General features: G+C 42.7%; 8 protein-coding genes and 3 long non-coding RNA genes across 19 annotated transcripts; 3 read left to right on the top strand and 8 right to left on the bottom strand.

Annotated features, from left to right (window-relative positions):
• Positions 1–96: 96 nt before the first annotated feature.
• LOC117352178 (nitric oxide synthase-interacting protein-like) lies at positions 97–2,382 on the bottom strand. 4 transcript variants are annotated; one of them, XR_004537600.1, is made up of 4 exons: positions 2,040–2,363; positions 1,058–1,208; positions 571–715; positions 97–164 (listed from the first exon to the last, which is right to left on the bottom strand). XR_004537600.1 is itself a non-coding variant. In XM_033928433.1 (3 exons), exons 1-3 carry the CDS (start codon positions 2,214–2,216, stop codon positions 160–162), a joined length of 333 nt encoding a protein of 110 aa, XP_033784324.1. In that variant the 5' UTR covers positions 2,217–2,382; the 3' UTR covers positions 108–159. The 4 variants fall into 4 exon arrangements, 3 of the variants coding, with proteins under 3 accessions (XP_033784324.1, XP_033784323.1, XP_033784326.1); XM_033928433.1 differs by lacking the exon at positions 571–715 and having other exon boundaries at positions 108–164; positions 2,040–2,382; XM_033928432.1 differs by lacking the exon at positions 97–164 and having other exon boundaries at positions 507–715.
• A 10,841-nt stretch (positions 2,383–13,223) lies between these two features.
• Positions 13,224–14,526, bottom strand: LOC117352358 (nitric oxide synthase-interacting protein-like). Its single transcript, XM_033928791.1, has 2 exons — positions 14,220–14,526; positions 13,224–13,379 (listed from the first exon to the last, which is right to left on the bottom strand). Exons 1-2 carry the CDS (start codon positions 14,394–14,396, stop codon positions 13,224–13,226), a joined length of 333 nt encoding a protein of 110 aa, XP_033784682.1. The 5' UTR covers positions 14,397–14,526.
• An 18,379-nt stretch (positions 14,527–32,905) lies between these two features.
• Positions 32,906–38,330, bottom strand: LOC117352177 (interferon-induced transmembrane protein 5-like). Its single transcript, XM_033928431.1, has 2 exons — positions 37,900–38,330; positions 32,906–33,597 (listed from the first exon to the last, which is right to left on the bottom strand). The coding sequence occupies exons 1-2, from the start codon at positions 38,194–38,196 to the stop codon at positions 33,379–33,381; spliced, it is 516 nt and encodes a 171-aa protein (XP_033784322.1). The 5' UTR covers positions 38,197–38,330; the 3' UTR covers positions 32,906–33,378.
• LOC117352179 lies at positions 35,349–41,838 on the top strand. The gene is made up of 4 exons (XR_004537601.1): positions 35,349–35,385; positions 35,488–36,851; positions 40,348–40,404; positions 41,300–41,838. It is a non-coding gene; the product is annotated as an uncharacterized LOC117352179 (long non-coding RNA).
• Positions 41,839–65,937: 24,099 nt separating this feature from the next.
• LOC117352378 (dispanin subfamily A member 2b-like) lies at positions 65,938–84,880 on the bottom strand. The gene is made up of 2 exons (XM_033928840.1): positions 84,553–84,880; positions 65,938–66,831 (listed from the first exon to the last, which is right to left on the bottom strand). The coding sequence occupies exons 1-2, from the start codon at positions 84,790–84,792 to the stop codon at positions 66,628–66,630; spliced, it is 444 nt and encodes a 147-aa protein (XP_033784731.1). The 5' UTR covers positions 84,793–84,880; the 3' UTR covers positions 65,938–66,627.
• Positions 84,881–119,720: 34,840 nt separating this feature from the next.
• Positions 119,721–272,991, top strand: B4GALNT4 (beta-1,4-N-acetyl-galactosaminyltransferase 4). 2 transcript variants are annotated; one of them, XM_033928835.1, is made up of 20 exons: positions 119,721–119,790; positions 167,458–167,576; positions 197,352–197,447; positions 205,294–205,389; positions 206,176–206,266; positions 213,332–213,432; positions 214,656–214,723; positions 225,275–225,353; positions 229,561–229,627; positions 236,052–236,195; positions 238,437–238,546; positions 240,474–240,574; positions 243,071–243,153; positions 244,058–245,333; positions 250,286–250,608; positions 252,522–252,675; positions 259,213–259,285; positions 263,637–263,790; positions 264,877–265,003; positions 271,279–272,991. In XM_033928835.1, exons 2-20 carry the CDS (start codon positions 167,574–167,576, stop codon positions 271,394–271,396), a joined length of 3,264 nt encoding a protein of 1,087 aa, XP_033784726.1. In that variant the 5' UTR covers positions 119,721–119,790; positions 167,458–167,573; the 3' UTR covers positions 271,397–272,991. The 2 variants fall into 2 exon arrangements, with proteins under 2 accessions (XP_033784726.1, XP_033784725.1); XM_033928834.1 differs by lacking the exon at positions 119,721–119,790 and adding an exon at positions 120,398–121,195.
• On the bottom strand, positions 163,196–418,232 carry LOC117352380. The gene is made up of 3 exons (XR_004537669.1): positions 417,211–418,232; positions 165,379–165,479; positions 163,196–163,456 (listed from the first exon to the last, which is right to left on the bottom strand). It is a non-coding gene; the product is annotated as an uncharacterized LOC117352380 (long non-coding RNA).
• Positions 282,395–290,541, bottom strand: LOC117352379. Its single transcript, XR_004537668.1, has 3 exons — positions 290,381–290,541; positions 286,797–286,981; positions 282,395–282,671 (listed from the first exon to the last, which is right to left on the bottom strand). It is a non-coding gene; the product is annotated as an uncharacterized LOC117352379 (long non-coding RNA).
• PKP3 (plakophilin 3) lies at positions 307,998–399,035 on the top strand. Of its 3 annotated transcripts, none has more exons than XM_033928838.1 (15): positions 307,998–308,152; positions 314,544–314,670; positions 322,054–322,243; positions 352,161–352,246; positions 358,026–358,813; positions 361,860–361,983; positions 364,340–364,544; positions 374,475–374,649; positions 381,808–381,925; positions 387,041–387,208; positions 390,040–390,225; positions 392,975–393,128; positions 394,658–394,850; positions 396,950–397,037; positions 398,095–399,035. In XM_033928838.1, the coding sequence occupies exons 2-15, from the start codon at positions 314,641–314,643 to the stop codon at positions 398,128–398,130; spliced, it is 2,541 nt and encodes an 846-aa protein (XP_033784729.1). In that variant the 5' UTR covers positions 307,998–308,152; positions 314,544–314,640; the 3' UTR covers positions 398,131–399,035. The 3 variants fall into 3 exon arrangements, with proteins under 3 accessions (XP_033784729.1, XP_033784730.1, XP_033784728.1); XM_033928839.1 differs by lacking the exon at positions 307,998–308,152 and adding an exon at positions 308,393–308,410; XM_033928837.1 differs by lacking the exons at positions 307,998–308,152; positions 314,544–314,670 and having other exon boundaries at positions 321,704–322,243.
• A 7,832-nt stretch (positions 418,233–426,064) lies between the features above and the next one.
• Positions 426,065–469,197, bottom strand: SIGIRR (single Ig and TIR domain containing). Of its 3 annotated transcripts, XM_033928850.1 has the most exons (10): positions 469,012–469,197; positions 462,864–463,149; positions 456,396–456,585; positions 449,712–449,842; positions 441,170–441,310; positions 437,243–437,386; positions 432,154–432,256; positions 430,394–430,544; positions 427,175–427,349; positions 426,065–426,266 (listed from the first exon to the last, which is right to left on the bottom strand). In XM_033928850.1, the coding sequence occupies exons 2-10, from the start codon at positions 462,868–462,870 to the stop codon at positions 426,076–426,078; spliced, it is 1,233 nt and encodes a 410-aa protein (XP_033784741.1). In that variant the 5' UTR covers positions 462,871–463,149; positions 469,012–469,197; the 3' UTR covers positions 426,065–426,075. The 3 variants fall into 3 exon arrangements, with proteins under 3 accessions (XP_033784741.1, XP_033784740.1, XP_033784742.1); XM_033928849.1 differs by lacking the exon at positions 462,864–463,149; XM_033928851.1 differs by lacking the exons at positions 441,170–441,310; positions 462,864–463,149.
• A 2,812-nt stretch (positions 469,198–472,009) lies between these two features.
• ANO9 (anoctamin 9) lies at positions 472,010–536,607 on the bottom strand. The gene is made up of 24 exons (XM_033928620.1): positions 536,193–536,607; positions 520,536–520,604; positions 517,043–517,156; positions 514,714–514,853; positions 514,389–514,447; positions 512,893–512,951; positions 510,644–510,729; positions 510,017–510,151; positions 509,311–509,407; positions 506,335–506,395; positions 505,408–505,490; positions 503,688–503,792; positions 499,539–499,703; positions 496,561–496,597; positions 493,261–493,372; positions 491,970–492,027; positions 491,754–491,851; positions 490,006–490,166; positions 488,763–488,915; positions 485,770–485,917; positions 483,540–483,650; positions 481,080–481,173; positions 477,790–477,902; positions 472,010–474,423 (listed from the first exon to the last, which is right to left on the bottom strand). Exons 1-24 carry the CDS (start codon positions 536,196–536,198, stop codon positions 474,396–474,398), a joined length of 2,292 nt encoding a protein of 763 aa, XP_033784511.1. The 5' UTR covers positions 536,199–536,607; the 3' UTR covers positions 472,010–474,395.
• Between the last annotated feature and the right edge of the window lie 11,101 nt (positions 536,608–547,708).

Below are 547,708 nucleotides of genomic sequence, written 5' to 3'. Positions count from 1 at the left end.
CCTTGGATGGGTTGTTGGTGAGGCCACACTTGGAGTATTGTGTTCAATTTTGGAGACTGTATCTGGCAAAGGACATAAGAAGACTTGAAGCGGTCCAGAGAATGGTAGGAGGTTTGCGGCAAAAGACGTATGAGGAGAGACTGGAAGTCCTGAATATGTTTACCCTAGGGGAAAGGAGGGACAGGGGAGATATGATTCAGACGTTCAAATACTTGAAAGGTATTAACGTAGAACAAAATCTTTTCCAGAGAAAGGAAAATGGTAAAACCAGAGGACATAATTTGAGGTTGAGGGGTGGTAGACTCAAGAATAATGGTAGGAAATTCATCTTTAATCGATGCATGGAATGCGCTCCCGAGGGAGGTGGTGGAGAGGAAAACGGTGACAGAGTTCAAAGAAGCAGAGGATCTCTAATCAGAAAATAATGGTATATATTGAAGAACTAAGGCCAGTACAGGGCAGACTTGCACGGTTAAGCACACTACCAGGCAGAGTTCTGGGTTTCTGGCCAAGAAATATCTAAGCAAAAGGACCATTTGGGTCTCTATCTGCCGTCATTTACTATGTTACCTTGTTTTGAGCGACTATTGAAAAGGTGTGAGCTAAAGAGTACACAAACACACACACTGCTGCCATACAATATAACTCCCAAAAAAGCAAGAATTGACAGGCTCTTCGCTGACTAAAGCAGACTTTTGCACTGGCCATTTTCAATCTGGAAAATAAAGAGGAACTACGAGTTAAAATAATCAAAGAAGCAGAATTAAGTTCTGTACATCAAGCTCTGTTCAGGCAGGGGATTCATTGCCACATCGAATACAAGCAAGGATGCCCACGCTTTTGCGCCCAAGTAGCATATTTTCTTGCATGGAATGCGTACGTTTTTTACGTATCGCGTACACCCCCTGCACACTATATGAGTGGGTGTATTTTCACATAGCCAATTTGCCCATGTTTACATGTGTACAAATATGGGATACCCCTCGGGATGTTGGACAGCATACGAAGCCAGCTTCAAGCATGAAAGATATAGTCTGAATTTTCTAAGTCACAGTACCTGGCAATGCGGTCAAAGGGTTCAGAGGTTTGAGGACAATGGACATTTCTTTCTCCAGAAAGCCTTTCACTTGCGACTCTTTGGCTGCTTTGCTCAGCTCCTCTTGCTCCGTCTTCAGCTCGCTCCTCTGCTTTTCATATGCCTGCACAGCCAGAAATGGCAAGGAGAAGGAAAAAAAGTAACCCAGGACACCTTCCCCCTCAAGCACCCAAACTCATCCGTCTCCTCACAGAGATGCCAGTGCTGTTATAAAGTCCTCAGACCTATAATAAACCTTGGCAGGGACTTGTTTCACGTGAAGACTCTCGCCTCACAATTTGCTTGCATGGAGAGAGTGTTTCAGGTCACAAATGCCCCGATGTACTTTATTCCTCATATAAATGTTTTTCAAATATTAAAGTTACATCGGGGTATTTGTGACCTGAAACAGTCTCTCCATGACCAATGACAATAGAAGCAAATTGTGAGGCGAAAGTCTTCACGTGAAACGCGCCACTACCGAGGTCTTGAGGCTTATCGTGAACACTACTATTTATCATTTCTATAGCGCTGAAAGGCGTATGCAGCGCTGTACATTTAACATTCAATAGACAGCCCCTGCTCAGAAGAGCTGACAATCTAATTTGGACAGACAGACAGGACAGGACATCACAAGTAAGAGGACTTTACAATAGCGATGGGATTTCTGAAATTGTGACTCTGAGCCCTCGCTTATGATCCTCCCAGAGATGCGGCAGGTTTCAAGCAGGTATGAGAATACCCCCACTGAAAGCTCATTCATGTGTTTATGCCTTATGTGGGTAAAACCTAAACTCTCCCCTACCCCAGCCAACTGCATCGATGCTTTTCAATAGCGATCCCTCACACAGCCAAACTTTCTCTTTCTAGTTCTCAGCATTCACATCGGCAAGAGTCCTCACAGCTTGTCTAATAACACGCCACTAATTTTGCCCTCTAGGAAAATCAACCATGGCCAACGTACCTTCAGCTGCAGGGTAATCTCCTTCTTCTGGTGCAAAATGTATTCCAGGATTGCTTCCTTGTCATAGATGTAACCGTCAGGGCTAAGGAAAGGAAGATAAGAGAATGTTCCACCAGTCATCACACCACCATCACACAAGCCTAACAAAACAGGAGATAAGTCTACTTGATGGTCCATTTGAAACACCTGCCAGAGGCCTCACATGCATTCACTTCTATCATCCACTTGAACCTGAATAATTGTTTCTAACGTGCAGTACTCACAGTCACCACTGGATCATCCCTCTGGTACTGCTATGCCAACATTAGACTCTATTTTGATGTTTGTTGGACAACTACTAGGATTTGATCCCAGAAAAGGATAAATATAAGTTCCGAAAAATTTTTGCCGTGAAAACCTGGTTGGCTCAAGGGTTGTGTGCTGGGTTAGCAACTGGAGGCTCAGGGTTCGAGCCTCAGGTAAGGAGTAGGTTCAACTCTATTTTGTGTCAACTACTAGGATTTGAACAAAGAAAAGGATAAATATAAGTTCCGAAAAGCTCTTAGTGTGAAAACTTGGCTAGCTCAACGGTTGAGTGCTGGGTTAGTAACTGGAGGTTGAGGGTTCGAACCTCAGCTAAGGAGTAGGGCTGACACTGCTCCAAGGGAAGAGGCTGATGGTCCAAGAGAAGAGGCTGAGGGTTCAAGAGAAGAGGGTAAGAGGAAGTTAAGGGTTCAAATCTTTTTTTTTTTTTTGTCTGTGTCAACTGCTAGGATTTAACCCAGAAATGGATAACTATAAGTTCTGAAAAGCTCTTGATGTTTAAAGAGTTGTGTGCTGGGTTAGTAACAGGAGACTGAGGGTTCAAGTCTCAGCTAAGGAGTAGGGGTTGATACTGCTCGAAGAGAAGAGGGTAGTTTTACTCAAATGTAGTCCAATCATAGTAAAAAGTAGCAAAGGTTATTAATTTTCATGAAGTATACTTAAAACACAGAGATACCCAGCCCCTCCTACCCCTGGTCTGCCTAGTCCCCCCCACCTCTTCAGGATCTATCTAACCTCCTTCTCTGTTTCCACCTAGTTTCTGACAAACCCCCCCTTCAACCCATCTACTTACCAGCTCTGGTCCCACCTAGCCTCTGGCTAAGCTGGACTCGAACCTACGATCTCCTGTATCAAGTGGAAGTGCTTTATCCATTGAGCCACCAGTGAGGCAGATACTAGATGCTTTCGGTTTCTTAACTTTAAACCTTTCATGCTTTGATTTGGATTTTAAAATACAAACATCCTAGCACGGGAGTCGAACCCAAGACTCTTTGGTGCAAGGTAGCAAAGCTTTCCTCTAGTCCACCACTGGACTGATGAAGGTCGAGACACTTTTTCACCCCTTATACTTCTCCTTCCTTGATTTGGATTTTAAAATACAAACATCCTAGCACGGGAGTCGAACCCAGGACTCTTTGGTGCAAGGTAGCAAAGCTTTCCTCTAGTCCACCACTGGACTGATGAAGGTTGAGAAGGTAGCAAAGATTTCCTCTAGTCCACCACTGGACTGATGAAGGTCGAGACACTTTTTCACCCCTTATACTTCTCCTTCCTTGATTTGGATTTTAAAATACAAACATCCTAGCACGGGAGTCGAACCCAGGACTCTTTGGTGCAAGGTAGCAAAGCTTTCCTCTAGTCCACCACTGGACTGATGAAGGTTGAGACACTTTTTCACCCCTTATACTTCTCCTTCCTTGATTTGGATTTTAAAATACAAACATCCTAGCACGGGAGTCGAACCCAGGACTCTTTGGTGCAAGGTAGCAAAGATTTCCTCTAGTCCACCACTGGACTGATGAAGTTTGGCTCTCTTTTTCTCCACCTTATACTTCTCCAGCCTTGTTTTGGATTTAAAATTCAAACAACCAGTGGGCTGATGGGAGGCTGCATCACGTTTTCTCCCACTTATACTTCTCCTTCTCCTTACAGTCTAAATTAGATTGTCAGCACTTCTGAGCAGGGACCGCCTGTGTATTTAAATCCCCACATGAACTGGACTGCAATCATAGACTCTGACTTCTAAATTGTTACCTGAATGCATCTGAAATACTGTTCCCAGGAAAATTAACAACATTCTTTGTAAGAGTATCTGTCTGTGCTATGCAGTTATTTAATTATACTATGTATGCTGATCTGTAACCCATTCTGGGCTCTTTTGGGAGGATGGGCTAAGCAACCAAATAAATAAATATATAAATAAAAACAAAATGCATCTAAAGAAATTTTGTGCTGGATTTCAAATCTTAGATTTATAGGTGTTATTCTGGATAGCGCCACAGGAGGGCGCCAATTACATTTAATAGCTCAGTGCTGTCCTCCTGTGGCCATTCCTCAGAATACAGGTATAATCGCTTAATCATTGGTATAATTTACAGCAATATTCACTGCACCCCACCTTCTCTGTCCCTCCTCAGACCGGCCAGCTAGCTGGAGGTCTTCTACCTTAAACATTCTGGAATTTATTTTTACCTCTCGCTTATCTATTAAAACATACAAAGGGCAGTAGAAGGATGACAAATGTTCAGTATATTAACTCCTTGCTTATAACATCTTAGAGACGTATTTTGGAGGCATTGTGCCACAACTGCCAAATTGCCCAGATCCAGAAGGGAGATCATAGGTCAGTTCTGGGTTTCTGACAGCCTTATCCTTGATGTCTTTGATTTTCAGCACAAAGTTCAGTGGGTAAAAGCAGGGACTACGAATCCCATAGTGCGTTAGGATGGAGGTTCAAAACCAGGACTGGCCAAAAAGGCTCCAGCCTGGAACTGGGAAACTTGGTAGCCCTGGGGGGGTCACTTACCAGCCTTTAGGGAAGACTCCACAGCTTCTGCACAGACATCCTGAGGGTCGGTCTAGCGAGTCTCAAATGACCTTGGATTTGCTGCTCAATCTCAGGTCGACCAAACTCATTCAGTCCTGAATTTTATCCCACTACTTGCAGGGACTTGTTCTAACTGTCTAGTGCTTTGTCTTGAGGAAATCAGACTGGCATTCAGTGGTGATAAAAGGTGGACTGGATACATTCGTTAACTAATCCAGAGAGGGATGGAGACTTTGAATATTCTTGTGTTTCCATTGCATTTGAACAGAGTCTTACAGGACTTATCACATTCATACCATTTAAAAGGTTTCTCTTCATTATATTTATACTTATTACATTCAGAACATTAAAGAGGTTTCCCTTCAGTATGTGTATTTATATGATATTGCAGAAACAAAGCATGCCTGAAATGCATATCACATTCAGAACATTTAACGGATTACTCTTCAGTGTCTTTATACTTATAACTTTTAGAACATTTAAAAGGTTTTTCTTCAGTGTCTTTATATTTATCACATTCAGAACATTTCAAAGTTTTGTCTTCAGTGTGTATCTTTATACATATGACATTCAGAACATTTAATAGGTATCTGTTCAGTATGTGTGTCTTTATACTTATGACATGAACATTTAAAAGGTATATGTTCAATCTGTATCTTTATACTTATCACATTAAGAACATTTAAAAGGTATCTCTTTAGTATGTGTCTTTATATGATATTGCAGAAACAAAGCATGCCTAAAATGCATATCACATTCAGAACATTTAATGGGTTTCCCTTCAGTGTCTTTATACTTATCACATTTAGAACATTTAAAAGGTATCTCTTCAGTATGTGTCTATTTTATTTTATTTTTTTAATCTTTATTCATTTCAAATCTTAAATCAAGTACAATATTGACATTTATCAATTAAGCATGCAAATATGTGTCTTTATATGATATTGCAGAAACAAAATATGCCTAAAATGCATATCACATTCAGAACATTTAACGAGTTTCTCTGCAGTGTCTTCATACTTATGACTTTTAGCACATTTAAAAGTTATATGTTCAACATGTGTATTATAATTATATTAGAAGGATGACAAATGTTCAGTATATTAACTCCTTGCTTATAACATCTTAGAGACATGTATTTTGGAGGCATTGTGCCACAACTGCCAAATTGCCCAGTTCCAGAAGGGAGATCATAGGTCCGTTCTGGGTTTCTGACAGCCTTATCCTTGATATCTTTGATTTTCAGCACAAAGTTCAGTGGGTAAAAGCAGGGACTACGAATCCCATAGTGCGTTTGGATGGAAGTTCAAAACCAGGACGGGCCAAAAAGGCTCCAGCCTGGAACTGGGAAACTTGGTAGCCCTGGGATCGCATACCAGCTTCTAGGGAAGACTCCACAGCAGGGGTCTCCAAAGTTTCTCCTCGAGGGCCGAATATAGTCAGGTTTTCGGGAATCCCCTAATGAATATCCATGAGATCTATGTGCATGTAATACTTTCAGTGCATATTCATTGGGGAAATCCCGAAAACCTGACTGGATTCGGCGCTCGAGGAGGGACTTTGGAGACCCCTGCTCCACAGCTTCTACACAGCACAGGCTGCTTCAGTAGCCATCCTGAGGGCTGGTCTAGCGAGTCTCAAATGACCGTGGATTTGCTGCTCCATCCCAGGTCGACCAAACTGATTCAGTCCTGAATTTTATCCCACTGCGTGCAGAGACTTGTTCTAATTGTCCACTGCTTTGTCTTGAGGCAATCAGCATGGCATTCAGTGGGGATAAAAGGTGGACTGGATCCATTCGTTAACTAATCCAGAGAGGGATGGAGACTTTGAATATTCCTGTGTTTCCACTGCATTTGAACTGGGTCATACAGGACATCACCGTCTCTTAGCTAATGAGGCTAAAAGCTTCCCTGGGCTGGACAGCAGTAGCACCAGGTCTTCAGGGCGGTGGGAGCCTAAGCAGAAGGGATGGGAATGTGCACCCGACGCTCCTGGAGTTTGGAGAAGAGTACCAGTTCCTCGGAAGAACATCATGCTGTTACGTATTTTTAGAGAGGGTATTTCCATGATTAAATGGATTTCAAAAATAAAAGATGAATCGATATTGGGAACTCTGATGGGCCAATCCTGACCCGCTGAGGTGTTTTTCTGTGTATTTCCATTACACTTGACCCGTTTCTGTTCGCAGTGCTAACAGGGAGCTTATCCAGGCACAAGACCTCGGGCTGGTGCCTCCTGAGAAGAAGCATGTCACAGAATATTTGGGGTGGAAAAGGGGCGTATAAGTGCCTCATTTCCTATCCACTGCCCTCCTCAAGAGTGGCAGATGAATGAACTGGCATAATCATAATAATAAATATATCGAACCCATTAAACCAAGATGTATATCATTGATGCCTGACATAACATGTCCAGAATCAGAAAATTCTGAGGGTTATGGTTCCAGGATAATTAACATAAAAACATGATGCCAGATAAAGGCCAAATGGCCCATCTAGTCTGCCCATCCGCGTTATGCATTATCGCTTTCTCTCTCTGAGAGATCCCACGTGCCTATCCCAGGCCCTTTTGAATTAAGACACAGTCTCTGTCTCCGCCACCTCTTCTGGGAGACTGTTCCATATATCTACCACCCTTTCTGTAACAAAGTATTTCCTTAGATTACTCCAGAGCCTATCACCTCTTAACTTCATCCTATGCCCTCTCATTGCAGAGTTTCCTTTCAAATGAAAGAGATTCGACTCATGCACATTTATATTACATAGGTATTTAAACATTTCTATCATATGTCCCCTCTCCCGCCTTTCCTCCAAAGTATACAGATTGTCTGTCCCCATACGCCTTATCACGAAGACCACATACCATTTTAGTAGCCTTCCTCTGGACCGACTCAATACTTTTTACATCTATTTGAAGGTGCGGCCTCCAGAATGGTACACAATATTCTAAATGAGATCTCAAAAGAGCCTTATTCAAAGGCATCAATACCCCCTTTTTTCCTACTGGCCGTGCCTCTCCCTATGCAACCTAACAACCTTCTAGCTTTCGCCGTCACCTTTTCAACCTGTTTGGCCACCTTAACATTATCACATACAATCACGCCCAAATCCCCCTCTTCCGTCGTGCGCATAAGTTCTTTCCCCAATAAACTGTACCGTTCCCTCTGTTTTTTGCAGCTGGAGGAAGGGAGGACCGACTAGTGACTTGTCTCCCAGGGGCCAAGACACGGGATGTCACTGATAGGATCGAGAGGATCCTGGACGGAGCAGAGACAGAGGAGACTGCGGTGATAATCCACATCGGAACAAATGATGTGAGCCGGAGGAACTTCAGCATGGCCACGCTGACTGACCAGTTCAGGGTCCTGGGACAAAAACTGAAGCGGAGTAGCCGGAGGATAGCATTCTCGGAGATCCTGCCTGTGCCGAGAGCAGATGCAAAAAGGCAGGCAGACATCCAGGCTGTGAATGCATGGTTGAGGAGATGGTGCCAGGAGGAGGGCTTCCACTTTGTAAGGAACTGGACGTCCTTCTGGGGAAAGAGTAAGCTCTACCGGCGGGACGGCCTGCACCTGAGCACAGAAGGAACTAGACTACTGGCTACCAATGTGAGGAAGGAGATCGAGAGGGCTTTAAACTGAGGAGAGGGGGAAAGCCGACAGCTGATCTGATGTTGACGCTTCGGACAACAGTATCCAGAACAGATGCTGAACGGGCTGACTGCACGGAGGAAGTAGAGAGACCAGTGGATCTCAGGATCAGACAGCGAGGGAAACAACAGGTAAAGGGAGCTTGCTGGATGGAGACTAAGGGGCATGGAGACACAGGAGGACTGGGTGGCAAGAGGATGAAAGCTGAGGGCATTTTAGGGGCTACACAAGGCGAAGGGGATCGAACAGAGGCCGGGGCCCAGGAGGAGGCAAGAAAACCCAGAGGAAAAGCGGAGAAGTGGGGTGGCAGAAATGTGGGGAAGCTGAAAGCTATGAGGGTAAAGGCAAAGGGCAAAACAGAAGTACAGGGAACAGGAGAGGCGGCCCAGGTGAATGCAGAGGTGAATGCAGAGGTGAATGCAGAGGTGGAGGAAAAACGACGGGACCTGCGGTGCTTATACGCAAATGCAAGAAGCCTCATGGCCAAGATGGATGAACTAGAGGTCGTGGCCAAGGGGGAAGACCTGGATATAATTGGAATTACAGAAACATGGTGGACAGAGGAGAATCAATGGGATGTGGCGCTGCCGGGGTACAAGCTCTACAGGAGAGACAGGACCCACAAGAAGGGAGGAGGCATAGCACTATATATAAAGGACTCTATCTACTCGGTCGGGATGGATATGGCAACGAAGGCAGAGGGGCTGGAATCGCTATGGGTCAAATTGCCGGGAAACAAGGGTGCAGGCATAAAACTGGGGCTGTACTATCGCCCACCTGGTACGCCGGAGGAAATCGGACACGACTTGGAAGCTGAACTGAGACAAGAATGCAGGACTGGAAGTGTAACAGTGATGGGGGACTTCAACTACCCGGGGATTGACTGGAGTACGGGTCACTCCAACTGCACTAGGGAAACGGGATTTGTAGAAGCTGTAAGGGACTGCTTCATGGAGCAACTAGTCAGGGAACCGACGCGAGGGAGTGCTACCCTTGACCTCATCCTAAACGGATTAGAGGGGCCTGCAAAAGGGGTAGAAGTGGGAGGACCACTAGGCAACAGTGACCACAACGCGATCCGATTCACATTAGAAAGGGGGACACCCACAGTAAGGAGGACCGCAACAACTGCGCTCAACTTCAGGAAAGGGAACTATGTTGCTATGAGGGAAATGGTGGGGAGGAAGCTCAAAAACATCCTTAGGATGGAGACTGTAGGAAGCGCCTGGACCCTATTCAGGGACACCCTGCAGGAAGCACAAAGAATGTACGTCCCAAGTTTCAGGAAAGGCAGCAAGAACAAGCGGTCAAAGGACCCAGTTTGGATCTCAGCAGAAGTAAAGAGGGCAATAAACGACAAGAAAGTGTCCTTCCGGAGATGGAAAAAGGACCCAACGGAGGAAAATCACCAGGCGCACAGGAAATGCCAACAGGAATGCCACCGAGAAGTTAGAAAAGCAAAAGGGAAATACGAAGAGGGGCTGGCCAGGGAGGCGAAAAACTTCAAGGCATTCTTCAGTTACATAAAGGGGAAGCGACCAGCGAGAGAGGAGGTGGGGCCGTTGGACGATGGGGATAGGAAGGGAGTGATTAAGGAGGATAAAGAGGTAGCTGAGAGGTTGAACACGTTCTTCTCGTCGGTTTTCACGAGAGAAGACACATCTAATATACCGGACTCAGAGGAGCTCATGAGTGGGGAACAGGCTGAAAAATTAGAACACATAGAGGTAAGTAAGGAGGATGTCCTCAGGCAGATAGACAGGTTAAAATGCGGCAAATCGCCGGGCCCGGACGGGATCCACCCAAGGGTTCTGAAAGAACTAGGACAAGAAATAGTGGGCACAATCCAGCATGTTTGCAACCTATCCTTGAAAACTGGAGAGGTACCAGAGGATTGGAAATTGGCTAATGTCACACCTATCTTCAAGAAGGGATCGAGGGGTGACCCCGGGAACTACAGGCCGGTGAGCCTGACTTCAATTATAGGGAAGATGGTGGAAGCTATGATCAAGGACGGTATTTGCGAGCACATCGAGAGATATGGCCTACTGAGAACAAGCCAGCATGGATTCTGTAAGGGAAGGTCATGCTTAACGAACCTTCTGTACTTCTTTGAGGGAATAAGCAGTCGGGTGGACAATGGGGAACCTATAGACATCATTTACCTTGATTTTCAAAAGGCTTTCGACAAGGTGCCACATGAAAGGCTGCTTAGGAAGCTGTGGAACCACGGGGTGGGAGGGGATGTGCACAGATGGATCGAGCACTGGTTGTCGGGTAGACTGCAGAGGGTCGGAGTAAAGGGACAATACTCTGACTGGCGGGGAGTCACGAGCGGTGTGCCACAGGGATCGGTGCTGGGGCCGTTACTTTTCAACATATTTATCAATGACCTGGAAAAGGAGGCAAAGTGCGAGGTTATAAAATTTGCAGACGATACCAAACTGTGCGGCAGAGTTAGGTCCAGGGAGGAGTGTGAGGACCTGCAAAGGGACCTGGACAAGCTGGAAGACTGGGCAAACAAATGGCAAATGCGCTTTAACGTGGAAAAATGCAAGGTCATGCATATAGGGAAAAAGAACCCGTTGTTCAACTACAAATTGGGAGGGGCATTGTTGGGAGACAGCAGTCTTGAGAGAGACTTGGGTGTGCTGGTGGATGCATCACTGAAGCCATCTGCACAGTGCGCAGCAGCCTCGAAAAAAGCCAACAGGATGCTGGGCATCATAAAGAGGGGCATAACAACCAGGACGCGGGAAGTCATCATGCCATTGTATCGAGCGATGGTGCGTCCGCATCTGGAATACTGCGTTCAATATTGGTCGCCATACCTCAAGAAGGACATGGCGGTACTTGAGAGAGTCCAAAGGAGAGCAACGAAACTGGTAAGAGGGCTGGAACACTGCCCGTACGCCGAGAGGTTGGATAGGCTGGGGCTCTTCTCTCTGGAAAAAAGGAGGCTCAGGGGAGATATGATAGAGACCTTCAAGATCATGAGGGGCATAGAGAGGGTGGATAGGGACAGATTCTTCAGGCTGAAGGGGTCAACAGGCACGAGGGGGCATTCGGAAAAACTGAAGGGAGATAGGTTCAGAACAAATGCAAGGAAGTTTTTTTTCACACAAAGGGTCGTGGACACTTGGAATGCGCTACCGGAGGAAGTGATCAGGCAGAGTACAGTACAAGGATTCAAACAGGGATTGGACGGATTCCTGAGGGATAGGGGGATCGTGGGATACTGAGAGAGGTGCTGGGATGTAACACAGGTATAGAAAGCTAACTAGGTAATAAGTATAGAAATCCAACCAGGTCGTGCATGTGCAAGACCGGAGGGTTAGGACTTCGATGGGAAGATAGGACTCAATGGGAAACCAGGGTGGCAAGGGGGCCCCTTCTGGTGACTCAGACAGGCCGTGACCTGTTCGGGCCGCCGCGGGAGCGGACTGCTGGGCGGGATGGACCTATGGTCTGACCCGGCGAAGGCACTGCTTATGTTCTTATGTTCTTATGTAAATGCATGACCTTACATTTCTGATCATTAAATTTTAGCTGCCAAATTTCAAACCATTCTTCAAGCTTCGCCAGGTCCTTCACACCATCCGGCGTGTCTACTCTGTTGCAGAAGAAGGTGTTGATGCCCTTGGACGGGTTGTTGGTGAGGCCACACTTGGAGTATTGTGTTCAATTGTGGAGACTGTATCTGGCAAAGGACATAAGAAGACTTGAAGCGGTCCAGAGAATGGTAGGAGGTTTGCGGCAAAAGACGTATGAGGAGAGACTGGAAGTCCTGAATATGTTTACCCTAGGGGAAAGGAGGGACAGGGGAGATATGATTCAGAGGTTCAAATACTTGAAAGGTATTAACGTAGAACAAAATCTTTTCCAGAGAAAGGAAAATGGTAAAACCAGAGGACATAATTTGAGGTTGAGGGGTGGTAGACTCAAGAATAATGGTAGGAAATTCATCTTTAATTGATGCATTTAATGCGCTCCCGAGGGAGGTGGTGGAGAGGAAAACGGTGACAGAGTTCAAAGAAGCAGAGGATCTCTAATCAGAAAATAATGGTATATATTGAAGAACTAAGGCCAGTACAGGGCAGACTTGCACGGTTAAGCACACTACCAGGCAGAACTCTGGGTTTCTGGCCAAGAAATATCTAAGCAAAAGGACCATTTGGGTCTCTATCTGCCGTCATTTACTATGTTACCTTGTTTTGAGCGACTATTGAAAAGGTGTGAGCTAAAGAGTACACAAACACACACACTGCTGCCATACAATATAACTCCCAAAAAAGCAAGAATTGACAGGCTCTTCGCTGACTAAAGCAGACTTTTGCACTGGCCATTTTCAATCTGGAAAATAAAGAGGAACTACGAGTTAAAATAATCAAAGAAGCAGAATTAAGTTCGGTACATCAAGCTCTGTTCAGGCAGGGGATTCATTGCCACATCGAATACAAGCAAGGATGCCAACTCTTTTTCGCCCAAGTAGCATATTTTCTTGCATGGAATGCGTACGTTTTTTACGTACCGCGTACACCCCCTGCACACTATACGAGTGGGTGTATTTTCACATAGCCAATTTGCCCATGTTTACATGTGTACAAATATGGGATACCCCTCGGGATGTTGGACAGCATACGAAGCCAGCTTCGAGCACGAAAGATATAGTCTGAATTTTCTAAGTCACAGTACCTGGCATTGCGGTCAAAGGGTTCAGAGGTTTGAGGACAATGGACATTTCTTTCTCCAGAAAGCCTTTCACTTGCGACTCTTTGACTGCTTTGCTCAGTTCCTCTTGCTCCGTCTTCAGCTCGCTCCTCTGCTTTTCATATGCCTGCACAGCCAGAAATGGCAAGGAGAAGGAAAAAAAGTAACCCAGGACACCTTCCCCCTCAAGCACCCAAACTCATCCGTCTCCTCACAGAGATGCCAGTGCTGTTATAAAGTCCTCAGACCTATAATAAACCTTGGCAGGGACTTGTTTCACGTGAAGACTCTCGCCTCACAATTTGCTTGCATGGAGAGAGTGTTTCAGGTCACAAATGCCCCGATGTACTTAATTCTTCATATAAATGTTTTTCAAATATTAAAGTTACATCGGGGTATTTGTGACCTGAAACACTCTCTCCATGACCAATGACAATACAAGCAAATTGTGAGGCGAAAGTCTTCACGTGAAACGCGCCACTACCGAGGTCTTGAGGCTTATCGTGAACACTACTATTTATCATTTCTATAGCGCTGAAAGGCGTATGCAGCGCTGTACATTTAACATTCAATAGACTGCCCCTGCTCAGAAGAGCTGACAATCTAATTTGGACAGACAGACAGGACAGGACATCACAAGTAAGAGGACTTTACAATAGCGCTGGGATTTCTGAAATTGTGACTCTGAGCCCTCGCTTATGATCCTCCCAGAGATGCGGCAGGTTTCAAGCAGGTATGAGAATACCCCCACTGAAAGCTCATTCATGTGTTCATGCCTTATGTGGGTAAAACCTAAACTCTCCCCTACCCCAGCCAACTGCATCGGTGCTTTTCAATAGCGATCCCTCACACAGCCAAACTTTCTCTTTCTAGTTCTCAGCATTCACATCGGCAAGAGTCCTCACAGCTTGTCTAATAACACGCCACTAATTTTGCCCTCTAGGAAAATCAACCATGGCCAACGTACCTTCAGCTGCAGGGTAATCTCCTTCTTCTGGTGCAAAATGTATTCCAGGATTGCTTCCTTGTCATAGATGTAACCGTCAGGGCTAAGGAAAGGAAGATAAGAGAATGTTCCACCAGTCATCACACCACCATCACACAAGCCTAACAAAACAGGAGATAAGTCTACTTGATGGTCCATTTGAAACACCTGCCAGAGGCCTCACATGCATTCACTTCTATCATCCACTTGAACCTGAATAATTGTTTCTAACGTGCAGTACTCACAGTCACCACTGGATCATCCCTCTGGTACTGCTATGCCAACATTAGACTCTATTTTGATGTTTGTTGGACAACTACTAGGATTTGAACCCAGAAAAGGATAAATATAAGTTCCGAAAAATTCCACCTGTCAAAACCTTGTTGGCTCAAGGGTTGTGTGCTGGGTTAGCAACTGGAGGATGAGGGTTCAAGCCTCACCTAAGGAGTAGGACTGATACTACTCCAAAAGAAGAAGTTGGAGGTTCAAGTCTATTTTGTGTCAACTACTAGGATTTGAACAAAGAAATGGATAAATATAAGTTCTGAAAAGCTTTTTGTGTGAAAGCCTGCCTAGCTCAAGGGGTTGAGTGCTGGGTTAGTAACGGGATGCTTAGGATTCCCCATTTATTAAATTACCAGTACTCTCAACTTTCCCTCCCTCTTTCCAACCTATGCCATATCTCCAGCTCTTCTGCACTGCCCCGCTGTGGCCAGTGAAAGAATGAATGCTCACTCTGCACCAGGCCACTGATAGAAAATATTAACTAAAACTAATCAAAAACATTTAGGGAGCATAGTGATACAGAGACTGATGAAAAAACCATGGTGAACATGGTCCCAGGATGCCAAATACCTTATCTCAGGAACACAGATGTCAATGCCTCAGCTGATGTCGACTCTCATGCTGGCACTGAGGCCTGGATTCTATAAACAATGCCTAACTTCTAGGCACTGAGGAGTGCATTTGTCAATCACCCGCTAGGTGGTGTTTATAGAATTGTGCCTAAGTGGTCTTATGCGCCAGTAGGCGTTGAAACCTTAGGAGCACTCCATATATGTCAGAGTTTTCTTGGCCTAAATTAGGGCGCCTATCTAACCTAAGTCAAAACACGCTCAAGATCCACTCAGAATCTGTCCTTAACCACGCCTACTTTCTGGTAGGTGTTTTGACGTAGACACCTACTTTGAAGTGGTAGGCACCTACTGAGTTGGACGCCTACCAGCTAATTCATTGTTTTTAATTGCTTTTTAATGGCACTTTTCAATTAACAGTGCCAATTAAGCCTAATTGAATAATTAACTTAGGTGCCGAGATTGACTAGGTATGTCATTTGTACAATCTGGGTCTGAGTGGTTCACTAATTAGTGGAACTTTCTGATGCCACCTCCTGAGTGATCACTACTGTTTCTTACCTTTTACAGCTGATCTAGCTCCTTTGGACAAGATTCAGTAAATGGTGCTGAAAATAAAGGAACGCTGAGCGCTATTCTATAGACGGTGCTCCGAGTTGGGCGCAATTTATAGAACAGCACTTAGCGCCGGGATCTGTGCCCACAACTAGATGTGAGAATTTGCTGAAATCTGGTGTAAATCCTCGCGCCTAAGTTAGGCACGGATTCTCTGAATTCTAGAACACTGCACGCATCATTAGTAATGCCCCCGACCTGCTCATATCCCTCCCCTTTTCCACTTGTGCTGTACAAAATGTATGCGCGTATCTTTAGAGAATAGGGCCTAGCAAGATGTCTGCATAATTCAAATTGGTGCCAGTTAATTCCAATAACTGTTAGCACCCAATCACTGATGCTAATTGGCTTGTTACTCAATTAAATTGCTCGTACAAATTGGAGACGAGCCTAAATTTGCATGTGCAATTTTGAGTGCCATTTATAGAATTTGAGGGTTCTTGTGACAGAAAGTAGACTGTTTCTCCTGTTAAAACACAGCACGATCCAGTTAGACGTGTTCTAAGCTATATTTTTCTTAGAGCACAAAATGAACTCTTTCCTTCCATTTCCTAGTGGATAGACCTAGGAGTAATCTAAGGAAGTATTGCAGTACTTTATAGAAAAGGGCAGTGAATGCACGCAACAACCTCCCAATGCTTTGGGAGGCTAACATAGGGCAGGTCTAGGGTGGGGTGGAATGAGGAAGGGTGTGACAGAGCAAGTTACATTCCATAGGGTGGGGATACTTTTGAACATAGGGTGGTTCTGGTGCAGCCGAATCAGCTGCCTCTCGATTAGGACATCTTGCACACGAAATACACGCCAGGGAATTACTGTAGGTGCCAATAAAAATCAAAATAATGCAGCAAAGTAATATGACATATTAAATAGAACAATATTTGCAGAATTCTGGAAATACTCGCATATGCAGGGACTTGGTTCCAGACAGACCTAGCTCTCCAGTGCAGCGCCTTCCTTCTGGCCATGTGAACCGTGGTGTTCAGAAGGAATGGAACAGAAATCCTGTGGTTACTGGCAACCATAAACATTGTGGGTTGGGTTTTTGTTTTTTTTGTTTGTTTTTTTAAAATTATTTTGTAGATTGTCATAGGCCATTTGCTGACCTTTAGTTGCAGTGGGCTGAGAAGTAGGAAAGCCAAAGTTAAAATCCCACTGCTGTTTCTTTACCATTTCTACAAGTCACAACCCTCTATTCTGCCCAGTTGTATGTGTGCATGCATGTATAGCATTGGAATTCTAAGGAGTCCTTACAATCTGTGCTCTGATTGGTCTGCATGCGACTCTCTCTCTCTCCATTCACTGAAGTCCTAGCAGATACAAGTGTCCCTCTCCTTCCAATCACTGGCAAGTATCAAGGACTGAACCTATAGGTTCTCTTCCTTGCCCTCCAGCCTTGTGAGCCTTCCTGCAAAGTAAATTATCCATCCTGGCTCAGTCCATAAAGTACTACTTTTTCCCTGGAAAGTGAACTCTCTTTTCATCAAATTTACTTGTGAGTCCAACATTCAAACACTTCCTCTTTAGCCCAACCTTTAAGCCAATAAATTCACTTTAAAGCCAAAGCCAACTTTGCCCAACTTTTCAAGCACCATCTTTGCAATAAATCAACCCATCCTTTGATATGCCTTATCCACCCCTCTGCAATATCGTCAGCTTCTCAGCATCTATGAATTCCATTACAAAGATTCTTGTGGAGCAGAAAAATTTCTCATTGTAGTTTCTGTATGGAGTAAGGCCCTGATTCTGCAAAATATGTCTAAAGTTAGAAGCGTCCTTTGTAGAATTGCGCTCAGCACTGTTTAGGCGTCCTTTAGAGAATCAGGTTTTAGGTAAAATTTAGACATCTAAACAATGTCTTTACTGTTAAAATATTTTATAATTATGTTATTAGAATGGCAATTTTATATTGTTTTTCATTATAATTGTAATACTGGGAGTTGGATCTGTTTAATGCTTTTATTTATTTCTCTTCCATCAGAGTGACTGGGATTCGAACCAGCAACATTAGGATAGAAGTCCATAGGTTTAACCAGTATGCTAGCAAACAGTTATAAAACTAGGTCTTATAGGCATTGTAAGGAAGTCTACCTTTGAGCACAGTTTAGGCTTTAGATAGACCTGAGTTCTATGGACGGAACTTAGGCACAGTTTGGATGTCCTTAATGCGATCTGCTAAATAGCTCTCTGGGTTTTTATTTTAGCTTTATTAAGCTCAAAATACATTTAATAAGGCACCACACAAACAGAGCACATCAAAATAGATATATTGCATGCAAAACCTTCTATTTTTGTGGACAAACAGCAATTCTATTTGTAATTAGAGGAAAAGATCCATTAGCTGAAGAATGGCACATGAAAAACATAGCTTTAGTTTTCTTGCTAAAAAGCTACCCCTTTTTTCTGACTAAACAGTGCTCCAATCAGCTCATTCTTGAAAGCAAAGAAAGCACATGGCAAAAATATGTAGATTGCATACATAACTTCATTTGCAAAAGCTTAAAAACAGAAAAAAACAGATACAGACCTTAGCATGGCTTCTACTTCATTGCAAATGGAGGTTTGCAGCTGCACAATGGTGACCTCATTGTGAGATCATCAAGGTGCACCTACAAGGTAGAATGCCACAATTAAAATATGTGCTGGGGAGCAGGTTGGGATTTGAACTTATGACCTCTGGAAGAGCAGCATAGGGCTTTTACTTATTGAGCTATAGTAGCTTCCAGGAATGTGTCACTAACTGCCCTGTGATATGATAGTTTAGAGCTCTGTAGGCTAAGTAACATAAGTAGGATGATTGATTATGGAATAATCACGCTGGTATTAATAACTCTGTATTGGAACACCTCACAGAAGCTCTTTGTAACTCTGTATGGGGTCATGATCGAAACATTCAAAATACTGAAGGGAATAGACTTAGCAGATTAAGACAGATTGTTCACCCTCTCTAAGGTAGGGAGAATGTGAGGGCACTCTCTAAAGTTGAAAAGGGATAGATTATGTACAAACGTAAGGAAATTCTTCTTCACCCAGAGAGTGGTAGAAAACTGGAACGCTCTTCCGGAATCTGTTATAGGGGAAAACACCCTCCAGGGTTTCAAGACAAAGTTGGACAAGTTCCTGCTAAACTGGAATGTACGCAGGTGAGGCTGGACTCATTTAGAGCACTGGTCTTTGACCTAGGGGCTGCCACATGAGTGGACTGCTGGGCACGATGGCCCACTGGTCTGACCCAGCAGCGTCTATTCTTATGTTCTTATGAATTGACTCCCCAGTCATTAATAGCGGTATAGAAACTCTCAATAAACATATGAAATCACTCACACACAAGCTCAAACAGAACTGATCTGTAAGTCCGCTGCTCCCCAATGGCCTATATGAAACAGATAAGTTTAGCTCTTTGAGAGGACCTTGGTTTAAAGATCTGAGAGCGACGAGAGACCAAGGAATTGAAAGCCAAGTCCCTAGGAGAGGGCTCCTCCTCCTCACCCACCCTGTGGCCATGACCTCGTAGCAATTAGTGGCTGAGCTGCTGTCAGCAAGACCCAGGTCCCAGCTGCCTAATTAGAAAGCAGAGGATTCTATATTCTGCTTCGAAAACGTTCCCACATGTTCAGTGCCCCTGGAATGCAGGCGTCCAGCTGCTCCGTATCCAAGAGCTCAACGACTCTTTGTGCCTTTGTAGTCACAGGATCGTCTTAAGTGGCGGACTCCATCCTAAGTTGTGTTTTGCGAGTTCTTGTGGAATCTCGAGTATGATGAGGGCTTCTATTGTTAGGTTATTTATAAATTGTAAATTTAGAAGTTTAGTTTCCAGCTAATTAGTGCTTATCAATGTTTTTGTACCACAGGTTCTGCTGCTGGATACCTTTTTGGGTGGAATCAGAGAAACAGGTTTGTGTCACAGGAATTGTTGGCATTGAGGAGCAAAAAAATCAGAATGCATGAGACAAGCCAAGCCAGGGGAAGGGGAACCGAGTAATAGGGAAAGCAATGTTTTCTTCAGTGCTTAGCTGAATGCGATCGAGATTTCGCTCTAATCTAATCTAAGGCTTGGCTTTATATACCGAGTCATCATTCTAAGAAAGCTCGACTCAGTTTACAATGGTTAACTTAACAGAAAAAAAACACAAGGAATGACAAAATTTCCAGAAAATTAATTTTCAAATTGTTTAGCAAATAAAGTGGTTTTTTCAGTGAACCAGAACTCCTTAAAAGAAGCGGAAGATCATTCCAAAGTTGAGAAAATTTAAAAATCAAAGAATGACTAAAAATCTTTGACTATTCAATGAAACGTTAATGCTATCTGCAATCTGTTACCCAGTGGCATTGTAAGGGGGGCAGAGAAGGCAGCCCGCCCCAGGCACCATCTTTGTGGGGGTGCCGGCATCTCTCTGCCCCCCCCCATGCCACGCTCATGCTTTCCCTTCCCCGCCCTCCCCCCATGTACCTCTTTACAAATCTCCGCCAGTGTGAGCAACTAATCTAGCCTGCTGTCCTCTGAAAATTACTTCTGGGTCGTGGGGTCCGGAAGTGACATCAGAGGGAATGCAGCATGAGTAGCAGGCCAGAGATGCTGCTCGCACAGGTGAAGATTTAGAGGTACGGGGGTGGGAAGGGCAGTTGCGAGTGCGGTTGGCGGGCACGGAAGGAGCGGGAGAAAAGCGGAAAGGAGGGCGCCCCTTACCCTCGCTACGCCACTGCTGCCACCTATGAAAATGCTATTTGTAAATCATTGTTTCAGAAATACATTTAAGGATGTAATCTGATTCTTTTTTTAATATATTTTTATTGAGCATGGCAAACAGCCCAGACAAGAAATTACAATCAGCAAAATGACAATACAGGAAGAACAAGAATAACAATAAAAGAGCGTGCAATTACAAGCCTCCCCAAAAAGACAGAGCCAGCTGGGAGCAGGCCAGAGTCTAGCAAAAAGAGAAACAGCAGACCAGACCAGACCGGGGGGTGGGTGGGGTGTTTGAGATTTGTAGGGGTGGTATGCATGGGTTGTCTGTTGTGTAGCGTGGGGTGTGTGGGTTAGTGCTTGTTTGTCTGAGGCTTGGTGGGTTTCTATAGTTAAAAAAATATTGTGGCCTTTGGTCTCTCTAATCTGATTCTGCCGTATGTTGTATGTATATAAGTTCTATGTAATGTTTCTGCTATTTGTAACCCACCTAGAACTCCGCTCTGCGAGGTTTTGATTGGATATAAAACTACACATAACATAAATGAATACTAATTGATTCTACAACACTTCAAAGATATACAGTACTGTCCTTCAACAACCCACTTCATTTTGGATTGTCAACAGTGGCAAAGTCCATAAATCAGACGCTTGAGGATTGTTTGTAGTTACTATGGGGTCCTTTCACTAAGGTGCTCTAACTGATTTAGCATGCACTAATCTTTAGTGTGCACTAAATCAATTAGCGGGCCTTAGTAAAAGAACTCCTTTGTTGAAATGAATGCATTAGCGCATTGAAGAGCACCGCGTTACGTCCTGTATAGCAGATGTACGAGACTTCTGAACCTGAACCTGAAATTGTTATTTTTACGCTTTGGAATTTAATCTTACTTTTGTCACCACTGTTATACAGTATATCTTATTGTTATGTCAGTACATTTTCCGGAATATCCCTTCAGTAAGGAGAGAGAACAGAGTCTCTGTGAGAGGGTGGTGTCGTATCATAAGCAGAACTGTTCTACCAGAGGTGAAACTATGTCCAGCTGTGGATTAGTGAGCCGGTACAAGAAATTTTACTATTTTCTAAATTTGGCTCACAATATATTTTTATTGAATATGCCTATTTTTCTCTTATTACATTGTAGAGCTAGTTCATCCTTTGGTTTGAATTCCATTATTTGATAAGTCCCATGTTGAAGGAAGAATTGGAATGTTGAGGTCGGGGCATTCAATATTCTCCTGATTTTTTACAAAAGGCTAGTTCAAACCACACCTATGATATGCCCCTTTGAAGATCTTTCTGCATCCTGGCCATTTACATGTGTAGATAACACATAAGAATGGCTATACTGTGACAGACCGAAGGTCCATCAAGCCCAGGTCCCAAGTACTTAGCTAGATCCCAAGTAGTAAAACAGATTTTATGCCACTTATCCTAGGAATAAGAAGTGGATTTCATCAAGCCATCTCAATAATGACCTATGGACTTCTCTTTTAGGAAATTATCCAAACCTTTTTTAAACCCCGCTAAGCTAACTGATTTCACCTCATTCTCCGCAAACGAATTCCAGAATTTAATTACACACTGTGTGAATAAATATTTTTTCCACTTTGTTTTAAATCTACTACTTAATAGCTTCATTGCATGTCCCCTAGTCCTAGTATTTTTGGAAAGAGTGAACAAGCGATCCACATCTACCCTTTCCATTCCACTCCACATTTTATAAACCTCATATCAATATCACCCCGAGCCGTCTCTTCTCCAAGCTGAAGAGCCTCAGCCGCTTTAGCCTTTCCTCATAGGGAAGTCATCCCATCCCTATTATCATTTTTGTTACCCTTCTCTGTACCTTTCCTAATTCCGCTATATCTATTTGGAGATATGGTGACCAGGACTGCACACAGTATTTGAGGTGCAGCCGTACTATAGAGAAATACAAGGGCATTATAACATTTTCATCTTTGTTTTCCATTCCTTTCCTTATAATTCCTAACATTCTATTTGCTTTCTTAGCAGCTGAGCTGAGCGTTTCAACGTATCCTCAACAATGACACCTAGGCAGTGATTCCTAGCATAGAACCCAGCATCACATAACTATAGTTCGGGTTCCTCTTTCCCACATACATCACTTTGCACTTGCTCACATCTGCCATTTTGATGCCCAGTCTTCCACTTCCTCTTGCAATTTTTCACAATCCTCTTACGATTTAACAACTTTGAATAACTTTGTGTCACCTGCAAATTTATCTCACTAGTTATTCCCTTTCTGAAATTACTGTTTACCAGTGTAGCCAGTCTACAGTACATATATAGATACAATTCAAACTCATAGTACAAGCGCTAATCTTAGGACTCCTGGACTACTGTAACATACTTTACCTGTAATGCCCTGCCAACATGCAAAAACAATTACAAACAGTCCAAAATACAGCCCTAAGACTAATATACTCGCTGAAAAAATACAACCACATTACCTCAGCTTTGCAAGACTCACACTGGCTCCCAGTATAAGCACGCATACAACACAAATTCTACTGCACCCTATTCAAAGCCCTAAATGGAAATGGACCAAGCGATTTGAGCAACCGCTTAATCAGGAAAAACACATCCAGACCAAGGAGAACTCAAGCACACTTTACCCACCCCCCAATCAAAGGCATGCAAAGCAAAAAATATATGACGGTCTACTAGCCACCAGAGCGGCAAAAGTAGACCACAACGCCCAACTACAAAACATTCAGGAAAGAACTGAAAACCATACTATTCAAGAAATTTGACAAACGATCTAACCAAACCTTCCCAGATCCCGACGCATCAACCTTGTAATCTCCCCGGGAATGCCCAGGCTAATTTCTTGTTGTAAACCGCCTAGAACTGAAAGGTATTGGCGGGATAGAAGACATCAATGTAATGTAATGTATCTCTGCAAATCCCATGCAGTACTCTTTAGATCTAGGGGAAAAAAACAGTTCACGTATGACATGTGATCGGCGGCCTCATATATCGATGCCAGTTCGAGAATCTGGGCCATACTGTTTACCTTATGGCTGCTTGTAATTAAATGGTACCATTTTAATTTGAAGATTTCCTTAAGATCATATACCTTTATCATTCGTGCATGTGGAGGACTTTGATCACATCAGATTAGAGGGCCAAAGACTGGCAGGACTGTAAATAACATGCTAGAAATAGAAGCAGCAGCGTAGCGAGGGTAAGTAGCACCCCTCCCCCATCCTCTTCTCCACCCCCCCCCCCATGCTCCCACTGCTTCCCAACCCGTCTGTCACACAAACACCCCTTTCCCTTCCCCTGTACCTTTTTAATTTTTCAGGTGGGAGCAACATCACATACTCGCCGCCCGTGCCATGTCGGCTATTCCTCTAAAGACACTTTCTAGGCGCGGGGTCTGGAAGTGACGTCAGAGAGAGGTGACACCGACATGGGCTGCAAGTTCATAGTATTGCTCTTGCAGGGAAAATTAAAGAGGTACGAGGGAAGGGGGGTTTGAGAAGGAGTGGGGGGGGGCAAAGAGGAGGAGGAGTGCCAGCGCCTCTGCCAAGACCGTGCCCGGCACAAACTGCCCCACCCTCCTTACCACACCTCTGAACAGAAGGCTAGTGTCACATTGTGGCTTCCCATTCTTTTCTTATGGGAAACGAGTGTTAGGTGCCATCGACTCATGTTCGAGTCCTAGCGACTTGATGAATTGGTGACCCAATTGGCTACTATTTTGCCTTTTTGAAGGGGTTCCCCCCCCCTCCACTACACTTATAAGATTCACTTCCTATCTAGGGTAAGGTTTACATTATGATTATTGGAACCCTTTACATAACTGGATATCTGGAAGGCCCTGATTTGCTTAGACTCCTCAGGCCCCTCCCAAGGGATGGAGCCTGAGGAATCTGAGCAAATCAGGGCCTTCAATGTATGTATACCTTTCGCATTTCATGGGGCGCAATTGACGAGGCGGCACTGTCTTGCACGCAATTGTCCTGCGGTCAGTGTACTGATGAATTACAGCTCTATAAAGAAATCAGTTTTGTGTTAGTCTGGTAAGGTCCTCCTTCGTCATCCCAATGGTTGTTTTCAACAGGTCAAGCCACCTGATTGCAGGTCGCCCTCTTTGCCTGGTTCCTTCGATCTTCCCAAACATAAGAACATAAGAAGTTGCCTCCGCTGAGGCAGACCAGAGGTCCATCTTGCCCAGCGGTCCGCTCCCGCGGCGGCCCATCAGGCCCATTGCCTGAGCAGTGGTCCCTATTTACCTCTTGCTCCTATCCCTATAACCTACCTCTACTCCTATCTGTACCCCTCAATCCCTTTGTCCTCTAGGAACCTATCCAAACCTTTATTGAAGCCCTGTAACGTGCTCCTGCCTACCACAGCTTCTGGAAGCGCGTTCCATGTATCCACCACCCTCTGGGTGAAAAAGAACTTCCTAGCGTTTGTTCTAAACCTGTCCCCTCCAGTGTCCTTCTCCAGTGATCTCTCTTTTCTGATGGTGTGACCAAAATAAGACACTGGTGCCTTCATCAGTTGGGCTTTGAGTGACATTACTTGGGGTGGGGGCTCTTGGGGGATGTAAGGCCATGTGCTGAATTTCATTGCAGGACCTTATTTCCATAAGTCAGTAAGGACTGAAATGCAGGAATTGAGGTTCCATGTGCAAGATATCAAAAGAGTTCTAATTTGATTGTTTTAGGCAGCTTTGTGGTCATTGTGACTAGACAAAGGGCTTTTGCGATGCCATTAACCATTGCCTCATTGCTCATGTCTGATTGGTTTAAGAGCAGTAGGCTGGTTCAAATTAGAGAATTGTACGGGGACAGAAATCCCACCCATCCCCGCCAGGATCCTTTCCATCCCCACATGTCCCTGCCAGAATTCTCTCCGTCCCTCCCCATCCCCACAAGGAATTCCCTCCATCCCTGCCCGTCCCCATAAAAAGCAGCAATTACTTCTGACAGGATCATCAATTCCACAGTTTCTTTTGTGTTTCTGCTGCTGTTTTCCTTGTGGAATCTCTTTGGTGGAACCCTTTTTTTGTTTTCTGTCAGGTAATTAACTTATAAACCCCCTCTTTTACTAAGGCTGACGTGTCCATTATATTATATGGATGAACCCTGCTTCCAAAGCCTTCCATCCCCACGGGAGTCCCGTGGGCCAGAAGGGGGGGGGTTAGGGGGGATTCCCGCGATCCCCGTTCCCGTGCAGACCTCTAGTTCAAATTCTGCTGCTCCCTGTGGTCTTAATTCCCTACTGACAAGTGCAAACCTTGGTTATACAAACCCCATGGGGATAAGAGAATATCTACTGTATCTCAATGTAACTTGCCTTGAACTACAAACAAAATAAAAAGGTATGACATCACTGCATTTATATTTCGGTAACAAAAATGGTGTACTATTTCTGGTTGCAGAAAAGTAATTATTAGAAAATAACTAATGGTTAAAAATTGTTTAAAAGGCACTACTTTTTGGAATGGAAAACGCAAACTGAAGATGAAACAGCCAGATAAAAAAAAGTCAGAACTCCCTCATTCCTCAGATGTGGAAGGGCAGGGCTTGCTGTCCGAGCTGTGGACGCCCAGATTCTTGCCAGTAGCCACTCTAATTACAGAGAATCCAGCACGAGGCGCCAGGCCCTGCAAGGAGTTAGGTGCTCGGATTCATGCTGTACAGGAACATAAGTGCAACAGGCACTGCAGTTCCCGTCATTCTCTGCTGAGACCTGCGGTTCAGAAGGATAGGTGTGGTAATGTCTCTGTCAGATCAAAGCTCTTGCCAGCATACTCACAGAAGCACACACACAGAGTTACGGAAGAGCACACAGATACAGATGGGCACGTAAGAAAGGTTTGGACAAGTTCCTGGAGGAAAAGCCCACAGTCTGTTATTGAGAAAGACATGGGGGTAGCCACTGCTTGCCCTGGATCAGTAGCATGGAATATTGCTACTCCTTGGGTTTTGGCCAGGTACTGGATTGGCCACCGTGAGAACGGGCTATTGGGCTTGATGGACCATTGGTCTGACCCAGTAAGGTTATTTATTTATTTATTAGATTTCCCTGGAGAGCTCAGAATGGTTTCCATTAATTTATTCAGGTACTCAAGCATTTTTCCCTGTCTGTCCCGGAGGGCTCACAATCTATCTAATGTCCCTGGGGCAATGGGGGGATTAAGTGACTTGCCCAGGGTCACAAGGAGCAACGTGGGTTGGAACCCACTACAATAATATTATCTCTAAAACAGAACCCCATATGGACAACAAACCTCCCCTCTGCAACACTAATAGGCTTTAATTTCACACACACAAACAAGCCAATCACACAACAGGAAATAACAGGGAAAAAGAAAGGAAAGAAAGGTGGAGAAAAAGCCTCAGTTCAGCTTCATCTGGCCAAAAAACTCCACCTTTCAAGGCTAACGCTGTACTCCAAAATATAGAACCAGGTCTATGGTAGCCTGCAGGGAGATGTTACAAAACACACCGGGACACACAGCCCTCAGTTGTGAAAAAATGGGTAAATCAGCACTTTAGCAAAGTAGTCCAGGATTCAGCGTGGAACACAGCAAAAAAAAAAAGAGAACAACTTAGCTGCTTCGGCATCCAGGATCTCTCAGTCCTTCACCTCCTGGGCCCTGCAGCCACTGAACCCGACGGGGAACATTATATTAGAGGTAATATTATTGGAGTTTAACTGACCCTTTTCCTGAGAGTATATGTATTATTGGAACCCACTACCCCAGAGAGCTGAGGCTGTAGCTTTAACCACTGTGCCACTCACTCCCACCATGTTCTTAACATACAATCTTACACATGGACGCACTGACACTTGTACTTTCTCAGTAGAAAAGGATGAAAGAGCTCAGGGGCAGATGCACAGAACTCCACAAACCAGTGCACAGTAAGGAGGGATGGGGCGGGGCGGGATGGATCTCTCCGGGTGACGTCTTGGTGAGGTGGTGCCAGCATTTCTCCTCCTCTCTGCCTCTTGCTAATTATATACATGCTGTTTGCACTGAGGATTGGCAGTAAAAAGAGGAGGAAGACGCCTAAAGCTTGTGTAGGTAGTAGAGTGCAGGACCACGATTGGCGGAGCTCCGAACAAGAGGCAAGAGCAAGGAAAGGGCAATACGAAAAACCTCACGGTTGAAGCTGAAGCCTCATGTGTTACGACAAGATTGGGAGTCTTCTTTTTTTTAAAAAATATTATTTTCAGTTCCATGGTGATATTAGACCCAGCTGTTAGCATGTAAAGCACGTCCAGGGTTACCTTATGGCTCCAGAAAAAGGAGGACGGATTGAGACATCCAGTAGTTTAAAATGCTTTCTTTTAAAAGAAAAATCTTTATTCATTTTCAAACTTACAATAAGTGTGTCAATATGTTAAAACAGATTAACAATAAATATATCACTTAATAATCATCAATCATACAAATGATATGCTCTTATCTCCCACCCTTTCCTATTATATAATCAAATACCTTGTACAATATGTAATAATAAAATTACCCCCCTCATAATTGAACCTGTAAATTTAAGGGGAAAAATGTCATCTAATCAGTACAATATTTTGTTAATGGCTCCCACACATCTTGAAATGCTTTCTTTTTAAAGATGCCTACAACTGATTTATCCTTATTTAAATAAAATTTTTAAATAAAAAAATTTTTTTTAAAAAAATTATTATGCAATCCCTAACTTGTCATAACCTATTGTTTCTATCCGTTTATGTTCTCTTTTCTCCCCTTTTTTTCCCTTTTTTCTTGTCCTTTCCCCATTCAAGTTTGTCTTTCACATAAGGATTATGTTTATTATTTGTAATCAGTCCCCTAATTAACATTTAAACAACTTTTATTATACAACACTTTGAATTTTATGTTAAGCGTTTTATCAGATTTTAATAAAATATGAAACTATGAACTATGAAACTTCCATTGAACGCAATGGAAGTAAGGACTGAGGGGTCTATGACAATTGTTAGCAAGAAAATTGGTAAGTCAACAATTGGTAGGACCTTCCTACCAATTTTCATCCTACCTATTGTCTTCCTACCAATTGTCATACCCAATTGTCCTACCCTGTCAGAAATGTCAAAATTAAAAATCTAAATAGTCCACTGCTTGCCATCGAAACAGTCCTGCTGGCTCAGCTGATTGGGGATTCCCCTGCTGCAATCAGATGAACTGGCAGGGAGATCCCTGATTCCTCTCTCTCTCCCTCCCTCTTTCCGCAGCCCCCCTCCAAAGAGATCCCCCTTCTGCCGAATACAACACCCATCCACACCCTGACATCCCCACACACCCCTCCACACACCCCTGACATCCCTCCACACACCCCTGTACCTTTGAATTAAAAATCAGCAGGAGAGAGCCTAAGCCCTCTTGTCAATAGGTCCCCCTCCCAGTGAATCTTGGGATGCCTTAGGCTCTTCCCAGTGTACCCCAAGATGCACTGGGAGGAAGAAAGAATGCCATTTTGAAGAGGCAGTCATATCAACAGGAGGGAGTGAGCAACCCTCCTGCTGATTTTCCATTCATAGATACAAGGGGGTGTGGGGGAACGTCAGGAGTGTGTGAGGATATCAGGGAGGGATGTGGAGGGGTGTCAGGGGAGTGTGGGGGGCAGTTTCAGGGAGTCCTGTTGGCTCAGCTGATAAGAGATTCCTCTGCCGCGATCAGCTGATAGCAAGTCATGGACTATATAGATTTTTAATTTTGACATTTCTGATGGGTAGGACAATTGGTAGATGTAGGACAACTGGGTATGAACATTGGTAGGACAAAAATTGGTAGAAAGACACTACCAATTCTCGCCCTACCAACTGTTGTATCTTACGAATCGTCTTCCTACCAAATGTTGCCCTACCATTTGTCATCCTATCAATTATCGGGATCCCCAGAGATCTGTGTTTTATTTCCATTGAAAGCAATGGAAGTAAAGCCCGGATGTCTCAGGCATCCTCTTTGTTTCTGCAGCCATATGGTAACCCTAAGTCTTGCAGACTTAAAATTCAAACAAAATGCTCCTACATTCATGCTGCTGAGGCTCCAGACCTGACGGAAAAAATTGTTTGCTAAAAGGTGGGCATTCCTTGTGCATTACACAAAATGCTCATTTTAATAGTAATGAACTCCTTATAATGTATTTGAATAGGATTCTCGGTGGTTGCTGCCATGATCAGTAAAAGCCACCCAGAACCCTTTTGTGCATTGGAGGCCGGGTCTTTATTTGAAGAAAATCACAATTTTCTAAATACTGTTTGGCTGGTGGTAGAGCCGGTTGACCCATCCATCAAAACTTTGCCATAGATAAAGAGAAATGAGTGAGCTCTATGTTGTGTTTTCTATGTAACCCAATGTGGGAAAGGAGAAGGTGGGAGTGGGGAAGAGATCCATCTGACTGATACAGTTATTAAAACTGCATTTGGCTATGGAGAAGCCTATAAATTGAGACTCCCATGACTGACACATTGACAGATTCTTAAGGCTGAATGCACAACGGTCCAAGAAAGCCAGGTTGAAAGTGATTTTCTTTTGCCGGGCTATGCTCAGTACAGTAGCATGCAAATCATATGCATGTCAATTTTGCAGAGTAGCCTGGTAAAAAAGGGGAGGAACTGTGCCTGGTGCCTTCTCAGAAGAGCAAAGCGGTAGGCATAGCTCCTCTCCCCATCCCTTCTGTCACAGGCTCCTTATCCTGCTGCTGCTGCTGCTGCTCTCCCCTGCCTGCTCATCTGATTGGACTCTGGAGCTGCGATCAGCTGAGCTGGCAGGGGAAGTCACAAACTTTTGAGCAGGGCAGACTCATCAGAGCCACCGATCAGCTGATCATGGCTCATTACCACGTTACATCCACACATGTACAGATGCCCTCCCGACGCAGTCCCGAGCTGGAAGCTCTTCAAAACCCCAATAAAGTGCTGGGTTTTGGAAAGCCAGCCAGACATGTCCTCTAAATCCGGACGTCTGGTATCCCTAGATATTGTACCAAATAACACAAATGTATATCTTGTAGCTGGCAAAGTACTTTGTCACAGTCAGATCTTCTTCGCGATGGTGGTTAGCAGAGGCCTGGTGAAACAGGCCAAGGTCTCATTTAACTCTACGTGAGATGTAATTGACTTTGAAAGCAAGCATTGAAATTTCTTCAGTACCCTTTAGAATGAAATGAGCATTTTAATGTTCATTTTACTTATTAAGTTGTCTAAATACTTGTCAGTTGACTAGCTGGAATGTTTTCTAAAACTTAAGGAAAAAGAATACTGACCCTTTAGGCATGGTAAATTTATAATCTACAAAATTATTAGGAGGATAAGAAACCGAACAGTGTGATTTAAGGCAGTGTTCATCAACCGCTTGTCCACAGAAATTTCCTGCCGGTCCACAGGGCCGGCAAATGCATCGGGCCTGAGACAGTGTTCTTCAGCTGCCGGTCTGCGGTGCAATCGATGCAGCGTTATCTTTGGGCCGGCTCCCTCTTCCTCACTGCTGCATTGCACAAAGCCGCGGGCAGCGGCTCCTATGCACATCCTGCGCCAGAACCGGAAGCCTTCTCTCTGATGGCGCAATGTCAGAGGGAAGGCTTCTAGCACTCAAGGAGCCACTGCCCGTGGCTTTGTGCACTACGGTGTGAGGAGCACATGACGCACGCAAAAATAACTGCCGATTTAGAAGGTTGTTTTTTTAACAGCAGTTTGCTGGGCAGGAAAAAACACTCGCGGTTTGTTTTGGGTGAAGGGTGTGTGCTGGGGAAGCTGTGAACTATCGTGCATTGATTTAGGTAAAGGGCAGGGGTGGGTGTGCTGGGGAAGAGGCCCAGGGAGCAATCTTGCTTTCCATTGGGGAAAAGGGGTGTGATTTCTTGGGTACAAGAAATGAACTTGCTTTGCTTTAGGGGGAGGGGTGTGATTGGTTGGGGACAGGGGAAGCAGGGAAGGGAGAAGGAGTACTATTGAACAGGGGGGAGTTAAAAGTAAGGGAGAAAAGCTACTGCTGGACATGGGGGAGAGACAGAAAGAAAGAAAGACAGACCGACGGGGCCAGGGAGAAAGAAAGAAAGAAATGCCTAAGTCTACACATCTAGTCTACCTAAAAAACTAGAATATATATATATATATATGAAAAATGAATGGAAAAAATAGTTACAATTAGTACTATTATGGGGGAAGGGTCTGCGGCAAAGATGGGCGTGGTCTGGCCTACGACATAGCCCAGTGTTCTTCAATCGCTGGTCCATAAAATAATTCTTTTATTTCCGCCAGTCCCTAGGTGTCAAAAGATTGAAGAACACCGATTTAAGGGACAGGCGGCACAGGAGCTGGCAACCCGTGATGTGCATGTCAGAGGCTGGCGGGTGAACCGTTCTGCTATGCATGCTGCATGACAGTGCTGTACCCAGTGGACTAGAGCAGCAGAGCCTGCCTGAAATTTCGAAAGCCTTTGTGATAGCACCATCGAGCAAGGAAAGCAGTGGCGTGCCAAGTGTAATTGTGTATATAGTTAGAGGAAGGATCTGGCTGCAGCAGGATTTTCCTCCCTTTGTACTCCAATCTCTCCCAAGGAAAGGCGGCCTGTTTTTTGAAAGAATTTAGTGATTAGGAAAATCTTCACACACACTGCCCCATCATGAATAGCCTTACTGGGTCAGACGAATGGTCCATCTGGCCCAGTATCCCGTCTTCGCAGAGGGCAGTCAAGCCACAAAACCAAAATAGTAACAGCATTCCATGCTACTGTCCCCTGTCTGTCTCAATAGCCAACTATGGACTTTTCCTCCAGGAATTAGTCCAAACCTTTTTTAAAACCAGCTACATGAACTACTCTTACCAGGCTGTAGCAGTGCACACATCCTTCATCATAAAAACTAAAAAGTAGGGCATGAGCAGCAGAAATACAAGCATTTTTCATACACACTACCCCAACATAGAGAAGAGACAGCACGGACAGCTGCAGTACAAGCGTTCCTCATGCGCATTGTCCTAGGAACCAACTTTTTTGAATGATTGGAGGTGCTGAACCCATCACAGGTTATCCGTCCTTGGATAAGTGAAGGCATATGCTCAATAATGGGGGTGCTAAAGCACCCCCAGCCCCCAGCGAGCTTCCACCTATGAATCACAGAAGAGGTACAGCACAGACAGCAGTAATGCAAGCTTCCCTCATTCTCTATAAAATAAAAAAAAACCCCAAGCCTGGGCACTACTTGGAGTGAGAAAGTAATTCGTTTTCCAATTACTATTCCGTTCTTAGTTCCTCTTCCAACCTTGCTACCAAGGATTGTAATGAGTGCCAGTGGGGCTGGTAGATTTAGTCCTATGGCCACATGTTTACTGGGAACTGGAGTGAGACTATTGACTCATTTCAGATGGACCTCCAAATAAAAATAACTTTTTCTCACTGCCAGATGATCCGGATGTGCACCAGCGCCTGAAGGCCAGTTCACCAAGCCAACCTGCTGCCTCCAAAAGCCCTTCAAGGTGTCAAGAGAAGACTAGGAAGCACAAAAGGGAAAATGATTTTAAAATGATTTAATTTAGCACACCAAATACAATAACTTTATTAACAACTCAACTAGATTACCAAGAACAGTCACCTTTCGTTGACTTAAATGTGTGCAAAAGGATAAAAATAATGAGTAACGATAAAGACAAGTGTCGCAAGTTCCTGCCTGTGTCTTGTAGAATAGGTTCCTGTCTTAAGTACTGCTTCTGCTGAGAGCTGGGTATCAGAAGCTCCCCAGATATTATAATATAATGAATCATTGCAGCATCAGGTGTGAAATCAGTCCATTGGGGGCTCAGGGTGAGACTCGTATTCTCTGTCAGATTGGATCTACTGTGGGTTTCTCTCCCTTTCAACAGCAGCGTGTCCTGAGCCTTAACAGAATTTACATGTTAAAGTCATTGGGCCTTTTTCAGCTTGGGTCCTGGATGCGGTTCTTCCCCGATCAGCATATGGATTGCTGGCGTAAGATGCCTGGGTCACTTCCTATCATCGTCGCTGACAAAGTACTTGAGGTTGAACAAGTTGATGGACTCCTGAGTGATATTGGAGAGGTGGATCACTCCGGTGACCACCAGGGCAATGAGCAGGAGTGGCACAGTCACATTCCAGATTGTGGCCAGGATGTTGTAACATTTGGCTTTGGAACCGTAGTGACGGGCTGCGTCCACGTCTCCGGCTACCTTCTGGTCGCGTGCCTGTATGCAAAGGAGGGATAGATGAGAGGAATCAGTTTCAAACAAAGTGCTAATGCTTCTGCTATGTACCATAAAAACACAGAGCTCTTTCTGAACAGGGTGGTAAGATCTCAGTGATGGTTCTCAGAGGACTCCAGTCCAGACCATGAGAAATGGATCGAGTCACAACGGTTTATGAGCATGAGCATGTTTCTATGTCAATACGAGGGCATCCATGGAAAATCAGGGGAGGGACATTACATGGCGACACCAGAAAATACTTCTTCACGGAGAGGGTGGTGGATCGATGGAATGGTCTTCCGATGCAGGTGATTGAGGCCAGCAGTGTGCCTGATTTTAAAGCTAAATGGGATCGAAAGGTGGGATCTCTTCGCAGAGGGAGGTAGGGGAGGGTCATTGATGTGGGCAGACTTGATGGGCCTTGGCCCTTATCTGCCGTCACCTTCTATGTTTCTATGACAACTGCAACGCGTCTGACTGTTTGTTAAGTGTGTTAACCTGCAATCCGTTCTGAGCTCATTGGGGAGAAGGGGATAGAAAACGAATTTCATAAATAAATACATTTTATGCATATTAATTGTGGGTATCCTGCAAATCTGACTGGCTAAGGGCTCCTTTTACAAAGGTGCGCTAGCGTTTTTAACGCACGCACCGGATTAGCGGACTGGGCAATTTCGTGCACGCTATTCCATGCGTTAAGGCCCTAGTGAGGCTTTGTAAAAGGAGCCCTAAGTGTGCCAGAGAACTGGGTTGAGAAACTGCGCTCTCCACTGCACCCAGGAAATCCCCAGACTTCACCCTGAGGGACATTGAACCACTTCTGAGGGCCTTTTTCACCTATTTTCTCTCTCTAAGATTAAATATTGCCCAAATCTAAGCTATCAAGGCTCAGAATACTTAAAGTCTCCAATACTTCACCCAACCTCAATATCCAACATCCCTCTCCACAAAATTACAAGTTGTTCCACATGCTCTCATATATTTCAAATCTGGCAAAATGTGGCCTCAGGTACACCTCCTCCACCCTTAGTAATGTTCAATAGAGGTAGGGATACCGGTGTTTTTATTCCTCATCGGCCCACATTCTTTTATTGCAGTTATTTAGGTAAACTTTTTAACTTTTTTATCCACCATAATCTCTTTAGAAGTTTTAGAAGTTTCCTTGAGATTATTCTATTTAAACATATTCAAATTGTATACTTAGCTTAGTATGCTACAGGGTTACATGATTGGACATGTTTTGCAACAATTTGCTTTATCAAGGATCCCCCTGTAAAACATTAAAAAAAGCTTTCAGTACTTTATATCTTACTAAACAAACTCAACCCAAACTCCTAATACCTTCCACCTTAACACACCCCTCAGTGCTTACCAGAGCCATTATGTCCACCATCTTACTCAGAGTTTTTTGCAAGATGGGGGCAGCTCACTTTAGAGCTCCTTTTATAGTACTTCCTCCCATGACTGATGCCCCTCCCCCAAAGAGGAACTAAATCAATATGGCCCATTCAACTTCAGAATTTAGGCCGTTTGGAGTCACCGTACCCAATCGGTGAATCCATAATATGGAACAAGTTTTTAAACTTCAAAGAGCAGGGCTGGATTCACCGATTGGGTACGGTGGCTCCAAACGGCCTAAATTCTGAAGTTGAATGGGCCACATTGATTTAGTTCCTCTATGGGGGAGGGGCATCAGTCATGGGAGGAAGTACTATAAAAGGAGCTCTAAAGTGAGCCGCCCCCATCTTGCAAAAAACTCTGAGTAAGATGGTGGACATAATGGCTCTGGTAAGCACTGAGGGGTGTGTTAAGGTGGAAGGTATTAGGAGTTTGGGTTGAGTTTGTTTAGTAAGATATAAAGTACTGAAAGCTTTTTTTAATGTTTTACAGGGGGATCCTTGATAAAGCAAATAGTTGCAAAACATGTCCAATCATGTAACCCTGTAGCAGACTAAGCTAAGTATACAATTTGAATATGTTTAAATAGAATAATCTCAAGGAAACTTCTAAAACTTCTAAAGAGATTATGGTGGATAAAAAAGTTGAAAAAAAAAGTTTACCTAAATAACTGCAATAAAAGAATGTGGACCGATGAGGAATAAAAACACCGGTATCCCTACCTCTATTGAACATTACTAAGGGTGGAGGAGGTGCACCTGAGGCCACATTTTGCCAGATTTGAAATATATGAGAGCATGTGGAACAACTTGTTGGATATTGTGGAGGTTGGGTGAAGTATTGGAGACTTGTGTTGTATAACTCCCAACCATGAATGAAACTGAGTTAAATAGTGCCATCTTAAATATAAATGCTCAGAATACTTAAGGACATTTCCTGAGCTACTACTACTGTTTATATGTGTGGGCTGGGAGGGTTAGTTTATTGTATAATTGTTTTATTAATTGTGATGATTTTGAGATTTCTTTTTACTCCTCTTATTCTTAATTTGTTGAAATGTAATTTTATCTTTGTAAACTTAATAAAAATAAAAAAAATAAATTTATATACCGTATATTAACCATGCAGTTTTCAAAATTATACCCAAATCAACTTAAGCTCCATAGATGAACAATAGCCGATCAGGTTTCAAGAAGACTAACGCAGGAAGGCATTTAACATTTCTATAGCACTGATAGGCATCCCAGCACTGTACAACATATTTAGAAGGCAGTCCCTGCTCAGTAGAGCTTACAATCTAAATGAACAGACAACAGGACAAGTAGGGGCTTAGTGAGTTTCTCAGTGTGCTTAGGGTGAGGGGGTTATGAATTAAATACATTCTCAGAGGTGGGCTTTTACTCTGGATTTGAACAGTTCCAGGGACAGAGTTTGACGAACTAATTCCCGCTCACTGGGTCATACCCAGACCTCAGCAGCATTTGCCTGGAGTAAAAGAATAACTCTCCGAATAAGATAAGACACTAAATAAAGGCTGTTTTAAATTATCTGAGTACCGGTCTGAATTATCACTAGCAGCTGCATACGTGCCGCTGTTGGCTTTATACCTAGAATTCAACACTGATATCTAGATACAGTCTGACACTGAATATCCAGGTCTGAAATGCCCATCATGGCTGGTGTTTAAAAAACACACTGACCATCATGAGCTGAACAGTTCTAGGATACTTCGGTCTGCTGAGTGCTAGGAATTAACTGGCATTTCTAACCCACAGGATCCCAGTGCTTGCAAGTAAAGAATGACACGGGGACAAATTTTTCCCCGTCAATGGAACTCATTATCCAATCCCATCCTGGTGAGTTCTTTTCCTGTCCCTGCCCTATTCCTTCAAGCTCTGTCCTCATCTGCACGAGCCTCCAACACTTTAGAATCCTAAGTAGCAACATTCTAGAGCTCAGATTGTGATGTCATAATGCCTCATCCCACCAATGCCTAAGCTCCGTCCTCATCTGCACAAGCCTCAAACCCTTTAAAATAAGTGTCTGAGGTTTGTGCGGTTAAGGCTGAGCTTACAGGAATGGGACAGGGACAAAACTCGCGGGCATGGGACGGGGAAATTGAGTTCCTGCGGGGACAGGGAAAAATTTGTCCTCGTGTCATTCTCTACTTGCAAGCTTCAGTGAAGAAGAGTATGGCGCAGAGGTAAGAGCTACAGCTTCAACACCCCGAGGTTGTGGGTTCAAGTCACTTAATCCTCCACAGCCCCAGATACATTAGAAAGGCTGAGCCCACTGGGGAAAATGCTCAAAGTACCTGTGTGTAAACTGCTTTGAGTGGGATAGTAAAGAAGTCCCAATCTCTTTCCCTCATTGCATTCTCAGGCTATTGCCCTTACTACTATTATGAATTATTTCTATAGTGCTATGAGACATACGCAGCGCTGAACAGTCACAAAGAAGACAGTCCCTGCTCCAAAGAGCTTACAATCTAAACAGGCATGACAGACAAACAGGATGTCATGGATACAGTTAAGGGGAACGGCTAATCTGCTGGCTGGGTTGAGGACAGAGGGGAGTACAGCCTTTGTGACATCACTGATGAGGTTGGCTCTTATTGGTGGAATGAGGCATTATGACATCACTATCTCAGCTCTGCTTCCCAAAGACTGAAACTCTTCACACTACTACTACTACTACTACTAAGAATTATTTCTATAGCGCTACCAGACCTACGGAGTGCTGTACAGAGTCACAAGGAAGACAGTCCCTGCTCCAAAGAGCTTACAATCTAAACAGAGAAACAGGATGTCATGGATACAGTTAAGGGGAATGGTTAGTCAGCAGGCTGGGTTGGAGGACAGAGGAGTGGGGTTAAGGATTGAGGGCTATATCAAAAAGTCTTACCTTGACGGAATAAACCAAGGCCATGAAACCGAAGCAGCAGAGGTTCATGTAGATGGTGTTGAAGATAGACCAGATCAAGTAGTCTCGTGGCACAACTGGGGGTCCAATGGTAATTACAGTATGGGAGCGATCAGGTTTGCGAGGGGTAGCAGGTGGGAAGTCCTCACGGGGGTACGAAGTGTCCATGGTGGTGCAGGCGAAGCAGGAACAGCAGTGACAGGAGCACGAACAGCAGCGTCCCTTGGCATAGTGCACTAGGAGGGGTTCTTTATACATATAGTCCCTACAACCTATCATTACTCCACCATCCTTGCTATATTAGACAGTAAATTACAGCTCTCCTCCATCTGGTTTCAGCAAAATGCTTTCCCAGAGTTGGCAGGAGGAGCCCCCGTTTCATCAGCCCACCCTTACTCGGCTTTACTGCATTCCTTTGTGCCCAGCCCTCCGAGCGCACCAAAATAATTTCAGAGGAACAGGGAAAGTACAAGGAAGACAGCGAGAATAACATTTCTGAAAGCAGTGAACAGGATTGGAACAGAGAGCAAGAAAATGTTATTCTCGCTGTCTTCCTTGTAATCTCTTGTACTTTCCCTGTTCCTCTGAAATTATTTTGGTGCGCTCGGAGGGCTGGGCTCGGATGTGCTCAAAGGAATTCCTTAAGTTTGTGCTGTTCCTGCGATGACTGCGTCTGATGGACATATATTTTTATAGGGTTTTTTTTTTTTTTTCAACTATCACAAGGAATCAGATTTTTTATACAGTTTGCTAACCTGTTCAAACTAAAAATACTCAAATATACACTTTCACCAGAAAGATACAAGAAATGTCGTATAAGAAGTGAACAGTGCAGCTGTAGTTTAAATAAAAGTTGTTTCAAAAAAATGGAGGCAAAGCCTCAGACTGGAACCCTCCCACCACCACCATGGTGGTCCAAGGTGGTTGGGCCATCACCTCACTGGCAATAAACCTCCATTTGCTCTCCCACAATATAAAAACTTTAAGCAGGGCTGTTTGTGCAAAAATGATAGAAGAAACTTTCAACTTATCTTCGGTTGATCGGTTCTCCTTTTATTTAAACTACAGTAGCACTGTTCACTTCTTATATGACCATTTCTTGTATCTTTCTGGTGAAAGTCTATATTTTTTAGCATTATTGAATTTTCACACATCCGAGTTGATCTTGCAAACTAAAAATACTTACATGAAAACTAACAATGTAATTGGGTAGCAAAATATTTGTGCCACCGAAAAAACCAAAAGAACCCCCCACCAAAAAAACAACAAAACAGGCAGACCTGTCAGTAATACAGTTACAATGCTAACAATCCAAAGAAATAAAACGGAAAAAACTTTACAATGTCCTCCTAGCCACTCAAACAGCTAAACTAGATAACCAAATCTCCAATCTACTGATAACGACACCAGACTGTAAGACGTTCAGAAAAGAACTAAAAACTATACCCTTCAAGAAATTCCTGAAACAGCCCTAACTTCAAACTTACCGTCCTTCCCCCCTCCCTCTTCCCGCCACACAGAAACTACATAACCTACTCTCTACCTCTCCAGAAAGGACAAATGTTCTTCCATTGTAACCCAATGTTTTTCATCTCTTTTGTAATCTGTCTTGAACCGCAAGGTAATGGCGGACTAGAAATCTGTAATGTAATGTAACAATCCCTCTATTCCAATTTAGGATGGTGGGTAACATGTCAGAGGGGACAAATAACCCCCATCTCTTAACCTAAAATATTATATTTTTTGTGTAGATGTTTCCCTTTCATGATATCGCGACCTCTTTTGAGACCAAGCTACTGCCTTTACAACTGTTTTAGATAGATTGGATTTCTAGTCACACATTGTGACGCATGAGACTAAGTCCATTTGGAAAAAGGAATTTTTTGAAATGAAATGAAAGTATATTTATATATTTGTACGGAGTTGCTTTTCAAACCGGTGATGATACAGGTGACTTAGGGCACTTGCGTAGTCCCGGCTGCCTGTGTATGAGGTTTGGTTTTCTCCGTTTTGGTATTTACTTTTTATGTCTGTGATCTTTTTGATGTGGTATGAATGAGGCCCTTTACTAAACTGACTATACAATACGTTTTGAGATTTAAGGCTCCTTTTATCGAGCCGCACTAGCGGGGTTAACGTGCGTGGCTTTTCATCATGCGCTAACATCCGCGCTGGCCAAAAACTAGCGCCTGCTCAAGAGAAGGCGGTAGCGACTAGTGTGGCTTGATAAAACGAGCCCTTATTCTTTTCGGCCATATACAATTGTATCTCTAAGTATTACGCGATGCTCAGGGCAATGAAACACTTGAGCCCAGAGTTGGGCCACTGAGATTAATGTGTATACTTGAGGGAACATTATTCTTATATTATTCCTGCAAGTTAAGAATTGCCTGGTAGAAGACTGAATCCGTTTCTTATTTCGTATGGCAGCTTCTCCGCGATGGACCTTATGCCCCGACATGCGTCCAAGCAGCAGAGATCTGAAAGGTACGGATTGGCTTTGGCTGCCGCCAGCTCCAGGCTCGGATCTCCCAATTCTTGCCGCCTGTGATTACATTTGCTTGATACTTTTGAAAAGTTTTCAAATAAGGCATTCTCATTTGTATTCTATTTTTAATGAAGTTTGTATTTTTTTAAAAATCTTTATTGATTTTCCTATCTTCAATAGTGCAATACATAAATATATCACATATAATAAATCAATATAAGCACATTTAACTTTCAAATATACATAGCCAACCAATTTCTCTCCCCCCCTCACCACCACCCACCAAATGATAATTTAACAAAACACAGAAACAGATTTTCCCAATAACCTTACCCTATTAGCCATATCCTTCCATCCTCCCACCCCTCCCAAGTGTAAATATTTAAAAATCAAATTATGACAGAAATAACCCCCCCACCCGTCCCTGGATGTGTACCACAATAAACAAAAACTGACTCACAATCAAAAACCTATTATAGTGAGGTAACATAAGAGATCAATGGGCCCCATACCAATTGAAATATATTACCAAGAAGTTTGTATTACGAATTCACATTACATAAAGAACAGACCTCTTATCCTCACTCAGTCTCCCCAAACAGTTCCTCGTTTCCTGCTCTCCCCTCCTAAAAGGATGCACTAGTACAATATATTTACAGCCTTGCTGAAAGAATTCACTCAAGGTGGTAGACAGCAAGAATAAGTCAGACCTAAGCAATAGACAATTACAGCAGTAAAAATATTCAAATTACAGTACAAGGTATGGCACAGTATGCCACATTACTATGTCAACACAATGTTAGAGGCAGATTCACATAGTATTGCTATCACAAAGACTTGGTTAAATGATTCCCATTCATGGATGCAAACTTACCAGGCTTATAATCTATTTAGAAAGGACAGAGATGGTTGAAAAGGTGGAGAAGCGGCTCTACATCTGAGAAACAATATCCATGTGACTGAAATGCAGAGGGCCTGTGGAAAGGAAGAAGCGATATGGATTGCCTTGAAAAGAGAAGATGGAGCTTTTATCCACATGGGTGTTGTCTCCAGACAGGCAGCGACTGGACAATATTAAATTTACTAAGTGATAACATGGCATTAAAACCAACAACCTCTGCATCTAGCCCCCAAATACGCTGTACAACCTGTTCTGTTTCATATAAGAAAATGCCCAGCCTAAGATCTAGCCGCCAATCAGGAGCCCAGAATCAGACACACAAGCTGCAATGCTTGAGGAATCAGTGCATGAAGGATCCCGTTTCCTAAAATGGTCAATAGGTGGCAGCACAGTATATAGTATTTTTTTTGTTTTTGTTCTAATGTCTTGGATGTTTGTTTGCTTCTTAATAAAAGATATGTATTCCTACCCTTTCTGTGGTTCCGGGGATGCTCTTCTATTGCCTATATGTAACAGCTATTTCCCCACCTTAGCTCACTGGGAGGGGGGGGGGGGGCTGGTTTCTTTAGTTACTTTGTTGCTCTGATATACTTAACCCATCCCGGTAGCTATTTTTTTTTTTTCTTGTAGTTCTACTGATGACTTGTATTTGATCTTTTGGTATCTCTGTTTTTCCTGTTACCCTGTTGTACCCTTTCTAATAAAAAATGATTACAAAAAAATATATATAGCATTTTAACACATTAGGACAAATAAATGTGAGCCGATTAATTCAACATATATTCTCATTGTCTCTCAATGGATGAGGCAGGAAGAACTGTTTTCAGTAACCAAAGCAGAAGAGTATCTCTTTTTGTGTTAAGTCATTTGGTAACAGTGTCAGTCTGCTTTGACTTTTAATAATATAAAGATAATTGATAAATCAATAAAAAGTGATCCATCTTATTTACCATTTTAAAAAAAATTTACTATCTTTTCTGTTTGGCAGGAAGATGTGTTTACGGGTCACAGAGAACAAAACCGTCCACCAGAGAATATATATATATATATTACCTGGGGCCAGAACCAATGTTAAACCTGCTAGAGCCTAGGGCAGAAATTAAGGAGAGGTCCTCCAACTCCTCTCCTCCCTGCCCTGATTTCTCCACTCTTCCAGCATCTCTTGTTTTCTCCTCCTTTCTTCCCTTCCTCCCCACCCCCTAATCCACCACATGCCCTCCCATCCACGCGGGTACTGCCTTACATAGTTTTCCTTTAGAGCTAGGTCTCCATACACTCTTTGTTCTGTCCTCTTCCGATGACCCCTTGGAAAAGGAAAAGCCCATTTGTAGTGGAACTCTCCTAGTTAGGGTTACCATTTGTCCAGAAAAACCCAGACATGCCCTCTTTTTAGAGGACCGTCCGGGTGTCCGGACAGGTTTTTTAAATTTGAGCCTGTTTGGGTTTGACAGGGGCCTAGACTTGATCCAGTGGCTCTCCCCTCCTACCTCCTTGGCGCTGGAATTCAATTTTCATCCGACTGCCGGCAACTCATTGCAGTGAGGCTGCTGCCTTCAGCCTGCCCCAGAATACGCTTCTCTGAAGGTCCTGCCTACATGGGAACAGGACGCTATAGATCCCCCTGCTTCCCATGTCCTTCTGGTAAAATAACTTATTTGTTCTAATGACAGTAGGGCTGGAGGAGAAGGTCAACATACCTGCTGCTCCATACCTTTGACTCAAATGTAACAATTTTTCAACCTTTGTTTTGGGTGCATAAGGAGAGGAATGGCCAGTAGGAAAAGGGAGGCGATTTGGAAAATTGTGCGCAGTTTGGAGACCCCCACATAGGATGGAGTCAGTCCAGAGGGCTGCCACAAAATTAGTTAGTGGTCTTTGTCATAAATCGTATGGGGACAAACTTAGAGACCTTAATATGTATACTCTGGAGGAAAGATGGGAGAGAGGGGATATGAAAGAGACATTTAAATATCTCTGTACAGGAGGTGAGTCTTTTTCAAACGAAGGAAACTCCAGATCGAGGGGGCATAGGCTGAAGTTAAGAGCTGACAGGCTCAGGAGTAATGTAAGAAAATACTTTTTACAGAAAGTGTGGTAGATGCATGGAATAGTCTCCCAATGGAGACGGTGGAAATGAAGACTGTATCTGAATTCAAGATAGCATGGGACAGGCATGTGGGATGAGGAGATAGGAGATGTTGTGGATGGGCCATTCGGCTTTTATCTGCCATCATTATTCTTCAGTTGCAGACGAGACAATTTAGGAAGAATCAATTACACCCATTGTAAAAAATTCTAAGGAATCACTTAAGAGTGAACATAAGAATTGCTGCTGCTGGGTCAGACCAGTGCTCCAAAACAGTGTTCTTCAACATTTTTACATTCCTCTCTCTCCCCTTTCCCTCATCTGATCTCTCCATTCCATCCTGACCCCCTTCCCCTCCTGTAATCTCCCTGCCAGCTGTTTCCTTCCTTTTTTCCTTTTCCCTTCCCTCCTCCCCCCTATCCAACATTAACTCTCTTCCCATCCCTTTCCCTCCTCCCTTCCCAGCAGCATCTCTCCTTCTACCTCCCTCCAGGTCCAGTAGCAGCTCTCCCTTTATCCAGCAGCTTTCCAGCCTCCTACAGTAGCTTCCTCCCCTTCCAACAGTTCTCAGTCCTTGCCTGCAACAGTGATTTACTTAGGCAGCCTTGGGTCCGTTGCTGCCTCTGAGGAAAGAGGAAGTTGCCGGTGAATCACTGCCCTGGCAAGTAGGAGAGCTGCTGGGAAGGGAGACAGCTACCGTCGAAGGCTCCCCAGGATCTTGCTCCCGCACACGCTGACCATCTCCCTTATACCTGCAGCTCTCTCCCTGCAAATCATTGATTGAACCATATTCATCATTCCCTTCTTAGTTGGGGTGAGAACTTTTCAGCACCCCTTGTAGAATGAATTAAATTTATCCCACAGGGAATTATTTATAAATCCTATTTGTCAATGTGTGTGTGTGTGTGTGTATCAGTTTTGGGGGGCTAGGTTTAGTTGCAGGGGGGTAGTTTAGGGGTGGGGCAGATGGTAGAGCAAATGCAGAGTAGATTTGTGGGGTGATAGAGTTTGGAGAGAGGGTGGTGTGGGGGAGAGGTTTGAGCTGTTAGAAGTCTAGTTATAAGAGTGAGGGGAAATTGCTGGGGGTGTTTTGTAGGTTGAACAAGTTGGGGTAGTGGGATAGGTGCAGGATGAGAAATTTGGGGGGTTGAACAGTTTGGGGGAGTGGTGGGGCAGTTGCATTGGTAGTTTTAGGGGTAGTTGCAAAGAAGTAGTTTGGGGTGATGATAGTTTGGGGGGCTTGGGAATTTTTAGGGATGATGGGATAGTAATGGGATAGTTTGAGGGTACTGCGGTTTCTCCCAGCCTCGGGCAATCAAGACAGGCTGCCATCGGGACCTTCCCTCTCTGAGTCCCGCCTGTTAGTTTCAACTTCCTGTTTCTGTGTATTGCATTTTTGATATTTAGAAAATCAATAAAGAATTTTAAAAAATCCCAAAACCAAACCAAACCAAACAATTAACAAATCTTTTCATTTTTCAGGTAGAGATGGTCCCATTATTAAACTATCTTGTTAATATATATATAACATCAAGTGGGGTGGATGTTTTTATGAACCTGGTAGAAAGGAAGCACTTTATTATCCTGTTAAAAGTAGTATTTATTTATTTTTTAATTAACAAGATAGTTTAATAATGGGACCGTCTCTACCTTAAAAAGGAAAAGATTTGTTAATTGTTTGGTTTTGGTTTTTTGTTTGTTTTTTTAATTCTTTATTGATTTTCTAAACATCAAAAATGCAATACACACAAAAAAAAAATAATAAAAATATATATATATATATTTGTGTATTGCATTTTTGATGTTTAGAAAATCAATAAACAATAAAAAAAAACCCAAACCAAACAATTAACAAATCTTTTCCTTTTTCAGGTAGAGACGGTCCCATTATTAAACTATCTTAATTAAAAAATAAATAAATACTACTTTTAACAGGATAATAAAGTGCTTCCTTTCTACCAGGTTCATAAAAACATCCACCCCACTTGATGTAAACCTAACGTTTTGTGCCATTTATCTGTTCTGTTTACGTGCCTGGCTACCTTTCAATTCCTGTTCCAGCTGGCTGTGGTCATTGCTTTGTTTAACCTAGGGAAATTAAGAACAGAGGGATGCTTATCTAAACACTGCCAGGAACTGACAGCAGCAGCAGGGCATAGATGTGGAAGGGCGAAACCATGTCACTCGTAACGCCAAGCTCCCAGTGTTCCACAGAATCTTTTAGAAACATGAGGGCAGATAAAGGCCAAATGGCATTTTTTCAGCTCTTGCCTGAAAAGTCAAACAGCACAAATGAGAAGAAAAAAAAATTAAAAATAAGGCTTAAGACATGGAAGAGCAAAAACAACATCTGGCATTTCCATTTGGCATGGGGTCAAACAAAGCGCTCGAAAATGCCTTCCAGTATTTTTTTCTTCCACAACCTGATAATATGATTATGGCCTAAGTGGTAAATGATCATAGCTGCTTACCGTTTAAAAAGCTTAAAAAAATACCACTATCACAAAAAAAAATATTTTTCTACCTTCACTGGTGTGTTAAACAAACTATCCTGTATGGAAAAATATAATTTTTATTTATTTATTCCATTTGTGCGTCACACATACCTATAATAAGCTCTAGGCGACATTACAGAAGGGGTTAGAAGAGGGTAGGGAGGACTATGGAGAGGAGAGAAGTATGTAGAATATTTCATAGATAGGATTAACCATCTATGTAAACGAGTTAAAGGAATAGAAGGGAGGAACCGTTAAACAATAGAATTCCGTTAATAAAATAAAAACAATGGAATAAAATTTTAAATAATGAATAAACTGGAAGAAAAAAAATGAAAACCAAAATCAAATAAGTCTGGCAGAAGTCCAATTTCCTGAAGCAGCTCTGTTGCCTCAGCATATTTTAAATAATCCCAACGGCAAAAGTCCAGACGGGGTAGATATCAGCTCGGGCTTTCCAGCTGCTGCTACAGCCCTGATTCATCGCTTCCAGGCAGAAGATGCAGAGAGATAGAACAATCCAGCACCGGATGCTCATGGGCAGCTCCGAAGAATACAGCACTCTGTCTCCATCGGACAACAATTGTGAATGTGTAAGGAACTAAGTATATTATTTTATTAATATGAATTGGGACAACAGGATGACAGGTTTATTGAGACAGAAGCTAACTATAAAATGAAAGACAAGGGGAAATTGTCTCTCTGAAATGGCTGGCAAGCCTGAGTTGCTTAATTCGGTTGTTTTTCAGATTAGCAGAAGCCCTTTGGCTTGCTATCTTATGACTGGCAATGATCATATGTTAAGTTGGACCCAAATATGGATGATCAGCAAAGAAGAGCAGGGCTGAAGAGAAAACAGGATGACCTAGGCCTGCAAAAGGTTCTGGGAAAGGAAAGATTGGCATGATTAGGGGTACCAGATTTTAGTATGTAAAATCTGGACCCATATACCTGCCCCCAGGCCTGACTAGTTCCACCCATCCCTGCCCCGATCTGACCACACCCTGCCCCTCCCGCCACGATCTGCTTTTCGAAACTCAGACAAAGTGCTGGGTTTTGAAAAGCCACCGGGCGCCCGGACCTACCCTCTGGAATGCATGCTTAGTAATGGCACTAGAAAAAAACAGCTCCTCTAAAGAAGGTCTGGTGTTCTCCCCCGAACTATGGGTCCTTAAGCATCGAGAATGTCAACTTGAATGAAAAGGTCAAAAATCTCACCTACATGAAGACAGGCTCTACTACGACTACTATTAATTATTTCTATAGCGCTACCAGACGTACGCAGCCCTGTACAAAGTCACAAAGAAGAAAAAAACAGTCCCTGCTCAAAAGAGCTTACAATCTAAACAGCCAAGACAGACAAACAGAATGTCATGGATATAGTTAAGGGGAACAGTTAATCTGCTTGCTGAGTAGGAGGGCAGAGAGGAACACAGGACAATCTAGCCTTTGTGACATCACTGATGAGGTTGGCTCTTATTGGTGGAATGAGGCATTATGACATCACAATCTCAGCTCTGCTTCCCAAAGACTGAAACTCTTCACACTACGACTACTATGAATGATTGGTATAGCGCTATCAGACATATGCAGCGCTGTACAGAGTCGCAAAGAAGAAGAAAACAGTCCCTGCTCGAAAGAGCTTACAATCTAAACAGCCAAGGCAGACAAACAGAATGTCATGGATACAGTTAAGGGGAACGGTTTATCAGCCGGCTGGTTTGGAGGGAAGTAGGGTTATGGTTTGAAGGATATATCAAAAAGGTGGGTTTTCAGTCTACTTTTAAACAAGGGTAGAGAAGAACATGCAATTTACCGCCAAGCCTTAATTGGTGCAAAAAACAGTAGTTGTTGCAATATATTGAACAAGCTGAACATACTAATAAACAATGATTTTACCATATACTTTGCCAGCTAAATTAAAGGTCTCCATCAGGACCTACAGACAGTCCCATCAAAACTACCACTAGCTAATGTGGAGAACACACTCTCTCCCCCACCATCTGGGACTCATTCAACTAGGTCACAGAGGAAGCTCTTGATAAAATCCCTGAAAGGTCTACAGCCAACAACTTGCCTGCTTGACCCCTGCTCAGCAAAGACAACAGAATGAGTGAGCAGAGGCCTCAATGAAGTGGCCACTATTTCTATGTAGATGTCCAAAGGGAAGATGGAGACCTGCAGTCACCATCATAGGTAGATAGGGATGGGGAGGAGAAGAACTTGGGGTGGGAGGCAGAAGAAAAAGTGTCAATATATGCACTTGGCACCCCTCCTCCTCTCAAACCTCCCCTTGCCACATGCACGCCCCCCCTTCCCTTCCTCCATATCTCTAGTTCACTGCCTTGAGCAACTTTAATGTGTTCTTCGTGACCGCATCGTCTCTCCTGCCGATGGCATTTCCAGGTGCCGCGCGTAGGAAGTGACGTCAACGGGAGAGACGACGGGATCGCAAGGAGCACGTCGAAGTTCTTGTTGCTCGCAGCGGTGAATAACTAAAGGTACAAGGGAAGGGGGGTGCGCATGCGGCAGGGGGATCGTGGAAGGAGTTGCGGGCTATTCAAGCATCTATTTTTCCAGAAAATCCCCCTCAAATTCTCTCTGGTTAAGGACTGCTGCAGTCCCTCAATAGTGCCACCCAACCTGCTCTTTGAGATGGACAGCAGATGAGGCGGCAGTAGAGGCAGACAAGAGCTGAGCCATGGGTCCTGGACGAGCAGCCACAGCAGGGAGAAGAGCAGCAGCCACAGTGCAAATCAGGAGACAGAGCTATAGCAGTAGCACAAGCAGCAGGAGCAAAGCCGCAAGGATAACAGTGGCTAGAGAGCAAGTGGTAGAGGGAAGAATAAGGTCTGGCCAGAGGGAGTGCTGCTGCAGGAACAGGGGCAAAGAAGGTGGTCTGCCCCCTAGCGACTGCCGAAGTGAGACGATAAATGGTATGGCTGAAGGAAGCGAGCCCCACAACAGGGGCATAGCCACTGGATCTGGGCTTGTACACTTTCAGTTCAGGCCATCATTGGTGCAGCTGGCAGGGATTCCCAAACCTAGGGTTACCATATGGCTCCAGAAAAAGGAGGACGGACTGAGACATCCGGGTTTTACATCCATTTAAAGTAATGGAAGTATGGAGGACAGATTGAGGCATCTGGGTTTTACTTCCCTTGCTCAATCCGTCCTACCTTTTTCTGGAGCCATATGGGTAACCCTACCCAAACCCCACCAGTTGAAGACATCTGCAGCAGTCAGCAACAGTGCTCCAAGCCACCAATCCTAACACCCTGCTCATATTTGGTTCTCATGCAAGCTCAGCTGGGAGCACTTCTGCCGACAGCTGCAGTGTTCCTTCCGATGGGGGTTATGACAGGCTGAGGATATTTTCCTCAACTGAAGAGGCCTGGGGATCACTGCCGTCTAAGGTATTTCAATTTTAAATTGAATAGGGGATGGAAAGGAAATGCATCATGCACATTGCCCACCCAAAATCTGCTTTCTCAAAAAAAAAAGAGGAAGAGCTCGTCAGCACTGAAATAAGGAAGAGGCAGCAGCACATGGAGCCCTGTGCTTGCTGCAGCAGAAGGTAGGAAGCAGAAGGAAGGAACTCAACATAGATAAGAAGACCCTCCACCTATGAAGATCTGATTCGGCAAAGAAGACACAAAAGAGCTAAGTCAAAACACTAAAAGAAACCAGAAACAGATATGTAAAGGGGAGCTGCGGAGAGATCCGCAGGCTGTGTTGGCAGCTGCCAGAAGAAAAGGCTGAGAAGCAGCTAGAGGTCCAGCTTGGAGAGACCGAGACACGCTTTTAAAAGACCCAGTGAAGAGCGGCAGCCGTGAGCAGAACCCAGAAGGAGCAAAGGTCCAAACTGAAGCTGTGAGATGTGCTGCAGAGTGCAGGTGCCTAGACCAGAGGGGGAAAAAAAGCCAGAGATAGACTCAGAAGAAGGTAGGAGACAGCAAGTGAGCGAGTGCCACCACAGTGAGCCTCTGAGAAGCAGCAACCATCCCTGGAAGACCAACTGAGACAGTGGAAGTTGTTACAGTACTGGAAGCTGTGGGGTATTATAGAGCAGGGGTCCCCAACCATTGGGCCAAGGGCTGTGCCAAATCGGACCGCACAGAACATTTTATTTACATTACAGGCAGTCCCCAGGTTCTGGCCAGCTCCCTCCTCCCAGCCTATGAGTAGAAGCTCCGGGTCAGCTGCAGGTTGCGTGTAGGAACCACGACTGTAGCTTTGTGAAGAGAAGTGCGGTTGGGAGGAGGAAGCCGGCCAGATCAGGTAAACATCCGCCGAAGGGAGGTATGAGCATGGAAAACAGAATAGAGGGAGGGAAGGATGAAGAGGGGCACGTTGGAACATGAGAGATTGGAGGTGCACTGGGACACAGAAGGAAGGGAGGGAGCACAAACTTTGAAAAAAGGAAGGAGTGAGGAAGCATGAACTTGGGAGGGACATAGGATGGAAGAATGGAGGGCGTGAGGAAATGATCCTGAGGTGTCAGAAGGAATAGAAAGGGAGAATTGTTGGGCATAGGGAGGGAGAGAGAATTTTTGCACTTGGTAGTAGGAGAGGAGTGAAGTACAGATGCATGGGGAAGAGAGAGATGAGAGGGTGAAATGTTGGATGTGATGGTGGAGAGAGAACAGTGGGATGGATAGAAAGGGATGCAAGAGGAGCCTCAAGGATGTGGAGAAGGTGGGAAGAATACTAGCATCAGACTTTGGTAGGGAAAAAGGTTGCTCAGAGGGAACGTGGTGTGAGGGAGGGAAGAATTTTGGACATGGTGGTGGAGACAATAGAGGCATGGTTTTGGAGAGAAGGATACAAGGAGAAATGTTGGGTATGGGGCTGGTGGGCAGGGGTGAAAGATGCTGCCCATGGTCCGGATGATGTGAGAGGGAGAAATGTTGGATGTGACAGTACAGGCGGGAGAGATGCACCCTGGGAGGGGAAAGGGTATGTTTTGTGGAGTTTAATTTTTGTGGTTACTACATTAGTAAGATTATCTTGTGCATACAATGAAAATTATATATATTATGCAATTTATTGATTATGCACTTGAATCCCCCCTCCCCCCTTGCATAAAACCAGTCCCTGATGCAATAAAGGTTGAGGACCGCAACTGTTGAGTGATCAGAAGGGCAGCTGACACCAAAACAGTCCTAAGGAACTACGAAGTGGAACACTCTTAGTGTTAGAATAGAAAACTATTTTTATTTTGTTTCTAGCATTTAGTCTGCAGGCATACTTTGCAGGAGGATCTAGAGTCATCCTGTTCATTTTGTGGTTCCTGCTAGGTGTGTCAAGGCTGCAGCATGGGAGGAAAAACTTAGGTAACCCACATCCTTCAGATCTATGTGTGCCTCAATCACAGATAACTCTTCAAGGCCTCCGTCAGCAAAACCTAAGAAAACACCGACAGAGCTTTTAATTGAACTCGGTTAACAGTTGTGATCCTAACATTTTATTGGGATTTTCCAGGGCCTGGGGAACGCTTTTGGAATGATTTGAGATAGACAGCTAGTTTACAGTACATTTTATTTCTTGCCACTCCTGTGAAAATTGAGAAAGCTTTCTCTAGAAGACAAAATGGTAAGAAGGGAAGTTAAAGAATCCATATTATTGTAATTTTATGTGGCTAAAATTAAGGAAACTTATCTGAGGTTGCTGGGAGATCATTCTGCAGAAGGAAGGCCTTTTGCCTGTGGATTTTTGGTCTTTGAACCTCAAGGGACAAAGAGAAAAGAAAATTTATTTTAGACAAAGGGTGCATAGACCTTCACAAAAAAAACCCAAACCCAAACCCATACACTAGTTCATATTCCACTCTGCTGTCATGATCACCCAAAAGCTGCCTGCTGATTTATGATCATAGCAACCATAATCAGGTTTCCAGCAGATGCATTTCTGCATCATTAAATCATTAGAGAACTGGCACAAATACCGGTAAGTGCAATCACTGGCAGTCTTAGCAGTGAGACTCCACGTTGCACCAGCGAGAAGCAGAATTACTGTAAGCATAGAGACAGTTCCCCCAGAGCACGACTGACACTTTAGTAGGGAATCACGGAGAATCTTGCAACATTACATTAGCCTTAGTTTATCATTTCTGCCCTACTCCAAATCTTGGTGTGAGACGGATTACGTAGAAAGAGAGCCAGCAACAAAGCTGGAATTACAAAACCTTAATATTATTGTTACATTGGTAATATATGGTAGTTGTAATAGAAAACATACAACCTTAAGATTATGATCAATTAGTAATTACATACTTTTTAAATAAAATAGTTTTAATATTTTTATTAAGTTTACTTATTTGATTTTTTTTTTTTTAGTCCATCCTCCCAAAGGAGCTCAGAATGGGTTACAAATCAGGTACTCTAGCGTTTTCCCGGTGGGCTCACAGTCTATCTAATGCACCTTTTCTTCCTTTTCTGAACTCACTGAAGAGGAAGCTACACTTCTCTCCTCTTCCAAACCAACTACCTGCTCCTCTGGTCCGATTTCCATCAACCTACTCAGCACTTTCTCTCTCACTGTCATCCCTCCTATTTGTCACATACTCAACCAGTGCAACTATTTCCGATGTCTTCAAGAATGCCGTAGTTACACCTCTCCTCAAAAAAAACCCTCACTAGACCCCCATCTGCCTCTCCAATTATTGCCCCATCCTCCTCCTCCCCTACTTATCCAAGCTATTTGAACGTGCTGTTCACCGCCACTGCCTGGACTTTCTTTCATCTCAAGCAATTCTTGACCTACTTCAATCAGGCTTTCGCCCACTGCATTCCATGGAAACTGCCCTTACTAAAGTCTCCTGTGACCTGTTCCTGGCCTCATCCTTCGCCATCTATCTGCTACTTTTGACACTGTTGATCACCACCTACTCCTTGATACGCTGTCCTCACTGGAATTCCAGGGCTCTAGTCACACCTGGTTCTCTTCCTATCTTTCCCATCACACTTTCAATGTATGCTATGGTTGATCCTCCTCCGCTACTATCCCATTATCAAATGATGTACCCCAAGGTGTCCTGGGACCTTTCCTTTTTTCCCTCTTTTCCCGCTCCCTCAGTGCATTGATATCCTCCCATGGTTTTCAGTATCACCTCTATGCTGATGACTCTCAGATCTACCACTCCACACTAGATGTCTCTATAGGAATCCAGGCCCATTTCTGAGCCTGCTTGTCTGACATTGCTGCCTGGTTGTCTCACTGCCACCTAAAACTGAATATGGCTAAGACCAAGCTGCTTATATTTCCACCTAAACCCACTTCCCCCTTTCTCTGTTTCTGTGGACAGCACTCAAATCCTCCCTGTTTTGTTTGCTCGCAACTTTGGGATAATCTTTGACTCCTCTCTCTCCTTCTTCGCTCAGATCCAACATACCACTAAAGCCTGTTGCTTCATCCTCTATATTACCAAAATCCAACCTCTCCTCTCCGAACACACTACCAAAACCCTTATCCACACTCATCACCTCTCACAGATTACTGCAACTTAATTCTCTCAGGTCTTCTGCTCAATCACCTCTCTCCTCTTCAATAAGAAAATAAGAATAGTCTTACTGGGTCAGACCAATGGTCCATCAAGCCCAGTAGCCTGTTCTCATGGTGGCCAATCCAGGTCACTAGTACCTGGCCAAAACCCAAAGAGTAGCAACATTCCATGCTACCGATCCAGGACAAGCAGTGGCTTCCCCTATGTCTTAATAACAGACTATGGACTGTTCCTCCAGGAATTTGTTCAAACCATCTATGCTATCCGCTCTTACCAAAATGTGTTCCAGAGCTTAACTGTTCTCTGAATGAAGAGATATTTCCTCCTATTGGTTTAAAAAGTATTTCCCTGTCCCCTAGTCTTAAAAGTATTTCCGAGTGTCCCCTAGTCTTTGTAATTTTTGACGGAGTGAAAAATCGATCAACTTGTACCCGTTCTGCTCCACTCAGGATTTTGTAGATTTCAATATGACAACATTCCTCTGATTGATTTTGCAGCACACATTGAAAGGTCCTTTGTTCCACAGTGGAAAAAAAAGAAGGGGGGAGTGACTAGCCCACTCCAAAAACTCTAATTTTCCTATATACGTCCTTTGATACATTTTTGAGGTAGATATATTCTGGTCTAAACCCTTTAAATGAAAGCTCCTACATATGTAAGTACTAATTTATAATTTTAATAGCTTACTAAAACTTAATTCATCATATATGCATTACACATGTGTATCCAATTAGCATTTCTAACTTTACTCTACAAAAGAAGGGCCTCAATCCAGTCTGAAAAAGGACATACACATACAAGTAAATACCTTTTACCTCTACATGGTGTAATCATGTCTGTAAAATCCACATGCCACTTCTGAAAAGATCCCTGCGGGATAGGCAAGGTGCCTGGTTCAACACAAGTAGCCCTAGGATTAGTTTTAATATATACAGCAAAGCGTGATACAGTCTGCCTCACCAATTTTCCTAAATAAGGATGCCAGATCCGCTGTGACAATTGGCTAATCAAAGTAGCTGCACTTTCATGTACAGCAATGTGCATTTGTTGGATCATTATCACAAGAAGTACTTGAGCCATACATGGCAAACCTAAAGAATTATACCATATTCCTTCTATACATTTACACTGTAGATTCTTCCATTGCTGAATCTCTTCTTCTGTTATGCCATCTAGGAGCAGTCACCTATTCTCTTCCTGTTCTTTTGTAATCCTGCTTCTAGCTCTAGTCTGTACTAACAACATACCCTGTTGCTCCACAACCCATTTTGCTGCTAGATCGGTCTGATTACACATATATTGCTCCCATGATTCATCTTTCTTATCATAGGCCTTAATTTTACATAATGCCAATGTCTTGTCTGCGTACTATCCAATCTCTCTATCAAGGGTAAATGTTGAACTGGATGCCCTCCAGAATCAATGAATCCTCTCCTTTTCCATTTCAAGAGATATAATTTAGCTACCCCTAAAACACATGCAGAATCTGAATAAACAGTAACTTTCCTTCTTATTTTGTCCTGTAAAACCTGGACTAATGCTGCTAATTCAGCTGTCTGAGCTGAATATTTATCTGATGGTAAACAGTATGTTCTCCACTCAGTGCTGTCAGCATCTCTATCATACATAGTGTTAGCAAATGCTGCTCAGTTTGTAGCACTAGAACCATCTATGAAACAAATACAGCGATATCTTGGAATCTGAACTTAATCCGTTCCAGAACCCCGTTCGAGAGTGCACAAATGATGGAGGCTTGCTTGTTTGCCCTCCTGTTCGTAACGATGTCCACTGAAAAGTTTCCATGACTCCCTGTCTTTCATCCCACTCACATGGCGATTCTGGTTCAAACACGATTGTGGCTTCCATTTTGTGTAGTGCATCTCTCCCTAGTAAATTCACTGGACATTCAGGCGCATATATCACTGGCATATGCAAAGTTTTTCCCTCAATGTGCAGAGATAAATTTTTCAGCAAACATTTTAATGCTCTCATCTGAAACCACTGCTCCCACAGGGATAAAATTTAAAGCAGTCATAGTAGCTCCAGTGTCCACAATAAAACTATGATCATGGCCATTTACTTTAATTTGAAGCCAAGGATTCCCCCCTTTTATTCTTTGGAATTGTGAAAGAAATATACTTGGATAGTCAATCCTGACTTTCAAATTTCCCTCCGGGTACAGGCTCAAGTTCCCAGAATTGTGACTACTGCGATGTCCAGGGTTGCCATCCACCTCCTTGTCTGCCTCCTCCTCTCACCCCCCAAAAATTTCCTCTTCCTTGTCCTCTCATTTGACTACCTACTCTAGCTATTCCTTTTTTGCACTCCTGACGAAAGTGTCCCAACCGTCCACAAGTCCAACATTGGATTTGCGACCTATCTATGTTCCCAGCCCAATTTATTTGAGCTAACTCAATCACTGTGTCTTTCTTATCTCGTTCCCTTTCTTTTGCCTGTTCCTCTTTGATTTGAATTGTCATGACCTTCTGCATCTGCAATAACTCTTTATCCTGTTTACTTTGCTCATGAGTGATATGGGATACAATTTCTGTGGTTCTCTAGACCAGTGTTCTTCAACCTTTTTACACCCTTGGACCGGCAGAAATAAAAGAATTATTTTGTGGACCGGCAAACTACTAGGACTAAAATTTAAAAACCCCGTTTACACCCCATCTCCGCGAGCTCGGTCCCCGCAAACCATCTGATCCCATCAGCACAAGCCGCAATTATGATTTTATATTGAACGTATTTTATTAAAGTATAAAAAGAAACAATATTCTGAACAATTGTGATTTTATAAATACAAATATACAGAGCACAGACCAAAAAAACCCCTGTCTCCCTCCCCTTCACATATATCCCCTCTACTATCAAGAAAACTGAACAAGCCAAGTTATTATAGAATGCTACATAGAAATATCATGCTAACAGAATACTGCAGTCCCCAGTTATGTCTCTAGCAGGATATATAATTCAAATCTGATATATTCTAATGACAAAATAGAAATAAAATTATTTTTTCTACCTTTTGTTGTCTCTGGTTTCTGCTTTCATCTTCTTTTCACTCTTTTCCTTCCAGCATCTGCCCGTTCCATCCAATGTCTGCCCTCTCCCCCTTCCATATGTATCTGACTTCTTTCTATGCCCCTCTTCCTTGTCCATCCTCCTCTCTCCTTTTTACATCATTCATTCCAGCTTCACTGCCTTCTTCATTTTTATCTCTCTTACACCAGATCTAGCATCTTTATCCCTCTCTTATTTCTCTGCTGACCCCCTTTCCAGCATCAATGTCTCTCTACTTTCTCATTCCTCTCTCTCCCCTTTCTCTCATCTGATCTCTCCATTCCACCCTGACCCCCTTCCCCTCCTGTAATCTCCCTGCCAGCTGTTTCCTTCCTTTTTTCTTTCTCCCTACCCTCCTTCCTTTTTTTCCTTCTCCCTTCCCTCCTCCCTCTATCCAACATTAACTCTCTTCCCATCCCTTTCCCTCCTCCCTCCCAGCAGCATCTCTCCTTCTTCTCCCTTCCCTCCTCCCTCTATCCAACATTAACTCTCTTCCCATCCCTTTCCCTCCTCCCCTCCCAGCAGCATCTCTCCTTCTTCTCCCTTCCCTCCTCCCTCTATCCAACATTAACTCTCTTCCCATCCCTTTCCCTCCTCCCCTCCCAGCAGCATCTCTCCTTCTAACTCCCTTCAAGTCCAGTAACAGCTCTCCCTTTTCCAGACCTTCCCAGCCTCCTACAGTGGCTTCCTCCCCTTCCAGCAGCTCTCAGTACTTGCCTGCAGGAAGTTGCCGGTAAATCACTGCCCTGGCAAATTGGAGAGCTGGTGGGAGGGTGACAGCCACTGTGAAGGCTCCCCAGGATCTTGCTCGCACACGCTGACATCTCCCTCCACCTGCACCTGTATCTGCAGCTCTCTCCATTCTACTCGCGATTTCCCCGCGGCCCTCTTCAGCAACTCGGCAGGGGCAGCGATCAAGACACGCTGCCGACGTCGGGACCTTCACTCTCTGAGTCCCGCCTATTTTGTTTCAACTTCCTGTTTCTGAACAGGCGAGACTCACAGAGGGAAGGCCCCGACGTTGGCACGCCTGAGGCTGGGAGGAACATTAATCAGCAGGAACCGCAGTCGGGAGGTACCGCAGTCGGCAGGAAATTTAACTGCCGACTTGATCTCGCCAGCCCTGCGCGGACCGGCAGAAATTTTCTGCGGACCGGCATCGGTCCGCGTACCGGCGGTTGAAGAACTGTGCTCTAGACCAACTACTGTATCTAATCTAGTTTGTATATTTTTAGGCAGAATAGTTTTCAACATCTCCAGTCTCCTTTTCCCAATTTTACTCAAACTGTTTTATAAATCCATAAATATCCATTCCTACTTTAAATTTGTGCGCAATTACCCTATTCATTTCTTTATGATCAGGGTATAAGATACGTATCACTTGCCAAATCAGGGGTCTGACTGCATTAAATGTGGAACCATCGTGTGCAAAGTTAGTCATACTTAGGGCTGGAAATCCAGCTTGCCTAAAAATTTTGCTGGCTTGATGACCCCCCACACAAAGATACAACATCCGTTTGATATCCCCTACTGCTAATGTATATCCTGCCGTCAATTGTTCAAATTTAGCTGTCCAATTGCTTGACCCTCCTAAAATAAAAGGTAGTTTTATATTTTCCTGGTCCGTGAAAGACCAGGGTATGTATGTAGTATATGAGCCTCCTGTTAGAGGCTTATATAACAGGGATGCTTGTAGAATGGGTGATCCTAAATTTCTAAGCTCCTGAGACTTATCAACTAATTAATTTTGATCATATTTTCCCCATATTCTTAACCCTGTTTGCATATATGGGTAATCCCATTGTGGGTCTCCTTTCCCAGCCCGTATATTAAATCGTGCTATGTCCAATTTACTTGAATCTAAAGAGCCAGCCCTGGGCCATATCTCCATCTGTGAACTTAACGCTTCAGTCCAGCCAGCCAAATTATCGTACCATGTGACTACGTAAAGCCAGGAAGTTTCCTGCTGCGCTACATAATCCGTAGGAGTTACATAAGTACCTGCACCTCTATCCTGGCTCTCAGATGTTAATAGCTCTTCTGCCCACTGTTGTAAAATATCTGTCTGTCTTTCTAAATTCTGCAAGGCTTTCCTTGTTAAATCCGATTGATGTGTCTGAAGTCCTTTCAGCTTTCCCTCTACAGACCCTCTACGTTCCTGGACTATCACTTCCTCATCAGTATTTGATGGCTCCTTACTGCCTGTCCCTAAAGGTTGCATTTTAGGGCTCCAGCTACGTGCACCCATTCTCTACCTCTACCACCTCGCACTGGTGCCAGGGTATAGAGGTGCTGCTAACCGAGGGTACGGCAGTCTCTTCTTTAGCTATTTTTAAAGGTGTATAACCAACCGCTACCTCTGGGGTGCTTGTGAGGATTGGATATAAACCACTCTAAGGGCTCCTTTTACAAAGACACGCTAGGGCCTTAACGTGCGGAATAGCACGCGCTAAATTGCTGCGTGCACTAGCTGCTACCGCCTCCTTTTAAGCAGGCGGTATATTTTTGGCTAGCGCACGCTATAGCGCATGCTAATCCGGTGCGTACACTAAAACCGCTAGCGCACCTTTGTAAAAGGAGCCCTTAGTCTTACCAGCCTCTACATACGGTGGGGGATTCTCAGGAGAGGAAACCATATGCTTGTCTTTAACAGCTATTGCTGGAGACCCTGGAGTATTCTCACAAAATTCATTCCACAAATGCCAATAATCTAAATGTTCCTGCTGGGACTTTCCTGTTTTTGAGTCTAGAATCCATATTCGCAAACAGCATAAGTCTGACCAAAGTAAAGACCCTTCTCTGGGCCATGTCCACGATTCATCTTTAATTACTGCTTTTCGGCACCATTTATCATGAAAATGCTGTATACCACTAGCTAATAATGGATTAGCCTTCTTTATAGCCTCTATCGGCAGCATTTTATCCACAATTACACATTACAAGTTCCTAGATCCCCTGGGGCAAGTGATAAAAATCTTAAAAGGTACTGTTTCCACTTAGAAAGCACGCAGACTTCAGAAAAAAACAACTCATTAAGAAAACAAAGAAGCCCAGGAAGCAATCAACAAAAGCACTGCCTAGATATGCTTCTCTGTGCCAGCACTTGCAACAAACTGTATTACAGGAGGCACCCAGCTTAGCATAAAAATACAACTGTAAAAGCAAAGGGGAGGGAAAAAAAAGGAAACCAGAAAGCTACAGGCTCCACTGAAATACCAACTTAGACAGCAGAAAAAAGTAAATTTACAGGGCAAACCCTAGGATACAATTTTAACCTCTGTGGCCCTGGGATCACAATTCTTAACAAAAATATACAATACCAACTCTGCAGTGGGCAATATCAGTCTTGGGCTGACAAGCATGAGTGGTGTGCTGGCATCCGTGACTTAGGGATGTTGTTGCTACCTGCCAAGCTTGGTAAAAGGAAGGTCTGGGGTTGGAGGTGAGATGTAGGGGTTGCCAAATCCCTTGTCCTTTGTTAAAGCCTGAATATATCCTTGCAGTTCTAAAGTAGTACAATTCTCAGCAATATTCTATTGTGATCTCAGAAATCCATGCATCTTATCTTCATCTGGACATCCTCAGCAGATGCTGAGGCATGTGCGAAGAGTACCAAGCAAATATTACAATGCAAAATACATGGTACCTATTGTGAAACAGGCTGCAAAAGTCTTGGTTTGGTGTTCTGTTCAAGCTCTGTTGGTCTGTGGATAATGCCCGAGGACACAACAATCAATGGCCAAATTTATTTTGGTGTTCTGAAAGAAAAGCTACATTTCATGGCAAACCATAGAACAATTTTCTAGTGCAATAGAAAATCAGTCTTGAACGTGTGGGTTGTGAACCTCTGATTGCGAGATTCTGTGTAGAGCCTCATTTACATTTTCCTGCTCAGCCTCCCCTCACTCTGGGCTATCCTGTAATTCCTGTTTTTCTCTCTACATGCAAGCCTGTCTATTCTGCTCATGTTTATTTTTCCTTTAATTTGGGATTTTATCTTGTCATGAGGATTTTCTGTGCTGCAGCGGATTCCGATTATGAGACATCTCTGGCTGTGAAAGGACACAGACTCTGAGGGCAAAAATCTGTATCCAAGAGGCAGCTTGCTTTGCAGGGTGCCTGCTTGGCCAGCCTGAACTTAACTGTCTGGGATCTCAGGGACCATTCACTCTGGAGCAAGGCTCGCTCCAGGTTTGATCCTTACAGAGCTAGAGAGCACAGACTTAGTGGCCCCATGATGGTTTTTCACCAGGATCGGGTGCCGACTGTGTTTCTTCCCCCAACTTCACATGTGAGTTCTGCTAGGGCTCAAGATCTCAGTCCGATCGGTAGGACTGTCTGAAGAAGCAAGCTATTCAGTTTTCCAGGCTTTTCTGAGGCAGAAGTCCTCCCATTGCTCTGGCTGCAGTTTCATTGTAGGCAGCTCTCAGTACCTGCATGGCACAGTTTTATAGTAAAATGTTCATTTCAAAATCTCTGTTCATTAGTGGTCAGGGGTACTCGGTTTAAATTTGTTAGACGTAGGGAGTACTTGGCTTAAAGAAGTTGGGAAACACAGATCAGACATTGCTGGGCATGATTCTATAAATGGTACCGTTGATTAACAACCACATCAAGCAGCGCCTAAAATATAGGTACACTTGGGCACCATTTATAGAATCTGGCCCTTGAATGCTTATTGTGGCTTAGTAAAAGGACCCCATTGTTTAGTAATGGTCGCTCATTTCTTCTTTTTTCTTTGTTTTGAGGCCAAGAGATCTGTGCTAGCATTTTCCAGGAAAATGAATTTGGGGGATATATTGTAACAGATATGGAAACGGACTTTTGATGGTCCAACCTGTTAGGGTTACCAGATTTCCTTAAAAAAAAAAAAAGACACCTGCCCCCCCACCACCACATTTTAGCCCATCCCTGCTCCCACATAAACCTATCGTCTTCTTCCTTGAGCTCAGAACCACATCTGGAAGACCTCTGCACATGTGTGGACATCAATGCGATAGCATCATACATACACATGCATGTGATATGTTGATGATTGTGAATGCACAGAGGTCCTCCAGACATGGTCCCAAGCTCAGGGCCTTTGAAAACCTGGACAAACTGCTGGGTTTTGGAAATTCTTCCAGACCCCAGACAGTCCTTAAAAAAAACACCATAAACATGTCCAGGTTTTCCCTAGACATCTGGTAACCATAACTCTTGTGATGTGTATAGGTGGCCATCAACCCTGTGGACACTGTACAGTATTCAATAGCATGGTTACCACTGCTTCATTTCAACACCCTTGTTCAGGGAAAATATACTTTAAAGGATTAACACTACATATCAGACAATGTTATTTACATTGTCTGCAAATTATATTATGTAGGTCAGACCGCAAAAAGCTTATATATCTATTTAATTGAACAGCGCAGTTGTTCGAAGACTAAGAAAATATCGGCTTTGACTAGTCCTACTGAGAAAGATCCGAACATCTGATCTACTCAGGAGTCATTTACATGTTAAGGATACAACTCTACAAGTAGGTGTCTCCAGTTAGGCACTTCAAAGCTGTTTATTATGATCTTTGAATGACAATAGGGTAGTTTGTCATATCTCAAAGACACATCTTGCATCAATTAGATTGTGCGTTCTTTTTAGTTCCACGGCTATGGAATAACTTGCCCATAGACTCGAGAAAAGAAGAATCATATATACATTTTAAAAGACATTTAATAGCACATTTCTTTCAATTGGCTTTCTCAAATTGAAGACTTGAACATAAGTCTGGGACTGTAATCTGTATTTATGTAATGATTAACTTCTGTTATGGTAAATTTTTAGTTGTTTGTGTTAGTTATGGTTTATTGAGATTTGATTGTTATACTAGTTTATGAAAAAAAATGTTTAACTTTTGCTCTTATTCTTTCCTTTCCCATTTTTTTAATGGAGGTCTTTTCTTAATGAATATGAACTATATATTGTAAACCGCTTGGATCCTTTTTAGGCTGTTAAGTGGTATATAAAGTTTTTAATCAACAGAAAACATTAATAAACAAACATAATGGAACCTGGGCACCTAGATTCCGCTTTAGAATACTAGCATAACCAAGTATTGGTGTGTCTTAACATTTAGGTATCCGCAATTACACCAGCCCTAGAACTGGAGTAAGTGTTGACGCCTCATTGCAGAAGGAATGCAAACAACTTAGAATATTCTATGATTTACCCAAATGGGAGCCCCACCCAAGTCCTTCCCCCTTTCAAATATATGCTATGTAAGTTATGTGGCCTGCTGGTATTTATACAGGCGCTTGTATACATGCCCAAAACATTACCTGTGCAATGAGAATGTACAAGACGTGCACCTAAGATCATAGAATTGCCCTTTAATTAATTTTTCTAGTTGAAAGACCTAGCAGTCGAACTTGTTCGACCACATATAAGCACAGAAGAGTAGGTCTACCATTCCCTGGATTCACTTAGCATGTCCTGCAGATATATTATCCAGTTCAATCCCCAGTCTTCCTTTCTTTGGAATCTGCTTACACCCAACTACTGGGATACAAATTCACTTCACATCCACCACATTCTGCATCCATCTCAATCTGGATTCAGAACAAACCACAGCACAGAGACACTACTGGTATCTTTATTAGACATAGCCCGACAACACCTCAGCAAAAGAAACAAGTTGCTAATCATTCAACTTGATCTTTCAGCAGCATTCGACCTAGTAGACCACCCCATACTACTCCAGATACCAGATGCCATAGGAATCTCAGGTAGAGTTCATAACTGGTTCCAAGGTTTCCTTAAAACAAGATCATACAGAGTTAAGTCAAAAGATCTTATATCCAACTCATGGTCAAACCCCTGTGGAGTACCACAAGGATCACCACTATCACCCATACTATTCAACTTCTTCATAGCCTCCCTAGGCACAACTTTGGACACCCTAAATATAGTATCATTCAGCTACGCGGACGACATAACCATCCTCCTCCCCTTCGACATCCAAGACCCCATCTCCACAGGACGCCTGAAAACAACACTGAAAACCGTAGAAAAATGGATGACAAACCATAAGTTGAAGCTGAACTCGGATAAAACTAAATTCCTACTACTAGAGAAGGACAAAAAACCATCCTTAACAGAACTGGAAGTAAACGCAATTAAGTACCCAATACAAAGCACCCTCAAAATTCTGGGAATACAATTAGACAGATGCTGCACAATGCAAACACAAATCCACAAAATCATCCAAAAAGCATTCTTCACTATGCGAAACTTAAGAAAAATAAGAAAATTCTTTAACAAAGATCAATACAGGATCATAGTCCAATCCCTTATACTAAGTATTGTAGACTACTGCAACAGCCTCTACCTACTATGCCCAAACAACATGATAAAACAACTACAGACCGTGCAGAACACAGCCCTCAGACTCATCTATTCCCTTAGCAAATTTGACCACATCAACAATGCCTACCTAGACTCTCACTGGCTACCGATAAAAGCAAGAACCCAATTCAAACTCTACTGTCTATTATTTAAAGTAACCCATGGTGCCGCACCCAGTTACCTAACAACCGCCTATACCGTAACCTCTCACCCAGAATAAGGAGAACTCAGAACCTATTCACCTAACCTCCTCTCAATGGTACTTGACGCAAGAAACTATACGACAACCTTCTAGCGACATAGGCAGCGAAAATTGATCCTAACATCACCAAGCTGCTGATCAAAACAACAGACATTAAAGTGTTCTGAAAAGAAATCAAAACACTTCTATTCAAAAAACACTTCCCATCATTCTAACCTCCTTCCTATTCGCACATGCAGATTCCCTCCTGAATACCACCCCTATAGTAACACCTAATCAATTCTTCAAACCTTATCACCAATATATATTCAGAAACCCAAATAAGTAGCCACCATCTGTAACCAGAAAACTGCTTCCTTCAAGTTATATAATTCTCTTCTGTAACCTGAATGTTTTGTTATTCTCTACTGTAACCAGTAATATACTTGCTTCTTTGTTTTGTAATTCTCCTGGAAATGTCTAGATATCTTATAATTTGTAATCCGCTTAGAACCGCAAGGCACAGGCGGAATAGAAATCACTAATGTAATGTAATAGTCATGGAATCAACCTCAAATTCATAATTCTTCATCCATTATTACAGCTATTTAACTGATCTTTGTCAAAATCTATAAAAATGATTACTTTTGTGTTAAAAGAAACATTGAACAGTCTGGCAGACATTTTGATTCTCCTTACAGGGCTTCATGCTGTAAGCCAATTCGCCTTAACTCCCATAAACACATTTATCTTGTGTTGGTCAAAACAATAGTAATTAGATTAAAAAAAAAAGTGTTACCAACATCTTATGATATGTGGAGAGGCATTTTCAAAACATACATCTCTAAGTCAGATTTGGATGTATGGTGCTAGACGTCCAAAGTCGGCAGTAAGAAAATGCCTGTTTTCAAAAGGCAGACCACCATATGCCTAGAAATAAAAAAAATAATAATAAAAAAATTCCTCTATGGACTTCCAGGCCATTGGGATGCCCAGACCACCAGGATGTCTATCTTTATACTACATTTTTGACAAAAAATTTTGTTCAAATCCCAAATGCCCAGAACATGGGAGGAGCCAGGATGCACTGGCCATCCAGACATGGCAACAGAGCAGTGGGACACATAAAAAGTGCCAGATAAACATCTCACCAGAACTACCTTATAGGTTATGTGAGCCCCCCCCCCCCCCCAAAACCCACCTGTCTATAACTCCAATAGCCTTTATGGCTGCAGATGGAACCCTATATGGCAGTAGAGTAGGGTTTTGGTCTTTTTTTGGAGGGCTCACATTTTCCACCATAAATGTAGTAGAGTGGCTTATGGAACTTGCTACTACTTTCTATGGTTCACTAGCCCACCCACCAGGCTATTAAAAGCCACCTGTGTGCAGCTCTACTAGGCTTTCCTACACCAGGTGCTAATGTTCTGGAGACAGGTATGTACGTTTGTATTTTGATCTTTGTGGGTGTGAGGGGGGTGATGCATGCAGTGGCCATCTGGTCAGTTTGAGCTCCTTTATGACACTTAGACCCTTCTAAAAACAGGTCTAGTTCCAAACATAAGTTCTGTCCTGGATGTTTGGCAAAAGGTTTGATCATCACTGCAAGACCTGCATGTCTAACCCACCAAAAAGCTTGCCCATAACATGCCTCCACCAAGCCCTTCTCGCGCTCTGGATGTACAGAAGCTGGAGCACCTTGCTAGATGTACGGAAAGACTGCTTCGATTATTGGCACTTGGACGTCCTGGCGATTAGGATGTCCACGTGCTGATTTAGAATGCTTTTTGGATATCTTTGGGTTTTTGTTTTTTTTTAATTATTATGAGTCAGATATGTATTTTACAGCTGACCTGATCTTGTGTGAACATGTGAACAAAAGCGATAAATAACAATAGAAATAAGCCGGAGGAAGCACATACAATGTGTGAACATTTATTTCAATTCAAGTCAATTACTTGCACAAAAACGTATAATATTAACAATGCAAGCCCTCCCAACAGTACGTTTTTCACACCAAAAAAAGCTTAATTATACAGTATAAGTGTAGGCCGTCTAGCAAGAACACTAGCATGAAAACAAAAGGGATAGCAAAATGTTTATATGATCCAGTACTAGTACCACATCAGCTGATAATCACTGCTTCATAGGGGACATTATATGAAGGATCCAATTCACTAAGCTTCTGTCCTACTAACAGAATGAGAGAAAAGCTTCGACACCAGCCTCTCGCAGAAGATGGACCTACATGTAAACACATTCAGCTTCAAAAACAAATTGCTCTGTTGCGACTATCCTTTCTACTTCTTACTGGCGTACTTGTATAGTAAGTATGAGTCTAGCAACCAAGAGGACAAAACGCATGCAGAAGAAAGAAAACCATCCCTAGGGTCCAAAGCACACTTGATATACAAAGATTCAAAATGTGAACAGAGCCTTTGGGGGAACACTGGACTGAATTGCCAATGTACAAAGTCTATTAGTGCAAAAAAAAAAAAAAAAAGCAACTATCTCCTAGCTAGCAGATACAAGACCAAAATAAAGAATTTCCAATGGCATGGAGGCCATTCCAATGTGCCGGACATCTGGATTCAAATCTTGGGAGCATGCTACTTTCCATTCCCATACTCCCAAGGGTTGTTATTCTGTCTATGAACACTGCCCATTATGGTAAGGGTTCCAGTTGCTATTAGTATGATGATCAAAATAAAGAGGAGGACACTCAGCACCAGGGCTGCGATATTCAGGTACTTGGAAGTAGAGGCATAGCTGGTCGCACCATTCATATCTCCCACAATTTTACGATCTCTTGCCTGTGAAGGTGAGAAAGTTAAAAACACATGAATATATATGCTTATGTCACATCTTCCCAGTATTTTAATAAACAGCCCAGTGGCTGACAAAATTTGTTTCACACAAAGTCTAGCTTCCATCCCTTTCCAAATCATAACCCACTTAAAGCAACATCCTTTCCTTTGACCCAGTGTCTCGCAAACTGTGTGCCCCGAAGAGATTCCGGGTGTGCCGCGAGAGAGTCCAGAAATCTGCTGGGAAGCTCAGTCGATCTTTTGTTTTCAAGTTTGTAGAGATCTGGAACGAACTTCCCGACTCCATTAGGCTTTTAGGCCAGCTGCAATTATTTCGTAAATTCCTGAAAACTTTCTTGTTCTCGCAAGTTTTAAATGATTTAACTACAGCCTCAACGAAATGATAATACAGTATTATAGTTATTTTTCTTATGCACTTTAGTTTTTAATTAGTTCTTCCTTCATCTATGTTTTCTGCTATGTACTCTAGTCTTAATTATATGTGAACCGAGGCGAGCTCCACTGGGAGATGACCAGGTGTATAAACCTAAGATTAGATTAGATTTATATGTATACACTAGAACAGGAGTAGGCAATTCCGGTTTTCAGGATCTCCACAATAAATATGCATGAGATAGATTTGCATCTCAAGGAGGCAGTGCATGCAAATCCATCGCATGCATATTCATTGTGGCTATCCTGAAACCCTGACCTGCCTGTGGCTTTAGAGGACCGAATTGCCTACCCCTGCTCTAGAATAAAATGACATGCATGTCGCATATGCAAGCCTTGTCAAGATTATGAGCATCTGTGTGCATAAGGATACAACTGCCCCAACAAGCATTCTGACACAATTGGTTCTTGAAAACTAAATGGCAAGTCATTTTAGTTTTGTTTTTTTTTTAAATGTAGTAGTTATCCTAACTTGAGCAACAAAGCAATCAAGGCTTTGTTACTGTTTGGATCTTTTTTGCGAACTTGGGATTTTCAGCGCTGACAATTAAAAAAAAAAAAAAAAAAAAAGACTACAGATGGTGGATGATGAAATGCGTGTTTGCTTGTCGATGATCGAGCTGCATTTTTAGTCAATTTGCACTCAAAAACAAGCACATCCATTGCAATGATTAGCAATTCTATCTACTTCGCTGTTACAATTATTCTGTTCTCCCAAGGAAGCTCAGAATGGTTTACATAAATTTATTCAGGTACTGTCCTGGGACAATGGAGGGATTGAGTGACTTGTCCAAGGTCACAGGGGGCAGTGTGAGTTTGAGCCCTCTGCACCACACTCTCACCCCATAGCTTAAAGAGCTTTAAATAAATAACTAATTTTTTTGTTGGATATACGAGGTTTGATTCATAAGTCATGGCAACTATTTTTTCTCTCTTGAAATTGCAGTAGCACTGGAAATCTAACATACACGTGTGTGACGTGTACTTTTTAATGTTGCTACCAGATAAGAGATGAGTGCAGGTGTTTCTAAGTAAGGGAGACACAAAAAAAACAAACAAACAACAAAGACACGAAGTCATCGTTTTATTATGGCATACAGTATACAATGTGAACATCAAAGAATAGGGAGGGTGTTGCAAGATCTTCCATCCCCAACACTGTAAACAATGTCTGCTATTTACATTGCATTACTGTTTTCCATCCCGCCAATACCTTTCAGTTCTAGGAGGTTTACAAAATGCATTGGTCTGGGCATTCCCGGGGAGCTTACAAAGTTGAACAGATAGAATGAGCTTACAAGAATTGATGGATAGCACAAATGATGGGATCTGGGGGAAGCGTTTATAATGAAAGATTAGGGGCTTATTTTACAAAGGTGCATTAGGGCTTTAACGCACGGAGTAGCCCATGCTGGATTGCTGCGCATGCTAGACCTTCATGCCAGCATTGAGCTGGCATTAGTTCTAGAAGCGTAGCGTGCGCTAAAATCCTTGCGCTAAAAACGCTAACACACCTTAGTAAAAGGAGCCCTAGGTTTCTTACCCTCTGCTAATCTTCTTTCTTGTAAATCTCCTCTGTATTGTCATCATGTAGGATTACTTGGTTCATGTTGTATACTGTATGCCATAATATAAATTTCAAATGTTATGTTTTTGGCTTATTGGCGCATTTTTTGAGAAAAATAAATTGCCATGATTTATGAACCAACCCCCTGGACCCCCCCTACCTCTTAGGAGAATGAGAAAGAAAGAGACTGATTAAAAATGACAAAACTTAACCTATGAATGACAAAGGGGATGGGCTTGAGATTTGATATATTACTTTTCAGTGGCTACAATCAAAACGGTTAAGGTTGGAACCAACACAAAGCAGCTGTCAAGTGAAGCCAGCTTAAATTCTTTAAAAAGGTGTCCAATGCTGAAACCACGCGCATACAAAACCCAGCCAGCTCCAAACCAAGTGCAAACCCTCCATTATAGCTCCAAGTAGTCCCACCATTACTGTAACAAAATGTAGCTAGATCACATTTCTAATCTAATCTTTCGTCTTGTTATACCGTATCATTCCCAAACCAAATATTAGCGTTTGAGGCAGTTCACAAAAAAGAATATAAAGTAATAGTACAATAGTGAGCCATATGATCGATGGCTTAGCATTGCATGCCATAATCAGATCACTAAATGCAGACCCTCCCTCCCCCACCCCCAAAAAAAAGACAGGCAGGAGGAATGTCCATTCCCTCCTGCCTGAGGGCACTGCCTCCATACCATTTTTTTTTTCTACTAAGAGATAGGGGGGGTCCCTAAGCTGGAAGGCAGACTCCCAAGCCGACCAGGGTTTCTCTGTGGGTAGGAGGGTGTTGGGGGGTCCTTTTCTTTTTAGAAGTGGCTCTCTATATATTTATAAAGGTGATTCAAACAAAAACTTCACATATTTTTTTTATAGTGCTCAGAGATTCAGTTGTCAGACCATGGGACAAACCAGCACAGATGAACACATTTATTGATTATTCTTTTGTAATGCAGTCCTGAAATGGAAGGGTCAGGAGGGTGGGTGGGTTAGTTTATTGTACAATTGTTTTATTAATTGTGTAGATTTTGAGATTTGTTTCTATTCCTTTTATTCTTAATTTGTTGAAATGCTAGTCTGCCCATGGAAAACCCTTATGAACATCGGCAGGAGAGTTTCCTTGCAAATAAACTATTTGTGCATCGGGGCCCAAGTCTATATTCAGCACTAGTAAGTTAAGATTATAGTGGCCAAAAACAGGACAGTTATTTGTTTCAGCTTGATTTGGCTACTAAACTTGGCTGTCAACGCTGAAAACTGCTGGTTAACTTTTAGCCACTAACAGGGAATATTCAACAGAGAAATGCAGATATTCCGTGCGAGAGTGGTTCTGGTTAAATGCTACTTAACATCAGGAGCTTATGTTAGATGTGTCTTGGGACAGAACCTGGTCATGTCTCCGGAAGCGGTCCTATAGGGCCAGTTGCATAATTGTGGGCTTCGGGAGGTTTGCATTCTGGGTCTGAAATCTTGTTTTGAAAGAGTGGACCTCGGAGGGTTCTCCTTCATATTGGGGTTGGAGAGGGGTCTATTCATGAATTCATGGGATGCTCAGGGCATCACTTTTTGGCCATTTGGGACCCTTTTCTTAACTCTTTATCGCCTCGGCTGTGCAGCCAAACTTTAAACCAGCTTTGATCACCTCTGCTGTTTGCTATGGCTGGGGCCCTTTTTCATCCCTACCTCTGTGCTTCTGTTGGGTGGGGTGATTTGGGTTGGTTGGGGGTTTACTAAGGGGGGGAACAAATTTAAAACATAACAAAAATCCATTTCTAGACCGCATTACCTTTAAGTTCTATGCGGTTTACAAAAGATTAGCTAGGAATACACTGTAGATGATAGTTGAAACTAGGAACCCAAGAACTTTGAGAATAAATACGTCTTCAGTTGTTTCCTAAAATGTAAATATGAAACAGATGTCAATAGTAAAAGTCTTAACTCCTTGTCCCAAATTGCAGCCTGGTAGGAAAGCATCCAATTGTGATATCTATTTAGTTTACAACCTTTCACTGATGGAAAAATCAGAAGGGCTTTAGAACTCTCTCCTGCTTTATTTATTTCTCCCCCTTCTGCTCCTTGGTCTATCATTTCTTCCTCCAATCTCAAGTCTGGCATCCCTTCCCCCAAAAAACCCAAAAAACAAAACCTTAAAACTGCTCCAAAGAGCCCCATGGTCTGGCATCTCTTTCCCATCCCGCCACTCTGGTCCAACATCTTTTTCCCTCTTCCAACCTTCCATAATGTAAGAATTGTCATACTAGAACAGACCAAAAAGGTCCATGAAGCCCAGTATCCTGCTTCCAATAGTGGCCAAACCAGGTTACAAAAAGGTAGCCAATTCCAACCCTCCCTGGTAGTCTGATGGCCACTAACCCCTTTCTAGTTTTTTGGGGTTTTGTTTTTTTTTTAATCTTTATTCATTTTTAAAACTATATTTGTGCATAATACTTAAATCATTTACATAGAATATTAGAATTGAAACACAATAAACTTACCAAGATTATTAACAAAAAATTATTTCCCCCCCCACCCTTCCATCAGTTAATCAATAAATAAAATTCTCTTAAGAAGCCTCCCAGGATGTGTATGATTTCCCAATTACAAAGATCAATCTTTACAGTACTTAGTTAATGGTTCCCAAACATCCATGAATTTACCCTTCTGAATAGCCATAAACCTTTCCATCTTAAAAACATAGCACAGGGACTCCCACCAAAATGAACAATTTAATCAATCCCAATTTTTCCAATTTCTTTTATATTTATTATTGAAGTGTATGTAAACTGCTTTGACCCACTAGTATAAGGTTCAAGTAAGTCATAAACCATCAAGGGGTGGAGGTCTAAACCTCTAAAAATGAGACCTGTGCAGACTCATGCCCAAGTGCCATCTTTCCTATCCAGAAACACCCAGAAATGGACCTCAATGCACGAGCCAATCATTGCTCACTTAGTGACAGACAAGGGAGACGTTTGGCAATGAGCTAGAGTATTTCCACATTTTTAATTTGGCAGTAATTTGACAGAAATGCTTATGATAGAACAGTGTCTCTCAAACTTTAGGTCCTGAGTACATGTTTTTTTGTGGCACATTATAATTGAAATTATAAAAAATTTGAGAGTTATTTATTTAAAGTTCTTTAAGCTATGTATGGGTAATTGTAACAACGGTGAAACTAAAGTAGATAGAATTGTAAAATCAATGCGAAGGATGTGCTTGTTTTGAGTGCAAAATCAACTCAAAAACGCAGTTTGATAGTCTACAAGCAAACACGCATTTTATCAACCATCCTGAGGTCGTTCTCTTTTTCGATTCAATTTCTGTCAGAGCTGAAAATCCAAGTTTGCAAAGATAAGATCCAAATGGTAAAGCTTTGATTGCTTTGTTCAAGTTAGGATAACTAATGCATAAAAAGATAAAACTAAAGTTACTTGCCGTTAGTTTTCAAGGACCAATCACATCAAAGAATGATGCTTGTATGGGCGGTTGTATCCTTACGCACACAGATGCCCATAACATTGACAGACTCTTGCGTACATGACATACATGTCATTTATTCTAGTGTGTACTTATGAAGGGATTTTTTTTTGTAAAATTCTGGAATCTCTTGTGGCACAGTTTTGACACACACTGATAAGCTGCATCTAAGCTGGCTCTACTACGTGGCTTGCTGCATTAGCCTGCAGAGAATGCTACAGTATATACAGTATGTGGACATTTGTTCAATCTTCACCTGCTGACAGGCGTGCATATGTCCATGCATCTGGAATGATCATGAGAAACAAGTTGATGCTCATCTATCCTGACTAAGTTAAGAGCATTCAAGGATGTCAGATTCACTGTTAGGTGAGTAGTCAAGTGGAAAGTCCCTGCCCACAATAACTCTACAGGAAACGTCTACAAATACCACCCCAAACCAGAAAGCCCACAAAGTCTAAGCTTGAGTTTAAGAGCATCGAGCTAGATGTGAGCTTTGTGCGTCACTACTGATTTTTCCTCTTAATGGTTAGTTGTACGAGATTCTTATGATAAGCGGGAAGAACCCATTGTTCCGAAAAGAACACTGCTGCCCACCTCAGTTTTGCAAAGGAGCACTGAATGAACCACAGGACTCCTGGAAAAAAAAAAAACATTAACCGAGGTTGGTTAACACTGAACTGTCAACAATAAAGTGTTGAAACCAAGCACAGATTTCCAAAAGAACCAACCTTATCTTGACTGTCATTCACGCTGAAGGCTGATTCCTTACCTCCTTCCAGCTGAGTTCTTTCCATTTCCTGGCAATGTTTTGACAAAACATTTTATACACAGGATGCAGCCAACTCGGACAAATATCCCAAACCAAACCAAATACTGGTTGATAAATGGACATAGCTCCCATTAATTCTGGAATCTGGCCACACTGTCCAGCAGTTGTCAAGAAATGTTCCCTCCCTTTCTGCATTCCAAGTTTTCCACTTAGGCCAATATTTGTTGTACAATAAATTTAGGAACTGCCTCCATAGTGCCATCCACAATTTTGTGTGTCTATTCACCACACGATTGTTGCCCTAGAGAATAATATAGGGACAAATTTTCCCCATCCCGTCCCCACAAGGTCTGTCCTCATCTGCACAAGCCTTGAACACTTTAAAACCGTAAGCATGCGAGGCTTCTGTAGTTAAGGCAGAGCTTGCAGGAATGGGACAGAGACAGGGACAGCAAACTCATGGGGATAGGATGGGGAGATTGAGTTCCTGCGGGGACAAATTTGTTGCTTTAGGAGACCCAAGGGAAACTCAGGACTCGCTGATCGGTGAGTGATTTTTTAAGGAAAAATCCAAAATTATTCACCAAAGTGAATCGGGCAGCACTACTGCAGACACATTAATTCTCCCCCCGCCGCTTAATGATTGCTAGAAGGAGGCAACAAAGGAACTGCTGATTGCTGTAGTCTATTTAAGATTTGACTCTTTACTGTGGGGAATAGAGTGTCTAGATAAGAGGACCAAACAGACAAAAGGGCCTTTACTCTGACATCTAGAGAAATGCGCCCATAGATTCCCAGACCATTATACATAAGAACATAAGAAGCGCCATCTCCGGATCAGACCTTCGGTCCATCAAGTCCGGCGATCCGCACACGCGGAGGCCCTGCCAGGTATACACCTGGTTTATTTTATAGCCAACCATACTTTATATGCCTCTTTCAAGGAGATATGCATCTAGTTTGCTTTTGAAGCCTAGGACTGTCGATTCTGCAATAATCTCCCCTGGGAGAGTATTCCAGATGCCAACCACTCTCTGTGTGAAGCAGAACTTTCTGACATTAGTCCTGAACTTGTCCCCCCTTAGCTTCATTTCATGTCCTCTTGTCCGTGTCAAATTGGACAATGTAAATAATCTTCTCTGCTCTATTTTGTCGATTCCTTTCAGTATTTTGAAGTATTAAGAGGTCCAGTGCCAGATAGTGGGTGGGGAATCCTGTAACCAATGGTTTAGAATACATTTCTTCCCCAGGACATAGCCCTTACTAAGGAGCAAATTATCCCCAGCAGACTGTCCCCCCAAGTAACCCCTGGCAAGAAAAATAATCCTCTCAAGACAAGGGAGGGCATATCCTACCAGGGACTGCAGATACAAATGGATTTCTTGCCAAAAGGCCCAGATCATGGAACAGGACTATAGCCTCTAGTGGAGGCATTTTCATTTACGATAGTATTTTGACTGGGGCATTTTGTCACATGTGCAAAGGTTAACGGAAGACAACACTTATGGTGCTGGCCTAGACCCCGTCTTTGGTCTCATGCAACACGTCTGAGAACACTGATGCATTTAATTACTATGTCCCGACAGCTGTGTGTTGCCTGGTTTCTTTACCTTTTTGACTTCCATACCATTACCACGATCTATTTCACAAAAGCACGCTTTTTATGCTGGTTGTGTATTCAATATGTATTAAATGCGATATGTAAGATAATATGTTATCACATGCACTTTGGTCTTGTTGCAAAATAAAAACCAACTGATTCCAAAATCAATTTTATTTGGGAACAATCCTTGGTACATCCTTGATACCCTCTCCATTGGGAAAATGGAATGCTGTGGCCCCCTTTCTAAAGAAGGCCATTTTCTTTAGTATAAAGCAAGTACTGTACAACAGGTAAGCAAGTGTATCTTGCCGAACTGGACACAAGCTTTCTGGCAATGGAGAAATGCATTGCATACATTAGTGTTGGAAGCTCAAGATGCCCATCAAACGTAAAAAGATTTTGGTCCATTTGCGAGAAATTAATTCAGTTCTTTCCTTCTAAGGCTCATAGCCTAGTTCTTAATGATTTACAATTATGAAATCAGGATCCTCTAAACACTTATTGTGGATTTTTTAAAAATATCTCTATTTTATATAACTGAGGGAAGGGATTTAGCATATTTGATTGCTGTTGTAGATAGCTTTGAGTCAAAGCTCTCTACTTAGTTTTATATCATGATGTGTAAGTAGGAGTTGCGAAGACGAAGATGAAGGACAGACGACAAAGGACGAAGAACTTAAAGCCTACATGCAATTCTCTCCAAATCAAAAATACACTTGCTGCCCAGTGATGGATATGTAGGCCCATCTTTTACATAAAACCAAGAAGGGGTGGGGTGGGGGGGGGGGGGTGGAATAGATACAAACATAAGAATTGCCGCTGCTGGGTCAGACCAGTGGTTCATCGTGCCCAGCAGTTCGCTCCCGCAGCGGCCCTCTGGTCAAAGACTAGTGCCCTAACTGAGTCTAGCCTCACCTGCGTACGTTCTGGTTCAGTAGGAACTTTCCTAACTTTGTCTTGAATCCCTGGAGGGTGTTTTCCCCTATAACAGCCTCCGGAAGAGCGTTCCAGTTTCCTACCACTCTCTGGGTGAAGAAGAACTTCCTTACGTTTGTACGGAATCTATCCCCTTTTAACTTTAGAGAATGCCCTCTCATTCTCTCTACCTTGGACAGGGTGAACAGCCTGTCTTTATCTACTAAGTTTATTCCCTTCACTATCTTGAATGTTTCGATCATGTCCCCTCACAGTCTCCTCTTTTCAAGGGAGAAGTGGCCCAGTTTCTCTAATCTCTCACTATAGGGCAACTCCTTCTGCCCCTTAACCATTTTAGTCACTCTTCTCTGGATTCTTTCGAGTAGTACTGTGTCCTTCTTCATGTTCGGCGACCAGTGCTGGACGCCAGATGGGGGTGTATCATGGCCTGTTACAGTAGCATGATAACCTTCTCCGATCTGCTTGTGATCCCTTCTTAATCATTCCTAGAATTCTGTTCACCCTTTTCACCGTCGTCGCACATTGCACAGATGGCTTCATTGACTTGTCAACCAGTACTTCCAAGTCTCTTTCCTGGGGGGTGGGGGGGTGTCTCCGAATATTGCACCAGACATCCTGTATTTGCATATAAGATTTTTGTTACCGACATGCATCACATCATTTGCTATGTCACAGCCCATTTCTCGAGCGTGTTTATGTCGCGTTGCAGGTCTTTGCAATCCTTCTGTGTCTTCACAGTCCGAGTATTGTCCATTTATCCCTACTCTCCGTTTCCTATCCGCCAACCAGTTTTTAATCCACGTGAGTATTTCACCCTTGATTCCACTGCTCACAATTTTTCAAAGTCTTGATATATCACTACCTTTCTGTGGTTACAAAGCGGTTTACATATTTTTATTGACAGCTTCTATACCGTTACTAACGACTGGGGAGTCAATTCAGAGCTTCGGTAATGATGTTATAATACAGAGTTAGGAAGTTTGTGATGGATTTTGTACCTAGAGCAATGGAAGGTTAAGCAATTTGCCCAGAGTCACAAGAAGATGCGGTGGGCAACCAACTCGGTTGCCCAGGTCCCTGCACTAACCATTAGGCCACTGCTCCATTCCTGGTAAAACTGGTTGAACTAGATACAGGACTAATTCTCCCCCCTCCTGCCCCTGTATAAAGAGATGAATAATTCTATAGGTAGCTACAGAAAAATAAGACTGACAAACTTCCTCAAAGTTATGTCAAAGGTGGTATTAAGGAACCCCATCCCATTCTACTTGCCCTATTCACTGCCGTTTCCTTATTATCTATAAAATTGCAGACAAGGTAACTGTGCAATAAAAATTATAGAAAGATGTTAATGTGTAACTTTGTACCATTCAGAACTTGCGTCAGCTTCTGTTTAATTTGGGGGAGGGCGGTCTGTGCCCCTGCACAATTCAAATACCTTGCAAAATTCTCATCAGGGAGCGGAAGGCAGCTGCAGTGCTGTTTATCCATCTGTGAGGCTGTGGTAGCTCATAGTGCTGGCCGGTCTGTAGAGAAAAGGCCACACCCACGAGTGCCAGCTCACACAACTTGAAAGGAAGAGGCCATAGCTGCGCGAGGTTAGGGAGAAGACAACAGGAAATGAAGCTGAGCCTCCATGAGTGGGTTGATAGCCAAACTTTATTGAAGGACCTAACACGGGCCGTGTTTCAGCAGAACCAGTGGCATAATGGACCCGGGTTAAGCATAGACCCATCCATTCTTAATTCAGGCCTACCTAGCAGTGGTGCTTCATTCCTCTCTTGCTCTCCTCTACCAATGGCCTGTTTCTGCCCTTCCCTGGTGTACCTCAGATATCCTCAACAGTCGCAGCAACTCACTTTTGCTCTCTGTACCAGCCCTGCAGGCTTCCCTCCACTGCATCCTGTTCCCCACCGACATCACTTTCTCTTTCCTCATTGGTGGGACGTGGCAGTGGCCAGAGCACGTAGTGATAATGAATTGCTGTGGCCACAGGAGAAGCCTCTGGATTTATACCAGGGAGGGAAAGGGCAGGTACTGGTCTGTGGGCAGGGGAAAAGAGGGGGGAGATTGTATAGAAAGGCTGAAGAGAAACTTTGGGGAGCGGTATGTGGAAGGACCCACTCAAAATACCAGATCTGGTTACATCGCTGGTTGGAATGGCTGTGTCAGGTGTCAATGTAGCCAAATCTCTGAATAGATGGGGGGGGGGGGGGGCAGGGGGAATGCTGCCAGGGCTATTGATGCAACACTTAGGCGAGTTTTTTCTCACTGTAGCAAAAAGTAAGCTCAGGAGACTGCTGATAAAAAAGGGGGCTTTACAAAGGGGCAGGGCCAGTTTTGTTTCTGAAAGAAAAATTGTGGAAGTAGACATGGTCAAAGTCCTTAAAAACCTTTATTAAAGGCGGCTAAAATTAAGAGAATGACATGGGGATGGATTACTGTGGGTATCTGTGGTAAATGAAAATGTGGCGGGAACATCTACTGCAGGGGTATCCAACCTTTTGGCTTCCCTGGGCTGCATTGGCCAAAAAAATATGTTTCTGGGGCCGTGTAAATGCTGCAGCAAGACAGAGGAGGGAGCCGGCAAGATGGTAAACACCCAGGGGCAGCAGAGGAAAACACTACATCGCCCTTGACTGGGGCCGCACAAAATACTTCACGGGGCCGCAGGTTGGACACCCCTGATCTACTGCAAAGCTTTTTACCACTCCAAAGCAAAAACAGAAGTTTGTACAGAATATTGTAATAAACAGTGCCTGCATCTTGTACATGGTCTGCAGTTTTGGTTTTGGTTTTGGCTTGCTGTTTATTTACTGCAGACTCTGTTGGATATATATTTTTTGTTATTTTACTGCAGACTTCTAGATTGGATCGGAGGAGAGGTTAGTGAATCGGGTCAGAGGGAAAATCGGGTCGCAAAGGGCTCGCAAACCGATCGGTACACAATCGGGTTTGCTTAGTGAATCTAGCCCTAAGACAGGGAGGATTGAGAAAGAAATAGAGATGGTCTTAAGAGAAAAGAAAGTTTGCAGTGTGCACAGGTTTCTTAGGGAAGAGGGACTATTCAGGACAGTGGCATAGTATGAGGGGAAGACGGCAGACCAGCACCGGTGTCTCTCCTTATCTCACGTATAACTTTAAATGTTCGCTGGTGCGAACAGCATAACATAACATCGTTCTTCTTAACTGCGTAACCATAAGTTCTACGAGGTTTGCAAAACATTATAAACTAAAAACAATTTAAGAACGACAGAAAAATTATTTAACCAAATATTTTGAAAAGAGATAAGTTTTCAGTTGAGTTCTGAAATGTTTATAAGAACAAGCTCCAAGCAATAACAATCGGAGCTCTCCGTCATGTGAAGCTGCTTGGAATGCTAAAGTATGGTCCAGAAATTTCCTGTACTGATGGGAAGGTAAACAGGGCATGAGATTTTCTACTATTTTTATACGATGCTAGAGAGAATCTATTAAACATGTAAAATGGAGCGGTACCATACATAACCTTAAAGCAAAAGCAACCCAACTTAAACAAAACACGAGCCTCCATTGGCAGCCAATGGAGTCACATGATCGTATTTTTTAAGACCGTAGATCATTCTAACCGCTGTATTCTGAATCAGTAGGAGTCGAACCATGTCTTTCATGAGGACTGTTAAATAGACAATATAACAATAATCCAAAAGACTCGGTAATAAAGATTGTACCAGAAGTTTAACATAGTAACATAGTTGATGACGGCAGATAAAGACCCGAATGGTTCATCCAAAATTTCTCCAAAATTCTATTGCTCAACGGTTCCTCCTTTCTGCAGCTATTCCTATCTCTCTTCTTTTCTACCTTTCAAAGTCCTTAGATCAATGTAGTCTTGTTAGAATGTTTATTTTCTTATTTTTTTCTTCTATTTCTATTTCTTACTTTTATTACTCAACTAATTGTTATTTTTCCAGGTACTTCAGTTAGATTGTGAGCCTTCGGGACAGTAAGGGAATTTCTAAGTACCTATTCTTTATTTATTTATCTTATTTTTATTGTATCCTTTAATGTATATTTCTCTGTAAACCTATATTACTTATAATTTTAATGCACACTATTATCTATTTTCTGTAAACCGCTTAGAATCCTAACGGAGTTTAGCGGTATATAAGAAATAAATTACATTACATTACATCCAGTCTGCCCAACCTGATTCAATTTAAATTATTATTTTTTTTCTTCTTAGCTATTTCTGGGCAAGAATCCAAAGCTTTACCCGGTACTGTGCTTGGGTTCCGACTGCCAAAATCTCCGTTAAAACCTACTCCAGCCCATCTACACCCTTCCAGCCATTGAAGCCCTCCCCTGCCCATCCTCCTCCAAACGGCCATACACAGACGCAGACCGTACAAGTCTGCCCAGTACTGGCCTTAGTTCAATCTTTAATATTATTTTCTGATTCTAAATCTTCTGTGTTCATCCCACGCTTCTTTGAACTCAGTCACAGTTTTCCTCTCCACCACCTCTCTCGGGAGCGCATTCCAGGCATCCACCACCCTCTCCGTAAAGTAGAATTTCCTAACATTGCCCCTGAAATCTACCACCCCTCAACCTCAAATTATGTCCTCTGGTTTTACCATTTTCCTTTCTCTGGAAAAGATTTTGTTCTACGTTAATACCCTTCAAGTATTTGAACGTCTGAATCATATCTCCCCTGTCCCTCCTTTCCTCTAGGGCAGTGGTTCTTAACCTGGGTTCGACGAGTCAGTCTCGCGGGTTCGGCAGAGGTCAAAACGACTCATATAGCGCGCAATCCTTTTCGAGGATGCTGGACATAAAAACGAAGAAAAGGAACAGACTTTGTTGCGAAAATGACATGAGAGTGGCACTTGCCAAGGTAAAGCCGCGCATTTCTGAACTGGTCTCTGAGAGGCAACAGCAGAAGTCACACTGATTTGCAGTAAATTTCATTATTATGTTATTATTATCCGAAATATAGGAGAACTTTTTTGTTTTCAAAATTGAGATTATTTTTTCCCTCACTGTATACCTATGTTTTGAATTTGTAAAAATCATATTTTATTTTTCCAATAAAGAAGGGTTCGGTGAACACGCATATGAAACTGGTGGGGTTCAGTACCTCCAACAAGGTTAAGAACCACTACTCTAGGGTATACATATTCAGGGCTTCCAGTCTCTCTTCATACGTCTTCTGGCGCAGAAAAATCAAGAAAGGGCGTAATGGTACGTAGTTTCCATTGCGTGTAATAACCCTTACGTACCACAGCATCTATTTTGGTTTTTCATGGTCAGATGCTGATCCAAAATAACTCCCCAGTATTTTAATTGTTGGTTGAATTATATACAAGGTAGAATTTATACTAATCGGTGGCTGTTTATGCCGATCTTGGCTCCCTTCTGACATCACTTCCTGGTCGTGGGTCAAGGATGTGATGTCAGAAGGGAGCCAAGGCTGGTGCAGCAATGCTGGGTGCCACTGCCACAGGCACCAACCTCCCTCGCTATACGCCACTGATTGAGGACTAGCTGGGAGGGAGAGACTACCCACTACAAAATACCTGTTTCCCCGAAAAATATGTCCTAGTCCAGGGGTGGGCATCTCCGGTCCTCGAGGGCCGGAATCCAGTCGGGTTGCCTACCCCTGCCCTAGTCCCTGGATTCGCAAGCAGCAGTGCTTCCCCTCCCCCCATCGCACAGCTGAACCCCCATCTTTCCATCTCCCCCTCCGAACCCCACTGACCGCGAGACCTACTATTCCCCCTTCACAGAGCAGCGTCGGCAGCACTCTAAACAGGCCTTTTCCCACCGGGGCATTCCCTCTGCCACATTTTAAGGGTTCATAGACAACCCCGCGAAAGACAAAGGCGCGCGCCAAAGAAAATTACAGTTTTTAGGGGATCCGACGGGGGTTTTTGTTGGGGAGCCCCACCCAGTTTACTTAATAGAGATCGCGCCGGCGTTATGGGGGGTTTGGGGGGTCGTAACCGTCCACATTTTACTGTAAACTTAACTTTTTCCCTAAAAACAGGGAAAAAGTGAAGTTTTCAGTAAAATGTGGGGGGTTACAACCCCCCAAACCCCCCACAACGCGGCGCGATCTCTATTAAGTAAAGTGGGGGGTTCCCCCCCCCCACGTCCCCCCTTCAGAGCCCTAAAAACAGTAATTTTGTGCGGCACGCACCCCCGCGCTGCGCTCAATTGTCTGGGCGCGCCTTTGTCCTGGCACGCTTTTGACCCGACACCCATTTTAAGTCATATGCCTTGACCTCTTTGAAAACCCCCCAAATATAAATGATAATTAACATTTTCTCTGCGTACAGTGTGCTCTGTGTTGTTTTTTTTTTAAATTTTATTGTTGGTAGATCATTTTGACTCGGTCGTTTTAATAGTAGCTCGCACGTCCAAAAAGTGTGGCCACCCCTGCCATCGAATCTCAGCATTTTGGCAACACTTGGGACATTGTATTTTGACTATTTGACAGCGTCTTTGGACACCTACTCCACAAGCTCTTTTTGGAACCTACACAATTTCTCTTCCGAAACGCAGGGGGTGGGGGGGGTGGCAGCTTTTTTTGGCACGCACAGTTCTTTTGGGACTGAAAACGAGTTTGACTGCATGGATTACAGCAGACAACAAATTGTAAGAGCATTACTCAAAACGAGAGGGGGGTCAAAAAAAATCTTAGAACCGCAAGTTGAGACCTACTCTCTTCTTCAGGGCTAGTCTCAGTTAGGGCGCTGGTCTTTCACCAAGGGCCGCCGCGTGAGCGAACTGCTGGGCACGACAGACCCAATAGCGGCAATTCTTATGTTCTTACCTACGGGGTTACGGGCTAACTAGACGTATTGCAAGAAATCACGCTGGAATATTCCATACAGGGTGTTAAATCAGTAGGTAGGAACTCGGATAAAAGATTTATTTCGAGCTCACCAGGATTCAATACCGCCAATAGAACGAACGCGCCCAGCACACGTTACTCACTCGCATCAGTTTAAACACCCCGTGGGCCAATCTAAAAGTTTCAAGGTTTGTTATCTAACGCAATATCATATACTTCAATGCGTATAACATTTGTTTCAAAAAAGGAGGACAAAACAAAATGTTTTTGTACAATTGAATACAAATTATATACGTTCTAATACAGAACTGGTACAGAAAAACATTTAGGGAAGAACACATATAGTTAGTGGGAACACATAAGAAAAATAAAAGGAGTTATAAAGGCAGAAATAATCAAAGAAAAAAAAAAAAAAAAGGATAAGTTTGCGACCTACTCGTAGGTCTGATTAAGGTCTAAAAGGTTTAGCGATTGGTAAGTTTTTGTTGCCTAAGTTCCAAATGCGTCCTTATACAGGAAACTTAAGGAACGCTTGAATTTTTCTAAAAGTCTATAATTAATAATACAAAAATTGTTTGGTTTTTCTTTTAAATTGTGTTTATTACAAAACCTAGCTAGTTAGCCCAAAAACCCTGGTGTCTGTATGATATATTTAAAGAATTTACAGTAGATAATTCAATATCGCTTCTGAATTGCAGAGTGATCGATTGAGAAGCTCCTGTCGTGTTCAACCTTGTCAGTTTATCAACCATTAATAAAGCAGACGCACCTTTTTATTCCCTTTGGCGATCCCTCATGATTGGACAAGCTGCCTTGGAGCGCCGCAACTTTGCGGATATAGACTCTCCTTAGGGAAAGCGTTATCGTTTTGTCTGGGAGCCTTTTTGGCAAACCCCGACACCTCATGCTCGCAGCAGACTATTTGATTCTTGGATTGTAGCGTGAGATTTTTTTTTGTTCTTGGTTGGTGGGAAGGGGGATATAGAATTGTATATTGGTTATGATGCTAAACCTGTATTTTGTTGTTGACCGCATGGCTATTTTTGAAACTGAATAAATACATTTAAACATAATACCCTTGTTTTGCTCTATGGTACGGCCACACCTTGAATACTGTGTTCAGTTCTGCTCACCATATCTCAAAAAAAAAAAAAAGGCATAGTGGAACTAGAAAAGGTACAGAGAAGGGCAAAACATGATAAAAGGGATGGGACGACTTCCCTATGGAGGTAAGGCTAAAGCGGCTAAGGCTCTTCAGCTTAGAGAAGAGACGGCTCAAGGGTGATATAATAGAGATCTATGGAAAGGGTAGACGTGAATCACTTATTCACTCTTTCCAAAAATACTAGGACTAGGGGACACGCGTTGAAGCTACTAAGTAGGAGAAAATATTTCTTCAAACAACATGGAATTAAACTCTGGAATTTGTTGCTAGAGAATGTGGTGAAATCAGTTAGCTTAGCGGGGTTTAAAAAAAAAGGTATAGTTAATTTCCTAAAAGAGAAGTGCAATAGGTCATTATTGAGATGGATTGAGGAAAGCCACTACTTATTCCTAGGAAAAGCAGCATAAAATCTTGGGCTCTAGCTAGATACTTGGGTCTTGGAATGGCCACCGTTAAAAACATGATAGTATTTGTTACTAAGTCCGCCTTATCCTTCTTGGATCTAATTTTGAGGACTTGAGCTGAATTTAAGCTAAAAATTTTATTTTATTTTACTTGATTACCATGTATTTTACTTTTGAGTATTATTTTCCTGCTTTTCTTCAACTTTCTGTACAAGTGGATACTTGATTTATAATATGTAAAAATTTGATAAATAAATAATAAAAACAAAAACAAAAAAACATGATACTGGGCTTAGGTCTGTCCCAGTATGGCAATTATGTTCTTATGTAACTATTTCAAGGGCATTTTTACCTTTACTAAATTCCTCGAAATACCCCCACCACAACCCCCCTTTTCCACTAACTCTATCCTGCACACGCCAGGGCTAAGGATCGGAGAAAAAGCAAGCAAATCCGGGCGTTAACTTTCCAAGAAGGAGCAGAAAGGCAGCGGGAAATAAAAGCCTCACCTTTACGGAGAACACCAGAGCCAGAAATCCCAAGCAACAGGGGTTCATGAAGACGGTGTTGAATATAGACCAGAGGACGTGGTCCCGGGGCTGGGGGTTGTAAGATGTTGTTACGGTGATAACGGAGGAAGGCATGCCAGCCTGGCCCAGTGCCCTCTCGTCTACCTCTGCCATGGGGTAGCTGGGGGGTGACGGGTAGGTATTAGAGGCAGGTGTATACTGGTAGGAGCTTTTCTCCATCTGCTCCGCCGCTTTCAACCTGCTTCGCTCCGTCGAGGTCGGAAAACGGAGTTTATAAACCGGGGTGGGGTGGGGCGGGTTTGGCCTCCTCCTTCTTCGTACGGCCGCGTGGAAACGGCTCGATTCCTCGCCGCGCGCAGCCAACCAATCACTGTGCGCTATAGGGGGCGCCAGAGAGACGGCGAAAAATGTTTCCCAGCCACGCTTAAGGCCCTGAATTGAAGTTAGTGATCTAAGGGCGGTGTTTGTATGTTCTCGGCTTCAGCCGTGGCATAAAGGAAAACAAAAGGGCAACAGGCTGAATGAAAGGACAGGGCTTTTTCTACCTGCTGCCCTTTGCAGCTATTTATAGTAGAAACCCAGATCCTCCCTTCCAGCTGCTAACGTTTTTTTGTTTTTTTCTGTGACAGAAATCTGATCAGGTAGGAACAGAAATCCTGGCCTTTCTCCAGTCTTTTATGCACCTTGCCTATTGTGGACAAACAGGCCTTTGGAGGGAAATTCTAGCTGCGCTAGACGCAAACGCCTCCATTGAGCTGGTGCTAGTTTTTCCGCGTAGCGGCGTGCTAAAAACGCTACCGCAGCTTAGTAAAAGCCCTATAAGGCCGGTCTGGATTGAAGAAGCAGGTGCGCGCCTAAAAGCGGATAGTCTGGTTATCGGAACACATTGGCGTGCAAATGACGAACTGGGATTTTGCTCACCAGCTCAAAAGTGGGTTCCCAGGTCCAGTGGGTCTATTTCTGTCCCGGGAAGTAATTTGCCCAAGATCGCAAGAAGCAGCACCAAGATTTGAACCCAGCGCCCCTGAATGCGACATCATATGCTCTAACCACTAGACTACTCCATCACTTCAATTTGAACCAAGATGCCATAGCTTGTACTGGATCTTTTGGGTAGGCTTTCACATGGGTGGCATTTGGGCAGGGTAAAAGTAAACATGTTTTGGTTGGCATATACTGTATGTTTCGACTTGTGCATTCATCTATGCAAGTAATGCATGCCTCTGCCTTTGAGACAAGTTTAACCACAAATAATCCTTTATAAGATTACCGCTACAGTAAAACCTTGGATTGCAAGTAACTTGGTTTACAAGTGTTTTGCAAGACTAGCAAAACATATGATTACATTTTAACTTGATATACAAGCAATGTCTTGCAATACATGTACATACCGTATACACGTGTCACATCATCACAGCTGAGCTGATGGTTCTTATCTCTCTATAGCGATTGTTCTAAACAAGCAAAGTCTTGCAATATGAGTACATACAGTATACACGTGTCACATCATCACAGTTGAGCCGATGGTTCTTATCCCTCTATAGCGATTGTTCTAAACAAGCAAAGTCTTGCAATACGAGTACATACAGTATACACGTGTCACATCATCACAGCTGAGCCGATGGTTCTTATCCCTCTATAGCGATTGTTCTAAACAAGCAAAGTCTTGCAATACGAGTACATACAGTATACACGTGTCACATCATCACAGCTGAGCCGATGGTTCTTATCTTTCTATAGCGATTGTTCTAAACAAGCAAAGTCTTGCAATACGAGTACATACAGTATACACGTGTCACATCATCACAGCTGAGCCGATGGTTCTTATCCCTCTATAGCGATTGTTCTAAACAAGCAAAGTCTTGCAATACGAGTACATACAGTATACACGTGTCACATCATCACAGCTGAGCCGATGGTTCTTATCCCTCTATAGCGATTGTTCTAAACAAGCAAAGTCTTGCAATACGAGTACATACAGTATACACGTGTCACATCATCACAGCTGAGCCGATGATTCTTATCTCTCTGTATAGTGACTGTTCTAAACAAGCAAAGTCTTGCAATACGAGAACATACAGTATACACGTGTCACATCATCACAGCTGAGCCGATGGTTCTTATCTCTCTGACACTGCAAGAGTGTAGTGACTGTTCTAAACAAGCAAAGTCTTGCAATACGAGTACATACAGTATACATGTGTCACATTATCACAGCTGAACCAGTGGTTCTTCTCTCTCTGATGCTGCGGGAGTGTAGTGACTGTTCTAAACGAGCGAGGTCTTGCAATACAAGTACTTACAGTATACACACATCACAACTGAGCCAATGGTTCTTCCCTTTTTGAAGCTGCAAGAGTGTAGTGACTGTTCTAAACGAGAGAGGTCTTGCAATACAAGTATGTATAATATTTTGTATTAAAGTTTTTGGGTTGTGGAATGAATCTGAGTTTCCATTATTTCTTCTGGGGAAATTTGCTTTGCTATACGAGTGCTTTGGATTACAAGCATGCTTCTGGAACGAATTATGCTCGCAAACCGAGGTTTTACTGCATTTATTATTTCTCTAGCACTATAAGATGCACGCAGCGCTGTACACCAAACACACACATGAGACGGTCCCTGCTCAAAAGAGCTTACAATCTAATTATGAAAGGCACATTGGACAAAAATGGTGAATCAATATGTACTGCTCATGTAGGGAAATATAAAGGGAGAACAGACAGTTAATGATTGAAAAGAGGCTAGCCTTACTGGGTTAGACCAATGGTCCATCAAGCCCAGTAGCCCGTTTTCACGGTGGCCAATCCAGGTCCCAAGCACCTGGCCAAAACCCAAGGAGTAGCAACATTCCACATCTCAAAGAATAGCAAGATTCCGGAACCCCAATGAGAGCAACATTCCAGAGCAGAAATTGTGATGTCATAATGCCTCATTCCACAGTGCCTCAGAGCCAACCTCATCAGTGATGTCACAATGGCTTGATTATGCTATACTTGGCTCACGTAAGAACATAAGACTAGCCTTACTGGGTCAGACCAATGGTCCATCAAGCCCAGTAGCCCCTTCTCACGGTGGCCAATCCAGGTCACTAGTACCTGGCCAAAACCCAAAGAGTAGCAACATTCTATGCTACCGATACAGGGCAAGTGTGACTTCCCCCATGTCTGTCCAAACCCTTCTGAAAACCAGCTATGCTATCCGCTCTTACCACATACTCTGGCAACACGTTCCAGAGCTTAACTATTCTCCGAGTGAAAAAAAAAAAAAAAGATGTCCTCCTGCTGGTTTTAAAAGTATTTCCCTGTAACTTCATCGAGTGTCCCCTTCGTCTTTGTCATTTTTGACGGAGTGAAAAATCTGGTGTGGGAGCAGCAAAGGATTTACAGCAGGTGTATTTTACGAGGGTCATTTCATAAATAATGCACACTAACCAATTTAGCGTGTGCTAAATCAGTTAGCACGCCTTAGTAAAAGGACCCCTGAACTCACCTTTTGTGAAAAGAGATTTCTTGGACTTTTGTGACAACAATCTCCTATTTCGGATTGAACATTTCACAGTTGGTTTTAGCAGGCATGTGTGTGTCTGGGGATTGTGAATGTTGTGACATTTATGATGCGATATGCTTCTATAATAAAGATTGAGGATTTTGTATGATAATTAATGTTTGTATTAGTAAACACAGGCTTCTCTAGTGTGAATATTTAAAGTCTATCTGAAGTTGTTTTATGCCTATATTCCCAAGATCGTTTAGTATTTTAGTTAAAATTTCATGCAAAGAAGTGCGGAGTGATGCACTTGCGGAGCAGAAATTCAAAGGAGCCGGAAGTTCAGCTGATGTGCATGGACCAGAAGAGGGCTCTTGAGGTGATAGATCTGAGGCAGTGGCGTACCTGGCCTATGTGGCGCCCGGGGCCCATCATTTTTTGACCGCCCCCCCATCTGTATGAAAAACATGACGTTTAGTAACAATCCACACGTCACACAAGAGTGTACCTAGGAAAAGGCAGCATCTTACATATTGCAGTGAGCAGTACAACATCAACACACCCACTGTAAAACTAAACAAGCCAGACTAGTACAGATCAATCCTGCAGTCAATCCTAACTGAAAACCACACAGAACACAGAAAAACACCTTCGCCTAGTATGTAATCACAAACTAACCCCTCCCCCTTTTACTAAACTGTAGTGTAGGTTTTAGCCACGGTGGTAACAGCTCAGATGCCAATGCTAAAAAATGCTCTACAATTTTGTAAATGGGGAGATAGAATAAAAATATGTAGACAAAGGTTAAACTGAAGCACCAAGAAGCTGGACTCGGCATACAATGCAACACCACAGAAACAGCGATGCATCTCCCCAAAAGCAAAAAATAAATAAATATAATATAATTTTTTTTCTACCTTGTCTTCTCTGGTTTCTGCTTTCCGCATCTTCTTGTCACTCTCTTCCTTTCATCCACTGTCTACCCTCTCTCTGCCCCTTTTATATGGCATCTTCTCTCCTTCTATTCCCCTTCCAGAAACTTTATGCCTCCCCCTTCCATCTCTCCCTTCACCCCCATTGGTCTGGCATCCATTTTCTTCCCTTCCCTCCTCCAATGGTCTGGCATCTCTCTCCTCTCCTTCCCTCTCCCACACCCCCATGGTCTGGCATTTCACTCTCTTCTCTCCCTTCCCACCACTTCCATCAGCATCAGCCCCCTTTCTTTCCATCCAATCCAATTCCATCCAGTATCTTTCCCCCTTATGTCTCTTTCCCCTTTCCCTGCACACCAATTCCATTAGCATCTGACCCCTTTCTCTCCCTCCACCATGCTTCCATACCACCCTGACCTCCTTTTTCACTCTCCACACCGTTCCATACCACCCTGACCCCCTTTCTCACCTTCCACCGCCCTGCTATGCTCCTTTCTTTCTCCATCCAAATCAGCAAGGTCTGCGATGACTACTTCTGCTGCCTCTGCTCCGAAAGAGGTAAGTGATGTCGGAGGGGGGTGGGCCGGCAGATGCAGGGAGTTGCGGCAAGGTCCCACGATGACTGCGGCTGCTGGTCCACCCCCTCCGACGTCACTTACCTCTTCTGGAGCAGAGGCGGTAGACGCAGTCATTGTGGGACCTTCCTGCACTTCAGCACGGCTGCTGACTCTGCTCTGGAATAAGTACGGCAGCCGCGCTGAGGTGCCGTTTAGAGCAGCGCGGGAAGTTCCAGACCTAGCCGGCTGTGCACCCACTTGGAGCGTGCACCTGGGCGGACTGCCCCCCCCGGTCCCCCTTTGGTATGCCACTGATTTGAGGATCTCTGTTATGTTATGTTTTTTATTTTTGTATATGGTAGTTCATTGTTTTCATTTGAAATTTGTGTGACTTCCTGTAAACTCCTTTGAAGCCTTGTAGGCCATATGATGGTAATAAAGGTAAGAAGATAAGATCTCAAGACAGAGAAACAGTGTGGCAAGGTGGTGGGCACAGCAAGAAAGATGCTAAGATGCATAGAGAGAGGAATAACTAACAGAAGAATGGCGGTCTTTGCTAATTTTTAAGCGAGGGCCGTTTTGGGACCAAAAGGGCTGAAAGAGAGCTAACAAATACGGTGTCTCCCTACTTGGGGCCGTGACACCAAGAACGCTTCTCGACATTCATTCCTTCCAGAATGTCTAGCCTTGGTCACACGTGCAGAACACAGATAAACCCTATGCAAATACAGGAACACAAATTAAGGCCCCTTTTTACAAAGCCACTTTAGTTTGTTTTTTTTTAAATTGCCAGCTGTGGCAGTATTAGCTCTGACACGCATAAGGGGGAGGGTGAGGGTAAAAGTTCTAATATATCATACAAAACCCTAAGATGCCAGACTCTGCATGTAGTATAATGCCAGAGAAATAGAAAAAAAATGCATTTCTTCCTGAGCACAGCAAGATATAGACAGCAGATGTAAATTCTCAAAACTGACATATTTCAATCTCTAAATTACTACTCCTAATATTTATTATTTCTATAGCGCTGACAGGCATACGCAGCGCTATACATTTTTAACATACAATAGACAGTCCCTGCTCAGAAGAGCTTACAATCTAATTTAGAGACAGGACCTTTCAGGGTTGGGGAAAGACTAAAACGGTTAGGGCTCTTCAGTTTGGAAAAGAGACAGCTGAGGGGAGATAGGATTGAAAGGTTTGGACAAGTTCCTAGAAGAAAAGTCCATAGTCTGTTATTGAGAAAGACATGGGGGAAGCCACTGCTTTCCCTGGATCAGTAGCATGGAATATTGCTATTCCTTGGGTTTTGGCCAGGTACTAGTGACCTGGATTGGCCACTGTGAGAACGGGCTACTGGGTTTGATGGACCATTGGGCTGACCCAGTAAGGCTATTCTTATAGTGGGTCTAGGTATCTGACAGCAGTGAGGGGGGGTTAAGAGTTGAAAGCAGTTTCAAAAAGGTGGGCCTTTAGCTGGGATTTTTTTCTACCTTTGGGCTCCTTTTTATAAAGCGGCAGTAGAGGTAAATGCTCCGATGCCCATAGGAATTTTATGAGTGTCAAAGCATTTACCTTGCCGACCCGCAGTAAAAACCTCTATCACAGCTTTGTAAAAGCCAGCGTTTGTTGTCTGGTGATTTCATTTTTCGAATCAACTTTTCCCAGGCTCTGGCTGCTCTTCCTTCTGTCTGTGTTCTTAACTCTGTTTCCAAGGCCTTTTTATCCATTTACTGGTTTTCTTTCCTTCATTTTCTGACCTACATCCCTCTCTCTGCCCTTCCCTTCCCCTCCATCTATGTGTACCACCTCCTCCCTCTTTCTTCTCCCTTCTTCCCACCTTTTCTTAAACAGCATTTCTTTCATCTCTTTTCCCATCTCTTCCTCACCACTCCCATCCCTATGCACCATCTTTTTTCTCGCTCTCTCTCCATCCCTGTGCAACATATCCTCCCTCTCTTTCCCCTGAAAAAAGCATAAAGTAGAAAATATATATGAAAGTAGTCACACTTGAGATTGGAGGAGTCAGTGAGGAGTTCTGCCACACTGTGTACACACATCAGGGTGGCGTTCTGAGAATCCCCAAGGGTGACAAATAAGAGAATGTATATTCAGAATGATTCTGTAATATCAATCAGTGATTGTGCCGATTTGTTGAATGACTGGTCGGTATAATGGCACAAATACAAGCTTCAACAAATCAGAAAGTTTTCAGTTTCTCGGAGGAACAACGGACTGTATTACTCAATAGACCTACCCTGTATGATATTGAGTAAGGGGGCAGTAAACTCCCCATCATGGACAGAATTGGAGAACCTTGAACTTTACTCTCTCAGATGATGAAAGAGGCAATTGGCTTAAACATTTACAAAGCAACATATACGGTGGATATTCTTCTCCTCACTCCTTTCCTCAAGACCCAGATGTCAACTGCACAGTTCACAAATATCACAGCTCTTATCAGATAGTAAAAGCTGTTCACAGAAATGTACCTGTTTTTGTTCCACACCCTTGTAGTAAAAAACCGTTACCATATACGTGTGCAGGATTTATATTATCTCCTTTCTACCTCAGGACTGGAGTATGGGCTCCATGACTTGAGGAGGGTTCCCCAATCCTTCTTACTATAGCAAGCCAGTGCTGGGTTTTGGACCTGATACTTGCCCCAGTCTACGATTCCTTGCTCTTGTAGCACTTGCCTATAATGTCTAACTTGGGTGGTATAGATAGGCTGAATCTATACGACTTTTCTCAAGTGTTCAGCGTTAGGTAATAAAGTGATGAGGCTCTCTCCTTCAGACTAGATCAGCGGTCTCAAACTCAAACCCTTTGCAGGGCCACATTTTGGATTTGTAGGTACTTGGAGGGCCTCAGAAAAAATAGTTAATGTCTTAACACAGTAATATAGTAGATGACGGCAGATAAAGACCCGAATGGTCCATCCAGTCTGCCCAACCTGATTCAATTTAAATTTTTTCTTCTTAGCTATTTCTGGACAAGAATCCAATGCTCTACCCGGTACTGTGCTTAGGTTCCAACTGCCGAAATCTCCATCAAAACCTACTCCAGCCCATCTACACCCTCCCAGCTATTGAAGCCCTCCCCAGCCCATCCTCCACCAAATGGCCATATACAGACACAGACCGCGATCTATCCTTTAGTATTAAAGCTGTTCAAAACTTTCTTTGACCTTACTTATAAAAATCAACCTCACGGTACTTTGTTATGCAACTATTATACTTATAAACCACCAACCACATTAGGTCTGACTCATCCAAATTATTATTATTATTAATATTTGCTCTTAAAATTAGTAATTCCTCTCTATTAACTTTTTATATTTTCTGCTCTTGTGCATCCATAATTAATTTATCTACTTTCCCTTTCTTTCAACTATTATGCTTCCTCTTTCTACCCTACCCCTCTGCTTTCACTGTTAAACCACAAAAGTAAAGGACGGGAAACATATGCTAGTCAGATTTTCTCTGCCTTTATGAATTACATTTTTTTAAAATTCCTGTGCCTCTCACAACGATTTATATCTAAAAGAGGCAATACGGCTTTTCACAAAACCTATCCTAAAACATCAATAAGAGTCCCAATTTCCATAACGACTAATAACATCATGACCACAGGATTTGTTCTTCTGTGTGGTATACTTAAATTTCTCTAGCTGACTGAGAGAAATGCCCGGGCGGCCGCACGGACCGAGCAGCATGGGACCCGACCATCCGTTTCCCCTCCCCTGTGGAAATCACCTTCAGAGGGGCGGATCTGAAGCCTCCGTTCGGGCTTACCGTCGGCAGCTGCTTTCCCACGCCTGACGGCGGCCGCAAGGACCGAAAAGCCAGGTCCCCTCCCCCTCTCCAGCTGTAAATCAAGTTCAGAGGCGAAGGGGCGGATTTGAATCTTCTGTTCGCCGCTCCCCCTCCCTCCCCAGCCTCGCTCGCTCCTCCATCCGTGCCGCCACCGCCGAGATGGCAATCCAGGGTGGCCGGGTAATGGCGTACGCCACATGCGGCCACTGAAATAGGAAGGCCGCCGCAGCCTCCCTCCCGATTTGTGCTGTATCTTTTCCAATTGGGGAGAGCTCTTCTTTGCCGGCTCCAGAACGAAGGCGAGCCGCGAGTGTGGGGCCATTTCTGCATCCGCAAGGTGGAGAGCAGTGCTTGTCTGGCGCGCATGCGCACTCCTACCGCCACAGCCCGACAGATCAGATCTCAGGGAACACGCGGCGAGAGTGCGCATGCGCGCTTAGCGTTTTATTATTATAGATTATTTTCTGATTCTAGATCTTCTGTGTTCATCCCACGCTTCTTTGAACTCAGTCACAGTTTTCCTCTCCACCACTTCTCTCGGGAAGCGCATTCCAAGCATCCACCACCCTCTCCGTAAAGTAGAATTTCCTAACATTGCCTTTGAATCTACCACCCCTCAACCTCAAATTATGTCCTCTGGTTTTACCATTTTCCTTTCTCTGGAAAAGATTTTGTTCTATGTTAATATCCTTCAAGTATTTGAACGTCTGAATCGTATCTCCCCTGTCCCTCCTTTCTTCTAAGGTATACATATTCAGGGCTTCTAGTCTCTCCTCATACGTCTTCTGGCATAAACCTCCTATCATTTTCGTCGCCCTCCTCTGAACCGCCTCAAGTCTTCTTACGTCCTTCACAAGATACGGTCTCCAAAACTGAACACAACACTCCAAGTAGGGCCTCACCAACGACCTGTGCAGGGGCATCAACACCTTCTTCCTTCTACTTATTAAAGAAATGACAATTTTGCATGAGGTATAACTCTTTATAATTTATAAATCTTTCCTTTTGGCTAAGTCTTAATAATAATATTGTCATTTTTAACTAGAGAGATATATGATCAAGAAACTGTTTTATTTTACTTTAGTGATTATGATAAACATACCAAGGGCCTCAAAATAGTAGCTGGCGGGCCGCGAGTTTGAGACCACTGGACTAGATGGTCAAATGGCAGAAAAGAATCCAAAAGACAATTTTGGCACACAAAACAGCTTAAATCCTCTTTGGGGGTGTATCTACTGCTACTAGCCCCCCCCCCCCATTTAGAAAATCCAAGAACTGCCTTGGCTTCTACTAGGACAGGAGTCGGCAACCTGTGGCTAGTTGAGACCCCCATGTGGCTCTTTCACCATGTGGCTGCGGCTCTTCCTGACCTAAAAGACCTGTGGGCCTCCCAAGGTAGCTGGTCAGCCGGCAGTGGCAGTGCTGTGAACAGGCTGCTTGCGGCCGCCCCGCCAGGGTCTTCCCTCTGCCATGTCATTGATGATGTCTTTGATGACATGGTAGAGGGAAGACCCCAGCCGGACAGCCACAATCAGTCTGTTCACAGTGCTGCCTCTGCCGGTTGAGCAGCTGCCTTGGGAGGCCCACAGGTATGTCACACTTGAGGGGTGGGGGGGGGGGAAGATGTGGTTGGAGAGAGGCCAAACTTGTCTAAAATTATGCACATGGGTGAACTTCTGAGGGACAAAGCTAAACCTCCTCCAAACTGACTCAAACGCCTGATTTTGGAACAGAACAACTCTCAGTCAACTCAAGAAGTTTGCAGGATCAAAGTAAAAATCTATTCTAAGTACTGTAGCTTTCTAGAAGCCTATGCCAGAAAAGCATATGTTTTCCTGGTCTCCCTGAAATGACTGAAACATATTTCAGATCCATGTGTAAATACAAATATAAGTGTTAGCAAGCTGTGAAAGTAAATTATAGTCTTCTGCATTATGAAAGGCAACAGCATTAATTAAAGTAACTGGACCATACTTTAGCATCCCAAGCAGCTTCACGTGATCGAGAGCTTCGATTGTTATTGCTTGGAGCCTGTTCTTATAAATATTTCAGAACTCAACTGTAAACTTATCACTTTTCAAAATACTTGGTTAAAAAATTTCTTTGTCATTCATAAATTGTCTTTAGTTTATCTTTTGTAAACCGCGTAGAACTTATGGTTACGCAGTTAAGAAGAACGATGTTATGTTATATCATTCTTTGAGATGTTATGGAACAATTTACAAACTAATTATCATCACGAATGTCATCTAGACATAGGAACACTGGATCATCTATTGTTCTACTGTCCTTTGATACTCAGCTTTTGGAAGTCAGTATGGGGACAGATTAATCTCATTCTGGAATCAACAATCCCTTTGACGTATGAGGCAATTATATGTGGAACATTGCTGCATATGGATCGCTACAAATGCAGGCTCTTCCTAATTATGACAGGGATAGCTATACAAATGATAACTCGCAACTGAAAAAAATTGCGATCGCCTTAACTTTCCGTTATGGTGGGCCTGTTTATGTTTAGGTTACAAATATGAGAAGATGAATGCGGATATGTTGGGGCACAGGAAATTATTTCAATTGGTTTGGGGCCTGTTGACATCCTTTGTTACTTCGACATAGTTGTCTTTGTTTAAATTTTTTGTTTATTTTTATATATATCCAGGACGGGCTGGGGGGGATATCTTTCTGGTTTATTTCTTGATTAAATTGTTGGATGGGAGGGGAGGGATAGTTTTCTTCTGCATTGTTATTGATAGAATTTAAGTGCTTACGTTGATTATTAATGTCTGCATAATTCTTGGCACTTTGAATTAGTTTTGAAAATTAATAAAGATTTAAAAAAAAAAAAGAATGCTGTAACAAATACACTATTACCGTATGTTTATATATAGCCCAAGGACCGCATGGGGGAGGAGACTTCCAACTACTCACCAAACATGAAACAACTCTATGGAAATACAGTGTCATAAATCCCATTAAATTGTTTCTCCTTATTTTCTGTAAGTCCTTGGAAGTTTTGTTTTTGGGTTAAATGCATATATACCCACATCGCATTAAAAATCGTCTCTCAAACCCTCTACCAATTGCAGCTCTTTGTAAATGTTGGGTGAAACATTTAGGATAAAATGGCCATTTGCTTTAAAAAAAAGCTGCTGACCCCTGTACTAGGATCTGCTTCCAGAAACCTCCGACCTGGGATCTGAGAGTTGCTGGAGCCAGCATGACTGCACATTGTATCAAGTCCTTTTGAAGCTCTAACTTGAGCAGGTGCAGAGACCTCAAAAAAGAAAGAAACAGTCAGAATGCAGCTCTAATTACTAGGGCTGCAGAAGAACCACGGCACTGATAATGAACTGAATAGCTTCTAAACAGTGCAGGTAGTTTCTTTCAGTTTTTTCCTAGCCGGTGGCTTGTGTATGCCACAAGTCTCAGTCCCTCTGGATGTGGTTGATATATTATTGCTCCTGACCCATCTAAGCAAGTATCTACAGCAGGGGTGCCCACACTTTTTGGGCTTGCGAGCTACTTTTAAAATGAGCAAGTCAAAATGATCTACCAACAATAAAATTTTAAAAAAACACAAAGCAAACTGTACGCAGAGAAATTGTTAATTATCATTTATATTCCGGGGGTTTTCCAAAGAGGTCAAGGTAGATGACTTTATGTAATGTCACCTCCGGAACAACTATACAAAAATAGACAAATATACCCCCTCCCTTTTTACTAAACAGCAATAGTGGTTTTTAGCGCAGGGAGCTGCACTGAATGCCCTGCGCTACTCTCGATGCTCATAAGCTCCCTGCGCTAAAAACCGCTATTGCGGTTTAGTAAAAGGGGGCCATAGTGCAAAATATAGACAGCAGATATAAATTCTCAAAACGGACACATTTTGATCACTAAATTGAAAATAAAATCATTTTTCCTACCTTTGTTGTCTGGTGATTTCATGAGTCTCTGGTTACACTTTATTCTTCTGACTGTGCATCCACTATTTCTTCCCTTCTTTTAGCCTGCTGTATGCTTCCAGACCTCATTCCCTCCACCAACTTCTTCTTCCTCTCTCCCTGCCCCCTCCCCTTTCTTTTTTTCTGTCTTCCTGTCCCCCCTTTCTTTCATTCTTTTTTCCCTTCCCTTCTTTCTTTTCCGTTTGGAAAATCTGGTAACGCTAATCTCAGTGGCTTTGTAAAAAAAAAAAGAACCTTGGTTTCTAATTTAGCGTCCAGGTTACCTCTCTAAGTTAAAACTGCAAACAATTACATTTACTCCTTTTATATGCTAACAAAAAACTACAGTAGAAACCTCTCTCTCTCTTTCCTTCTAATTCAGAAAAGGCTAGTAATAAGCTGAAACTTGTCGTCAATTATTTTTTCCCCACAAACTCCTCTTCTTCCTAACTACTTTTTATACAAAAACTGCATTGGGAACAGCCCAGCCTGTTTCCTCAAATCTCCTGCCAGTAGTAACATTAAGGGGAGATCTGGGAAATTACAGACCAGTAAGTCCGATTTCAGTGCTAGGAAAAACAGTGGAAATAACTATAAAAAATAAAATTGTGGAACAGGTGGACAAACATGATTTAATGGGACAAAGTCAGCATGGGTTCAGCTGAGGGAGATCTTGCCTCACTTCTTTGAAGTTGTGAATAAACATGTGGATAAAGGAGAACCGGTTGATGTAGTGTATCTAGGTTTTCAGAAAGCTTTTCACAAAGTCCTCATGAGAGGCTCCTGAGAAAATTAAAGAGTCATGGGATAGCAGGCAAAGTTCAGTTGTGGATTAGAAATTGGTTATCAGACAAAAACCAGAAGGTAGGGTTAAATGGCCATTTTTATCAATGGAGGAAGGTAAATAGTGGTGTGCCACAGGGATCTGTACTAGGACTGGTACTATTTAACTTACTTATAAATGATCTTGAAATTGGAACGACGAGTGACGTGATTACATTTGCAGATGACACGAAACTGTTCAAAGTTGTTAAAGCACGTGCGGGCTGTAAATAACTACAGGTAGACCTTAGGGTGTCCAAATGGTATATGACATTTAATGTGGTCAAATGTGGTTACCAGACGTCTGGGAAAACCCGGACATGTACTCTTTTTAGAGGACTGTCCAGGTTCCCGGAAAAAAACTTTCCAAAACCCAGTATTGTACGGGTTTTGGAAAACCCTGATGTGCTCCAGCCGCTTCTGGAGGGCCTCTGAGCATGTGCGGATGAAGTCACATACATCCACGCATGCTCCAGGCCCTCCAGACACTGCTGGAGCTCGTTGGGGGAAGAGAAGAGACTGTTTGGGGTGGGGCTGGAGGTGGAGGTGGAACAGGGCAGGGTCAAGTATACGGGGTTTTGCGGAAGATTGGGAAGAATAATCCAAATCATGAATACCAGATGCTAAGAATCCACCTTTGGAGTCAGTGCCCCCCCTACAAAAAAAGATTTGGGTGTCATTGTAGCCAATATGTTGAAAACTTCTGCCAAATGCGTGGCAGTGACCAAAAATGCAAACAAAATTCTAGGAATTAGAAAAGGGATGGTAAACAAGACTATGAATATTATAATGCCTCCGTATCCACTCCATAGTACGACTTCACCTTCAGTATTGTGTTCAATTCTGGTTCCCTTATCTCAAAAAAGATATAGCGGAAATAGAAAAGGTTCAAAGAAGAGCAACCAAGATGATAAAGGTGATGGAACTCCTCTCATATGAGGAAAGACTAAAAAGGTTAGGGCTCTTCAGCTTGGAAAAGAGATGGCACTTTTCTGTTCTTGTTCATCAATCCATTATTCTTTCATGGCTGGATTATTGTAACTCTATCTATCTTAGTCTAACCAAAAACAGTTTATATAGGCTCCAATTAATTCAAAACACTGCGGCCAAGCTAATCTTTGGCAAAGGCAAATTCGAAACATATATCCCTACTGTTTGCTAAACTACACTGGCTTCCAGTATTCCCCAGAATACAGTTTAAATGTGCTTGTCTTGTTTTTAAATCCTATTTGGCATTTTTCCTCCACTAATTCCTTTATCTTGGATTACCAACAAACAAGGACTGGTTAGATCTATGCATAAACTTAAATGGTCATTCCCCTCTATGGAAAGGTATTGTTTCTTCTAGCAAATTGGGTAAGTCCTTCTCATTCAAATTGTGGAATAATATGGCTGAGAGATTCAGATGCTCTCCAAATCTTCCATAAACATTTAGAAACCTCGTTATTCGCCAATCTGTGAATCTGCTTTCCTTTTATATTAATTTTTGTAAACCGAGTCGAGCTTGACCCTCATACAGATGACACAATCTATAAATTTAGGGTTTAGTTTAGTTTAGATTGAAGTCTATAAAATCCTGAGTGGTATAGAATGGGTTCAAGAGGATCGATATTTTACTCCATCAAAAATGATAAAGACTAGGGGATACTCAACGACGTTACAGGGAGATATTTTAAAAGCCAATAGAAGGAAATATTTTTTTCACTCAGAGAATAGTAAATGCCTCTCCTTTTCGGAGTGAGGTAAAAGGTATCCCTCTTGAAATAAAATTTGTAGTCGTGAACACCCGAGGGCTAAATTGATACCTTTCCCCAGGAGAAGGAGCGATTTGCATAAAAAAATGATAAATAATGTGTTGTAATGTAACTTTGAAATAAAAATGTTTATTAAACATAAAATAAATATAAAGAAATACTTAGACTCTAAGTTGAGAATAGTAATAGAATTTAATAAACAGATACTATCAAATATCTCTAGAAAATGCAATTAAGCTTCAATTCTGCACAGTTTTCTTAATGCCCAATTAAAATCTCCTTTAATCCTATGAATAGGATATCAACATCAGCTGTTAGCACGAAGGCTTGTCAGATAAGTATTTTTCACTTCCTTTATTTCTTCTGAATCCTTTGTCTAAAAGTGACTAACTGAAATGTCTAAGAAACTGATTATTTAAATAATTTGTCTTACAGCCTCCAGCTTCACAGACTTCTCCTTCTTCCGTGGGTAAATATATTTGATGTTTTTCTGTCTATTCTGTGTAGGGGTACCACGTTGGGGCACTGTTGCTTGTAGATCACAGGAAACCCTACTACTCTGTCTTTAACAAATCAGTCAAAGAAACTACAACCCTAAAAGCTATTTAATCAGTAACTTTCTCTATCTAAGGAAAATTAAAAATCCCTAAACTATTCCCCTCCCAACATTTTCTATACTAGTAGATTGAAGTAGATTTGGACCAGATATACTACCAGATCGACAAACTTAAAAGTGACAAATCCCCTGGACCGGATGGAATTCACCCGAGAGTCTTAAAGGAATTGAAGGTTGAAATCGGAGAGTTATTGCAAAAACTCGCCAATCTGACAATCAGAACTGGACAGATACCAGATGACTGGAAGATAGCGAACGTCACGCCAATTTTCAAAAAGGGATCAAGAGGAGAACCGGGCAACTACAGACCTGTGAGCCTTACGTCTGTCCCTGGAAAGATGGTTGAAGCACTGATCAAGGATAGCATAGTCCGGCACTTAGATATACACGAATTGCTGAAACCCAGTCAACATGGGTTCAGGAAAGGGAAATCATGTTTAACGAATTTGCTTCAATTTTTTGAGACCGTGAACAAGCAAATTGATAGTGGAATGCCGGTGGACATAATATATTTGGACTTCCAGAAGGCATTCGACAAAGTTCCGCATGAAAGACTTCTCAGGAAACTACAATGCCATGGAATAGAGGGAGATATACACAGGTGGATAGGCAAATGGCTGGAAAACAGGAAGCAGAGAGTGGGCATAAATGGGAAGTTCTCAGACTGGGAGAAAGTGACTAGTGGTGTGCCCCAGGGCTCGGTACTTGGGCCGATCCTATTTAACATTTATATCAATGACCTTGAAGACGGAATATCCAGTGAGATCATTAAGTTTGCAGACGACACAAAGCTATGCCGGACAATCAGAACGCAGAAAGATAGCGAAGAACTCCAGAGCGACTTGTATCAGTTAGAGAAATGGGCAGAGCAATGGCAGATGAAGTTCAACGTGGAGAAATGCAAAGTAATGCATTTAGGCAGTAAGAATAAGGAACACGAGTATAGAATGTCAGGAGCAACTCTGGGTAAGAGCGAACAAGAAAGGGACCTGGGTGTACTGATAGATAGGACCCTGAAGCCGTCGGCACAATGTGCGGCAGCGGCAAAGAAAGCGAACAGAATGTTAGGAATGATAAAGAAAGGAATCACGAGCAGATCGGAGAAAGTCATAATGCCGCTTTATAGAGCAATGGTCAGATCACACTTGGAATACTGTGTCCAACATTGGTCTCCCAAACTAAAGAGGGATATAAAACTGCTGGAGAGGGTGCAGAGACGAGCAACGAAGCTAATAAGAGGTATGGAGAACTTGGAATATGAGGAACGACTCAAGAAACTAGGACTGTTCTCCCTTGAGAAGAGGAGGCTGCGAGGGGACATGATAGAGACGTTCAAAATACTGAAAGACATCGATAAAATAGAGCAGAAAAACAAATTATTTACACTGTCCAACGTGACACGGACAAGAGGACATGGTTTAAAGCTAAGGGGGGACAAGTCCAGGACAAATGTCAGGAGGTTCTGCTTTACGCAGCGAGTGGTGAACGCCTGGAATGCTCTTCCACAGGAGGTTATTAAGGAATCCACTGTGCTAGGATTCAAAGGCAAATTAGATGCACATCTCCTTATGAGAGGCATAGAGGGATATGGGTGGTAAAACTACATCAGGTGTATACCTGACTGGGCCTCCGCGTGTGCGGATCGCCGGACTCGATGGACCATGGGTCTGATCCGGAGATGGCAGTTCTTATGTTCTTATGTTCTTACTAATACAACAACCACAATAATCTCACTCAATATCTCACAAAATAACTTCACAGGATACGTTCACCAAAACGTTTCACAGAATGGCTCCCACATCTGCTTCACAGAATCTCTCAAGAGAAAAACCAGCATCAATAGCAAACGTCAAACCTTAACCAGAATTTCACAGTCCTTGTCAAATTTAAATAACACCACCATAATTACCTTCTCACAAGGCACAGACACCAAACCACCTGCACACAGATCCAAGTCACCCTCCCAACTGTCAAAACTGACAGTTGAAATGTTCACCAACTGATTGATCTCTGCACTTGGACAACAAACCTTTACAGGAGATCAGCAGCGGAATACCAAAACTGCACAAATACAAAAGATACACAAACTAAACTTCTCAAAATAGGGAAACCGGCCCCCCCCCCCCCACAGATCTTACCTTCCAGAATTTTCTTTACTTTTAAAATCCTTTAAAATCTTCTTTAAACCTTGTTTTTCTCGCTCAGGTAACTTTTAAACTTTTAACCCTGGTTACATTAAGCTCTGGGACGTATTACCAGAGGATATAGCTGGTTTTAAAAAAGGTTTGGACAGATTCCAGGAGGATAAGTCCATAGTCTGCTATTGAGAAAGACTGCATGGAATGTCGCTACTATTTGGGGTTTTGCCAGGTACTTGTAATCTGGATTGGCCACCGTGAGAACGGGCTACAGGCCTAGATGGACCTTTGGTCTGACTTGGTATGGCTATTCGTATGTTCTTATGTTAAAGAAATTCATTCCAAAACTGTTCTCTCTGCAAACACACTATATTTTTCCTATTTCTTTCTCTCACAAAACACCTCTGATTCTCACATTTACATTAAAATACTCTTTCACAGACGGCAGCCCTTCAAAACCGTTCTCTCCTCCACTGTGTCCATTTCTCTCCACCAACTGTCTTTGGAACAAACACACTTACAGGCTATGCCAGCCAATCAGGAGATAGCTTACAACCAGCTTAAAACACCTGGAGATTCCAACCTCTATTTTTTATTTTCAATTTTTTATTAAGGCATCGCAGGCAAAAAGAAAGCAAACAAACACGGCATCATATGAATGCCAGTCTTACTAATACAACAGCAAACCAACGCTAAACAGAATCCCTCCCCCCTCCTCACCACAGGCACATCAACAATACTGCAAACTCCCACCTAAACCCCTCTCACCCTCCCTCAGCCCACCAGACGAAAACCGCATGAGCCTCACACCCTCTTCAGCTAATATACTGGCGAAGCTACCACTGAAGACTGTTCTAAGTTGTTGAATAACAGACTGCTTCCTCTAGGAGGCAAAGATTGCAGAGAGGGGTTTTCCGGGTCCTCCTGGCTTCCTATCTCACCAACTGATGTAATAAATTAGGCCCATGCCAGAATTCCAATCTCTATTTTCAATAAAAGAAAATATTTAAAACCTTTATTTTTGGATTAAAATACAGGTACATCAGTTCAGGTCTCCAACATGTGCTAACCTGAATTCAGCTGAAAACTCCACTCTTAAAGACCCCCAAATTCCAAAACTGGACATTTTTAAACCTTAGGGATTTTAAACAAAATTGAGCACATTTTAGCCCCAGGTCTCACATAAGTAAACTCTCAGGACCTTAAAACTATTTTTCCATATTTTACACCCACAAAGAAGTATACATGCCAACAGAACTGGGACGAATAATTCTTTAAGAGAACTGACACTGCCAGTGTTTTGGCTTTTGGCCTGCCTCAGGGGTAACATAGTAGATGACGGCAGATAAAGACCCGAATGGTCCATCCAGTGTGCCCAACCTGATTCAATTTAAATTTTTTTTTTTTTTTTTTCTTCTTAGCTATTTCTGGGCGAGAATCCAAAGCTTTACCCGGTACTGTGCTTGGGTTCCAACTGCCGAAATCTCTGTTAAGACTTACTCCAGCCCATCTACACCCTCCCAGCCATTGAAGCCCTCCCCTGCCCATCCTCCTCCAAACGGCCATACATAGACGCAGACCGTACAAGTCTGCCCAGTAACTGGCCTAGTTCAATCTTTAATATTATTTTCTGATTCTAAATCTTCTGTGTTCATCCCACGCTTCTTTGAACTCAGTCACAGTTTTACTCTCCACCACCTCTCTCGGGAGCGCATTCCAGGCATCCACCACCCTCTCCGTAAAGTAGAATTTCCTAACATTGCCCCTGAATCTACCACCCCTCAACCTCAAGTTATGTCCTCTGGTTTTACCATTTTCCTTTCTCTGGAAAAGATTTTGTTCTACGTTAATACCCTTTAAGTATTTGAACGTCTGAATCATATCTCCCCTGTCTCTCCTTTCCTCTAGGGTATACATATTCAGGGCTTCCAGTCTCTCCTCATACGTCTTCTGGCGCAAGCCTCCTGTCATTTTCGTCGCCCTCCTCTGGACCGCCTCAAGTCTTCTTATGTCTTTCGCCAGATACGGTCTCCAAAACTGAACACAATACTCCAAGTGGGGCCTCACCAATGACCTGTACAGGGGCATCAACACCTTCTTCCTTCTACTGACTACGCCTCTCTTTATACAGCCCAGAATCCTTCTGGCAGCAGCCACTGCCTTGTCACACTGTTTTTTCGCCTTTAGATCTTCGGACACTATCACCCCAAGGTCCCTCTCCCCGTCCGTGCATATCAGCTTCTCTCCTCCCAGCATATACGGTTCCTTCCTATTATTAATCCCCAAATGCATTACTCTGCATTTCTTTGCATTCAATTTTAGTTGCCAGGCATTAGACCATTCCTCTAACTTTTGCAGATCCTTTTTCATATTTTCCACTCCCTCTTCGGTGTCTACTCTGTTACAAATCTTGGTATCATCTGCATAAAGGCACACTTTTCCTTCTAACCCTTCAGCAATGTCACTTACATACATATTGAACAGGATTGGCCCCAGCACCGAACCCTGAGGGACTCCACTAGTCACCTTTCCTTCCTTCGAGCGACTTCCATTAACCACCACCCTCTGGCGTCTGTCCGACAGCCAGTTTCTGACCCAGTTCACCACTTTGGGTCCTAACTTCAGCCCTTCAAGTTTGTTCAACAGCCTCCTATGAGGAACTGTATCAAAGGCTTTGCTGAAATCCAAGTAAATTACATCTAGCATATGTCCTCGATCCAGCTCTCTGGTCACCCAATCAAAAAATTCAATCAGGTTCGTTTGGCACGATTTACCTTTTGTAAAGCCATGTTGCCTCGGATCCTGTAACCCATTAGATTCAAGGAAATACACTATCTTTTCTTTCAGCAACACTTCCATTATTTTTCCAACAACTGAAGTGAGGCTCACTGGCCTGTAGTTTCCTGCTTCATCCCTTGACCACTTTTATGAATAGGGACCACATCCGCTCTCCTCCAATCCCCAGGAATCACTCCCGTCTCCAGAGATTTGTTGAACAAGTCTTTAATAGGACTCGCCAGAACCTCTCTGAGCTCCCTTAGTATCCTGGGATGGATCCCGTCTGGTCCCATCGCTTTGTCCACCTTCAGTTTTTCAAGTTGCTCATAAACACCCTCCTCCGTGAACGGCGCAGAATCTACTCCATTTTCTCGTGTAACTTTGCCAGACAATCTCGGTCCTTCTCCAGGATTTTCTTCTGTGAACACAGAACAGAAGTATTTGTTTAGCACATTTGCTTTCTCCTCATCACTCTCCACATATTTGGTCTTTTTAATTGTCTGTCATACAATTTCCTTATCAAAAATAATTGTCCCAATATCAAATTAGACCATTTCACATGGCCAACGTTCAACACTAGCTTTCTTCTCTACCACTGAATGCGTGATCCATGTATGCACTATGTGTGACACTATGACATTATGTGTGAGCAAGGACCCTGCTGAACACTGCCCTAGACTCTGCCAGAGATGGAGGGGGGGGGGTCTCTTCTTCCACCTTTTCCTCACAGAAACAAGCCGCCTGGAACTTGGAAAGGCTTGAGGCTCCAATTGGCCTAGATAGTTTAAGGTCTCTCCCATAGAAGCCTAAGAGAGGGGCCTTAATTTGGGCCAATCAGAGTCTGAGGCCCCTCCCGCACCAGGGAGGCGAAGGCCCACCATTTTGAAGAGGCAGGCCTGGCCAGAGGGAGTAGGTATCCTTCTGGCCTGCCATCTAAGTAAGATAAGGGGGAGAGGGCAGAGTTCCTTGGCGACGGGAAAGAGTGGACATCTCTCCCACTGCCAAGGATGTGTTGGGGGGGGGGGGGTGTTGCTTGGTGGTAGGATAGAATGGGCATCTCTCCTGTTGCCCAGGTGGTGTATGGGGTGTTGCTTGGCGGCGGGAGAGAGTGGGCATCTCTCCCGCTGCGAAGGGAGGGTGTTGCTCAGCGACAAGAGAGAGTGGGCATCTCTCTCACTGTTGGGTGGAGGGTTGCTTGACTTTGGCGGCTCGATTTGTTGGGAGTGTTTTTTGTGTTCTGCGCATGTGCCCATCGCTATCACCAGTGATGGGCACATGCAAATTTAGCAAATCTTTGCTACTCTCCGCCAAGCTAATTTGCATGAGCATTTTTGGGAGAATGACTCACTTTTTTTAAATTGCTACTATAATGGCTGCGATAGTGGCCCGTCGGTTTTTAACGCAAATTTTTGAGAATCTAGGCCTTAGAATATAAGGGGCTAATTTAAAGAAAGTTAGTCATTAAATCAGAAAGGTGCTTAAATATTTTCTGAGCTAGGGTAGGAGTGGATATCAAAATTCTGCTACAGTATGCGCAGTGGCCGTTACTCCTTAAGTGTGTGGGACTAGCAAGTTAGTCACTTCTTCCATAAGAGGCCTGGTTGAAGTGCCAAACTTTCACCTACAAATGAAGCTGAATGTATAACAAACACAATATACCAAACACTAAAATCAATAGCAACCTGGATGAAAGATCACAAACTGAAATTGAACCCAGATAAAATGAAATTCATCCTCCTAGAAAACAACAAAATACCAACCATAACCAACATTGAAATCAACGCAATCAACTACCCCATACAAACCACCCTAAAACTGCTAGGAATAACTATCGACAGATGCTGCACCATGCAACCGCAAATCAATAAAACAATACAAAAGTCATTCTTAGTCATGAGAAACTTAAGACAAGTTCGGAAATTCTTCGAGAAAACTCAATTCCAGCTCATAGTTCAGTCCTTAATACTAGGCCTACTTGACTACTGTAATATCCTTTACCTCCCATGCCCTACAACCATAACAAAACAACTACAAACAATCCAAAACACAGCACTAAGACTCATCTACTCATTAAAGAAACATGATCACATTACAGAAGCATATCTCCAATCGCACTGGCTTCCAATCCCAGCAAGAATACAATTTAAATTCTACTGCCTACTATTTAAGACTTTATACGGAGACAGTCCAAACTACCTGAATAACCGCCTCATCTACAACACCGCAACCAGACATAGGAAAACTCACACCCCATTCTCATACCCCCCAATTAAGGAGGTCAAATGGAAAAAACTATACGATGGCCTCCTGGCCACTCAAGCAGCCAAACTAGACAACCAAATCGCCAATCTACTGACGGCATCCCTCGACTACAAGACTTTTAGAAAAGAAATAAAGATCATACTCTTCAAGAAAACTCTGAAAAAAGAAATAATACCGCAAGTCTCAAACTCCACCTCTCACTAAAGCCAACTACCCCAAACAAATAACCTTACCCATTTCTCACTCTTTTTGAAAATGACCAATTTTTTTTTTTTTTGGTAAGTTCTTGTAATACATCTTGGATAATTCTTTTGTAATCCGCCTTGAACCGCAAGGTAATGGCGGAATAGAAATCCCTAATGTAATGTAATGTAATTCACAGAATGGCAGACATTCATTGATGAATGGTATAGCCAACTATATACTTAATTTGGAAATAGGACCCCTAATGTCTGTTTTACTTTCCAGATTCACATGCTTACACTGAGAATACAAAACAGAAATTTCAGCTCATTTCTTAGATATATTAGGAACGTAGCCAAGAGATCACAACCACAACTGAGCAATCTTCTGCTGTCCTCTGGTGGTCAGAATATGCTTGTGCATCGTTAATTATTCTTTCCAATCCAACCAAAATTGGAAAGAATTATACAAAAGAGGTCAAAAATATTAGCAAAATAACTCTGCAAATGTAGCAGAAAGGGTTGAAACTTAGCATGAGGGAAAAATGGTAAAAAGACATAAGCCTTTTATGTTGTTTTTCCCCCTGTTTTGTTCGCTCATACCTTTGAAATTGCTCATAACGGTTCTTTTTGTCTCAGAAAAGCCTCAGACAAATGGAAAGGTGTACCTACACTCTTCCACCCAAGCCTATGATGCTTGGGCGAAGAGTGTGGGTACACTTCTCCGTTTGGCCGAGGCTTTTCTTTCGCTTAGGTAATAAGCTAGCTTTCTTGGCTTGTGTGGTGCTTTTGTTTTGGAGTGATATTTTGAATCTTTGTACTATACTTCTCTCCATTCCTCCCTGTTTTTTGTGATTTTTAGGGAAAGAAGTAATACATAGAACAGATAAAATACATCAAGTTGAACATAAGGAACTTGATTGAAAAAATGAAGCAGAATGTATTAAGATACCAGCCTATCAAAGAGTTGAGTCTAACAATTTTCTAAAATCAAGTTAGGAAGAGACCTCTAATATCATTTTTCCAAGCCATAGAGTGGATTAAGAGTAGATTACAGTTTTGATACAGTCTTGATTATGTTTTTGTTTGTGATTTGATATTATATATGTTTTGGTTGTTACCCGCCTTGAGGAAGGATGGAATATAAATAAAACAGCCCAACTGACACAAGCCCACTTGAGAAAAAAACAATAATATCAAACCACACTCTCAAAGAAGTTCACAGCACAGTAAATATATAAATCACTGAAGATATAAATAGAAATGGAGACCTCCAGATGAACACCTCAAAAGGCTTTTACTGTGAAAATTACCATGAGTTAGGAAAAAGCCTCAGAAGACCTCCTCCACCAAACCGACAACTGAAGTTGTGAACAAGTTGAGGCTAAGCGGGGTGAACTTAAATCACTGGCATAAAATAACCATAAAAGAAAAACCAAAATACAAGTTTGAATTCATATGCACAATGTCTCTCTTAGAAATATAACTATTTGGGGTTCTCAGGGGTCTTCGCCAACAATATATGCTTGCGTCTTCTTCCGCCTACATTTTCATGCAGGTCTTACTCCCGATTCTCCCCTGATTCGTCCTTATTCCCCTCTCGAAGCCCATGGAGGCTTCGCCCCTCTTGAAGCCTACGCATAGGAGGCTTCACCCCCTCCAGGTCAAAGTATAGATAAGGGGTTGGAATTGGTGTCACAACATTGTCCACATCCAGGAGGAGTGGAAGGAGGAAGGGCCATTATTCAGAAATCAAGCTTAGTAAAATTAGGAAGACAATTGTCACTACCATCCTTAATCTAATATGACATCAGCTTCAATAGGACTCACGATAAACATTTGTATAATAATACATCAAAGTAAAAGAAAACAAACAAAAAGCATTAAGCATAGAAATATCTGGAAAAATTCTTACAGCAATAGTACATTTGATGTTTAATGGATTTATCCTGTTAGGTAGCTACCCCTCTAGGGGAACAAATTAACAAAACTATTGTTCATTAACACGGAATGTACAGTAACTAAAATAAAGAAATAAAACAAACCTCATTCCCTATAGTCAAAGAAATATCCTGGAACCTAAAATCACTCTTGCAAGATAACTATAATCTAATCTAATCTTTGTTTTATATACCAGGTCATCTCCCAGTGGAACTTGACTCGGTTCACATATAATTAAGACTAGAGTACATAGCAGAAAACATAGGAGAAGGAAGAACTAATTAAAAACTAAAGTACATAAGAAAAATAACTATAATATCATCTCGTTGAGGCTGTAGTTAACCATTTAAATCTAATAATCTAATGGTAATGCTTGAAAAATAAGTGAATGAGTAACAGACTACACTCGAGTCTCCTCATATGAATCAGTCACGAACTAATTCACGAACGCATTAATACGTCTCTCAGGATTCCTAGCATAATAATCAACATAAAACATATGGGTTGTATGTGACCAGGCGCGGCCAAGCTGGGCTCAGCAAGTGGCCTTACCCAGTGCACATCAACCTCAGCCGAGCGGTTAAGCGACGTTCTAATGGTAGTTTGATATTGGAATAAAGGAAAAGCAACCAGTTCAGAGTCAGAGGTGCAATTTCTCAAGAATACTTCATTGAACAAAAAATCAAAACAAAACCTTCAATAAGCTCCTTCAGGTTTTTATCACCTGATATCCTGGCAGCACTTAGAACACAAATAATAGTCAGTTCCCAGCTTACTGTCTCCAAAAAAGAAAACAAACAAAAAAAAACACCTGGTTCTTAATGTAAAGCTTTCTTCAAACACAAAAACATTCCAGCCTTGTCTTAAGGTAGTACACATTCCACATTTTCTCCCAGCTGCCATAACAGGAAAAGATCAGCTTGTTTCCATACTTTCAATAATGGGCCGCTCTTTTGCCTCTAACTCCATATTAAGTCGATGAAGCCGTCTGCACAATGTGTGGCGGCGAAAAAAAGGGCAAACAGAATGCTAGGAATGATTAAGAAGGGGATCACGAACGGATCGGAGAAGGTTATCATGCCGCTATACCAGGCCATGGTGCACCCTCACCTGGAGTACTGCATCCAGCACTGGTCACTGTATACGAAGAAGGACACAGTACTACTCAAAAGGGTCCAGAGAAGAGCGATTAAAATGGTTAAGGGGCTGGAGGAGTTGCCGTACAGTGAGAAATTGGAGAAACTGGGCCTCTTCTCCCTTGAAAAGAGGAGACTGAGAGGGGACTTGATCGAAACGTTCAAAATACTGAAGGGAATAGACTTAGTAGAAAGAGACAGGTTGTTCACCCTCTCCAAGGTAGGGAGAACGAGAGGGCACTCTCTAAAGTTGAAAGGGCATAGATTCCGTACAAACATAAGGAAGTTCTTCTTCACCTAGAGAGTGGTAGAAAACTGGAACGCTCTTCCAGACGCTGTTATAGGGGAAAACACCCTCCAGGGATTCAAGGCAAAGTTAGACAAGTTCCTGCTAAAATGGAACGTACGCAGGTGAGGCTGGACTCATTTAGAGCACTGATCTTTGACCTAAGGGCCGCCGCGTGAGCAGACTGCTGGGCAGGATGGACCACCGGTCTGACCCAGCAGCGGCAATTCTTATGTTCTTCTAAGCTTGAAAATGTTGATGCTAATTTAGGATATCTAGATAAAAGGCTATCTGCAATGGTCTCTACTTCTTGTATAATTAATTCCAAATTGAGCAGGAGAACTGAGATGCCCCTGGGACCAGCACCTCTCCTCTGCACTCAGTTACCCACCCACCGGGTCCTCCGCAGCTACTGCCTCAGAATCGGTGCTTTCCCGGGCAGCAAGACCTTCTGCTGCATTCTGCCCACAAGAAGTCGCATCATCGCAGCAGGACATGACAGCCAAGTAAATACAGGGAGTTGCCGGGCCTCAGTGTGTGTAAGGGTGGGTTCAGTTGCAGGTGGCCCGGCTTGCTTAATGGCATATGCCTCTAGTCCCCTTCCTTTCCAGTCTTAAGGTCCCCACTTTCCAGTTGGTTCAGCCTCAGCCCAGCATCCTTAGGACAAGCTGAACACTCTCCTGAATTTACTAAGGACATAAGAGTACCTGTACTGGGTCAGATCAATGGTCCAGCTAGCCCAGTACCCTGCTTTTAAACGTGGCCAATCCAGGTCACAAGTACCTGGCAGAAACCCAAATAGTAGCAACATTCCAGAGCTGAGATTATGATGTCATAATGCCTCATTCCACCAATGCCTAAGAGCCCACCTCAGCAGTGATGTCACAATGGCTTGAATGTCCTATTTATTTATTTATTCATTCAATTTTTTAGCTTGTCCTCCCAAAGGAGCCCAGAACGAGTTACAAAGTACATCCATAATAACCGAGACAGGACAGAGATGACATAATTTACATAATTTACAATATAGACATGACAATAAAACAAATGTTCTAAGTAGCATCTGGTGAGATTAGGTGGCGTAGGTGCGTTGACTGAGTGGCATTTCCGGGTGAATGACTTTAAGGCGCTGGGTTTTGTCAGCCTAGCTATCACTACCATTCAGCATTTTTAGTTGGCATTACTTATGTCAGCGAAGGCCTATGGGAACTGAACCTGGGACCGGGCGTTTGTCAGGGCACCTCTCAAGTGACCCCACCAACCATATATTGTGGGGGCCACTAACAAACCTGACAGATTTGTAAAGAGGAAAGTTTTCATGGCCTTTCTGAAGTTCCAGAGTCCATCTAGCGATCTAACAGATGGGGGGATGGTGTGCCAAAGTCTGGGTATGAAATGTGAGCAGAAGCGTTTACGGGCTGTTTTAGTTTTGAGGGAGCAGCCGGGAGGTATGGTCAGTCGTTTTTCTCCTTGGGACCTCAGTGGTCGCTTTGGGAAATAGATTTGTAGTTTAGTTTTCATGTAGTATGGAATCGTTTCATGGAAGGTTTTGAAAGCGAGGATTCACATGAGAAGATAAGAATAGCTGTACTGGGTTAGACCAATGGTCCATCTAGCCCAGTACCCTGCTTCTAACAGTGGCCAATCCAGGTCACAAGAACCTGGCAGAAACTCAAATAGTATCACTATTCCATGCTAAGGATCCCAGCTTTCACAAAATCAGCAGCAGTTTCTCAAAGCTTGCTTTGAGTTTTGTGGCTTATGAGATTGAAAGAACTCCTCGCTTTTCTTGCAAATGCATCATCATGCTCTGAAAACAGATTGCATAACCAGAAAATTTCCATGGTTGGCTGATTCTTCTCTCTCGTCATGGACCTGCAATGAAAACCTTATTTAGTCAGGAAAAACAACACATTGGTGATTTTTACAGCCTACTTTCTGTTTTCATTAACTGCCGTCCTGCGAAAATTTGACAACCATGCTGTTGTAAAGCATATTTCTTTTGGCTGTTTGATGAAAAAAGCCACCTTTCAGAACACTGCTTATGTATACCAGAATCTACGTGTTTCTGAAGCTTTTCAAAATATGTTTCTAGTCCTTTTTCAGTTAAAGCAAGCTCTGTTGAGCCAAGTTTACTGGAAATTTATCTGCACGGAAAGCAGAAAACTGCATCTGCCAGCTAAAGCCTCAAAACTTTCTTCTTTCAAACTGCTTTGATGGTTTAGTTTGAGTTGGCCAAATGGCCATACTGTTTTTATCATGTCTCAATGTGGTTCTTATCTGTCAGATAGGAGAAATTAAAATCATTCAGTGTACCCAAAAAACAGACAAGTAATATCACTCCACTCCAATCACCCCACAGTCAACCAGAAGATGCCTGCCCTTATATGGTTTGTATAAGAACATAAGAAATGCCCGCACCGGATCAGACCGTGGGTCCATCTAGTCTGGTGGTTCGCACCCGCGGAGGCTCAGCTAGGTGTTCCCCGACGAGGACCTTGGTCACTCGTATCCCTTAATGGGTCTTGCAAGAAGATGTGCGTCCAACTTGCCCTTAAATCCTAGAATGGTAGTTTCCGCCACAACCTCTTCCGGGAGCGCGTTCCAGGCGTCCACCACTCGCTGTGTGAAATAGTATTTTCTGACATTTGCCCTGGTCCTGTCTCCCTTCAGTTTCAGTCCATAACCTCTTGTCCGAGTCACATTTGACAATGAATAACGTTGTCTCTTGCTCTATTTTGTCGCGCATTCTTCTCTTCTCGAGGGTGAATAATCCCAGTTATCCGAGGCGTTACCAAATGTCCAGGGAAACCCGGACATGTCCTCTTTTTAGAGGACTGTCTGGTTCCCAGGGGGATTTCCACAACCCAGCAATTTGTCGGGGTTTTGGAAGGCCCCAAGCTTGGGGCCGCTTCTGGAGGGCTTCTGAGCATGTGCAGATGTGACCTGACATCGTCACATCTGCACATACTATGAGGTGGTCTCAGAAAAGAAAAGATGAAGTTTGTGTGGGGGCAGGACTAGGTGGGGGGCAGAAGGGGGGGGGCACGTGTACTCTTTTTTGCCAATAAAATTTGGTAACCCTAGTTTTATATTAATACTAGCTGATCACTTGGCATTGCCAGGATATTTATTTATCCCAATCTTCTGGTATCAATAGACTTCTATTCAGTGATTATGCCTGGTAAAACAGAAAGTATTTGATTGTTAATTTTGTGGACATCTTCATTTTTAACGGCAAGAATGTCCCTCTCTATGGGGCTGAACTTGGACTTAAATGGCATCGAGAGTGCCAGTATTCATCTCAGCGAGCCCATCCCGGGCTCTGTGATAGACTCGTGTTGCCGTCCCGATCTACCGGGCCTATCAGCCTTCCTCTCCCCGACGTCAAAGACACTGACGCCAGGCATTAGGCTGTTTTTGTCATTTCGGGGAGGGGCGTGGTGGCGTGGCGGTGGCAGCTGCAACAGCCTGAAAAAGAAATCATCCTGGCCCGGGTCGGTGTCATACTCCGGAACTTCTACCTCTTCCAGCAGCCCTCTCCCTTCTACCTGCTTCCGGCCACACCCCCTACTCCGCGGCTCTCTTCGGCAACTCAGCAGCAGCGATCGACACAAGCTTCTGACGTCGGGGCCTACCCTCTGCGAGTCCCGCTTGTTTCAACTTCCTTTTTCCACAAAGGCGGGACTCGTAGAGGGAAGGCCTCGATGTCGGCAGCTTGTCTTGATCACCGTTGCTGACGAGTTGCTTAAGAGAGCCGCGGAGCAGGGGGGTTTTGCCAGGTGCAGGTAGAAAGGAGAGGGCCAGATGCAGGACTCGTGGGTGAGGGAGCAGAAGAGAGAGAGAAAGAGAGAGGGGAGGGAAACAAAAGGAAATATTTCATACTGGGCTGGGCCGGAGTGGAGGGAGGATGGAAAGATTCTGGCTTCAGGGTGCAGTAACAAAGGAAAAGGGGGGGAAGCTGAAAATGAAGATAGTGACACAAAGAAGAGAAAGAGTAAGCAGGACTTACTGAATAAGGATAGAGATACAGAGGGGACATGAAGAGGAGGTGAAATAGAGACATAGAAGTAATGCTGAAAAAGTGTGTGTGTGGGGGGGAGATAAAGACATTGAAAGGGCAAATGGTGAACATGGGGTAAAGACAAGGACAGAGACAAATGAAGATTCTGAAAAAGTGGTGAGATAGGGATATAGGTGAGATGGACACAAAGAAGGGTGATGCTGGAAAATAGGTGGAATGGTAATTCTGACAGACACAGAAGGGAAATGCTGGATCAAGGAGAGATGGGGCTCAGGCTGGATGGAATGAGGAGAAATGCCTTGTTGGCCCGGAACTTCCTCTCCTACGTCAGAATTGACGTCAGGGAGCGGAATGCTGGTCAGCGCGACGCTTCTGCAGGGAAAGCTTGGGACGGCAGTGGCTTGGGGGCTGTTCCCCGATGGCGGTGGCAGCAAACCGAGTGGCTTGGGGGAGGGCACGAAGAAAGAAAGAAAGGGGGCAAACAGGGAGACAGAAAGAAGGGGGAACAGGGAGACAGAAAGAAAAAGTTGGGGGAGAGAATGAGGTCTGGAGGAGAGGAAACATATAGGAGGCTGAAAGAAAGGAAGAAAGATTGGATGCACAGTCAGAAGAAGAAGAAAGTGCAACCAGAGACTCATGAAATCACCAAACAGCAAAGGTAGGAAAAATGATTTTATTTTCAATTTAGTGATCAAAATGTGTCGGTTTTGAGAATTTATATCTGCTGTCTATATTTTGCACTATGGCTCCCTTTTACTAAACCGCAATAGCGTTTTTTAGCACAGGGAGCCTATGAGCATTGAGAGCAGCACGAGGCATTCAACGTAACTCCCTGTGCTAAAACCTACTATTGTGGTTTAGTAAAAAGGGAGGGGGTGTATTTGTCTATTTTTGTATTTTGTTACTGAGGTGACATTGCATAGAGTCATCTGCTGTGACCTCTTTGAAAACCCCCGGAATATGAATAATTAACATTTTCTCTGCCTTTCAGTGTGCTTTGTGTTTTTTTTTTAATTTTATTGTTGGTAGATCATTTTGACTTAGTCATTATAAAAGTAGCTCGCAAGCCCATAAAGTGTGGGCACCCCTGCTCTAGAGGGTTTGAAGAAATCAGAGAGATGATTATTAATGGAAATTCTTGTTCTAGGATCTGAGTATAACACCATTATCATGTTAATAAAATGAACAGGAATACCAAATTTGCGTAATGTTGCATAAATAAAAGGCCATTCCACTCTGTCAAATGCCTTTTCAGCGTCAAGCCCTATAAGTGTAAATTTTTGAGAAGACTGAGATGCTGCAATGACATTCAACAGCATACGAGAATTGTTAAAGAGTGTCTACCATTAATAAATCCACTTTGGTCTGTGGTAATCATGAGTGGTACGACTTGTTGTAATCTAGTCGCTAGTATCTTGGCAAAGATCTTAGCATCCACATTAATCATCGAAAGTGGTCTGTAATTGGTGACAAATTGAGGATCCTTTCCCAGTTTGGGGATAACTATGATGGTTGCTTCTGTAAAAGTACCTGAAGCAGCTCCTTGTGATATCAAATATGTACAAAAATTGTTGCATATATGGGGCAAGTATATGTTTAAAAGATGAATAAAATTCAGTAGTAAACCCATCAGGGCCTGGAGATTTATTCTTAGCCATACCAGTAATTGTGTCAACTATCTCACTTTGTGTGATGGGTGAGGTAAGTTGCTCTTGGGCTGAAGTAGGTAAAGATGGTAAGTCAATTCCATCTAAGAAAGTGTGGGAGATTTTTTAATCAACTAGTTCAGAGCAGTAGTTTTTTATAGTATTTATTAAATTCCTGAAGAATCTCAGGGGTTGTGAATATATTATCGCCAGTTTCCAATAACAATAATAATAACAACAGTTTATATACCACAGGACTGTGAAGTTCTATGCAGTTTACAAAGATTAAAAAATGCTACAAATTAAGTGGAACTAACAAAGTTAAAAGCTAGTGATTAACAGCTCTAGAGATCAGTTATTGTGGAATAAGATTGTACAGGTCAGTTCCCTAAATACTTCAGGAACAGATATGTTTTTAGGTATCTCCTAAATTCCCTATAAGTAGTAGGCGTAAGCAATTGTTCCAGATCTTTACCCCATAATGCTGCCTGTATGTTGCTAGAAGGTGACCCAATTTATTATTCTCAGAATAATAATTAGCCTCCGTGATGAAAACTGAGTGAGCCGCATTTTTCCGTAAAATAGAATTGTATTGGAAATGAAGTTTTTAAAGGTCAAGAAGGATGTTAATGTTGTTAATATCCAGTTGGTGATCATGTTCCTTTCTTTTAATGTCACATTCTACAGCATGAATTTCTGCAGCTTGTGATTTCCTAATTTTGGAGTTAAGTGAAATTATTATGCCTCGAATATATGCTTTGAATGCATCCCATGTAATAATCCAGTTAGTATCTTTTCGATTATTAAACTGAAAAAACTCTTTAATAGCTGTAATAACGTGATCTTTAAATTCCGCTTCATGTAAAAGACTAGAATTAAATCTCCATTGTTTGGAAACAGTCATTTGAGCAATATTTTCTAAAGTAAGATCCGATATTGAGATTTCTTCAATAGTGGCGTCTTTTTATAAAATGGCGAATAGCCGAGCAGCACTGTTTAAAGAATCTGGCCCTTACTGCCTACAAAATAGGTGATGGTAAGGGATCATGCACTATTTGTTATTCGAAAAAGCTGTCATTTTCTGGCTATGGTAAAAAATAGCCTTAGCGTACAGAAAAGATCTGTGTAAGGGCAAGGTAAAGCCACTTTCTTCCAAGTTTTGTAAAAGGATCCCTTACATCTTTCCAGATTTATACCTCAAACAGGCTGCCTGAAAAATCTCACTCTCTGGTTTTTAGTCGTATTAAGATAGTAAATCTCAGCAGAATGGTCATCAATGAGGAACTCTGGGAAGAAGCTAGCAACTACATGGTATTTCCCTGTCCCCATAGGCTCGATATGTAAAGTGATTAAGCGGCCAGGAGAGGATTCTGGCCAGTTATATTGCTTGTGCACTTAACCGACTGCTAAACTGAAAGTCAGCTATTTAGCAGGTACAGTTGGCTCTTATGCAGTTAAATGGCGATATTCACCACTTAACTGCTTAAGCAGCCTTAAAACACAGTCCTATCCTTTATGCAGTGTCACTTAGGAGGTTAAGTACTGGATTTCGTACTTAACTCTATACGAGCTAGTTGGCCACATAATCCCAGATATTCAGGGCTGGCACTGAATATGAGTATTGGGGCTAAAAAGTTATCTACTGCTGCCTGCTGAATATTTACCAGACAAACAACAACACACTCCTAATTTGCCAAACAAATCCTAAACTAGAAAAAACAAGGAAGGCAACCAAGTCACATCAAGGTCTGTGAGGGGGAAGCTCAAAGTGCCTAACTTGGCTCACAACTTGCAAACCAAATATAGTGTAATATGTCAAAGAACATGTCACATTATATGATGTTATAGGGCGCTCTCAGTGTGAACCCTCAGTGATAGGAGCACAGCTCCGACACTTCACTTCTGGGCCAAGGCCATAAGCCTCCACCCGCACACCATCATCGAGCGCCCTGTGGGTGCAGAAATCAAACCAATCGACAATCAAAGTGAGTAAATGAAACTCAACACAAGCAACCTGAGAGAGACCCCCACCCAAACCCTGCCAGCCAAACCCCCTCAAAAAACTCACACAAAATCACAAACAGAGTCAAAAACCATACCAAAAAGTGAAAAACATGTCCAAAAGAAACAATACTTATCCAAAACTGTCACACAAACGGAAAAACCGCGCCAGGAGGAGAGGAACATTTACCAGAGGCAATGAAAGGTTAAGTAACTTTCAGCCTCCACTCCAGTTTGAAGCAAAGAAGCTTCCATCAGATCTTTAACGTGAGAACCTGCAATCCTGTCGCTTCCGTCTGCCCCATGAGCTTCCCGTTGCACAAAGGTCAAGGGCACTGTCTGTGAGCATCACTTCATCCTTTCCACGGACTCCAATTTGGACCATCCTTGCAGCTTTTGCGCATCACCACATATCGGAGTTTGGGAAGCCCAACAACCATATGCTTTTTCAATCCCCAGCCCGATAAAAAACCAGGAAGTGATGATTTTCACAACGCACCGAATTTGCAAAATCATTCTTTAAAGGGATTCTGCGCTTGTAACGTTTTAAAAGAAGCTATTAAGCGGCATCGATAATATACACCCCTTAAACGAATGCAGCCTCCTCAAATGGTACAATCCAGAAGGTATCCGATTGCCCCGTTGGCTTGGAGATGAAACGCCGTGGTACCGCCTAATCTCCGATAGGACCGCCTACTGAGATGTCATTGGCGAGCCGTTCGCAGTCGCAGCACTGATTGGATGATGCAAGGCAACGTGGTTTCAGGCTGCTATGCGCCGCGCTTTGGCTGCTTCTAGCCGTGCTGAGGCTGAGCTGGTGAGTGGTAGTGACGGTGTAGCATCTTCGTCGTCACGGGCCGGGAGGGAGACTCGTAAGATTCTTATGGCTGGGTAGGTATCGTGGAAGAAAGAAAGGAAAAAAAAAATGCACCGTAAAGTATTGCGAAAATAACAAGAACTCATGGGGTGCGAAAACCCCTAGAACGTTCCTGAATGGTGCGATTGCAAATCTGCAGCGAGCTGGAGCCGGTTTCACCTCAAAGCCTTTTTCGTGCCTTCTCTGGGGGGAGACTGATGGTTAACCTGCAAGACTGTTCTTTGCAATTGGGGGATTCTCGGCTGAACTAAATCAAGAAGTGCATCTTGTCTCCCCATTCGTTGCACCGGAGCATCAACAGTCGAGCGCTTGTTTGCTGATGAGCATACGCTATGGATCTCGTGGCGCTCGTTCGCGCGTGAAAGCAGCCCGCCGCGCTGGTGCCGTCGTTCGGGCTCGGCTGCCGCGTCGCGCGCGCCGGAGCTCGCGCCCCTGAGCCCCCCTCTCTTATTGGCGCGCGGGGCTTTTGTATGTGCCGCCGCTGCCGCCTCGCCTGGCTGCTCGAGCTCGAGGCTTTGGCTCCACCAGAACTGGAAGCGTCGGGTCCCGTGGAGCGGGCACCGCAGGAGTTGGGGAGGGGGGGAGAGGGGGTGGGGTCGTCTCTCTGCTCAGGGACTGTGGAGTGGCCATTGCATCACCTCACACCTAATACCGAGAGAAAGCTCCTTTGTCTCTAATACTGGCTGACCCCATTTCTGGAACTTTCAACCCACAAAAGAAACAGTCGCCTCGTTTGCAACTACTTTTTAGAGCAGCAAATGATTTTTTTTTTTCCAAAAAAAAAGAGAAAACAATACGATATAATTAAAAATCACGACTAGATATTTAGTGTTGAAAATGTTTCTTTGATTTTGCATTAATTTATTATTGAAATACTGAAATAAAATTTGGACCAAGGAAATTATTTCAATAGTCCTGACTAGTTCCTTTGACTGTTTTCTTCCATAATATTTTTATGGTCAAAAAGTCAACATGAAACAGTCGTTTTCATAGTAGATATTTATATATATATATATATATATATATTTTTTTTTTTTTTTAATTTGATTGGACGAATCAAAAAGGTGATACAAGACTTAATTTTTCTACCTGCATATGTTTGGAAAACTCTGAAGATTTAATTGTGTTGCATCAAAACAAAGAAACAATTGTTCTGTGCAGAAATGGATCCCTGAGACTTGGTGGCATTTTTTTTTTTCCTTCTGTTCTGAAGTGGGCATTGGTGCTACCGATTAACGTTAGTCCTCTAAAGAGTTGGTAATGGTGCCTCAAGGATGCTGTTGTTTCCGGTGAAGAAGATACAGAAGCAGTTTAAACTCTTGCTCCTCTTGGTGCTTCTCACCTTTGCCATCTGGTTCACCTATCTGCATATCAACCTGACCCGCCAGGGCAAAGCACTTCGATTTGGATACAGCAAAGGTAACGGGCACCTACTCAGAAGTAGATTTTTTTTAAAAAAAATTCTTTATTCCATACTTCCTTGACAGAAACCTGATAGCACTGGGAGATGACCCGGTATATAAACCAAAGATTAGATTAGATCATGTGAGGAAGGATAACTACTGCTTTTAGGATGATTGGCCACAGCAAGTTATGAGGTTGCTCAAGGGGACAGCAGCCATGAATGACTACAAGAGATCGTGGCTTTATGTGTAGGGGAGAAAACAGACTAATTTTGGAGAGTATGCTTGATGGAATGCTGTTGAGTTCTGGGCTGGGTGAAGCCAAAACGATCTCTATTAGTAAGGAGCAAAGAAGGAAAACCTTTTGCTAGTCCTAATTAAAAATAATTTACCCTATGAGGGACCGCTGAAAAATTCTCAGGCCAACCAAGAAGAAACTTACAAGTTATTCCACACTTTTCTTGATAGTTTTCGTTTCATTTCATATCACTGAAATTAAAAGTGTCAAGGTAAAATGTGGAATAACTTGTAAGTTTCATGGCTCCGCCTCATTCATTCTCTTCTTGGTTGGCCTGAGAACTTTTCAGCAGCCCCTTGTATTGTGATGTCATAGTGCCTCATTCCACCAATGCCTAAGAGCCAATCTCATCAGTGATGTCACAATGGCTTGGTTTCCCTAAACTTGTGCCCATTTATTAGATGCATTTGCCTCATTGAAACGAAGTGTAGAATAACGTGTAAGTTTCATGGCTCCACATCATTCTCTTCTTGGTTGGGCTGATAACTTTTCAGCGGCCCCTCATAGGCCCCGATTCTATACATGGCGCCTAAAACTTACCCCCCTGTTTTACTAAGGTGCGCTATGCATTTTAGCGCATGCTAAATATATGCGCGCGCTAACGCTACCATAGACTAACATGCGTTAGCATTTAGCGCACGTAATATGGCACACTTTATAGAATTACACTTGGTGGTCTAAAGCAGTGGTTCCCAACCCTGTCCTGGAGGACCACCAGGCCAATCGGGTTTTCAGGATTGCCCAAATGAATATGCATGCAGCAGATTTACATATCTGACTTCCATTATATGCAAATCTCTCTCATGCATATTCATTAGGGCTAGCCTGAAAACCCGATTGGCCTGGTGGTCCTCCAGGAAAGGGTTGGGAACCATTGGTCTAAAGTGAGCTTAGGCATTTATAGAATGTGCCTGTGGTTAGAATGCCTATTTATGCCAGGGTTTTCTTGGCCTAAATAAATGCACTTAAGTCCAAAACAGGCGCCTACATGAAAAACATGCCCATGATCTGCCCCTAACCATGCCTCCATTCTGGTAGGTGCCTTGAACTAGGCGCCTACCATTCAATTGAGTGCAATTTACGTAAATTACGAGGTGCTAATTTTTAATTATGGGTACTGATTAAGCTTCTTAAATAATTAAGTTAGGTGCCTAGATTGGTTAGGCATGCCAATCTAGACACCTATCTTTAGGCATCATTTATAGAATCGGGGCCTAGAGGTTAATATTCAGGCTAGGCTCCTGTCCCATTAAATCTCATGTCTGGTCAGCTGCTGATATTCAGCCGCCATTAACCAGGTAGTGCTGTTGAATATTTCCACTAAGCGGCCATTTCCTAGGGGCAGTCTGAGGATGGAACCAGCACTAATTAGTGGCGATATTCAGTTTGTTACCTGGCGCAAAGAAGCTGTCTGAACTGCATGTACTGAGTTAAATGGAGACCAGCCTGACGGAAGGCCAGTGCTCGGTTAACCTTCAGTTTTGCACGCATACTCAGGTGTTCAGTGCTGGAAGCTGTGTGTGCCCTGGCACTGAATATTTGGGATTCTCTAAATGACGCCGGGTTTTTAGGTGCTGGTAGGAGTCCAAGCTCAGCCCAAAAAACATAGTTTAAATGATGTTTTTAACTGAGTTTCAAGGCGCCTAAAAAGATTTGTGCCGGAGACGCGTCTCCATGGTGTCAGGTCAAAAGCGCGCCGGGACAAAGGCGTGCGCAGACAATTGAGCGCAGCGCGGAGGCGCACGCTGAAGAAAATTACTGTTTTTAGGGGCTCCGACGGGGGGGTTTTGTTGGGGAGCCCCCCCACTTTACTTAATACAGATCACGCCGCATTGTGGGGGCGTTGTGGGGGGGTTTGGGGGGTTGTAACCCCCCACATTTTACTGAAAACTTCACTTTTTCCCTGTTTTTAGGGAAAAAGTTAAGTTTCCAGTAAAATGTGGGGGGTTACAACCCCCCAAACCCCCCACAATGCTGCCGTGATCTGTATTAAGTAAAGTGGGGGGGCTCCCCAACAAAACCCCCCCGTCGGAGCCCCTAAAAACAGTAATTTTCTTTGGTGCGCGCCTCCCGTCTTGCGCTCATTTGTCGGCGCGCGCCTTTGTCTTCCGCGATTATGTCTATGAACCCATCTCCATAGGTGCTTTAGGCCGCCTAATGCCACTGTGGGTGCGGCTAATGACAAAAGTGGCGTAAGGCAACCTAAGTGCCGACAGAGGCGCGATTCACATCTAAGGTAGCTGCCAGAAATGTAGGCAAAGAAAACCCTGGCCTACCTTTGCCAGAGGCGCATTTCTGTAACCGGCACTGTCAGGTGATTGACATGCGATTGACAACGGCTGAATGGGCTGAATATTACCCCCTTAAATTTCAGTTTTGAAAAGCAGGTTTGTTAAAAAGCTGAACAGAGAGAATTAATATTGCAGTGCAGAGAAAAGTGACTAATTGAAACTTGTGAGTGGTATTACACAACATTGGAAGCTTTTATTCTTTTTGCTGTTTGTTGAATTGTCTCCTAATGTTAGAGATTTTACAGCCAGCTTGGAGGTATTGCTCTTTTGATGAGTGTACATTTTTGCATGAGCCGTTTGCCATTCTCAATAAAAATATTCTTAAAAAAAACAAAAAATCCCAGGATGAAGTAATCAAGACTGGTAAAGCCACCTGTTTACACATATCGAGAGCCTGAATAGGGTGTTATCCCAGGACAAGTAGGCAGGTATTCTCACTAATGGGTGACATGATCCAACGGAGCCCCGATGCGGACGCCTTACAAGCAGTCTTGCTTGAAGAAACTCGAAGTTTCGAGTCGCCCGCACCGCGGATGCGGGAGTGCCTTCCCGCCCAGCGCAGGCGCGTCTCCTCAGTTCTTACTTTTCCGCGGAGCCGAGAAGTCCGTCTTCGACTCTCTGCATGAAGTTCGTTCACTTGTGCCTTCTAAAGTCCACGGTTTTGGGTTATTTTTCTCTTAATCGCTGATTTTCGTCGTCTTTTCTTGTTTTTCAAAAAATAAAAAAATAAAAATTTCTTCCATCCGTTCGACCGGGCAGGCCACGTGGCCGCAGCCCCACGGCTTTGATCTTGCGGCGGAGCTTTTCCGGCCTATTACCGGTTTTAAAAACTAATTTGCCAAGTGGCAAATTTAAAAACTAGTAACTAAAAACCTTTAAAGATCAGTTGTTGTATAAGATTTTGCAAATCAGCTACCTAAATGCTTCAAGAACAAATATGTTTTTAGGTGTCTCCTAAATTCCGCATAAGTACAGTGGTACCTTGGATTACGAGCATAATCCGTTCCAGGAGCATGCTCGTAATCCAAAATGTTCGTTTATCAAAGCGAGTTTCCCCATAGGAAATAATGGAAACTTGCTTTGATATGTTCCCCCCCTCCCCCCCCCCGAGGCAAGCAGCGCTGCTCCTCCCCCCCCCCCGCTCGCAAAGACCCCCCTCCGCGTAAACTGCCCCAACCCCGCGTGAACCGGCCCCCCCCCCCGCCTGAACAACTTAAACCTACCCCCCCCCCACCCCCACTTCTGGCACCAGCACGCAGGCACAGATCGTGCCAGTGCCTAGATCTTCCGGCTTCTGCCTGCCTTGAGCATGCATCTGTGCCTGCGTGCCGGTGCCAGACGGGGGGGAGGGAGGGTAGGTTTAAATTGTTCAGGCGGGGGGCCGGTTCGCGCAAGTGGGGGGGAGTGATGCCGGTTATCGGGGGGGGGTGTGTGCTCCCAAATCACTCGGTTTGCGAGTCAAAAGTTTGCTGAGTGTTTTGCTCGTCTTGCAGAACACTCGCAAACCGAGGTTTGACTTTATTAGTAAGCAAAAGCAATTTTTCCAAATCTTTACCCCATAATGCTGCCTGATACAAAAAAAGATGTTGATGATATTTTTTAAGTTTACATCCTCTAACCGGTGGGGAGACAAAATTCAAGTGTGAGTTTCTCTTGTGTCTACTGGTTGAAAAAGAAAAAAAGGTCAATTATATATGCTATGAGAGGCATCCAGCTACAGTGGTTTATGAAAAGGAATTCTATAAAGATTGGCCAAAGTACATGGTGTCTAATAAGGTAGAAGAAAGACAAGCAATTAAACAGGAACTCCAGTATTGTAAGCCTGGTGAGCCAGAATCAATATTTTGGCTCACCAGGTAACTAGTGTAGTTTCTTTAGTCAATCCTCTTGGCCCCATAAAGGAGACACACAAAACTATGTTGAATCAATTGAAGTCTTTTCTGTTGATGTTGAGGGCACCCTATAAGCAGCAAGTAAAGTTACAATAGTTGTTCCTACTAATGACAAATGAGTAAATCAAAATATTAGTCGCAATCATTTAAGAGACCAGATTTTGCACAGTCTTAGAAGGAGTGTTGGGTGATCTTAAGAGATATGATAGGAAAATGCCAAATTCAAGTCCCAAATAACACCCAGAGACCTAATTGTATTGTGTAGAGAAATGGGATATGGGATTTGATTACCAAGAGTTTCACATTTAGAGGAATTCAAGAACTGCCCGCGATCATTCAACCATCATATAATTTATGTTATCTTCTGATTCAGAACCAGTTGGGACGTAGGCCCTCTTTTACTAAGGTGCGCTAAGCGTTTTAACGTGCATTTAGCGTGCTTAATCGTGTGCGCTAACTGCTAATGCGTCCATAGGATAACATGCACGCGTTAGCATTTAGTGTGTGTTTAGCATGCGCTAATATCTACTGCGCGCTAAAAAGCAAAGCGCACTTAGTAAAAGAAGGGGTTAGTCTCTTAGGAATCGTTGGGTACTAATAGCTGAATATCATCATCATCATCAAAATCCACATGCATTCCCAGGGTCTGAATAAAACCTTGGGGAACTCCAAATAATAATGGTGAAATTGGGGGATAAACAGTTAACAATGATCTGCGGCCTGAAATGTACGGTTCATAGACAAAATTGCGCGAGACAACAGCGCGCCGACAACTGAGCGCACACAACTGAGCGCAAGGTTGACGGCGCGCCGAAGAAAAGCACTATTTTAAAGGGTTCCGACGGGGGGTGTTGGTGGGGAACCCCCCTATTTTACTTAACAGACATCGCGCTGGCGTTGTGGGGGGTTTGGGGGGTTGTAACCCCCCTCATTATACTTGAAACCAAACTTTTTGCCTGTTTTTTAGGGAAAAAGTTCAGTTTTAAGTATAATGTGCTTATCACGGCTGTGTTGATTACAGGCTTTGAAAATTGTACTGCTGGTGTTTTTGGAATGGGTCTGTTGAACATTAGAGGCCTGGAATGCAGAAGAGAAGCTTGAAAGATTAGAGGAGAGAACAGTAGAAAGGAGTCGAGGGACTGAATGTGCATCTGGTGATCAAAAGGCAAGGCACAAGACAAAGCCACAGGTCAGTGTACCCAAAGCATGAGATATATAAAGAAAGACTCAGCTAGCCCCAGGAAGAATTTTGTTGGAAAATCTTTGATTTGTGCTCTCTCTGGTAGAGACAGTTCTTTCTGGCTGTATTTCCTAGCCATATGAGCCTGGGATAGTCAGAAAATCACTAATATCTTTGAATGTAGGACCATTATAGAGCCTAAAGATCTTGAACTGTTAATCTTTAGCCGAGGCCTTTCCTACCTGCGTTTGGTGATGGCTGAGGATCGTTGCAGGATCACAGCTCTTCTTTTCTCTCTTTTGGATGCTGAGGTTGTGACTGAGTGGAGCGGCTGCTTTGTTTGGGCCCAGTTCTGCCCTGCGCTCTCTCTTCTCATCTTCTGCTTGTTGGCTGCGCTGTGGATGCCGCCGCTTGCATCGGGTACTGAGATGGAGTGGTTCTTGGGGACCGCAGCTTCCCTTTCGTGCGTTGTACCTGATGGCTACACTGTTGGCTCCTTCCTTCTTGTGCCGGAGATTGTTGTGCACCACTTTTCTGGCGGGCCAGGACCAAGGACAATTGACGGAGGCTGTGTTGTTGGCTTGCATCGGTGGGGCCTGCCTGGATGGTGTGCAGTGGGTTGGTGACAGTGTCGAATGACCTTTCGTGGCCTGCCTCTTCTTCCTGGTTTCTTTGCCTTCTGCTCTTGGGCCCAGATTGCAGCTGTTGATTCCTTCACCTCTGGCAGGGACGGCCCCACAGCCCACCATCACTTCTCTGTGTTGATCCTTCCTTGCACATGTGGAGCTCTATTGGACCGGACTGATGACTGGATTTAGCACCAGATTTGAATTTATTTTGCTCAATCTCCAATCTCTTAAACTTATTTGTATATTTTAATTTTATTCTTTTCTTTTCATCTTTTTTCTTTTTTTCTTATTTGAATTGTTCCTTTCTCTCACAATTCTTGGAATTTTGTTATATCTTTACTATTTTAATAATTGTTTACTCAGGTACTTTAACTCGATTGTGAGCCTTCGGGACAGATAGGGAAGCTCTAAGTACCTGTATTTTATTGTAAACTGCTTAGATCTGTAATATGCTTAAGTGGTATATCAAATGTTAATAAAACATATGAGTATAAAATTAAATTCCACATATAGGATTTGATGTTTCAGGAACAGAATTTCAAAGTGATCGAGTGTCAAACATAAATTTGGGGTTTGCAAGTATTCAACAGTATAGGCCAGCTAACAATCTTGAAATATTGGCAAATGCTATTCTACGCATTGTAGGAACCTATGATTTGTTAATTTTCATGTGGCTAAATTTGTTTATACTACCTGACATGTTATAGAGATACTTGTTACAGTAGATGTTCTTAAAACTCTACCTGGCGCCCTAATTCTAGTATTTCAAATGTATTATGTTACATAAGAGCATAAGAATTGCCGCTGCTGGGTCAGACCAGGTGGCCATTGTGCCCACTCACGCGGCGGCCCTTAGGTCAAAGACCATAACTGAGACTAGCCTTACCTACGTATGTTCCGGTTCAGCAGGAACTTGTCTAACTTTGCCTTGAATCCCTGAAGAGTGTTTTCCCCTATATCAGCCTCCGGAAGAGAGTTCCAGTTTTCTACCACTCTGGGTGAAGAAGAACTTCCTTACGTTTGTACGGAATCTATCCCCTTTCAACTTTAGCATCAAATTAACTTGAATTTGTGAGGCTTGGGTATTCTGGAGAAAGAGAGATGATAATATGTCTCTGCTCATTTGGAAACCTCTCTAAAAGAAGTGTTATTTAGGACACCTCTTCTAGGATCTTTTGCTATTGATGAGGTAGAGAATTAAAATTGCATTTAGTTTTTATAGAAAAGGAGACTTTGTTTTATGGTACAGGTGGTGGATACCAGGCCAGTATCAAACTTCCAAGAAAGCATGGGACGAGCAGATAGATTGAGGGAGAAGAGGTTTTAGATACTGTCTGGTCAATATTCAGCTGGCAATGATCAATGGTTTTTTTTATTGTGCTATTGCTGGTTAAATTAGACATGGACATTCAGTGCTAGGCCAAGAGTGGTAACATTCCATACAGAATCTCAAAGAATAGCAAGATTCCGGAATCCCAGGGAGTAACAAGATTCCAGAATCCCAAACATTAGCAACATTCCATGCTACCGATCCAGGGCAAGTCTTTCTCAATAACAGACTATGGACTTTATTTTCAGGAAATTGTCCAAACCTTTCTTAAAACCAGCTATGCTATCTGCTCTTACCACAACCTCTGGACATAGGAGGCACTGAGGGCACTAAGGACATAGGATGGGACAGTATGGACATAGGAAGGGGGCCACTGAGAGACAGACAGGCATGGCACAACAGAGAAATACAGAGACAGAAAGAAAGATAGACAGGGGGCCAGGGAGAGAAACAAACAGAAAGAATGACAGACAGACAGCATCCAAAGAGAAAGAGACAAAGAAAAAAAACAACCCCAAAATAGACGTCTACTCTAGCACCCGTTAATGTAACGGGCTAAAATACTAGTATTAAATAAAACAAGAAACAAATCATATATACAAAACAATAAATACAAATACAGGTATTAAATAAGACAAGAAATAGATATGGCGATACTTGAGAGGGTCCAGAGAAGAGCCACACGAATGATAAAGGGTATGGAAAATCTTTCATACGCTGAGAGGTTAGAGAAACTTGGGCTCTTCTCCCTGGAGAAAACGGAGACTCAGAGGAGACATGATAGAGACATACAAGATTATGAAAGGCATAGAGAGGGTGGAGAGGGACAGGTTCTTTAGCATACTGGGAACTACAAGAACAAGAGGACATCCGGAGAAATTGAAAGGGGACAGGTTTAGAACCAATGCTAGGAAATTCTTCTTCACACAGAGGGTGGTGGATACCTGGAATGCGCTTCCGGAGGGTGTAATAGGTCAGACTACATTATGGGGTTTCAAAGAGGGACTGGATAAATTCCTGAAGGATAAGGGATTGAAAGTTAGAGATAAAGGATAAAGAAAGAGTATAGATAAAAAGAAAAGGGGTTTGAAGGATATAAAGGATTAGGGAAGAACAGGTTCTAGACAAAAGATCACTTCACAGGTCATGGACCTGATGGGCCACCGTGGGAGCGGACCGCTGGGCGCGATGGACCTCTGGTCTGACCCAGCGGAGGCAAATTCTTATATGTACAAGTCATTATGTATATATATCTACATAATTACATAAAATGTATATATCAGATAAATCAGCACATATACAGTATTGTCGGCATATGATACACAGCAATCATATTAAAATATAATGGAACTTTCAAGAGGCATCTTGAATGAGTTCTAATCGTGGCAAACGAGGGTCTTTGTTATACGCTCACAGGTTTTTCCAGCTGACTGACAAGAACAATCTGCATTATGTTACTGACAAAATGGATCTTTCTTATCTTTTACAAGTGGTTAATTATCTTTCTCTGCCTAATTTAACTCAAAGTTGCTTTGGTTTAAATAATGAGTCCATTACATTTCTCTTCAGGCTGGAAACAGAGCCAAAGCAACGGAGTGAGAAACATGCACACATCAGATCAAAAAAAAGAAAAGAAAATATTCTGACATTTTAGTAAGAGGTTTGTACCAGTTTATTAGATGAACAAGGTGCTCATGGTTGGGAATATCAGTGATGAGGACTGAGCAACATTAGTGCTGTTTTACAACTTGTGTCATGAGCTGAATATAGATACTTTCACCTTTTTTTCCCCATGTAACATTACTCCTGTGAATGTAATGGCTTTAACAACAGAAAAAGGTTGTTTGATAATATATTTAAAATGAACAATATTTAGTAATGTCGTGTTAGTAACATAGTAGATGATGGCAGATCTAGTCTGCCCAACCTGATTCAATCTAAAAATTTGTTGCGTTTTTTTTCTTTTTCCTCTTATCTATTTCTGGGCAAGAATCCAAAGCTCTGCCCGGTACTGTTCTTAGGTTCCAACCACTGAAGTGTCCGTCAAAACTCACTCCAGCCCATCTACACCCTCCCAGCCATTGAAGCCCTCCCCAGCCCATCCTCCCCCAAACGGCCATACACGAACACAGACTGTGCAAGTCTGCCCAGTACTGGCCTTAGTTCTTCAATATTTACTATTATTTTCTGATTCTAGATCCTCTGTGTTCATCCCACGCTTCTTTGAACTCCGTCACCTTTTTCCTCTCCACCACCTCCCTCGGGAGCGCATTCCATGCATCAATTAAAGATGAATTTCCTACCATTATTCTTGAGTCTACCACCCCTCAACCTCAATTATGCCCTCTGGTTTTACCATTTTCCTTTCTCTGGAAAAGATTTTGTTCTACGTTAATACCTTTCAAGTGTTGACGCACATGTGTGGTAAAAAATATTTGGAGAACCATACATTATGAGCAGCATCTTAAAAATCTATAAGAAACACCCAGGGGAATCCAATATTCAGACCACGGGAGTTAGTTCAACTGACTCCTGTGGTCGGTACTGAGCCTGGATATTCAATGCCGGGCTGTTTCTAATGACCAACATTGAATATCTGGTCTATTTTTAGCCGCTATAAACTTAGGGCCTGATTCTGTAAACAGCACCTATAGTAGAAACTGCACCTACTGCATGTCATTTAAAGTTAGGTCTCGGAAAAATATCACAGGGTGTTTTGAAAAATTGGTTCTTAATGGCGCAGTTCAATTAACAGTGCCAATTGAACCAATTAAAAAAAATTACATTAGATGCCTAGATTGACTAAGTGCCCTGATCCAGGCACCTAACAGCAGACACTTTTTCTAGAATTGGGGCCTTAGTTGCTAACTGATATTAAATGCTGGCTGGCTCCGTTTATAGCTGTCAAAGATAGACCAGCTATTAAACGGCCTGATTTGGCAGCTAAACTTAGCTGACCAGACCTTTAAATTTCATGGATAGCTGGTTAAGTCACATGACATAGCGGTACATAGACAAAAGCATGCGAGACAAAGACGCGCCGACAATTGCGTGCAGGATGTCAGCGCACTGGATTTAAACAGTATTTTAAAACACTCCGAGGGGTGTGGGGGAGAACTGTTGGCGCTCCTGTTGTGGGGGGGTGTTGGGAGGGAACACCCCATTATAGAAGAAACAGCCTTTTTATCTCTTTTATAGGAAAAAATTACAGTTTCTTCTGTAGGGGGGGTTCCCCCCCCAACGGGCGCGACAACAGTTCTAACCCCCCCCACCCCCCCCAGGAGCACTTTAAAATATTGTTTAAATCCAGCGTGCTGACTTCCTGCACGTGATTGTCTGGGCGGCATTGTCGGCGCATCTTTGTCTCGTGCGCGATTGACCCATCAGTGACATCGTAGGCTTTCTGCTAAACACTAAGGCCCTGATTCTGTAAAATGTGTCTAAAGTTCGACGCCATTTAGGTGCCTAACTTAAGTGTCCTTTGTAGAATCCTTCCTCTTATTTTTCTTTACATATTGTAATTAAAACTTTCCTATCCCCCAGTACCTTTCATTTCTAATAAGTTTTAATTTGTCATAGTTTTACCCTCCTCTTATTTTATCTTAATTAAATCCTAAATTTTATTAGATTTTTCTAATTTTTAATATTGTAAACCGTCCAGATACATGTGACGGTCGGTTTATCAAGCCATAAATAAACTTGAAACTTAAGTGAGATTTAGGCGTCCAAACAATGTCCTTAATGTTATATTTTATTATTTTGCTATTAGAATTGTGATTTTATGCTGTTTTTCATTATAGTTGTAATACTGGGAGTTGGATCTGTTTCATGCTTTTATTTATTTCTCTTCCATCAGACAGAGTGACTGGGATTCAAACCAGCAACATTAGGGTAGAAGGCTGTAGGTTTAACCAGTGTGAGCTAGCAAACTACAACACAGCAGTTATAAAACTAGGTCTTATAGGTATTGTAAGGAAGTCTACTTTTGAGCCTAGTTTAGGCTTCAGATAGACCTGACTGAGTTCTAAGAACGGAACTTAGGCACAGTTTGGACTTGCTTAGTGCAATCTGCTAAATAGCTCTCTGGCTTTCTATTTTTGCTTTATTAAGCTCAAAATATATTTAATAAGCTACCACATAAACAGAGCACATCAATACAAAGATATTGCATACAAGACCTTCTATTTTTCTGGGCAAACAGTAATGGTATTTGCTAATTAGAGGAAAAGATCCATTAACTGAAGCACAGCACATGAAAAAAACAGCTTTATGTTTCTCACTAAAGATTGCTCCAATGAGATCATTCTTGAAACAGGTGGATTTAGCAAATATAGCCACTTAGATTGGGTACCTAAAGCACGCCTAACTTTAGGCGTGACTTAGGCGCCCTTTATAGAATCAGGGCCGAAGCGGCCATCTTGTGCTGGATTTAGCTTACAGTTTTTAAGTAGTATCTCAGCAGGCACTTCCCTGTTCGTAGAAGGCTTACAGTTCAAGTTTGTACCTTTATACTCTTCACTTTCAATATGAAAGAACAATCATACAAGTATTCAAAAAGTAATTAAAGATAGGAAACGAGAGATTATTGCATAAATTTTCACACCCCTTGAACCAATACTTAGGGGATATTGCTTTTACAACAATAATGACCCTGTGTCTTCTAACTCTGCACAGATGGATGCAAAAGTTTTTACCCATTCTTATGGACATAGTAGTTCAAGCTTTTTAAAGTAGACTGGGCATTGTTTGTGGAGTGCAAGTTTTCAGGTCTGGACTTTAACTGGTCAATTCAAGAACATTCTTGCCAAGTCAGTTGTAGCTTTTTCTTTTTTGTCCTGCTGAGAGGTAAATCATCTGCCTAGTGGGAGGTCTGTGTCAGACAGAAACTAGATTTCATAGTAACATAGTAGATGACAGCAGATAAAGACCTGAATCTACCACCCCTCAACCTCAAATTATGTCCTCTGGTTTTACTATTTTCCTTTCTCTGGAAAAGATTTTGTTCTATGTTAATACCCTTCAAGTATTCTAGGGTATACATATTCAGGGCTTCCAGTCTCTCCTCATACGTCTTCTGGCGCAAGCCTCCTATCATTTTCGTCGGTCTCCAAAACTGAACACAATACTCTAAGTGGGGCCTTACCAATGACCTGTACAGGGACATCAACACCTTCTTCCTTCTACTGACTACGCCTCTCTTTATACAGCCCAGCATCCTTCTGGCAACAGCCACTGCCTTGTCACACTGTTTTTTCGCCTTTAGATCTTCGGACACTATCACCCCAAGGTCCCTCTTCCCGTCCGTGCATATCAGCTTCTCTCCTCCCAGCATATACGGTTCCTTCCGATTATTAATCCCCAAATGCATTACTCTGCATTTCTTTGCATTGAATTTTAGTTGCCAGGCATTAGACCATTCCTCTAAATTTTGCAGGCCCTTTTTCATATTTCCTTCAGGATCTGACTATACTTTGCACTCTCCTTCTGTCCTTGGCCCGGATGCACTAAAAATCATCATTAATGCCATGTGAGCCTATTTTTTTGTCCAGTTTTAAAACGGCAATTTATGTTCAGCCAACTTTGCATGCAAATTAGTTTTGCAGAGGTCAGCTGTAATTCCACCCCACCAGCCGTAAGAAAAGCTACTTTAACATATGTACAGATCCTGCAGGGGAAGCTCAAACAGCTGAGTGGCAGGGAAAGCCCCAAAGTAGCCTCCTGCCACTTAGTTGTTCGGGGCAGGAAGACTATTTTTGTCCTTTTTATTTTAATGGCACATGTAGTTGGGCCACCCCCGCCAATGACAGTCCCTAAAAAAAGAGAAACAGGAAGGTTGCCCACTCCCTCCTGCCTCAGCCACCCAACACCCCCCAATCCCCTGTGACAATGGCACCTTTCCCTAACAACTTAAGAAAAAAATCAGCAGGAGGGATGGCTACTCCCTCCTGCCTTAGCCATCTGGATCACCCCCCCCACACTCCTGCCAGTCTAAAATCTGGACTCCCCTCATACCACCATACTCCCCCCAATACCAAGGCCCCCCCTTCCAACCCCTCCCACTACCCCACCAAGTCCCCAAGAGAAGGCCCTAGTGGTCTGCTGGGCTGGGGGGGGCGTCAGGTTAGAACCCCCCCAACTGAAGCACACCCCCTCAAACCCCCCACCCACCCCCCTCCTCATACCTTGTTGTAGAAATCTGGCAAAAGGAATGTCCACTCCCTCCTACTGGCAGGCCCGCCTCTTCAGAATGGCAGCCAATCCCCTTCCCAGTGCATCCAGAACTGAATGCAATACTCAAAGTGAGGTCACACCATGGAGCGATACAGAGGCATTAAAACATTCTTAGTCTTGTTTACCATCCTTTTTCTAATAATTCCTAGCATTTTGTTTGCTTTTTTGGTGACGACGACACCCAGATCTTTTTCTTGGGCGCTAATCCCCAAGGTGGACCCTAGCATCTATTAACTATGATTTGGTTTATTCTTCCCAATGTGCATCACTTTACATTTGTCCACATTATATTTCATCTGTCATTTGGATGCCCAGTCTTCCAATTTCCTGTGGCCTGCCTGCATTTTTTTCACAGTCTGCATGCATTTTAATAACTTTGAACAGTTTAGTGTCATCTGCAAATTTAATCTCCACACTCATCGTTCCAATTTCCAGATCATTTATAAATAAGTTAAATAGCACTGATCCCAGTACAGCTCCCTGTGGAACTCCATGGCATCCTGTTTGTCTGTCTTGTCTGTTTAGATTGTAAGCTCCTTTAAGCAGAAACTGTCTTCTTTGTGACTCTATACAGCGCTGCATACATCTGGTAAGCACTACAGAAATAATTAATAGTGGTAGTAGTTGTATTTACCCTCTTCCATTGAGAAAAAATGGTCATTTATCCCTACCCTGTATTTTCTGTCTGATAATTCCTAATCCATCTATCTTATGACTCTTTAATTTTCTCAGCAATGTATCCTCCCCATCTGCCCATATGTATCATGCTATGTCTGTACTGTAACTGTGAATTTGTTTCCTTTATTTTATATATTTTTTTAATACCTTGGGCCTGTTTTACAAAGCTGCGCGGCAACAGCCCCGAAGCCCTTTAAATCTCTATGGGCTTCGAGGCCGTTACTGCGCAGCTTTGTAAAACAGGCCCTTTGTATAAATTGGAAACCGCTTTGTTTATAGAAGCAGTACACTTCTCCCTCGTTATTCGCGGGGGGATACGGGCAGAGCCGGACTGCGAATGGCGAAAAACCGCGATTATCCGGCTCTGACCCACCCCCATCTCCCTGCCGCCTTCCCGGTCTTACCTGGTGGTCTAGAGGGCTTTCGGGGCAGGAGCGATCTTCCTACGCTCCTGCCCCGTGCAGATCGCCATGAGGAAATGGCTGCTGTGAGTTCCCGTAGTCTCTCGAGACTACGACGGGAACTCCCTACAGCCATTTCCTCATGGCGATCTGCACGGGGCAAGAGCGTAGGAAGATTGCTCCTGCCCCAAAAGCTCGCTAGACCACCAGGTAAGGCCGGGAAGGCGGCAGGAAGGTAAAAAATATGTTTTTTAAAAATTTTCACCCTCCCCAGAAAAAAAATCGCGATTATGTGAAATCGCGAGTGCAGAAACCGCAAATGGGGAGGGGGAAGTGTATAATCAAGTCCTAAATAAACTTGAAACTTGAGCCTCTCATGACGAAATTTGTCAAAGCTTTCTGAAAATCTAGATACACTACATAAACGGACTCACCTTTATCCACCTTCAGAGATGTCAAACAAATTGGTGAGGCAAGACCTCCCTTGGCTGAACCCATGCTGACTCTGTCCCATTAAGGCCCTCTTTTGCTAAGGTGCGCTAAGCGTTTTAATGCGCGTTTAGCATGCGCTAAATGAATGCGTACACTAATTGCTAATGTGTCCATAGGATAACATGCACGTGTTAGCGTTTAGCGCGTGCTAATATTTTCCACGCGCTAAAAAGCTTAGTGCACCTTAAAGGGGGTAAATCATATTTATCTATGTATTCCATAATTTTATTTTTTATAATTGTTTCCGCTATTTTGCCTGTAGTTCTTTTAATGTAATGTTAGGCCTCACAGGGACTTGTCTTAGCAGTTTACTTAACATATGCCTACTGGTTATGGAGGGCCGGCCTAACTGAGGCAGTATTTATTGGTGGTGCCAAACGGTTTCTATTTTATAATAATGGTCTGACAGTGTTCCGAGAGGTATTGAAACACACTGACATTTTCTTATAGCCTTCCAGCAATCTGTACCTTTGAATAAATTTATCCCTTGGTCTTTCAGGAGCTTATTTAGACCTTTTCTTCAAATTCCGTTCGTATCATTGAAACAGTTTGATTTTTCATCTAGAAGTATTTCAATCAGCTCTGCTTCTATGATGGGCATCGTAGGTGAGCTCTATTTAACCTAGAATGGGCCTTACTAAGGCAATTTCATGTTCTTAATTTTATTTTTTTGAACATTTCTATTAGTGTTCTTTCAGGTTGAAAGTGCATAGCATATTGTACAGTTCAGTGAAATGTTTGAATACATTTTGAATAGTATCTTTTGCACAGCAGAATGCTTAAAATGCACCACGGTGTGAAACATAGACAAATGAAGGCAGATAAAAGACCATTGACCTATCTAGGCTGCCCAACCGTGCCATCCCCTCCTCTCCCTTAGAGATCCAATGTACTTGTCCCAAGCGGTCTTGAATTTAGATACACTCTTTGTTTCCACCACCATTCCAAGCATGTCCTGAGGTTACTTCTGAATCTATCCCCTTTCACCTTACTACTACCACTATTTATCATTTCTATAGCGCTGCTAGATGTGCGCAGTGCTGTACATCAACATCCTATGCCCCCTCATTCCAGAGCTGCTTCTCAGTTAAAAAAGACTCGCCTCATACAAATTTATACATCATCGTTATCATATCTCCCCTCTTCTGCTTTTCTTCCAAAGTATGCATACAGTATAATCTCGTTATAACGGACTTCAAGGGACCTGGAAAAACGATCTGTTATATCCAGAGTCCGTTATATCCAGAGTTGCATTTTTAAAAAACTTTATTTAGTTCAACTTGAAACAACGTTTAATCAATGAACAACAGTGACTGCACAAAACTCATAAGAACATTGGTTTGGCATGAAATGTTTGCAAACCCAGAACACTAAAAGATGCTCTAAAGCATTATGTTGTACTGTACTGGAAAGAAAAATACTCTGTCATTTTCTTCTGGGCTGCATTTTGATACTATATCACCGGCATGCCACGCGCCTTCTAGGCGGAGCCTGCATGTCCGTTATAGCTGAAGAAAATTACAACTAAAAGCAGCTCTGGGGACCAAATTTGTTGTCTGTTATATCTGAAAGTCCGTTATATGCGATGATTTTCTGTATGTTTATAAAGGTGCACAGCCTGGACAAGCGGACCTCATCCGCTGTAGGTGAGGTTCCGTTATACTGTTTTGAGATTGAGATTTAAACTCTGTCTCCGTACGCCTTATGCTAAAGACCACTAACCATTTTAGTAGTCTTCCTCTGGACTGTTTATATCTTTTTGAAGGTGTGATCTCCAGAATTGTACACAATATTTTAGAAGGTACTGTGCACTGATACAAAAGTACCAATGTACGTTGGCCATGCTCAGGTAAGAGAAGAAAAAATTTAAATCAAAACTAAAAAGTTTCTTGTATAGAGACGCTTTTAATTAATTAGTCTTTTAAACCGAGTTACTATTCCCAATTGAAGTGGGCAAGTACTGATCTAATATAACATAACTCCTATTATTTTATCCTTATTTGTTCTCTTTCCTATATCAAATTGTAGTTCTTCCCTGATTTCCCTACGAAGTGTACGTCCGTCTATCTCTATATTGTATGTCTCCCTTATTTGAAAATTATTTATTGTTCATCGCTTTGTAATCTTTGAAAAAAAGCAATTTTATCAAATACGAAATAAACTTGAAACTTAATTAGTTTAGAAAAATAAGCATATAAGAAATCAGTGTGTCAAAACAAGCACACAAATGCTTTATTTTGTGCAACATAAATGTTTATTATAGCCATGGGGGAAGCCACTGCCTGCCCGTGGGATCGGTAGCATGGGATGTTGCTACTATCTGGGTTTCTGGGCTAGATGGACCATTGGTCTGACCCAGTATTTTTCCTGAAGCTGCGATTGAAACAGAGATTCATACTTCAGCTTTAAAATCAAACCTGGTTTAATTTTTGTAATCTTGTTCAGGTACAAAGTTGCTTCTGAATTCTCTGCTACACCTTACAAGGCTGAAATAATATTAACAAACTCTGCACAAATTTTTATTTATAGACATTATTTCTCTAATTTGTGGGACCAAAAATCATATACCTGAAATTACCACCATCTCCTTTCAAAATCTTTCAGTTTTGGTTCATTTTACTGAAAAGTATTACTTTATTTTAAATCTCTATGTGAAAAAATATAGTGTTTTTCAGCTGTGCCCTGTTCATTGTTAAAATAGAATCAGTTCAGCAACTCTTCCCAGAATATACCATGCATCCTTCAAATATGTCACCAGGACTCCATAAAAAAAAGCACAAGCTCCGTCGAAGTAAGTCTTTGATTAGTAGGAGTAGTATTGTTTATTGCCTGTTTTCATCTTAACCCCCCAATCCCCCCACCATCCCTAGATTTGTGTACTGTAAATACATGGCAGCTTTTCAGATTACCTAAGGCTTGATGGTCCCCTTGAGAGAGCAGTGCAATGGGGGGACAGAGGTGATTCCTCGCAGGGACGAGTGGGATTTCTGTCCCCGCGCAACTCTCTACTGTAGGGCTGTCCCCTATTTGGGAAGCATGCCTAAGTCAGTATAGTGCCACCTAGTGGGGTGTTGCTACTATTGGCTTTGCAGACCCCAGCTAGCGAGAGGGCTCACCATACAATGTAAGCAGTTTATAGTGATGTGTGCCTGGGATTTTGAAATGTGACAGTCACTGCAGTTCCCCCTAGAGTACCCCTCTGCTGTGCTCAGCTCTCTGTGAAAGTTTGCTAAGAATGCTGGCTGCTTTGAGGTCTGCAAAACTTCCTTTTGTGCGTTTTTCATTTAGATGTATTTATATTCGAGAATGTCCAACAAAGATAGATATACCAAAAGGTTTACATAGGTCATTTAAAAAATTAAAAAAGATAGGAGTCTTGCTGTTTTGAGAATGGACATTTTCTCTACTGGATTTCTGGACGTCTTTCCCAAAATGTCCTATCGAAAATGCCCCTCCACCCTTACAAGTAACAGAGCAAACACACATATAAAATGTAAGTAATCTAATGTATATAAACACTGTTCTAAAAAGGAACACTTTTTATTGCTTGTAAAATTTTAAAATATCATTCACTAATCACAGTTCTAATGGTAAATCATGTCCCTGTAAACCAATCATTGGATTGACTTTTGGCGACTAAAAGACAAACCTTTTGGAGCAAGGCCAGTTGCCAGTTGTACACCTGGATTATGACAGCTGACAGTCTTTTTCTTCCCGTGAATGCTGCCTCCAGAGCACACAGGTCTTTTAGGCCTGAGACATAATTTGAATAGGGAATTGAGATACAGTCTTTCTCTTGCCAATGCATTGACTTACTGCCGGGCACTTGGCTGTCTTACTGTGGGTTTATTATGTTTGCTGGCAAAACAAAATGTGCAGGTGCATATGACGATAGAAACCAAAAGTAAATATACCACAAGGGAAGAGGATGAGGAGTACAGGGATTTTATCATAGTTACCACCATATCATACCTATCCCATAGCCACTTGGGTTTATGTTATATTTCAGAAAACCTACGTTCCCCTTGGTGGAAAATTTATCAGGGTTTACATCAGAGCTGAAATTAAAGCTTGGAGCCATGATTTGCTTCTAGAAGGGATACTTTTATTCCTTTTGTTTTATTTCTGTATATTAATACTGTTTTTATTGGACTAACGTACCCCCATTTTACAAAAGCTTAGTGTGGATTTTAGTGCTGGCGGCGGCGGTAACAGCTCCAACGCTCATAGAATTCCTAGGAGATGTTACCGCCGTGGCCAACACAAAGCCCCCCACTCCACACACACACACACACACTACGCTTTTGCAAAAGGGGGGGAGGGGGTTAGTACATTGATTAGCTTTTAGTTGGATCATTTGATTTATGCATTGAACAAGCTGTGCATATGCAGAAATGATTCAGGTATGGTTGCCATATATATATACATATATATATGGGGGTTAATATTCAGTTGGTGATAGTGAGTGTTTTTTTAGTTTCAAGTTTATTAAAAATTTGTTTGACCGCTTAATCCAACTTCTAAGCGGTTAACATAATAAAATTACACAAAAACAAATTAAACATATTAAAACAGGGAAAACAAATGACTTACTCAAACATACTGCAAAAATAGGGCAGATGGGGAGGAACTACAATAAGTATAGGATAGATAAGTCATAAAGGCTAAAACAGTAGATTAGGTAAAAAATTGAAAAGAAAGAAAAGTGGCAATTTAACAAAAGGCGTCTCGGAATAGAAATGTTTTTAATGCTATTTTAAATGGTTTTATATCTAATTTGTTGCGGAGATTTATAGGCAGTAGATTCCAAAGTGAAGGGGCAGTACGTAAAGTATTTATTGATTTTAATGATGGTATAACTAAAAGATTTTGAGAAGTGGAGAGGTATTCCTGATAGTCAAGGTTAGGCCATGTCAGGGCTCTGGCATTGAATATCCAGATTGATATGCAGTTTCGTGCAATATACAGCACCGACTTTTATATGGTCCAAAATGGCTGCTAAACTTCACGCAGTAAGTGCAGACTATTGGCACTTAGGCCCTGTTTTATACGCCGCAGTAGAGGTTTCTACCGCGGCCCAGAGCGCTAAATGCTCCGATGTTGCTCTGACACTCATAGGAATTCTATGAGCTTCGGAGCATTCAGCACTCCGGGCTGCGGTAGAAACCTCTACTGTGGCTTGGTAAAAAGGGAGGGGGAGGGGTTTTGTGCCTGGGGCAATGCGGGTTAGGCGACTTGCCCAAGGTCACAAGGGGCTGTAGTGGAAATTGAACCTAGTATTCCAAGGTCAAAGCCCACTGCACCATTAGGCTATTCCTCCGCTGCTGGAGGCAGTGCGTTTATATGTATCTCTTGCATATTCATTGTGGATATCCTGAATATTTGAACCCTGGTATGTTGTGATCGGAGATCATTGACCTCATTAGCCCTTGAAGGTGGTGCATACAGAAATACACTGTGAAATCTATACACATATTTATATGTCTACATACACTTTTGTAAGTAAAAAGCAGAAGTAGGAAAATGTTTTGATGTTGGTTTAATATTTTTGATCCTTTTTTTTCTTATGAGGAGTTTTATTTTCATTGAGGCGTGAGAATCTCTTGTATTCATGAAAGGGCTGCTAGATCCTGCCAGAAGCCTGTAACTCATACTGAGCTATTGTGTGGACATTTGTGTGGATAGATATTTGAGAGCTAATGTTTGTTTATAATGGCTGGTTTGGCTGTTTTTAACTAATCCGATTCTGTCCCTATTGATGCTTTGCCTTCTCTCTACCACTCTCCTTATATAATGATAATACTCCATATCTAATGCAAAATCACTGGAACATACTTCTTGTCGTATCAATCTCTTCTATTAGGCGGCTTGCTGTCTGTCCTTCCTTATTCTTGACCTCAGTGGCAGAAGCCGTCTCTAAACTCATGTGCAGTTCAGCTTAAAAGCTCCTTTCATGAGATCTGTTCCTTTTCACTGCTCTTTTCTCCTTGTCCATTTGACTGGAAAAATTGCTAATTGAGCTATGAAAAGTTTATAAGGATGATCCTTTCATCCTTTATATTGTTCTAATTATATTATTAATATACTTTATTACTCTTTTTTTTCTGTGATGCTGTTTATAGAACCTCTGATTGAACAAAGTTGTAGTAACAGCAGGATCTGGAAAGTCCCTATTGCCGCCCTCAACCCTTTTGCTCGTTACCCACTAACTAATAATTCAACACACACTCCAATATGGAAAAATAGCAGCAGCTCTATTTATTGAATAACCATAACAAATTACTTAACATTTAATATATTAACATCAATTAACTTATTCATAAAGTAACCACATCAACAAGCTCCTCCCAAGCTACTAGGTGTACATTGCAGGATATTGCCTTTGACCTTGCAACATACAACAAGAGTCTGAGGGGTGGCATGACCACATGTCCTTTTAACTGGGTCACCATGCCCAGCCAGCCCACCGATCATCGCTGGATGAGCCCCAGCATGCAGTAGCTCGGGAGATCCGCCCTCCGGAGCTCCCATCACAAGCCCCAAAACACGGGCAGGTGGGAAAAAGCCGGCCTGGAGGACCTGGAAAGAGCCGTGCCCTCCAAGGTCCTGGCTTTATAGCCTCACCCCCACGCTGTCTCTTACACTCCTGCACCAATCCCCTTGCGGATTCTTGGCACGAAGACTCTCCTGCCCCATCTTACCTACCTACCTCTCATCCTAACTTGTCCCAACAGGCGTCACATGGGCCTCCCAGCCCTGTGTTACCCGGTTCATAGTCATTTGTGCACGAGACTTCAGCGCGCCGACAATTCGGCGCAAGACACCAACGCGCCCCCTAAAAAGTGACTTTTAAAGAGCTCTGACACGGGGTGTGAGTGGGGAACCCCCCAGCAGTTTATTTCATACTCTTCGCGCTGCTGTTGGGGTGGGGGGGTTTGCGGGGGTTGGAACCCTCCATTATAGAGTAAACTTAACGGCAGCCCGAACAGTCTGAAGTAAAGTGGGGGGGGTTCCCTCCCATACCCCCTATCAGAGCTCTTTAAAAGTCACTTTTTAGGCGGCGTGCTGATGTCTTGCGCCGAATTGGTGCTGCAATGTCGGCACGCTGAAGTCTGGCACGCTTTTGTCCCATCATCGTGATACCCTACGCCCGTCAAGACAAGCTCTCGGGCTACACTATTCCAACTCATTCGAGTTATGCCAAGGAAAACTATGCAGAGGTTGTAAAAGTAGTTATTGGGATATGCAGGTCACTGTATCTCAGGATTCACCTGTATTTGGGAACAGAATCTGCTGATATAGAGCTTCTCCTAAAATACAGGAGAAATGGGCATGCAGGTTTCAAAGCAATGACAACACAACCGGTTGTGTGCCAGAACTTAACTGATTATATCTTTGCAACCTTGGAAACATAACCGGTTGTTATCCTGATGCTGTCAAGTGGTCAGTTTCTTTGCTAGACTGGCATTTGGGTGAGGGGAGGGCAGGGGTGACAAAAACCACTGGGGAATTAAAAAGGCAACCTCCCCTGATCCATCTAGTGGAGTGCTTCTCAGTAGCAACTGGTTCCCATCAAATCTTTTTGGACACAAACATTTAGTCCCCTTCTGAAATGGGGAATTGGTTTCTGTGGACTTGCCCAAGACTCGTCCATAGTGCCTTGCTATTTTGCATACATTTTGGTTTGTGCATATACTGGCTTTCTGAAATGGGGATTTAGACTTATTTATTTTTTTTAAAAACTTATAGGAGATTGAGAGGGGAGGGGACATGATCGAAACATTCAAGATAATGAAGGGAATAGACTTTGTAGATAAGGACAGGTTGTTCACCCTCTCCAAGGTAGAGAGAACGAGATGGACACTCTCTAAAGTTGAAAGGGGATAGATTCTGTACGAATGTAAGGAAGTTCTTCTTCACTCAGAGAGTGGTGGAAAACCAGAACGCTCTTCCAGAGGCTGTTATAGGGGAAACACCTTCCTGGTGAACCGGAATGTACACAGGTAGGGCTGGTCTCAGTTAGGGCACTGGTCTTTGACCTTAGGGCCACCGTGGGAGTAGACTGCTGGGCATGATGGGCCACTGGTCTGACCCAGCAGCGGCAATTCTTATGCTCTTAAGGGCTCACGTGCTAATCAGGTACTAATCAGTTAATCTATCACTATTTGAGTAGAAATGTCCCCTCTTCACCCCTCAGAGACACCCCTTCTGTAAAAAATAAAATATTTTTTTTAACGTGTGGTGTGTATGTACAGAGTGCAAAATCACCATGGGACACCTTAACACAGTAGTCTCAAACTTGTGGCCCGGGGGCCACATGCGGCCCGCCAGGTCCTATTTTGAGGCCCTCGGTATGTTTATCATAATCACAAAGGTAAAATAACAAGTTTCTTGATCATCTGTCTCTTTAGCTATAAATGACAATATTATTATTAAGACTTAGCCAAAAGGAAAGATTTATCAACTATAAAGAGTTTTACCTCATCCAAAATGTGGCCCTGCAAAGGGCTTGAGTTTGAGACCGCTGCCTTAACACGTCCCATGGTAAGCCTCTTCAAGTGGTGGTTAGCACGTACTTTCAACTCCTAACTCCTCTCACCTTTAGTTCTGCATCCTTAACCCTTTATGTCATGTCTGACTGTCAAAGTTAGATTGTAAGCTCTCATGAGCAGGGACTGTCAGATGTCAAAATGTACGGTGCTGAGTATGCCTTTCAGCACTACATAAGTGATAAATAGTAGCAGTACTACTAATGCTTACCTCAGCTTGGTAAAAGGACCCCTTAGTAAGCAAAAGAAAGAATGGTTGACTTGCAAAAATTGTTAATTTTTCAGCTAGAAACTTGAGCCTTCATTATTGTGTTCTAAAAGCAAGTTGAAACTTGAACAGTCAACAGTTTTTAGTGGGAGAGACTACTGGGGACAAGGGGATAAGAAAGAGATGGAGAACTGCGAAAAGGAGACTGCTGGGGATAGGACTGTGGAATGAGAATGAAAGAGACTGGTGAGAACTGGGTGGCAAACTTGACTACTGGCCAAGATCAAGAGGACTGAGAGAGTATAATTCTCATTTTTCAATGTACCGTAACTCTTTCTTGACTTTTCCTGCTTTACAACAGCTGAATATTGTTTGCAGAATACAGCGTAATACAGTTTGATTACATTGCTTAGTACTCTTTACAAATCATCTCAAATTGACAAATCCTAAGAAGAAAACCCTTCCCATTCCAAACCCCCCCCCCCCCCCCCCAGATTCCCAACACCACTCTTTCCCCTGAGTGCTATATTTGTCAAACATCAATTCTGAGTCACTGTGTGAGAGTGAATTCCAGCAATGGCTGTATATTAGGTTCTCCCCAGGGATTTTATCTCTCCAGTGATCGAAAGATTGACAGCTGCCCTCCAAAAGATGCAGTTGCCATGTCCAGTATTTATGCCATCTGAGTTCCATTTCCTTTAGTTTTGCTCTGTTGCAGGGCTGTCAATCTGTTCAGCAAATAGCAGTTGCTCATTCTATTACAAAAATTCTGGAAGCTTGTCTCTTCTCCTTTCCAGCATGCAGCTACAATATTTCGCAGTAAACTGCTACCAAGAGATATTTAAATGGCTGTTAGTTTATCCCAGCCCTGAGCTCTTGCCTTACAGCAGAAAATGTCTTGGACTGCAGCCCAACCTCTACTCCATTGCATTGATGAATAGATCCCCAAAACACTTTTACCGTCTTGCATTCCCGCATGTGAAACATAGTTCTCCTCTTCCCATACTTTTGCTAACATTCTGAAGAGCAATTTCCATGTTTTGGGATGTAGGGGGCATCGTTGAAATCTCAGTATTCTCTGCATATATCCTGGATCAGGGGTAGGGAACGCCGGTCCTCAAGAGCCATATTCCAGTCGGGTTGTCAGGATTTCCCCAATGAATATGCATGAGATCTATTTGCATGCACTGCTTTCAATGCATATGCAGTGGGGAAATATGGAATACGGCTCTCGAGGACTGGAGTTCCCTACTCCTGTCCTGGATCCTTGTTTGGCTATTATGCGGTATATAAAGATTTTTAATAAGCATAACCTACTCATCTATATACTGGTCTAGCAGGGCAAAATGAAAAGAATTTAGCAGGTAACAAATTTCACCTTTCCAGACCTTCCCCATGCACTTTCGTAAAGCTGGAATCTATCCTTTTTTTGTCTAGTATACCTCCTTTCCATTGCTGTATACCCTACCAACTTTTATCTGTTTGAAAATACAAGAGTTGCATCTTCATGCTGATATGAATTGAGTAGCCCTTTAAACACTCATCTTTTTAATTCCAGACTCTCATAATGCTTTATTTTATGGAGAGTGCCAAGAAGATTTTGGCAGGATTTTAATTTTCCAAACCACTTGCTGCTTAGAATAACAATGAGAGAGAAAATTAACCAAAGAAGTGGAGCAACATCACAGTATACCTTCCAAGAATGAAAAATTGTACAGAACAGAAATAGGAACTGTTATTTCTTCTGCCTTTTTCTCTTCTTTTCCATACATTAAGGGGTTCATTTTCAAAAGAGAAAAAAACCATCTAAAAATGGCATAAAGTGGCATTTGGTCATTTTGTTTGCTAAAACATCCAAATTGTTACATTCCGCCTTTAACTTGCGGTTCAAGGCGGATTACATAAGAATTGATTAAGATATTAAGAAGTATATATTGTTAAGAAATTAAGATATAAGAAATATTTAGGGAATAGAAGATTGAACATTTCCTGGTTTGCTGATGGGTAGTTGGTATTGTAGAAGGAGATAGGGGCATGTTTGGTTGAGTTACATTGGTTTTATGTATTTTTGAAAAGTAGAGTTTTTGTTTCTTTTTTGAAGGTTTTGTAGTCTGTGGTCGAAGTCATCAGATTGGTGAGTTGTCGGTCCAGTTTTGCTGCTTTGGAGGCCAATAAGTTGTCATATATTTTTGGTAGGTGGGTATGTAAATATTGTGTGGCTTCTTCTCTGTCTGGTTGAGGTGGATTGAGTTAGTCTATTGTTCCAGTAGGTAGGGCTGTCCCCGTTTATAGCTTTAAATAATAAGCAGTGGAATTTGAATTGCACTCTGGCTTGTATAGGGAGCCAATGTGAGTCATGATACGCCTCTGTGATGTGGTCGTATTTTTTCAGTGAGTAGATAAGTCTTAGGGCATCTCTCCTGCCGCGGGTCGCAGCAGTTCAGGTAGAGGAGTGATGGCATCGTGGTAGGGGAGATGAGGCATCTCTCCTGTCGCAATGCTTGCGGTGGAGGGGTAGGCAGGTTGCTGGGGCCACTGAGCTGATCGCAGCAGCCACAATCAGCTCAGCGGCCCCTTTTTCGGCACTTAGACCTGGTTTGACTTTGTCTAAGTCAAAAAGGTCTAAGTGCCGACTAGGCAACCTGCCTACAGTTTTGGTTATACCTGTTGTACGCCTAGGTGTAGGTCGGCCCACCTCCCGCCCACTGCCCGCCCTTTCCCCTCCTCTAAACACGCCTCTTTTCTCTCTGTGCGTTTAGAGGTAGGGGAAAGGCCTAAGTTGGTTTTAGATACGTCTAAAAACCAGCTTTGGTTATGGGTACTTGGACGATCAGGCTTTTTGATTGTCCAAGTAGCCATTTAGGACACTTTTTAGACGGTTGTTTTTTTTTTTTGATTATGAACCCCCATGTGAACCAAAAGTTTTCAAACATAAAAGACAAAAAAAACAAAACCAGCTCAAAGTCCAGTAAATCACAAAATACCCACTCCCCAACTCAGGCTGAGTTTCAAAAATGTATCTTCATCGGGAGGAATGATGAACTGGTAATCAATGCTCACACACTAGATGGAATTACAGCAACAAAACTGATCAGTTTTCCAAGCTGAAGCTCGCATGGAACGCCATATAATCCAGTACATACCAGTCATTAGAGCATCAAGCAGGTTCCTGGAGAGCCTAGTGATTGGCGCAATGGACTGCAGAGAACGGGACTCCAGGCCCATATCGCATTATAACTAGTATACTTATGGTGGAAAGTATGAGCCCTTCAAAACCCACCCAAAACCTCCTGTACTGACAAAGGTAATACCTGCAGACATAAAGGCTATTAGGGTGGTATACAGTTGGGCACAGTAAGTTTTGAAAGACTACTACTACTAATCATTTCTAAGCGCTGCCAGAAGTATGCAGCGCTGTACATTAAACATGTAAGAGACAATCCCTGCTCAATAGAGCTTACAATCTAATCAAAACTGACAAACAGGATAAATAGAGGTTAGGGAATTTCTTACAGATGGAATGATAAAACAGACATTGGTGCTCACCGTCCAATATAAGGGGGGTTATAGTAAGATGTGTACCCTAGGGTGCCTCACTGCTCAGTTTGGATATCTGTGTGGCCAGTCTGCTAAGAATACTGCCCCCCTCCCACAACCCTATGGCTGTTGTTTTTGTGTGTGTGTATTTTTCTGCACTATATACTATCACAAAATCATTAACTTCACAGAGTACAGTGTCCAAATTGACAGCCCCATTACCCTCAGCTCAAACAATTGCCTCTTATCTTATCAAGAAAATCCAAAAAATTAGAGGCTCCATTTCCCAATCAAGTATTGTCAGCATAAACTCCACTTCTCCCTGTACACAGTGTAAATCCTTGTAAATCTCCCTCTCTCTAAATGTTCAAAATTTACCCTACCCACACTTCAAGATTTACAGAGAACTTTGAACACACTAAACATAAAAGATTCCAACTTGGAGACTATTCCACCAATCTTTCTAAAACGTTTTGGTTGTTTTCATTTTTTGGACCTGATATTTTAAATCTGATCTGCACTAATTTAAGTACAGGAACTCTTCCAAAAGTATGGAAGGAAGCAATTATTCATCCCATAATCAAAAACTATACAATTAGTTCACAAGAGGTTTCAAACTATCGACCCATTTCAAACATTCCTTTCTTGGCAAAGCTTACAGAAAAGATAGTTTTTCGCCAAATCTCAGATTTTGTTGAACAAACAAAAGTGCTTCATCCAAACCAAACCGGATTCTGTCAATATCATTCCACAGAACTTTCACTTATTAGGTTAACTACAAAAATTCTTTATCATCTCGACAATCACCAGTCCGTGTTATTTATTTCTTTAGATCTATCATCGGCATTTGACACGATAGATCATAAGCTTCTTTTGTCTCGTCTGTGTGAAATCAGAATCAAAGACCAGGTCTTGGACTGGTTTTCATCTTTTTTTACAGATCGTTCCTCCAAGGTAGTATTTAACTCAACATCGTCTGATTCATTTACAACTGATTATGGTATCCCCCAGGGTTCCATCTTATCTCCCCTACTTTTCAATATTTTTCTGGCCCCCCTTTTAACATTAGGACAATCTATCCGATTCACAATGTTTGCTTATGCAGATGATGTCCAACTAATTCACCCGATAGATCTAAATAATCAATCAGAAATAAAGTTCATAAACCAAAAATTGGAAAAAATTAACTCCTGGTTGGACCTACATATGCTCTCTTTGAACATTGAAAAGTCCAAAGTAATGATTTTTCCCAAAAGGAAGGACTTTCCATGCAGACCCCTCTTAAATTCAAGTCTCAACCTATTAAAATCGTACCTTTACTCTAATTACTTGGAGTCACTTTGATAGTAAATTTAATTATCATCTTCATATTAGTACAGTGGTCCAATGTTGCTTTTATCGGCTACGTATGATCAGGTCATTATCCAAACTATTAGATGCTGCGTCTTTGAATATCTTGATTTATTCTCTCGTGATTTCGTGCATTGACTATTGTAATGCCCTTTATAAAGGCATAACTAAAAAAGAACTAAGAAGACTCCAGATAATACAGAACACTGCTATAAAGATTATATTCAATGCAAAGAAATCCAACCATGTTATACCCCACTTCTTGCAAGAAGCCCACTGGTTGCCAGTGGAACACAGAATCACTTACAAAATTATTTGGTGATGCTTTGTCAGCTTAAACTTGTATTTTAGCTAAAGTATGTTTTTATGATTTTGTGAATACTTGATACATAAGATGCTAGTTCTATACATGCTCATTCATAAGAAGAAAATTTTTTTTTATATTGTCATATTTTGACTTATAGTGAAAATAAATTACAAAAGCATACACAAAAAAAATTGTATTTAAAATATTAAATTAAAAAATCAAGGGTTTTTGACCAGTGATGATACCCACCCCGAAAAAGTTGTGACTTATTGATCACATTCTAGGGGCCTCCGCGTGTACAGATCACAGGACTTGATAGACCCAGGGTCTGATCTGGAGATGGCAATTCTTATGTTTTTATGTTCTTAAATAGGGTGCACTATACCAGATATCTTATTGTTTCTAAAACATGTTGATCTAGGGGATGTAAGCTCTTAAAAGATGACTATTCTGTTGAATTTAACTTTCATATGCATTTGAAGCGCATACTGTGGACAGGTTTAGATTGCATGGTTGCTAGCAAGCCAGGTCACTCTAGTAAAATATACTTCATTCATCATGCATGAGATAAACACCGGTGATTCTACATCTATTAAACAACCTCCTCATACATTTGAGTTCAAAAAACATTTATACCAATTAGTAAAGAAAGGAGTTTTGCATAAAAGTAACAAACCAATAGTAGTGATTAAAAAATAGTCGCTGCATTTTGCTGTAATTATTGAAAATTAAATAATATCTTTATCAAGAATGCATATCGTTTGAGTCTTTGGATACCTTGGGTAGTATACCACCAGGAGATTAAGGGGGGGGGATGGTCATGCCTTAATCCATCCATCCTTCCTTCCCTAATCCCACTTTCTTTCAACTCCTCGTGCCCTGACTCCACCAGGACCGCCCATAAATTAAAACTATCCTTCCCCTCCCTACATGGTATTCTCCACGCAGGTAAACTGGGAAAATCACTTCTTTTCAAAATCACAGGTCTCTGGAATGACCTTACTATCCCGCTGCGGAACCTGAGCTCCCGCCACTTATTCCGCAAGCAACTAAAAACCTGGCTCTTCTCTAACATGTAATTTCTTTTCCCTTACTTTTCCACTCGATTTATAAACTTATGTAAACCTTTTCCTACCCTTTCTCATTTTTAAGTTCTTGTAAACCGTGCCGAGCTCTGCTTCCGTGGAGATGATGCGGTATATAAACTTAAGGTTTAGTTTAGTTTAGAGATAATCTGGTCAGTTTTGGCAGCTTTTTGGTACTTATTCATTTATTGAAGCCGGTCTACCCTCAAACATCTTATTTTTACAATGTTCCATCATTGCAGAAAAACATCCAAATTGTAAACCTGAGCTATTTCCTCCCAAACACTCCTCCCTTTGAGATTTAGATGCAGCATAGAAAAGGGTTTTGAAAATAACAGTTTGGACATCTGGGCGAATAATGTGTCCATCTGCCACTTTGTGTCTCTTTTTGGAGGTATTTCTGTTTTGAAAATGAGCTCCTAAACATTTTTCAAACATATTTGTTTACTCATTGTATTTAATAAAAAGACACTGTGATTCTTTTTCAGTATTCAATCACAAGTCAAGTTCAAACCAAGTTATTTTTATTGAAACTTCATTTTAAATTACACCCTTGCTGTCTGTTGTGCCCTCAATTACAGATGCACAAAGAATGTTCTTAACCAAGTTTTAAAGTACTGTTTTGTGCATAGTCAGTCTTTTATACAGCATGAAGGATGTTAGATTTTCTTAGGCGTTGAACACAAATCAAAAGTAAAATAATCTGTCCTGATAAAAACATAATTATTCATGCAATACTTTTCGGATTAATCTGTAATTAGCACTCTGTATACTTTGGAGGAAATGCGGGAGAGGGGAGATATGATAGAGACATTTAAATACCTATGTGATGTAAATGCACATGAGTCGAGTCTCTTTCATTTGAAAGGAAGCTCTGGAATGAGAGGGCATAGGATAAAGTTAAGAGGTGATAGGCTCAGGAGTAATCTAAGGAAATACTTTTTTACAAAAAGGGTGGTAGATGTGTGGAAAAGAGAATGACACAGGGACTGTTTACTGCGGTAAACCGTGGTCACCGCAGTAAATCCGCAGGAATGGAAACATTTGCAACTGGTTTACCGTAGGAATGGGGGACAAGACCTTTCACCGCCCTGCGGGAGCGGTGAAAAGTCTTGCTCCTGTAGTAAAAAAATTGCGCCCGTGTCAGACTTGGCATCTCTTCTCCAGTTCCTCTTGTGCCTATTTTACCTTCAGGAGCCAGCCATGCCACAATGAAGACAGAAGGAACCCAAAACCAAAGCCTGAGACCAATGTGATTTGAAGAATAAAATTACCAGACAACAAATTTGTTTTATATTTTGTGATTAGAATATTTCACATTTGAAATATGTATCCTGCTAGAGCTGGTATTAGACATAACTGGGGACCACAAAGCCCAGGCTGTGCTCCTTTAGCTTCCAGCTGGCTTAGGGCTCTCTCTCTCTGACCAGGGGGCAGTTGCCCTAGTTGCTCTCCCCTAACACTATTCCTGCCATGTGTGACTGAAGTATTCTGTTAGCTTGATTTTTCTATTTAGCAATCTGTAGTAATTTGGTTTATTCAGTTTTCACAGTAGTTGAGGGGATATTTGTGAAAGGGAGGGGAGACAGGGGTTTTGTTGATCCTTGCTCTGTATTATTTGTGTTTATAAAATGACAATTGTACAGAATAGTCTCTTTTTATACTTTAATAAAATAAGTTCAGTATAAAATCGTAAGTATTCGAGGCTTGTGCAGATGGGATCTGACAGTTTACAGGGCGGGGATGGGGACTGAGCTGGCGGGGATGGGGCAGGGACGGGGAAGAGGACCGAGCTTGTGAGGACGGGGCAGGGACTGGAACTGGGACCGAGCTCACAGGGATGGGGCTGGAACGGTGATGTTTTCCCCGTGTCATTCTCTAGTGTGGAACAGTCTCCCGGAAGAGGTGGTAGAGACAGATTGTGTCTGATTTCAAGAAAGCCTGGGATAGTCACATAGGATCTCTTAGAGAGAGGAAGAGATAATGGTTACTGTGGATGGCCGACGGGATGGGCCATTTGGCCTTTATTTGCCATCGTGTTTCTATGTTTCTAGGCCTAAGCTTTCGAGGACTAGAATCCACTTAATTAGATGCATGACAAAGTGGATTCTGGTCCTCAATAAATTGGTTAGTAAAGGTGCCAACCCCTTTTAATTTTTTTGCCATTTATAAATCCTCATTTTAATCATTAACTTATTGGCCCTTATCTTTGGATTTAATTGAATTTATGTAAAGCAGTTTTTATCAGGAGCTCTGAATCATAGAATAAAACGCTCTCTTTAAATGAAGCTATGGACCACTAGCCATGAATTTCTTCTTTTCATTTTTTTCTAGCCCACCTTGTAGAAAATCAGCCACAGAAACATCCAGGGGATTTAATTTCATATGTTCTGTCAAACAAAGTTTCATCTAAGCGAGTGCTTTCTGATTTCTGACTACCACAGTGGGAGATAGAGACACAAGCTGCCACTGGTTTTCTAATTTTAGAATTCTGTTTTGGCAGTTCTGCCACTCAGTCCCCAGACTCTACCAATCTCCCTTCTTACAATTTGTATATTTATATTTCTGCATAAATAGTGGACTAATCACTGGAACAATAGGGCAGTGCCCAAGGGCCCATAAAAGTAGGGAGTCCACTGTGCTCTAACTTCTATCTAATTTAAGCACTTATGATAGGTGGTTGGTGGCCAATGACCTTTTTTGCCTGAGGTCCACTCCAGTAAGTAGTCCTCTAATATTTGATCAGATTTATTTGACAAGACCTACCTCTTTCTGCTATGCTCAGGCTGAACTGAATCTACAGGGTCGAGTCACAGCCCACAAAGTCAGAGCCATGGCAGCATTAGTAGCTTTCCTTAGATCTACTCCTATTAAGGAAATCTGCAAAGCTGCCACTTTGTCATACATTCCTCTCTGATTATTGTCTGGATTCTTTTTCCAGACAGGATGGCCTTTTTGGTCAGGTAGTTTTACAAAATTTATTCTCCTAAATTGTCAACACTCCCACCATCCCATTCTGGTTAGCTTGGAGGTCACCCACGTGAGAATATGCTGCCTGCTTGTCCTGGGATAAAGCAGTTACTTATCATAGCAGGTATTATCCAGGGACAGCAGGCAGATATTCTCACAACCCACCCATCTCCCCTGGCTGGCTTCTTGGCTAGTTATCTGAACTGTGGAGACGCGCGCCCTACGTCGGGTGTGAAGGCACTCGTGCATACATGGTGCGGCTATCGCAAACTTTGTAGAGTTCTTCAAGCAAGATTGCTTGTCAGGCTGTCCGCATCGGGGCTCTGTGGATGATGTCACTCATATGTGAGAATATTTGCCTGCTGTCCCTGGATAACACCTGCTACGCTAAGTAACTGTGCTTTATGGAAAGGGTGGCAGATGTATGGAATGACCTTCCAGTGGAGGCAAAGACTGTATCATAATTCAATAACTGGGGAGAGGAGCCCAATAGACCTCTATGATGGGGAGAACAATCCAGATGCAGAAGTCGTGAGGAAAAGATGTCGATCACACAGCCCAAGGACTTATCCAAAGTGAACTTTATTGGTCAACAGTACGATATGAATTGTACAGATTTGACACTGACAGTGTTTTGGCAGTTCTGCCTTTGTCAAAAGTCTAATAAATTACAAGAGTACAAAAAAAATGTAAGAACAAAACCAAATAAATATACATGTTTATTTCAGAAAAGGACACAAGCAGAAGCTGTGGACCCAACACAGCACTGTGTTTCGGCGTCTGAGGAATATATGTTCACTGTGGCGTATATGTTCACAGATGACAGGTCTGGGATAAAACAAAGCTCGGTCCAACTAACATGCCGGAGTAACCAAAATCACTGAAAAGCTGTTGGACTTTTTGGTGTTTACCTAAACATATTAAGTTACATATTTAAAAGCATGTGTAAAAGAACAATTTTCATACCAATGAAAATGAACATATTAAAAAGTCTCAAACATAAACAAGGATATATAAATTGTGAACATAGTAAAAACGAAAACACATTAGTTAATTTTTAATTTTTGTGATTACTTCATTTTAACAACAGACCACCAATATATCAAAGAAATCATGTGTACATGGAATGTCAACACATTGGACAAACATGAACTAAAACCATAGACTGACAGTGTAAAGCTGAATCCAAATGTAGCACGCAGACCATAATCATGATAAAAAAATAAAAATCATAAATTGCCCTTTTAGATACCAGAGACTGGGCAAGTAAATGAAAACTGTAAATGACACTGTTGAATAACAGAAACAGGAATGGATTACTAGTAAACCTTTCAGTAATATGAATTGTACATAAACACAAATAAAAATCGTACATAGATCAATTAGATTAATGAGAAGATGATCCCAAAATTAATAATGGAATTTTGGCAAATCCCCTGACTAGAAGTCATAAACAGACCATGTGGAACTATATGAAAATGTAATTTAGAAATCCGGAGTCTGTTATAAGGGAAAACACCCTCCAGAGATTCAAGACAAGGTTGGACAAGTTCCTGCTGAATCAGAATGAACGAAGGTAGGGCTGGTCTCGGTTAGGGCACTGGGCTTTGACCTGGGGGGCCGCCGTGATGGACCAGTGGTCTGACCCAGCAGCGGCTGTTCTTAGGTTCTTATCATTTTGGAGAATATAAAACCTAGAACCGCAAGGCACAGGCGGAATAGAAATCCCTAATGTAATGTAATGTAAAACAAAATAGAATAAAAGATGGCCTACTTCCAAGTGGAAAGATATATTTTTATGTGCTGTATTGGGAATGTCAACTGTTGTTGTTCAGCAGTGGGATCTTAACTTGATCGTTTGCACCTTAGCTAAGTTGCTCTTTGAGCCTTTGATGCAGGTATTTATGGAAGATTTTTCTTTGAAGGTGATGATTCTGGTATTTTTGTTTGGCCAGGCAAATGTCTGAGTTATAAGCCTTCTCTTGCAGGAATCCTTTTTTATCCTTGATGCCCCACTTTGTTTCCATTTGCCCAGAGTTTCTTCTACTCATTTGAATCAGGTGGTCTTGCTTTTCTCTTAGAAAGTAAAATCGAGACATCTCAGACTACATAAGTTGGACATTTACAGAGTGCTCTTATGCCACTTGGATGTTACATATTCTTTCCAGTAATGCAATTGGCTCTTTGTTTTGTTTCATGTGCCATGGAAGGGAAAAATGGCCTCAAAGTCCTCTCTAGCGCATTGGATCAAGGCAATGATAGAAGCAGCCTATATCCACAATTGAAGAGAGGTTCTAGCAGGTCTGCAAGCTCATGACCTCTTGGGCAGTCATCCCAGATGATATTTGCAGGGTTGCAACTTGGGTCATCACTGCATTCTTTTGTTAAGCATCATATGATTTACGCATAAGCCAGAGGTGATGGTGATGATACCTTTGCAAAATGGTAATACAGGGGTGGGAACACTGGAAAGGAGCCTTTTCTACCTCCTGTCCTGAGGGATAAAATTTTGGTACATCTTGTTAATCTGGACTGTTCTGGTAGGATGAAAAGGAATAATTTCCTAATAATAATTTCCTTTCTTTGATTCCTGCTAGACCACTACATAGAAACATAGAATATGACGGCAGAAAAGGGCCCTCGGCCCAACAAGTCTGCCCACTCAAATAACCCTCCCCCTAAGGAAGACTTTAGTGTTCAAGAATTTCTTTCAGCAGCTGCCTGCTCTTTCTTTTTTTAAGTCACTAAAGTATCTCTGCTTATTTATCTCTAATCTGCAGTGAGTCCCCTGAGGGTTGAGTTTTTGTTTTTTTTTTGAGTTTGTATGTAAATTGTTAGTTGAATGTTGTGGCACTTGCATACTGGTACGATTGAGGAGGATGCATTACTCATACCTGTGATGTCACTGGAATGTTTCAGCTTCTCTGCTTCCATCTGCTGTTAGGGGAAATAATCCATTAGTCTGGGCTGATGTGGCAGGAATCAAGGAAAGAAAATGATCAAGTAAGATCAAATTTCACCATATTAATAAATCAGTGCCTATCATCCCTTAATTGGAGTTCTGGTCTCATTTACCTGAATATAACTGTTTTTAATGCAGAAAATTCTTTTGTGTCTTCAAAACAAAGTGTCACCTGGAGGTGGCGTTGATGTAAGTAATAAGAAAATTACAGTCATGAACTATAAAACATAAATAATTAATTTAGATTCATGTTAAAAATGATTGCATTATATATGCTTGCTTCACAGCCTTTCCTTAGGCAACTTACCTGATTTATATTAGCGAACGTAACACGCATTCCTGCCTTTTATCAGGTTCTCATGATTCATTCATGAATCATGATCACTCATGAGCTGTTTAATGGGTCCATTTATCATGGTGTTAAGACTGAATGGCATCTTAAACACAAGTGCTATTTTTTTTTTTTTTTTTGCCAGGCTTATTGCCAGTAGGAAATACCACCGTTGTCAGCTTGTCTATTTCATCTTACTTTTCTTATTTTCCCCTTCTAAAAGATTATGAACATTATTCGGAAAGTGTATTCCCTGCCTATAGAAAAGATTTGCGTTGACTAGTGTTTACTGATCTTAGAAACTAACTAATTTTCGTCAAACTGCCCAAAAATGAGGAACTAAGACATTTTGTCACGTATATTATTATTCTGTAACGTACGGGGGGTGCCTTATTTAGAAATAACAGGGGAAGGCAGTGCAGAACAGTTTTAGAGGGCAGAATCTATTTTTGGAGTATCTGCAGTCTGACTGCCTTTGCATCATAGGGCTTGTAATTATATTTTTCATTTAAAGATATGTGATTCCTTTCACGGTTTTGAGTACCTGCATTGCGAGGTGAACAATGGTTTGGATGGTTGTGTGGGGTATGAAGGTATGGATATTGAGAAAAGGCAGAATTAGTCAGATGGACCAGTTTCCCGAATTAAGAGGTAGATGATGGAAGAGTCAGTGATGAATGTGCAGGCTGAATAAGGGACTTTTAGAAGTTAATTTCCCATGGCTGGCCTTGATGAGGAAGATCTTTCTGCTTCTGTCTCCTAGGAGATAGCAGCCGTCTGCTGCAGCAGGAATACTAATAGGTTAACAGGCAAACAGCCAGGGCAGGAGGTCATGCTTTGTGTTGTAAAAAAGGAAGAGGAAAATCAGGTTTCTTGGTGCTGCTGCTGTTTTTAATAGGTTTATAACCAGGCAAAGGTAAATTGAAGGTTTTAAGCTAACAGAAAATTGTGTTCTCATCGCCAGCGAAACTGAGGCATTGCACAGAGACATTGTGCAGTATGTTGGTCATTTTTTTTGTTGCTGAAGCAACAGAGAATTCAATGAATAAAAACAGTGGTGGAGACCTCGCTGTTTGCAAGCGCTTGAAACGGACTCAAGGCCCCCACAGTTAATGAGATTAAATAAATTCCATTTGGACACCCAGTAGGAAGGACTTAGAAAATTAAACCTTCTGTTTGGAACATCTCATTCTGTCAGATACTCTTTGTATCTTCCCTTGTAGTCCCAGGTCAGTAGGCCAGCTCCTTTCTCAAAATAATATTTGTTTGAATCCCAGAGTATTGGATCAGTGTGGGTACCTCTTAGACGTGTCTCCTTAATGCAGTTCCGAAGCTAGGTTTCTGTAAGGATCATTGTCATCTTTTCTGCTTTTTAGTGTAATTTAGTACACAACCACAAGGTCCAATCCTTTTCTCTCCTCCTTAGGACACATTCACCTTTCAGTGCACCAAACCCCTTCTTGGGTAAGACTAGCAGGATTCACCTGAAGCTCAGGTCCTAACCCTCTATCTACACTGGATCATACATATGGACTCTCTCTTCAATTCCATCTCCCTCCCTTCCGGATTTGGAAGCAGGGCTGGCTTTGGGGGAGCAAACAGAGCAGCTGCCCTGGGCCTTACAGCTCCAGGGGGCCCTTGTGGGCTGGGAAGTCCTTCCCTTTGTGGCAATGATTCACTTGCACTAGGGTTGCTAGATTTCCTCTTTAAAAAAAGAGGACACCTAGTCCCACCTAGTTCCATTCCGCCCCAGCCCTGACCCCACACAAATTGCGTGTCTCCTTCCCCGAGCTCAGGGCCATGTCTGGATGTCTTCTGTGCATGCGCGGATGTCAACGCAATGTCATACACATGTGCAGAGGACATCTAGACATGGCCCCAAGCTCGGGGCCATCTAAAACCTGGACAAACTGCCAGGTTTTGGAAATCCCTCCAGGCCTGGACAGTCGTCTAAAAAGAGGACATGTCCGGTTTTCCCCGGACATCTGGTAACCCTAGGAAGCCAGACTCTCGCCATATAATGCAGCTCCACAGAAACAGTGACATGTCCTCTAATACTGTGCAACATATATGATGTAAATTTGAAAAAAATGAAGTAAAAACAATCATCACAAATTTAAAAAATAGAAATTAAACAAAAAATGGAAAATAAGAAAATACCATTTTATTAGACTAATACATTTTTCAATTAGGTTTCAGAGGCCAAAACCTCCTTCAGTATAATATGCCATTAACAGTATCCTATCCTGTCCTGAAGAAGAAGGTTTTGATCTCCAAAAGTTAGTAAAAATTGTATTAAAATTAGTCCTGTAAAAAAATTACCTCATTTCCATTTTCTAATTATAAACATTTATCAATACAGCTATAATACTACTTTATTCCAAATCTAAAGCAACAAAAAAATCTTTTTTCTAACTTTTATTGTTTTTGCTTTAATCATCTTCTCTTTACGCTGCTCTTTCCATCCAGCATCTGCCCTCTTTCTTCCTTCTGTGCATCTGCCCTCTCTCTGCCCCTTCCATCCATAGTCCACCCTTTCTCTCTGTCTCTCTCTTGCATCCACTGTCTGCCCTCTCTATTTCTTGCATCCACTGTCTGCCTTCTCCCCCTTCCATATGGCATCTTCCCTTTTTGTATGCCCCTTCCATAAACTGTTTATCCTGTGCCCCTTCTTTCCTTTATACATTATTTATTTCAACTCTGGATCTCTTCTTTCCCTCCCTCCTTTCTCATGGCCGCAGTGAGCACTTTTCCACCCCCCACCCCCACCGTTTTGGGCGGCTAGCCATGAGTAACTGCCACCGTGTCATTCTCTATCTACTACGACTGGCCATAGTATCTGCAGCTGTCATAGAGACAGATATGTATTGTTTCATGCAGATTTGGGGGAGTGGAAGGGGGTGGTCAGTGACCACTGGGGAGTATGTGGGGGTTATATTTTCATCCCTCTAGTAGTCACCTAGTCAGTTTTGGTACCTTGTTGGTCCTTACTTATTTTAAAACAGATCTATCCCAAAACATCCAAATTGTGTTTTAAATGTTTTATAAAATATTTGATTATTGCTTTAAAACGTCCAAATACTAAGCCTACCCTAATCCCACACAAAACATGCCCCCTTAAGATTTAGATACACTTGAGACAAAATGATCAGAAAAACTTCTAGAAAGTCAGTTTTGAAAATGCCCACTTGGATGTTTTGACTAGTAAGATCTTTCTGTCCCAAGTGCCAGTTTATGCTGTCTTTTGGATGTCTTATCTTTAAAAAAAAAAAAAAAAAAATGAGCCCCTGAGTGGACTGTAATGAGCAGATGTGAATCGCTTGTCTATTTTTTCCAAAAATGCTAGGACTAGGGGGCATGCAGTGAAACTACTAAGTAGTTTATTTAAAACAAACTGGAGAAAATATTGTAATGTGTAATTAAACTCTGGAATTCATTGCCAGAGAATGTAGTGAAAGGAGTTAGCTTAGTGGGGTTTAAAAAGGTTTGGATAATTTCCTAAAAGAGAGGTTCATAAGTCGTTATTAAGATAGCGTGGGGAAACCCACTGCTTATTCCTAGGATAAGCAGCATGAAATCTGTTTTTCTCCTTGAGATCTTGACATGGATTGGCCATTGTTAAAAACACGATACTGGACTTGATGGACCTTTGATCTGTTGCCAGTATGGCAATTCTTATGTAAATTATCGAATGCTTTACTCATTTTCTTTGGCAATCCAGGTATGAGCATTTATACCAGCTCTGACATAAGTGCTTGGACCTAAAATATATCCACTTATTTACCTGTTACACTAGCATTCTACGAGGGTCGTTTCCTAAATATTGCACACTATTTTTTTTTTTTAATTTACATGTTTTAATTTATTTTTCCAAGTATTTCTTTACAATCCTTCAATATAGTCTCTCTGCTCTGCAATGACTGAGTCCCAATGTCTGGGAAGCGTCATTATTCCATCCAAGACATTGTTTTTGTTCAGTTGCCGAATGGCTCGGGTACCGGCAGAAAAAAGTTCTTCCAGAGATGCAAAACGATGTCCACGCATACGTTGTTTCAACTTTGGAAAAAGGTCGAAGTCTGGTGGACTCATGTCTAGACTGTAGGGAGCAGGAGGTAACACCTCCCAGCCATGTGGGCGAGCTTTGTCGTGAAGAATGAGTGGCCCAGCCAAGAGTAACTAAGGTCGGGTTTTGTGCATTTTTTGCAAAAAATCACAATAATACACTGCTGTGACACTTCTTCCACATAGAACTTTATCTGTAATGATGATGCCTTCATGATCATAAGTAAAAATCATCAGAAGATAAAAATTGCCGCTGCTGGGTCAGACCAGTGATCCATCGTGCCCAGCAGTCCACTCCTGCGGCGGCCCTTAGGTCAAAGACCAGTGCCCTGAGACTAGCCTTTCCTGCATACGTTCTGGTTCAGCAGGAACTTGTCTAACTTTGTCTTGAACCCCTGGAGGGTGTTTGACTTTTGATTGAGCTTGTAGAAATTTTGTTGGCCGTGGGGAAGATGGAGCTCTCCACTCGTCATTGAAAACTACACAAATACAGCTGGGAGGTGTTACCTCATGCTCCCTACATGAGTCCAGACATGAGTCCTCCAGACTTCGACCTTTTTCCAAAGTTGAAACAACCTATGCGTGGACATCGTTTTGCATCTCTGGAAGAGCTTTCTTCCGCTGGTACTCAAGCCATTTGGCAATTGAACAAAAAAGGTGTCTTGGATGGAATAATGAAGCTTCACGGACGTTGCGACTTGGCCATTGCAAAGCAAGGAGACTATATTGAAGGATTGTAAATAAATACTTGAAAACCCCCCCCCCCACTAAAACATGTAAATTAAAAAAAAAAAAAAAATAGTGTGCATTATTTATGAAATGACCCTCGTATTTAGGAAAGTAAGTGTTGGTACTTTCCTTTATGGAATAAACTTTGTGCCTATTAATAGCTGACTTGAAATCTGATCGATGGTATGAGTCCGTTAACTACCCAATCTACAACAAAAAAGAAAGCACAACCCCACATCTAGCAATGCAAGACAAAGAGTGGGGAAGGGACACCACACATCATCCTCAAGGACAATCAGTTTATTAAAAACATATAAATATAAATAACTAGAACATAAGGCAAAAAGGAGTCCAGTACAAAAAGGACTAAAGACTCTCCATCATATAACCACTTCATAAGCAAAATGCCCACCTTAACATCTGATATCACAAACATATACTAATATACACTTTAATCAGAAGAAAACACATAATAGATCTGCTTATATTCTGTACAAAAGCCTTCTTCTCTATGATCGTGACAATTTAATTATTATCTTTCATTGCCACGGCAGAGTGCCTGTGAAGAGTCTCTTTCATCACTAGCTACCTTTATTGCTGAGTGTTCCTTGTTCTCACCATGCTCTCGGTAGAGTATAATTTTATTAAGAAGTTCAGCCTCACGGTTACCAGTTAATTATAGAGCATTAAGAGCAAATCCTTCACAGTGGAGTGAGGAGCATGTCAGCAGTGTCCTTTCACGCAAGCGGTCATACCAGGTAAAGGCTATTGAAAAGGAAGAAATCCAATTAAAACAAAACCTAAATGACCTTGTAGCTGGAGTGAGCTTTGACAGCTTCAGAAGTGTGGCTTAAGACCAATGCGGGCAATGACATTTTGGGATCAAGGCTGGAGGTGGGTATGAACCAGAGTTTCTCAACCCAGTCCTTGAAGAGATACATTTGCAAAAATGGAGGCACTGCTTGAAAATATTAAAGAATGACACGGGGACAAATTTTTCTTCTCCTCCGCGGGAACTCATTTTCCCGTCCCATCCCCACGAGTTCTTTTCCTGTCCCTACCCCATTCCTGCAAGCTCCGTCCTCATCTGCACATGCCTCAAACACTTTAAAATCATAAGTGTTCGAGACTTGTGTGGTTGAGGCAGAGCTTAAAGGAATGGAACTCCAACAAAACTCACCAGAACGTGTCATTCTCTAATGTGCTTATTCATTGTGGATATCTTAAAAGCTGGTCTGGGCTGAGAAACCCTGGTTCATACCTTCATAGTAAAAATGTCATCATTAGGAAAGCTTTTTAAATTGGGTGCTTTGCATTATAAACTCAAAGACCTGTCCATTTCAAAACATGCCGAAATATGGCTTGGAACAAAAAGTGTTTTAGGCTGTAACCATTCATACTGATGAAGGTAGTAGCAATATAACTCAGCAGTCAAACTGAAGTTATTTTTTTTCTTTTTCTTAAGAATTTTATGTAACATTGAAATAGCTTTCTTGTTCAACTGTGATTTCTTTAATGGCATGCATTATGTTTCATGTTTTACTTGCTGTAGTGCTGATTTGCATATACGTGACTGCTCACAGAGAAAGTATGAACAAGAATAAAAAAATAACCCACATTTTAGCAGATTTCTAATGAAGTGAGAGTTTGTTTACTCTTTGAAAAGTGCATGCAAAGACTAGGGGATGCTCTATGAAGTTACACAGTGGCACATTTAAAACAAATAAAAGAAAATATTTGTTCACTCAACTTAGGGTTAAACTCTGTAACTCTTTGCTGGAGCAAGTATTAAACAGTTAATAATGTTGATCAACCATATGGTGCTCTCTCTTAGCTAGAGCATATTAATGTTACTTTAAGAGGTAAATCTTGTGGCTGATTTAGAGAAGGTAGACTGTCATGATCATCTGATAGCCTCCCTCTTATTCAATGTAGTTTGGGAGCATGGGGTGTCAATCTTGCGAGTCTCCTTGAATTGATGGTATAGGTTCATAGACAACGGCGCGAAAGACAAAGGCGCGCCCGGACAATTGAGCGCAGTGCGGAGGTGCGTGCCGCTCAAAATTACTGTTTTTAGGGGCTCCGACAGGGGGTTTTGTTGGGGAACCCCCCCACTTTACTTAATAGAAATCGCGCCGGCGTTATGGGGGGTTTGGGGGTTGTAACCCTCCACATTTTACTGTAAACTTAACTTTTTCCCTAAAAACAGGGAAAAAGTGAAGTTTTCAGTAAAATGTGGGGGGTTACAACCCCCCACAACGCCCCCACAATGTGGCGCGATCTCTATTAAGTAAAGTGGGGGGGTTCCCCCCCCACGCCCCCCTGTCGGAGCCTAAAAACAGTATTTTTGAGTGGCACGCGCCTCCGTACTGCGCTCAATTGTCTGGGCGCACCTTTGTCCCGGCGCACTTTTGACCTAACACCGATGGTATAAGTATAAGTCCTAGGCCAGGTTGTTTCTCCTACTGGCCATTCTTAGTCTGAGTCTGGAGAGCATCTTCAAAATGACTTCTCTCAAATGGAGTAGCCAAGAAGTACTTTCTTTAGATGCGAGGTATTCTGGGTTATTTTTTTTATATATATCATTTTTGTTAAAGAGTCAACAAGAGAAACAAGCAAATTACACGAATGAAATGCACAAACAATCAAAGGCATCCAGAAAAATAAAAAACTTTCTGGGTTCTTACCTGTTCCCAGCCTCCTGGTGTCTCTCTAAAGAAGGGAAAGGTTGCCCCTTCTCATACTAGGGTGGTGTAATCCTGTTAGATCCACTGGCCTTTTGTGCAGACTATTAAAGGCAAAAAAAAAAAAAGCCCCAGGTGACACAGTAACATAAGAACTTAAGGAACTCCATGTTGAGAGAGACCATCAAGCCCACATTCTTTCTCCAACAGTGGCTAGTTTGGGTTAGAAGTCCCTGGCAGATCCTAGAAAGCAAATCTATTTCTCATAACTATACATCTTTTATGTATGATTTTCAACTCACCGACCATGTCACATTATCTCTTAAGAAGGCACATTGTCATTCAGGATTAAGTTTAAGGCTCTTGTGGTGGTTTTCAGTGTTCTGAAAACAGTCAACCAGTTGCTCTATTCAATATGCTTGTCCCTCCCACATATCAATTTCTGTGGTCTTCATTTCTAAACTGACAGTCTTTTAGTAATTCCAGCTCCTTCAAAAGCATGCCATGATGTTGGCTTTGGAACTGGGGGAGCCACAGATGCTACAGCACCACAAAAATATTGAGCATAAAGTCTGGCATCTTGATTGTGCCTGCTGCGTGCTGCCCTCCAGATCCAGCATCTCCTCCCTCTCTGCTGCAGCAGATGGTAGTGGACTGCACGTAGCTGGGCCCACTATGGAACCTCTTCCAGCACTGTGGTGTGTAGTCAGGGTTTTCAGGGGATTTGCCCCACCCCTTAAAGGCCTTGAGGGCACTGCTCTGAATTTGACTGGTCGAGCAGGCAACAGGCAGATGCTGCTCAGCCAATTAAATTCAGATCAGTACTGTCAGGGCTTTCAGGGGATTCGGAGAATCCCCAATCCATGAGCCCAGGTTTTGTTTTTTTTGGGGGGGTTACTTTTTATTTGATGCGGTTTAACTGGTTGAGCAGGCTACCTATTCAACAAATCAAACTGCATCAAGCAAAAAATTAACAAAAAAATAAATAAGCAGGGCTGAAGATTTGGGGAGTCACTGAATCCCTAAAAGCCCTCACCGCACACTACTGGACATGTCCCATACCCAGGGGAAGTATATGTCAGAAGGGAGGGACACATCAGAAAGTTTTAGAGCTCTCAGGGCCAAAAGAAATTCTTGCGGCAGGCCCGGCTGCGCTCATGGCACGTTATTTCTTCTTGGCCTGCTGCATGATAAAAGTCTGCAGGAAGGTCTGTGGAGTGGAGGGAGGGAGATTAGATTCTGGAGCTGGAAGGGGGAAGAGGAAATGATGGATGATATTAGATGCAGGATGAATGGAACAAATAATGATATTAAAATCAGTAGTAGTATCTTGGGGGAGAGCAGGGGATGGGGTTTGAGGTGATGTTGGGGAAGGGGTTGGAGTGGAGCTTGACTCCCTCAAACAAAAAGGCATTCTGCTGTCCCTGATCATGAGTCTATGCGCAATTCTTCTTTCTGTGTTTATAGGCCCACTACTCTGGAATTCCTTGCCTAAAAAAGCATTGTCCTGTGTTCTGAGACAAGGCAGAGTTAGGATCAAAGGGCTAGATTCACTAAATCTTCTGATCCTGTACCGACAATCGCAAAACCAGTTCCCCGATCCCGACCCGATTCACTAAACTGCTGCCCAGTCATTCTCCGCTCCGATCCTCCCAGGTAAATTAGTAAAACCGCATGCAAAATAGCCAAGTGACTGATTCACTAACAATTGCTTGGCTATTTTGCATCAGGTATTACTATTGTCAAACCCAACTGCTGCAGACCTGTCGGTAACTGTATTACAGACAGGTCTGCCTGTTAATTTTTTTTTTTTTTTAATGGCACTGATATTTTGTTTTCCCCAGATCTTCTTTTTTCAAGAGTTTCTGTAAGTCTGAATACATAGTAACATAGTAGATGACGGCAGATAAAGACCCAAATGGTCTGCCCAACCTGATTCAGTTTAAAATTTTTTTAAATTTTTTCTTCTTTACATGATTCATCTGGTTCCATATTTGCAGTACTGCCATGGTTGCTGAGGTAGAAAGGAGAATATTATGAACAGAGCAGTGCCACCCTCATGCTTCCATATCTTGCTTGTAGATGGCGAGCGACTTAGTGAAGGGACAGATGCTGGACGGAGAACTGCAGATGTCCATACTTCTTCATCTAACCAAAGAAGAGCAGAGGACTCTAACGAAAGCAAAGAAGACGAGCAGATGGTAAGATAGTTAATTAATTTTTTCCTTTAATCCCTCAGCAGTCTCTGCTACTCCATGCCTGTTCTGATGGTGTACCTAGGCAGTTCAAGAGATCCTCGCTTACCTCAGGACTGAAAGGATGCTTCCGCCAAAGCTTATCCTCAGTGCTACTCACTGACCAGCAGGTAGCACAGGTAGTAAATATGTGAATATGGATCTGCAGCTGGATTCCTGATATCTTCTAGCCAGGATTCCAGCACATCAGAATCATGTAACTGACATCGCAAATAAATGTTTGCTCATTCCCATACCTTATGGGCTATTTTCTCCAATAATTCCGAACACTTATTCCTTAGCAACAGCCGATGAATCCAGAGACCAATGGGATAGCACACATCTACCAGCAAGTGGAGATAGAGAAACTGATTAACAGGTGTCCTGTTGGCTGGCACGCCCCCTATATCCTCAGTATGCTCTATCTCCCAGCAGGTGATGGTCGCTATTCAACTAGCTCCTGGATTCTGACTGTGACTGGAACATTATGTTCTCCTGTTGAGGTTTTCTTTTCAGTGAGACAGGGGTGTCTGGCTGAACGGTGCTGGCTTTAGGGGTTAAACCTGGGCCCCCCCAGGTCCCTGCCTCACCCTCCTTCAAGTGATAGAGGGTCTGACAGGGTCTCTATTTTTCTTCTTTCCCTGAATTTTGAACAACCGGCACTTATCGGCATCAACTGGTATTTACCGGCATCTACAAGCCCTAACAAAAGTTTATTGTGAGGATGTTTTATTTTAGCCCGCTATGACTTTCAGTGCTGGAAACCACCAGACTCTTGTTGGCACGGGAGTGAATTGTTGCTAGAGGATATAGAACCAGACGTCTGAGCGGTTAATCTTTTGCTACGCATGGGAGGCAAGTGCATTTCTTGGGTACCGTAGGTGGCAACACTAAGCGCGCACCTGTGCTCTGCTAATGGCGGCAGTAGCGGCTTTAACTATGGAGTTGGAGGAGCAAGGACTTTGCTCACAGAAGCCGTGAGTGCTTGTGCTCTCATAATGGTGGCAGCTCTGCGGCACTCGCGGTTTGTTTCCCAGAAGTCGGGATTCATTTCTTTCTGCTGTGCTCGTGGTAGACTGGGAGAAAGCAGTGTCGCCATCACTGGGCCATACTTTGCTGATAAAGTTACAGTCGGTTTCGCTGGGTTTTATATTTACACAGTTGCTGCAGCCGGCTGAGTTTTTCTTTTTTTATACAGTACTGTTGTAAAAACCGGCCTATTTCACAGTGAAATGCCTACGCTTGGATCTTCGGCGCTGGCGGCAGAGCCGCAGCATTCGCAGAGTTTATTCAGCTGACCCTGGTCAGGATCTCCCGCGGCTTCTCTGTTTTCGCAGTCAGGCACGTGGAGTCTGTTTTAACATATTTAGGCACTTTTGCGGCGATCTAGCTAAGTGTGTTTCTTACTGCATGCACTGCAGTTAACCAGCTAGTTTAAGAGGGCCTATTCTTTTAGACCTCAAGTAGCTTTAGAGAGAGAGATTCTGCCCTGTGCTAGGCCACTCAATCTCGGTTTATCTCCAGAATGCAAACAGCCGCATAGTAATATAAGCTTCATACGGGTATCTTCTCATTTCTCTAGGGGTACCTGCAGGGTGAAGCTATATGTATGTTTGCAGGTTTCCTTCTTATTTGTGCCTCTGTGCAGCGCTCTGTTTGTGTGTTTGGTAGTGCTATAGAAATGATTCCTAAACTTCATATCTTCCTGCGGGCAGGGCTGGTTTTCTCTATTTCTAGTGTGCCACGGACGGCAGGTTTCAAAGCTTATCGCGCAGGGTTCTCAGGTTGTCATCTTCTCATGGTGCATGTTAGATAAACTCCCAATTTGGCACGAAGGGCTGTGCAACTACTTCTCTCCAGGGGTAACTTACCTATTATTCCAACGGTATGTCGCTGTTGGAATCAGCCCTAAAGCTCTATTTAAAAGTGCGAACCTTGTCTTACAGCCGTCAAAGTGCAGCTCGTTTACCATGGGACGGTGAACTCAGCCTCTAGATTATGCATAGTGCACCTTTCCTTTACGGGCAGTAAGCTTTTGGAGAAGCTTGCATGGATTTTAGGGTTTACGGATAATAGAGGTTACCACACCTTGATCCTAGGAGTTCTTTTATGTCCTCACCACCACGATTCTGTTTTCAGAATTCTATCGTGTTCCTTCTTACATCCCAAGATTGGATTTTTCACAGGAGAGGTACTTTCTTCTTCCAGAAATTGCAACTGTTCTCCAGTCCGTTTCCCGTCTTTCTGTGTTTCACTCTGAAGGGGTCTGAAATTCCTCTGACAGCACTTTAGGTTTTTTTGCAGAGACGTGAACACAATGATGTCAGGTCAGAGGTATTTGAACATTATTCAGAGTGGTTGCAACTTTGAATTCTCTTCTTCCATTTCAGATTCTTTCTTGGGGGTCAACGTATTTTCAACTCCCAAAGGGTTGAGTCGGTGCGAGACCCTCTTGTTCCTGGAACTCGGGGTAGTAATTTTAGTTCTTTCGGACTTCAGGGAATTTATTCCAGTTACTTTCTAGTAGCCCAAAACAGGTAATTGGTCAGGTTGGGACTTGATCTCTTACTGGTCAATTAGTTTCTCCGACTTAGATTTTTCCAAGCAAAAAAACCCCCAAAACAACTGAAATCTATTTACATCTTCCTAATGTCACTGCATCAGTAGTATCTTCGCTCGGTTCTCTTAGTGCAGAGTTATTAGTTTCAACAGATGCCAATTGTCCTAGCCAAGGTTCTATGAAAATTTTAGAACAGTAACGTAGTGATAGTGGTATTTTCTCGCAAAGAGGGGGTTCAGTATTGTGTTCAGTTTTGGAGACTGTATCTGGCGAAGGACATAAGAAGACTTGAATTGGTCCAGAGGAGGGCGCCGAAAATGATAGGAGGCTTGCGCCAGAAGATGTATGAGGAGAGACTGGAAGCCCTGAATATGTATACCCTAGAGCAGTGTTCTTCAACCGCCAGTCCATGGATCGGTGCTGGTCCGCAGAAATTTTCTGCCGGTTCACAGGGCCAGCACGTCCATTGGGCACAAGACAGCGTTCTTCTGTCACTAGTCCACAGTGTGATCAACGCTGAGTCTTCGGGCCAGCTCCCTGAGTGCTGCAGTGTACAAAGCCGTGGGAAAAGGTTCCTAAGCGCGGCCTGCACCTGAACCGGAAACCTTCTCTCTGACGTCGCAATGTTAGAGGGAAGGCTTCCAGATGAGGCACGGGACGCGAGCGAGGAGCCGCTGCCCACAGCTTTGTGCAATGCAGCACTCAGGGAGCCAGCCCGAAGACACTGCGTTTATCGCAAAGTGGACCAGCCCTAAGATAACCGGGGGACAGGCCAGAAGGCAAGGCACATGGAGGGAGAGAGACAACAACGGTAGGGGGAATGCTTTTATTTTTTTATTTAGTGATTGATTTGGCTGTTCAGGAAGAAATGCATTTGTTTCTTTTCCTCTGGGGTTGTACTGCTTGCAGAGTCTTACATCTTAGGGTTTGTTTGTAAATATTAGTACTTTTAGTTTTTGGTCCTGCATTTGCATGGGGTAGGAATGAATGTTAAAAAGCATACAGTGTGCTTTGTGTATTTTAATTTTGTGGTTAACCATTATGTGTTGTTAATACAATTGTGAAAAATGAAATGAAAAATGAAATTGAAAAATGAATTGAAAAAATGGTGTTACAATTAGTACTATTATGGGGCTGGGGTCTGGTGCGGAGATTGGGTGGAGATGGGCACGACTTAGCCCAGTGTTCTTCAACTGCCGGTCCGTGGACCGGTGCCGGTCCACAAAATAATTATTTTATTTCCGTCTGGCCCTAGATATCAAAAGGTTGAAGAACACTGCCCTAGAGGAAAGGAGGAACAGGAGAGATTCAGACATTCAAATACTTGAAGGGTATTAACATAGAACAAAATCTTTTCCAGAGAAAGAAAAATGATAAAACCAGAGGACATAATTTGAGGTTGGGGATGGTAGATTCAAGAGCAATGTTAGGAAATCCTACTTTACGGAGAGTGTGGTGAATGTGCTCCCGAGAGAGGTGGTGGAGAGGAAAACGGTGATGGAGTTCAAAGAAGCCTGGGATGAACACAGGATCTAGAATCTGAAAATAATATTAAATACTGAACTAAGGCCAGTACTGGGCAGACTTGCACGGTCTGTGTCTGTATATAGCCGTTTAGTGGAGGAGGGGCTGTCCAACCAATTTTCTCCCCTTTATAGATAAATATCAGTTGATTAGGTGAAAAAATACCCAGCAATAAACGCAAAAGTAGGGTTGGACAGTTGAACCTCTAGTTTGATTGTGAACATTAGTGTAACTCATTCCAGTCAGAGCACACTGGGAAGTATTTCACTACTGATTTTCACCATTTATAATTTATTACACTGAGCACACCAGGTCCAGAGTTGCTACACGCTTATTAAACCCTCTTTGGGTTAACACAGCTCACATCTTTTGAGAATAGGCTCGTCCTGTCAGGTAAGTTGTGTAAACTGAGGACCTGGCTCACACAGTATAAAAATATTTGATTTGAACATATAGGTTGTTATTACTGTGATAACTCCCAGTGTATTCTTGTCTAAATGGAAGAATTCTTGTCTAAATGGATTTTGTTTTGGCATTATTTCAGCTTGCACAGCATTGTGATCCATATTTTTTTACTCCCCTACCCCAATTTTTATTGTAAACCGCTTAGATTTTAACCTTGGTTTTATATTGGCTGTATATCAAAGTGAACTTGTTTCTTTGAGGACTTGCTTTACGGTTTTTATCTTTTGCTAATAATGTGGCTGGTGCTGGAGTTAAGTTCGTGTGGTCTCAAGTACTATCTGCTTTTTATCCAAGTCTGTCCACAGATCCTTTTTATGTCTAACTTAATGATTGCAGCTTTATTGAGAAATAATGGAATTTGAGGAGAAGGTTATATTTCCTAGCCTGAAGGGAACCCTTAATTTTCTCTTCTTGGGGAAACAGCAACATTGATAGATTGCAGGTTTACTTTATGAGACTCAAGCAGTCAGTCATAAGGTACAATCAGAGTGCCAGTGATTGTATGCATCTCCCTGAGCATAGAAAGAATGTTGCCGTGATTAATCTAGAATAGGAATGTTCATAGAAAAAGTTGAATAGCTGTATTGTACTGCATTGCACATTATTATACTGTAAAAGAATCTTTTTCAAATCCCTTGATGTCATTGGTGTGATGTGTATCTGGTTCAGATCTTTTCTCTTTATGAGAATTCATTGGACTCTTTGTACACAGGCGCCAGCTCTGTGGCTGCCCAAGCACCCCAATATTTTTGGGACATCATATGACCAGCGCCAGCATCTCTTCCCCTTCCGTACACCTCCCTTCCCCTCACCTTACCACAGCGGCATAAGGGGGTACTCCGTGGGCCGGCATCATGAACTTCTTTCAGCAATAGCTGCATTTCACAATTCGCTGCTCTGCCGGCGTCGGCCCTTCCTCTCTGCCGGGTCCTGCCTACTTCCTGTTTCACGAAGGCAGGACCCGGCAGAGAGGAAGGCCCAAAGTTTCAAGTTTCAAGTTTATTTAAAAATTTGATTTTTAATTGCAAAATCTTAATCCAATGCGATTTACAAATAACAATAAAATCAGGGTAAAAAGAAAGCCAACAAGAGCATCGAATTGTGAATGTTGCGCTGCTGACCAGGGAGGGGAAACAATAAAATGACTAATCAAACGACCAGTGCTTCTTCACACAATTCAAGATAAGGAGACCAGAACTGAACTCAATATTCAAGGTGAGTTCATACCATTGAGCGATACAGAGGCATTATAACATTCGTAGTCTGGTTAATCATCCCTTTTCTAATAATGCCTAGCATCCTGTTTGCCTTCTTGGCTGCCGCCGCACATTGGGCTGAAGGCTTTGGATCCTTTTCTTGAGCGCTGACCCCCAAGGTGGTCCTAGTAGTGCTGCCTGATTCACGATTCAAATCGATTCACCAATTCGAATCAGGTGAATCGATTCAATTTTTTTAAAAATTGGCCTCCCGATTCAATGGCCGACCCTTCCCCCGTGCCTTCCTAAAGCAGGAGCTGCAGCGCTGCCTCTTGCTGGCCATCTGCTGCTGTTCCTGCTTGAGGGGGAAGGGTCGGTCAGAAAGGCTTCCCCCAGTTTCCCCACTCTTACCTCCTTTATGCTAACAGGGCAGCTTGCAGGTTCGCTGGTGTTATAGCGATCCCTGCAGCTCCCGTGGTCCTCAGTGGAACGTTCTCTCTGCTGCGATCCTGCCCCTGCTCTGACGTCAGGGGCAGGATCGCAGCAGAGAGAATGTGCCGATGAGGACCACGGGCAACTGCAGGGATCGCTAAAACACCAGCGAGCCTGCAAGCTGCCCTATTAATGTCAAGGAGGTAAGAGCAGGGAAGATGCAGGCTGCGGGGGGAGCAGGCATTCGTTCGCGGCGGGGGGAGGAGAAAATGTGCCTTTGTGGTGGGGGTGAGCAGGCGTTCATTTGTGGGGAGGGAGCAGGCCTTCACAGTGGGAGCAGGTGTTCACGGCGGGGAGGAGGAGAAAATGTGCCTTCGTGGTGGGGGGGGAGCAGGCTCGTGGAGGGAACAGGTTTTCGTGGCGGGGAGCAGGCCTTCAGGGCAGGGAGGTAGGCTTGTGCAGAGGGAGGAGGAGGAAGGAGTAAGAGAGGGGAGGGGAGATGCCAGATCTGGCATGAAGTGATGGGAAGAGACAGACCAAAAAGAGGGGGAGGAAAGCAGAGGGGAGGTGCTGGACTAATGGGGAGAGGGAGAAATGCAAGACCACAAGGGGAAGGGTACAAGAGGGACAGATACTACTCCAAAGTAAGTGGGCAAGGTGAAGGATGGCAGGAGCGATAATAGGAGAAAGCCTGTACCTGGGGACGGGGATACAGGAGGTAAGGAAGAGAGAAAAAAGAAGCTGGATATGGGGAGAGATAAGATGCTGGGCGTGGAGGGAGCATAGGAACAGGGACACAGAAGAGAGATGCTGGATGAAAGGGTAGATGAGGAAAGGAGAGTTGGTGGAACTATGGATGGTGGGGTTCATCGCTGCAGCTGTGGGGGGATGGAAATGAAAAAAAGGAAAGATGCCAGACCTCCGGGGGAGGAAAGGGAAACAGAAGTAGAGGACAGAGATGGAAGATGGATGGTTAGCACAGAGAAAGATGAAAGGAGAGCCTGATCAGAAGACAACCAGACCAACATGGGACCAACAAGATTTGAAAAATGACCAGACAACAAAAGGTAGGAAAAATAATTTTATTTTCTGTTTGTGATTACAATATAGCAAAAAACAAAAACCCTACAAAGCATATAGCCAATAAGCTATTATCAAAAAGTTCCTAAAATTGGCTAAATCCCCCTGTGCCTGAGCCTGAAGTCTGTAATTATCCTAAATATAAAAGGAATAATGGAACGAAGGTCAAAGATATCAGTATGAGCCCACCATGAATCGAGAAAAGGTTTTCGGGCGTCCCAGACCTGCAGCCATGAAACTAATAAAATAAAACATCTCCCTTGTGCAAAAAGCGCCCTGCCTCTCTGCGAGTCCGTGTTTTTAACCTGCGGGTTAAAAGCAGAGCTGCACTACAGCATTGTTCCAGTCCGATTTAAATGATTCTCGTGGGGCCAGCAAGTGCAGCCACTAACCCCCCTTTTGTTTTGACCTCAAACTTTGCATGCGTCTGGGTTGCTCTGCAACGATCTGTGGGACCGCTTGTGGGCATGTGTCCGATCAGATCATTTGCATGGGGACTCTTTTGTGAATCGGTCGCCCGACAAGACTCGGCCAAGGATCACCCAGATCGGTGAGTTTAGTGAATCTGGGCCTATGTCTGGTGAAAGAAAGGAAGGAAGGAAGGAAATTTAAATAAGCTGAAAACTTTCTGCTAATTTCAAGTTTTTCCTTATTTTTCCTTTTTCATGACGGTTCTGGCTACTAGTACCACAATTCTATGCAACTTGATTTTTTTTATGGTATAATCTCAACAGTTTGCTCTTGCTAAGAATAATATCTTGCTCTATGGCTTGGGTTTGTTTGTTTTTCTTGTGATCAACCTAGGGTGGGTTTTTTTTGTTTGTTGTTCTAATATGTTCATGACAGTTTGTTCTTTGTTATAACAAAAATGTAATGAGTCAGAAATAAAGGGAGCCCACGTGGATCATTAGTGAACAGTAGGGATGTGTATTCATTTATTATTTAGATTTAGCTCATGCCTTTTCAGCAGTGGAACAAGACTCGTATATAATACGCACTTCCCTTTCTCTGGGTCGTTGCAGAATACTTACATTCGAGCTGCACAATGATGCCTTAGTGCATGACTTGGCAAGACAAATAACACTCAGTTTTTGTTCACCAATGCAGTAAACAAATTATATGTAAATAGTACCTGCATAAAGCTTATGCATTAACTAGGGAGAGCACACCGGATGCAAGGGCAGCTAGTGCTATTTGCATGGCCTGAGCAGAAAAGTGTTTTGGCACACATCTGCTGGAATGCTATTCTGAACTGAAAAACAGTTTGAACTTTTCACTATGAATGCATTTATAAAATTATGAATGCAAATAGCTGTATTTTTCACTATTTCTTTTGTGAAAACGAGTATGCTCAGAGACCTGTAGACCAACTGGGAGCTATGTCCAAATTGAGCCTCACCATCCAATCATTGCATATAAATTTTAAATATTTGCATGTATGAAGAATTTCAACAATCTTCAGTGTTCAATCTATGATAGAAAAGAATACTTGGGGAGCTGTTTCTTTTCCTGCAGGGACGTCGGAGGAGACTTCTTTTCGCTGCCCTGTGTCTCCCGCAGCAACGGCAGGGCTCGGGCAGGCACTATAAGAGACGGACCCCTGACGTCATTGGGTCTGTCTCTGCTGATTGATCCTCTTTAAATTCAAGATCGCTGCCGTGGTTTGTTGGGAGCTGTTTCTTTTCCTGCTGGGACGTCGGAGGAGACTTCTTTTCGCTGCCCTGTGTCTCCCGCAGCAGCAGCAGGGCTCGGTGGTGGAATCGGGCAGACACTGTAAGAGACGGACCCCTGACGTCATTGAGTCCGTCTCTGCTGATTGATCCTCTTTAAATTCAAAACCGCTGCTGCGGTTGTGGCCGCAGGGCGTGGCCAAAGGGGCGTGCCCTAAGGGGCAGGTCCCGCCCCTTGGAGCAACGAGGAGCCGGGGAGTGGGAACTCAGGTCGTATAACTTTAATCTGTCATATCATGGGGAAAAGGAAAATTAAGCCTAAGAGCTCAACACCTGCTGTTTCTGGTCCCATGGACAGGCACTTGACTTTTTCTACAGATAATCCACCACAACCTTTACTTGATATGAACTCTCCCATGTTGGGTGCATCAATGAACCCCCTCGAAAGGACCCCCTCCCTTCACCCAGTATCTAGTGATAGCGGGAAGATTACCCCCGCTATTTCTACTGAATATGTGGTACCCTCTACTCAAATAAGTAAATTAGCTTTTACTGATATACCTAAACGACTTGAATTTTCAGGTGTAGTAGAGGATCAACCACTAGCAGTGGAAAAACAAGATATTACCCTTAAAGATTTGTGGTTAGGTATTTCTAGAGTTGGAGGGTTTCTCAGAGAATCAGTGAAACAAACATTGGACTATTCACAGTCTGTGTCTCAAAAGTTTGAGAATGTGGATTCTAATTTAAGTTGTTTGGATAAAAGATTAAGTGTGGTAGAAACTCAAAGTAATACACTGCAAGCTGTCTCAGTATCTGCTGTTAAGGATTCTACGGTGTTACACTCTAAAATAGAAATGATGGAAAATATGAATAGAGCGATGAATTACATTACATTACATTACATTACATTAGTGACTTCTATTCCGCCTGTACCTTGCAGTTCCGCTTGGTACCTTCCGCTTGGTTAATATCTCCTGAAATTTTGTTAAGGAAATTTTTTAAAGAAATACTGGGATTACCCAATGTGGAAAATTTCCCAATTAATAATTATTATTATATTCCGCAAAAGAAAATACAATCCGACCAGGAGGTGGACCACCTGGTCACAAATGAAATAAATTTGACAGAGTTTTTGGAAGATAGCCAAGATGTGATCCAGAGTAGGTCCACTATGGTAATAACATCCATGAGTGAGATAGATAAAATGTTAATAATGAAACTTTACTTTAAAAATAGGTTGACAAAATTTTGTGGAGATTTGGTGAGAATTTTTCCTGATGTTTCAAGAGCGACACAACTAAGAAGGAAAGAATTCTTAAAATTAAGAACAAGAGTTTTAGCTCTTGAGGCATCATTTTATCTAAAATTTCCATGTAAAAATTACAGGACATTGAATATGTATTTTGGGATCCTATTCAATTGCAACAATTTTTAATAGCTCGAGAACAGAAATGAGGTTTTTTTTTTTGGTTTTTTTTCTTCCTTTTTGTCTTAATGTTTCACTACTGAGAAAGTTGGAGGATGTAAGAGTCCCAAATAATAGGGAATGGTCAAGATTCATACGAATCAAGAACCAATTCTTAGTTTTCTTTGTACTTTTGTTAGTTGATAAGAAGCATGACTCCCCAGTTTTGTGGGCTTGAAAAGGAATTTTGTGTTGTATGTATAATCATTGTAAAAAATTTTGTGTTAGAATCCTTTTTTTCTTGGTATCATCTGATATTAAAATTGTTAAATCTGTATATAAAAAAAAAAAAGAAGAAGAATACTTAAGGGTCCCAATGTGGACAGCGTTTCGTTTCCTTCTTCAGGGAACCTAAATCAAACTTTAAAAATTTTTGATAGGTCTCTATAAAGTCAAAGAAAATATTATAATTCTTTCATCAAAGTGAAATACTCATAAACATCCTCATTCCTTTATTATTAATTTGTATCAGAGGGATACCTGTTAGTTGAATTTTTTTCTTTTAATGTTGAAAAGCTTCAAGTAGGATTAACTGATGGAAAATGCCGAGGATACTGTTTGTTAAATAATCTTTGTCATCACGTCATTGTGTAGTGACATGAAAGCACTGTCAGACACATGAAAAATCTGGCAGAGGCACGAACAATCTGTTAGTGGCATATGCATCTACAAGAGACACGCTAAACGGATAGAGACATCTCAAGACCAACTTCCATTTAACTTATCTTCTATTCCATCCCAACCCGTCTAACAACCCTACTCACTTTAAACCAAGAATTTCTAGGAAACTAACTTAGTCCTGGCGCTCAGTTGAAACACTCTACAATCCAACCATGAATCTCATACTAATATTACTACTCTACATGCTAAGTGGTAGCATCAAAGAGATTCACACTCTTTACCCTCAACTACAATCAACCCATTTCCCTGCTTTATCAACCACGCACATCACTATCCCACAAGAAGACAAAATAAATAACATTAGCATTATCTCAAACAAAAGAATATACCAACGAACCCTCAAAAAAAGAACAAGAGTAGTAAAACCCATCAGAACCACTACCTATACCAATCCCATCACATCCGCAACTATCCTCTGTGCTTATCTTAACACTAGATCAGTCAGGAACAAGGACTTTCTAATCAAAGATTGGATCATCAGCAAGCAAATAGCCTGCCTCTTCCTAACTTCCATTACTTCCTTGACCACCACAAATCCGTAATTCTAATCTCTCTAGATCTAACTGCCACTTTTGACACCATAGACCATGACCTATTAATCGAACGTTTAGATTCAATTGGAATTAAAGACCAAGTTCTAACATGGTTTACTTCCTTTCTGTCAAATCGCTCATCTTTCGTCAGCTTCAATGACAGCATGTCCAAAATTTACTCTTCAAAATATGGCATCTCGCAAGGTTCAATATTGTCCCCCCTTCTTTTCAATATATTCCTTTCCCCACTTTTAAATATATCTCAATCTCTAGGTTTTACAACATTTGCGTACGCTGACGACATTCAACTTATCCATCCATTAGATCCTGAAAATAAAGATGACATTACAACTATCAACAATAAACTTGTAATAATAAAAAACTGGCTCAACACAAATAAATTGGCGTTAAACCTAAAAAAAACGAAATCAATGCTCTTTTCTTGGAAAAGAGACACAATATTAAGTTCTCCAATTTCCATCAATAACTCCGAATTAGAACTGGTTACCATTATAAAAATTTTAGGTGTAATGATCGATGCTAAACTTACCTATCATGACCATATTAGCAATATTGTCAAAACATGTTTTTATAAATTACGTTTAATTCGCTCGCTCGCCAAATTCCTACAGCCTGAATCTATCAATATTCTAATTCATTCCTTAATAATATCCAGAATAGACTACTGTAACTCTCTCCTTATTAACATTACTCAATTTCCAGCCCTGCTCTTTTCACCATAGTAAATCAACCACATTGCCGCCCCGCCTAAAAATAGGTTCTTCTAAAATGGAACATTGTAGATCTATCTCATGTTTGTATTCAACCCAATGTTGTACTAATGAGGGATCCATCACTCGTGTTCTAATTCTGCTCAAATGCTCTCCAATATGTGTCTTAATGCATTTAGATCAGTGGTCTCAAACTCATGCCCAAGGGCCACATGTGGCCCGCCAGGTACTATTTTGAGGCCCTCGGTATGTCTATCATAATCACAAAAGTAAAATAAAACAGTTTCTTGATCATATGTCTCTTTAGCTATAAACTACAATATTATTAAGACTGAGCCAAAAGGAAAGACTTATAAACTATAAAGTTTTACCTCATGCAAAATTGTCATTTCTTTAATAAGACATTAACTATTTTTTTTCTGAGGCCCTCCAAGTACCTACAAATTAGAGAATGACAAGGTGACAAAATTCATCACCGTTCCCGTCCCCGCAGATAACCGCGGAAAATAATCCCATGTCATTTTCTAGTGTCTATTTCAACCTCAGGTTGTTCTACACCAGCATTCTTCAAAGCAAAGCTTGCGGGTCAGTGGTTGTGGCCATTCATACTCTGATTCTTCCTTCTCTCCTTAAAGAATGACATGAAGATGGTTTACTGCGGTTATCCACGGGGACGGGGACGGTGATGAATTTTGTCACCGTGTCATTCTCTACTACAAATCCAAAATGTGGCCCTGCAGAGGGTTTGAGTTTGAGACCACTGATCTAGATGAATGTCCTATACAGAGCTGGGGACAAGGACACTATTATATTAATTATCCCACTAGAATCACAATTAGATTTAACATTTACACTTTTCTTTTTTACCCATTCTGGTGCTTCCAATTGGCAGAGCGTTACACATTGTTTGCAGATCTTACATTTACCACAAGGGTGATGACCCGTTTTGACATTTTTTGTTGAAATAGATGAAAAATTGAGATTTCATTAAATATGTTAACATTGGGTTGAATACAAACATGAGATAATATGATACCTAATGTTGAGCCAATCAAAGCATGAGCTTTCAGACACATATGTCCCTTGAACACATGAAGATCAGCTTGCAAACAGAATCAGCTGAAACAGAATTCATTTCCAACATCCAGACTTGTAGTATGTGTTGATACACACATCGCTTCCCTCTCTACTTCCTGTCCAGGGCACAGCATTTTGTACTACCTAATCCTTTTCGAAGCAACGGCCATAATTCTCCTCCAAGAGAATCAATATGGCATATAAATATGCCAGTCTTGCTAATGGTGGCTTGGGAGCACATTTTCTTTTCTCTGGGGTTTTAATTAGATGGGTTAGACAGAGTTGTTGCTAATTATTTTCAGGATGAGGCACATTCTAATAGATTTATCCTTGATGGCTGCAATTTATCTGTCACTGGCTTTTCTCCTCCTCATTATGAAGTGAAGGCTTCTTCCACATTGTTTTTTTACCCTGACATCTCTATTTACCGTGTATTTTCTTTTTGTTTGCATAAATAAACAATTAAAGGCTCTCTGAATACTAATTGTGATACTTACTTCCTGCTTCCTCTTTTTTGTTTTATGCTAATCATTTGTGAACTCAAATATGTTAATTATCACTGTACTTGCCATAACCCTTTAATTTATCTTGAAGATTTCAAGTTTTTAAATTTTGGATTCCTTGGTGACTTTCTTCTGTGTTTTCCCATTATGAATGCTCTTAGTCCCCCCCAACTGTCAGATCTGTCACTTTTACAGTTTTCTGAAATATCTATAAATGACTTGCTGATATATAACATCTATGGTTTTCATTTTGTTCTCAAAGGAAAGGCAGACGAGTTGGCTGTCAGAATCTATGTGAGTCTCTTTGATCGAGTGTGAAATGGCTCTTCATTCAGACAGGCCATTAATTTCAACATCCATGACATTTTGTTAGAGGAAAATTGGGATACTCTGAAGACAAGGGGTTCACCAAGCCACACAGTTGGATCATGTGACTGTGCGTAACAAGAAAGGAAAAATTCTTGCAGTACTTTTTATTTGAAAAAAGTAAAAATCATGGAATAGGAGGAGATATACTAAGATGGATAGGAAAATGGCTGGAAAACAGAAGACAGAGAGAGGGCATAAATGGGAAGTACTCGGACTGGAAGAAAGTAACTAGCGGAGTGTCTCAGGGCTCAGTTCTTGGGCCTATCTTATTCAATATCTTCGTAAATGACCTGGAAGAAGAAATGACCACTGTTATCATCAAGTTTGTAGATGATACAAAGCTATGCCAGGCAATCAGGTCACAAAAAGACAGCGAGAAACTCCAGAGAGATTTGAACCAACTTGAGAGATGGGCAGAGAATTGGCAGATGAGTTTTAATGTAGAAAAATGCAAAGTGATGCACTTGGGCAGGAAAAACAAGGAGCATGAGTATAAACTGTTAGGTATAACATTGGGGAAGAGCGAACAAGAAAAGGACCTGGGGGTACTGATAGACAGGATCCTGAAGCTGTTGGCTCAATGCGCAGTGGCGGCAAAGAAAGCAAACAGGATGTTAGGTATGATAAAGAAGAGAATCACGAGTAGATCGAAGGAGGTCATAATGCCGCTTTATAGAGCAATGGTCAGACCACACTTGGAATACTGTGTCCAACACTGGTCTCCATACCTGAAGAAGGAAATAACACTGCTGGAGACGGTGCAGAGGTGAGCAACGATGCTCGTAAAAGGTATGGAGAACTTGAGCTACAAAGATCGCCTCAGAAAACTGGGATTATTCACCCTCGAGAAGAGAAGACTGAGAGGGAATTTGATAGAGACTTTTAAAATACTAAAAGGAATAGACAAAATGGAGCAAGCTCACTCACCAGCAGGGGGAAAGGATGGTGAGCAAGAATCAACGTTATTTGGACAAGAGGTCATGGACTGAAGCTGAGAGGGGACACGGCCAGGACAAATGTCAGAGTTCTGCTTCACGCAGTGCGTGAACGCCTGGAACTCTCTCCCGGAAGAGGTGGTGGAGGAAGCCACCATTCTAGGATTTAAGGAAAAATTTGACGCACATCTTCTTGCAGGACACATTGAGGGATGCGAGTGACTGAGGTATTCACCAGGGTAAGCCTGGCTGAGCCTCCGCGTGTGCGGGTCACCGGACTAGATGGACCCCAGGTCTGATCCGGTGCAGGCATTTCTTATGTTCTTATGTTCTTTTCTACCACCCAGAAATATCTGGTTACATGTACAAACTGATTGTCTGAAAATTTCCTTCCTTCAGTAAAGCTAAAGGTACTTGCATACAGTGTATTCTGACAGGGAAAAGTTGGAAACTAGAGAAATCCATAGGTATCAGCAAGGGAATAAGAGAACCTGTCCCGTCACTGGAGAGAGAGCTAAAGTCAGTAGCAATCAACTAAAGCCAAAAGCTGCAGGAAATAAAAGTATTTCTGTACCATAGGCTTATTCATCCTTGTCTAAGGATCTTGACAGGGTGAGACAGTCCACATATTCCACATCTCCTGCTCTAGCTATAGAGAAGAAATAGGGTGGGGTGGAGAAAGCATCCCAGGCAAAGCTACAGCAGAATGCTTTGAGACAGACAGGCAAACCAATGAGAACTTCGGTTTCACCTGTGAGCTTGATTAAACAGGTCGGAAAACATAAGCAGGGGAGCTCTACTACAGGCTAGAAATGGAAGGATGAGGGCAGCTGGCCAGAGCCCTCAGCAATACCATTCATGGGAGAAAGACTGAGAGAGATATCACAGTTCGGGAACTTCTGAGGCTCAATAAGGCTAAAGATTCTACACAAGTTAAGAACCATAAGCCAAAGGTCCCAGATGTAGAAATGCATTCTGAGTCAGAGGGAAGTGAGGCAGGGCCAGTGATAGATTTTGAAGAGTGTTTCTGTGGGTACAGGAGACAGATTTCAGGTTTATTTAAAAATTTGATATACCGCCTTATTTAAAATTCAAAGCAGTTTTACATAATATAAAAACAAAGTATAAAAAGAACGTACATTAAAACAAATTACAAATAATGCTACAAACAATCAAATGCACTGACAAACATTAACTTACATTAACAGGATGGAGAAGGGCAGAAATACAATTTGTATAAAGAGAAAGAGGGGGAAAAGGACCAAAACAGAAGGAAGGGGAACAAAATATAAATAGTCTAGAATAATGTAAAATAAGCTAAAATGATTAAAAAAGGGCAAGGAACAGATTTCCATTACCGTCCTTAGAAGGACTATTATACACCGAATGCGTTTTTAAAAAGAAAGTTACTTTTAAATTTATTAAGAGATGTAATTTCTCTTATAAAATTTGGCTTATACACCAAAGAAGGAATTGAGAACACACCGGAAATGAAAAATGAGGTAAAGTCTCTATAGGCCAAAATTCTGGGAATAAATGGAACGGAAACGAAGATCCGCATTTACTACCAACCCCCAGGGCCATCCGAAGAAATTGATGGATAAATGACAGACGAGATTAAATGCAACTCCAAGGGAGGGCGACTTCAATTATCTGGGGATAGACTGGAACCTAGGCACCTCCGGCTGCAGTAGGAAGACCAAGTTCCTGAACGCTGTAGACGATTCCTTCCTGGAACAACTTGTCAAGGAAAATACGAGAGGAAATGCAATTCTGGTCTTTAAACCAAGGGCCGCCGAGTGTATGGACCACTGGTCTGACCAGCAGCGGCGATTCTTATGTTCTTATAATTAGCATGGGAAAATTTTTACCAGATCAAAATATTTCTGGAAAACAAATGGCTCTGGCTCAGACTTGGACCCTCTGGTAGAAAAAAAGATGGCTTAGATGCTGTGCTACTAAAAGGCATTGCTTGCTTTTATTTTTCTCCTTTTATCTTGTCACATATTTTGCTGTTGACTACTTAGCTGAAATATGTGCTGTATATTTTTCTGTACTAAAGCTTGTTCTGACAGAAAACAGTTCCCATAAGTCCTTAATTTGATGGTGCTGGAAAGGGAATTCAATTTTCCACTTTCTCTTGTTCTCTTTGTCATGGAATGAACTGGACAGTCATTATCTCAGCCCAATCAGGTTTTTATTGATCCAGATGGATGCCATGAAGGCTTTCTAAAGTGATTTGTTTTAGAATTCAGATATAGTTAATATTTCTTTCCTGTTTCTCAGAAGATCAATGTACCACCTCGGCAGTCAAGCTTTTTCCATTTTCCCTTTCTCAGAACAGAGCTAATACATATCCTTGTGTGGTAGAGTTCCGAGAGACAGGTTGCTTTTTTTTTTTTTAAATTATGACAGGAAGGGAAGTAGCCAAACATCAGTTACTGAAATGTGTTACAAGTTCAAGAACTCAGTAGCTCAGTCTCCAGAAATATAATATCAAATTAAAATGTACTGCATGGAAAATTAGCATCAATGTCATTGGTGATTCTCAAATTGAAATGTTTGTGATGTAAACCTACAGTTATATTTTTAAATCTGTGTTTTAGAAAAGCAGTAGCATTTGCTAACCAAATTATAACACTAGATGAAATAAAACTACTAATTACAAGGAGTAATGACATTCAAGGGGTTCAGATCGCATTCTAGTTAACCATGGGAATGTAGTTTGACTGGTTAATATATTCACATGAACAGTAATATATAATTACACCTGTAAAATTCACAGTAACATAGTATGAGATGAAGGGATTTTTTTAGGCAAGCAAGGGAGGCAGGTGGTCAGGACCCTGGTGAGACAACTGGGACTTGGATGGGGCAAAGAGAAGATTGAGAAGGCTGTAGAGAAGGAGAGTGACAGATTTATGAGGGAATAGTGGAGGAGAATAGGTGAGCTGTAGATGAGGACTAGAGAGAAAGTGACAAAAATGTAGAGGAGGAGAACAGGGCTGGACTGTGGTGGGGGATGCTTCTCTAGATGAAACTCTCAATGTTTGGCAAGATCTGGTGCAAGACATCATTGGTAGGCTCATTTGTCAATATTGCCATACTATCAATGACAATAACGAAAACTACTGCAGGAGCATTTAAATCTGAAGAAAGGGGATTAAGGCAAAGGAGATTAGGAAAAAAGAACCCCTAACCAGAACAGTTGCAAGGATTGAAAATTTGCATGCATGCTGGAAATACTGTTTACAAATACCTTTTTAGCTGATTGGACAGACATATTTATAGATTGAAAAAATTAGAAAGAAAATGAAAAGATTACATGTGGTCAAAAAGGCTGATAGAGGCAAAAAGATATCTTCAAAAAATGTAAAGTGGATCTCATTGAAGGAAACAGAAAGAGAATAAATACTGACAAGTACTGGTATACCTGGCTTGGCATCCACCCGGGGTGGAGCACTCCCTCCTCCAGGTAGTAGGTGGGGTGCATGGAGTGATTGCAGGACTGTGGTCTGCATGCTCATGGCCTTCGGCTCTGCCAGTCTTGTCCCAAAACAGGAATTTGATGTCGGGGTGGGGGTGGGGGGGACGGGACAGCAGAGCTGATGAGTGCTTCAAGCTCTCCCTGCAACCTTGGCCACATTTTGTTTTAAAAAAAAGCCACGTCAGGTACATTGAATAATAAACCCTTATCTATTCGGTCTGTTGGCCTACTCTGCTTTATCTGTTGAAATTTGTGCATTCACAAGACCATGGGAAGTATAATAATAATAACTTTATTTTTCTATACCGCCAACATCTAAAAAGTTCTAGGCGGTTCACAGAATAAAGAGGATTGGACATTCCAGTGATGATACAAAGCACACAGAAAAGCAGTATAATATTTCAATAGTGAAAAATACAATAAGAAACTATGACATAGTCTCAATCAAGTAACAAATTTTTTGAACAAATAGGTCTTAACCAATTTTCTAAAGGTGCAATAAGATGCAGATTGTTGAATCAGGCCGTCTAACCATACTTGAACTTTACCCGCTTGATAAGCCAAAGATCGATCAAAATATTTTTTATAACAGCAATTTTTGGGATTAGGAAAAGTAAATAAACCAGTATGCCGAGTAGGCCTAGTTGAACGGTACCATTCAACTAGGCCAACCATTAACTAGAGTTTAGTGATTTTAAATACTGTATTTCACAATACAGCCACTCTAGCAGTTTGTATCCATCATTTTTAGTAAATTTCTACTTATTTATTTATCTATCTGTCTATCACAGAAGATCTATGGAGCGCTGTTGATTTCTGGTTCTAACATTATATAATGCTGTGGCCCACTGAGGGTAGTACTAACATGCATGTGGCCCTCTGTGTATAAGGGCTGTCCTCCTCTGGTATAGGAGGTGATGTTTTGAGCACTGCATCCTACTGACCGGCTGCCACTTTGGGTAAGGAAGGGAGGGCGCGAGGGGGTTTACGGGTCAGGACTGCCGCCTGCTTCTGCTGCTTCAGTGCTTGGGGGTGGGGGGGGGGTTGTGGCTCAGGACTGCTGCTGCGCTGGTGCTTCAGGGCAGGAGGGAGGGAGGGAGGGAATTAAGATCTGGCAGATACTCCTTGTACAGTATTATTTTATACAATAACTCTCAGGCGACCAGAAAAACAGTTATCCGGCATCCACCAATTGCCATGTGTGCTAGATAACTGAGTTTCTACTGCATTTCTATGTGTAGTTGCTACATAAATTGCAGCCTTCTAGAATGACCCTCAATATCATTGGCAATGGAATGGGATGGGCCATGACCTGACCAATATTTTGCCCATTAGATTAGAGCATCAGTAACTGGAGAGTTTGGGGGCAGGACCAGAGATAGGTTTGTTTTGTCCCTTCAACCAAAATCGTATTCCACTGCCCCTGCATTTTATGAACAATGACTCTGAACTATGTCTGTGGAAAATGAACATAGTTATCGAATGGTTTAGGTTGTGGTTTTGAACCACTGAAATATATGTATTTTGGTTGCTTTTCTGAAAGTTCGATAGATGTCTCTGAGCAACTCTTCAAAGACTTCAGTTGACTTTTCATAGGAAAGAACTGAGCTCAAGGTCAGTTTTGAGCCAAATCTCCCTTTTGCAAATAAGCCAAAAGGTAAAATATCTCCAGGCTGCAGAGTCCAGAGACCTGTAAAACTGACATTGGCATCCCCCCCCCCCGCCCCCCCTAGTTCATTATTGATTTCACACAGTGATGATTGCTACTGTTAAAGGGGATGAGTTCAATATGAGTATCTACTGGTGAAGCTGCTTCCTGTGACCTCTAAGAGCCAATGTATTTTATTTCTTGTTTTCTGCTCCAGTGCTGAACTTAATTGAATGTTAAAAATAAATACATATCTTCAGTCCTATAAGTTTCTCATAGACACATTCAGTGAACAGGAGGATTTTCTGATCCTATACAAGTTACTTATTTATGCTCTACTGCAGGACTGATTTAAGTCATGATTTAAATCACTAATCGGGAAGCAGAATAAATGTGATTTAAAACAGCTTAATCTAAACCATGTTTTGAAATCACTAGGTCAGGAAGATTTGGCAGCAATATAAATGAAACTGTAAAGAGAATATCCACCTGTTTTAACTACACAGGGGCGAAACATCGATCCAGAACGACGGCCATGGCATTGAACTTCCGAAAAGGGGATTATGAAGGGATGAGACTCATGGTGGGGAAGAAGATTAAGAAGAGGACAAGCACTGTAAAAGCACTAGAGCAAGCATGGTCCCTTTTTAAGGACATGGTCACCAAGGCACAAAATCTATATATACCACATATCAACAAGGGATTCAAGAGGAAAAGAACAAGAAACCGGCGTGGCTCAATGTAGAGGTGAAGGAAGCGATCAGAGACAAGAAGACTTTGTTTAAGGAATAGAAAGGGTCAAAAACGGACGAAAACTGGAAAAAGCGCAAACAGCATCAAAGAAGGTGCTATAAAACAGTAAGAGGAGCCAAAAGAGACTATGAGGAAAAAATAGCCAGAGGCGAAAAACTTTAAGCTGTTCGTTCGATATATTAAGGGGAAACAACCCGCAAAGGAAGCGGTGGGGCCGTTGGATGACCATGGAATAAAGGGAGTGCTAAAGGAGGACAAAGCCATTGCCAACAAACTGAACACATTTTTTTGTGTCTGTATTTACCGAAGAGGCTATACACAACATACCGAAAACTGACAGGCTATACGAAGGAAACGAGGATGGGAAACTGACAGGGTTGACGGTCAGTCTAGAAGAGGTATTCAGACATATTGATAGGCTTAAAAATGATAAATCCTCGGGACCGGATGGCATCCATCTGAGGGTAATCAAGGAACTGAAAGGGACTATAGCTGAACTGCTTCAACTGATAGCCAATCTGTCGATCAAATCGGGAAGGATTCTAGAAGACTGGAAAGTGGCGAATGTTATGTCAATGTTCAAGAAAGGTTCGAGAGGAGATCCGGGAAACTAAAGACCAGTGAGTCTGACCTCATTACCAGGAAAGATGGTAGAGGCGCTGATAAAGGACTGCATCATTGAACACTTTGATGGACACAATCTGATGAGGACCAGTCAGCATGGCTTCAGCAAGGGGAGCTGTTGCTTGACAAACTTGTTGCACTTCTTCAAGGGAGTAAACAGGCAGATAGACAAGCGCGAGTCGGTCGACATTGTATATCTGGATTTTCAGAAGGAATTTGACAAGGTCCCGCATGAATGACTACTATGAAAAATTGCGAGCCATGGGATCAAGGGTGACATACTCATGTGGATAAAAAACTGGTTGGTGGATAGGAAACAGAGAGTGGGGGGTAAATGGACAATACTCGGACTGGAAAAGCGTCACGAACGGAGTGCCGCAGGGTTCGGTGCTTGGACCTATGCTCTTCAACATATGTATAAACGACCTGGAAATTGGTACAATGAGCGAGGTGATTAAATTTGCAGATGATACGAAGCTATTCAGAGTAGTGAAGACGCAGAAAGATTGCAAAGACCTGCAACAGGACATAAACACGCTTGAGAAATGGGCTGCGACATGGCAAATGAGGTTTAATGTGGATAAGTGTAAGGTGATGCATGTTGGTAACAAAAATCTTATAAATGAATACAGGATGTCCAGGGCGGTACTTGGAGAGACCCCCTCCCAGGAAAGAGACTTGGGTCTACTAGTCAACAAGTCGATGAAGCCATCCACACAATGTGTTACGGCGGCGGCGAAGAGGGCAAATGGAATGCTAGGAATGATTAAGAAGGGGATCATAAACAGATTGGAGAAGGTTATCATGCCTCTGTACCAGGCCATGGTATGCCCTCACCTAGAATACTGTGTCCAGCACTGGTTGCCATACATGAAGAAGGACAGAGTACTACTCGAAAGGGTCCAGAGAAGAGCAACTAAAATGATTAAGAGGCTGGAGGAGTTGCCGTACAGCGAGAGATTATAAAAACTGGGCCTCTTCTCCCTCGAAAAGAGGAGACAGAGGGGACATGATAGAAACATTCAAGATACTGAAGGGAATAGACTTAGTAGATAAAGACAGGTTGTTCACCCTCTCCAAGGTAGGAAGAACGAGAGGGCACTCTCTAAAGTTAAAAGGGGATAGATTCCGTACAAACGTAAGGAAGTTCTTCTTCACCCAGAGAGTGGTGGAAAACTAGAATGCTCTTCTGGGAGGTTGTTATAGGGGAAAACACCCTCCAGGGATTCAAGACAAGGTTGGACAAGTTCCTGCTGAACCGGAACGTACGCAGGTAAGGTTGATCTCAGTTAGAGCTCTGGTCTTTGACTTGTGAGCCGCTGTGGGAGCGGACTGCTGGGCATGATGGACCACTGGCTTGACCCAGTAGTGGCAATTCTTATGTTCTTATGATCCCCACCCCTCAATATTGAGTCCTCAATGCTCAGCATTTTTGACAGTGATGACCAATGTAGACAGAATTAAGCTTGGATATTCACTGCTGGCCCTGAATATCTGGATGTTTGGCAGCACTGGGAAGTAATCCATGTATGGCAAAAATTCACTGAGAGCTAACTGGGCATAGTCAATTAGGACTGCATTCTATTTATTTATTGGTATTTATTAACCAGCGTTATGAAGCGATTCACCTAGGGAAGTGCACAGCAAGTACATTTTAACATAAAACTTACAATTTTGTTAACAGCATAACAAAAGTAAAATAACCAAACATAAGCATAAATATAATCAATGAAGTAAACTTGAAAACAGCAGATTCAAACCTAATAATAGGACTAACATGAAACAGTATCAGAAATATGTGACTTTTTAAAAATTTATTGTATTTTAGTAGTCAAGTGAGAATTTTTTAGACATTTTATCTTATGACAAGTGTTTAAGCCCATTACAATAAAGGGTGCTAGAGTAGATGTGTCTGTCTGTCTTTCTTTCATTCTTTCTCTCTCTCTCTTTTTCTGCTGTCTGTCTTTCTTTCTTTCTGTCTCTCTCTCTCGTTGGCCGCTTTCTACACTCAGGCCCTACAATTATCCCTTTCTATTTCCTCCCTCCTTCCTTCCTATGTCCTTAGTGCCCCTTCCCATGTCCTTAGTGCCCTCAGTGCCTCCTTCCCATGTCCTTAGTGCCCCAGTGCCTCCTTCCCATGTCCTTAGTGCCCCCAGTGCCTCCTTCCTATATCCATAGTGCCCCTTCCCATGTCCTTAGTGCTCCTAGTGCCTCCTTCCTATGTCCTTAGTGCCCCTTCCTATATCCTTAGTGCTCCCCAGTGCCTCCTTCCTATGTCTTTAGTGCCCCTTCCCATATCCTTAGTGCCCCAGTGCCTCCTTCATATGTCCTTAGTGCGCCTTACCATGTCCTTAGTGCCCCAGTGCCTCCTTCTTATGTCCTTAGTGCCCCCAGTGCCTCCTTTTCATGTCCTTAGTGCCCCAGTGCCTCCTTTCCATGTCTTTAGTGCCCCTTTCCATATGCTTAGTGCCCCAGTGCCTCCTTCCTATGTCTTTAGTGCCCCTTCTCATGCCCTTAGTGCCCCAGTGCCTCCTTCCTGTGCCCCAGTGCCTCCTTCCTATGTCCTTAGTGCCCCTTCCCATGTCCTTAGTGTCCCCATTGCCCCTTCCCATGTCCTTAGTGCCCCCATTGCTCCTTCCTATGTCCCCCTTCACTGTCTTCCAGCCTTTGTCCCACCCCCTCTTCCGAAGCTAGCCAGCCTACCTCTCTCCCCATCTGACACGCTAAAGTCAGCCTGCCTGCCTCCAGCACAGAAGCCAAAGCCTGCCCCCTCCCCCGTACCAGCCCCTGCTGCTGCTACCTACCATCTGGCCTTCCGACGCTTCAAACACCCCCCCCCCCGGTCTGCTGCCGCCAGCGGCAACTAAAGCAAAGGGAAAAGGGTCCGCCACACACAAACCGCTGCAGGCTCTAGCTGAACACGTCGAACACTGCCACAGAGCTACAGATCATGGAGGCAGCGATCACAAAGTTGTAAGTGCGCAAGCGCGCTTAGGATTTTATTATGATAGATATGTTCTTTGTGATAACTGTTATAATTTTATTGTTATGTGTATTCTTAGATAACCCACACAAAATTGTGGAATGCTGCGGGCTATAAATTTTTAAATAAAAATATATACATTTAACAGCATTGTAGAACAATCATAAAACAGAAATATGATAAATGTCAGTACCATAATAGCTTAGAAGAACTTTCAAATAACAGATAGAATATGATGTCAGCATAATACCAATGAAAAAACACCTAATAAGTAGACATCAGAACATTCAAATGACATAGATATGATGTTAATGCTTTCCCCACAGCTTACTATAGCCCCCTTTTACTAAGCTGTGATAGAATTTTCTACCATGGCCTGGAGCGCTAAATGCCCCGACACTTACAGAATTTTATTAAGCCTCTACCATGGCTTAGTAAAAGAGGGTCTATGTAGCCAAGTGGCCAGTGTAGATATATAGAAGGTGACAAGATGTGTGGCACAGTGAGTTAGGATAAATAGTTGGGTGACTAGACTCAAGGCAAGTGCATGCAGTGTGAGGTAGCCACATTGAATATCTATGGTACGCGATGAGCTTCCATGTATGTTCGAACTCTGCCCATGGACCTCCCCGGCACTAAGGCCCTCATTAAAGTATATCAGTACAATGAGGGCTACAATTTTTTCCTTGCTTTGGAATAGTATTCCAAATCACTTACGTAAAATAACAAGTCTTGCCAATTTTAAGGTGAAGTTTTTATTCCTTGGTGTCTTTGTTACTTAAACTGCCCTTTTAAGGACAAACCAGATTGGACAGGTTTTTAACTCCAGTCTCCCTTCCTTTTGTTCTTTTCCTTAAATGTTCTTTCTCTTTCGATCAATTGTAGTTCCACCCTTCTTCCCCTTCATTCCCATTCGTCATTGTTTTTAAAAATTTGTCTTTTTCCCCAATTTAACTTTGACTACACTCTGACTCTATTTGGTACACTGTTTTGGTATTTTTGTACACCGCCTTGAAGGTTTGATTAGGCGGTATAAGAAATTTTAAATAAACTTGAAACTTGATTCTATAAATGACGTCTAAAGTTAGGTGCCTAGACCAGTGCGCTAGCCAATCTTGGCACCTAACTTAATTTTCTTAATTGGCTTAATCAATGCTGATAATTGAACGCACCATTAAAAAAAATTTTTAAACCATGGAAAAAAATTAATTAGCTAGCAGATGCCTACCACTTCGAAGTAGGTATCTATACCAAGGCACCTACTGGCAAGTAGGTGTGGTTAGGGGTGGATTCTGGGCAGATTTAGGTGTGGTTTAACTTAGGCGCCCGTAGGTACTTAACTTATGCGCACTCATTTAGGCCAAGAAAACCCTGGCCTAAATGGGAGTGCGTCTAAGGCACAATTCTAAAAAAATGGCGCCTAGTGGACGATTGATAATTGCACTCAACGGCGCTAGAAGTTGGGCGCCATTTATAGATTCAGGGCCTAACTGAATAGTGGCTAGGTGGTCAGTGCTAAGATTCAGTGGAACCATCTGGTTAAATGCTACTGAATGTTGGTGGTAGGGCCAGCCAGCACAATTTAACTGCACAGGACACTCTCCTGCCTGGTTAAATGGTTTTGAACATCATCGCAATAATGCTATAAAGAAACAACTGTAATTTTGTTCAAACAGGAGAATTTAAGTAGCAACTTCAGAAGCCCATTGAATAGCTGTGGCCAGGCAGTCAGTCCTTAGGGGGAAAAAAAGCCCAGTATAACATAATAATTATTTGATTTGCATTTATCTCACACTTTTACTAATTGGAAGATCCTTCATGTTCAGACATGCTCCCTTCAGTAACTTGAAAGCAAGAGCAATTCTTATGATGTATTTGGATAATTGGGACTTGCAGATTTGATACATGTTTCTTTAATCGATATATACAAATTTAATAGTCAATATTCAGCCCACAGTGCGCTTGAGGGTGCACACTATCTGTGGGACATACCCGGGTGAAAACCTAAGAGAAACTTAAAAGGTTATTCCCCAGAAACTGACAATTCACCTTCATTTATTATTCAGTCTACTGATTATCAATGTGAAGACTTGGGAGCAGGTCTTATTGTGATAATGGACCACGACATAGATATGAAAAATGGTCGAAACAAATTAAGAAGTCAAACCTGGTTGCTGATTTTAAAATACGTTCAATGAGAGCAACTAAGCTAGAAAGGAGACCAAAAAATAATGTAATGAGAAAAATGTATTGGGCTAATAATATAAACAACTTTTTAAAGCCCGAGTTTGACGACTGGATGCATACAATCATCTACACAGAACAAGATAAGTGACAGAAACCAACTGATGACATCAAGGTTGTGCGAACTATGAAGGGATAGGTAGCTGCTATAACAGCTGATCTCATAACAGCTAGTACATGTGCAATTATGAAATCACAGCTTTAATCTTATAAATGCTCAAAAACCCAAAATTGATTAACGAATAACAAAAACAGAAAGGCTCCAAAGTATAGCCCAATTTAGGCCCTCTTCTGCGGCTGAGGGCACAAAATGCTCCGATGCTCATAAGAATTCCTATGAGCGTCGGAGCAGTGTCAGAGCATTTAGCGCTCTGGGCCATGGTAGAAACCTCTACTGCGGCTTAGTAAAAAGGGGTTATATTGCACGCCTTTGGTTTCCAGAAGCAAAGCAAAGAAACTAGCCAACGCTTTTCAGTATTCAAAAATATTGAAACACTATAGCAGTGCAAGCTGACTGACACTACAAACCGCTATGGAAGTTAAATCTGCATGAAGATGGAATAAAAATAACCTACTTTGGGTTGGTGCTATGCAAGTGCCTGTATTGCAACTAAGAGAGGACACTAAGCTGATGGTGTAGATTTTAAACAAAACATGGTCGCAAAAAGTGATGTGAAATTGTGAAGCCATGACAACCATGAGAATTCTACTCCTTCGAATGGACATAATGCGGTGTGTCAACGGGGGGGGGAAGACTACCCACCCATTAAATACAAAGTGTACCAAACTGATCTGTGTCGAAGATGATGAAAAGAATATAAAAATGAAAATATGGAAGAAATGTGTGTGGTGTAAACTATAAAATAGGACACAAAGACGATATGCATTTGAAAACATGTGGAACTGTGAAAAGGGGAAAAAAGGAGATTGCATATGAAAACATGGGACTATGTAGAGCCGTGAAAAGGGAAAAACTAGGTATGCTAATTGGCATTTAAAAAGCCAAATGAGATGGAAAATGAGGAACCAAATGGTAAAGGAAGGAGATATGGAAAAATGATAAAAAGAATAGAAAAGAAGAAAGGAAAAGAAAGGGTCTAATGAAACCTAATCCGATCTGTGCATAAGAAGCACAAAAATGTATATAAACAATCATATATCAGAATGAACATGGCAAGCATACATGAACATACATGTAACATGGCAATATTGAGCTTGTGTATCGTGTTAAACAATCTATACATAATGCACATGATAAATAGAAAAAAACAAGCATGTGTGTACATATCCTATGGAACATGAATCAATCTAAACACAGTAAATCAATATAAATATCTTTTTGATAAATTTGTATCTTCATAATCGTGCCTCTGTATTTTTACATCGTCTGTAACTTCGCTGTTTGTCAGTTATCTCTTTATTGCGAACCGCTTAGAACTGTTAATGTGCAGCGGTATGCAAAAATAAAGTTATTATTATTATACAGTGCCAAAACTTAATGTATAAATAAATTAAACTAAATGTGATGCGTTAGGTGAAAAAAGTGAATAAATAGATGTCCTGAAGGTAGACATTTACAGAAATGCATAATATTCAAGGAAAGGGGTCTTATAGAACATATAACAACCCCCCTAAAAAAATTACAATCTAAGGCCCCCTTTTATCAAGCTGCGCTAGGCCTTTTCATATCCGGCTGCGGCGGTAAAAGCTCTGATGAGTGTTGGAGCTTTTACTGCGATGAAAAAGCCTAGCGTGCGTGATAAAAGGGGGCCTAAAAAAGTGTGATAACATACAAAAAAAAAATCTACGAATCATGTGGACATCATAATCTTAAACATGCATTGTTTTGAAAAGCAGGTTAAATAAATTCAAAAATTAATGATGAACCAAAACCTGAGATGCTTTAAAAAGACCTTGATGAGCCATGATAATCACTCCTTCCAAAAATGATGTCTGTGTGAAATAATTGATGTGTAAACTGTGATAAAAATGAGAAAAAAAGGTTCCAAGAAACAAGTTACAAAAAAGAAGCTAATTCAAGTTCTTGATTTATTCCATGTGGGCTTTCAGTGTGAACTTAGTTCATAAATAATTATTTGTTCCACATTTTATAAGAGGAGATCAAGATTTCCTTCTCTCTATCTTGCCTTAAAAGTTCTGAATGCAAAGAATTTTAAGTCTGGTTTTATGTGTAAAGTTTATCCAATGATTAACAAGGGGGATAGAAGTCACCCCTTGTTAATCATTAGGATGATCAATAATGCATGTGTGTATCTTTCTCTTGGTTTTGCCAACATATAACAAATTGCATGGGTAAATGATTATATAAATTGCATGATCCATACTAATACGAATACGTAGTAAGAACTTAATCTAGACAGATGCAGAAAATAAATTGAGAAAGAAGATGAGTTTGACACCCCTTCTCTAAGGTATACATATTCAAGTCTCCAGTCTCTCCTCATACGTCTTGTGGCGCAAACCTCCTATCATTTTCGTCGCCCTCCTCCAAGACTGGGGCAATCTGCTCCCCTCCTAACTACGTCACTGGTGCCTAACATTCAGCGCCATATATAGAATTTTCCCCTAAATGTAGAAAAGGAGAGAAGAATCCGTAGTGGTTTGTAAGTTATGAAGCGTGATGTGCAACAGGAGAACTGATTACATAATGTATTAGGTTATGCTTTAGTTGTAGATAAATTAGATTGAAATTTGCTCTGCCTTTTCTGTGTGTGTATATTTATCGCTCCTTACCTTTTGTTGCTCTTTCCTTTCACAGATGGAAGGACAGGGCCTTCATGGAAACAATGCAAAGGGATCTAGGAGATCACAGAAGCTAAATCTGATGAGGACTGTTCTTCCATGGAATGAGCAGGTAGGACATTCTGGTTAATAAATATAATGGGGGCAACTTTCTGCCATAAGAAGTTCCATTATGAAAATTCTGGACCAGTAAGAATTACAAGTACAAAGAGTATGTGTAGAGATTTCAAAATTTCCTTCCCTTGGCATGTTATTAACATTGAAGTCTCAGGTATTGCTATGTATTTTATCAGCATAGTACGAAGGAGGGACTTGGCCAGAGGAAGGCCACGGAGCAGGCCTGCGACGTTGCCTCTTCGGTCGTAGAAGCTTTTAAGACACTGGTAGGCCCGGGGCGGAAAGGGACTTATCCAGTAGGGGAATCACAGGTTGTTGGGTTTTTTTTGCCATTTTTAAACCACGGGGCAGGGTTTCCTGGAGTTACAGGACCCACTAACGGGAGGAAGGGGGGCTGCTGGACCCGTAATCAGTAGGGGGCTGCTGGCCAGGAGGCAAAGGGAGGTGGGAGGGAGGCGACTTGTGGCAATATCATCCTTTACTGTAGGAACAAGGCCCTTTCCTGCTTTCGTGGGGCAGTGAAAAGCCTTGTTTCTGAACCTGTGGCAAACGAGCTGAATTTTTTACATTCCTGCCGTTTTGCCGCGGTTAGCCACGGTTTACCATGGGAAATGGTCACCGTGTCATTCTCTAGCTCACAATCTGTTTTTGTACCTGGGATAATGTAGTGTTAAATGATTTGCCCAGGGTCATTAGGAGCTGAACCCAGTTCCCCAGGTTCTCAGCCAACTGCACTAACCATTCAGCTATACTGCTTAGTTTAAAAGTTTCTGCCACCAACTTAGTTAACAACTCTTCCCTGGTTCCATGGCCTTCATGTGTCAAAACTTACCATTCTCAGGATGGAGATATAAAAGGTCTGGGGAACTCCTCCTCCATGATTTTGGGCCCTAAGCATAAGCTTGCTTTGCCTGTTGACTAAGCCTACCCTGTTTGCTTGTTTTCAATTTGTTCCATTTTGATTGTAATGCCAGTTGCCTTTGAATAATGTAAGAAGAAATAACAAAAGGCCCTGTGAGAATAATCTGTCACCAGCTTATCACTAAAGCTTTGCTTTGTGATTAGACCTTTGAGTGTTTTAGTTTCTTAAACTTTTTTATTTTGATTTATCTGTTTGAAGCTATAGTGGAGCAGCAATGTGTTTTTGTCTGAATAATGTTCCCTTTCAGGCTGACAGCAGATTATTCACCATAGATTTTGAATTATTGCTGCTGCAGCTGAGCTTTCGTGGTGATAAATGCTTTTATCGGGTGATAGAAAAGATAAGACATATCATATGTTTGTCTTGTTTATGCCCTTAGCAGTCCACATTATAGATATTTCCCCCAAAGTCCTCACCTTCCCAAACATCATTTGTATGCAATGCTTTCTTTCCTCTGGAAAATTTCTTGGGAGGAGAGACTGAGGGGAAAGGGAACCACATCTTTAAAAGTTGGAGAGGGACTTGTTTCAAGAAGAGGGGAGAGGACTGTGCAAAGGTAAAACCGTCTTTTTGTTAGCTCAGTTTCCTTATAGGGAACATAAGAACTGACGCTGCTGGGTCAGACCAGTGGTCCATCCTGCCCAGCAGTCCGCTCATGCGGCAGCTCTCAGGTCAAAGACCAGTGCTCTAAATGAGTTCAGGCTCACCTGCGTACGTTCCAGTTCAGCAGGAACTTGTCCAACTTTATTTTGAAACCCTGGAAGGTGTTTTCCCCTATAACATACTCCAGAAGAGCATTCCAGTTTTCCACCACTCTCTGGGTTTGCACGGAATCTATCCCCTTTCAACTTTAGAGTTCCCTCTCGTTCTCCCTACCTTGGAGAGGGTGAACAGTCTGTCTTTATCTACTAAATCTATTCGCATCATTATCTTAAATGTTTCGATCATGTCCCCTCTCAATCTCCTCTGTTCGAGGGAGGAGAGGCCCAGTTTCTCCAATCTCTCACTGTACGGCAACTCCTCCAGTCCCTTAACCATTTTAGTCACTCTTCTCTGGACCCTTCCAAGTAGTACTGTGTCCTTCTTCGTGTACGACAACAAGTGCTGGACGCAATACTCCAGGTGAGGGCACACCATGGCCCAGTACAGCGGCATGATAACCCTCTCTGATCTGTTCATGATCCCCTTCTTTATCATTCCTAGCATTCTTTTCACCCTTTTCTCCGCCGCCGCACATTGCGCGGACGGCTTCATCGACTTGTCGATCAGAATTCCCAAGTCTCTTTCCTGGGAGGTCTCTCCAAGTACCGCCCCGGACATCCTGTATTCGTGCATGAGATTTTTGTTACCGACATGCTTCATTTTACATTTATCCACGTTGAACCTCATTTGCCATGTCGATGCCAATTCTCGAGCTTCATTATGTCACGTTGCAGATCTTCGCAATCCTCCTTCCTTCACCTCTACAGTGAGCCACTCCGGTTCCTTGTTCTTTTTCCTCTTGGATCCTTTGAGGCAGATTTGCATGTCCTTCATCTCTATTATATATAAATCTGCCTCATGCATAGGTATTAGGAATATCTTGAAAATCCGACTGGCTGGGGGTCCCCTAGGATAAGTTTACGAACCACTGTCCTATGTTATTTGACCCTACTGTCATTGTAATTATAAAGTGTCAATGTCCAGTCATACTTGCTTTACATTATTTTTCGTAAATTTCTTCAGAAAGGCACTAAGTTGATTTTAATAAATACGTGTACTGTCAAAAGTGGCCATTTTGGTGCAAATTCTCTAGTAGGTTTTACGCAGAGTTTGTCAAGCAAAACTATGCCAAATGTTCTACTTTGATGAAATGTTGATTTGCACCTGTCTTCTCTATCTCCCAAATTCTATAAAGTCCATCTAAAGTTGGGAGCCTATATTAGCATGCCTAGTCCAGAAGGCTTTGAGCATGCGCAAATGCTCAAAGCCCAGTCCAGCCCAGCACAGGGAAGAGGGAGGATCTCCCTCACACCGCCCAGCCCAGCCCAGCCCAGGCAAGGGAGGATCTTCGGGCACTGGCACTGGCACGTCCTGTGCATTGGTGCTGTTGCCGGTGCCCAATCGGGGTAAGCGATGTCTTTGTAGTGCTGGGGGGGATGTAAGATCGTGGTGGGGAGGGGGGTGATATGAGCAGGGGGGAGGAGGATGCCGGTTCACAGGGCCAGAAGAGAGAGTAAGCGGGGGTGGTGGGAGGAGGTTTTAGCAGCATGCGCGGTATACACGTGTGCGTGCTATATATAATTTTTTTTACATAAATGCGTTGTTCCCGCGCGCTATACGCGTATGTGCGTTATATGCGTGAAAATACGGTATATGTGTGTGCTCGCTGCAAAGAGCTCCTAGCTCTCAGGGAATGAGTACATTCCCTTGAGGGTAGAGTAGTAGACTTGGAGGAGCTGAGGGAGACAGAGAAGAACATAGAGGAGACCTACAGGGATGTTGTAGAGAAGTCCCACCTCCAGTCTGGTAGCCCCTAAATATCTTTCCTCTCTTCTCTCTCCTTGTACACCTCCCAGAAAACTCTGTTCTTCAGATCAGCTGCTCTTAGCTGTACCCTTCTCTTCCACTGCCAGTTCCAGACTTCATTTCTTTCATCTAGCTGCCCCATGTCTGTAATAAACTCCATGAATTTGTCCGCCATGCCCCTTCCCTTCCTTTCCCTTGTTTAAAGGCAAACTGAAAATCTACCTTTTTTATATAGCCTTCAATCCATAACCCCATTCCCCACTGCCCACCAACATAGCTAGCGATTAACCATTTCCCTTAACGGTATCGATGGCATCCTATTGGTTTGTCTGTTTAGATTGTAAGCTCCTTCGAGCAGGGTCTGTCTTCTTCAGCACTGCGTATGTCTAGTAGCGCTATAGAAATAATTAGTGGTAGTAACTTTTCAAAACAATATGGGATGCTAAATGCAACAGGTTTAAGTTGATCCTCTGGATGTTGCTGAAAATGCTTGGATTGAATCTAAAAAGAAGATGACATTGTATGCCTTTTGCTACCTTCCTCACAGTTTTGCTTGATCTTGCCACCTGGTGGTTAAGTAATAGCTACATTTTATTTTGTCAGTGAAAAGGGTATTTTAAATTGTTTTTGCCTTTACAGCTAAACCTTGGTCTCCAAATTGTAACAGACATAATAATCTGGTGTTTCAATCAAATGGCATTGTTGCAATCCTTATTTCAAGACACAGAACTCGCAGACCATTTTTTATAAATAATTTGAATGGCAATTAAACACCATTAAGATTCTCTTTTCTGATGTTAATATTTAAAACATTTAAAAGCTCTTTTATGCATCTCCCTAAGTGATTCCTGCTGTTTACACTTCAACTTGGTGGCAGTTCTGCAGAGAGACAGGATGCATTCAGTTCCTGAGTCTGGCTTCTGCTCCCTCCTTAAGAACATAAGAATAGCCACACCGGGTTAGACCAATGGTCCTTATAGATCAGTATTATGCTTCTATCAGTAGTCATTGCAGGTCACAGGTATCTGGTAGAATTCCAAACAGTAGCAAGATTCAATGCTAATAACTCCAGGGATAAATAGTGGTTTTCTCCATGTTTGCCTTAATAACAGTTTATGGATTTTTCCTCCAGGAACTTGTCCATACCCTTTTTAAAACCTCTACTCTGAGGCACAGTCAATTGAGAAAAAATTCTAGACAATTATTTGCTTTTACTTCTCATTTGTCAAAAGCCTCTCAGTAGAAAAAGTATCTCTCCCTCTTAACCCCCCCCCCCTGGAAAAAAAAATACTGACTGGTTTAAATAGGCATGGTGCTTTCACAAAATCGAAAAGTTGTATGGTATGGTCAAAACTAAGATTTATTTTCACAATAAAAAATCAACCCTTTCCTTACCAGAGCCAGTGGTAAGAAAATTGGGAGTAAACTCTTGTTGTAAAGTCTGAACAACCGCAATGAGAAAAAAAGACCCCCCCCCAAAAAAAAATCAACAACACTAATATGAATTTATTAAAAAAACTCTTAACATATCTCTTGGTGATACCTGAAATCTGCAAAGAACCAAAGATACTGTTAAGGGACAACACACCAGATTTAAACTGAGTGTTCTCCATACTCAACAATGATGACTGGACAGCCATATCTTCAATCACACCTTTCGCTTCCAGCGGCAGATGAAATTGCAAACACGCCCACCATTCAGTTTCATCATTTAAATTCATTTGATTTAAATCCAGAGAATTAAGATTTAAACTACAATAATTCAAAACTGTACCAGTTAATCCAATTTCCTTCAGTTATGCCATAAGTAGAGGATAATTGAATGTGGCACTAAGATCAAGCTGAATCAAGGAAGTAATGGATTTTGTAAACAGTGCCATTCTTGGTGGCCACCTTAAAAGTGGCTGCCAATTGTATGTCAGTCACACTCCTTCCCTGCTCCCCCTGTCCAGCAGTAGCCCTTCTCCCTTACTTTTACCTCCCCCCCTGTCCAACAGCACCCCTTCCCTGCTCCCCCTGTCCAGCAGTAGCCCTTCTCCCTTATTTTTACCTTCCCCCGTGTCCAGCAGCACCCTTTCCCTGCTCCCCCTGTCCAGCAGTAGCCCTTCTCCCTTACTTTTACCTCCCCCCTGTCCAACAGCACCCCTTCCCTGCTCCCCCTGTCCAGCAGCACCCCTTCCCTGCTCCCCCTGTTCAGCAGTAGCCCTTCTCCCTTCCTTTTACCTCCCCCCTGTCCAGCAGCACCCCTTCCCTGCTCCCCTGGTTGGCGGGAAGATTACTAGCTAATTATCTAAAAGCAAAAAAGAGAAAAATAAATATTACAGCTATTATAGATGAAAATAAGGCAATTCATTATCAAACTAATAATATATTAAAAGTTTTTAAAATTTTATACAAGCTTGTATTCTTCTGAGCATTATTCAACTAAAAAAGTAGAAGGGCTAGAATTTTTAAAGTTGATTGAGGAAACTAAAATTCCCGAGCATGTGAGGGGAAATCTAGAAGCACCTATTTCACAAAAAGAATTACAATCCGCATTGAAGTCCCTTAGAATTGGATCCGCTCCAGGTGGTGATGGTTTTACGGTAGAATTTTATGCATCATTTCAAAATATTTTGTTACCTCATCTATTAAATTTATATCAGGATCAACTGAATAAGGGTTGTATTACAGGTACTAGGGCTGAATCTTTAACTATTGTTTTTCCAAAGCCAAATAAAGATCCCTTGTTGGTTTTGAATTAAAGGCCGATTTCTTTGATTAATGTAGATGGAAAATTATTAGCTAAATTATTAGCTTTATGATTTAATGTATTAATTAATGATTGAATATGAAAGACAAAAATTTTTTAAATGTATTTAAATTATTAATAAAGATTCTGGAAAAAAAAATCCCAGTACTGTTCCTTGTGACCCTGGGCAAGTCACTTACCCTCCATTGCCCCAGGTACAAAATAGGTACCTCTCTATATGTAAACTGCTTTGAATGTGTATCCACATCCCATTCCCTTTATTCTATCTGGGCATCTGGGCCAGTTCTGTTAAAGAACTTGAATTGGTACACCTAAATTTAGGGGCAACCACTTGAGCCAAGTCTGGGATCCGCCTAAGTTTGCCCTGCAGTGCACATAACTGTGTACAAGCAGTCAGTCCCCTGGTTGTTTTCAAAGCTGTTCTTAAGTCGGATTTTTATGTCATTTAGAACTTGTAGATTTTCAGATTTTTGTTGCTTACTAGAGAATGACACAGGGATAAATGTATCCCTGTCTCCACAGGAACTCAATTTTCCCGTCCCATCCCCGCGAGTTTTGTCACTGTCCCATTTCTAAAAGCCTTAACTGCACAAGCTTTGAACACTTGTGATTTTAAAGTGTTTGAAGCTTGTGCAGATGAGGACAGAGCTTGCAGGAATTTTTTTATTTAATTTATTTAAGTATTTATAAACTACTTATAGTCTAAGTCAGGGGTAGGGAACTCTGGTCCTCAAGAGCCGTATTCCAGTTGGGTTTTCAGGATTTCCCCAATGAATATGCATGAGATCTATGTGCATGCACTGCTTTCAATGTGTATTCATTGGGGAAATCCTGAAAACCCGACTGGAATATGGCTCTCGAGGACTGGAGTTCCCTACCCCTGGTGTAAGTGGTTTACATTCAGCTACTCAAGCATTTTTCCCTGCCTGTCCCAGTGGGCTCACACCCTATCTAATGTACCTGGGGCAATGGGGGATTAGGTGACTTGCCCAGGGTCACAAGGAGCAGCGTGGGTTGGAACCTACAACCCCAGAGTGCTGAGGCCACACACTCCCACTCCTAGGGACAGGAAAAGAACTTGTGGGGATGGGATGACAAAATGAGTTCTTGCGGGGATGGGGAAAAATTTGTCCCCGTGTCATTCTCTACTGCTTATCTCTGTTCCCAGCTGACAAAAAGCCAACTGTCCCTACCAGAATAGCATGCACAACCATGTGGCCTTACATCATTCTTGAATCTGCTACAGAAGTGTAGGAGTATTTGCCACTGGAAATACTGCTCAGTGAAATCAAGTGAAGCCACAATTATGTTCTTAAGTATGAGTCATACTTAAGATGGGCGTCTGTAACTCAAGGACTGCCTGTATTCTATAAGTTATGTGCATAAGGTAGAAACCCATTTCCTTCCCGTGCTCTGCCCATGTGCAACCCCCCTTGCAGTTACACACTCTAGAATATACCATAATGCACTTACACATAAAAGTGTCAATTATATGGCACACATAACTGTACTTACCCAGTTCTAGAATTACCAATTCAATAAAAAGGATATCCCCTTTATTTCCATGCATTCCGAATAACTAGGTGATTTAGATAAAGTGTGATTGGAATAAACTTATGTTTAACTTCTTCTGTTTCCTCTCTGTCTCTTGTGGCATAGAACAAAGGGAAGGCAAACCTGCATGTATTTGAAGACTGGTGTGGAGGAGCTGTCAGGCAGCTGAGGAAGAATCTCCATTTCCCCCTCTACCCTCATGTGAGCAGAACCAGTTTGATGTGTTCTGAAGGACGCTGTCATTTGTAATGCTCTGAAAATTGATGAGGCTCATAAAATCAGAGTATCTGAGAATGCTCACAAACATACGTTTTTTAAAATTATTGATCCCATTATTGAAATTCTCAATTCCATTTATTTTCTTAAGCAGCCAGCACACATTAGTTCTTAGCCTTGCAGAAAATTTTTACTGAAATGTAGCTCCAAACTTGATACACAGCTGGGCTTTTCCTGCCAAGGATCAAACTCGGTGAAGCCCTCTGCAACAGTGAGCCAGAGAATTTCATTGCACTGGTTTATTGAGAGCCAGTCTAAATCTTCTTTATAGGAGAGGTAGCATTTTTTTCAAAACCTACTTTTAAAACACACCCGTTTGGTTTTTAACAAATTTCAAGACTCCTGAGGAAGGTACCGGAGTACTGAAACACATGCAGTGTTGAATCACTGAATGTTTTTATCTTACTGACAATAAGGACCTCTTCTGGAACATCTCGACCCTTCCACTTTGTTTTGTTTCTTTGATTGCTTCCGTGGGGATTTCCTACCACTTCTAGTGGTGCTTTTTCTGAAGACAGCAATATGAAACCCAACACAGGCCAGGTTTCAAGGGAAAATTTGCACCAGGGGTGACAGTATATTTTTAGGTATTCAAAAGGGGAGAGCATTGTACTTCTTGTGCTATAGTTCCTAAAATGGCTGGAAAGAACAGAGTCAGGCTTTCAATTTCTAATTTTGTTATTGGTGTTGCTTTTTTTTTTTTTTTTTAAGACTCGTACTACTGTGAAGAAACTTGCTGTCTCTCCAAAATGGAAGAATTATGGACTACGAATATTTGGTTACGTTCACCCTTTCAAGGATGGTAAGTTGATAGGGTGTTACTCCTTTTCCTGACTGTCCAGGCCTTCACTTAAAAATTATGTGGCCAAAGTATAGTATTTTATAGAAAAAGTCTGTTTTGCTCTGCTGCAATTATAGTAGGGTCTATTTTATTTCAATTATTGAGAAACATGTTTTTCATAGCTAGGTGTAATTGCACTGGATTATTGTTGTGGTCAATATTTAGTGGGACATATCCAGGTAGGAGAGGTTTCTACCTAGAAAGTCCTACTGATTTGGATCATACCCAGATTTACAGCAGTATTTACGATAGTGCTGCTGAAAATCTGGATAAACTATTCTGGTACTATCTGTTTTTTTCGCTGGAGTGGACCAAGACAGAGTCAGAGAGGGTCCAGAAGTTATCCAAGTACCAGTGATGTTCAATGGCGCTGCAAGGATAATTAACTGGGCAAGTAGGATTGCATAAAATGCAGTTCTGAGTATGCCCAGTTAGTTATTTGCATACTCTCGCTGAATGTTGGCACTTCCTAAATAACTTCTTTGCACTGCTAAAGATCTGGATACGTAATGCCAGTATGCAGATAAGGATCAGTAATGAATGCCTAGGTCTAATTTTGCCCCTGATAGGCAGCGTTTAAAAACAAAGCTGCCTGCCGCATGGGCTGACTATCAACCAGCTTGATGCCATGATACAAGTATTGATTATTTAGGAGACAATTTTAAAGCTATTTATGCACATAAAACAGGTATTTGCACCAGTTGCCATCTTGGTGGGGGCACCGATACCCGTCCTATCTGCCCCTGCTCCTTCCTAACTCCCCCTGCCACGCACGTGCGCCCCTTCCCTCCCTTTGTACCTCTTTAATTTTCCCGCCACGAACAGTATCATGAACTTGTTTCCTGTGTCAGTGATGGCGCTCTCTGACGTCACTTCCGGGTCTGCCTAGGAAGTGAGGGAGAACTGACATGATGCAGGCAGCAAGTTTGTGATGCTGCTTGTGCTGGGAAAATTAAAGAGTTATGGGGGAAGGGAAGGGGGACGCATGCAGCAGGGGGGATCGGGAAGGAGCAGGAGATGGTAGAAGAGGGTGGGGGAGGGGCACCACTTGCCCTTGCCATACCACTGTTTGTGTTTAAGCATGTAAGAAATAATGGTAGATAAAGACCACTTGGCATATCTTGGTCTAGAAATGTGGAGGGGCATAATAAAAAAAAAATGTCTAAGTCCCCTTTTGGCCTAAGTCCCTAGATGCAGAAAGCAGACAACAGTCCATTCTCAAAAAACACGTCCAAAATTAGATTTTATTTTTTTTTGAGAATGGCCTACCTCTACGTTTACCAGTTTAATTGCCCAAACCACCACTATCCTTAAGACAAAGTCTCAACCACAAAATCACCCAAGTCCCAAATGCCCAAAACAAGACCTTTTAAGCGAAGGAAGGAGCCAGTCCTTCACCTAAAAGCAGGATTTTGTAACCGGCAGCTAAACTAAACCTTAAGTTTGTATACCGCATCATCTCCACAGAAGTAGAGCTCGGCACGGTTTACAGGAATTGATATAGAAAAGAAAAGTAGAAGAACTTGGTACAGAGAAGTTTAGAGAGACTTAGTATATCGAAGAGGGAGAGGTCGTTACATTTTAGAGAAAAGCCATGTTTTTAATGTTTTTGGAAGAGTTGGAGGGAGGTCAGACTCCGAAGCGGGATAGTAAAGCTGTTCCAGAGTTCGGTGATCCTGAAGAAGAGGGATGTCATTAATTTTCCTGCATGGGATATGCCTTTTAAAGAGGGGAAGAATAGTTTAAATTTTTGAGTAGATCTGGTGGTGTTGGGATTCGAGGAGTTCCAAGATAGTGGAAAAAGGGGAGGAAGGATGCCTGTCAAAAACAACGCCAGTTACAGAATCCTGGAACTGTCCCCCCCACAACGATCGCGGCAGGAGAGATGCTCAATCTGTCCTGCCGAAGAATACCCCCCCACACTGCAACGATCGTGGCAGGAGAGATGCTCAATCTCTCCTGCCTCCTGCCGGAAGCCCTCCCCTGAACCCCCCCCCCTCTCCATGTGCGTTGGATAGATTGTGAACCTGCTGGGACAGATAGGGAAAATGCTTGAGTATCTGATTGTAAAACCACTCAGATAACCTTGATAGGTGGTATATAAAAACCTAATAAACTTGAAACTCCACACATCCCCAAGGACCTCCCCCTCTAACCTGGAAAGTTGGCCGGCCGACTGGCCAGCAGGCCTGTCATCCTCCAAATGGCGGGCCTACCCCTTCCCGGTGCATTGTGGGATGCACAAGGGAGGAGCCTGGGCTCCCTCCTGCCGGTCAGCTGTTCAAGGGTTCAGGGGAGGGTCTCCGGCAGGAGGGCTTGGGCTCCCTCCTGCCGGTAATCGTGAGGTTGGGGGGATTGCGGCAGGAGAGATTAGGCATCTTTCCTGCCGCGATTGTTACCAGTGTGTGTGTGGGGGGGGTCAGGTTGCCTGGGCTGCTGAGCTGATCGTAGCAGCTGCGATCAACTCAGCGGCCCCTATTCGGAACTTATGCCTGTTTTGACTTAGTCTAAGTCAACGTATAAGTTCCGTCTGGCAACTTGTCAAACCTTTTTGGTTATGGCTGCCAGATGACTAAGTCTAGGTCGGCCCATCTCCCGCCCTTTCCACTCCTCCAAAAACGTCCCTTTTCGCTCTAGGCGTTCAGAGGCAGGGTAAAGGCCTAAGCTGGTTTTAGATACGTCTAAAACCAGCTTTGATTACCGGTACTTGGACGATCTGTCTTTTTGATCGTCCAAATACCATCGGCCACTTTTTGAACTTTTTTTTTTCTTATTATGAGCCCCTTAGTATGTGGACTAATAGTGGACATGTGTGAAAAATCATGGGAGTGATCTTTTGTAATATTTTGCTGAAGTTCACATACTGTGCACCAGAATCTTAGTAACAGGATTTCCTCTCTCCAGCACCATCCACTAACATCCCCTCCCCCCCCTCTCATTCTCACTTTAAATTTGAAATCTCTTTCTAATCACTGTTCTAATTTAAACCGCTTAGCTAGACAGATAAGGCAAGATAGAATAGATAGCAGAAGAAAAAGCTCTGAATGGTATTGTGTAAAAAGCAATCTGAGATGGGCAACCATTATAGAACAGAGCATAGCACCAACCTTGGGTGTGAAACTTTACACAAAATGAAACGTGATGTAAATCCTCATGCTTAAGTTAAGCGTGGATCTGCTGTCTCCTATCCCATTGCGCACAAATTCTAGGAATGCCCCGACCTGCTCATACCCCTCCCATGGACTTTTTCCGTTTGCATTTTAAAATCTACATGCGCGTCTTTATAGAGTACCAACTAGAAAGACACACGTGGAAATTCAAATTGATGCCAATCAGCACCAATAATTGATCGTTATCACTCAATTAAATTGCTCTTAGAAATTGGGCATGCACTCAAATGTACGCAAGCAATTTTGAGCACCATATATAGGGCTAGATTCACTAAGGCCACGGATCGGATCCGATCTATGAGCGATCGGATCCGATCCGTGGCCGGGGGGCTGATTCACGAAGCGCCCTCATGCAAATGAGGGCGACCGGAATCACACACCCCTACCGACCGCAAGGATTGCTCTCCAGCGATCCCGACGCATGCGCAGACCATTTTCTTTGCCTATAGATGGTCTGCGCAAGCGCTTGCTCTTCTGCCTTTCCTGTTCAAAGCTGCCTCGCTTATGTAAAATCCTGTGCTACTCCCATCTGTTCTAGCTGCTTCATTTGTCTTACTTGCTTATAAATTTTTTTTTTACAAAAACAGCATGTAAAACTTGTTTGATTCCTTCAGGTAATGCCTGAATGTATTTGCTTGGTGACTCCCTTTGGGTGATACGATGCTCGTGACTACTGCAGAGACTACAGGTAGTGCTTGCCGCTCTCCCCCTTCCCTTGCCTGCAGTGCTCGCTCTCCCCGTCCCCCTTCGCTGTAGTGCAGCCCCGCTTTAAACCCGTGGGTTAAAACCATGGGCTTGCACTGCAGGAAAGAGTGGCAGAAAGCAGTAGAGTCCGGGCAGCAGGGAACAGGAGAATCAAACACTTCTTTAGCAACTTTCCAGACCAGCATAGGATTAATCTTACAAGCAGGTATATATCTCATCATAACCAGCAGGTGGAGACTGAGACAAAATTTGGAACTGTACACATCATGTGACCCCTCCCTAATTACTTCAGTCTACCGAATGGCCAAGCAGAATTAAGAACTATATACAGAAAACAAATAGGACTCCGAACGGGAGTATTAACAAATAAAAACAGAAATGCTGTTGGAAAATGGAAAGGAACAAATGCAAATAGCATAGGTCCCCACAGCTTGCCAGCTACGCCAGCCAAGCCATAGCCGCTGTTCTTAATCTCCCTGGCCCTAGAAAAATACTAGAAACCGACCGAAAAATGAAAATCTGCACACAAGAACACAACAGTAGACAAAGTGGGGTCCTATGCTGGTCTGGAGAGGCTAAAAGAAAGTAAATTAGCAGGTAAGAACCTAATTTCTCCTTGTAGCATTGAAGCTGAGTGAAAAAAAACCACCATTGGAAAGTACTGTAGAGTCGGGGCAGGAGAGTTGGCAGGGCCGTGAGTGATTGGTCCTCAGCAGTCGCTTCTTTTTGGATCGGCCAGCCCAATCGGTGTTCCTGCTTGAGTTTAGTGAATCGCGTCCTTCCTACTTTGCTTGCTGTTTCCCCTCATTTGCATGCACGGATCAGAGGTTGATCGGCCACGAGGTTAGTGAATTGGGTCGCAAAGTGGTTGGGACACGATCGGTGTTCTTGGTGAATCTAGCCCACAGTATTTGGGGGATAGTGGCTGAGATAGCTGTTAGCTGAGATAGCATTGTCTTCATACATTCAACACCAGTGCTTCTACATATGGTGGCATTGAATAACAGAATGTACGTGTATTAAATTGCCGTGAATTTAAAAGCCTGGTACTTTCAGCAAGTTGTGGTGCTTTATAAGCCAAATAGATCTTTACGATCTGAAAAGCAAAGGTTATTAAATGCAATAGTCCAGAGAAATTATGCCGATACAAGAGCGATCTTGATAGCAGCATTTCGGGTGGTCTAGCGGCGTGTGAACAAAACCAAGGGACTGTAGCCCTGAGGAAACCCCCTAAGGGTGAAACATGTCGGTATACTTGTCCCTTACCACCACCACCGAAAGTTAAGTACAGTAGCAATTATGCTTTATTAACTTTATAACTTTATTAACTTTATACACTGAAGGTTGAAGTTATATATAAAAAAAACACACATAAAGAATAATATTAGGAGTGACCCGGTGAGGATTCAATGTGTAAATCCAGGTGTTATGAAAAGATATTGAACACGTGGTGGCATTTCTGAGGGTTTGTACAAGAACATTTCTTGATAGAAGGTGTTTTAAGGGTGTCCAGAAGGAGGTCATCCTTTAATACATGGATACAAGAGCGATGACATTGTGTATTGCTGGTGTCAAGGTGTTGAATGCTTTGGTGGTCCAATTAAGACTAACCCCCTCTTTTACGAAACTGCGATAGCAGTTTCTAGTGCGGGGAGCCGCGCTGCTCCTGATGCTCATAGGAACTCAATGAGTGACGGGAGCAGCGAAGGCCATTCAGCGCGGCTCCCCACGCTATCGCAGTTTCATAAAAGGAAACCTATGTGTAGATCGGCACCAGTTTAAGAAACAGTTAAAAACTCAGTTGTTACTGCATTTTAGTGATTTATTAACCGTCACTTGAACAGAAGAAATTGTTTAATTATGAAGATTTTTATGTTGGTTCTTATGTGATATAAACTATTTCGTTTTTTCTTTAAAAGGTATAGAAAAGTTTTAAATAAATAAATAAAATGAATAAATAGTTGTCCATGCAAGAATCCTATTCTATTTTGTTTTGATATTTATTGAAATACTCTGTGTCAGGGTGCTGCTGTCCTTATTCTCATGAAAATACAATTTGGGAGTCTCACCAGCAGTGTGTGAATACTGTGTGAACAACTGAAGAGTGAATTTAGAAAAGAACAACTTTTAAATTAAGGGTGTAGCCATTAAAAAAATGAATAAGGTAGTAATGGGAGAAAAAAGAAAACAGATCAAGGAATGCGACTGAAAGAGGAATATTTTTGAATGGTGGTACAGAAAGATGCCTGTGCAGTGCCGAAAGTCTTACTGCAACAGCACAGGGGGGATGAACATTACATTACATTAGTGATTTCTTTCCGCCATTACCTTGCGGTAGGTCAGCAATAAGATCTTAAACTGGTAGATAAGGAGCCAGTGAAGTGACTTCAGGAGAGGGGTGACATGAGTGTAGCACAGTTGGTAGAAGATGAGTCATGCAACAGGGTTTTGCACAGATTACAAGGGGGAGAGGCGACAATGCGGGAGACCAGTTAGAAGTAGATTGTCCTCTTTGTGTCTGAGTTCCTACTTTTATGGTTGTATACTTCAGACAATTTTAAAAGTGCACACTTAAGCATGTGAAACACTATTCTGCATGTTCCATTCACTTGTAAAATTATCATCCCGTAAATCGGTGATTCCCAAACCATGTTCTGTGGTACCCTGGTGTTCCTCAAACTCTTTTCAGTTGTTTCATAAGAAACTGGATTGTAGAATCTGTTTGTATGAACACATATATGTTTACATAAATTGAGGGTTCCTTCAGTGTATGAAAAAATATTTTAGGGGTTCTACCAGAGTAAAAAGTTTGGGAATCACTGCAATAAGTATTTGGTAATTTTCTCAAAGTTAAGTGAATTTTTGGACGTTGAGCAGGTTAAATAATTTGTGAATCTGTTTGCAGCTGAGTTCAGATTTGGAAAAGGTGAATACAGTAATTAAATCCAAATTCATTTTAATGAAAATGTTAAAATAATTTTTATTCTCAGATTTCATATTGTCAAATTCTCCTGCCCACACAGATGCTCCAGGGTGAGGCAATTCACCCTGGAAGTGTTAGGTACAGGCTGGCAACTGGCATCTAGAAATGCCAATCTGTCTCTATTACTTGTGTCCACGTCTTACTTTAATTTCACATTTTTATGTACAGGAGATTTCCAGTTTGCTGTTGCTTCTGATGATAATTCAGAATTTTGGTTCAGCACAGATGAAACTCCAGCCAATGCCAAACTGCTGGTGTTTGTGGGAACGGTAAGAAGCCATGTTAATCTAATTGTTATGTTGTGGGATGGTAACGGAAACATTTGGTGGTGTGAAATTCTGTGATATATCAAAGAGACTGCTAGGGGTACACTCAAGATAAGTTAGTTTTCTGTGTACAGTGAGAGGAATGCATTTCACACCTGAGTCTGAGTATACTGGTTATTATTTCAGTTTCTCAAATTTACTGTCTGTGCTCTTCTTAATCTTTGCCTTGTGCCAAAGAAAATGACATGAAACATAATCAAGATTTGCTTGGAAATTCTTCTTTATCCCCACAATGTTGATGGGATTAGTAAAACTGGAATTACTTGAATTATAGCACAATGGACAAAGGGCCAGTGAACCGCATTGATCCGAGAGGTTTTGCGGTCTAGAAATGTAATGCAATCTTATTAAACATATGACAAAGTAGAATCTGGTCCTCAAAAACTCATGCCTGAATACATTGATTAGTTTACTTCTGTCCCTTTTAAAGTCTGAATTATAGCCTGTGTTATTGCTAACCTTGATAGAATGTTTAATAGTTTAGTACATGAAGTCTGGAGTTTTGAAACTGAAAAATGTAGCATAGCTAATTCTAGAGAACTCAGAATTTGCAGGCACCAAATAATTAACGGGTGCATTAGGAGTATGCCAAACCTAGCCAATGAAATTTTGGCTGGCTAGATTTAGGATAACTTTTAGTTTTAACAAAATTACATTGGTACTACTCGAAAGGGTCCAGAGAAGAGCGACAAAAATAGTTAAGGGACTGGAGGAGTTGCCTTACAATGAGAGGCTAAAGAAACTGGGCCTCTTCTCCCTTGAAAAGAGGAGACTGAGAGGGGACATGATCGAAACATTCAAGATACTGAAGGGAATTGACTTAGCAGATAAAAACAGATTGTTCACCCTCTCCAGAGTAGGGAGAATGAGAGGATACTCTCTAAAGTTGAAAGGGGATAGATTCTGTACAAACTTAAGGAAGTTCTTCTTCACCCAGAGAGTGGTAGAAAGCTGGAACGCTCTTCCAGAGGCTGTTATATGGGAAAACACCCTCTAGGGATTGCTGCAGAATATGGATCTCCACGGTAAATAGCAGACTTCTACCCATGTAAATGCCACTAGAAGCCTCTACTTTAACTTCCATCGTTTCCTATTTGTTTTTAGGGTGTTCCTAGAGTGGTTTGCATTGCAATAATTTTTTCACTGTTCCACATCTCCTATTTCAGACAGGATCTGAATGGACAGCCCCTGGAGAATTCACCAAGTTCAGCTCACAGGTTTCCAAACCTATCAGGTAAATCCAGCTATAATTCTCTCTTGCCACTCTTCATTTCTATTCAGGCCTTCATTGCTATTTTATTTAAAACTAGCATGCTTAGTAAATGTGAATAGTGAAGTCACCATGCTGGCCTTGTTTAGTTTAAACTTGCTACTCAGCAGGCCTAACTATCTTTCTGACAATCTTTTGCAAACATGTGCATCGATGCTTACTTCACTCTCCTAAATGTACACAGCATACCGGAACCCATCAGGCTATATGCTGGAAACGAAGACAGAAAGCTGACAGGATTGACGGTCAGTCTAGAGGAGGTGTGTAGGCAGATTGATAGGTTTAAGAGCGATAAATCCCCGGGACCAGATGGCATCCATCCAAGAGTCATCAAGGAACTGAAAGGGAGCATAGCAGAACTGCTTCAACTAATAGCCAATCTGTTGATCAAATCGGGAAAGATTCCGGAAGACTGGAAGGTGGCGAATGTTACCCCGATCTTCAAGAAATGTTCGAGGGGAGATCCGGGAAACTACAGACCTGTGAGTCTGACCTTTTCTGAAAGTTTTGTAGTATCTCCCCTATACACTACCAAAGGCCTCTGAAAATAGTAAGCCTTCAGGCACTTACAAAAAGATAACAATATAGGAGGAATCTGATGAATCTGCTCTGGAAGTGCATTCCACAATCGTGGACCTGTAACACTAAAATCTCATGCACAAATTGTAACCTTTGTAATAGCTTGTAAAGAAGGCACCTCAACAAGCGAGAAGATACATACGGGACAATTCCTGCCGCAAGGCTTTAAACACTAGCACCAGTATCTTAAACCGAATTCTCCAAACTACTGGTAACCAATGCAACTTAGCCAGCAAAGGCATCACATCTTCTCTACGGGAGAAATCTTATGAAATGCTCACGTAATGTCTCTGAATACCCATAAAGCTTTAGGATTCCTTCAGGCCTAGAAAGAAAAATGCAGGCCCCTAGCACTATATTATCACTCACTAGAAAAGCATACTGGGTGGGATGTAGCATACTTGACATAGAAATATAAAGTTGCTGCAGTAAAAAAAAAAAAAAGAATATACTTGAAACATTGGAGGAAATCTGGATACCTGTAGATCAGGGATGGGCAAACTTGTTTTACACATGACTTCAGTTGTTTACGGAAATGAATATAGGAAAAGCACAATCTAAGCTCTGATAGAAGCGTCTTCCAAAATTTACTATTTGAAATTTAATAGAATTTTCAGGGACATCTTTTGATCTAAAACCCCCAATAGATGGAAATTATAGCATGAGTTGTGTAGATGTTTGTTAATCTCTATGTTCCCTAACAAAGGGCTCCTTTTACAAAGCTGCGGTAGAAGTTTCTACTGCGAGCTAGTGAGGGAAATGTTCATAGATGCTCGAGAGACGACGGGAGCTCAAGGCAGCCATTTCCTTTGAGCGATCTGCACGGGGAAGATCGCTCCTGGCCCGAAAACCCGCTAGACCCCCAGGTAAGGCTTAAGGAGAGACTTACAGGGCTTAAAATAGCCTGAAAAATGAAAATGCATTTTTTGGTTTAAAACCGTGAATAAGCAAATCCGTAGATATGGAATTTGCGAATACGGAGATTTAACTTTGTGAAAAATAAGCCTAGACATTGTATTCTGAATCAACTGCAATCTCTGGAATCCAACTGTGACAAAAATCATTAGCTAAACTAGTACTTTGAAGTGATCAGGAATAAAATAGGATCTAACTAATGGAAGTTGTTTCAACTTAAAACAAATCTTCCTGAAATAAATATCACCTTCAGAATACAATATCTGCCATCACTTCTTGTATGGAAACATCCCAGAATTGTTTAAAACTAACATGTCCAGTAACACGAATGTGTTGAGACTGGCAAAATGACTCCCTTGTGAGCCATGTAAAGGGCATGTTCAGGAAATTACTCAAGACACAGCTATTTGTAGATGCTTACTTCTACTTAATAATTGCCTTTTTGGGGGGGGGGGGCAAAGCTGATAAACTGTTCACGATCATTTTTATCATGGTTTTAGTTTGTAATAATGTTTTAACATGATTTCTTAGGATTATTTGTATTTCATGATGATTCTGTTTTTAATTTATGTATGCAGCTTTGTGAACCGTTTAGTTATAAATGGTATAGAAATCTTTAAAATAAAATAAATAATTTGGGCTTTCATTGTTAAGGGTCCAAGGTAACCCTCCCAAATTCTAGAGTTTCTGTTTACCATCCGCTGTGTGGTATGAGCTGACCCTAGGCTAACTGGTGCTCCACTTACATAACGCTGAAAGGCGTATGCAGCACTGTACATTTTGACATTTATAGACGGTCCCTGCTAAGAAGAGCTTACAATCTAACTTGGACAGACAGATATGACATATAGGGTTGGGGATGCAGAACCCAAGGTGAGAAAAGCACTCAAAGAGGTGGGCTTTTAACTGGGCTTTGAACACTGCGAGAGATGGAGCCCGCTGTAGGGATTTGGGTAGCTTGTTCCAAGCTTACAGCACAGCAAGATCAAAGCGACGGAGCCTGGAATTGGCAGTTGAAGAGAAGGGCACAGATAGGAGGTACTTATCAGTTGAGCGGAGCTCATGGGGAGGGGCACACAGGGGGAGTTAAGCTAAGAGAGATAGTGAACGGCAGCTCTGTGCAAATAAAGGAATTAGCTTTCCCTCCTGGCAACCTTCCCCCATTTAGTACCTGCCACTGAAACCCTCATACCTGTGGCAGCCCCATGAGCCATTCAAATCTGCTATTTGCGGGCAGAATGGGCTAGAGGGAGTCAAAAAGGTATCATCTTTTTTTCTTTTCTTGTTTTATTTCTATTACACATAAAACAGCACTAAATATTCCTATTAATTTAGCTGCATGGTTGCGGTCGCTATTGTATGGAGTTAGAGAGAAGATTTCACCAGCATTTCTTCAATTGCAAGCAGCAGATTGCTCCTTACTGCTAATGCTCAGCTTAGTGCCTAATTAAAGCCAACTGTGTCCTCTGTTTAGTGCTAGGAAGCAGCTCATAGAAATAGTCACAATTCCCCGGGGAAAACAGCACATCAGCAGAGAAAGGGAAGGGAAAACAACAACTTCCTCATGCCTATCAGTTCATCATGCATCGCAGTACACAATGAGGGGAAAAATCATTGTGCTGCAGGACACCAGTACAGGATTTCAATGTTTTCATTACTGTCATTATTAGGTTAATCCTCTTGCTTGTCTTATATGTTGCTCAGCTTATTTATTGCATGTTTGCTTTCTGACATACCCTATTACATGCAAAAGAAAATTCTGTCCCTACAATCCCTTGGGAGAAATAAAGGAATGCAATGGGCAGAGACCACTCAGCACTCAGGGTGTGGCAGGGGGACCACTGAAAGGGCTGGCCCAACCTCTAGACATGACTAAGTGATAGCAAAGAGCCCCTACAAAGCAATAGTCCTGACAGCCACACAACTTGAAAGAACCAACAGCCTGCACTTTCACAAAGAGGATTTCCAAATAGTCCATTTAGCCAAATAAATGGCTTTAGGAAGTTGCTCTCATTATGCCTATCCACACATGCAGTTTTACAGTTCGAGGCGATCATGATTGTTGAATTTACCAAAATCTTAGGGGGTGCTAAGGGGCCTTGAAGTTAATTGAAGAATGTGGAATATCCTTGCCCCAGTCCCGACCGACCACAGAGGGCTTAGATCAAGACAAAATCAGATTCCACAAGAAGAGACACAGAGATTTGTTTTGTAGACAAGTCTTCTGCTTTATCAATGCCAGCTGTCAGTCCTCCTCCCTTCTCGTAGATACACAGACCCCTCTTCTGTGCTGAGCCTGCTACCGTTCTCATGGTAACTAGTGCTTCAATAGAGAGGGAATGCAGTCTGCACTAAAAGATTGTGTCGAAGAGTCGAAGAGATACTGCCACTTCCACTTTAGGATATTCCAAATTTCTTCATTTTTGATATACTGTTTATCAGTCAGGTATCTGAACAGTTTATAATTATAAAAAATATCATGTCTAAAGTTAAAATAAATAAACAGGAGAATGACAGACTGACGTATATGACACGAGGGGGAGGAGAGAAAGGTAAGTTAGTAAATACATCGAGAAAAATAAAAGGGAAGTAAGTGGGAGGGAGGGAGATACATTAGGGTAGGGCTTGCTTCAACAGAAGCGTTTTGTTTGTTCCAAAATACTTCAATGAATTAAATGAGGATTATTAGAGAGAGCTGGAATTAGAGGAAAAGAAAAGTTTTGAATTTAGATTTAAATTTTCCTAGAGAGTTTTCTAGTTGGAGATCCAATGGGAGGGCATTCCACAGAGATGGGGCAGTGACTGAAAAAAATGGATTTGCGAGTAGTATCATAGAAAAGTTCACATATCGATGAAATGGTAAGTAGGTTTTGATTGTTGAATCGGAGTGTCCCTGGAAGAAGAGTATGGGATCAGAAGTTTGTCAATGAAGGCTGGTTGATTGGAGTTTTTTGTTTTGAAGTATTTTATAGGAGAGATGATAAGTAATGGGTAACCAGTGTGCTTTGCGAAGAAGGGGAGCGACAATCATATTTTTTTGAATGGTAAATTAATTTAACGGCAGTGTTTTGCATTAGTTGTACACTTTTCCCCTCCGTATTTGCGGTTTTTCTATGCGTGCAGAAACGGGAACTACTGTAAACTGAAAAACCAGGAAGCAAAGTCCTCACTCCCGTCCCCACGAACTATACCTCCCAGGCCTTCCCACGCAGAGCGCCATAACATGCACGCTGCGACTCTCTGCCTGAGCGACTGGACTTCCAGCTGCTTTGGAGGCAGGAGGGTGAGGCCACGGCTGCTCTGTCGGGATTCCTGGGAGGGGAGAGGAAATCTGTGGTGGGCTGCCTCCCCTCTCCCGCCCCCTCCACGCTCCCATCCGGTTCCAGAGGCTGCATAGGGACCAGCCGAGGCCAGTCCATCCCCGTTGTGGGGAAGCTGCCGACATGCTGAATATGTGGAAAGTGCGGGAGCTAGTGGATAAAGCGCGAGTATTGCTTCCTCTGGCCAGGGAAAAAGTAACCCCTGGCTCCCCCCTGCCTACCATCCCCCCTCTCAGCTGCTGAGGAGGATCTGTCATGGCAGCGCTGGGCTCAGTTTGAAGGAGGCCACAGGCAGGGCAGGAAGTCTGAAACACCATATGATAAGTTATTCACAGTTTTTACATATTCACGATTCAGTCCAGCCCCAATCACCATGAATATGGAGGGAGAAGTGTAGACGACGGGTTTCTTTTTGTGTAATACCCTGATAAAAGGCATTACAGTAATTGATGTTTGAAATTACGAGGGAGTGAATCAAAATGTTGATATAGAGGAGATCAAGGAGAGAAGAGATAGATCGAACAACTTGTCAAGGAAAATACGAGAGGAAATGCAATTCTGGACTTAATTCTAAATGGACTACAAGGATCGGCACAAGGTGTAGAAGTAGAAGGGACGCTGGAAAGCAGTGATCACAATATGATCCATTTCAACCTGGACACAGGGGCAAAACATCGATCCAGAACGATGGCCACGGCACTGAACTTCCGGAAAGGGAACTATGAAGGGATGAGACTCATGGTGGGGAAAAAGATTAATAAGAGGATAAACATTGTAAAAATGCTAGAGCAAGCATGGTCCCTTTTTAAGGACACAGTCATCAAGGTGCAAAATCTATATATACTGCGTATCAACAAGGGATCCAAGAGGAAAACAAACAAGGAACTGGTGTGGCTCACTGTAGCGTTGAAGGAAGCGATCAGAGACAAGAAGACTTTGTTCAAGGAATGGAAAAGGTCAAAAACGGCCGAAAACTGAAAAAAGCACAAACAACATCAAAGCAGGTGCCATAAGTCGGTAAGAGGGGCTAAAAGAGACTACAAGGAAAAAATAGCCAAGGAGGCTTAAAGCGGGTTAAAACTACAGGCTTGGGAAGGAAAAAAAAAAGTAATTTCCTGCTCTGCCGAGCACAGAGGAACAGCTCATGCGCAGACCATCTACAGATTTTCTTGTACTAAATATAAGCTGCCTCCGAGAACCCCACCACTTCTTGTGACAACCAAGAGGACTGCTGCTTCTCCTAACACAAACAAAGAAATAGAATGTTTTAAAATATGATACTACTTGCTGTTAGGAGAAGCAGTAGTCCTCTTGGTTGTCACAAGAAGTGGTGGGGTTCTCGGAGGCAGCCCGCGAGGGCGAAACGCGTCAGAACCTGATAGTACCATCACAGTCGGCTTCATTGACTTCACCAGGCTATGGACTTTTTTAGCGTTCAGATGAAGATTATTTAAACAGACTTTCAGTGTAGGAGGAAGTGCAGTTTTGGAGCATGTCCCCTTTTTCGGCTTCCCTAACTCCGGGTTCTTAGCACTTCTGAAGTTAGTTCACATATAATGTATTAAGTTTAAAAGGATATAGGGAGGGGATCGGTTATTTATATACTTGAACAATCCATATGTGGAATCCATATGGATAGAAATTCTATGTGTAAAGGGAAGAAATATACAGGTAGGGTTATACTACCGTCCCCCAGGACAAAATGAAGAAATGTTTACAGGGATTAGGAAAGCTGGCAAATTGGGCAACAGTATAATAATTGGTGATCTCAATTAACTGGATAAAAGTTACATCAAGGAGTGCTAGGGTGGTAAACTTCCTAGACGTAATAAATGACCAAGAACTGACAAGAAGGGAAGCTATTTTAGATTTGGTCCTTAGTGGAATGCAGGGCATAGTATGAGAGGTAACTGTGATCATAATGTGACACGGGAGCCGGCCTGCGCTAAAAACCGCTATTGTGGTTTTGGAAAAAGGGGGGGGGGGGGAGACTAAGACAAATGTGTAAATTTTTTAGGGAATACAATTTTGTCTTTTGGTTCAAGGATTATTACTATTCCAATTTGATTACTGTAATGTAATCTATCTGGATTGTCCTAAAGCAGTTTTGAAAAAAAATACAAGTCATTTAAAATACAGCAAAATGCTTGATTTTCTCTTTAGATTTTTCAAGTTTTAAAGGAAAGAAATGTAAAAGAATATTTACCTCCCCTTTTACAAAACCGTAGCGTGGTTTTTAGCACTGGTCATGGCGGTAACAGCTCTGATGCTCATGAGTATCGGAGCTGTTAGCATTGCGGCAGCGCTAAAAAACGCACTACGGTTTTGTAAGTGGGGGTGCGGTTTAATTCCTTATGGGCATTCCAAACTGCTAAATACAGGAAAGTACTTCCTTGTTGTTTACGTCCAATTAGGTCCACATGCTATAAACACTGCCTTAAGTTAAGCGGCTAATTTAATTGGTAAAAGCCATTTATAAACATTTTAACTATCATTTAAAAAAATGTAGGCACCTAGTGTCTCCTAGAAAAATGGCACCTTTATCATGTCTATGGAGGTCCTTAGAATACCTAAGGATGAAGTAGGCGTGGTTAACGCTGGAAACAAATTTAGGCGTTCTAAGGCACCTTCGTAGATGTGATTCTCATTAAAGGTAGGTGCTATGGCCTATGCACTGCCACCATTTGTAGAATCGTGGCTTTGGGCCAGGGTTTTGGAAGCCTACATTTTCACCACCTACCTTTCAAGTGAATCGCGGCCATGGAGGTGATTTACGAAGCCTAAAACCACTTCTGGCATTAGCCACACCTACAGAGGTATTAGGCATCTTAAAGTGCCTCTGTGATGCAGATGCCTTTTTATGGTGCCTACTTTTAATTTTTATTTAAATGGTGTTTTGCACTTGTTAGACACCTTTCCTAAGGTGCCATTTATAGAATATGAGCCAAAACTCTGCTTGGCTATATACACATAAAAAGTAGGTGTGCACAAATAGACATTCTGGAAGGATGAGAAGCTCTAAAAACATAAACATTGCCTCTGCCGAGTCAGACCATAGGTCCATCACGCCCAGCAGTCCGCTCCTGCGGCGGCCCCCCAGGTCAAGGACCTGTAGTGATCTATTACTCAAGGGCGTTTTGTATTGTATAGTAACCCTCTAATTATACCCCTGGATCCCCTTTCTCTTCAGGAACTCGTCCAATCCCCTTTTGAAACCCAAAATCGTACTCTGCTCAACCACCTCCTCTGGAAGCACATTCCAGGTGTCCACCCTTAGAAAATATTTTATTGTTCTACTAAGGTTTTGCAGTCATGCACGATTAATAGTCAGAATTAATGTGCAGAAATTACAAAACCTCGGTGTTAACTTTAGGGCATCTCTAGCATCTTTGGAAGGCTGCAATGCATTTAACACATAGCAAAGTTTGCTACTGCTTGCCAGCTAGGATAACCGAGGATGAAGTTAGCTATATCTCAAGAAGACAAGGTTCCTTTCTGAGTTTAAAACCAAAGTGGTTTACATATTACATAAAGGTACTGTACTTATTTTGCACCTGTGGCGATGAAGGGTTAAGTGTTTAATTTTACTGCAGTTTTTTCCCCAATAGACACAGGTAAAAAAACAAAACAAAACCACCTAGTAAGAAGGGCCCTAAAAGGACTGCCTTGTAACCACTGCTGTGGCGTCACATGTTTTAAGCATTTTAAAGAGTTTTCGGCCCATTTATTTTCTCCCCGTCATTTTATTACAGTGTGGGAGAATCTAGCTGTCATTGACCTGCTTTTCAGTAATGCCACTTTTAAATTTGTTGTTCCTAAATCTTACACTGGGAACAACATTACAAATTTGCATTAAGACTATATTTCTCCTCAGAGAGTCAACACATGGGCCTCTCTTCGACAGGGACTTGTCCAAAATGTCATCCCCTGCCTCGCTAGGACATATGTTCTGGTCCTGTTCTCTCATATAAGCATTATGGAGGAAACGTCTTTGTTACATTTCTTCTCTTTGGACTCTCTCATTCTGTTTGATTCATAGAGTTTGCAAACTCCCACTCCAAGAGGCTTTTGCCAGTTATTGAGGCGGGTGATGCCTGCTCTCCGGCACTTCAACAGTAGTGGTTGCAAATGATTTATTTTCTTAAGTTAACAGTGAGTACAAGTAAGAGACTTGGATTCTCCACATGGGCAACAGTTCAAATAAACTTGGAGAGCATTTTGGGACTCAGAGTTCATAATCACAGTTACTTAGGGGAAGATTCTCAAAACCCACTGTGCCTTTAATGATGGTCGCTAAACCTGTTCCAGCCAGTTTAGTGTGGAAGTATTCTACTGGCCAATTCTCAAAAGGGCTCACCATGGTCTTTTCCAAGCTTCCTGGTAGACTTCAACTCTGCCAAGCAAATGTATTACAACGAGGTCATAAATATTTAAACGAGCATGCCAGGTGATTCTCTAGCCTCGCTGTCCCACATTTACAGGCAAAATTTTCTGGCAGGTCTGAGCTGCCATAACCTTACTTTCTGGTTAGTGCCTGAGCACTAATTGGCTCAGGTATTGACAGGAAAGTAAGGCTTTGACAGGTTAGACCTGCTAGATAATTTTGCCCCGTCCCTCCAACAGGAGGATGCCCACTCCCTCCTGCTGCCAGTGGTGATTTCTACCCTTCGACATCCCTCCCCCTAGGCAGGAGGGATGCCCACTCCCTTCTTCCACCAGTGATTCCCCCCAACACACCTGTACCTCACAGTCCAAGGCTGGACCTATGGGAGGGGCTTTAGGTATCTGGGCCAATCAGAGCCTTGGACCCCTCCTTGGCGCATCCCAGGATACACCGGGGAGAGGAAGCTCCGCTATTTTGAAGAGGTTGGCCTTCCTGCTGGAGGTACAGGCCGGGATATTAGGGGGTGTGGCTATCAACGGTGGCAGGAGGGATTGGGCATCCCTCCTGTTGGCAATGTTGGGGGGGTAGAGACCCTGGCAGTGGGAGGGAGTGGGAATCCCTTCTGTCTTTTAATTTGGGGATCTTTTTTTTTTTTTTATGTGCGAGAGCATTCTGTGCATATGCCCATTTCTGTCACATGCAAAAAGAGTGACCCTTCGCGACACTCTGTGAACCTCATTTGCATGCGTGGGGTTTTGAGAATGACCCGTCAGATTTTATCATGAAGTTTGAGAATCTTCCCCTCATTGAATAGTTGTATTATATATGGGGAGCAGTACATCAATGTTTATAAATACATTTTTTAAAAGTGCGTGAAAATCATAATTACAGGCTGCATAGAGTTGATAAATGAACCGATACCGTGACAACCGTGTCCCCTTTGTCTGGAAATCATGATTTTGTGAATCTTTGGGTTTATCTCGAGTCTTGCAGCAAGAATCCTGCAGTTAACACACAGTCTACTTTGTCTTTCTTATAGGTCCTTTGACTTCAGAAAATTTTATTGTGATTTATCCATAATTTATATCTGAAATCATTAGGGCAGAATTTCAGACCTACAAAGGCTAGAAACTCTTTATGCTTCAAAATATTTGCATACCATTGTAAAAGTTAAATATAAATACACGAAATCAAGTAGAAAGAACAATTAGAATTAAAACAATTGCATTGCTGCCATCTCCTTGGTTACGACATCTTTATAATTTTGTGTTGCTCGTTCATGTATATTAATTAGCATTTCTTTTTTCTTCTGCTCAGGCTAATGACTTCCCGCAGGTATTACTTTGAGCTCCTACACAAGCAGGATGACCAAGGATCTGACCATGTGGAAGTTGGAGTGAGTAATTCCTTGGTTCATTTTAGTTTATTTTCTGTCTGCAGAACTTATAGTCCAACAGGATTCAGGATATGGATTTCTGTTGTTGGTTTTGAGCCTAATAATATAGACCCCCCTTTTATGAACCCTTGTTTAGCTTTTTTATCACCAAATTCCTATGAGCGTCGGAGCTAATACTGCTGCGGCTGATGATAAAAAAAGCCTAATGTGGCTTGATAAAGGGGGGGAGGGGATAATGTTCCTCTTTAAAACTGATATAATTTATACAGTAATTCATTTCTTAAACTGTGGTAAGCCCATCATTTTTCCTTTTTGGTTTTTAATTTATAAAAATCTAATCCATTCCTTTTCTCTCTTTATTTTTACTCGGCAATTTCTGCTTGCTCCTTTGGGTACTCAGCCGCCACAAATGGTCTTCCTTGTTGCACTGCCGAGCTCCGGCCCTAGGTTAATTTCCATTTCCCAAGCATCTTGGAATACCAAGATTTGCCTATTATGCAGTAGCTACTGTACTTTGAGGTTAGAGCAGTTGAAAACCCAAGAAATCCCTTGGTTGCTTGTTTTCTTTTTTTGCTAATATGATGGATATGGAACTTGATTGCAACTTATGTATAGAATATCATTTTATATCTCAACTCCTATAAGTAATAACTGAAAATCTTGGTCTGAAAGTTGCTCAGTGCCCTTTTGAAGTGAATTGGTTCTTACAGCTTGGTCCATGTGGCACAGGCATCCACATCACCAAACCCACGTGTCTTGCCATTCTTTACCTCTCCACTCCGTGCAGGTTGAGGGACATAGTCAGTATACGGGCAAGCGTGTTATACTTTTGCTAAGGTCCATCTCTGTGAGTAAGTTCTAGCTGGGCGCCAAACATTATATTGTTACCAAGTAAGGTGGAGAGGAAGGGATTGGGACTTGTTCACTACCTTTTTGTAGTTAAACAACCACTCTCAAAGTGGTATAAATCAGCATTTTCCCTGTCTATCTAATGTACGTGGGTCAGTGGAGGATTACGTGACTTGCCCAGCATGGGTTTGAACCACACTCTCCTCCTTTCAATCTAATTCTGTGTATGTTACTCAAAATTGCACACACAAATATGGGTGCACATCCAATTTGCATGTGTAAGAGCATGGGAGGGGCATGGATGTGTTAGGGGCGTTCCTGGAATTTGCACACAGTTTTACTGAGTAAGGAAGTGCTGTGCCTAATTTTGATGTGTATCCTCATGCCCAAGATTGGGTGCCGATCCCATCACCAAATGCCATTCTGTAAATGGCAACCAACTCTTGAGCGCTGTTTATAGAATAGCTCTTAGCCTTAATTTTTATCGGCATTTAAATTTGGGCACCCTTTGTAGAATTGGGTCTTTAGTGCGCAAGTGCAAGGGTGACCATATGAATGTGGCTCCCACTTACATGCATAACTTATAGAATGCTATAAAGTGTTTCATTTAGGCACATGCTACTGACGCATGCTACTGACATGATGTAAGTGGGCACATAGGTGCTGATTTACGTTAGTGTTCTATAATAGAATCTGAGTGCCCAGGTGCTATTATAGAATTCATACTCAGTGTGCTGCATCTAGGTGCCTAGCTTTGCTGCCTAGTTTTAGAATTGCCCCCTATATAGGGAAAAGGTGCATTACAAACAACAGGGACATTTGCACCTGCAAATTCGGCAGGTATATATGAACCTGTGGGTCCCTCCAGGGAGGGATTTTCTAAGGGATGCCCTGCTTGAAGTTCCCCTTTGAAAATCAGCTTGCAGGCCTGCGGCTACTGCAAGCTACAAGAGAGGAAGAAGGGGCTGAAAATAGCCAACAAAGTATGGTATTTCCTCTATCGTGATGATTTTGCAACTATTCTCTTCCTTTGCCTGTATAAATGTAACAGTAAAAACAGATCCCAATTAAAATTTGGATTCCTACTTCACACCCACCCCGGTTTCATCAATTTCTAGCATTTCCTCACCCTGTGATTCATGATGCTCTGTTTTTCTGTCAAGCTGTTGCCATCAATATTCCTAAATATTCTTGACAGTCTTTTATAACAAGCTCCAGGTCTGCATTCCAGAGAGATGCTCCTACTAACTGAGTGAGAAGTATATAACCGTACTGCAGCATATTTATATCTATCCTCTTCTCATCACTCAAGTAGAATTGTCATCATTATAGGGATAAGAATTATCTCTTTACTGAGGTACAGAAATCACCCAGGGATGGAGGGCTGTGGCTACACGCAATGGCAAATATTAGTTTTGAAAATTCCCCTCGTACCATAATGTCGATGGGTTGAGATGCCCCATTTCTGTAAAAGTGCTGACTGCCACCATCTGAAAGTCTAACCCAGAATGTGAAAGGACCTATGGGGGAAGGGAGGGAATAAGTAGAGATCAGGAGAAGTGAGAGTGAGTGGAGTTAAGAAATACCATACTGGGTTGAACCAATTGTCTGTCAAGCCCAGGATTCTGTTAGTGACCAATCGAGGTTTCTTTGCAGAAGTACCCAATGGATACTAAAACTGAATCCGTTCACTGCTGTTCATTCCCATTTCCAAGCAATAAGAGGTAACACTCTAAACCATACCTAGCGTTTACTTGTTAATAGACTTTTCCTCCAGGAACTTGTACAGACCTTTTATTGTTTTCTTAAATTCAGGTGGGTTGCAGAGCATCTTTCTTAATGCAGCTGTGCCTTGTGCTCGAAAGGGTTGGGCATGACTGAATTGATTGGCAGGCACTGTGTGAAAGAAACGTATTTGATTTATGCCTGGCCATTGCAGTTAGGCCCGAATTCTATAAATGGTGCCTACACTGGAAGCACCGCTTGGTGCGATTGTCAATCAACCACTAGGCGCTATTTATAGAATCATGCCTAGTGGTGCCTAAGCGAGTGTAGTTCTCGCTAGGCATCCAAGACATAGGTGCTGCTCCATTAGGCCAGCTTTTCACTCGCCTAATGATACCTAACTTGACCACACCTATTCTCCGCCCATAACAATGCCCACTTTTTCAGATAGGCATTCTTAGGCATGGGAAGGTGTCTCCACTTAGGTGTTGCTAGGTGTCCAACTCTTAAATTGTTTAATTGGATAAAAACCAGCATTTTCAATTACGACGTGAATTAAGCCAATTAAAAAAAAATAAATTGGCACAGATCCTGAACTTAGGCAGGCGCCTAATCTAGGCATCCTTTTATAGAATATGGCCCTTAGGGCCGGATTCTACAAATGACACCGGTATCAGCAGCCTCCTAAAATATGGCCACCGATCACGCACTGGCGCCATTTGTAAAATCATGGCTACCTCAAACATAGGCATCAGCAATGTAGGCCAGGGTTTTCGAGGCCTACATTTCCGGTGCCTATGTTTGACACGAATCACATCTACGGAGGAGCCTAAGGTTGTTTCTGGTGTTAGCCAGGCCTACTTCGACTGTAGGCATTTTAAGGTGCCCCATAAACACGATCTAGGTGCCTTCATTTTTGTTTTTAAATTATTTTTTATTCATTTTTAAACAGCTTTGTCACCTAAAAAGTATCTACACAAACCTCTAAATCAATTTCTAATATTTCAAACATGTCCACTCCTGCATATAAGACAATAATTTTTCTGCATGCTGTATTTCTCTTAACTCTGCATATTGTAACTCGCTGACTGTCCAGCCCTCTTCAGTGTAAACCACCTAGAAGTCTCACGACTATGGCGGTATAGAAGAATAAAGTTATTATTATTATTAAGTTAGCCGCCAGTCGGGTGCCTACTGGCGCCTAACTTAAGGCGTCATTTACAGAATGTTGGCCTTGATTATAGCTATTGCTTTCCTTATTCCCTTAGTAAAATCTTAATGTCTTAAGGTTGAGAAGCCTGGAATGAAGAGAGATGCTGGTGATCAGTATCTTTTTAAGCAGGGCAGAGAAGAACTGATTTGTTTTTTATGGAAAGAAATAGCTAAGATGGTTTGAGGAGAAAAAATGTACAAAAATAATAAATAGAATGGGTGTGATGATCAGCCATTAGAAAAAAAAGTACTTGTATATAATATGTAAACCACTTTGATAGAAACCTCAGAAATCCCATCCCTCTCCTTGTGTCAAACTGTCTGTCCATTCTTCTGAAAATCAACAAGTTTGGTATTCAGGAAATTCATAGCCTCAGGAACAGATTTTTCAAGTTGATTTTTAAATTCTCTCTTATTTCAGTGGCGCATCTTTCTCCCCAGTCTGAAGTTTGAAGTAATTAATTCCTCCTTCATCTCACTCTATACAGGTAAGGTCTCTTTAAATGTGAGGTTACCAGATGTTCTCAGTTTTCAGGGATTGCCCCTGAATTTGTTGCAGTATTTCCAGTTCCATAGTCTGCCAGGACTTCCCTTCCTTGATTCAAGCGCAGAAGTAACCTGGGCTGCAGAACAGATTACATCTCCCTCCCTTCCCTTATCTCCATATCCACACAATCCTCAATTCCTCCTCTTGCAACCCTGCTGTCCAAATCCTCTGGTAGTGCCAGGGTTCACAAGTGTCAATATCAAAACAAAAAAGTAACTGACATGGAGCCTCACGCTCTAAAACGCTATGAGACTCTGCCAGTCTCCCCCCCACACCCAATAGACACTTCCTGCTGCCAAAGGGCAGGACTAGCCAGAACCTTGTAGTATGAAGCTCCATACCGATTACTTCTACATTTATGGGCTAAGGCGGGAGACAGGTTAGTGAAGCATTTGCTCTTCTTGCTGCCGGGTCCTGCCTACTTTCTGTTCCCGCGAAGGCAGGACCCGACAGCATTTCCCCCAATAGGTCGATCGCGATCTTGGGCCAATCAGCCTTCCTCTCCCCGACGGCAGAATCTAACTTGGACAGACAGACATGACATACCGTATTTTCACGCATATAACGCGCGCGTTATACGCGTTTTTACCTACCGCGCATACCCCTCGCGCGTTATATGCGTGAGCGCGGTATACCAAAGTTTTAAAACATAGTTCCCACCCCGCCCGACGCCCGATTCACCCCCCCAGCAGGACCGCTCGCACCCCCACCCCGAACGACCGCTCGCACGCGCTCCCACCCGCACCCGCATCCACGATCGGAGCAAGAGGGAGCCCAAGCCCTCTTGCCCGGCCGACTCCCCGACGTCCGATACATCCCCCCCCCCCCCGGCAGGACCACTCGCACCCCCACCCCGAACGACCGCTCGCACGCGCTCCCACCCACACCCGCATCCACGATCGGAGCAAGAGGGAGCCCAAGCCCTCTTGCCCGGCCGACTCCCCGACGTCCGATACATCCCCCCCCCCCCGGCAGGACCACTCGCACCCCCACCCCGAACGACCGCCGACTTCCCGACAATATCGGGCCAGAAGGGAGCCCAAACCCTCCTGGCCACGGCGACCCCCTAACCCCACCCCGCACTACATTACGGGCAGGAGGGATCCCAGGCCCTCCTGCCCTCGACGCAAACCCCCCTCCCCCCCAAGAACCTCCGACCGCCCCCCAGCCGACCCGCGATCCCCCTGGCGACCCCCACGAACCCCCCACCCCCCTTCCCCGTACCTTTGGTAGTTGGGCCAGAAGGGAGCCCAAACCCTCCTGGCCACGGCGACCCCCTAACCCCACCCCGCACTACATTACGGGCAGGAGGGATCCCAGGCCCTCCTGCCCTCGACGCAAACCCCCCTCCCCCCCAAGAACCTCCGACCGCCCCCCAGCCGACCCGCGATCCCCCTGGCGACCCCCACGACCCCCCCACCCCCCTTCCCCGTACCTTTAGTAGTTGGCCGGACAGACGGGAGCCAAACCCGCCTGTCCGGCAGGCAGCCAACGAAGGAATGAGGCCGGATTGGCCCATCCATCCTAAAGCTCCGCCTACTGGTGGGGCCTAAGGCGCGTGGGCCAATCAGAATAGGCCCTGGAGCCTTAGGTCCCACCTGGGGGCGCGGCCTGAGGCACATGGGCCCAACCCGACCATGTGCCTCAGGCCGCGCCCCCAGGTGGGACCTAAGGCTCCAGGGCCTATTCTGATTGGCCCACGCGCCTTAGGCCCCACCAGTAGGCGGAGCTTTAGGATGGATGGGCCAATCCGGCCTCATTCCTTCGTTGGCTGCCTGCCGGACAGGCGGGTTTGGCTCCCGTCTGTCCGGCCAACTACTAAAGGTACGGGGAAGGGGGGTGGGGGGGTCGTGGGGGTCGCCAGGGGGATCGCGGGTCGGCTGGGGGGCGGTCGGAGGTTCTTGGGGGGGAGGGGGGTTTGCGTCGAGGGCAGGAGGGCCTGGGATCCCTCCTGCCCGTAATGTAGTGCGGGGTGGGGTTAGGGGGTCGCCGTGGCCAGGAGGGTTTGGGCTCCCTTCTGGCCCAACTACCAAAGGTACGGGGAAGGGGGGTGGGGGGGTCGTGGGGGTCGCCAGGGGGATCGCGGGTCGGCTGGGGGGCGGTCGGAGGTTCTTGGGGGGGAGGGGGGTTTGCGTCGAGGGCAGGAGGGCCTGGGATCCCTCCTGCCCGTAATGTAGTGCGGGGTGGGGTTAGGGGGTCGCCGTGGCCAGGAGGATTTGGGCTCCCTCCTGGCCCGATATTGTTGGGGAGTCGGCGGTCCTTCGGGGGGGGGGGGGGAGGGATGTATCGGACGTCGGGGGGGGGCATCAGGCTTTCAGGATGGGGACAGACCTTCAAGGGGGGACAGTGCACGGAAGTCAGGGGGGGTGAACGGAGAGTCGGGACAGCGCACGGAAAGTCAGGGCGGGCGAAAGGAGCGTCGGGCAGCATGCGCGGTATACCAGTGAGCGCGGTATATCAAAGTTTTTGTGCAAATCATCGTGATTTCTGCGCGCTATATTCGTGTGCGCGTTTTATACGGGTGCGTGTTATTTGCGTGAAAATACGGTATAAGGTTGGGGATGCAGAATCCAAGGTGAAAGGTGGCACACAGTGGCATGTTAGTCCACGTTTCAAGGTAATATATAGAAATAAAGCAAAAACATAAAGGAAATACCATTTTATAATTAACTTTCGAAGGTAACCGCTTCTTCCTCAGATCACCTTATTTCCTTTATGTTTTGTTTTATTCCTATATACTGCCTAGCAGTAGAAGGAGTTTGTTTATGCCGCCCTAACTTATTGTGCTTTTCTTTCAGCCCTGGCTTTTTCTGTTTCTCCAGTTGGTGTTCAAGGGGACTGGTTTAATGTTTGCAGTGTTGCCTTGTGATCACAAACTGTCCTGCAGAATACTTACACTCATGTAATATCATTGCTGCCATCAGTGGATGGGTTGGGAAAGAAAATGACCTCCCGATTCCTCAACCCAACCCCCTTCCAGCTTTGGATAACGTGTCCCAGATTTGCCTTATTTAAAAGCCACCACCTGTGATCCTTTCCTTCTCTTGCATGCTTTCAGTTTGTCATTGGAACTTCAAAATGCTTCTTTCCTCTTGGTTCATCTATGAATTCTGTTTGACCTTTAATTTATTTAATTTCTGCCAACAGAAGAGCTTGGTCTATTCCTATTATCTGCTGTCAGCAGACGTTAGGGACCTAAATAGAGTAGATAGCTGCCAAGTTGCACATGTACTGTCAAATAATGCACAAGACCTCTCCGTTTTTTAAGTTCAGTCTTTTTATTGAAGGCTAACAAAAAATAACATCATGTAACTATTACAATTCACTTAAGTCAGTGATAACAGATATACATATCAGGAAATCCACCAAGTATGTATAAAGTATGTAAGATTGTTTGAACAGTTTGTAAATAAATGCCAATAGGATTCCATATATGATGGGTTGACAAAGTTGTTTGAAAGTATAATTTATGTGCTGCTTGTTGTTCATAACATTTATATAAACAAAGAGTTCTACCAAAAAGTAAAATTTAATAAAGATGCAGATTTCCAATTTGGTAGGATTTGCTGTATACCCACAGATATCATAATGTCTATCAGTTTTGGCTCACATGAGCTATTACTAAAGCATGGATGCAAAGAACGCATTATAATAATATTGAATGATAAATCTGCAGTGCAATTTGAAATAGAGCATATGAAAGCCCATATCTGCGTCCAGAAAGGTTGGATCTGGGGACATGTAAAAATCAAATGAGAGTGGAGTCCACACTGCACGCCACATAAGGAATAATAAAGATTGTGCCTTGCTAGCTGACAGAAGAGGCCTATTTATTTTGGACCAGAATCTGGTCTATTCTTTAGCTGTGAGTTTTATGTTGAGTTCTTGTGACCATTTATTATTAATGTCAAGAGATGGCATAAACTGTGAATCTCTAAGTATTCTGTAGAAAAAGGAAATCACTTTACCTTTAGATGCTACTATATTGCTCCATTGCCAGAGACAGGAAACATTAGAAACTGTATAGTAAAGAAAAGTGAGGTCAGCGTTGACCATTGACCTTGCTTTGATGATGCAGGAAACTTAAGACAAAATCCGTGAAAGACATTAAAGCAGTATCCTTGAATAGCTGCTTAACCTGCCAGACCCCATTATCCTTCCACTTTTTCCAATTTAAGAGCCGTTTTTTATATTTTAGCATAGGGTTATTCCAAAGAGCCATATTGCTATGCGGTCTAGGGCTCACAAGGCTGATAGTGTTGCTGTTAAAACAGTAAATTGTTTCAGGTGTGCACGAGTGGACATGGCAGAAAGGTGAGAGGAACTGGAAATGACCCAGCAGCCTCCAGATGCTAAATGATATATGTAGAAATCAGGGAGATTAACCCCGCCATGAAGCTTAGTAGCCTTCAATTTGTTGAGTGCAATTTTTGGTTTTTTATGCTTCCATATAAAATCAGTTAATTTTTATCTATCCATTGATATAGTGCGGGTTTGCATAGACTAGGCAGCATGGATAATTTGTATATTATTTGGGGTGCTACGGTCATTTTAATTGTAGAGATTCAACCCCACCAAGAAATAGAGAGAGGTGACCACTTAGATAATGAATGGGTAACTTAGTTACTTTAGTTTAGAAATGTTTGTTTCCATTATAATAGCATAATCTTTATGGATATATGTACCTAGATATTTTATTGGGGAGATGGACCATGAAAATTGGAAGTTGTTAATGTCCGACTGAGATACCAAATCATTGAGAGGAAATATCACAGATATGAGATGGGTTTCTATATTAACTTTTATCTTCACCACTACTATCATATTTTCTGAACTCACCTTCCATTTGTCACTCCTACCCTCAAGTTTAAATGCCTAGAAAAATATTGTTTAAATCACTTATTAAACTTCTCTGTATTATGTTGATATCCTCTCCTTTTCCATAGATTGATAGAACTTCATTTAAGGCCTCAGTTCATACCAAGGACTTTTTCCCCTTCCCAAGTTTCTAGAAAGTTCTCTGCGCTACACGCATGCTACTTTGGCCAAACCCATTTGCACCCTGGTGGATTACAAAAACCATTGTTAGAATATTTACTCTCTTGTCTGATCACAATTAGTATTTGATTAGTATTCCTGCTAGCCAAGGAACCTGGAAGGCTTTCTTTTTTGCTGGAATCCTTAGACTGTGTTCTCAAGTTAATTCCTTTGATAATGGAAACTCCTGTTTTCATGCATTTTGTTGGTGTCTTTGGGAGGATCTTTTGCATTGAGTTGTTCTTATTTTCTAAGCATCATGGGGCTCTAATGCAGCAAAACAATTATGTTGGACACCAGTTGAGACAGTGGATGTCTCTGTGTCACAGGTTGTAATATACCCAAGCTTGGTGTGACCCATCTATTCTTGGGCTGTTTTATTCTTTCTTGCAGTGCTGGTAAATTGGCTGGATGCTGTGTAGTCCTAGAAACTCCTTTATTCATAGCCAGTTCTTGATTCAGTTTGTTGAGCTCCTCTCATATAGTAGAGGGCTGGGGATAGATGGGGCAAGCTTTAAGCATCCAGATGGACTGCCTTAGGACTAATGCACCTGTTTACTGAATGAAAGATATGTTGATTGGTTGGAATGAATGTGACTAATCAGCAAGATTACCTGAATATGACTTTAGTGAGGAAAATTAAAAATTATTGGGTTACCTATATGAGAACAACAAACTCAAAGCTGGATGGGTATGGAGTAGGATGGAAGGGATTATAAAATTAACTCAGCTTCACGTGTGCTTGAGAAAGCAGAATTCAAAGCTGGTTTCTATGAGTTACACCCGCATGAGATCTGCCTGAAATTGGTCCAGGCTCGAGGCTTACACATTGTCTCTACTGAAGTCAATCTCAAATCTCTTTTTAAAAAGGCAAACAGGTCAAAACAGAAATTTCTAATGCTAAGAGCTACAAATTATCAGCAATACACCAAAAAAAATGTAGTGTATACAGGCCTAGAAAGCTAGAAAAACAAAGTTAGCAAACAGTTCTTTTTAGAGAAACCAAACATGGTTTTTTTTCCCCAATCGATATACACCAGAGCTATACATGCAGAAATAGGTAACAGAAAGACTAAATGCTAGCCATAGTGAAGGAGTGAAATATGCAAAAAGAAGGCAGAAAAACCAATCCATTTGAAGATTCTTTCTGTAGAGTGCTCAGGACTTATTGCTAATTCCCTATAAATGCTAGTACGTTCTAAGCCAAAATCAATTTGAATGTTGTAAATACTTTGGGTTTTTTGCACCTCTCTATGAATTTTGGATTAATTAAAACAAGGATATATTTGTCATATTTTATTCTGTTTCTTTGCATGGGGGATTTCCAGATGAATCTTCTCTGAAGATGAATAAGGTAGATCATATTCCGCAGTCTCTTGCAAGCCACTCAGGAAGTTATCTGTGGGAAGCTCAGAGAGAAGACAGTGGAGCAGACATGCTGAAACCAGATCCCAGGGATACTTTCTTCCTAAGTAAGTTGGTTAGAACCATCAAACAAAGTGACAAATTTCACCCTGCTTCTTTTTTCTACCTTATGATTAAAATGTTTTTTTTATATTTTTAGAACATATGAACTTCATAAAAATAGGCAAGTGATTATAAGCCAAATTTATTGGGTCAGAGATCTAATGATCCGTTCTTTTTAAGCTTTACTGATTTCCTTTTCCTAGAAAAAATCTGGGTCTTAAAGTTGTTGTTTAAGTGATTTGTAGATTTCACTTATGTGATGTAATTTTGACTCATCCCTTGTTTTCTATTCTGTATAATTTCTTATTTTGGAGAGTATGTGTATTAGTTTTTTAACCCAGTGGTCTTTCTAATACCACCCATATCCCTGTCATGGCCACACCCCTTTTGCAGAGTTCACACAGATCTGCCATTTATGCCCTGTTTCAGCACCTCACATCCATTATAACATGTTTTTAGGCCAAACATTTGTCCCAGAAGTAGCATCTAACATTTGGCACTATAACGTTTATTAAACTTGACATACCACCTTCGTTGCAACACAATTCAAGATGGTTTACAATTAAAAAAAATTTAAAGCAAGAATAGAATGCCACCAATAAAATAGGACAGTAACATACACTCATACCTAAAGTGTCTGCAGTTGGTACAGAATAGAGCGATTAGACTTCTTTATAATGTAAAATCTAATGAGCATTATTAAAAAAGCAGTAGTGTCTCCCCTTTGAAGGAGTGTTTTATATTCAAGATTCAGATAATGGTTTATAAAGCCTTTTATATAGGCATTCCAATATACCTCCATAACATGCTGATTCCTTATCAGCCAGTTTGATCATTGAGATCTTCCCAAGAAAATCTTTTGATAGACTCTTCTGCCAAAAGAGTATGGTTGGACTCATCACGTCATATGGCCTCTAGTTGTAGCAAAACTTTGGAACTCCTTACCAACAGATTTACTTAAAGAAGTATCATACTGTAAATATAAATCAAGGCTGAAGATATGGTTATTTACTACTGCTGCTATTTATTATTTCTATAACGCTACCAGATGCATGCAGCACTATACATTAAACAGGCAAGAGATAGTCTCTGCTCGAAAGAGCTTACAGTCTAATTAAGACAGACGCACTGGGAAATACAAAGGGATGTAGAGATGATAAGAGGACTACAGAAGGAATGACAAACAAATATTTTACTTTACAAGTCGGTAGGGTTAGAACTTAAATGCAACTTTGAAAATCCGGGCTTTAAACTTGGATTTGAATAACACCAGAGACAGAGCACAGCATACTGAGTCAGGCAGGTTGTTCCAAGCACATGGTGCAGAGGGGATGGAGTCGGGAGTTGGCAGTAGAGGAGAAGGGAACAGACAAGAGAGACTTGCCCAACAGTTCCCGGGGTAGAGTATAGGGCTGATATTCAAAAGTTCAAAAAAAATACTTAAACTACATTATGTCTAGAAACATTTCAATAAAGGATATGTTGTTCCAATGCCTATGAGCGTCAAGAGCAGCGCTGGGCATTCAGCGCAGCTCCCTGCGCTAAAAACTGCTATTGTGGTTTAATAAAAAGGATGGAGGGTATATTTGTCTATTTTTGTATGCTATAAAAACCAAATACAGAGAGAGACTGAGAGCTGTTGACGAAGAGCTACGTGTGTGTCTTTCTTCGATTCCAGCCAGAATATCAGCTTTGTGTTCAGCCAAACAGGCCCAGGTTTCGCACTAAATAAAGTATTTTATAATTTTTCACTATTCTGTTTACTTAATATTTCATAATAAAGTAATTATAAAATACTTTCTTTGTGTTTATTTGATTCCTATTCAAGAGAATAACTTTATATATAGTCAATATAGGCAGAGAGTTAAATTTTTTAACATTTTCTAATGGTGGTGTGCCTCGTGATTTTTTTCATGAAACAAGTGTGCCTTTGCCCAAAAAAGGTTGAAAAACACTGTATTAGAGCAAGAAATTTTGAGGTGTAGGAGTCAGAGTTGTCCTCAGGCATATGAATGAAGGTGGTAAATAGTTGTGTTAAATTGAACCAATTTACTAATTAAGTTAGGTGCTTCTTATAGACTTTTAAAAGTGTCACTGGGAAGGATTAGATATCAAACTAGAGCAAAGAGCTGATTTGGCCATTCTTCATTATGTAATACTCCTGCAATCTATAAAATGGTGGTCAGATTTCAGTCTGGACTGTATGCACCCTCTAGACTGACTTTTAGTTTGATTTTGTTTCCCAGCTCCCTTGATAGAACCATCACGAGTAGAAAATGTGTTGGTGCCATGTGCTTATACTCCGACCTATGTGGTCAAGGACTTCCCCATCGCACGCTACCAGGGCCTGCAGTTTGTAAGTATCTCACAGATTTCTCTAGCATCCATTTTGCAGCTCATCTTCATTTTGTTACAACGACCTGTGCTTTAAAAAGAATCTCTTGAACTTTCATGGAATAATGTAAGTTTATTTGACATAATTTAGGGTTAACAGATTTCCTCTTTAATAAAATGAGGACACCTGGCCCTGCCCCATTCTGCTCAGGGATGTATCTGGAGGGGCTCTGTGCATGCGTAGACATCAATGTAATGAGGTCATCTGCGCATGTGCAGAGGCCATCTAGTAGTGGCCCCTAGCTCATGGACTTCCAAAACCTAGACAAACTGAAGAGCCGGCCTCTCGAGCCCTCCATAGAAGTAATGACCATACGACACACTGCTATGTACTTCTCATTTATGCTGGCAAAAGCAGATTACAAAATAAGAGCAGCTTTAAGCAAGTATTAAAGGAGTAGAGCAAACCGATTTTCCAATAGCAGTCAGCAGAATATTTCTCTCTAACTGCTCTGTCTTGTCACTTTTTGTATATTTCATAGCAAAAAGTTGCTCGTGACTTTGCATCCTAGCAACCTTCAGGTGTCATATCTAGTAAATCCTGTCTATATTTGGTTAATCATCACTAAATATAGATAAACATGAAAAAGGATTTGCAAAAGTTAGCGGAATGATCTAATACAGGGGTGCCCAAAAGGTCGATTGCGATCGACCAGTAGATCGCGAAGGCAATGCGAGTCGATCGCTGAGCCCATCCATTCAGGTCTTTATCTGCCGTCATCTACTATGTTACCATAGGTATAGGCTTACTCAACCTGAAACATTCCATGCTGATAACTATACCTTTTTGTGCCAAAGGTCCCCTTTGTTCATAGTTTAGCACAGTGTTTCTCAAAATGCATATGTGGGCCGCTTGTTGGGGTTATGCGGCCTGGCCACCGCGGAGGATATGCCCGCTCATCCATAGAAGCCACTGCTGATGGAGACCCACCTTCCTGCCTGCCCCCTGCCGAGGCCAGGGATCCCTCCCTGCCCGCCTGTCTCCCCCTCCCCAAAAGCTGACCCAGTTCTTTTTAGAGCCGCACTTGATCCCTCAAGTCTTCAGCGGAACTCCTTGCAGGGATGGCGCAGACAGCCATTCACACGCTGTATGTAAGTAGCTGACCCGAAAACCTTCTCTCCGATGTCAAGAGTTGACATTAGAGGGAAGGCTTGTGGGTCAGCCACGTGCAGTGTGTGAATATAGGGGAGAGGGGTCAGAGGCAGGGGGGTGTTGTGATGCAGAGGGAGAGAATGGGCATTTCTCCCGCTGCTGGGGCGGGGGGTTCGCTTGGCAAGCCGAGAGAGTGGGCATATCTCCCGCTGCTGGGGGGGGGGGGATTGCTTGGCAATGGGAGAGAGTGAGCATCTAGGGGAGGTGTTGTGTGTCAGTAGGAGAGATGTCCACTCTCTCATGCTGTATGTGTGGGGGTGTTGTGTGGCAGAGATAATGGTTACTGTGGATGGGCAGACTAGATGGGCCATTTGGTGTTTATCTGCCATCATATTTCTATGTTTCTGCATGTCTCCCGCTGCTGGGGGAGGGGGTTCGCTTGGCAGCAGGAGAGAGTGGGCATCTCTCCCGCTCTGGAAGTGTGTGTCTTTTTGCATTTTTTCTGTGCATGTGCCCCTCGCTATCACCAGAGATGGACACATGCAAATTTAGCGAGTCTTTGCTACTCTTCGCCAACCTCATTTACATGAGCATTTTTTGGAGAATGACTCGTTTTATTTCCATCGTTTTTTAATGAGTTTTTTAAAGAATGTAGGCCTGAGTCCAGAAATGCATCTTTGTAATAGGACCATAACACTGCTCAGTATCGAGGCTCCCATCTTTCACTTTTGATGTATTCTAGTGTCTGTGCCATTCAGGAAAGCCGCTCATCTCTCTCCATTGTTTTCCGCCATAGGTCTATCTTTCATTTGTCTACCCCAATGACTTCACCCGCCTTACCCACATGGAAACTGAAAATAAATGTTTTTATCGGGAGTCTTCCCTGTATCTGGAAAAGTAAGTCTAGATTTTAATCAAGGATCTGTGGCTTGCAATAACAATAGGTTTCTAATGCTGAACAGCTACTACGCATTTCCTTATTAATTTTATATATTGGATTAGATGGTTAAATATATTTCATTGTATTTATTTGGGTGATACTTTTGCAGTTTTATATTGGACATTTTGGGGTGAATATTCAGTTGGCAGCAGTCAGTGTATTTTTTTAAAACACTAGCTGGTGACTGCAAAATTAGACCCAGATATGCAGTGTCAGCCCCTATTGTGGGTACCAGCAATGCTCAGGCCAGTGTCTGGATAAGTAACCAGATAAAGAGGTCCATTTACTAACGTGCTTGGGCTTCCTGAAGTAGTTTTGCAATAGGCACATGCTACTACCACATGCTAGGAAATAGAATTTGTGTATCTGGGGGTGGAGAGTAAGCATGTTCTGTGCTAATTGGTTAGTGCAGTTGCATTGCTACATGCTTATTGATTCGCACGTGAGCCTAAAAGCGTCCCAGTTGTAGGTGGCGATAGGCATCCTACCACCATCTGGCAGCCATTCGGGACGCACATTTTTAGAAAAGAAAATCCCCGAGGCAGGACGCATACAGTGTAGGCATTTGTTGTGGATCTAGGGAGATGGACAGGGACACCTAAGCTTGCCCAAGGCTAGGCGTGGGCATGGTCTTGGGCGAGTTTAAGTGGCCCTAGGTGCCTCCCTAGGGCTGTGACAGATACTTGAAATGTAGGGCAGCATTTTGCAAAAGTTAAAAGTAGATGTGGCCTGCTGAGCTGATCGTGACAAGGGAATCCCTGATCAGCTGAGATGGTAGGTTTTGCTGAAGTTGCGCTTTGGAGAGTCCTTCCAGCTGAGCTGATCAACGGGAAAATACTCCTGCCGCGATCAGCTTAGCCGGCTATGGCAGCGGTCCCCTCCCCTCGACATGTTCCCCCACAACGTGTACCCCCGAAATCAGCAGGAGGGATGCTCACTCCCTCTTGCCGCCAACTCTCCTGAACCCCGACACCCTCCTAATTGTAGCTCGGCACGAGGAATGCTCACTCCCTCCTGCCAACACCCTCCACGAACCCTGGACACCACCCACCGAACCCCCGACACCCCCAAACCTCAACCCCCCAGTCTTCATTTGTGGGGGTTGGGGAGGTCAGTGGCCAGGCTACAATTGGGGGGTTGGGGTGGGGGTTCAGAAGGGTCAGCAGCAGGAAGAAGTGGGCATCCCTTCTATTGGTTTCGGGGGTACATGTCCAGGAAGTCCAGGTCAGCTGATAGGGGATTCCCTTGCCACGATTAGCTGATGGCAAGGGATCCCTCAGCAAAGATAGGCAGCTGAGCCACCTATCTTTGCAATCGGGCCAAGGTGCGATTCTGTAACAGGTGCTTGCGACATGTGTGCCAGTTAGAGAATCAAGGGAGTTAGGAAAGACGCGATTCTGTTTAGGACGCTGGCACACGAGTCTCAGCTGCTTCTTAGGTGGCCACTCAGTCAGGTGCCTATACAGAATCAGCTCCCAAATGTCTACAAAAGAGGTAGAATTTGGGGAGGGGGTATTTTAAAGAAAAATATGTTATTCAGGAGCTGGCCCAATATTCAGTGCCGTCACCCACTTAGCGAAGTGGCCAGATTAGGACAGCTGGCTACTTTGCAATGTGGATGCCGCCACTGACTATTCCAGTATCCGCATAACCTGGGCTCTTCCCCAGTGCTGCTGCTGACCTGCCCACTTTTTACTTGAGCAGTCTGAGGGGATATTCAATGGCAATCTCTGGTTAAATGCTGCTGAATATCTCTATGAAGGCGGTAGTAAGCAATTTAAGCGGGCAGGAGAACCTCCTGCCCACTTAAATTGCTCTGAATATTGGCTCCATAGTGTCCTCATGTTTTCACATTACATCAAAACCACCTCCAGAACAGTGGCATAGCAAGGGTGAGAGGCGCTCCTTCCCCTCCCTTTTCTCCACCCCACCCCAACTGCTCCTTCCCCGCCCACTCCTGCCACACACACGCGCCCCTTCCCTTCCCCCATACCTCTTTAACATTCATGGCGTGAGCAGCAACCCCAACCTGCTGCTCATGCCAGCATCGGATCTTCCTCTGATGTCACTTCCTAGGCGTGAGTCCAGGAAGTGATGTCAGAGAGAGCCACACTGGCACGAGCAGCAGATTGGGGTTGCTGCTTATGCTGGGCACGTTAATGTACAGGAGAAGGGAAGGGGTGTGCGCGGTAGTGGAGGGGGGAGCAGAGAGGAGGACAGGTACCGGCTCCCCTACCAAGATGGCGCTCGGGGCGGTCTGCCACCCCCCTCCTTACTACGCCACTGCTCCAGAATTTGCAACTATTCAAACCCTTTAAAAATTTCTCACAGATTTTGGGGGGTGTTCATTGCACTGGGTTGGAATCTCAAGTTGAGGGTTTTTAGGTTCTTATTTTTTTTTCATATGTGGAAATAAAGACCAGTTACCTATTTCCTTTACTGCTCCTGATCAGGTTTGGATTTTATAAGTATATGAAGATGGATGAGGAAGCAAAAGACTTTCACAGAAGACCCCTCCTTTTTTTGAACTCGGAAAGTAAGCTGTACCTTTTGAAGTCTATTACATTGTAACATAGTAGATGATAGTCTCCAGTCATGGTACATGGGCTTGTCGTGCCACTGGGGCTTGCATGCATCTGAGAAGCTGAAAGCTATTCTGTTAGTAGTTCCACTACCAGCAGGGCTTCTCAAGGCAGACAAGTTTCAGCGGCGATGTCAGACTAACAATATACCACCCATCTGGGTAGCAGCAGATGGGCACTGTTGGAGGCCACAAAGGCAACAGCATTGAATTTATACTGTTAAGAAAGTCCCAGCAATCTACTTCTGTATTCTGCCACAAAAACTTATTGATGTTCATCAAGTTGCTAGGACTTGAACACGAGTCAATGGCACCTAACAGATGATATCAGATAAAGAACTGAATGGTCCATCCAGTTTGCCCAATGGTCACATTCATTATCAAGTCAAGATTAAACCAACAATGAATGTGATATAAAATATGAATACTTGATCCTGATCTTTCTTTGCCAGTTTTGGAGCACAAGCCATAGAAGTCTGTCTGACAATGTCCTTACATCCCAACTATTGAGCTGCTGTCAAGCCCACATCATCCCATCCTGATCTGTCCTCCCACACGAGGCACAAATGTCTGCCCAGTACTAGCCTTAATTCCTTACAACTGGAGTTGCTGTCTAAGCACCACTCAATTTATCAACATCCATAAAGTCACTGAAGTTTTGCTTTGATACTATCCTCTTTCTAATTAGGGATTCTCTGTATTTATCCCAAGCCTTTTTGAATTACATCACTATTTTTGTTTCTACCACTCTCCCCAGGTGAAACATGCTTTACACATGGAAACTGCTTGTAAAAATTGCTTCTTTCAAGAATGCTTAAACTGTTACTGAGAAAAATAAAACATTTACTTGTTATTGCAGATTTTCTAGAGGAGGACATTGCAGACAGCCCTGGTCCATCAGAAAGTCCACCTCAGGGGAAAGAAAAAAGTTCCCCTTTTCTTCCAAATCAGCATGCTTTCACTACAACACAAGAGAAAGAGGAACATCTGGATGGAGAGAGTTATATGGATGATGTGGATGACTATGTCTTCCTTCATAAACACAGACAGTTAATTGAAAGGCAGCAGGTAACCAAGGAGACATACAATCCAGGAGAAATCTCCATGGCAACATCTGAAGGTCTTCATGGTGACAAAAATGCAGATTTCAATCAGCAAGTGACCGTTGTACACAGCCGATCCTTGTCCTGGATTGCAAAAGGCCAAGAAAATCAGAATCAAAAGGGAATGGCATCAGTGACCAAACGTAACCGAAGCACCTCCTTAAGCCTTCAACCTCATATCTCCATCCCTATCTTTATCAACAAGATGAAGCAAGCCTCAAACAAATCAGCCTTGCCAAAAGGGGAAAAAAAGTCTGAGAAAGAAACAAAAAAGTTGCAGAATAAAGTTTATGTCACTCGATTCCAACCAGGAAGGAAAAAGGTACAAAAACAAGAAGCCATATTTCCTGGAATGTTTCTCTATCCAAAACAACTGAGACAGACACACCAGCGCTCCAAATTTCCTGCACGTCATCCACCCCTATCTGATAAAATAAAAATTACTAATATTTATGGTGTTGGCAACACCAGGGCATCCTGGCTAGTCAGCAGTGCATCCAGGGAGAGAGCTGCATTGAAGCATAAGAGCTCAGCAAGAGAGAGAAGGGTCAGTAGAATGTGGGATCGATCTCTTGAGCCAGTAGAACCAAGACAACGGAGAAAAAGATCACACACAAGAACTGACCCTTTGAGTAGGGAAGTGCCAGAGCTGTCAACTGCTCCACAGTTGAAGAATCCACTTGACTACAATTCATCTGAGATTGCTGTCTCAGAGGGAATGCAAGTGAACTCTTTCTTGAAGATGTCGGAGGTCACTGAATCCCAGCAGGAAGAGGAGGAGGGCCAAACAAAGATGGCGGCGGAGGAGATGTCTGATTACAGTTATGAGGACACTGAGCTGCGCCAAAACTGGCTGGAGGACTCCATTAACTGGCAAAGGACCTTCAGTGTCAGCTCTATGGATTTTGAACTGCTTCGCTCTGACTGGAATGATCTGAGGTGCAATGTGTCAGGGAACCTACAGCTCAGTGAGAGTGAAGTCGTGGATGTGGTTGCACAATACATGGAGAAACTCAATGAGAAAAATGGGGGGTAAAAAAGGTTTCTTTTATTTTTCTTTTATAGTTCTTTGGGGGGGGGGGGGGGGGGTTGTCTTAATGATCCAAGTGCTTGTTTTACTAACCCTTGGGTAAGACAAAGAGGAAATGTGAACAGTATACAGCGGATTACATCAGCTGACCAGTACTTCATTACCCATTTCTGAGTTAGGAGTATTAATTGGTGTTTAGAAATCCATTGATTTGCCATTCTTCTTATAGTTTAGCAGCAACAAAACCAACAACCATCACCTGACAGTACTTCTTTTGTACTGTGTGAAAAAATGGAGTCCTTGTATATACTAGGAAGGAGGCCAGCTAATGCAGCTGCATCTGCACCAGGTCCTAACAGAAAAACAAAACCCATTTCAGCACATTTGATAGGAAAGTGGTGGGGGCTTTGATTGAACTCCTACCTGAAGTTCAAAATAAGAAAGTAGCAAACTACCAATCTATAAAATATAGTCAAAAGACAAGTTTGCTAAATATTACATTAGGTATTGAAAAGTTGGGGGAAACCCCAAATATTCAAAAAAATCATCAAAATTAAAAGATACCATCAAAGGAATTTATAAAACCCTAAAAAATCAAGAAATTACTGCTAGGGGATTTGGTGGCCATTTTGAGGCTGGACTCACAACAAGTGGACATTGCTCCTGCAGCTACAACCCCTTAGACCAGGGGTAGGCAATTCCGGTCCTCGAGAGCCAGAGCCAGGCCAGGTTTTTAGGATCTCCACAATAAATATGCATGAGATAGATTTGCATCTCAAGTAGGCAGTGCATGCAAATCCATCTCATACTTATTCATTGTGGATATCCTGAAAACCTGACCTGGCTCCGGCTCTCGAGGACCGGAATTGCCTACCCCTGCCCTAGACCAATAAGGAGATTCCAGGTAGTCTTGGGGGGGGGCTATTGTTGTTGTGGTGGTGGGGCATAGGCCAAGGCTATCCCTGCCCTTGTAGACCAGGGAAGGAGACCAAGACCGAGAGGGGAGGAAGGGTGCATCAGAGGACTGAAGCACCCAATTCAGCTTATGCGGGTCTTGGACAGTATTCAAGTGTTTTTTGAGGGACACAACTGAATATTGGCCAGGACCTGCATAAGCTTCAGTGGCCAGCCCTTTTGGAATTAGCCTTGGATAGCATTGAATAGCCAAGTACTAATTCTGCCTGCAGTGGTCAGCATTTTAAAAAGCACTGATGGCCATGGGCAGAAAATGAGGCCTGAAGTGTATATAGCTTGGGTGCAGGGCTACTGAAGGGAAAGAAGCCAATATTATGATTCAACCAATGGGAAGGCAGTAATGGTAGAGCACTGGAAGGCAGCTTTAGTCATAGGAAGGGTGAAGGTGATCTGTGATGGAGAGGGGGGTTATGGGAGAAGCAGTTCCAAGCACTGTATACATGCGGTATATTGTTTCTATGTAAAATAGGGGCCTTTTTACTAAAGCTTAGCACATGCTAATGCAATCAGTGTACTGCTACATGATAAGAAGCACATTTTATACTTATGGGCTTCTAAGCATTTAGTGTGTGCTAAGCTTTAGTAAAAGGGCCTCTTAGTGGTTAAATAATTGCACCTTACAAACTGATCCCTCTCTCCTCTCCTGATCACAGATACACAGAAAGCACACACACATGCAAGTATCCATACATGCACATGCCAATACAAACACACACACACACAGCAGCGTAGCAATGGTGGGTGGTGGGTGCAGACATCAAGGGGGTGCAGTGAGCAGCAGTGTATAGTCATGCGGCTGTCAGCTCTTCCAAGCCCCTGCCCTGGAACAGGAAGTTGATGTCAGAGGGGGCAGGAACCAGCAGAGCCAACAGCCACAAGCCTATATGCTGCAGCTTTGTGACTTCTCACTGCACCACTTATTGCTTCAGTTGAAGCTGATGCCTCTGGAGAAAGGAGGGTATTCCGCCTCAAGTGGCAACCAAGCTAGATATGCCACTTCACACGCACATATATCGATTCCCTCTCCCAACATGCACATAAGCATTCCCCTCCTGTTATGATTTTTATTGATCTTTCCTGTTATGTTAACCTATAATTGTAGCAAGGGAGAAAAAAGGGTTTTCACAACAAAAATATTTCATGCATTTTTGGCAGTTCTTGATATTTCTTCTTTTTTTAGATATACAGAAGTATCAAAGGTTTCTGCAAGAAAGGTCCATTTTGTTCACCCAGGTTGTTCATTTGTGGCTGCCAATTGTGCTATCCCAGGTCGTCTTCCCTCTTTCTCAAAGGATCTTTCCCCTTTCATTCTATAACTTGAGCTTAACTTTAAATGCCACACTCGGCATTATTCTATAAATGACAAGCGCCACTCACTTCAAAAGTAACTGCAAGTGGGACATTCACAGGGGAAAAGCATGGGTAGGACCAATATTTCAGCACATAACTAACAGAATACTGTAAATTTTGCAATAAGGCCCCGATTCTATAAACAGCACCTAATTTGCAGGCGCAGTTGTCAGTCATCTGCTAGGTGCCATTTATAGGCTCACGCCTAGCAGTGCCTAAGTATTAAAACCTTAGGCCAACTGCCATTTAGGCCCTAAATGATGATGCTTAAGTGACCCTTTAGTTCTGCCACGGCGTTCTTTCAGACTGACGCCATTACAGGGCAGAAGTTATGGAGCACGAGTCCTAGTGACATGGGTCACATCAAGCTTTCTGCCAATTGGTCACTGGATGTTAAATGTTCAGTTATAGTCATTTCTCTTGATCTCCTGACGAAGCCACGGGCGAAACGGGCCCCCTTGAGATCACGATCGTGACGTTTCATTGCTGTTTGAAGCTAAGTTCCACACTTATGATGTTTACAGAATATTTATGATATTTAGAATATTTATTGTCTTAACATGGTAAGATTTTGCATTAAGGTTGATGAGTGGTGATTGATAAATTAATCCCCCAAATGGATCAGTTGGGGAATTAATTTCTGAGGTCTCACCACAAATGAGTTTTATGAAAGCTCAGCCTTAGCACTCTTTTCAGTATTGATTAATGAATTATGTATGATCTTTGGCAATAGTTATTTCACCCCACATTTTTGTTGTTTATCATGCTTAAGTGAAGGAGCCACAAACCAAAACTGGTACCCCAAAAACGGCAAAGTGGAGTTGATGAACTGGAAAAACTAGGTTTATTATTCAGCAACAATCAATTGTAAACAAAATCAGTTTTAGCTGGCAAAAGTACAATAGAATAATGGTTTTGGTGGAGTTTTGAGGTTTTTTGTTGCTACTGTGTTGGCACCTAAGTGAAACCATGCCCAAAACCTGCCCTTTAACCACATCTGTTTGCCAGTACATGCCTCAGTGTAGACATCTACCTCAAAGTGGTAGGCCCCTACTGAGCTAGGAACCCAACAAAATAAATTTTTTTAATCTTTTTTTTTTTAAGTTCAAATCGTTTATTGGCATTTATATAGTACAAGAACAAAGATCATAACCAACAAAGTAATTACAAGAGAAACAAATGTAATGCATATAAGAATAGCATTCTACAAGGATTGCTGAGAAACAGGAAGCGCATTACTGAGAGGAAGAAAATCATATGGAGAACCTAACTAACTAAATAATAAATAAATAGATAAATTAAATTTTTTTTTTTTTAAATAATCATTTTTCAATTGGCTTTTAATGGCACTTTCAATTAGCAGCACTGATTAAGCCAATTAAACTAGGCACCTAGATTGACTAAGTGCGCTGATCTAATCACCTAAATGTAGGCATTTTTTTTAGAATCAGGGCATGGTGGCGCATTTGGCATGGTGTTTGGGTGCCAACTTACGCCAGCATTCTGTAACGGAATCTTGGAACCCAGATGCCAAAACAGAATTAGAATACTAGAGACCTAGCTTATGGCAACCAGTTATAGACCCACCCTCTTTCTCCCATATTCTAGATATGGGGCCTTGATTTGCGCACCCAAATTGGTGCGTGCTCCCGAGATGTGCACACAAATTAATTGCTTGACAAGATCAATGACATCAATAATAGAGTGTTAACTGGCACTCATTAATATTTGTGCATGCTATTCTAGAAGACAATGCACCTAACTCCCATAGCATGTATTTCAAAAGGGGGCAAAGCCATGGAAGGAGCATGGGCGTATCAGCATAGTTAAAGAATACTGGGCCAGTGCACCTAACTAGAGCACCAGTTTTTATGCCAGGTTTCAGCACCTAGAGTTAGGCACAAGATTCGCACCTGAGCACTATCCTGTAAAGGGCATGGGCTCTTTACAGAATAGTATTTAGCGATGATTTTGTTCAGCAGCTAATTCTGACCCAGAGCTTAATTTATTAAAAGGTTTAATTGGTGCCGATAATTAACAGCTAGCATCTTATAACTGATGTAAATTGCACTTCATTTAATGGTAGGCGCCTACCGCTTTGAGGTAAGCACCTAGTTCATGGTTGGGGGGGGAGGGTGGATCGTGAGAGTGTTTTTCGGTAGGCACCCTTGGCATAAATAGGGTGCATCTAAGATTTGAATGCCGAAATTCACTTTAGGCACCAATAAGCACGGTTTTATAAAATGCACCTAGCTTTAATAGAATCGCACTTAAGTCTCAGACTACTAGGTGTCTTACAGAATTAGGGCCTTTGTGTCTATGCTTGAATTCTGCAATAGTTTGGGCTTTTATAACCTTCCCAGGTATGTATCACCTTACATAAACATTTTGAACTCCTTCAGAGTTGTTCTTTGCCCAGTCAAAGCTGTTTCATAAAACTTAAGAGGTTTTGGCAGAGTGGTGCCATGAGAATAAAGGCTTTTACTCTTTCCAAAAAAGCTCTGGGAGAATCTGTCTGTTCGCTGTCAAATGCAATCACTTCTCCCCAAAATACTTTTAACATGGTAATTTTGCTGTTGCATTGGGAAATATGTAAGCACCTCAGCTTTCCCACTTTCCTTCACAACAGGATCTACACGTTACTTAGGATTATCAATGTTGAGAAGCGCCGGGATTCTGCTCGCGGCAATCGGTACCTGATTGAACTGGAGCTAATGGAGAGGGGGCGCAGGACCGTTCGCCTCTCTGAATATGTCTATGTTCTGTTGCATCACTTCAAGCAGAATGGAAGCATGGAGGCTAATGAAGAAGAGGAAGTAGCTCTTGAAACGGCCACAGAGCCCCAACAGCAGCAGACCAGCCCTTGGAATACAGTATATGGGAAGTCTGTCTTGTGCCAGCCTATCAGGCTGAACTGGAAGCATGACATCATGGTGCATTTTGTGATTCCAGGTGAGAGACCAAGGCTTTTATGGGATCACTCAAGAGGGATATCATACTGTATATACTTTGTCATTCAGTGTGCAAAGCAGTAATATTTACTTTTATTAACCTTTTCCTATCGTAATAAACGAGAGGGCATAGAATGAGGTTAAAAGGTTGACAGGCTCAGGAGTAATCTAAGGAAATACTTTTTTTACAGAAGGGGTTGTAGATGTGTGGAATAGTCTCCCTAGAGGTGGTGGAGACAAAGACTGTATCTGAATTCAAGAAAGTATGGGACAGGCCCGTGGGATCTCTTGGGAGATGAGGAGACAGTGGATGATGCGGAAGGGCAGACTGGATGGGCCATTTGGCCTTTATCTGACATCATGTTACAATGTTTCTGTAGCTGTAAAGTTCTATGACCTCACAATGCAGGTGTAAAGAGTCTTAGCTTAGCGTATAGGAAGAGGAGATGCAAATGTTAAGAGCCTTAGCCAATAGGGAGAGGAGGAGATAGTGGATGCTGCGGATGGGCCATTTGGCCTTTATCTGACATCATGTTTCTATACTTCATGGAGTCTTTGGAGACTACACACAGACAGTGGTGTAGCGAGGGTGAGAGGTGACCAAGGTGGAGGTGGCCCTCCCCTGCCCTCATCTCCACCCATCGCTTCTTCCCCAATCCCCCTTGCTGTGCGGGCACCCCTTCCCTTCCCCCGTACCTGTAGTTGTTCACCGCTGCGAGCAACAACTTCAACCTGTTCGTCATAACTGCTGACGTCACTTCTGGGTGCCTTGCATAGGAAGTGACGTCAGAGGGAGGAGTGGGAAGAGGCGGAGGGGGGTGGAGTTGAGGAGGGGTGCCAGTGCCCCCACCAACATGGCGCCCGGGGTAGACCATCCCCCCTCCCCCTTAGTACATCACTGCACACAGATGTTCAGGGCCAGATGCACAGAATCTTGCAACCCGGTGGAAATCACCAGGTTGGTGGCGAGTTTCATTTTCCCCGTCATCACAAATAGCATGCAAAGAGCTGAGCTTCAGGCCTAGTACAGTGCAAGGCTGTGCTTATGGAGCAACAAGGACAAAAAATAAAACCTTCCAGATGCAGCTGAAGCCTCTTTTTTTTGAGTTTCACAGTGTGATTTACACCCAGCAGTTGTGCTTATTTTGTGTGTGTGTGTGTGTGGCATGCGCCTATGGTCAAGATGCAGTTGTTAGGTGTGGGGGACACACACACAACAGCTCTTATTCAAGCAAAATTCAAACTACCAACTGCTTTAGACCTGCCAGAAAATATTTACTGCTGAAAGGTGGACATTCCCTGATGTGCATTACACAGAGGGCTCATTTTAACATTGATGATCTCCTTGTAATGCATTTGCATAGGATTCTCAGTGGCTGCCACCGCAATCAGTTAAAGCCCCCAAGAACCCTTTTGTGCATCGGAGGCTGAGTTACCTTGCAAGTAAGACTGGCTACAATCAGTCTTACTTCCACAGTAAGCTTTTGAGCATCGGGCCCTCAGTAGGGTAACTAGATTAAAGGTCTGTAGTGGTGATAAAAGAACAAGAGGGCATTCGGAAAAGTTGAAAGGGGACAGATTCAATACAAATGCCAGGAAGTTCTTCTTTACCCAACGTGTGGTGGACACCTGGAATGCGCTTCCAGAGGACGTTATAAGGCAGAGTACAGTACTGGGATTTAAGAAAGGATTGGACAATTTCCTGCTGGAAAAGGGAATAGAAGGGTATAAATAGAGGATTACTGCTCAGGTCCTGGATCTGTTGGGTCGCTGCGTGAGCGGATTGCTGGGCAAGATGGACCTCAGGTCTGACCCAGCAGAGGCATTGCTTATGTTCTTATGTTATGTTCTTATGTGATGAGGGAGAGGAGCCAGTTTGGATCATATTTAATGAATCTCTCTGGTTTCTTGTAGTGAAAAACCAGGCTCGCTGGGTACAACAGTTTATTACAGATATGGAAGATCTGTACCACGAGACCAAGGACGAGAACTTCAATGTCATCATAGTTGACTTTGACAGTAAAGACATGGATGTGGAGAAGGCTCTGAGCGATGCGAAACTGCCTCGGTAAAATCTCTATATTTTAAATCTTAAGGTATCCTACAGTCCATCAAAATAAAAATTACACGTCTGTTTTATTAGAAGCTGTGTTCATGTTTTGGATATCTGAAAACTCGCGTTTAGACAAGGACGTCCAAATTTCAATATTATAAAGTGCTCTGCTTTTATAGAAGCCCAAAGACTACTGAACCAATGTACATCCAGATACAGTAGATATTTTTTGATCCGGGTCTCCCAATTAAAAAAAAAAATCACAAAGAGTTGCAGTGGAATTTGAACCCGGCTCCTGTCTCAATCCACCTTAGCCTGTTTCACATGGAGATCGATGTATCCATTTTATAACATGGATGTTTCTATGCTGTAACAATGATAATATAATAATAATAGTTTATTTATATACCACAACAACTTTACATTTCAGAGCAATTTATAATAAACAGTAATTACCAAAACATACAATAAAATAACCCTCAAACAATATATTTTTTAATCTCACTTATTGTTTTACCACTTATTTTGTTTTATTTTATCATTCAAATTTCATTTAAATTTCCCTAGAATTCTATTGCTTCAACGGTTCTCCCTCTGCATCTATTCCTATCTCCCCTCTTTTTAACCTTTCAAATTCCTTTAGATCATTGTAATCTTATTAGTATGTTTATTTTCTTATTTTTCTCCTCTATCTCTATTTTCTTTCTTTATTACTCTTCTAATTGTCATTTTTCCTGATACTTTAGTTAAGATTGTGAGCCTTCGGGACAGTAAGGGAATTTCTTACTTATAATTTTAATGCACCAATATATTGGGCTCTTTTGGGAGGACGGGCTAAAAAATCGAATAAATAAATAAATAAAATACAACACAGAAAGTAAATTTTTCAAAAACATAGGTTTTCGTTCATCGCCTAAAGACACCATAAGAAACAGAAGATAGAAAGCAATCTGACAACTCCTCCCACAATCGCACTGCCTGAAATTCAAACAGCTTATTCACATCGTGGTGTTTCAAGTGACTACAAATAGAGAGAAAAGCAAAACGGTTAACATTATGAGTAGCCCAGGGAAAGGTGGCAAACTCACACCATTCCACTAAGTGATGTCTGTCCTTTGTTAAAAATACCACGTGAAGCCCAAACCAGATGTATTCCACGTATCAGCAAAGGTAGAAAAAAAAAAGGAAACGAGAGCCAGCATGGTTAAAAGGTGAAGTGAAACAGGCTATTAGAGCCAAAAAATTTCAAAGTTTCAAAGTTTATTATTTTTCTTGATTAATCGCTTTATCTAATTCAAAGCGATGTACATAGTAAAATATAATTAAAAGAAAACAAACAATACAAACTTTAAATACTTACAATGAATAATAAAAACTACATTACATTGGGTAAGAGGGGTTTATGAAATACATTTGTCGAATAAAAGAGATACATAGGAAAAACACAAAAGGGGAAACATTAAAACGAATGGTACAAAAATATTGGAATTATTGGTCTGAATATTATTAAATTAAGTATTAAAAGCATCATTAAATAAAAATGTTTTTAATTGTATTTTAAATTTTACCAAGTCTTGTTCATTACGTAAAAAAATTGGAAGAGCATTCCAGGTTTGTGGGGCTGTTACAGAAAATATAAATTGTCGTCTGGTGTTTATAAATTTTAATTCCTTTAAAGCAGTGTTTTTCAACCTTTTTTGGGCAAAGGCACACTTGTTTCATGAAAAAAATCACGAGGCACACCACCATTAAAAAATGTTAAAAAATTTAACTCTCTGCCTATATTGACTATATATAAAGTAATTCTCTTGAATAGGAATCAAATAAACACAAAGAAAGTATTTTATAATTACTTTATTATGAAATAAAAATTATAAAAATTATAAAATACTTTATTCAGTGCGAAACCTGGGCCTGTTTGGCTGAACACAAAGCTGATATTCTGGCTGGAATCGAAGAAAGACACACACGTAGCTCTTCGTCAACAGCTCTCAGTCTCTCTCTGTATTTGGTTTTTATAGCATACAAAAATAGACAAATATACCCTCCATCCTATTTATTAAACCACAATAGCAGTTTTTAGCGCAGGGAGCTGCGCTGAATGTCCAGCGCTGCTCTTGACGCTCATAGGCTCCCTGCGCTAAAAACCACTATTGCGGTTTAGTAAAAGGTGACCATATTGTAAAATATAGACAGCAGATATAAATTCAGAACTGTGCATAGTAAGTGAAGGGAAGTTTTCATCTCTGGGAATTTACCCAGTTAACTATTAAGTTATTTGGGCAAATTCCTTTGAAAACTGTGGTAATACTGCCTCCACTTTGCTAAATTTAAAATAAAATCATTTTTCCTACCTTGTCTGGTGATTTCTGGTTGCACTTTCTTCTTCTGACTGTGCATCCAATCTTTCTTCCCTTCTATCAGCCTGTATGCTTTCTCTCCTCCACACCTCATTCCCTCCCCCAACTTTTTCTTCCTCTCTCCCTGACCTTTCTTTCTTTTTTTCTGTTTCTCTTCTTTCCTTCTGTTTCCCTGCCTGCCCCCTTTCTTTCTTTCTCCCTGCCGTTCCCCAAGCCACTGCCACTGCCGCTGCCATCGGGGAACAGGACCCACCAATGGATAACAGGCCCCAAAGCCGACGCCGACTCATGCTCTCCCTGACGTCAATTCTACAATCGGAGAGGAAGTTCCGCCCAGCCAGGCAGCGATTGGCTGGCCCGAACTTCCTCCCCGACTGCAGAATTGACGTTGGGGAGAAGAAGACTTATCGGCTCGATAGATTTTAGATCGCCAAGACAAAGTGAGTCCTGGGTGATTGACTCACTTTGCCTTGGCGAGCTACTGGCGCCCCTGCCTCGGGCCCCCTGTCAGCTCCGGGCCCGGCGGCCCTGCGGCACACCAGGCAACATCTCGCGGCACACTAGTGTGCCGCGGAACAGCGGTTGAAAAACACTGCTTTAAAGAATGGAAAAAGGATGACACTAAACTGTTCAAAGTTGTTAAAACGCATGCGGATTGTGAAAAATTGCAGAAGGACCTTAGGAAATTGGAAGACTGGGCGTCCAAGTGGCAGATGAAATTTAATGTGGACAAATACAAAGTGATGTTCATTGGGAAGAATAACCCCAATCACAGTTAGCGGATGCAAGGGTCTATCTTAAGAGTTAGTGCCCAAGAAAAAGACCTGGGTGTCATCGTAGACAATACGATCAAACCTTCTACCCAATAGGATGCTAGGAATTATTTAAAAAGGGATGGTTAACTACTACTACTATTTATTATTTGCTGAAAGGCGTACGCAGTGCTGTACATTTTAACATCCAATAGACAGTCCCTGCTCAGAAGAGCTTACAATCTAATTTAGATAGGACTTTTCAGGGTTGGGGAGATTATGGTAGAGGAAATGATACAGTGGCTAGGTATCTGACAGCAGTGAGTGGGAGTTAAGAGTTGAACGCAGTTTCAAAAAAGTGGGCTTTTAGCTTGGATTTTAATACTGCTAGGGATGGAGCATGACGTATTGATTTAGGCAGCCTGTTCTAGGCATACGGTGCTGCAAGAAAGAAGGGACGGAGTCTGGAGTTGGCAGTGGAAGAGAAGGGTACAGATAAGAGGGGCTTGCCCGATGAACGGAGATCATGGGGAGGAGCATGGGGGAGATAAGTGAAGAGAGATATTGGGGGGTTTCAGAGTGAATGCACTTTTAAGTCAGCAAGAGTTTAAACTGTATTTGGAAATGGATGGGGTGCCAATGAAGTGACTTGAGGAGAGGGGTAATGTGAGAATAGCGGCTCTAACGGAATATGAGTTGTGCAGCAGAATTTTGAACGGATTGAAGAGGTGAGAGATGGATGCGTGGGAGGCCTGAGAGAAGTACATCGCAGTAGTCTAAGCGCGAGGTGATGAGAGCATGGATAAGGGTTTTGGAAGTGTGTTCAGAGAGAAAAGGATGGATTTTGGTAATATTATAGAGGAGGAAGTGATGGGATTTGGCGGTTTGTTGGATCTAAGCAGAGATGGAGAGAGGAGTCAAAGATCACCCCAAGGTTGCAAGCTGATGAGATAGGGAGGAGGATAATGTTATCCACAGAAATAGAGAACGGTGAGGGGGGGGGGGTGAGTTTAAGTGGAAAGATAAGGAGTTCAGTTTTAGCCATATTCAATTTGAGATGGCAGTGAGACATACAAGCGGCAATGTCGGACAGGCAGGCTGAAATTCGGGCCTGAACTCCTGTAGAGATATCTGGTGTGGAGAGGTAGATCTAGGAGTCACCAGCATAGAGGTGATACTGAAAACAATGAGAGGCGATCAGTGTACCAAGAGAGTGAGTATTTATGGAAAAGAGGAGATGGCCCAGGACAGAGCCTATTCTTATGTTATGTTTGGCTTTCTCTGTTCATAGATTGGACATTTCAATGGATATTCATGGCGGATATCATGGACGTCCATTTCTCTTGTATTTTAGAACAGGCTGCATATCATTAGCTCCTGTTCTAAAATACTAGTGCCCCCAGCAATGTACTAATCTGGACGTCTTTATTCTGAGTTGCATGCCCTTTCTAAAATGCCATTCAAAATGTGGGGAATGGGACTTGCCTACTTCTAAACTGATTTATAATTGGGCAGGATGGGAGAGCATTGTAGTTGTTAGTTCAAATTCATTTGAGGGTGGTTTTCAAAGGCACTGAACCAGATAACTAGATTTTAACCAACAATTTCCCCCTCAAATAAGATTGAAAGAATGGCCAGCTGCCATAATTGGTGTAATTTTAGCTGCATTAAAATAAAGTATACCGTGAGTGTGTTTAGATCTGAAAAGGTAAATATACATGCAATTTCAACAAAAAAAAGAGTGGCAAAAGGCTTTCTCAACCAAGCTATATTGCATCCCTTGGCCATCCATATAAATAGCAGTTGCAAAGTGTACAGATGCCTCTGGCACATGCATTTTTCACATGTCCTGTTTCAAAAAGAAATAATGATTTGAAAACTGGAGAAGAGACCATTCTAAAACATAGCAGTGTTTTTCCCCTTTGAGATTTATTTGTTTCAACATAGGATATGATTATTTATATTCAGGTTTTCTGCCAAATGTTGCTTAGCTGTAAATTTTCTGAGTCCAATGCTTGGGTGAATCATATCTAAAGCTGATCACTAAATAAAATGTTTTAGTCCTTCTCACAGTGAAGGGGGAGGAGAGTTTATACAGCATCATCAATAGTGGCGCTGAAGTTGATTTTAGACTGTTTATGTAATCTATGAATGTTCTGTCAGTGATGTAAAGAAATGCAGGGAGAAGCCACGGGACCACGGTCTGGTGTGCACAGTCACCGACTCTGCCAGTCCTGCCCTCTCTGACGTCAACTTCCTGTTCTGGGGCAGGAGGCCAGCAGAGCCAACAGCCGTGTCCACCAGATTGCGGCCCCGTGACTACTCCAAGAACCTTCCCAGTGCCTGGAGAAGAGATGCACTGCCCTGGGTGTAACCAACACAGGTACACCACTGTGTTCTGTTACAATTCAGGTTTTTACATGATCACTCTACAGTTCCTTATTCTAGTGTTTCCCTGGCTTTTCAAGCCCAAGCTATAACTGCATTAATATTTTTGGGTTATTTTTATATATGTTTTGAATTGTACACCATTCTGACAAGTGTTTAAAGGATGATATATCAAATATATTAAACTATTAAAAGTATTGTCTGATATGTTGGCCTTCATGGACTCGTGTGGCTAAAAAAAATGAGCTAGAGAAGCACCGGACTCTATTCCAAATTTTTAAACAAAGGAGAGATGGAGCAAAAACACACAATAGAGGAGCCCCTTCTATTTACAAGTACAAGTGAAGGGAGAAGGTCTGTGTGATGTGAAGAGTTGACTTTGTTAGTTACTTTGACTGCTGCACACAGCTGTCAGAGCTCTTCCACTTGTGCTGCTCCCAGTGGGGGTGTCTTTTATTGCAGTGTGTTGCAAACCTTTTAAGCTGCATCACGCTAATCTTGGGGCTGCTGCTGGAAGGCACCTGGAAATGCGCGGATGTCCTCCAGCTGCAGCCCTGAGCCTCCTATTACTGCTGGTGCGGGGGTGCTGTAGAAGGAGAGGCAAGGAGAAGGAACAGAGGTGCCGGTGAGGAGGAGAGGCGCCAGTTGACTGAATACAGCATGTGCCTCTCGCCGCGAGAGGCACGTCCTTTAAGCAGTCAGCCGATGCCTCTCCTCCTCACCTGCGTCTTGCAGCACACCTGGAATCTGCCAGGGCACACAGTTTGCGATACACTGTTTTATCGTATTGTATTGGTTTATGAATATTTTTATGTGCATTGCCTTGGACAGTCAGCTTTTGTCTGTGAAATGGTATATAAATCTTTTAATAAAGATAATGGATATTACTAATATGCATTTGGGGACAGATGTGCTGAAAAGTTTTCCTTTAGCTAAATGTATGCTATTGGTGTAGTAAACGTAGCTTTTTCTCTGCCAGGGCTTTTAGATGACACTACAAACTCCCACCTTGCATCCCCCCTTTTCTGTTCATGACTTTCTTTGATTTTCAGATACCTATACTTGAAACGGACAGGCAACTTTGAGCGTTCAGCTGGATTACAGGCAGGGGTGGATTTAATAGAGGTGAGAGCTGGAAGGGGGAACAGAGTTAAAATTGCTCAACAGAATTGAAAGATGAGATTCAAATAATTTTTCTTCCGTCATTTTCTGATCCACTCTCTTCTACATAGTGGACTTTAGCTTAAACTGATACTGTTTCATTTACCTTTGACTTGATTAAATGTATTGTAATATATTCTGTGTGGGTTAAGCTTTTTTGTACAAGAATTTTCTTGATTGTTTAATTATTTAATTTTCTATAAATAAATAAAAAAAATATTCAGTATTTATAAGTTATAGCGTCAATATTAGGTTATACTGTTTGAAAAAGAATGGTGTTCCATGATGGTTCTCATTCTTTAGTCTCACAAAAGTGTGACACTACTGATGGAACTGAGCACATGGCACTAATACACCTCAGGTATAATAACCCCATTATAAAAGCTTATGTAGATCACTCTGAATTGACTATCCAGTCATTAGTAGTGGTATAGAAGCTTTCAATAAACAATATTATATGTTAGTTTTGATTGATTAAAATGGAGTTTGATACACTCTAACTTATCCTATCTTACTGTCTGTAAATTTATAATATGGATGTTCCTATACTGCATTAAAGATATCCTGTATTGTAGAGCAGGCTTTATGCTGACATATCCTGACCTAAAATACACGAGATATGGATGCCCATAGGTGACATTTAGATTTGGAGTTTGACGTCTTTTTTACTGCATCACTTCTACTTGACACAAAATCAGCACCAGATGCAATCATACATTTACTAGTCTGTCAGTTTTTTCCATTTTTACAATGTACTTATCTGAAGAACAACATGATGGATGTCACTGGTACGATGTTCACTCTTCCTTAATGCCATCCTACAAGATTTCAAATGGTATCAAATGGTACAACAGTCATTCTCACAAAAGTGAGTAGTAGACAGTGGATTTATGGGAGAGTAACTTGTACCCTTTGCTTCCCAGAACATTTCTGTTTGGAAAGATGACCATTGCATTATTTGACATCTAGGAATCATTGTGGACAATACATTGAAATTCTTGGCCCAATGTACACTGGCAGTCAAAAAAGCAAATAGAATCCTCTTCCTTCCTTGCCCTGCAACCACGATTAGACAACTCCAAACAATCCAAAATACAGCTTTGAGACTCATCTACTCATTGAAAAAACATGACCACATCACTGAAGCCTTCATCAACTCACATTGGCTTCCAATCCAAGAAAGAATCCAATTCAAATTCTACTGCATACTATTCAAAACACTACACGGAGACAGTCCATCATACTTGAACAATCGCCTCATACAAGCACCCACTACAAGACAAAGAAAAACGCACGCCCCATTCATACCCCCCCCAATCAAGGAAGTAAAAAGAACAAAACTACACGACGGCCTCCTAGCCACCCAAGCCGCAAGGCTGGACAACCAGATCTCCAACCTCTTGATGACCACCCCAGACTATAGGACGTTCAGAAAAGAAATAAAAACCACACTTTTCAAGAAATTCCTGAAGCAACAATAACATCACGACCGCTTAGTAACTCTAAAACTGACACTTGATCTACCCACTACTGCACTAATAATAACAAAAGAACTCCCACTATGACCACCTATTAACTCTTTTACAAACCTCCTCACCCTCAACAACCTGCTAAATGTTTATAAGATCTACAACTTACCTCTCTAGCTAATCATTGTAACTCTGTTTTTTTTTAAACTAACCTTTTGTAATCCGCCTTGAACCGCAAGGTAATGGCGGAATAGAAATCCCTAATGTAATGTAATGTAATGTAATATTTGAAATTTTTTGGAAAGGGATGGAGAATAAAACTGAAACTACTATAATGCTTCTGCGTCAGTCCATAGTGCTCTGCTTCTTATGTTTGGTACATATTTGTAGTTGCCCTTGTTAAAAAAGAGAAAACCAAATTAGAAAATGTTCAAGAGAAGGGTGATGAAAGTGATAAAGAGGATGTAACAGCTCTTTTATGAAGGAAGACCGAAAGGGTTAGGACTCATAAGAATAGCCTTACTGGGTCAGACCGATGGTCCATCAAGCCCAGTAGCCCGTTCTCACGGTGGCCAATCCAGGTCACTAGTACCTGGCCAAAACCCCAAGTAGTAGCAATATTCCATGCTGCCGATCCAGGGCAAGAAGTCGCTTCCCCCATGTCTTTCTCAATAACAGACTATGGACTTTTCCTCCAGGAACTTGTCCAAACCTTATATGCTCTTACCACATCCTCTGGCGCGTTCCAGAGCTTAACTATTCTGTGAGTGAAAAAAAAATTTCCTCCTATTGGTTTTAAAATTATTTCCGTGCAACTTCATCGAGTGTTCCCTAGTCTTTGTAATTTTTGACGAAGCGAAAAATCGATCCACTTGTACCCGTTCTACTCCACTCAGGAATTTGTCGACTTCAATCATATCTACCTTCAGCTGTCTCTTTTCCAAGCTGACGAGCCCTAACTGTTTTAGTCTTTCCTCATACGAGAGGAGTTCCATCCCCTTTACCATCTTGGTCACTTTTCTGTGAACCTTTTCTAGCACCACTATATCTTTCTTGAGATAAGGAGACCAGAATTGAATGCAAAACTCCAAATGAGGTCGCACCATGGAGCGATACAGGGCATTATGACATTCTTAGTCTTGTTAACCATCCCTTTTTTAATAATTCCCAGCATCCTGTTTGCTTTTATGGCCACCGCCACACATTGGGCAGAAGGTTTCATCGTATTGTCTACAATGACACCCAGATCCTTTTCTTGGGCGCTAACCCCCAAGGTTGACCCTAGCATCCGGTAACTGTGATTCAGGTTATTCTTCCCAATATGCATCACTCGGTTTGTTGTTCTAAGAGGATGTGAGTTGGTAAAGCAGGGTCTTGTGAGAACTGGGATAGGAATGGTGTGTAATGCATCAGCTGTCCAGCTTTTGCAACAGATCCAATAAAACATAAAAACCCAGATCAAATGCTTGTATAAAGGTGCCATTATGTTAAAGTGAGCAATAGAGAAAGCTTAGTCCTAGTAAACCTAAGTCAGGCCAATGTACACTGTTTGCAGTTGGTTCAAAATACCACTGCCAGACTCTTGACAGACTATAGTAAAAGAACAGATCACATTACTCCATTGTTGTATAAACGTCACTGGTTGTCTGTGAACCAGCATATTAAGTTTAAAATGTTTAAAGCATGGTGTGTAAAATCTCCAATGTACATGGTGAATAAATTAAGCAGATGCTGCCCACAGAGATCTTTGCACTCTATCAAGGAGCTGTTTTCATTGCCAGGTCTTGGCTACATCAAAGTAGAACTTTTTGATATGTTGACCCTGCTTGGTGCAATTCATTGTTTGACAAGTTTTCTGATGGAATGTCATACTTGTCTTTTAGGAAATTTCTGAAAATAGAATTGTTTCAGCAACACTACGGATCTATTATAATTATAATTAAAGGGTATTGCAGACTATTGTACAGACTTTCTTGTGTTAATAGCTGGTATTGTTGCAATAATTTGTATCAAACTGAAAGAAGATATTTTGAACTTATATGTTTTAAATTGTACACCGCTATATACTTATGTCAACAGCAATAAATTAAGAAGAATAAATCCCATCCCATCTACTGGATACTTCTGACCTGGACTGGCCGGACACTGGGTCTGTCCCAGTTCCACACTCATCATCTGTTCTTATGTTTTGATTGATGAGGACTTGAAAACTTAGAATACCATTATAGATTTGTACAGGGTCCAGATAAGGCGAGAGGGAAGGTTTTGCAACAGGCTTTGATCCTGGTGAACAGGGTTCAATTTCCTCTGCAGCTTCTTGTGACCTTGGGGTTACCATGTGGCTCCAAGAAAAGGAGGGTGGATTGAGCCATCCGAGTTTTGCTTCCTCTGCTTTCAATTAAAGTAAAACCCAAATGCCTCAATCTGTCCTCCTTTTTCTAGTAACACTGTTCCTGGACAAGTTACTTAACCCTCCATTGCTCCAGGTACAAAAGCTTAAATTGTGAGTCCACAAGGGACAGAGAAAGTAACTGCATATCACCATATGGCTCCAGAAAAAAGGGGACGGATTGAGACATCTGGGTTTTACTTCCATTGAAAGCAACCAAGATGTCTCAATCTGTTCGCCTTACTTCCATTGCTTTCAATGGAAGTAAAACCCGGATGTCTCAATCCGTCCCCTTTTTTCTGGAGCCATATGGTCACACTACATATAATGTGTACAGCACTGTGAACATCGAGTAGCGCTACAGAAGTGATTAGTAGTAGGTTTCTACAGAGGGACTTTGGGTGACATGCATTATTCAACATCTGTGAATTATGATGTTTATTTACTGTTTCTTCAGGACAACCAAACCATTGTGTTTCTCTGTGACCTGCACATTCATTTCCCCCTCAACGTTGTAGACAATGTCCGGAAGCACTGTGTGGAGGGGAAGTTAGCCTTCGCCCCTATTGTCATGAGACTGAGCTGTGGGAGCTCACCACAGGATCCGCGAGGTAATGCTGACCACTTAGACTATGTACAGCTCACTAATCTCTGTAGGGATGTAGGAGCTTCATTCTTATTGTTGTATAGGGGGAGTGTAGCACATATGAAAACTCCCTATATTATAAATGAGAGAGAATCCCTAACATGGATAAAGCCATCCTACTGTGCTGGTAGATTTTTACCAAGAATCAGGAGGAAAGAGATTCCTGAAAGGCTCCCTGAAGCAGCACAAGAAACACTGCTTCAAAAGGATATTTAAGTCTTTGTGAAAGTTTTACAATTTGGGCAAAATAAGATGAACTAGTGCAAATGTTCATGGTACATTTGAACTGAAATGACTTTTGTCACAGGATTAAATGTGTTGCAAATTCCTGTTGAGGGAGAGGGTATTCTACAGAACCAGTGGCCGTGAGGGCACTGCTCTGAATTTGATTTGGTTCAGCAAGCAGAGAAGCTGCTCAACTACCGTATTTTTTGCTCCATAAGACGCACCCTAGAATTAGAGGAGGAAAAAAAGAAAAAAATCCATTCTGAACCAAAGTCTCCCTGCCAGGCTCTGCACCCTGTCTCCCCTTCCTGCCAAGCTCTGTATTTTGTCACTCCCTCTGGTGGTCTAGTGGCAGGCTGGACAGGGCAGAGAGCAGGCAGGCCTAGTGACAGGCAGGCCTAGTGGCGGGCGGGCAGGCAGGCCCCATAACCCCCCAGTACCTTAAATCATGTTTCCACTCATATGGATAACCCAGACCTGCTATATCATTGGTCTAAGGTTTATTTAGAATTTATACACACAGCCTCTCAATTTTATAGCTTTTCATATAACTTTAGTGCCAGCAGTCAGCCCATCCCTAATCCCATATCCTGATCTACACATACAAGTATAGGGATGGACATTAAACCCCCTTTTACAAAGCCACGGTAGCTCCGATCTAATGAGCGTTAGAGAGTTTGACACACAGAAGCTTTGTAAAAGGAGCCCTAAATTGGCAGCGTTCGGCGTTTTACTGACTGCTGCTGGCGTTACGCAGTGTAAAGGTGGACTCTTAACTTTCCCACCATCTCTCAGACTTTTGCTTTATTTCTCTAATCCTGCCTAGGTTACTGGGAGGTCAATGGTTTTGGATTGTTTGGAATCTACAAATCAGACTTTGATAAGATTGGAGGAATGAACACCGAAGAGTTCCGGGACCGCTGGGGTGGAGAAGACTGGGAGTTATTAGACAGGTAAATCTGATAGCCTGCTATGGCAAAAGTAATTACTGCTTCATTGTTATAGATTTTACCCCTTATTTGAGATATGATAAATTCATTTGGAGAAGGATGGTCAAGGGAAGAACATTTGGGTGGAGCTAGAGTTGCAAATACAATTTCCACAAAGATGCATTTGTAAGCTAAAACCAAGATTTTGCATAGCTTTGTCACCTTGGGATTAGGCCTCTTTGTTTAATTTATTAGGTTTTTTTGCCAACTATTCAGGATTAGAATGGATAACCAAAAGGGCTACAAGTTAATAAGATGTAGAAAGAGATACATGTAGAGCAGTGTGGTAGTCTTAGGCCCCTCCCAGTGCATCCCAGGGTGCACCCGGAAGGGGTTTAAGGCCCTCAGTGTCCCAGGTGCCTAAGGCCCCTCCTATGGGAAGGGTATTAGGTGCCTGGGCCAGTCAGAGTTTAAGACATCTCCAGTGCATCCCAGGGTGCACCGGGAAAGGGAAGGCCTATCATTATGATGAGACAGGCCTCCCGGCAGGAGAGTGGTCATCTTTCCTGCCGATTTTCATCAAAGGTACAAGGGGGGCATGTGGGGATGTCAGGCTCAGAGGAGGAGTCTCTCCTTGGAGGGGTACTGGGGGGATCGGTCAGTGGTTGGATGGAAGGGAGGGAGAGAGAGGAATCGGGGATCTCCTTGCCAGTTCAGCTAATCGTGGCAGGGGAATCCCCAATCAACTGAGCTGGCAGGACTCCTTGAAGTTGCGGTTTTGGGGTTTCCTGCTGGCTCAGCTGATCAAAGATTCCTTTGCCACAATCAACTAATGGCAGCCTGTGGACTATTGTTAGTATCCCCTGGCAAAGATAGGTGCCAGAAATGTAGGTAAGGGTTTTCTGGGCTTACATTTCTGGCTCCTGTCTTTGCATGAATCGCGCCTACGTAAGCACTTGAGGTACAGGTCTCTAACTGGCTCTTGTCGCATGATTGACACGTGATAGGCAGCCGCCAACATGGGTGCCAGTCAGAGAATCCGGAGGTATGTCCTTGAGGATCTCCTGGTTAGATGAGCAGGCTGAGAACCCCTGATGGTTATATTTTCCTTTGTTTTATTTTTTTCTGTGCCTGAAAGTGTGTATGGTATATTTAGAGAAGGGAAACAGCTATAATGTTTGCTCTGATCAGATGATACTTTCCTCACTGCCCTATTGGGTAACATGCTTTCTATACCAGAACACCCTACACTGGACTATAAAAGGAAAGATTCTTGAGGAATTATCAGAGTTCAAGCACAGATCCTTTCATCAGATTCTTTATCAACAGTGAAATAAATAATGCTTAGAAATGAATATCCATCACAGTTGTAAATCAAATACCCCAAAAACCTTGCAGTTGGAAAATTTGTACCAACTCTGGAAGTGACATGTATCTGATAGGAAAAGTAGAAACATTACAAAGGTGCGCTAGGGCCTTAACGCATGTCGCGTGCGCTAGTCGCTACCGCCTCCTTTTGAGAATTTTGGCTAGCGCACGCTAATCCGGTGCGTGCGGTAAAACCCGTAGCGCACCTTTGTAAAAGGAGCCCTAAGTGTAATGCATGCCACCAAAGAAATGAGAGAAAAAACCTAGGACAATTTTGTTAAAGAAAAATAATCCCCAAGAGATATCAGTAAAACCATTAATAATAAATATTTATTCAGCAACAGTAAAAGTACCAAAGCTATTAAGAGCTAAGGAATGGAAAATCACCAGGATTAAACATCTGTGCGGAACTCTTGAAGAAAGGATAAAATGAAAAAATGGCTACTTTGATGATGTAATGTGGGAAGGGAAAGGGAAAAACCAGCAGATGACTGGAAGAAAGGTTTTGATTGTAAGGCTGCCAAAGAAAAGAGATTTATTAGACTGCAGTAATTGGAGAGGAATTGTTATTTGTGCCCAAAAATATTTATAAGCGAATGATTCTATGGACTGGTTAATGCAGTAGGAATCACATGGCTTGAAAACATGCAGACAGTGGACTTGGATTTTGTAGATGATGTAGTCCGGATGGTGAGTTCTCTTCGGACACTGCAGACTAGGACAGGTAGAGGGGCGTTTTCAATAGGACATCTAAAGCTGACTTAGGATGTTTTGAGAAAATATCCAAAAATCGGGTGGAAAAAATGTCTATTCTTTAGCACTCTCCAGACCAGTAGAGGTTAACTTTACGATTGGGTATATATCTAATCATGACCAGCAGGTGGAGACTGAAAACAAAACTTTGGGACAGTATATCCTAGCCCCTCCTCTCTATTTCCCTCAGTCTTCTTTCAGTCTCCAGCAGGTGTTGAGTGATCTGTACCCATCTCCCTTGGTAGGGCTGTTGGAATTTGTTTAGAGGTTTATTGTCGAACTTCTATAAAGTGGTGCACATCAGTTCTAGTGCATGACCACGGGAAAAGAATGGGCATTCCTAAAAATGAATATGCCCAATCTGCGTAGAATTTAGGCAGACATTTACACCAGGTTTTAGATGTCGTAAATGGTTGTGTTTAAATTTTAGTCATCAACGCAAAGAGTCACAAAATATTATCTATATAATTGGTGCATGTTTCTTGCCTTGTTAACATTTATTGTACTTTTATATACTAAAATCAATTCAAAAAAATTTTAAACTTAAAAAAAAAAAAAAATAATTAGTCATAGGGCCAGCTACTACACGTGGAGGGGCATAATCAAAAAAAACGTCTAAGTCCCCTTTTGGCCTAAGTCCTTAAACGTTCAAAGCAGAAGCAGGGAAAGTGTCCATAACCAAAACAAACGTCCTTGTTTTGATTATGGCCTGCCTCTACTAAACACCCAGATCACCACTACGTCTACAAGTACACCCCCACGACGTCTACACTTTTTGGCCATAAAGAACCAAAAAAACACCTAAGCCCCAAACGTCCAACAGAAGGGCTTTTAGGCGAAGGAGGAGCCAATCCTTCGCCTAAAAGCTGGATTCTGTAACCGGTGTCTGTCAAAAACAACACCGGTTACAGAATCCGCCCCCCCCCCTCCCCCCCCAACGATCCTATTGGGCTCCTTTTTTGGGCACTTAGACCTGGTTTGACTTCGTCTAAGTCAAAAAGGTCTAAGTGCCGACTAGGCAACCTGTGAAATGTTTTGGTTATACCTGTTGTACGCCTAGGTGTAGGTTGACCCACCTCCCGCCCACTGCCCGCCCTTTCCCCTCCTCTAAACACGCCTCTTTTCTCTCTGTGTGTTTAGTGGCAGGGAGAAGGCCTAAGCTGGTTTTAGATATGTCTAAAAACCAGCTTTGGTTATGGGTACTTGGACGATCAGGCTTTTTGATCGTCCAAGTAGCCATTTAGGACACTTTTTAGATATTGGGTTTTTTTTAAAATTATGAACCCCATATTCTATAACCGTTTGCGAGTGTTTTGCAAGACGAGGAAAACACTCAGCAAACTTTTGTCTCGTAAACCGAGCACTGCCCCGATAAACGAGCACTCAGCAATGGTGGCCCAGGGGTGAGTACTGTGCTGCACAGCGATTCCAAAGTGGTGCCTTCCTTGCCTTGGGGTCCCCATGTGGCTGCCCTCCTGCTTCAGCGATGCCTCTGCCGTCCGTCAGTGCTCTCCCGGCTCCCATTATTACCCTCAAGTTCATGTTAGTATTTGTTAATTGTCTTTTTAATGTTCACTCTTCCCCCTTATATAATTATTATTTTACCTTTTATTTTATTTTTTTAGCATTGTAAACCAGCCAGATATATGCAGATGGTCGGTATATTAAAAATAATAAAACTTGAAACATGTATATGTCTCATATGACAGGACTCCACAAATTGACGTAAAGATAGTAAACCAAGATCACCATTGTCGATCAATAAAGTCACAGGCCTTTTCTTTTGTCTGTAAATGGTACTTAAGTGCCTAGCTAGTTTTTGGTTTTCAATTAATGGGGTGCTATAAGAAACTTTTTTCCTTCATTAGTTTCTTACAATTCTTTGGTGACCAGTGACACTAATCTTATCCCAGTAGACAGATCCTGGACAGTCATTGAGTATGTATCTGAGGCTCAGGTTTCAAAATTGTGCCACAAACTGTGATCTTGTAAATGTGCCTTGGATCCGTTTCCTTCTTACCTATATGAGAAAATTTCCACCCAGGCTATTTCATCTCTTACCAGACTTATAAATTCTGCCTTACTATCAGGTCTATTTACTGCAGAGGTGGGTCACATTGCTCAGACCCCACTACTGAAAAAAGCTGATCTAGGCCTATCTTCACCATCTAGTTATCGACCTATAGCAAATATTCTTCTCCTGATCCATATATTAGAATCTATCATATCTGCTCAGCTGTCATCATACTTAGAGAGATTCTCCATTCTTCTGCCTTGCCAATATGGTTTCAGACCCAACTTCAGTACCGAATCTCTATTGGTCTCACTAATTTCAAAGGTTCAGCAATTACATTCACGTAATAAGTTCGCTATCCTATTAAAATTTGATCTATCTGCGGCCTTTGACGTCATTCACCACGATATCTTGATCTACCAACTTTCTGAGATAGGCATTGATTCTACAGTCTTAGATTGGTTCTCGAAATTCCTACGATCTTGCTCATATACTGTCAATTTGAATGGCACCATGTCATCTTATTGGAAGCCACTATGCGGAGTCCCGCAGGGATTACCTCTGTCTCCTATTCTTCTCAATATCTGTATGTCTACTTTAAAACTTTTCCATCTATCTCCCTTTGAGACATTATATACATATGCAGATAACATCTTTGTCCTTCTTGAGATAGATTCGAATCTCTCAAATCTCACTGAGAATATAATAGCATGCATAATGAAACTTCAATCTTGGGCACTTACTGTGCAAATGAAGCTGAATGAGTCCAAAACCAAACTACTGTGGCTTGGCCCAAAACCAGATCAACTACCTTCGTCTATTTTATTGCCATCTAAACTAAACTAAACCTTAGGCTTGTATACCGCATCATATCTACATTCGCAAAGCTCGACACGGTTAATAAGGGTTAAGGTAGAAAGGAACTCCAGTGAAGGGAAAAGACAAAATGAAGAGAAAATTTAGGACAGAGTAACCAGAGAGAGGAAGAGTTACATATTTGAAAATAATCAGGTTTTCAGATGTTTACGGAAGAGTTGGAGGGAGCTCAGATTCCTAAGAGGGGAGGTAAGGTTGTTCCAGAGCTCAGTGATTCTGAAAGGGAGGGAGGAACCTAGTTTTCCTACAAGGGAAACGCCTTTTAGAGAGGGAAAGGAAAATTTCAGTTTTTTGGGTAGATCTAGTGGAATTGGGGTTAGAGGAATTCCAAGAAAGAGGAATAATAGGGAGGAGGATGCCGTGTAGGATCTTGAAAGTAAGGTAGGCACATTTGAAGTGGACTCTGGAGATTATCGGAAGCCAGTGGAGCTTGGACAAAAGTGGTGAGACGTGGTTGAATTTGCTTTTTGCGAAGATAAGCTTAGCAGCGGCATTTTGAATCCGCTGGAGTCTTTGAAGGTTTTTCTTTGTTAGGCTTAGGTAGATAGAGTTGCAATAGTCCAGTCTGGAAAGGATGGTGGATTGGACAAGGATGGCAAAGTGTTTTTGATGGAAACAGGATCTCACTTTTCTCAGCATGTGAAGGCTGAAGAAACATTTTTTTATTAGGGAGTTGAGGTGATCATTGAAGGAAAGTGTAGAATCAATGATGACTCCCAGAATTTTACTTGAGTATTCAAGATGCAGAGTGGGGCCAGAGGACAGTGGGATGGAGGTGGGCAGTTGGTCCAATTTTGGGCCGAGCCAGAGAAGTTTTGTTTTGGATTCGTTCAGTTTCATCTGCACAGTGTGGGCCCAGGATTGAAGGTTCGATATGCATAAGGATATGTTCGCAGAGAGGTTGGTGAGGTTCCGGTGGGTCTCGAGGAGGACAAAGATGTCATCTGCGTAAGTGTAAAGTGTTTCAAGTGGGGAGAGATGGAAGAGTTTAAGGGAGGACATATAGATGTAAGCCTATCCTTTTCAAGGTTTAGTTTAGTTTAGCCTCTAGTTGTATAGCTTTACTCCCATTCCTCTCAGTTTGTAGTTTGTTTGATTTTCAAAAGTAGCTACATTATTGTACTCAGAAAATGTACCTGGACAAAAAGGTAACACTGTGTATGGCTAATTTTTCTTAGGCAGTTTTTCAAAGTAAAAGTATGGATGTCCTTTTACTTTGAAAATGAATAAATGAAACCTGCAGACTTGTCTCTTAAAATACCTGCCATCTTTGTGTCTCTGTTTTCAGGGTCCTTCAGAGTGGACTGGAAGTTGAGCGATTACGACTCAGGAACTTTTACCATTACTATCACTCTAAACGGGGAATGTGGAACACGCAAAGCAAGAATTCACCATCCAAAGAATGAGAATGCGAGCTTCTATCACTGCTATGGAATCATCTAGCCTGTTGGAAACACTCTTAGGAGAATGCTCTCTCTCATCTCTTTACCAATCATTTTTATTCAGGTACTTGAAGTCTAGGAAATCATGGGGAAATTTTCTATATTGCTGTCGCAGTTCATAGATGCCTATAAAATGAGGTACTTTAGAACTGGAATATTTTTAAAATGTGTTTTAAAAAGGAAAGGTTTATTCCTTTTTTTTTTGTGATTTTCTTAAAAACTGATCTTTATGAGGAAACAAATAGCTATGAATTCTTGTTCTGTGGAGACCTGCTGAATTTTTGCTGGTTTTTTGTTTTTTTTAACCATCAAAGGAGATTGGATTGAAAAAGGAAAGTTAATTATACCATACTTCACCTCTACTAGCACCAAGAAGAACGTTCTAGATTCCAGGATACAAGTTCTTGCCTAGAGCACCCTCCCGATGTCACGTTAAAACATATTCGCTCTGTGATACTTGAGACTGATGTCGAATGTCTCTTATTGTTATCCCATCACCTTTTAACACTTGGTGCTAGGAAACCTTAGCTGAGCTCTAGTTGTCTCAGCCGGCTAAGTATTTTTATTGTTCAAACTTAGTCAACTGGATGGGTCAAATTCTACACAACAAACAACTTCCAAAAGAGCATCATGAAAAGCAAAATCTGTCTAAATAACATGCTTTCTTCACAGCTGGATTCCGCAGGCAACACAGATGCAAAGATCATATATGCTACAGGGTGCATTGGCCCACTCCCCCCTCCTTTGAATAAGCCTCTGGGGCCAGGCTTGGGGGGAGAGCTTCGGCACCTCTGCAGACTTTGCACATATGTCAGCTAAACAGTTAGATATGGTCTATAAAATCAGTGGTTTTTGCGTAGTCCAGAATTTTCTAGGATTTCTAAAAGATCTTTTCAATCAACACATTCTAAATAAAAAGTAAGGAATGAGTAGGCATGAAAATGCCAACCCAACATGATCATGTTTCAACTCATAAAACCAACTTGTAGCAAGAAAAAGGACTAAAAAAAGGTAGAAGCTTGCAAACTGGAAACCACCTGCCTTAGCTTTCTGGGGAGAGAGTGTTTTGTAGCCATCCAGGTATCCAAAATCATGTGGCAGTGCCCTTAGAAATAAAGCCAAACCTCTTTCTCCTGGTTCATAACAGAAATGCTCGTTGGATCAATGTGCAGTAGTATTTATTTAAAAACCTACAGACCAGAATTAATACTGTTCTGAAAAGCCAAAACCTAGTAATTTTTGAGGATGAAATATGAGAAAAGTCCAAACAACTGAACTCTTTGAATAAATTCCCATGATGTAATTCTTAACCAAAACTAATCCAGTCTTGTGTTCTGGCTTAACTTATCTCCCATTTGTCAAGAGATACTGTTTTGGGACTTTTGCTACAGGCTTGAAAATGCATCCAAATGTTAAATGGTTTCCATATTAAGAAATACACAGTAACTACAGGACATCCTGCAAGTTGTCTTAGTTTTTTGGGGGGGGGGTTTGGGGGGTGTTATTTACCATCATTTTTATTAAAGAGTCGACAAGAGAAATAAGTATCTTGAAAACCTGACGCTAACGTAGATAAATACAAGATGAGCTTAAGTTGTAGAAACAGGAAGTTATGCAAATGTGGAAAGTGAATACTGTCATACAGGGATACAGGATTCTGCCCTGAAAAGCCAGAACACGGTAACTCAAATTTCCATTAAAACTAAGACAACTTGAGAAACAAGCAGGTTGTCTTAGTTTTAACGGAAATTTGAGTTACCGTGTTTTGGCTTTTCAGGGCAGAATCCTGAGTTCCTGTATGACAGTATTCACTTTCCACATTTGCATAACTTCCTGTTTCTACAACTTAAGCTCATCTTATATTTATCTACGTTAGCGGCTTCTGAACAGTCAGATTTTCAAGATACCTACAATGAATATTTATGAGTTAGATTCATATGTACTGCGTCCAATGCATGCAAATCTAAGTCATGAATATTCATTGGAGATATCCCGAAAACCTGACTGACTGGGGCTCCTGGATCTCCAACCAAGGATTACAATTGTGATATTTTTAACAATGTGCAAACCCTTTAATTATGGAGCATATGAGATCAGTACTTAGTGCTATTGCCATGTTTATGACTAAATATAGAGGGGGTATTTTTAGAAGAGCTACATACCAATTTTATATGTGTAAAAACTGTATTTACATGTGTAAATTGGCAGGCATAAATAGCAAATAATTTTAGATCAGATGCTACTTACACATATATGCTATAGCACACAAAAATTTACAGAAAATAGGATTTAGGCCAGGGGTGTCAAAGTCCCTCCTCAGGATTTCCCCAATGAATTTGCATGAGATCTATTAGCATACAATGAAAGCAGTGCATGCAAATAGATCTCATGCATATTCATTGGGGAAATCCTGAAAACCCGACTGGATTGCGGCCCTCCAGAGGGACTTTGACACCCCTGATTTAGGCAGTCCTTCAGAATGTTTGTAGATTCCATATTAAGAATGACAATCCATGAATACCTCTGAAAATTTCCCAGCATTTAAGCATGCTTTGAGTGAAACATAATTCTTGACAAACTTTTTATTTTGACCTGGGCTTTGCAAAAAAAAGCTTGACTTTTGGAGAATGGCTCCTTAAATCACTTCCCTGCAGACATACAGATGTCATGTAAGTGGTGCTACTTACATGCAGTCATAGGAAAAATCGGTGCTTCCATGTACATGTAACATTACCAAATAAGCACATTCCCCTAGTGATGCTGCTCTTTTTTTTTTTTTTTTTTGTAAAATGGTTGATCCAGCTTCTTTGGGGGTAATTACTTGTTAGGACCTAATTATAAGTGCTATTTGGCTTGTTATACAAATTGCACCCCCAAAGTTGAGCGCAGAAATCTTAGCACCATATCTAGAATTTGGGGTGGGGGGGGTTAAGTTATACATTCAGTCTCTGTATTGGTCTAAACATACACCAGACCCTGTATTTTAAGGGCCTGATTCTGGAAACAGCGCCTGCAAAATGGGCGCCTACGGCGTGGTAGCACCGGTAGGCACCACATCCAGAACTGCGTCTGTTTTTTGTACAGATGCCTTAAATGTAGGCCATTGCTTTACAGGCCTACATGTCTATGGAAGTGCCTAGGCACGCCTACGGACGGCTAAGGCTATTTTGGTATTTTCTAGCGCTGGGGCTTCCTTAGAATTCCCTTCCGTCATTTTCTATTGCAGGAGAGAGATCTGGGCACACGCTGCTCACACATAACTAGGTCTCCTTTCTGGGCCTTTGAGCTGTGCTACAGCGCAGGGATTGTCAGTGTTTCTTAGGCACAATGCTATGCTCACTTGATTTAGACAAGCAGCAACGTATGACCTCATTAAATAAAGATGACAGTAGTCATCATTCTGCTTATTGCTTATAATGAATCAGTTATAAACACAATACATTTTGCCAACAGCTGTTCTTTTAACAGCTTCTGAAATGTGTGCAGGCTTCCTGCTTCTCTCAAATTAACAGGCAAATGTATTCAGAATTTCATTGCAGCTTTTTTTTATAGTAACATATTATATGACAGCAGATAAAGACTGGACTTTCAGAAGGCGTTCGACAAGGTTCCGCATGAACGACTACTTCGGAAAATTGCGAGCCATGGAATCGAGGGAGAAATACTCACATGGATTAAAAACTGGCTGGAGCATAGGAAACAGAGAGTGGGGGTAAATGGGCAATACTCGGACTGGAAGAGCATCACCAGTGGGGTGCCGCAGGGTTCGGTGCTTGGACCCGTACTCTTCAACATCTTTATAAACGATCTGGACATAGGTACGACGAGCGAGGTGATTAAATTTGCGGACGACACAAAGTTATTCAGAGTAGTAAAGACGCAGGGGGATTGCGAAGATCTGCAATGTGACATAATCAGGCTCGAGGAATGGGCATCGACATTGCAGATGGGATTCAACGTGGATAAATGTAAAGTGATGCATGTCGGTAACAAAAATCTCAAGCAAGAGTACAGGATGTCCGGGGCGGTACTTGGAGAGACCTCCCAGGAAAAGGATTCGGGGAGTTCTGATCGACAATTCAATGAAGCCATCTACGCAATGTGTGGCGGCGGAGGTGAAATGGGCAAACAGAATGCTAGGAATGATAAAGAAGGGGATCACAAACTGATTGGAGAAGGTTATCATGCTGCTGTACCGGGCCATGGTGCGCCCTCACCTGGAGTACTGCGTACAGCACTGGTTACCGTACATGAAGAAAGACACTGTACTACTCGAAAGGGTCCAGAGAAGACCGACTAAGATGGTTAAGGGGTTGGAGGAGCTGCCGTACAGCGACAGATTAGAGAAACCAGGCCTCTTCTCCCACGAACAGAGGAGATTGAGAGGGGACATGATCGAAACATTCAAGATACTGATGGGGATAGACTTAGTATATAAGGACAGGTTGTTCACCCTCTCTAAGGTAGGGAGAACGAGAGGGCACTCTCTAAAGTTGAAAGGGGATAGATTCTGTACAAACGCAAGGAAGTTCTTCTTCACCCAGAGAGTGGTGGAGAGTTGGAATGCTCTTCCCGAGTCTGTTTTAGGGGAAAACACCCTCCAGGGATTCAAGACAATGTTAGACAAGTTCCTACTGAACAAGGACGTATGCTGGTAGGACTAGTCTCAGTTAGGGCACTGTTTTTTGACCAAAAGGGCTGCCGCGTGAGCAGACTGCTGGGCATGATGGACCACTGGTCTGACCCAGCAGCAGCATCTCTTATGTTCTAATGTACAATCTTTTAAAAGCTCTTAGTTCAGTATCAGTCTTAAAGCCTTGGAATGCAAAACAGAAAGACCACAAGAATACAGAGCTACTATTAAACTCTATAAAGTTAATTTAGGATCTAATCTAAATCATAAATATATATAAGGAATATAACATACATTTTACAGTAGCAGGTTCAAGCTTTCAGGGGTTAAAACAAGTCCTAGTTAACGTGTATATTAGTGTATTAGTTGAGGAATGTGAACAGAATTGAAGCAGAAAATATTAGCAGATCTAATTCTATGGGAATATTACTGTAGCCTAGAAATGGAAGGAAACAGACAGTGACAAACCAGTTTTATTTTTTTGCTTTCGGTGAGACTGCAAACAATATCTGCTTCTCCGTTGACAATCCTGAGAGCTGTAAGTATATGCTTTCGAAATGGATGTGCAAGAAAGAATCCTGAAGCAGGAACATGTTTGGTCCACAGAAATCTGGTTTATTTTTCAAAGAACCTGCAATAAACAGCTGATTATTTGCTTAGAAGTGGAAGCCACAGCGACTGCTGGGAACTAATGGATTAGCAATGCAGTGCTTTACTCTGAGTCTGATGGATCATGCACACCAATCTGCATAGCCGTGGAGGGGACGTCCAAATCCGAGTTTGGACGTTTTGTGGATGACACACACATATCCAATAGCAAACATGACCATTTTGTTTCGAAGATGGCCATTTCTTTAATGTGTGTCTTATCTTTTCAAACCATTTTCGAAAAAACATGTCCAAAAGAAAAACATTCAAAATAAGTCATTGGGATGTAGGAGGGGCCAGTCAATAAAACTCTCTTCTGTAATAGTCTGCCACATTTGGGATGGTTTTCTTTTTTATAAATGAGCCCCTATAAACGGTGCCATACTGCTGCCTAACTTAATTGTGCTGACTGACTTTAATCAGCGCAGTCATTTGAAACCAATTTAAAAAAGTGGGCACCTTGAGGCATCTACAGCAGGACACCTAATGGCACCTTACATAAGTGGGCGTGGTGAGGGGGCAGAATGGGACTTAGGTTCTGGGTGCAGTTCACTAAAGCTGGCCTACATTGCAGGTATCTAAGTTTTTTCTTAGGCGTTGTCAGTTGTGATTCTGTTAAAAGGCGCTTAAGTGTGATTGACGCACGGCTGGCATCCATTTCAGGCGCAGTTTACAGACTCCAGACCTTAGTGTCAAAGACCATGCAACCGTTTCCTCAAGTTTTACTTGATTAAACTATAATGTTTTTCATATAGTTTTGGATCTGCATTATTCCTGCTTGCTGCTGAAATGTGACATTAGTTTTAATGATATTAAAGAGGTTTTTAGCCTGATTCATTGATGTATCCATAGGGCTCTTCCTTCTGTTCTTTAATAGTAGGCAGGGACTGCTCTCTTTCAATCCCTTGATCTGTGGGAATTAGAATTTTTAAACAGTAATGTTTTAACATAAATGTGTAGCATTTCATGGATCAGATATTTTAGCAAGATTTTACATCGCAGTAATCAAAAAAGTTAATCTGTTCTCACGGGTGTCATTGGGTTTTTTTAATCATTCTTGTACTATTTGGTTTTTAAGGAGTCTTTTGATGTAACACTTCAATACACATTATTTGGAACCTACAAAATAGTTTCCAGGGATTCCCTTGTTATCAAAGGAAAGTTTCATGCACAGTTTTCTATTATCCAATATGTCTTTCACTTTCTTGTTATTTGATCCAGAACCAAACTGGCCAGACAGTAACAGCTCTTGGTATTAATACCCACTGTTTAGAAAAATTAGATCTGTGGATCACTGGAGTCAAGACCGTTCAGATGGAGAAAGGCTGTTGCTGGATGCCCTGGTTGTTTGACCGACCACATCCATAAACTCATCATATCTTCCTGAGCGAGACAAACAGAAACTGATGCAAGAAATAACTGCGGCAAAAGCGGCAAGGTTAAGGTGGTTAGGTGGTGCGTCCATTGATTTCTTTGAAGAGTTCTTTCGGTGTCCTCTGTTGATTTATCATTCCTTTTGGCTGTCTGGCCATGCTTAAAAAATTGTAACAAAAAACAAACCCCACACCTAAACATGGAACTTAAGCAGGTCAGGCAAGACATGTTGTAAAATAATTTCTATGAAATTATGATGTAGAAATATGTTTTCAGGAGGTTATGTACTTTTTTAATTAAAACCAATAAAATGTTTTTGTTCCAGTATATTCCTAGTTTGGACTTGACCTTATTGTATTGGATGCTATATTAATATTTCAGTTGTGAATCCGCTTCCGGTGTTGTCGTACATGGTGTAATACATATGACTTTCTCTGTGGACCCTGACAGAGAATCTTCTTTAAAATGGAAATAGTTTACTATGTTAGGAATCCATTTTCAGTTCTTTTCCAACGGAAACTTCCTAAGGAATTTCCTTAGTACTGCTCAGAACGGTTTACATGAATTTGTTCAGGTACTCGAGCAATTCGTCACCCCTCATAATTTACAAAATGAAATCGCAGTATGTACTTTGGGAAAGGCAGCCTAGCTTCACCCTCAGCACTGCTGGAGACAATTTTGACTTCTGTAAATTGCTCCATAATATATTATTTTACCAATATGAACAAGTGGAAGACAGTTCTGGTGGCTGGTAGAAGCCTATTCTACAAAGAAACACAGTCGTATACAATGCTAGCCTAACCAAACACTTGAAGAAGAGCTGTTGATGCCCCTGTAAAAGTTATTAGTGAAGCCCCACTTGGATTATTAGGTCTAGTTTTGGAGTCCAAATCTCTTCAAGGACATAAGAAAATGAGGGGATTCAGAGGAAGGCGACAAAAATGGTACAGGGTTTGTGCCTTAAGACATATGAAAAGAGACTGGAGGACTTGAATATGTATATAATAGAGAAAAGGAGACAGAGAGAGAGGTGATATGATGCAGACATTTACGAACCTCTTTCAGAAACATAGGAGTAATGTCAGGAAATAATTTTTAGCAGAGAAGGTAGTGGACAAGTTTCAAGTTTATTAAAAATTTGATTAATCGCTTATTCAAAAATCTAACCAGAAGTTGGTCAGAGGAGAGGCTTCCGCCCACACACACGTGACTGCAGGCAGGCAGGCTTCAGTAAGTTTCTTTACTAAAGCGCCACAAAGGTAAGGGGGAGGGAGGGAGATAGATTTGGCCAGAGGGAGGGAGGGGGCCGCGCGCCTTCCCTCCCTTAACTGTGTGGACAAGGCCATTCACTGCTCCAAGGGGTGGTGGATGGCCTTGTCCCCATGCTCGCAGTGAGCACTTTTTCCCCCCACCGTTTCAGAGGGTTACCTGTGGCTAGCCGTGGGTAACTGCCACCGTGTCATTCTCTAGTACAGATTACAGCCTCAGCACCGTGGGGTTGTGTGTTCAAACCCACATTGCTCTTTGTAACCCTGGGTAAGTCACCCAATCCCTCCATTGCCCCAGGTATATTAGATAGATTATGAGCTCACCGGCATAGACGGAAAAATGCTTGAGTACCTAATAAATTCATGTAAACCATTCTGAACTCCCTTAGGAGAATGGTAAAGAAAATTGAATAAATATAAACAATTTATATTTGAGGAACGGAGTTCTCAGGCGTATAAGAAGAGAGGAGAGATACTGAGGGGCTGCAGAAAGAACACACTTCTAATCTAATCTAATCTAAACCTTAAGTTTATATACCGCATCATCTCCACGAGAATGGAGCTCGACACGGTTTACAAGAACCCAAAATAGTGGGTAGAGAAGAAGAAAAAGTAGATTAGTATATGACTGGCATAGTGGAGACTTGACAACCAGTGTTTAAGCATGGGTAGTTAGGGTCCACACACAGTGGTGGAAGCGTCTCTGGCCACTTGTTGGGCAGACTAGAGGGACTTTGTGGGTCTTTATCACTGTCATTCACTATGCCAACCTTAGAGCTGGTGTAGTGTGTTTGTATGAGTGTAATTGCCATTATTGCCAGTATATAAGAAGCACTGCCATACTGGTTCAGACTGAAGGTCCATCAAGCCCGGTATCCTGTTTCCATCTGTGGCCAATGCAGGCCACAAGTACCTGGCAAGATCCCAAAAGAGTAAAGCAGAATTTATGTGGCTTATTGTAGGAATAAGATGCATACCACAATTTCTAAATATCCTCTTACTTACAGCTAGCAAAATCTCTCAACCGCTTCTATGAAGCGATCCCCATTCCTGATGTCATATCTCCCCTCCTTGCTTTTCTTTTAAATTTTGTGTTTAAGAATGTACTTATTTACCCTCCCTTCCCCCTTATTACCCTCAAGTCCATGTAAGTATTTGTCAATTGTCATTTTAATGTTCACACCTCCCCCATAGTTATTTATTATTTTACCTTTTATTTATTTATTTTTTTTAGCATTGTAAACCGGCCAGATACATGCTGATAGTCGGTATATTAAAAATAATAAGACTTGAAACTTGAACTTGAAACTTAAACTTGACTTGATTTAGGAAATTAGCCAATTTTTTTATTTTTATTTTTTAAAACCTTGCTAAGCTACCTTTCACCACATCTCTGGCAATGAATTCCAGATCTTAATTACATGTTGAATGAAGAAAAATTTTCTCCAAATTGTTTTAAATTTACTACTTAGTAGCTTCATTACGTACCCCTAGTCCTGGTATTTTGGGAAAGAGTAAATAAGCAATTGACATCTACCCATTCCTCTTATATATTTACAGGCGTAATGAGTCCATAAATGTACTTGTGTTATAGAATTTGCCACACATGTATGACAATATGACATGGAGGTGGAGCTCTAGGCTGCATGGAGGCAAGGCACTGCTGCAAGTGGGACTGACGCAGGGCCTGAGCAGCCGCGGCAAGCTCTTCTACGGCCTGCACTGCAAAAGCGAGTGCCAGGCTGTTATCTCCAACTTGTTGGCAGTGCCACGGTGGGAGAGACTTGGCGGGCTGTAGCTATGCCCCTGTTTGTGCCCCTTCACCAAAAGAAGTGCGAGAACCAGAACTGTTGCCGGACAAAGTGACCAATGTCCAGCACCCCAAAGAGTGAAACAAATGGAGGTCCCCCTCCAGTAATGCATCCAGTCTAGCTGTTCAGGCACACTCAGACAACACGAGTAAGTCTGATTCACTATCTCTCTGAGCCCGACTTATCGCCCCTAACTTGCACTCTCTCCAAAACTCGCTCCTAGTCCTTGCTTAGTCTGTCTCAGCTCACATCATCCTGCCCCCTATCTCTTCAGGCCAGATCTCTGCTCAGTTTATTAATGTTCCCACAGTCTTACTGCTGGTGCCACTTCTGGGACAGCTACTCTTTTTTTTTTTCCATCATCACGTTGCTCTAGGTCAGTTTGAGCCATCCAAAATCCAAATTCTTTCACCGGTTGCATAATCTTATGAACACAACATGGGCGTTTGGGGACTGCATGGCTCAAATGTACTGAGAGCTGCCTAGTTCCAAATTAAAACTGAACAGTTGATCCAGAGGCTGTGCCAGCAGCAGACTTAAAAAAAAAAAAAAAAAAAAGAATGAGGGAAGCATGTATTTATTAAGGGAAGAGAGCCAAGGAGCCACACCAAGGTTCACTGGGGCTGCTATTGGCTCTGGATCTTGCAACGGAGAACAGTACTTTAGAGCAGGATCTTGCTAACTTTTTCAAGTCCTGGCACGCTAAATTTGGGGCGCATCTACAGGACTTCTGAGCGTGTGCAGACGTCAACGTGATGACATCACGTGCATGTATGATATCATCATGTTGACATTTGCGCATGCACGGAGGCCTTCCAGATGAGCTCTGAGCTTGCTAACCCTAAAATGACTACAAGAGAAGTGCCGGTGAGAAAGAGAAGCGCTGGTGTCGGCTGACTGCGTACAGGACATGCCTCTCACAGCACACCAGGCATCTCACCGTGGCACACAGTTTGTGATTCACTGCTTTAGAGCCTCAGAGCCAGTTTATTGATCCTGATCACTGCTTTCATAGGAGGCAAGCACTGTTCATTCTAAGCTAAGCAGGAGTCCATTGCTGGCAGTGGGGAGTGGTACTTCAATACTGAGTTTTCAATTGTTAGGGAGCTTGCCTGTCCTTCGCTACTGAGAATGTGATAGTGATAGCAAGTTTCAAGTTTATTATATCAAGTATTTCAATGCGTATTACAAGTCAAAAATAGGGGACAAATTATAAGACAATTACAAATAAAATATATACGTACAAATTTAATTACCGATACAAAAGGAGAGGGGGGTGAACTACAATCATTAAAGAAAATAAAGAGACATTTATGGGGAGCACATCAGGAGGGTAGCAAAGAGGCAAGATAAGAAAGTAGAGAAGAAGAAAGAAGAAAAAATTTGCATCCTATGGAGAACTCTCCGCTCAGCTTAGATGAGTGGAGGCAAGTTTTAGAGGAGAACTAGGATTACAGGTGAGCACATCTTCTTGTGTTCTGTTTCCTCCTGCCCCTTCCGTTGCCCTGCAATGTGAAAGGCACTTCTCAGTTCAGAAACTTTACCCGCATTTTCCCTCATTCTATTATTGTGCATGCACATTTTTGTACTTAACACTCAAAATTGTCTGAGCTGCCAAGTTACCCATCCCAGGAGGAAACCTTTGTGGCCGGTCCTGGTTTTTAACTTATATCTCAAAGCAGTGTAGTATTTGTAGTCCACGATTCTATCCATTGAAATTAGTGCTACAGGTTCCATAATGCACCAGGATGAGGTTGGGAGAAATCCAGGACGGGCCAAAGAGCCTCCCTCCTGGAATGGGTAACTTGGCTGTTCTGAAACTCTGCATTTTCAAAGCACATAGACTTACAAAGTTACATTTGTTACTATGGACGTTTGTAAGTCTATGGGCTAGATTCACCAACCCCCGTTTGCATGCCGGCTGACGAATTCACAAAAGGCCTGCATGCAAATGGGTCGATCGTTGACACGCCTCCAACCGACTGCACAGATCGCTAGAGCCCTAAGAGGAGTGACAGGAGAAGCAGCCCTTTGTCACTACTGTCAGGGCTTCTGCCGGCTTTTTACATTTTTTTAAAATCGGGCAGATATTTTGCGTGGTTTACACACACAAAATATCAGCCCAATTTAAAAAAAAATTTAAACCCCCCTCCCTCTCCCGACAAGTGCCCCTTCCCCCTCCCTCCCCGAACAAATTGTGTACCCCGCTTTTAAAATTATGGTAGGAGGGTTCCCACTCCCTCCTGCCATCTAAACTATTTTCCCTAACCCCAAAAACCAAATGGTAGAAGGGATTTCGACCAGACCCACCCCCCTCCCCGTACCTTTAAAAACACTGGGAGCAGGAGGGGTGCCCAGTCCCTCCTGCTCCTCAGGCCTCCCGTGATCTTCACGAGCAGGAGGAAGCGCAAAGTCCTGCTGCTCTGCTGGCCTCGACGCAATACCGGCCTCAGGCCACACCCCAGTGTATCATGTGATGCATGGGGAAGGGCCTAAGGCCATGATTGGCTGAGGTGCCTCGGGCTCCTCAGCCAATCAGGGACTTCCTTAGGGAGGAGTCTAAGGAAGTCCCTGATTGGCCAAAAACAATGGCCAATCATGGACTTCCTTAAGACTCCTCCCTAGCAAGGGGGAGAGGCACCTGGGGCAGTGGCACCCCTCCCACACCCTCTTCTCCGCCCCCTACCTCCACACACTCCTTCCCAACCTACTTCTGCTGCACAATCATCGCTTCCCTTCACCCATATCTCTGTAACATTCCTGGAGCGAGCAGCAACCCCCCAGGTCCAGGAAGTGACATCAGAGGAAGAGCATATGCTGGTGTGATAGCAGATTGGGGGGTTGCTGCTTGTGCCAGGAATGTTACAGATTCATACAATGCAAAGATAATCCTTTAAGATCATCCCTTAATACTCTCTCTAGAACCCAAATGTAGGTAGACCCTCAGAGATACCATCTAGCAGATTTAATACAAGGGTGAAAGACATCAACTGCCACATATTTACCTTCTGATAAACTTCTTTTCAACTACAACCATGGCTAAAAACACCTCTAGAAAGTGATCTCTATCTGAACACCTTTGAACATTTAAGGCTTGAACTCTAAACATTTTAGCAACTAGAGGGCAGTCTATCCCTTAGAAATACAACAGTGAAAGAAATTTTAGCAGCAGCCGTAAGGCTGGATTAACACTACGATGTTACTAAGCTTACAAATATTTATGGGCCCCTACACAAGTCGATGGGACCTAACCTAACCTACACCAAAACAATGGAGTGGGCATATAAATTCACATAATATTCAAGAAAGGTTCTTCAACAAACTTCTTAAAACACTCTCCAGAACATCAAAAAAAAGTGCACATAAACATCTCATATGTTGACTGAAAGATAGTATTGGAAAGGTGGAAAACCTCAGATTCCTTTTCCGAGGCCACAATAGAGCAGCTTACGCAGATCAATTCAATGGGATATTCTGTTAATCATTGGTCTACCACCTCCCCAAATATCAACTATATCAAAATGTAATTAAGTGAAAAATCATAAAAGGAAATCCGGACGTCTGGTAACCCTATAGAAATGACACCTAACTCATGATTGACATGCGCTATGTGCTGTGTTCCTTGGCGCCTATGTTTAAGGTGCTATTTATGCAAATGCCATTCCTGGCTAGTTAAATAGTTTTCAATGTCGGCCAGATAGGTGGTACTTAGAACAACTATGGGTAAATGGACTGGCATGCATACGTATCCGCTTGGGAGTTGGTGTGAAGTTACACGTGTGAGGTATGTGCAGACATAAAATTCATGCAAACTTCATGACTCCTCCCATTCTCCAGAACTCATTTCTTGAAAACCCCTATACTCAGATTGCATAAAAGGAGGCTCAAACATTCTCCTTGGGACTGCTTTATACTTGCGTAATTGCCGGAGTAATTTTAGAGAAGAGTTTGCTTACACTAAAAGTTGATAAAATTACAGTAGATTCTCTGTTAACTCAAGCAACCAGAACTCTCAAAGCAGCCAGCAAAAAAAAAATAAAAATTAAAGAAATACTGTAATACTTTAAATAAAAATGAAAATAAAATCAATTTCTGGTGGAAACTTGGCATGCCACGCCTGAGTACGCCTATGCTTTGCCTACCACATGTCTGGTAGTTTGTCTGGAACAGTTTGTGGTATAGAATAGTATGGCCTATTTTTAAAAGTAACTCTCAAGCAACCAGAAACTACATTTATCTGGCATCTGTCAATCCCTATGGGTGTCGGTTAACTGAGAGTCTACTAGACTCTAGAAGAGAATAACAGTCAGAAACAGATCATGTGACAGGCTTACGCCCATTGACCAATGCCTAAATTAATATAAAAAAAATGCAGGTAGCAATTTATTTTTGCAATGGGGCAGTCAGTGGTTAAGAATAGAACTCCAGGAGGGGCCTTCCTTTAGCTTCTTCCCTGTATAAATCATTGCATAACCATGGCCTGGTCCCTATGGGGCAGGCACATGTAACCCTGTGAATTCTTTTGTAAGTATATTGCAGAGAATGAAGCTTAGTGAGGTCATAAAAAATCTCTTCTCTGAGTAATGTTTTAGGGGTAACGGTGGGGGGGGTTGGATACAGAAAGGTTTTCCTTAAGGACACAGAGATCCTCATTTGGAATCTGGATAGCACTAGAGTATAACCTATTAAGAACATAAGAAGTTGCCACCACTGGGTCAGACCATTGGTCCATCGCGCCCAGCGGTCCGCTCTTGCGGCGGCCCGTCAGGTCTATGACCTGTAATGTGGTTCCTGCCCATTTCTGTAACCTACCTCTTCTTTTTATCTGTAACCCTCAATCCCCTTTTCTTTTAGGAACTTGTCTAAACCTTCCTTGAAACCCTGCAATGTGTTCTGGGCTATCACACCTCCGGAAGCGCGTTCCATGTGTCCACCACCCTCTGGGTAAAAAAGAACCTCCTAGCATTTGTTCTAAACCTGTCCCCTCTCAATTTCTCCGAGTGACCCCTTGTGTTAGTGGTTCCCCACAGTCTGAAAAATCTGTCCCTGTCCACTTTCTCTATGCCCCTCAGGATTTTGAAGGTTTCTATCATGTCTCCTCCTTACTGAAGAAAGAGCCGAGAGTGTCCCCAGCGTCCTTTCAACAGTTTCAAAAATAGGAAGGGGTAAAACACAGACCTCGTGGACCTTAACTGCACGTCCTTAAAAATCTGAGGTCCGTGCCACTTTTAATCTCAGCCTAGGTTATGGCTCTGACAGACCTCTATGACAATTTAGCTCTGACGGATCCTAATGCTTTCCCCTCCCTATGCTGAGACTAAAAGTGGCACGGACCTCAGGGCAAAAGTTTTGCTACTTTTAATCTCAGCATTAGGATCTGTCAGAGCTAAATTGTCATAGAGGTCTGTCAGAGCCATAACCTAGGCTGAGACTAAAAGTGGCACAGACCTCAGATTTTTAAGGACGTGCAGTTAAGATCCCTGACTTCAAAAATCACTAATGCTGGGAATTCACCTATCGGAACTCTTCTTTAAGGCAAAAGATTTGTTCAAGTTAAAGTTAGACTAGAGAACGTCAGGACTCTTCCTCAGGAAAAATAAAAGGTACTGCCACCATTAAACAGGCTTCACCTTTAAATGATGACATTTTCAGTATGATAGTGGCAAGCCTCTCCCACCATGCCTGCCTGTTCTAAGCCAGCTGCAGGAGTTATGATTTAAATCTTATCTTGACGCCCTTGGCAGGAGGGTTGAGCCTTCATCTGTACTCCCACGCCCAGATGTAAAGAGACCTTGCATCATTTGAGCTGCCCTATCTGAGAAAGAGACACACATTTTGAATGGTACGGTTCAGAACATGTAAATCAGTGCTGTGAAAAAACATCAAGGTTGGGTGGCTGGAACTGTGCCAGCTCCTACAAAATGTTTAATGTGCTATTTCTTCTTAGCTAAGTGCTTGCAGTAGCTTCTGGAAGATGATGGGAGACCAGAATGGACCTAGCAAATCATGGACTGAAGGGTTCTAATCCCAGTCATGCCAAGCATGCATTTAATCATTTTTGTAAGAGATATTGTAAATGGGCTGCTATAAAAAGCGAATCATTTTGCTGATGATACTGAAATCTTCAACAGGATAGACACTTAAAACAGCGTTTCTCAACTCGGTCCCCCTTGCCACTTAGGTTTCCAGGATATCCACAATGAATATGCATGAAAGAGATTTGCATATAATGGAGGCAGTGAATGCAAATCAAGTTTATGCATATTCATTGTAGATATCCTGAAAACCTGACAGACAAGGGGGTACTCCAGGACCGAGTTCAGAAACAATACCTTAAAGCAGGGATTCTCCTGCCAGTCCTTGGGACATACCAATCCAGTCTGGTTTTCAAGATATCCATTGTATGCATATTCATTGTGGGTATCCTGAAAACCAGATGTTTCTCGAGGACAAGGTTGAGAACTCTTGTCTTAAAGGAAAGGGTATACCTCCCAAGTAGAGATGGCACGAGGACAAATTTGTTCCCGGCCCCACAGGAACTCAATTTCCCCTTTCCGTTCCCGTGAGTTTTGTCGCTGTCCTGTCTCATTCCTGTAACTACACAAGCCTCAAACACTTATGATTTTAAAGTGTTTTGAGGCTTGGGCAGAGATCAGGACGGATCTTGCAGGAATGGGGTAGGGACAGGAAAAGAACTCACGGGGACAGAACAGGAAAATGGGTTCCCACGGGAATGGGGAAAAAAATCTGTCCCCGTGTCATTTTCTATTCCCAAGATACAACTGTATAGGAGGTGAGCCTCTTTCATAAAAAGAAGCTGAGGAATGAGGGATAAGGGGATCATAGGACAAAGATGAAAAGGATAAACTTAGGAGTACCATAAAGAAATCTCTTTTTACAGAAAAGGTGGTGGAAGCATTGAATGCACTCCTGATGGAGGTCAAAGTTCAAGATGACGCAGAACAAGTACGGAAATTGTCTAAAGGAGGATACGGGATAGTAATATTTTCTCGGGCTTCCATAGCTGGAGTCACGATTCTTGTGGATGTCTGGGTGGTGCTGCATCTGAGGTCCTTTGACCAATGTTTCAGCCAACAAAACAGAAAGGCAGGCAAACAAACTTGGACACCCACCCAGACAGCTGTGAGAACTTAAGCAAAGGATAATCATGCTCAAATAGTTAAGAATGGGAAGCCTGGATGGTACTTAGAGTCCTTACGTAGCTAGTGTGTGGCGCAGTGGTTAGAGCCACAGCCTCAGCACCCTGATGCTGTGGGTTCAAATCCAACGCTGCTCCTTGTGACCCTGGGCAAGTCAATCAATCCCCCATCGTCCCAGGTACATTAGAGAGAGTGTGAGCCCACCGGGACAAACAAGCAAAAAATGCTTGAGTACCTGAATATAAACCACTTAGGCTATAAGTGGTATAGAAATACTTTAATAATAATAGTATTCATAAGAACAGCCATACTGCAGCAGACCAAATGTCCATCAAGCCCACTATTCTGCTTCTAATAGTGACTAGACCAGATTACAAACACCTGGCAGGATCCCTAAAAGGCCCCAAGCATAGATATTGGAACAGGGGAGGCCACGGGGCCATGGCTTTTATTTTTTTTTACCCTTTCGTCTACCTTTCTCCTGGTGGTGTTGCTTAAATCTTCAGGCAGCCGCCGTGCAGCAGGCCGGCCCATGAACCCTTTACTCTACTTCCGGGAGAAGGCCTGCTCATGGATGCTGCATGGCGGCTGCTGAAGTTTTAACTAAAGCGCCGGGAGGAGGTGGGGGGAGGGGGACTCGGGAGCTGTTTAGAGGTCATGCGCCAGGGCAGAGCTCTTGGGCCTCCCAAAATAAAGCAACATTCCGCTGCCTATGTCCCCAAGGATAAGCTGTGGATTATTCCAAGAGCACCTTGTTAATAACTAGTTTTGTCCTCCTTCTTTCTATCTTTTCTAATTCCGCTATATCTTTTTTGAGATTTGGCAACCAGAACTGCACACAGTATTTGAGGTGTGGCCGTACCATAAAGTGATACAAGGGCATTATAACATTTTCATCTTTGTTTTCCGTTCCTTTCCTGATAATTCCTAACATTCTATTTGCTTTCTTAGCTGAGGGTTTCAGCGTATCCTCAACAATGACACCTAGATCCTTTTCCTGGGCTGTGACTCCTAACACAGAACCCAGCGTCGCATAGCTATAGTTCGGGTTCCTCTTTCCCATATGCATCACTTTGCACTTGCTCACATTAAACGTCATCTGCCATTTTGGAAAAAATGGGGGAGGGGATAACAACAGCTAATTCCAACAAGAGCCTGTTTCACACTTGGGGGCTCCTTTTACTAAGCTACGATAGCGTTTTTAGCGCACACAGAATTGCCGTGTGTGCTAAACCTGCGCTACGCGGCTAGAACTAATGCAATTCTGCACGAGCTAAAAACACTATCGTAGCAACCAAATGTCAACTCTTGTCCTTAGTGCTTGCTCTGTTCCACGTGTCTTTTTTGAACTCCCCTTTTCCAAAAACTTCTTTGCTCCCGCCTTTTGGGCAGGATTCATTATATAAAGTGAGTAAGGAAAAATATCAGTAGTAACATCCCCTGTCTTGGGAAGCTTGTGAAGGTCACACCTTTTTCATAAACACATGTAGTAGTTACCAGCTTAGTTTAATTGGCCCAAATGTGTTTAGTCATCCAAATTTGGGGCAGCCTTAAGTAGCGAGGCTGTAGTGTGGTTTCCATGTCAAAAGTCTTCTTTGCCATCATTGGATTAAGGGATCCTTTTACTAAGGCGAGATAACCGATTTAGCACATGTTAAATGCTAAGGTGCCCATAGAACAAAATGGATGCCTTAGCTAAATCGCTTAATGCACCTTGGTAAAAGGAGCCCTAAATTTCTCAGCTTTTCTCATGATATGTGAAGAATGTTTATTGTACAGAACCTGATTTCAGAGGTATCGTTAAAGGTTTATAACCTAAGTGGTGTACATTCAGGTACTCAAGCATTTTTCCTGTCTGTCCCGATGGGTCACAGTCTATCTAATGTACCTGGGGCAACGGGGGATTAAGTGACTTGCCAGGGTCACAAGGAGCAGGGTGGGATTTGAACCCACAACTTCAGGGTGCTGAGGCTATGGCTCTAACCACTGCACCACACAATGCTCAACATTTTTAATAAGTCTCTAGTCAAAATTCAGAAATGGGGAATGCTCACCCTTGCCTCCGTTTCCTCTCTACAGAGACTTTCCGACAGCATGCTGGAAGTTGCTCTCTCTGTTTCTGTCAAGATCACTGTGACAGTTTCAACAAGTCTTTTGAATCCTGAGAGACCCACCTGCCCCTTGGGTCACAGATGGCTGAAAAATGCACACGGCGGTAGGACTAATCTGCTGGCTTGGGCACTCCTTCCCTGGAAGCGATGGCACCAACCAGCTCATTTTTTCTCCGGTGCCGTAATTTTCATGGGCTGGGGGAGGCGGGTCAATGCGCGGAGTTGGGAAGCTGCAATTTATTGGATGGAGTAACTCGTAGCAAAATCAGATCTAAGTCTTTTCTGGTGCTTGGATGGAAGTTACAGTACTTCATTTGAAAGATTTGTAATATAAAAGGATATGTGTGTTTGCATTTATTGCCCATATTAGATTTCTCATCTACCCATTCTCAGATCCTTAGGACATCAAGGTAGAGAATGACATGGGGCAAATTTTTCCCCGTCCCATCCCCATGAGTTTTGACGTTCTTTCTGTACCTGCCCTTTTCCTGTAAGCTCTGCCTTAACCACACAAGTCTCAATCACTTATGATTTTAAAGTGTTTGAGGCTTGTGCAGATGAGGACAGAGCTTGTAGGAATGGGAATGGGACGGGGAAAATGAGTTCCCGCGGGGACGGGGAAAAATTTGTCCCCGTGTCATTCTCTACTTCAAGGTAAGATTACAAGATAAAAACATAGTAAGGAAAACAAGGTACAATATAAATCCAAAATCTAAAAAGGAAAAAAATAAAATAGAGGCAAAACTAACAGACACATCAACCACAAATTAAATTAATACCAATAAAAAGCACAATTCTCTATCCTAAAGCCTGCCCAGTCTTGCTTGAAAGGATTTCTTCTATTTCAGACCAATACATTTATAAGGAAGTAACAATATATTCCTGAGATGCTACTGTGGCTCTCCCCAAATATCCCTATCCAGTGGCGTACCAAGGGGGGGGCGGTCCTCCCCGGGTGCATGCCCCAAGGGCCACCCACCAGGGAATAGGCTGCCGCCGGGGAAAGGCAGTGGATGCCGTCATCAGGAACAAGCCGGCCGAGTTCTCCCTTCTTTTCTTCCCTGCAGGGCCGACCAACTCTCGCCGCCCGACGTCAATTCTGACGTCGGAGAGGACGTTCTGGGCCAGCCAATCGCTACCTGGCTGGCCCGGAACGTCCTCGCCGACGTTAGAATCGACGTCGGGTGGCGAGAGTTGGTCAGCCCTGCAGGGAAGACAAGCAGGGCGAACTCGGAGCCGGCCTGTTCCCGACTGCGGTAGTGGCAGCCTATTCCCCAGCGGCGGTGGCAGCATTTTCCCAAAGGCAGTGGCATGGGGGAGGGGAGGGAGAAAGAAAGAAACAGGGGGGGACGATGACAGGGAGCCAGAAAGAAAGGGGGCAGGGTGAAACAAAGAAAAAGAAAAAAATGGGGCATGGAGAGAGAGAGAGAAAGACAGACAGAGAGAAAGAAAGAAGGGGGCAGGGTGAAATAAATAAAAAGTTGGGGGAGGGAATGAGGTCTGGAGGAGAGGAAGCATACAGGAGGCTGAAAGAAGGGAAGAAATATTGGATGCACAGTCAGAAGAATAAAGTGCAACCAGAGACTGATGAAATCACCAAACAAAGATAGGAAAAATGATTTTATTTTCAATTTAGTGATCAAAATGTGTCCGTTTTGAGAATTTGTATATGCTGTCTATATTTTGCACTATGGCCCCCTTTTACTAAACCGCATTAACGGTTTTTAGCGCAGGGAGCCTATGAGCGTTGAGAGCAGCGTGGGGCATTCAGCGCAGCTCCCTGCGCTAATAAACGCTATCGCGGTTTAGTAAAAAGGGAGGGGGTATATTTGTCTATTTTTGTATAGTTGTTACTGAGGTGACATTGCATAAAGTCATCTGCCTTGATCTCTTTGAAAACCCAAGGAATATAAATGATAATTAACATTTTCTCTGCGTACAGTGTGCTTTGTGTTTTTAAAATTTTATTGTTGGTAGATCATTTTGACTTGGCCACGAAGGTAAGGGGGAGGGAGGGAGGGGAGCTGCTGAAAGACATCTAGTAATCCTTGCAGGCTTGACTGTGTAGGGAATTATTTTTGTAAAATCATGTTTTGTTATGTGGCTGGCATTATTTAGACTTTAATTTCTAAGAATGAATAGAATGAAAATGATATAAAATTACTTGCTTGTTTTTATGTGCATGCGCTGAAGGAAAGTGGAGAGAGAGTGGGCTGAGGTCGCTGAAGGGAAATGGGGAAGAGAGAGTGGGGAGAAGACGCTGATTTATAAATTGACAATTGTACAGAATATTGTTTCTTTTTATACTTTAATATAATAAGTTCAATATAAAACAATTCAAGGCTTGTGTGGATGGAATCAGGTAGTTTGCGGGGATGGGGACCAAGCTTACGGGGATTAGTCCAATAAAATGGTATTTTCTTATTTCTCATTATTTGTTTTATTTTTATTTGTTAATTTGTAAAGTGGTGATTGTTATGTATCAGTTTTTTCAAATTTACATCTACTGTCTTTATATTTTGCACAGCATTAGAGGACATATATTACTGTTTTTGTGGTGTTGTAGTGTTGCATTGTATGCAGAGTCTGGTTTCTTGGCGGTTCAGTTTAACTTTTGTCCATATTTCTATTTTTAGATTATGATTATTCCATATTGGGCAAGGGTGTATCTGTCTGTGTGTATGAAAGGGACATGGCTTTCTGATAGCATCGACTGTATAGGATCTGGCTTGTTTAGTTTTACAATGTATGTGTTGGTGTTCTAGTGCTCACTGCAGTGTTTAAGATGCTGCCTTTTCCTAGGTACACTCTTGTCCGATATGTGGATTGTTACTAAAAATCATATTTTTCATATAGATGGGGGGGGGGGGGTAAATAAATGATGGGCCCCGGGTGTCATATATGCTAGGTACGCCACTGTCCCTATCGCTGAACAATTCACCTAGAATTGCCTATTTTGCAACAAAGTACCTTTACCTACGGAATCTGACCCAAATTTAAAGTGAAAGCACACATGTACGGCCCCCTTTGCAACTTGCCATAGTTACATAGAGTTAGGACTGCTGGAAAACAGAAAAAGATGAGAGGGGATGAACCATCTGTATATTGCAAACAAAAATAATCACCAAGTCAACTTTCACAGTGAAGCAAAAAACAAAGACTGTGGAGACAATGATCTTGATTCTAAGCATTACTCAAAGTTCTTCATAAGACTGATCTGTATAGAGACCAGACACGGTCTGTGTTTCGGTCGGAAAGACCTTCCTCTGGGGTCCAGAATGATGAAAACCACAAAACCTATAGTTCTTCATCTGCACACCACAATCTCTTTCTGTGCATCATCTGAGATGACTGTACCTTATATATAGATCAGTCTTATGAAGAACTTTGAATAAAGCTTGGAATCCAGATCATTGTCTCCACAGTCTTTATTTTTTCTGTTTCCATCAATACATTCTTACAAAACTCATATTGGACTGAATGATCCAGGCCCCAGGTAAGATCCCTGATTCAGATGTTAAACAGCCTACGCTAGGTTTGTCTTCTATATATTGTTCAGTTCAGGGGTGTACAATCTTGGCCCTCAAAGGCTACAAACAGATCTACTTTTCTAAGTAAGAAAGTTGTGCAAAGCAAGCTGGTTCTTGGATTCAGTTATGCAGGCTTACTCAATGGACATCCATTGAGGAAAGCCTGAAAACCAAAGCCGATTGTGGCCCTCAAGGAAAAAAAATCAACGTTCCATCTCAGATGGATGCAGAACCGCCATTATTAATTCTCGACAAGATGCATTTCAGTCATCTTCTGCATTTAGCCACATGAGTTCTCAAAGACTGCTGGACCCACACTATTAAAGCTTGTCTGGAAGGGAGGAAGGAGTGAACAATCTTTCTATGTACCTTTGAGGAAACTTTGATCATAATTGCACACTTTTAGTCTTAATTCCTTGTTGAATCCAGGCATTTCCCAGCACAATGATAGCTGGCAAAGTCATTCATAAATGAATGATCTGCTGTGTGAAGAAGTAGTTCCTCTAGTTTGTTCTAAACTTTATCATTTTACAGGGGCTGATATTCAGCGGGTGAATAGAAGTCTTAACATAAATTTAATTCCTTTTGAGCAGGGAACAAGTGAATATATACCCAGGGTTTTTGGAGTATGGAATAATTAGTCCCTTGGGATGTGTGATTGTGGAGTGTTTCACTTGGCAAATTACTCAATCCACCATTCTCCCAGGTACATTAGATAGATTGTAAGCCCACTAGGACAGAAAGGAAAATGCTTGAGCACTTGATTGTAAACCACTTACGGTAGATAACCTCGCTTGGTGGTATATAAATACCTAATAAAGCAAGAAAACTAATCAACTTTATTTCCAGAAGTTATTTAGTAACATTGATACAATTTTATGACGTTCACTTTTCAACAGTCTTAGTTTTAGGGGCAGTAGATTGTATGGACATTGCAATTGGGCTACTTCCAGGAAGTGGAGTCAGTTATAAGATTTTTTTGTATATTTATTTATTTAAGCATTTATATACCACTTTTAGTCTAAGTGGTTTACATTCAGGTACTTCACGTTCCACAGACAGCCTCCTATCAAGAGGGTTCAGCCAGAGCCCCCAGAGAGCAAGGAGATGGAAAAAAGCAGCAAAGACAGGCAGCCAGTGCCAGCAAGATCCCAAAACATTGTTAACACATACACGTCACTTATTTACAGTGAACATGTTGCCATTAATCATGGTTTGTGTGGCCAGCCACAGTCTTGAACAGCTCTATTATATAAAGATGTTTGACCTAAGGCAATATGGGCCTTTAAAGAGGGCACTGTCTTATCTGGCACGTCATAACCAGGACTTGCAGCTGGTAGTATATCAATTTATATTTATTCGTTTTCCAAATGTAACTACCAACGTTATAATGATATGTAAATATATATCAATACAACAAAACATATAGTCCAATAATAGAATCATTATAAATGGAAACAGAATCAACCTCCTCCCATCATCTTCCCTCCCCTCTCCCAGAACTGCTAAAAAAAAAAAAAATCAATAACAATCAATCAAAACACGACTTCTTGCTGTTGGAGATAACGTGTTGCCAAAGCATGAACACCACTCGCCCTTCTTGGTTTCCCATTCAGAAAGAGACATACTTTCCCTAATTAAAAGATGGAGCATATTGGAACGCCAATGACCAGATCACCTGATCAGTAAGAGGTGACTGCATTTCAGCCTTTTTATTTGCACTGTATAGAAGCTGGACATTGCAAGATTCCTTTTTCTAATCTGTATTTGAAGTATCTGATAGAAGTGAGGTAGCTTCTGTGGAGGGATCTGGAGCAGTCTGACTTGTTCTCATTTTCCAGCAGGAAGTATTCATTAATAGGTAGGGTTGTACCTATCTGAGTCCAGGACATAATTGCTATTGGAGTCTGACAGCTTGGAGTGTTGCTGTTATGAAGTAACTCCAGAATTTGTATTTTAATTATCTATAAAACTTTATATACTCTTTTCTTGGACAAGCCAATCAAGATCATGTACAAATAAAGCAAGCATGTAATCCAAAAAACAATAATGCCAGTACATAATTAAAAATATGCAGTCATAAAGGATAATACATCACTGTAAATTAAAGTAAACAACTGAAATAATAAATCTTAAATAATACCTAGGAAAGTGCTTTTTTAGTTGGCAATAAAAATAAAATTTAAAAAAGTGGATGGTGCACGTAAATTTCATATTGATACCAATTGTTTTATTTCTGTTATGTGAAGTTTTGTGAAATAACAGCCATAGGTGGGAGGATGGTAAAAGAACATGTGCATAAAATTACGCACCCTGGTGACATCATTGGAGAGCGCTGTTTTGTCTGTACCTGCCCTGCCCCACCTCACTCCTCTTTGCCCCGCCCCTCCATGCTCCACCTCTCTTCTTCAGCATTCCCAAACAAGTGAGTCATTTGACATTAGGAGGTGAAGAGTTCCAGTGGAAAGGGAATAATGGGGCACAGTGTATGTCATTAAAATCAGTTTTTTATTGCTTGGTCTCTGGAATTTCTTTGGTCTGTCCCCATGAGCTGCTCCTCTCTTCTCCTAAACCCTCTGCTCAGTTCTCCATCTCGGTAAACAATACTGTCATCGTTCCAGTCTCCTCTGCTCGCAACCTTGGAGTCGTCTTCGATTCCGAACTCTCATTTTCTATGCACATTCAACAAACTGCTAAGGCCTGTCATTATAACATCCCCAAAATTCACCACTTCCTCTCTAAGCACACTACCCAGACTAGAGAATGACACAGTGGCTGTTACCTGTAACCCACCGAAATGGTGGGGGGGGGGGAAGTGCTCACTACAGGCACGGGGACAAGGCCATCCACCACCCCGTGGAGCGGTGAATGGCCTTGTCCCCGCAGTTAAGGGAGGGAACGTGCGCAGTCACCGATCACACGCGGACCCCCTCCCTCCTTTCTACCTACCGAATCTATCCCCCTCCCCCTTACCTTCGCGGTGCGTTAGGAAAGTTGCTCAAGCCGGCCGAGCCTGTCTGCCTGCAGTCATGCATGTGTGGGCGGAAGCTTCCCATCTGATCTGATGCAACTTCCGGTTGCGTCAGAGGAGAAGCTTCCGCTCTCCCCTCTGCCCTCCAACCCAGCCAGCTGATTAACCGTTCCCCTTAACTGTTTCCATTACATCCTGTTTGTCTGTCTTGGCTGTTTAGATTGTAAGCTCTTTGGAGCAGGGACTGTCTTCTTCGTGACTCTTTTCAGCGCTGCGTATGTCTGGTAGTACTACAGAAATAATAGTTGTAGTATTTACTACTCTTGCCTCCCTTTGTTTTTCCTTCCTAACGTTGTTTACCATATATGTTTTCTTTAACTTTCTCAAAATTGTATTTCTTTCCCTTCTCCTTAAGGAGGGGGCCTTAAGTTTTTTGTTGTTTTTTTTTAAATTAAATTGTCAGTCTCCCTTTATTAACATATGTTTATTATTATACTATGTACATCGCTTAGAATGTTAAATAAGCGATTAATCAAATATTGAAGAAACTTGGAAACTTAGTAGCCACGGATGTGGTACCCAAGTGATGCAGGCGACTTATGCTATCAGTTGTAAACAGTGCATGGTGCATTACGGTGTGGCCTTTTACACCAGACATTAACCTTTGGGGTGCCAAAGATAGTATACACTGTTGTTCCCTAATGTCTTAGGTGCAGCTACGAGCCATTGCAGAAGTATGTCCCTTTGTGGCCTCCTATAGGCTCGCCATGGTATAAGCAGTTTGTAAGTCACCGATAGCTGCAGGCTGAATTAAGCACTGAACAACCAAGATGGTTCAGCAACCCAGAAGCTAACAAGACACGGGATGATGATATTCAGCTGTTATCCACTTACTGGACTGAATTTCATGTAGTGGGTCCACTTTCTCAGTGGCAATATACAGGAAATTTCTCGGATGAAGAAACGGAAGTAGAGGGAAAAGCGCAAGGAAGGCTGAAGACAAAAAGGAGGGTTAAGGATAGGAGGAAGTCAAAAGTCACAAACATAACTGACAGAAAACAGTAACTGCATTTGTTTTGCAACTTGGCAAGCAAAATATGTTTAGCAATGGCTTAATTTGCTTGTCTATTTATCATTATGATGAAGGTGAGTGTAGGTATGTCTTTTCTGTCATCCCTAGGAATTGTCTTTCCCATGTGTAGGATTGTTTGAAATGGTGTCTGAGCAGAAAACAGCTGTGACAGTCTCTGGTATGCTCATGCCATTGCGCTCCGAGGGCCAAACTGACCCACAGAATCTTTCCCTGGTTTTGTGAGTGCCATCTTTCTCAGGAATTTGAAGTTTTAAAAGAATAAAATGCGCTGATGATCCATTTTGTTTGCAAAACATGTTAAATAATAGAAATGGGAGTGTCTGGGTGTGACCCATAATCTGGCTGCTAATGTAGCAGCTGGGGGAGTGGCAGGAGATACATTGCTTTTCAAGTCTGTGCCTGCTGTTAGTGGGGTGAGGCCAAAGTTATTCCCGGCTTCTTTACAAAGAGCTCAGGCTCCTACTGGAACCCAGCGAAAGCAGAAAAGATGACTAGGATACTTACAAACAGTGGCATAGTAACAGGGGGGGAGGGGAAGGAGGGGACCGCCCCAGGTGCTGTCTTGGTGGGAGCATCCTCCCCCCCCCCCTCCCAGAACTCTTTAAATCTTTGCCAGTGTGAGCAACTACTCTGGCCTGCTGCTCAAGTTTAATAAGCATTTGATATATCGCCTGGCTCCCTCTGAAATCACTTCCGGGTTGCGGGCCAGGAAGTGACATCAGAGGGAAAGACAATGCCGGAGAAGCTACTCGTGCTGGCGAAGATTTAAAGAGGTATGTGGGTGGGAATGGAGGGGGTAAGTGTTGTGTAGGGGGTGAGGAAGGACCAGGGACAGAGAGGAGAGTACGGAGGAGGGGGAACCACCCCAGGCAACACCTACCCTTGCTACTCCATTGGCTACAAAGGTGAAGGGGACAAGGAGAGGGGAAACCTGTATGTACCATCTGCTGAAATCTCTGTAAAGATCTGATAACAGGTCCTGCAGCCACATCCAACCTCTCCAAGGCCCCGATGTTCTAAACTTACCATGCCTTTAACTGACACTAAACCAGTTCTAACCGGTTTAGCGTCAAAGTATTTTAGCTTCCGATACACACAATGGCCCTGTACGATCTTGTTTGTGCGTCGCAGCATCCACTGATAATACCATGTAAATGTAGTACAACGAGGTCATTAATATTAAAATGTGATGCACGAAATGACTTGTTGACCTTTAAGGCTCCAAAATTACTGGCAGGTCTGGAGGTGCCAATAGCGTTGAACCGAGGAAGGGGAGGAATGGAAAGAGGCAAGGGAGGCTTTTAAATGTTTATCGTGAAACTTCTGTATAATTTATTGGTACTTTGACCGTTGTTGGGGATGTTATAATGCTCCTTGTGACCCTGGGCAAGTCACTTAATCCCCTCATTGACCCAGGTACACTAGGTAGAGTTTGAGCCCCCCAGGACAGGATAAAGTACCTGAATGTAAACCACTCAGGATATAATTGGTATATAAATAAATAATATAATAATAATAATTACATATTACTACACCATTTTACCCAAATGTCCTACAAACTTTATTTTGCTCTGTCACTTGGGATTTCCCGGAGATATTGCGGAAATAAAGGTTTTTCTACTCAATGTACGCTTTAGAAAAAAAAAAAATGGATGTATTGTACGAGGCCTTTACATGCTCTGCTATAGAATAAATTACGCTTTGTGCAATTACCAGCAAGAAATCTATCAATTAGATGCAGCAGGGGATTGTCATCCTACAATTAGAGAGAACAGCTGAAGGCGACATGATTTCAACCCCGGGAGGAAATGACTGTTATTAGAGAATGGATTTTGTGATTGTTAAGACCATTTTTCCTGTGCCAGTTTATGCTGGAGTGTTTAAAAGGGTGGCAAAACTTTGCCATCACATTCACACACAACTTCCCTTCCTTTTACTAAGCCACAGTAGAGGTTTCTATCGTGGAACTGGCCATCCTTCCTGCTGGTGATCTTTGGGGGATGGCACCCCTCCTGCCAGCCTACTTCATGGGGGGACAGGTTCCCTGCCATGGCTGCTAAACTAATCTATGCCCTAGGGAGATGCCTAGGATTGCCTAAGCTCACCTAAGGCCAGTTCTGGGCGAAACCACACCCATGCCTAACCTTGGGCGAGCTTAGGTGGCCCTATGCGTCTCCCTAGGCTCACGAAAATGCCTACAAGGTAGACTGCCTGCCTCGGGGTGGGTTTTTTTTTTGTTTTGTTTTTTACTTTAAACGTGCATTCCACCTACTGCCACCTACAATCGGGACACCGTTTATAGAATTAATGTCTGAGCTTTAATAAAAGGAACCCTTAGGCTCCTGAGGAGAGAATACCTAACTCTAATTACTTGCTCTCAGTTAAAATTATTTGCCACAGCTTTAGGTGAACCCCAAACCATGACAGAGATGACAAACTATTGTATGGTGGTACAGTGTAAGGGTTAAGGTTCTTTAAATAAGTAATTATCTTTTGCAAATGAGTTTTCAGAAACAAATATTTATTCTTTTTAGAATGGGATTTTTTTAAACTAAACTAAGTCTGTATTGGCTCATTACTCTTATATGCCGGCGATAAACGCTGTGAGAAAATGCCATCGCCATTGTGACAGCCATTTGTATTCTTTTTTATTTTCGAGTGGCAGTTTTGAATTTGAACTTTAATTTTGAACGCTGGCAAGTTACACTTAAAATGCACAGTAGAGAATGACACGATGACAAAATTCATCACCGTTCCCGTCCCCGCGGATAACCGCGGGAAACCATCTTCATGTCATTCTTTAAGGAGAGAGGGAAGAATTAGAGTATGAATGGCCACAACCACTGACCCGCAAGCTTTGCTTTGAAGAATGCTGGTGTAGAAGGACCGAGGTTGAAACAGACACTACAGAATGACAGTCTCTGGTATCCAGAGCAGATATTGTGATGTCATAATGCCTCATTCCACCAGTGAGCCAATCACATCAGTGATGTCACAATGGCTTCATTATCCTTGGCTCACATAAGAATCAGAGTATGAATGGCCTCAACCACTGACCCGCAAGCTTTGCTTTGAAGAATGCTGGTGTAGAAGGACCGAGGTTGAAATAGACACTAGAAAATGACATGGGATTATTTCCCGCGGTTATCCACGGGGTCGGGAACGGTGATGAATTTTGTCACCGTGTCATTCTCTAATGCTCAGCCAATTAAGTTTTGTAATCAATTTTAGATTCCATTTTTTGTGAACAACCAGCGTTGGCCAAGAATTGCCGACGTCATCATAGCAGTTCTGGTTTGTTGTTAAAACAATACGGCAGTAATGCATTTTGCTAGCAATGAAATAAGAATATATTTTTTTGCAAAGGTTCTACAATCTTTATTATTTTTTGTGTTGTTTTGTCAGTAAACTTTTATGTAATTTCTGAAAACTTTTATGTAATCCGCCTTGAACCGCAAAGTATTGGCAGAATAGGAATCACTAATGTAATGTTTTCAAAGTTCAGATCTATGCAGTATATTAATTTGATGCTTTATAGGATTTTTAGAGTTATTTAAATATAATGAATTTCAAGTATCAGTTTAAAGTATTTATTAAATGAATCATTACTAATTCTAGTCAGGGAACACATCGGTTGAATATCATTTTGTGGAGTTATTTATAACATGGTTATCGCCACACAATGAACGTCTCTAGCATCAATTAAATTAGTTCTTTGTCAATCATCTCTTTATTTTAATCTAACATTGTTTAGCAAATAGTGGTTTGGGACTTAGATTTTTGAATCATCAGTACAACACATTTAATAAAAGATTAAAAAGATTAGTAATTAAAAATTATAGGGTCTATTAGGATTTTTGACTATTTTCAAAATATTGATCAAGTTTTATTTTTTAGGTTGGTGCAATTAGTGGAAGGAGGCTTAGCCCCTGATGAAACCAAGCGTGAAACGGTGGGCAGCCGTCGGGCACAAAAGATAAGTGCTTCCCTTCTTAAAGCACCTAATGCACTTTATATTTATCGAAGGTTAATAGCAGAAATATTTAAATTAATTTTCATAGCACAAGTGCTTTACCAAGACCAATGATGAATTTACCACCCCAGTAAGGGCACAAAAAAACCACTCAAGTAGTGCCTTGGGTATTGGAGGTCTGGTAGTCTAATATAACTTGACATGAATTTGTCTTCTGGTCTTTATTAGTTTTTTGTTTTGGACAAATCCTTTATTTTCCTTCATTTTCAGTTGGTACAGTGTAAGGGGAAACAATCTTTAGGATGGACCGTAATGATAAATTGGATAGGATGACTTCCCGCATGCGAAGGCTAAAGCAGCCGGGGCTCTTCCGCTCGGAGAAAAGATGACTCAGGGGCGATATGATAGAGGCAGTGGCGCCCCTTCCCGCACACCGCACGCCACCCGCTTCCCTTTCCCCGTACCTTTTTAACTTTTCCGGCGTGAGCAGCGTGCCCACGTCAGTGTCACCTCGCCCTTTTAGGTCATTGCGCAGGTCCCGCAAGTGATGTCCGAGAGCACCGATGCCAACAAGAGCAGCAAACTTGCGCCAGGAAGTAAAAAAAGTTATGGGGGAAGGCAAGGGGCGCATGCGCATGGCAAGGAGAGGAGCGGGGGGCAGAGAGGAGGAGGGGTGCTGCGCCCTTAGGAAGACCGCACTGGCTGAGTGGTGTGGAAAGGGTGGACGTGAATCACTTGTTTACTCTTTCCAAAACTACTAAGACAAGGGCGCATGCGTTCAAACTACTAAGTAGCAAATTTATGCCTTGGCCTACATTTCTGTAGGCCAGCGTCTACCTTTACCAGAAGTGCGATTTCATCATGTGACTGACACGTGATCGACGGCCACCGACAATTTATTTATTTAATTGGTGAGTTTTATATCCCGTCCTCCCCAACAAGCTCAGAATGGGTAACTTGGCATCAGTTACAGAATCTGGGCCTAAATGACTAGGATAACAGCAGTTAGTGGTAGGAAAACAGAAACACCCAGAATAGTAGGAGGTGATGTCAGGAGAACAAAAGGAAAACATCAACCGAGAATAGTCAAAGAAAAATCAAGAAATTAAAAAAAGAGCCAGAATAATAAAGACATCTGTGATAAAGAATGAAACATTATGCGGAAGCCTCTGGAATGAAAGTAACTAACATGTGAGTAACTGGAGGAGTAATGAGCTCATTCTGTACCATCAGTCTGGAGGGTATGAGTTAGCAGAAACGAAAAGAAACGGAAGCATTTTACAGGGCGCAGCAGTGTTATCAAAGCAACCAAACCCCGATGAAGAAAAATGCCAAAGCGGTGAGGTAGGAATTGCTCAGCTGGAGATGGATTGTGAGGGAAGAGCCTGGGAGTGCAGAACAGATAAACATGACGCTGCTGAGAACACAAACATCTTATCTCCAGGCCTGGAGGAGTAGCCCAGTGGTTAGAGCAACTGGCTGAGAAACAGGGAAGCCTAGTTCATTCTGACTGTGGCTCCTCGTCATTTTGGGCAAAGCCACCCAACCCGTCAGCTATAAATGCAGGGATTTTTAAGCCACACCGAGCAGGCCAGCTGCTAATATACAGCGGCATTTAACCAGGAACGGCCGCAGAACGGTGTTGACATTTTAATGTAACATACTATGTATTGTTATTTGAATATTTGTACTGCTGTAATTGTCTGCTGCTTATGTTTGACTCATTCTTGCTGTATACCGCCTTGAGTGAATTCTTTCAAAAAGGCAGTAAATAAATTCTAATGAATAAAATAAATAAATGAATATCCGTTTAGACATGAATTATTCAATGCTAGTGCCAGACCAGTTTTGTTCAAAGCACACAAAAGCAAGCTTTTTGGACGTGCAAGCAGCCAGCATTCTTAGCAAACTGTTCACAGACAGCTGAGCACAGCACAGGGGCACCTATACACCACAACAATAGCCCTTATGCCTACAGGTATCATCTTGTGTTATGTAGGTGCAGCAGATTTTGGAGGGCTCACCATACAATATAAGTAAGTTATGGTGACATCTGTACCTGGGACCTTTAATGTGGCATTCACTGCAGTAACCCTTAGAGTGCCGCTCTGCTCTGTTGTGGAGATGTAAATGAACCATGTGAATCTGTAAGACAGGCTGGAAAGTACTGGGGGGGGGGGGTTCACATCTTTGGGTGGTGGGAGGGAGTCAGTGATCACTAGGGGAGTAAGGGGGTCATGCCTTAATCTCTCCAGCAGTCATCTGGTCAGTTTGGGCACCTTTTAGATCCTTATTCATTTTTAAAACAAGTCTAGCCACAACCATCTAAATGGTGCCCTGGACGTTTTGTTAAACATTTGATTATCCCTGCAAGGCATCCAAGCCCTAAGCCCACCCAAAACATGCCTCTAACATGCCCCCTTAAGATTTAACATACTGCAGACAAAACAACCAGCAAGACGTCTGGAAAATCTGTTTTGAAAATGCCCACTTGGACATTTTGACTAGGAAGATGTCCAAGTGCTGGTTAAGGCTGTCTTTTGGACATCTATCATTTTTGAAAATGCACCCCCCATAGGCATCAATTAATGGCATCTTTATTTGCTTGATACAATATTGTAAATGACATTTATTTTGCTTCCTCACTTTATTTTCCAACTTGGGGTTTTTTTTTCAGTTCATGTTCTTTATTAAATTTTCACCAAAAGGAGATCAGAAATGTTAAAACAACAAATGTATTATGAACTACAATCGCAGTGAAACAAGATATATCTAATAACGTACGAGAAAGAACTGCACATCGAGAAGAAGAATAAAAAAGAATCAATATAGAAAATCATAAATGAGAGATACAAAAGAAGCAAACATATAAGTTATCCGTTCACTTAAGGTGTAATACATCTGACGTACAAGATGACAAAAGGTAAATAGTATCTAAGAGAGGTCCTAAAGTCAGGTATCACAAAACTGCAAAACAGGGAGACAATCACTTGTTTAGATTTCGCCCCATCATTACAGCATTCTGCTAAATGGAATTCATATTTTGCAATTAAACCTACTTGATGCCACCAATGATGGACAGTAGCTAGACATGAAAATTATCTAACCAGAACATTTCTGTTCAAAGACACATACCAAAACTGCAGTTAAGAATCCTTTCCAAGGAAAAAAAAAAAGAACCGCTTTTAAGAAGCGATCTCCCTTTCCTCCTGTATTCTCCTCTCCCTCTTCTCTTCCTGATATTTTTATTTTTTGATGTAATTAAAATCTCCCTCCCCCCCCAGCTCCTCTTGTATCTAACATGTCCAAATTTTGTCCCTGTCTAGGCTACAACCTGCCTTATTTTATTTTTCATGTTTTATAAATTTTTAATATTGTAATCCGGCCAGATAGCTGTGATGGTCGGTATACCAAATTATAAACATACTTGAAATAAACTTGAAACTTCTAGCCCCTTAATGATCCTCAAAGCAGATTTTTGCCCTGGTATGTCTACTGGTCACCATCTATTCTCTCCATCTCTGTGTATTGTCTTCCAGTCTGAAGGAGCAGTTGGCAGTTGCTTCTTTCTCTGCCAGGTTTCCTTTTGCAGTACGCCCAAGACCCCATTTGCATGAGTTTTCAAATATATTTATATTATAATGGGCCCAGTGATTGCCTAGGACTCACCGAAGGGTTAACCCTGCCCTGGACTTGGTACCTGTTTTCCTTACAAAACTTACTACTGCATATAGGATTCAATGCACAGAGTCAGAGTGAATCTTGTATTACTCGCTGTTTCTGCTTCTTTCTTGTGTCCATTTCAAGTTGACTCATAATCATAGCTGTCTTACTTGAAGTGGTTTAACTGCTCTGTGTAAATCTTGGAAATCAGTAGCACGAAAGGAAGGATTTCATGGTTATGGCACTTAGACCAAGCCCAACCATTCAAGAATAGACTGTGGTTTTATTTAAAACAAATAAACTCTTGTGTTTCATTGATCCCAAGAGTCTTTTCTAACAATCCTAATTTCACTTTTCAGTTCAGCACAGGTAAGTGCTATAATGATTGTACATAAGAGGCCTGTCCTGAAAATAATCTTTACAGGTGAAAATAAATATATTTCTTCTGTTCACGTGAAGGGGATTGATAGATTAAGGTTTATTTTCTGATTCTCTAGATATAAATCAGGCTCTTTTATGTTTATGGGGGAAATGTTTGGTATGTTTTTAGTTTTATCAATCTGCAATCAAAAAAATTTTTCTTAACATACATTTTCAAACATATGTTCTATACTAAATATCACCAAGCTAAGTTAACAATGTCTTATCGTCTTATTCAAACAAATATGTCACTTTACCTTTAAATTCTGTGAGGTATACGTAGCGCCATTATCGATGACGTTATTTCACAATTTGATTGGCTAAGAAGGCCTTGGCGTCCTGTTTAAATACGGGCGCCATTTTGTTTATAAATTGTTGCTAGCAAAGAAACACGCAGCTAAACCGCAGGCAAGTTATGTATTTTAAACTTTTAAACAATGTATAATCATTTGAATATCCTATAACGTGGTAAAATTGGTCAAAATAGCTTTTGGGTCCCGTTCAAATACGGGTGATATATAGCTTTTAAAACGTTGTCAGTAACAAACAATATGCAGTTACACTGATGACAGGATATATGTTTTATCAAAAGCGTTTGTATTTCATTGTTTACTTTTGATGCCTACGGCTTTATTGAGTCATAAAAAAACTTTTTTACAATTGTTCAATATTTAGTATCAGCAGTCACTATATCAGTATGTCATTGAAATAAATATGTCCTTATTTGTCGCTAATACATTGTTATAATGTTATTTTCTTTATTTCTCTCATTTTTCAAGAACTTTTGAGCAAAGTCAGTACCGGCACAGGGTTATCTCTTATCGTTACCCCTGAAGAAGCCCGTTGAGCGAAACAGTTGGGCCTCCGTTGGGCAATTAAGATAAGTGCCTGGTTTATTTCATATTATAGAAAGCCTTAATACAAACTTGCCGGCTTTAACTTGTTCTTTAAGCGATTTAGAGAATTTATAATATTCGAATATTAATATATTATATATTATTTTATTGCATTAAAAAACCAAAAAAAGAAAGATACAGAGTTTTTGGACCAGTGATGAAAACCTAACCCCGATTGTTCATAACTTTATTGATTGTGATCTAGGGGTTTTTTGAGGTCCTTTTTTCTCTGTTTTAAACACATTATACACCATATATAGTGTTCCACGTTTATTGGTTGAGTTTCTCAATTTTGGACACTTAAGGAGTTTCCACTTATTTCTTCAGTTTCCTTTTAATGCTGAGGACATTTATGGTTTTGTCTGGTAATCTTTTCACCTTCCTTCTGGAAAAGCAATTGTGATCAATTTTTTTTTAATGTATGTTTAAGGTTACCAGGTGTCCGGGACGTGTCCAGGTGGCTTTTCAAGACCTGGCAATTTGCCTGGGTTTTGAAAAGCTTCCAGCACGGGACTGTGTCAGGAGACCATCTACACATGTGTGGATGCAATGCGTGTGACATCATTGTGTCACTCCTGTGAATGTGCAGATGCCCTCCTGATGTGGCTCTGAGCACAGGTTGAGGGGTGGGGCGGAATGGGGCAGAGCTGGGAGAACTGGGTGGGCCTGGAAGCAGGGCCATGGGTCCGGATTTTACAATAATTAAAAAAAAAAATCTGGTAACCCTTTCTATGTTATAATGACATTATGTATGTAATGTTGTAATCCACCTTGTATAAAGGCAAAATACACGTAAATAATACATTATAAACTATGATCAGTAGATTCCTATGAGCAGAAATAATCTGCTGTTTTCTAAACTGAGATTTATCACCATAGAGAGGTATCTCCTAACTTTTTCAGGTACAAAGACAAAAAAAAAAAAGAAGCAACCGGTCGGGTGACATCATTAGGTGTTCCTTCCCTGCCAGCACTGAAGCTGCTTTGAGCCTAATTGTTTCAAATTGGGTGTGGAAAAATGATCTGTCGGTTTAGACCAACAATTATGCCCCAGCTTGCCGTCCCATTCGGATGGAACTGAGATGGTGGCAGGACACGAAGAAATAGCCAGCAGCCCCCCCACAGAATGCAGCCCATCTCCATGGACCCTTGAAGCCACGACAGACAGCGTAGGTGCTTTGATTCCCAGCTCTCTGCTCTTCTTAAATCCTTTCCCAGGGTCAGCTCTGTACGTGTTTGCCATCGAGAGATTCGAGGGGTGTCTGTGCTTTTCTGGAGTAGCAAAACATTTATGGAGGGAACGTGTGTGGATTGAACTGGGAAAAAATATTAGGGGGTCTGCTGGAGATAACCCTATTCTAGCAACAGCAAGGAAACAGCTTCTGGTGAGGACTGAATCTGGATCGCTAATAGGCAGCTGGATTTTGGTGAGACTGAACTTTAATGTACCAGGGATTTTTGCTTGTTCTCCCCTGCATTACTTAAAAGGAAGAATAGGAGAATGATGGAGTTTAGTTTTTTTAAACAGAGAAGTAGAAATACTTTGACTTGTATACTAGTATATGCCATTATTTCTAAGGTGCAAAGTTGCCTGAAAGCACGGAAAAGCTGGTCTTCTTTCTTCCTACCCTAATTAGTTCTCAGTACTGGAATAATTGTTTATTTAAAGCCTATCTCTCTCCCCTCCTCCTTACACACAGGACAAAACAACAGCTAAATAGTACTGGATCAGCCTCCAGCAGTAATTCATGTCAGTTCACTGGCAGCAAACATGGTGTCATGAGGATCCCCTGGCACGAGCTAAAAACACAGCAAAACAACTTCAGCATAGTTCTGTAGTGTTTTTAGAGGAATACACAGGAAAATGGAAATGGACAGATACGACCACGTGAAAAGAATTTCTAGCCTTCTCAGCTTTCCAAACTTAGGAGAGCAGGTCAGGAATGAAGTGCATTGACAAAGAGCTGTGGATGGGATGCAGTAGGGGAGTACAGACCAAAAAATGTTCGATATTCAGCTAGAGGTGGTGAGCGATTTTTTGCCACCTCCAGCTTTAGTTCCAGATATTCAATGTCAGGCCATGTCCAAGCACTGACCTTGAATATCCAGGTTTATATAGCCAGGGGCTCATTTTCAAAAAAGAGAGCCATCCAAAAGACTGCATAAACCAGCACTTGGATGCCTAGACGTCTTTCTGGTCGTTTTATCTCCAGTGTGTCTAAATCATAAGGGGGCATGTTTTGGGCAGTGATAATCAAACGTCCAGGGCACAATTTGGATGTTTTGGGCTAGATCTGTTTTTAAAACAAATAAGGGCCAAAAAGGTACCCAAACTGACCGGATGACCACTGGAAGGGTGAAAATATAGTCCTCCACACACCCCAGTGGTCAGTGACCCCCTTCTCACATACCTGTCTCTATAACAGCAGCACATGGTATGGGAAATCCTAATAGAGCAGCAAGTAGGTGTCTGGAGTAGTGTGGTAGACAGTAGAGTGAACCAGGCCCATATCCCACTCTAACCACTACATTTATGGTGGAAAGTGGGAGCCCAACAATCCTACTGTACTGCCATATAGGTGACACCTGCAGCCATAAGGGCTGTTGGGATGGCAGACAGGAGTAGGTTCTGGGGGAGTTTTAGAGGGATTATCACACATTACATGAGCTGTATACCTGCCCTCTGCCGCCCTGTCTCTCTGCCGCCCGGCCGTCCTGCTCTCGGCCACCCAGCCGCCCTGCCTCTCTGTGAACCTGTGTTTTTAACCCACGGGTTAAAAGCGAGGCTGCACTATGGCGTTGTTTCAGTCTGGGGAATGCTCCAGCTGCTTTTTTTCCGGCCCCAGGACCGAGGTCAAACAGTTGTCAAAGAGAAATCGGGGTGAAACAGACTGATTTCAGCCACACACACACCCTTTTTGTGTTGACATAAAGCTTTGAGGAGAGAAAGCGCATGCGCGGATCGCCTCTCCAGGCAGAGAGGACGGTCTGCGCATGCGTCTGGATCGCTCTGCAGCGATCCATGGGATCGCTTGTGGGCGTGTGTCCGATCAGGTCATTTACATGGGGACTGTTTCGTGAATCGATCGCCCGGCAAGACTCGGCCGCGGATCGCCCACAGATCGAATGGAAAGGTGAGTATTAGTGAATCTAGCCCTAAGGCGGTTAAGTGCTGACTATTGACCTTTAGCTGCATAAGTGCTGACTCCACCCCCAGACCACCCACAAAATGGCCGGCTTTCAGTGATATCCGATTAAGTGTTCCTGGATATCAGAGGATAGCCCCTGTTACCTCGCACAAGCACGACTTTACCAGCCAGGAGCCCTTTCAGCTAGTTAAATCTCTTTGAATATCAGTCTCTTCATCTGTTTAGATTTCCTTGTCGTTTGTGGATTTTTTAGTTTTAGGGAAATTTTTATTCATAGAGCACACACTCTAGCCTCACTATTCTTCATCAGCTGTTTACTGAACAATACCACACACTATTAACAACAGGGAAAAAAAAGAAGAAGAAATTTCAGGCTTTTCTAGTGTCAATGTTCAATTTATTTGATGTAACCACATTTTCTCAGAAAATAAATCTAAGTGGTTTACGATCCAATATATAATTCATTGTAGGTTAAAAACAATATGAAAGGACAAGTGACATTCCCCATATCCCTAGGAAGCAGGACTGGAATAGTAAAGGGAGGAAGTTCAGCTCAGGCCTTAGGTGCCTTGGTAGAACTGTGTTTGGAATCTTAGCATCTGAACAGCCTGGGGGGATGCAGGTCTTTTAGCAGAGATCAGGGTGTGTGGTACGGAAATCTCAAAATTGGAACAGAAGAAGGTACTACAGCCCAAAGCTGGTCTGGAATGAGGGGTTCTGATAGAGCTGCGTGGGGGAAATTCTGTACTGAAATAGCAGGGGGTGCTTAAACTCAGGATTAAATTCTAATTAAACTGTTAGGAGGGATGGGTCTACGGCATGCTGATTACAGCCAATTCAGTGAACCCAGCAAACATAATAAGATTTTTGTCGGAGCGAGAGCCAGCTTGAAATACCTTAAGAGCAAAATGTGACTAATGCAGCTCTTCCTGTTGGCACTAATCCTGTTGATGGGACACTTGTTGATTGTTAAGGAGGCTTAGCTGCTTCTTTTCGGGGGAGGAGGCCAGCATGGGCTTGCCCCACTGAGTAGTCCTGGTAATAATCAGTCTGTGAACCGAGGAGCAGAATTCAAACTCTGACTTTCCAGTCCTGCATTTCCAGCTGCTCACTCAGAACATCCAAGACCATGCAGAGCATGTACAGTGCAGCTAGGTTTTTATTTTAAACCAAAAATGTCAAACACTGGTTACAGCTCAAACTTGTCGCTGTCCTTTTGTTTTTAGACTGGTCTGTGAAATTTTTTTTTTAATGGGGGACTGCAGTTGTCTCTCCTTCCCACCCTCTACCCCTCCCTAGGTTTTTGGGCTAGAGTCAGAGCATCTAACTTTAATCCAGGGTTCTCAATCCAGTCTTCAGGATACACCCAGCTAGTCAGGTTTTCAGGATATCCACAAAGAATATGCATGAGGACCAGCCAGCACGGCTTCAGCAAAGGAAGATCTTGCTTGACAAACTTACTGTACTTCAAAGGAGTAAATAGACAAATAGACAAGGGTGACCCAGTCGACATTGTATATCTAGATTTTCAGAAGGCGTTCGACAAGGTTCCGCATGAACGTCTACTTCGAAAAATTGCGAGCCATGGAATCGAGGGTGATATACTCAAGTGGATTAAAAACTGGTTGGCGGATAGTGGGGGTGAATAGACAATACTAGGACTAGAAAATCATCATGAGTGGAGTGCCGCAGGGTTCGGTGCTTGGACCTATGCTCTTCAACATATTTATAAATGACCTAGAAATTGGCACGATTAAATTTGCGGATGATACAAAGTTATTCAGAGTAGGGAGGACACAGGAGGATTGTGAAGGCCTACAAAGAGACACAAATACACTCGAGGAAAGGACTGCAAAATGGCAAATGAGGTTCAACATGGATAAGTGCAAGGTGATGCATGTCAGTAACAAAAATCATATGCATGAATACAGGATGTCTGATGCTATACTCGGAGAGACCCCCCAGGAAAGAGACTTGGGAGTACTTGTAGACAAGTCACTGAAACCATCCATGCAATGTGTGGCAGTGGCGAAAAGGTCAAACAGAATGCTAGGAATGATTAAGAAGGGGATCACAAACAGATCTGAAAAGATTATCATGCCGTTATACCGGGCCATGGTACGTCCCACCTGGAATACTGCGTCCAACACTGGTCGCCATACATGAAAAAGGACATAGTACTACTCAGAAGGGTCCAGAGAAGAGAGACAAAAATGGTTTAGGACTGGAAGAGTTGCCATGCAATGAGAGGCTAGAGAATCCCTTGCAAAGAGAAGACTAAGAGGGGACATGTTCAAAACATTCAAGATATTGAAGGGAATTGACTTAGTAGAGAGAGATTGTTCATCCTCTCCAAGGTGAAGAGAACGAGAGGGCACTCGCTAAAGTTAGAAGGGAAAAGATTCCGTACAAACATAAGGAAGTTCTTCATCACCCAGAGAGTGGTAGAAACCTGGAACGCTCTTCTGGAGGCTGTTATAGGGGAAAACACCCTCCAGGGATTCAAGACAAGATTGGATAAGTTCCTACTGGAACAGAACATACGCAAGTAAGGCTAGACTCAAATAGGGCGCTGGTCTTTGGCCTAAGGGCCGCCACGTGAGCGAACTACTGTGCACTGACCCAGCAGCGGCAAATCTTATGTTCTTATGTTCATGCACTGCCTCACTTGTATGCAAAGTCTCAAGCTTATATATTGTGGCTATCCTGAAAACCAAACTGACTGGGTGTGTCCAGAAGACTGGGACAAAATTTAATCTGCCAGAATTTCTATAGGACAGATCTCACATTTGCCTTTCACAAAGTTATTCTTAACTAAATGGCTTTTCTCAGTTTCCTCCTGTCTAATCTAATCTGGTATTTATGAGTTGTACTATGCCTAAACAGGTTCAAGGCGATTTACAGTATTTTGAATTACAGAATTAAAATACTACTTTATAGTAGTTTGAGGAGGTCAGAATTATGGTTTGGATAATAAAGAACAGAATGGAAGTTCTTAGATTGTATTGGTAAGTGTTTGAGGGGAGGAAAATGGGGGTCTCGAATTATATTTGGAATGACTTCTATTCGAGTGTATATGGTAAGTTTGGGAGACTAAGATCGTACTCCACATGCCCTGGTTTAGCAGTGTGGTTTTTTACTGTCTGGTATGCACAAAACTGACCCATTTGGGGAAATAACCCTGAAAGAGATCCACTAATAATCCCAGAGATCAAATTAAGGAAAGTGATTTTGAATTTAGCTCATGCCTTTTTCATTTATATCTCAAGGCAAATTGCATTCTGGAAAAATAGGTATTGCTTGTCCCTGGAGGGCTTACAACCTACGGGGACTGATACAGAAATCTAGTACAGTGGTGCCTCGCATAACGAACGCCTCGCACAGCGAACGCTGCGCACAACGAACTTCATGTCTTGCTTCCTACAACGAACTTCGTTTCACACAATGAAGTCGCCCGAGCTGCATCCTTCCGCGCAGGCACTGCGCTTAACTGCCCTCTCTCCGCCTGGCTCCCTGTGCAGTGGCGGACCATCGGCTCGCAGGGGCCCGGCGCCTACTGCTGATGCGTTGGGGGGGGGCGGAGCTACTCTCGCCGCTTCCCCGATGCTAGAAAAAAAAAAAAAATGAACAGTTAAGTCCCAGTTTTTGCCGCTGAGACTCTGCCCTCTCTCACTGTAAAATTAGACTCTACTTAGTCTGTCCTTAAATTTAAAAAATGTGTGTTGTTTTAAAAAACAATTATGTTTTTAGATGTATCTAAATAAAAATAATAACAAAAAATTTATGTTTTTTTATGTCATCTTAGCATATTTTATGCTACAGAACGAATTATTTTTTTTAACATGTATTGTTATGGGAAAACGCGTTTCACATAACGAACTTTTCGCATAACAAACTTGCTCCTGGAACCAATTAAGTTCGTTGTGTGAGGCACCACTGTACTAACAGCAGTGCATGGTTAGTGAGGTGTCTACTTAATTACCTGGGTAGACGATGCAGAAAAGGATTGTGTGCAAAAGCAAAGCAGGCAAGGTTAGTGCAGAAACTTGTGTCCATGCATCATGTGATGTGCACTTTCTGATTAGTCACGTGTTTTGCAAGGAAGGATCTAGTTTGCAGTACATCAATGAGCAAAAAACCGAGTTAGGTTGTCCCTAAGTTTGTACCTGAGGCCACGGAAGGTTAGGTGATTACAAGCAGCTGCTGTGGGATTTGAAGTGGGTCTCCCTAGTTCTCAGCCCCACTAGTCTAATTTAGTGTTCACCTAGCAGTGGAAAAAAAAAATTATGAAACAAGACATCAAAGGGCAAGACGAGAGGGGTATGGTTGATGGTGTGGCCAGATTTACAGCTGCAGGTACCTAACTGAAGGAAGAGTCCCGTGGCTCAACTCATTACCTGTTCTTTATCAGGTCCAGAACCCAGTGGATTTGAAACCGAACCTGTAAGAATTCAACGCTTTCTGCGATTCCTGACTCTACGGTGTAGGTGTCAAAGGTCACGACAACCATGCAAACTGTACAGACGAATATAAACAAAGTGAGTATATGCCATGGATTTTATTCTTTCATTTTTCTCTCAGCATTTCCCTCTCATTTCTTTTCAATAAGCACCAGCTTCTAATTGGGCAAAGGCAGGTCCTGGGTCCAGCCCTGGTATTTTAGCTAGATGCCACCCACGTGCCCCCCATTGATAAGCGCTCCGGGTCAGGGCGGTCGTTGAGCAGTGTCTGAAATACCCCTTCCCCACAGACACCGTGAACACCTCATCCCTAGCCATGGACAGGTGCAGGAAACGACCCCAGGTTCTTTTCCATGGCAGCGAAGTTCAGGCTACGGCAGGGGGCTCCAACCTTTTTCGTGTAAAGGGCCCCCCTTTGTGAATTAGGGCCAGCAAAAATATTTTAAGCTTACACATAGTACTAACTTTGTAAATGATCTTGACCTGCTTGTTCAGACTGGGTATTACAGAAAAATGAATTCTAGTATCGATTCCACAACACTTCAGGGATACATTTTTAAAACGCGCTTTATTTTGGATTTTCAACAGTAGCAAATTCTATAAACGAGACACGCTTCAGAAATTGTTTACAGTTGCTGATGTATATCAAGTGGGCAAGATTGAAATGCATGCAGTCACAGGATTTGAAGTGCATTTCAGCCAACTGCTTAAGAGCACGATGGAGGGCTTTGGGGGGCCACATGCTGGAGACCACTGAGCTAAGGGTGAAGAGACAGAAAAATCGACAAAATCTGCAGTGAAGGATGCAAAACAAAAAGAAAGAGAACTGCAGAGACACCTACATTTAGTTGTATAAAATAATTGTGTGCGGTTAATAATACCACCTTCAAAACAAACCTAGGGTGAAGAGACAGAGGGAAAAAAAATATCAAAATAAACATAGAAACCTAGAAGATGACGGCAGAAAAGGGCTCCAGCCCATCAAGTCTGCCCACTCTGCTTACCCACCCCCTGTCTATGCCCTAATGACCCTCGTAGGGATCCCACATGGGTATCCCATTTATTCTTAAAGTCTGGCACGCTGTCTGCCTCGATCACCTGCACTGGAAGCTTGTTCCAATGATCAACCACTCTCTCTGTGAAGAAATACTTTCTGGTGTCGCCATGAAACAGCCTTATACCCAAGAAGGGACAGGCTAGGATAGAATCTATACAAGAAGGAGATAAAACCCAATGTAACAATTTCTCTTATTCATTTTTCATAAGCAGCTCCAGTAATAGGGGGGTGTTGAAGTCTTTAGTTCGAGGCATTCAGAAAGGCCATGGAAAAATGAATAGGTTTGCGCAATGACTTCAATTTAGTAAGGGAAGTTTCTGATCTAAGATAGTTGGGGAGACTATTTCATAGTGCTGGAGCCAAACACTAAGGGCCTGCTACTTCTGTGTGGTAACGGCCCCGAAGCCCAGAGATTTAAAGGGCTTCGGGGCTGTTGCCGCACGGCTTTGTAAAACAGGCCCTAAAACAGGAAGTTCAAATAATATCCAAGTAAACCTGCTGTAATGAAGGTACAAACGCTTTATGCCAAGGTAAGAGACTCACTTTTATCATTTCGTATTTCCAGGGATTAGAGAATTTCCTCGACCCGTCCTCGCGAGTTCTTTTCCTGTCCCTGCCCCATCCTCATCTGAACAAGCCTCACACACTTTAAAATCATAAGTGTTCAATGCTTGTGCGCTTAAGGCAGAGCATACAGGAATGGGACAGTGACAGTGACAAAACTCACGGGGACGGTCCCTGTGTCATTCTCTACCAGGGACGTTATTCTCTATCAGCTTTCTTTGGATATGGTGGAACCCAAAGTTCCTGTGGAGAGGAGAGATAGGAGAAGGACGGAGACAGAGGCACGGACTCTACGAAGGGCGCCTAGGTCGGCAGCACCTACCCGATTTCCAGGCGGAACTAAATTTTTTAAAATTGGCTTAATTGGTGTGATAATCGAAAACACTGTTATAGGCCAATTAAAAAATGGGCACAGTGCCTACTGGCGCTTACCTGCTCCTACCCAGGCCGATCTGAAAAGTGGGTGTAGTTAGGGGATGGAGTTTGGGCACAGAATGATTTAGACGCTGGATAATTAGGCTAGGCAAACCCTGGCTTAATAGACTGGGGCCTAACATTATGACATCTACTTGCAGACGAGTCAAGTTCTCTAAACGGCGTAGTAGGTGGTGTTTTTAATGGCACCTACCAGTCAGGGTTACCAGATGTCCAAATTAGAGAGTTGCACGGGGACAGAAATCCCACCCATCCCCATCAGGATCCTCTCCATCCCCACCCATCCCCGCAAGGAATTACCTCCATCCCCGCCCGTCTCCATAAAAAGAAGCAATTCCTTCTGACAGGATCATCAATTCCACAGTTTCTTTTGTGTTTGTGTTGCTGTTTTCCTTGTGAAATCTCTTTGGTGGAACCCTTTCTTTGTTTTCTGTTCAGGTAATTAACTTATAAACCCCCTCTTTTAGTAAGGCTGACGTGTCCATTATATTATATGGACGAACCCTGCTTCCAAAGCCTTCCATCCCCGTGAGAGTCCTGTTGGCTAGAGGAGGGTCCCCGTGGGAGTCCCGTGGGTTAGGGGGGGATTCCCGCGGGACTCCTGCGGGATTCCCGCGATCCCCGTTCCCGTGCAGACCTCTAGTCCAAATTTCCCTGGGCGGCTTTTCAAAACCCGGCACTTTGTCCGGGGGTTTTTTTTTTTAAAGCCTCCTTTAAATCACGTCAGGCAGGAGGAAATCCGCGCATGCGTGAATGCCACGCGACGACACACGTGCAGATTTCTTCCTGCCTGATGAGAGCAGGCAGTGGGGGGTGGGGCTAGGGCAGGATTGAGGGCAGGACTGGGGCTTAATGGGGCAGGGATGGTGGAACTGGGCAGGCCTGGGGGGGCGGATCTAGGGATCCAGATTTTACTGGCAACTCTCCATTTATAGAATCGGACTCGGAGTCTATGTCTCCCTATAAAAACTAGAGGCCATTCAGTGCATAATAATTTCCCCTTCCTGTGCAGGGTTAGGATGATTCACCGCGACCATTTGAGCACGATGAACTGGCCAAGATGAATCATCCAATTTCAGCATTTGGGGACAATGCTCCCCATAATTTCTGTGTTTGCCCCCCCCCCGCCCACACCCCAAAAATTATACCCTCCCCTCTTTTGTTTGCGATCCAGCACATCTGCAGTGGCTGACAGAGCACCCCAACCCTGGAGGGGGAGAGGAGAAGCTGCTGCCGGAGCTAGAGTACAAGGCCCTCATTGCTTCTGTTGAGAGGAAAAATGGAAGATATAATATTTGTAGGTTATGTGGTTGCATACAAAGCAGGGAAGCTTATTATTATTGAAAATTGTACGCTCTTCAGAACCCTGTAATTATTATCACCAGTCTGTCCTTGAGATGGCCTCTATGCCATGTCCTTTCTTTTTGCTTCTATTATCAAGAAAATGAAAGAAAAATACTAAAGTAGTGAAATTCAGCCAGTGTGGTCAGCATATTTTTAAAAGCTGACCGTCACTGGCTAATTTAGATCCAGATATTCAGTGTCAGGCCCTGTCTGAGCACTGGCTTGACCAGAGAGCTGTTGGAAGCTTGTACTTATGCAGCTCCTGGTTAATATTCAGCAAGGACCAGCTTAAGATACTTATGCGGTCCTGGGCCCTGGCTGAATGTCAGCTGGGATCTGCATCAGTGCCTTTCTTATTTTCACTCTTCCCTCTCCCACCAGCCAATTCTGACACCTTCATTCCCAAACTCCCTTGACATTTGGCCCCCAAAATAGCCCACCCTTCGGACCAGATCCCCCCACCACTGAGATAGTTGCCACCAAATCAGATATTCTGTGGTATGCAGAGAGTACGCAGCCCACTCTTAATGCATGCACAATGCACGTATTTTCTGTGAGAGTCCCGGGTAGTGTAGAAGATTTTGCCGACAGCAATTCTTGTCTGTCTTTCACATTAAAGTTCTGGTTTTATCTTGTTATATAAGTGGAAGGAAGCACATACCAGTTTTAAAGGCAGATGTAAGTAACAAACGTGCACTTCTCCGAAGAAAAGTGAAAGCTTCCAGCACCTAAATACGAGCCTCTCAAAAATCTCAAGTGGAAATAATTTGCGAAAAACTCATATCTAGGCACAGAACAACAAGCTCGGATTGTGCTGTCAATTTTCTTTTTTTGGGGGGTGAGGGGGTTTGACATGCACACAAGAAACTGTGCTTACTGCAAAAACCTTGTACGCATGCGCCTGGCATACTCCCCCACATTTGCCACAGGTTTGCCATGCATAAAATTTGCATATAGTTTGCTACCTGCATGCTGCTAAAATACGCTCGCAGTAAAAGTCACACGCCCAGACATCTTTATTGTAAACCGTTTCTATCCCATGTACTGTCAAATGTATCTTTATTGTAAACCGCTTCGAACTTCACGTTATAGCGGTATATAAGAAATACATTATTATTATTATTATCTGCACGTCTCTGCTGCAGTGTCTCTCAAACTGAGTGCCACGGCAGAGTAGTGTGCATACGCAAGAATCTGTCAGTTATGAGCATCTGTGTGCGTAAAGATACAACCACTCAGACAAGCATCATTCTTTGATGTCATTGGTTTTTGAAAACTAACGGCAAATAATTTCTATTTTTTTTTTATGCAGTAGTTATCCTAACTTGAGCAACAAAGCAATCAAGGCTTTGTTACCATGTGGATCTTATTTTTGCAAACTTGTGTTTTCAGCTCTGACAGGAATTAAGGGCTCCTTTTACCAATTAAGGGCTCCTTTTACCGTGCGCTATTCCGTGCGGTACGCTTCTTGAATAATGCTGGCGTTAAGGTCTAGTCCGTGCGGCAAATTAGCACACGCTATTCTGCGTGTTAAGGCCCTAACGCACCTTAGTAAAAGGAGCCCTAAATTTAAAAAAAAAAAAAAAAACTACATGTGGTGGATGATGAGATGCGTGTTTGCTTGTCGACTATCGAGTCGTGTTTTGAGTTCATTTGCACTCATAAACAAGCACATCCATCACATAGAATAGAATTGTTAATCAGTCTTCTTTAGTTTCACCATTGTTACAATTACCCATATATAGCTTAAAGTACTTTAAATAAATAACTCTCAAATGTAATTTTTTGCTGGTTTTGCAATTTTATATTTTCAGTTATATTGTGCCATGAAAAACATTTGCTTCGTTTATAATAATAATCATAACTTTATTCATATATACCGCCAACACCAGCAGTTCTAGGCAGTTCACATAAAATAGAACTGGACAATCAGTGAAAAATACAAGATATATGGGAAATACAATGGTATAAAAAACCAAAAGAAAAAGTACTGCATTATAACCAATTAAGTCAAGTTAAAAATTTATCAAACAAATTAGTCTTAACTGGTTTCCTAAAGGAACAGTAAGACAAGGCTTGAGAAATTATTTCACCTAACCAAGTACGCAATTTGCCAGCCTGAAACGCAAGTGTCCTTTCCAAGAACGTCTTATATGGACAAGCTTTTGGATTTGGGTAGGTAAATAGATGAGAACCTCGAGTATTCTTAACGGACCTGTACAGCTCAAAATGAAAGGAAAGGCAAATAGGAGCCAATCCAAATATGACAAGCAAATTTAAATAAAACTCTTGCTTCCACTGGCGACCAGTGCCGGAGCTAAAAAATAGTTTGAGAGACAATGTCTTTCTCCACCTCCCTCCCAGAATGCTCTCAGGTCAGTGCGTGTATTCATGTTTAAATATTTGTTTGCCTTCCGTTACATGTATGTGTCTATATGCATGCATCTGTTCTCAAATCCACTTGCTATTTTTTTCTCTCTCTCTACTTTATAGGGTTGTTGAACTTTGTGTATTGGGTTCTGGGCTGTATTGGTGCTGTTCCTTTGGATACTGTTCGGATGTGTTGACATTGTCTTTTTGTTTGCTTCTCAATAAAATGTTTCAAACAAAAAAAAAAAAAAAGAGAAATATATGGATATCTGTGGGAATTATTCAGATATTTCCCTCTGCATATTGCACCCTCTGCATCCCCGGCATCTCCACGTTTAAACTGGGGCTTTCTTAAAATCATAATTTAAATGTATATATGCCAGTGTCTCGCAAACTTTCCAGCCAGCGGCACACTAAATCCAGTGCCCCGGCTGGAAGGCACCCGAAAGTGCATGATGTCATTGCGTCTTCGTCCCCAGATGAGCAGAGGCCCATCTGGCCGTGACCCGGGAGGTGCGGGGAGAGGAGAGATGCCGGCCAGGAAGAGAGTCATCTGTGCCGGCTGACTTTCCTACAGGATGTGCCTCTTGCTGCAAGTCAGCCGGCGTGGATGACTCTCCTCCTCGCCAGTGTGTCTGGCACACCTGAAATCTCAGGAGGAACACCGTTTGCGATACGCTGCTGTAAAGGGATGCTCATATTTTATAAAATGCCTGTAGACTTTGCAACTCCGCCCATGCTCTGCCCAGACTTAGGGTTACCATAGGGCTCCAGAAAAAGGAGGATGGATCGAGACAACCGGGTTTTACTTCCACTGCGTTCAATGGAATTAAAACCTGGATATCTCAATCCGTCCTCCATATGGTAACCCTACAAGACTGCTCCCCTGATCATACCTACAAATAAAGTAGGTATGAACATACTCGATCCCTGCTTTATAGCCCACAATCCCCAGAGTAATTTAATAAAAGCCTTTTCCCACAGGCAAAACAGGGAGAAAGGTAAGGCACTACACAAACTCACAACTAGCAAACCGATGATTTAGAAAACCGAGTAGTGAGCTTCCCCCTCTCGCTTTACTCGCATGCTTCAGATAAGTGCATCCTCTCTGAGCCTAAAATTTCATGTGCACAGTGTTGCTCTGGCCAGAATGCGACAGTCAACCAGGTGTAGCCGAGTGGGTTTGGCTGGCCTGGCATTGTTAGAATTCCACCTTAAAACCAGGACAGCCGAACCCGCCTCTACCTGCTGAAGGTGGCCTAGTGTGTGGCTTGTGTCGGGCTCCACCTTCCAGACAGCCTCTGTAGCTGATGTCAGTTGCTAAGCAGAGGGTGTGTGTGTGTCAGAGTGAAGTGAGACTCCCATCCCAGCGCCAGGGAGCTGGCAGACAAAGAGAAAGGGGGAGAGTTAACCTTTATACAGCTCTAGTAATCAGCTCCAACCAACTCCCCCGCCTCAAGGGAGGGGAAAAGGTTGGCTTGAAACTCTTGTTTGGGTCAACCTGGCACCGATGCCAAGCTTCCTGTTAATGAAAACAGAAAAGAGTGTGTGAGGGAGAACGGCAAACAGGGAGCAGAAGGGAGAGGGGAGCTCCCTGTATCACAGACAGAGAAAAGACGGTTTAGGTTATGAGTACTATAAAGCAGAACATGACCATGCAGGAGAGTAACTTCTTAATGTCGGCCCTACAGCCGAACATTGACACCTCCTCGCTGGCTTTGCCATCGGATTACCAGCTGGGCAAGAGAAACCAGGAGGTCTACCAGTCGGAGCAGCTGAAGAATGCCCGGGTTCAAGAACAAGTCCGGATGAGGCTGATACAGATGAGTCACACAGCACCCAGGTCCAATGGCTCGGTGTCTAACTACGCAGAAGCCAGAGGTAAGAGCCAAAGGTTAATGTTACAATTGCTGTGTCAGCTCCACAGTGCGTTAACTTGTTTGCTGCAGTACTGCTTCCAGGATAAATATAATACTTTGAAAGTTATGATACCGTGTGCCCAATGTAAATTATGCTTAGCTATCGTATATGAACTTTCAGGGCTTCATTGGTTCCTTCAGAGGACATCTAAAAAAATTTACAACTCCCGGTGCTCCCTCCCTGGAAGGCCAAGGTTTGATCTGAATTGCTTGCCACCCGGGTTATATAATTTCGGTGGAGCAGGAGGTGAAGAGTGATGTATGTGTCTCTCTATTGGTCTTCGGCCATCTCTCTCACCTTCTGGAGCACCACCGATAGGATTGCTGTACCGTAACGTAGAGGAACCCCACCCGCTGCTCAGTGAGAACCGATGGTGTTCTTCTACAACAATTAATACTATTTGGTTTCATTGCTCCTAAGTTTTGCAAGTGTATAATGATCACCAGAAAATAGCTCAGTGCTTGTCCTATGGAGAAAGTTGGGTCCCCGTGTAGAACCATGTAATGGAATAAAAGAAAAATATTGACAATAAGGCCTCTTTGAAAGTATGGGCCTTTTTCCAGGTGTGTTCTTGTACGAACTGTTAATCCATATCAGTCCTTACCTTTTTACCTATCTTCTTTTCATTCAACTGCAACAAAACACCACACGGACATTCAACTGCACCGCATTCAGCCGCAAAGCAAACACAGACACGGAAAACCAAAAGTGGGAGTGAACGATGGACTTCCGGAGCAAAGAGAATACAGCAGATGAGCAGAACTGGAATGTTATTGGTTCTTGCATATAACAGACCTGACACAGCACTGCGGGCTCCTTTTACTAAGCTGCGTGCTAAATTGCGGCCCGCACTAAACACTGACGCCAGAATTGAGCTGGCATTAGTTTTTGGCGTGTAGCGTGGGGTTAGCGCGCGCTAAAAACTCTAGCGCACCTTAGTAAAAGGAGCCCTGTGTTTTGTCGGAAAAAAACCCCACGTGCCTCAGGGCCCAACGCACACTCTGTGTAACCAATAAACCAAGTAAATAAAAACAGAGTATGTGTTGACCCCTGAAGCAGGCATTTCGTTCACCAAAACACGGTGCTGTGTCAGGTCCGTCATAGGTAAGAACCAATAAAATTCCGTTTCTGATCGTCTCCGGAAGTCCATTGTTCACCCTAGCTCTCAGTTATTAAGAAATCCCTAATTCGGATACGATGCATATCAGGGATCAGTTAGCAAGAGAGGAAGACTACTGTTCAAACAGGAAGTATCATGAAAGGGAAATGACAGGGGAAAATGTGTTACTGTAACGCATCACCAACTCTGGAAAAGCCGAGGCCTAGATCTGCAAAGGTAGGGTTGCTAGATTTTACATTAGCAAAATCCGGACCCCTAGACCAGCCCCCAGGCCTGCCCATCCCCTTAATCCTGCCCTAGCCCCAACTGCATGCTCGGGTCGGGCAGGAGGGCCTCTTGCCCGACACAATTTAGGGAAGCTTTTCAAAACCCATCTGGACCCCCCAGACAAGTCCTCAAAAGGAGGACGTCTGGTAACCCTAAGCAAAGGGGGCATCCTGAAAACATACGTTATCTCCTGTAAGCTATAGTGCACAAGAGCATGGCTGCACTAGTGGTCAGCAATGAGGGAATCATGCCAGGTATTATTTATTTTTTTATTTGGTTTTATATCCCGTCCTCCCAGAGGAGCTCAGAGCAGGCTACAAGTTTACATTACATTACATTAGAGATTTCTATTCTGCCATTACCCTGCGGTTCAAGGCGGACTACAAAAGATTTAAGGTTGGTCTGTTACAAGAAGAGATCAGTGGTCATGACTAGTGAAGGTAGAGAATAGGGCGAGTATTCTCAGGGAGTTAAGAAGAAGATAGGAGGAATGAGGTAATCGTGACGTTAAGACTTAATCAGGGATTTCTTGAAGAGTACGGTCTTTATTTCTTTGCTGAATAACTTGTAGTCCGTGGTCGTTATCAGCAGATTGGAGATTTGGTTATCCAGTTTCGCTGCTTGGGTGGCTAGGAGGCCGTCGTAAAGTTTTTTCCGTTTAACTTCTTTGATTGGCGGGTGTGTGAATGGGGTGTGAGATTTTCTATGTCTGGTTGAGGTATTATGGATGACTTGGTCGTTCAGGTAGGTTGGGCTGTCCCCGTTTATGGTTTTAAATAGCGTGCAGTAAAATTTGAATAGTATTCTTTCCTGGATTGTAGCATGGCAGAACATTAACAAAGATGGCAAAACACAGTTAACAAAGCATGGTAAGCAGAGAGAGGAGGCGCTTTTGCCTGGTGAAAAGAGTTATCCGGTGGCTTTGTCAGCTGCTCCCGAGCCCCGCGCTGATCTCAGTGGGAGGGGCAACCGGAGATAAGAACTTGCCGCAGGGACCTCCTTTGGAGTCCCGGTGGAGTCCTGGTGGAGTAGATTTTCTTTTTATATTAGGTGGTTTTGTTGTGAATATGGGAAAGCGAAAGGTAAAGCCTAAACTGTTACCATCCAGGCCCTTTTGAAAGACACTTAGTATTAGCTCCTAAGCCTGTCTCTCCCTCTCCTATTGCAGGCAATATATCAGGGGCTTCGTTAAGTTCTGCACCCGTCTCATGTTTCTCTCCAGGGGAGACTTGTCCATATGGTAGTCTTCCCGATGGAGAGAATATAGCCGAGACCGAGTGTTACAACAACCACAGTCGATCCAACCAGTCGAGTTTCCTAGTGGAAATTTGACTAATGAGGAAATTCCCCAGAATATAACTTTAAAGGATGTATGGATGGTGGTTAAGAGGTCTGAAGCTCTACTACAGGGTCCAGTACAAAAGCTTTGTGCTTTTTCAGATCAAGTGGTGTCCAGATTGAAAAATTAATCAATTAGAAGGAGCAGTTAAAAAATCAGATTCTCGGATAGTATTGCTACAGGAGACTAGTACTTCCGCAATTAAGGATAGTCTTTGGTTGCATAGGCAATGTGAAACTATTGAAAATCATATGAGAGCTTCAAATCTGAGAATACTGAATTTCCTCAAATGTTCACTGCTCTCGTCAGAGATCCTACTTTGAAAATATTTTAAAGAGATGCTAGAATTGAGCAATGCTGAAACTATAGTGCTGAATAGATGTTTCTATATCCCAACTAGAGGGTCAGTTAACTAACAGGGAGGAGCTTCTGGTGGATCTGATCAGAAGAAAGATTTAATATTATTTCGCGAAACAACTCAGGATAAAATTTCTGAACAGGCCACCCTCTTGGTAACCTTTGCCTCAGAGAATTGTAAAAGCGTTGTTTTGAAACATTATTTCTTAAAAAATATTTCCTGTTCTGTGGGCAGAAACTACAAAAGTTTCCGGATGTTTGTAGGGCTACCCAATATAGGCGGAAACAATTTTTTCAAAATAAATCTCAAGTATTATCCTTAGGAGCAACTTTTTTCCTAAAATTTCCTGCCAAATGTATGGTTACCTACTTAAATATTTCATATACTTTCTTTGAACCTGATCAGTTGGAGAGATTCCTGATAGATAAAGAGACAGATGTTCAAACAAAAACTATTAAGTTATCTACAGGCATTATATATTTTCTTTCTTATTCCTTTGATGGTTAAAATCTCTAAGAATGCTTCCTCTCTTTTCCTTGATGTGGACTCATATTGCTTTAGAATACTGTACACTTCTCCCTCCGGATTCGCGGGGGATAGGGGCAGACCATAAGATATTTGCGGTATTTCACCATTCGCGGTCCGGCTCTGCCCCTATCCCCCGCCTCCCTCCTGCCTTCCCCCGGCATCCCGGCCTTACCTGGTGGTCTAGCGGGCTTTCGGGGCAGGAGCAATCTTCCTATGCTCCTGCCCCATGCAGATCGCCAATAGGAAATAGCTGCCGTGAGTTCCCATAGTCTCTCGAGACTACGACGGGAACTCCCCACAGCCATTTCCTATTGGCAATCTACACGGGGCAAGAGTGTAGGAAGATCGCTCCTGTCCCGAAAGCCCGCTAGACCACCATTATATGATGGGCAATATAAAGTGCAACAGTACAGGGCATGGTAGGACGAAGCACATCCGTGTTTGAGACTCGAGACAGTGGCGAGTCGGTGCCTTTTTCCATAAGGTCTGGGAAAGTTGGTTTGGTGCACTCTCATAGAGAGTCAAGGGAAGTGATGAGCTTTTATTGCCTTCCTGAAGTTCAGTAGACCGTCTACTGATCTTATGTGGTTGGGTAGTTCGTTCCAGAGGCACAATAGATAGTGTGAGCAAGATCTTTCCTGGGCAGTCTCAAGGTGGAGGGCGCGTTCTGAGGATGTGAGTAATCGTTTTTCTTCTTGTGAGTGAAGCGGTCGATTCAGGGCTCCTAATCTGGAGGCGTGACAATCAGAGGCCTTGATGTTAACTTACCTGGCTGAAAGAAGAATATTTACATCGAAAAAAATTCCAAAGGAAGGGAAAGTTACAAAAATACAAAGGAAATAAGGTCACCGGTGTACTGTTTAGATTAAAATCTTGATCCAGAGCACCTTGTTTATTAGTTTTTAAGTACTTTAGTATTACACTATCTGGTATTATATGTCTGGCACTCTGCTATAAACAAAGTGTTATTTTTCTTCACAAAGCATTCCTTATGCGGTGCCACAAGATTCTTGAAAACATTCCCTTGGGACCCCTGAGGAAAACAATCTGGTCGAAACACGGACCATGTTGATCAAAGTGTGGATTATTTTGCTGAACAATTAGCAAAGTCTACATCAGCGTCTTTTGTCTTGGATTACTGCTCTCCTGTGGACACGTTGGGCCCATCTCCTTGGTTGACTCTTCTTTACACAGCCCACAGGCCGAAACACAGGAGTTATTAGAAGCAATCCTTATATGGTTTATTCTGCTGTTGCTCATTGGTCTTCATGTACTCGCAGGGTTTTTTTCATATCTAATATTTAGACATGACCACTTAAGAGTTGGTGTGTGAGTACCTAAGTGCTGCATGTTCTACATGACTTACAATATTTTGAGCCCCACCGAACCTCTGCCCATCTGTATACTCTCCTTGCAATTAGATGCTATGGAAGTTAGGTGGGTATTTACAAAATGGTGCTCAAGATGATATCAGGGCTGTCAAACTCAGGCCTGCGGCCCAATCTGGCCCACAGTGTGATTATGTTTGGCCCGCAAGAAAATACCAAATGTCTACTAGAGCTGGCTCGCCGTGTCAGTTATTTTCAGACCTTTCACTTTTTTTATTTATTATTTTGAATTGGGTTTTAATTCATCATGTAGCCATCGATTTCTTTAGCGTCCAACCTTTTTATTCAGATCTTTGGGTGTTTTTTTATGCCACTTTTTGCTTATGATTACGGTTGTGACTACGGCACATGTCATGTGACCCCCCCCCTTTTTTAAATTGCCAGCATTTTTCGAGCCGGTTTGACTTTCGGTTTGCTCAGCTCAGAGCGCTACAGATTGACTCTACTAGGTAAGAGCCACCATAGCTTTATTTCATTCTTCCTTTTAATTTTTAACGTGCATATAGTTCTTTTAAGTTATCTTAAGTTCCCCTAAAATATTAGCTGATGGTTTTTATGTTTTCTATAGTCTTTTGCCACATTTCGACGTTTGTTAGTGCAGGACAGCTACACTTTTTTCATGCTCTGCAGCAGAGACTTTTTATTTATGCATTTTTAAACCTTTCCGCACGCAAGGTTTTGTTATTTATTTTTCACTATTTATATTATTTTTTTGTTGTTGGGTTTTAGTTTAAGCAAAACTTATGAAAAGGTTCATCATTATATCTGATGAGAAGGAAAAACTTCCTCAATGGTAGACATTTTTTCAATAAATACCAAGGTTGGCCTGCGACTTTGTCCAAGTTTTTAAATTCTGGCCCACTCTGTATTTGAGTCTATGCACAGCAGGAGGCGACAGTGGTGTAGTAAGGATGAACGGCACCGGGGGCGATGGCGCCCCTCCCCTCCCTCCCTTTACCCGTACCTTTTTAACTTCTCCGGCGTGAGCAGCATGCCTGTGTCGGTGTCGGCTCACCCTTTGACGTCATTCCCTAGACGCGGGTCCTGACCTCAGAGACGGAGCCGATGCTGACATAAGCAGCAACCTCGCGCTGGGGAAGTAAACAAGGTACGGGGAAAATCAAGGGGTGAGCATGCGCGTGGCGAGGAGCGGAGAAAAGAAGCCCTGGGGTGTTCCGCCCTTAGCAAGATGGCGCCCGGGTGGATCGTCCCCCTTACTACGCCACTGGTAGGCGGCATCCTGCATGCCGTCTGCATCGGAGGGAGAGTGGGATGCAGCAGCTCATCGTTGGGGTCTGATCTTAAAGGACCTGCACGGGTGCTGAATCCCCTCTGCGAATAATAGGCACTAAAAGACATGACATTTTTTCAGTGGTCGTCCCTCAACTTTGGAATATCTTCCAGCCCCAGTAAGAGAGGAGAATAATCTAAACCACTTCAAAGGCCTACTTAAGAACCATTTATTTAAGGATGCTTTTAACACTTAAGTCCTTCACAAATTCCCCTCGGTTAATCTTTCAAAAGAAGCAATTTTCAGCGCTCCCCTTCATCTCGTTCCTTCCGTAACTGTTGCCTATCCTATATCAGTTGTATTTCTTCCCCACTTTCCTTTTGTATCTGATGTCCTTTACTTGTTACGCCATTTGATTAATGTTGTTTTTGCTCCTTTTTAATTGTATTGTTATTGGCGTTTTTTTATTTTTTATATGTTTCCCCGTTATATTTTAATCTGTATCTCGCTTAGAAGTTGGATATGGGACAGTATCAAATTTTAATAAAAACTGGAAACTTGAAACTCAAGAATAGGTAGGGCAATGGTGGTGGTGGTTGTGGCTCAGGCTAGCAGAGGGAAGGGAAGAGATCAATTAAGCTGGGGACCTGACATGGGGGGAGGGGAAGGGAAGGAGAGATGAGATGAGATGCTAAATGGGGACTAGTCAGGGGAAGGGAGATGCTATCAACTGGGGGTGGGAGTGAGGGCGGGAGTTGGAAAGGAAAGACGAGATGCTGGACTGAGGGGGTTATCAAGGGGAAGGGGGATGCTGGTTTGGGGGAGGCAGAAAAGGAAAGGGAAGGTGCCGGATTTCGGGGAAGGAGGATAAGGCCTTGAGCTGCCCCTGGGGTGGGGTAGGTCGCATGGCTGAAGGTTTGCCTAGCACACTGGATACTCTTGGCCCTGCAGGTCATCCACCCCAGAGATTGCTCCATGTGTTTCTAAAGTATTGATATGATTTCTTTCCCTATCTCCATTCCACTGAAACTTGGATATAACAATTGGGAGTCTTGGACTCCCAAGTAGCTCTGGCACATAATCCATCGCAGTCATAATATGTCGTAATAAATCTATTCCACAGCAAATTAATTGCCTCCTCACCCATATACTAAAAAGCCAAATGACAGAGACTGGCAAAAAAAAACAACAACCCCATGCCGAATTTCATTTGAATGGAAGACCAAATTATTTTATTATTAGCATGATCTTGAAAAACAAATATTTAAGTTATGTACTGGGAGCCTTATACTCTGTTGACCCTGGAGAGATCTATGCATTGTAAACAGCCAGACGGGGCGTTCAAAGTGTTAAGCCTGTCTCTATGAAGTAACAGGTTCTGTAATCCCTGGATACACATATTCATGCTTACTTTCAATTCCTTCAACACAAATTTAGCTTTGCTTATTCAGGGAGGCCCGTGTGTAAAGCAGTTTTGAGACGCCACACTGACATACCCATTGCCTTGTGAAATTCAGGCTTTTCAGCAGTTGGGGCAAAGAATCTCATGTTTTGATTCAGACCCCCCTCCCCCACTCCCCCACTTTTAGTAAAGCCACGGCAGAGATCTCTACTACGGCCCGGAGCACTGCTCCAATGCTCATAAAATTCCTATGAGTGTTGGAGCAGTGTCAGAGCATTTAGCGCCCTGGGGCGTGGCAGAAACTTTATTGCAGCTTAGTAAAAGGGTGGGAAGTGGAGGGAGAGAAAGAGTTAATTGGTTTGATGGCGCTGTAAGCAGGCTTTACCCCATCAAGTCAATGAACTACAGATGCTTTTATGATTAGTATTTTTAAGCACCTGCAGTTGAGCTGGAAAGAAGCATTTTTCATTTGGCGGCGGCCTCCAGGCTATCTTTCCTTGGGTGCCCTAATTCTCTAGTAAGATCAGGATTTCATTTGATCTGAATGTGGTCGGCTGGTGGTTTTCTTTCTCTGTTCTCCTTATCTGGGAGCTCGTTACACTGGCTTTCTCTGGCAGGAGAAACAGGTCGGTGCATATCCACAGGCGGAAAATCTCCCTATGCAGGAGGGTGGGGCAGTGAGATCAGAATGGGTACAGGAAGGAAAGGGAGGGACAAAACAGCTCTATGTGTGTACGGTACACCAACCGTGCAAAAACCATCTCTGACTGAAGGCACATCCAGAATGTCTCACTTTCAAGGCCCCCTTGACTTTCTAAGAGCCCCCCCCCCCCCCATAGATACAGAATGAAAAGAAGCTGTAATGCCTTAAGCCTTGGATCAGCCATTTCTATAGAAATCTGTCTGATTGCCAAAAAAAACACCTTGTTCATTCGCCGATGTCTTCTGCTCCCTTAGTTTAATCTGAGCTTCACCTTTCTTTCCTGATGCTGCAACTGAAAACTGATTTTCGGGGATTAAACATTTTAACTATATCTGTATTTTTTTTTCAATTATATTTTCTGCAACAAATATGGTCCTGTTTTTCACTGGATGATATGCCAAAAATTGCTCATGCTGTAGGATACAGCTTTTGCAAAATAGAACAGCAAGAGTACTTCATAAATCCAAATTTGATAAGGAAATACCATTGTTGGGATCTTTGCACTGGCTCTTGGTGGCAGGTAGAATTCAGTCCAAACTTTTGATTTTAAAATCTTGTACCGTTGCACTCCTACATATACAAGGGGCCACTGAAAAGTTGTCAGTCCAACCAACAAAGTTGGGGCCGTGTCCATCAAAGGCTATCCACTCAGTTCTGCGATTTTCCGCTTTTTTCGTTCCGTATTTTAATGACAGAACCTTTCTTTCCTGGAAAATCATTGGACTAAGGGCCTCTTCTATCAAACTGCTCCCAAACGTTCAGAGTTCCTATAAGCGTTGCGAGCAGCGCGGGCCATTCAGTGCGGCTCTCTGCGCTAAAAACTGCTAGCGTACTTTGATATTAGAGGCTAAAAGTGTATAACGCTCGATGGAGACTGCCCCAACTTTGTTGGCTGGGCTGAGAACTTTTCAGCGGCCCCTCGTATGTCACGAGGATGGCTTTGTCCACTTGAATCTTCAACCCTTAGACTTAATTCCTCTCATAAAAAGTTGTGTAGTTTTGCAGCTGTGATATTATGGAACTTATTTTCAACAAGATTATTTTAAAAGACTTTGTAAACAACTGAAGTCTTGTCTTTTTAAAAAAAAGTATTTGCATAGATTTAGAATAGGTTTTTATGCCCTCCTTTACAAAGCCACGCTAGCGTTCATAGTGCCAGCCGCGGCGGTAACAACTCCGATGCTTTTAGGAATTCTATGAGCGTCGGAGCTGTTACCGCAGTGGCCAGCGCTAAAAACACTAGCGCGGCTTTGTAAAGGAGGGGTTAGTTAGGTTTATTTATGTCTACAAATATATTATTATTACATTACATTAGGGATTTCTATTCCGCCATTACCTTGCAGTTCAAGGCGGATTACAAAAGAATTATCCAAGATGTATTACAACAAGAACTTACAAAAAAAAAAAAAAAAATTGGTCATTTTCAAAAAGAGTGAGAAATGGGTAAGGTTATTTGTTTGGGGTAGTTGGCTTTAGTGAGAGGTGGAGTTTGAGACTTGCGGTATTATTTCTTTTTTCAGAGTTTTCTTGAAGAGTATGATCTTTATTTCTTTTCTAAAAGTCTTGTAGTCGAGGGATGCCGTCAGTAGATTGGCGATTTGGTTGTCTAGTTTGGCTGCTTGAGTGGCCAGGAGGCCATTGTATAGTTTTTTCCATTTGACCTCCTTAATTGGGGGGTATGAGAATGGGGTGTGTTTTCCTATGTCTGGTTGCGGTGTTGTGGATGAGGCGGTTATTCAGTTTGGACTGTCTCCGTATAAAGTCTTAAATAGTAGGCAGTAGAATTTAAATTGTATTCTTACTCTATTATCTGTTTTTGACAATTAATTGTCTTGTAAACCAAAAATATATGTTCCTTTATGTTCCATTTGCTCTGTCACTGGTTCAAGAAAATGGACTCAGTTCTGAAGCCGGATCTCCATTTGCATAGTAGCAGCAGAGACCATTGGTGGTATTTTCAGTTTTGATATGAATTTGATGCTCACATGAGCATTCCTGATGATCTTCCTTTTTACTAGATAATTGTCAAAGGAACTGTGCAATTACCCAGTCTGGAATTTGACTTCCTTTGCTAAAAGCATGTGCACTGTTTCACAGTATACATATTTCTAATGATAGCCAAGAGGAATGGGCTGGGTGGAGATGGGGGAAGTAAAGTACACACAGACGACTTCCCTTTGAACTCCTTTTCTTAGGCAATTTTAATATGTGTGCTCTCCGTCTGCTGTTAAACAGAGGCAAAGTCCTCAGGTAGTCCCTGCTCCTATCACATTTTCAAAGAAAATCTCATTCTCCATTGGGAGTTTCAGGTACCTACAGTGGCATAGTAAAGGGAGCATCCCGGGCGCCCTCTCAGTGGGGGTGCCGGCACTTCCCCCCCCCTTCCCCCCGGCCACTGTTGTTTCAGTTTACCCCTGAGGAAGCCATTTGGGGGGGGGGGCAAAACCAGGATCCTAGTTGGGTTTTTGGGTGTGCACGGCAGCGCCATAGCAAATATATGGACATTGGAGAAAGTTTGAATGATCTCAGACAGCACCGGATTACCTTTGGAGAAGAAGGTCTTTTGAACTTTAGAAGTGCACTTTATTCTCTTCTCCTGTAAAAATTGTTTTCACTAAGTGCAATGATTGGATATGGTGTTGTCATGTCTCCAAATAAGAACTCACAATACAAACTGGTAGTAATATATAGTGCTGGAACCTTCTTAATTCATAAGGCTCAACAAACGTCAACAAGGACTCAGAGGTAGAAAAAGTACTCCTACTTCTATCTCTGAGTTCTTGTTGACGTTTGTTGGTTGGATGGTAGGAGATATGTAAAATTGATTTTATTTTCCCTGCAGTTCCCCTTGACCCTGAAGACATTTTCAGTTGAAACAGGCATGTCGGGAGAGGTGGTGTAGATGATAATCTACTATGAGCTAAGTAGTTATTTCACTTTAAAAAGTTTTAAAGAAAAGTTACAAAAGGTATAAAAGAATGAATACAAATAAAATGGATAAGTTTCAATAAATATTGGACTGATGGAGACCTGAGTAGCTGGAACTATGAAATGCCTGGTTACGTTCTGAAGGTCCATACAAAATTCTCCTATAAAAGTAGCTGCTATTTGGATAATGGTGTACTTTGAGCCTTATGAATTAAGAAGGTTCCAGCACTCTATATTAGTCCCATTTTCTATTGTGAGATGTATTGAGTACTAATTTTGGCATATAGATTTGAGCTGTTCCGAATAAGAACTAGCACAAAGAGCTATGGTATAGCCATGCTCTGAGCACTATACACTATGGGGCTCATAATCGAAACAGAAATACATCTAAAAAGCAGCCTAAATCGGCACTTGGACAATCAGTAAGACAAGTTATCCAAGTGCCGATAATCGAACCGAGTTTTAGAGGTATCTAAAAACGACTTAGGCCTTTTCAGTGCTGCTGTACGCCCAGAACAAAAAAGGGGCATTTTAGGAGGAGTGGTGAGGGTGGGATGTGGGCCAACCTAGACTTAGTCATACTACAAGTATAACCAAAAGTTTAACGAGGCTGCTCAGACGGAACTTATACGTAGCAACTTAGGCGACTGAAAACCAGGTCTAAGTAATGTAATGTAATGTAATGTAATTTATTTCTTATATACCGCTACATCCGTTAGGTTCTAAGCGGTTTACAGAAAATATACATTAAGATTAGAAATAGGAAAGGTACTTGAAAAATTCCCTTACTGTCCCGAAGGCTCACAATCTAACTAAGTGCCCAGAAGGTATCCAAAATGACCAGATAATCACTGCAAACACAAAGTACATTCCCCCACACACTCCCCCAGTGACCACTGACCCCTCCCACCGCCATAAAAATTGTAATAAAAACTTTACATATCATCCTCCAAAATATCAGCACCTGGCATAGGAAAGCCTAGTAGAGCAGAACAGAGGTGGCTTAAGTAGTCTGGGGCTATTAGGGTTGTAGACATGTGGGTCTAGTAGGTTTTTTTTTGGGGGGGGGGTTGGAGGCTCACCATGACCTATAAGGGAGTTGTGGTGAGATGTGTATATGGCACCCTTTTTGTGAAGTTTGCAGCTGTGCCCTGTAAGGTGCCCCACTTTTCTGTTGCCATGTCTGGGTGTCCAGTCCATCACTTTGCTAGCCCCTCCCACGTCCAAAAGGTCTTGTTCTAGGCGTTTTTGACTTGGATGAATTTTTGGACCAGAATGAGGTATAAAGAAAGATGACTTAGTGGTCTGGCCAACCAAACGGCTGGACGTATACTTAGACGATTTTCGAAAAAGAAAACTATTTTTTTGTCGTATTTTTCGGGAATGGATTCTAGACACTGCCAGTAACTTAGGCCCAAAACGGACTTACATATTTCTTTTGATTATGCCCCTCCACATATAATTCACGTATGCAGGAGGTTATGTGGATAATACAAGAGATGTTTGATTAAATGAATTAAAAAGAATTGTTGCTCTGGGATTTGTGAAATGTATTGTTAATGAACCCGGGATTATAGGATATAATCTCTTTTATATGCAGAAATGTACACTAGCATTTACACCAGGTATCAGGAGGCTTTTTTTTTGACTGTTCAGACTCAGTTCAATAATAAAGGACTTTTCCCTTTTCTAAAAATCCCTAGCATCTTGTTGCTTTTTTGGCTGCACATTGGGTCGAAGGTTTCAGAGTATTGTCTACAATGACACCCATGTCTTTTTCTTGGGCACTGACTCCCCCAAGATAGACCCTAGCATCTGATAACTATGATTTGGATTCTTCTTCCCAAAGTGCATCTCTTTTCATTTCTCCACATGAAATTTTATCTGCCATTTCGACGCCCAAGGGTAGATTCTGTAAAGCGCGTCTAAAGTTAGGCGCCATTTAGAAACCTCTACCGCAGCTTTGTACAAGCCAGAATTAGTTTTGAAAATCAACACTTGGACGTTTTGGCGATTAAAACGTCTAAGTGTTGGTTTATGCTGTTTTTCGGACGGCTGCGTTTTTTGAAAATGAGCCCCAAAGGGTTTAGATAACACACGTTCATTTTTAATTTTACATAAGATTTTGGATTGAATAAATAAGAAAATTTGGGTAGGAATATCCATTCGAAATAGTGACATTTTAATTTTTTCAAATAATAAATGACAGTTCAGACTCAGTTCAATAATAAATGTTCAGAAGTCCATTTTTTTTTTCCGAAAGGTAGGAAATGGCATGGCTTTTGTCTCTGAGCCACTGCATAATATGGGTGGTAATTAAGCCACAGCTTCAAGGTTGCAAGGGCACAAGACAATTCAGCCTAATGAAGTATCAATCGACTGCAGTGTGTCGGGAGCAGCGTGGGCCGTTCAGCGCGGCTCCCTGCGCTAGAAACTGCTATCGCAGTTTCGTAATAGAGGGGGATTAGTTAAGCTAATTCCTAATTTGCTTCTGTGACTATTTTAGATTGGTATTAATTTATATTGTATTTTATTGATGCTTATTTGATTCATTTTATATTGATTTAAAAGTAAATAAAGATATTTAAGAGGTCATTTTAGAAGGCCTGTGTGGTTTTCACGTGCAAAACTGGTGTTTATATGTGTGATATGTAAATAACTATTTTAGAAAACTGCTATTTATTCTTGTAGATTTGCAGCTTGCGGGGACATGTTGTGGGTTCTGGGCAGTTCTAAAATATACGCCTGTATTTCTAATTTTGCAATACATTTAGACCTGCTCTGAAGCAAGCCTGTCACCTAACCGCTCCTTTGGCTCTGATCTGGGGTTGGCTTGAGTGACTGAGCACACAATTGTGCTCTCTGCTGTTTACACCACCTCAGAAAATAAGAAAAAGGAATGTTCTACTCAGCACTTTAACTGACTCTTCCAGAAAGTCCACATTTGCAAAATCTGACACAAATTTAGAATATAAAGTACACTTCCCCCTCCCCATTCGTGGTTTCGGCAATCGCAATTTCACATATTTGCAATTTTGGGGGGAGGGGGAAAAAAGAAAAAAAACAAACCCTATCGTTAAGTCTTCCCCCCGGCATCCCGGCCTTACCTGGTGGTTTAGCGGGCTTTCGGGGCAGGAGCGATCTTCCTACGCTCCTGCCCCGGGCAGATCGCCATTAGGAAATAGCTGTAGGGAGTTCCCGTCATAGTCTCGAGAGTTACGTTTTTAAAGCTGTTCGTATGTAACTCAGAACCTGTAGATTTTCAGATTCTGCTCCCAGCTGAACAAAGGGCCAGCTGTCCCTAGTCCAGTGTTCCCTCTAAGGTACAGCACGCACAACCACACACTGTTCTTAATGTGGCCGTGCGTCATTCCTGAATCTGTTACAGGAGACGTATAAGAGTCTATGCCACTGGAAAAACTGCTCCTTGAAATCAAATAAAGCCGTGAGACGGCAGCTACTGTTACTCCCATCTCCCCTCTTCTATTAAACTGCGCTAGCAGTTTTTAGCACAGAAAGCCTCACTGAATGGCCTGCGCGGCTCCCCACGCTAGAAACTGCTAGCACAGTTTAATAGAAGAGGCACTAGGTCTCATTGCATAAAACTGAAGAGTCATTTTTTGTGTTGGCAAATGGCCCGGAGAAGCAGTTATTACCTTTCCAGGTCTCATTTTTCTTCCCTGTCCTTCTAGGTGGGTATGGATATTCAAATACTGCTGTTTGACTGGAGCAGTTATTTGCTGCTTTTATGTTCAGAAAGATTTTATTAAGGACAGCACACAAAGCATTTTCTTCCCAACTCCCCTTTCCCAGCAACAATAAACCGAACAAGAGAGCCGCAACTCCAGCAGTAACCAAACCCCTCTAGAAACCCCCCTCGCGCAAAAATAGAGAAAGCGGCAGAGTATAAGGAGAAACAATTCCAACCCCCTCCCCCCTACATTTAAAGGGAGACCACAAACGTAGTCCCCCCAAAAAGAGCAACAAAGCAGGGAACCTAAATAATATACCGTAGACACTTAAATGGAAAGGAGCAATAATAATGAACCTCCACACCCCTCAATATCCCCAATAACTCACTAAAACAAAAAGGAAAAGGAAAGAAAGAGCAAGAAATGAAGAGAAAAAAGAAGAACCCCCCCCCAAAAAAAAAAACCCCAGCAGTGGATGAGACTCACAATGGGTCACCAAACATCAGCAAATCGTGAACGGCTGGATAAGTTGCGGCTATACTCACTCGAGGAACGCAGAGAGAGGGGAGACATGATCGAGACGTTCAAATATCTCACGGGCCGTATCGAGGTGGAAGAAGATATCTTCTTTTTCAAAGGTCCCACGGCTACAAGAGGGCATCCGTGGAAAATCAGGGGAGGGAAGCTGCACGGTGACACCAGGAAGTACTTTTTCACCGAGAGAGTGGTTGATCGCTGGAATAGTCTTCCACTTCAGGTGATCGAGGCCAGCAGCGTGCCTGATTTTAAGACAAAATGGGATCGTCACGTGGGATCTCTTCACAGAGAAAGGTAGGGGAGGGTCATTAAGGTGGGCAGACTAGATGGGCCGTGGCTCTTATCTGCCGTCTATTTCTATGTTTCTATCCTTACAACCCATTCAAAACATCACTGCGAGCTTTATGACTAAGAGAGGATATGTAAGGCCTCCAAATTTGAAGAAAGTAATTCTTCCGCTTTGGAGTAGCTCCTGCCATCCGTCGTTCAAGTAGCAACAAATCATGCCCAAAAAGAGGGTAGAGTCTCCCCCACCCAAACTGCTAATATTTCATTCTTGCCCAGTATAGCAACCTTCCTCATAAAGAAACAGGCACCTCTCTGAGGAAAACAAAAGGCTTCATATTTATCTAGTAAGAAACCAGCCATGGACAGAGGAATAGGACTGTGCAAAAGATGTGACACGTAATTCACAATTTTTCTCCAAAAATCCCTTATTTTAGGGCAAGACCGAAAAGCATGAATAAAAGAGTGGATATGCTGAGAACATTTTTGGCAATCCGGTGATTCACTATATCCAGATTTATGCAGCTGATCCTGGGTAAAATACGCGCAATGGAGCACACGAAACTGACATTCTCGCAGATCAGCGCCGACCAATATGCCTGGAATACACCGAATCAGGGTGCCCAAGTTTAAGGAGAGCTCAGGAACTTGTACATCCTGGCTCCATTTACGACGCAACAAAGCTCTATCATCTGGGGCAACCAGCAAATGTAAACACCTGTGAAGGTCCGATGTGGTAAATCCATTTTCCAGAAACTGATCCACCAATTCCTCAAACTTCGCCTCAATGGGAAAAACAAGATCAACCCAATTCAAAGAGCCTACATAATGCTGCAATTGTTTGTAAGCAAGAAAGTCCCCCAGTTGCAAGTTGAATGTGCCCCAGAGCTCCCCCCCCCAAGACTTCAAAGTCCCATCCTCCCAAAGAACATGAGGCAGCAAATTCGCCCCCCGCTCTGCAAGTTTGCAAAAAGTGACAGTCTCTGACCCAGGCGAGAATTGTATTTCCAACCAACAGCAATATACAAGAGGAACGACAATTACCCTGCCATAACCGCAACAATTCCATCCAAGTTATCCAAAGCAAATGCAGAAGTAAACTAGCTTTAGCAGACTGGGGGAGCAGCGAAGACGGAACATGCAATAAAGAAAGCAAGCTATAAGGTGACCACAGCTCTAATTCAAAAGACTTCGGGGTATAATCATGTCTATCAGAAAACCATTCACTCAGAACACCATTCACTCAGAACATGCAGTAAGCATGCCAAATTATAGAGACGAAGATTAGGGATGCTCATACCCCCCTGTGACCAATTCCCCAACAAAAATTTGAATGCTACTTTTGGCTTACGATGATTCCAACAATATTTAGAAAACAGAGAAGCAAATTTGCACAAATCCCGTTTCAACGGCCAAAAAGGAAGCAACTAAAAGTATAAAGCCATCTCGGGAACAACGTCATGGCAAAAAGATGTATACACCCATGAACTGATAGTGGTAGGGCGGTCTAGCAAGATAAATAGTCTTCCGTAGAGCGCAGTAAAGCGTCTATATTAGTTCTGTATAAAGTAGATATGGACGAGGTCAATTGAATGCCCAAATAACAAAAAGAGGTGGGAATCAAATGAAGAGGGAAAGGCCCCACCCAATATATTCAATCTTGGGGCAAAGGAGCTAAGGCCAACGATTTATCCAAATTCAGAGAAGTCTCCATACTCACGGATGCTGTCCATGAGAACTGGGAACGAAACAGAGGGGTCCCCAATATAGACCAGGAGATCATCCACAAACGCCAATATGAGAAATTTGTGTCCCCCGATCCGTATCCCTTTAATCTCTGGGTTAGATTATTTGCTGCTTTTAAAGGTTGTGTAGACTTGAGTGCTTGGTGTCCTCTTTCCTATCAAACAATGGCATTCCTTTTTAATTGTTTGTTTTTTATTCTGTATACCTCTTGGAATTGCTTGTCAGCATGGGTGGTATAGTTAGTCTTAAATAAACATAAACATTACACATCTTAATGGTAGCTCATGTTGATAACTTCCCTCCTTAATTAAAGAAAAAATAAATGTCTCTAGAAATTGAAATCACTACTAAATGTAATAAAAGTGACTCAAGTAAAAGACAATCAAGCCATTGTGACATCGCAGATAAGATTGACTCTTAGGCATTGGTGGAATGAGGCATTATGACATCACAATACCAACTCCTCCCACTAAGTGGGAGAAAGATATTAATGTGGACTATGATGTTATTTTTACCACAAATTTGTGCTATTTTTGCACAGGTCCCAGGGGGCTAACAGTATAATAACACATCTTAATGGTGGCCGACACTGATAACTACACCCCTAAAACATTTTAAATATTGACTCCATGGTATGAAGGTAAAAGCCAAAGTTATTTGTTTCCTCTTTGTCATGGTTTGTACATCCTGGGAGGCGCTAAGTCCTGGCAACCTCACAGTCATTTGGGTTTTCAGGCTATTAAGCATGAAAGACATTTTGATACATATATTAGCATAGCTAATATGTTACGTATGTTTTGTTAATCAGTTTTCTATTCCGCCTTTATCGGATTGCATTACCTGAGGTTGGGTCAGTTACCCAGGGAGTTTGACACGGACTTTCAATAGGGTTGCTAGGACGGGTAGATCAGTATAACAATTAATGCAATTAGGTCATAGTTACAAATACATAGGTACAAGTTCACGTAGGTCCAAGTTTCCAAGTTTATTTCGCATTTGATATACAGCCTTGGCAAATGCATCTGTGTGGTTTACAATCCAAACATTTTAAAACAGCATGAAAAATGAAATTACATCATGACAATTAAGAGAAAGACCAGAGAAGAGCATTAAAATATCATTTAAAACTGAATTTAAATTCTATTTTAATTAAAAAAGTCATTTTTTGTGCTTCTGATTCCTCAGCGAAAACCACAGCGTTCTATGATGACATTAGTTGAGAGCTTTTAAGCAAAGGCGTCTGAGAATAAGAATGATTTCAAGAGGGATTTGGATCGTTCAAGATTAGTTTCTGATCGGATGTGATCAGGAAGGGAGTTCCACAATTGCAGACCATTAACCGTAAAAATACGTTCAATCTAAACTAAAGTAAAACTTGGATTTGTAGACCAGGTCATCACCAATAGGAGCTCGACACGGTTAACAATAAGTATAGTACAGAGAGAAAAGCAGGTCATCTTTGGCTCATCATTATGTCCCAGGAGTTACACTATAGGGACCCTTTTATTAAATCGTGGCAAAATCTGGTCTTAGTGGGACTTTCCTAGTGTGCTATTTTTCATGTGCTATTATTGAGACCATTTTAAATATATATATATATATATATATACATACAGTAAAACCTTGGATTGCAAGTAACTTTGTTTGCAAGTGTTTTGCAAGACAAGCAAAACATTTTATTAAATTTTAACTTGCATTTACCTCCACTCAATAGAATCTATTATTTGCCAAAGAAGAAAATTGAAGGTATTAACACAGGAGCAGAGGAACGTTTGACAACAGATGCTCTTAATGTCACTGATTTATTAAAAACTTACTGTTTCCGAATCTACAGAGAGAGCCACGTTGTTCATATCTTTTGTCTTCGAACAAGATATGAATGCAATTATGAGATTGTATTTCCGAAATCCTCAACAAATGTTTCTGGGAAAGAACAACGCAAGAGCGTAGAAAATTATTCTTAGCAATGAGAGTAGAGACTTTGACCCTTGGAGCGACATTCTTATTAGCAAATCCATGCAAATGTTTGATTAAATATCAAGGAGTTAAATATGTCTACTATGTAACAGAACAGTTACGTGCTTTCCTAGATATAAAAAGTCTAGCTACTCAGAATGTTTAAGAGCAGGAAGAAAAAAGTGGGGGGTTAATGATTGTTAAGCCTTTCATAGAATTAGTTATTTCCTATTTTTGTTATCTCCTCAATATATTCATTTCTCCTCCCTCCTGTGAGTTAGTGGTCTAAGAAAGAAGGATTATTCTCCTTGAAGCACTAAATGTGAGTTTGTTTAATTTTTTTTTTTATCTTCTGTTTTTCTTGTGCAAGAGGTATATTCTTGTGATTAATGTACAAAAATTTAATAAATATTAAAAGTTAAAAAAAAAAAAAATTTAACTTGATATACAAGCAAGGTCTTGCAATACAAGTATATATAGTATTTTGTATTAAAGTTTTGGGCGGGAAGGGGATCAGTCATACGGCACTGACCATGGGAGGGTGGAGCCCTCTTTCTGCACTCCAGATATGTAACATTGGTAGAGAAGGTTTGTAACCCCCCTCTCTCCCCTATCTCAGGCCTTGTTCACATCATTAAGTTCCTAATCTTGACTGAATGTGGTTTAGAATTTTTAAAAATCCCTCACCACAGCCCTTCTGTTTTCAGCAGACCCAGAAACGTGTGATAAGACTGGGTGTACACCAGCCCCTGCAACTCTTTTCTTGATTAGAGATTTCCCAAGGACAGAGGCAGAGAGAGAAAAAGCAGCCAGCAAATTCCCTCCTACACTAAATGGCATTTGCTGCTCTGCTTTGTTTGCCCATAGTGTGTGTAACTGTCCAAAGTCCGCTTCCCCTACTGTATGTAGCTCCTTATACTCAACCAGGGCAGACAGCAGCAGAACTGCTTCACCATTCACTTTAGCATGATGGGAAATGAAGGTTGCACCCTTTCTGTATAATCAAGCTGCAGAGGAGACCTGAAGCTATTCCAGAGCTGCAGAAAAGCATGGAGAGCATATGTGTGTATTTGTGTGCATGTGTGTTTGTATCTCTGTGTATGTTGGGTAGGGTTGCCAGATTTTCCAATCAGAAAATCTAGACCCCCTTAGACCCGCCCCCAGGCCCGCCCATTCCTGCTCCACCCTCCGCTAACTGCTCTTGTCAGGCAGGAAGGAAGTCCACGCATGCGCAGACGCCATGCGCACACATATCATCGCTTGGCATCCGACCCGACGCGATATGAGGAGGCTTTTCAAAACCTGGACAAAGTGCAAATGGAGATTAAAGGGCTCATTTTCAAAATAAAAAAAATATCCAAAAAGTGGCATAAAGTGCCAGATGGAAGTTTTTCTCACCAAACCGCCTGAAACAATATTTTCAAATCCTATATTTTAGATCAGTGTGTTGCAAACGTTTTGAAGCTGTGGCACACTAAATGCGGGGCCAGGGCTAGAGGGCATCCTGAAATGCATGGACATCGACACGATGTCATCACGTGCATTTATGACGTCATCACATTGACGTCTTTGCATGCGCAGATGCTATCCAACCACGGCCCTGAGCCTCCTGTTACCGCTGGTGAGAAGCATGTCCTGTAAGCAGTCAGCCAGTGCTGGTGCCTCTCCTCCTTGCTGGCATCTCACGGCACACCTGGAATCTGCCACAGCACACTGTTTTAGATGGATTTCTATGCTGTTCATCCACAGTTCATATAAATTTTAAGGGAGGCATGTTTTGGGGCAGGACTAGGGCAGGTTTATGACTTGGATGTTTCTCTGCCATAATCAAACATTTTAGAAAATGTCCAGGGCACAATTTGGACGTTTGCTAGATCTGCTTTAAAAATGACCAAACTAACCAGATGCCCACTGTAGAGATGGAAGCACACCATACTCCCCCAGGGGTCACCTGACTCAATTGTGGCTTGGAAGGGAGGCTGTGCTGGGGGGGGGGGTGGAGCAGGTTAGAGGCCAGGCAAGTGGGAGGCAGGGCACTGTGGGTGGGGTGGGGTCAGGTGTCCTCTTTTTTGGCTTGACAAATATGGTAACCCTAAATACAGCACAGTTCCTGTCCAGTAGCTGCATTTAGTGTCTTTATTTCTAACTCTGATACAGTCTGTACGCTAGACCAGTGTGGATGGAAGCGCCATGTCCTAACATAGGCAGATAAAAACCTGAATGGCCCATCCAGTCTGCCCATAAGTTATACTCATTAAAAAATACATGATTAGATTAACTTGTCTCTTCTTTGATATTTCTGGGCCGTAGACTGTAAAGTCTGGTATTTTCTTAGGCTCCAAATGCTGAAGTTGCCATCCAAGCTCACTCCAGCCTATCAGACCATCCCGTCGTTTGCAGGACATCTACCATAAAGTCTGGCCAGATAATGCACAATGTTTCCTCTTTTCCCCACTCCCTATGCGTTTCAGCTGCTTTAATATGATTTTTTACATTAATGGCTCCTCCTCCTTTTGCCATCGCTGTCTCTCCTAATTAAGTACTAGCTAAATATGGCTATATCTCGTTCATTTGGATTCATTGAACCATGTCTACATAATAGCCACAATGTCCAAGGCCATTTCCACCTTTAGCATTTTGCAATCAAGAACTTTGTTGGCTAGATTGTGAACATTTGCGCTTAGAATCTTTCAGCAATTTAGGGATAGATTTAAAATAAGCTGGAGAAAATATTTTTTTATTCAGTGAACAAATAAGCTATAGCGTTTTTTTTTTTCCATAGCTGGGTTTAAATTGGGAGGAAAAGCTGATAAACAATTGTTAGCCACCGTTTAAACAGAGTTCATAAGTCATTCATGGAATCTAGAGTTGAATATCAATCAAGGTTTAAAGATAATGCATTCAAGGACTATAGCAGTGTGAAGGTCTTCAAAGCAGTGCTCTGGCAGTGCTGCTCAGGACACAGCTCCTCATGCTGTCACTGGCTGCCTACATTTAAATGCCTTAAATCTGTAAGTGTGAGAAAGCAGCAAGGCAGACGGTCCACTAGGGCAGTGTTCTTCAACCACTGGTCCATGGACCAGTGCCGGTCCACAGAAATTTCCTGCCGGTCCACAGGGCCAGCACGTGCATCAGGCCCAAAACAGTGTTCTTCAACCGCCGGTCCTCGATGTGACGTTATTTTTGAGCCAACTCCCTCTTCCTAACTGATTCAGTGCACAAAGCCATGGGCAAGGCTCCTACGGGCATCCTGCGCCTGAACCGGAAGCCTTCTCTCTAACGTTGCAACATCAGAGGGAACGCTTCCAGATGAGGCACGGGACGTGCAAGTTACAATTAGTACTATTATGGGGGCAGGGTCTAGGGTGGAGATGGGCGGGTCTGGCCCATGACTTAGCCCAGTGTTCTTCAACCGCCAGTCCACGGACTGATGCCGGTCCACAGAATAATTCTTTTATTTCTGCCGGTCCATAGGTGTAAAAAGGTTGAAACACTAGCGTGGTTTTGTAAAAAAAAAAAAAGGGGGGTACATAAATAACTCTCAAATTTTTAATTTTATGTTGGTTTTGCTTTGAATTATAATGTGCTGCGAAAAACATTTGCTCCATTTAGCTAAAAAGGTTTGAGAGACACTGATCTATATTATAATGATGTGCTAAAATGGGAAATGTAAGAGAGGGAGGGGCCCGAATGGAACATATTGGGGCTGATACTATGCATGCAATGTACCAAATACTGTAAATATCGCTTAGAGACTAACATTTATGGTATCCACAGACCTGGCATAAACAAACACACCTAACTTCTGGCACGTTGAGGTGGGCTGATGCTAGTACAAGTGCAATTGTTTTTATAGAATAAGGCTCACTACCTTTGGAAACATGGTGTCCAAATGGTGGGGCTCAGTTATAGAATGACTCTCAGCCTGGGGCCTCTGCTTGCAATGAAAATGCAGTGAAAAAGGTTGTGTTGGTTTGTAGCGTCACAAGTTTCGACTCCTGATGCAGGCTGGGTGGCCGAAACATGATCATGTCGAGTCATTGAGTTACTTTGGATGAATAAAGACATTTGGATTTATCAGATGAGTTGAAAGACACTTTTTGTGCACCATTCTGATTGGACATTTCCACTTTTGCTCTTGCTTGTTTGATTTTTGTGGATTTGTTTCCCCTGTTTTAGTGTGCCTTCTCCCTTTTTCTTCATTCAGTTTTCTATACCTAAACTAAACTAAACTAAACCTTAAGTTTATATACCGCATCATCTCCACGGAAGTGGAGCTCGACACAGTTTACAAGAACTTAACATATAAGAAGAGAAGGGAAAGGCTTACATGAGCTTATATAGAGAAGGGAAGAGCAAGGGGGAAGATAGAGTTACATTTTGGAGAAAAGCCAGGTTTTCAGTTGCTTGCAAAATAATTGGAGGGAGCCCAGGTTCTGCAGCGGGGTAGTAAGGTCGTTCCAAAGACCTGTGATTCTGAAGAGAAGGGATTTCCCCAGTTTGCCTGCATAGCGAATACCGTGTAGAGAGGGGAAGGATAGTTTATATCTTTGAGCGGGTCTGGTGGAGTCAGGACTCGAGGAGTTATAGGATAGTGGGTTAAGGGGAGGAAGGATGCCGTGAATGATCTTAAAAGCCAGGCAGGATTCTGGAAATCACTGGGAGCCAATGAAGATTGGCCAGGAGTGGGGAGACATGATCAGATTTGCGTTTTGCAAAGATCAACTTGGCTGCAGTATTCTGGATTAACTGGAGCTCAAAACAGTTTACATGAATCTATTTGGGTACTCAAGCATTTTTCCCTCTCTGTCCCAGCAGATTCACAATCTAAATGGGGGGATTAAGGCCCCGATTCACTAAAGTCAGCGATCGTCACTAAACCTGTTTTCACAGGTTTAGCAACAATCACTGCTAACCGACCCAATTCACAAAACGGCCCACCGTGTGTTTTTCCCCTCGATCGCCCATTTTCCGATCCAGCCATGCAAATTAGTAAAAACCCATGCAAAATAGCCAAGCAATTGATTCACTTACATTGCTTGGCTATTTTGCATCAGGTTTTACGATCCTAAAACCTGACTGCTGTAGACCTGCCGGTTTTTTTTTAATTCAAAGCTTAATGAAATAGGGCAATTATAAATAATAAGGATTTTGTCCAGTCTAGTATGATGTAAGTGAATAAATGTTGTTATCTGGACACATATAAAGTTTAATCATTTCTTGCAAATTCCAAAAAGACACCTCAGCCCCACCACTCCACCGCTGTAATGATTTATACCGCGGGAAGCATATTGTGGTGCTTCATCATTGGCTGTCTATTTGTAAGGCTATTTGTTCTTTTAAACTTTTTTTCTTTATATTTTGTGTAATAAATACTTTAAATAAACTTCATTTCTTGAAATTGTGATATATACTTTAAAAGTAGATAGTACTTATCTCAGCCAAAACCTGGGGAGTCAGACCCGACATGTTTCACACAACCGAATGTTTTATCAAGGGTCTCCCAAGGCTGCCGCTGTCATCCGACTCCAATTTAGTTATGAGAAAATGGCAGATATTACACACGCAAAATATTTGTCCCATAAAAAAAAAAATTTAAATAAATCACCCACTGCCACCCACGACCCCAAAAGGATGCCCACTCACTGAGCGATTGAGTCGGTGGGTTTGCATGCAAACTTAATAGTGAATCGATTGCTGTTGGAAAATTGGCCAGAGATTCAGCCAACAGCAATTGAGTTGCTATTGTTAGTGAATCTAGCCCTAAGTGACTTGTTCACATCACAAGGAGCAGTGGGTTTGAACTCATAACCTCAGGGTGCCAAGGCTGTAGCTTTAACCACTGCACCACACTTACTAGAGTTAGATTGTGAGCCCATTTGGGACAGAGAGGGAAATTCAAAGTAGCTGATTCGATTTTTGGCCTTTGCTTAATTCGATTTAATTGTTCGTCAAGCGCTTCGAAGCCTATGTGGTGATTTAGAGGTATATAAACTCAATCTTCCACTCAGATGTGATCTATCAGTCTCAGCCTAGCATTTTAGCTGTGTGAGGTTACTTAGGAGTGCAAAGTTCTGTGAATCTCTGTGTGAAATTCCTCTGTCACTCACTGCCAGGACTTCATCTACCGGTTTTCCCCTGTCAGAATTCCAGCAATTTTAACTTTCCCCCCCCCCTTCAGAAATTCCTGCTGACAGTTCTCATTCCTTGCTGTGACACTTGCAGATACAGGCTGTTCATACCTTGCTGGTTGCCTCCCACCTCAGCCTCCCTGACATGTTTCATCCTGTTCGGCTTCATGTGGGATCAGAAAATTTTTTTCTAAGGTGAGGCCTGTGCAGTTTCTTCCCTTAGGCTCTCCCGTACCTCAGTTCCTTATTTGAGGCTTGAAAAGAATAAGGATTAAGTTGTGCAAAGCAGAATCTCAACGAGGAACATTTTAACAGGGTTTATTCCTAGCACAGACTCCTTTGCAAAAAGCTGTACCAAATGTTACAGCATTTTAAAGATTGACCTTTCTCCATTTAGTCTGAGATGCTTCAGAATACTAAGTGCAAGGAAATTTAATCATGTGACCCATTTGTACTAGTCAAACATTGGCTTCTGGTTTCTTATTAAATACATTTCAAAACTGTACTACTTACCCATAAAATGTTTTTATAGGCTATCCTGCATATTTAGCTAATGAGATGGAGTTAGCTTTAATGGCAACTCCGGAAGCTGGGACCTAAGGACAGTACCAGGCGGACTTTACGGCCTATGGCCCAGAAATATATAAAAAAAGGACAATTTAATTAAATTATGAATTTCTAATGCATGAAACTACAAGGCAGATTGGATGGACCATTCAGGTCTTTATCTGCTGTCATTTACTATGTTACCATGTTCTTCTGCTTGCATTTTCATCTTCTAGGCCTACTAGATCACAGACTGCAAATCTTTGTCACATTCCATAGGAGTAGGGTTACCAGATTTTCCCATCTGGTAAAAGAGGATGCGTGGCTCTGCTCCGGGCCTGCCCTGCTTCACTACACCCCCCACCCCCCCTCCCAAACCCAGCCACATACATACCTCATCTTTTCGGGCCGGGAGCTTTTCAAAACTCAGACAATGAGACAGGTTTTGAAAAGCTGTACAGACGCCCGGACATGTTGTCTAAAAGAGGACATGTCTGTGGAAATCCAGACATCTGGTAACCCTACGTAGGAGTCATGTGGTCATTCTGCCTTTTGTCATCTTGTCTCTTTCATAAAAGCATAAGAATTGCCGCTGCTGGGTCCATCCTGCCCGGCAATCCGCTCACGCGACGACCCCAGGTCAAAGACCAGTGCTCTAAATGAGTCCAGCCTCACCTGCGAAAGTCCCAGTTTAGCAGGAACTTGGAGGGTGTTTTCCCCTACAACAGACTCTGGAAGACCCTTCTCCAGTCAGCAGTACCACTCCCAGTCAGCGGAGCTACCAGAACTTCCCTAAGTTCCTTCAGCACCCTCGGATGTACACCATCCGGCCCCATCACTTTGTCTACCTTTATTTTAGCTAGCTCCTCACGAACACAACCCTCTGAAAATCGATCTGGGTCTATTACTCCTCCAATCCCTATTCATGTTTGTCTTCTGCGGTCCCACTCCCGGCACTTCAGCCGTGAACACAGAACAGAAATATTTGTTAAGCAATTCAGCCTTTTCTTTATCAGCTCCTACATATTTCTCCCCTTCACCTTTGAGTCTCACAATGCTACTTTTGCACTTCTTCCTCTCACTAATATATCTAAAAAAATGTCTTGGCTCCCTATTTTACCATGTCAGATATTTTTTTTCTTCCATTTGTATCTTTGCTTTCCTGATTTCTTGACCAGTCTATCTTAACTTTTCTAGATATTCTCTTTCTGTGATTTTCTCTAGTTTATGAAAACTAACCTGTTATTTATTCTTTACCTTCTCAGCTACTACTTTTGAGAACTAAAACGGTCTTCTTTTCCTCTTACTTTTACTTATTTGCCTCACAAAAAGGTTTGCCACCCTTACAATAACTCCTTTCAGTTTTGTCCACTTCATTTCTACTCCTTCCAGACGTTCCTATCCAGACAACAATTCCTTGACATAATTCCCCATCCAAACAAGATAGTTTAAAAAAAAAAAAGGCTACAACTGTTATAGTTTATTTATTTGTATCCCGCTTTACACCAAAGCAGGTCACAACAAATGCATACAAAATTATTATCATGACAGTAGATGTACAACAAAACAATTACAATCAATTAAAACAGATATGCACCAGCGCCCCATCATACAACCTAAAATTCAGGCCTCATACTTCAGTTTACAAAAAAGATGTCTTTTTAGTAATCTTTTGAAATTTGCCAGGCTTTCCTGCTGCCGTATATACAATGGGATCTCATTTCCATACAGGAAAACATACTGGTCCTAGACACCTTCAACCTTAAATGTTGGAATTTGTAAATCTGCGCCATCTACAGAGCGCAGCTGTCAAGGCAGAATGCAATCTGCTAGATACTTCATTGCTAAATTGTGCACGCAAATATAAACCATTAACAATTACTTTTGAATGAGCCCTCTCTATGGTGTAAGGCTGCAAGCTTATTCGTAATAAGCACCTCATCTTTCCCATAGGCCAGGGTAAATGTGTATACAGCCATACAGCTTTATAAAAGGTCTTTCTGCATGCAAAACATAATGAGACTCTCTCAGTCAGCATGAAAGGAGGGGTCACATGACAGTGTGTGACAAATCACAATGATCAGCCTTTCTCTATCGTTTTCTTATTTATTTCATTGTGTGACTGCCAAGAATCTTTTTCAGCATGATTGATTTATTTAAAGTTCTTCCTTAGCAAACAACCTAAAATGTCCTTCCGGGATGGGCAGAGAAAGGCAATTGTATTAAAGTTGCTTATATTTATATGCCAACTGTAAACCTAAATGTAGAGAAAACTGACATTTAGGCATTTAGGTATCCCTAGGAGAGTGTGGCACAGTGGTTAAATCTACAGCCTCAGCACCCAGAGGTTGTGGATTTAAACCCATGCTGCTCCTTGTGACCCTGAGCAAGTCACTTAATCCCCAATTGCCCCAGGTACATTAGATGGATTGTGAGCTTGAATACCTGAATAAATTCATATAAGCCATTCTGAAAAATAAAGTTAAGAAAAAAAGATTTGAAAGAATTAACAGTTACCATATATATTCAAATATAAACTGACCCAAATATAAACCAAGGTAACGTCCCCCCCACTCCACCCAAAAAAAAAAAGGTTGACTCGAATTTAAACGTGTATGTGTGTTTATATTCAAATGCCCTGCCCTGCCCTGCCAGGCTCTGCATCCTGTCCCCCCTCTCCTGATGCCTTGGTGGCCTCCACCTGTCCTGCCATAAGCCCTGGTGAGCCAGGACAGGAGGGATCCCTCTAAGAACCCTCACCTCCCTCCCACCTGCCCAATTAGTCAAATGTGTACCTTAAAAATCCCTGGTGGTCCAGCAGTGAACCGGGGCAGGAGCGATCTTCTTATGCCAGCCATTCAGATAGCTGAACTACAAGGAAGATCACTCCTGCCCCGGTTCACTGCTGGACCACCAGGGATTTTTAAGGTACACATTTTACTAATCGGGGAGATGGGAGGGAGGTGAGATTTAGGGCCTGTTTTACAAAGCCACGCTAGCGGCTGCCACGCAGCAACAGCCCCGAAGACCTTTAAATCTCTATGGGCTTCGGGGCCGTTACCGCGCTTCAGCCGCTAATGCGGCTTTGTAAAACAGGCCCTTAGAGTCGATCAGGACAGGAGCCGGGAAGGATCCCTCCTATCCCTACCCACCACTGGACAACCAGCCATTCGAGATTACAATCTTCTTCTATATTTATGTACTATACTTACATTATTGTAAACCGAGTCGAGCACCTTTTGGTTGAAGACCCAGTCTATAAAATGAACTTTTAGTTTAGTTTAATCTTACGGCATGTCCAGTGGAGGCCAGAAACAGGTCTGGGAGAGGGGCGGGTGGGCGCTGCCCCAAAGATAAATTGAGACCCCCATTTTTGGGCCATGTTTTGGCTCAAAAATCTTGGTTTATATTTGAGTATATACGGTAAATCTAAAATTCAACTCAATATATGTATTCAGAGCAGGTGACATTGCCCCATTAGGTTATTCAATTTCAGATGCCACTGTTGTGCATCACAGTGTGGAAAGAGTTAATTTATCATGCATTCTGAAGACTGTGTTCTCATAATCATGTATACTGTGTTGCCAGTTGAGTGTGAAGGTACTGAGAAGGGTATGAAGCTGTCTTGTGACTGCGATACAGTACTCCTTGTTAAGTATGTAGCAAAAGTTTTATTTTGTCAGATATTGGCTAATGATGTCTGTCTGTCTTTCTCCCATAGAAAACAAATCCTCCAGGTACCAATATGGGACCATGCCATCTTTCAGCTCCCGCTCTCAAGTTCTCAGCAATGAACAAAAAGCGGCGGTAAGGTGGCTCTCGTGACATGGGTAGAATTTGGATCGGGTCTGCTACTAATGTCTGTGCTTGACTGCGGAGTATACTATCCTAAACTTATATGGATCTGCAGAACATTAGGGCTGCTATTTCTGCTATTCACTTATATAAGAACGTAAGACTAGCCTTACTGGGTCAGACCAATAGTCCATCAAGGCCAGTAGCCTATTCTCACGGTGGCCAATCCAGGTCACTAGTACCTAGCCAAAACCCAAGGAGTAGCAATATTCCATGCTACCGATACAGGGCAAGCAGTAGCTTCTCCCATGTCTTTCTCAATATCAGACTATGGACTTTTCCTCCAGGATCTTGTCCAAACCTTTCTTAAAACCAGCTACGCTATCCGCTCTTACCACATCCTCTGGCAACCCTCAACTTCTCCTAAATATTTCTGAACTTCAAGTTGTCTGTCCAGTGTATCCACAATGCCAGTGGGGTGGGGTGCAGTCTTCCTAAGGGCGCAGCACACGTCCTCCTCTCCGCCCTTCGCTCCTCTCCTTGCCTTCCCCCCGTAACCTTTTTTACTTGCATGGCATGAGGTTGCTGCCCAGGTTGGCATCGGCGCTCTCTCTGACGCCACTTCCGGGACCCGCGCCTAGAAAGTGACGTCAAAGGGCGAGCCAACACCGACATGGGCATGCTCCTCACGCTGGATAAGTTAAAATGTATGGGGAAAGGGAAGGGCCTGGCAGGGGGGACCAGGGAGGGGCGCCACTCACCCTTACTGTGCTACTGCATACCTACCCAAAATATGGCTCTTCTTTCCCAAATCTAACCCATCTATAAAGAAGTAGCACACATCTGCATTTATTGAAAGCCTTTAAAGTTCAACATAGCTCACAATCAATATAAGAAGAGTATATAACAGAAAATAAAAGCACAGATTAGTATAATCCTAAATTATTGGAATGCAGAAACTTTAATAATCTAATTATCTACATGATTTATTAACAAAAATAAATTACAAAACAAACCTTTTTAACAATAATTTTGCTGATACCTAGGCCCCTTTTATCAAGCCGCAAAAGGGTTGTTGTTTTTTGTTTTTTTTTATCACCGGCCACTGTGGTAAAATCTGTGACCATCATAGGAATTCTACGAGTGTCAGAGTTTTTACTGCATGGCCGGTGATTAAAAAACAAAAAAACCCTAACTCTGCTTGATAAAAGGGGGCCCTTTTTCCCAAGGAGAGCAGATCCAACTTATTCAATTCTACATCCACCTTATCTAAACTAAGTTCCTGAGAATGGACAATCAAAATGTCAGATAACTGTTCTAACTAAAGATAAAGGAAACCCTTCTGTTAATAAATTACTTGACACTTATAGAGAGAGTGCAAAATATAAATCTATTGCCTAAATCCTAGATTTTAATGTTAAAAATTAGAACATAAGAATCGCCGTACTGGAGCAGACCGATGGCCCAGTAGTAGCCAATCAAGGTCACAAGTCCCAAAGAGTAGCAAGATTCTGTGCTACCAATCCCTGTCTCTATCTCAGTAGCAGACTATGGACTTTTCTCCTGGAACCTGTCCAAACCTTTTTTAAACCCAGATATGCTAACCGCTATTATCATATCCTCTTGAAACAAGTTCCAAAGCTTAAGTATGATTTTGTGTCTCCCAAGTAACACTTGCATAAATCCTAATAGAATGCACTGAAATTTATGATCATATCTCAAGTTTATTCATGGCTTGATATACCGACCATCACATGTATCTGGACGGTTTACAATATTAAAAATTAGAAAGGTCTAATATAATTTTTGATTTAGGTGCCATAAAATAAAAAGAGGGTAAACCTAATACTATGACAAATTAAGACTGATTGGAAACGAGAGGTTTTGGAGGATAGGGAAGTTTTAATTACAATGACAAATAAAAAATAAAGGGAGGGCAGAGGGATGGGGAGTAACGAGAGGGAAACAGGGATATCGCTTCTTAAAAGCTTTTTTTTTATCTGGAAAAAAGTTAAATACCCATATATGATCTAACTCGAAAAGAAAATTAACCAGTAATGTAGCAGAATCCATAATAAATGAGAGTTATACAGCAGCTGGCCTCAGTATCTACCATTCTATGGGGCCCTTTTACTAAGGGTCGGTGCTTTCTAACACAGAACTTTCCACATGTTAAACTGACTCGTGAGGGATTATTTAAAATATTTTAATGGAGGTAGTGAGCTAATATCATTAGCACATGGCACCTGCATACTTGGCTATTCTCAAAAATGTAATTCTCACTACCCTCTTTATAATCACTAATTCTTATTATCTCTTTCCTTATATTAAAGCTCCTGTAAACCATGCCGAGCTCTATCTTTATGGAGAAAATGCTGTATATAAACTAGTTAGGAGGTGCTAAGTGGTCTTGTATTAACCTTGTGTTATCTAGTTAGCAGATGCTAATCCTAATACACTAGTAAAAGTACACATGGAGTGCCCAATCTCATCAAAAAATACTATTTAAAAAATAAGTACACTTCTCCCTCCATATTCGCGGGGAATGCGGGCAGAACATAGCCTTGAATTCTGAAAAACCGTGAATTACTTTTTGCATGTTATTCGCGGATTTTTGGTAAAATAGACCAGAAAAAGATAATAAACCATGAACAATCCGACCTGCGATTTGCTCCGGGAGCAGCGATTTCCAATGTGAAACGTCGGGTTCGGTGACGAAAATGAGGGGGCGGAGTCAGCAGCCAAAAAATCGCAAATAAGCAAATCCACAGATACAGAAACCGCGGATACGGAGGGAGACGTGTAACATGTGGGTTAAAGGTTCAGGTGGGCTGTACTCAAATGCTAACCCCATCTCTAGGTATACATTTGCAGCATAGACATTATTTTTATGTGGTGCCCTGGCGTGAAAGGCTGCAAAATCAGGAGAATGGGGCAGTGGCACAGAAAGGGTGAGAGGCGCCCAGGGTGGTGGTGCCACTCTCCCACCGCCATCTGCTCCTTCCCCACTTCCTCCTGCCATGTGCACGCACCCCCTTCCCTTTCCCGTACATCTTTAACGTTCCCGGCGTGCGCAGGAACCCCAACCTGATCCTCGCACCAGCGTTGGCTTTTCCTAACGTCATTTCCCAGACGTGACATCAAAGAGCCGACGCTGGCGTGAGCAGCAAGGTTGGGGTGGCTGCTCACACTGGGAATGTTAAAGAGGTACCGGGAAAGAGAAGGGCCACGCGCACGCGGTAGGGGGGAGGAGGACGGGTGCTGGCACCCCCACCAAGAGGGCACCCAGGACAGACCACCCCCTCCCTTGCTACGGCAGTGGCATGAGGTATGGTTTCTCATGAAACGCTTCATACAGCAAATGACCTTGCACAAGGACACAGTTTTTCATACAGATGTGGTAATGAGCATCTGTGCCTGGAACTCTACTGACAACTACTTTCTGGCCATGTGTGTCAACCAGGTACCAGGGGTATTTGAAGCCAGTTCCCTTGTCTTCAGTTCTCTTCTCTAAGCCATGCTTTCCAAAAAGGAATTAGAGGTAACATTTGGAAGCTTGGGGGCCCTTTTACTAAACCACGCACTATTTATTTAAAAAAAAAATTTTCTAGAGGGGGCCTTGCATTGGATAGGGAATGGACATGGAAGCACTATCCAGCTAGCGTAGTCGCATTAGTCCTCACTAACTGGCGAATGTGGAATTAATGTGGGAGCACTTAGGCCTTGATTTTATAAACAGGGCCTAAAAAAATAGGCACCCCAACACAGTGCATAGCGGCCGTCAATCTTCAGGTATGTGCCTAGTGGTGCCTGAATTGGACTTAGGCTCCAGTAGGCATCAAAGTCTTTGGCACCCCTATGTATACCAGGGTTTTCTTGGCCTAAGTCCAATTTAGGTGTCTACTCGGAAAACATGCCCAAGATCTGCCCTTAACCATAGGTGCCTTGAAATCGGTAATGCCTATTGATTCGGCGCCGAGCTAGCAATTAATTTTAATTAATGCCATTTATTCAGCCAATTAAGCTTGTTATCCGTGTTGATTAAGCTGATTATAAAATTAAGTTAGGCGCGACGATTTAGGTGTCTAACTTCAGGTGCCGTTTGTAGAATCTGGGCCTTAGCACCTCCTAAATGTGAAACGGTAAGTGCTCCCGTGTTAATATTTTTGCAGATCTCACGAACTAAAGGAAAAATGAGTGCAAGATCTGCAAAAATGGAAAAGAAAGAAGCCCTATTTTAAGGACTCACTAGAAATGGGTTTAACACATGGGAAAGCCCCACGTTAATAATAATAATAATAATAACAACAGTTTAGACACCGCAAGGCCGTAAAGTTCTATGCGGTTTACAATAGTTAAAAATACAACACATTGAATCAAACTCTCAAAAGATCTGATTATTGCATGATGCTAAGCCTATTGTTAGTGCCTCAAGGGCTCCTTGGTGACTGGCTTTAAGCTTAGCTTTGATGTGGCATAGCTGTGGTGTGGTGGGGTGACCGTAAAGGCCTAGAAATCATTTGTTTTAACAACCACCTTAATGTATTCATAGATTTGTAGTTATTTTCTACCATTGAAAAAACACAGATATACAGCCCAGAATTTAAAATAATTGTTGACTGATGAATCCTTAGAGACCTAACTTTTGTAACCAACCTAACAATTAAATGCTGGCCGTTTACAAAACCGCAGTAGAGGTTTCAGCCACAGGCCGGAGAAGTAAATGCTCCAACGTTTAGAGAATTCCTATGAGCGTTGGGGAATTTATCTCGCTGGCCTGCACTAGAAACCTCTACTGTGGCTTTGCAAAAGGAACCCAAAATGTGCTAGAGTAGTCTCATCCTTCTCTTCCTAGAGCAGTGGTTTTCAATATTCATATTTCTGCCTTTTGGCATCTGTCCCAAATAGAAATGCTGTAAGTCTGTTCTCTATATCTTCTGTTTGTTACCTAGTTTGACTTTTTGCAGGGTCTTACGTTACTTCACAGTATCTGGCTGTAGAGGGATTTTGTGTTGCTGTTACCGAATTTGAAAATAGATTTGTTTTGTATGATATGCTGTATAGACCCTAGACTGGATAGGTTTCTTGACTTGACAGTAAGGTTATTATGAATTTGCCTACTATACAATCTCATACGGAAAAACTGCATGCAACTCATCAGTCCCAGATTTCTCATTGATAAAGATCAAAATGTCTTGGAAAAAAACCCCAATAATTCAGCCTTATAAACTTTTAAAATTAACGTCAATTCTGTTTAAGAATATTTTAGATTTTTACTTCCCTTTCATCATTTTTTAACAATGAAATATTTAGGTTTTTATTTATTCAGCTGTTCATTGTATCACACGCATGAATACTGTCTGTCAATCGTGTCAAAACAAAAGATTGAGAACCACTGACCTACAGTAACCTTTCTACAAACACCTCTACCAGTCAGAATGGTATGGCTGTCCTTATGATCTATTAGCAGAGATAACATTGCCAAGACTTTATCATCTTTTGTGTCTTTTCTATCACAGTGTACTGCGTTTGGTTAATTGATGCCAAGTGATACAGAACACAAAGCGTATTGTTTGCAAGATTATGATGTGGTACTGATGGATACAAAAAAATTACTCTACAAGTGATATATATGCTGATGGATAACAAGAAGCTTCCAGGAAAAAATTATTTCTTGGCAAGAAAAAGAGTACTAATAAGGAAATTTAGGACTGGAGCAGAAAAGGTGGTCATAAACTCAGGTTTTTCAGGAAAATTAATTTGTTTTTTTTCCATTTCATCCTCTCTACAGACATTTCAGCCTGTTGGCTATAGCGCAGGAAAGACAGGAACCTGGTCCTCCCGTTCAGCAGCGGATGGTGCTGTGAATAGGAGAATAAGTTCATCAGTTCAAATGAGGCAACTCAGCCAGCCAAGTCAACAGGGATACACAACTTACAATGCCATGCACACTTCCAGACCAACATCCTTCCATGAACGCAGCTATGGCAACAGAAGGGACTTCGATACCATGTCCCTGCGTTCCCTGCGCATTGGTGATGGATCAGCAGCTGTTCATACAGGTGTGGAAGACCGATACAGTATGATCTCAGAACAATTGCCATCAACACGCTCTTACTATGGAATGCAGACATACACCAGTGGTGGTACCACTGGCGGGGGCAATGCTGGAGTTGGAAGTGGAGGTAGTGCTTATGGCAATTCTTATGTCATGCAAAAACAGATCAGCACCTCCTCCATGAATCCAACACTTCAAAGAAGTAGCAGCCTGGGTCGAGAAGGAGCAGAGTGGGTGGAAAGAGTGGAAACTACTCAGAATCGGACCATCAGGGCACCAGCTATGAGAACCTTGCAGCGTTTCCAGAGTACAAATCGTCCCCGTCTGAGTACTGGTTCCTTTAGCAACGTCCAGCAAGTGTCAGGTGTTGGAGCCTCCTTCCCAGGGATGATAGAGCAAAGCAACAGGGCTCCTTCTGTGAGGAGCCTGGCTGAATCCAGCCACCAGCTGCAGGATTTGAGAGGTGTGGACCTTTTTGATGGCACTCAGGATATGATGACTCAACAATCACTTACAGGCGGGTAAGTGGACTTCTGCAGAAAGAGAACAGTGGGTATGGAAGAAAAGGACAGAGGTGCCTCAAATCAGCTTTCTGCTGAGAAGAATCTCTCAGGTGTTCTTTATATAATGCAGTCAATATTATTATTCTACTCTACAAGCTGGTATATTTCTCAGCTTCTGGATAATCAACACTTTTACTTTATCATACAATTTCCGCAAGTTCTCAAAAATGTTTTCAAACTCTCCAGGACCTCAGCGATACAACCCAGGGCTCAAATGCTCTCATAGCCCTAGAGCTTTATGTATCAAATTGTTACTGATCCCACCCACTAAATCTTCATGTTATCTTCATATATATATACGTATCACTTTCCAAATCTCTAACTAGTTTTTAATAATTTTCAAAATTTATTTGTAAAAAAGTACTTAGCTTTTTAGATCGTTATATTGCTTGGCCAGGGGCGTTACAATCTGACATGTTTTGCTAGTTGCTTTCTCAAGGAGGTCCTGGAAAGTTTAAAAACATTTTTGAGAGGTTGTGGACATTGTATGATAAAGTAAAAGCATCAATATTATTATTGCCTCACTATTATTTAATTTTTGGGCCTATCATTGTTATCCTACTCCGTTAGAATTCTTCTCAATCAAAACTGGCCTCTACTGGTCTATGGCACTCATACCCCCTTGTGGTTTTAGTTCAGTCATCCATAGAACAATCTTTAACAATGACCACAGACCACAGCTCTCTAGATAACCCAGAGTACTAGCATCCTGAATTAGAAGCAGTAGCAGCAACCTTCAAGGCTTCAACCCTGGATATTGTTCATATCTCTCTTATCTATGTTTGAAATCAGAGCAGTCATACATCAATTATCTAAAGAGGAATACAAAAAAACAGACTCTCTAAAAGCAGAGGGCATCTTGCAGTTTCTCAACTCATGCTTGGATTAGAAGGGTTTGGTGTCCTGGTGTGCTAAGATCTGGGCTTAATATGGTGTAAGCCCCTATCAAACATGGCATTTAGAAGAGGCGTTCCTTATATCTTCCTAAACAGTGGTTTCGCTGGTTAACTCTAGCACTTTAACTGCAGGAAGAATGCCATTCTCTGCCTGTGCGCCACGCGGTAATGCTTCCTAACCAAAAATTCTATTAACATGTCACCTACTGTGTACTGAATTTTTAACGTTAAACCATTCATTAACACCTGATGCAGCTTAGTAAAGGTTTAGTAAAGACAACTGTGGAGAAACAGAGCTTGGAATGCCTGTAGTAATAATTTATCATCACTCTTTAGAAACATAGAAACGTAGAAAAATGACGGCAGAAAAGGGCCATAGCCCATCAAGTCCGCCCACTCTATTGACCCTCCCCTTAACCTTCTGAGAGATCACACTCTGATGACCATCCGCTTAACTCTACCCTCTTAGAGATCCGACATGGGCATCCCATTTATTCTTAAAATCTGGCACACTGCCGGCCTCGATCACCTGCACTGGGAGCTCATTCCAATGATTAACCACTCTTTCGGTAAAGAAGTACTTCCTGGTGTCGCCATGAAATTTTCCACCCCTGATTTTCAGCGGATGCCCTCTTGTGGCCGAGGGCCCTTTAAGAAAGAAAATATCATCTTCAACCTTGAGACGACCAATGATATACTTAAATGTCTCAATCATGTCTCCCCTCTCCCTGCGTTCTTCAAGAGAGTATAGCCACAATTGGTTCAGCCTTTCCTCGTAAAATGGAGCAGGGTGTTACGTGCCACAGGCTTTCTGAATAGGGAAGTATTAATTCAGCAAACTTATTCTAATATCCAAAAAATCAATGGTGAATTGGTGGCATGTCATTGTAAATTTAATATATTCATCTAAAGAATTCTTCCAACTGGTCTTTGGGCCAAAAAACAGACCCAAAATGGAACCTTGATCCATACACAAACCGCTCCTCAAATCTTATCATGTGATAAAGCACAAACAGTGCGAAACATGTCGGGTCACACATTACTAAGCTAAGCATTATTTATTGGGAAAATTATTAACATATATAAAATAAGTTGAATTTAAATTAGATTGTAAAAATATATTTGGTGGGCCAATGATAAAGAGCTATAAGATTTTATTTGGCGGTGGAGTGGTGGGTCCGAGTCCAAATAGGTACATTGAAAATTTACATCCAGAACTTTATTTATAGTAGTAATAATGGTTCTGGACTTACCCTAAGTTTGATATCAATACTTTGGAGCTACATTCATCTTTGGCATTAACTTTTAACATTCAACTTACTTCCATGTTTCTGCTTTCTTCTCAATTCAAATGTCTTCCCTTCCCATCTGTCCATGTGCACCATCTCCTCCCTCACTCTGCCCTTCCCTGGTCTGGCATCTCACACCTTCCCTTTCCTGGTCTGGCATCTCTCCGCTTCCCTGGGATCTCTCTCCTGCTTTTCCTTGAACTGGCACCTCTCTCCTGCCCTGCCTTGGGCTGGCACCTCTCTCCTGCCCTTGCCTGGTATGGCATCTCTTTCCTGCCCTGGTCGGGCATCTCTCCTCTTTCCTTCCCTACCCTGATCTGGCATCTACTCTCTTCCTTCCTCCTCTCCCCTGGTCTGGTACCTCTATCTGGCCCTCCCCAGACCTACCTTTAAACTCCTGGTAATCTAGGGCCTCTGTGGGGACAGGAAAGATCCTCAGACTTTCCTGTCCTCTGCCCAAGCTTGACTTGCCACTAAAGACATTTTCAAAATGGCTATCGAGAATGCCATTAGCAGCCTCGCGAGATTTGCGGCGAGTCAAGCTTCAGCAGAAGGCAGGAAAGACTGGGGATCTTTTCTGCCCCCGAAGCGGCCACTAGACTACCAGGATTTTAAAGGTAGCTCTATGGAGGGCCAGTTTGTTCCCTCACCATGGGATTACTGTGGTATTGGTTTCCGTTCCCACGGCAATGCCTGGAATGGTTCACCAGTACCATAGTAATACCAAGCAGTTGTTTGACAGGGTTCCCACAACCATAGTAATTACTGTGGTAACTATGTCACTCTCTAGTTCTAATGTGACTCCCCTCCCCTTTTCAGATTTGATGACATGGACATGCCCTCAGCAGTGAAATACTTAATGGCCAGTGATGCTAACCTGCAGGTATTGGGAGCTGCCTACATCCAGCACAAATGCTACAGTGATAATGATGCCAAGAAGCAGGTGAGAACCGAGGAAGAAATAATGCCTACGTGCTCTTCTTGGTCAATATGCTAGCTCTAGGTCTGTAAGGAAAGAGAACTTTTCTAACATTCCTTTGTCAACCTGACAATAAATTTTGTTTTCAAAGATATTTTGTGTCTGTTTACTTTATAAAAACCTTTGGAAAGAGAACATATTATCATGTTTAGAAAACTTCACTTTCCTTGAAACGTTCTCCACTGATGCAGAGAGAGTAAACCCAGGATTGATCCAGGCTGACCATCTTGGCTAAGTACTGGTGACGAACATATTCATAGCCTGCAAACTGAAAAACTCCATGCTGTTTGCAAAGCAGATACTGAGCACATCCACATGAAATTACCAAGAAGTGGGCCATTTAGATTCTCTTTAAAATTCCACAATTTTGCTTATTTCTCCCTCTCTCTTTGGCCTCTGGGGGACTTTCTCTTCCTTGATTTCTGACTCCTTTTTTTTTTTTTTTTTTACTACTTTCCTCTTATTATTATTACATTATGGTATAACACATATTTAAGAAGAATTTTTATGGTCACCTTTGACTATCATATGATATTATTGTAATTTCTCTTTTTGTATTGATGGCGACTTTTGCTTTGGTATTGGTTTATTTATGTATTTTGATAAAATATTCAATAAAATTTATCGGAAAAAAACAACATACATGTATGGGGACAGACATGGCAAAGCTAAACAGGCACATTAAAATGTCAAATGGATAAAATGAATCTCTTGGATGAATTGATAATACAGAGGGAAGAGGTGTGCACTCAACCTCTGGGTAGAGAAAGGAGGGCACCAGAAGTTTCTGGGTGTTGTGTGTCTGCTTTGGAAAAGGAGGACCGATTTGTGCAGCATTTTTCTAAGACATTAGGATGATTTCAGGTTTTCCAATGGTCTCTATGCCTTCAGCAGCTAAGGGGTAACCCATAAAAGATAAAAGGCATTCATGGCAGAAACATGAAGTTGGGTATTTTTTTATCAGTGTTTTCCATTTTAACTAACAGCTAGATTCACTAAACTCTTTTTTGGGGGGTGATCCATGTCCGAGTCTTGCCGGATGACTGATTCACTAGAGTCCCCATGCAAATGATCTGATTAGACACACGCCCCCAAGTGATCCCACGGATCGCTCCAGAGTGATCCAGACGCATGCGCAGACCATCCTCTCTGCCTGGAGATGCGATCCGCGCATGCACTGGTTCTCTGCATAAGCTTGAAGGGGGGGAGGGGGCCCAAGAGAATCATTTCAAGGGAACAGAACACGCTTTGCAGCCAGACGAACAACTAAGCAGAACACGCCATAGTGCAGCCCCGCTTTAAACCCAAAACACGGGCTTTTTGCACAAGGGAAATGTTTTTTATTCTGATGGTTTCATGGCTGCAAGGCTGGGATTTCAGGGCGGCAAAGAGCAGGACAGTCGGCAAGGACGTGAGCGACTGGTCTTCAGCAGTCGCTTCTTTTTGGATCAGCAAGCCCAGTCAGTGTTCCTTCTTCTGTTTAGTGAATCACTGCCTTCCTACTTATGCATGCACTTCCCCTCATTTGCGTGTGAATCGGGTCAGGGGTGGAGAAGGCTCGCAAACTGGTCAGGACACGCTCGGTGAGCTTAGTGAATCTAGCTCTACGTAGGTAGGCCCTGGAAGTCAGAATATTTAGCCACTTGCGGCTGACCTAAGCCCAGATATTCAATGCGGGGGAATGCATGACTTCTTGCTGACCCAGAAATTAAACAGGCACTGGCCAATATTCATAGTGCCCAATTAACTAGATGCATAAAGGTTGGGCGGCTTTTTTTCTCTACCAAATGGATGGTGGACAGAATACTACTGTTAATCAGCTAAGTTATGCCCCCAGACCACCCTTAACCCAGGTAGTTAAGGAATGCCCTCCTGGATTTCCTGACTCTCAACTACCAGGCTATTCCTCCATTCCAATTTGGGTTCAGTTACACACAGTCAGCCCATGAATGCGTAGTTAGGGTTACCAGACATCCAGGAAAACCCGGACATGTCTTATTTTTACAGGACTGTCCGGGTTCCCGGACGGACTTTCCAAAACCTGGCCGTTTGTCCGGGCTTTGGAAAGCCCTGAGCTCTAGCCGTGTATGGAGGGCCTTCAACAAGCATGCGCAGATGACATTACATGCATCCACACATGCTGAAGGCCCCTCAAACACGGCCAGGTCAGGAAAAAAGAGACACACTCTTTGGGGATGGGGCTGGAGGCAGAACAAGGTGGGATTTTTCCCTCGGCAAATATGGTAACCCTATGTATAGTCTACTAGTGAAATGTTCTTTTGCTGGTGATCAACAGTGGTCTTTTCTTTACCTGCCTCAGGCCTGGAGTCTGCAAGCTATCCCCAAACTAGTAAAGCTGTTTAACCACTCAAACCAGGAGGTACAACGACATGCCACTGGAGCCATGCGTAACCTTATCTATGACAACCCTGAGAACAAGATGGCCTTGGTGGAGGAGAATGGAATCTATGAACTGATGCTGGCATTGAAGGAGCAGGACGATGAACTTCGGAAGAACGCAACAGGTAAGAGCATGGTGGTAGTGCTCAAGACTTCCACATCTGGTAACAACAGTCCTTAGAAAAAGCTATTCCTGCCAGTCAAGACAGAGTCCAACTAGTAAGATTCTGCTAGGGAAATGCTACCAAATGCCTCTGCTTCAATAGGGCCACTTTTAGTTTTATGGCAAATCTAGTGCATTCTAGGATTTGTGGTCTTGCTTTAGTAGCTACTTCATCTCCCAAATATAGCTTTTGTTACAAACTTAACATAAGAAAATAAGAATTGCTGCTGCTGGGTCAGACCGGTGGTCCATCGTGCCCAGAAGTCCGCTCACGCGGCGGCCCTTAGGTCAAAGACCAGTGCCCTAACTGAGTCTAGCCTTATCTGCGTACGTTCTGGTTCAGCAGGAACTTATCTAACTTTGTCTTGAATCCCTGGAGAGTGTTTTCCCCTATAACAGCCTCCAGAAGAGTGTTCTACCACTCTGGGTGAAGAAGAACTTCCTTATGTTTGTACGGAATCTTTTCCCCTTTCAACTTTGGAGAGTGCCCTCTCGTTCTCTTTACCTTGGGGAGGCTGAACAACAGAGGTAGCTCATTCTAGAGCTCAGTTAGTTTGAAAATGAAAGAGAGGCTGAATCTCTTGACAGTTCTATTTTTACCCCTGAGGGAAGGAAATGTAAGTTTTAATTTATTTGAACTCCTAGCGAGATGAGATCTGTGTACATTCCAATCTAAAGGAACCAAAATAATAAAAATACCAAAGAGAATTTTAAATGCAATACAAACGCATTTAAACTGAACTCTAAGATACACTGGAAGCCAATGTAATTCCTTGAGCAATGGAGTTACGTGATCGAATTTACTCTTACCAAAAATGACCTTGGCAGCAGTGCTCTGTATCAATTGAAGTCTCTGCAGACTGACCTTTGAGAGACCCAGGTACATTGGGTTGCAATAATCCAACCTTGACAAGGGCATAGAGAGAGGGACAGATTCTTCAAACTTTCGAATAATAAAAAGTTGGAAAAGTTGAAAGGGGACAGATTAAAAATGAATGCTAGGAAGTTCTTCTTTACCCAACGTGTGGTAGACACATGGAATGCGCTTCCAGAGAGCATAATAGGGCAGAGTACGGTACTGGGGTTCAAGAAAGGATTGGACAATTTCCTGCTGGAAAAGGGGATAGAGGGGTATAGATAGAGGATTACTGCACAGGTCCTGGACCTGTTGAGCCACCGCGTGAGCGGGCTGCTGGGCACGATGGACCTCAGGTCTGACCCAGCGGAAGCACTGCTTATGTTCTTATGTTATATTCTTAATTGACTTAACTAATACAGAGAAGTGTTGCTGATGAAAGAGCAACAATCATAGCCCAGTCCTTGTGTGTCACTGAACCTGGAGATTGTTAACGTCTTATATTCCTATTCCAGTGCTGGAGGCCTTCTCTACTTTTTTAACAACAGGGAAAATATGTTATCAATATATATAGAATATTAATTTCAAAAAGAATTAACAGAGACTTCTCATGAATTTATACATGAACAAATGTCTGAAACACAGTTTTATTTTTTTTTTGCAGTTTTTAATTTAAACCCCTGTTGCAGGATTACACCAAAGCTTGACCATGGTGCTTTTTAGTGATTTGCTGGTCGATATTCAGCTGGTGGTAGTCAGTATTTCTTTAATGCTGACTGCTGCTGGATAATTTTATACCCAAATATTCAGTGCCAAGCCCTTTCTGGATACTGGCACTGAATGTCTGGTTCTTTGTTAGTGCCCAGAAATTAAATAGGGCTCAATTTCAAAAAGCATAGACATCCAAAAGATGGCAACAAGAAAGTCCTGGCAAAGCTTGAGAATGGTCTGAAATTTGGCAGCTAAAATTTAATGCTAAGAAATGCAAGGTCATGCATTTGGGCTGCAAAAACCCAAAGGAACAGTACAGTTTGGGGGGTTGAAGAACTTAGTGCATGACAGAAGAGTAGGACTTGGGTGTGATTTTATGTGATGATCTTAAGGTGGCCAAACAGGTTGAAAAGGTGACGGCGAAAACTAGAAGGTTGTTAGGTTGCATAGGGAGAGGTATGGCCAGTAGGAAAAAAGGGGGTATTGATGCCTCTGTATAAGACTCTGGTGAGACCTCATTTAGAATATTGTGTACAATTCTGGAGGTCGCATCTTCAAAAAGATATAAAAAGGATGGAATCCTTTCAGAGGAAGGCTACTAAAATGGTCAGTGGTCTTCATCATAAGGCGTATGGGGACAGACTTAAAGATCTCAATGTGTATACTTTGGAGAAAAGGCGGGAAAGGGGAGATATGATAGAGCATTTAAATAAATTACTGCAGCAAAAAAATTGTTGCAAAAATGTTATAAGCCAAGTGGTGGAACTATCCTTTGAAAAGCCATTTAAGTAAAGTGGAGAAAAAAAGCCTCAACTAATTTTTTATGCAGACGGCAACCCAATGAATTTTTTAGCCGTTCTTACTCTGTATCATAGGCAAAAAACTCCACTACTTCTCTAAATGAAATCTTTCAAAATAGGAAAATATTTCACCACTGTGCACAGGGAACAGGAAAAAGAACCTTCAGGAAGGTAACACTTATCTTCACAGCTGTTGATGTAAGCCAGGATCATGACCCAAAGACGCAACGATCTTACTGCAGTCACATTTCCGGCATTGAAGTGAAGACAAGGAACCGATGTCCAGATCCATCAAGGCACTTGTTTCACCAACGAATGGCTGCTTCAGGGAATTCCCTCCACCATTTTTCTCTGCCTGTCCTGTTGGTCTCACAATCTATCTAATGTACCTGGGGCAATGGGGGGATTAAGTGACTTGCCCAGGGTCACAAGGAGCAGCGTGGGTTTGAACCCACAACCCCAGGGTGTTGAGGCTGTAGCTTTAACCACTGCGCCACACTCTCCCCCAGTCCATTAAAAATGCTGGCCCCTCCTGCATGCAAATGGATTGCTTTGGATGGTTTCTTTTCCCAATAATGGCATAAAAAATTAGATGTCTAGCTGGCTAAAACGTCTAGCTGGGCTATTCTTGAAAAAAATAAGATAGACATCAGTGGGTATAAATTGGACATTTTCTCCACCTTATTTTTGGACATTTTTCTCAAAACATCCAAAGTCAGACTAAGACGTCCTATCAAAAATGTCCCTCCATGGGTATGGTTGATATTTGGTGCTCTACCCACATAGTACTGGGCATAGCTAGGATTGCTATTTTGGTGATCTTACCTCCCTTCTAGCACCAGAATTGAATATCACCAGTGCCCATATAACTCCCATTCGCTTCCCAGCTCTGCCCCTGGACTGTTCTGGCACTAACTGGCCAGTGCAAGGCAGTCGGAGCCAATATTCAGTGATGTCATCTGGTTAAGGGCCACTGAATATCAACTTCTATGCTGCCCAGTGCGTTGTAATTGAGCAGGACCTCTTGCCCGGTTAAATAGCTTTGAACAGCAACTTCTTGGTGTCCATATGCAATTAGGGGACAATTCTACATGTGGGCACCTTCATGTAGGCACCCTGGTGCCATGCAGTGAGAGGCCCTGATTCTATAAGCAGTGCCTAAAAGATAAGTTCTGAGGAACATGGGGCATAGTGCTGTCAATCTTCAATTAGGCACCATTTATAGCATCGCAGCTAGCAGCGCTTAAAATGGAGGCATGCCCTACTTATGCCAGGGTTTTCTTGGCACAAATACCTAACGACCCCTAAGTCCATTTTAGGCACCTACTTGCAAAACACACCCAACTTCCGCCCACAATTCACCCTTAATCATGCCTACTTTCTGGTAGGTTCCTTGGGCTAGGTGCCTACCTGAAATTGGTAGGCATCTACCGAGTTAGGCACCTACCACCCAATTAACTTAAATTTTTGCAAATTATGAGCTCATTATTGCTCATTAACGGCAATGATTAAATTAATTTTAAAATTATCCCCCCCCCCTACCTTTTACAAAGTCGTGGTAGTGGCTGCCACATGGCAAACGCTCCAATGGCCATTAAATCCCTTTGGGCTTCAGAGCAATTACCACAGCAGCAACCGCTACTGCAGCTTTGTAAAAGAAACCCTAAGATAGGTGCCAAGATCGGCTAGGCATGCCGAATTATGTGCCTAACTTCTGACGCCGTTTATAGAATCTGGGCCTGAGAGCCAATTATATAATGACATCTGGGTGCCCATATTCCTTTATAGAATACTAATGTAACCTGGCATTAACACATGTTTATAAGCCATAGACCTGACTTAAATGTGGTCTCGAAAATGCAAAAAGGTGAGTGTAAGTTACAGTCCCCTGTAAGTTACCTGTGTGTGGGAGCCCCACCCCTTGCCCACCCATGCTCTGCCCATGTGTATACCCTCATGCATTTCTGCCTTAGGCCGTTTATAGAATAGTGCTAAGGCATCCTGCGAGCACTTAAGTGCGTAAGTGTACACTTACTCATGAAAGAGCTAATATTGTACTTGGGATCTTCAAAAATTTTCCACACTTATTTTTTTTAAGCACTATGTATTAAATAGCTCAAATTCAAATTACATCACTACTTGCAAGTTGAGCCGGCTTGCCTGACTGACTAGTCACATGGCATTCTAAGACACGCCCTCTTACCACTTCTCCCGCCCCAACCATTTCCTGTGAAAATTTGAAAGTGCGGAAATTTTTTTAAAGAACCCTCGTATATTTTCGGCATTTGTTACAGAATTGCCCTTCAAGTGTTATTTATTTTTTAATTGTTATTAAATATTAAATCATTTCTCTTATTTATTGGCGTCAATTGTTTGGCACTTTATTGTTTTCTACTTCATTATTGTTTGTATCTTTAGGGATCTTCTCCCTCCCTTCCTGACTTGCGCACATGGATTTAAAATATTTTATCAGTTGTTTTATGTGTTCTGATTTTAGAGGGCATTAATGTTCCCAGAATCAAGGCAATGACTACAGACCCTTGAAACCTCCACCCTGCTCCATTCCCAGTGAATTCCCAGGGTCAACTCCTCATCAGTACCTTGTCCTTCATTTTAGAGGTGGTAATGTGCAATAGAGTTTAACATGGATTTATCAGAGCAAAGACTGGAGAATTGAGAATAATAACAAGTCTAGGCAGGCACTTTCTATTTGTAACATTCATCCCATTTGCTTTTTGACCTTTGACTAAGAAAAAAGAAATGTACTATTAAGTCCTAGCATGAGTGTGGGAACTTGTTGAGCTCTTTCCCAAAAGAAATATTTGATTGCTTAAAAAGAATTAACTTTTTGGAGTACTTCTGAGTAACATAACATAGTAGATGACGGCAGATAAAGACCCGAATGGTCCATCCAGTCTGCCCAACCTGATTCAATTCAAATTTTTTTTTTTTTTTTCTTCTTAGCTATTTCTGGGCAAGAATCCAAAGCTTTGCCCGGTACTGGGCTTGGGTTCCAACTGCCGAAATCTCTGTTAAGACTTACTCCAGCCCATCTACACCCTCCAAGCCATTGAAGCCCTCCCCAGCCCATCCTCCTCCAAACGGCCATACACAGACACAGACCGTGCAAGTCTGCCCAGTAACTGGCCTAGTTCAATCTTTAATATTATTTTCTGATTCTAAATCTTCTGTGTTCATCCCACGCTTCTTTGAACTCAGTCACAGTTTTACTCTCCACCACCTCTCTCGGGAGCGCATTCCAGGCATCCACCACCCTCTCCGTAAAGTAGAATTTCCTAACATTGGAGGAATCGTACCTCAAGAACCATGAGCCAAGAGCTCAGAGAATGGACCAGAATGCTGCAGAGCTCCCCCTGTTGCAACTTGTTTGGATTTTGAGAAAGGAATTCCATTCATATTTCCTGGAGCAAATATCTGTTATTGCTGGAGAGAGACAAGTTTTCATAGTATTGCCACCTGGCTCTTTGTCATGGGAAGTTTAGAAACCTTCAGCCTGTGATGATATATCTAAATTTTGAATGGTATGGAGAAATTATAATGGGAGCTATCCTTCACTCTGTCTCACAACATAATAACCAGATGATATTTTAAGAGAGAGGTTTAAAAACAAATAGAGGAAAGACTGGAGAGCTTGGGTTCTTCAGTTTGAAGAAGAGACACTAAGGTAAAATACGATAGAGGTCCAAGTTTCCAAGTTTATTAATTTTTAATATCCCGACCATAAACCAAATATCTGGCCGGTTAACAATATAGTTTTAAAAATAAAGGGGGTAAAAGGGAAGAATGGATAAAATATTTAAGTGAAACATGAATGACAAAACAAGGCAGACTTGACTGTGAGGGTAGTAAGGGAGGAGGGGAAAAAGTTACATTTAATAAGAAGAAAAGGGAAGAATGGGTAGGGGAAAAACGTGAAGGAAAGGGCATGTTGTAGTAATAATTGCTTGCAAGAAGAAAAAGAATAGAAATAAAAGAGAAGAGAGAGAAAATGGATAGAAGAAAATCTAGGTTCGGTTATAAGCGTCATGAAATAAGAAAGTCTTTAGACAAGATTTAAATTTAACAAGTCTATAAATCCTAAGTGGAGTGAAACAGATAAGTGTGATTATTTAGTCTTTCAAAGAGTACAAAGATTAGGGGCCTTACAAAGAACTATATTTAAAACAAATAGGGGAAATATTTTTTTTCATTCAATGCATAATTAAGCTCTGGAAATTGTTGCTGGACAAAAAGGTAGATAGACCTGGGGAAAGCCACTGCTTATCCCTGGGGTGCGTACCATGGAATCTTCTACTTTTTGCCAAGTACTTATAATCTGGATTGGCCATCACTGGAAGCAGGATAATGTGCTATAGTATTTCCTTTGACTACTCCTGAGCCTATTACCTCAGCTGGATTTTCAGAAGATGTTCGACAAGGTTCCACATGAACGACTACTTCGGAAAATTGCGAGTCATGGAATCAAGGGTGAAATACTCACGTGGATCAAAAACTGGCTGGAGCATAGGAAATAGAGAGTGGGGGTAAATAGACAATACTCAGACTGGAAGAGCATCACCAGTGGGGTGCCGCAGGGCTCGGTGCTTGGACCCGTACTCTTCAACATCTTTATAAACGATCTGGACATTGGTACGACGAGTGAGGTGATTAAATTTGTGGACGATACGAAGTTATTCAGAGTAGTGAAGACACAGGGGGATTGTGAAGATCTGCAACGTGACATAATTAAGCTTGAGAAATGGGCATCTACATGGCAAATGAGGTTCAACGTAGATACGTGTAAAGTGATGCATGTCGGTAACAAAAATCTCATGCACGAATACAAGATGTCTGGGGAGGTACTTGGAGAGACCTCCCAGGAAAGAGACTAGGGAGTTCTGATCGACAAGTTGATGAAGCCGTCTGCACAATACGCGGCGCCAGCAAGAAGGGCTAACAGAATGCTAGGAATGAATAAGAAGGGGATCATGAACAGATCAGAGAGAATTATCATGCCGCTGTACCGGGCCATGGTGCACCCTCACCTGGAGTACTGCGACCAGCACTGGTCGCTGTACATGAAGAAGGACACGGTAATACTCGAAAGGGTCCAGAGAAGAGCGACTAAGATGGTTAAGCGGCTGGAGGAGTTGCCGTACAGTGAGAGATTGGAGAAACTGGGCCGCTTCTCCCTTGAAAAGAGGAGACTGAGAGGGGACTTGATCGAAATGTTCAAAATACTGAAGGGAATAGACTTAGTAGATAAAGACAGACTGTTCACCCTCTCCAAGGTAGGGAGAACGAGAGGGCACTCTCTAAAGTTGAAAGGGGATAGATTCCATACAAACGTAAAGAAATTCTTCTTCGCCCAGAGAGTGGTGGAAAACTGGAACGCTCTTCCGGAGTCTATTATAGGGGGAAACACCCTCCAGGGTTTCAAGACAAAGTTGGACGGGTTCCTGCTGGACTGGAACATACGCAGGTGAGGCTGGACTCATTTAGAGCACTGGTCTTTGACCTGAGGGCCGCCACGTGAGCGGACTGCTGGGCAGGATGGACCACTGGTCTGACCCAGCAGCAGCAATTCTTATGTTCTTAACTTCTCATTCCAGAGCTTCCTTTCAAATGAAAGAGACTCGACTCATGCGCATTTACGCCACTTAGGTATTTAAACGTCTATCATATCTCCCCTCTCCCATCTTTCCTGTAGTTTGTAATGTAATCTGTCTTTGAAAGTTTGAATGTCACTTTTGCTATGTCTCTGGTTTCAGTCAGCTTAAGGCCCAGCAATCATAGTCCAAGCTACTATCTTTATCTTTTGCTAGCCATCATTAAGTGCCAACTGCCAGACCTCCTTGGTAGCCATGGCTTTGTCATTACATCATCTACAGTTTAAAAATGAAAGTCATGGTTTGTTGAAGGCTGCTGACCATGCTTTCTGAAAGTACAGTAAAACCTTGAATTGCAAGTAACTTGGTATGCAAGTGTTTTGCAAAACATTTTATTAAATTTTATCTTGATATACAAGCAAGGCCTTGCAATACAAGTACATATAGTATACATTCATCACATCATCACAACTGAACCGATGGTTCTTCTCTCTCTCTGACACTGCAGGAGTGTAGTGACTGTTCTAAATAAGCAAGGTCTTGCAATACGAGTACATACAGTATTTTGTATTAAAGTTTGGGGTTGTGGAGTTTCCATTATTTCTTATGGGGAAATTCATTTGATATACGAGTGTTTTGGATTACAAGCATGTTTCAGAACAAATTATGCTCGTAAACCAAGGTTTTACTTTCTTTGGCTGAGTCCTGTTGTAATGACAGGTATACAGTGTTTCCCCGGTCATTCGTGGTTGGCAATTCACGGTCCCGGTCATTCACGGTATTTTCAGACCGCGAATGACCGGGCAAGAGAGGGCAGACGGAGAGGCAGGAGAGAGCAGCTAGAGAGCCGGCGAGTGAAGGAAATCACTTACGGTATGCTCCGACCGCCTCTTCCTGCACTAAAGTCAGGCCTCACCAATCAGGAGCTGCTTTGACACGCAGCTCCTGATTGATGAGGCCCGACTTTAGTGCAGGAAGAGGCGATCGGAGCATACCGTAAGTGATTTCCTTCACTCGCCGGCACTCCAGCTGCTCTCTCCTGCTGCCCTCTCTTGTCTCCCCTACTAAAAACCGTATTTGCGTTTTTTCAACATTCGCAGGGGTTCCTGGAATAGATCCCCCGCGACCCGCGAATATCGGGGGAGTACTGTACCATGCTAGTTGCAATGCTTAAAAATACTGTTATTTTGTTAAACTGGGAGAATATAAGAGAACTATTTACTGGTAATGAAAACAAGCAGTGTAAATTTATGTTAACCTCTACAGCGTCTAATTTAAAGAAAATTTTTATACTAAATATGCACATGAGCTAGATTTCTGCAAAGAAAAAGACAGAAGCTGGCATCCTGGAAAATTCTGTAGTCACCAACTTTACTCTGAGACTCCCAGGTTTCTTCAAAAGCAAAAAAAAAAATGATATTGTTGCTGGATTTGGTTTTTCTTAAAGGAAAACTTAAAACTCTAGAATAGAATTGGAAAAAAAAATCATAGTCAATGCTGATGTAACATGGATGGGGGAACAGTAAGAGGCAAAGAAGCGACATGATAGAATAACCAAAGAGAGAAAGAAAAAAAGGAAAGGGAAATGAGAAAAAAAAGATTAAAGATGAAGAAACTTTATCAAATTGATTGGTTATAAAAGACTGTAAATATGAATAAATCCAGGTCTGATCTTTTACCTAGTTGGTTAGGCTCCGGAGTAATCTGAGGAAATACTTTTTTACGATTCGTGGTGGTGGAGACAGAGACTGTGTCTGAATTCAAAAGTGCCTGGGATAGGCCCGTGGGATCTCTCGGAAAGAGGAAGAGATAATGGTTACTGCGGATGGGCCATTTGGCTTTTATCTGCCGTCATGTTCCCACGTGTACTATACATGATGATCAGATATTGAATTCACTGTGTTTTTCTCTTACAGGAATTCTGTGGAATCTCTCCTCCAGTGACAACCTGAAGGACCGCTTGGCTCGGGATACTCTGGAGCAGCTTACAGATCGTATACTGACTCCACTCTCTGGCTCAGGGAATTCTGCTATCATTCAACAGAATGCTTCTGAATCGGAGATCTTCTACAATGCTACTGGATTCCTCAGGTATTTGCAAATTACTGAAGTTTGTCTTTCTTCTTCCTGGATGCTAAACACTGAGGGGGAAGTTATCAACGTGGGTACCATTAAGAAGTGTTATTTTACTGTTAGCCCCAGTTATTAGTAACTAAACTCCCCCCTGCCTTTTGCAAAACTGTAATGCGGTTTTTAGCGTCAGCTGCAGCGGTAACATCTCCAATGCTCGTTAGAGCTGTTACTGCCACAGCCAGCGCTAAAAACCGCACTATAGTTTTGCAAAAGGGGGTGGGGGGAGTCTCATTGCATAAACTTGTGCTAACATAACCAAGTTAGTGGTAAAATAGCTCATTTTTGATAGCCCACATTGATAACTTTCCCCTTTACATAAGAACATAAGAATTTGCCTCCGCTGGGTCAGACCAGAGGTCCATCGCGCCCAGCAGTCCGCACCCGCGGCGGCCCATCAGGTCCATGATCTGTCATGTTAACTTGATTTAGCCCTATAGCCCCCTTGTTTTATCTATACTCTTTCCATACTCTTATCTACCCTTATCTGTATCCTTCAATCCCCCTATCCTTCAGGAATCCATCCAATCCCTCTTTGAATCCCCGTAGCGTACTCTGCCCAACCACTTCCTCCGAGCACCTCCCCCTCTTCCTCAGACCGCCAGCTCTCCTCAGGTGGAGGAGCCATCGGAAGGCGGTGAGCTCTTCTCCCGTGAGGCTTTGGACATCAGAGAGGGGAGCTTGGAACTGGATTCCCATTTGGAGAGTCCCGTGCTGTTTGAGGCATACAACAGCAGGAGGGAACAAAGCGCTCAGGAGAGACACCCACAGGAGGAGAGGTCAGTTGAATTAAACACAAAAATTCAGTTTGAAAAACCTAGTATAATAGAGAAGCCCCGAGAAATAACTCTAGAAGCTATATGGGATCTAGTGGAGGATCTGGCAAAATCTATTAAACCTCAATTATGTCAAATTGAACAAAAATTAAATACTCACGAAACATACATTAAAAGTCTACAAACTAACATTCAGGACCTTAAAAATTCACTAAACAGCTTACAGAAACATTAATGAGAGACAATATAAACCTAAGAAAGAAATTGGAAGTATTGGACAACCTTTCTCGTAATAATAATCCCAGATTAATTAATTTTCCTAGAGTGGCAACAATACCTCTGAGAGATATGTTAAAACGATATATGATGGAAATATTGGGAATTTCAGAAGAATTGCTACCACCATTTACCCAGGTTTATTATTTACCCATACGAAGGGAAGGACAACATCAAAAATTACAGACATCACAAGAGGATCAACAGAAATTAAACATTTCAATGATGTTGGAACAGTCGGATAGGGAAATAGCGACACCAGCAACTTTACTTCTTACAGTTGCCCTGACACCAGACAAAAGTTGGTTGCTGAGACTGTATTTTAAAAATAAACTAAAAGAATTCTTGGGATATAAAATACAAATGTTCCCAGACCTGGCACGAGATACTCAGAAGCGTCGTCGTGAATTTCTGATCTTAAAGCCGGGAATTATTGCTCTTGGAGCTTCCTTCTTTTTACGACACCCATGTAAATGTGTGCTATTGTATCAAAAGCAAAAATATGTTTTGTTTGACCCTACTCAACTGACAACTTTTTTGTCGGCTGCTCGCCTGAAAGCAGGGACATTATGAGTGCTCAACGTTAATTTGGACTCTTCCTTCAACTGACTGAATTCCCTGTTTTCCTTTCTTTATATTTCCAATGATTTATTTCAGAATGCTCGCTGATTATACTTTTTGGATCCATGATTTGAGGACTTGAGCTGGAGTTAAGTTTTATTTTTGTCCTGATTGTGGTTATATTAATTGGATAAATTTTGTGTTCTTTAATTAGAAACATAAAACATAGAAACATAGAAGATGACGGCAGAAAAGGGCCATAGCCCATGAAGACTGCCCACTCTAATGACCCACCCCCCTTGATTTTACCTCCCTAGAGATCCCACATGTGTATCCCATTTCCTTTTAAAATCTGGCACGCTGCTGGCCTCAATCACTTGAAGTGGAAGTTTGTTCCAATGATCAACTACCCTTTCGGCGAAGAAGAACTTCCTGGTGTCGCCATGAAATTTCCCACCCCTGATTTTCAGCGGATGCCCTCTTGTGGCCGAGGGACCTTTAAGAAAGAAAATATCATCCTCCACCTCAATAGTTCCATCTTTCTATACAAGTGGATACTTGATATGTTTATGAAAATATGATAAATTTTAAAAAATGAAGTTTTCATCAAATGGGAAGACTGAACTGCAGGGGGGAGGGATCTTTTCACAATGAGTAAGAAAGGGTAGAACTGAAGATAATTAGGATCTGTGATGTTGCAGTAAGAAGGAGCCTGGACAGAATGGTTGAGCCTGTTGTTCTTGGTGGGAGTTGTTTGGGTTTTTTTTGTGGGGGGGTGGGGGAGGTGAGGGGGGGTTATACCTGCCATCAATGTTTGCATTTTCCTATTGCGGTTGGCCAACATCGGTTCCTGCACAGTGCATCTCTTTTATAAAGTGCATCTCTTTCATAACCCAGACATCAGCAGGTTTCCTTCCAGACACCAAGGAGATCAAATATCTCCAGAACCTTCAGGGCACTAAGGTGTGCTTGGGAACACACTGGATGGCTTTATTGACATATATAGCCATGAACAGGATACACAGATCTATCTCCAAGGCAACGCATTTTATCTCTGGAGCTTAAGAGCAGGAAGTGGGAAATTTGTCAAACTATAAAACTGGAAAGCTGTAGAACTCTATCCCAGGAACGAAAAAAAAACAAGCCTTAAACTGATATTGACTATAGGAGAACTTGGGGGTGTTGTTGGACAGCAGGTTAAAGAAGTTTAAAAAAGAATTCTGGTCAATGTTCAGCAAATGGCAATCAGTTTCTTTAAAACACTTCCTGCCAACAGATGAATTAGACCCAGGTATTCAGTGTCGGACCCTACCTGGATAACAGTGCTGATATCTAGATCTTTGGTGGCACCCAGAATAGGGCTACCAGACATCCAGATTCAGACATATCCTCCTTTTGAGGACATATCCAGTGGTCCGGACGGCTTTTCAAAACCTGGCACTTTATCCGGCCTGCTGCTTGTGCTGGCATTGGGTTTCCTTCTGATGTCACTTCCTGTCCCTGTGATCTAGAAGTGATTTCAGAGGGAGCCAGGCCGGCGCGAGCAGCAGGTGAAGATTTTAAAGAGGTACCGGGGGTGGGGAAGGGAGGGTGCGAGCGTGGCATAGGGGTGCAGAGAGGTGCCGGCACCCCAACAAGACAGTTCCTGGGGTGGACTGCCCCCCCCGCCCCCTCCTTACTATGCCACTGTAAACAGGGATGAAAATTAACCTGATTCCTGGACCAAATAAGCACAGTTACTTACTGTAACAGGTATTATCCAAGCACAGCAGGCAGATAATCTCATGTATGGGTGATGTCACCGACGGAGCTCCGGTACGGACAACTTTAAAAGTACATTGCCACTTTAAGTCTTTAGAAAGTTTGCGATAGCCCAAACCGCGCATGCACGAGTGCCTTCCCGCCTGACGTAGGTCACGAGGTCCCTCAGTTAAGATAAGCCAGCTAAGAAGCCAACCCGGGGAGATGGGTGGGTTGTGAGAATATCTGCCTGCTGTCCTTGGATAACACCTGTTACAGTAAGCAAGCAGCATATTCTCATGTATGGGTGACCTCCAAGCTAACAGAAATGGGATGGTGGGAGTGTTGGCCTTAGGAATATAGATTTTGTAATACAGATTGGCTGAAGCGCCCATCCTATCTGGAAAAGGATTCCAGAAAGTAGTGAGAAGTGAATGTATGAACTGAGGACCAGGTGGCAGCTTTACAGATTTCCTCTATGGGAGTAGATCTGAGCAAAGCCATAGCTGCCATAGCTCTAATTTTGTGGGCTGTGACACGACTCTCCATTGCCAGTCCAGGCTGAGCATAGCAGAACAAGATGCAGGCAGCCAGCCAGCCAGTTGGAAATCCTTCTCTTGGAAACAGGAAGCCCCAACTTGTTTGAATCAAACGAGATCTAAGAGTTGGGGAAATGTTCGATGTGGCTTTGTCCGGTCAATGTAGTAGGCCAAAGCCCGTTTACAGTCCAAAGTATGTAAAGCGGTTTCTCCAGCATGAGAATGAGGCTTAGGAAAAACCAATGGCAGAACAATTGATTAAGATGAAATTCAGTGACAATCTTCAGAAGAAACTTTGGATGTGTACATAGAACCACCTTGTCATGATGAAAAACTGTGAAGGGTGGATCTGCTACTAATGCTTGTAACTCACTGACCCTCCTGGCAGAGGTAAGAGCAATAAGGAAAACCACTTTACAGGTGAGAAACTTGAGATGAGCTGTGGCCATTGGTTCAAATGGTGGCTTCATCAAGCTGGAAAGTACCACATTAAGATCCCAGACTACAGGAGGAGGTTTGAGAGAGGTTAACATGAATCTGGAAACCAAAGGATGAGCAGTGAGAGGTTTGCCCTCTACTAGTAGGTGAAAAGCTGTAATAGCACTGAGATGAACTCCGATAGATGTAGATTTGAGTCCAGAGTCAAACACAGAAAATAGATAATCCAACACCAATTCCACTGCCAAGAAAGTTGGATCATGATGATGAAGACACCAGGAAGAAAACCTAGTCCACTTTTGCTGGTAACATTGTTGAGTGGCTGGTTTCCTGGATACTTCAAGGATTGGTTTTGATGGCTCAGACCGGTCCGGCACCGGAGGATTCGATGTCGACATGGGAGAGAGTGGTAGAAAACCGGAATGCTCTTCCAAAGTCTGTCATAGGGGAAAACACCCTCCAGGGATTCAAGACAAAGTCTGAATCCTGCTGAACAAGAACAGGCGCTTATAGGGTTAGTCTTGGTTAGGGTGCTGGTCTATGACCGGAGGGCCGCCTTGTGAGCGGACTGCTGGGCATGATGGACCACTGGTCTGACCAAGCAGCGGCAATTCTTATGTTCTTATAAGCAGCTGAAATTGCTCTTTTAATTCCTGCTGTAGCAATTTACTTATTTGCTGCTGAACAGTGAGCACTGGTACCGCTGGATTTTTAGCCGGTACCTTCAGTGCCGCTCTACGCTCCGGCAATGAGGAGGGCGATGTCAAGGCACTCACCGAAATCGGAGCGGAGCATTTTTTGGGGCACCTCGAGGTCAGCAGGACTTGACTCACTGCTGCAGTGATCTGAGGGCCCAAAGGGGTGGGGTAAGACTTCTTAGCTGGCTTACCCACTGCATGCGACACCGAAGAGTGCTCTCCCGATGTCGAGAGTTGAGGTGTCGATTTGGACACCAACGCTGGGACTGATGTCGAGTCTCCTTCCATGCCGGCACCGAAAAGAAGTCTCTGCTGGATGAGGCGATTTTTAAGTGTCCGCTTCTGAAGCGACGAGCAGTGGGAACAAGTCTCTGGATGATGCTCAAGCCCCAGACACTGGAGACATCAGCGATGTGGATCAGTTATTGAAATGGGGCGAACACAATGTCCAAACTTTTTAAAACCCATTTGAGGACGGGACATTGACGGGAACACGGCTCGGCAAAATCAAAGTCCATTGCCAGTGTGGAAAAGTAGGCCCTGCCAGGCCGAACTGCGAGAGGGAAAAAGTAAAAATTTTTACTTACTTTTTTTTTTAGAAAATAATAAACAATATGGAAAAAAACATAAACTGACTAAAATGTCAGAGAACCGCGAGAGTGGGAAGACAGCGGAAAAAAGATAGTCGTATCTTCTTAGCTCCACGGAAACTAAGAAACTAAGGGATCTTACGACCTACATCGGGCAGAAAGGCACTCGCGCATGCGTGGTTCGGGCTATCGTGAACTTTCTAAAGACTTAAAGTGGCGATGCACTTTTAAAGTGGTCCGTACCAGGGTTCCATTGGTGACATCACCATACGTGAGAATATGCTGCCTGCTTGTCCTGGGATAATATGAAATTCTGGATGCCATTTCTCAAAAAAGATGTAGCGGAATTAGAAAAAGGAACAAAAAAGAGTGACAAAAATAATAAAAAAGATAGAATGACTTCCCTATGAAGAAAGGCTAAAGCAGCTAGAGTTCTTCAGTTTGGAGAAGAGATGGCTCAGGGGAGATATGATAGAAGTCTATAAAATACTGAGTGGAAAGGGTAGATATGAATCACTTGTTTACTCTTTCCAAAAATACTAGGACTAGGGGGGGGGGGGGCATGCAATGAAGCCACAAGTAGTAGATTTAAAAGAAACCAGAGAAAATATTTCTTCACTCAACATATAATTCAACTCTGGAATTCTTTGCTGGAGACTGTGGTGAAAATAGTTAGCTTAGCAGTGTTTAAAAAAAGTTTGGATAATTTTGAAAAACAAAAGTTCAAAAGCCATTATTAAAATGGACTTGGAGAAATTCACTGTTCATTCCTAGGATAAACAGTATTTCACTCCTGGGGATCTTGCTAGGTACTTGTGACTTGGGTTGGCTTCTGTTGGAAGCAGGATACTGGGCTTGATAGACCTTCAGTCTGTCTCAGTATGGCAAATTTTATGTTCTTATGTAAATATATCTGAAAAATATTAATTGTGAAAATTTGATTTGTCAATGTGCCTAAGACTGAATTTGTACTTGTGAAGGGCAATTCTGTAATTGGACACCTGTATTTACATGTCTGTTGCACGCTTAAATGGGCAGATTACTGGCATAGCATGTAAATAAAGGGCATATACTCCTGAGCAGAGAATGGGTGGGACATGGACAGGGCTCCCAGTTACATGTGTTACTTACAGATTACTGTCATTTATGCATGTCCATGCCACATTTACATGACCACAGGTATGCCAGGTGCATCTGTGGGGATGCAAATGAAAGGCATTCAGATGTTGTTCTGTTCTGGAATCTGGGCACTAGATATCATTACAGAATAGACTGCCACCATGTGGCATCAGAGCATGAAAATGGAAGTGCCCACTTACGGAATTGTCCCCAGATGCCATGCTTTTTTAAGTCATTATTTCTCATTGTACTCAAGAGTAGGTAGCCCTGCCCTTCTCTAAAGAAATAAAGAAAAGAGGGGTTTTGAGTAATTGATTAGATTAAAAGTGTCTAATGGCTTGTTATTTGGAGTCTAAACTTTTTGTGTTGGGCTCCTATTCAGAAATATCAGCTCTGCCAGTGAACAGACAAGGCAGAAGATGCGTGAGTGCCATGGACTCGTGGATGCCATGGTGTGCTATATCAACCGTGGCCTGGAGGCTGGGAAATCAGAAGATAAGGTAACTTAACCTTCCTGAAAAAAGCTTTTGTTTTTCCAATTCTGGGATCCCTTCAATACATGAAGATGAATTAAAACGTGCCAGTTATCAGTCCTGGATTCCCAATACACTGTTCTATACCTCACATATCTTTTTCTGTTGAAAATAAATGCCTCAAAATAGTACCTGGTGGGCCGCATGTGGCCCCCGGGCCACGAGTTTGAGACCAGGGTTTTTTTGGGGGAGCTCATCATGACCTATAAGGTGAGATGTTTATGTGGCACCCTTTTTGTGAAGTTTACAGCAGTGCCTTGTAAGGTACCCCACTACTGTAGTGTAATGTTTGGGTGTCCAGTCCATCACTTTGCAGACCCCACCCACATCCAAAAGGTCTTGTTCTGGGTGTTTTTGACTTGGATGAATTTTTGGACGAGAATGGGGTATAAACTTAGCGGTCTGAATGATCAAACGGCTGGTCGTCCAACTAGACGATTTTCGGGAGGGGGGAATATTTTGGATGTACTTTTCGGGAATGGACATTTTCCTTAGCCGACTTTGGGCGACTTAGGCTAAAAATGGATTTAGACATTTCTTTTGATTATGCTCCTCCACTTTACTATGATAAAGGGGATGGAACTCCTCTCGTAAGAGGAAAGACTAAAGAGGTTGGGGCTCATCAGCTTGGAAAACAGATGGCCGAGAGGGGCTATGACTGAAGTCTACAACATCCTGAGTGGTATAGAACGGATACAAGTAAATCAGATTTTTTACGCTATCAAGGAAATACTTCTAAACTAATAGAGGAAATATTTTTTTCACTCAAAGAATAGATAAGCTCTGGAACTCATTATCAGAGGATGTGGTAACAGCGGTTAATGTAGATAGGTTTAAAAAAGGTTTGAACAAGTTCCTGGAGGAACAGTCCATAATCTGATATTGAGATAGACATAGGGGAAGCCACTGCTTGCCCTGGGATCGATAGCATAGAATCTTGCTACTATTTGGGTTTTGGCCAGGTAATTGTGATCTGGCTTGGCCACTGTGGAAACAGAATACTGGTCTGATCCAATATGGCTATTCTTAGGTGTGCATTCATAAAAGTACTCACACAACTGTATTTACAGACTTTTATCATGCATGCAAGAAAGTCTTCCTAGAATGACCTCTTTAATCTCCTCTACTGTATCAGCCTGAGCTGGACAAAGTCCTAATTCCAAACTTGGGTTCTTTCATATTGAGTGAAAGTGTGCTTTGTTCCTCTTTGTCCATGTTAAGTTTCTGCTGCAGATATGAGTGAATATTTTTCAGATGAACCTCACTGTTTTGGTTTTGTCTTAGAGACAGAATCACCTCTCTGATTAAGGAAGAGATCTTGTTTAATGGTTGTGGCATGTCTATTGAAGAGTGTCTTATTGGATGGTTAATATGCTATAGGAGAGCAATAAGACTCCATGCCGTGAGTTTGCTGGCTTAGGATATGAAGAGTGTTTCATTCAATGTCTTAATCTAGCAAGTCACAACAATGCTGAAGAAGTGAAAATGTGCAAAGGGATAGCTGAGCTCTTGTAATGACAGCAGGAACCTTCCAGCAAAAATGGACACAGCTTGCAGCTGAGATCATCAAAAGTTAGCAAGAGACGGTAAAGGCTTCTACCGCAGCCTGGAGCGCTAAATGCTCCGTTGATCCTAGGCATTCTGAGCATCGGAGCATTTAATGCTCCGGGCCACGGTAGAAGCCTCTACCGCGGTTTAGTAAAAAAAAGGGGACAGGGAGGGATATGACAAAATAGAAAGAGTAAAATGTTATAGGACTAAATATCTAGACATTTCTCTGGCTAGATTCAGCATGAAGAGAATATCTTTGCATTTATTTTCTTGCCTGTGCTGAGATGCAGCACATTAGGTATTCTCCAGTCATAGAGGATTTCGGGGGTACTTCTGTACAGATCACCTACAGTTATATACTTAAAGTATATGTGCTGAGCGCAGATTCTGTTTGGGAAAATGTGAGCCAGCTTAACCTATGGATCAGGTGAGGCTCTGGCCCAGGGCACTGGTGCTAAAATGCACCAAACGCCTAAGGCTGTGACATCACTGGCCCGAGTTAACCTACCAGCACTTCCTTCTTCTGACACTGTTGCCCAGTCCTGGCAGAGTGCAGCTTCATAGGCCAGCTGTCAGGCTAAAGGGGCGGGGCATGGACCAGGGCACCATAATCCCTTGAGCCAGCTCTGGTAAGTCCACTTAACTTGAGCTGAGACCAAAGACTAGTGTAAATGCTCACACTTAAATGCATCAATTATGTGTTTAACTGACAGGTCCTTGCTTTTCTCACATTTACATGCTGTAGAATTATAGATTAATGCCTAAGGCCATAAATATATTGCATTTTGGGTAGAAGTGAAATATGGGTCAGTATCAGCAGGACCTATCTAAGAACTCATGAAAATGTTTCAGTTTATGCTTTGCTTGGTCTTTTACCCTGATGTTTAGATATTTTTCCAGTTCATTTCACCCATTTATTTGAATTAAAAATGTTAATATGCCTGATAACCTTTTAATGCACACTAATCAAGTTAACATGCTCTTAGGTTAATATGTTATAAATGAATACATTCTTTTAGGCATACTAACACACTGACAGGGTAATTCCATAAATGGCGTGCAAAATGTTATGTTATTCTGAGACGTACGTACACTAAATTGCAAATGCAAGCAGTGTCTCACTTCCAGTTCACCACACAATTGTTTCCCACGTACTCACCTTTATAGGACCCCCAGGGACCCCTGAAGAAGACTTTCTGTCGAAACGCGGAACAACAACTGTATCCCTAGCGGACTAGGTCCTTTAAGGCTCTTATGTGGATGATTTCAGTGGACCTTTGGAACTTTGACACTTTCAAATAAAGTCCATTTAGGAACAAAGTCACTCCACAGAGTTTTTTTATTTTTTTTTTCTCTGGATTTTCTTCTTTGTGGATATTTTGGGGTCAATTCCTTTTGTTTTTTGCTTAAGGGGCCAATTAAGATCAATACATAAGAAAAGCCATACTGCCCAGTATCCTATAGGTCACAAGTACCTGGCAAAAGTTCAAACAGCAGCAACTTTGCATGCAGAGTGCCAAAGAATTGCAAGATTCCATTTCGAATCCATGCTATTGATCCCAGGGCAAGTAGTGGCTTCCCCAAGTCTGTCTCAATAACAGACTATGGACTTTTCCTCCAGGAACCTGTCCAAACCTTTTTCTAAAACCAGCTGTGTTAACTGCACTTACCACATCTTCTGGCAACAAGTTCCAGAGAAATATTCTCTGAGTGAAAAAATATTTCTTATTGGTTTTAAAAGTATTTCCCTGTAACTTAGAAACATGGAAACATGAAGGCAGGGAAAAAAAAACAAATGGCCCATCCAGTCTGCCCCTCCTCAGCAGCCACTATCTCCTCCTCTCCCTAAGAGATCCCACATGCCTGTCCCAGGCTTTCTTAAACTCAGAAATAGTCTTTGTCTCCACCATCTGTACCGGGAGACTATTCCACACCTCTACCACCCTTTCTGTAAAAAAAAGTATTTCCTTGGATTACTCCTGAGCCTATTACCTGAAAGAGATTTGCCTCATGTGCATTTATGCCACGTAGGTATTTAAACATCTCTATCATATCTCCCCTCTCCCACCTTCCTCCAAAGTATACATATTGAGATCTTTAAGTCTGTCTGACAAAAACCGCTGATGTGTAATTCTATTAAAAAATTTCAAAGAATAGAGTCTGCGTCCAATAATACCCACAGTGTACTAAAGAAAACGACAAACCGTCAGTCTCACAGACTCTGCTCTTTGACTTCTTTTGACATAATAATACATCCGATAGAGTATTTGTGACCCCTGAAGCAGGCAGCTATCCACCAAAAAACAGTCCCATGTGGGGTCTTTTTATCGTCGGTACTTTACCAGTAAAAAAGTGCTTCATATACTACAGTTGTGTGTCGGAACCGTTTTGGTCCACCCCCTATTTCTGTGTGTTCTTTGCTAAATTTTGAATGCTATATACCAATCTAGCCCTGAATGTATACTAATGAATGTACGAGGGGCTGCTGAAAAGTTCTCTGCTCTTTCATTTGAAAGGAAACTCTGCAATGAGAGGGCATAGGATGAAGTTAAGAGGTGAAAGTCTCCGGAGTAATCTCAGGAAATACTTTTCTACGGAAAGGGTGGTGGATGCGTGGAACAGTCTCCCAGAAGAGGTGGTGGAAACAGAGACTGTGTCTGAATTCAAGAAGGCCTGGGATAGGCACGTGGGATCTCTCAGAGAGAGGAAGAGATAATGGTTACTGCGGATGGGCAGACTGGTTGGGCCATTTGGCCTTTATCTGCCATCATGTTTCTACGTTCCCAACCATGAAGAGAATGACGTAGATGTGGTTCAATCAATGATCTGAAACAATCTCAAAGCATAGAATTTTGTTTGACACTTAACAAAATAAGATTACACTCTTTTCAGCTACAATGGCAAAATAATACTCAGAATTTAGGAAGCTGGTTGGTTTTCAGCACCCCACACGTATTCTCTTTTTAATTATTTAGTAATAAGCATTACCTTTCAACTATTTGTTCTTCCATTTAAGTGTGGGATCCTTAGATTTAACATGAGGGTGATCTGGGTGCAGTGGTGTAGCAAGGTTGAGAAGGGGGATGGCACCCCATCGCCCGCCCTCATCTCTACCCCTCCGCTCCTTCTCCAATCCCACTGCCACGCACGCCCTCCTTCCCTTCCACTGTACCTCTAGTTGAAGTTGTTGCACGTGGCGGTCAACGTGCTCCTCACAACCCTGTCGGCTCTCCCTGTGATGTCATTTCCTATGTGCGACACCCAGAAGTGACGGCAGCGGGAGAGCTGACGGGGTCGCGAAGAGCACATTGTTGACCGCCGCAAACAACAACTTCAGCTAGAGGTATGGAGAAAGGGAAGGGGTGGATTGCCCCCCTTGCCTCCCCCTTACGATGCCACTGTCTGGGTGGCATGATTGTAACCCATGTGCAAAGTTTCAACTGAGCCCAGAAAAACTGCAATCACAGTGAGCTCATCTCGACTATCCGTTCCCCTTTTGCTCAACTCCTTTTGTCTGACCTTTCTCTCCAGAGTGTAGAGAATGCTGCGTGTGTACTCCGGAACCTCTCCTACCGCCTTTATGATGAGATGCCCCCCTCGTTCCTCCAGCGCCTGGAGGGCCACCGCAAGAACCAAGGGATGCCCAACTCAGCCGAGATGGTGGGCTGCTTTACCCCTCAGAGCAAGAAACTGAAAGAGGTAAGAAAAGGATTTCATGTTGAATAGGAGAAAAGGAACTTAATAACCTGGAAAGCAATTTTGGGGCATCTTTGGTGTACTTGGACTGGAAGCAGTAGCTCTTTAGTAGGTACCTATTGGGTAACAGAGCACACCTTTAACAAATAACAACACAGGAAAAACAACAACAAGATTTGAGGGGTTGCCTGTTTCAGGTTAAAAGCAAATATCATTGATGCTTTCCATGTTGCTTCAAAGAAATGCACATCCGGATCGACAATGTTTACACAATTTCTGCCTTGAGTAACATATGTTACAGTAGAGTAGGAGCATGAGTATGTTTTTCTTATAGTAAACGTCTTTCCCTTGTGGCGTGTGCGATATTCTGGCTTAGCCGTTGTACTATAATTGGCCATATTATAACATGGATGTTCTTTACGGTCACAATGACATCCATGTCCCTTGTTTTGCTCTGTTCAAATAATTTGGACACTACAGTTTGTAAAATGGATGTTCACACTAGATGCCACATCTGTAGTCTGAGCTGGGCTATGAAGGGCTATGAATTGTGGGAGTGTGTAGTGCAGTGGTTAGAGCAAGAGCCTCGGCACCCTGAGGTTGTAGGTTTGAATCCTGCACTGCTGCTTGTGACCCTTAATCCCTTTGCCCCAGATACATTGGATAGAGTAGGGGACAGACAGGAAAAGTGCTGGAGTACCTGAATAATTTGTAATCTGCATAGGATTTGTAGAATAAAAATTACCGCTCCTTCATCAATACTAGTTTATCTCTTCTTGTTTTGTGCCATCTCTCTTATTTATTTATTTTAGTATTTATATAAATAAGTACCTGTATTTTATTGAAAACTGCTTAGATCTGTAATATACTTAAGCGGTATATCAAATGTTAATAAAACATAAACATATTCCGCTTACAGCCTAAGTGAATTACATTTAGGTACTCCAGTATTTTTCCCTGTCTGTCCCAGTGGGCTCCCACTCTGGGGCAATGGGGGATTAAGTGACTTGCCCAGGGTCACCAAGAACAGCATGGGATTTGAACCCACAACCTCAGGGTGCTGAAGCTGTAGCTCTAACCACTGCACCAGTTGATTTGCCTGGTTAAATTTGTGACTGAACTTGACAAACCTTTGCTTTTAAAATTTGGGGGCCATCAACTGGTTATCTGTATTGTATCTTCTGTAGCATCCTTGTACTGTACTAATTTGTATCTCCTTAAATTATACTGTAAGTCACCTTGAACCTATTTAGGCATGGTGCAAATCATAAATCCCAGATTCGATTAGATTACACTTTTAAATGGTGGATTTACACATTAAAAATGCTGTGTAATAACTGCCATATTTTGAATTTTTTTCTAGTCTCTTACCACCCAAAATTCAGCAGTACAGTATTTACCTGGTCGGCTAAATACCACTAAGATGGCTAACCGCTGAAATTCAGTGGGAGATCGCCATCTATCTCAGGCTGAATATCTTGGCCACTGGATTGGTTGGTCACTGGCTATGTCACACAATATAACCAGTCAACACCAACATTCATTGGCTGAACGGCTAAGTCTAGCGGCCAGAGAGGCCTTAAAAGCAGGTCTATCTTTGGCTACTATGCTTTAGCTGATGAAAACTGGCTTGGGCGGCAATTCAATGATGGTGGCTAGGTATGGCTCTGGCCAAGTTCACCGCTGACCACAGGAGGTGGCTGGGCTGCCTGCCATGGTCTGAATATCAGGCCCTTGGGGTTCAATATTCAAAAGATTTGCCTGGTTAACTTTGCAACTTAACTTGACAACCCTTTGCTTTTACAATTTTGGGGCCATCAACTGGTTATCGTTTAACTAGATAACTAGAATGCCAGTGAAATGATAGCCAGTTAAATAGAGGCAAAATCAGAAGGGTGCCAGGGCAGGTTGCAACGTTAACAGTCTGGCCCTGATTATTCAGCACCATCTGGTTGGAAAAATCACTGGCCTAAACTTAATGAAATTATTTTATTTGGTTAAATATAGCCAGTGATTTTGAAAGCCATAGAGCAGGGGGTCTCAAAGTCCCTCCTTGAGGGCCGCAATCCAGTCGGGTTTTCAGGATCTCCCCAATGAATATGCATGAGATCTTTGTGCATGTACTGCTTTCAATGCATATTCATTTGGGAAATCCTGAAAATCCGACTGGATTACGACCCTCAAGGAGGGACTTTGAGACCCCTGCCATAGAGTTAAGTCTTTGAATATCCATTTAAAGATAACTGGATAACATAACTGGTTATCTTGTAGCTGAATATTGACACCTTACTGAAACCTTTATGTACTAACTATAACTGACTTGTGAAAATAATAGGGAAACAAACTTGAGGGTTTCTTTCCACGACTAAGTTGAAACCATCCAAAAATTCCCTCAGCTGCCAACTGACATTCAAGAATTAGCCATAAAGAACAACATTGAAAAGTATGATAAGATGTGATCCCTCCGTTTAGACTTGGAATTCTGTTTATTGTGGTTTCCAGTTTAATATTTCAGACGCATTGCTGTTGTCCTCCTCTGTTCACTGGTAATGTCTCAAGAATATCCTTAGGTAGGATACCTTGCATGTGAGTTACTCCATGCAAGAATGATTTAAGAAAGTCAAACCTTATTAACTCTAAACAAGGTAAAATGCAAAGTCAACAACCTAGCAATGCATCGATAATAAAGCTTGCATGAATTTGCCAGTGGACTCTTCTCTAAGAATTCTACCTGTCCACACAGGTCCAGGAACTGTTGTCTTTTCCGTTCGATAGAGGCTAAGTTGCTCATGGGACTTTCAGAAGTGACATCATCTCTTTCTGCCTTTCTACAGCAAATTATGAGTACAGATATGGTGACCTTCACTGAAGTCTCTAAGGATCCGAAGGGTATGGAGTGGCTTTGGAACCCTCAGATCATTGCTGTCTACAATCGCTTATTACAGAAGTGTGAGCTGAACAGACACACGACAGAAGCAGCTGCTGGGGCTTTGCAGAACATCACAGCAGGAGACAGGAGGGTAAGACAAGCGAGTGGGTTGAGGAATTCACAACTAAACTCCTCAGAAAAAGGGAAAAGCACAAACTGTTCTGTAAAGCCATGTCTACCGTGTTTGTTCACTTCCACCCAGGGAAGTGAAGCTGATACCTTTTTATTTAACTAAAAACCTTTTAGAAGCTAAAATTCTCTCTCTCTGGTCAAAACCAAGTGAACAGTTTATAATAAAAGATGGAGCTAAATCATAGATCTGATAGAGATTTTTAAACACCTACATGGCATTAGAGAATGACACAGGGACAAAATTTTCCCCGTGCCTGCGGGAACTCATTTTCCCATCCCATCCCCATGAGTTCTTTTCCTGTCCCTCCCCTATCCCTGCAAGTTCCATACTCACCTATACAAGCCTCAAACCCTTTAAAATCCTAAATAGCAACATTCTAGAGCTGAGATTGTGATGTCATAATGCCCCATTCCACCAATGCCTAAGCTCCGTCCTCACCTGCAGAAGACTCAAACCCTTTAAAATCATAAGTAGCAACATTCTAGAGCTGAGATTGTGATGTCATAATGCCTCATTCTTTCTCTTCCCTCATCCCGCTTTAATTTTCCCAGCACGAGCAGTACGAACTTGTTGCCTGCGTCGGTGTTGGTGTCGGCTCTCTCTGACATCGCTTTCAGGTCCTGCACCTAAGAAGTGACATCAGAGGGAGAGCCGAGATGACGCAGGCAACAAGTTCATGATGCTGCTCACGCCTGAAAAATTAAAAAGGTACGGGGGAAGGGAATGGGGACGTGCATGTGGCAGGGGGTTGGGGAAGGAGTGGGAGGCAGAGGGTGGGGGAGGGGAGCCAACGCCCTGGGCACCCCTCCCCCTCGCTACGCCTCTGGGAGGAAGGTGAAAGGGGATAGACTTGGGAGTAACCTAAGGAAATGTGTGAGTTAAGTCCATTGGATCTCTAAGAGAGAGGAAGGGATAGTAGGTGGCATGGATAGGAAGACTGGATAGCCATATGGTCTCTAGATCTGCCTTTCTATAGATTACATTACAGCAGTGGTCTCAAACCCTTTGCAGGGCCACATTTTGGAATTGTAGGTACTCAGAGGGCCTCAGAAAAATATAGTTAATGTCTTATTAAAGAAATGAGGTAAAAACTCTTTATAGTTTATAAATCTTTCCCTTTGGCTAAGTCTTAATAATAATATTGTCATTTATAGCTAAAGAGACAAATGATCAAGAAACGGTTTTATTTTACTTTTGGGATTATGATAAACATGCCGAGGGCCTCAAAATAATTTCAGACCACTGCATTACAGTATTGAAGTGAAAGGAGGTGGTAAACAGGGACAGAGAGACACAAATTGAGTTAAACAATAAAACAAAGAATTATTGTATTGATCATTGCAACTTTAAATATCTTACCTTCCTTTGATGTGTTCAGTTTGTCTAGACTATTCTCTCTTCCTCAGAACCAGAAGGCCTTGAGCATGCGCAGATGCTCAAGGCCCAGGCAAGAGGCAGGAACTTCTTTCGCCAGCACGTCCTATGGGCTGCGTGCCAGTGTCAGATGGGGGCAAGGTTGAATGCTGTTCGTGGGGGGGGGAGCGTTCGCGAGTGGAGGGGAGCAATGCCAGTTCTCAGGGAGGGGGGTGCTCGCAAATCGAGGTTTAACTGTATTAATATATTTTAATTCTTTAATGACTTCTAAAAAAATCTCCACTGTTATTTTTAAAAAGATATAAGTGGTACAATCTTCTCAGTGACACACCAATTATCTCTACGGGTCCACCTTACAAACGGCTTTGAACAGAATCGGCAGCTACTATCTTCAAATAATTTTAAATAATAACGCCATTCTAGGTCTTTTTTAGTAGCTTTATTGTTTTTAATTCAATTGACTTTCTGCCCCCTGTACCAAGCCGTTACTTAATTTGTCTGCTTATTCCGACGCAGCCTGCGTTTCGCGGGACTGCGTCAGGGATTCAGGCAACAGTTTATTGTGCTGGCAGTGCTAGTTAAGCAGACAGATTCTCCTTCACCTTGCAAGTTTGTTTTGTTTACCGGTGGTTCTTCTTTTGTTTCAGTATATGATACTTCAATATCACATGGTCATATTTGATATTGTCCTAATTTAATCCACATAGCGCTATGGATGGTAGCTAACATTTTAGTTCTGTCCCACAATACCTTGCAGTTCAATGTGGGTAACACACAATAAAAGAAACTGTTTATACACAGCGAATTACAAATATAACTCACACAATTAATAAACTGACAACCATAAATGAATACTTCAGTGCTATACATCCAAACCTTTCTTAAACAAGTAGGTTTTAAGCAGTTTTTTAAACTGGAGATATTTATAAAAATATTTACTTGTTATTAATTTATCTACAAGGGATCTTCAAAAAGTGCCCGCACTTTTATTTCTGTAAACACTATTTATTAAATATCCCAAAAGCAGATTACATCAGTTTTCCACATAATCACCCTGTTGCCTGACTAACTAGTCACATGACATTCTATGACCACGCCCTCTTACCATTTCTCCCATCTCAACCATTTCCCACAAAAATATGAAAGTGTGGAAACTTTTTGAAGAAACCCTCAAATATGTTGTTGTTTTCCATATCCTGTATCCTTTTGAAGACTTACGATTAAAAATTTGATATAAAAAAAAAGTACATTGTACTGAATGCTAGCGATATACTCGAATGTTGCAGATTGACATTAAATCTCTGACCCGTTTGCCCTGTTTTCTTGTCACCAGTGGTCCGGTGTACTTAGTAGAGTAGCTTTGGAGCAAGAAAGGATCCTGAACCCAGTGCTGGACCGTGTCCGCACCGCTGACAACCAACAGCTGCGTTCATTAACAGGGCTGATCCGCAACTTAGCCCGGAATGCCAAGAACAAGGATGAGATGGGTGAGTTTTGGGAGAGTTTTACTGGCAATGATAAGCAGCCATGGACACCAGCAAATAGGGTGGGGAGGGCATTTTTGTAAGACCTATAAGCGAATCAGAAACAGAATGTGTCATGGATTTAGTTTATTTTTATGATTTTTTTTTATGTTTTATTCTATTGTATGTAACTTTTTTGTGTGCTTTAAACGTAGAAACTACCTAGACTTAGATGGTATATAAATTTTAAAATAAATAAATAAAATAAAGGGTCTGATCGCAAATTTCTTGCTATTGCATTTTTGCTGGTGATCAAAACCATTTTGAAATACTGGCTGGTGGAGGAGAGTCCAGCTGTTGCCATATGGACGGCCAAATTTGAAATCTTTTTAGAAAAGTGGAAAAGTCAGACTCTGGCATGCTTACGATACTTGTGATTATGGCAATAATGCTTGCTTTGGTGATGTTTGAAGGGTACAGCAGGGAAATGGGGACTCTTCTGTGTCTCTTTTTGGTTCTCTTTCGGGCAACTCATGCGCTAGGGGTGGCGGGGGGGGAGTGAGTGGCGAGTGTTTGCTGAGTTTCTTTCTTCTTGTTTTCTTTTTCTTGATCTTAGCTTAGGGAATAAGAGTGGGAGGGTTGTTTGTTTTTGTGTAACATAAAAAGGGCTGGTCATGGCATGGCTGGGCTTTCATTTTTGGCTTGCTGTATTCTTTGGTTTGGTATATTGTGGTTGTACATGTTCTGTTGGTCTGGTTCAGGGATCTCAAAGTCCTCCTTAAGGGCCACAATCCAGTCGGGTTTTCAGGATTTCCCCAATGAATATGCATTGAAAGCAGTGCATGCACATAGATCGCATGCATATTCATTGGGGAAATCCTGAAAACCCAACTGGATTGCGGCCCTCAAGGAGGGACTTTGAGACCCTCCTGGACTCTGGTTTGTTGTTTTTACTGCCATGTATTTTCAAGACACAACTGTACTGGTGCTCCAATAAAGATATTATTTAAAAAAAAAAAAAAATAATGCAAACCAGTGGCATAGCCAGAGCCAGGACCAACTTTTTGGGCACTTAGGATAGACCAGTGTCTCCCAACTCTGTCCTGTCAGGTTTTCAAGATATCCCTAATGAATATGCATGAGAGAGATTTGCATATAATAGAAGTGACAGGTATGCAAATCTCTCTCATGCATATTCATTAGGGATATCTTGAAAACCTGACTGGTTAGGGTACCCCCAGGACAGGGTTGGGAACCACTGGGATAGACTAACAAAATTACATCTCAGGTTAATTTTGTGTACTCTGTGGATGTCTGAGAACAAGATTCAGGGGGTTGGTTGTGACCTGGTCCCAGAGAGAGGAAATGGAATTCTATCATAAAAATTATATGCGTCAAAATCTTGGAATGAGATGGTCGTGGGTGGGTGGGCTCACTCGTCCAAAATTAAAAAGGCAACTAGAAATAATATTAATTACCTGCTGCCTATAGTGGGGAATCCAGAAAACAAGTGTGATTTTGGGGATCCAGTGTTTCTCATCTCTAATTTGCAGCAACCAAAGTGGTGAGTCACCTGGTGGAGAAGCTCCCAAGCAGTAACTCTGACAAATCACCGTCCACTGAGGTGCTGGTCAACATCATTGCAGTGCTGAATAATCTGGTGGTAGAGAGCCCAATTGCGGCTCGTGACATTGTCTACTTCGATGGGTTGAGAAAACTTGTCTACATCAAGAACAAAAGGGACAGGTGAGAGAAATCATTGTGGAGTGTCCATCTCTCTTCAGGCTCAGGGCAGGTAGCGATTAGAGCATGCTCCACAGAGATGGCTAAAGGCAAAAGCAGTCCTGGAATCTGGGAAGCCAGAGGACAAATGCACTGTGAAAAGAACGAACGAACAGCAGGGACGCTAGGTACATCCCTGTCCCTAGGGCAGTGTATCGCAAACTGTTGTGCCGCGGCAGATTTCAGGTGTGCCGTGAGATGCCAGCGAGGAGAGGCGCTGGCGCGAGTTGACTGCTTACAGGATATGCCTCTTGCGGTGAGAGGCACATCCTGTAGGCTGTCAGCCGATGCTGGTGTCTCTCCTCCTCACCGGCAACTCTCTTCCTCGCCCCAAAGCTCCGTCAGTAACCCCTACCGGAATAGAAATAGGTTCAGGGCCGCAGCTGGAGGGCCTCCTCGCATGCGCAGATGTTGACGTGACAGCCGCGGCACCAAGTTTAATTTGCTACAGCGTCAAAAGGGTTTACAATCTGTAGTTACATAGTATGTCCATCCAGTCTGCCCAACAAGATAAACTCGTAGCTTCTATACTGCTATACATACTCGACCTTGATATGTCCTTGCCATTTGGGGGTCTGAACAGTGCTGGCATCGCTAAGCTTGTTTGGTCCTATTCTCTTTCCATACAGGATCTAAGGGGGCCAATATTCAGCGGCACTTTTCTAGGCAGAAAAGACTCCTGCCTGGGTAAGTACTTCTCACCAGGGTATGGCACTGATTTTCAGTTGGTATTATCTGAATAATGCCACTAAAATCTTTACAGATTGCCCTGTCACTATCCAGATAGCTGTTCTATCAGCCCGATAATTATCTGGATAACTGAAAAGTACGCTGAAGATTGGTGGTACCCAGATAACTACTACTGCTATTAATTATTTCTATAGCACTATCAGACATACGCAGTGCTGTTCAGAGTCACAAAGATGAGAATCCCTGCTCGAAAGAGCTTACAATCTAAACAGACAAGACAGACAAACAGGTTGTCATGGATAGAGTTAAGGGAAATGGTTAATCTGCTGACTAGGTTGGTGGACAGTGAGAAGTAGGGTTATAGATTGAAGGCTATATCAAAAAGGTGGTTTTTCTGTCTGCTTTTAAACAAAGGAAGGGACTTGGCGGACAAACTCGGGTAATTTATTCCAGGCATAGGGGGCAGCCAGATGAAAGGAACAAAACCTGGAATTGGCAGTGGAGGAGAAGGGTACAGCTAAGAGTAGCTTATCTGAGGAACGGAGTTCTCTGGGAGGTATATAAGGAGAGAGGAGATATATTGAGGGGCAGCAGAATGAACACACTTGTAGGTCAACAATAGGAGCTTGAACTGTATGCGGGTGATAGGGGGTGGCACCTCGTACCCAAATACTGAGTACTGGTATCTGAATATGGCTCATCGCCGAATATCCAGATATAATTTAAAGTCAATGCTGACTGTTAAATATAAGGGAGGTAAATTTGTACTGGAAGCAATGGAAGGGAAAGGGAGTAGAACTTGATATACCGCCTTTCTATGGTTCCAGTCAAAGTGGCTTACATATTATACGCAGGTACCTGGGCAGTGGAGGGTTAAGTAACTTGTCCAGAGTCACAAGGAATTGTAGTAGGAATCAAACCCAGTTCCCCAGATTATTGCACTAACCACTAGCCCTAGATCACTGAGATATTTTGAACTAGAGAATGACACGGGGACAAATTTTTCCCTGTCACTGCAGGAACTCAGTTTCCTCATCCCGTCCCTGTAAGCTCTGCCTTGAGCATTTATGATTTTAAAGCGTTTGAGGCTTATGTAGTTGAGAACAGAGCTTGCAGGAATGGGGCAGGGACAGGAAAATGAGTTCCCGCGGGGACGAGGAAAAATTTGTCCCCGTGTAATTCTCTAATTTGAACCCTGGCTGCTTCTCCACTATCTGCAATATTACAGAAGGATTGGAAAATGGGCATCTCAGGTGCATCTAACGGCCATTATCTGCCATTAGTTTCTGCATTACATCTGAGAAACAGCTGCCATCATGAGATGCAGGCAAATCCCTTTCCTAACCTTGTCTAATTGTTTCCTTTGGTTGTAGCCCTGACTATGAGAAGTCGTCAAGAGCCGCCTCCAGTCTGCTGGCCAATATGTGGCAGTACAACAAACTTCATCGGGACTACAAAGCGGTATGTTTGCCATATGATGCTATAAATTATGCCCTATTGAATGAGGTGGTTACCTCCGAGAGTGGCAACCGAATTAGAGCCTGTTTTGGATTTAACGCACATATGGCAGAATGTATGAAAGAATATTTCTTTTGTTTATATGATATTGGACCTTCCTTAATGAAAGGGTTTTCATGGATTTGCAAAACGCATTTTCATTCACGTTTATTTATTTCAATTTGCTGGACCACTGCCTTCTGATGAACAGGTCAAAGCAGTTTTCTATGCATAAAACATGTAAGGAAAACAATGTCATAAAATGTAGGACAGAGCAGTGGGTGAGGCAGTGAGGATGTGCATTGGATTACCAGATGTTCGGATTTACCCAGACATGTCCTCTATATAGAGGACTGTCTAGGTATCCGGACGGATTTTTAAAAAGCAGCAGCTCATCTGGGTTTTCAAGTTCGGGGCCACGTCTGGAGGGCCTCCGAACATGTGTAGGTTTGACATGATGATGTCACACACATGCGTGTGATATCAATGCATCACATCTGCGAATGGCCCGGACTCTTACGGCCGAACCAGCTAGAAATATACAGCTCTCAAATTCCAACCTTCCCGGACTCCCCATCCACCCAACCCCCCATCCCCTGTTATCACTTTAAATTATTTTTTGTGCAGTTGAAACAAAATAAAAATTATATTAAGAATTAAATATTAGAAATCAGTTACACTTATAATCACATAATAAAGGTGTTAAAAATAATAAAATAGCATGAGAGGTTTTTTACAGGATCAGTGATTGAAATCTGGAACTGATAAGTTTCAGACTTGAATCTTTTAGTATTCCATCAGTTTCTGAGATCCTTGTTCCTCTTTTGTATATATATATTTTGAACACCTTTGTTTTGTCACTGGAAGTCAGTTTCAATTGTGCCAGGATTTATACCAGGTTTCATCAGGTGTAATATGTCTGGTGCCCCCTTAGAGCCAGAATTAGGCACCCAGTTATAGAATGGCTCTTTATGTGACTTGTTTTATGCTGTTACACATATTCCTTTTATGTGATTTACAGAAAGGTTACCGGAAAGATGATTTCCTCGGCCCCTGAAAAGGACATGCAATGAGATATTCAGTGGAAGATGGGACTTTCATTGACCTTCATCCTTTGCTTTGGGAAATTGCTTGTTTCGCCATCAGTAAAGAGATTGATGCTTTATCCATGGTGTCTCTTCAAGGCTGCCATCTTGTAATGCAATTGGAAATCCCAGAATGCACTTCACCTGCCTCAATACCTATGTTTACTACAATCGCTTCTGAATACATCACAGGATACTGGGTGCTCTTCTGCTGATGGTGGTTGGGTCCTGTTACCTGCAACCAGCTTCTCTTCCCTTTGTTACACACTGAGTGACTTGTGTGATGACGTTACTGAATGTGTGGTAAAGAATTCAACCTCCTCTTCCATTATCTTCTGTGTCAAGTTTGCTACAAACTTCCAAAGACATAAGTACAAAATTCCAGTCCTGTGATTCTTCCCAGTCCTGGTTCAGAACTCAGGTGGGATACAACTGCCACAACAATGTGGAAATCTCTTAGACACCCACAGTGACATTAAGCGAAACAGGACAAACTATGCTGAAACGGAGAATTCTTACTGTTGCATTAGAAACATTATATGCTTTCAGTGCCTTTCATCATGATGTATACAAAACGTTTATTTTTGAGTGGTTAAATAGACTGTATTTATCATTGAATATGAAAGCACAAGATCTCCTTGAGGATGGTGGCGATATTCAGCTTTAGGAGTAAATTTTGTGGAGGGGTGGGGGGAAAGGTTGGGGGAAAGATTGACTGTCCTGATTGCCAGAGTAGGATAATTTTAGTTGATGTATGTATGTATCCTCGAAGTGGCTGTATCTATAATAACAGTGCCTTAAACTCTACTTTTGGTGTATTTTGGCTGTGGGCTTTGTTTTAAAAAAAAATAAAAATTCACCATTTACACAAGGCTGGAAAGCAAACCAACTTCATAGTTATGAAAAAGTAGATCAGCAAATTGCATTTTCCATTTTATGTGGGTTAAGGATTGCACCTTTACAAATATACTGGCGGTTAGGTTTATAAGAGCTGCCTCTTTGTATTCTCCTATTGCAGACGTTCTATGCAAAGAGTTCATCATTTCCCCTTTCCTGAGGCAAGCAGTATAGGAGAAACACAAGATAGTGTGTTTCTGGAACAAGAGAAACCAAGGTGAAGGCAGTATCGTATTTCCCCCAACCTCTTGTGAACTGAGGGAAATCAAATGTGCGGCTCGCCCTCAACCAGGGCTAGTACAGGCTCCGAGAGCAATCCAAGACTATTACTACTTTCTGGTTAGTAATTATGATGTGATGCCAGGCCTTCATGAAGGGTTCTCGGTAGCTCTCTTCCCTCAGCGATACTCTTTTATAACTACAGTGTTAAATAATTGTGCAAGGGGCTTCTGTAATCCCCAACTGACGTCTTTAATGTGCAGCATACTGAATGAGACCAATTCAAACTTTGGATCTGGTTTCTAGAGATGACTCAGGGGAGATATGATAGAGGTGCTTCTTGCAGTTGTCTGGGTCTTGCTGCGTCTGCGTGGAGTGAAGATAGTAGATGCGAGTCACTTGTTTACTCTTTCAAAAAATACTAGGACTAGGGTGCATGTAATGAAGCTACAGGAGAAAACATTTCTTCACTCTTTTCTTTGAAATTGGTTGCCAAAAAATGGGGGTGAAAGCAGTTAGCTTAGCAGGGTTTAAAAAAGGGGTTGACTAACTTTATAAAAGAGAAGTCCATAAGCCACTGTTAAGATGGATATAATGGATCCACTGCTTATTCCTAGGGAGACCATAAAAATGGATCCATTAAAATGGATTTGATATCTATCCCAATGCAGAACCAAATGATGGTGCCTGAATGGAGAGCAGCACATACCAGTTCAGTAAATCAAAATGGTGCAAATATCCAGATGGCAAAAGGTTGATAGTCCCTCAGAGGATAAGCAAAATCTAATTCCATTGTAATCAGAAATAAGTCTGTAAAACCTAACTGCAAAAGCCAGGACTTCATTTTATGATAGAAGCTTTGGCAGGCTTTCATTTTCTCTCAACAGAAACAAAAGGTAGGCCCTGAGCAGGATCTTTTCCTGGCTTACCCCCCCCCCCCCCCCATTTTAAGACAGCTCAGAAACATAATTGCGATCATGCCTACGGTACTGAACAGGCTGTTCTAGAAGGCACTTTGGCCCGGATTCTCTAAACGGTGCCGTTGTCAGCAGCCGCTTTAAAAGCAGCCACTGATCGTGTTTCAATGTGCCATTTAGAGAATCGTGCCTCCAGCAAAAGTTGGCACCAGAAATGTAGGCCGGGGTTTGCAAGGCCTACCTTTCTGGTGCCTACCTTTAACTTGAATTGCACCTACAGTGGCGTTAGGTCTCATAAAGCAACTATGTAGGTAGCACCAGTAGGCGCCTTGAAACTTGTTTTAAAAGGTCTTTTAAACTGCATTTTGCACTTAACTTAGGTGCTGGTAGGGGGCCTACCAGCGCCATTTATAGAATATGGGCCATAACGTTTTCCAAGGAGTGAAACGATCTATTGTTTGGGAGGCAATTATCAAGATTTTAAGTGAAATGTCACTTGTTTTGCATTTTCCTGACATATCCTGGTATCCTGATATTCCACATCTACCTATGGATTCAAACTGACAGCAGGAAAATTCATCTGGCCACAAAGATCAGCATTATACAGTATAATCTTGTTATAACGGACTTCAAGGGACCTGGAAAAATGGTCTGTTATATCTTTCCAGAGTTGCATTTTTTAAAAACTTTATTTAGGTCAACTTGAATCAACGTACAATCGATGAACAAGCACAAGCATATCAGCAACATCAAGAACAAAACTCAGCAAAACATTGGTATGGCACGAAACGATTGCAAAACCAGAACACTAAAAGATGTTCTAAAGCATTGTCATACTGTACTGGAAAGACAAACACTGTCATTTTCTTCTGGGCTGCATTTTGATACTATATCACTGGCATGTCTGTTATAGCCGAACAAAACTACAGCTAAAAGCGGCTCTGGGGACCAAATTGGTTGTCTGTTATATCTGAAAGTCCATTATACGCGAGTCTGCTATATGCAATGATTTTCTGCATATTTATAAAGGCGCTTGGCCAGAACCAGCGGACCTCGTCTGCTATAGATGAGGTTCCGCTATAAGCGAGTCCATTATAATGCGATTATACTGTAGATAATTATGGATTTTATAGTGTTAAACATATATAGAGACCGATTCCATAAGCTTTTGTGTTCTTTTACTTTTTTTCTATTTATTTTAGATTTAATTACTTACCTTTTCCAAGGCCAAGTCAAGGCTATTTACATATTTACTCTAGATACAGTTAGTTTCTGCCCTAGGGCACTTACAGTCTAAGAGACGAACCTGAAAGCGTGGAAAGTGAAGTGATTCACCCAATGCCATGAGGAGCGTCAGTGGGAGAAGCAGAAACTGAACCCTGATTTTCGGTGGCATTAGTTAAAATTAAGAGACCTCCTTCCTCCCAACACCCTCTTCCAACAATCAGCCCCAGCCCCTGCTCCAAAACCCAGACGCAAACATTATTTACTTTTCAAAAATTGTTGCACTTCTTCCCTTCTGTGACAACTTTCTGTGCCCTGCCTCTGGCAACAAGAAAAGCACATGAGCCCCTCACCTACTACTATTATTAATTATTTTTATAGTGCTATCAGATGCACACAGCGCTGCACAGAGTCAGAAAGAGTAAGAAAACAGTCCCTGCTCGAAAGAGCTTACAATCTAAATAGGCAAGACAGACAAAAAGGATGTCAAGGATACAGTTAAGGGGAAGGGTTATTCAGCAGGCTGGGTTGAAGGGGAAAAGAATAGGGTTAAGGATTGAAAACTATATCAAAAAGGTGGGTTTTCAGTCTGCTTTTAAACAAGGAAAGGGAAGGGGCTTCTGCTAGGTTAAAGTCTCGTGCAGCTGTTATTGCCAGACTTCAGCCTAGCAGAGGGATGTGAGGTGCTTATGTACTTCTCCAGCTTGCGATGACAGGGCAGAGAGTGCTGTAATTGAGGGAAATGGCACGGCAGGATTTTGCAAAGTAAGTTATGCTCTGCTGGTGCCCTGCCATACTTCATAATAATAATAAGAGTTTATATACCGCAGTTCTATGCGGTTTACAATGGTTAAAAGATGTTATAAATTAATTAGAATTAACAAGGTTAGAAGCTAGTTATTAACATCGCTAGAGATCAGTTATTGTGGAGTAGGATTGTACAGGTTAGTTGCTTAAATACTTCAGGAACAGGTATGTTTTTAGGTGTTTCCTAAATTCCCCATAAGTAGTAGGCCTGAGCAATTGTTCCAGATCTTTGCCCCATAATGTGAGAGAAGATGTTGATGGTGTTTTTTAAATTTACATCCTTTAACCGGTGGGGAAACAAAATTCAAGTGTGAGCTTCTCTTATGTCTGTTGTTTCAGAAAGAGAAGAGGTCAGTTATATATTTAGGGGCTAAACCGAATAGTGCCTTAAAGCAAAAGCATCCGAACTTAAACTTCACGCGTGTCTCCATCGGTAGCCAATGTAGAAGTCGGTAGGAAGGTGTTACATAATCAAAGTTCTTCAACCCTAAAATTAGCTTGACTGCCGCATTTTGCACCAATTGTAATTGCCAGATAGGCGATATTGCAATAATCTAGTTGACTCAGTATTAGGGATTGTACTAGGATTCTAAATGATGAAACAACAAAATATGCTCTAATGCAGTGGTTCCCAATCCTGTCCTGGAGGAACACCAGGCCAATTGGGTTTTCAGGCTAGCCCTAATGAATATGCATGAAGCAAATTTGCATGCCTATCACTTCCATCCTATGCAAATCTCTCTCATGCATATTCATTAGGGCTAGCCTGAAAACCCGATTGGCCTGGTGGTCCTCCAGGACAGGGTTGGGAATCACTGCTCTAATGGACCGAAGCTTCCAGAGAGTAAAAAACCCTTTCTAACTAAGGAGTCCACCTGGTCTTTCATGGTTAGACTCTGGTCCAATGTTACACCCAATATCTTCATAGTGGGTTGGATGGGATAACTACATTTACTGATGCACAGTGATGTTTTAGTGTCAAATGGGTGTGGCGAAGCTACAAAAAATTTTGTTTTTTCTGAATTAAGCTTTAGGATTTACCTCACCGCTGGCATTCCTGGTGCTCTGTCCACTGCTTTAACCACTAGCTTATCCCTCTATGTTTGTATGCTCTGTGGTTTAAGATATTATTGCACAGATTTTAACTAAAGGGTGCAATAGATTCAGTACAAGGAAACTGATATTTGATATGTATGCTGGATTGTTCTAAGTAAAAATAAACAAATCGGATAAATGGCTCTGAAAGCTCTCAGGAAATATCTATGACAGTTAAGTACTTAAAAGATTCAAGCCTCAATAGTAATGGATTTTATTTTTGTCTGCTGTTTCTACTGTGTTGTAATCTTTTTCTCCCCCAGATTTTAGATTCAGTGTTTTAATCCCCATTACTCCCACCACAACCCTGTCTCTAAATCCAGTGTCCAACCTCTCACTATTAACTCCATGAATATGAGTTCTTCAGCTGCACTGTTAAGTACTGAATAGAGGGTCTAAGCTAGAGAGTTGCATAGGGACAGAAATTCCACCCGTCCCCATCCATCCCCACCAGAATTCTGCCCATCCCCGCCCATTCCTGCCAGAATCTCCTCCATCCCCCCTCGTTCCCGGGAGGAATTCCCTCCTTCTGATTTTAGTTTCAATTGAGCTTTACAGAAAATTCAAAACAAAGTGAGACATCTGCCGGAACAGGCATAAAACCAATACTCCTTCTCTCTCCCTCTCCCTAGTCCGATGGGGTTGGCTTATCAACAAATTTTTGTTCTCAAACAAAGGTAGAGAAGCTTCATGATACACACACAAAAGTGTTATCCTAAATATAGGCTCAAGCTCTGCTCAGTGCTAGAAACCTGGTTAAAGGATATGCAGAGGAAGCTCAAGGATCTCCCATATGAAGAACGTCTAAGCAGGCTGCAGTTCTATTCTCTCGAGGAACGCAGAGAGAGGGGAGACATGATAGAGACGTTCAAATATCTTACAGGCCGAGCTGAGGTGGAGGAAGATATCTTTTTCCTTACAGGTCCCATGGCAACAAGAGGGCATCCGCTCAAACTCAAGGATGGGAGACTTCATGGTGACCATCAGGAAGTACTTCTTCACCAAAAGGGTGGTTGATCGTTGGAATGGTCGATGGGATAAACATGTGGGTTCCCTCTGGGGAAATGCTTAGGGGAGGGTTCTTTGAGTGGACATACTTGTTGGGCTGTCGGCCCTTTTCTGCCATCATACTCTATGTAATCTATTAGATGAGGGAAAGGGATTGGGACTCGTATATTGTCTTTTTGTAGTTTAACAACCACACTCAAAGCAGTTTACATAAAGGTACTTCAACCATGTTTTCTATCTGTCCCAGTAGGGTCACAATCTATCTAATGTACCTGAGGCAACGTAGGATTAAGTGACTTGCCCAGGGTCACAGAGAACAGCACAGGATTTGAACCCACAAACTCAGGGTGCCGAGGCTGTAGCTCTAACCACTACACCACACTCTCATGGAAACTTGGAAGAAGAGGAAATAAAAAGCAATACGTACTTGCTAAAGGAACTGGACAAACTGAGATGGGAGCTAACCTATCAGTGCTGGACTGTCATAAGTCTGGACAGGGCCAGCATCAGGAGGGTACAAATAGGGCAACTGGCCTGAGCCCCCTTACACAACAAGCCATAGAAACATAGAAATAGATGGCAGATAAGGGCCCACGGCCCATCTAGTCTGCCCACCTTAATGTCCCTCCCCTACCTTTGCCCTGTGAATAGATCCCATGTGCCGATCCCATTTGGCCTTAAAATCAGGCACGCTGCTGGCCTCAATCACCTGTAGTGGAAGACTATTCCAGCGATCAACTTGTGTAACACTTGACTGCAACAATCAAAGTGAAATATTTATTATATATGTGAAACCCTCAGATTCCTGCACTGTTCAATAATAGCATTGAAACAGCTGTTAGCAGGTGTACAGTGTTTCTTTCGTCGGGTTTACACACAAGTTTTTGTTTATGGTGCAGCTATAAAATATAAATAACTCAACAAATAAATCAATAAATAAATAGCGACACTTATCTTTTTCTGGGTCGCTATATGTGTAGCAATAATGCCTGGCCTGAGAACCAAAAATGGCCCGACGGGACCCGTTTCGCTGTCAAAACATTCAGGCTGTGGAAAAGATTAAAAACATATGGTATTACTTACTGTTCTAAGGTTAACAGCCAAGTAAAACAAATGTTAATTTATATATAGGTACTCACTGTGAACAGCTCGATTTGCGGTTAGCTAATCGGAAAAATGGCGCCGGCAAACTGCCAAATTTGCGCATGCTCTAAATAGACTGAATTTCATGACATCACTATTTGGTCACTGCCCTGCTCTATAATTGGTGTGTAAGAAAGAATCACATATTTACATGTAAGTTAATGTGGAATGCAAATGGTTAGAGAAAACAATTTGTTAGAAAAATGCATGCCAATCGATCATACTGTTGAGGCCCGCTGGTTTGAGTGTGTTTAAGGTAAAAATCCACCGGCACTCTTTTTGGTGAAGTTGTCTCTGTCTGTCGCCACCTCTCATAGAGTGCTCCATTCTATCTATGCAAAAACATTTAAGATATGTGAACCTATGCTGAAATTGGACACAATGTTCAACCAATGGAGCTGTCAATTTTTCATGCTTTAAGTTTGATTTATGTTCAGCTAATCTAATACGGAATGATCGGGTTGACATCCCGATATACCATTTTGAACAAGGGCAAACTATTGCATGTCAAAAATTGGCGTATGAGAAATTTCTTCCCATTCACTGGATTCGTGAATTCTTTTGTAGATACTGTTACATCACAAAAGCTACATTTCCCGCATCTAAAAAACCCTTTGGGTAATAACTTCTCTTCTTTCAAATGTTTCTGAATTGTCATTGCATGACATAAAAGGTCTTTGAGATTTTTGTCCCGGGTAAATGCTATTCTTAAGTCTGTATCTAGGAATAAAGGATGAGATTGAATAATTTTCCAATTATCTCTAATGATCTTTGCTGGAATATTACCTGAAATAGAATAGCGTAACACACAAGTGAAAATCTTTTCTTCTGAAGTGGTTTTGTTGTCTTCTCGGGACTGTAATAAACAATCTCGATTGTGATATCGGGCTCTTTTTAGAGACTGTTTGAGAATCTTATCAGGATATCCTCTTTCTCTGAGTTTGTTCTTCAATCTATTAACTTGCTTTTTGAAAGTGCTTAAAGAAGAACAATTGCGTCTCAAACGCAAAAACTGAGAGAACGGTAAATTCTTCCTTAAACTTAAAGGATGACAACTTTTGAAATCTAAAAAGGTATTGCGGTCAGTAGTTTTAATGTGTGTGTCGAAATCAAAGCGGTCTGTTTCTTGAATGATTATCAAATCTAAAAACGTTATTTTCTAAACTGCATATTCCATTGAAAACTGAGGCCCTGATTCTCCAAAAGTGCGTCCCGATTTTAGGCAGCTGTAGACGTCCTACAGCTGTCTAATCAGCCAATCGGGATGCACGTTTTTTTTAAAAAAAATGCTCCCCAGGCAGGCCTGAAGGCGCCTCCGGGAGCCTAGGGAGACCCGCAAGATGCCTAAGCTCGCCTACAGGCCTTAGGCGAACTTAGGCGGCCCTACGCGTCTCCCTAGTAGAGGAAGAGACGCTTAAAATGTAGGCCAGCAAAATGCTGGTCTACATTGTAAGTAGACGCGGCCGCTATACTGATCGCGGCAAGGGATCTCCCTGCTGCAATAAAGTATAGCGGCCGCGGCCGCCTGTCCCATCACCGACAGGAGGATGCCTAACTCCTCCTGTCGGAACCCCGAACCCCGGAACCCCCCCCCCCCCCCCAAACTCATAATCGCCGACAGGAGGATGCCCAACTCCTCCTGTCGGAACCCCGGAACCCCCTCCCCCCCCCCCAAACTCGTAATCGCCGACAGGAGGATGGCCAACTCCTCCTGTCGGAACCCCGGAACACCCTCCTCCCCCCAAACTCATAATCGCCGACAGGAGGATGCCCAACTCCTCCTGTCGGAACCCCGGAACCCCCTGCCCCCCCAAACTCGTAATCGACGACAGGAGGATGCCCAAGCTGAACAAGATGTAGCCTACTATGGTGAGCTTTGGGGCTTCTTGCTACATTTCTGTCCTGACCCCCAGCATATTTAACCCTAACCATGAGTCTGGAATAGAACCAGAAGATACAAACTCAGATATTGGTTAAATAAAACAATACTGAATACTAGAGATAATATAAAACTGTGTATAAGCAGGGATTTATAGAAGAGGACACCAAACAGACCTTAGTCCAAGCCCTGGCCAAAGTAGTGAAAAATCATGAGAATAAAAAAGACAGTATAAGCCACTACAGGTGAAAAGCAAGGACCAAGGCAAATCCAAGAAAGAGGCAGAGCTGGAAAACTCTTACCTTCATTGGTTGCCTCTGCTTCAGGGTCTTCAGTTGCTCACCTGCCACAGTCAGTTCTTGCCCACGTTCCCCCAAGTTTCAGGCAGTTTCAGCTGCCTCCTCTCTGCCATGCTCAGAATCAATATTTATAGCATAGGTAACCTGATATTATCAAGAGATCATCCCCAGTGTTGGAACAATGGTCCTGCTTTCCTTATGGAAATCGATGAGGTATGGGAAAGGCTGAAACAACAGCTCTGAATAAATGAAGCCAATCCTCCAGTGTCACTTGTCCATCTGAGGAAAGTCAGTTGGCTGAAATGGTGAATGCTTTCTCGTCTCCAGGCAACAATCTCTGTCATAGATGACAGAACACGTCAGGGATACCCTCCTGAACTGTGACATCACCAGATCTTGATGCCATAGCAACATAATACAATATGCATCCAGATTTATTGGTTACATGGTAATAGATACAGGGGCTATATTAGCCAAGTTTGAAACTTGAAGGCATTACCATCAATCTTCAAGGCTTCAACCAAGTGCTGTCTATTTGTATGACTTTAATATTATTCAGAATTTAATAATCTTTTTAAAAAATCTGTATAAAGTGGAAGTGAATCTCACACATTCACCCACCTCATGCAAAGAGCCAAAATGGTTGAACAACATAAAAGGATTTTAAAATCCATCCAATCTGCTCCATTAACTTTCTGGTGCAATGCAAATGAACCAGGGAGGGGAGATATGATAAAAGATGTTTAAATACCTACCTAATATAAATGTGCATGAGTCGAGTCTCTTTCATTTGAAAGGAAACTCTGCAATGAGAGGGCATAGGATGAAGTTAAGAGGTGATAGTCTCCGGAGTAATCTCAGGAAGATGCATAAAACAGTCTCCCAGAAGAGGTGGTGGAGACAGACTGTGTCTGAATTCAAAAGGGCCTGGGATGGCACGTGGGATCTCTCATAGAGAGAAAGAGATAATGGTTACTGCGGATGGGCAGACTAGATGGGCCATTTGGCCTTTATCTGCCATCATGTTTCTTTGTTAACCAATAGAAACATGGCTTTGCGCATGTGTGAAAGTCACTCTCACAGCGATCAATTAGATGGGAGAGACAAGGATTACGATAAACTTCCATGTGAATCATTTGCATTAAAAATTTTTAATGCATCAATAGCTCTTTTAAAATCAGCCAAAAATTGGATTGGAGCAGACCCACACAGTCTTACTGATCCTGTTTAGTGCATCTAGCTCATGGTGTGGCAGACATAGGGCTATATTCACTAACCTGCCGATCGTGGCCGATCCACGGCAGGCCGACTGATCCACAATGGGTCAGTATGTAAATGGGAGCGATCGGAGGAACGCCCCCCTCCGACCACATGGATCGCTAGTGAGCGATCCTGAAGCATGCGCAGGCCATCTTCTATGCCTGTAGATGGTCTGCACATGTTTAAAAAAGCAGCAATTTTTTTACTTTTAACTTCATTTTGAGCCCGTGGTTTTCACCTGCTTTAAACCCGCGGGTTAAAACCATGGGCTTGCACTGCAGGGAAGGGCAGGATAGTCGGGGCAGAGAGCAGGGTGGAAGAAGGCAGGGCAGTAGGAAAGGACCTGAGCAACTGGTCCTCAGCAGTCGCTTATTTTGGATCGGTCAGCCCAGTCGGTGTCCCACTTTTTTTTTAGTGAATTGCTGCCTGCCTATATTTGAATGCCGTTCCCCCCTCATTTGCATGCGCAGATCGGAGGATGATCGGGACAGAGGTTAGTGAATCGGATCAAAAGAAAATCGGTTCGCAAAGGGGTCGCTAAGTGGTCGGGACTTGATCGTTAGGCTTAGTGAATCTAGCCTACAGTATGGTAAATAGTATAGAAAGACAGGGTTAATTCAATAAAAAGGTATCACCTTATTTTCCTTTTGTTTTCAGTTTTATAAGAATCCTTTCATGCCACCCCACCCTATTGCCTGTGGCTGAGCTTCCTTTCTGCTCCCCAGAGAAGAGATTACAGGTATTGCTGATCAGAAATCAGCCATGCAAAAAAATCTCTTTATCCAAGAAAAATGCCCTTCTCCAATACACTGAATGTGAAGGAACATCAGGACAAGAAGTCCGATGTTCATCGCACATCTACCGAGAGTTTAAAAGAATCCGAAAATATGCTTCATTAGTACTGCTGCTTTTAATTCCTAGGCTAAATTCAGTTTAACCCTAATTAAGAATTTGCTCTTTCAAATGGTGGCAGGGCTACTGATCTGGATTAACAGGTTTCACAGGAAAGCTAGTTGGGCTTGGCCCTGCCCCAGCTCTAACATGATCAAGCATTGTCAACTGTCCAAAATTCAAAAGAAAGAGCTTGCTCCAAATCATGGAATCCTTCTGGTAAAATAAATTATGTGAAATATAATTGTATTTAAAAAAATATATGAAAGCGTTTTAAATCAAAAAAGTGCTTATCTTTACAGAAATGTTGTTTAGTCGCACAGGGTAATAATTCTCTGTAGGTTGGCAAGTGTTAGATGTTGGGAATCTTACCGATAACGCTTCTGCTATGCTGTGCAATCTGTTGTGACCCCTGATGCAGGCAATCGTATGCTGAAACACCGCTGTGTCGGGTTTTCGCTACCAGTTACTCGTTGTGATACTCCAGTGGCCATTTCCAGGCTTTGTGTTTCTGCTGTTCCTGTACGTGAGGCCAGTTTATCCTTCTTTTTTTGCTACTAAAATTATTGGGATTAAGACAAACCTAAATCTACTAATAATGGAAAGAGAAACATATCATTGTATCGCACTGCTGACACTTAGGGGTTAAAATTCAGCCAGCGGTTATCAGAATTTCTACACGAATGTGCCATTATTCTAATCTAAATCATTTACACAAATAATTGTCACATAAACGTTAGTGCCTGTTTTATTGAATTACCCCCAAATAGCCTGTTTCTATGTCATATAAAAAAAACTGGCACTCGGACCCGGATTCTTGAACTGGCGCTGATGTTAGCGGACACCTTAAAAGAGGCCGCCGATTGCGTGTCCATCTTGCATCGGCGCCGGTTTTGTAATCATGCTGACGCCGAAAGGTAGGCACCGGAAATGTAGGCCAGGCCTACATTTCTGGCGCCTATCCTTGCGTGAATTGCGCCCACGTAGGCACTTTCTGGTATTGGCCACGCCTACTTTGGCATCGGCAGCCTAAAGCGCCTACATAGGTGATATACAATACAATTTTTGTTTGTATACCGTCAATACCTCTTCGAAGTTCACAGTGGTTCACAAACAATTAAATATCTAATATTAAGTGCTTTGAACTTCCCTATCTGCCCAAAAGGCTCACAATCTAGTCTGAATAAATAATAATCATAAGAACCGTGAAGTTCTATGCGGTTTACAATGGTTAAAAGATGTTACAAATTACGTAGAATTAACAAAGTTAGAAGCTAGTTATTAACAGCGCTAGAGATCAGTTATTGTGGAGTAGGATTGTACAGGTTAGTTGCCTAAATGCTTCAGGAACAGATATGTTTTGAGGTGTTTCTTAAATTCCTAAATAAACTTCCTACATAAACAATTACTTACAAGCTAAAGATATAACAAAGGTAAAAAAGAGACCGAAATTCATACTCAGAAGGGTTAAAATGAAAACCAAAATAGCAAAGCGTTAATCCAAAACAAAGTAAATAAAAAGAAAATAAGACAAGACCCTGTTAGATTAAACGACCCGCATTTCAAACAGTACAGGTCTATGTCACTGAACCAGGCGAGATTATCTTCTTAGCGGCTGAGAGCTGGATGTCAGCCAAGGGCACGAGGCAAAATTGGCCCTCCTTGCCAGTTCAAGGAAGCACTCATCTCCCTCCTCAAGAATCTCACCATATACTTCAGACTTTGCAAGAAGTAGAAAAACTGCCCCCAGAGTGGATACCACGGATTTGGCTTAAACTCAAGTAAATGGAGGGAAAGGCTTAATGATGATGAACAGCATAACAGCATCATTATATATTTCATCAGAACTTTGGGAGCAGCAATGGGCAGAGCTTTGAAACATTTCTCACACTCTTTTCACTTCAGGAATTCATTGCTCATCAGAGAGGACAGGAATGGTTAGTTTTAGGTGTTAACTAGATTACTTACATTTTTAAAAATCATGTGCTTTTGCCTCAAATTTGAGAAGCTGGAACTATGCCAGGGATTCACTTATCCGGACATAAAAGAGCTGGGGTTTTGTTTCCACACAACGGATGAAGCGCGATAACAAGCAGGGTGTACTGGAGAAGCGCAGAGGAAGGTAGCCCTGGCTGACACACCCATGGAGCACTGTTAGAGGGCACAAGGATTGGCACTTTACCACTTGTGATTCAGCCTTACCTGCCAACAGGTGTCTTCCCTGGAACAGGTTTATTGCATGACACACGAGTCCTTGCACAGGAAGTTGAGATGAGAAAGACATTATACGCACATGCACACATGGAAAGATTAAATGCTTTTCTTTTACACACGTGTTTAAGACAACAGCCTTGATTTGGATTTAGCTCTCATCTTTTTTTCAGTAGTGGCGTAGCAAGGGTGACAGGTATCTGGGGCGGTGGTGCCCCTTCTCCGCCCTCTACTCTGCCCCCATCCGCTCCTCCCCCAACCTGCTGCTCGCGTCGGCTCTTCCTCTGACATCATTTCCTGGGCCTAGCCAATATAGGAGCCTAATTTGGCAGATGTGAATCTACGACAGGTGCCTAATGTAACGTGCACAGTTGAACGTGGCCATGAGTTCATGGCGGATCAAAATAAATTAATCTACTGGACCGCAAATCATAACGCGCTTCAAGATAGAAATTTCGTACATACAAATGTTTTTAAAAGCTTCCTAAAAAGCGTATAACAAACTTCTGATCTAATTAAAAACGGTAAATCATTCCAGATTAGAAGTGTCTGATAATAAAAAGATGCATTCCATGGCGTAAGTGACCTAATTTGTTTGGGGGAGGGAAACTACTTCCCTAAAGCATGTCCTGATCTACCTACTGTTAAGGAGACTAATTCCAGCAGATGCAATAGCCCTTGGCCGTATAAAATATTCACAACCGTCACACAAAGCTTAACATTTATCCTTGCGTGTATTAGCAACCAATGTAATTTGATAATATATGATGCAATTCTGTCAGAGAGATCGAAAAGATCAGCTTAACTGCAGTATTCTGTGCTGTCTGTAGTCTTTTCAACAGCCCCAGGTATATTATATTACAATCCAATAATCCATCAAAGAAAGTATAAGTGATTGAACTATAACTGGAAACACTACCGTATCAAAATATTGACGTGCTGCCCGCAATTTCCTTAAAAGACCTAAAGCTTTCCAACTAATCAATTTAATCTATAGTCAATAAATTATCCAATTGAACTCCCAGAACTCTAATTTGCATAATTATTCTGACATAAATTGAATGGGCCTAAATGTTAGAATGCTTAGTTCCCAAGTTTTATTAAAATTTGATAGCCCAATCACAAAATATCTAAGTGGCTTACAATATAATTATAAAAAATGAGCAGCGTATATAAACTTAACATGAATGTGCAGGAAACACATAAGGCGATGGAAGGCCTTAAAGCTCAGTCTGACTAGCTGAGTTCAACTAAGCGTGATTTTATAATGCGTGCCTAACTGTTATAGAATTGCACTGGCCCCTATTTTTTTATGTGACATAACATAGGGCCTGATTCACTAACCTGACCGATTGCGACCGACCTGTGTCCAATCCAGGAAGGGCCAATCGATTCAGGAAGGAAGAATATTCAATTGGGGGGTGATCGGAGGAGGCACGCCCCCATCCGAGGACACGGATCGCTAGGTAGTGATCCCCACGCAGGCGCAGACCATCTACTTTGCCTGTAGATGGTCTGCGCATGTGTTTGCTGTCTGTTTTTGCTGGCCCCGACTCTCCTGCTCTCCCAGGGAAGGGTGATTCCCGGCGGCAGCAGCCTCTTTCCCTTCGCTGACTCCACACACAACAAAAGGGGGTCCAGATTTTCTGAACGGAAAATCTGGTAACCCTATGTATGCAGTGCAATGGTCCATCCGGTCTGCTCAAAAGCTACCTGCATTATAAATCATGAGTTAGTTAAATTGTCTTTTTTCTTTGATATCTCGGGGCCATAGACCGTAAAGTCCACCTGATACTGTCCTTAGGTTTCAACTACTGAAGTTGCCATCAAAGCACACTCTACCCTATCCAACCCTTGAGAAAAGGAGACTGCGAGGGGATATGATCGAGACTTTCAAAATACTGAATCGACAAAATAGAGCAGGAAAAAAAGTTATTTACAATGTCCAATGTGACACGGACAAGAGGACATGGACTGAAGCTAAGGGGGGACAAGTCCAGGACAAATATCAGGAAGTTCTGCTTCACGCAACGAGTGGTGGACACCTGGAATGCTCTCCCAGTGGAGGTTATTGCGGAATCCACCTTTCTAGGATTTAAAAGCAAACTAGATGCACATCTCCTTACGAGAGGCATTGAGGGATATGGGGGACTAAAATTACGCCAGGTGTACACCTGGCTGGGCCTCCGCGTGTGCGGATTGCCGAAGGTCTGATCCGGAGATGGCAGTTCTTATGTTCAACCATCTTGTTATTTGCGATACATCCAGTCTGCCTAACCTGATTTAATTTAAATTTTTTTCTTCTTAGCTATTTCTGGGCAAGAATCGAAAGCTCTGATTAGAGATCCTCTGTGTTGTTCATGCCACGCTTTTTTGAATTCCGGCACCATTTTCCTCTCCACCATCTCCCTCTGGAGGGCATTCCAGGCATCAACCAACCTCTCTGTGAAAAGGAATTCCCTAACATTACTCCTAAGTCTACCTCCCCGCAACTCCAATGCATGCCCTCTAGTTTTTCAATTTTCCCTTCTCTGGAAAAAGATTTGGTTCTACAGTATATTAATATCTTTCAAATATTTAAACACCCATATCATATTTTCCCTGTCCCTCCGCTAGAGTAAAAATTGTAAATATAAACGTTGTAAATAGTTAAAGTAGGGGTTCATTCACATCAAAAAGTATATAATAACAAGTACAGGACAGTTGACAAAATCATAAATAAACGGAGAAAAATAAACCTCAATTGTGGGTCGCCGGGACTACACAAGTACCCAAAGCTCACCACCTCATCACGGGTTTATAAAAAAACTCCGTACAATTATAAGTTGCTTTCACACTTCAACATCTCTTTAGAAGAATAGTTTTCAAAAAATTCTCAAAGGATTTGAATTTCAACGTCCATAAATTTTCTATAATTAGGTGAAACAGTCCCAAAACACTCATCTGAAGGAGAATCTTCGTCCCGATAGAAAAGATCTTCTATTTCGCCTGAAAGCAGGCTACTTCAGGGGATTCGTTTACACACGGTTATCTCCACGCTTTCAGCTGCATAGCGGGAGGCCTGCTTCTCTCAAAATGGACCTCAGACCGAGATACGCGCCCGACTCGTTTAAAAACAGAACAGAGTCGGGCGTCCTTTGAGAATCCTTTGAGAATTTTTTGAAAACTATTCTTCTAAAGAGATGTTGAAGTGTGAAAGCAACTTATAATTGTACGGAGTTTTTTTATAAACCCGTGATGAGGTGGTGAGCTTTGGGTACTTGTGTAGTCCTGGCGACCCACAATTGAGGTTTATTTTTCTCCGTTTATTTATGATTTTGTCAACTGTCCTGTACTTGTTATTATATACTTTTTGGTGTGAATGAACCCCTACTTTAACTATTTACAACGTTTATATTTACAATTTTTTCTTCACGGAATACGATTGTACCTTCATTATATTTAGTTGATATAACCTCCGCTAGAGTACACATATATATTCAGGTCTTATGTTTGACTTATTCTTGCTGTACACCGCCTTCAAAAAGGCAGTAAATAAATCCTAATCAATCCTCTTCTTTTCATTAGGTAGGGAAAATTCTCTAAAGTTAATATGAAGAAAGGGAGACCTCAGCCATGCTTCACAAGAGGGAAGGGACCGTGGCCACCCTGTAGAAGGATTTTCTCTTTTTTTTAGTTCAATCTGTTTATTAAATATTTCATATATACAAAGAACAGTAAACAGAACTCAGAATTGCCATCAAATTACTATTGATTTGCAGCCCCATCTGATGGGCAGAGAAATTAAATGCCTTGTGCTGCCCAGAAGAGGAGTAAAAGCTGAAAATTATTCCACGGTCATAAAATACAGTAACTAGATTAGAGACATCTGAAATTACTGCCTCAGGGAAATATTGTGACCTTTTTAATAGTATAAGGATGGCAACTGCTTTCCTAGGACGGTGCCACCCTCACAGTGAGGTTAATTCCAGAGAAACTGCCTTAGCCTGTCTGATGGATGGCATAATAATTATTTGCAACTAAAGTACGCAGAAAGCTGACACCTCTCTAAATAAAGCCCTAAACATGTACCAGCAAATAAACCAATAGATGAAAAATGAGTTCTGGCGATTGGGAACAAAAACAACTATTTCAGACTAACTTATCATCTTTCAAAACTCAATCATGGATAGAAGATACAATTTAAAGCAGCAAAGACATCTCATTATCCTTTTCAAAATATGCAGAATTTCCTTAAAGACTTTCAGTGTTGCCGCAGGGCCTGTGCTATTCCCCAGACCCCGCCCAAATCTCCGCCCCAATAATACTACTAATTGTAATGCCATTTTTTCCATTCATTTTTCATATATATATATACACACACACAATATAATCTTATTAGCAACATATAATGGTTAACCACAAAATTAAACTACACAAAGCACACCATATGTATGCTTCTCAACATTCATTCCTACCAGAACACAGATAACCCTTATGCAAATTTGAAACCACAAACTAAAAGTACTAATATATATGGTTCATAGACAATTGCGCATCTTGCGCTGAGTTGTCGCTGCGCTCAATTGTCTTGCGCAGAGATATCGTTGCGCGCAATTGTCATTGAGCGCCATTGTCTTAGCGCTGAGCTGTCTGCGCGATTTTGTCCGCGCGCGATTGTCTTGCGCGCTTTTGACCTGTCACCAATATATATAAACAAAATCCTAAGATTCAAGACTCTGCATGCAATACAACCCCAAAGAAACAGAAACAAATGCATTTCTTCCTTAACAGTGCAAAATATATTACATTACATTGGTTCTTAAATACCGCAGTGACCTCGAGGTTCTGTGTGGTTTACAGGTCAAGAGTTACTAACAGCGTAGCAGATCACAATCAATCATAAAATTTAACAGCAAATACATTTCCAACAATTTTAAGAGCCAAAATTAGCCATGATATTTCCCACAAAGATATGTTTTTTCAACATTTTTCTAAAGGCTGAATAAGATGTAAAAATTGGTATATGAATACCAATTTCTTTCTCCCCTAGAGCTGCCGGAAAAGCCAACATTTTACCAAAGAAACATTTACTGATGGAAAATCAAAGAGGTGTACTATACGTAAATGCGTCCTATCAGCAAATTTGATATACAGCTGATGTCATTTCTCAAAACTGACACAATTCAATCATTAAATTGAAAAGAAAATCATTTCCCCTACCTTTGTTGCCTGGCGACTTTGGTCTTCAAACCATCTCTTCCTTGTCTGTGCTCTTAACTGTGTATCCAGGGCCACCTTGTCCATTTGCTGTTTTGCTTTCCTTCACTTTCTGCCATCCATCCAGCTGCATCTGGGGTTATTTCTTGTGTATGGACAGGTCTTTGGGCAGCTGGGCTTGCCCTAGGCTCCAAATGCTCACATGGCCCATAGGCAGATGACTTGAAAGGTCTGCTAGGTGATACACAGCAACTTCTGGAGGTCCTTGAGAGACGTAGGCGGTGGCCTTGCTCTCTTGCCTTTGCAGAGAGGAGAGAAACCACAGGATCTCTGACTGCTATCAGCCTTGCATGGGCCTGAGCCCATGGTTCTCCTCTTTTGGGTCGCCTGGTGAGAAACTATTAATGCTCAGCCATTTCAGCCAGTGGAAATTGGGCGCTTCTGGAGCTTTTCAGCGAAGCCGGCCCGAATCGGACCCCATTTCCCAATTCCATTTTAATTGTCTTTTACAATCTTTTTATATTGTACACCGTTTAGATCAGGGGTGTCTAACCTGCGGCCCCGGTCGAGGGCGATGCAGTGTTTTCCTCTGCTGCTGGCTCCCTCCGCCCCCAGAAACATTTTTGGGGGCCAATGTGGCCATCCCTGGTTTAGATACTTGTTTTGATAGACGGTGTATCAAAAATAAACAAACTTGAAGGCTGCCACAGAGTTTGAACTGGGCTCAGCACCATCTTGGTCATCCTGAGAAATCAGCATAAGCTTCCTGATTCGGTTTCTCCTGCAGCTGTGTGGCCCATAGTCCTGGGAGCAAAAGGCTGTTCCACCCTTTCTCCATAGCAGTTTTCCCACAGGTGGTCCCCGAGGAAGGTGGCTGCTCGCGCTCCTTCGAGCAAACCTTGACATCACGAGAGCATCGCACGAGGCCAACGGTTTGGTTTTCCAGGAGAGCTCGCGGGGACGCTGGGGCCGGGCCTCAGAACGTTCAGCTCCGCGCGTGCTCACGAGCGGAACCTGTCAGCGCCGGAGAGTACGTTCTGCCCAGCCAGCTCGCGCCTGCCCCGCTGCTAACGCGGGATCGAGCGGCTCGGCTCCCGGGAATTCTCGCGATGCGCGAGAATTCGCGGGAGCCAGTCCAAAGAAGCCCCTCAGCGCCCAGCAGAAGCGCGCTGGCCGCCGCTGAGCGGCGGAAAAAAACGCCATCCCACCGGCTTAGCAGCTGGGCTCCTGCCCTTGCTGCACCTCTGGACCACCAGGGCTGGTCAAAGCCAGTGCGAATTTTTGGGGAGACCCCTGTGCCCCCCGTCCTCCCCACCACCGTTCTGACGCCTATACAGGTCATGATCAAATGTCTTGTTCATTGAGTAAGAGTTACATTGTTGAAATATGTTAAATTCTAATAAAATATCAATAAATATAGACTCTAGATCTAAGGAATAGTTAAATATTGATGGAATAGATCGCTTTTGACTGTTCGCCTATAGCTCTTGCATATTTCGATTGAAGACACCACCAGTCTAAGTTCTTGGTGTACCCAAATAACTGATCCACACCCCTATACTATAAAGAGCACACCTGTTTTCTATAGCACACATCTGTGAAGGGGGTGGGGGCACAGATGGGTCAGGGGTTTAGGTCCAGTTTTATGCCAATGGGAGTAGGTTAGGCACAAGCAAATAAACCAGGGGACACATCATTTGGGAAGTGAACCTCCAATCCTCGAAACCAGCTGTAAATGCAGATGTGTAAAGTTAACCCTTGTGTGCGCACACAGCAGCAGTCTGTTTACAAATATACATGGGAAAAACAAAGAAGAAAATTGGGCAGTATATAAACGGTGCTGACGTCTTTACGTCGGCCATGTGTCTGTGCTGCTAGTTAAATACAGTATTTTTCTTCTTATTATTGTTTTGAGGGGAAATACACAACAGGGGATTAAAAAGGACTCCTCCCTTAATCCCTCTTGTAAAGGGCTGGCCGAATCAAGCACGCCTTCCCATCCCTAGGTGCGAAGGAGCAGCTGTAGATTCTGACACTGCCATATTGGGACATCCACAAGCACTTCTTTATGAAACAGGTAATGCGGGTGAAGATTTGGGGGCTGATCGAGCCACCTTACGCCTTTAAAATATACAGTAAAAAGGCTGTACACAAACTGTTATTCTGAACCCTTAGGGCCAGATTCTGTAAACATCACGTGCATCGGGCAACAGCTACAATAATAAGAAATTTATTCTTGTATACCGCCCATCATGGGCCGTATTGAGGTGGAGGATGATATTTTCTTTCTTAAAGGTCCCTCGGCCACAAGAGGGCATCCGCTGAAAATCAGGGGTGGGAAATTTCATGGCGACACCAGGACGTATTTCTTCACCGAACGGGTGGTTGATCATTGGAATGATCTCCCGTGTCAGGTGATTGAGGCCAGCAACGTGCTGGATTTTAAGAGGAAATGGGATACACATGTGAGATCTCTAGGGGGTTAAAATCAAGGAGGGGTAGGTCATTGGAGTGGGCAGACTTGATGGGCTATGGCCCTTTTCTGCCGTCATCTTCTATGTTTCTATCCACAAAGTCCCAGGCGGTTACCATCAAAGAAGAACTGTACAATCAGTGAAAGGTACATCAAATTAATAAAAATGAATGACAAGACAAAGAATACATAGTTATTTAACAAACGTATCAAGCAAATGTGTTTTTAAAAACTTTCTAAAACATTATAAGAATCCGTTTGACAAATAAGCGGGCTTAACCATGTTAATCATATTTAGCCACCATTAACAGATTCAAGACTGCAGAATAGGGTTACCAGATTTTCCCAAAGGAAAACCCAAACCTATAGCTATGCCCCAGCCCCAGCCCTTTAACCGGTTTGTGCATCGGGACAGCATCCACGCACGCGACGTGATGATGTCATGTGCATGCCTGCTTGCAACACAATGATACTTGTGCGCGCGTGAAGTCACTTCGACATCAGAAGCTTTTCAAAACCCGGACAAAGCGTCAGGTTTTGAAAAGTTGGCCGGATCCCCGGACATGTCCTCAAAAGGAGGACCTGTCCAGGGAAATCCGAACGACTGGTAACCCTATTATAGAAAAATTTAGGCACCAGTATTGTAGGCCTACGTTACCGGCTCCTAAATTTTGCAGAGAACCGTGGCTAACGGCGCCCAAGGTTGGCTCCGCCCCTAACCACGCCTACTGTGACCTAAGGTTTCATTAGGCGCCATGCTTAGATGTGATTCCAGTGCCTACTTTTGTTTTTTTTAATGAGCTTTTTATGGTTTATAATATTGCGGTCATTTACCGTGGCAATTAAAAACAATTAAAGCAAGTAAGTGATAGGGTGCCTACCTCTGCCTAACTTATGGCGCCATTTGTAGAATCTGAGCCTTAAGGTCCCCTTATACCAGGGGTCTCAAAGTCCCTCCTCGAGGGCCGCAATCCAGTCAGGTTTTCAGGATTTCCCCAATGAATATGTATGAGATCTATGTGCACGCACTGCTTTCAATGCCTATTCATTGGGGAAATCCTGAAAACCTGACTGGATTACGGCCCTCGAGGAGGGACTTTGAGACCCCTGGATTAGAGTGTCTATGTCAGGGATGGGCAACTCCGGTCCTCGAGGGCCGGAATCCAGTTGGGTCTTCAGGATTTCCCCAATGAATATGCATGAGATCTATGTGCATGCACTGCTTTCAATGCATATTCATTGGGGAAATCCTGAAAACCCGACTGGATTGCGGCCCTCGAGGAGGGACTTTGGAGACGACTGGACAAGACCAAACATGGGCAACTCCGGTCCTCGAGGGCCGGAATCCAGTCGGGTTTTCAGGATTTCCCCAATGAATATGCATGAGATCTATGTGCATGCACTGCTTTCAATGCATATTCAGTGGGGAAATCCTGAAAACCCGACTGGATTGCGGCCCTCGAGGAGGGACTTTGGAGACGACTGGACAAGACCAAACATGGGCAACTCCGGTCCTTGAGGGCCGGAATCCAGTCGGGTTTTCAGGATTTCCCCAATGAATATGCATGAGATCTATGTGCATGCACTGCTTTCAATGCATATTCAGTGGGGAAATCCTGAAAACCCGACTGGATTGCGGCCCTCGAGGAGGGACTTTGAGATCCCTGCCTTATACTATAAATGGGGCTACTTAGCATTTAAACGCATATTAATTTCAATAGCGCATGCTAAGCTTGAATAAAAAGGCCTCTCCACTAGAAATCTATCTCAAGACGCATCAAAGGTGAAAGATTTTTTATGAATGGAATCTGCTTTATAGAGCAATGGTCAGACCACACTTGGAATACTGTGTACAACATTGGTCTCCCAACCTAAAGAAGGATATAAAACTGCTGGAGAGGGTGCAGAGACGAGCAACGAAACTAATAAGAGGTATGGAGAAATTGGAATATGAGGAACGACTCAAGAAACTAGGATTGTTCTCCCTTGAGAAGAGGAGGCTGCGAGGGGACATGATAGAGACGTTCAAAATACTGAAAGACATCGATAAAATAGAGCAGAAAAACAAATTATTTACATTGTCCAATGTGACACGGACAAGAGGACATGGTTTGAAGCTAAGGGGTGACAAGTCCAGGACAAATGTCAGGAAGTTCTGCTTTACGCAGCGAGTGGTGGACGCATGGAATGCTCTTCCACAGGAGGTTATTAAGGAATCCACTGTGCTAGGATTCAAAGGCAAATTAGATGCACATCTCCTTATGAGAGGCATAGAGGGATATGGGTGATTAGAACAATCAGGTGTATACCTGACTGGGCCTCCGCGTGTGCGGATCGCCGGACTCGATGGACCATGGGTCTGATCCGGAGATGGCAATTCTTATGTTCTTATGTTCTTATGAAGCTGCCACTCCAAGGCTGCTGAAGTCAAAGTTGTAAATTTAAAATTGATTTGTTTTCAGCTCGATATTAAAATAAATACAACTCATCAAAAAATGAATTGTAATTTTTATTTAATTCCTGAGCAACAATGAAAAACAGAGGGAAACACCTAGGGCTCCTTTTACTAAGCTGCGATAGCGTTTTTAGTGCGCGCTGAGCCCTGCGCTACTCGAAAAAACTAACGCCGGCTTTATGGCTGCATTAGCGTGTAGTGCGTGCGTGCTAAAACCGCTATCGCAGCTTCGTCAAAGGAGCCCCTAATCTCTTATTATAAATAATAAATCCACAGAGACGAATTGTATCACGGTAAGTTTATTTCTGGCTTTATCAAACCCCAAAATTGTATTGCTAAAGACCATTTTGAAGTTGTATGTTCAAAACAGAAGGTTTTTAGACTCATGTAATCTATTTTGAATATAAAACTTCTGAAGTCCTTTATCTAACTGATATTTTGGTGTGAGATATTTATTCAACTTTCTATACTCTTCTCCCAAGGGAGCTCAAAATAACTTTACATGAATTTATTCAGGGACTCAAACATTTATCCCTGTCTGTCCTGGTGGGCTCACAATCTAGCTAATGTACCTGGGGCAATGGATTCAATGACTTGCCCAAGGTCAAACAGAGCAGCATGGATTTGAACCCACAACCTCAGACTGTTGAGGCTGTAGCTTTAACCCTTTCAGGACCAAGGGACATATTTGTCCCATAACTTTAAAATCCTATAAATTTTGATTGGGATAGTCTACAGTTCTAAATTTGATATGTACGGATTCCATAGGATACTGCCTTTATGTAAACAAACTGGTTCCGACATTCATTCATTAGCGTCGTTGCCAGATTGACGAGAAGATTCACTTGCCACACTGTCCATAAGCCAGAAGTGTGATTTTTTTAAATAAAAATAATGATATTTCACAAAAAAAATCAATTTTTTGGCATCTGCAAGCCCTTTTTACCATAAAAATGTCGTCAAAACCACAAAAATTGGCCTACGATCCTTATGGTCCTGAAAGGGTTAACCACTGTACCACACTCCCCCTACTCAGTAATAGATTCACTGTAACACATTGTAATTCCTGAGGCCATGATTTGCAAAGATTCCAAGACGCTGGCTTCTTTGCTTTTACTACCATGATGATTTGAGGTAAACCATGGGTGGGGGCAGTGTGCAATTCATCAGAACCCCATTTGTTCATGACAGCGGTATGTACAGAAATCCAGACAGGTAACACAAAGAGAAGAACTATGACAAGTGGCAGGAGAGTTTTAACAACAAATGGTTTGAGCATAATAATAAGGTACATATACTTTACTCCAAGTAAAGTGTAAAATAGAGAATGGTATGGGGACAAATTTTTCCCTGTCCCTGCAGGAACTCAATTTCCCCGTCCCCGTGAGTTTTGTTATTGTCCCCTTCCTGTAAGCTCTGCATTAACCACACTAACCTCGAACACTTATGATTTAAAGTTTTTGAGGCTTGCGCAAATGAGGACGGAGCTTAGGCATTGGTGGAATGAGGCATTATGACATCACAATCTGAGCACTAGAATGTTGCTACTTAGGATTTTAAAGGGTTTGAGGCTTGTGCAGATGAGGACGGAGCTTAGGCATTGGTGGAATGAGGCATTATAACATCACAATCTCAGCTCTAGAATGTTGCTACTTAGGATTTTAAAGGTTTGAGGCTTGTGCAGATGAGGACAGAGCTTGCAGGAATGGGGCAGGGACGGGAAAAGAACTCACGGGGGCAGGACAGGAAAGTGAGTTCCCGCGGAGATGGGGAAAATTTGGCCTCGTGTCATTTTGCAGTGTAAAACTCTAGTCAATATTATATCTGAGGACAAAATACAATGAGACCATAAACTGAATCAAAAGTGTCAAAATACATACACAAGCTGATATCTTGAGTAAGCTTTCTTTTGAATCCCTGTGTGTGGATGCTCCAAGGTGTGAGCAACCCTTGATAAAGCTAGAGGCGAAACAGGGCCTCTCTTGGTTTTGGGGTTTTTTTGTGAATGCAAGATAAAGAAAACAGCTGGACTTTTTTTTTTTTTTTTCAACAGTTATGATTGTAAGCGGTAACTGATATGAGATTGTATCTATGAAAACTGTGCTTAAAGACATTTTTGCAATTTATGTGAAGACTGCAACAGAATGGTATATACTTCTCCCTCCATATTCTCTGTGATAGGGGATTAACAGAACCGCAAATACAAAAACCCACAAACAACTTTTTCATATGTTGTTCGCTGTTTTCTATTAAAAACCATCGTGAAGATGGTGAAACACCAAATAACATGGTGGGAGACCTGGCCTGTTCCTGAAGGAGAGGCAAAACACGGAGAAGAAAGTGCCGGGAATTGGCGATTTTTTCTGTGAACGCTTGGAATCAGCGAGTTCTCTATGCAAGTTGATGTTATTTGGGGAGAGGAGCCTGCAAGCTAAAAACCGTGAATAATCAAAACCACAATTGCTGAAACCGCGAATACGGAGGGAGAAGCATACAGAAAGTGGAGTTTTGGGGGGCCAATGACTGGAGAAGCTCCTTTATATAAAATATATTTAGTCATGCAAGATAGCTGTGGTCTTGTTTTCTCCACTATTTTAAACTAGTGTAAGCTCTATTGATACAATTGCTAAAGCACTTAGCCTGTTTTCTGGTTATACCCTCTCTCTCTATTTTATAGGCTTTGCTAGTAAGATTATATAGTTTATTCCTCATTATAAAATTTTTGTGTAAAAGCATTTTAAACATAGGGGACCTTTTGCTAAGGCAGGCTTGCCAGTTGAGCGCACACTAAACACCAACGTGTCCATAGACCAGGGGTGGACCACTCCGGTCCTCGAGGGCCAGAACCTAGTCGGGTTTTCAGGATTTACCCAATGAATATGCATTGAAAGCAGTGCATGCAAATAGATCTTATGCATATTCATTGGGGAAATCCTGAAAACCCAACTGGATTCTGGCCCTCGAGAACTGGAGTTGCCCACCCCTGCCATAGACTATATTGGACGTGGTAGCGTCTAGCGCACACTAGAACGGCTAGCGTGCCTTGGTAAAAGGACCCCATATTTAGGGTTTGAATTTCTCAGTGAATGCCTCCGCCTCTCCCATAAAGTGCTTTGAAGCAGTACAATGTAGGACTCTTTGTATTCTCTTTGCTGCCTTGGGCTGGTTTTTCGATGGCCGGTCTTGCTTTCCACCTTTCTTTTCAGGAGAGGATTTAATTTTGGAGTGCGTGAGAAGTGGATCGCTTTGTTTCTCTCTTGGCTGCCCCAGGTTCTGAGCTTTGTGGTGCTTCTTTTATCATTCTCGATGCAGCTGTGTTTTGCCCACTCTCCTCGCTGCTGTTCAAGCAACTTTCAGAGTATTCCAAGCCGCAGGATGGGACTGAGCTACTTTGGTTCTAATCATATGCTCTATAAGTAAAGGGTAAAGAGTCATGGATTTGATATACTGCCTTTCTGCGGTGCAACCAAACTGATTTACATATAATGTAAGCAGGTATCACTTCTGCACTGTGAAGATTTATAATTTGTTAATAAATTAACAGGAGGTCTTCACTTGCAGAAATTAGATCCCATGAGCAAAGACCTGAGACATCTGGAAGCTTCTATTTCAGTTACATCAAGTTACTCGACTTCTCTGTACTCTTCCTTTTTCATCTTCCCCTGCCTCTTGAGATGATGCAGGAAATTAAGGCACCAGTAACCACAATTATGCTTCCACCTCAATGGCAGATACACTTATTATGTCAGCTTATACACCACATGGATTCAGTTTGTACGAAAGGTACCATAGAAATCCAGACACCTTTCCTTCATCACAGTCCCCGCTGAGAGCCTCGAGTCAATAGCTCCAATCGAGAAGATCGTCTGCTCAAAGACTGACAAGAAAGCGAAAGTGCAGGTCATGAGATGCACGTTGACTTCCTTGTCCTGTGTTGACTTCACATCTCATCTTTGGTTACCAAACAGTAAAAGTCAGTCCTCGCCCCATAGTTACGCGATCCCAGGTCGGAAATATCAATCTCGCTGCTCTCGTGATCATTCAGTCCTTCAAAAGCACCGTTTGCTCCTAGGGGAATGTGGACTACTGACAGGCGGGGTGATAGGCCTTTATAAATTGTCTCGCGGACTCCTTGGAAAAAGGAAAAAACAGAGACTTTGAGTATCGATAGGTGTAGATTACTGAGGTAATGCCACTGTGAAATCACATAGCCTTTCATCTCCCTGTATGCCATTAGTTTACTTAAACACCCCACCAGTGACCTCTGATTTCTAAATCTCACCCCCAAAATTAGAGATACCAACTGACATAGGTCAAGAGGTGCACAATGATCCAATCCTATTGCATTCCTCTTGTATTCTTACACTCGTAGAACTCATTCTAACCTGAACATTACTACCCCACAATTTCCAAAATGCAGTCTCCCCCCCCCCCCCCCCCAATATTCAGCGGTACTTAGATGTAGGGTTACCAGACATCCGGTTAAACCTGGACATGTCCTATTTTCAGAGTACTGTCTGGGTGCCCGGATGGACTTTCCAAAACCTGGCAGTTTGTCCGGGTTTTAGAAAGCACTGACAAGCTCCAACCACTTGCACAGATAACGTCACACGCATCCACGCATGCTCCAGGCTCTCCAGGCGTGGCCCAGAGGTCAGAGAGGAAGAGATAAGGCTTTGGGGGGGGGGGGGTTGGGGCAGAACAGGATAGGGCTGGAGGCAGAATAAGGGTAGCTGGGGGGCCCTGTGTCTGGATTTTTGTATTACTAAATATGGTAACCCTACTTAGATGACTGGGAATAGTTCCCAGCAAACTGCTTAGCTGGCTATCTGCCGACATTCATCCCGAGAATGGAACATGATTCCCTTTGAATTCACTCCCCACCCTTGCCAAGGGCTACGAATGCTACCTCCATGGTAGTCTAGCCACATTTGACTTAGGACTCAGAAGATCCTATTCAGAGACGGAATGGAAGCCTTCCACATTATATTGCTACCGAATCACTGGTCTGGTCCAAATACTGAGACTTTTTCTCATACCTAGGTCTCCGTCGGGATCCAGCTCTGCAGAACACTCCAGGCGGCTGCTGCTCTGGATCAGCATCGGATCTTTGTCTTCCTGCAGCTGGGTCTGGGGGTCTGCTGGATTACTCTTGTATAAAGTCCTCTGTGGCAAGGCCAGACAGAGCTCCTTCCAGAAGTCTGAAGAAGGGGTCTGTGAAGCAGTAGAAAGACAGAATCCTATGGTTACATCCTTCTTCGACTTCATAGGAGTATCCACTAATATTTTTAAACATAAGGGCCCTGATTCTATAAATGATGCCTAGCTCCTAGGTGTCACTGAGCGTGATTGTCCATCGTCCACTAGAAGCTGTTTATAGAATCGCACCAAGCGACACCTAAGCATTCTTAAGCACTAGCAGACGTTAAAACTTTTGGCGCACTGCCATTTAGGCCACAATTTTCTTGGCCTATATGAATATGCCTAAAGTAGACGCCTATTAGTGCTTAAGTGAAACCACACCCAAAATCCACCCCTAACCACGTCTACTTGCTGGAAGGCGTCTCGGTGTAGAAGCCTACCTTGAAGTGGTAGGTGCCTACCAAGTTAGGCACCTACTGGCTAATTAATGTTTAATACTTTGTTAATTGTTTCTTTAATGACACTTTCAATTATGAGCGCAGATTAAGCCAACTGAGAAAATTAAGGTAGGCGCCTAGATTGGCAAGGCGCGCTGACCTAGGCGCCTAACTTTAGGCCTCATTTATAGATTCTGGGCCAATAGGTTGCACAACTGGGCCTGGAGCATAATCAAGTAACTGGTCCTCAGCAGTCGCTTGTTTTCGGATCGGCCAGCCCAGTCGGCGTGCCCGCATTTGTTTAGTGAATCGCGTCCTTCCTACTTTGCATGCCGTTTCTCCCTCATTTGCACAGATCTGATCGGAGGATGAGCGGCCACGAGGTTAGCGAACCGGGTCGGAGGAAAATCAGGTCGCATAGGGGTCGCTAAGTGGTCGGGACATGATCGGTGGGCTTAGTGAATCTAGCCCTAAATAAGAATTACATTTTCTTCAGTATAGCAGGAAACTGTTCCACAGAGCAGAAAAGAGAAATGGAATAGAGCGAGAAGCAAAACCCTTTGAGTTCCTTTAACCAAAGGGAAGACTAATGAATAGAAAGAAACAAACCTACAGCTTCTTTGTCTTGATGTATACTCTGTCAAAGGAACAATTTGATTACTTAACCAAACGTACATTATTTTATAGACTAAGCATGCACTTTTAAACTTCACTCTAGATTCTACTGGTAACCAACGTAAAGTTTTCAACAGTGGAGTAACGTGCTCAAATTTATTTGTATTAAAAATCGGTCTAATCGCGGTATGACCTCAGTCTTTCAAATTTACTGCTAATTTATCTATTTAAAACACTTATAGCCCCCATATCAAACATCTATGCAGGTAACAGCAGCACATACACAAGGAAAACAAAACATAACAATACACAGTAAAAAAACAACAGACAGCCTATAACCCAAAACCTATGTCTAAAGCAGTGGTCTCAAACTCCAACCCTTTGCAGGGCCACATTTTGGATTTGTAGGGACTTGGAGGGCCTCAGAAAAAAATAGTTAATGTCTTATTAAAGAAATTACAATTTTGTATGAGGTAAAACTCTTTATAGTTCATAAATCTTTCCTTTTGCCTAAGTCTTAATAATAATATTGTCATTTATAGCTAAAGAGACATATGATGAAGATACTGTTTTATTTTACTTTTGTGATTATGATAAACATACCGAGGGCCTCAAAATAGTACCTGGCGGGCCGCTTGTGGCCCCCGGGCCGCATGTTTGAGACCACTGGTCTAAAGCAATTAGTACCAAATAGCTACCGCTTTATACATTGCTCATATTTGGAAAAGCTAGTCAGAAAAAATGTGCCTTCAGGCTTTTCCAAAATACTAGGAAGTTGGAAATTAATCTGGGACTGAATTCCATGAGATCGGTCCGGCCACTTGGAACATTCTAGATCAATTAACAACTTTAGTAACCAAGTAGCACCCAATAGGTCCCTAAATTGTGATATTAAAGGCCCACGTGGTACATAAGCCTGCAGCAAGGAGGAAATTACCCTTGGCAACAAGTCATGAACAGATTTGAAAACCAAAGTCAATGTTTTGAATTGTATCCGCTATAATAAAACCCTTAGCGCGCCCACGCAGTTGAAACTTCGTGCTGCCGTGATCCCTGATCTGTGGCTCCGTGTCGCCGCATGCACAGTAGGAGCCTTTGGCGGTTTGCGAAGCGTGCGGCGGTTTCCCCAGCAACGTTCCTGCCCCGATCTCCGACACCGGCTGACTTCTGACGACGCCTCTCCTTCTCACCCCCGGACCAGCAGCGGCAGCAGCCACGCGGCATTTGCTAGGCCAGCTCACTTTGATAATGTAAAGCGGGCGGGCCTAGCAAGAAGAGAGAAAGAGAGGAAAAAGAAAGAGAGAGAGAAAGAGAAAGAGAGAGAGAGAGAAAGAGAAAGAGAGAGAAAGAGAAAGAGAGAGAGAGAAAGAAAGAGAGAGAGAGAGAGAGAAAGAGAGAGAGAGAAAGAGAAAGAAAGAGAGAGAGAGAAAGAGAAAGAGGGAGAGAGAGAGAGAAAGAGAGGAAAAAGAAAGAGAGAGAGAAAGAAAGAGAGAGAGAGAGAGAGAGAAAGAGAGGAAAAAGAAAGAGAGAGAGAGAGAAAGAGAGAGAGAGAAAGAAAGAGAGAGAGAGAGAGAGAGAGAGAAAGAGAGAAAACTGCTTCTGCGATTTTCTCTTTCCCAACGCGACTTAGAGGAGGCCTTTCAAAATCCGGACAAAGTGACAGGTTATGAAAAGCCATCTGGTCCCCCGGACATGTCCTCAAAAGAAGGACATGTCCGGGGAAATCCGGACACCCTATAACGACTGCCTCTGCTTGATCTGCAGGTAGATTGTAGTGGGAAAAGTAAGCTGAAAGATTTCTTAATGTAATCTAGGTGCCAATTAATGCAGGTGAAATGCTTTGCACCAGCATAATGTTCTTCAAACACTGTTCTCTTAACCATTAAAGTATATTAGAAAGCCCTGCCCTGTTTACTCCTCCCCTCCTCAGCTCCTCTGTTCGTCCTCCTATTTGTCTACAAATTAAGCCCTGCCTACCCAAGCATCGCAAACGCAGAGACGTTCAGAATTTGCAAAATGGAGGTGCGACAGAAACCTCTCCATCCAGCTGTCTTCCTCTCATACCATAGAGCCAGATTTCCAGAGCAGCAGGCATAAAGTCCGCTTATACTGCTTCAGCAACTGAATGACAGGATGGGCCAGGTCCTTGTACTGACTCTCAAATACAATGAATATGGGCTTCTGGGAGAGCTCCATCAGCCGCCACAGGCCTTCCCTAAAAAAAAATGAAGAATTGTTAGAGGTGAGCGGTACGTGAAGGTACACTACCAAATTATATTACCAGTCAACATCACCTACCATTAGAGATTAGAAATGCTATGCAGTCCATTAAGTATTAAAATCGGATCTGAAGTAGAGTAAATGCTGCTCAAGAGTAAGACCTACGGAGTCATCAAAAGGCACCTACAGGGCTCATTTTCAAAAAAGATAGATGTCCAAAAGAAAGCATAAACTGACACTTGGATGTCTTACTAGTCAAAACAACACTAACTTTCTGGACATCTTTCTGGTTGTTTTGTCTCCAGTGAGTCTAAATCTTAAAGGGGTATTTTGGAGATGTGTTTTGTAACAGAGTAGATGATGGCAAATAAAGACCCGAATGGTCCGTCCATCCAGTCTGCCCAACCTGATTCAATTTAAATTTTTTCTTCTTAGCTATTTCTGGGCAAGAATCCAAAGCTAGCACTTGGACATTTGGCAGGGATAATCAAAGCTATAATGAAACATCCAGGGCTTTTTTTTTTTAAGATATTTGCAGCTAAACCTGTTTTGAAAGCATCTAAATACTAAAAAGTTGCCCAAACTGACAAGATGATCACTGGAGGATTTAAGGCATGCCCCCCTTACTCCCCCCCAGTGGACAATGATCCTTTCCCACCAGCCAAAGATGGGGAAAAAACCCCCAGTACTTTCCGATTGTCCTACCCTGTCAAAATGGCTTGTCATCAGCTGATCGGAGGGGAATCCCCAATCAGCTGAGCCAGTTTTAGGGAGTCTTGCCGGATCAGCTGATTGGAGATTCCCCTGTGATCAGCTGATGGCAAGCCTTTCTGATAGGTTATGGCAATTGGGTACCACAATAGAATTAAACTACTTTCTTTTATGTGCTTTTCATGCGAATGTCTTTATATTTGGGAATGTCAAAAAAAGATGGATGTACTAAGGACTAAAATGTCTAGATAGTAAATTTTCGAATTAAAAAAAAAAGATAGGTGTCTGGCAGTTTTGAAAATGGGCATTTTTGCTACTGGATTCCTGGACATCTTTCTCACAACATCCAAACTCTGACGCTATTGAAAATGCCTCTCTACATGTCATCTTCCAGCCCGTATCTCTTGGCTGGAATATTGCTGCATGGATCCTTTCTATATGGCTGAGAGGCACCCTGCTTTCACCACTATCATAGTGATCTGGGTTGGGCTATATTCCAAGGGTGCTGGAAGCTCAAATTTCTATGAACCTCTCTCACTGATCTTACCAGGCTTATGACATTTTCTCCCCTTTTCCCAGGCCTGCCCTTCCCCGCCCCATTACACCTCAGTCGTGCCCCTAATCCCATCCTAGTCCCACCCCCGCTGCTTGCTCTGGTCGGGCACAATTTTGGGGGAAGACTTTCAAAACCCAGACAAAGTGCTGGGTTTTGAAAAGCCGTCTAGGGAAATCCATCACCACCAAGCCATAGGCTTTCTCTGCACCTGGCTACCTCAACATTCCAGGCTAGAAATGGCATGTGATCACACAAAGGTAACGCCAAAGCACCAATCGTCCTACTAAATTTCTCTGCTATGCGCTTGCTGTGAAACCAGAAGCCATGCTGAGGTTACCTGAAATTGCTGCTGCACCAGTCCTGCTCCAGATATGCAAGTGAGAGAACCACAATGAGGCGCCGGCACCGGCTAATGTTCATGATCAGCTCTGCAGAGGGTTCTGGGAAGATGGAAAGACAATGGGTATAAGGAAACATCTCATAGGATATGGACAGTGGGATGTGAGGAGGATCCTAGGTGGATATTAGGGAGTACAACATAGAGAATGACACGGGGACAAATTTTTCCCCATCCCCGCAGGAACTCATTTTCCCGTCCCGGTGAGTTCTTCTTCTGTCCTTGCCCCATTCCTGCAAGCTTCGTCCTCATCTGCACAAGCCTCAAACACTTTAAAAATTATAAATGTTTGAGGCTTTTACTGTTAAAGCTTACAGGGATGGGACAGGGACAGCGGGGACATATTTGTCTCCGTGTCATTCTCTAGTACAATGGTATAGTTATAACTTCAGGGAAATGTATTGACACAGGGATTTAAGGTGACTTTGTATTTGTGGTCTGCAAAGAATTGGTTTGGATATACTTGCTTTGTATTGGTATGGATCGGGTAAAGAGATATTTTTGAGAATTAGGTGAGGCTAGACTCAAACGACCGCTGAATGTCCTTGATCCTGCTTCAAGACAACGTACTGAAGTAGCACTCACACTCAGGGGAAGAAGTGATGAAATTCCAGCCACTGTACAACAGTAGCATCCACTGGCTTGTCTAAAGCACATTTGTGTACAATACATTGCTCATCGTTGATGACACTATCTACGTGACGCATAGCTTTTTGTGCGGTGTGTCGATTATTTCCATTGGACTAGTTGACTGCTTTACATGAGACGAGGCATTCTCTATAGCCAAAACACGATTTGTTTTGATTTAAGTCGATATAAAGGGCACTTACAGATCTCAACTTGCTTTTTGGTGTTTCCGTCAACCCGTCTATGTTCTGTGCATACAATGTGGAAGGAACTGTAAGGGTTCATTTACTAAATTGCGGTTTAATGCATCATGACACAGGATTATATAGTACAGCAAGCCCAAAACTTGACACTCAAGTTTCAAGTTTATTAGGATTTTATATACCGCCTATCAAGGTTATCTAAGCGGTTTTACAATCAGGTAGTCAAGCATTTTCCCTATCTGTCCCGGTGGGCTCACAATTTATCTAACGTACCTGGGGCTATGGAGGACTGAGTGACTTGCCCGGGGTCACAAGGAGTAGCGTGGGGTTTGAACCCACAACCCCAGGGTGCTGAGGCTGTAGCTTCAACCACCGTGCCACACATTCCATCGAGAAGAGGCATTTTCAGTATTTTTCTATTGCAGGTTGTGAGTTAATGTTCCCAGTAGGGCATAATACTTGCTGAGCGTTAACAGGGGACATCTTACCACCTCCTAAATAGAAAATGCACCCACATTTTCTCTACGTCAGCCAGTTAGTATGTGGTAAGTGACACGTGCTAGCTGGGTAACGCTTCCACAGCAACTCTGCCCATGCCACTCCCCCTGACAGTTTAACATGTGGGAATAGGCAAACTACCATAAAACAGCTTAACAGATGCAATGCACTTTAGCAAAATGGCCCCATAGTCAGTGTTTTTCAACAAGCGGATTCACACTAGATTTACTAAAAGGTGCTATTGAGTTACTGCGTACTAACACGCATTAATGAGTGTTCCTTATTGCAGGTTCCATTTAATGCAATTAAAAACATGCAGTGACAGCCTTAGTGCGTGCTAAGGCAGTAGTGCAGTTTAGTAAATCTAGACCTGTGACGGCTGAGCTTCATGGGGGGTGAAATGCACCTGGGATGGTGGCACCCCTCCCCTGCCCTCATCTCCGCCCCTCCCCGTGCCCATCTGCCACGTGCACCCCCTTCCCCCGTACCTCTAGTTGAATTTGTAGCTCACGGCGGTCAATAACATGCTCCTCGTGACCCTGTCGGCTCTCCCTCTGACGTCACTTCCTGTGCACGGTACCCAGAAGAGATGTCAGCAGGACAGCCAACGGGGTTGTGACGAGCACGTTGTTGACTGCCATGAACAACAACTTCAACTAGAGGTATTGGGGAAGGGAAGGAGGCATGTGCATAGAAGGGAGGATTGGGAAGAGGCGGGGTGGAGAGGAAGAGGGGAGCTGTCACCCCCCACCAACATGGCACCCAGGGCAGACCGCCCCCCTCTTACTATGCCAGTGGAAGGAAGGGAGGAGAAAGGGGCTATCGATAGGGCATATTCCTCACATTGTGAAGGAAGGCTCAAAGCATCATTAGGACTCAATGTACTTTGATTGGAAGTAACAAGAGAGAAGAACAATCTCCCAAGACAAAGACAAACCAAAGCCCTCGGCTTCAACATAGGAGAACGTCACGTTGCGATAATTCTAGAGGAATCAAGCTGCACCATGTCAGAATAATTATCTCTGGGATACAGACCAACAGGCAAGTTCCGACAGTGTGGAGAACACTTCTTCGCTCAAAATTGTAAAAGGCAGAGAAAATATGTGTCTCTGGGAAGCAGATTCAAAATGTTGAGAATGGCCAATTCTTCAAGTCATGGGTCCACAAGCAGTCTGCAAAAGTTTGAATTTCTGTAACTTTTGTAGTTTTTCACATAAAAGGATGTTTGAACCAACTGTTTATTCTAACAAAAGTCATTTTTGTTTCCGGAGACTTTAGTCACCTTTTCCCAGAGACGGTCACATACGGTATATACATATGTATTTATTTTAATTTATAATTTTTTAATGACAAATGTTATATGTAGAAATAAAACAAAAAGTGGCTAACACGGCCACCACACAATTTCACTTAATGACCAATGGAAGCTCTTAAGTGAAGCCCAACAAATATTTAAATCATAAATCATCAAAGAACAAAAACTATTGGCAATCGAGTTTTGCCAGTGGGATGGAGGTACTTGGTAAAGTGAGCACATAGGTTGAGTCTGGCCATCTTCACACCTTGTACATTGTCCAGGGTCTTAGTTCAACAGTTGCTGCTTGGAAAAAACTCAAGCACCTCGGTTCTCCAGGTCCCAAATTGTAGAGACCAGTACGGCTATTCTTATGTTCTTATGCTATGTTCTTGTGTTCTCTATGGATTCTGATAATATCTCTATCACTTGCAATAGTGTTGGAAATGCACAAGGATAAGGCCTTCTTTTGGATTTTAATCCTTTCATCTTCCCTGATGGCTCAATAAGCACTCAGGACAAGTGGAACACTTTTCTTGCTCTAAGTCCCCAGGCTTTGACTATTGAAACTCAAATTCTTTTATGATTTCCTAGAAAGTGTTTTCTAGCATTTCAAGGAGCCCAATATGTCTTTTGAGATCCAGAGCAGTCAAAAGTGTTCCTCATTAAAAAGACACCTTTAGAGCCTGATCCAATAACATCTGGATATTCATGGTTGACCTGCCTACAAATAATACTGACCAGGTAATTGCATTAGATTTCATTTTTGGCATTAAAATGAATATGTAGTGTTTTTCTGGCTTGGTGTTCCCCCCTTTATTGTGGACTAAGAGGCCTTGTGTACTTTTTCTACTTTTTTCTTTCTTTTGCGGTTTTCTTCCTTTTTTTTTCTTCTCTGCTTTCATCTTTGAATTTGGATGTTTGCATGTGTGTAATACAATAAAAATAGAAAATAACATTGCTAACATGCATTTACCCTAAAACAGAGTGTCTCAAACTGTGTGCCGTGGCACAGTGGTGTGCCCCAAAGAGATTCCGGGTGTGTGACGAGAGATTCCAGAATTTAACTGTATATACTAGAATAGATGACAAGGGAGACAGCACAGAAGATGACCTAACTGTCCGCCATCTTGTTGGAATATTCATTTCTATCTCTATCTCTACCTCTGTCTTTATATTTTTATCTTTACTTTTCATAAATTGTTTCTTCAGGTACCTTAGTTAGATTGTGAGCCTTTGGGACAGTTAGGGAATTTCCAAGTACCTATCTTATTTATTTTTATTTATTGTATCTTTTAATGCATCATTTTTGTAAATAATAATAATAATAACAGCTTATATACCGCAATACGGTGAAGTTCTATGCGGTTTACAGAAGATTAAGCAAAGGTAACAAATTGATTGACTTTAAGAGGGGAGGAAGAAAGAGAATTAATAGGACAGGAAATTCATTGTTGAGGAGAGAGTGATCAATAGAACAAGTTAATCGCTATAGAGGGGAGAGAGAAGAGAGGATCAGTTGTCTAGATGCTTTAGGAACAAGTTTTTAGACGTTTCCTAAATTCCTCATAAGTAGTGGGCGAAAGCAATTGTTCTAGGTCTTTACCCCATGATGCTGCTTGGAGTGAGAGAAGGTGTTCACGGTTATTAGCGGTATATAAGAATTCAATTAAATTAAGTACATTGCATACGTAAGAGTTGGTTAATGTTAGGATACAACCGCCCAGACAAGCGTGGTGATGTGATTGGTCCTTTAAATCTAACAGCAAGTAATTTTTGTTGTATTTTTTATGCAGTAGTTATCTTAACTTGAGCAACAAAGCAATCAAGGTTTTGTTACTGTTTGAATCTTATCTTTGCAAACTTGGATTTTCAGCTCTGACAGTAATTACATTTTTTAAAAAAAGAGAACAATTGCAAATGGTGGATGATGACATTTGTGTTTGCTTATCGACTAGCGAGACGCATTTTGGGTTAATTTGCACTCAACAACAAGCACATCCATCGCATTGATTTGCAATTCTGTCGACTTTAGTTTCACCATTGTTACAATTACTCATACATAGCTTAAAGAACTTTAAATAAATAAGTCTCAAATTTAATTTTTTGTTGGTTTTGCAATTTTATCATTTCAATTATAATGTGCTGCGAAAAACATTTGCTCTGTTTAGTGTGCCAGAGCTAAAAAAAAAGTTTGAAAGACACTGCCCTACAGTTTAGTGGCAAGGAGCACAAGCAGTCCTGTCTTTTAACCCATCTCTTAACTATCTTAATGCTCCATCCCTGAGATCAGTCCATAAGAAGCGTTTTTAGCTAAGAAGAGAGTACAATGAAGTTGTAGTAATGATGTGAGCTAAGCCAGACAATGACAGGAATGTGAGCAAAAATGACCAAAGCAACATTGTACCTGAGCTGGGCAGAATGTTCTTGTCATCCAGGTACAGCTTATAGCCGTATCGGTTCTCCAGGTGCGGCTTCAGGATGAAGTTTGCAAACTTCTTGTCATTGGTGGAACTTGAGTAGGAGACGAAGGCATCAAACAGCTTCCCATCTGCACCGGAGGTTCATTGGGCAGAAAGTGGGAGATAGAAGGGGAGACATCACTGAACTGCATCAGTGATTCTGTTCGTGAGCCAGCAAACAGATAGAGCTGGAAGAAAACTAGCATTTATAGACTGAGGCAGTGAATGTCTTTTAGTTTGGGGGGAGGGGGCAAGTTCCACCCCAAAATCCATCCTCAAGATAATACTATAGATTTTAATGTTGCACAGATAGATCCTCACCAAATAAAAAATAAATGTCCTCCCTTCCAGTCCCACACTCCAATACCCCACTGATCTCCCATTCCCCACTATTCCTTCTTTTCTTTTCTCTCCTCTCCTCCCTCAAACCCAGTATTTTCCTTTCTTTCCTCCCTAGATTTAGCATCCCCTTCCTTTCTATTCCCCCCATCCAGTTATATCCAGCATCCTCTCTCTGTCCCCCTAACCTCTATGTCTAGCATCTCCTCTCTCTGTTCCTTACCCTACATGTTCCAACACCTTGCTCTCTCTCTCTTCCTCCCCTCTCAATGTCCAGCATCTCCTCTCTCTGTCCCTATCATTCATGGTCTAGCATCTCACTCTCTCATTCACTCCTTTACTCCCACTCTTCCAATATCCAGCATCTCCCCTTTCTGTTCCCTATCCTTAATGTTCCAGCATCTCACTCTCTTCCTACCTCCAATGTTCAGCATCTCCTCTATGTTCCCTACTCCTTGTGGTCTAGCACCTCTCTCCCTTCCTCCTTGCCACAGCTCCTCCTGCTTTTAACCTTTATCATCAAGCAACAGACCAAGATACAGAAAACAATAGCAGCAGTAAATATGAATGTGCAAGGCTGGACCTGCCTTGGAACCTCTTCCATACCTGAGCAGTAGAACCCTCTGATGTGTCCTGCCCTGACATACACTTCTTTGGGGGGCAGGATACATTAGAGTTCTACTGCTCAATCTTGAACTTATAACAAACTGAAACACACTGGCTGGTTCCATCTGTGTTTCTGAAACATCTACATTAGAATTAGTAATGAATCAATTCTACACTAGAACTGGTAATAAATCCTACTTTAGTGTACTGCTTTATCTACGGACCTGGTTATGCACAGAATGCCACCTCTGGGGGGTTTCCCTCACAATAGGGTTAAATCACCTATTTTAGCAATGCTTGTTACATTATTATGTGCCTGATGGGATTTTGTGACAAGAGTATTAACCCCCTCATATTCAACATAATTTCAATCTCGGTCAAAATGTCAAGAAGAGGGTTGTCCCCTGGCAATTAGAGTTTACTTCTTCCCTATTAGTTGATGGTTACAGTGGTTTAGGCTGGATAATATGAGGCTCATAATCAAAACTTTGAAATGTCCAAAAACCAGCCTAAGTTGGCAGGGGGAAGGCCCATCATTCTCAGCACGTGGCCCTGTAGGCATGAGGGAGTGGGCTTCCCTCCTGCCGATTTTGCATCAGAAGGTTTTGTCTCATGTTGGGTGGTGTTGGGTGATGTGTGTATGTGGGGGGGTGTTGCCTCATATCGGGTGGTGTCGGGCGATCTGGGAGATGTTGCATGATGTCGGGTGGTGCTGGGTGATGTGGACGGGTATTGTCTGATGTTAGGGGTGTCGGGTGATGTGTGTGTGTGGAGGGACCAGGAATGATGGGGGATGAGGGGGTCCAGGAATGTCAGAGGGATGTCAGGGGTGTAAGGCTCCAACTGACCTGGGCAGAGGTAATCCCCATCAGCTGAACTGGCAGGAATCCCTGAAACCAATTCAGCTGATGGGGGATTCCCTTGCCGCGATCAGACAAAGTAGTTGGGTACGTCTACAAAATTTGTTTTTGTGCGTTTCTCACATGGACATTTTATTTTTGAAAATGGCAAAAAAAGGTGAACATCCTAAGGACCAGAACGTCTACATTTTCAAAAATAAAAGATAGACATCTGGCTGCTTTGAAAATGGACATGTGCTCTACAGGGTTTGTGGACGTCTTGCCCAAAACATCCAACCTCAGATTTAGATGTCCTATCGAAAATGACCCTCCAAGTCAACACAAGTTTGGATTGTCAATCTCTCTAAAAGAAGAGAGCTGTCCCTGCTTCACAGCTCTAAATCTGCGATTGATTATACTGTAATATTAATCAAAATGCTGAGAAGTGATCTTCATAGCTATTACATAAAAACATAACATAAAAATTTACTTCTATACCACAGTGGCCGTTAAGTTCTAAGCGGTTTGTAAAAGAAAAAAAAAAAAGGAGAATGAAAAGTTTTAATCATCTAAGTATCTAGAGAACAAGTATGTTTTGAGAAGTCTCCTAAATAATTGGTAATAGAAACATAGAAACATAGAAATAGATGGCAGATAAGGGCCACGGCCCATCAAGTCTGCCCACTCCAATGACCCTCCCTATCTATCTTTGCGGATAGATCCCACATGTCTGTCCCATCTGGCCTTAAAATCTGGCAAAATGTCGCGATTAGAGAAACTAAATCCGTATTCCAAGCTGCTGCCTGGTATGACAAGAGGCGATGATGGTATCTTTTAGATTTACACCCTTTAACCGATGGAAAGATAAATAATGCATGTGAACATCTGGAATTTTTATTACTAGTAAATATGAATGAATCTAAAAGATTAGGATCCACAGTTGACCGGGACCTGTGTTAGCTGAATGTGCTTTTTCATCCTGGTAAGCTTGGGGGAAGCTAGCTGTTGTTAGTATTCCTTTCCAGAGCTCACCATGATATAAAAGTCCTCAGCTCAACCAATCAGCTTCCTAAATTCTGAGTGTTATTTTGCCACTGTAGCTGAAAAGAGTGTTATCTTATTTCATTAAGTGCCCATTTGCAGAAATGAAATTCTATACAGTCAAACCTCGGTTTGCGAGTAACGCGGTTTGCGAGTGTTTTGCAAGCCGAGCAAATCTTGCCTCGCAAACTGAGCACTGACTCAATTTGTGAGCCCCCACCCCCAAGAACTGGCATCGCCCCCCTGCCCAAACCCTTACTGCGATGGGGCACCGGCCATGCAGCACCAACCTGGTTCATAGACAACCCCGCGAAAGATAAAGGCGTGCGCCGACAACTGAGCGCAAGACAGAGGCGCGCGCCGAAGAAAATTACAGTTTTTAGGGGCTCCGACGGGGGGTTTTGTTGGGGAGCCCCCCCAGTTTACTTAATAGAGATCGCGCCGGCGTTGTGGGGGGTTTGGGGGGTTGTAACCCTCCACATTTTACTGTAAGCTTAACTTTTTCCCTAAAAACAGGGAAAAAGTGAAGTTTTCAGTAAAATGTGAGGGGTTACAACCCCCCACACCCCCCACAACGCCCCCACAACGCGGCGCAATCTCTATTAAGTAAAGTGGGGGGGTTGTTCCCTCTAAGCTGAGCAGGAGTCCTCCACCCACAGTCTCACCAATAGAGGGTGCTGTTTTACTGTCACATTTTTCAATTGTGAGGGACAGGCAAGTTCTGCAGGACTCCAGGGAACATACCTGTCCTTAGCGACTGAAAATATTCCACCCCCTAGTGGTAGCAATGCAGCTGGAGGACACCTGCTCAGCTTAGAGGGAACACCCCCACACCCCCCCCATTGGAGCCGTAAAAACTGTAATTTTCTGCGGCGCACACCTCTGCGCTGCGCTCAATTATCTGCGCGCGCCTTTGTCCCGGTGCACTTTTGACCTGACACCCACCAACCCACAGGACATGCTGGTGCCCAAAGAGCCTGCTGGGCCTTGAGCTCTACCAGTGAGCCACAGCTGAAGATGATGCATAGAGGTGAGAAGGAGTCTTACCATTGATCTCAATGTCTCTATACTTGTCCCTGTACCAGAGCAGGATGTTCAGCCGGCACTTCACATACAGCAGCGCTCCCAGCAGCAAAAGTGACAGGACCACCAGAGCACACAGGACAGCTCCCATGTGACCCGCTTCCTCTGCAAGCACAAAGACAGCTTGACATGTGCACTTGAGTTAACAGTGACACCATGCAGACGACAGGAATCTTCGCACTCGTTCTTCAGTCCTTGGGAATCACAACCCAGTCAGCTTTTGAGAATTTCCACAATGCGGATGTGCGAAGTTTATTTGCAAACATAAGCGTCAATGCATGCGAATAGATGCCAGGAATGTAAATTCTGAAAATTTGACTGGGTTCTGGCTCAGGTCCGAGGACAAGTCCAAACAAACATAACTGTGGAAACCCAATGTTCTCGGATCCTTGGATATAATTTATTCAAAATTTTTTATTAAAAGCAGTAATGACGATACAGACTAAATCCACATATGTCTTAAAAGGACCCGACACGGGCCGTGTTTCGGCTAAACATGCCTTCCTCGGGGATCCCAGATATAATAAACCAACTTTGGCAATTGTGGAAAAAAGCCTTGGAATCCAAAGACAATTTGTATTCGCAAAATGTAAAACCATGTCTATTTGGTTTTACATTTTGCGAATATAAATTGTCTTTGGATTCCAAGGCTTTTTTCCACAATTGCCAAAGTCGGTTTATTATCCCCTCTCTTCTAGCGGTTTTAGCGCGGAGAGCTGCGCTGAATGGCCCGTGCTGCTCCCGACACTCATAGAGTTCTTTTTTTTTTTTTTAATTCTTTATTTATAATTTTAATAATTGACAATAATTACAAGTCAATAAAAGAAAACATGCAGTGTAAATTGAAATTAAATCAAAATTCCAAACAGCTAAGGAATATCAAAATATACATCGCATTATTAGTCCACAATTTTGGAGACGAGGCTAATGAAAAAGACTGAAATAAGTCATCAAGGCAATTAGTATAAGGCAAAAAGATAGGCGTTTTGAGTGCTCTTGAACCAATATGTTGAGCTTAACAAGAGAACAAGGCAGCTCATGAAGACTCTCTATCAGAAATAAATTTAGATAAATGCTGTGGATCATAAAATACATATCTATTCCCCCCATATGTCAAAACTCTCATAGAGTTCTTATAAGCATTGGGAGCGGCACGGGTCATTCAGTGCGGTTTAGTAGAAGGGGCTCTATATCTTGGATCCCCGTGGAAGGCGTGTTTAGCCGAAACACAGCCCGTGTCGGATCCTTTTAAGATACATGCGGATTTAGTCCATATCATCATTACTGCTTTTAACAAAATTTTTGAATAAATTATATCCAAAGATCCGAGAACATTGGGTTTCCACTGGACTTGTTCTTCTTTTCCTGTGGAAATTCCAACTATAAAACACTTTCTATGACACTAAACCACTAGGGACATCGTTTCTATTCTACCACGGACACCATACATATAGAGTTTGTATGTTCTAACTGTGTTTGTAACTGTTTACTTCATGCACCCCAGTTCATAATGCTATTACATTACATGAGTACTCACATATGCTGAACTAGGAACACAGGTTCCATTCTGAACCGGGAAAAAACTGCATGGAGTTTCTTTTCAACCTGAGTTTCCACATATTGAGTTGTTTAAATCAATACTGAAACTTTTGGATGCCACTTATTCCAACAGATCTTCCTTTTCAGTTTAAGAGATTGCAAATTCCAGTGAGACTTGCATTCTCTATCACAATCAACAAATCACAGGGACAGACTATTACATACTGTGGAGTGGATTTAAGATCCCCCTGTTTTTCCCATGGACAACTCTATGTTGCTTGCTCAAGGGTGGGTTCACCCAAGAATTTATATGTTCTTGCTCCTGGAGGTGAAACTAAAAATGTTGTTTATAATCAAGTTTTGTGTTAGTTGTATTGTATTCATTTTGTCAAATATTTCACATTATAATTTGAATATTGTACTTTTTATAAAGCTGTTAAAAAATAATTTCATTCACCACTATAAAGTATCTTTATTTGAATCCATTTACAGTGTTATTGCTCTAATTAAATACCCGTGCAACGCCGGGCCATCAGCTAGTATTAAATAAAGCTATTATTAGATTAGGTAGGGTTACCAGACGTCTGGGAAAATCCAGGCATGTCTTCTTTTTAGAGGACTGTCCGGGCGCCCAGAGCGATTTCCAAAACCAGACAGTTTCGCTGAGTTTTGGAAGGCCTGAGTTGAGAGGCCGCATCTGGAAGCCTTTGCGCATGCGTGGCCGTCACTGTGATGATAATAAACATAGAAACATAGAAGATGACGGCAGAAAAGGGCTACAGCCCATCAAGTCTGCCCACTCTGCTTACCCACCCCCTGTCTATGCCCTAATGACCCAATTTCCTTATCTTGACCCTCGTAGGGATCCCACATGGGTATCCCATTTAATTTTAAAGTCTGGCACGCTGTCTGTCTCGATCACCTGCACTGGAAGCTTGTTCCAATGATCAACCACTCTCTCTGTGAAGAAATACTTTCTGGTGTCGCCATGAAATTTTCCACCCCTGGAGTTTGAGCGGGTGCCCTCTTGTGGCCGAGGGTCCCTTGAGAAAGAAAATATCATCTTCCACTTCGACACGTCCCGTGAGGTACTTAAATGTTTCGATCATGTCTCCCCTCTCCCTACTTTCTTCGAGAGTGTAGAGCTGCAATTTGTTCAGTCTCTCTTCGTACGAGAGACCCTTGAGCCCCGAGATCATCCTGGTGGCCGTCTGCTGAACCGATTCAATTCTGCGCACATCTTTACTGTAATGTGGCCTCCAGAATTGCACACAGTACTCCAGATGAGGTCTCACCATGGCCCTGTACAATGGCATTATGACTTCAGGCTTTCGGCTGACGAAACTTCTATTGATACAACCCAATATCTGCCTTGCCTTAGATGAAGCCTTCTCCACTTGATTGGCAGTTTTCATGTCTGCACTGATGATTACTCCTAAATCTCGTTCTGCTGAAGTTATGCACAAGCGCCTGCTTGTGATGTCATTATGTTGACGTTCGCACGTGAGAAGGCTTCCAAATGCAGCCTTTGAGCTCATGGAGGTTCGTGTCGGGGTGGGGCTGAAGGTGGGCTGGGGCGGGGCCAGGCATCCTCTTTTTTTTCAAAGAGGAAATCTGGCAACCCTAAGATTAGGAACCAAAAATACAGAAAGCAGATCCTTCTATATATATATATATATATATATAATCTAACCCAATAAATCGATTTTAGTAAAATGCATGTGATGTCACTGTGTTGAATCCACGCACGCCCAGATGACCTCCTGACGCAGTGCCAGGTCTTGAAAAGATGTCCTGTTGCCCAAACATATTTTCTAAATAAAGGAATTGTCCAGGAAAATCCCGACGTCTGGTAATTCTAATCATTATGCGCCACTTTACACTCCACTATTCCAGTGGCTAGAGTGGGAATTTCCCATTAAGCTTCTGCTGCCATCTTGTGGCCATTTCAATCTTTCCCATTTATAAAGTCCCACAACCTGCTGTTGCTCTGGACTATATGTCACACTTAATTTCTTTGACAATTCCGTCTTGTCTTATGGACAAACTGTCTTTAAAGGTTGTTCGTTAAAAGACTATGAAGGACCAGGTGGACTCTTTGGTTGGAAAGGGTTTCTTTACTCTTTAGAAGCTTCGGTCCATTAGACGTATTTTGATGTTTCATCATTTAGAATTTTGGTACAATCTCTTATATTAAGTCAACTCGATTACTGCAATATTGCCTAATTAGCAATTTCTCAAAAGAATATGCAACGATTGTGAATGGTGCAAAATGCGGCGGTCAGGTTGAAGAAATACGATCATGGAACACTTTCCTATCGAGTGCCGCACTGGTTGCCGATGGAGGCTCGTGTGAAGTCTAAGTTTGGTTGTTCTTGTTTTATGGTTTTATTTGGTTTAGCTCCTAAATACATAACGGAGCTTTTCTCTTTTGCAGCCAACAAACATAAGAGAAGTTCACACCTGAATTTTGTTTTTCCTCCGGTTAGAGGATGTAAACTTAAAAAACATCATCAGTATCTTTTTTCACATCAGGCAGCGTTATGGAGCAAAGATCTAGAACAATTGTTTCTGCTTACTGATACTTATGGGGAATTTAGGAGACATCTAAAAACATATCTGTTTTTAAAGTACTTAGGTAGCTGATTTGTAGAATTGTATCATGCAATAATAAGATCTTTTTAGGGTTTTTTACTTATTGGCTTTTACCTTTTTAGTTTTATTCAATTTGTTGTATTTTTAACTGTTGTAAACCACATTGAAATTTATGGCCTTGTGGTATATAAAGAAAAGAGCGACTAAGATGGTTAAGGGGCTGGAGGAGTTGCCATATAGTGAAAGATTAGGGAAACTGGGCCTCTTGTCCCTTGAAAAGAGGAGACTGAGAGGGGACATGATCAAAACATTTAAGGTGGAAGGGGACGTGCACAGATGGGTCAAAAATTGGCTGGCGGACAGGAAACAGAGGGTAGGAGTAAAGGGACACTACTCTGACTGGAAAGGGGTCACGAGTGGTGTCCCACAGGGGTCAGTGCTGGGACCGTTGATGTTCAATATATTCATTGATGACCTGGAAACAGGGACGAAGTGTGAAGTTATAAAATTCGCAGACGACACAAAACTCTCCAGTAGGGTCAGAACTGTTGAGGAATGCAAAGATCTACAAAGTGACCTGAACAAGCTGGGTGAGTGGGCAAAAAGATGGCAGATGAGCTTCAGTGTAGAGAAATGTAAAGTATTGCACGTAGGGAAAGGGAACCCGATGTACAGCTATACGATGGGAGGGAGGGTATTGGGGGAAGGCAAACTTGAAAAAGACTTGGGAGTATTGGTGGATACAACGATGAAGCCAGCGGCACAATGTGCAGCGGCCTCAAAAAAGGCGAACAGAATGTTGGGCATTATCAAAACAGGTATCACTACCAGAACGAAGGAAGTTATCCTGCCACTGTATAGAGCAATGGTGCGCCCGCATCTGGAGTACTGCGTCCAGTACTGGTCGCCGCACCTTAAGAAGGATATGGTGATGCTTGAGAGGGTCCAGAGAAGAGCAACAAAAATGATTAAGGGCATGGAAAACCTTGCATATACCGAAAGGCTGGAGAAACTGGGGCTCTTTACCCTGGAAAAGCGGAGACTTAGAGGGGACATGATAGAGACCTATAAAATAATGAAAGGTATAGAGAAGGTGGAGAGGGACAGATTCTTCAGGCTAGCGGGGACATCAAAAACAAGAGGGCATTCGGAAAAACTGAAAGGAGACAGATTCAAGACGAATGCTAGGAAGTTCTTCTTCACTCAGAGGGTGGTGGACACCTGGAATGCTCTTCCAGGAGAGGTGATAGGACAGAGTACAATAATGGGCTTCAAAAAGGGCTTGGATGACTTCTTGACGGAGAAAGGGATTACAGGGTATAGATAGAGGGGTACTATACAGGGTACTTCAGGATTAGGGCATAAACAATTCAGGTGGTGGGAACTTACAGGTCAAGGACCTGGAGGGCCACCGCGGGAGCGGGCTGCTGGGCACGATGGACCCCTGGTCTGACCCGGCAGAGGCAATACTTATGTTCGTATGTTCTTATGGATAGACTTAGTAGATAAGGACAGGTTGTTCACCCTCTCGAAGGTAGAGAGAACGAGAGGGCACTCTCTAAAGTTGAAAGGGGATAGATTCCGTATAAAGTAAGGAAGTTCTTCTTCACCCAGAGAGTGGTGGAAAACTGGAACGCTCTTCCGGAGTCTGTCATAGGGGAAAACACCCTCCAGGGATTCAAGACAAAGTTAGACAAGTTCCTGCTGAACCAGAACATACGCAGGTAGGGCACTGGTCTTTGACCAGAGGGCCGCTGTGTGAGCGGACTGCTCTGCATGATGGACCACTGGTCTGACCCAGCAGCGGCAATTCTTATCTTCTTATATTATTATTATTAATGGTAAAACCAGAGGACATAATTTGAGGTTGAGGGGTGGTAGACTCAAGAGTAATGTAAGGAAATTCTTCTTTACGGAGAGGGTGCTTGATGGAGAGGAAAACTGTGACAGAGTTAAAAAAAAAGCATGGGATAAACACAGAGGATCTTGAATCAGAAAATAATGGTATATATTCAAGAACTAAGGCCAGTACTGGGCGGACTTGAGGATGGGCTGGGGAGGGCTTCGATGACTAGGATGGTTTAAATGAGCTGGTGTGAGCTTTGATGGAGACTCCAGTAGATGGAACCTAAGCACAGTACCAGGCAGAGCTTAGGGTTCAGGCCCAGAAATAGCTAAGAAAAAGGAATATTTTAGTTTAAATTAGTAATTTAAAGAGAGGGTAAGGTTGGGCAGACTGGATGGACCATTCGGGTTTTTATCTGCCGTCATGTATTATGCTACTATGTTACTCATGGCGTTGAACAACTAGAGCTGCGGGAGAAGAAAAGGGGGGATGTGCACGCGGCAGGGGGGAGCGGGAGGCAGAAGTGGGGGAGGGGCTCCTCTCACCCTCGCTACACCACTGTGAATAGCAACACTAAAACGAAAGCCACCCATTTTGTGGGCAGTCTGGGGATAAAGTGCCGATATTCAACTCTTAACCGCCTAAGTCATAAGAACATACGAATTGCTGCTGCTGGGTCAGACCAGTGGTCCATCGTGCCCAGCAATCCGCTCACGCGACAGCCCTTAGGTCAAAGACCAGTGCCCTAACTGAGGCTAGCCTTACCTGCGTACGTTCTGGTTCAGCAGGAACTTGTCTAACTTTGTCATGAATCCCTGGAGGGTGTTTTCCCCTATAGCAGACTCCGGAAGATCGTTCCAGTTTTCTACCACTCTCTGGGTGAAGAAGAACTTCCTTACTTTATACGGAATCTATCCCCTTTCAACTTTAGAGAGTGCCCTCTCGTTCTCCCTACTTTGGAGAAGGTGAACAACTTGTCTTTATCTACTAAGTCTATTCCCTTCATTATCTTGAATGTTTCGATCATGTCCCCTCTCAGTCTCCTCTTTTCAAGGGAGAAAAGGCCCAGTTTCTCCAGTCTCTCACGGCAACTCCTCCAGCCCCTTAACCATTTTAGTTGCTCTTCTCTGGACCCTCTCGAGTAGTCAGTGGTTCATAAACCTGTCCTGGGGGACCCCCAGCCAGTTGGGTTCTCAAGATACCCCTAATGCATATGCATGCCGCTCTACAGGAGCTCCTGACGCAGCTTCTTGCAAAACAGGGCGATTATCGGGTGATTTGGTGATTTCATCAATGGAATGAAGCGTCCTGGAGATTTTATAAATGATCGGCATACAGCGCACAGCTAAATTCTGAAACTTTTGAATTTTTACAAGTGCTGGATTAATGACTAGGCTGCCTCCTGTTATATAGTGAATTATTGTTCACTCATATTGGGTTTTTGATATTTCCAGTGGAGTTTTTTTAAACCTATGATGGCGGTTTTTTTGTGTGTGTGCCGCTAATGCAATTTATTGGCTTCCTGCATGCTGAGGTTTTTTTCTCCACTTCTATTTGTTTGTTCTACCGTCTATGATTGAAGACATTTAATTTTTTCCCACAACTTTGTCAACAAACAAGTTATTCAGCACACAGAGGAACAGTTTTGTGTTCTTTACATTCCTCTCTCCATAAATTCTTAGATTTATGTCTCTTTATCTCGTGCTGCCAATTATTAGTCCTATTACCAAATTACAGTATAGCCAGGTAAACTGGGACTGATCCAATGACATGCCAAGGTCACATGGTACAGAAATGACAGAGGACATCCTACCTGGCATTCCAAGACCATTCATCCGTAAAGTTAATGATCTACAACGGACAGTTATACCATATGGGCAAGTTTGGCATGGAATGTTCTGCTTTGGCTAACTACAATGAATATGCATGAGATATAGTTATATACAATGGGAGGCAATTGGGCTACCTCCTACGGTTGGTGGCAAACGTGGATAGTCAATGCTGGAGCCGTATCTGGCGGCCGACATTGAATTTCCAAGTTAGGTTCTGGTGCCATGGACTTAGCTGACCAGGCTCATGGCCAGCTATGGCTAGCGGCTAAAGATGGACCTGCTTTTTAGGCAGGTCTGACGACCAGATTGGCTATGGACCATTGAATATCGGGTGGAATGAGTCTCCAATATATGCAAATCGATCTCATGCATATTTATCACACAGATCCCAAGAACCAGACTGATTAGATATGTCCTTTGAGCAGGTGTGGGAAAAACTGATTATATGAAATATTGGATATAGAACATTGTCTTTTCCAAGCAAAGGAGAACATTCCGAGTCATAAAAGGAAACTGTGGCTGGTCACAAAATCTAAAAAGCCTATGAAATGAGTTTGGCATTCGGGAGTCAAAAGGAGGAAAGAGAAGATTCCTGAGGAAGAAATCTCAGCGAAACTTCCTGATCTTTCTGACTGATGCAAGGGATCAAACAGGGCCCTCACAGGAGAAGCAAGATTAAAGAGACATGAGCTACCTGTTCTGTTCACTGTGAAAGTGGCTGTTTTGTTGTGTATCAGGCAGCTGAACACTCCATAATCCTCATTCCCCGTGATGTTTATTTCTAAAATGCTGGTCAGAAACTGTTGGTTCGCACTGATATTTATCCTGTGGGAATGCAAAAAAATCATTGGTGTCATCATAAAACTATGCAACCTGAACAAGAGACACATAAGGACAAAAAAGACCCATGTTGGCAAGGCATCAGGGGGCAAGTGCACACGATCCCATCTGAAAGGACAAAGGAAGCTGGTGCCCGCATCCCATAAGTAATGATTCAGGGGGGGTACACATATGTACAGGCTTCTCCCCTCAATTGTGCACCAGAAAGGGGCAAATTCTATAAATGGCATCCAGATTGTAGGTGGCAGTAGGCGTCTACCCGCTGTCTAACCAGCCAATTGGGATGCACATTTTTAAAACACACCCTGAGGCAGGTTGCCTACATTGTAGGCATCTTTGCGAGCCTAGGGAGGGGCGTAGGGCTGCCTAAGCTCGCCCTAGGCTAGGCATGGGCGTGGTTTTGTCTGAAAGTGGCCTAAGGGAAGCTTAGGTGGCCCTAGGCATCTCCCTAGGGCTGCAAAAGGCGCCTGAAATCATTTCAAATAGACGCAGCCACTGAACTGATCGCAGCAAGGGATGCCGACTCCCCCAATATCCATGGCAGGAGGAGTGCTGAATCCCTCCTGCAGCCACCCCCGGAGGGAGGGATGCCCAGTCCCTCCTGCCAGAACGCCCCCCCCCCTCACCTCCCTGGCATCCACCAGTACCTTTTTTTAGTTGTCTGGCCGGAGGGATGCTTACTCTCTCCGGTCAGCAGGCCCACCTCCAATGAATGGTTGGCCTTCCCCTTCCCAGTGCATTGTGGGATGGTGATTTTTAACATGTTAAGAGCCAGAGTAAATTTAGAAAAGGGTCTCAAAGCCCACCAGCAGGCTATATCTCCCTCAACTTCAGGGCAACTGCTGCTAATGCCAACCTGTGTGGTCCATGAATTCAGAGTCAGCATTAGGCACTACAGCTCTATGGCATGCACTAATTAGAAATTATACCCCTGGATTTAATTACTGAATGATAACTTTGTATCACTGTATACCCTGCACATAAGAAATATATCACTTTCATTTTTTTGGTAGATTTGTGATTTTTCCCACTTTCATATTTAACATACAGATTACCCTGTAGTTTTATCTGTTGGCCAGTAGAAGTCAGTGTAGTAACAATATTTTTATCTTCTTTTTGCAATAATGGTTAAGGTGGCTAAGAAAATGATCTCTACTCAGATACATAAAATCCTCCCCGATTCTTTTTAAGTGATTACCCAGAATAAAGTGACTTGCTCAAGATCAGTAGGAGAATTACCAGACAATGTGATATCTGAACACTTGTTTCCTTGGTTCTCAACTTATTTCCCTCATCATTAGGCTACACTTTATCCAGCAGTAAAAACGTTTCCAAAAAAGACAATGTTCTATAACCAAGCTCTCATCTAATCAGCATTTTCTAACCGTGTTCTAGAAGAAGCATATCTAATCAGTCTAGTTTTGGAGATCTGTGCAATAAATATGCACGAGACCAATTGTAAATAACTCTAACTTGGGTATATTCATTGCAACTGGTCTGCAAACCAGACAGGCTAGCTGGTTAGGAAACACTGTTAAGGTTTTTAGTTAGAAAAGTCAATTTCCACTCTAGACACACACCTAACCATGACTGACCACACAAACTTACTAGTGAAAAAATGTTTCTTCACGCTGTGGAAACTAAGGACCATTAAAAAATACTTCGACCCAACATCCTTCAGGTTGCTGGTGCAATCGCTGATTGAGCATTGGAACAAGCTTCCAGTGCAGATGGTCGAGGCACGCAGCATCCCAGACTTCAAGAACAAATGGGATACCTATGTGGGATCCCTACGAGGGTCATACCAAGGGATAGGGTCACTAGGGTATGGACTTGAATGAGCAGGTCAGTAGAGTGACAGTATAATTACAATTATACTTTAGGGGGTCAGTAGACTTAAGAGGGTGGGTAAATGGTGTGGGCAGACTTGATGGGCTGTAGCCCTTATCTGCCGTCATCTTTCTATGTTTCTATGTTTCTATCCATTCTTGACTACTGCAACATCATCTACCTGGGTATCCCTCATAAAACAATTAAAAAACTGAGATTAGTACAAAACGCCGCCGTTCGCCTAATCTTTGGACTAAGAAAAAATGACCACATTAACCCCTACTCTAAAAAACTGCACTGGCTACCAATAGAAGCGCGAATACTATTCAAATTTGCTTGCATCTGTTTCAAACAAGTCTGGGGACTAGCACCTTCATACCTGCAAACTCACTTCATCCTACACAACCCCACACGAACAACCAGAAACAAAAACTTCTTTGCATACCCAAAGATCACGGGATGTAGATACAAATCCTTCCTGGATAGAACTTTTAAGTTCCAAGCGAACAGACAGCAAGTCTGGCTGAGAAACTACATAAATGAACCCAATCTGACTTACAGTGCATTCCGAAAATCAATTAAAAACGCCCTATTCGCCAAATTCATTGACTAAAACTGTCCTCTCCCTCACTAGGATTTCCCCTCTGTAAACGCCTTTTCCTTCCCTCAAGAAGATCCTTTATTGTATTCTTTATCCATAGAACTCCAATTAGTATGTAAGATTTCTATTTAGACTCATTGTATTGTATTAAGACTTACTATATTGTATTCTGACTTATTGCTATTCGCTGACTGTCCAGCCTTCTTTCAATGTGAACCGCCTAGAAGTCGCCTGACTATGGCAGTATAGAAAAATAAAGTTATTATTATTATTATAAATTGCCATTATATCCGTTGGCTTGCCTACTGATCCACTGTAAAGTAGGGTCACTGTAACAGTTTCTCCCTGTGGTAACACAAGAGGTTAGAAACATAGAAACATGATGGCAGATAAAGGCCAAATGGCCCATCCAATCTGCCCATCCGCAGTAACCATTATTTCTTCCTCTCTCCGAGAGATCCCACGTGCCTATCCTTCTTGAATTCAGACAGTGTCTCTGTCTCCACCACCTCTTCCGGGAGACTTTTCCACACATCTACCACCCTTTCTGTGAAAAGGTATTTCCTTAGATTACTCCTGAGCCTATCACCTCTTAACTTCATCCTATGCCTTCTCATTCCAGAGCTTTCTTTCAAATGAAAGACTCTCGACTCATGCGCATTTAGATCACGGTGGTATTTAAACGTCTCTATCATATCTCCCCTCTCCTGCCTTTCCTCCAAAGCACATTGTTCTTTGACTTTCTTTTATTCTTCCAATCAATGTTAAAAAATGTCCACTTCAACCGTACTAAAAACTTGCGGACTGATAGGGTAGTTTTTCTCACCTAATATCATTTTAGTTTGATACATTGTAAACCGCTTAGGTCAGTAAAATGCAGGAGCGATAGATCAAATCTTACATAAACGGTATATCAAAAATAAAGAAACTTGGAAACTTTATAGAATAGCATTGAATCCCAATTTTTCCCAGTGACCAATTTGGGTGCTATATACTGAATTCTGAACCATTAGTGTCTTTAACTGATATATTTGCTCTGTGGATTAATTTTTTCACCTCCTTTGCCCTCACTGTCTTCTTCCATCTGAATTATCGCCATTCCCTTGTACTTTCACTGTTTCCACACTTCATCCTCTGGTTCTTTATTAGTTCTCCTCCTTTTATCTCATTCTTGCATACTCCCTTTGTTCACATTTTCCCTTTGTCTTGTCTGCTTGCTTTCTCTTTTTCTAGTTTCATATCTACCCTCTCTTAAGCTATATACTAAATCTCTTTTGCTTCATGTCTCACCTCCCCCGCTCCACAGTAAGTTTACATTCAGGGCTTGCACCTATCTGTACTTTCCCTGGCTTTCTCTGCTACTCTGGTGCAAAGTTCACCACGTCTTGCTAGTGTAATCTCAACTTTGAAGGAAATAAAAGGCAAGTCACTGACACAAAGGGTGTTTACCTAAACCAACTTGGAACCTTTCAGAACAGCCTTTAACCTTTTCAGTACCAGCACATGATCTCCTGTTTTATGGAAGAGGCAATGGAAGAAAATTGTAACTGTGTCCTTGGCATTGTATGGTGGCCTGCGTCCTTGGGTGTATGACCTACTTCACTTGGCCCACCTACAAAGGTGTGATGAAAAGTTCTCAGCCCAACCAGCTTCCTAAATTCCGAGAATTGTTTTTGTCCCTGTGACTGAAAAGAGTGTTATTTTATTTTGCAAAGTGCCAATTTGCAGAATCGTAATGCTATGTTTTGACATTGTTTCAAAGATCATCGATTGAACCATGTCAATGAAAAGTGTGGAATTTTCAAGTATGAAACTCCGAGCCATCACGAAATTCCTATTCCTGCAGAAGAAAACTCCAAAGGCTGTTGTAGACAAGAAAACATTAAATGGTTTCAAAGAAGGTTTGGATAGATTCCTAGAAGAAAAAGGGATTGGGGGGTATAGATAGGTATAGACCATTGCTCAGGCAATGGGCCTGATGGGCCGCCGCGGGTGCGGACCGCTGAGCAGGATGGACCTATGGTCTGCCTCAGCGGAGGCAACTTCTTATGTTCTTATGTTCTTAAAGGAAATCCATGAATGTATGATACAAACATTGAGTGACACATGCCCATCATACTCCACAGTGAAGAAGTGGTGTGCAAACTTTCAGTGTAGAGATATTGAAAATGGCGATGTAGCAAGGTCTGGGAGGCCTCAAACACAGTGTCAACTCCTGAAATTGTAGACTATGTCCTTGACCTGATTTTGACAGATTGGCAAATATTGGTTAAAACAATTGCTGAGACGCTACAGATATCCAGGGAATGTGTTGAGTGTCTAATCCATATGCAGCTGGGTAGGCAGAAGCTGTCAGCTAAGTGGGTGCCCAAATGTTTGAATGCTGATGAGAAATGATGTCAAGTGGACACGTTCAAATTGATTTTGCAGCATTTTCAGCAACCTGGTGCCAACATTTTGGAATGACTAGTTACTGCTGATGAAACATGGTTACACCACTATGATCCTGAGACATAACAAGGCCAAGGAAATGCAAGACCCAAAAGTCAGCAGGAAAGGTCATGGTCACAATGTTTTGGGATCAGGAAGTCTCGTGTGTGTCTAGATCATAAGGGGGCATGTTAGAGGTATGTTTTGGGCAGGATTAGGGCGGTATTAGAATTTGGACTTTTTAGAAACATAGAAACATAGAAGATGATGGCAGAAAAGGGCCACGGCCCAACAAGTCTGCCCATTCTAATGACCCACCCCCTAAATTCTTCCCTGAAGTGATCCCACATGTTTATCCCATTTTCTCGTGAAGTCCAGCATGCTGCTGGCCTGAATTACCTGCAGTGGAAGACTATTCCAATGATCAACCACCCTTTTGGTGAAGAAGTACTTCCTAGTGTCACTATGAAATATCCCACCCCTGAGTTTCAACGGATGTCCTCTTGTCACCATAATCAAATGTTTTACAAAATGTCCAGGGCACAATTTGAACATTTTGGGCTAGACTTGTTTTTAAAGTGAATAAGGGCCAAAAAGATACCCAAACTGACAAGATGGCCACAGAAGGAATGAAAATATGGCCCCACACACTTTCCCAGAGGTTACTGACCTGCTCCCACCCTCCTTCCCCTAAATATCTGCATGAAACAGTACATATCTGTACCTATGACAGTTGCAGATACTATGGCCAGTCCTAGTAGAGCTGCAAGAAGGTCTCTGGAGTATCCTGGAGAGCAGTAGAGTGAACCATAGAGAGGGGGGACCCAGGCCCATATCCCACTTTAACCACTACATTTATGGTGGAAAGTGTGATCCCACCAAAATCTTAGTGTAGTGCCATACAGGACTTCACCCAACTCCTTTATGCCTTTGTCCTCTCCCACATGGACTACTGCAATGCGCTATTCAACGGTCTCATGGCAAAGAATATACACAGTCTTCAATGTATTCAAAATACAGCAATTAGACTTCTAAAGAACCATCACGCTCACAACCCTGTCTCCCAGGCTCTATCATCAGCCCACTAGCTACCCATAGCCAAAAGCTGCGTCTTTAAGGGTTTGATGCTAGTGTATAAATCCCTACACAACATGGCGCCAGGCTACATGTCAACCAAAGTTTCTCCATACATACCGAACAAACCACTCCGCTCCCAAGAAAAAAACACCTCCAAATCCCTCCAGAATTCCGGATGATGTTCCTACTCCCATTTCTTACCAAACTACTGGAACCAACTACCTCCACAGATAAGATCCCTCAAAGGGCTCCTAAACTTTAGGAAAGCAAAAAAACCCCCATACCTCTTCACCTAATACCTTGCCTATTACCGCATGTTTTTAAAGAAGAAATGTATATTGGAACTTGACCCTCTGCACATGGCATACTGGAATATACACACTGTATTGTAAATATGACAAATTGTAACTCCTTGACTGTATATTATGTATGTTTAACCTGTAACCTGTTCTGAGGTTGTTGGGGAAAACGGAATAGAAAACAAATTCAATAAATAAAGATAATGGTTGGACTTAGTGGGAGTTCAGGAAAAGCTCATGGGAGCAATGACTGTCATTGAATCTTACTCCGAAATCCTGAGTCTAAATTCACTTTACTCACCAGGAACTCTGCTCACTCTTGCTTTCCAGCAGAATTTCATCCTTCATCCAGCGGAAGGTGGAGTAACACAGCGCATCTGAGGGGAGCACAGTGGTGCAGTTCAGCACAAGCTGACTCCCCAAGGGAGGCTCCAGGACCTGGCTGCCTGAGGAGGGGGACAGGAACTGCGTAGAGGCACTGCAAGAATTGGCTGGGAACAGAAAATGGAGGACGGGAATTAGATCGTTAGGGATAAGCAATCATATAGGGCAGTGGTCTCCAATGCGGAGCCCAGGGTTGCATGTGGCCCCCAAAGTCCTGCATTGTGGCCCTTAAACAGCTGGCTGAAATGTTCCTCAAGCCCTGCAAAGTCATTAAGTTCAATCTTTCCAGCTTGGATAGCACATTAAGGGGTTCTTTTACTAAGGCGCACTAGCTGTTTCAGCGCATCCTAAACACTAGCGTGTCCATTATAGTCTAGGGACGAGTTAACGTTAAGCGCACGCTACAACGTCTAGCACGCCTTAGTCAAAAAACCCTAAATGTCTGAAAAGAGAATTGTCGTAGGTTGGACCTACTGTGCCTGCGCCATATATATACATATAGCTGCTTGGCAGGTCAAAGGTCAGCATTCATATTTACATGCACATGTACTGCAGTGTTTGACGAAGCTAGAGAAACCATAAAACACTTGCGTTGAGAGAAACCATGTCAAATATTTGCAAAAACAGAACAGTGCATAACGAAAACTACATTTTCAATGATGTATTTAACTAGTATAGACTTAAATGTGTAAGCTTGAAGTCTTTTGGTGGCCTTCAGAACTTTCTTGTTTTCTTGAAGGGTACAGATAGAGGGTAACTATACAGGATAGCAAATGAATAAGGAATAAACGATTTAGCTGAAGGATCACTTGCAGGTCATGAACCTGGGGGGGGCCGCCGCGGGAGCGGACTGCTGGGCACGATGGACCCTTGGTCTGACCCAGCAGAGGCAATGCTTATGTTCATGTAAAGGACTACAAAGTGAATATAAGAAAGCTCTGAGGGCCACCAAAGAATTTCAAGCTTATACTGATGTAGAGCAGTGTTTCTCAACTTCTTCAAACCAAGTACCCCCTAAGTTTAACAAATATCAAATATCAAAACTTCAAACTATCCTTCCCTTCTTTAAAAGGCATATTTGGAACATCCCTGCTCTTCAGGATCACCGAGCTGTGGAACAGCTTTACTGCCCATCTTCGAAGTTTGACCTCCCTCCAACATTTGAAAACTTGGCTTTTCTCCAAAACTTCCTCCCCCTCCATTATACTAAGTCCCCTCTTTCCTTCCTTTTTACTAAGCCCTTCTTTTTTCCATTGGAGTTCCTTTCTTTATTAATTCCTGTAAACCGTGTCGAGCTCCACTTCTGTGGAGATGATGCGGTATATAAACTTAAGGTTTAGTTTAGTTTTAGTTTAATTTAGAGTACCCCTGCCCAAACTCCGTCCCAGTCCCCATAATAGTACTAATTGTAATGCAGTTTCTTCCATCCATTTTTCATATACACACAATATAATCTTGGTAACCACAAAATTAAAAAAAAAGCCAAAGCACACTATGCAGAGAAAATGTTAATTTTCATTTATATTCAGGGGGGGGATCAAAGAAGTCAAGGCAGATGACTTTTAAAAAATGCAATGTCATCTCTGTAACAATGATTGAAAAATAGACAAATATAGTGCAAAATATAGACAGCAGAGATAAATTCTCATTTTGATCACTAAATTGAAAATAACCTGTCCAAATCTTTCTTAAAACCAGCTACGCTCTTACCACATCCTCTGGCAATGCATTCCAGAGCTTAACTATTCTCCGAGTGAAAATTTTCCTCCTATTGGTTTTAAAAGTATTTCCTTGTAACTTCATCGAATGTCCCCTAGTCTTTGTAATTTTTGACGGCGCGAGAGAGAGATTGTTTAAGTAGCGCAGTTGGAATAGAATCAGCTGGCGAGGTGATCGTTCATAGCCCAGCGATGATTCAAGAGAGCCCTTCTTTAGAAGGCAGGTCGAAATTCTCCAGAGTATTGCAACATGAGTAACTGGAGAGTCCATTAAGGTAGAATTGAAAAATGAACTTGCAGAGCTATCGTTATTAATTTATAGTTTTTCTCTAAAATTCAGTGTTAGTAGCATTTGGACTTAGGCTGGAAGCATCTTGGGGACAATGATATACCAACAGCATCTGAATGTAATTTGCCATGAGCTATCAATGAAAAAAAAAAAAATGCAAGTTACAGCCAAATAAAGAAAAAAAATAAGACTGGAGATTGTTTGTTCCTCCTCTTAGTGCTCTCCGGTAATTCATAGTTCTTTCCCTGTATTACTTTAGGAAAGTCATCACTGTACGGCCTTTGTTCTCCGGATGTCTGCTTTCTCTTCTGATATGCCAGCATTTTGGCACTCCCCGCCAGGGGACAGAAGAGGTCAGACGGATTCCTGTTTATTTTGAAAACAAATTCAAACATGTCTCTTTGGCTTGGTGTTTGAATGATGATGTAGCTACAGGAAGAGATTTTGGGGGAGAGTTTCCCTGGAATGTTTTTAGGTCTCCATGAAATTCTGGAGGGTTGGGGTTGGGATTTCGGCAGGGGATTTTTCGGATTTTATGTTTTTGTATTTTACGGATGTTTGAATTCATTGTTGTGTACAGCACACGTCTTATATATAGAAATAAATCATTTTAATTGCCGGTCACAGCAGTATTAGCTCTGACGCTCATAGGAATTCTAGAAGCATTGGAGCTAATACCGCCATGGCTGGTGATGATAAAGTCTAACGCGGCTTCGTAAAAGGAGGCCAAAATGGGCTATTGAGAATAAAAATATTCCAGTCAATATTTAATACCAATAGCGATACAGTTCGTATATCCCACATACAGCGGAAATAATTCAATGAAAGATCTAGAGCAGGGGTGGGCAACTCCAATCCTCGAGGAATCCAGTCGGGTTTTCAGGATTTCCCCAATGAATATGCATTGAAAGCAGTGCATGCAAATAGATCTCATGCATATTCATTGGGGAAATCCTGAAAACCCGAATGGATTCCTCGAGGACCAGAGTTGCCCACCGCTTATTTAGACTTACCTAGGAAATGCAGTTAATTTTCATAAATCAGTAGAGCCTAAATTTTAGTTAAAACTATATTGATGAAATAAGCCCTACCAGTGCCTAAGTGCAAAATGCCATTTAAAAGAGCTTTGAAAACAAATTTCAAGGCGCCTACTGAGGGCCTAAAAAAAACCAGGGCCAGAATTGTACCTACAGAGGTGCTTCATGATGCCTAACACCAATGTAGGTGTGGTTAACGGTAGAAGATTTGACCCAAGGGCTTAAGGGAAAAGTATCACTGTTTGCCGACGATGCCAAACTGCAACATAGTATACAAAAGCAGTGTGCCTGACTTTATGACACAGAACCTACGACAGCTGGAACAGTGGTCATCAACTTGGCAGCTAGGCTTCAATGCTAAAAAATGTAAAGTAATGCACCTAGGCAAAAAAAATCCACACAGAACTTACACACTAAATGGTGAAACCTTGTCCAGGACCACGGTGGAACGTGATTTGGGAGTGATCATTAGCGATGATATGAAGGCTGCCAATCAAGTAGAGAAGGCTTCGTCCAAGGCAAGACAAATGATAGGCTGCATCCGTAGGGGTTTTGTCAGCAGAAAACCTGAAGTCATAATGCCACTGTACAGATCCATGGTGAGACCTCATCTCGAGTATTGTGTTCAATTCTGGAGACCACACTACCGGAAAGATGTGTTGAGAATTGAGTCGGTTCAGCGAATGGCTACCAGGATGGTCTTGGGGCTCAGGGATCTCACGTATGAAGAAAGGAGGTTAAAAAAACTGCGGATGTACTCACTGGAGGAGCGAAGAGAGAGGGGGGACATGATTGAGACCTTTAAATATATCACGGGGCGTATAGAGGTGAAAGATGATATCTTCAGTCTTACAGGGCCCTCGGTAACCAGAGGACACTCGCTGAAAATCAGGGGAGGGAAATTTCAAGGTGATGCTAGGAAGTACTTCTTCACTGAACGGGTGGTCGATCATTGGAACGAGCTGCCTCAGCAGGTGATTGAGGCCAACAGCGTGTCAGATTTTAAGAGAAAATGGGATATTCATGTGGGATCTATAGGGAGTAAGAATCAGGGAGTGGGTCATTGGTATGGGCAGACTCGATGGGCTATGGCCCTTTTCTGCCGTCAATTTCTATGTTTCTATGTTTAGGCACCGTAAAGCGCCTCCATAGATGCAATCGACATCAAAGGTAGGCGCCGAAAATGTAGGTCTTTCAAACCCTGGACTATATTTCCAGTGCCTCTCTTGAAGGTGCGATTCTCTAAATGGCGCCGTTGCCTGACTGACATGAGATTGGCGGCCATTTTAAGGCAGCCATTGACCATGGTATCATTTAGTGTCCAGCATTTTAGCACCTAACTTTAGGTGACCTTTACAGAATGACCCTCTAACAGCTACCTTTGTATATCAGAAAGCAATGTAATCTCAATGGTTTAAGAAATTATTGAAGAGACACTTATTTTGTTATATGAAATACGGGCTGTTTAGGTTTACGCGCTTATTTGTGTGACTGTTTTAATGTATTTTATGTACAATACTTGTGAGCCGCTTTGGGAAAAGCGTATCATTAATAAAATAAAATAAAACAAGCCAACCAAACACATACACAGACTAATCACAAAATACAAAACAACAAACCTATTACAGATTAAAAACTAAAACTCATTAAAATGAAACCCCAAAACTATGCTGCTTAACGCTTTGCACTGACCTTTACATTCACACATCTTTTGAGGACGGGCTAAAAACAGCATGCACTTACTTAACGTGAAAAAGGGCGGGTAAATAGTGCAGTTTATAATCCCTTTCTGAACTGTAATATGGTAGGAGCTTGCCTTAGGCCCGGGGGTAACTCATTCCAACAGCTAGGGGGCCCTGACCTGAAAACATCGTACTACAATAGCTGAAACATCCAAACAGAACTTGTCCAACGATTGTAAATTCCGTGTTGGCCGATAAAAATGCAAATACAAAGAACGCACACCAACAGAACCATTGCCATACAGAGCCTTAAAAATTAAACAGGGAGTCTTAAATTTGATGCGTGCATTGACAGGGCCTGATGTTCAGGTCAACAAATGAGGGACTACTACTTCCAGCAGAAAGATAATCACAGAAAAATATACATATACAACAATCACAGGAGTAGTTGTGAAATATGCTTAAAAAAAAAGGGGGTCATAAATGATACCCATAGCAAGCATAAAGTCCTGAGTTAAGACATGTATGCCTTAATGCACTGGACTGATGGTTGCGAGTCTCTGAACAGCTGGAAAGTACCAAACACTGAAGTCCATGCCACAAGTCATGGTGTTTGTGAGTCTATACCAGTGCATCGCAAGCTCGGAGGTCTTCCAGACACGGTCCCAGGCTCAGGGAAACGAGATGAGGTTTGCGTGAGGCGGGGTTTAGGCTGGGGCGGAGTGGGGCAGGGTTAAAAAAAAAAAAAAAAAGTTTGCGGGACACTGGTCTATGCATATTGATCTCTTTACGGCAAGGGGCTCTTAAACACTTTTGGTTCTCGTATCCCTTTATCTGATCAATGAACCTCTTGTAACCCCCCTTCATAAACTAGTCACTACTGAGCAGCTACACCAGTGGCATCCAGCCCTGTCCTGGAGGACCCCCAGGCCAGTTGGATTTTCAGGATAACCCTAATGAATATGCATGAGAGAGATCTGCATATAATGGAGGTGCCAGGCATGCAAATCTGCCCCATGCATATTCATTAGGGCTATCCTGAAAACCTGACTGGCCTGGGGGTCCTCCAGGACTGGGTTGGGAACCACTGAGCTACACATTGAAATACAACATACTCTGCCATACCGTCTATCGTTGTTTGACTAGTTTTCCTGCTGTAATTGTCTATTGCTTATGTCTGACGTTAATTCCTTCAAAGAGGCAGTACATAAATCCTAATAATTAAAATAAATATGTCACTGTTTGCCACTAAACGTGCTAACTGCTAACATGTCATTAAAATTGCAGTAGCACGAGTATGCCGTAATAACTGCCTGCTTCAATAAATTGCCTCAGATTTCAAGACCCTTGTCCGCACCTTCTTTGGCCTCTTCCCACACCTCCGAGGCATGTGGGGGGCTGCTGGTTACGTACCCCTGTTCTACAGCTTTAGTTCCGTGAAAAGGAAAAATAATGAGACAGCTTCAGGTCAGGTCAGATACCTGCCCTCACCAGGTCGGGTTTTCAGGATTTCCCAAATGAATATGCATGAGAGACCTATTTGCATACAATGGAAGCAGTGCATGCAAATTAATTGGAGGAAATCCTGAAAACCCGACTGGATTGCGGCCCTCAAGGACCGACTCAGAATATATCAAAACACCCTCCACTCCAACCTACCTGCCATGGCCAGTCCTACAGCAAAGGCTGCGTTTTCTACCTGTTCAGGTAGATCGGGTATGTGCAGTTTCCAGCACCATCAGTCTGTAGGCGGCAAGTGATCAGGGCAGGCAGCCTCTCTGTTGTACTCTGCACTGTTCAGATGGCAGCGGCCTCTGCTCCAGTGAAGGTGAACGACTGAGCACCTGGAGATTTGCCACATACAAAGAAAGACGTTGTGGGCCTGGGCTCACTCTCTGCCGCGTAGTTATAGAAGGCTCAGATCTCTAATAGGCGGTGCCCGGACCTGAGAAGGTTAAAATACCAACCCATCAGCAGAAAACAGAAACTATCTGGTTAATATATAGCAAAGTGAAGCTTAACCCTTTGAATGCTCAGCTTATAAGTGTAAAGGATCTTGTTTATCAGCTCGCACTTGCTTGCAAAGGTCTTCCCACACCTCACATTTCCCCTGCCCCCAGCCCCCATTCTTCTCCCTATCCTCTCTATGCCGAAGCAATGGAACACAAATAATGCCACACTTTACTATACACAAACTCTTGCCCTCTGTACAGGGTGAAACATAGGCCCACGCTTGAAAGCGCCCTTTGGAATACACCTGTGAAAAGCACAAGAAAAGCATTCACGCAGAAAATAACCAACAACATTACACTACTATCTGGGGGCTTCAGAAATCTGCTAATAGGAAGACACCTGCTCAGTCTCCTGAAGGGTAAAACACAGCTGACAATTAATGGTTACAGGAATTTCCTTGTTGAATAAACATATTTTCTTTCAGAGAACATATCCTGTATGTTGTATGTTCCAGCACAAACAGCAGTTTGACATTCTGAATGCATCAACAATGAGGGGAGGCGTGGCCTAGTGGTTAGAACTGCTACTTAAGATTGTGAGTTCAGTCTCAGCCTGCGCCCTGTGACCCTGAGTAAGTCACTTAACCTCCTTTGCCCCGGGTAGAGAAATTGCCTAAGAGTACCTGTTTACTTTGGGTGAATCTCTTCATGAAAAGGCAGTTAATAAATCCCAGTAGGCTTCTGGGTCAGCCGCGGGCTACGTGTAGGAACCGCGGCTGCGACTTTGTGAAGAGAAGTGCAGCTGGGAGGAGGAAGCCAGCCAGAACAGGACAAAGAGGGACGCATTGGGACATGAGAAAGAAGAAGCCCGTTGGGACACAGAAGGAAGGGAGGGAGTACAAATTTCAGACAAAGGATGGAAAGAAGGAAGGAAGGAGGTGAGGGGGCATGAACTTGGGACATAGGATGGAAGAATGGAGGGAGTGAGGGGAAGAGATGCTGAGGTGGGGGAGGGAATAGAAAAGGATAATTGTTGGGCATGGGTGTCTGAGTGAAAGGGAAAGAGATGGTGCACATGGGAAATGAAGAAAGAAAATTGTTGGGCATAAGGAGGGAGAGAGAATTTTTGGACTTGGTAGTAGGAGAGGAGTGAGGTATAGATGCATGGGGAAGAGAGAGATGAGAGGGAGAAATGTTGGATGCGGTGGTGGAGAGGGAACAGTGGGATGGATAGAAAGGGATGCAAGAGGGGCCTCAAGGAGGTGGAGAAGGTGGGAAGAATACTAGCATCAGACTTTGGTAGGAAAAAAGGTTGCTCAGAGGGAAGGCTTCCGGGTTAGCCACAGGCAGCGTGGTGTGAGGAAGGGAAGAATTTTGGACATGGTGGGGGAGGCAATAGAGGCATGGTGTTGGAGAGAGGTGACACAAGGAGAACTGTTGGGTATGGGGCTGGTGGGCAGGGGTGAAAAATTCTGTTCATGGTAATAATAATAATAGAAATAAAGTGCAAAATATAACATAATAATTATAATATATATAATAATTAGATTATATATTATGCACTTTATTGATTATGCACTTGAATCCCCCCCCCTCCTCCTCCTGGCATGTGGAGAAATTGTCCTGGTGCAAAAAAAGGCTGGGGACTGCTGAATTAGAGGACTTAGAGAACTGGCCCAGGGTACAGGGTATTTCAGCTCTAGCTCCATGGTCTGACCTAGCCTGAGCAACAGCAAGAGTTAACTGAACAAGCTGGCTAGAATCCTGATGAATAAATATGAAACTTCAACTTCAATGTTTGTTTCTCAGAATTTGCCTGCAGAGTAACATGGTACATGATGTGAGAGAAAGACCAGCTGTCCCATCCACATCTGTCCAGTTTATTTATAATTACTTATATTCCACCACTATCTGCAGTTCCAGGTGGGGTATAGAAAACGTCATAAAACCAATAAAACACGCAATCCAAACCCACACATTCAAATCAATCACAAGCAGTCATGACATTAATCAAATAACTTCCATACACAGACCGAATATCTGCATAATACACTCTTCCCTCCATATTTGAAGAACATGACCGCGAACACGGAAAACTGCAAACAACTTTTAATACGTTATTCGCGGAATTTTTATAACAGCCATCCTTTAATATATTAAAATCGCGAATAATAGCATCGATTGTGAAAGCTGGGAAGCAGAAATTTTCAGGGTGAAGCTGGTAAGCGCCAAACTTTTTATTGGTACAGTACTTTACTCATGATGTAATTTTGGGGGGGAGGAGTCAGCATGCAAAATAATTGCAAATAAGCGAAACCACGAGTGCTGAAACCACAAATACAGAGGGAGAAGTGTAATGATAATCAATTACCAAATGCTAGATCAAAGAAGGGTCTTCACTTGCTTTCTAACAGTAAGGAAGTCTTGTTATTGTCTCTCTGGATAGGCATTAATCTATACCAGATCCCCACATCGTGTTTATCATGAAACCTCTGACTCCTGTAATTTTTTTACTGGGTCCAGAACTAAAATAGTACATATGTTCTTTCCCCCCTGTAAATACCTACAAATTTCCAAAATGACAGTGAGCACAAACTTCCATTCTGAAAGGGAATTTATACACTTACATTTATATCTGCTCTTTTGCACTGTGTATATTTTCAAAAGTATGCAAATAAATGCAAACCCCTCCCAGACCACATTCAGGCCATATTTCTGCTCAACTTTCAATAAAGTTATGCATACGCGGCTGCAGGAATGTGGCTACCATTAAGAGAGCCTGGCAAAAAAGCCAATGGTAGAGGCCACCTGCTGTTGAACCAACAAGCCTTCTAATGGTCCAGCATCTCTCTGTCTCTGGCACAGATACACTAGGCAGCGATCGTGTAACGATCATGGCTAAAGCGGTTTTGACTGGGGGAGGGGGTTCTGAGCTGACCTCCCCCAAGCCCACCAACCCACCAGGGCTGTCTTATGGAGTCTTGTTGGTAGGGTGGTAGGAGGGGGGGGATCTTCGTGAAGGGTGGGGAGCATGAGGGAGTGCTGGGGGGGGGAGGATTCATGGGGTGGTGGGGAAGTATGCAGGGTGATGTAGCTGTTGCAAGGGTGGTATTTTGGGGCAAGGCAGTTTGTGGGATACTAGGGCAGTTGCAGAGAAAGTTTTTAGATATAGGAGAGTTTGTGCAATTGTGGGAGGGGGGTAAGTTTTTGAGAGCGAGTCAGTTTAGTAGTCTAACGTCAGAGGGAAGGCTTGTGGGTCAGCCATGTGTAGCATGTAAGAGGTGCTGCCAGCGCGTCCCTGCAACAAGTGACGCTGAAGGCAGAAGGAGCAGCTCCTGATTGGTGAGGCCCGACTTTAGTACAGGAAGAGGTGGCCGGAGCATACCACCAGTGATTTTCTCCACTCGCCGGCGCTCCGGCTGCCCTCTCCTGCCTCTCCGGCTGCCCTCTCCTGCCTCTCCGGCTGCCCTCTCCTGCCTCTCCGGCTGCCCTCTCCGGCTGCCCTCTCCTGCCTCTCCGGCTGCCCTCTCCTGCCTCTCCGGCTGCCCTCTCCTGCCTCTCCGGCTGCCCTCTCCTGCCTGGTCATTTGTGGTCAGAAAATACCGCAAATGACCGGGACCGCGAATTCGGAGGAGCACTGTATTTTTCTATAGTTGTTACTGAGGTAATGTTGTATATTTTAAAGTCATCTGCCTTGACCTCTTTCAAAAAAGAAACAAATATAAATGATAATTAACATTTTCTCTGTGTACAGTGTGCTTTGAGCTTTTTTTAAATTTTGTGGTTACCATTTTGTATTAATAAGATTATATTGTGTGTATATGAAAAATTAATGGAAGAAATTACATTACAATTAGTATTACACTTCTCCCTCGTTATTCGCGGGGGATAGGGGCAGAGCCGGACCATGAATGGTGAAAAACCGCGAATATCCGGCTCTGACCCACCCCCGCCTCCCTTCCACCTTCCCCTGGCATCCCGGCCTTACCTGGTGGTCTAGCTGGTTTTCGGGGCAGGAGCGATCTTCCTACACTCCTGCCCCGTGCAGATAGCCATTAGGCTGTGGGGAGTTCCCGTAGTCTCTTGCTTGACTTTGCTTGAACTGAACTACAAATTTTTCCTTTGCCTCCATAGGTCCCCAGCTTACCTTCATCGAGCTAAACTTACTCTCACGGACACATGTCTCAAATGTAATCAACCCAGGGCAACTTCAGGTCATCAATTTTGGGCCTGTCCTTTGGTTCAGGGCTTCTGGACCCAGTTGCAGCAGCATATTACTTCCATGTGGCACCATGGCTACACTATTCGCCCTGAGATGCTATTTACCTTGGAACATCTTCCTCGGGTGTCCCCGAAAGGATTCCGGGGTTTTCTGGACCGTTCCATCTTGCTGGGGAAGAAAACTATATTACATTGCTGGATTGTACCGGACGCACCGACTTTGTCTCATTGGCGTACTCTCATGCTCCATCAGGCTTCTATGGAGCATCTCTCTTTGACCTCATTGGACACACCCAAGGGACATTTGTATTGCTCTATTTGGGAGCCTTTTTGGCTCACATTGACTCATAAAGCTCGTAGTAATTTGTTGAACCCATGATTCTGTCTGTACTCTGGAAGATGGATTGTTTGTTACTGTGGGATATTGGGGGGGGGGGGAGTGGGTTGGGAGGAAACAGTTGTACTTATTTTGCATACTACGGTTGTATTTAAGCTGTTTGGTTTTTCTTGGAAAACCTCAATAAACATAATTGTTTCCTCAATTTTGCCCGGCCCTGAAGTCAGTCTTACTGGTCTGTAATTTCCCGGATCTCCCCTGGAACCCTTTTTAAAAATTGGCGTAACATTGGCCACCCTCCAATCTTCAGGTACAATAGATGATTTTAGCAACAAGTTACAGATCATTAACAGCAGGTCAGCAATTTCAAATTAAAACGAATGTGTGAAATAAATATCCCCAAAATCAGGAGAAATCCAAATGAAATGAAAATGAGACAAAAAAAATTTTGACATCTGGATATTCCTTATTCCTTGGGTATGCGCATATTATATCCTACAAATTCCAGAAGGAAACCTGTTGTCAACTACAAGTGACTTTAAATCATTCCGAAAAGAAATCAAAATCCTGCTATTCAAAAAAACTATACAGCCTTCTATCCCCCCCCTCGCACCCTCCCCCCTCCATGCAAACTACCAGCTGACCTCCCCAACAAGTAACCAACACTAATCTTCATCTTCCCTACTAGTAATCCTCATTTCTACTCCCATCCTCAATTTCTTCCCTCTGCCTCCTCTATTTAACGTCCCCCAAATTGTAATCCCTCTGCATCTACTGTGTAAGCGTCCCCCAAATTGTAATCCCTCTGCATCTACTGTGTAAGCGTCCCCCAAATTGTAATCCCTCTGCATCTACTGTGTAAGCGTCCCCCAAATTGTAATCCCTCTGCATCTACTGTGTAAGCGTCCCCCAAATTGTAATCCCTCTGCATCTACTGTGTAAGCGTCCCCCAAATTGTAATCCCTCTGCATCTACTATGTAAGCGTCCCCCAAATTGTAATCCCTCTGCATCTACTGTGTTAGCGTCCCCCAAATTGTAACTTCCTGGAAATGTCCAGCTATCTTGTACTATAATCCACTTAGAACTGCAAGGTACAGGCGGAATAGAAGTCACTAATGTAATGTAAACTGTCTTTGGCAAGATGCAAGAATTATGGTGGGCCTTAGCAATCACCAACTACCCTTTCTTACCCTGCTGGGGCAGGTCAAACGAGCACAGGAAACATCGTAAATAAGGAACTGGGAAGAAAGTAGTGGAAAGATCACCTCTCCCACACCCACAGAACTGTGTCCTTACCTTCTGAATTCATCACACAAGGGTCCCGAGCACGATCTCCATATCCTACAGTTCCTTTTCGTCCCACTGTGTGACCTAGTGACCTGTTCTTTCCGCAGCTTTGCATTAGAAAAATGCAAACTAGTTTTTCCCTGGATCTAGCACTGGCCCACTGCGCTGTGCGGCGTCTGCTGCTGTGTAAACACAGTTCATACAGGGCTTGGCTTGGCATGCTGTGTAAACATTCCCAGAGTCCGGCTGCAGGTACTGCCTTGCTGGAAGGAAGGTGGGGAAGATCGGTGTGATGACTGCTAGTTAATGGTGCACTTGCTTCCCAAGGAAGGGTGAGAGAACACAGGAAGAATGTATGCTAGGCCAGTGTTCTTCAACCGCCGGTCCACAGGGCCAGCACGTGCATCAGGCCCAAAACAGTGTTCTTTAAACCCCGGTCCACGGTGCGATCGATGTGGCGTTATCTTCAAGCCAGCTCCCTCTTCCTAACTGATTCAGTGCACAAAGCCACGGGCAGTGGCTCCTACGGGCATCCTGCGCCTGAACCGGAAGCCTTCTCTCGGACGTTGCAACGTCAGAGGGAAGGCTTCCAGATGAGGCACGGGACGTGCAAGATGCAATTAGTACTAGTATGGAGGCGGGGTCTGGGGTGGAGATTGGGTAGAGATGGGCGGGGTCTAGCCCACGACTTAGCCCTGTGTTCTTCAACTGTCGGCCCGCGGACCGATGCCGGTCCACAGAAGAATTCTTTTATTTCTGCTGGTCCATAGGTGTAAAAAGGTTGAAAAACACTGTGCCAGGCCATTCCTACTGTGCCCGAGTGCTAAGCTACTGGAAAGTTAGTTCAATTAGTTGGTATTCACTGGAGATATTTAAAGTTGATATTTAAGTTCTATACTTAAACTACTATCCTGAGTATCCTGGCTTCGATTCAGGCTTTTTAAAAAAATATAAAATCCAAGTTTATTTTGTATTTTGATATACTGCCCATCAGCTGCAGCCACCCGAGTGGTTCAAAATCTAATCAGATACTCTTAGACAGTTTAGCAATGGGCTTTTACAATAACCAGTTCAGTTACTTCAGGCTTGGCTCCCTGTCTCGGTCCAGAAATGCTTTAAAACGTTTTCTGAACCCGAGATCGTGGTCACAGGTTATGCGTTAGCTGGCTCCAGAAAGGGGGATTTTCCGTGCCATATATTCTTCCCTTTATGTCCAAACTTTCGCTTGACAAAAGAGGTGGCCTAGTGGTTGGAGCTACAGTCTCAGCACCCTGAGGTTGTGGGTTCAAATCCCATGCTGCTCCCTGTAACCCTGGGCAAGACACTTAATCCCCCACCGCCTCAAGTACATTAGGAAGTGTGTGAGTCCACAGGGACAGATAGGGAAAATGCTTGAAGTACCTGTAGGTAAACCACTTCGAGCGTGGTGTAAAATTACAAAAAGGTGGTATTCAAGTCCCAATCCTTTCCCCCCTAAACTTCATTGGGTGAATCTGTTAATGAAAAAAGCGATTTATAAAGCTAAAAGAAAAAGAATAAGAATTCTGGTGAACCTGAAATAAAACTAAAACTACGAAACCACGCTAGCGTTTTTTTAGCGCAGAATGGCTTGCGCTGCTCCCGACGCTCATTGAGTTCCTATGAGCGTCGGGAGCAGTGTGGGCCATTCAGCTGAGAGGGAAACGTAAGTTTTCATTTTTGAGAACTTCTGGCAGGATGAGATCTATGAACATTCCAGTCTAAAGGTGTCGTGTCTAGATCTGGGGTTACTGGGGAGACATAACGCTTTTCTGCATTTTGTTGCGTGATACTAAGTTGCATCCAGAATACAGAAGATTGTGGCAGGTACTTTTTTGTGTAACCCTATGTAGATAAGACTGTACTCTTGAACACCACAAACTTGGTGTGGCTCGCCCTCACAAAGATTGTTTTGGGTGGCCTCACTGCTTTTGTTTACCTGCACCTGGATCCTATGTTTTTAGTGGAAGTTTGATTGTTTGCAGACTGCGATTTTTCCACTCTCTTGGGTTGTTTGTGAAAACAACCTACCATCGACATCGAAACAGGATCAAAATAACAGTCAACTAAAAGAATGTGAAGGGCCTCAGATGGCACAACCAAGCGGAGCCACATTCTCTGGGAAGAATCTTTATTAAAAGGCCCGACACAGCCTATGTTTCGGCTTATGCCTGCATCAGGGGTCCAATTTGTGGGAAAACAAATCGACATTTAAGTTCTTCCCCACACACACCCCCCCTCAAGAGCGCTTACTGTAACTGTTTTAATCTAGCACGCATAAGTCTTGCACGCAATTGTCAGCGCGCGTTTTGTTCCGCGCATTTTAGTTAGTGTACCCCAAATGAATATGCACGAGACAGAGTAGCATGTCTGTCACTTGTGGTAATGTATGGGGATCTCAAGGCAGAAAATGAATGCGACTAGGCTCTGGCTGTTAACCGAAGACTGCTAGGCTGCATGGAGAGCGTCATAACTGGCAGAAGAAAGGAGATGTTGATATCCCTGTACAAATCATTGGCGAGGCCCTACTTGGAGCATTGTGTACAGTTCTGGAGGCTGTACCTCTTCAGGGACATAGGTAATACACACAGTCATAGTTCATATCTTGATGCTACATTCCTTTTCACTCATAAAGGTTAAAATAAACCCTACACCTAGATCCTATCCTCCCTTTTACAAGGTTTTTTGTCGCCAGCCACAGCGATGTTAACTCCAACGCTCAAAGCTTCAGAGCTAATACCACTGTAGCCGGCGATATAAAAGCCTAACGAGGCTTTGTAAAAGAGGGAGGAGGGGGGGGTTCTTTTTAGTGGGAGTGTGATTATTTGTATGCTATGACTTCCCCCACTCTACGGGGCCGTTTGTGAACACAACCTACTGCTGACATCTAAATAGGTTCAAAATAACGATCAGCTTTCTTCTTAAGGGTCAACTCCCATCCTCTAAGAAATTTACCCCAAAATCCGCTCCTCATAAATGTAAGAGCAGATTTGTTTTCTTAAAAATGTTTATTGTACAAAACCAAATGACAAGAAAACCAAAATCCCCCCAACAATATTATTCCAACAAGTATTATACATATTGCTTTGATTATGCATGCAAGACAAAACATTCATGTTTACATACAGAGCATTTAACGATTTAAATAGGAATTGTGCAAACTATCTCCTGCATGCTGTTAATTGCTTGTGGGCAAACCATGATTAAACGATTTACCCTGAAAATCACATCATTCCGTAGGATGGTTTCAGTTCTAGGATTACATTCGCTCACCACCTGATCTAGGGTCAACCCAAACGTGCTGATGGAGTGCCCTGAATAGTCTTTGGCATGCTCTGAGGTCCATATTGGATTTCCCATGACAGAATCGTAAGAACTATGATACTGGATCATGCCAGCGAGCCCAGCTTCCTGTCTCTGACAGTGGCCAGTCCTGGCGGGTTAGAAGACATATCCAGCTAATCCATTTGCCGTTGTTCACTGCAGTAGTAAGAGGTGGCATTCTCCAAGCCCATAGCTAATAGATATTAACGGAAGTATCCTTTAAAATTGGCCAGATGCTTTCTAATCTCAGCTGTACTCATCTCGAACGCAGCTGGCGGCAGTCCAGCGTCTTCAAGGAATGTCAGATCCAGGAACTGCAATGTTTGGGGCTTGAATGAGATGCTTTTGGAACGTTCGCTGTTAGCAGTTCTTTGAGGTGATAATGTTTGAGGATGGAGTTGATTTCATGCCCTTTACCTTCCACTTAGTCTTAATCTTTGGTGAATTTGTTGAGAAACAACAATAGGAGCAGAACTCTGGGGAAAAGGCAAACAGTTCCTGGCATGTACCAGACCATGAAGTCCAGAAAAACATCATTAGATAATTAAGGACATGTACATCTCTCTCATAGAGGTATGTGCACACGTCAGGTGGGTCAAAATGCTGAAAATATTTTTAAGTTAACACGTATTTTACTGTACCTCAGTCCAAGCAGCAAGCTGGTCAGGAATGCAGTAGCCTTTTGTATGAACTCAGTAAAGCCCTCGGCAACAGTGAGCCAGAAAATTTCATTGTACTGTTTTATAAGAGAGGCAACGTTTTTTTTCTTCTTCAAAACATACCTTTAACACATAATTTAAACAACAAATTTCAAGACTCCTGAGGAAGGTACCCTGAGTACCGAAACGCATGCAGCATTGACTCGCTGAATGTTTTTATGTTACTGACAATAAAGACCCCTACTGGAGCATCTTTGTTCTGTTGATTTGATTGCTTCCGTGGGGATTTCCTGTCGCTTCTAGTGGTGCAGTTGTAATCTTCAGCCAGCACCTGTAGCAATGGGAAGTTTAAGCTGGTGTAGGGCTGTTTAGAAGGCCCAACTACTTGCTTGGGTTTCCATGGTAACAAGAAGCCTATATGGGAGAAAGGCCTGTGTGTGATGGCTCAACGATGCTGACTTTACTTTCGACTGCTGTGGGTGCTGAAAAGTAGCTGAAGGAACTAGATCCACCACTAGATAGAGCAATCCAGGGGACCCTCCCGCCAGTGTCTATGGGTATCAAATTTGACTGTGGTAGAGTGGGCAGGGAAAGAATGTGAGCTCCGAAATGCCTCGGAAGGCCTCGACTGATTAAGCAATAACTAGTTTGTCAATTGGTTTTTTTTTATAGGGTTTGACCTGGCCTGTTTGAAATGGTATGATTTGTCCTGTTTGAGGAAACAGTGTTCCTTTAAATTTTAGATGATTTGATTTTTTCTTGTGCTGTTTTAGCTATTATGTATGTGGATATTTTGTAAATCGCCTAAGAATTAGACGGTACGACAGTATAGAAACTTTTAAAATTCAATAATTGAGTTATGGGCCTTTTCTAATAGAAATCAAAGTTAAACTGTCTTTTCAAGCGAAAGGCAAAGTTTTCCAAGCGACTATGGCCATGGAACTGATGATTGGGTTGGCAGGCACTGAGAAACTTGCTTTTATACACCAGATGATCCAGTACTAATGATATAAAGTTTATCTTTCCATGCCAGTGCGATTTGGATTCCAGGTTCCAAAGAACTCAGCCCTGTGTCAGAATATGGCTTCATTGAGAACAACAAACATTCAGATTTCATTCAATTTCTTGTCGGTCGAAAGCTGTAAATTCCTTGAAAGTGCTGGGCTCTGTGCTTTCTCTCGTATCAGCTACCCGCAGGCTGTCCCACTTACGTCAGCGCCTCGCAGGGATTTCATCAACTGAAATGAAACTGAAGGAGAGAGGGGGGGGGGATTTTTTTGTTGCTGCTGTTTCCCAGAAGTACAGGCCTGCCTGTGACCCCGGGGCCAGCCCAGTTGAGCTCTAGACTCACTCTGCTTTGGCCTCACCATCCTCCTCCTCTTCTTCCATTCATTATACCTGTATTGAATGATCGATGACACTGGAAAATAAACCAGAAATAACATTTAGAACTGATGTTTCAACTCTGTCCGTTGCTTGATAGCTTTGTAATTTACTGTTGCTGTAACCTCACTGTGAGCATTTTTCTGTGGAAAGGCAAGTTGGAAATAAATCAGTTGATTAAAGCCGTATGGACCAGGTGATTGGAGCGCTTTTCTTACCTAGGTTTACCAGCGTCTGGATTTCTCCGGACATGTCCTCCTTTTGAGGACATGTCCAGGGGTCCAGATGGCTTTTCAAAACCAGCACTTTGTCCAGCTTTTGAAAAATTTTCCTTCGGATTACAATAATAACAACTTTATTTTTATACTAGTCTTTAAGTTACATTAACGGGTGCTAGAGTAGATGTCTGTCTGTCTGGGTATTTTTTTTCTTTGTCTCTCTCTCCTTGCACGCTGCCTGTCTGTCATTTTTTCTGTCTGTGAATCTCCCTGTGTCCTTAGTGCCCTCAGTGCCTCCTTCCTATGTCCTTAGTGCCCCTTCCTATGTCCATAGTGCCCCCAGTGCCTTAGTGTCCCCAGTGCCTCCTTCCTCCCCTCACACCCCCTCCAATGCCAGCCTGCCTCCCATCCCCCTTCCATTGAACCCCCCCCGATGCCAGCCTGCCTGCCTCCCATCCCCCTGAGCCGCATGTTTCCATGGAAACCCCCCCCATACCTGCCATTGAAACCCCCACCCCCTCCGATGACAGCCTACCTGCCTGCCATTGAACCCCCCCACCTCCCTTCCGATGATAGCCTGCCTCCCATTCCCCTTCCATTGAACCCCCCGATGCCAGCCTGCCAGCCTCCCATCCCCCTGAGCAGCATGTTTCCATGGAAACCACCCCCCATGCCATCCTGCCTGCCTGCCTTCCATTGAACCCCCTCACCCCCCCTCTGATGCCAGCCTACCTGCCTCCCATCCCCCTTCCACAGAAACCCACTCCCCACCCCCGTCCGATGCCAGCCTCCCTGCCTGCCTCCCATCCCCCTGAGCAGCATGTTTCCATGGAAACCACCACCCTCGATGCCATCCTGCCTGCCTTCCATTGAACCCCCACCCCCCCTCCGATGCCAGCCTGCCTGCCTCCCATCCCCCTTCCACTGAAACCCTCCCTACCTCCCGATGCCCCTAATGCTGCAGTTTCGGAAACACATCCATTTATGTGCCAAACGGCATCCCTTCCTCCCATATGCACTTTATGCCCCAATTAGGGATTTCTTTCCGCAGTCTGCACAGTAGTTTTTGTGAGATCCTGGCAAAATGATTTACCGGACCCAACCTCCAGTGGTGGAGATGAGAAGAAAGACTAAAATATCACAAGAGATTGCCTGGAAGAGAATGGCCTGGGAAGGAAAACAGATCTAATGTGGCATCACTTTTCACTCCGGAGCACTTCTTCCCCCCCCCCTCCGAGCGCACTCTGTTATGTTCCAGGAGGGGGACTCTTATTTTGAAGGTGCTGGCTAGCGAAGACTCTTCCAAAGGACTGCATTGCTGCCTGGGACCGGGACTTCTAGTGCCTGTTTGTCTGGGTTGGAGCCGCGTGATCGGGATTTAAGGAAACACGTCCGCACAACCAGCGACCGCTGTCTTTCCGCCTCTGCTGGCAGGGACCGCCGGGGCCTGGGTGCGGCGGGGAAGGGGGATCTTGCCTGGCCGGGGCCGGCCGAATCCCGTGCCTGCTCTCCTTCCCCTAAGTCCCGGTCCCTCTCGCCGCGCCATCTAGCTTATGCGCACTCGTGCTGCCACATCCTGACAGATCAGGGAACACGTGGCACGAGTGCACATGCGCGCGTAGCATTTTATTATTATAGATACCGCAATACCACAAACAGTTCAGAGTGGTTTACAGAGGAAGAGGCTGTATACAGATAGCGATATTACAAAAAAACTTTCAAAATTACATTAGCATGGCTTGTAACTGGCCTTTTTACCCTTTCTCACCGATTCATAAAATGCATTTGTAAAGCGACTCTTGGGTTTTATTTTTAATTTTCCTAAATTGACTCTTCCCCGATGGGCCATGGCCTGTTAGGGAGTTCTAGATTTGCCACTTAACACAGACCACCCCTGCGGGTAGGTAGAACGGCTTCTGTAGAACAGCACTACAAGGCGATTGATGCAATGTGGGAAAATCACTTGCGCCTCAGGCCTTCTGGGTTGATCTGGGATAGATTTGGAACAACTGGTTTAGAGTTACAGCTTCAGCACCTGAGGTTGTGGGCTCAAGCCCCATGCTGCTCCTTGTGACCCTAGGCAAGTCACTTAATCCTCCGTTGGCCCAGGACAAATAGGGAAAAATGCTTGAGTACCTGAATGCAAATCACTTAAACAACCTCCATTGATAGGCGGTATATATAACAAATAAATACTGCTGTAGCTGTTGAAAATCCCATCCAGAAACCGAAACACCCTGTCCCTGGGGGTAATTTTTTATAAGCTTTTTCCACATGTAAAGTTCATGAAGAAAATGTATATATATTTTTTTAATTGTGTGTCAATCATGCAACGGCGCACTATAGAGAATTATACCTCCACGAAAGATAGGCACCAGAAATGTAGGCCTGGGTTTTCCGGGCCTACATTTCCAGCACCTATTTTTTGCCATGAATCATGCCCACGTAGGCGCTTTAGGCTGTCTAACGCCACTTCCAGCGTTAACCACACCCTCAGTGGCATTAGGCAGCCTAAAGCGTCTGTGTAGGTGAGATTCTGGCACCAATTTTTTAGGCATCATTTGAATGGCTTTTTTTAACTGAGTTTGGGTTTCTACCCTTCTTCAGAGCAGTATCGATACCCAGTCCTTTACACAATCACGCCTAGCGGCGCTTAAGTGAACTTAGGTGCCAGTAAATTAGGCCAGATACAACCTGGCCTAACATACTGGCGACTCCCTCTACAATGCCTAATGACGTCTAAGTCCGCTTAGGCCCTGCTAGGCATAATTCTATAAAGGACGCCTAACGGTTGATCGACACCCGCATGGAGCGGCGCCTACAAGTTAGACACCGTTTTGTGGTATTTATAGAATCAGGCTCAGAGAGTACATTCACATTTATCCTCCTTCAGAGCCGATAGGTGTGCAAATTTGTGTACTACAGGGATTATTCTGACAGACAATTTAAAAAAGGCAATATAGGCACCTGTCTGCCTTTATTAAAAAAATAGTTCCCTGATCAAGCCCCAACCGACACCACAAGGTACTTTTCAGGACATTTTACATGCTTTGTTATGAAATGACTCCCAGGGTGTGAATATCTGATCTGTATAAAGTTTTACAGATATCTCCCCGCTGAAAAATAGTCTCCCACTAGGCACGCTCCAGATTCTGGAAGTTTCTTTGTCCTTTTCCCATACGTACCTAAGATGATCTAGCAGTTCTTTCTGTTTATCATCTAAATCTTTATTTTTTACAGACTGGGGGATATCTGGCACAAACCAGGCAGCAATGAACTTGATACATACAGCAACATGCTGAGGAAAAAGAAAAGATAGAAAATAAAATATTACAGCACTGCCGTTATTGATTGGAAACACATAGAACTCTCACAAACAGAAAGACAAGCTGCTCTTTGTAAGTACATAAGCATTGCCATACATAAGCATTGATGGGAAGGCCCATCAAACCCAGTATCTTGTTTCTAACAGTAGCCAAGCCAGGCCTAAGTACCCTGAGGTTGCACATGTTGATGGCAATGGAACTGCTGGAAAATCTTGGGATACAACAGGGGCTCAGAGTGCTGCATTTTCACCCCCACTTTTTGTTATTCTTTCAGCCGTTCTCCAGACCCTCAACAGGTAACATTCAGTAAAAGTCTCAGGGTCTAAATCTCCTCCCTAAAGTTTCTAGATATTGCATAGAGGGGGGCATTTTCGATATGATGGCTAAGTCCGAGTTTGGACATATTTGTCAAGTACATCCAAAAATTGGGTAGAGAAAATGGTCATTTTTGAAACCACAAAACATCTGGTACGCGTTGCCAGAGGATGTGGTAAGAGCGGATAGTGTAGCTGGTTTTAAGAAAGGTTTGGACAAGTTCCTGGCGGAAAAGTCCATAATCTGTTATTGAGAAAGACACGGGGGAAGCCACTGCTTGCCTTAGATCAGTAACCTGGAATGTTGCTATTGCTTGGGTTTTGGCCAGGTACTAGAGACCTGGATTGGCCACCGTGAGAACGGGCTACTGGGCTTGATGGACCATTGGTTCGACCCAGTAAGGCTACGGGCAGTGAGACATATTGACTGTAAGGAGGAGACCATCACATTGGAGGAGACAAGGCTTCCTGGGACTATCAACCTTATTAACTATCAAACTATCAACTATTTCATTCTCCTCTCTCCTCTATCTTCCATAATACTTAATTCAATACATTCCTGTTAGAATGTTTTCTTTCTTATTTTTTCCTTTTTTCTGAACTCTTCACTTCTTTACTAATCTCTAGGCACCTTAGTTAGATTGTGAGCCTTCGGGACAGTGAGGGAATTTCAAAAGTGCCTTTCTTGCTCATAATTTTTAATGTATATTTTCTGTAACCGCTTTGAACCTAACGGATGTAGCGGTATATAAGAAATAAATTACATTACTCTTATGTTCTCTTATTTTTTTTCAAAAATGAACTTTCTAGACATGTTCTTAGTGCATTTATCTTTTTTGACCATTTTCAAAAAAACATAAACATCCACATGAAAACGCACAAAACAAGCCATTTGGGCGTAGGAGGGACCAGCATTTTCAGTAGACTGGCCACACAGACATGCCAGCAGAGCAGTGGGACACCCTAGGGGGTCCCAGGTACACATTATTCTTTATTATTCTTTATTCTTATATACCGCCATACCCAGTGAGTTCTAGGCGGTTTAGATCAATTAGCAAATGATCTGCATTGAATAGCAGATTTACAACAAAATTAGAAGTAGGTTTACAAAATTAGAAGCAGATTTACAGCATAATTAGAAGTATTTTTAACAGCAAATTGCAGGCTGAATTACGATAAACCCCATTACATTGTTTGGGGAGCCCTCCAAAACCCCCCAAAACCTACTGGACCCACCTGTCTCCCCCTCCAATAGCCTTTATGGCTGCAGGTGTTACCTATATCTAATCTAATCTAATCCTTAGGTTTGTATACCGCATCATCTCCACGTTCGTAGAGCTCGACGCGGTTTACAGTAGGAGAAATATGAAGGAACCACAACAGAGGGTTAGAGGTAGAAGTATGAAGGAAATTTAGAGGACTTGGGATGCCAAGATATAAGAGTTTCCTTGATTCCTAAGTTGGAGGGAGACTTACATTTTTTGAGAAAAGCCAGGTTTTCAGATGTTTGCGGAAAACTTGGAGAGAGCTCAAGTTCCGAAGAGGGGAGGTAAGGTTGTTCCAGAGCTCAGTGATTTTGAAGTGGAGGGAGGTCCCTAGCTTTCCTGTGTGGGAAATGCCTTTTAGCGAGGGGAAGGATAGTTTTAATTTGTGGGAGGATCTGGTGGTATTAGGGTTTGAGGAATTCCAAGAAAGAGGGATAAAGGGAGGGAGGATACCATATAGGATTTTGAAAGTTAAACAGGCACATTTATAGTGGACCCTGGCGATTATCGGAAGCCAGTGGAGCTTGGCCAGGAGCGGGGAGACATGGTCAAATTTACTTTTAGCGAAGATTCTGAATCCGTTGGAGTCTGTGGTCTATATGTCGGTAAGTTGGGTTTTGGTGGGTCTTGATGGGATCACACGTTTCATGACAAGTTTACTAGTTAAGGAGGGAAATGGGCCTGGGACCCCTTCTTGGAGTCCACTGTACTGACCCACCTGGCTACTCCAAACACTATAACATCTGCAGCTGTCATAAAGACATGCATGTACTTTTTCCGTCACATCTTTGGAGAGTGTGGGGGGGGGGTCAGTGACCACTAGGGGAGCATGCTTACAACCCTCCAGTGGTCATCTGATCAGTTTGAGCACCCTTTTTTGCATTTTTCAAAACAGGTCTAGCCCCAAACATCCAAATTACGCCCTGGATGTTTTGTAAAAAAAAATTTGATTATCGCTTCAAAATATCCAGGCCCTAAGCCCACCCTAGTCCCACACAAACCACACCTCTAACACGCCCCCTTGGAATTTAGGCAAACAGCAGATAAACAGCATAGAAAACAGGTTTCAAAAATGGCGAGCTGAACATTGAGGCGATTTAAGCCATTTTTGGATGCTTACCTGTTTTGAAAATAAGCCCCATAGTATCAGGTGCCTCAGGTCAGGGGCCCCTTGCCAAGGTACTGCAGGGCCTCGTATCTGTTCAGTTTTAGACAGGTCCCATGAAATGGCGTAGTGAGGGCGAGAGGTGCCCGGGGTGGTGGAGCGCCCTTCCCTTCCCCTGATCCCCCCTGCCGTGTGCACCCCCCTTCCCCCGTACCTCTAGTTAAAGTTGTTGCTTGCAGCGATCCACCACGTGTTCCTCGTGACCCCATTTGATGTCGCTTCCTATGCACGGAACCCGGAAGTGATGTCAGCGAGAGAGCCAATAGGGTCACGAGGAGCACGTGGTGGACCGCCATGAGCAACAACTTCAACTAGAGGGAAGGGGAAAGGGGCGAGAGCCTGGCGAGGGGAGGAGTCCCGTGGGTTGCATTCAGTCAGTCAGCTGCAGGGATCCGATGTGCATACCTCAAACAAAATCACAAAAGCCAGACGGGCTGCAAATATGTGCCAGAACTCCACAGAGAAACTGTAGTCGTCAGAATTTCGGTAATCTCGATATCTGCCAGATGAAAACACACAGGCATGTCACAAGCAAAAACAAAAGTCGCGTCTTCTCTTCCTCCCTGCTTATTAAGCAACATTCAGACCCTGTTTTTTTTAATTGTAATTGTTATTGGAACTAGAGAGTTGCACAGGGACAGAAATCCCGCCCGTCCCCACCAGTATCCTGCCCATCCCCGTCCGTCCCTGAAAAAAATCCCCTCCATCCCTGCCAAAATCCCCTTTGTCCCATCCCGTCCCCATAAGGAATCCCCTCCATCCCCACCCGACCCCGTGAGGAATCTCCTCTGTCCCCGCCTGTCCCCCCCCCATAAAAAGCAGCAATTACTTCTGACAGCTTTGAATTTTTTTTAAAGTCTTAGTTTATTTAAACCAACTATAAAATGCAATATAAACAAATAGCAGTGAACAGAAATAAGAGATGCATAACATCACCGGAAAGAATTAGAATAGACATTAGGTCATGTGACTGTAGGGTTGACCATTTCTTGTTAAAAGAAAAAAAAGATTTTGGGGCAATATAAAGCTCGTATCTGTAGAGCAAAGAAATCTGGTTCCACCATCTGGCAAAGGTTAACTTGTGAGTGGTCCTTCCAAGATCCACAAATGATTCTTAATGCAGCAACAAGTAAAGAATCAAACAATACAGCACCAAAATCATTTAAAGCAGAATTGAGAGAGGCACTTTTCAGGACAAGGGTTGCATAAGAAAAATGTGCCAAGACTGAACTGGAAACCCCAAAACAAACTCAGCAAGTGCTTCGTTTTGTACTAAACACAATTGGTGGCCATGAGAGGGGGCTGGGCCCTTTGAGCTTAGCCCCCCTTAAAATGAACATCTCCCTTGCTGTAGCCAGTGGGACATTTTGTTTTTCCATCATCTTGATCTCAGTTTCTGCTTTTGTCTATCTTCTACTAATTCTCTTTCCAGGCCTCAGGAACCCTGGTTCCATCCCCGCAGGAGTCCTTTGAGCCTGGGGGGGGATACCCGCAGGAGTCCCGTAGATCTAGGGGGGGATCCCTGCGGGAGTCCCACAGGACCCGCGGGATTCCCGCAATCCCTGTTCCCATGCAGACCTCTACTTGGAACAAGACCATGATCTAAACACAAAACTGCACAGAAAGCAAACAGCTTAAGCTTCAGTCACAGTATATACTTTTGAGTCTTCCCTACGCCTTCCCATAGCTTCTCTTCCTCCCACATTCTCAGCCTCCTCTCCTTCCATTCAGTGGTTCACTCCAGTCCAAGAACTGTATTCAGGACCAGTTAATCCTACATAGGTAGTAACTCCTGGACACCCTAGATCAGTGGTCTCAAACTCCTGGACACCCTAGATCAGGTTCTCCATTCCTTTTATCATCCTAGTTGCTCTCCTCTGGACCTTCTCAAGTATCGCCATGTCTTTCTTAAGGTACGGTGACCAGTACTGGACACAGTATTCCAGATGTGGTCGCACCATTGCTTGATACAATGGCAGGATAACCTCCTTCGTTCTGGTAGTGATACCTTTTTTGATAATGCCCAGCATTCTGTTCGCTTTCTTTGAGGCCGCTGCACATTGCGCCGCTGGCTTCATTGTTGTATCCACCAATACCCCCAGGTTTTTTTCTAGAGATCCCACGTGCCTGTCCCACACTTTCTTGAATTCAGACACATTTTCTGTCTCCACTGGGAGACTGTTCCACGCATCTACCACCCTTTCTTTAACAAAACATATTTCCTTAGATGACTCCTGAGCCTGTCACCCCTTAACTTCATCCTATGCCCTCTCGTTCCGGAGCTTTATTTCCAAATGAATGAGACTCGTCTTATGCAAATTTACGCTATGTGGGTATTTGAGTGCCACAAATAGGTCAGGTTTTCAGGATATCTCTCATGAATATGCATGAGACAGATTTACATGCAACAGAGGTAGCATCTTCTGCATGATATCTTCTTGCAGCTTATCGTCAGACCCAGCCACTCGTGCATTTTATCAGAACTACTGGGAATTTGTGGGGACGAGATAGCCACTGTAAGTTTTTGAAGAGCACTTCAAGTAATAGTTTTGCCATTATTCCTTATTATGCCTGTTATTTTGGAATCTATTGGTGTACAGAATAGAATATAAAATGAATACAATTTACATATACTGCAGGATCACATGGGAAACAGTGGAGAGTTCTGCCTAATCTGTCTTGGACAGCGTGAATGTCAAGAAACCGACTGCTCCATGCTCCAATCCCAACCCTCCCCTCAAAGGCAGAGCAATCAGCCTCTACCCCCTCTCTTTCCCGAGGGGGACGATGGAACAGCCTTTCATTGCTTCTTTGCCTACTGATGTTAGTAAAAATCATTGTGATAAGAGCTTCCTAATAGCATACCTGCAATCAACGACATTCTGAAACTGGGGGAGTGTCGAGGCATGGGTATGCCGCTCAAAGTCCTGGATGTGGAAGACCGAGAGGCTGTGGTTTATGTAACCTGTCAGGCAGCTGTGGAGGCAAAGAGAAAATGACCAAACTGTCTGAAAGATATCCTTAGTGAAAGCACTGAAGAAAAGCAGATGCGACAACCAGGGCCCGTTCGAGTGGTTGCGGCACCCTGAGCCAACTTTTGCTTTTATCCCGGGGCCAATCTTGCAGATGTCAGGGCTCATGTTGTGAGAAAGGCCACTTGTTTTCTGCTCATGCTAAAAACTTTACCGTTTGAACGCACTTTTGCGAGACGAGACTGAATATTGAAATTTGTTATTTGCCTTTTCAGGTTTTATCCATTATCCTCCCCCCCTCCCTTTCACTAATCCATGATAGCGGTTATTAGCGCAGGGAGCCGCACTGAATGCTCCCGACGCTCATAGCGTGGAGCATTCAGTGTTTGGCAGTTTCCTTTTTTTAATGTTTGTATGATGATGGTGTATGTTATTTTGTGCTATGTTTTTTCTTCATTTTAAATTGTATTCTTTGTCGATACAAAACGGAGAAAATGAGAAGTGAAGTTTAATGCGCTTAGTATAAACCACCAATAATGATCAAATTTCAGTTTTTTTAAACAGTAACATAGTAAAGGGAGGGAATTATTCCAAAATTACAGATCTCCGAGAATCTCGGAGAGAGCGAGACCAGAAGGCCTTGAGCATGCGCAAATGCTGAAGGCCCAACCCAGCCAAGAAGGAGGATCTTCGGGCACCGGCACCGGCATGTCCTGTGTGTTGGTGCTGGTGCCAAATCAGAGGAGACTTTTCCAGCAGGCAATGCGATGCAACTTCAAGGCTCCAGCTGTAATACAGTGCATAGCCTTATAGAAATTGCCAGTTTCGCCACAAGAGAAGGTAAGGGAAAGGGAGGGAGATGCACGGCTGACCGGCGGGAGGGAGCTGTTGGACCACACGAAGGGTGCTGGGGGTGGGGGGGATGGTGAGGAGAAGACACTGAAGCAGCCTGAAGGGAACTGGGGAAGAAAGAGAGGGGAGAAGACGCTGGGAAATAGGGAGGAGAGAGTAAGGAGAAGACGCTGGGAAATGGGGAAGAGAGAGTGGGGAGAAGACGCTGGGAAATGGGGAACAGAGAGTGGGGAGAAGCCACTGGGAAATGGGGAACAGAGAGTAGGAAGAAAATGCTGAAGGGAAATGAGGAAGGCAGAGTGGGGAGATGACACTGAAGGGAAATGGGAGACAGAGTGGGCAGAATATGCTGAAGGGAAATGGGGAACACAGAGTGGGGAGAAGACGCTGGAAGGGAAGAAGACAGAGATGCCAGACTATGGGGGGAGCAGAGGAAAGAAGATGGGTGCTAGACCAATTGGGGTGAGGGGGGGGGGAAGGGAGAGGCACAGTAACAGAGCAAATGGAAGATGCAGAGAGAAGACACAGTGGATGGAAGAAATTGAATGAGAAGATGAGGAAAGCAGAAACCAGACAATAAAGGTAGAAAAAAATTCTATTTATTTATTTTCTTTTTTTGTTGTTGTTTTAGGATAAAGTGTTGATAAAGTGTTGTTTTAGGATTGATAGTGTTGATAAAAAATGTATAAACAAAGCCCTGCCAGCTGAACATCTCTTTCTCTAGTTCAGCAGCCAGAACTTTGATTTATAAGGAAGGAATAAGCTAAATATTGCAGTACTGAGGCCTGATGGATTCTGCGGGGACAGGGCGGTGAAGGGGACGGCGAGACGGTGCGGTGAAGAGGATGGTGGGACGGGGATGTGACAGGGACAGAATTTTTCCCCGTGTCATTCTCTAATATGAAGCTCTTCCTGCCTGGGTTCCACCCCATGACTCAGCAGGGTAGCTTGTTCATGCAGTTCAGCGCCACCTGCTGGATGAGGGTTGAGCTCTGAACTACAGAGCTCAATGCATTCTGGACCCTGTAGTTTACCCACTAATTGGCCAGTGCCCTCTATTGCCCACCAACATAACATCACTTGTGAGGGAGAATCCCCAACTCCCTCAAAGCATCCTACTGCTAACATTAAGGTTTCACAAGACTGGAGCAGGGCTACCAGCAACATTTTGCCTGGGGACTCCAAATCTGAACATAAACCACTGCATCAAAGTACAAAATGTTGGGTAAAGAGAAAACATTAAGAACAAAGGAGGTAAATAACAGACTTACTCCAAGTTAGTGTTATTGCCTTGCGCACATGGGCCATATGCGTACTTGTAGACAAGGCGGGGGATAAAGTCAGATGTGATGGCAATCACCAGGCCGTTGCAAATGACAGCTAGAACACCAATGCCTTCCAGAACCTGGAGCCAGATACCTACAGCGAGACAGAAAACAAAAGAACAGGGAATCAGGGCAGAGCCAGAAACATTACTGACCTGTGAGGCTGGGTGAAGAAGGCAGCTTTATCCTGGAAACAAGGGTGCATGTAAAATAAATGCAAGGGGGCTTTCAGTGGGCGGAGTATGAGAGGGAGGGGCGCAGGCAGAATTGCCATTCTATGGCTGGTGTAACCTAAATGCCAGGCGTGCTGATACCAGGTTATGCTCGTGGCATAAGGGCACCCTGATACCACTCTAGCATAAGCTCTCACCGTTCAGCGCCAGGGCAACCGAAAAGGGGGTGCCCAGTTATAAAATTGCTTCCAAAAAGCATACTCCAACAACCTGCAAATCTAGTTTAGCCCAGCCCTTCATGGCTTTTTCTCTTTTCATTTCTTTACCATTTTGTTCAGTAAAGTAGGAGGAAGAGTGAAGGCCCTAGAATTATACGTCACCCTGAACCTGATTAGTAGTGCTGCCCAATTCAGGAAAAAAAATTTTGAGTCTATTTTCCTTTTTTCTCAAACATCCTGGTGGGTTTATTTTATCTTTTCCCTCTCCTATCCACACTGGTGCTGTGGTAGAAACAAAAAGACTTTTCCTCTCTCTTAAATCCTAGCTCACATTCACGGTATAACACTAGCTCTAGCAGGATACACGTTTCAAATCTGCCATATTGTAATCACAAAACAGAATATAAAATTATTTTTTCTACCTTTTGTTGTCTGGTCATTTTTCAAAACATGTTGGTCCCAAGCTCTGGTTGTCTTCTAATAACTCGCTTGCCAGGGTCTCCTTCTTTCTCCGTGCTAACTATCCATCTTCCATCTCTGTCCTCCTCTTCCATTTCTCTTCCCTCCCCAGGAGGTCTGGCATCTTTCCTTTTTTTCATCTCCATCCCCGCAGCTGCAGCGATGGACCTCACCATCCTCAGATCCACCATCTTTCCTTTTCTCAACTACTCTTTCATCCAGCATCTCTCCCTCCTTCCCTACCATCCCAGGGTCCACCATCTCTCCCTTTCTCTTCCCAACTACCCTCCTATCCAGTATCTCTATTCCCCTCCCCTATCCCTTGTGCCCAACTTCTCTCCCTTTTTATTCCTCCCCTCCCTAAATCCCATTGTCTACCATCTCTCTCCCTCTCCTCTGTTTTTAGACCCATTATTTCTTTCCCCTCCCCCACCCGGAAATCAAGCAGCACTACTTTCTACCAGTAGAAAACAAATAAACGTCCACATTTCTGTGGATAATGCAGCACTTGAGGGGGAAAAAAAACAAACGGGGGGGTGGAGGGAGATAAAGAAAAAGAGGATTAGGCATCATAGCATTGTATCATCATTATTCTAGGCTCAAAAGACAGAGCTAGTTTATTTAATTAGATAGTTCTTGTAGCAGACTGTTGGTGATTCTCGCTACAGGTGAACATGGAGGGGGCAGTACCAGATTATAATAATAATAATTTATTTTTATATACCGCCATACCCGAAAGTTCTAGGCGGTTCACAACAATTAAGCATAATACAAACAATGCAATTCATTTGAGATTCGGCAAGTTATATGCATACAATATAGGGAGAAATACATACAATACATAAAGATACAAGCAATTTTAAAATGGAATAAAAAATGTTAAAATAATAAAATACATTAAGAACCCAATCTGTTGAATAACTGAGTTTTTATCTGTTTTCTAAAATCGAGATAAGATGAGGCTTCTAACACAGTTTTGGCCAGCCATAAATTCAGTTTGGCCGCCTGAAAAGAAAAGGTTCTTTCAAGGAACCTTTTGTAATGACATAATTTTATTGAGGGATATGCAAACAAGTGTATTCTTCGAGAGCTCTTGTTAGTGTAACTCAATGTAAAATGAGGGATAAGATAACTCGGTAGCATGCCAAACCACAAGTTTTGACAAAATGCCCCCTGGGGTTCCTCCCATCTCCTCAGATGGCCCCTCCAATTCTTACTTGATTCCTGGGGTCCGAATAGAGTGGTATTGACCTCTGTCATTCATCCCTCACCAGCATTTTGCTCTAACCAGCCAGTATCCAGTGAGGTAGGGGAAGAGCTTACCAGCTTTAGTTCACACCCTTGCCATGTGTGAGGGAGTGGGTGGTACATGGCTGGGTTCCCATATGAACGCTCCTTCACTGAGGGCCAGATTATCTAAGCTTCGACACCACGGTAAAAAAAAAATTGTATGTATACTATGTGTGCAGAAATTTGCCGGTAAAGGGGGAGAAGGAGCTGTGATGAGAAGAAAAATCGCTAACACAGCTCCAACCTCCTGCCTGCCTGCCTCCCTGTCAAAAAAAAAAAAAGGCCCACCCTGACAGCAAACTTCCCCTCCCCCCTCACAGCCCCCCACCACACAAGCCTGGTGGTCTAGTTGGCCATCCCCCTCTCTGACCCCACCCCAGTACCCACCGACAGCAATCTCTCCCCCCCCCAGCCTCCACCACACAAACTAGGTAATCTAATGGGCCGCCCCTCCTCCGATCCCCATACTTTTTTTTGAAGACCGGCCGGAGGGATGCGCACTCCCTTCCGCTGACAGGCCTGCCTCTTCATAATGGTGGGCCTTCCCCTTCCCGGTACGTCCCAGGATGCACCGGGGAGGAGCCTAAGGCCCTAATTGGCCCAGGCACCCACACTATTCTACAATGTCAATGTACATAAATGAAAACTTATAGAAAATGAAACAAAACATACCGTAAATCATGGCAATGCTTCTAATAATCTGTAATACCTCTTTCAGAAAATCATGCTTGTTACACCTCCAAAAGCTTGAACAAAGACGCGCTCTCAACAATTTTCTAAACTACAGATGTCATCTTACCAATGTCATTCGCTTTCCTGGGCACCATGCGTCTCTGCAGCCTCACCATCTTGATGGCGTCCAGACGGATCTCAATGACATTATTTATGAAGGCGAGTAGGGGGGCCAGAGGGAAGGCAGCCACAAAAATGGTGGTGAAACTGTACTGGATCACTAGGAGAAGTTCAGAACGAAAACACAGATCATTAGAGCCACGCTCAAACTTCCAGTAGCATGGCGTGATGCCCTCACAGAAAATGGTTCAGCCTCTTTAGTTCTCAACCATCATTTTCAATTACATCCCCAACAGAAAAGAAAGGCAGAGGGGTCAATATTCAGAAGAGGTTAACCAGGCAGGAGCAATTCCAGATTAGGTCCAGCTCAGATATTAAGCAGCATTCCATATTTATGTCTATGTTTATTAAAACTTGCTATACCTCATAGCTAGGGTTACCAGATTTTACTTTAATAAAATCTGGACCCCTAGACCCGCCCTCAGGCCTGCCACGTTATGCCCCAGTCGTACCCCCAATCCTGCCTTAGCCCTGCCCCAGTCCTGCCTCCTGCCCGACACGATTTCAAGAGAGCTTTTCAAAACCCCGTTAGCACTGAATTTTGGCACAACCCGGGGGCAGATTTTCAAAACTAAAATCTGCCTAAACCGTTCCAGCCGATTTAGCGTGCATGCATTTTAGCGGCGAATTATCAAAATGGCTTACCGAGGTCTTTTCTGAGTTTTAGCAGTCTCTGATACTGCCATGCAAATGTAGTACAATGAAATTATTAATATTAAAATGATCATTCTGAGCGATTCTCTAATCTCGCTGTGCCACATTTGCATCCAAAATTTACCAACAGGTCTAAGCTGTCATTGCCTTACTTTCTGATCAGTGCTTGAGCGCTGATTGGTTCAGGCACTGACAGGAAAGTAAGGTTTGACAGGTCAACCCCACCCCCGCCCCCATGCAAATTAAAATAATAATTAAAAAAACAAAACTGAAGATCGGCAGGAGAAATACCCACTCTCTCCTGTCGCCAAGCAATGCACCCTCCACACACCCAGCAGCGGCAGAGGCCCACTCTCTCCCACCACCATGCAACAAGCTCCACCTCAATCTGCTGGGCAAAATATTGGTGAGATCATGAGCCCAGTGGCCCACCTAATGAAGTTGGAGTAAAGAGGGAAAGAAAAGGAAAGTCGAAGAGAGAGAGTGCAAACCCCTCTCCTCTCTCTGTGGGGGCACTAGGCTCAGATCTTACTCACCCATTTCCAGAAACTCATCAAAGAGGCTAAAGACGTTGACTTCGTTCAAGCGATAATTACGCTTCCAGTCCTCTTTGCATTGCTCCAGAATTGCCTCGGATGTGTGAACTCTGTCCTTCTTCGGTTTGTCACGGAAAGTCCGACACTTATGTTTCACGTATCTTTACAAAGAGAGAGAGAGACCTGATTGAATCGATATGCAAATCTTTCTGCCCAAGACCTGATACATTCATGGTCTAATTTGCACAGATAAAGTCCCCACACCATGTAGAGCGTCTACGCAGACAGGGAACCTAGGACCAGAACAGATGAAAATGCTGTGGACCAGGTTTTTAGGGATTTGCTAGAGAAATCTGGAGCCCTAATAGCAGGGGGCGTTGTAAATCCAAATTTATAGAACGGGTCAGCAAAAGTGTTATGAAATATATTAACTGATAGCTGACCACAGATTCTTTAAATTACCAAGTGAAGATTCAGAGATTTACTAGAATCACTATTCCTAAATCAAAAACTAATTTTTAACTCATGAAATGTAATTGTTTTCAAGCATCAGGCTACAGACAACAAGCAACAACAATAATGGTAAATTGCAGCAATTAGAGGCATCCAGTTCCAAGGGCCACAGAAAAGTGGATAATAAAGCAAGTGACAAACATCCAGAATTACTTTTCCTTTACTTATTTCCAGTATCTGCCATCTCTTTCGTGCATATACATTAGGGCTATCCCGAAAACCCGACTGGTCCTCCAGGACAGGGTTGGGAACCACTGCTTTATGTCACACGGAAAGTAAGGAGGAAGCAACAAAAGGAGACAATCAAGATAGAAGAGAATCAGTTGTAGTCTCAGCTAATCCATCATATCGTGGATCTCGGTGGATGACAACCTTCCATACAGAAAACCACCACAAAATAAAGATAAACCGATCTTAAATGGAGGTATAGCCTAATGGTTGGTGCAGCAGACTGAGATTCTGGGGAACAGGACTCAATTCCCACTGCTGGGCGCAGGGTTGGCTCAACCTAGAATAGGGTTCCCATATGGCTCCAGAAAAAGGAGGATGGATTGAGATATCCGGGTTTTACTTCCATTAAAAGCAATTTCCGAGTTTGCCGCTTATCTCCCGCAGTCTGAATATCGGGCAGTATAAGGCCTGTCTAGTCTGTCTATCCATGCCATCTGCTGTCCCGTCTTCTCCCTTAGAGATCAAATGTCCAAAGCTTTCTTGAATTCAGACAAATGAAGGCTGTTTATATGAGGGGTGAATCGCTAGTTGTGGACAGGAACATAAGAATTGCCATACTGAGACAGACCGAAGGTCCATTAAGACCTGTTTCCAACAGTGGCCAACCCAGGTCCCAAGTAGTAAAACAGATTTTACGCTGCTTAATCCTAGGCATAAGTAGCTGATTTCCCCAAGCCATCTCAATAATGGCCTATGGACTTCTTTTTTTTAGGAAATTAGCCAGACCATTTTTAAACACTGCTAAGCTAACTGATTTCACCACATTCTTCGGCAATGAGTTCCTGATAATGAAATGTACAAGAAAGATCTACAAATAATTGACCTAGGTTGTTTTTGTTAGCATTTCAAATTTAAAAAACACATTGGAATCAAAATTACAAGATTCAAGCTGGCTCTGGGATGCTCTGCCCTGCTCTATGAAGCTTTATTTTTGTGCATGATATTTTGTATACCAGAAAATCCTGCAAACAGGAGGGAAGATATTGCAGGTCTGAAGGACTTACGGAGTGAGAAACTCCACAAAATTACTCAGCGTCTGCTTGAGAACCATAATGACGGCCATCTGGATGAAAAGGTCTGTGATGCAACCGCTCGGGTGGCACTGGAAAGAAGGAAGAGCGAGAGTTATGGAAAATCTCTTTTCAGGGCCAGTTGTCCATTGCAAAACCTCGCTAGAGTTCCAAGGACCTCTTTGATGTCGTCTCCCTATATGGACTCACCTCCTCCAGTCTCCACTGACCCGCTATCCTCACGTAGTTACCAGGACGTCCATTGATCCTGACAAAGCAAGGAGCAGCATTAGATTATGTAGACTCTTTGGGCCTGATTCTTTAAGAGGTGACTAGTTAGGTGCCTCTAGGCCCCCTAAATCGGAGAAGCTTAGCATCTCCTAACTTAAATCCATGTCTAACTTACCACCCCCTTTCACAAAATTGTAGCGCAGTTTTTAGTGCCAGCCACAGTGGTAACACCTCCAGCGCTCATAGGAATTCTATCAGCATCGGAGTTGTTACCGCTGTGACCAGCGCTAAAAACACTAGCGCGGTTTTGTAAAAGGGGAAGGTTAATTGTTTTTTATTGGGTTAAATAGCACGGTAATTGATCGCACCTTTAAAACCCAATAAAAAACAATTATTTTTATTGTTAATTTGAACTGTGCACAGATATCTGGGCAGCAATCAGTAATGCCTAAGTTGAGGTGCCCTGCGATGCCCAACAATGCCTACTTGAAAAGTAGGTGTGGTTAGGGCAGAAAATCGGCATGGTAGACTCGGGCACTGCCAAGGAAAACTTGGCCTAATATCCTGGCGCCTACCTCTAGGACACCTAGCGATGCTCAAGTCTGTCTAGGTGCCACTAGACGTGATTCTATAAAAGATGCCTAGCGGTTGATTGACAACTGCGGGAATGGATAGGCGCCGTTTATAGAAACGGGTCCTTCATGTCAGCGGTCCCCAGCCCTGTCCTGTCGGGTTTTTGGGATAGCCCTAATGAATATTCATGGGGCAGATCAGTATTCCTATCATCTTCAATACATTTCTTTCATGCAAATACATTAGGGCTATCCCAAAAACCTGACTTGTCCTCCAGGACAGGGTTGGGAACCACTGCTTTACGTCACATGGAAAGTAAGGACAAAGCAACAAAAGGAGACAATCAAGATACAAGAGAATAGAGTAGACATGAGAGATGAACAGCCAGGCTGCTAAAATCTGCCTCCAGAGAAAAGAAAACCATTCAGAAATATGTGAAGGAAACGAAAGAAATGCAAAATTCTTTTCAGATTGCAATGGCTTTTACCGAACAGACACTGGAATTGTCTAAAGATATCACCGATGCATTTTCAAATCTACCTCTTGTAGCCTCTAGCGCTTACATTCAGCCTCCGTGGATCCTTTCTCCGTTAGCCCAATTGAAAGTGGCAAGAGCCTGCAGAGAATCCATGCGGCTGCTAGAACTTTGCATTGAAGGAGTGAGAAACATCCTAAGAACAATTCAGCCACTACGTACCTGCCCAAGAAAAAAGCCACGTAAATTAGAGATGAGAAGTGGGTAAAAAACTGGAAGGTGAAGACTTTCACAGTGAAGTTGTTCTCGCGTTCTGTGAAGGTTCTCGGCTTTTCTGTAGAGGAGAATTAAGAAAAGGGGATTTTTTTTTTGGAGGAGAGGGTGGTATAGCGGTTAGAGCTACAGCCTTAGAACCCTGAGGTTGAGGGTTCAAACCCCGCTCTGCTCCATGTGACCCTGGGCAAGTCACTTCATCCTCCACTACCCCCCAGATACATTAGATAGACCATGAGCCCACCAGGACAGATAGGGAAAAATACTTGAAGAACCTGTATGTATGTATAGATGGTGTACAAATCCCTTTCTCACTGCGCCATAATTTGTATTCATCCTGAAACAATGACTTTTGCTCAGGTTGCTTTCTAAAAGTTATTGATGTTTCAGAAGTAAGATTTCAACTATGATTCAAGTATTGCTGTTTACTATTTATAATCTAGCAATTTCTTCCCCATTTTTTTTGGTCTTTAAGTCTTTTTCTATAACTTGAACAAAGAGACTTTCTCTTTTTGAGAGATATCATGCCAATAACATCCTAAGTCTATGGAATACTCTATCAATTGTCTTCTCCCAATTGGGCAGAGAAAAACTCACATTCTTTTATCTCATTATCCAGGAACCCTCCTTTACTAGAAAGTTCCCTCTTATTAACAGATCTTAGACTCCCTGGGGGCCTTTCATATGCAGTTAAGTTTACAACTGCTCTTTGGCACAGTCATGTTTTTCAGGGTAATTTACCGCGTTTCCCCCCAAATAAGACAGTATCTTATATTAATTTGGGGTTAAAAAAATGCACTAGAGCTTATTTTTGGGGATATCTTATTTTTTTCATGTACAATGATCATCTCTCCCTTCCCTTCTTCTCCACCCCAATTCTTCCTCTTTCCTTTCTCTTCCCCAAACGTGCAGCATCTTTCCTCTCTTCTCACCCATTCTCTTGTGCCTTCCCTCTGCAGCATCTTTCTATCCCTCCCTCCCTCCCATCTCCCCCGCGCAGCAGAACCCCACCGACCCTTCCACCATGAGACCGACATACCTCCCTCCAAACAGCAGTGTCGCCAGATACTCTAAACAGGCTGCTTTGCGGTCTTCTCCCACTGGGGCCTTCCCTGTGCTGCGGCGCTGATGACATAATCAGTGATGCAGCAGAGGAGAAGACCTGGCGGGAGAAGACTACAAAGCAGCCTGTTTAGAGTGCTGCCGATGCCGCTGTTTGGAGGGAGGTATTGTATGCCGGTCTCGCGGTGGGACAGTCAGAGGGGTTGGCATGGGAGGAAGAGATGGAACGATGCTGTACAGGGGGATGTGTGGGAGGGTCAGCGGGATTTGGCTGCATGGCGAGGAGGGGGGGTGGAAAGCTGCTGCTGGAAAATCCAGGGATGGAGTCGGGGAGTGTCGGGGATATTGGGGAGGGGTTTTGGGGGTCAATCTAACTAGGGCTTATTTTGGGGGTAGGTCTTATTTTCGGGGAAACACAATAAGTGCATATATTTCTTTTTAAAAAAATAAGGAGATATATGCTAACCTGTTCCCAATCCTGACCCTGAGAATGTCTCTGCTCAGTCTTGGTAAACTATCCATATACCCCTGGATTCTATATAGGTCTATTAAATTTGGGCATCTAGAATGTGTGTGCACATTATTTACTGAACGAGGCGTCAATCAATAATTGGATTTAATTGACATCAGTTTTGATTTGCATGCACATCTGCCCTAGTCACTATTCAATAACATCCACATGGCCACAACTCAAAAGGGGTGTGGCCATGGAAGAGGTATGGGTGGATCAGGGGGGTGTTGCTAAAAGTTATATTATACTTTCATTTGCGTACCCGACAGCCGAAAATTAGGTGCCAGCATTTGCACCAGGCTTCAGTAGGCATAAATCCACCCTAAGTTAAGCATGGATTTACCAGCTCCTAACTTTACATAAGAACAGCCATACTGGGCCAGAGCAATGGTCCATCTAGCCCAGTACTCAAAGTGGTCAATCCAAGTCACGAGTACCTAGCAGAAACCCAAATAGTAGCAACATTCTGAAATCCCAAAGAATATCAAAATTCCGTGCAGAATCCTAAAGATTCTGGAATTCCAACTAGTGGCAACATTCCATGCTATCAATCCCAGAGTATGCAGTGGCTTCCTCCATGTCTGTCTTAATAGCAAACTATAGACTTTTCATCCAGGCAAATCGTTTTTAAATCCTGCTATGCTAATCACCATTCTCACAGTTCCAGAGTTTAGCTATTCATCGAGTGAAAAATATTTCCTGCTATTTGTTTTAAAAAGGTATTTCTATGTAACCTCATTGAGTATCCCCTAGTCTTTGGATGCTATTTACTGAACCCAGCCCATAATATTCAAAATATGTGGATAGAGAAGTTACTATAAGTTCACTGACTACTGATGAATGTTTAACTTCTGAATATCAGCCCCGTAAACATTTATATTTTATTCATATTTAATATACCACCCACTGAATACATATGAGTATATAAGCCAGTCATATGTGAGGAGGTGCATTTTGAACATAAGCATCTGCTTTCATAATATGTAGAAATTTGTCTGAATGAAAACGCAGATATTCCAGCAGTGTGTGTGAAGGTAGGCAATTTTCTAACTCAGTGTATTTGTGCTTGAAAATTGCCTTCTTCTAGATGAGCTTTTCAGTGTGTGTATAACTTAACCATTAGATACCTTGCTGAAAATGTACCCCTTTTTCATCAAATATATGCATATATTAAAGAATTGGAAATCCTCTTCATCATTGGATTATACTTTTTGGTGGAAATCTTTGTGCATGTATCATAAATTTGAATCATATGCTTATGAGAAGAAAAATATTGCTCGACTATCCATGAACATGACACTATGCAACTCGCCTTGGAAATTCTTAGACTCCTATGTTAGTTCTGTTTCATAGACACTCCTGTCTTTCTCTCTTTCTCTTTCTCTCTCTCTTTCTCTTCTTCTCTTTCCTTTCTCTTTTCTCTCCTTCCTTCTTTCTTTACTGTTTTCTTATAAGCAGTCCAAGTACTTTGGATCTCTTAGAAGATTTCAAACCTAATTACAGTTGATTGTAGTTACTGCTGTGTTACACTAAGTGTTATTAGTTTCGAGATCCCGGTGTCGTACATGTATCTGAATGTATATTTGGACTGTATCTTTTCATAAAGCTTAATAAAAAATATTGAACTAAAAAAAAAAAAAAAGAAAAAGCAGGTATGAAGTGTGGACCATACTCACCTAAAGTGGAGAGGTACAGTGCCACTAGCCTGTTCATCTACAAGACAGAAGCAAAATAAATAAGAATTTTTTTAAAAAGGCAAGGATAGGCGCAGCTAAGGTTCTGCCTACCCAGCAGTCCCATACCTTTCACTGTTCTACTAGAAGAAAGCGTTTTTGACCTTTTCCCAACCCTGCTGTTTCCAGAACAGGAACTGTGCCTTCCATTCCAACTGACACTGAGGGGGAAGAGATGGCCCTTGGAGAAAAATCTTGGCTCATATAGGACCAGGGTTTGGCTTAGAGCCCCTGATTATTCCCTTACCAGCTATTTATTCATTCAATTTTCTAGACCGTTCTCCCAGGGGAGCTCAGAACGGTTTACATGAATTTATTCAGGTACTCAAGCATTTTTCTCTGTCTGTCCTGGTGGGTTCACAATCTATCTAATGTACCTGGGGCAAGGGGGGGGAATAAGTGACTTGCCCAGGGTCACAAGAAGCAGCGTGAGTTTGAACCCACATCCTCAGGGTGCTGAGGCTGTAGCTTTAACCACTGCACCGCTCTCTATGAAAGGGAACGAAAGAAAAGAGAGACATAGTTCAAGCTGCAGTCTCTGGAGTAGCCCAGTCAAGGGTCCTGAAGAGCCAAGAGTGGGGGATCTGCCTCAGAGCCTGCACAACAGCTGGACATTTTCCAGGAGATTCAGGTGCAGGGATCCTGGCTTCTACTACTGCTGGGGAAGAGCAGACAAGAATCTGGAGCCGAGGTACTAACAAATCCAACTGGCATATAAGATACATCTTTACTCTAAGCAATAGCGCACCAAAGGAGAGGGGGAAGGTACACCTCGGGTGCAGATCATGAGGGTTTGTTCCTGGGGTTGGTATCATGGTACAGGAACTTTGCTGCTGTGCCCTTGGACAAGAGAACAGGTAGCATGCAATCTTGCTACTAGTTGGGAGTCCGGAATGTTGCTACTATTTGGGTTTCCACCAGGTACTGTGACCTGGACTGGCCACTGCTGGAAACAGGAGAATGGGCTAAATGGATCATTGATCTGCCCCAGTATAGCCATTCTTATGTTCCTATGTTCTTAATGTCAGTCCATGGGAGGTGGAGAGAGGAACTAGGGGAGGACATGCCAGACCATGGGGGTAGGAAGAGCGGAACAGGTCAGAAGACGGAGGAAGGAGAGATGGTGGACTATATGCAAGTCAGGGGCATGGTGGTGGGGAGGAGGATGGGCCAAAAACTGATCCAGGGCACCACAGCCTCTTGAACTGGCCCTGAAGACTATATAAGATTTAATAAAATACTGTACAAGATTCAATATGTCAATAATAATAATAACTTTATTTTTATATACCGCCATACCACAAACAGTTCTAAGCGGTTTACAAGGGAAGAGACTGTATACAGACAGCGACATTACAGCAAACTTTCAAATTTATATTGGCTTGTTTAGTTTAGTCAGGTTTATCTGGAAGTGTATTGGTTGAGGTGGAGTCAGAGAAATTTGTCAAAGAGATAGGTTTTTATTGACTTTCTGAAAATTTGGTACGAGAGTGCGCTTGAGATGAAGTTGGTTAAACATTTATTCCATTTGGCTGCTTGGAAAGATAGTGTTCTGTCGAGGTATCTCTTGTAGGTGCAGCCCTTAAGGGATGGAAAAGTGAACAAGTAGGTACTGCGTGTATTAGTTGCGCCTGGGAATTCAAATTGGTGGGACAGATAGGTTGGGGATGAGCCTGTCATGGTTTTAAAGCAAAGGCAAGCAAACTTCAAAAAGACCCTTGCTTCCACAGGCAGCCAGCGTAGTTCTCTGTAATATGGGTTTACATGGTCTGATTTCTTGAGGCCATAAATGAGACGGACTGCAGTATTTTGGATGACTCAGTCGTTTGATGGGTTTTTTGAGGGATCCTAAGTACAGTGGTGCCTCACACAACGAACTTAATTCGTTCCAGGAGCAAGTTTGTTATGCGAAAAGTTTGTTATGTGAAACGCATTTTCCCATAACAATACATGTAAAAAAAAATAATTTGTTCTGTAGCATAAAATATGCTAAGATGACATAAAAAAAGATAAATTTACCTTGTTAGAGCTGTTAGCATGATATAGAGGGGATATATGTGAAGGGGAGGGGAGACAGGGGTTTTGTTGATCCTTGCTGTGTATTATAATCACCCCCCACATACTCCCCAGTACCTTTTTTAATTCCTCCCATCTTTCCCAGCCAGTGGCGTACAGGCCAGAAGCGCAGAGATCAGGAGCAATTCCTCTGCACGCCTGTGTGGGCCCATGCCGATCTCCGAATGGCTGCAGTTAGTTCTTGTGAGTCCCGCGAGAGCTGACTGCAGCCATTCAGAGATCAGTGCAGGGCCAGGCGGCGGGGGGGAGGTTTAAAAATATGCGGTGGCGGCGGGGGGAGGTTTAAACATATGCAGTGGCGGCGGGGGGAGGTTTAAACATGTGCGGTGGCGGCGGGGGGAGGTTTAAAAATATGCGGTGGCGGTGGGGGGAGGTTTAAAATATGTAGCGCCAGTTAAGCGATGCAGCTCGGGCGACTTCGTTGTGTGAAACGAAGTCCGTTGTACGGATCAAGACAAGAAGTTCGTTGTGCGCAGCGTTCGCTGTGCGAGGCGGCCGTTATGCGAGGCACGACTGTATATAATGTTGCAATAGTCTAAGATACTTAAGATCAGGGATTGAACCAGCAGTCAAAAGGAGAAGAAATCGAAGTATTGTTTAATGGTGCGAAGTTTCCATAAGGTGAGAAAGCTTTTTTTGACTTGAGCATTAGGATGATCTTCAAACGTCAGGCTTCGGTCCAGGGTGACGCCAAGGATTTTGCTTGTGGGATTAATTGGGTAGTCTGCTCCATTTAGTTTCAAGGAGGTGTTCACAATCTTATTATTGGGACAGATGAGATGAGTTGTTCTGTCTCTTGGGTCAGTGAGGTTATGGGAATAATAACTGTTATAATCATTCCATACCTTGGTCATGATGACAATGGTTAAGTAATGTACTACAGCTCCAGTCAGGACCGCCACCGTGTTGGCTCGTTCACGGAAGAATTCGGAGTCAGACTTCAAGAAGAACACCGTCATCACCACACGGTAGATCACAATGGATTGGGCAATGCCAATAAGAATCGCAATCTGTGTGGAGACACATCAAAAGACATGTATGCAAATTACCTCACTGCTCACAGTGACAATGTCGGATGTAGCTAATGGTACACTAAGTCCTTGTAGCATAGAATTAACTGTTGGGATGGGCAGTGATGGACAAAGGAAATCCTGTTCACAGCTAGTATGAATTTAGCACTTTTAAATAGTTAGAGCATATATCTGAGAACTACTGTATATACATAAGAACATAATAGCCTTACTGGGTCAGAACAATGGTCCATCAAGCCAGTAGCCCGTTCTCACGGTGGCTAATCCAGGTCACTAGTACCTAGCTAATCCAGGTCACTAGTACCTACTGATACAGGGCAAGCAGTGGCTTCCCCCATGTCTTTCTCAATAACAGACTATAGACTTTTCCTCCAGGAACTTGTCCAAACCTTTCTTAAAACCAGCTACGCTATCCGCTCTGGAAATGCATTCCAGAGCTTAACTATTCTCTGAGTGAAAAAAAATTTCCTCCTATTGGTTTTAAAAGTATTTCCCTGTAACTTCATCAAGTGTCTCCTAGTCTTTGTAATTTTTGACGGAGTGAAAAATCGATCCACTTGTACCCGTTCAACTCAGAACTTTGTAGACTTCAATCCTATCTCCCCTCAGCCGTCTCTTTTCCAAGCTGAAGAGCCCTAAGCGTTTTAGTCTTTCCTCATACGAGAGGAGTTCCATCCCCTTTACCATCTTGGTCGTTCTTCTTTGAACCTTTTCTAGCGCCGCTATATCTTTCTTGAGATAAGGAGACCAGAATTAAACGCAATACTCCAGATGAGGTCGCACCATGGAGCGATACAGGGGCATTCTGACATTCTTAGTCTTGTTAACCATCCCTTTTTAATAATTCCCAGCATATATATATATATATATATATATATATATATATATATATATATATATATATATATATATATATACAGTGAAAATACTGAAGTAAACTAATGAATCAAAGAGACCCTGTGCTATAATAACCCAATTTGCGGTAAAATAGTAGTCCACATTGATGAAATTCCCCTAAGTTATTTTCTTTGCACTTCTAGTCCGGTTCTCAGAAAATCGAACAGCTGTTTCTTGTAGCCTTTTTGTAAGTTTTATTAAGCTATTTGTCATGACGGCACATAAAAACTTTTATTACCGATGGGGTCGATAGTCAGCACTTAACCGCTTAAGTGGCATCCCATAAAGATAGGACTGACTTTGACGCAGTCCGAATTGACTGCTAAACTTAAGTGGTTAAGTGCTGAATATCGGCACTTAACCACATAAGTGCCATGGGCCACCCACAAAATACCAGCTTTGAGTTTAGCAGTTTGAATATCAGCGAATAGCCCTGAATAAGCAAGTTTACCAGCCAGGAGACATTTCTGGTTGGTTAAATCTTTTTTTTTTTTTTTAAGTAGCATCAATTAAATATACTGGAGGACCTCAGTGTAAATGCATCCAAATCAAAACAGAATTCTAATCAAAGGGCCAGATACTGTAATTGGCACCTAAAAAAAAGATAGACCGGTACAGTTAGGCGCCCATTGTATGTCAATCTTTATCTTTATTTAAAATATTTGATTAAACGCTTATCCAACAGTACAAAGTGTTGAACAAAATTTAAAAATTACAGAAAGACGGACGTATCTACAATATTAAACATATATGTATCAAATTGTTAGACAAACCAGGACTAAACAGACAAACAATAATCTTTGAAACAATAGGGAAAGGGGCGGAAATACAATTTTATAGCAAAAGTATATTAGAGGGAAACACAATAGGAGGAGGGAATTAAAATCATGAATAGGATTAGAAAATTGGGGGCCTACTAAGGTGTGCTAACCGATTTCTACCCTGATCCAGAGCACTAAATGCCCCAAACTGTCTATATGTTCCCTCCCAGTGGCGTAGCAAAAGTGAGAGTCACCCAGGGCGGAGACACCGTCTCCTGCCCTCATCTCCACCCCCCGCTCCTTCCTCAATTCCTTCCCGTCCCCCCATACCTCTAGTTGTTCACCGCCACGAGTAACAACTTCAACAAGCTCCTCGTGACCCCGGCGTCTCTCCTTCTGACGCCACTTCCTAAGCGCATCACCTGGAAGTGACATCTGCGGGAGAGCTGACACGGTCATGAGGAACACACTGAAGGGGGCACAAGCGAGGGGAGGAGGGATGCCACCGTCCCCACAAACATGGCACCCGGGGGGGGGGACCACCCCCCTCGACTCCCCCTTAATACGCCACTGTTCCCTCCACTTATCCCCCCATGCTATTAAGATGTTTTAATGTGTACTGTGCTGACATTGTAAGATAGATATTGTGCTATACCGTGTAATGTTATATTTTTACTGTTTTAGTTCTCTATTGTATATGTCCAACTTATTCTTGCTGTACACCGCCTTGGATGAATTTCTTCCAAAAGATGGAACACAAATCAATAAATAAGCCCCTGTTGCAGAACATTCAAGCCAGGGAGAAACAATAACCATAAGAACTTAGGAAGTGCCTTCTAGGATTGTATAATACTAGGGAGCGTACCTGGCAAACTAAGTTTATTCGTTGGGGGTTGGCGGCGGCTAAATGCTTCATTGCCAACCATTGGAAAAATACAGAGGCCCCCTCTCATACTACATGGGTTAACCGCTTGTTATCTTTGGGGAGGATGGAGATAGCCATGGCCAGGAGGCGCCACACCTATATCATTTACTTCCACACTTGGAGTAAGTTGGAAGACCTGCTGGACACACTCTAAGGGATCTCCTAGTATTGGTTGCTCTGTTGTCTGCTAAGTGAACGAGGAGGGGGGGAGGGGGGACTGTGGGGTACTTTGGGATGGGGAACATGGGCTAGAGGTGGGGAAGGGATGGAGAAGACTAGATGAGGGTGAATGGTTTTGTTTTTGATTTTGGGTTGTGGTTTTATTGCTTCTACTACTGTATTACCTGTATTGTACTTGTATCTGATATTACTTGTTTCTTGCGGTTTTGCTATTATTGTACAATATATTGAAAACTTTTCAATAAAAATTTATATATGAAAAAAAAAAAAAAGAACTTAGGAAGTATATTGGCGCAGAGCAAAGGTTTTTCACCTCAGAACTTGACATGCAAAAAAAATGATAGAGTTTTGAGGTTACTTCATAAAGGGCAACATACAATCCCTGAAAAGGCACCTTAAAAAATTATCCACCAAATGGGAGAAATCCCTTAGAGGAAAATTCTATAAAAGGTGCCTAATGATAGGTGCCAAATAGTCATCTTAGGGATCTAACCTACGTAGTATATTGGTTTCAATTAAGATCTTTGAAAATTGAAGTCTAATGGTGCCGAACTCCAAAGCAGGCATGTTTCAGGACGGAGGACTTAGATGCCATTAGGCGTGATTTTCTAAAGTAGGTGCCTTTAATGTATTATTTTATTTTAAACATTTCTTCCCTGCCTATCTCCTAAGCGGGTTATAGTAGAAAGCAAACATAGTACAACAGACACATCTTATCCATTCCTTCCAAATAAATAGGATAACCCTAAGAAAACGTTCACCCCTTATGAACTGTAGGCTTTTAAAACCCCGGCCTACATTTTAGGTGCCTAATAGAGGGCAAAGTTTTAGTTAGGCACGATTCGGTAATGGGTGCCTGCGATTGCCATGAAACAGGCACCTAGCTTTTTAGGCTCCCAATTACAGAATCTGTCCCTTAGTGAATACACATATGAAAAATTCTCAGCCCAACCGAGCAACTTCCTAAATTCTGAGCGTTATTTTGCCACTGTAGCTGAAAAGAGTGTTATTTTATTTCCTTAAGTGCCAATTTGCAGAAACAAAATTCTCTGTTTTGACATGGTTTCAGATCATTGACCATCATTCTCTTCTTGGTTGGGCTGAGAACTTTCAACACCCTTCTACACTACATAAGGTTTGTACTTCCAACTCAAATACTTTGCAAGCATGCACACAAACGAAAATGTGCTAGATGCATACCATAGAGGCGACGCCCAGGAGAACAAGGGTACTGTGTAAGTATGAGTGCTCATATTTCTGTGGCGTGCAGTCTGGGTCATTTATTAGCTCCAGAGCCAACTCCTCCTGTAGAAAATTGCATTCCGGGGCAAAAAGAAGCAGATTAAGACCGCTGAATGCATAAATGCAATGGTAGAGATGCTAAGACATATGATGCTAACTTACAAAGGCAGATGTGCAATGCATGCCAGACTCAGGTGAATACTGAGGTAATATCCCAGGTGGAAAGCTATAACGCAGTACTAGGATTAGCAATTTGAAGAACATAAAAGTAGACAGAAATATAGAGATAAGATGAGCATATGAAGGCAAGCAGGGCAGTTATTCTATAACTGTGTGCCTCTATATAGTCATCTATAGGACACTTGATTGGCATATATTCTATAAAAGGAAAGTTTCCACGTTTATTTACATTTTAATATATCGACCATCAACATGTATCTGGCCGGTTTACATAGCTAAAAATATTTAAATAAATTTAATAAAGGGGGTAAAGGAAAAAAAGAAGAAGAAAAAAAAGGTTGAACATTAAATAGACATATACAATTACGTACACGAGTTTGTGGGAGAAGGGGGAAGGAAAGTTTGTAATTACATCATTAAAAATAAATAAAGGGAAGAGGGGGGAGGAGAAACAACATGTGGAAGGGGGGGGGGTCGCTTCTTAGAAGCGGTTTGTTTTATATACTGCTGTGCTGTTAGAGAGAGGAAATGTTAAACGCTATGGTATGCGTCTTGGAATAAGAAAATTTTTAGTTTAGTCTTGAATTTAGCACGTGAATTTTCTTGGCGGAGTTAAGATGGCATGACATTCCATAGGGCTGGAGCTCTAACAGAGAAATTAGGGCTTTTAGTGTAATAAAATTCCTTAATTGGGGGAACAGTCAATAAGTTCTGGTCAGCTGATCTGAGGGTCCGTGGAGAAATTTGCGCCTTTATGGAATACTATTGTATAAGTCAACCGCACTCCACCTAAAAGTCAACCATGCAGTGGCATAGTAAAGATGGGTGAAGTCAGAGCACCCCAGGTGCTGACTTGGCAGGGGCGCTGGCATCTCTCCTCAATTCTCCCCCCCCCCAATGTGTGTTAAAAAATGCATTCTCCCTGTATCTCTTGTAGTTATCGGCAGTGAGCAGGAACTCCCCCACTACTTATGCCAGCCCTCCATCTGATGTCACTTCCTGTTTATGAGACCAGGAAGTGACATCAGAGGTCAGGCTCAGCTTTCATGAGCATGGGGTAGGAGACTCTGCTCACTGCCAGCAACTACAAGAGATACGGGGAGATTATGGAGGGAGCAGGGGACAATGCATTTATAAGAGGCTCCCCTGCAGGTGGTGATGTCAGGTGCCACTCCCTGGGTGCACAATAAGCCACTGCAACCATGTATGCAGGATATCTACATCCTCATCCTCACCCCAGCCCATCCTACATCGAATCACCGCAAATGGGACACAGACCGGACTTTAATTTAGATCATTCATATGCACTTAGGTCCAGATTCAATTATTGACATCCAAATATGGGCTCCTAAAAAAATTCAGCACACAGGTGCCTATATTCTTTATACAATGTAAAAGAGAGAGTCTTCCACATATCTGCTGCGAATGGGATTTTAGTAGGCCAACACTGTATTAGGAGATGGGCTTTGAAATATGAAAAAGCAAATAGTGTTATTACCTCAACCTCATCCCAGCTGTACAAGTTCCACCAGAAGACGTCTTTAGCTCTTTGCCGTTTCCAAACTTCCAGGAACACAGTGGCTGTGGTTAAATCAAAGAGCACAGTACAGAACAGAAAGGCAATCAAACTCTCTAGGCTTTCCCTTCGGTATGGGGTAAGGATTGAGGAAGATGAGAAAGCTGGGACTTGTACCCTTTTTTCTCTGCCCACATCTTGCTCAAACCTTTGCCATACCCTCAGTTCTTATGCCACCATTTTATCACTATGCATAATCAGTCTTAATCCACCATACCAAACTCAGGGTTGATAACATTAATCAAATATTATTCTTCAGTTCAGTAAAGACACATTCACAAAACTGAAGGTACAAACGGTGGCGTAGTAAGGGGGGCGGGGCGTGATCCACCCCGGGTGCTGGCACTTCTCCAACCCCTTGCTGCATGCACGTTTCCCCTTCGACACCCCAGACACCATGCGCCCCCTGCCTTCCAATCTCCCCAACCCCTTCCACAAAATCCTGGTGGTCTAGTGGGGGTTCGGATCAGACTAGCCCTCTCCCAGATCCCACCACCCCCCGACACTGCCCTCCGTACTTTTTGTCGAAAATCAGGCAGGAGGATTGACCAGTTCCTCCTGCCTTGAAGGGCCGCCTCTTCATAATGGCGGCACTTTCTTCTCCTGGTGCATCCTGGGTGCACTGGAAGAGGCCTTAGGCTCCTCCTAGTGCATCACCAGCATGCACTGGGAGGTGCCTAAGGCCCTGATTGGCTCCCTAGGGGAGGGGCCTTAGGTGCCTGAGCCAATCAGGACCTTAGGCCCCTTCCAGTGCATCCAGGGTGCACTGGGAGTGGGACGGGCCGCCATTTTGAAGAAGCAGCCCTTCAAGGCTAGTATTATAAAGGAATCTAAATATTAACACCTTACCCCAAAGAGCCATGAATATTGCAAAGAAGACAGTTCCTTCGTTGTCAAACAGGTGAGTCACCTTCAAAGAGAAATAAATGAGGACAAAAGGAGTGATTTCCAGAGTCAACAGAGCACCATGGAGAGAGGACATGAAACAGGGGGAGAAGGACAATAGAGAACAATCCTATGACTTGCCAATATCTTTAGTTCCTCAATGCCCCATGACTGACCAGCTCTCTATTTACATCAATGCAGATAGCTTGATTGCTCACAAAGAGGTAGTGTAGTCCACAAAGAGCTCATGGCGAGTGTAGTCCAAAATAAAGCTATAAAAAGAAACTGGTACTAAGGAAAGAAACAAAATAACTGAAAAATACTGAATTCTTCCCTCCAAAATAGGTCATCCCTATAAACTGCAAATATGAAGGAACCTAACTGTGCAGAAACAATAGATGCTTAGCCACATGTATCTGTAACAATCAAGTTCAAACGAAAGCTATCCCACAAGACATGACGAAGAGGACATCTGTCTATGTCTGACTGCAAACAAACCTGATTCCTCAAAGTCTCTTCCTATAGACAAAGAGGCCTGGATTCTCGGGGCGCCGAAAGTTAGGCAGTGGTAGGCATCCTACAGCTGCCTAGCTTAATTGTTTTAATTGGTGATAAATGATGTGACAATTGATTATCGTTTAAAACCGCGATGTGTCGGTGGGGAGGGGGGTCATGCTGGATGGCGGCAGGAGAGATTGGGCATCTCTCCTGCTGCGATCATTGCCGGGGGGAGGGAGGGAACGGGACAATTCCACGATTCTGTAACTGGCTTTGTTTATGACAGACGCCGGATAGAAAATTGTGCTTTTAGGCAAAGAACTGGCCTCTCCTTCGCCTAAAAGGTCTTGTTCAAGGCGTTTGGAACTTTGGCGATTTGTGGGTTGAAAATGTGTTGAAAGTATACACGTAGTTGCGGTCTGGCCGATTAAACTGCTTAACGTACAGATAGACCATTCTTGGAAAAAAACCACATTTGACGTTTTTTTTGAAAATCGACATTTCCCTGTTACCTACTTTGTGCGCCTAAGGCCTTAGGCCGAAAGGGGACTTAGACGTTGTTTTTGATTATGCCTCCCCACCTGTTTAGATAATCCCTCACACCATAATCTCTCTGTTCCCTACCCCCTACTTCCATCTCTCCCAGTGGTAGCTCAAAATTGGAGGGAAGTAGAAAAATGAGTGTAGGGAGGTATCAGGTGCCTTCTTTCCACCAGGGGAATCTGAAGATGGAAGATGTGTTAAGAGTCCATCAGCACCCCTCACTCACACCCCGTTCCCCAGGTTCACCAGCAGAGAGGGGAGTTGGGTCCTCTTCCCCAGAGGCCAAGGGAGGAAAAGGGAAGGGCAAGGAGTGAGACCTTTTCCCTGAAGAAAGAGAGTGGGCATCAAAGTCTGCACCAAGAAGGGGAAGGCCCACCATTTTGGAGTGGCGGACCTGCTGGCCGAAGGGTGTAAGCATCCCTCCAGCCAAACTTTCAACTACAAAGGTACGGAGGGGTGTCGCCAGTTGAGGGGAGTCCCCCAGCAGGAGATAGTGGGCATCCCTTCTGCTGGTGCACTCCATGGGGGGAGGAGCGCGGCGGTTACGGCAGGAGTGAGTAGGCTTCCCCCTTGCCAGGGGACTTCTGTGGTGGGGGGTCAGCAGTTCCAGCAGGAAAGAGAGGGCAACCCTTTTGCTAAGGGACATCTCATGGGAGGGGGATCGCAGTTCCAGTAGGACGGAGTGGGCATTCCTCCTGCTGAGGATTTTGCAGGGGCGCGGGTCCCTGCCTTAGCCATTCAGCTGATCGCAGCAGGGGAGATTCCCTTGCCACAATCAGCCGATGACATGGGATCAGGTGCGATTCTGTAACCGACATCTGTGACAGGTGGGGGTAGGCATCTGTCCATTAGGGCAGACGCGATTCTGTATAAGATGCCAGTGCGTGATTCTCTGACGCTTCTTAGGCAGCAGCTGAGACCGGCATCCTATACAGAATTTCCCCCTGTGGGCCCGACTCTGTAATAGGCACCTATAGTAAGGCGCCTATCTATGCTCAGGTGCCAATTACAGTATCACGCTTAGCGGCGTCCATCTTAAAAAGTGACGCCTAAGTCCTTCTCTGCTCCTAAACCCGTGCTATTAGAAAGGCACCTATCTTTTGTAGAATCGCACCTAAGAGGATAGCTGCCTATCACCTAATTAATTAACTTAACAATTTACTTACGTGGTGAATCCTCACTAGAAAAATTTAAAAGCTCTTTAAAAAGTTACTTGTATAGGGACGCATTTGAGACATGGAGAGCATCATTCTTCTATCATTGATGCTTAATTTTAGTCAGACTTTACGTATAGGTCGTAATCTCCTTTACCTCTTCTCCAGGTTTAGCCATGCTTTCATTCATTTTTATTACCCTCCAGTTGTTTTTTTCCCTAAATGTATCTCTATTTTCTTTAAAGATTGTAGTTCACCCTCCTTTCCTTTTGTACTGGTAATTATTTGTACGTATACACCGTATATTTATTTGTATAAAGTTGTTTTGTTTCCCAGTTTTAAAGCGTCATACGCATTGAAGTATTTGACATTGCGTGTGCAACAAATTTTTAATAAACTCTGAAACCTTTATTTTTTTCAATTATGAGCTTGTTGAAGTCAATGTACTAATTAACTTCTTCCCCTTTTATGAAGCCGCGTTAGCAGTTTTTTTTATTCCTAGTCAGGGCGATAAAAAGCTTCGACAAATATAGAATTCCTATGAGCATCGGAACTTTTGCCGCCGCGGCCAGCGATAAAAAACACTAACGCGGCTTCATAAAAGGGGAGGGGGGGATAGTTAGATGTCATATTTAGGCGCCTCTTATGGAACCCCCGTTCCCCCATAAGGCTTCCCAGGAGCATTAGAAGCATTTATTTAACAAATTAATCATAGCAGTGAGCATTTTTTATTCACGGCACTTACCTTGGCATAGGTACATGTGTCTGATAACTGCCAATATGGGCACTTCTGGTCACACAGTGGGCACATTATGGTAGTGTTCGCCTCGCAAATCTCTTTACTAGTACAAGTTGGAAAAAAGATGGTAAGTGTTTGACGTTGCCAGCCTTTCAGTGGCGTAACAAGGGTGAGAGGTGGCCAGGGCGGTGGCGCCCCTCCCCCGCCTGCTTCTCCACCCGCTCCTGCCGGGAGCATGCGCCCCTTCCCTTCCCCCGTACCGCTAACGTTCTCAGCACGAGCAGCATCACCAACATTCTAGAGCTCAGATTGTGATGTCATAATGCCTCATTCCACCAATGCCTAAGCTCCGTCCTCATCATCACAAGCCTCAAAAATGTTAAAATCATAAGTGTTTGAGGCTTGTGCGGTTAAGGCAGAGCCTACAGGAATGTAGCAAGTACAGGGACAGCGACAAAATTCATCGGGATGGGACGGGGAAATTGAGTTCTTGCGAGGATGAGGAAAAATTTGTCTCCATGTCATTCTCTATGCAGTATACAAAACAGAGGAGATTCACTTTTTCTCCCATTCATCCATTTGACCGCTATTCTATTTGGACACCACATGTAAGTACATGAACCGGATTTGATTTTCCATGCTTTGCCACATGCCCAATCAATACACCCTCAATACACCTTTCCCATTAAAATAGTACATTAGAATGACTAACCTGATCTGACTCGAGTGGAAGTGAACCAGGCCATACAAAAAGACAATCACACCCACAAGAGCCGCAGGAAGCAGCATAATAGTATACCAGCCTAGCCAGGCAAAATATAAGGCCACCTTCTCCCCAAAATAATCCCTACAAAGCAGAACGAGAAAGTAGGTTAATGCAGCATCCAAAGTGATTTCATCTATCATTATGTGGATTTAATGGCTCCTTTGGTTTGGAGAATCCCCCACGGCATTTCTCAACCTTTGGCTTCGGAGTCTTGGGGCTCCTTTTACTGAGGTGCGCTAGCGTTTGTAGCGCACGCAGGAAATTACCGCGCGCTACGCTTCTAGAACCAATGCTAGCTCAATGCTGGCGTTAAGGTCTGGCGCGTGGGGGCAATGTAGCGCACGCTATTCTGTACGTTACAGCCCTAACGCGGCTTAGTTAAAGGAGCCCTTAGGATCACCGGACAAAAATCCTCTCTTCCCTTATTACTCAGATCCTGAGCCCCAGTTCTTTCTACATTGATTACCTAACTGAAGAATTCAAGATGACGGAAATCCTCTTTTATATGTATAGCAGTAAGCTTCTTAACCCCTAAACCATCTCTCCTGAAGAACATAGGGGTGGCTGGCTTACCTGATCTCTGGGATGGGCTGTGTGTAAAGTACGTCTCTCCATCGAGCCCATTTCTTCTTTAGATTTTTCCCCAGTTCATCCTTCAGCTGTAAAAATATCAGTACGTAGTCACCGTATTGCATTCTAGTACGCAAAGCCCTGGGGAGATCTCCTAAAAACAGCTGTACTCACCCAGGCAAAATATCTTTAATGGGAAGTCATTCATTTTCTACATCATTTTTACTTTTACATGCATAACAATTGCCTGTGTGGACGCATCCTATGTTTAGAGCTGTATCATGGTCAAATGTGTCTTCAAAATTAATCCTTTTGAGCTTCTACATACGAGGGATGTTCAATCATTTATCTACCTCAGTAAGAAAGAAAAGAGTTTTCAAAAAAATTTTGTTTCATTTTTCAATATAGTCCCCTGATAGCTCCATACACTTCATCCACTTTTCCTGCAATGACTTTAAGCCCCTTGAAAAGAATTCTTCTGTTTGACTTTCAAACCAGGACGTTACAGCTTCCTTGACATTGTCATCGCTTGAAAACTGCTGTCCACTGAGAGGTTTCTTCAAAACTTGGAACAGGAAATAATCTGAGGGAGCCAGATCAGGACTTTCGTCTTTTCTCTTTGATCGACTTCTGCAACGTGATCAATGTGTTGGCGTAACTCTCCCTATGTTTTGTGTGGCATGAACTCCAGAAGCAAAAGTCCTTCAACATCCCAGAAGACAGTCACCATGAATTTGCCTGCAGATTTTGCTGTCTTGAAATTTTGGGGAGTGAGGGATGATGTGCTTCCACTGCATTGACTCCATTTTGGACTCGGGATTTCTGTGATAGACCCAAATCTCATCTCCAGTCACCAAATGAAAAAAAAATTTACTTGGTCTTCATGGAGCATCTCTAATTTCTCCTGGCAGCACTGGAACCTCGTAGCTTTCTGACATGAAGTCAGCATTTTTGGAACCCATTTTGCACTAACCTTGGACATATCCAACGTTTCATGAATTATTTTCCAAACTGTACCTGCCAAGATGCCCATTTCTTCAGCTATTCAGGAAATCTTAATTCGTCTGTTTGCCAAAATTAAATCCTCGACTTTCTTGCACATTTCTGTGGAAGTTGCTTCTATAGGCTATCCAATCTGAGGGTCATCTTCAATGGACTCGCTATCCCCCTTAAACTGTTTGCTCCAAAATTTTACTTTGTAGGATGATGGGGCAGACTCACTATAAACTGCAGTCATACATTCATGGATTGCCTTTGGTTTTTTTCCCTTCTTATATGAGAAATTTTATCACTGAACGGTGCTCCAAATCTAAGTTTCTTACTTGATTCGCACGAGGTCTCTCCTGACATCCTGTCTCTTGAAATGCTAGACTCACACTGAGCCGCAAGTGTGCATGACTAACCTTGAGACATGTCACAACATGCACAGACTTGTTTCAATATGCTTGCTACTTTCTTTCATACTCAGGTAAATAAATTATTGAACATCCCTCATACACCCTCCTCTTCCAGATTTATTAAAACAGTTTGCAACACCTCTTAGGTGGACAAACTTCAACGGTTAAACCTAAACATCATGAGCATGAGAAAGCCAGATGTTTTGGACTATAGCTTCACTAATTCTGACAGAGGGCAATGTCTCCAAATGGGAGAGTTTTGCACATACCATAACTGCTGTGTGGATTATTGCATAACTAGTAAGAAATGGAAGACGGCTTGGGTGTTGGGTTAAGAGTTGATTTGGAAGGATCAAAAAGGTTGACCATAAATCCTGAAATGGCCTAACAGTACAGGTGGCGGCAGCCATATTTGGACACACGCATCACAGATATGAAAGGCAGTGGCAGGAACGGGGTTGAGAAATCAGGTAAAAGACATGAAGGACAGGCCAGCAGGTGTTGGCTTAAATAAAGGAATTTATCAGAGGTATGACGGGATACAATTTTCATTTCTTTTAGTTTGTACTAAGATGAAATATCATGTACCGACATGAAATGGTATGTTATTTCATATTAGCACATGAAAACATGACAAAAATGCGCATTTCTACAATTTATATGTCAATCTACACAAAGTGGTAAGAAACCTTTGAGGAAGAATATCAGCTGGGAAGCCTGGATGGACAACTGCTGCTCTAATTAGGGTGTGTAATTTCATTTTGGCAAAATGTTGCCAATCTTCCAGTTTACATCTCAAACAAATATAGAATCGAGCCTGGGCCATATCAAAGGCTGATAATCAAGATTCCTTACATCATGCAGTGGAAACGCCGTCTCAAAAACCTTCTGTTTTATCAGGTCCCTCAGCATCTCTAAAACCAAAATGGAACAAAACAATTAGTAATATGCTGGAATCTTCTACCATCTTTCTTCCCTTGTTAATAGGGTTGCACCAATCCACACCTTCATGGTGTGGAAGAAGAGGTATACAAAAAAGTAATACATTAAAATATTATGAGCCCGACTTTGAAATAAAGCTGAACTCCTAAAGTAGGCTCCAAAATTTCTGCCCTATTTTCATCCTAATTTAGGAGCTTCAACTGAAAATTCATCATACTTTAGGAACTTAAAAGTTATGCTTAAACATTTAGGCCTTATGGCCCTAATTCTATAAAGTCCGCCTAAAATTAAACTCCGATATGGGCATCAATTCTATAACACTTAAGCACTCATTATGGAATCACACTTAAGGTCACCTAACCATGCTTAGGTGATGCTTAGCGTCCTAATTTTTAGGCACATCCTATTTATGCCAATTTTCTTTACCTGAAGTTAGGCACAATATCGGAGCCTAATGGCACCTAATTCATGTTTATTATAAATTTGATTGATCGTTTATTCAAAATTCTAAGCGATGTACAAAACAATAAAATTACAAATTTCTGGGGGAAACAGAACAAACTAATAGAACTAACCTGACAAAACATATTAAACAAAAGGAAAAGATGGGGAGAGAAATGCAAGTTGTTGATAGTAAATAAGACACATATGGGGAAAAAAACCAATAGGAAATGTTCTTGAAAAAAGTTGGGAAATAGGATTCAATTACGGCTCCTAATCAAGCTTTCTAGCTATTAAATGCATCTTTAAAAAGAGGCGTCTAACTCAAAAACACGCCCATGACCACTTTTACTGTAGGTGCATTGAGTTAGGCGCCTACATTTTAAAGAATCAAATTTTTCAAGTAGTAGCTGAGAAGGTAAAGTATAAGAGGATATCTTTCATAAGCTATGAGAGATCGTAGAAAGGGGTAGACAGGCAAAAATATCTGGAAAAGTTAAGAGAGGCTGGTCGAGTAGTCAGGAAAGCAAAGATACAAATGGAAGAAAACATAGCTGACATGGTAAAACTGGGAGTTGGGAAATTTTTTAGATATATCAGTGATAGGAAGTGTGTGGCGCGGTGGTTAAAGCTACAGCCATATAGTATTTATGATGTTTTAAATTTGTTGTTACTGTGTGTGTTTTTTTCTTGGCTTTGTTTGGTGATGGTTTGTTATTGTATGTGTTGTATTTATTTGTATTTTATTTGATTATGTATGTGACTTTGGAACCCGCTTAGTCTTGGTGGATTTGCGAGACATAAATAAAATTTTTATAATTATAGTATAATTGTCTCAAAATGTATTGCTGGCAAGACTCTTCTTAAATTGGAAATGTTGACTTCCATTCCCTTATTGAAACTTCTTTCCAAGATCACACCCCCATGCCTCATCACTGATGAAAGAAATGTTTCCTTAACTACATTACCTGGCTTATTATCAGAGTTTATTTCAATTCGGTTCAGAATAAAATCAACAATTCGTATTCTGAAAGAGAATAAAAGAGCATAATATCAGCTCACGAGAGTATGGCAAATTGATTTGTCCATCAACCAAGATTTTTGCACAAATCATTTCCAAATAGGAAAACATTTGATCAGAAACAACAAAACATTGTCCCCAGAATTGCAGTTAGCTTTCTATGAAACACACACAACGGGTCTACTTTCATGAGCACCATCTGTCTTTTCTGTGCTTTTGCACCACGATTCTTCAGATGGTCCCAAAACAACACAGCAGACAGCAGTGCCCACCTGGTTGTCACAGACACTTGATCATCTTGGTTGCGGTGTGCAACACCTTTGTCCGGATTCTTCAGGAGCCGCACATACTTCTGGAAAATATCAGGAGGAGCATTGATCCCGTAAAATGCCTTTTTCTTATCTTGAATTTTCTATTGCAAGGATAAAGAAAGGGAGATTTGCCTGTCAGACAGCCCCCTGCACCGCTGGGTTTCATTATTTTTGGCTATGCTGCCTCCTAGTGGATCTCTGAAGACGAGACACAATCAGTATTCACAACTACCTACGTAGATCTCAGGGGTATGGTGACTAGCGCATCGGGCTCTGCCAGTAGTTGATGACATTAGGGTGTTTCGGGGCTGTATAACGGATGACTTTTACATTGTAGTAACTAAAACACGGCACCACATTTTGTCATTAAAATGTAACTTTTGGGTAAATTAGTGACTTTTGTTTAAACCCAAACTTAGCAGCACAAAAACAAAGAATAAGTCACTTCAAAGTAAGATTGTTAATTTTCAAACAACTGTTCTTTAATCTGAAGGAATACACAGACAAGAGAACAGAAGACAATATTCAACTATGTGGACAATATATTCATTCATTCAATTTTCCCAAGGGAGCTCAGAATGGTTTACATTAATTTATTCAGGTACTCAAGCATTTTTCCCTGTCTGTCCTGGTGAGGCTCACAATCTCTCTAATGTGCCTGGGGCAATGGGGGGATTAGGGGCCAAATTCTGTAAATGGAGCCTACATCGGGCGGCAGCTAGAAAATCGGCACTGTTCACATGTCAATCACTCAGAGGCGTCATTAACATTCGTGGCCTGGCGGTATATAAGAATAAATTATTATTATTATTAACAGAACTGTGGCTACAGAGCAACTTAAGCGCCGGTAAAGTAAGCCTGGGTTTCAAAGGCCTACATTATCGGCACCCAAGTTTGACTGATAATTGCCCATGGTCATCTCCGCCCTTGACCATGCCTGCTTTGACCTTAGGTGACGTTAAGCGGCATTGCTTAGATGCAATTCCGGGAGCCTACTTTTTACAAATGAGATTTTAAATCGGTTTTTAACAGCGTAGTCAATTGCCACACCAATTAGAACCAATTAAAGCAATTAAGCTAAGTGGCAGTACGGCGCCTACCGCTACCTAGATTATGGAGCCATTTCTAGAATCCGGGTCTATGCGCTCCTGCATTAATCTTTTGCAGGTCTGAACGTGCTGCTTGTATTTTGTTATATTTTAATTATGCTATTGTTACTGAAAACTACTTTTGTGTCTTTATGTTCCACTGATTTTTTTTTTTTTTTTTAACATTACCAGCAGCATATCAAGTAAACAAATAAAGAAACATAAGCGATGCAGTTGGTGATTTAAAGGCACTGGCCAGCGCAGGCTATATTTGACCCAGAAATTCAATCCCGAGCCAATATGCGGCTCCATTCAGGACTGCCAACATACCCAGTTAACTATCTGGAACTGGCATCGAGTGTCTAGATCAGGGGTGGGCAACGAGGGCCGGAATCCAGTCGGGTTTTCAGGATTTCCCCAATGAATATGCATGAGATCTATTTGCATGCACTGCCTCCCATTGTATGCAGATGGATCTCATGCATATTCATTGGGGAAATCCTAAAAACCCGACTGGATTCCGGCCCTCGTTGCCCACCCCTGGCCTAGATAACGCCCAGCTCTATCCCAGACTGCCCCGGCACTAACCAGATAGTAATGTGGCAAATCTGCCCAGATATTCAATGGCACTACCCAGATAAGTGCACTTGAGTATCTGGGTTTGTTCTGGTTACTGTGAAGTGGAGGAGTGGCTTAGTGGTTGTGAGTGGCCCTGAGGTTGTGAGTTTAATTCCCAGTGCAGCTCCTTGCGACTCTGGGCAAGTCACTAAGCACTTCATTGCCCCAGGTACAAAAAAATATGTAAACCGCTTTGATTGTAACCACAGAAAAAGTGGTATATCAGTCTGTAACATCTTTTAATTATTGTAAACCGCATAGAACTTCACATTCCTGTGGTATATAAACTGTTATATTATTATATCAAGTCCCATCCCTCTTTACTGCAATCTAATCAGGAAGAAGCCTCTCCTGCCTGGTTTAGTTATTTTTATTGTCTCTCAGAAGACATAGAAATATCTACTGTACCTGAATGTAACCCACCCTGAACTACTACTGAAATGGTACGAGCTAAATTCAAACCTCTTTAACCCATTTCAGTGGGAACTTTAGCGACAAATTACAGACACTTGATTACGGACTGCAGCTTGCACTAACCTCCAACCTCAGCCCTCTAGAGATGTCTGGTTGCAGGCACTTCTCACCTTTATCTTAAATCTTTTCATTTCCAGCTCCGAGAGGAACATCCTCCGCTTGTGGTCCAGTCGGAGGTTGTCCGTTTCAAGATCGCAAACCAAGACAAAATCCCATTTCATAGACTGTTCAAATGACAAAACCAAGAGAAGAGATTCTTGTGAGAACTCAAGATCAGTGAATATTTCTGAATGGATGAAAGGAGATCTCTGCTGAAACAATTCATTCAAGGTCCTGTCAAAATGTCTCCTCATCGAGCTGACAAAAAGAAGTATAATTACCAAATAACAATTAGGTGGAATTTTGCCATTTAAGTGTGTATGTGTACTTGCTTATGCGCCATTACCAGGTTTTACTCCTGTACAATACGGACCCAAAGCCCCGCCCCATTATGCCCAAGCCCCGCCCCGTTACGCTCCGCATCAGAAGGTCATCTGCGTATGTGCGGATGCAATGCAATGACATCACCCGGAACGTCGCCACGTTGCATCTGTGCATGCGCAGACGCCCTCCCGACGCGGTCCCGAGGTGGAAGCTTTTCAAAACCCAGACAAAGGGCCAAGTTTTGAAAAGCCATCCGGATGCCCAGACATGTCTGGGTAAATCCAGACATCTGGTAACCCTATCTACTCCTCCTCAGACTGTGAACTGAATATTAGTTTGAAAAAGTGAGTTTTTAACGATGTTTTAAATTTGTTCAGATACAACAAATTCTTCTACTACTACTACTAATAATAATACAGTGGTGCCTCACACAACGAACTTAATTCGTTCCAGGAGCAAGTTTGTTATGCGAAAAGTTCGTTATGTGAAACGCGTTTTCCCATAACAATACATGTTAAAAAAAATAATTCGTTCTGCAGCATAAAATATGCTAAGATGACATAAAAAAAGATAAATTTGTCAAAATGGTGAAAATGGTGGTCTTGCTGAGGCCAAACTCTTTGACGAGGTTACACTGTTTTACCCCACATTCACTCCTTCTAATTATTTCCCGTTTCATTTCAACAGAAATCACCTTCCTGCTTTTTTTAGAAGCCATGATATATAAAAAATATTGAGTTTATCTTAAAAGGACGACTGTATACAGTGAGAGAGGGCAGAGTCTCAGCGGCAAAAACTGGGACTTAACTTTTTTTTTTTTTTTTTCTAGCATCGGGGAAGCGGCGAGAGTAGCTCCGCCCCCCCCCCAACGCATCAGCAGTAGGCGCCGGGCCCCTCCATAAAAGGAGGCGAGCCGATGGTCCGCCACTGCACAGGGAGCCAGGCGAAGGGCTGTGAGAGAGGGCAGTTAAGCGCAGTGACTAACGACTGCTTGCAGTGCCTGCGCGGAAGGATGCAATACATCGGCAGCTCGGGCGACTTCGTTGTGTGAAACGAAGTTCGTTGTGTGAAACGAAGTTCGTTGTGTGAAACGAAGTTCGTTGTGTGAATCAAGACATGAAGTTCGTTGTGTGCAGCGTTCGTTGTGCGAGGCGTTCGTTATGCGAGGCACCACTGTAATTTTATTCTTATATACCGCCATACCCGGTGAGTTCTAGGCGGTTTACATCAATTAAAGTAGTATCTGCGTTGACACGCAGATTTACAACAATTTATCAGATATAAACAAGTGTTAATCAAACTTGACAGAGGATGACGATTAAACCTGTGTTTTTTGATCTTCCGAGTTCAGATAAGTAAAACTCCTTGCTCAGATGATTGTCTAGTTTTTCTGCAATCTTTGCATTGCACAAGGCTAAAAGATAAGCCCCGCTTGAGGAGATTTTTTTTAATGCCTATGAGGTTCCCTATGTGTAATCCCCAAGTGTAATCCTCTACCCATTCTCTGGAGGGTAGTGGTGGGACTGTGAAGCTTTTTCCTCGTCTTATTGTAGAGGCTCCTGTGGTCAGGTTCAGTGCTATAGATTCCAATATTTATTGTACATTAGCATCTGGTTATTGCAAATCTCTAACCATACTGTGTATATGCAGCTTTGCTTGCACCCGAGTTTAATTGTCTTTTTTGCTTAGTAGAAGAGTATGTTGTATGTTTATTTTGATCAGCTCTATGTTCTTGAGCGTGTGGTATTAAATTTGTTCAGAACCATTTCCTCTTGGATATCTTTAGAAAGAGAATTCCAAAGGGTTGGAGCTCAGCGCTGCTCTATCTCACCTACCCTACTTAATGTTTCTCAGTTTATTGGGGCCTTTGTTATAGGTCTTAGACGTCGCCTATGCACAGGAACTTAAGAAATCGCCATACTGGGACAGACCGAATGGCTATCAAACCCAATATCCTGTTTCTAACAGTGGCCAACCCAGGTCTCAAATACCTGGCAGAAACCCAAAGAGTAGCAACATTTCAGAGCTGAGATTGTGATGTCATAATGCCTCATTCCACCAGTGCCTAACAGCCAACCTCATCATTGATGTCACAATGGCTTTATTGAACTAAGAATATAAGAATAGCCATACTGGGACAAACCGAAGGTCCATCAAGCCCAGTATCCTGTTTCTAACAGCGGCCAACTCAGGTTCCAAATACCTGGCAGAAACCCAAAGTGTAGCAACATTCCAGAGCTGAGACTGTGATGTCATAATGCCTCAGCTTCGTCCTCATCAAGCCTCAAACACTTTAAAATCATAAGTGTTCGAGATTTGTGCGGTTAAGACAGAGCTTACAGGAATGGAGCAGGGACAGCGACAAAACTCACGGGGACAGGACGGAGAAATTGGAGAAAAATTTGTCCCCGTGTCATTCTCTAGCATGCACCATATATAGAATCCGGAGTTAAGTGTTTTTATAAAATAAGCTAAAACTAAGTGCCTGTTTTCCCTCCTTGTCTAGGGGGCCTTTATTACTCTCAAAGTCTATTTTAAATCTTACTGCTCACGTCTCAAACCCTGTTATGGAGTGAACTGCCTAAAGCAGTAAGTCTGGCACCATCATATGCCTCTTTCAGATGGAGGCTTAAGACATGCTTCTTTCCAAAATATCTTTGTTATTAGACCGTTATCCTATACTTTTTGACTGATATGCCTGTAGAATTTATTAGTGATTAGTTTTATAGCGTTTGAGTCTGTCTTTATTTTACTTGATATGTGTAGAGAATTTGTTATTATTTGTGTTGTATTATTGAATTATTGTACAGTGTGGAATTTTTTTTTTTATGAATTTGTAATCCTCCCACAACTGTACTTGGGCTAAGAGAAATAGAAATGCTGAAATTACATTAGATGTAACTATATTAATGGATGCTTATAACCTCCTGGTAATCCAGGCAAGATTATAATTCCATTGTAGTTCAATTTTGTAGTTGCAAGGTGTTTTATCCCTTCAGTGACGTTTGGACCAGTTTGTGGTTGAGTATAGTGCTGAGTTCCAAAGTCCGCATCACACTGAGGTGGAAGGAAAGAAAGGAAAGAAGGAGAAAATAGAGGGAGCTGAGAACTCAAGGAGAAGCAGAAGAGAATAAAATTATAGAAAGAAACTCAGTGAAGAAGGAAAGGGTGGAAACTCACAGCTTCTTGAAGCTCCGTTAGCAGCAGCAGGTTCTCCCTCCAGGGTGTCAACACGGCGCCTTCGTTCTCCTGAAAAAGAAAAACTATTAGCAGTCTTATTACCCTGCAGCACATGCAAATGTATTATAAACATGATGCATCTTCCAGTCATGAAACTATCAATAGGCCTGTAATTGCCAGAGAAATTCTAAAGGGCAGAAAGTAAGAGACCATCAGATGCTCCAAATCTTTTCTTTTGCTTTAAATTCCGAGGTTACTTCTTTATCGCATCTCAGAATATATGCATAAATTGAAAACATTTACATATTCTGCTGGGTTCCTGCTGACCCTGGCTCTAGTGCAGGGGAGCCCACACTTTTTGGCCTTGGGAGCTACTTTTAAAATGACCAAGTCAAAATGATCTACCAACAATCAAATTTTAAAAAACACAAAGCACAGCGTACGCAGAGAAAATGTTAATTTATATTCCGGGTTTTTTTCAAAGACGTCAAGGCAGATAACTTTAAAATATGCAATGTCACCTCAGTAACAGCTATACAAAAATAGACAAATATACCTTCTCCCTTTTTACTAAACCGCAATAGTGGTTTTTAGCGCAGAAAGCTGCACTGAATGCCCCGCACTGCTCTCGATGCTCATAAGCTCCCTGCGCTAAAAAAACACTATTGCGGTTTAAGAAAAGGGAACCATAGTGCAAAATATAGACAGCAGATATAAATTCTCAAAACGGACACATTTTGATCACTAAATTGAAAATAAAATCATTTTTCCTACCTTTGTTGTCTGGTGATTTCATGAGTCTCTGGTTGCACTTTCTTCTTCTGACTGTGCATCCAATATTTCTTCCCTTCTTTCAGCCTCCTGTATGCTTCCTCTCCTCCAGACCTCATTCCCTCCCCCAACTTTTTCTTCCTCTCTCCATGCCCCCCCTCCCCTTTCTTTCTTTCTCCCTGCCCCCTTCTTTCCTTCTGCCTTTCTCTCTCCATGCCCCCTTTCTTTCTGCCTGCCTTTCTCCATGCCCCCTTTCTTTCTGCCTGTCTTTCTCTCTCCATGCCCCCTTTCTTTCTGTTCCCCTACTTTCTTTCTGTCTCCCTGCCCCCCTTTCTTTGTCTCCCTGCCTGCCCCCTTTCTTTCTTTCTCCCTGCCCTACCTCAAGCCACCGCCATCGGGGAACAGGCCCCCAAGCCACCGCTGCTGAGTTCCGAGCTCTCCCTACTTCCCAACACCTTATAGAGGACACAGGAGCGCCGGGCTGAGCAGCTTTCCACACCAGACATCAATTGTAACGTCGGAGAGGAAGTTCCAGGCCAACAAGGCAGTGATTGGCTGGCCTGGATGGGGAAAATTCATTGATGGGCCACCAGGTATTCTTTCTTACTGAGAGCCCTCCTCCCATACATCTTAGCCAGACTGTCATAGCGATGACTCTCAGCAGAGAGGCACAGGCTGGGGCTCCCTTCAGAGTCCAGTACAAGCGCCACAATGCTGTACCATGACAGGTCGAATATGATATTTTATTTTATAAGATTACAAAATGGTCATACAAGCATATACTTCAAAGGAAAACCGAGTCATTTACATAAAACAATAAAGTAATAGGAAAAAAGATATTCTAGCAACCACTTCTCAATACTAAAGTCCACAAAATTGTAGGAGAGGAGATACCAAAAGGAGGCTAAAATAGGGGAAACACTGATTCTGATGAAGAAATGGGCATCAAGGTCCAAATTCTGTACACGACGCACTGAAGTTAGGTAGTGGTAGGTGTTGCTTAACTGACCAATCAGAGGCCTATTAAAAAACAAATTGAAGGCACATCCTGTAGGCAGTCAGCCACCGTCAGCGCCTCTCCTCTCTGGTGTCTCTCCTCTCCGTACTTCTTCTTTTTCTGCACCTCCACTGGTGGATCAGGGCCCCCTTCTGGAGGGCCATCGCGCAAGTGCAGAGGTTAACGTGATAGCATCACACATGCACGTAACATCATCGCATCGACGTCTGCGCACTTTCGGGTTCCCCCGAGTCGCGGCCGCCGATTTAGTGTGCCATGGCCTGCAAAGTTTGCAAGACACTGCTCTAGTTATAGGAGCTACTTTTTTTTTTCATAAGTTCCCTTATAAATATCTGGTTACCTATGGGAACAATACATTTTGTAGATCTTTCTCAATTAGAAATCTTTTTTTTCTAGACGAACCTTTACTTCAAGGAGATACCGAGTAGTGTTTAATTTGGATTTTCTATTAGCAATAAGATTTTGAAGACGTGGATTACAAGTATATATTTGCTTTGTCCATTGTGGCTTATATTTAATTCTTGAAAGGTTTTTTTTTTTCTTTTCATTAGATATTAGTCTAGTTTGCTCACTAGATGTGGACTATATGAAAATTTTGTTTTTCTTGTACAGTACTCTTTTTTTCTTTATATTGTAATTTTCTGAGTTTTTTTTTCTTTGTATCCTATGCACCAAATATATTGCAAATAAAGAAAATTTTTAAAAAATTTTAAATGCTCAAGCTAAAACAGTACAACAGTAGAAATGGCAAGAAACCTCCACGAATGTATATTCAATCCCTCAACCAGGTTGCGATCCACAACTTAAAAGTTGTGTGAATGTTGAGAGGAAAAGGTCTCAGAAATCCTGCTACATTCGCCATAAGGTGGTGGCGAAAAGGGGCCCTGTCGGGTGATGATTGAACTGCACAACGTACTTTGCACTAAGGCACTTTTGGAAGAAGTTTTAAGTTAAGTGCACTTTATATTTATTGAGTTATATTCAAGCATTTAAAGTAATGAGCGAGAGGTTTTGGGTCAATGAACGACAATCCTAACCTGCAGTACTGAGGCCTGTATGGATTCTGCGGGGACAGGGCGGTGAAGGGGACGGCGGAGATGGGGCAGTGAAGGGGACGGGGCAGTGACAGGGACAGAATTTTTCCCCGTGTCATTCTCTATTTTATCCTCTGTTATTTTTATTTACCCCTCCTGATGTTTAACCCATTTGTTCCTTTTCTTTTAAATATCGTATGTCTTACCCTTTTTGTAATGTATGTCTTGTTCGTTGAGTACTGTTTTTGTTCCCCCTGAAAATTGTAAAGTTTTTTTTATTATGTTCATCGCTTTGAAGTATGCTTAAGCGATTAATCAAATTTTAAATAAATCTTGAATCCATTTTCTGAGCGGTTTACAGAGGTAAAATTATATAAAATTAAAATAAGGGGGTAATACAGAACAAAAGTCATTAACAGACAATATACATGTACATTACAGACTAACAGCAGTTACAAGATGGTAAAGGAGGAAAAATACAATTATAAATAGAATAGGGAGACAAAAAAGGATAATACATATAGGAGAAGGGAATTACGTCTGTGGTATTAGATAGGTACAAGGGGCTGCGTTTTGGGTTCTTAGGAATGGGCATTAGGATAATTCCTCCCAATTGGGGGAAAAGGCCAGTTTTTAGGTGATAGTTGAACCACGGTTATTTTTCCCTTGGTTGTTGGGGTGGCTGCGTTAATCAGGTAAGGTAGGCAGGTGTAAAGGCTACAGTATGCTTTGGAGTATTTTAGAAGCCGCCGTTTTGTGTCTTTGAATTTAATCTCTTCAAAATCATTCCAAGATCTGCCGGCTGCTATTTCTATAGAACATAAAATTTGCCATTACTGGGTCAGACCAGTGGTCCACTGTGCCCAGCAGTCCGCTCACGTGGTCAAAGACCAGTGCCCTATTTGAGTCTAGCCTTACCTGCGTATGTTCTGTTCCAGTAGGAACTTATCCAACCTTTTCTTGAATCCCTGAAGAGTGCTTTCTCCTATAACAGCCTCCAGAAGAGCGTTCCAGATTTCTACCACTCTCTGGGAGAAGAAGAACTTCCTTACATTTGAACGGAATCTTTTTCAGTCTAACTTCAGCGAGTGCTTTCTCGTTCTCTTCACCTTGGAGAGGGTGAACAATTCCCTTCAATATCTTGAATGTTTCGATCATGGTCCCTCTCAGTCTCCTCTTTTCAAGGGAGAAGAAGCCCGGTTTCTCTAGCCTCTCATAGGAGGTTTTGTTGCAATGGGTCTAGCTGGATTGAAGGGGAGTAGCTGGTCTTGTGTGGATTGAATCTTTGTTCTAAACTAGCTATTTCTGGGGCTGTTGGAATAGATGGTTTATCTCCTGCCAAATTAATTCCTGAGCAGTGAGGGCTTGAAATCTCAAAGAAACACAATTTGATATTGCCACAGCTTCAACCCTTAGGAACTTGCTCTCAGTCTAGGATGCATCCAATGGCTTGGCACTGCCTCATCTGCGTAGAAACACAGAAAACCGAGAAGAGGACTCCCTTCTTCTCCCACATCAAAAACCCTCTCAGAGCTGGAGGGGTTGAAAACTAGTTACAGTATATAACAAATACCAAAGTGACAATTATGTGGTGAGGGGAAGGGCATTAATGAACAGAAAGCAGACACCTACCACACCAGTCATTTGAAAACACACCTAGAGCTCAGGCTTGCAGATACTGGGTCTTACTACTGTATGTGTCAGTTCTTTTAACATCAAAGTAAGGAAAGTGGTTATCTAATATTGAGAACAGTTTGTTGATTAAGTAGAAATTCCAACACATACACAGGAAAATGCAGTAATACAACATTCTTGAGAGATTTCTACTATTCCTTAACACACAAGCTGAGAATAAGTAAACATCTCTCGACAAGAGAGCTATAATGATTTCTGAACAATGAAAGGCATGAATAGTTATCAACTAATAACCATTGTAGGAATGGAAGATTAGCTTAGTGATTAGAAAAGCAGGTCGTGAATCAAAGAAGCCAGCGTTCAAATCCTTTTTCTCCCATAGATATTCTTTGTGACGTACAGATTTGTTCGGTCTCTATTGCTTCAGGTGCAATTTCTATGTTTGTATATTTCTATGCGTGGAACAGTCTTCCCAGAAGAGGTGGTGGATACAGAGACTGTGTCTGAATCCCAGAAAGACTGGAATAGGCCCGTGGGATCTCTTAGAGAGAGGAAGAGATAATGGTTACTGCGGATGGGCAGACTGGATGGGCCATTTGGCCCTTATCTGCCATCATGTTTCTATGATTGTTAACTCTGGCTCTTAATGAGCTACAAAGATTCTGATTTGCTGACAAGTGCCAAGTAATTGTCTTATTCATTATTTCTCACACTAATCTCTAATACCACAAAACTACTTTTATCTGGTCATGACCATCGTGTTATTCATACCACAGCATCAGCCCTCAGGAAAGGTGTGCAAGTGGCAGAGCAGGTTTTAAGCTTCTTTGAAGAACCTGCTGCCCCTCTAAGGTCACTAAGATAACACTGATGGTGTTTTGTAGTAACCGTCTGGCCTGCCTAGAGCCAGAAAAGTTTCTGTTTAATACTGCCAGGTGAACGAGGCTAAGCCAGAAATTACATCAGGCAGGTGGCAGAGCTGATGCTAATACCGACAACAGGGTGTGAAGCCATTAAACTATTAAAAAAAAGAAGCAAAGCAAGATAGTGATGCAATTTGTACATATAAGGGACAAAGACTTACGCCCCGATGCTAAAAAGTCGCCATTAAAAATCCTGTAAAATATTTTCCGATTTCTAAATGACACCCGATGCTCCAAAATGCAAATGAAGTCCGCGGAAATGCCAGCATAGCTCACGGAAAGAGACAAATGTATACATAGGGCAGAAAAACTTACGTCTTAGGCAGGAAAATCAGAGGCGCATCATCGGGGCACATCATCAGCTTCATTGGGAGACAGAGAACATAAGAAGTTGCCTCCGCTGAGTCAGACCAGAGGTCCATCTCGCCCAGCGGTCCGCTCCCGCGGCGGCCCATCAGGCCTATTGCCTGAGCAGTGGTCCCTGACTATTCCTATAACCTACCTCTACTTCTATCTGTACCCCTCAATCCCTTTGGCCTCTAGGAACCTACCAGCAAACCATGCAAATGTATTTTTTTTAAAGTTACACCATTCAATTGGCAGCCCCAGTCCTGCCGGTATATGGTTTTGATGAACACATCTGAGATGCACTTTTAACACAAATGTAGCATATAGTAAGATATAAATGCCTTTCCGGGTGTCTCCCCAACCTTATAAAAGTATAATGCATTTAACTCCATACTTTTTTGGAAACTTCGGCAACCCCAGACCTGCCAGTGTACGTTTAACACATATAATTCAACGCTACCGGCACCTGCCGGTAATTTTGGAGCATTAAAGGTTGGCGCTTCATTTTGTGCATCACCCGGCGTGCTCCTTTTAATATTAACGAGATCGTTGTACTTGATTTCCATACTATTCTCGGAAGCTGCTACGGGGCACGGAACAGACCTTGCAGAGCCATTTTGTGCATGGGAAGCGAAAATGCTTGTCAGCTAAACTGGTTAGAACTGGTTTAGCGACGAATGGAATGATCAGGAGTAGTAGAATGTTTTAGGGCCTTAGTTTATTTGTTTGAAGATGGAACTGAAATATCCTTTTTTTGTTGTTTTGTTAAATTATTAAGCAATCCCTACCTTGTCATAACCTATTCTCTCTATCCGTTTGCGTTCTCTTTTCTCACAAATTGTAGTTCTCCCTTTTTTTTCCTTGTCCTCTCCCCAATCAAGTTTGTCTGGCCCGCAAGGATTATGCTTATGATTTGTAGTCAGTCTCCTAATTAATATTTAAACTACTTTTATTGTACAACGCTTTGAATTTGATGTTAACACGCCTTTAATCAAATTATAATAAACTATGAGCTATGAAACTAAAAAGATCAAACTCTCCAGTCATAAAGAGTCAAGCACAACTTAGTTCCACCGCATGAGATGTTTGCGGAGGCTAAACTGTGACCTCCCAGACTCTAAATCAAAGTGAAAGGCTGCCTCTGGCTGCCTATATAGTTGGCAGTCCATTTGGGCAAATAGTAGCGTTGTCTCCCAGTTTGATTCAGAGTCAGGACAACAAAAGTGCCTCCAGTTCCAGCATTTTTATGGTCTCCGTCTCCGGGCTTTGGTTCCATGGAGTTGCCGCATCATTTTGAGGTTGACCCACAGTAACCACCAGCCGGTTATTGTCTAAATTGAAGTCCAAGGAAGGAGAAAGGGTGGGAGGAGATAAGGGCCCAGCAGGAATTAGTTCATATCTTATCAGCCCTATGGTTAATAATTACTTCAGGCCCCTGACTAGTTACAGTACTGTAATAGTAATGTCTGATGCAGATGAAAAGAAATGGTGTTAGCTGAAAACATTTCTATCTTCCGTTCAACACAGAAAACATGACTTGAACATGACGGCAGATAAAGGCTAAATGGCCCATCTAGTCTGCCCATCCACAGTAACCATTATCTCTTTCTCTCTGAGAAATCCCACATGCCTATCCCAAATTTAACAATTACGGCTGCGATTCCCAATCTTTTATATAATATAGTCCTAAACATTTACTCCCCTCTTTTACAAGGGTGCGCTAAGCTTTTTAGCACACGCTAAACACACGCTAATGCGTGCATGTTATCCTATGGATGCGTTGGTGGTTAGCGCACATGTCGATTTAGCACGCGCTAAATCCGCGCTAAAACACGTAGCGCACCTTTGTAAAAAAGAGGGCCTTAGTTCATGCCACTTAAATGACAATACGAAAATAGAAAACTTCCGTTGTCCTCCCATATCTACTTCCTCTCCTCCCCTACTTATTCTAAGCGTGAAGCTAGGTACAGAAGTGCTAGTTGCAGCATTAGCAGTCCTACGTTACTGTGTGCTCAGAGACCCCAGCAGTGGCATACCCGGGGCCGATCAATTTTTAACACCCCCTCCTTTATAGGAAAAGCATGACTTTTAGTAATAATTCACAAGTCACACAACAAGAGTGTACCTAAGAAAAGGCAGCATTTTTACACACTTCAGTGTAACATTATCACTGGGGGAATTTTCAATATGATATCCAAATCCGAGTTCGGACATTTTGCAAACAAAAATCTAGTCATGAACATGACCATTTTTCAAAACAACAAAAACGCCAATCTTTTTGTTTCAAAAACGGTTATTTCTCAGATGTGCTTTTCTTCAGTGCATCTATCTTTTGAACCATTTTTTGAAAAAAAAAAAAAAAAAAAAAGAGTGCACAAAACAAGCCATTGGGCTTTAGGAGGGGCCAGCATTAGAATTAAATTTAAAAATCTCTGAAATAACTGCTTTTTAAAACAAATTATTTTTTATTTATGAAACTTTTATAATAACATAACATAAATAAATGGCAGATGGAGTTCAATGTAGGGAAATGCAAGGTCATGCATATAGGGAGAAAGAACACGATGTTCAGCTACCAAATGGGGGGATTAGTATTAGAGGGAAGTAACCTTGAAAGAGATTTGGGTGTACTGGTGGACAGAACAATGAAGTCAACAGCACAATGTGCAGCAGCCGCGAAGAAGGCAAACAGAATTTTGGGTATTATTAAGAAGGGTATTACGACCAGAACGAGAGAAGTCATCCTGCAATGGTGCGCCCGCACCTGGAGTACTGTGTTCAGTATTGGTCACCGTACCTTAAGAAGGATATGGCAATACTTGAGAGAGTCCAGAGGAGAGCGACACGAATGATTAAAGGCATGGAAAACCTTTCATACACTGAAAGATTGGGGAGATTGGGGCTCTTCTCCCTGGAAAAGCGGAGACTCAGAGGAGACATGATAGAGACCTACAAGATCATGAAGGGCATAGAGAGAGTAGAGAGGGACAGATTTTTCAAACTTTCAAAACATAAAAGAACAAGAGGACATTCAGAAAAGTTGGAAGGAGACAGATTCAAAACAAATGCTAGGAAGTTTTTCTTTACCCAGCGTGTGGTGCACCTGGAATGCGCTTCCAGAGGATGTAATAGGGCAGGGTACGGTACTGGAGTTCAAGAAAGGATTGGACAATTTCCTGCTGGAAAAAGGGATAGAGGGGTATAGATAGAGGGCTACTGCACAGGTCCTGGACCTGTTGGGCCGCCGCGTGAGCGGACTGCTGGGCACGATGGACCTCGGGTCTGACCCAGTGGAGGCATTGCTTATGTTCTTATGTTCTAAATCTTTGTTTATATACCACAAAAGCCTTTCGGTTATCACATACATTCAGAGACATGCATGAACAGTAATATGAAATAAGATCAAATATATTAAAGATAAAAAGGAAATATTAAACATTATACTTTAGCCCACAATGATAATTCTGCTTTAACCTCCCCCTTTTACAGAAACGCGGAAGAGGTTTCTAGCACCAACCAGCGTGTTGAATGTTATGCACTGCTCCAGAGATGTAAAACAAATCAGAGAAAATATTTTTCCTCAGCGTGTAAAAAACTCTGGAATTTGTTGCCAGAGAATGTAGTGAAAGAGTTAGCTTAGAACACCAAGAAAATTGACCCTGGTCCCTCCTCAGAGAGTAATATCGAAGAAGCAAAGAAATCGTGGAGAGTCGATGTCCAAGATGAAGTCTTTATTCAACCAAATAAATAATCCACATAAAAATGTCTAGGACCTGAACCTCTGGTGAAAAACATATGGACCCAACACGATCCGTGTTTCGACAGTATAGTCTTCTTCAGGGGTCCCTATTTGGTCCTAAATGCAGGCAGGTAGATCAAATAACGAACCTAAAGTCTCAACGCAGTAGAGATGCTCTTGAAGGTGAAAGTGACCGCGCATCAAGAATTGTTGTGATTTAAACCAGGAAAAAAAGGCGCATTTATGTGGATTATTTATTTGTTTGAATAAAGCCTTCATCTTGGGCATCGAATCTCCACGAAAGAGTTAGCTTAGCAAGGTTTAAAGAAAGGGTCAGATCCTTTCCTAAAAGAAAAGTGCACAAGCCATTATTATGATGGACTTGGCGAAGTCCACTGCTTATTCCTAGGATAAGCAGCATAAAATCTGTTTTACGCTTTGGGAATATTACGTTTAGGTCTAGCTAACTATTTGAAACAGAGCTTGTTGATAGGTCAGTCCAGAAACAACCAGTGATATATAATATCCTTTCCTAGCTTCAACAAGTTCTCTTTCATATACCCCTGATTGACTGCTTCCAGAGTATCTTATCTGCATTTTCTTTCCAATTGTCTACAATTGCTTTTCCTATCATTGAGTTGCTCCGAATACCAAAGAATGGGATTCTCCCTTTATTTCCTCCTCATAGCAAGGGGGGCAATATCATCCAGTATTTCTTTAACCTTCTGGTGCCAAACTTTGAGTACATTTTCTGAGTGTAATTCCTGTGCCAGGAAGAAAATCCAGGGAGAGATCGATCCACTGCCAAAATTTGATGGTGTCTATTGTACCTCTAAATTGAACTGTAACTTTGTTCCTATTCTTTGTACTACGAGACATTAAGGACTCCTTTCACTAAACTGCGCTAGCGTTTTTAGCGCACGCATGAAATTACCGCGCGGTATGCTTCTAGAATAACACCAGCTCAATGCTGATGCTCGTTAAGGCCCTAACGCACCTTAGTAAAAGGAACCCTAAATTGCATTCACATAGGAAATGATCAGACCAGGGAACTGATAGCCAAATTTGGTTTCTAGCTAACCCATAGAAAGCGAGTAAGCTATGAAATCCAAGAAATTACCCTTTTCATGAGTAGGCAGTAAAGTATAAAACATTTAACCCCCCTTTTATGAAGTCACGTTAGGCATTTTTATTGCCAGACATGGTAGTACATATTAGCTCTGATGCTTGTAGGATTCCTACGAGTGTTAGAGCTAATATCGTTGCAGGAAGTAGTTCTTCACCAAAAAGGTGGTTGATCATTGGAATGAACTTCCACTGCAGGTGATTGAGGCCAGCAACGTGCCAGATTTTAAGAAAAAATGGGATAGGCATGTGGGATCTCTTGGGGGGGTGAAGTTAGGGGGGTGGGTCATTAGGGTGGGTCTTTAGAGTGGGCAGACTTGATGGGCCGAGGCCCTTTTCTGCCATCATTTTCTAGGTTTCTATGCAGCCGGTGCTAAAAAAAAAAAGCCTAATGTGGCTTCGTAAAAGTGGGGTTTAAAAAGGAAATAAAAGGCTCCAGCAGTTAGATCAGATGCATTTTTCTAGGTACAAATTTACATCTCCTACAATTAATATTCTAGGAAACCCAACTGCTAAATCCATACTTTTTGTATTGTACAAATGGGACAGCTTCAAACCAAGTACCAGGCAGGTGGTAAATTTACAAGCCACCCAACTATCTCCCGCTGGCTAGCCCAGTGACCGGCTATGACACATGACAGTCAATCACTGCCAAGTTTTATTGGCTGGCTAAGGCATGCGGCTAGACAGATCTGCATAAAAAGCAGCCTGAGATGGTTGACCATGTCCATGACCTGATTATGGCAGATCAGCGAATATCGGCTAAAACAATTGCCGAGACACTAGATATCCAGGGAACGTCTTTGGTTGTTAGCCTTAACTGGCTAGTTGATGAAAGTCGGCTTGGCCAGCTAAGTATAAGCCGCTGAATCGGATAGTTAATGCTAGTGGCTGGATACGGCCCCAGCATTAAATAGCTAGGATCACCATTGCCCATGGGAGGTAGCTGGGCTACCTCCCGTAGGCCGAATATCAAACTCAGTATTCTCAAAGAAGCCTACATGGAATCGTCTTCCAATCTACAAAGCATCAGTTCTATCTCTTCGGTTTGAAAAGAATCAACTAGGGAGATAGAAAAGAACCAATCCGCCTCCATTTTTCAACTTCCTGGGACAATGAAGAATATTATAACCTAGAGGGCAGCATTCCTTAATCAGACAATCATCTGATTCCATCAGTCATGTTTCTGTAATAAAAAGGCAAACCTATTCCAGCATCACCAATTGAGGTCCTAAGCAGAAACGTCTTGTTCCGAACCAACCTTGCATTAACATAGTATCAAGGGACTGCTACTGCAGAATTTGAAAAAAGTGAAGATATAATTGGAACGGAAATGAGACATCTCTGCTTTGTTCTAGATCTGACCAGATGTATTACTGGCTTTCTTTCTATTTCTGGTATGTTATAACAATTAGACCAATAATTATATGACAAGAGGCCATCTGGCTGATACCTATTTCTAAATCTTCCAGGTACATGCTGGCATCTGTTCTCTAAATTATAGTTGTAATTCCTACTTTTAAAACCACCCGGAACCCATCCCAATAAAATCATAAAACCTAACAATAAACTTTTCATTTTCAAGCCAATTCAATTATACATTCCAGCTTCTACCATTTGAAACTTGTCCATCAGGATGATGAGCCATCTCGAAATGCAACTGACCTAAAGTTTCTTACTAGTAATTGAGTATTTAGTTAAAAACCTGAAAAGAACAGCGTCACTAAGCATTAAATTTTATTTCCAAGTTGAGAAATAAATTGAGTTAATCCTATAAAAAGGTATCGATCCATGTTTTCCAAGTTGAAATGGACAATGCTTAGTTTTATTAAAGGTGATGATCTGACAATTATAAAGTTCTTTTAGAATCCAAAGACCTTTATATGCAGGAACAGCTTGAGATAAACTGCACAACTGAAGTTGTCACTTAACATATGGAATGATGTACATAAACATAACAGAAAAATAAACTCAAACTAAACTAAACCTTAAGTTTATATGCCGCGTCATCTCCACGGAAGTGGAGCTCGACACGGTGACATTAAAAGCTTAAGTGATCATTTTTGTTAATGGCTGCACGCTAATGGCAACATTAGCACACGAACAGATAAAGTGAAGCGTTCAAAAAAACAAAATCCTCAGATTGACATCAACAATATAGAGCGCTCCAAGTATGTAAAAAACGCACAATTTTTGTTGAAACAGAGGGGAAAAAAATCTCAAAACACCCCTAGGATCCAATCAATACAAGGACTCATTTTGGGGTTAGGCTCTCATCGTCGATCAAAACCGCTGTCAAATTTAATAATTTAATCTATAATTTAATATTTTTACGTAAGTTTTATAAATATATATTTTTTGTAAATAAATATTTCAATTGATTGGATCCTAGGGGTGTTTTGAGGTTTTTCTCCTCTGTTTCAACAAAAATTGTGCATTTTACATACTTGGAGTGCTCTATATCAGTGGTTCCCAACCCTGTCCTGGAGGACCCCCCAGGCCAATCGGGTTTTCAGGCTAGCCCTAACGAATTTGTATGAGAGAGGTTTGCATAGAATGGAAGTGACATGCATGCAAAACTGCTCCATGCATATTCATTAGGGCTAGCCTGAAAACCCGATTGGCCTGCTGGTTCTCCTGGACAGGGTTGGGATCCACTGCTCTATATTGTTGAGGTCAACATAAGCACATGGCCATGAAACAGAAAATGAAAAAATCAGCCATTTTTTGTCCATGAAAAAAAAGTGTCCTTAGTGCATGGGGAAAACCCCCCAAAAACAAACAACCCATACCTCTAAAATTCCCCCTTGAGAGTTAGACACACTGTGAACAGGCACTATAGACCTCCATTGAAAAAATAGGTTTCAGAAATAGTGACTAGGAAGGGGTTGGTGAGAACGTCCATCCAGTGGCATAGCGAGTGCGAGTGGCGCCCGAGGGGGGTGGCGCCCGAGGGGGATGGCACCCCTCCCTGCTCTTTCTTGAACCCCCCCTGCTGTGTGCCCCTCTTCCCTTCTCCTATAGCTTTTTAATTTTCCAGTTGTGAACAGCACAAACTTGCTGCCTTGTGGGGCCCGGAAGTGACGTCCGAGAGAGGCAACACCAACGTGGGCAGGAAATTCATAACGCTGCTCATGCATGAAAATTAAAGAGGTATGAGGGAAGGGGCGCATGCACGCAGTACGGGGGGGTGGGAAGGTGTGGGGGGGGGGCTATGCCCCTTACAAAGGCCGCAACCGAGGCAGATTGCCCCCCACTTTACTTCGCCACTGCATCCATCTCCCCCTTTATGGCACATTTTGGGCATTTTTCTCTTTTGAAAATGAGCCCCTAAGTGTGTTAGTTATCATCCACATTGAATTATTACCTTATTTCCCCCAAAATAAGCCCTAGCATGATTTTCAGGGGAGGTCTTACTATAAGTCCTACCCAAAAAATAAGCCCTAGTTTAAGCGCTGGATTCGTGTAGCAGTGCTCCCCCCACCCCACCATGCGCCCCCCCCCCCCCCCCCGCGTGCTTTTTCTTCCTTTACAGTGGCCAACTTTGTGGCTGTGGAGGAATAGACATGAAAAGTCTTAGGCAGGCGAGGCTCCACGCGGCTTTCTAATATGAAGAACACCCTGGCGTCGTCACATAACCTGCGGAATCGGATGCTGACCGCCTGGCTGGGCTCTTGAGCTCTGGTTTTACGTCGATCTGAACTTACGGTACTTCCTAGTGGCGGTGAGTAAGGAGGAAGACAAGTAGGAAGAGAAAGCCTTTGTGTTTGGCTTCCAGTCCGTGCCCTTCTGGGCAACATGTTCTTATAGTAAGGCCGTTCATTATCTCTTGGTTTTGTTTTGTTTTTTTCCTCGGTAAATAAGAAAATGGACTATTGTAACTTGTAAGCATAAGGTTTTGCCGATTCCCCTGAAAATAAGACCTAGTGCTTTTTTGGGGCCCAAAATTAAAATAAGACAGTGTCTTATTTTGTGGGAAACACAGTAGAAACAATAGTCTACAAAACTAAAAAGTAAACTCTTTTAATACATCCCATCTTTCAATCAGATCCATAGGGGGGAAAAACCCCTTTCTTGACACCACAAGTTGCTATCAAAAATAGCCATCTACAAACATCTGTATGCAAGCGACAAGTGACTTTTCAAATACTAAAAAGTCCTTATAATCGTGTCCAAAATATTGCTTCATCTCCACTCGGGCTCCTTCTCTAAGTACATATTATTCCGTTCAGAAAATGTTCAGAAGGGTGTTACATTATAGAAGCAGGTCAGATATTAAAGAACCAATGTACATAGACATTAGCTCTAATACCCAAAAAGCTGCCTGACACCTCTGCCAGGGGACAATTTTTGGGATCGGAGAACTGCATCAATGACCTCATGATCTAGATATTCAAAGGAAACTTAAAATAATCCAGGAAATGAAGTTAAATTGATGAAATACTTTGGAAACTAAGAATGATCTTTAAAATATCTGATCTAACCCATTTAAAGTCAAAAAAATATATATTTTTTAAAAAAACCCTCAGCACTCTGAGGTTGTGGGTTCAACCCCACGCTGCTTCTTGTGACCCTGGGCAAGTCACTTAATCTCCCCATTGCCCCAGGTAGATTGAGAGCCCACCCAGACAGACAGGGAAAAAATGCTTGAGTACCTGAATAAATTCATGTAAAGTTATTCTGAGCTCCCTTGGGAGAATATACATACATACTACCTGTCACCTATCATCTTCGCCCTTTGGTCTTTCTCTCATACTGTTTAATGAAAGGGGGTATTAGCTCCCAAAGACTAGAAAGGTAATAACTTGTATTTCTTGTTTTTAACGCCTTAACCTATATTTCTATGCATCCAGGTTACTTCAGCCTGCTTTAGTCATCGTCAAGGCTAATTATAACCCAGTGAAACAGGACAGCCATGGAAGTTGTAGTAGCTAAAGACGCACCACTTTCTTGACTAGATAATCCCAATTTTGTGAAAGGACTGACCGCAGTGGGACCCATCGCTGCCTCGGGAAAGGTCAAGGGTTCAGCTGTTGGGCAGCCCAAAGTCCGAGCTCTGCTTACCTGCATGATGGCTCTCCTTGGACTCTGCCGGCTGCTCTCCCAGGGCCACTTCCGCGTCCTCCTCCCTTTCTCCCTCCCAGGTGCGCTCTCAGCTTTGGAGCAGCTGCAGGTACCGGAAGGAGTCCTTGTGCTCCTTTTCGGGGCTTTTAGGCTCAGTTCATCGTTTCCCCCCGTCTTGTCCCGAGATTCCTTCCTTCGCTTTACTTGTCGGAGTAGCCCAGCAGATGTTTAATGGCTTCATTTACTTTTTTCCCCCTGGTCGGCTTTTGTTTGTTTGTTTTGTCTTTTTCAATCAGGGGAATTGTTCTCTCTTGTCTGGCTTTTAGTTTTGTTTGTTTTCTTCGCTCCTCTCTGTCCTTTCCAGCCCCCAGCAGCTCTCTCTCTTTCAGCTGTTTCTTCCTTCTCTCCTGGTCTCAGTCTCCTCCTCCTCCTCCTCCTCCTTGTCTCCTCCCATCCCCTCCTTCCTTTCAGTCTACTGTACATTCCCTCCTATGGAATTCCTCTGGTCAGACCTTCAGCTTTCTTCCTTTCATAGGTCGACGAGTGGTCACAAGTGGACAGTGTGAGTAAATTCAAAGCAGAAACCTCTTTCCTCCGGACTCTCCTCCTTTTCAGCCACATGTTTGTGTGTTTAGAAAGGAGGGAAGTAAAGGAGAAGAGGCAAATGTGAGCTCTCACTCCTCTCCAGGCTAGAGGTCTGCATGGGAACAGGGATTGCGGGACTCCTGTGGGGATTTCCCCCCCCCCCCATCTATGGGACTCCCACAGGGATACCCCAGGCTCACAGGATTCCCATGGGGATCCACCCCCCCCCCCCCAGCTCACGGGACTCCCATGTGGTGGACCTGGGATCAGGAGGAAGGGAGTGATGCTGGATGAGAGGGCATTTGGTGGTGAATTGCCACTCTGGAACAGACCAAAGGTTTATCAAGCCAAGGATCCTGTTTCTAACAGTTGCCAACCCAGATCCCAAATACCTAGCTAGATCTCTAGTAGTAAAACAGACCCTATGCAGGTTATCCTAGGACCTAGTGGATTTCCCCAAGTCAGCTCAATAATGACCTATGGACTTCTCATTTAGGAAATGAGCCAAACCCTTTTTTTAAATCCCTGCTAAGCTAATTGATTTCACCACATTCTCCAGCAATGAATTTCAGAGTTTAATTACACATTGTGTGAAGAAATATTTTCATCCAGTTTGTTTTAAATCTAATAGTAGCTTTATCGCATTTTTGGAAAGCGTAAACAAGCGATTCACATCTACCCTTTCCACTCCACTCAGTATTTTAAAGACCTCTATCATTTCTCACCCAAGTTGTTTCTTCTCCAAGTTGAAAAGCCCTAGCCACCTTAAGTCTTTCCTCATAGGGGCGGGGAAGAGAGAAATTGGGTGCCTTCTCATTAATTTCTGCCCTGGGCCCCAGCATGGCCCCAGCATGGCCCACAACCGGCCCTGTCTGCGCTACACTAGTATTTCTAGGAAAGGTGCTCTGTGTGGAGTGATCTTTATAGAATACTAACTTAGTTTAATATGGATCTCATGCTCAACTTTAGATGCAGCACTTATGCCTGCCGGAATGGAATGTAAATGCTGGTGTAGAACTAAACACAGCTGGGCATGTAAATCAACAGCGTGAGAGAGGAAGATACGGCGGTGGTGATCCATGTGGGAACTAACAATGTGAGCAACAGGAATTACAGCAGGAACGTACTGAAGGACCAGTTCCGGATGCTAGGAAAGAAGCTGAAGACCAGAACGCAGAGGGAAGCATTCTCAGAGATCCTACCGCTACCCAGGGACGATGAGAAGAGGCAGACGGAGCTGCAAGCAGTCAACGCGTGGATGCGACACTAGTGTGAAGAAGAAGGATTTCACTTTGTGCGCAACTGGACAATGTTCTGGGGGAAGAACAAGCTATTCAGGAAGGATGGACTCCACCTCACCGGAGACGGAACGAGGCTTCTTGCAAGCAACATCAGGAGAGAGATTAAGAAGTTTCTAAACTAGGAAGAAGGGGAAAGCCGACAGTCTATGGTTCGGGAAACAGTATACCCAGAGGATACTGTGCAAGAAGTTAGGGGGGAAGACTCAGCGGATCATGGACAAAACAGAAATCCGGATGGATCAAATGGGACGCAAGAGGGAAGAAAGTGCAAGAAAGTAACACGCCGAAAATTCAAATGTATATACACGAATGCAAGGAGTCTAAAGAACAAGATGGGTGAATTAGAAACTATGGCACAAAAAGAGAACCTTGATATCATCGGCATCACGGAAATATGGTGTAACGAGGAAAACGTCTGTGACACTGTGCTACCGGGATACAAGCTATACTGCAGAGACAGAGTGGGTTAAAAAGGTGGGGGCCTTGCCCTGTATGTCAAAGAGGGAATGGAGTCTGCCAGAGAAATTCCGGGAACAAATGGAACGGAAATGAAGATCGGCATCTACTATCGACCCCCAGGGCAGTCTGAAGAAATTGATGAAGAAATGACGGCTGAGATTAAACTCAACTGCAAGGGAGGAAATGCAGTTATCATAGGTGACTTCAATTACCTGGGGATAGACTGGAACCTAGGCACCTCCAGCTGCAGTAGGGAGACCAAGTTCCTGGATGCAGTGGGCGATCGCTTCCTGGAACAACTTGTCAAGGAAAACACGAGAGGAAATGCAATTCTGGACTTAATTCTAAATGGACTATGAGGACCGGCGCAAGATGTAGAAGTAGAAGGGACGCTGGGAAGCAGTGATCATAATATGATTTGCTTCAATCAGGACCCGGGGGTGAAACAACGATCCAGAATGATGACGACAGTGCTGAACTTCTGAAAAGGAAATTACGAAGGGATGAGACTCATGGTGGGGAAGAAGATTAAGAAAAGGATAGGTGCTGTAAAAATGCTAAAGCAAGTTCTTTTTCACCCAGAGAGTGGTGGAAAACTGGAACGCTCTTCCGGAGGCTGTCATAGGGGAAAACACCACCCAGGGATTCAAGACAAAGTTAGACAAGTTCCTGTGGAACTAGAACATACGCAGGTAGGGCTGGTCTCAGTTAGGGCGCTGGTCTTTGACCTGGGGGCCACCGCGGGAGCAGACTGCTGGGCACGATGGACCACTGGTCTGACCCAGAAGCGGCAGTTCTTATGTTCTCTGTTCTGACCCACCCATGCCTCTCTCATGGCCACACCCCCTTTTGAATTGCATGTTATAAAACTAAGGCATACATTTTATAGAATAGGGCACAGGGAATATCTACATGAAATCCCAAATGAGTGCCAATTAACATAAATTGATTGTTAACAGCTCATTAGCTAATTAGTTTGCACGCAAATTTGGGATCCACACCCAAATATTGTAGTTCTCCTCCCCCCAGTCCTTTTGTCTCCTGTTTGTTTGTCTTTGTCCTAGCATTTGTTAAATATTTTAAAATTTGTATTCCCTCATTTTTTTGAATTGTACATCGCCTAAAATGTTGATAGGCGATCAAATTTTTAATAAACCTTGACATTTGGGTAATCTATAAGAATCTGGAGGGTACTGTGCAGTCTGCCCAAACTCCACCCATGAATATGCCCACGGGCAAAGTACCCACCATCAAATCACTAGTTGGCAGTTTATATGCCTTCTTGCCTCCTACAAGTAGGCAGCTCCTTACCCACCCTCGTTGGCCTTGAATGCTGCAAACCTGAAGTCATAATGCCACTTTACAGAACCATGGTGAGACCTCATCTGGAATACTGTGTGCAATTCTGGAGGCCACATTACCGTAAAGATGTGCTTCGAGCCGAGTCGGTCCAGCGGATGGCCACTAGAATGGTCTCCGGACTCAAGGGTCTCTCATACGAAGAAAGACTGGGCAAATTGCAGCTCTATACTCTAGAGGAGCGCAGGGAAAGGGGTGACATGATTGAGACATTTAAGTACGTCACAGGTCGTGTCGAGGTGGAAAACGACATATTCGTTCCCAAGGGACCCTCGGTCACAAGGGGGCACCCGCTCAAACTCAGAGGAGGGAAATTTAGTGGTGACACCAGGAAGTACTTCTTCACAGAAAGGGTGGTAGATCACTGGAACAAACTTCCGGTGCAGGTGATCAAGGCCACCAGCGTGCTCGACTTTAAGAATAAATGGGACATCCACGTGGGATCCCTACGAGGGTCGAGCTAAGGAACTAGGTCATCAGCACTCAGACTTAATGGGGTGGGTCAGTAGAGTGGGCAGACTTGATGGGCTGTAGCCCTTTTCTGCCGTCATCTTTCTATGTTTCTATGTCTCCAAGTGGCACTGTTTGTTCTTCACCGACGGTCAAGCTTGCGTTGTTATCTTGGAAAATCGTATTAAAGTAAAGTAAAGACAGAGTACAATTCTGGGGTTCAAAAAGGGACTGGATGACTTCCTGGAAGCGAAGGGGATAACAGGGTACAGATAGAGGTTTACCGTACAGGACATTGAGCGAATAGGGTATGGATATTTCAGGTTAGGTAGGGAACACTTTCAGGTCATGGACCTGGGGGGCCGCCGCGGGAGCGGACTGCCGGGCACGATGGACCCCTGGTCTGACCCGGCAGAGGCAACGCTTATGTTCTTATGTTCTTGTCCAAGAGCCAATTTTAAAAACTTCTTGTAGGTAACCGAACTGTATAACATGACAAATGTATTCAAATGACCATTGAAATGAAACTTCAGATCTCATGTTATTTGAAAGATTAGCCCAATCACTCACTTTCCATTGTTCGTTATGCTATGGCACTGTTTACAGAGCTTGGATTCTTTCTCTCTCCAATTACTCCTATAGTAAGTCGTGCCAGCAATGATAAACGGTATAGCCAGGCTCCCTAATCCTTGTTGTAGTCATAAGGAGATTTAAAGGGTGAAGCACTTAAGATCTGCTTGGTTAATCCTACTGCTATAAGTCTACTCCTGGAGGCTCTGCAGTAGTGATAATCCAAATCCTTGTTCAATTATGGTGCCACTGAAGTGAGAGGCGATAGAAAGAATTAATAAAAGCAAAAGCTTTCTTTTGCATGAGGGGGCTCCTGTCGCTCGATTCTGGGGCCACACAGTACTCCTACATAACAGGAGATGTATCTCTCTTTCGGTTGTTTTTTTAAAATCATTATTATTTGGCAGCTCTCCTGTTCAGTGTCTGAAGAACTGTCAGACTCAAGCACATCCTTCGCAACTGTCCATCACTAAATATTTTGTCTCATGAGACTATTACCCACTTCTTGACTCTACAATACTGCTCATCTGAGCATTTAGCATGCCAAAATGGCTACCCTCAGACAGCTTGTGCCGCATTTCCTTACCACAAAAGGCTTTGTACACTGTAACCGCCACTCCTAGAAGCTCCAGAACGAAGCTCTTTCTAGCATGATGCAAATACTGTGGTGAATGTTAGCAACAAATTTGAGAGATTAAGACCATGCGGCCTAGTTTAAGAGTAAAGTTCATTATGATCCTATGTGCAAAGCCTGAGTAATGACTCCAAATGCAGAGCGACAGGTCCAGACCACGAAGGGAAGCAAACTAGCTTCAAGAGTCCTCCTACCAGCTACTCACCTCAGCATAGAACTGGCAGGGTGGATTTTGGCCCTGAAACCCCACGAGACATCATCTCCAGATATGCTGGAGCAGCAAGAGAAGTGCTGTAGGTTTCACCTTTTCCCCAGAACTAGCCTCTCAATTAAAGCACCAGCTTCAAGTTTAATAATTTCTTGTTTCTTGATAAACCGTCTCTCACATATTTCTAGACAGTTTATAATAAAGCAAAAAATATAAAAGAATAAAAACTACTCTATTAAAATTGGGGGGATTTCACAGACTAAACCAAATTAACATGAGACTAAGAAGAAAAAGGGATATGACAGAGATCCAATTAAAGAGACCCATTTCAACTACTATATGTGCACTAAATCTGAAGACATTGAAAATTGTCCAAAAGCTTTCCACATTGTTTTAAATACTTTATCATTCGCCTCCAATCTCAATTCTCGCGGAAGATGATTTCACAGTTGAGGAGCTATAAGATAAAAGGCTTTAGTTCTAATTGATTCCCATCTAGCTCTGTTTGGTAAAGGAAGAACTAATCTATTGTCCTGTATGGATCTCAAAGTTCTTGCAGGCGCATATGGGACTATCAAATTGTGCAAATAGTTAGGTTGATGAGGAAAGAAAGCCTTATGTGTAAGAGTCAAAATCTTCTCTTGGCTGCACTTATAAATGAATGATCTAAAATCCCTATAAATTTCTAATCAATGACCCTATGCTGTTCTCTCTCCTATTCCAATAAGAAAGTACAGTATCATACCCAATGGTGTTTTGTCTTCAAGGAGCTCCTGAACCAGTGCTTGTCCAGCATTCTGTGATCCTAATCACATGGCCACAGAAAGTTCACAATCTCCTGGAGGCACACGCCAGTGGCATCATGAAGGCATGCCCAGGTCACCGCTCCAAATATGGGTTTCATAAGCCCATTTGGGGTTGTGACCCTAGTTTGGAAAGCCCTGTCTTAAACCTACATGATTTCCAGCCCTCAGTTTGGTGAGTGAAAGCTTCCCCAGTTCAAAGGTAATGTGTCACAGACTTTTTGAGGTTCTCACCCACAGCCTCAGGGTAACTATCCAATTATCCTTTAATATTTCAAATGTTGAACATGCCATTCCTTTCTTATGCATAAAACTGGGCCCTTCCCATTCTAACTCTCTAGAACCTTTCCCAAACCACCCATAGCTGTGCTTTTAGCAAAATTCTCTGCTTGTAGATCCATTGGGAAAACTGAAAACAAATTTAAAACTATTTAACAGTAACTTTTTGTCTAGGTTTTAGTAATCCATTCATCACTCCTGAACATAGCTGGAGCAAGACTATCAGTTCTAGGTGAACCTGAAATCTTGCACTTCCTTCCCTGCCAGTCCTTCTCCCCCATAATTCAGCATCCCCATCTTGTCGAGGACATGATCTTCTTGTTCAACCCCGCACTCATGAACCTGCTGCTGCCTCTGCACCCAGAGGTTGTGAGATCAAATCTCGGTGCTGCTCCTTGTGACCCTGGGCATGCCACTTAATCCTCCAGCGCCCACTGCTTTGAATGTCAGCTTTGAAATGCCAAAGCGACAAAAAGGCGGTAAACAAGTCCCTCTTCCCTTTCGCCCCATGCAAGCCAGCATCTCCCCTTTCTCCTTGCCGCAACAGTTGGGTCAAACATCTAGAGCACAGGAGGCAGGCTGGCAGCTAAACAGCACATACACACACTGGAAACTGTCATGTCCCTGCCAAATTCATAATAGAGTCTATGGAGCAGGCAGGGAAACAGAAGGCCTTCAACATGCATGTGCTGAAGTCATACGCTTCATTGTTTAGCTGACCAGTCTGCCTGATAGTTCCAGCTGATTTGTCCACCACCGATTGGGAGGGGGAAATACCCAAGCTGTCCACTGTCATCCCCCCTCCCAAATCTCAGCATTCTATGCAAGTGGCCCTGTTCCTGAAATTTGTACACTGCAATTGGTGTGGGAGCTTCCCCAAACCTTCAACCAGTGATCCTTAATCGTTCTGACCAACATTCCCGACATCCCACAAACTCCTTTGAAGCACTTGAATTTTGGGAAACAGTCCCTCCAGCCATGCTTAAGCATGTAATTGTCATGGTATTTGTATTATCCTGCATTCTTCAGTTTGTAGGCCTCTGACATTCCAATGCACCTGACCCCAGGACTAGTTGTTGCTTTAACCCATGAAAACAAACAGAAGAGCATAGTGCCCCACAGGTCCAAACATGAAACAAGCAACTGCGGAGTAGATGGAGAACCAAGTGACGAAAATGGTGTTCAAAAATTGAACAATTTTATAACATCTATATTATGATGACTCAACATGAATTGTGTTTTGGCCTTACAGCTGTTGTGGACTGTGCTTTAGAGAGGGGGAAGTCACTGCTTGCCCTGGATTGGTAGCATGGAATGTTGCTACTATTTGGGATTTTGGATCTTGTTATTCTTTGAGATTCTGCATGGAATCTTGATATTCTTTGGGATTTTGGAATGTTGATGCTATTTGGGATTCCGGAATCTTGATACTCTTTGTGGTTTTGGAATGTTGCTACTATTTGGGATTCCGGAATCTTGTTACTCTTTGAGATTCTGCATGGAATCTTGATACTCTTTGGGGTTTTGGAATGTTGCTACTATTTGGGATTCCGGAATCTTGTTACTCTTTGAGATTCTGTATGGAATCTTGATACATAAGCATGCATTTAATTCCTTGTTGTATCCTTGCTCTTTAAAGAATCACAATAATATTTATTTAATTTCTTGATAGCTTATTGCACAAGGTGCTGCTAGAAATGTTAAGAAAGTTACCTATAGTGAAAGAATTAGGGCAAGGAATATAATACACTGGAGAAAAAGGGAAAAAAAGAAATAGAAGATTGAGGCTAATTTAGAAATGAGAAGCCTACCAGGGAGGCAAGAGAGGTTAACAGGAAACTTTTTTTAACATCAGGGAATGAACTCCACCCAAGAATGCATTTTCAAATAAGGAAATCCCCACGTGATTTCTCAGTGGTGGAAATTAACTTACACTGAGAGAACATGAGCATACTTTGCAGTTGTTAGCAATTTAGAGCAGTACAACACCTTGTGAACTCCCCTGATGATCTCACCAGCAAGATGGTGCACCTATGACTCGCATTAATGTCACAATGAATCATTCCTGGGACTGGTGGCTCCTAGGTGTTGTAGGCTTCCACTTTAAGCCTAATTTATTTCAATCTTTGATTAGGTTTCTTGGGTCTTTATAGGAAAGCTTTAGAGCAGTGGTTCTCAATCCAGTCCTCAGGACACATCTAACAAGTCAGGTTTTCAGGATTCCCAGAATGAATATACATGAGAGAGATTTGCATATGTCATGCAAATTCTTTGTGAAGATCTTGAAAACCTGATTGGCCATGTGCATCTCAAGAACTGGGTTAGAGGCTGACTTATTTTGGTTACAGTGTCAAAACTAGTCCAAAGATCCTTTTCCTGGCTGTTTTCAGTTTTGGTCAAAAGGCTGCAGCCTTGGTTTCGGTCAAAACTGAGTGTTTCCGGTGGAAGCTGAAAATTAGTGCTTTGCCCTCTTTTCCCCTGCCCCCTCTCCTCATAGGTGCACTCCTTGGGTCTATCTTACAATTCCTGTGGTCAAGGCAGGAGTGATTCCCAGGCACTCCTGCCCTTGTTGACTCTGCTCTCAAAATGGCTGCCATTACCTCTAATGGCAATTTCACTAGATTGCTGCAAGAGGTCACAACAGCCATTTTGAAAGTACAGCTGACATGGCAAAAGCAACCAGTGACCATGCCTGCTCTGACTAAACCACAAGAGATTGTAAGGTAGTCTGGGGGAGGGAGGAAGCTACTCTTTGCATATTGTGTGTGTGTGTAATGTGATTACAAGTAATGCAGTTATGATCTTGCATAGTAGTTTATATGGTAAATAGACTGTTCCAAATAAATGATTTTGACACAAAGGTTTAGCAGGAATTTAAGCTTGTAAATTTGGGATAAGCTCCTTAGGAATTAACCTCTCTGTGGCGAACTTAACATCAGCTATTACTCCAAATGTGGTGCCATTGTAAAAACCACTATGAAGACGATTCTCAAAACTTACCATGCCCTCAAACAGTGGTGCTAAACCTCTTCCAGCCTGCTTAGCGTACATGTTTTTTAGCAGCTGATTATCAAAATGGCTCACCACAGATTTTTCCGAGCTTTCTAGCAGTTTCTGATTTTGCCATGCAAATGTAGTAAAATGGGCTCATCAATATTCAAAGGAGCACTCTGGACAATCCTCTATTGTCAATATGTGATTCCAAAAACGTGGTACCAGCTTTTTGCGACCAAGAATCACTGAGTGCTCCGGAGGTGCCGGTACTGTGAAAAATCACATCTCAGGCATGTGTTCTTGGCTGTGGTTCATGATAAAATTTGAAATAAAAAAAAAAAAACAACAAAATTCATATGAATTATAAGTTTTTTTTGGGGGGGAGGAGGACAAAAAGCACGCTTCTTGAGCGCATGTATTATAAGTGTGCCTCATGTGTTCTGGCTATGGTTCATGATAAAATTTGACATACAAAAAATTACACAAAATTCAAAAGCCATGCGTGTTTTGTACTACAATGATGGCAATAAGGATGGTGGATCTTTTCCTCACACTTCCCATGTTGTCCTGATGAGATGATGATGACAACGATGCTTTTCCCAGCACATTTAAGCTTCTTTTCATGGCATATTCTGCACGTGCCGTTCGCTGTCACCAGCGACTCATCCCATGTAAATTTAACGACCCTTCACAAAACTCCATGAACCTCATTTGCATGCGCAGTTTTTTTGAGAATGATTTGTCTTTTTGAAATTGTTATAACGGCCGCAGCAGTGACCCATCAGATTTTACCGAGAATTTTCCCCTATGACTTTTTTTTAGTTTGTTTTCATTCGCTGAAGTTCATGTGTGCAGAGGCTATTTTGCTTGAAGGTAAAATATGGCCTTTCAGTATTTATATATATTCTGGCTTGGATACTATTTCGATCATTATAAAAAATTTCCAGACTGTTGGGTCTGATGAAGAGGCAACATTTTAATCTAGATTCTAGCTAGATTCTATGAGAACGGAACCTGCTGTGTTTGTTTTTAAGTAGAGAATGACACAGGGCCAAATTTTCCCGTCCCGTCCCCGCACATTTTGGCGCTGTTCCTGTCCCATTCCCGTAAGCTCTGCCTTAACTGTACAAGCCTCGAACACTTATGCTTTTAACGTGTTTGACGCTTGTGCAGACGAGGACAGAGCTTGCAGGAACGGGGCAGTGACAGGAAACAAACTCTCCAGGACGGGAAAATGAATTCCCGAGGGGACGGGGAAAAATTGTCCCCGTGTCATTCTCTATTTTTAAGCACAAGTACTGATCAGCTTATAGTGTTAGTAAGGGTGTGCGTGTCTGGCCTACAAGATCCTACATGGCATCCTTCCTGCCGTTATCCCTCTATCCTGGAACTCCCCAACCCCTACTTCCTCCAGATCCTCCCAAATTTTTAAACTATCCTTCCCTTCCATAAAAGGTATTTCCCATGTAGGCAAAGATTCACCTACCTTCAGATAACCTTCCCCCAAATTACCCACCTTAACACCTTCCAATTAAACAAATACCATAAATAGATTGTAACCTACCCTCTCTAACTGCATTCCATATGTATTTTTCATACAGTTCTTCACTGTCAGTTTAATTTCCATCCTATAAGTTCACATAGAATTTTTCTTTTTTCAACCATCTTTATTTTCTCTTCTTTATTAATTTCCAGGTACTTTAGTTAGATTGTGAGCCTTTGGGACAGTAAGGGAATTTTTTAAGTACCTTCTTACTTCTCATTTATAATCTTAATGTATATTTTCTACAAACCGCTTAGAACCTAACGGATGTAGCGGTATATAAGAAATAAATTACATTACATTAAGAGTAACAGTGTGACTAAAGTTAAAT

Source organism: Geotrypetes seraphini, chromosome 19 (genome assembly GCF_902459505.1).
Source record: "Geotrypetes seraphini chromosome 19, aGeoSer1.1, whole genome shotgun sequence".
Classification (NCBI taxonomy): domain Eukaryota; kingdom Metazoa; phylum Chordata; class Amphibia; order Gymnophiona; family Dermophiidae; genus Geotrypetes; species Geotrypetes seraphini.
The sequence above is the reverse complement of the archived record's forward strand: the minus strand, read 5'-3'. Positions and strand labels throughout refer to the sequence as shown.

What these genes read in the sequence shown, in the direction of transcription:
- SIGIRR (XM_033928849.1), bottom strand. Translation starts at nt 469,117, where the DNA reads ATGCAAAGCTGCGGAAAGAACAGGTCACTAGGTCACACAGTGGGACGA. An exon ending in TGGTGCAGCAGCAATTTCAG is followed by an intron (nt 430,545 to 432,153) that starts GTAACCTCAGCA and finishes ATTTTTTTTTAG; the next exon opens with GGAAGGCCTGTGGCGGCTGA. An exon ending in TCTGGAAATCTGGCTCTATG is followed by an intron (nt 427,350 to 430,393) that starts GTATGAGAGGAA and finishes ACTGCTTCACAG; the next exon opens with ACCCCTTCTTCAGACTTCTG.
- LOC117352178 (XM_033928433.1), bottom strand. Translation starts at nt 2,216, where the DNA reads ATGGACCATCAAGTAGACTTATCTCCTGTTTTGTTAGGCTTGTGTGAT. An exon ending in AGATTACCCTGCAGCTGAAG is followed by an intron (nt 1,209 to 2,039) that starts GTACGTTGGCCA and finishes TTGCCATTTCTG; the next exon opens with GCTGTGCAGGCATATGAAAA.
- LOC117352378 (XM_033928840.1), bottom strand. Translation starts at nt 84,792, where the DNA reads ATGGAGAAAAGCTCCTACCAGTATACACCTGCCTCTAATACCTACCCG. An exon ending in CTCTGGTGTTCTCCGTAAAG is followed by an intron (nt 66,832 to 84,552) that starts GTGAGGCTTTTA and finishes TCACCTTCACAG; the next exon opens with GCAAGAGATCGTAAAATTGT.
- PKP3 (XM_033928837.1), top strand. Translation starts at nt 321,991, where the DNA reads ATGAGTACTATAAAGCAGAACATGACCATGCAGGAGAGTAACTTCTTA. An exon ending in CTGGGAAATCAGAAGATAAG is followed by an intron (nt 381,926 to 387,040) that starts GTAACTTAACCT and finishes CTTTCTCTCCAG; the next exon opens with AGTGTAGAGAATGCTGCGTG. An exon ending in CAAGAACAAGGATGAGATGG is followed by an intron (nt 393,129 to 394,657) that starts GTGAGTTTTGGG and finishes TCTAATTTGCAG; the next exon opens with CAACCAAAGTGGTGAGTCAC.
- LOC117352177 (XM_033928431.1), bottom strand. Translation starts at nt 38,196, where the DNA reads ATGATAGGTTGTAGGGACTATATGTATAAAGAACCCCTCCTAGTGCAC. An exon ending in CCTTGGTTTATTCCGTCAAG is followed by an intron (nt 33,598 to 37,899) that starts GTAAGACTTTTT and finishes CTTTGCATACAG; the next exon opens with GCACGCGACCAGAAGGTAGC.
- B4GALNT4 (XM_033928834.1), top strand. Translation starts at nt 121,051, where the DNA reads ATGCTGTTGTTTCCGGTGAAGAAGATACAGAAGCAGTTTAAACTCTTG. An exon ending in TCTTCCCTGTATCTGGAAAA is followed by an intron (nt 240,575 to 243,070) that starts GTAAGTCTAGAT and finishes GCTCCTGATCAG; the next exon opens with GTTTGGATTTTATAAGTATA. An exon ending in GGTGCATTTTGTGATTCCAG is followed by an intron (nt 250,609 to 252,521) that starts GTGAGAGACCAA and finishes GGTTTCTTGTAG; the next exon opens with TGAAAAACCAGGCTCGCTGG.
- ANO9 (XM_033928620.1), bottom strand. An exon ending in TGAAAAGATTTAAGATAAAG is followed by an intron (nt 514,854 to 517,042) that starts GTGAGAAGTGCC and finishes TCCTTGCAATAG; the next exon opens with AAAATTCAAGATAAGAAAAA. An exon ending in CAGAATGTCGTTGATTGCAG is followed by an intron (nt 481,174 to 483,539) that starts GTATGCTATTAG and finishes TTCATCTGGCAG; the next exon opens with ATATCGAGATTACCGAAATT.
- LOC117352358 (XM_033928791.1), bottom strand. Translation starts at nt 14,396, where the DNA reads ATGGACCATCAAGTAGACTTATCTCCTGTTTTGTTAGGCTTGTGTGAT. An exon ending in AGATTACCCTGCAGCTGAAG is followed by an intron (nt 13,380 to 14,219) that starts GTACGTTGGCCA and finishes CTGGCTGTGCAG; the next exon opens with GCATATGAAAAGCAGAGGAG.